The sequence below is a fragment of the Chiloscyllium plagiosum genome, unplaced genomic scaffold (genome assembly GCF_037043375.1).
Source record: "Chiloscyllium plagiosum isolate Xiang-an unplaced genomic scaffold, Cpla_swu_hap1 HiC_scaffold_14, whole genome shotgun sequence".
Classification (NCBI taxonomy): domain Eukaryota; kingdom Metazoa; phylum Chordata; class Chondrichthyes; order Orectolobiformes; family Hemiscylliidae; genus Chiloscyllium; species Chiloscyllium plagiosum.
The window spans coordinates 3860311-4367810 of record NW_028270152.1 but is presented as its reverse complement, the minus strand read 5'-3'; the positions used below and the strand labels follow the sequence as shown (position 1 = coordinate 4367810).

General features: G+C 47.1%; 9 protein-coding genes and 1 pseudogene across 20 annotated transcripts in view; 6 read left to right on the top strand and 4 right to left on the bottom strand.

The window, feature by feature from the left end:
- xpc (xeroderma pigmentosum, complementation group C) overlaps positions 1-10438 on the top strand; it is a 49097-nt gene extending 38659 nt beyond the window's left edge. For 2 of the 3 annotated variants that reach the window (XM_087994048.1, XM_087994049.1), the window contains exons 13-17: positions 977-1146; positions 2878-2971; positions 4779-4868; positions 6450-6649; positions 9863-10438. In XM_087994048.1, coding sequence (XP_087850174.1) covers positions 977-1146; positions 2878-2971; positions 4779-4868; positions 6450-6649; positions 9863-9881 — 573 coding nt within the window. In that variant the 3' untranslated portion in view covers positions 9882-10438. Of the gene's footprint in view, positions 1-976; positions 1147-2877; positions 2972-4778; positions 4869-6449 lie in introns of all 3 variants that reach the window. The other variant, XM_043707558.2, reaches the window with a different exon arrangement.
- Positions 1922-2100, bottom strand: LOC122559280 (U2 spliceosomal RNA; annotated as a pseudogene).
- On the bottom strand, positions 10425-44128 carry tmem43 (transmembrane protein 43). The gene is made up of 12 exons (XM_043707561.2): positions 44031-44128; positions 43013-43159; positions 39761-39895; positions 35550-35644; positions 31036-31085; positions 29405-29474; positions 27869-27939; positions 25047-25168; positions 23823-23897; positions 15394-15495; positions 14280-14397; positions 10425-11083 (listed from the first exon to the last, which is right to left on the bottom strand). The coding sequence occupies exons 1-12, from the start codon at positions 44043-44045 to the stop codon at positions 10884-10886; spliced, it is 1200 nt and encodes a 399-aa protein (XP_043563496.2). The 5' UTR covers positions 44046-44128; the 3' UTR covers positions 10425-10883.
- A 2185-nt stretch (positions 44129-46313) lies between these two features.
- On the top strand, positions 46314-65917 carry LOC122558783 (mitochondrial intermembrane space import and assembly protein 40-like). Of its 2 annotated transcripts, none has more exons than XM_043707557.2 (3): positions 46314-46455; positions 52986-53084; positions 64957-65917. In XM_043707557.2, the coding sequence occupies exons 1-3, from the start codon at positions 46434-46436 to the stop codon at positions 65253-65255; spliced, it is 420 nt and encodes a 139-aa protein (XP_043563492.2). In that variant the 5' UTR covers positions 46314-46433; the 3' UTR covers positions 65256-65917. The 2 variants fall into 2 exon arrangements, with proteins under 2 accessions (XP_043563492.2, XP_043563491.2); XM_043707556.2 differs by lacking the exon at positions 46314-46455 and adding an exon at positions 47171-48584.
- Positions 65918-91683: 25766 nt separating this feature from the next.
- Positions 91684-134585, bottom strand: LOC122558782 (netrin-4). Of its 4 annotated transcripts, none has more exons than XM_043707553.2 (10): positions 134134-134584; positions 129817-130358; positions 119766-120041; positions 117800-117926; positions 115244-115432; positions 110266-110479; positions 108418-108551; positions 98837-98905; positions 93163-93333; positions 91684-92344 (listed from the first exon to the last, which is right to left on the bottom strand). In XM_043707553.2, the coding sequence occupies exons 1-10, from the start codon at positions 134204-134206 to the stop codon at positions 92208-92210; spliced, it is 1932 nt and encodes a 643-aa protein (XP_043563488.2). In that variant the 5' UTR covers positions 134207-134584; the 3' UTR covers positions 91684-92207. The 4 variants fall into 4 exon arrangements, with proteins under 4 accessions (XP_043563488.2, XP_043563489.1, XP_087850173.1 ...); XM_043707554.2 differs by having other exon boundaries at positions 129817-130354; XM_087994047.1 differs by lacking the exon at positions 93163-93333 and having other exon boundaries at positions 134134-134585.
- A 16582-nt stretch (positions 134586-151167) lies between these two features.
- On the top strand, positions 151168-251776 carry uroc1 (urocanate hydratase 1). Of its 2 annotated transcripts, XM_087994045.1 has the most exons (20): positions 151168-151353; positions 156395-156525; positions 157816-157909; positions 160573-160632; positions 163927-164055; positions 165462-165523; positions 172751-172817; positions 182135-182278; positions 186858-186946; positions 196836-196898; positions 200914-201093; positions 201402-201499; positions 204223-204295; positions 208596-208717; positions 213676-213749; positions 233695-233793; positions 235518-235617; positions 237152-237233; positions 245680-245779; positions 250610-251776. In XM_087994045.1, exons 1-20 carry the CDS (start codon positions 151225-151227, stop codon positions 250748-250750), a joined length of 2037 nt encoding a protein of 678 aa, XP_087850171.1. In that variant the 5' UTR covers positions 151168-151224; the 3' UTR covers positions 250751-251776. The 2 variants fall into 2 exon arrangements, with proteins under 2 accessions (XP_087850171.1, XP_087850172.1); XM_087994046.1 differs by lacking the exon at positions 245680-245779 and having other exon boundaries at positions 250610-250726.
- Positions 251777-263150: 11374 nt separating this feature from the next.
- Positions 263151-296882, top strand: LOC122558781 (zinc finger protein ZXDC-like). Its single transcript, XM_043707551.2, has 10 exons — positions 263151-264447; positions 269052-269204; positions 269672-269750; positions 270368-270498; positions 272249-272419; positions 273148-273818; positions 278241-278325; positions 281558-281727; positions 292261-292362; positions 294967-296882. Exons 1-10 carry the CDS (start codon positions 263160-263162, stop codon positions 295048-295050), a joined length of 2934 nt encoding a protein of 977 aa, XP_043563486.2. The 5' UTR covers positions 263151-263159; the 3' UTR covers positions 295051-296882.
- A 5944-nt stretch (positions 296883-302826) lies between these two features.
- On the bottom strand, positions 302827-365220 carry cfap100 (cilia and flagella associated protein 100). Of its 4 annotated transcripts, none has more exons than XM_087993968.1 (15): positions 365141-365220; positions 356699-356764; positions 335110-335210; positions 333128-333320; positions 332704-332771; positions 321730-321893; positions 319961-320041; positions 318791-318972; positions 316464-316548; positions 315432-315489; positions 309040-309191; positions 307815-307950; positions 306667-306869; positions 304091-304184; positions 302827-303222 (listed from the first exon to the last, which is right to left on the bottom strand). In XM_087993968.1, the coding sequence occupies exons 1-15, from the start codon at positions 365214-365216 to the stop codon at positions 303106-303108; spliced, it is 1776 nt and encodes a 591-aa protein (XP_087850094.1). In that variant the 5' UTR covers positions 365217-365220; the 3' UTR covers positions 302827-303105. The 4 variants fall into 4 exon arrangements, with proteins under 4 accessions (XP_087850094.1, XP_087850095.1, XP_087850097.1 ...); XM_087993969.1 differs by lacking the exon at positions 365141-365220 and adding an exon at positions 362025-362126; XM_087993971.1 differs by lacking the exon at positions 306667-306869.
- Positions 365221-376113: 10893 nt separating this feature from the next.
- On the top strand, positions 376114-403634 carry LOC122559181 (uncharacterized). Its single transcript, XM_043708562.2, is given in 12 exon segments — positions 376114-376325; positions 376454-376521; positions 378030-378153; positions 382085-382186; positions 387578-388362; positions 389180-389256; positions 398594-398701; positions 400324-400541; positions 400659-400727; positions 402005-402100; positions 403041-403216; positions 403219-403634. Coding segments are annotated over 12 exon segments (2061 nt in total). The 5' UTR covers positions 376114-376122; the 3' UTR covers positions 403254-403634.
- Positions 403635-421134: 17500 nt separating this feature from the next.
- klf15 (Kruppel like factor 15) lies at positions 421135-436378 on the top strand. 2 transcript variants are annotated; one of them, XM_043707550.2, is made up of 3 exons: positions 421135-421212; positions 429447-430528; positions 433833-436378. In XM_043707550.2, the coding sequence occupies exons 2-3, from the start codon at positions 429540-429542 to the stop codon at positions 433999-434001; spliced, it is 1158 nt and encodes a 385-aa protein (XP_043563485.2). In that variant the 5' UTR covers positions 421135-421212; positions 429447-429539; the 3' UTR covers positions 434002-436378. The 2 variants fall into 2 exon arrangements, with proteins under 2 accessions (XP_043563485.2, XP_087850169.1); XM_087994043.1 differs by lacking the exon at positions 421135-421212 and adding an exon at positions 425711-426939.
- Positions 436379-507500: the final 71122 nt, after the last annotated feature.

Here is a 507500-nt window from a genome sequence, read left to right as displayed (position 1 = left end):
CCGGACGGAATTCTGTGCTGGGGTTCAGTGAACTGAGAGCTGAACCCAGGGTGCTCCCTGTGCGAGGGGGGAAAGCCAGGCCTGACTAACAGCTGAGTGTAGAGGACAGGTGTTTAGACAAGGGAGGTTGAAGGGAATTTCAAACCTCAGAAATTTATAGTTTAGGGGTTTGGGTCAGAATTTTCAAAATCCACAAAGATGGGACAGGAGGCAGGCTGGTCTTTCAAATATTATAATGGACCTTCCCTTCAGTGTGTAACCCCCAGCAACTGAAGCTTCAGGAGACCCAGCACCTGAAGGGAGGCTGGGACTGTTCAGACTGTCCGCACCTGGGTTTCTGGATTAATAGTGGAGTGATAATACCACTGGGCCATTGCCTTCCCTCAATAGTGGAATTCTCTTTCCTCGAGATCAGTGGGGGTGCAGTTGTTGAATATCTTAAAGGCAGAGGTAGACTGCTTACCTAGCCAGGCTGATAAAGTGGATGGGGATACGCAGTGAAGTTGAGGCCACAACCAGATCAGCCTGATTTTAATTGTCAGAAGTCAGACCACACCGGGTTTATTTGAAATCACAAGCTTTAGGAGTTCTGCTTCTTTGTCAGATTATAACCCTGTGTCGTCTGACTTCTGACCTTATTCACCCCAGTCCAAAACGAGCACATCCACCTCCTGATTTTATTGGAACAAGCTCAAGGGGCTAAATGACCTACCAGGTTGCCAACGTGATTAGACTCAGCAGCGATGGCTTCCATGGCCAAATAGCTTGTCTCCACTCTCTGTCTCGATTCACAGCTAGATAATGGCCACTCCAGTGAGAGGTGCAGACAGCCTCAGTGACCATCTGTATGTTCCTAGGAAGACATGTCACTCAGGAGCTGAGGATAGTGCAAAGAGAGATGAAGAGCGTTGTTTAAAAAATCGTATTTGGTTTAAATGGCGATACTGATTTTCTCATCGCTCTTGTTATTTTTAAGGTCCCTCGCAATGAATTTGGAAATGTCTATCTCTTCAAGCCCTGCATGCTTCCCAGAGGCTGCAAGCTCCTGAGGGTCCCCAACATCAACCGAGTGGCCCGGAAGCTGAACATCGACTGTGCAGGGGCCGTGGTTGGATTTGATTTCCATTCGGGTCATTCACACCCCATGTAGGTAGCAGCTTGCCCTTTCTCAACACTGCTACATCAGCAAACTTGAATTGAATTGAATTTATTGTCCCGTGTCCCGAGGCACAGTGAAAAGCTTTGTCTTGTGAGCAATCCAGGCAGATCACCGAGTTAAACAGCATAGATAGTAAATACTAGGTAAACAACAGCAAAAACAAAAACACAGGTACAGGCGAATGCTAAGAGTTTGTGAGTCCATTCAGTATTCTAACAGCAGCAGAGTAGAAACTGTTTCGAAACCGGCTGGTGCGTGTGTTCAGGTTTCTGTACCTTCTCCCCGATGGTAGAGGTTGTAGCAAAACGTTTCCAGGGTGGGATGGATCTTTGAGAAGATCTATTTACTTACTGTAAATGGGCTGAGAGATAGCCTTATAGAGGTTTGTAAAATCATGAGGGGCATGGATAGGGTAAATAGGCAAGGTCTTTTTCCCGGGGTAAGAGAGTCACAGGTTTAGAGGGCACAGGTTTAAGGTGAGAGGGGAAAAATTTAGATTAAATTAGATTACTTACAGTGTGGAAACAGGCCCTTCGGCCCAACAAGTCCACTCTGACCCGCCGAAGCGCTACCCACCCAGACCCATTCCCTACATTTACCCCTTCACCTAACACTACAGACAATTTAGCATGGCCAATTCACCTAACCTGCACTTTTTGTTTTGGACTGAGAGGAAACCAGAGCACCCAGAGGAAACCCACGCAGACACAGAGAGAATGTGCAAACTCCACACAGACAGTCGCCTGAGGCAGAAATTGAACCAGGGTCTCTGGCGCTGTGAGGCAGCAGTGCTAACCACTGTGCCACCCATTTTTTTTAACCCATCTCCCTGCTCCAAAAATCCATTTAATACAAACACTCCCACGTTTGGGAGATATCAGCGATTAAACTGATAAGAACAGAAGTGACACATATTCCGAGCCAAAAGACTGAGAAGAGATTTAAAAGGGACCTAAGGGGCAATGTTTTCATGCAGAGGGTGGTGCGTGTATGGAATGAGCTGCCAGAGGATGTGGTGGAGGCTGGTACATTTACAGCATTTAAAAGGCACCTGGATGGCTATATGAATAGGAGGGGTTTAGAAGGATATGGGCCAAGTGCTGGTAAATGGGACTAGATTAGGTTGGGATATCTGATTGGCATGGACGAGTTGGTTCAACGGGTCTGTTTCCTGTGCTATACAGCTCTGTGACTTTAGTTCGTAGTCTACAGTCCTGTGACAGCCCTTCAAGTTCTGAGAATCCATCCAATTCTGGCCCCAGCAATGCTGAGGTCACTTGGATAATTTGATACAAATGCATTGATTCACAGTCTCTGAGAGACAGAGATGAACAAAGGAAATATTAAAGCGATTATCCCCTTACTGAATTGACCAAGAAATATTTGTGTTTGCCATAGGTTTTAAGAAGTGCTATAATTATACTTTTCATTGTCACAAAAAGTGCTCCAAGCTGTTTGTCTTTGGCTGTTCTCACAGCTGGTTTAAGAGGAAACTGGAAATATACAGGGAGGAGAGAAGAATCAGTGGATTTGCTGAGACAGTGAGACAAACAAAGGTGAAAGGGGACTTGTGTGGAGCAGATACGCCAGCCTGGAGCAGATTGGCTGAGTGGGCTGTTCCTGTGCTGTACATGTTCTGTTATTCTATACAAATGTCTGAAAATAATCCAAATAACCTCCTTTTCTTAACCTGACCCCTCACCACCCTCCATTCCCAGCATTGACGGATATATTGTCTGTGAAGAACATGTGGAGATCCTGTTGGCAGCTTGTCAGGAAGAAGAGGCCGAAATGGCAAGAAGAGAACAAAAGGTGAGGTGTTCCTGAACGGGAGGTGGGTAACAAGTGAGGGACAGCTGAACATTGATGGTTTTCCAGGGTCCAGGACACATATCAACAGTTAAAGCAAAGGCCAGTCATTTGACCCTGGGGGTTTTGATGTCTTGTTGCCAGTCTCAAAGGTGAAATGCTGGGGCCTGCCTGTCCCCATTTTCAGGATTCCCTCGGGAAAAGGTTGTCCAGCAGTGGTCGTCGCGTGGGTACATGAGGTAGGTTCCGCCCCCAGTGGGATCCTGGTTCCAATCAACGCTATCAGGGCTGGCATACGGTGTTTTGGATTGTGTGGGCGCTGGATATATCTGTAACTTGCATCATGGTTCAGTCCAGTTCTGGCCATCCCAATAGAAAACCACCGCTCACCCTCACTTGCGAGTGAAAATTCCTGGACTGGATTGTACTATTGGTCTGGATCCTGTCAGTGACTCCAGACGGAAAACATTGCAAAAGCATAGGGTTAATCAAAGGTAGTTGAGCTTGTTGATATTGTTTAATTGTATGTCACTTCCGTCAGACAGAGAGGCACATCTTTCAGTCATGTAACACAAGCCACTCGTATTCAGGTTACTCCCAGAATTTCACTGCATTTACATTTGCATCACCCTCAGACATATTGAGCAAATTCGGCCAGTTTGGTCTCGCAGTCGGGGGCATGCTTCATTTTCAATCGATGGAAAGGTTTGTAACAAGTGGGTGATTTAAATTAAGGCTGCGGACAATCAGGAGATGTTAGGGGCTCAGTGGGCCAACCTGCCTACCAGTGGCAGCAAGCTGTTCCCAAGTTCCTCAAGAGTTTGACAAGAGCTGAGCTCAGTAATCCCTGTCCACTTCCCAATGAGAGGAAGTCTACAGCTCAAAACATACACAAACTGTGAAATCTCAATCTGTCTCACACTCCCCAGACTTCACACCAGTGAGTGAGAGAAAATACTAAATGTAAAAACAACCATACAGTTTATAAAACTTTACTTTGTATCTAACTCTGTGCTGTCCTTGTCCTGGGAGTGTTTGGTTGGGATAGAGGTAGCTTTATTTTCAATTTAAGAGTATAAGGAGCTTTACTTCACATTTAACCCCTTGCTTTATCTGTCTGGGGATGTTTGATGGGGACAGTGTAGAGGGAGCTTTATTCTATATCTAACCCCGTGCTGTCCCTGTCCTGGGAATGTTTGATAGAGACAGTGGCAAGGGAGCTTTATTTTCAGTTTAAAAGAGTAAAGACTGTTTTACTTTCAGGTTAAAAGAATATAATCTTGTTCTGCCCTGTCCTGGGAGGGTTTGGTTGGGACGGTGTAGAGGAAACTTCACTATGTGTCTAACCCTGTGCTGTACGTGACCTGGGAGTGATTGACGGGGATGGTATCATGGGAGTTTTACTTCCATTCTAAAAGCATTGAGCAATTTTTACTCTGTATCTAACCCTGTGCTGTCCCTGTCCTGGGAGAGTTTGGTGGGAGAACAGTGTAGAGGGAGCTTTACTCTGTATCTAACCCTGTGCTGTCCCTGTCCTGGGAGAGTTTGATGGGGGACAGTGTAGAGGGAGCTTTACTCTGTATCTAGCCCCATGCTGTCCCTGTCCTGGGAGTGTTTTATTGGGGGACAGTGTAGAGGAAGCTCTACTCTTTAGCTGATTGCTTTGTGATCATTTGGATCTCTGAAATGTAGGGATTTGATCTCTGTACTGACATCTTGCATCTGATTGATTGGAACAATCCAGAAATAAATAGCTGTAATTGTTTTCAACTCGTTTGAATAAAATGTACTGATTGTATTTTCTGAACAGAAACGAGAGCAGCGTGTAATGGGAAACTGGAAGCTGCTGGTGAAAGGCTTATTGATCAGGGAAAGACTGAAGGCTCGCTATAGTGTCAAGGTAATTCACAGGAACAAGACGAAAGGTCATTCAGGTCACCTTCTCCCAGCCTGACAATCATGTGATGCAATAATAATGGAGGTATCGATTGATCAGAGCGATCAATTCCCTACCTTCGTACGGAGATGAGGAGAACTTTCTTCAGCCAGCGGGTGGGGAATCTGTGGAACACATTCCTGCAGAGAACTGTGGAGACTAAGGCATTGAGTGATTTAAGACACAGATAGATCGGTTCCTGACTGGTAAAGGGATCCAAGGTCACAGGATGAAGGGTAGGGGAATGGGGTTGAGAAACATATCAACCATAATCCATTGATGGACTCGATCGGCCAAATGGCACAGTTCTGCTCCTATATCTGACAGTTTTATCCTCTGGTCTTTGAGGACACGACAGTCCCAAACGTGAGGTGAGCAAAACCCCAGTGGAGAATGTTTAAAACCATAGATCTCCAGTCACCAGCTCCTCCCAAGCACTATCCACTCATTAATCATCATTTTCAAATCCCTTCAAGGTGCCCCCACCCTGCCCCTGCCCCCCCTCCTCTACCAGACCCCAACCCTGAGATCTCTGCATCCTCTCATTGAGACTCTGAGTCGTCATGTTAAAACTGCTCCAGCACTGGGGCTTGTACCTTCAGCTGCCCGCGCCCCAAGCTCTGGATCCTCTTGATCTCAGTTGCTGCCTGTTCCTTAGATTGATGACCCTCTGTGAGATCTGTCTTTGCTCATGTTTGAACCTAACCCCATCATGAAATTTTACTTATTCATTCATGGGATGTGGGCATCTCTGACAGGGCCAGTGTTTGTTGTCAATCTGCAATGGCCCTTCAGTAGCTGGTGGTGAGATGCCTTCTGCTTTAGAGCGCCGCGCTGTCGGAGGGACAGTGCCGAGGGAGCGCCGCGCTGTCGGAGGGACAGTGCCGAGGGAGCGCCGCGCTGTCGGAGGGACAGTGCCGAGGGAGCGCCGCGCTGTCGGAGGGACAGTGCCGAGGGAGCGCCGCGCTGTCGGAGGGAGAGTGCCGAGGGAGCGCCGCGCTGTCGGAGGGAGAGTGCCGAGGGAGCGCCGCGCTGTCGGAGGGAGAGTGCCGAGGGAGCGCCGCGCTGTCGGAGGGAGAGTGCCGAGGGAGCGCCGCGCTGTCGGAGGGAGAGTGCCGAGGGAGCACCGCGCTGTCGGAGGGGGCGCCGCGCTGTCGGAGGGAGAGTGCCGAGGGGGCGCCGCGCTGTCGGAGGGAGAGTGCCGAGGGGGCGCCGCGCTGTCGGAGGGAGAGTGCCAAGGGGGCGCCGCGCTGTCGGAGGGAGAGTGCCGAGGGAGCGCCGCGCTGTCGGAGGGAGAGTGCCGAGGGAGCACCGCGCTGTCGGAGGGGGCGCCGCGCTGTCGGAGGGAGAGTGCCGAGGGGGCGCCGCGCTGTCGGAGGGAGAGTGCCGAGGGGGCGCCGCGCTGTCGGAGGGAGAGTGCCAAGGGGGCGCCGCGCTGTCGGAGGGATAGTGACGAGGTTTGATACAAGTTCAGCATAACTTGAACAAACTTGTAGACAGAAATCCAAATCTTTTAACACCTTTTGTTTTATGGTTTTTGCTCAGGACGGCGCTGCCCTGAACTCATCTCCGGATGTGGGGAGGGGCAGCTCACTCGATGGGAAAGCTGACAGTAATTCCACCTCAGTCAGTGACGCGACCGTCTCGTGGCCCTTGAACCGGCAGGAGGAGACAGTGAAGGGGACGGCAAAGAGCAGGAAACAGAAGAAAGCAGAAGAGAAACACCTCTTCCCGTTCGAGAAGCTGTGAGAGCCAGTGACTGCCCAGAACATGGTTTGAGAGGGAGGAACCTCCTGTCTCACCTGTAACCAAAGAATGGGGGTACATAAACCCCTCCACCCCCCCCCATTCCCCTTCAGGGGCAGGCTGCCCTGGAGACTGCTCAGGGCACCCTATAGTTAGAGTATCTCCGAACACCCCCTGCCTTAAGGACAAGGTTCCAGTAGTTGCTTTTTAGTCTTAGTTGCACAGATTAGACGGAAAACCCTCTTTGTTCAGGAGCTGGGAGCCTGGAGAGACTGCGGAGAAGGGGAAGGGACTCTGGCGGAGGGGGGGAAAGGGACTCTGGCAGAGGGGAGAAGGCAGTGGGTCTGTGCTTCAAACCCATTGGTCAAGTTGCCAGCACAGCTGACACCCCCAGCAAAGAGTCATTAACCAGAGGTTATCTCACTCACCAGAGATCCCCTTCATCCAGTGCTGAGCTACGAAGCCCAAGTGGACAAACTGCATTCCAGTTACTAAAGCAGAAATTACTGGGAAAACTCAGCAGGTCTGGCACTGTATTCCAGTTCTTCCTTTGTATGGAAATCCCAACTGTGACTAGCTGTTAAAGACCAGGTTCTGTTCCTCCTTCTGAATGTGCATGGAAACGAACAAATGCTAAGGGTGGCTGTTTGCGAAAGCTGCTCTGGGAATTGAGTTGAATCTGAAATGAAGGCTCAGTGCAGTGCAGTGTTGTTGCTGTAGCTGGAAACAGGCTAAGTTGAATTTTCCACCACTGCACAGCTGGGCTCTGGAGTGGCCGCACTGTGGTCACCTTTCTCAAGGACAGGGAGCTGTCTCTGGCTGATCTCTGGATTGTGACAGAGTGATCAGTGTGCAATGTCAAGCAGCTCCTCATTTCTCCCAGGCAGTACTCATTTGCACACGCCCATGTGTGTTTCTGAGCATGTTTGAAGGAGCTGCTAACATTGAAGAATAACGTGTGATAATGCAAAGGGCATTAGCAGAGAGCTGAGCCTTAAAAGGAAAAATATAGGAAAACAAACAAACCAAGTGAGAGTATCATTTAACAGAAGACTTTTTAATATCTCTCCATTTAGTCACTGTTCAGTGTGTATCTACCCCCTGAGGCCCTGCTCATTGTCTGAGCTCCCTCACCTCTCCACTACCTCAGCTTGCCAACAGTCAGATTTTTTTCATGTTTTGGCAGTGCATATTGACAGGCTATTCCACTGCAGTGAACTTCACAGCAGAATCCTCAATCCTGTTCTCAGCCTAACTGCATGAGCAAACCATCTCCAAAAGGAATCACTCAGTAGACGGTCAGCAGTCCCAGCTATCTGCCCCTGTCCTCCCCCACCACACCCCGACCCTCTGCCTATGGTGGGGGCTAAAATCTTCCCAAACAGTTACAATAACCAAGCAAGGATCTGCTATGGAACCAGAACATGTTATTTTCTATTCTGCAAGTTAACTGGTTGTTGCATGAAAATGATTTTTAATTCAAAACAAAGGTCTCTCTTCCCAGCTCCCACTGCCAAAAAAAATCAAGCTCTGAAACTTTTTTTTAAGAACCACTAAATCCAGTTTGCGATCTCTGTATATCCTGTACTATTGGTTTTGTACCTACTTTGTGGAAAATAAAGTGTTGATTTGTAATTAAATTCATTGCCATGCTCAGACCAACGTCAGTGTCAAAGGTAGATTGTGAGAGGGATACAAACTGTTTACAGAGATATTAACTGGTTAAATAAGTGGGTCAAAAGTTGGCAAATGCAGTATAATGTGGGAAAATGTGAAGTTATTCATGTTGGATGGGAAACAAAAGAAGAATGTTATTTAAATAGAGAAAAAAACTGCAGAAAGCTGCAACACAAAAGGACGTGGGGAAACTTGTGCATGAAACACAGAAAGCTAGCACAGCACAATGGGTAGCAGGTAATCAGGAAGGGTCAGTGAATGTTGGCCCTATGTTTTAAAGGGGTTGGAGAATAAGAGTATTATACTGCAACTGTACAAGGTGCTGGGGAGCCCACATCTGAAGCACTGAACAGTTTGGGTTGCGTTATTTAAGGAAAGGTATTATTTGACCGGAGGTAGTTCAGAGAAGGTTCACGAGGATAATCCCCAGAATGGAGGGATTGTGTTATGAGCAAAGACTAACAGGTTGGCAGTTTACTCACTCTAGAAGAATGGGAGGTGATCTCACTGAAATATATCGGATTCTTAAGGGGCTTGACAGGGTCAATGCTGAGAGGATGGTTCCCCTCATGGGAGGGTCTGGGCCCAGAGGGTACAGACTCAGAATAAAGGGGGCATCAGTTTCAGACTGAGATGGGGAGGCATTTCTTCTCTGAGGGTTGAGTGTCTTTGGAACTCCTTGCTACAGTGAGTGGTGGGGACAGAGTCCTTGTGGACATTTAATGCTGAGATAGGTTGGAGAATCAAGGATTATGGGGAAAGGGCAGGAAGGTGGATGTGAGGAATGTTGGAGCAGGCTTGAGGGGCTGAATGGCCTACTCCTGTTCCTGTTTCCAATGGTAGACAACTGGAGGGTAGTGGGTGATCAAGCTGCTTTGCCCTTTGTAATGTTGAGCTTCTCGAGTGAAATGAAAACAAAACACTGCAAGTCCTCATCTGCATCTTAAGTGACAGCAATTAATGTTTCAATGACTAAGAGAGTTGACTCTGCATAAACACGGGGCAGACAGTAAATTGTCCTTGGAGGGCCTACAGACAGGCAGACTCACCATAAAGTTAGGAGATTTTAGAGTTAACTGTCAAGGACAGTGTAGTCCTGGGATTAGATTCCATTGAGGTTTGATGTTTAGGATGCATTCTAATGGTTGGGTTCAGGATGATGTGATTGATAGATGGACATGAAGAAACTGCCAATCTCCCAGTTTCTACATTTTTACAGCAATTGGATATGGAACCATACTACTCCTGTAGATTACAAAATGTCAAAGGATCAGAACTCTCGTTTGAAAGAAAACGTATAGTGGCACGATGTAAGAGCTTTACTCTGTATAGAACCCCATGCTGTCCCTGTCCTGGGAGTGTTTGATTGGGGGACAGTGTAGAGGTAGCTCTACTCTTTAGCTGATTGCTTTGTGATCATGTGGATCTCTTGAAATGTAGGGATTTGATCTCTGTACTGAACAATCCAGAAATAAATAGCTGTAATTGTTTTCAGCTCGTTTGAATAAAATGTACTGATTGTATTTTCTGAACAGAAACGAGAGCAGCGTGTAATGGGAAACTGGAAGCTGCTGGTGAAAGGCTTATTGATCAGGGAAAGACTGAAGGCTCGCTTATAGTGTCAAGGTAATTCACAGGAACAAGACGAAAGGTCATTCAGGTCACCTTCTCCCAGCCTGACAATCATGTGATGCAATAATAATGGAGGTATTGATTGATCAGAGCGATCAATTCCCTACCTTCGAACGGAGATGAGGAGAACTTTCTTCAGCCAGCGGGTGGGCATGGCACTCATCCACAGATTCTATCAACAAACACATCGACCTGGTCCCAATATACCAGCCACTGCAGCGGACAGCTGGAACTGACAACCGGAAGCGGCAGATACAAACCACTACAAATGCCGGAGGAAAGATCACAGAAGCGCTTCACAGAAGGGTCCCAAGCACTGAGGATGTCACCTAGACAGGGGACGAAATGTCTGCAACACAAATTCCCAGCTCGGCGAACAGAACCACAACATGAATGGCCTCTTCCTGCTTCTAATCTGCATGATCTTAATTTGTATTTAATGAAGTGATCCTCTAAGTCAATAAATCAATGCAACTTGGCGGTGTTTTATTTCAAAAATATATTTGTTTGTAACAAAAGAAGTTCCATTTCATCAAACCCTTCAAACACAAACTAGAACCTTATCAGACTGCACATTGGCAGAGAGGCAAACTGATCACAGTCTCATGCTGACAGATTATTGCAAACTCACGTCTCAAATTTTAACAACAAACATTTTTACTCTGGGCCAGTGACAGGTACAAATGCAAACTCAAGAATCAGGCAATCTGAGCTTGACTATTGCAGGAGGAGTTCAACGAGAGTGACCAGGCCAAAGGAGAACATTATAGATGACCCACTTGTGTCTCAGGATTGTTGTAGGTACAGGGAGTGATGTGAACAATAACAGGGGTTTACTTTTTTTTTTGAAGACAGCTGTTTGTCAGCCCCAGTTGAGAAAGGAAGTAAAGAGGGCACACACCAATGTCTGCTTCTCCTCTAAGCTCAGAGCATCTTTGGGCGGTCACGGGACTTCACAATCAGGATGGGCACGAGAGAGAAGCAGCCCAGGAGCAGGGCCACCAGGGGGCGGTAGAAGAGCCAGCCCAGGGCTATAGTCAGTAGTGTCAACGACGTGGCGACACACCCAGCGAAAACAGTCAGGCCCAGGCTGACCAAGTCCCGGATGATTGGGACCCAGTCCACTGTGGGAGGAAAGACAGGCAGTGTTTAAAACAGCATCGGCAAAACATCACCGCTCACCTCGCCAGATCCCAGCACCACATCCTCTGGTTTAGGAGCAAGGTTACACCATTAAAAATAGGGGCAGAGATAGGCCATTTGGCCCATCAAGTCTGCTCTGCTATTCAGTGAGATCGTGGCTGATCTGATCATCCTCAACTCCACTTTCCTGCCTTTTTAAACTTAAACCCTGATTCCTTATTAATTAAAACAGTGCCCGAATCTTAAATTGATTTAATAACCCAGTCCCACGGTTGGGTTGTGCTAAAGAATTCCATGGATTCACTGCTCTCCGAGAGAAGAAATTCCTTATGTCCATCTTAAATGGGTGACCTTTATTCTAAGATGATGCCCTCTGGTCCTAGACTCACCTTCAAGGGGGAGCAACCTCTCCACATCTCCCCTGCGAAGCCCCCTAAGAATCTTGTGTAATTCAACAGGGTCACCTCTGAACCGTCTATATTCCAATGCTATAGGTCCAACTGACTCAACCTCTCATAAGAGGGTCCCTCCATCCCTGGGATCAGTCGAGTGACCCTGGTCTAGGATGCCTCCAATCGCAGTCTATCTTCCCTTCGGTAAGGGGCTCAAAATTGTTCACAATGATCCAGCTGTGGTCTGATAAGGGCCTTGTACAGTTGTAGCTCTATTCACTTTGAAATAAAGGCTGGCATTTCCTTTTATGCAGTGAACTTGCATGCTGGCTTTTTGTGATTTATACACAAGGACTCCCAAATTACTCTGATCTGTAGCTTTCTGCAGTCTTTCTCTATTTAAATAATATTCAGTTGCTCTGCTCTTCCTGCCAAAGTGCATGAGCTGACATTTACTGACAAGATTTATATCTGCCAATATTTTGCCCCCTCTTTTAACCCGTCTATGTCCCCTCTGCAGAACCTCTACCACTAACCTTCCCACCCATTTTTATGTAATTTGCAATCCTGGCTACTTGACAACTCACTTTCCTCATCCCAGTCTTTAATATATTCTATAAATAATTGTGGTCCCAGCACTGATCCCCATGGCACTCCAGGATGACCAGGGTGCCATCCTGAAACTACTCCCTTTTGCCCAACTCTCTCCTGTTAGCCAATCCTCTATCCATGCTAATGTATACTTCTTTCCTTTTAATAGCTTAATATGTGATACCTTATCAAACACTCTCAAAGTCCAACTATATTACATCAACTGCTTCCCCTTTATCTATCCTGCTTGTTCCTTCTCAAACATTTAATAAATTATCAGAAAGTATTTCCCTTTCATGTAGTCATGCTGAATCTGCCTGATCATATTATGTATTTTTAAATCCTCTGCTGTTACATCCTGTATAATAGACTCTAACATTTTCCCAATAACAGATGTTAAGTTAACCGGCCTATAGTTTCCTGTCTTTTTTTTACCGACTGGCAAGTGTGAATCCTGCACAGAATCATGTCCTGAGAACACAGAACATAGAACAATCCAGCACAGAACAGGCCCTTCGGCCCACAATATTGTGCCGACCTGTGAACTATTCTCAGCTCGTCCCCCTACACTATCCCATCATCATCCATGTGCTTATCTAAGGATTGTTTAAATCTCCCTAATGTGGCTGAGTTAACTACATTAGCAGGCAGGGCATTCCACCCCCTTACCACTCTCTGAGTAAAGAAACTGCCTCTGACATCTGTCTTAAATCTATCACCCCTCAATTTGTAGTTATGTCCCCTCATACAAGTTGACGTCATCATCCAAGGAAAAAGTCTTTCACGGTCTACCCTATCTAATCCTCTGATCATCTTGTACATCTCTATCAAATCTCCCCTTAGCCTTCTTCCCAATGAGAACAGACCCAAGTCCCTCAGCCTTTCCTCATAAGACCTTCCCTCCAGACCAGGCAACATCCTGATAAATCTCCTCTGCACCTTTTCCAATGCTTCCACATCCTTCCTGTAATGGGGCGACCAGAACTGTACACAATATTCCAAGTGCGGCCGCACCAGCGTTTTGTATAGTTGCAGCATGATTATTGTGGTTTCAGAACTCAGTCCCTCTACCAATGAAACCGAACACACCGTATGCCTTCTTAACAGCACTATCCACCTGGGTGGCAACTTTCAGGGATCTATGTACATGGACTCCAAGATCCCTCTGCACATCCACACTACCAAGAATCTTTCCATTGACCCAGTACTCTGCCTTCCTGTTATTCTTCCCAAAGTACATCACCTCACATTTAACCCAGCAGCATTTAGCCCAGTAATCTCCTTAGTATCTTTTGTCCAGTGATAATTATTGTGTTGCATTTCCTCTACCCTTCGCCCCAGCCCTAATGTAGACCAATCCTTCCTGTTCAATATTCAGGATGGAGATTGATAGGTTTAGATTAGACCAAGGCATTAATGAGTATAAAACTAAAGCAGGTAAATGGATTAGGATGCAGGTCAACCATGAATAGTGAGACAGCAGTGAGGGGCCGAAGGGTCTCCAGTTCCTGCATTACAATATCACGTGAACCAAACAGGGAGGACACAAAGATAAATACAACTCCTATCGACAGTCTGAGAAAGTCACCTGATCCCAGTTACCGGATAATCCAATTACACTACTGGATAGGCCCGGTTACCTGATCCCTGTTTGCTGGATGATCCCGGTTACTGGGTGATCCCCAGTTACCAGGCGATCTTTGGTTACCAGCTGATCCTGGTTGCTAGGTGATTCCTGGTTACCAGGCAGTCCCAGAATCCCTACAGTGTGGAAACCGGCCATTTGGTCCAACAAGTCCATACTGACCCTCCGAAGTGTATCCCACCCAGACCCATTCCCCTATTACTATTCATTTACCCCTGACTAACGCACCTAACCCACACATCCCTGAACACTATGGGTAATGCACCCGTTGGACTGTGGGACGAAGCCCACGCAGACATGGGAGAATGTGCAAACTCCATACAGACTGTCACCAGAGGCAGGAATCGAACCTGGGTCCCTGGTGCTGTGAGGCAGCCGTGCTAACCACTGAGCCACCGTGCCTCTCTGGTTAGCAGTTGGTCGCCAGTTACCAGGCAACCGCTGGTTGCTAGCTGATCCCAGTTGCGAGGCAATCCCCGGTTACCGGTGGTTATTCACAGCAGAAGAAAGTTCAATAATTTAAAGTGAAGCGAGGAGCCCCCAGCTCACCGATTGTGTGGAAAATCTTTGTCATGAGCTTCATGCCGAGGAACATCAGCATCCAACCAGCAAACCGTAATCCCCAGGTCAGCATCGAATTCGCAGCATGTTCCCTTTCAAAGACCTCCTGTGGGATGGGGAAGATCATTGCTCAGAAACTCATCCAGCGGCTTCCTCAGTGTCTAAACTGCCTCTTCATGGGGCATTTCATTGCTCATTCTCCCACTGCGATGTACTGGACCCTCACCTGTCCCCAGCCCGTTCGCCCACTCCCACTCCCTCACTCCCAGCCTCAGAGACACCCTCTCCCACTGGGGGACAGACCACAATTGGATCAGGTGGAGACCATTTGGCCCGTCCAGGCCTCTCCCCCTGTCCATGAGGTCAGAGTTGATTACAAATCCTGCATTCACATCCAACTGCAGTAATCTTTAATCCGCTTAATCTACTTACCCCCAATTGCAAAACTATTCAGGGAGCGCGTCTCCATGGCCTTTAACAGTGGAGAGCATCTTCATTCCAGAAAGGCCCCAGCCCCACCACCCTCTCCTACCTCGAGCCTTCTCACTCTCACTGAGCTAGAGAGGCCCCTGAGGTACAGGGCTGTAGGACATCGAATTGTATCTGTGTAAGAGCCACCCCAAGGGGTCACTAATGTAAGACAGTCACTCATCAATCCATTGGGAGTTCAGGACGAAGGTTCTCACCCCAAGAGTGGGGATCAAACGTGGGACTCATGGCCAGAGGCAGGGGGGTGAACGGTAGAGATGTATTTTAGGACAGCCTGATGAATAGGTGAGGGAGAAAGGATTAGTGGGAAACGTGAATAGTGGTTAAAGAGTAAGTTCAGGATAAAGTGGGTGGGGGAAGGGGGTGTTGGGAGTTTCACATCAGTGTAGGTTGTGGCATGAATCTGATTGGTTAAGACCATAAGACATAGGAGTGGAAGTAAGGCCATTCGGCCCATCGAGTCCACTCCGCCATTCAATCATGGCTGATGGGCATTTCAACTCCACTTACCCACACTCTCCCCGTAGCCCTTAATTGGTTGTAACCTGCCTAGCAACGCGACCCAGCAGCTGAGAAACTACAAAGGTCAAACAATTATCAATTCAACACTGACCGTCGCAGACAGTGACTCCTCATACAACAGTTCCAGAACGTTCCCAGATTGTGTCTGGTACGGAAGCAGCTGGTCCCCTTGCTGACGTGCCACGACAGTCACCTGCAGAGAGCAGCAACATGAGATCTGGTCAACAAACCCTGCCCAAACACAAAGCAGCAGCTCAAACAGGATCTTCCTGTGCGTCAGGTGCACAATCCCCTTCCCCCTGTCCCACAGTAAGAGCCACGGGGGGGACGGGGGCACCAGTTTTGTTGAGTTTATATTCTGGTCAGAGCTCTGGCACTGAGCTGGGGAAAACAAATGGCTCAGTGGGAATGTCAACAGAATAAGAATCCAACGGCCCAGGTGAATAATGTGGGGGCGTGGGTTCAAATCCCATCACGGCACTGGGTGGAATTTAATTTCACTTAAATCAGGAACAAAGATATAGTTTTGCGGTTGTCATCAAATTGAAAGAAAAAAATATATAGTGTGGCAAACATAATCAGTAAACCAACGGAAAGGGGCAAGTTTTAAAATCCAACAATCAGAAACAAAACATATAAAGTTGGAGAAAATAAACTTTAAGGGTAACATGGAGAAAGTGAAGATTGCAGATGCTGGAGATCAAAAATGTGTTGCTGGAAAAGCGCAGCAGGTCAGGCAGCATCCAGGGAGCAGGAGAATCGACGTTTCGGGCAAAAGCCCTTCCTCAGGGATACCTTTAAGGGTAACCTTGCAGATAATATCAAGATAAACACTGAAAGCTTTGTTAAATATACAGGAAGGAACCGAGTGATCAAAGTGAACAAAGGGCTCTCACAGAAGACTTCCGACAGCGCGGCACTCCCTCAGCACTGACCCTCCGACACTGCAGCACTCCCTCAGTACTGTCCCTCCAACAGTGCGGCACTCCCTCAGCACTGACCCTCCGACAGTGCAGCGCTCCCTCAGCACTGACCCTCCGACAGTGGGGCGCTCCCTCAGCACTGACCCTCCGACAGTGCAGCACTCCCTCAGTACTGACCCTCCGACAGTGCAGCACTCCCTCAGTACTGACCCTCCGACAGTGCAGCACTCACTCAGCACTGGCCCTCCATCAGTGCGACACTCCCTCAGCACTGACCCTCTGATAGTGCAGCGCTCCCGCAGCACTGACTCTCTGATAGTGCGGCACTCCCTCAGCACTGACTCTCTGATAGTGCGGCAATCCCTCAGCACTGACCCTCCGACAGCGCGGCACTCACTCTGCACTGACCCACCGACAGTGCAGCACTCCCTCAGCACTGACCCTCCGACAGTGCGGCACTCCCTCAGCACTGACCCTCCAGCAGTGCGGCACTCCCTCAGCACTGACTCTCTGATAGTGCGGCACTCCCTCAGCACTGACCCTACAGCAGTGCGGCACTCCCTCAGCACCAACCCTCCGACAGTGCGGCGCTCCCTCAGCACTGACCCTCCGACAGTGCGGCAACTCCCTCAGTACTGACCCTCCGACAGTTCAGCACTCACTCAGCACTGGCCCTCCATCAGTGCGGCACTCCCTCAGCACTGACCCTCCGACAGTGCGGCACTCCCTCAGCACTGACCCTCCGACAGTGCGGCACACCCTCAGTATTGACCCTCCGACAGTGCAGCACTCCCTCAGCACTGACCCTCCGACAGTGCGGCAGTCCCTCAGCACTGACCCTTCGACAGTGCGGCACTCCCTCAGCACTGACCCTCCGACAGTGCCGCACTCCCTCTGCACTGACCCTCCGACAGTGCGGCACTCCCTCAGTACTGACCCTCCGACAGTGCAACACACCCTTAGTACTGACCCTCCGACAGTGCGGCACTCCCTCAGCACTGACCCTCCGACAGTGCCGCACTCCCTCAGTACTGACCCTCTGACAGTGTGGCACTCCCTCAGTACTGACCCTCCATCAGTGCGGCACTCCCTCAGCACTGGCCCTCTGACAGTGTGGCACTCCCTCAGTACTGACCCTCTGACAGTGCGGCACTCCCTCAGCACTGACCCTCTGACAGTGCGGCACTCCCTCAGCACTGACCCTCTGACAGTGTGGCACTCACTCAGCACTGACCCTCCATCAGTGCGGCACTCCCTCAGTACTGACCCTCTGACAGTGCGGCACTCCCTCAGCACTGACCCTCTGACAGTGCGGCACTCCCTCAGTACTGACCCTCTGGCAATGCGGCACTCCCTCAGCACTGGCCCTCTGACAGTGTGGCACTCAATCAGCACTGACCCTCCGACAGTGAGGCACTTACTCAGCACTGACCCTCCATCAGTGCGGCACTCCCTCAGTACTGACCCTCTGACAGTGCGGCACTCCCTCAGTACTGACCCTCTGACAGTGCGGCACTCCTCAGCACTGACCCTCTGACAGTGCAGCACTCCCTCAGCACTGACCCTCACAGTCCAGAGCTCTCTCAGTATGCTGTTGAAGTGTCAGCCTGGATCATGTGCTTAAGTCTCTAGAGGAGGTGAGAGAGGGAGAGTGAGATGGCGTGGGTTTGGTAATGGGACTGAAACTGATGAAGTGATAAGGCAGGGCAAGGCCATGCAGAGAACTGAGCACAAGTTTCTGGTTATGAAAGTGAGCTTTTGTGAAGTTGCAAACCAGTGAGTGCCGGGACATTGGGAATCAGAACTGCTGCTGCAGATTAGACCAAGTGCATTGGCAGCAGCAGGAGTACGGCTGGACAGTCGGGACTTCGCTGCAATAGTCCAGTATGCCCCCTCATGATAGCCATCTCTGCCCTGGGAAAAAGTCTCTGGTTATCCACTCTATCTATGCCTCTCATCATCTTGTACACCTCTATCAAGACACCCCTCATCCTTCTTCCCTCCAATGAAAAAAGCCCTAGCTCCCTCAACATTTCTTGATAAGACATGCCCTCCAGTCCAGGCAGCATCCTGGGAAATCTCCTCTGCACCCTCTCTAAAGCTTCCACATCCTCCCTATAATGAAGTTACTAGAATTGAACACAATATTCCAAGTGTGGTCTAATCAGGGCTTTATCGATCTACAGCATAACCTCGCAGCTCTTAAACTCAATCCCCCTGCTCATGAAAGCCAACTCACCATATGCCTTCGCAGAGAAAAAAATGAGGTACGAAGGTAAACTGGCCAAAAATATAAAGGAGGATAGTAAAAGCTTTTTTAGGTATGTGAAAGGCAAAAAAATGGTTAAGACTAAAATTGGGCCCTTGAAGACAGAAACAGGGGAATATATTACAGGGAACAAAGAAATGGCAGAAGAATTAAATGGGTACTTCAGATCTGTGTTCACTGAGGAAGACACAAGCAATCTCCCTGAGGTAACAGTGGCTGAAGGACCTGAACTTAAGGGAATTTATATTTGCCATGATTTGGTGTTGGAGAGACTGTTAGGTCTGAAGGTTGATAAGTCCCCGGGGCCTGATGGTCTACATCCCAGGGTACTGAAGGAGGTGGCTCGAGAAATCGTGGATGCGATGGTGATTATTTTCCAGAGTTCGATAGATTCAGGATCAGTTCCTGCGGATTGGAGGGTGGCTAATGTTGTACCACTTTTTAAGAAAAGTGGGAGAGAGAAAGCAGGAAATTATAGACCAGTTAGTCTGACCTCAGTGGTGGGAAAGATGCTGGAGTCTATTATAAAGGATGAAATTACGGCACATCTGGATAGTAGTAACAGGTTAGGTCAGAGTCAGCATGGATTTATGAAGGAGAAATCATGCTTGACTAATCTTCTGGAATTCTTTGAGGATGTAACTCTGAAGATGGACGAGGGAGATCCAGTAGATGTAGTGTACCTGGACTTTCAGAAAGCTTTTGATAAAGTCCCACATAGGAGGTTAGTGAGCAAAATTAGGGTGCATGGTATTGGGGGCAAAGTACTAACTTGGATTGAAAGTTGGTGGCTGATAGGAAACAAAGAGTAGTGATAAACGGCTCCATTTCGGAATGGCAGGCAGTGACCAGCGGGGTACCGCAGGTATAAGTACTGGGACCGCAGCTTTTTACAATATATGTGAATGATATAGAAGATGGTATTAGTAATTGTGGTGAAACGGTTAAAAATTATGTCCCAATACATGTGTGAATCTAACCGGAATGGAGGTGTTGCTTAGTCCCGTGTGAATCTTATTACACACCTCCCCGTGTGAATCTTCTTATCTGTATGTAACCAGAATGGAATGTGTTTTTTAGCCTTGCTCTGCTGTTCACATGAATGTTTATATCTGGAAAAGAGTATATCAGCTGGAAAAGTCTCCAGTTCGGTGAGTCTGCTCCGGGGTTACGTTTAACCGCCGAGCGTGGGTTGTTGGCAACCGCTCTACGAGAACTGACGGCTCCCAGTTCCGGTAACATGTAGAGTGAGTATAAGCCAGACCCGGGAGTCTGCTCCGGGGTTACGTTTAACCGCCGAGCGTGGGTTGTTGGCAACCGCTCTACGAGAACTGACGGCTCCCAGTTCCGGTAACATGTAGAGTGAGTATAAGCCAGACCCGCTGGTTGTGGCGACGCTGCAGGGAATAAAATGCCCATATTCTAGCAGACTCGCCTCTTGGTCGTTTGTTCTGTGTCAGACTACTCTCCTACGAACCTGACCTTGAGAATTTTTTAAAACATTTGGCGCTGCGAGCAGGGTCAATCGCAATTGAGGAGAGATTTTGATACAGAACAATGTTTTGGAAAAAGACTAAGAAACCAGAAGAACAAACTGTGGAGGTCCCGACCGTCCCGGGATGGCATGGATGTGGGCATGTACGTGGCAGTTTGTTTGAGAGAGGATCCCAGTCCTGCCGAAGAACCCCTTGCCTGGGGTACAGCGGAGGATGTGGGCATGTCCAAAAAGCTGAAGCGGAGTTAACAGAATTGAATGGGATTGAACTGAACTGAACTGAGTGGAACTGAAGTGAATCAAATTGAACGGAACAAAATGGAACTGAGCTAAATTGAATTGAAATGGACGGAACTGAATTGAACACAATTGAATTGAACTGAACAGACCTGAACTGAGCTGAATTGAATTACACTGAATTGACTGAACTGAAATTAACTGAAACGAATTGAACTGAATTAAGCATAATGTAACACATGTATTGGGCCAAGCAGTGGAATGTGGTGAAACGGTTAAAAATTATGTCCCAATACATGTGTGAATCTAACCGGAATGGAGGTGTTGCTTAGTCCCGTGTGAATCTTATTACACACCTTCCCGTGTGAATCTTCTTATCTGTATGTAACCAGAATGGAATGTGTTTTTTAGCCTTGCTCTGCTGTTCACATGAATGTTTATATCTGGAAAAGAGTATATCAGCTGGAAAAGTCTCCAGTTCGGTGAGTCTGCTCCGGGGTTACGTTTAACCGCCGAGCGTGGGTTGTTGGCAACCGCTCTACGAGAACTGACGGCTCCCAGTTCCGGTAACATGTAGAGTGAGTATAAGCCAGACCCGTTGGTTGTGGCGACGCTGCAGGGAATAAAATGCCCATATTCTAGCAGACTCGCCTCTTGGTCGTTTGTTCTGTGTCAGACTACTCTCCTACGAACCTGACCTTGAGAATTTTTTAAAACAGTAATAACTGATGATTTGCTGATGATACTAAGCTGGGTGGCAGGGTGAAATGTGGTGAGGCTGTTAGGAGATTAGAGGGTGACCTGGACAAGTTAGGTGAGTGGTCAGATGCATGGCAGATGCAGTTTAATGTGGATAAATGTATGGTTATCCACTTTGGTGGCAAGAACAGGAAGGCAGATTACTACCTAAATGGAATCAATTTAGGTAAAGGAGCAGTACAGAGAGATCTGGGTGTTCTTGTACATCAGTCAATGAAGGTAAGCATGCAGGTACAGCAGGTAGTGAAGAAGGCTAATAGCATGCTGGCCTTCATAACAAGAGGGATTGAGTATAGAAGCAAAGAGGTTCTTCTGCAGCTGTACAGGGCCCTGGTGAGACCACACCTGAATTAAAGGATTGGACACGCTGGAGGCTGGAAACATGTTTCCGCTGATGGGCGAGTGCCGAACCAGAGGACACAGCTTAAAAATATGGGGTAGACCATTTAGGACAGAGATGAGGAGAAACCTCTTCACCCAGAGAGTGGTGGCTGTGTGGAATGCTCTGCCCCAGAGGGCAGTGGAGGACCAGTCTCTGGATTCATTTAAGAAAGAGTTGGATAGGGCTCTCAAAGGATTGTGGCATCAAGGGTTATGGAGATAAGGCAGGAACAGGATACTGATTAAGGATGATCAGCCATGATCATATTGAATGGTGGTGCAGGCTCGAAGGGCAGAATGGTCTACTCCTGCCCCTATTGTCTATTCTTAACAACCCTATCAACCTGGGTGGCAACTTTGAGAGATCTGTGGATGGGGACCCCAAGATCTCTCTGTTCCTCCACACCGCCAAGAATCCTGCCTTTAACCCTGTATTCTGCATTCAAATTCAACCTTCCAAAATGAATCACTTCACACTTTTCCAGGTTGAAATCCATTTGCCACTTATCACCCCATTCTGTATCCAGTCAATGCCCCACTGAAACTTACAACAGCCCTCCATACTATCTACCATTCCACCAATCTTCGTGTCTTCGGCAAACTTACTAATCCACCCTTCCATTTCCTCATCCAAGTCATTTATAAAAATCACAAAGAGTAGCGGTCCCAGTAACGATCCCTGTGGAACACCACTCGTCACCGAGCTACAGGCTGAATACTTACCATCTACCACCACCCTCTGTCTTCTGTGGGCTAGCCAATTCTGTATCCAGACAGCCAAGTTTCCCAGTATCCCATGCCTCCTTACTTTCTGAATGAGCTTACCATGGGGAACCTCATCAAATGCCTGACTAAAATCCATATATACCACATCCATTGCTCTATCTTCAAATGTGTTTTGTCACATCACAAAGCCATGCTGACTACCTCTAATCAAATTCTGCTTTTCCAAACAATCATAATTCCTGTCTCTCAGAATCCTCTCCAATAATTTGCCCACCACCGACTCAGTGATAACAAAAACAGAAGTTGTTGCAAAAGCTCAACAGGCCTGATAGCATCTGTGGAGAGAAATCAGAGTCCGGTGACCCTTCTTCGGAACGGAAGGTAGCTGGGAAAGAGTTGCTTTTTATGCAGAAGGTAGGGTGGGGGGGAGGGGGGAGGAGTAAAAGATCGGTGGGGATAGAGCCCAAAGGAAGAAGGGGACAGTTGCAGAGACAAAGAGTAACAATCTGGCTACAACGGTGTGTAGCTGTTAATGGGGACTGTTAGTGACTAACAATGGGTTAGTGCCTAGCAGACCATGTGATCACAAGGTTTGGTGTTTGGGTGTGTGGCTAAGGACATGACAGAAGGTGCTCAGGTTCTAACGTTATTGATATTGAGTCCTGAGGGCTGCAGGTGGAAGATGAGGTGCTGTTCTTCCAGCTTGTGCTGAGCTTCACTGGAGCACTGCAATAAACCCGAGACAGAGGTCTCAGCCAGGGAACAGGGTGGGGGGTTAAAGTGGCAGGAAACTGGAAGCTCAGGGTCTTTTTTGTGGACAGAACGCAGATGTTCTGTATGGTAGTCTTTCAGATTTTATTGATTCAGTGATGGTGGGGACAGGGAAGGTGAGGAAAATGGAGACAGAAACTGAAGCCAAGTAGGTCCTTGTGGGAATGAGGAACTGGGTTAGGAGGCAATCCCAAAGCCAGGGGCATCTAAACTGGAACTTGCCCGATGTGATGAGGCTCCTGGAAGCACAAGGCCTGGGTATGTCAGACCTGAATGATGCCAAGAGTTTTTTTTTGTGGGGTGTTGCTGGTGACTGATCCCAGGGTCTGAGGGACTTGAACCCTCAGTGAGTTTGAAGGAAAAAATCATTAAACAGTCGTGTCATTAACACTGAGAGGCTGGGCCAGCCTGGGGCAACAAGAAAAGATTTACAAGGATGTTGCCAGAGTTGGAGGGTTTGAGCTTTAGGGAGAGGCTGAACAGGCTGGGGCTGTTTTCCCTGGAGCGTCGGAGGCAGAGGGGTGACTTCATAGAGATTTATAAAATCATGACATGGATATGGTGAATAGACAAAGTTTTTTCCCCTGGGGTGGGGGGAATCCAAAACTAGAGGACATAGGTTCAGAGTGAGGGGGTAAGATTTAAAAGGGATCTATGGGGCAACTTTTTCACGCAGAGGGTGGTACGTGTATGGAATGAGCTGCCAGAGGAAGTGGTGGAGGCTGGTACAATTACAATATTTAAAAGGCATCTGGCTGAGCATATGAATAGGAAGGGTTTGGAGGGATATGGGCTAAGTGCTGACAGGTGGGACTAGATTAGGTTAGGATAAGTTGGACTGAAGGGTCTGTTTCTGTGCTGCACACCTCTTTGACTCTAACGTGAAGAGGGGGAAGGAGACAAGAGTGAGAGGAAGAGCAAGTGGAAAGGTAGACTGAGCGACGGAGGAGAGAACTTACCACATCTGGTCGGCCCATGAAAGACCACTCTCCGCTGAGCCCTGCGTAATAGAAGGAAACACGAAGATCACCGACCTGGGAAAACAAGGAGTAAAAGATGGTTGTGACGCCACCATCTCGACTGATGAGAATCGAGGCCCTTCTCAGAAACCAATCTAAAGGGCAATATCAAGTTGGAACGGAATTTTAAAAACAAAGACTCTGCCTGCCTCAAACTCTCAATGAGGTTAACACACAACACAGCAGACATTTGCTGCTGGCAATTCTGAAGGAACCACAATCACCTGTTCCAGCCAGTCCACTCAAAACAAGCCCCAAGACATTAGGCTGTCTCGGAGAGATAGCCTGTAACCTTAATCTGACAAAATAGTGAAGAGGGCATTGGATCATTCAGACAGAAATAATGTGTGAGGGTATGGGGAAAAGACAGGAGATTGGTACCTGGCCATGATGCTTACTCATCAGTCAGTACAGACAGGCACAATGGGCCAAATGGCCTCCTGCTGCACTATAACAATTCTGTGATTTTGTGACAAGAGACCTCACAGCCAACTGAGAATCTATCACTTTACAATCCCTCATTTTGATTTCAAAACTACCTAAAAAATAACAGAGCAGTTATATGCAAGACTGGTGATCATTAGGTCTATGGGTGGCACAGTGGCTCAGTGGTTAGCACTGCTGCCTCATGACGCCAGCAACCTGGGTTCGATTCCAGCCTTGAGCGGCTGTCTGTGGGGCGTTTGCACATTCTCCCCGTGTCTGCGTGGGTTTCCACCGGGTGCTCCAGTCTCTCCCCACAGTCTAAAGGCTTGCAGGTTAGGGTGGATTGGCCATGGGAAATGATCCCAAAGACTGAGATAAAATTACACAATCATGTCAGGTTCTAATCTCTCTATCCGTCAGAAAGCATGTCAGATTTCACATTTAATTTCAGATAACTGTGTGTGAAATAATATCTTTCTTTATATTTAACTTAGAAAATCTTGCTGCTGAATTACTATTTAATTGGGATCCACACTTCAAGGATAAATGAAGATTCAGTTTTATCCCCCCACACACCTGTTTTTTTTTAATACTGATGACAGGCAGAAAAACTACATGCAGCCTGTCTCTGATGAACAGTTTTATTGATTTCTAGTTTTTGTTGAGAGTAAATGGATGGGAACCTGAGAATGAGGAAGTGTGGGGGAATGGGCACTAGTACAGTTAGGGACCACTCACCTCTGGGTGCCTGGGGTTGCTGCTGTGGTAAAAGTAATCATCAGAAACCACAATGTCACTGTGAGGGCCTTCAAACTTGGCCAGCCGGATCCTCTTAAACGTGTTGACCTTGTCAATTAGTCCTGGAAAAGACACAGAAAGGAAACATCTCGAGGCAGGGCACATGAATCCGAATCACATCAGACGAAACGTCGAGAAAGGGTTCAGTGATTCCAGTCGGATTACTGCAGACATACCCAACCAGCACCGAATGTACTTGAAGAATATTGAGGACCCCTCATCCATTATAGGGAGCAATGGCACTAACTCAATCAGCAGCACAATTACCCACTTGGAACCAGAGCTGCACTTACTATAGAATCATACAGTACAGCAGAGGCCTTTCGGCCCATCAAGTCTGCACCATGTTATGAAGATGTGGGTGTACTTTAAGAGAGTTAAAAGCAACAAAACTACCGGACACATTGTTGCTCTACTGAGAACACTTAGTGCTGTAACACTTGGTCGAACAACTTGATTAGCTTGTTGCCTGCAGGCAAAAACAAATTTGAATTCAGCCAATCAGTTTAAATTGTATCCCGAAGAAAATACCAATTTCCAATCAAGTTTGAATTGAGTATATTGACAATCTTAAAAGCCAATGACACGATCCGATGCTCTGAGGTATAAGACCTGGGGAAAATTGAACAGTTGAGAGGAGAACTGCCAAGTCCTAGCATGTAACAGACTGCTTAAAAAGAAAATCTCTCTTAAAAGTCCCTTTTCGATCAGTAATCTGTAACACAGAAATTCCTATCAAGGAGAAAAGACGACACAGGAAGATCTGACGACAAGAACCTACAGCTGCCTGGTTTTGAGATAAGATGTTGTTTTGTAAATCTTAATTGGGAGTTTTATTGGACTAGTATTATAGAAGGGAAGGTAAAAGATAGATTAGAGAAAGAAATTGTAGATAGTGGTTAGTTTATTATTGTCTGTTATACTTTAAGAAATAAAAGTTGTTAATTTTTACTTTAAATAGTCCTTGGCCACTTGAATGTTTACACATTACTGCAGGGCAATAAATCTTCTATGTCGCTGGTTTTAAATTAAGGAGAGTTTACCCGGTGTCGTAACAACCAACAGTCCCATGATACTCGTCCCACTTCCCAGCACACCACCCACAGTCTTGAACATTATAAAAATAATACAGCTGGCTTCAGATTAGGGGCTTGGGGACACACAACACGGTGGCCGGATCTCAGTTATACTGTCGGCTATGCCTTGGACAGAACTGAACTGTGACATACTGGTACCATGGCGGATGGGCCTGGTTCTGTGCACACAGAGCAAGGCTCCATTCCCCAGGACAGGGTCTTATAAAGCTCGTGTCCTGAGACAGCGCACCGGCTCTGACCCAGCCTGGAAATTACATTTTATATCATCGTCATTCGGCCCCTCAAGCCTGTTCTGTCATTCTAATGCTGAATGCAGCTCCACTTTCCTCTCTGCCTTGACCTCCCCTCTCCCTCAACATTCAATTCCCTTGTTGATCAAAAATCACTCGATGTAACCTCGAATTTAGTCACTAATACACTGCTCCATGGGGAAGAGAATTACAATCATACAGCACAGAAACAGACCCTTCGGTCTGAACGATCCACACTGACCATAATCCCAAACTAGACTGGTCCCAATTGCCTGCAGTTGGCCCATATCCCTACAAACCTTTCCTATCCATGAACTTATTCAAACGTCTTTTAAAGATTGTAACTGGACCGGCACCCACACTCCCCCCGGCAGGTCATTTCGCACAGGAACCATTTTCTGTGCAGAGAGAATTCTCCTCATGTCCTTTTTAAATATTTTACCTTAAAAATAGTTAGTTTCGAACTCCCCCACCCTAGAAAAAAGACCTTTGCTATTCACCTTATCTATGCCCCCCCATGATTGTATTAACCTCTATAAGTATTACCCTCCCCTGAGAATAATTCCTCCTCACCCTCACATTCTACACCAGATTCTCGATTTTCCCAGGAGGGAGAAACCATTCCAGATATTGGAAAGAGGACACACCCTTCACTCTGGATTCTTTAACTCGGGTTGTAAGTTATCCTCCCTCAGTACCACCTCAGTATTCGAGAATGGTACAGCAGGAGGCCATTCAGCCCAGGCCTGTTTCTCATCTCCCTCTCTAGTTTCTGAGCCAATTCTCTTCAGTCTGCAACCTCTGCTTTAAAAAAAAACACTATTACATTTCTATAGAGCCTTACACACCTTTAGGACATCCTACAGTACGTCACAGAAACAATTTTGAAATGTAGTCATTATGATAACACGGAGTCAATTTCCACTTAGCAAGATCCCATAGTGTAACTGTAGTCCAGACTGGGAGTACAGGTGATTGGTGGTAAACACAAGAAAAGTCTTGGTGCGCTGCCTTTCAGTTATATGTTAAAGTGAACAAATATGTATCGGAATCCTTTCCACACAGAAACTACAGCGGTCCCATGACTTTTTCTGAGTATGAGCTAAAGGTAAATTGGACCATAGGACTGCTCACTCATTGGATAGAGACGACTGGTGGTGGTTTAACCTGAGGGTCACTGTGCCTCAGGCAAGGAGCGAGATTGAGAAGGAGAGTCCTTCAGAGTAACCTCAGCCACTGCAGGAACAGAACCCACATTGTTGGTGTCACTCTGCATCACAAACCAGCCGACCAGCCAACTGAGCTGTCCCTGACCTGTCTCTGCATTTCCCTTCCCTCTCCAACCAGCTTTGCAATGTGTTCCTCATTAAACAATCAACAACTAAAACATCTTGTTGGTATTGACGCTACTTACCTTTCGAGAAGTGAAAATTGCCAACATTGACATCTGAGGCCACAGCTGTGAACGATTCCACTGGCATTGAGCTGGGGGACAGAGGAGGAGACAAACAGATTAACTCAGTCCTGTCCATCTATTACTGACCCCTGAAAGGGCACAGAGTCACAACCTGCAATTACACAGTACCTTTAACATCAGGTATCTTGGAATATTTCAGGAAGAGAGAACTGAATCGAGATATGATACAGAGTAGTACACACCATTTATTAAGTAAATGGCCAAAGATTCAGAGAGATAAGTTTTAAGGATGTTCTGAAGCAGGAGAGTGAGATGGATAGACACAGTGGTTTAAAGCGGGAATTCCAGAACTCAGGGCTCAAGCAGTTGAAGGTTTAGCCAAAGGCGCAGTGACAGAAATCGGGAATCTTATCCCCACTCCAGGGAGAAACGAGCCTTGTAAATGTTGCTGGCTGGAAGGTGTGACAGCCCGTTGCCCTGGTGCCCAGACAGAACCCATTCTGACCACTCTCTGCCATTTTGGTCTGGAGTGATCAGTCCCATCATGCATTGCCCCTGATCTGTCAGTCTCAGAACGAGAACACTCCCACAAGGACCCTTCACAAGGTGATTGCTCTGGAGGTTTAAACTTTTAATGGGTAATGACCATGTCAGGAAACCAGCTAATCTAGATCGGTTTGTGGACATTTTCAAACAGTTCCAACTTCCCCACCTTAATAATTATCCAGGAAACATTAGCGGGATGAAAACCTGTTCAAACACAACTAATGATAACACCAAACCCTTAACCAAACATCTGACCCAACACTCTTACCCCCAACACCTGAATGCTCAACCTGATACACAAAACTGTGACCAAAAACAACACCCCTGACCCACCCCCCCAACATCACACCTGCCCACCCAATCCCCTCAGCTATCTACCTGGCACCATACCCTTTCCTCACCCACACATCTGGCACCACACCCTACCCTTACCCACACACCTGGCACCATACCTTACCCTCCCACACACCTGGCACAGCACCACACCCTACCCTCACCCGCACATCTGGCACCACACCCTACCCTCACCCACACACCTGCACCATTCCCTACTCTTACCCACTCACCTGGCACCATACCTTACCCTCACCCACACACCTGCACCATTCCCTATTCTTACCCACTCACCTGGCACCATACCTTACCGTCACCCATACACCTGGCACCGTACCTACCCTCACCCACACACATGGCACCTCCACGCTTCCTCGTCATCTTGGATGTTATGACCACTCCGACCCCCACGCCTCCCCAGTCTCACATACCTACCTTCTCTCCATAGTTTATCATCCTGACTTTGAATCCATTAACCGCAGATTGTGGCAGGTCCAGGTGTTTCTGATGAGGTGCAAATAGGAGATTCACCCTCAGAAATGCAAAGCTCCCGAGGAAGGTAAGAAAGAAAAGGGCAGAGTCACAATCCAATTGTGATCAGAGCCCCTTGGAAAACCTGGCTCAATACATCTGCCACCTTAGGAACATTCTTACCTTGGGTTCTTGTGCCCAATTTCACGGTCAAAGCTCCTGCTGTTGACGACCTCTGATTTCCACTCCGTATCTGAGCAACAAGAGTTCATGGTTAAAGCTCTGGCAGTGATGTGAGCGAGTTTCTGATGAATAGCCAGTGGCTATTTGCATTCCCGCAATCCCATAATCCTCTGAGGTCTCCGAATTCTGGCCCCTTGACCATCGCCGTTTTTACTGATGGCCATACCTTCAGCTGCTGGGCCCTGAGCCTTTGGAAATCCCTTCCCAAACCTCTCCAATTCTCAACCTCTCCTTCAGGAAGTACCTGTCTGTGCATGCGCCTCTCCTTCAGGAAGTACCTGTCTGTGCATGCGCCTCTCCTTCAGGAAGTACCTGTCTGTGCATGCGCCTCTCCTTCAGGAAGTACCTGTCTGTGCATGCGCCTCTCCTTCAGGAAGTACCTGTCTGTGCATGCGCCTCTCCTTCATGAAGTTGTTCCTCAAAACCCGCAAGAGAACAGAAATAATAGAAGTAGGCCACTTAGCCCCCTGAATCTGCTCCACCATTTGCTAAGATGATCTGATGCAGTTGGACCCGGGCAGCTCAGTGGTTAGCACTGCTGCCTCACAGCGCCAGGGACCCGGGTTCAATCCCAACCTTGGGCAACTGACTGTATGGAGTTTACACCTTCTCCCCGTGTCTGTGTGGGTTTCCTCCGGGTGGTCCAGTTTCCTCCCACAGTCCAAAGATGTGCAGGTCAGGTGAACTTTCCATGTTAAATTGCCTAACATGCTAGTGTTAGGTGCATTAGTTGGGGAAGATGGGTCTGGGTGGATTACTGTTCAGAAGACGGTGTGGACTTGTTGGGCCAAATGGCCTGTTTCCACACTGTAGGAAATCTAATCTGATCTGCATCCTGTAACCAAGGATCCTGCGTACATAGGTAGGCAAGTAGGTGTGTGTGTACAATCATGGTACTGACTGCAGTGAACATGGCTCTCGAGGCTCTCCCTCCATAACCAGTAAGAAATTTAAAGGGGGACACTGCCCATAACCCTTACCTCCCCATTTGTCTGTCTGTGCGCACGTCTGGGCATGCGCGTGTCTGTGTCTGCCCACGTGTCTGTGTTGCGGCCTGCGTGTGTCCGCCCGCGTGTCTGTGTTGCTGTCCGCGTGTGTCCACCCACGTGTCTGTGTCCGCCCGCGTGTCTGTGTATGCATGCCTGCGTATCTGTGTGTCTGCATCTGTGTCTGTGTGTGCATGCCTGTGTCTGCTGTCTGAGTGTGTGTGTCTGTATCTGTGTGCGTTTCTGTATCTGTATACGTGTGCGTCTGTGTCTGTGCGCCTGTCTAACTCTGTTTCGAGCCAGCCTCCACTACTCTCTGGGGAAAGAAAGAATTCCAGACTCGCTGAGAGAAAATATTTATCTTCTTTGAGGATTACAGAGATGAGCCATGCAGCGATTCAGCAACAATTAAACTCCCTGTTGACATGAACCAGTATTTATTTAACAATTATCAAACTTCCTGGCATCACATCATAGGGCAGAACGCTCCCATCTTTCAGACAAATGCATCGCCTGATTTAACAGCAAACGCTTCCGCAGGCGATACACTAGCACTGAATAAAACAGCAACTCAGGCTTACTTACTGTAGGAATACCTTGTCTCAATCTTCTTCTCACCATCTTCTTCATAGTCCCTAGGAATAAAAATGTAACAATTACATTTGTCACACAAACACTGCACATGGAAAGTTCAAATCCATGAGATTGAGGTCGCCTTTCAGGCCCCTACCCCTCCAAATCTCTCTGCTTTCATCCCCTGAATACCTTGGCCAACAGCTGGTGGGGTGCTAGAACAAACTCAATGGCTAAATGGACTACTTCTGAGCTACACTGAGTCAAGGCACAGGAGCAGGCCAATCAGCCCATCTGGTTCATGCTGTTGCTTATTCTCCAAACAGGTTTCCTCCCAGCCTATTTCACCCTACCCCACTGGCAAAGCCTCCTATTCCTTTCCCCCATGTTCATCCAGTTTCCCCTTCTATGCACCTAAACATTATTCATCTCACTCAGTCGTTGTGGGAGCCAGTTCCATATTCTCATCGCTCTTTAGAAAAAGAGGTTTCTCTGGAATTCCCAACTGGAATTGTTGCTTATTCAAAACGGTCTCTTGAGAAGTCTTGTTGCCAACATATTGACTGGCAGTTGGAACCCTGGGATGGCAGGACTGATGAATGAAGAGGGACTAGATTGGTTACAACTACATTCACTGGGGTTTAGAGGAATGAGTTTTATGAAAGGCAAAACGTGCCTGACTAATGTCTTAAGAGAGTTTCGAGGAAGTCTCGACCAGAGTGGATAGAGGGGAACCAGGAGATGTGTTGTTATTGGACTTTCAGAAGGTGCTTGACAAGGTACCTCACAAAAGATTGCCATAAGTGCCCACGATGTTGGAAGGATAGAGGATTGGCAAATGGATAGGAAACAGCGAGTGGGGATAAGGGGCTCTTTCTCAGGTTGGTGACCTGCGACTAGGTGGTTCCGCAAGGATCATCACATATACTCCCTCATGAATATATCTGTTCACAATATATATTCATGGCTCGGACAAATGCACTGCATTTATTGTAGCCAAATTTGCAAAAATAGGTGGAGAGACAGATTACAAGAGGGATACAAACAGTTTACAGAGGGATACTGATGGATTAAGTAAGTTGGCAAATGAAACATAATGTGGGAAAATGCAAAGTTGTTCATTTTGGGAAGGGAGAACAAAAGAACAGAATATTATTTAAATGGAGAAAAACTGCGGAAAGCGGCAGCACAAAGAGGAACATGTGCGTGAAACACAGAAAGCTAACACACTGAATGGCTTACACCTGCGCCTATTTTCTGTGTTAAGAATGAACCATATCACAATTGATCTGGAGTCACAAACAGTACAGGCCAAGCCAGGTAAATAAGGAGATCTTGTAATTCAGTAGGTAGTGTCCATGCCTCTGAGCCAGAACCTCCAAGTTCAAATCCGACTCAAAGATTTCGCATTCCTTCTAAGCTGTGCAACCATGCAGCTAATCTGCGAAGCCACGCACACCAATGCATTGCCTTCCAGTTTTGTATCTTGCTGCCGCACATAGTCTCAGAACTCCACTCCGCAAAAATAAAATTGAAGGGAATATTGGTCAATAAATTATTTTGAGGGTGCATACATGAGGATCCATGGTCAGCACAACATCGTGGGCTGAAGGGCCTGTTCTGTGCTGTACTGTTCTATGTTCTAAAGACAATAAGCTTCTAAGATTCACAAAGGATATTAGACCACAAGGTTAACAATTTCATTTGAAAAGTTGATTTTTGTTACAGTGCCTTTTTAAGGAACTGTCACAATTTCCCTTTCACAAAAACCATGTGGATTCTGCCCAATTACATCAGATTTCCTAAATTCCTTACCATAACTGCATCAATATTAGGTTCCAATGTTTTTCCAGATGACAGATGGAAGACTAACTGGCCCATAATTTCTTGCTTTTGTCTCTACACTATTCTGATTAGACTAATTACATTTGCTATTTTCCAATCTGATGGAGTCTTTCTGGAATTGAATGGAATTTTTATAAATTAAAACTAAAGCACAATGAAGTCCATCAGGATTTGTCAACTTTCCCAGAAGACTGTGATGGCTTTAAAGTTTTCGCTCCTTTCCACCTCCTGATATGTAATTATTTATGGGATGTTTTATCTTGTCTAGTGAAGACAGATGCAAAATAGGTGTTTAATTTATCCACCATTTCCTTCTTTTGTACTTCTAAGTAATCAGATTCTCTGCCTAGAATCGCCAACACTGACTTTACTTATCCTTTTTGAAAACCTGCAGAAGGTCTTGCTATCTACGTTTCTAGGTAGCTTTCTCTCATTCCTTTTTTTAAGTTGTTCTTTGCTGGTTTTTAAATTCTGTTCAATTTTTTGATCAGCCACTGATCTTTGCAGTGATGTACATTTTCAATTTGATACTATCCTTAACTTTCTTGGTTAACCATAGATGGTACATCCTTCCCCAGGAGAGTTTCTTTCCCACCAGAACGTATCTTTGCTGAGCGTTGTGAAATATCTCTTTGAATGTCTACCAATAAGCCTCTTCAGATTGATCTTCAAACCTAATTTTGTAGATCACTTTAACCAGCTCTGCTTTCATATACTTATAACTGCATTTATTTACGTTTACAATATTAGTTTTAGATCTATTCTTCTCTCCCTCAAACTGAATAAAATAATGTAATTATGTTATGATCACTGCTACCCAGAGGAATCTTTTACAATTAGAATCACAGAATCCCTACAGTGTGGAAGCAGGCCATTCAGCCCATTGAGTCCACACCAACCCTTCAAGGAAGACCCACCCCCTACTCCATCCCTGTAACCCTGCATTGCCCATGGCCAATCCTCCTAACCTGCACGTTTGGACTGTGGGAGGAAACCAGAACATCTGGAGGAAACCCACGCAGACACGGGGGAGTGTGTCTGTGTGGTGTTTGCACAGTCACCCAAGGGTGGAATCGAACCTGGGTCCCTGGTGCTGTGAGGCAGCACTGCGCCACCATGCTGCCTTTAATAATTAATCTAATTTACTGTGCCAGGTCTAGCTCATTTGTTGCTATACCCAAGAACATACTGTTCCCAGTAACTGTCCCAAAAATACTTTATAAACTTACTATCCAGGCCACATTGCCAATATGATTTGCCCAATCCATATACAGATTAAAATCACCTTTGACTATTCGCAACTTTCTCCTGAGGTATTATTATTTCTTTGTGTGTTTCCACCTACAATGTGGTTACATTTGGGAGGAAATACAAACCACGACCACAAGTGGCTTCTTACTGTTGATATTTCAAATCTCAAACAGAACTGTTGCTACATCTTGATGTTTAGAACTAAAAATCTAACCTTTCCTCATAAGGTAACCAATGCACTCCAGGTATCAAATGAGTAAACCTTCTCAGAATCAAAACAGAAGTTGTTGGAGAAACTCAGCAGATCTGGCAGCATCTGTGGAGCGAGAAACAGAGTTAACATTTCGGTTCTATTGATCCTTCTTCAGAGCCTTCGCTGAACTGCTTCCAATATACTTACATCCTTCCTTAAATAATGACCAATACAAATGCAGCTGGTATCCATAAGCTCCTACATACTGCAGCTGCAATGCATCAACGGCTTTGACAAATTTATTGTGCTTTGCTTTTCTTTAATTAAGTTAATACATCTAGTTTTGTGCGCAGTAATATTCGTACTATTCTAATAGACATGCTAATTAGAAATTCTCTAGTTTAGAAAAGTTAAACAGAAGATACTGTCCTGCCAATCAACTACCTCCCCATTACTTTTCCATGGGATGTTGCCAGGACTGGCAAGGCTGGCATTTATTGCTCATCTCTATCTGCCCTTAAATTGAGTGCCTTGCTAGACTGTTTCAGAGGGAAGTTGAGAGTCAACCAATTTAAGGCTCAGTGGTCAGCACTGCTGTCTCACAGCACCAGGGACCCGGGTTCAATTCCAGCCTCAGGTGACTGTCTGTGTGGAGTTTGCACGTCCTCCCCGTGTCTGCGTGGGTTTCCTCCGGGTGCTCCGGTTTCCTCCCACAGTCCAAAGATGTGCAGGTCAGGGTGGATTGGCCACAATAGAAAATGTAGAGTTATGGGGATAGGGTGGGGGGTCTGGGTGGGATGTTCTTCAGAGGGTTAGTATGGACTCAATGGGCCAAATGGCCTCTTCCACGCTGTAGGGATTCTATTAAAAAGATTGTGATGGATTTGAAGTCACAAATAGAGCCAGGTTGGGTAAGGATAATAGATCTCCTTCCCTAAGAGGCATCAGTGAAGCAAATAGGTTTTTACAACAATCACTGGTGGTTACCATCACGGAGATGCACTTTCAATTGCAGATTTTATCAAACAAATGTGTTTTGGGATTCGAACCTGTGTTCACCAGCGTCACAGCCTCTCGATGACTAACCACTCTGCTGCCATCTGCCATCATACTTCAAAAAAAATTCATTGGCTGTAAAGAACAACGGGGGATTTTAGGAGATGATAGGTGCTATAAAAATGCAGGTGGTTCAATAAAAGCTCCATGCATGAATACAGCCATCTCGACTGACACTGACCTGGAATCGCCGTACTCCACCCACTGGTACATTTCCACACGACGCTGTAACTTCACCACATGGAGAGAGATCCCATAGTTTGGGTCATAAAGTGGCTGTGGGAAAGGTAAACACAATAGTGCTGTGAACAAGGGGCACCTCAGGAAGATTCCTCAGTGGATGGCGAGGACCAGTGAGCCCGATGAAACACAAGAAGACATAGTGTAAAACAGACAGCAACTACAACAAATTAACTTTACGGGTGGCACAGTGGTTAGCACTGCTGCCTCACAGCACCAGGGTCCTGGGTTCGATTCCACCCTCGGGCAACTCTCTGTGTGGAGTTTGCACATTCTCCCCGTGTCTGCGTGGGTTTCCTCCAGGTGCTCCGGTTTCCTCCCACAGTCCAAAGATGCGCAGGTCAGGTGAATTGGCCATGCTAAACTGCCCATAGTGTTAGGTGCATTAGTCAGGGATAAATGTAGGGTAATATGATAAGGGAATGGGTCTGGGTGGCTTATTATTCAGAGTGTCAGTGTGGACTTATTAGGCTAAATGGCCCGTTTGCACGCGGTAGGGAATCTAATCTAATCAAGCACTGCTGCCTCACAGCACCAGGGACCGAGGTTCAATTCCAACCTCAGACAACTGTCTGTCATTCTCCCCGTGTCTGTGTGGGTTTCCTCCGGGTGCTCCGGTTTCTCCCATAGTCCAAAGATGTGCAGGTTAGGTGAACTGGCCATGCTAAATTGTCCATAGTGTTAGGTGCATTAGTCAGAGGTATATATATAGGGCAGGGGAGTGGGTCTGGGTGGGTTACTCTTCGGAGGGTCGGTGTGAACTGGTTGGGCCGAAGGGCCTGCTTCCATACTGTAGGGAATCTAATCTAATGTGTTCAGCTCACACAAATGAAAACAGTAACAGCATCCCAACCTGCTTCATGGCAGCAACCACCCAAAGCAACATCAAGGCAGCTTGATGGGCAAAACAGTTAAGGAGAATCGTGTGGTTATCATGTGGGAAAATGTGAAATTTTGGAAGGGAGAACTAAAGAACAGAGAATTATTTAAATGGAGAAAAACTGCAGGAAGCTGCAACACAAAGGGACTTGGGGGGAAATTGTGCACAAAACACAGAAAGCTAGCACACAGGGACAGCAGGTAATCAGGAAGGGTCATGGGGTGTTGGCCCTTATTTCAAGGGGTTGGAGTATAAGAGTAGGGAAGTGTTACTGCAACTGTACAAGGGGCTGGGGAGACCACACCCGGAGTGCTGTGAGCAGGTTTGATCTCTTAGTTAAGAAAAGATATTTCATTACAGGCAGTTCAGAGAAGGTTCACTGGGCTGATCCCTGGGATGGAGGGATTGCTTTATGAGCAAAGGTTAAACAGGTTGGGACTCTCCTCCCTGGAGTTTACAAGAAAGCCAGGTGTTTCATCGAAACATTTCAGATTCTTTAGGGGCTTGACGGGGTCAATGCTGAGAGGATGGTTCCCTTCATGGGAGGGTCTGGGACCAGAGGGCACAGTCTCAGAATAAAGGGGCACCAGTTTCAGACTGAGAATAGGGTTGTGAGTCTCTGGAACTCCTTGCCACAGAGAGCTGTGGGGGCAGAGTCCGTGTGGATATTTAAGGCTGAGAGAGAGAGAGTCTTGATCAGTCGGGGAATCAAGGGTTACAGGGAAAGGGCGTGAAGGTGGACGTGATGAATGTTGGATCAGCCAGGATTCTACTGAATGGTGGTTCAGGCTCAAGGGGCTGAATGGCCAACTTTCCTTTGTGTACAGGACATACCTAGGCAATTTCCCACATTGGCAGGTAGATGCCAGTGTTGTAACTGCATTGGAACAGCTCAGCTAGATGAGTGGCATAGTCTCCAGTACCATTGCCAGAACATTGCCAGGGGCCATAGCCTTTGTAGTATCCAGTGCCACCAACCATTTCTTGACATCACATGGAGTGAATTGAATTGGCTGAAGACTGGTATCTGTGATGCTGGGGACCACTGGAGGCAGTTGAGATGGAGTATTTTTTAAGAATCCCTGCAGTGTGGAAACAGGCCATTCGGCCCAACAAGTCCACACAACCCTCTGAAGAGTAGTCCATCCAGACCCATTCCCCTACCCTATTACTCTACATTTACCCCTGAGTAATGCACCTAACCAATACATCCCTGACCACTATGGGCAATTTAGTATGACCAACTCACCTAACCTGCACATCTTTAGATTGTGGGAGGAAACCCATGCAGACGCAGAGAGAATGTGCAAACTCCACACAGACAGTCTCCAGAGGCTGGATTCGAACCCGGGTCCCTGGCGCTGTGAGGCAGCAGCTCTAACCACTGAGCCACCATGCCACCTAACTTCTCACTGAAGATTGCTGTGAAAGCTTCAGCCTTATCTTCTGCCCCAATGTGTTGGGCCCTTCCATCATTGAGGATGAGGATATTTTTGTGAAGCCTGCTCCTCCAGTGAGTTGTTTAGGTGTCCACCAACATTCACATCTGGATGTGGCAGGGCTGCCGAGCTTAGATCTGATCCACTGGTCTTGGGATCACTTAGTTCTTTCTGTCACTTGCTGCTTATGCTGTTTGGTGGTTTCACCAGGTTGACACCTCACCTTCAGGTATGCCTGGTGCTGCTCCTGGTATACCCTCCTGCACTCTCCACTGAACCAGGGTTGATGCCCTGGCCTGATGGTAATGGTTGAGTGGGGGATATGCCGGGCCATGAGGTTACAGATTGTGCTGGAGTACAGTTCTGCTGCTGGTGATGGCCCACAGCACCTCATGGATTCCTCATCCTGAGTTGCTAGATGTGTTCGAAGTCTGTCCCATTTAGCACAGTGATAGTGCCACACAACACCTGGAGGGTATTCTCAATGTGAAGGTGGGACTTTGTCTCCACAAGGACAGTGCGGCGGTCACTCTCATCGTCATGGGGCTAGGTTAGAATGGTGCTGGAAAAGCACAGCAGGTCAGGCAGGAAAATCGATGTTTCAGACAAGAGTCCTGCATCAGGCTCTATTCCTGATGAAGGGTTTTTGCCCGAAACGTCAATTTTCCTGCTCCTCGGATGCTGCCTGACCTGCTGTGCTTTTCCAGCACTACTCTGATCTAGACTCTGGTCTCCAGCATCTGCAGTCCTTGTTTTTACCTACTCTCACTGTCATGGACAGATGGATCTGCAGCTGGCAGATTGGTAAGGATGGGGTCAGGTATGTTTCTCCCTCTTGTTGGTTCCCTCACCACCTGCCACAGACCCAGCCTAACAGCGATGTCCTTTAGGACCCGACCAGCTCGATCAGTATTACTGCTGCCGAGCCACTCTTGGTGATGGACATTGATATCCCCCACCCAGAGTACATTCTGTGCCCTTGGCACCCTCAGTGCTTCCTCTGAGTGTTGTTCAATATGGAGGATACTGCTTCATCATCAGCCCAGGGAGGGTGGTACACGGCAATCAGCAGGAGGTTTCTGTGCCCAGGTTTAACCTGAAGCCATGAGACTTCACAGGGTCCGGAGTCAATGTTGAGGACTCCCAGGGCAACTCCCTCATGACTGTATCCACTGTGCGGTCACCCCTGCTGGCTCTGTCCTGGCGATGGGACAGGACATATCCAGGGACGGTGATGGTGGGGTCTGGAACATCGTCGGTAAGATATGATTCCATGAGTATGACTGTGTCAGGCTATTGCTTGACTAGTCTGTGAGACAGCTCTCCCAATGTTGGCACTCACTCCCAGATGATAATGAGGACCACCTTGCAGGGTCGACAGGGCAGTTTCTGCTGTTGTTTTTTCTGGTGCCTAGGTCAATGCCAGATAATCCATCTGGTTTAATATTTTTCCTTTCTCGTGGTTGATACAACTGACCTGCTGTGCCATTTTAGGGGCAAGTTAAGAGTCAATCCCATTGCTGTGGGTCTAGAGTCACGTGTAGACCAGACTGGGTAAGGACAGCAGATTTCCTTTCCTAAAGGGCATTATTGAACCAGATAAGTTTTCACAACAATGCTTCCATGGTCATCAAAATATTTATAATTATATATTTTCAGTTTAATTGAACCACTTTCCACCATCTGTCAGGGTGGGATTTGAGCCCTGGTGACCAGAACATTATCTGGGGTTTACTCATGCAGTGATAATACCAGTAGGCCATCACTTCCATCTATTTGTCCCCATTACCTCACGAAACTATTTATTTACAAGACAGGATATTCCTCACTCACCTGCAGTGTCATCAGCGAGCCAGTCAGATGCGCAAGTTTCCCATCATTTTGAGGTAAAGGAGTAAAGACATCACTCAAGGACACCACCAGGGAAAGACCCTCATTCAGGGAGTTCTGAGTTCTGACACATCTTCCCTGCACAAGGAGTGTTACAGCTTGTTAATATTGGGAGTGGTATGGAGTCAAAATAAGGATAAAGGAAAGCTCAATCACCACAGCAACTGAAGACAGTAAGACAATTTTTTATTCACATGATATTGCTGTCACTGACTGGATGGCAGTCCCAGCATGGCAGTCTCTCAGACTGGCATGGCCTCAGCCTGTTCTCCTGGTCTTGAGATGATACCAGAGTGGTCTACCAGCCTCATGGACCTCAAGGTTAAGCCCAGCTTGGTCTAGAACCAAGGCCTGGTGCTAAGGCCCAGTGCGGATTTGAGCCGAGGCCTAGTGCAAACTGGAGCCGAGGACTGGTGTGATCTGGAGCCGAGGTCCGGTGTGACCTGGAGCCGAGGCCTGGTGCGGACTGGAGGCTAGGTGCCAGCCTGGTCTGGGTTGGAAGACCCCTGTTCTGAACTTTCATTTCTGCAATGCTGGACCTTTTACTTCTCTACTGTCTAAGACATGGTAATTGAGGAATCTGTACCTAGATCCCTTTGTACCTTAAGCTGGTGCTGTAAGTGGCGATATATAAACTGTTCACTGTACTCATTTGAGTACATGTGACAATAAAACTAATTCAATGCAATTCAGTATTTATTACCCGTCCCTAGTTGCCCCTTTCAGAAGGTGGGGGTGAGCTGCCTTCTTGAACTGCTGCAGTCCATGTGGTGTAGGTAGACCCACAATGTCCTTAGGGAGGGAATTCCAAGATTCTGACCCAGCAATACTGAAGGAAGAGCAATATATTTCCAAGTCAGAATGGAGGGAAACTTGCAGGGAGTGATGGTACCTTGTACAGGGTTCACGGATTTACAAACATCTGACTTATGAAAGCTCGTACTTACGAACACAATCATATAAAGAGAGGTAATTTTATAACCTCAAAATAGGAACACTTTCTATACTTAGGAACAGCTCCTTTACAGTATCCTGCATTGTGTTCCAACTGTGTACAAATAGACTTGGTGAATGGACTCAGGAATGGAACTCATTCACAACCTGAGGAATGTCTGTATCTGCTCCCCTTATCCTTCTCGATGGTAACACTCATGGGTTTGGGAGATATTGTTTGAGGAGCGTTTTACATAAACCTGCTTTTATAGAACTATATTAGTATAATACAAAGGATGTAGATTTGTTTGCTGAGCTGGAAGTTTCATTTCCAGATATTTTGTCGCCCTACGAGGTAACATCTTCAGTGGGCCTCCAGGCGAAGACATTTCATAAGAACGTAAACCAGAGAATAATTGACACCTAGCGAAATAAAATAGTAACATTGACGACCAAAATCTCAAAGAGATACTTCTTAAGGGACATCTTAAAGGAGGATAGAGAGAGAAAGATAAAGACAGAGAGGGTGGTGAGTCCAAACAGCTGTAGGCATAGCTGCCAAAAGTGGAGGGATTAAAGTCAGCGATATTCAAGTGGTTAGAATTGGTGGAATGCAGAGATATTAGAGGATTTGGGGGTTGGAGAAGGTTACAGCAAGACACAGAGGTGCAAGTCTATGTGGGGTTTGAACCAGAGGTTGATGACTCTTACAATGAAACTATTGCCAGACTGTGAGCAAATCTTCATTAGCAGACACGGAGCATGGGCAATGTTCCTGTTCACTGCACTGAGTGGAATGTTCTGGATTACCGCACTGCCATGCTCCTGTGCAGTTTAGTTTAGACGTAAAAGTAGTGAGTGGTAACTGGGACTTGGTGAGGTTTGGAAGAGCTCAGATAGACAGAGGGTGAAAGATGGTGTCATATTGGGGAACACCAACATTTTTAAGCACAAGATCACTTTTTGAGTTTAAGTGCAAACCAGGATCTACCTGAAAGAAAATACAAAATAAGGGGTTTATGTTTTGTGTAATATAAACTTGAAATCAAGTACATCTGATTATTCATTTTGTTCTCTACACAAAGTCTCAGTGTGACACTTGTGACGGTCCTCATTATGTTATCTACCCCAATTAGGTTGTAGTTTGAACCAGTTAGTCATATACAGTCTATTAAATGGGTATCTGTGAGGCAGCTGAGATACTTCAACTTGATTATCTGCATTTGGGAGAATGCTGTCTCACAAAGGGATGTGGAGCCAAAGCTTTCATTGTAAACCCACAGGATGACAGCATTTTGTATTTTTCCATAAATCTATAGAATCCCTAAAGTGTGGAAACAGGCCATTCAGTCCAACAAGTCCACACCGACCCTCCGAAAAGCATCCCACCCAGACCCCTACCCTATCCATGTAACCCTGCATTTCCCATGGCTAATGCACCGAAGCTACACATCCCTCAACACTATGGATAATTTAGCATGGACATGTTTCTCTGCTCACAAGTCTCCAAATATCACTGTCCCTTGATCTGACTTCCAGCATAATATCATTTTGCACAGTAATTATTTGCATTTCAATACCACTGACTTGCAAATCAATCACCGAATGGAATCTGATAGTTAACCCACCAATGTCTACTTGAGGAACTAGACTGGAGAGAAACATAACTATTTGTTCCATCGCATCTAATTCCTGAAATTGCCTGTTAAACTCATCCTGTGTCACTGAATCTCTGTCCTTTCTGTGCAGTTCACAGTTCAGCTTTGATGTTTTGTCTGTAAAGGACATGAAGCCAAATAGCCACACACTGACAGCTCACTGCACATCTCACTCCTTCTTCATTGCTGGAGCAGCACCCATTCAAGCAAGTGGAGAGTATCCATTACACTCCTGACTTGTACTTTGTAGATGGTGAACAGGCATTGCAGAATCAGGTGAGTTACACACTGCAGTATTCCTAGTCTCTGACTTGCTGTTGCAGCCACTGTGTTTGTATTTTTTGTTGCATGACAAGTCCAATTAAGTTTTAAATCAACGTTCCTCATTGCGCATTTTACAAAAATCCATCACCCTAGAATTTTCTGTTTGACCAGGTCCCTGCCGTGGGATTTGGACCCAAGATATAGAACATTGAACAATAAAGCACAGTCCCTTCTGACTCAGAAATGAGTGACAGCTACCCACTGAGTGACAGATGCTGATACCACAAAGATAGCAGGTGCTTGCCCAAAGATTAGCTTGCAACACAACCTCTGCACGTACCTCATTAGTGAAGAGGAGGTAGAAGGAGAAAATAAAGATGAGCACTCCCACCAGCATTCCCCCTGTCGTCTCTCCAAGACGTTCCAGGAATCCCTGCTTCCTCTGATTTGTGATTTTCACATGTTCATCCCTGCTGCTTCCTGGTTGCTGCAAAACCAGAAGGGATATGCTATCATGAATCCTTAAATAAGGACCATCTTAAAAACAAAATCAGGACAGATGAACTTTGTAAATGTTTTCACAGAATGTAGGGCATCACTAGCCATCCTTAATTTCCCTCGAGAAGGTGGTAGTTAGCTGCCTTTATAAATTGCAGCAGTGTAGGTACACCCAAAAACAGAAGGCATTTTATACAATAGTGATACAACTTTTCTGGTTGGAATGAGGGCATTACTGACATTTGTTGCTCATCCATATTACTCGGATCCAGTATAATCAATCCAACTGACATAACAGAGGGTCTTGCTGGGCAGAAAAAAAGATAATCCTGTTGGAATGGGTCTGAAGTCATTTACACACCATCAGTGACACCTCATTTAACCCCCATCCCCCCAATATTTTAATAATAATTTTGATTCTCTCTGGTACTGAACAACAATTGCACCGATTAGAAACAAAAGAAAAAACAAAATTTCTGGAGAATTGTTGGATTCAATTTTCCACAACAGGCTTTGTATTTGTGTTGTGGGTTACACACAGAAGTTCCATTGTGCAGTGTGTTACAATCTATCACCCAGGCAGATTGCTGTAGCCTGAAAACCCAGCAGTAAAGAAACAAGGAGAGAAGGAGTTGGTGGCGGGGGCAGAATGACTCTAGCTAGCCCCTTTGCATTTACAAAAGGGGGTATCAGATCACACAGTCAATGTGCCAGGGAGAGGGAAACTTTATCTCCCTCAGACACAAACTGGACTGAAAGAATGTGGACAGGGGCTTCAGGACTAACTTCAGAAACTAATGTGTCCAGTGCCAGCTCAGATTAATAACACCCTGCACATTTACAGGGTAGTTGTAACTTACATTAGGCCTGACCATAGTTTCCCTGACAATCTCACACTCAGGGGTTCACCACTCCCTGCTCTATCCCCTCTTACACCTCCACTTCCGGCTTCAGGGGGGGGGTGGGGGTGGGATATATCCCGCGCCTGCGCACTCCTGGGAGGTCCTGCTTGGAGGAAACACCCGCGAGGGATGCTGGGAGATGTAGTCGTCTCCCCGGAATGCTGGGGAATGTAGTCCTATTCACGGGAGGATGCTGGGAGATGGCCGCTCCCCGTGTCTGTCTGGGAAATGTAGGCCCATTCCCGGGGGATGCTGGGAGTTGTAGATTTCTTCAGCTTGAAACTAGACCCCAGGGGAAGCAAGATCCAATGTATAAATTATTTTATTCTCCTGCATCCACTCAAATTGAACTTATTACACAATTTAATTAAACGTACGAATACAAAATCTTAAAATCATCTCAGCCAGAAGCAGGGGTATGACATTCAGTCCCTGAAACATATACTGCCATGGCTCATCTGATTGTGTCCTTCAATCACTTTTCTCGCTTTTATCACAGCAGGTAGTGAAGAAGGCTAATAGCATGCTGGCCTTCATAACAAGAGGGATTGAGTATAGAAGCAAAGAGGTTCTTCTGCAGCTGTACAGGGCCCTGGTGAGACCACACCTGGAGTACTGTGTGCAGTTCTGGTCTCCAAATTTGAGGAAAGACATTCTGGCTATTGAGGGAGTGCAGCGTAGGTTCACGAGGTCAATTCCTGGAATGGCGGGATTACCTTACGCTGAAAGACTGGAGCGACTGGGCTTGTATACCCTTGAGTTTAGAAGACTGACAGGGGATCTGATGAGACATATAAGATTATTAAAGGATTGGACACTCTGGAGGCAGGAAACATGTTTCCGCTGATGGGTGAGTGCTGAGCCAGAGGACACAGCTTAAAAATACGGTGTAGACCATTTACGACAGAGATGAGGAGAAACTTCTTCACCCAGAGAGTGGTGGCTGTGTGGAATGCTCTGTCCCAGACGGCAGTGGAGGCCCAGTCTCTGGATTCATTTAAGAAAGAGTTAGATAGAGCCCTCAAGGATTGTGGCATCAAGGGTTATGGAGATAAGGCAGGAAAAGGGTACTGCTTAAGGATGATCAGCCATGATCATATTGAATGGTGGTGCAGGCTCGAAGGGCAGAATGGCCTACTCCTGCACCTATTGTCTATTGTCTATCACACGGATATTATATATTGTACAAGATTGAGCCTATAGATTCTATACATTCAAATTAAACAATGAATTGCAGATTCTGGAAATCTGTAATAAAATCAGAAATTGCTGGAGAAACTTAGTAGGACTGGCAGCATCTGTGAGAAAATGGTAGAATTAACGTTTAGAGTCCAGTGACTCTTCAGAACTGTTAACAGCTAGGAAAATGAGATATTTATTCTGAACCCGAAGTTGTAGAAGTGGAGTGGAGAGGTGGGTCGATAGGTGGAGATGAAGCCTAGAGACAGAGAGAGAGATCAAACAGCTAGGTAAACAGAGAAATTATGGGTAGCAGGCCAGAATAGAAGAAAAACTGAATATGTGATAATAAGAGCTAAGAGTAGGAGAAAATTGGTGAGCTGTAATGATTGCAACTTAATCTGTGTCATGCAAACCACTTTGCAGAACACCTACATTTTGTACACAAAAATGATCCCTCGTGTCCTGTTGCCTGCCACTTAAACACACCACTGTGTTTCCACACCAACATTTCTGTCACAAGCCTGCTGTAGTGTTCCAGCGAGCCTCAGCGTAAGATTAAAGAACAACATCTCAATTTCCATTTGAGGACCTTGTAGCCTCTGGGACAGAACATTGAGTTCAATAATTTTAGAGCCTGATTCAGTCCTTCCAAACTTTTTACCCATTCCCACACCCAGTCCCCTCAATGACAAAGGCTGCTTTGACTACAATCACCCATTCTCACAAAGTCCGAGGCCCAAAAGAACTTAATGGAAATTATAAATTCAATTAGGTGGATATGATGCATATTATACATGACACAGGGTGGGTATTATGGACAGTATACATTCTATAGGATGTTTTATGGACATTATAGATTGTGTGGGGTGGGTATTGAGGACACTGTAGAGTATATAGGGTGAGCATGATAGTTTCCATATGGTGTACGTTATGTATTCTATAAAGTGTGTTATAGATTCTATAGTGTGTGGGTATTGTGAGCTGATCTGCTGATTTAAATTGGGCCCTGGTTCTAGACCCGCCCCCTCGCTGTGATTGGTTCCCGCCCGCAGGGTCAGAGGTCAGGCCGGGTGCATGGGCCGCGGGCTGAAAGCATCCCTCCTCCTCCACCCCAGACACTAACCCTCACACAGAGTGAGAGACAGCACCCCCCACCCCCACACACTGCCAGAGAGAGAGATGTCCCACTGCCGGCGGCACGGTGAGGGGGAGGGGAGGACGTGGGGGTGAGGCACGGTGTGGGGGTGGGGGAGGGGAGGACAGGACGTGAGGGTGGGGGTCAGGGGGTGGGGGAGGGGAGGACGTGAGGGTGGGGGTCAGGGGGTGGGGGAGGGGAGGACAGGACGTGAGGGTGGGGGTCAGGGGGTGGGGGAGGGGAGGACGTGAGGGTGGGGGTCAGAGGGTGGGGGAGGGGAGGACGTGGGGGTGGGGGTCAGGGGGTGGGGAGGGAGGATGTGGGGGCAGGGGGAGGGGAGGATGTGGGGGCAGGGGGAGGGGAGGATGTGAGGGTGGGGGTTGGGGTGGGGGAGGATGTTGGGGGAGGGGAGGACGTGGGGGAGGGTGTGGGGTTGGGGTGAGGGGAGGACGTGAGGGTGAGGCACGGTGTGGGGGTGGGGGAGGGGAGGACAGGACGTGAGGGTGGGGGTCAGGGAGGGAGGATGTGGGGACAGGGGTCGGGGTGGGGGAGGGGAGGGTGTGGAGGGAGGGGAGGATGTGAGGGTGGGGATCAGGGGGTTGGGAGGGGACGAGGTGGGGTAGAGAATGGTGGTGGGGGACAGAGTGCAGGGTGCAGAGAGTGGGGCTGGGTGGGGGAAACGAGGACGTGAGGTTGGCGTCAGAGACAGTGAGTGTGAGAGTAAGTGTTGAGAGGGTTTGAGTCGCTCAGTATTTGGACACGAACCAGGTGTGAGATTCAGTCCCTTTCCCCCAAAGGACCATTTCTGGAAACTAAAGGTGACCCCAGTCTGTTTGGGCAAAGGAGGGGTCTTTAATTCCTCGCTAAATTAATTAATTCCATCAGTACAGATATAGAAAGTGGCTGTGACTATATTGTTGTGATATACCATCATACAACCCCAGTGCCCACATTCCCAAAAGTGAATTTAAGAGAATGTTTAACCATTATTGAGACAAGGCATGTAGGTCGTGGATAGTCTTCATGCAAGTGAAAGAATCTTCCTTGTCCACATGGGGACGTTTACCAAGGTCGTAGTAACCATTCAGCCGGGTGCAGGAGACGAATGGTTGACACGCAGACTTAACCTGCATCCTCTGGAGTTTAGAATGGTCAGAGATGACTTTATTGAAACGTCTAAGATCCTGAGGGGTCTTGACTGGATGGATGGCTCCTCTTAGAGTCATAGAAATGTACAGCTTGGAAACAGACCATTTGAGCCAACCCGTCCATGCTGACCAGATATCCCAACCCAATCTAGTCCCACCTGCCAGCGCCCGGCCCATATCCCTCCAAACCCTTCCTATTCATATACCCATCCAAATGCCTCTTAAATGTTACAATTGTACCAGCCTCCATCACTTCCTCTGGCAACTCATTCCATACACGTACCACCCTCTGAGTGAAAAAGTTGCCCCTTAGGTCTCTTTTATATCTTTCCCTCTCACCATAAACCTATGCCTTCTAGTTCTGGACTCCCCCATTGCAGGGAAAATACTTGGTCTATTTATCCTATCCATGTTCCTCATGATTTTATAAACCTCTATAAGGTCACTCCTCAGCCTCTGATGCTCCAGGGAAAACAGCCCCAGCCTGTTCAGCCTCTCCCTGTAGCTCAAATCCTCCAACCCTGGCAACATCCTTGTAAATCTTCTCTGAACCCTTTCAAGTTTCACAACATCTTTCCAATAGGAAGGAGACCAGAACTGCATAGATTCTAGAACTCTGGGTCACTGCTTAAAATAAGGGATTGCAATTTATTCCCTTCCTCAAAAGGCAGTGGATACGGAATCTTTTAAGATCAATGTAGATAGATTCTTGAAGACCAAGGGTTTGAAAAGTTATTGGGGTATGCAAGAATGTAGAGTTGAGGTTAAAACTAGATCAGTCACGATTGTATTGAATGGCAGAGGAGGTTCAAAGGGGCAAGTTGCCTGCTTTTATGCCTTGTTCATATGTTAGAATAAGGTATGAGACCTTGTTGTTTTGATGGAATGAGCCCTCACCTTACCCTGTACATACTTTCCCCTGTAAATTACATGTTTGTGATCTTTAAATCTGCACCGTGTGTAAGGATTTCCATTCAAACCTGTGCTTCTGCTCCACATTCATTTTGGAAATGGAAGAGTCTAACACATGCCTGGTCCTCCAGTGTGGTAATTAAGAAATCTACTAATGTGTCCTTCCCCAGTGATGTTGTACATTGAGATTGCAAAAACCCATAATACTGTAACATTGCCCTTTCCAGCAATATTGTAAGCAGGGCTGCAGATGCTTTGGAAGTTTGCTTCGGAAGTAAAACACGCCCAAACTGTCCTGTAGGACACAGACTGTCCTGATCAGATCATTATTCTGTGTATCATGCAAACTTGCAAGAGGATCTAAGGCTGCCAGACCTGCTGAGATTTGAAAAGTAACCTGCTTTACCTGACATTGCCTCCCACCCAAAAAAAGCAAAGTATTTAAGTTTGAACAGCAGACGAAGCAAGCGTTTTCGCCCTGCTACTATGCAGTGTCTGTGCAAGTAGTAATTTCCACAAACAGGGTGTCACTATTCATCCATAGAGACATTTAGACTCCTACAGATTTGAGTAACATCAGTACTAGGACGATGCCAGATATGTAGATCGTACATCCCAGCAATTGTCTGATCAAAGGAATGCGTTGTTTAACGTGGCACAGTAGCTCAGTAGTTAGCACTGCTGCCTCACAGCGCCAGGGACCTGGGTTCGATTCCACCCTCGGGCAACTGTCTGTGTGGAGTTTGCACATTCTCGCCGTGTCTGCGTGGGTTTCCTCCAGGTGCTCTGGTTTCCTCCACAGCAGGTTAGGGTGAATTGGCCATACTAAATTGCCCATAGTGTTCAGGGATGTACAGGTTAGGTGCATTAGTCAGAGGAAATGTAAAGTAATAGGTTGGTGAATGGGTTTAGGTGGGCTACTCTTCGAAGGGTCGGTGTGGACTTGTTGGGCCAAATGGCCTGTTTCCACACTGTAGGGATTCTATGAATTTTGGTTGAACGTAGCAGATGAAATAAAAACTATTTAACCAGCCTGCGCTTGCAAAACCCTCAACAAAATACTGGCCGTGAGAAGTGATTCTGCAACAGGGCAGCACTTACTGAACAATCCTTAGTTTTTGTTTTATTCATTCATGGGATGAGGGCATTGCTGGCTAGACCAGCATTTATTGCCCATCCCTAATTGCCCAGGGGGAATTAAGAGTCAACCACATTGCTGTGGGCTTGGAGTTACGTGTAGGCCAGACCAGGTAAGGATGGTAGTTTCCTGAAGGACATTACTGAGCCTTTGTGCGCTAGTAACGATGGGTCATATTTGAAATGATCAGTCAAGCTGGTTATATCAGTCTTATTCACCTGTTACAATCGGTCAAAGACAGTTTCTCTGCAACATTAAGGAATACTTTCAAATCCTATGTCTTTTTAAATTAAGTCAGAAGTTGCATGACACCAGGTTATAGTCCAACAGTTTTAATTAAAATCACGAGCTTTCAGAGCACTGCTGCTTCAGGTGAAGTGAAGGGAAGCAATTTTTTGAATTAACCAGGAATCAATAGCTTCACGTTGTCTACTCCAGGGCAACACTTCAGCCAATCGGATGCAGTTTATCAAATAAGCAGCCAAAAGAGAAAATGCTGTAAAATCTCAGCAGGTCTGGCAGCATCTGTAAGGAGAGAAAAGAGCTGATGTTTCGAGTCTAACTGACCCTTTGTCAAAGCAGCTTTCACAAAGGGTCAGTTAGACTCGAAACGTCAGCTCTTTTCTCTCCTTACAGATGCTGCCAAACCTGCTGAGATTTTACAGCATTTTCTCTTTTGGTTTCAGATTCCAGCATCCGCAGTAATTTGCTTTTATTTTTTACCAAATAAGCAGCATGCTTGAAATCTGGCATTTTTGCATTTGTCCTGGTGAGTGAAAAGTGAAAAGCAAAAAGCTTTGGCTACATGTCACTTTTCATCAAGATTCAAGGGGTTAATTTTTGAGGTTGCAAGCAAAGGGCAGGGGATGGGGGGTCGGTTGGTGGTTGGAGGCTAAATTTAAAAAGTTTTTCAAAGAGCTGACCCATCTAAAAATGGGCAGAATAATCACCAGTGCTATGGGATTCTATGATTCTAATTTAATAGAAGTTTATGAGCAATTGTCTAATTTAGAAAGAGAAGGATCTGCAGTCCAAGTCAGTTAGGTCACTTCAGAGCGCCAGACCGCAAGGTAACGATGTTGATATGGCACTGGAGTCACACAAGTGAGGGTACAGATTCTCCTTCCTAAAATGATCTTGAAAGGTTAGTTCAAGGACAAGAACTAAATCCATACGAGAAACTGGCATTAGATGTATTTGAGGTATTAAGACTTGCTATTCTGTAGTGAATTCACCCAAATCGGAGCACTGCAAAATTATTTCCAGCCACTTTCAAAGTGGACTCCCTGTTTTCAGCAGGAAATACGACAGCCAATTCTCATACAGCAAGCTCCCACAAACAGCAATATAATCATGACCAAATAACGTGTTTCGGTGATGTTAGTTGAGAGAGAAACTTTAATCAGTGCATCGGTTAGAACTTGAGAACTTGTTTGCAGTAGAGACCTGGGATGTTTTAAACTTGTCAGAGAGAGCAGAGAGGGTGTTCTGCATAGCATCTTATCAGGAAGGTGTACCCTCTCACAGTCTAGTGCGGCTCTGGGAGTGTCAGTCTGGGTTATGGGTTCAAATGTCTATAATGGGACAAAAATCAAAATGTCCTGACTTAGGTGAGAAAGAGTGCTGGTCATTAAAGAAAGGCACAGGTCAATGCTGGCTCCCTTATTCCTGAATTCATTTCAATGTCTTGGACTTTGACATTTTCATAACATATTTACAATGTACTACAGTTAGGAGGAAAAGTAAAGAGTGAAACATTCTTGGAGAACAGAGTTAAACAGGAGGGAACTAAGGAAATTGAAACTATTGAGGTGGTTTTTTTTGTTGTCCATTTGCTGGTTTCCTATTCACATTTACTGCCCGTCCCCAACTGTGAGCAGTAATCCTTGAAAGTCACAAGTAGACAGAGGGGTGAAGAAGGCCTTTAGCATGCTTGCCTTCATTGCTCAGACCACTGAGTGAAGGAGTTGGTACTGGAAAAGCACAGCAGGTCAGGCAGCATCCGAGGAGCAGGAAAATCGACATTTCGGGCAAAAGCCCTTCATCAGGAATGGAGGCAGGGAGCCTCCAAGGTGGAGAAATTCTGGAATCTAGACTGTGGTTTCCAGCATCTGCAGTCCTCACTTTTGCCTGAAGGAGTTGGTATGTCCTGTTGAGATTGTGCGGGATGTTGGTGAGGCCACTTTTGGAATACTGTGACCAGTTCTGGCTGTCCTTCTATAGGAAGGACACTATTAAATTGGAGAGGGTTTAAAAAAGATTTGCCAGGATGTTGCTGGAGGGTTTGAGTCATACGGATAGGCTGGGACTTTTCTCGCTGGAGCACAAAGGTTGAGGTTTATAAAATTTATAAGCATCATAGATAAGGTGAATAGCAAAGGTCTCTTCCCTAGGGTGGGGAGTTCAAAGCTCGAGGGCATATTTTTAAGATGAGAGGAGAAAGATTTAAAAGGGACCTGAGGGGCAAACTTTTCATTCAGAGGGTGGCTCATAAATGGAATGAATTTCCAGAGGGGGTGGTAGATGCAAGAGCAGTTACAACATTTAAAAGACATTTGGACAGGTACGTGAATAGGAAAAGGGATATGGGCCAAATGCAGGCAAGTGGGACTAGAATAGTTTGGGAAATTTGGTCGGCATGAACAAGTTGGACTGAAGGCTCTGTTTCCATGCTGTCTGATTCGATCACCACACTGCTGTGGGTGTGGGGCTACAGAAACCTGTCCCACATGTTAAGGATGGCAGATTACCTTCCATTTGTAAACCAGGTAGGGTTTTACTGCCGATGACCGATTCCATGAGTTGAGATCCAGATTTATTAGTTGAGTGTGTGTTGCTGGAAAAGCACAGCAGGTCAGGCAGCATCCGAGGAGCAGGAGAGTCGATGTTTCGGGCCAGAGCCCCCCTTCAGGAGGGCTGATGAAGGGCTCTGGCCCAAAACGTTGATTCTCCTGCTCCTCGGATGCTGCCTAACCTGGTGTGCTTTTCCAGCAACATACTCTGAGCTCTGGTCTCCACCATCTGCAAACCTCACTGTCTCCATCCAGATTTATTAATTGAATTTGAATTCCAGGCTATTAACCTGAGCCTCTAGGTTACTAATTTAGTGACATTCCCATTTTCCACTAATTCCACCATAAAATGTACAGCATACATTAAAAAAATCCATGGATGGGAGATCATGTTTGCGAGGAGAGGCTGCTGATGTTTCTTCTGGAGCAGAGAAGATTAAGTCGGAATTCAAAAGGAAATCTCACATTATCAAAAGTGATAACACTTTGTGAATGGATGCACAACATCTTGAGTTGCCCTGAGGACTGGTCCTAGGCGCTGGAGAAACACAAGTGCTTTCTTTTCATTTTCTGTCCGACTTTGATGGGTTCTCCTTTGACTTTCAGGCAAAGACAAAGTCATTTTTGTCACCAAGGAAGATCACGAAGCTCCCAGTAGCGCTGAGTTAATCGAGGATGATCCCAATGACCCTTACGAAGAACATGGTGAGTGTTTGCATTGATTAGAAGTTTGTTCATGACAGAATCTCTGTGAGCTCCAGCAGTGGCCAATGAGTAAGTTCTGTACCCAAACGAAGATTCCTTCATTCCATAGAGGTAGCCAGGCTTTCAGTTGCCTAACCCCTTGAATTCACTTCGTAAAGTGCTCTGTCTCATTGGCACCATTCTTACTAGCAAGGAGGTCAGGGATCAGAAAGTTGGGCTGTGAAGATAAATTGAAGAGTTTGGGACTTTTTTTCTTCAGAGAAGAGAAGGTTAGACAGAGGCTTTCAAAATCCTGAGAGGCCAAAACAGAATAGATAGAAATTGTTCCTGCTCATAAAAGGATCAAACACAGAAAGGCAGAGATTTCGAGTGATTTGCAAAAGAAGCAAATGTAATGTGTGAAAAGTTCTGAGGAAGAAACATATGGGACTTGAAACATTAACTAACAGGTTCTGCCCAGACCTGCTGAGTTTCTCCAGCAGTTTCTGTTCTTATTTCTGATTTTCAGCATCCACGTTTTGCTTTTAGTTTCATTTGAGAAAATGTTGTTCACGTGGTTGAATTCTGGAAGTTTGTGGAAACAGATTCAATTGCTGTTTTCAGTAGGGCAATGGTTTTGTTCATTTAAATGGAGCCATGATGCAGGATTAAGGGGAAAGGACGGGAGAATAGCACTAAGTCACAATTTAGCTCATTCAGAGAGCAGATACAGACATGATGGGCCAAATGGCCGCCTCCTGCGTTGTAATGATTCTGTGAAGACAGTTTTTAAAATCTCCCTCCTCTGATGGAGATCTTGGTCACTTGTCTTGCCAACCTCACGTGTAGCTCAGTGTTTAATTGTGTCTGATTTCGATACCTGTGAATCACCCTGAGCTGAATCAGAGGGAGCTACTTTAATGCTGGAGGTGTTGTTGAGGGAAGAAGTTCGCTCTTGTGTGTAAACAGCCACTGTCTGAAACATCGTGCTTTGAATGGTTTGTACAATGGAGGGGGTTGAGGCTGGATATCACTCGTTCCTGTTATTGGCTGGTATGGGCAACTTATTGGGCAAGTTTCTGGTATTGAGACGGGCTCTAATGCAATGAGGGGTACGTTGGGTTCCAAGAGATCAATTGTGTTAGGGGATTCTCTAGTCCGAGGTACAGACAGACGTTTCTGTGGCCAGCAGTGAAAAAGCAGAATGGTGTGTTGCTTCCCTGGTGCCAGGATCAGTGATGTCTCAGAGAGGGTGCAGAATGTTCTCACGGGGGAGAGGGGCCAGCAGGAGGTCATTGTCCACATTGGAACCAGCGACATTGGAAGGGAAAAGGTTGAGATCCTGAATGGTGTTTATAGAGAGTTAGGCAAGAATTTAAAAAGGAGGTCCTGGAAAAAGCTGCAGTGATTTCTCACCATGACCTTCTCAAGGACAACTCGGGATAATCAGAAATAAAAATAGAAAATACTGAAAATACTCAGCATGTTTAGCAGCAGCTATGGAGAGAGAAAACGTTTTTGTTTCACATTTGATCAGAAGTTGTTAATTCTCTTGTTTGAGAGCAGTCTCATTTGGTTCAATAGATAAATTGTATGTTATTGTAAATGAAAGCACACTGTGAAATATTGCTGGCCACAAGGTGGCAATAAAGGCCAGTTTTTACTCATTCAAAACTCTTCCTGAATTCAAAACAGACATTTAGATTTCTGTAGCGCCTTTTGTGACTCAGGATGTCTTGAATTCCTCTTGAAGGACTTTTGCAGCATGGTCACTTGTATCGAAGGGAACGCGACAGCTAATTTTCACATAGCATGCTCCCACAAAGTGTAGTAATGGTCAGATAAGGATAAAAATCACACAACACCAGGTTATAGTCCAACAGGTTTGATTGGAAGCACAATAGCTTTCGGAGCGACGTTCCTTCATCAGGTGATTGTGGAGGGCTCGATCGTAACACAGAATTTATAGCAAAAATTTGCATTGTGATGTAACTGAAATTATACATTGAAAAATTGATTGTCTGTTAAGCCTCTCATCTGTTAGAATACAGTGATAGTTTCACATCGAGCCCTCCACAATCACCTGATGAAGGAGCGTCGCTCCGGAAGCTAGAGTGCTTCCAATTAAACCTGTTGGACTATAACCTGGTGTTGTGTGATTTTTATCTTTGTACACTCCAGTTCAACACCAGCATCTCCAAATCAGATAAGGAGAAAGTGAGGACTGCACCAACCAACCCAACCGCCCTGTGGCTGAACACTTTAACTCCGCCAAGGACATGCAGGTCCTTGGCCTCCTCCATCGCCAGACCCTGGCCACACGACGCCTGGAGGAAGAGCGCCTCATCTTCTGCCTAGGAACCCTCCAACCACATGGGATGAATGTAGATTTTTCCAGCTTCCTCATTCCCCCCCCCCCACCTTATCTCAGTCCCAGGGGAGTGGGTGGGGGAGGGGGGGGGTGGCATTTTTGATAAGGAATAGCAGTACAGCTGTGCTGAGAGAGGATATTCACAGAAATACATCCAGGGAAGTGATTTGGGTTAAACTGAGAAATAAGAAAGGGATGATCACCTTATTGGGATTGTATTATAGACCCCTAATAGTCAGAGGGAAATTGAGAAATAAATTTGTAAGGAGATCTCAGTTATCTGAAAGAATAATACAGTGGTTTGCTGGGGATTTTAACTTTCCAAACATCGACTGGGACTGCCTTAGTGTGAAGGGTTTAGACGGAGAGGATTTTATTAAGTATGTACAAGAAAAGTTTCTGGTTCCAAATATGCATGTACCGACTCGAGAAGGTGCAAAACCCGACCTACTGTTGGGGAAATAAGGCAGGGCAGGTGACTGAGGTGTCAGTGGGGGAGCATTTTGGGGTCAGTGACCATAATTCTATTAGATTTAATATAGTGATGGAAAAGGATAGACCAGATCTAAAAGTTGAAGTTCTAAATTGGAGAAAGGCCAATTTTGACGGTATTAGGCAAGAACTTTCGAAAGCTGATTGGAGGCAGATGTTCGCAGGTAAAGGGACGGCTGGAAAATGGGAAGCCTTCAGGAATGAGATGACAAGAATCCAGAGAAAGTATATTCCTGTCAGGGTGAAAGGGAAGGCTGGTAATATAGGGAATGCTGGCTGACTAAAGAAATTGAGGGTTTGATCAAGAAGAAGAAGGAAGCATATGTCCTCATTTCCCCTCCCCCCACCTTGTCTCAGTCAAATCCCTCGAACTCAGCACCGCCTTCCTAACCTGCAATCTTCTTCCTGACCTCTCCGCCCCCACCCCACTCCGGCCTATCACCCTCACCTTGACCTCCCTCCACATATTGCAATTCCAATGCCCCTCCCCCAAGTCCCTCCTCCCTACCTTTTATTTTAGCCTGCTGGACACACTTTCCTCATTCCTGAAGAAGGGCTCACGCCCGAAACGTCGATTCTCCTGTTCCTTGGATGCTGCCTGACCTGTTGCGCTTTTCCAGCAACACATTTTCAGCTCTGATCTCCAGCATCTGCAGTCCTCACTTTCTCCTCCTATGTCAGGTATAGACAGGATAGAGCGAGTGAATCCTTAGAAGAGTATAAAGGAAGTAGGAGTATACTTAAGAGGGAAATCAGGAGGGCAAAAAGGGGACATGAGATAGCTTTGGCAAATAGAATTAAGGAGAATCCAAAGAGTTTTTACAAATACATTAAGGACAAAAGGGTAACTAGGGAGAGAATAGGGCCCCTCAAAGATCAGCAAGGTGGCCTTTATGTGGAGCCACAGGAGATGGGGGAGATACTAAGTGAGTACTTTGCATCAGTGTTTACTGTGGAAAAAGTTATGCAAGATGTAGAATGTAGGGAAATAGATGGTGACATCTTGAAAAAATGTCCATATTACAGAGGAGGAAGTGTTGGATGTCATGAAACGCATAAAAGTGGATAAATCCCCAGGACCTGATCAGGTGTACCCCGGAACTCTGTGGGAAGCTAGAGAAGTGATTGCTGGGCCTCTTGCTGAGATATTTGTATCATGGATAGTCACAGGTGAGGTGCCAGAAGACTGGAGATTGGCTAATGCGGTGCCATTATTTAAGAGGATGGTAAGGACAAGCCAGGGAACTATAGACCAGTGAGCATGACATCAGTGGTAGGCAAGTTGTTGGAGGGAATCCTGAGGAACAGAATGTACATGTATTTGGAAAGGCAAGGACTGATGAGGGATAGTCAACATGGCTTTGTGCGTGGGAAATCACGTCTCTCAAACTTGATTGAGTTTTTTGAAGAAGTAACAAAGAAGATTGATGAGGACAGAGCGGTAGATGTGATTTACATGGTCTTCAGTAAGGCGTTCGACAAGGTTCCCCATGGGAGACTGATTAGCAAGGTTAGATCTCATGGAATACAGGGAGAACTAGCCATTTGGATACAGAACTGGCTCAAAGGTAGAAGACAGAGGGTGGTGGAGGGCTGTTTTTCAGACTGGAGGCCTGCGACCAGTGGAGTGCCACAAGGATCGGTGCTGGATCCTCTACTTTTTGTCATTTACATAAATGATTTGGATGTGAGCATAAGAGGTACAGTTAGTAAGTTTGCAAATGACACCAAAATTGGAGGGGTAGTGGATAGCGAAGAGGGTTACCTCAGATTACAAAGGGATCTTGATCAGATCAGCCAATGGGCTGAGAAGTGGCAGATGGAGTTTAATTTAGATAAATGCGAGGTGCCTGATTTTGGGAAAGCAAATCTTAGCAGGACTTATACATTTAATGGCAAGGTCCTAGGGAGTGTTGCTGAACAAAGAGACCTTGGAGTGCAGGTTCATAGCTCCTTGAAAGTGGAGTAGCAGGTAGATAGGATAATGAAGAAGGCGTTTGGTATGCTTTCCTTTATTGGTCAGAGTATTGAGTACAGGAGTTGGGAGGTCATGTTGAAGCTGTATAGGACATTGGTTAGGCAACCTTTGTAATATTGCGTGCAATTCTGGTCTCCTTCCTATCGGAAAGATGTTGTGAAACTTGAAAGGGTTCATAAATGATTTACAGGGATGTTGCCAGGGTTGGAGAGATTGAATAGGGAAGGGCTGTTTTCCCTGGAGCATCGGAGGCTGAAGGGTGACCTTATAAAATCATGAGGGGCATGGATGGGGTAAATAGACAAAATCTTTTCCTTGGGGTGGAGGAGTACAGAACTCGAGGGCATAGGTTGAGGGTGAGAGGGGAAAGATTTAATAGAGACCTAAGGGGCAACTCTTTCACACAGAGGGTGGTACATGTTTGGAATGAGCTGCCAGAGGAAGTGGTGGAGGCTGGTACATTTAAAAGGCATCGGGTGGGTATATGAATAGGAAGGGTTTGGAGAGATATAGGCCTGGTGCTGGCAGGTGGGACTTGATTTGGTTGGGATATTTGGTCGGCATGGATGAGTTGGACCGAAGGGTCTTTTTCCGTGCTGTACATCTCTATGAATATATCTAGTACTAAGGTGCAACAACATTTTGCATTTATGTAGCACCTCTAATGTGGTAAACCATTCGAAGGCTCTTCGTTGCCTTGATAATACTCCAGTGGTTGTTGCTGGGCCATGGAGTCATTCAGGCAGGTAACTGAAAGCTTGCTCACTGAGACAGCAGGTGGAGCACATCACCCACATGCAGAATCGCAGTGAGATTGGAAATTATCTGAAAACTTTAACCATGTCTTCGTATTCCTCCCACAGCTTAATGGTTGCAGTCATATCATCTAACTGCTTCCTTCCTTGTCAGAGTGCAGATCGGCAGTAGCTGCAGAAACCACATCCTTATCTATCCTTCACCACCCCATTCCCAAACCCCTCAAAGTCAAGCCATTCCCGTCTTTGCCCAATATCTTCTAAGTGGCCTTGAAAAACATTGTCTTGTACAATGCTGCTCGGGTGGGCTACCTGTGCTCCCAGTTTTATGAAGCTTTGTGAAAAGCAGTTCTTTTACTTTCACATGAAGGATGTGAGATCATGGTTACATGTGGATCACAAGACCATTTGTAAGGGAAGCCTCTTATTTTCCGTCCTGGCATTGAACATATTCCATTCAAAGAAGTGTCTTAAAACGAGAGAGAGAGAGATAGCGATAGCGGTTTGGGGAGAGAATTGCAGAGCCCCTTGTTTTAATAATCATTCACGGAATGTGGGCCAGCATTTATTGCCCAGAGGGCAGTTAAGAGTCACCCACATCGCTGTGGGTCTGGAGTCACATGTAGGCCAGACTGGGTAAGGATGGCAGTTTCCTCACCGAAAGGACATTAGTGACCCAGATGGATTTTTCCAACAATTGGCAATGGTCGTCATTAGACTCTTAATTTCAGGTTTTTTTTATTGAATTCAAATTCTACCAGATGCCACAGCAGGATTCAAACCCAAGGCCTCCCAACATTAGCTGAGTCTCTGAATTAATAATCTTGCGTTAATAGCACTAGGCAGTCACCATAGGCAAAGGCAGAGATACTATAAGCAGTAAAGAGTGGGGGATGCTGAAGTGGACAGAATTGAAGGAGCTTGGATTTCAGTGGGAACAGGGTGGAAGAGAGGATATGAGAAACCTTAGTGTGATTTGAAACTAAGGACTTAGAAGTAGAGAAGGTGTTAAAGAAGGCAGGCAGGAAATTTCCCTTCATTTTCTGTGGCACAAACATTACGCTGTAACTGTTTCACGTACCAGTTAGACCTTCTGGACAACAATTTCCAGGAAGGATATGATTGCTCTGGAGAAGGGCTGGAGGAGATTTTCAGGGATGTTACTGGGAATGTGGAATCTTGGTCACAAGAAAAGGTCCGATAGGTTAGAGGAGTTGCTTTGGAATGCTGGGAAGATTTGATGAAGGTGACGAGTCCAGGCAGAGTGGACCAGAGGAATTTGTTTCTTTCACAGTGAGATCAATAACCAGTGTACAGAAATTTAAGTTGATTGATCAAAAGGTGTGGGATTGAGTAATTTTTTTTATGCATTAGATGGTGGGGGACTCCCTCCCTGAAGAGACAGTAGAGGCACATTGAAAAATACTTAGATATGCTGTAGAGGTGCTATACCTGCACGGATTAGACTGGATAATGTTTTAACTAGCAGACATGGACTAAATGACAGCCTCCTGTCTTTATGTATTGTCAATGTAAAAAAAAAGGCAAACAAATTACACACAGCAAGATCCCACAAACGGCCATGATTTCCATCACCACCTTGTGTGCTTTGGGTTTTACTCAGTTCTAACTTTAAGGTTGTCTTTCCTGGTTCTGACTCCTTCTCTTTCCATTTCTCCCCCACCCCACCCCCAACAGAGGAATTAATGTTTATATATTTAGGAACTTAGTGGCCCAGCTGGATTTTTCCAACAATTGACCATAGTCATCATTAGACTCTTAATTCAAAATTTGGGAGAAGATTTGTAGCTCGGGTGCTCGTTGTTGTGGTTCTGTTCGCCGAGCTGGGAATTTGTCTTGCAAACGTTTCGTCCCCTGTCTAGGTGACATCCTCAGTGCTTGGGAGCCTCCTGTGAAGCGCTTCTGTGATGTTTCTTCCGGCATTTATAGTGGCCTGTCTCTGCCGCTTCCGGTTGTCAGTTCTAGCTGTCCGCTGTAGTGGCCGGTATATTGCGTCCAGGTCGATGTGTTTGTTGATGGAGTCTGTGGATGAGTGCCATGCTTCTAGGAATTCCCTGGCTGTTCTCTGTTTGGCTTGCCCTATAATGGTAGTGTTGTTCGACTGGGACAGTTTAACCTTCTGTGCATCTCTGTGATTATCATCCTGTCTGAAGGAGCCATCTGCACGGTGTATAATTTACAGTGACAGTCATTAGGAGGGAGTTGATGCAGGAGATCGTTGGAATGTACTGTTTAACTTCTGGTTGATCGGACCTTAATCACTGTGTCCCTAAGCCTCTTTCATCAAGGGCATGTAAATCATCGAGACAGAATGCAGCCCTCAACTTCCCAATTTACCCGACCATAATATATCGCAAACTCGATCATCTTACATTGTGCTTCCCCTCTCTGTCTCACCTCCATCTCTATTTCTATTCCTGGCTTGTTTCCCTGTTTTTTTTCTAATCAACCTTTTCAGACACACCTGTAGAGCAGGTGGGATTCAAACCTGGGCCTCCCAGTATCACTGTGACAAAGAGAGCTTCTTGTCTTGTTTATTCAGTCACGGGATGTGGCTGAGGCAGAATTTATTGTTAATTTTCCTTGAACTGAGGGTCTTGATCAGCTAAGGGGCAGTTAAGAGTCACCCACATTGCTGTGGGTTGGAGTCACATGTAGGCCAGGCGTGGATGGGGCAGATTGCCTTATGAGGAAAGGTTGGACTGGCTGAGCTTTGAAGAGTAAGAGTTGATCTGATTGAAATGTACTAGATACTGAGAGCTCTCAACAGAGCGGACATGAAGAAAATGTTTCTTTTGATGTGAGAGTCAGGAACAGTGACTCACTGTTTAAACATTGGGTGATTAGATTAGATTACTTACAGTGTGGAAACAGGCCCTTCGGCCCAACAAGTCCACACCGCCCCGCCGAAGCGCAACCCACCCATACCCCTACATTTACCCCTTACCTAACACTACGGGCAATTTAGCATGGCCAATTCACCTGACCTGCACATTTTTGGACTGTGGGAGGAAACCGGAGCACCCGGAGGAAACCCACGTAGACACGGGGAGAATGTGCAAACTCCACACAGACAGTCGCCTGAGGCGGGAATTGAACCCGGGTCTCAGGCGCTGTGAGGCAGCAGTGCTAACCACTGTGCCACCGTGCCGGGGTCACCCATTTAAGACAGGCAAAAGGAAAACCTTTTTTTCTGAGGGTCATGAATCTTTGGAAATCTTCCTTAAACACAGTGGAAGCATATTATGTGAATATGTTTAAAGCAGCGGGCATTGATTGTTGTAGACAAGGGAGTGAAATGGTGAGAGTGTGGAGTAAGTGATCAGGTATGATCTTATTGAATGGTAGATCATATTGAGAGGCTGAGTGGCCTACTCCTACTCCATAATCACCATGAGGGAGACTAGCTTTCAGGCTCTTTTATTCCTGTCAGGCATGGTGGGATTTGAACCCTTGTCCCCAGAGATTATGCCTCTAGTTGACTACTCCATTGACATTGACCCTGTGCCACACTCTTTCCCCAATACGTTCTTATTCTGACTGAATTCCAACCTTCACCCTTCTCCATACATGCTTCTACGATCCCTCTTTTACTTTTATCCCCGCTATTTTTTAGGCTATTGCTCACCCTTTCTGTCTTTCTGAATTGATATACCAACTTGCCACACCCTAATCAAGAAGCAGAGCAAGTTTGAGGGGCCAGGAATGCCAGCAGGCTGATCAACTGCAGAATCCATCATGGCTGCGTTTGGTCTTGGTGAATGGTACTTGTGAGTGAGAATGGAAACTAACTGTCCCATTTTGTCCACACGCTTCCCACACCAGCCCCCCCCCCCCCCCCCCCACCCCTGCCATGAGTCCCCGTCACCTCCCCCAGGGGTATGGGGCCAATGTTAGAATCCACTCGTCCACTCAACTCAGCACTATGTGCACATTGTGCCATTGATCCAACTCACTTTCCAGCTGACAGCTCTCTGGCTTCATCAGCTTCTCCTTTGATCTGAATGTGTTTGCAGGCTGTTTCAGCAATGGTATTATTCAGGCCATCATGCTGCTGCTGGCTGTTTGAAATATATTAATAATTCTTTAATACCCTTTTTAAAACATACCCTTTTAATCAGCTTCCATTACCCCTTCAAACAGCTTATCCCAGATTACCACTCGCTGTTGCAAAAACATTTTTTCTCATCTGCCACCCCGTTTCTTCAGGTGCCAATTCCTCCTGCCACTGAAAACTCTCTCTCTCTCTCTTTATTCCAGCAAAATCCCTTGTGGTGATGAAATTCTTTCTTTATTCAGTTGGGATTTCTCTGCTTAAACAGTTCCCTACATGAGAACCAATAGCCTGCTGGTGTTATAATTGGACTGTTAATCCAGAGACTCTTGCAAAGTCCTGAGGACCCAGATTCACATCCTGCCATGACATACTGAAATTGAATTCAATAAAAATCTGGAATTAAGAATTTACTGATGGCCATGATTCCATTGTCAGGGAGAAACCCATCGGTTTCAGGAAATTGCCATCCTTACCTGGTCTGGCCTACATGTGACTCCAGACCCACAGTAATGTGGTTGACTCTTAACTGCCCTCAGGGCAATTAGGGACGGGCAATAAAAGCTGGCCCAGTCAGTGATGCCCACACCCCATGAATGAATGTGAGGCTTTTTTTCTCCAATGTCCCATAGCCAACGAAATAATGTTTTGAAATATAGTCACTGCTGTAATCTGGGAAGTGCAGCAATCAATTTGTACACAGATAGATCCCATTAGTAATGTTTGTGGTAATGGAGAGAGAGATCCCATTAGTAATGCTTGTGGTAATGGAGAGATAAATGGCAATAAATGCTGTCCAGCCTGTGCCATCCACATCCCATGAATGGAGAATACTAAACACTTCAGCAACCTTAACTCCTGATCTCCTTTGGAGTTTCCTGAGGGAGCAGACAGAGCTTCCATTTTTGTGTTTCTATTTGTGGGATTTCGGCATCACTGGCAAGGCCAGCAGCTTTTGCCCATCTCTGAATTCCCTGGAACTGAGTATCTGTCTCTCTCGGGCCATTTCACAGGCAGATGAGAGCCTTAACCAGGTTGCTGTGGGTATGGAGTCACGTGAGGGTCAGACCAGTGATGAAGGCAGACTTCCATCGTTAAAGGATGTTAGCGACCCAGATTGGTTGTCTTTTTTTTTAAAAACCCTATGATAATTCCATGGTTACATCCCTCACCTTGTGTTTCAAATCCAGATGTTTGTCAATTGAATTCCACATGTACCAGTTAGCATTGGTGGGGTTTGATCTCATTCCCAGAGCTTCAGCCTGGGCCCAGTTGGGTTACCTCAGCCAGTGCAGTCACCACTGTGGAATATTTCAATGCAGTTCTGGTTGCCCTGCTATAGGGAGGATATTATTAAAATGAAATGGGTTCAGAAAAGATTTACCAAGATGTTGCAGGAAATGGAGGGTTTAAGTTATATGGGGAAGCTGGATAGGCTGGGACTTTTTTCACTGGAGCATAGGAGTTTGAGGGGTGACCTTTAAGAGTCATAGATTAGATTAGATTCTCTACAATATGGAAACAGGCCCTTCGGCCCAACATGTCCATACCGACCCTCCGAAGATTAACCCACCCAGACCCATTCCCCTAGCCTATATTTACACCTGACTAATGCATCTATCACTACGGGCAATTTAGCATGACCAATTCACCTGACCTGCACATCTTTGGACTGTGGGAGGAAACCGGAGCACCCGGAGGAAACCCACACAGACATGGGGAGAATGTGCAAACTCCACACAGACAGTCGCCCGAGATGGGAATTGAACCCGGGTCCCTGGTGCTCTGATGCAGCAGTGCCACCGTGCCACCCCGTAGATAAGGTGAATAGCCAAGAGTGTTTTCCCTAGAGTGGGGGAATTCAAAACTAGGGACGTGTTTTTTAAGGTGAAAGGAGAAAGTTTTAAAAAGAATATGAGGAGCAACATTTAAGACATTTGGATAAGTACATGGATAGGAAAGGTTTGGAAAGATATGGGCCAAATGCAGCCAAGTGGGACTAATTTAGTTTGGGATTATGGTCGGCATTGGACCATAATGGTCCATTTCCATGTTACATGACTGACTCCTCCTGGGTGACAGGAAAACAAACGCTGAACCTGGCCACTCAGTCATTACACTGTGCTGGGCATACCTCTGATTACTGTTCCAATGCTGGCAATTCTCCTCTGAGCAATATTCCGTTGCAATTTCTTAATGTCTTTCTTGAAATGTGCTTGCAGGTCTGATCCTGCCAAATGGCGACATCAACTGGAACTGTCCTTGCCTGGGCGGGATGGCAAGTGGTCCGTGTGGGGAGCAGTTTAAATCGGCCTTCTCCTGTTTTCACTACAGCAAGGAAGAGGTGAAAGGCTCCGATTGCCTGGAGCAGTTCCGAACAATGCAGGAATGCATGCAGCGTTACCCAGACCTGTACCCGCAGGACGAAGAGGTGGAGGAGGAGGGAGAAGACAGCAGCAAAGGGAAGACTGACCTCCCAGCCCAAGAGATACCAGCCTCCCAGAGTCCAGGCTCCAGCTAATAGGAGGAGGGTGGGGGTCCTCCTATTCCCCCAGACTGCTGTCCCCTGTTCACCCTCTCTGTTCACCACCCCCTCATGTCAAGCCAATGCCAAACATCAGAAAGAGGGAATGAAAACAGAAATTGCTGGAAAACTTCAGTAGGTCTGGCAGCATCTGAGAGAGAAAGCAGAGTTAACTTTTTGGGTCCAGCAACCCTCCTTCAGAAATGCTTCAGCATTGAGTCACTGAATCTGTTTTCTCTCCTCAGCCGCTGCCAGAGTTTGTCCAGCAATTTCTGTTTTTTGTTTCTGATTTCCAACACCTCCAGTTCTTTGGGGTTTTTTGACAATTTTTAATTCTTGTGTGTGGAGGGGATTTTCTTGAAACTGCAAAGGGGCTGGAGCGAAGCAGAACAGAGTTAGTGGGTGGGGAGGGCATCTCACCTTGAGGCTCAGTAGGTGGAAAGTGGCACCTTAGCTCCAAATGTTGACAGTGGGGACCATGCTGAGTGTCACCATCTGAGACAGGGAATACAGCCCTGGTTGGGATGGGGGGGTGGGGAGGGGAAGAGCAAATTCAATCCTCAAATCGCACTGAGCTGTTACCCAGTGTAACAACCTCCCTCCTAACCAAAATGCAGGAAATAATTGTGTTCTAGTAAATTAAAAATATTTTTACCTTGTATCTTGGTGCCCGGTTGTGTGTTCTCATTGAAGTCAGATTAATTTTGCTTTTGTTGATTTTTCTCCTGGATTCCCCTCACTGCCTCGACCCAACAGCTTCTTTGTTGTTGCTTCCTCCCCGTCCCCCTACACCCTGGTCCTTGTGTTACACCCCCCCCCATTCTCCTTATCGCTCCCCGGGATGTCTTTGTGGAAATCTTGTCTGCCACTTCCATGTGAATGCCCACGGACACCTGGGAATCACTGGCCTAAGAACGTCCAACATAAGGGGGGGAGCATCCAGGGAGGCATCAAGAACCTTGAGATAGGAAATCAGGGAAAGGAGGAATCTGCCACTCCAACACCCCACCCACACACTTCCCATGACCACCTTCTGTCCTCTGTGTAACAGAGCCTGCAGTAGCCCCATCGGTCTGTACAGACATCTACAGACTCCACCCTGGGAGTGGCAGAGAGTCATCCTCGTCTGCGAGGGACTGCCTATGATGATGATGAATGCCATTGGGCTGTTCGCCCAGGGATGGCATCAAGGTCAGTGGAGGTTTTGGCCCTGGCAGCTGGAGTATTTAAAATCGAGAATGCTCTAAAGGTCAGCGTTGACAAAACACCGAGGTCTCAGGAGAGTGTGTCTGGAGAAGATTGCAGACTTAGGAAATGGAGGAATTAAGGCTGAGAAATTTAAAATATAAGACATTGCCAGACTGGGAGCCTTGAGACCAGAGAGCACAGTTGATGAGTGAACAAGATTGATTCTGTGTTCGATGACATGGAGCAGTTTTGGATGAGGTGGTGTCCCGTCCAGGATATTGACTGAGGCACTTGCGCTGTGGTTAGTGACTTCTGAAACAGGAGGCCCAGTTTCTCATTCCATCTGCTCCAGAGGTGTGTAATAACATCTCTGGACAGGTTATGTGGAAAACTTCTCCATGGCAGGCATTGGTGCTATTTGACATAACACTGCTTTGAATCAAACCTTGAGCTTACTAATCTGCCTGACACGCTGGCTTGGACATGTCATAACCGTTTTCACCAACAGCATGCCTAACCTGACAAGTGAAAGTAAATTCAATTTTCAAAATGACTCTTCCACTCCTTTGCTCGATTCTCAATCACCATCTGATTCCTGCTTCACATTTCCTTGGCAGAGACTGCTTTAATGGTGAAATATGAGGTACTGTTTGAAGCTTTGTGAGAGAGAAGTCACAGTGGTTTTCCTTAAATCATGCGAGAGCTCCAGCCTGTAGCATGTGAATAGGAGCAGTGGTTGAGCTGCATTCCTAGTAGCTGGTGTGTTTTGGGTAGTGTGTGTGGGGGCTGGTGGGATGGGAGCTGACTTAGCCACCTCAACATTTAGAAACAAAAGGGCTGGTCTTGTCCACAGGACATTAGAAATCGAAGTTGCCAACTCTCTGGCATTGGCCTGGAATCTGAGGGTTCGAGATTAACTTCTCAGGTCGCTGCTGTGAACAGGTGCTAGGAATAAAGCCATAGAAGCCATTAAATGGTTTAAATTGAGTGTGGTGCTGGAGAGAGTGGGTCTGGAAAAAATGTCCAGAATTTACAGATACCAGAGTCTGCACCTTCAGGAGAGGGAGGGGGACCCCGTACCCCAGTGAGCGCCGGCCCCTTTGGGAGAAGGAGGGGGAACCCTGTACCCCATTGAGGGCCGGCCCCTGCGGGAGAGGGAGGGTGGAACTTTGGGACCAGAAAATGGTTTAAAATCTTTCCAAGATATTGCCTTTAAGTGCTCTGAATGGTTGACTTCAAACTGTACGATGAGAACCCAATGCGTATCGTCTGACTTCATTCGTTGCAGGAAACGAAACGAAAACCCGGAACACATCAGGCGATGATCATGAGTGTGAGGAGATGGATGTTCGTCTGTCTGGAATGTTAAGGAGATGCTGCATATCAAAATATTCCAAATTTCTCAAAACATTGGTGTTCTGGTTTATATTGGTCCTCCCACATTTTGTGGCCATCTCATTTACACAGTCTGGTTACTGGAATTATTCATAACGCAGTTCGTCTGGAACTGTGTTACCTCTTATCCTAACACCAAAGCATATTCAACCAAAGTCTTTTCCCTGGGGGGGAGTCTACAACTAGAGGGCATATGTTTAAGGTGAAAGGGGAAAAATTTAAAAGGGGCCTGTGGGGCAAATGTTTTATGCAGAGGGTGGTGTGTGTATAGAACAAGCTGTCAGAGGGAGTAATAGAGGCTGGTACAGTTACATTTCATAGAACTTCTACAGTGTGGAAGCAGGCCATTTCACCCATTGAGTCCATACTGACCCTCTGAAGATTATCCCCACCCCATATCTCTGTAGCCCTGCATTTCCCCTGGCTAACCCACACATCCCCGGATGCCATGGACAATTTAGCACAGCCAATCCACTGAAGGGATTGTGGGACGAAGCCGGAGCACCCGGTGGAAACCCACGCAGACACGGGGAGAATGTGCGGAGTTTGCACAAAGAGTTGCACGAGGGTGGAATCGAACCCAGGTCTCTGGTGCTGTGAGGCAGCGGTGCTAACCCCTGTGCTACCCTATCAATGTACATTGCTATTCATTTCTCCCTCATGGATATCAAGGTCCCTTTTAAATACATTTTTTTCCCCATTTAGAGTGTGGGTGCCACTAATTGGGCAGGCATTTATTGTCCATCCCTGATTGTCTTGAGCTGATTCATTGAGCCATTGTGGTCTATTTGGTGTAGGTACACCCCCTGTTTTATTAGAGAGGGAGGTGACTCTGTCAGGCTGTTGCTTGACTAATCTGTGAGACAACTGTCCCAATATTGGCGCTCAACCCCACATATTAGTGAGGAGGACCTTGCAGGGTCGATGGGGTTGTCTCTGCCCTTGTTTCCACTGCCTCGGTGATCCTCTGGTTTCATTCCTTTGAGACTTTTTGACAGTCTGACACAGCTGAGAGACCAGTGAGAGTCAGCTACACATTGCTGTCACATGAGATCAACAGACTTCCTTACCAGATGGGTTTGTTTGTTTTTACAGGAATCATTGGGCCTTTTAATTCCGCCCCATTGGGATTTGAACCCATGTTCCTCGAGCATTACTTGGATCTCTGGTTTACTAGTGCAAAAACAATACCATACCCTCCCTGTACGGTAAGAGCCATTCACCTCAACTTGGAGTACTATGGGGTACTACGCTATCAAATGAAGTAAGAGGGGTCACACACTTGGAAATTAAGTGTCTCAATGAGGCAGAGAAACAGGAATCCGGAAGTAAGTAGAAACATCTAAATCACTAAATGTAGACACAACCAAACGTAGCCGGAACAAAATCCAACCAAGCACCAGGATTTATTTGTCGAGGGACAGTGTTGAGAAATCGCATGAAACTTGTTTTGAAACAATGGGAGAACTGTGCTCAGTTTTGGTTTTTTAAAAATGCTGTGGAGGGACTGGGGAACATGCCAGGACTGAGCCAGAACAAACAGCAGTGGTCCCAAAACAGATCCTTGTGGCACACCACTAGTGACCAGACTCCAGGCTGAATATTTTCCATCAACAATCACTCGCTGCCTTCTTTAAGAAAGCCAGTTTCTAATCCAAACTGCTAAATCACCCTCAATTCCATGCCTCTGCATTTTCTCCCACAGCCTACCATGTGGAACCTTATCAAAGGCTTTACTGAAGTCCATGTATACCACGTCAACTGCCCTACCCTCATCTACGTGCTTGGTCACCTTCTCAAAAACTCAATGAGGTTTGTGAGGCACAACCTGCCCTTGATGAAACCACGTTGACTATCTGAAATCAAATTGTTGCTTGTTAGATGATTATAAATCTTATCTCTCTTATAAACCTTTCCAAAACCTCACTGGTCTATAATTATCTGGGTCATCTCTACTGCCTTTCTTGAACAAGGGCACAACATTTGCAATCCTGCAGTCCTCTGGTACTAAACCTGGAGACAATGACGACTCAAAGATCAAAAACAAAGGCTTTGCTATCTCCTCCCTAGCTTCCCAGAGAATCCTCGGATAAATCCCATCCAGCCTGGGGTACTTGTCTACTTTCATTCCTTCTAGGATTGATAACACCTATTTGGAACTAAGCTCGATCCTTTCTAGTCTAATATTTCATATCTCATTTTTCTCCTCTGCAATATTCTCCATTTCCTGAGTGAAAACTGATGAGAAATATATGTTTAGCACCTTCCGATCTCCACAGGGTCCACACTCAACTTCCCACTTCTGTCTTTGACTGGCCCTATTCCTACCCTAGCCATCCTTTTATTCCTCACATACCTAAAGAAAGCTTTAGGGTTCTCCTTTATTCTATTTGCTAAAGACTGCTCATGTCCTCTCTTTGCTCTTCTTAACTCTCCCTTTAAATCCTTCCTAGCTGATCTGTAACTCTCCATCGCCTCACCTGTACCATCTTGCCTTATCAACACATAAGCCGCCTCCTTCTGCTTAACAAGAGATGCAATTTTTGTAGTAAACCACGGTTCCCTTACCTTATCACTTCCTCCCTGCCTGACAGGGACATAGCTATGGGAAGCAGAGGCCTCACCTTCATCCCCCTACACTCCCGGATTAACGAGTTCAACATGTGGCGAGACATCGAGCAATTCTTCCGCTGCCTTCGTCTCCGCGCTTACTACTTCAACCAGGACTCCCGTCCACCCTCTGACGACCCCTTCTCACGCCTCCAACACACCCCATCTACCTGGACACCCCGTGCTGGCCTCTTACCTGCCCTCAATCTCTTCATAGCCAACTGCCGGCGTGACATTAACCGCCTCAACCTATCCACCCCTCTCACCCACTCCAACCTATAACCCTCGGAACGTGCAGCCCTCCACTCCCTCTGCTCTAACACCAACCTCACTATCAAACCGGCAGACAAGGGAGGCGTGGTGGTGGTTTGGCGCACCAACCTTTACACTGCTGAGGCTCAACACCAGCTCACGGACACCTCCTCCTACTGCCCCCTTGACCAGGACCCCACCCCCCACCACCAAACCATCATCTCCCCGACCATCCATAACCTCATCACCTCAGGGGATCTCCCATCGACCGCCTCCAACCTCATAGTCCCACAACCCCGCACCGCCCGTTTCTATCTCCTGCCCAAAATCCACAAACCTGACTACTTGGCTGACCCATTGTCTCAGCCTGCTCCTGCCCCACCAAACTCATCTCTGCATACCTCGACACGGTCCTGTTCCTCTTAGTACAAGAACTCCCCACCTACGTTCAGGACACCACCCTTGCCCTCCACCTCCTCCATGATTTTCGCTTCCCCAGCCCCCAACACCTTATCTTCACAATGGATATCCAATCCCTGTACACCTCCATCCCCCATCACGAAGGCCTCAAAGCCCTCCGCTTCTTCCTCTCCAGCCGTACCGACCAGTACCCTTCCACTGACACCCTCCTTCGACTGACTGACTGAACTGGTCCTCACTCTGAACATCTCTTTCCAATCCTCCCACTTCCTCCAAACCAAAGGAGTAGCCATGGGCACCTGCATGGGCCCCAGCTATGCCTGCCTCTTCGTCGGATATGTGGAACAGTCCATCTTCCGCAGCTACACTGGCACCAACCCCCACCTTTTCCTCCACCACATTGATGACTGAATCGGCACTACCTCGTGCTCCCACGAGGAGGTTGAACAGTTCATCCACTTTACTAACACCTTCCATCCTGACCTCAAATTTACCTGGACCGTCTCAGACTCCTCCCTCCCCTTCCGAGACCTCTCCATTTCTATCTCGGGAGACTGACTCAACACGGATATTTACTATAAACCAACCGACTCCCACAGCTACCTAGATTACACCTGCTTCCAATCTGCCCCCTGTAAAAACACCATCCCATATTCCCAATTCCTTTGCCTCCGCCGCATCTGCTCCCAGGAGGACCAGTTCCAATACCGAACAACCCAGATGGCCTCCTTCTTCAAGGACCGCAATTTCCCCTCAGACGTGGTTGACAATGCTCTCCACCGCATCTCCTCCACTTCCCGCTCCTCCGCCCAAGAACCCCGCCCCTCCAATCGCCACCAGGACAGAACCCCACTGGTCCTCACCTACCACCCCACCAACTTCCAGATCCATTGTATCATCCTTCGTCATTTCCGCCACCTCCAAACGGACCCCACCACCAAGGATATATTTCCCTCCCCTCCCCTATCAGTGTTCTGGAAAGACCACTCCCTCCGTGACTCCCTCGTCAGGTCCACACCCCCCACCAACCCAACCTCCACTCCTGGCACCTTCCCCTGCAACTGCAAGAAATGCAAAACTTGTGCCCACACCTCCCCCCTCACTTCCCTCCAAGGCCCCAAGGGATCCTTCCATATCCATCACCAATTCACCTGCACCTCCACACACATTATTTACTGCATCCGCTGCACCCGATGTGGCCTCCTCTATATTGGGGAGACAGGCCGCCTACTTGCGGAATGTTTCAGAGAACACCTCTGGGACACCCGCACCAACCAACCCAACCGCCCCGTGGCTGAACACTTTAACTCCCCCTCCCACTCTGCCAAGGACATGCAGGTCCTTGGCCTCATCCATCGCCAGACCATGGCAACATGACGCCTGGAGGAAGAGCACCTCATCTTCCGCCTAGGAACCCTCCAACCACAAGGGATGAATGCAGATTTCTCATTTCCCCTCCCACCACCTTATCTCAGTCCCAACTCTCAGACTCAGCACTGCCTTCCTAACCTGCAATCTTCTTCCCAACCTCTCCGCCCCACCCCCTCTCCAGCTTATCACCCTCACCTTAACCTCCTTCCACCTATCACATTCCCAATGCCCCTCCCTCAAGTTCCTCCTCCCTACCTTTTATCTTAGCCTGCTGGACACACTTTCCTCATTCCTGAAGAAGGGCTTATGCACGAAACGTCAATTCTCCTGCTCCTTGGATGCTGCCTGACCTGCTGCGCTTTTCCAGCAACACATTTTTCAGCAGGGACATAGCTATCAAGGACATGCAATATCTTAGCGAGTTTTGAGAAGGTTTGTAGCTCAGGTTGAGGCTTTGGATGTAGGTTTGCTCACTGAGCTGAAAGGTTCATTTCCAAACATTTCATTACCTTACTAGGTAACATCTTCAGTGGACTTCATGCAAAGCAATGCTGAAGCTTCCTGCTTTCTATTTATATGTTTGGGTTTCTTTGGGTTGGTGATGTTATTTCCTGTGGTGACGTCACTTCCTGTTCTTTTTCTCAGGGGGTGGTAGATGGGGAGAAAGTGAGGTCTGCAGATGCTGGAGATCAGAGATGGAAATGTGTTGCTGGAAAAGCGCAGCAGGTCAGGCAGCATCTAGGGAACAGGAGAATCGACGTTTCGTGCATTAGCCCTTCTTCAGGTGGTAGATGGGGTCTAACTCAAAAACACATCGAGTTAGACCTCATCTACCATCCCCTGAGAAAAAGAACCGGAAGTGACTTCACCACAGGAAATAACGTCACCAAAGGACATGACATCACCAACCCAAAGAAACCCAAACATATAAATAGAAAGCAGGAAGTTTCATCATTGCTTTGCATAAAGTCCACTGAAGGTGTTACCTAGTAAGGTAATGAAACGTCTGGAAATGAACCTTTCAGCTCAGTGAGCAAACCTACATCCAAAACATGCAATATCTATTCCTTAAACCAGCTCCACATTTCCATTGTCTGCATCCCCTGCATTTTGCTACCCCATTCTATGTATCCTAATTCTTGCCTAATCACGTTATAATTGCCCTTGCCCCATCGATAACTCTTGACCTGTGCCATGTACCTATCCCTTTCCATCGCTAAACTAAATGTAACTGAATTATGGTCACAGTCTCCAAAGTGTTCACCTACAACTAAATCAAACACCTGGCCTGGTTCATTACCAAGCACCAGATCCAGTGTGGCCTCCCCTCTTGTCGGCCCTTCGACATACTGTCAGGAAACCCTCCTGCACACATTGGACAAAAACTGATCCATCTGACATACTAGAGTTATAGAATTTCCAGTCAATGTTGGGGAAGTTAACGTCCCCCATAATGACCACCCTGTTCCTTTTACTCCTACCCAGAATCGTTTTGCCAATCCTCTCTTCCTCCTCCCTGGAACTCTGCGGAGGCCGATAAAATACTCCAAACAGTGTGACCTCTCCTCTCCTCTTTCTAACCTCAGCCCATAGTACCTCAGTAGACGAGTCCTTGTCAAAAGTTCTTTCAGCCACCGGTATATTATCCTTGACTAACAAAGCCACACCTCCCCCTCTTTTACCGCCTTGCCTGTTCTTAATGATAGATCTAAACCCTGGTACCTGCAACATCCATTCCTCACCCTGCTCTATCCATGTCTCTGAAATGGCCACAACATTGAAGTCCCAGGTACCTATCCATGCTGCAAGCTCACCTACCTTATTTTGGATACTTCTGGTGTTGAAGTAGACACAATTCAAACCAGCTTCCTGTCTGCCAACACATTCCAGTAACCCTGAAATCCTGTCCCTGTCCTCCCTACTCTCATTTTCCTGTCCACTGCAACTACACCTCCGGTTCCCATCCCCTGCTGAGCTAGTTTAAACCCACCCGAATAACACCAGCAAATTTCCCACCCAGGATATTAGTACCCCTCTGGTTCTAATGAAGACCGTCCTGTTTGTACAGGTCCCACCTTTCCCAGAATGAACCCCAATTATCCAAGTACCTGAAACCCTCCCTCCTGCACCATCTTTTCTCTTTGATAAGTTTCAAATGATTGAAAACTTGGATAGAGTGGGCACACAGGGAGGGTGTTTCCAATTGTGGGACACACTTATTCAGAAAGATAATCAATAGCGAAATTTAGGAAGAATCTCTTGATCCAATGAGTGGTGGGAATATGGAGCTTGCTCCCACAGGGAGTGTGTGAGGTATTTCATGGGGAAAATTGGGTAAACTATAAGGGAAGAAGGAACTGAAGGATATGCTGATAGAGTGCAATGAATTAGAGGAGAAAGAGACTCATATAGAGCAGAAACACCAGCATGGCATTGATGGGCTGAATGGTCTTTTTCTGTACATTCAATCTAATGCATCTACTGTGTGTGGTCGTGAGTTTCACATTCTAACCATTTTGGATAAAGCAGTTTCACTTTGATTCCTCATTTGGTTTATTAATAGCTACCCCAATTCTGGTCTCCTGACACAAAAGGAACATCTTCACATCTTGAACCCTGATGTAGAGATCTCCAACAGATCCATCCTTAGCCTCTCTTCTACAGGGCTTTCAGAGGCAACAGCAAATCAAAACCCCAGAGAGAGATCACCGATATGGATCTGGGGACACATCAACCACACCATACACATTAACACTTACAAATACTAGACAAGCAACAGGGTTTATGTACTGAACCAACTAAAGATGGGACATCTTCAGGAGAACTGATCTGTAAGAGTAAATAAACACAATGCATAATTTGTCACTTAGTCACAATGAAACCCTGACTAATACCAATTAAAACTCTCATCACCCAGGCAATATGAACCTAGTCTGGATGTGTCAGTTAGGAGAGTGAATATTTACATACTAAGACCATCACTTTCATTCAGAGTTCAGTGTGACCCAGCCAGAGAAGCTGACAGGATGAAAATAAGTAGTTAGAGCAGGAGCAGGCCATTGAGCCCATTGAGCATGCTTCAACATTAATGGTCTGACTACTGCCTTCACTATGGAAGGTGGACATTATTACATTGATGTTTGTAGGCACTTCCTGTGTTAACTGCAGTTGGTGAGCCTCCACTCCCTCAGGATGTCTATCTATTCCCCTCCCAGTCCTGCTATCTGGCAATCCAACTTCAATCCCTGAGTGCGCATAAGTCAGTCAGAGCACTCTGATTTGGTCGGCTGTGGGTTCAGACCCAGCCAAAAATCTTGAATCTAGGCTGGTATTCCTCGTGCAGTACGGTAGGAGCTTTCATTCATTTGAGTGTGAGATGGAGGTGTTGCTGGCAAGCCTGTGACTGCACAATTAGTGCTAGATACTATACTGTAAAGTTGGGTTTAGGAAGAGTTCTTATGGTGCACTGGAAAACGTCCCTGGTCTGAGCCAGAGATACTGAGCTCCAGCCCCATTCCAGCATTTGGTGGCCAAGCAAGGTGTGTTCACAAATGGGTTGAGCAAGTCCTCCCTATTCGCCCAATGGCAGGTGGTGAGAGTATGAGAGATTCCTGGCCAGCCGTGCGATGGGAATATTGATGGAGCCCCCACCCTGACTATCCATAGCTCCAGACTACAACATGCCTGTAAATGTGTGTGTTGCCCAGCAACCCAGATTCCTGGGCTCAAGATGCTGAATGGACCACTCCTGTTGCTTTTAACTATGACCCTTAGGGGTCAGTTGGCTGGATGGTTGGTATAGAATATTGTAACGGTGTGGTTAGCAACCAATCACTGTTAGCACCACTTTGTATGAACTTGCTGGACTCCTGCGCACCATGGGGTAGACTTCTTGTCAGTATCGTCCTCCTTTTAGTTTGAAATTTACAAAGCCTCCTGGTGGTGTGTGGTGAGGGGGTGCCCATTGGGTGGTCTAATAAGAAAAGGCATCAATAAATGTGGTGCTGGAAAAGCGCAGCCAGTCAGACAGCATCCGAGGAGCAGGAGAGTCACCATTTCAATTATAACCTCTGCATCAGGATTCTCATCTCCAGCACCTGCAGTCCCCACTTTCTCCTAATGAGAAAAGGCCCTGGTCTTATAGAAGATGTGGTTTATTGCATGATCGCAATAACAAGTTACATTAGAGACATTCCTCCTTTGACAAGGAGGAGACCTAGGTGGTAGGACCTTGAGATCCAGAACAGTTCTGCCTCTTCCCACCCTAGTCTTTATGTCATCATCAGATTAGGTGGAGCTTAGTACAGTCTTCAGCATTAACCCTTTCAGTACCATTACCTTCCACAACATGGAGCAAATTGGTGCCAACAACATGGTGTTCAATTCCCTGATCTGGCTGGCGGGATGAGGAAGAGAGAGAATCTAGGACCTGCCTTCTTTATCCTACCTGTGGTGGACACCATGCTGTGTTGGTCAGACCTGTGTTTGGGCAGATAACTCCAGAAAGAAAGAATGGGTTAAGGGTCAAGGGTCAGGGAGTGTTATCACATGGTTTGGGATCAGTCAGGTCAGACAGCAGGATGGTTACACACCAAAAAAGCAAATAGCAACAGGACTATAAGGGTTACTGTAACTTAGCTCTGATTAAAATAGAGACTAGTGAAAATATTCTAGTTTATGAGGTTAATATTTCAGTCACTTAGTCACTGAGAAATTAGTGTGATTATTTGTCATTATTTAACTCTGTGGGAGTTTGAAACTAGCCTGGAAGATCTGGCAATCGAAAGGTTAATGAAAGAAGCCGTGTAGATATTTAGGGCACATTAACGGATACTGCACCACAATCAAAACAAAATGTTTGGCAAAGTTTTTGTTTATCAGAGAGACAATGCGATGTTTAAATCACATTGAAATGCAAAGTTGCATAACTAGAGTGCATTCCCGCGGAGAAAAATATTCTTTTTGATATTGGTCCAGAAACATTGCCAATTTGTTTTGTTGTTTGTTTCAGTTTGTGATTTTCCCTCGGTGATGTGACTGATGGTTGCCGGGATCCTGTCCCATGTCCCCTGCCTATCCTCTGAAGACCCTTCAATAAGATTCCACAAAAGCCCAAGGAATAAAAGAGATTGCGGCATGATGGAAATAAACTTAGTGACAGGAAGCAGTGTTTGGGCTGCAAAGCTATTTTTCAGACTGGAGGAAGATATAAAGGGAACAAGTTGGCATTAGAACCATTGCTTTTCTCAATATACATATAGATTAGATTAGTGTGGAAACAGGCCCTTCGGCCCAACAAGTCCACACCGCCCCGCCGAAGCGTAACCCACCTATACCCCTACATTTACCCCTTACTTAACACTACGGGCAATTTAGCATGGCCAATTCACCTGACCTGCACATCTTTGGACTGTGGGAGGAAACCAGAGCACCCAGAGGAAACCCACACAGACACGGGGAGAACGTGCAAACTCCACACAGTCAGTCGCCTGAGGCGGGGATTGAACCCGGGTCTCTGGCGCTGTGAGGCAGCAGTGCTAACCACTGTGCCACCCACCGTTTCCACACTGTAAGTAATCTAATATACTTGGAATGAAAACAGCAAGTGCTGGAGAAACTCAGCAGATCTCATGGCATCTATGGAAAGAGAAATAGAGTTAAAGTTTTGAGTTCAGTCTGATTCTTCTTCGGAATTGAAGAAGGATGCAAAAATATGACAATTTTATTAGAGTAGAAATGTGATGTGGGAAAATGGGATAGAAGGAAGGATCAGGAGTGGTTAGAGAGTCAGGGAGATTAAAGATCACAGGAATCACAGAGCAGAAGGCAAAAGGAGTGGTAACCTTTGTAGAGAAGATTCTCATTCTTAGGATGAAAGGTTTATTTTATGAGGAAAGGTTGGCAGCTTAGGCCTACACATTAGAGGTTAGAAGAGTGAAAAGTGATGTTATTGAAACATCTAAGATCCTGAGTTGGAGGATGTTTTCACTTGTGTGGGAGATTAAAACAAAAACTAGTTTAAGAATAGGAGGTTTTTGAGATAATCGATACAACTGAGTGGCTTGATAGGCAAATTTCAGAGGGTAGTTAAGAGTCAGCTATATTGCTGTGGGTCTGGATTCACACAGAGGGCCAGACCAGGTAGGGGTGGCAGTTTCCTTCCCTAAAAAATATTAGTGAACCAGATAGGTTTTCCCCAACAATGGTTTCATGGTCATCATTAGGCTGTTAATTCCAGATATTTTCTTTAATTATCAAATTCAAATTCCACCATTTGCTATGACAGGATTCAAACCCGGGTCCCAAGCAGATTACTGGGGTCTCTGGATTAACAGTCCAGTGACTATAACACTTGACCATTACCTCCCCTCCAGCACCTTTCAGGTCGGAAGACGTCACACTGGACTGGATACATTAACTCTGTTTCTCTCTACACAGATACTGCCAGACCTGATGAGTTTCTCCAGCACTTTGTTTTCTTTGTTTTAGATTTCTATCGCCTCCAGTACTTTGTTGTTTTGTGAAACAAACATTGATTCCTGTCAAAACCACCTGATTCACTAATGCTCCTTAAGGAAGGAAGTCTGGTGCCTTCGCCTAATCTGGTCTACATGTGACTCCATACCCACACTGAGAGGAAGTGGTGGATACGGGCACAGTTACAATGTTGAAAGGACATTTGGATAAGGACATGAATGGGAAAGGTTTGGAGGGATATGGGCTAGGAGCAGGCAGATGGGACTAGTTTAGTTAGTGATTTTGTTTGGCATGGACTGTAGGACCGAAGGGTCTGTTTTTGTGGTTGATGACTGTATGGGGTTGATGAAATGGCCCAGCAAACCATTCAGTTTAAGGGACAATTAGGGATGGGCAATAATTGCTGGTCAGGCCAGTGGCACCTACTCCTGTGAAGGAATTAAAATATAATTCTAATTCTGTAGAAATGAACCTCAGCTTTGTTAATTGTGTTGCTACTTGTAGTCACTTGTGAATTTGTACCTGTGACCCAACTGATCTCAATACCATTTCCTCTCGCCTCAGTCACAGTCGGGTCCAACAATCAGCCTTTGTCTCTTTGCTCTGTTTATGTGTTTGCTCAATCTGCCCAAACCCCTTGGTATTTTGTTTCTGCCTGATCCTGTAACTAACAAATTCCATGAGTCATGTTCTGTTCTTTATCTCAATCTGATTATTTATAGAAAATATCATAGTCTGGGAGATAAAGTGAGTCAGCCTCACAAATATCTGAAATCAGTCAGCCTGAAAATAAAATAAACCTTAACTTTTTCCTCTTAAATGTTCAAAATCTCCCTTTTGATTATGTCCAGAGATCCCCTGACTTTGCAGACTCACTTCTGTGTTGAAGAAACAGCTTTTGGCAAAGATTTTACTTATTAAATAGACAGTGCAATCTTTAAATTATATTGAACTGCAGAGCTGAATAACCAGGGTGCATCCCCATCAAGACAAATGTTTTCTTTGAAACTGTTCCAAACATTTTCTCAATATTTTTCTGTCGTTGTTTGTTTTGTTTCTTGCTCCTTCTCGAAGTGGCTGTTTGCTACTGTCTCAAATTCTCCAAGTGCACAAACTGCATGGATCTCCCATGCACAAAAACAGGCCCTTCAGCCCAACTGGCTATCTGCTTTCCCACCCCACTTTTCATCTTCAGGTTTTTTTTTAATTAGTCCATGGGATACAGGCATCCACAATTGTTGCCCACCCTAAATCCTGATTGGCTCTTGAGGCCATTGCGGGGAGGAGTTATGAGTGATCTACACCATTGTTGGGTTTGGAGCCACATGTAGTCCCAGAGAGGGTAATGATGACAGGTAAACTTGCAAGAAATATCAAGATGGACAGCAAGAGCTTCTTTAATTATATAAAAAGGACACGAGAAGCCAAAGTTAATATAGGGCCCTTACAGAAAAAAGTCAAGGAAATAATAATAGGCAACCAGAAAATGGCAGAAGGTTTGAATACATATTTGATATAGTCTTCACGGTAGCACTCAATAATAGCATTCCAAGATTATTAAATATTCAAGGGGCAAAAATAGGAGAGGAAATAAAGACAATAACCATCACTGTGAAAACGTGCTAGGGAGACTAATGGGGCTAAAAGCCCATACATCCCCTGGACCTGCTGGGATGCATCCTAGGCTATTAAAGGAAGTAGCTACAGAGATAGTGGATGCACTGGTAGTTTATGCTGGCAGCTGGATGAAGCGCTGGTTAGACCACATGGGGAATATTGTGTTCAGTTCTGGTCACCTCATTATAGGAAGGATGTGGATGCTTTAGAGCTGCCTGGACTGGAGAGCATGTCTAACGAAGGAAGGTTGAGGGAGCTATGGCTTTTCTTAGCGAAGAAGGATAAGAGGTGACCTGATAGAGGTGTACGAGATGATGAGAGGCAGAGATAGAGTGGATAGCCAGGGACTTCTTCACAAGAGGTCGTAATTTTAAGGTGATTGGAAGAAGGTTTAGGGGAGATGTTAGAGATAGGTTCTTTAATCAGAGAGTGATGGGTGCATGGAATGCACTACCAATGGTGGTAGTAGACCTAGATACATCAGGGACATTTAAGGGATTCTTGGATAGGAACATGGATGATAGTAAAATGTAGGGAATGTGGTTAGTCTGATCTCAGAGTAGAATAAAAGGTCAGCACAACATCGAGGGCCTGTATTGTGCTGTACTGTTCTATGTTAATCTTCCATGAAAAGTCCCAGAGGACTGGAAAACAATGTAACTGTCAATGGAAGGAAAGAAAAAGATGGTAACTATAGGCTACAAAAATTGAAATTTCTAGAAAACTCAGCAGGTCTGGCAGTGTCTGTGGAGAGAAATCAGAGTTAACTCTTCGAGTCCAGTGACCCTCCCTCAGCCTGAGCTGCTGAGTTTTTCCAGCACTTCCTGTCTTTGTTTCTGATTGACAGCATCCACATTTGTTTTGGTAACTATAGACTAGTTAGATTAATGTCTGTTACTGGGAAATGATCGGATAGAGTCAGCACGGCTTCATAAAAGGAAAATCATTCCTGACAAATTTGCTAGAACTCTTTGAGGAGGTAGCAAGCAGGATGGATAAAGGGGACCAGGTGGATGCAATATGTTTGGATTTTCAGAGAGTGTTTGATAGGATAAGAGCCTATGATGTTGGAAGTAGTCTATTGGTATTCAGAGGGGAGTGCTGACGAACATAAGACAGAGAGTTGGGATAAGGGGAGCATTTTCAAGATGTCAAAGGGATCAGTAATGGAGGCTACAGCCATTTACAGGATATATTCATGATTTGGATGAGGAAAGTGAATGTACTAAGTTTGAGCAAGGCACAAAATGGTAGGAAGGCAAGTGGTGAGGATGACACAGAGTCTGCAAACGGCGATAGACAGGTTAACTGAATGAACAAAGATCTGGTAGATGTAATATAATGTGGGAAAATGTGACGTTATGTCGTTTGGCAAGAAGAAAAGCAGAATGAATATTATTTAAATGGGGAAAGACTGCAGAACAGAGGGATTGGGAAAATTTAGATAAGATTCCCTACAGTGTGGAACAGGCTCTTCGGCCCAACAAGTCCACACCGACCCTCCGAAGAATAACCCACCCAGACCCTCTGACTAATGCACCTAACACTATGGGCAATTTAGCATGGCCAATTCACCTGACCTGCACAGCTTTGGATTGTGGGAGGAAACCGACGCAGACACAGGGAGAACGTGCAAACTCCACACAAACAGTTGCCCGAGGCTGGATTTGAAACAGGGACCTTGGTGCTGTGAGGCAGCAGTGCTAACCACTGAGCCACTATGCCACCCTTGTCTGTGAATTCCAGAACAATAACATCCGTGTTCAGCAGGTAATAGGGAAGTAAATGGAATCGTGCTCTTTATTTCAAAGGGGATGGGATATAATAGTAGGGAGGCACTGGTCAGGCCACAACTGGAATACTGTGAACAGTTTTGGGCCTGTTATCTCAAAAATGGCATACTGACATTGGAGGCTGACCAGATAAGATTTACACAGCTGATCCCAAGCAAGGGAGGACTATCTTATGAGGAGGGGGTGAGTAGATTGGGCCTGTGCTCATTGGAGTTTCGAAGAATGAGAGGCAGCCTTACTCAAACATACAAGAGTCTCGGGAGATTTGACAGGGGAGATGCTGAAAGGTTATTTTCCCCGTGTGGGGGAGTCTAGGACCAGAGGGCATCATCTCAGAGTAAGGGGTCACCCATTGAAGACAGAAATGAGGAGGAATTTCTTTCCACTGAGGGGAGTGAATCTGTGAATTCTTTCCCACAGAGGGCTGTCAGGGCTGGGTCATTCAGGATACTCAAGGCTGAGACAGACAGATTTTTAATCAGGAAGGGGATCGGGGGTTAAGGGGGAGAGGCAGGAAGGTGGAGTTGAGGATGATCAGATCAGCCACGATCTCACTGAATCGGGGAGTAGACTCAGACTGAAAGACTCCTGATGAAGGGCTCCAGCTCGAAATGTCAATTATCCTGCTCCTCGGATGCTGCCTGACCTGCTGTGCTTTTCCAGCAACACACTCTCGACTCAGGCTGAATGGTCTACTCCTGCTCCTATGTTTTATAGACTTATTATCTGAGAGAATGTGGTGATGCTGGTGAGGAGGGAAGACAGAGAGTGAGAGACTCTGAGGAGGCTCACAGTCAGACCCAAGAAGAAGTTTCTTTGTTATATTCTGAAGGTTAAGTTGAGTCAAGGTTGTTTCCAGTTGGTAACTTGAACAGTAGGCTTGGAGAGCATTCCCAAAGGACATCACTGTCCTCCACACAGACTGTGCAAGTGATAGTCTAGAGATCATACAGCAGCTTGCATTTATGTAGCACTGCCATTTCATTGAAATAACAACAAGGTAGATCTGACCCATAAGGAGATATTCGAACAGGGCCACCATAAGTTCAATCAATGAGGTGAGCTCAAGGAGTGTCTTAAAGGAGGAGGAGAGAAGAAGTTTAGAAAGAGATTCCAAAGTGAGGCAAAGTGACTAACACATATCTTTGCAATGACCCACTCCTGTGTAACATGTTGATATCCAAAACATGATGCAGGTGACAGAGATCTGTATCACTCCCACAAACAAGTAGCTCTCATCCAGCTGCTGATTAACTGAGGACAGTTTGTTCAGAAATGCAAGGATATCTCATGGAATAAAAGCACTTTTATTTAAGGACTGATCACAACAATGGTCTTCAAGTGAAATAAACACTAAGGTCATTGCTGTATTGCTTCATTTAGGACTTTCTCCATAGCAACGAGGCCAACAACAGTGTTCACTATGATAGCATCTCTGTTGGAGCAAGGTTCAGACCAAAACAGGAGCTGCCTTCAGGAAGCTTCGAGCTCAGCAGCATCAACATAGGAGGACACAGAGGTAATATCTCAGGGCAACAACCTCTCCACACCACTGGGAGAAGTTTAAGATAGAAAAGACTTTAAGAAAGGAGTCAGGAAGAAAGAAGCAGAGAGAAGGGCTGACAGGACAGAAAGCTGGGGAAATTGAATCACAATTGAGAGAGATGCCATAGTGTTAAGGGTTTAGATGGAGAGGAATTTGTTAAGTGTGTACAAGAAATTGTTCTGATTCAGTATGTGGATGTACCTACTAAAGGAGGTGCAAAACTCCACCTACTCTTGGGAAATAAGGCAGGGCAGGTGACTGAGGTGTCAGTGGGGGAGCACTTTGGGGCCAGCGACCATAATTCTATTAGATTTAAAATAGTGATGGAAAAGGATAGACCAGATCTAAAAATTGAAGTTCTAAATTGGAGAAAGGCCAATTTTGACAGTATTAGGCAAGAACTTTCGAAAGTTGATTGGAGGCAAATGTTCGCAGGTAAAGAGACGGTTGGAAAATGGGAAGCCTTCAGAAATGAGATAACGAGAGTCCAGAGAAAGTATATTCCTGTCAAGGTGAAAGGAAAGGCTTTTAGGTGTAGGGAATGCTGGATGACAAGAGAAATTGAGGGTTTGGTTAAGAAAAAGAAGGAAGCATATGTCAGGTATAGACAGGATAGATCGAGTGAATCCTTAGAAGAGTATAAAGGAAGTAGGAGTATACTTAAGAGGGAAATCAGGAGGGCAAAAAGGGGACATGAGATAGCTTTGGGAAATAGAATTAAGGAGAATCCATTTACGAATACATTAATGATAAAAGATAACTAGGGAGAGAATAGGGCCCCTCAAAGATCAGCAAGACGGCCTTTGTGTGGAGCTGCAGGAGATGAAGGAGATACTAAATGAGTATTTGCATAAGTGTTTACTGTGGAAAAGGACATGGAAGACATAGAATGTGGGGAAATAGATGGTGACATCTTGAATAAATGTCCATATTACAGAGGAAGAGGTTCTGGTCAGGTGTCCCCGAGAACTCTGTGGGAAGCTAGGGAAGTGATTGCTGGGCCCCTTGCTGAGATATTTGTATCTTCGATAGTCACAGGTGAGGTGCTGGAAGACTGGAAGTTGGCTAACGTGGTGCCACTGTTTAAAAAGGGCGGTAAAGACAAGCCAGGGAACTATAGACCAGTGAGCCTGATGTCGGTGATGGGAAGTTGTTGGAGGGAATCCTGAGGGACAGGATGTACATGTATTTGGAAAGGCAAGGACTGATTAGGGATAGTCAACATGACTTTGTGCGTGGGAAATCATGTCTCATGAACTTGACTGAGTTTTTTGAAGAAGTAACAAAGAGAATTTATGAGGACAGAGCAGTAGATGTGATCTATATGATCTTCAGTAAGGCGTTCGAAAAGGTTCCCCATGGGAGACTGATTAGCAAGGTTAGATCTCATGGAATACAGGGAGAACTCGCCATTTGGATACAGAACTGGCTCAAAGGTAGAAGACAGAGGGTGGTGGTGGAGGGTTGTTTTTCAGACTGGAGGCCTGTGACCAGTGGAGTGCCACAAGGATCGGTGCTGCATCCATTACTTTTCATCATTTATGTCAATGATTTTGATGTGAACATGGGAGGTATGTTTCGTAAGTTTGCAGATGACACCAAAATTGGAGGTGTAGTGGACAGCGAAGAAGGTTACCTCAGATTATCACAGGATCTTGACCAGATGGGTCAATGGGCTGAGAAGTGACAGATGGAGTTTAATTCAGATAAATGCAAGGTATTGCATTTTGGGAAAGCAAATAAGAGCAGGACTTATACACTTAATGGTAAGGTCCTCGGAAGTGTTGCTGAACAAAGAGACCTTGGAGTGCAGGTTCATAGCTCCTTGAAAGTGGAGTCACAGGTAGATAGGATAGTGAAGAAGGCGTTTGGTATGCTTTCCTTTATTGGTCAGAGTATTGAGTACAGGAGTTGGGAGGTCATGTTGCAGCTGTACAGGACATTGGTTAGGCCACTTTTGGAATATTGCGTGCAATTCTGGTCTCCTTCCTATCGGAAAGATATTGTGAAACTTGAAATGGTTCAGAAAAGATTTACAAGGATGTTACCAGGTTTGAAGGGTTTGAGCTACAGGGAGAGACTAAATAGGCTAGGGCTGTTTTTGCTGGAGTGTTGGAGGCTGAGGGGTGACCTCTTCGAGGTTTATAAAATCATGAGGGGAATGGATAGGATAAACAGAGGGCATAGGTTCAGGGTGAGAGGGGAAAGATATAAAAGAGACCTAAGGGGCAACCTTTTTCCCACAGAGGGTGGTGCATGTAGGGAATGAGCTGCCAGAGGATGTGGTGGAGGCTGGTACAATTACAGCATTTAAAAGGCATTTGGATGGGTATATGAATAGGAAGGGTTTAGAGGGATATGGGCCAAGTGCTGGCAAATGGAACTAGATTGTGTTGGGATATCTGGTCAGTATGGATGAGTTGGACCACAGTGTCTGTTTCCTTGCTGTGTATCTCTATGGCTCTATGACAGTGCAAGGCAAAAGAGGACGGTAATAGAGCCAGTAAAGATTCAAACGATGGGTCCAGAGGAGATGTGAATAGTAACAGCAGAACCAGCAGCTGCTGTCTGAAAGAAAGGGAAGGCTGGAAATAGTTGGGATTTGTCATGCCCTGAGACTGTAAAGTGCCTTCTCGAGAGATGGAATGTTGTCCCCCCAGATTACACTGAGTTTCAGAAAGGGCAAACCTTGATCTGTCCTCCATTTTGTTTACAGCCTATCTACCCCCATCCCCACACCCTGGTATCTTATTTACAGAGGACCCTCGATTATCCAGCATAATCACAAGGTCCCAATGCTTGGCTAAAATATGTTATCCAGCATTCAATTATCCGAAGAAAATACCCCCTGCCCGTGTTGTTCGGATAATCAAGGTTCTTCTGTATATAGATTTCTTTCATCAGAGCTAGCCTACATTCTGCTATGCATACCAACCATTAACACCTACACTTCATCTCTATTACTTCTCCACTACCATTAATACTGCATTTTCCTTTTGCTCTGGGCATTCTCACCATCTGTTCCACTCACTGTCTGCCCACCCATGGGTTAAAATGATAGAAACCACCATTTCTCAGTCCCTTTAATTCTGACAAAGGTTAGCTCTGTTTCTCTCTCTTCACAGACGCTGCCAGACCTGCTAAGTTTCTCCAGCATTTTCTACTTTATTGCAGATTACCAGCATCCACAGAATTTTGCTTTTATTTTAGAGTTCAAAGTGGCAATAGGGGAGGGAATGAAAATGAGAGGTGACCAGAAAATCAGGAACACACTGTGGAGTGAACAGAGCTGATCCATGATACAATTCCCCAATCTCAAAATCAATCCCCTGCTCTTGATTTTGATGGTACTAAAAGCAGAACATTCTAGAAAGACTTAGCAGTTCAATGGCTTTAACCACAGAACCTTTCTAACATTTATATTGTAGATACAGTCAGGATTCATGTTTCTTTAAGGCAATGTCAAAAGACTTCTGTTAATTCGGTTAATTTTCACTCAAAAGTTCAGGTTCAATAGTTTTGAAAACGTTTGTTGGAGTGTTACAGAGATAACTTTGTTCATTCACCCCAAGGAGGTCAGATCCACTGTCCAGGCCTTTTGAACATTAAACTGTCTGCTCCTCTTGTTGCAACTATTTGAAGAAGACCAGGGAGGTTTTCCTGGGGTCTGGGCCAATACTTATCCCTCAACTTTTTTTTTTAATTCACTCATGCGACATGCGTGTCACTGGCTAGGCCCAGTATTTATTGTCTGTCCCCAGTTGCCCCTTGAGATGGTGAGGGTGAGCTGCCTTCTTGAACTGCTTCAGTCCATGTGCTGTGGGTAGATCCAAAATACCTTTAGGAAGGGAATTTCAGGATTCTGAACCAGTGACACTGAAGGAACGGCGATATATTTCCAAGTCAGGATGGTGAGGAGCTTGGAGGGGAACTTCAAGGTATGGTCTTCCCATGTATCTGCTGCCCTTGTCCTTCTCGATGGAGTGGTCATGGGTTTGGAAGGTGCTGTCTGAGGATCTTTGGTGAATTTCTGCAGTGCATCTTGTAGATGGTACACACTGAGCGTTGGTGGTAGTGTGTATTATGGACCAGGCTAAAACCCCCTCACCATCTGTTCCACTCACCACTTCAAGAAAGTAGCCCGGACCCTAACTTTGCTAGTTGTTTTAACCAGGTGTAAAGGAATATTCCAGAAGGATTACAGCTGTCCCAACCAATTAGTTTTAAACAAAACAATGTATTTGCATATTACTGAATGAAACACAAACAAAAGAGAACAGAGAAAGAGAAAAAGAGAACTTAATCTATCCGAAAACCCAACAGATTATCCCAATTTAATGATTCTGTTCCAAATTCCTGCACCAATCCCCCTTGGCACAAAGTAAAATCAAACACAGGGTCTTACAGGAGAGACAGAGATGGTAGAGGGATTCAGTACGGAACTCCTTCATCCATGGAGCTGTTTGTTGGACCAGCAGCCTCAATACTGTCTGATCGCCTGCTTTCAGTGAACAGCCAGACCACTAAAACCCAAACCAAATCAAACCATGGTAAAGCTGGGAGAACTGGCCACTCCCTTTGATTGGACAAGTTTTGTTTAAAACATAAAATTCTGAGGCAGTATCTATTAGCTATCATCAAACTGGCCGTAAAACCTTTCAAACCCAGACTTTTTGGAATTCCTGCTTTTATGACCTTTCTTAAAAAAAAAGCCAAGGACCACACAACCTTGTTAAAGGAGCACCAGCTTTCAGAGTGCCGCTCCTTCATCAGGTGGTTGTGCGATGAAGGAGTGGCGCTCTGAAAGCTAGCGCTTCCAAATAACCTGATGTTGTGTGATTTTTAAATTTGTACACCCCAGTCCAACACCAGCATCTCCAAATCATTGTTAAAGGAGCAGCATCATCACAAGGGAGTGGATATTTGTGGATGTGGGGCCAATCAAGCGGCTGCTTTATCCTGGATGGTGTGAAGCTTCTTGAGTGTTGTTGGAGCTGCCCCCATCCAGGCACGTGGGGAGGATTCCATCACACTCCTGTCTTGTGCCTTCTAGATGGTAGACAGATTGTGGGGAGTTAATTCCTGGAATCGGTTTCGCTGCTCCTTACCGTGTGGTTTGGTGTTGAACCTTGTGGATTTCATGGTTCCTGTATAAGGGTTTGATGCTTTTGGTGGAGTCTTCGGAGTGATGACATCTCCACAACTCCTGGCTACGTTCAGTCCAACATACCAGCTGATTCAGGCAGGGTTTATCAATTATAGAGTATTTACAGTATAGATACAGTTTGATTATAGCTAATAGATACTGCCTGGAAATGTGGTGATGGCAGATTGAATTGAGGGATTCAAGAGGGGTATTGGATGGTTATTTGGATCAAAATGGTGCACAGGGGAATAGGGAAAAGGTGGGAGGTAGGCAATGGGTTATAGAACTATTGTAGGCAAGATGGATCAAATAGTCTCCTTAATATAACAATTCTGTGATTCATCTCCACTGTACAAATATATCCTAATATTCCATACTACTGAGTGCGTTGACCCAGTTCCCCTTTAAATAACACTTTAGCTCAACCACTCCCTATGGGAACAAAGTCCACATTCCCACTGCTCCCAAATTCCCTGCTCCAATTATGACCTATGATCTTTGATACCACAACCCCTCCTTCAACAACAACTCTGAGAAGCAATATTCCCCAATTGTCATCTAAAATTCCCAACTCAATTTTAGCCGGGGGCTAGTGGAAATATCTACATGTCCAATGATGGATTGGGAAGAGAGACTACGTAAACAGGGCTCTGGATCAGTGGTGCTGGAAGAGCACAGCAGTTCAGGCAGCATCCAACGAGCAGCGAAATCGACGTTTCGGGAAAAAGCCCTTCATCAGGAATAAATTATGAAGGGCTTTTGCCCAAAACGTCGATTTCGCTGCTCATTGGATGCTGCCTGAATTGCTGTGCTCTTCCAGCACCACTGATCCAGAATCTGATTTCCAGCATCTGCAGTCATTGTTTTTACCTACGTAAACAGGGCTGCTATTTTCAGCAACAGAAATGGGCAAGGGTGGATTTCATTGAGACTTTAGGATTTACAGAGATGTTTCTTCTTATGAAGGGAGAGTGAAACACTCAGTGATTGTCCAGACCTTGCTGCAGACAATATCCAGCCTTGGGCTGACAAGTTGCAAGTAACATTCACACCACACTACTGTCAGGCAATGACCATCTCCAACGAGAGAGAGAATCCAGCCATCATCCCCTGACATTTGTGGCATTACCATCATTGAACACTCAACTGTTACCCTCCTGTGGGTTACCATTGGCCAGAAACTGAACTGGGCCAGCCATATCAATGCAGCGGCTACAGGAATAGACCAGAGACTGTGAATTATGAGGTATGTAACTTACCTCCCGACTCTGGAAGACATTTGAGGTGCAACAGGCCTTAAGAAAGAGCAGAGGCATTGAGAGGGAAGAAAGATTAAAGGGAAGGCCTGTGATAGGACGGAAGGCAGGAGAGATTAAATAAACAGGACTGGTAAACATGGAAAGGATGGTCTAGAACACTAAGACACAATCTTAAAATCAGAAACTGCCCATTCAGGAAAACACCTTCATTGACCTCACATCCACCGACGCTCAGTAACAGCAGTGTGTACTGTCTATAAGATGCACTGCAGAAATTCACCAATGATCCTCAGACAGCACCTTCCAAACTCATGACCACATCCAGCTAGAAGGACAAGCGCAGCAGATACTTGGAAACACCACCCCCTGCAAGCTCCCCTCCAAGCCCCTCATCTTCCTGATTTGGAAATATATCGCCGTTCCTTCAGTGTCGCTGGGTCAGAATCCTGGAATTCCCTCCCTAAGGGCATTGTGGGTCTACCTACAGCACATGGACTGCAGCGGGTCAAGAAAGTTGAAAATCACACAACACCAGATTATAGTCCAAAAGGTTCACTTGAAAATACAAGCTTTTGGAGCACTGCCCCTTCAGCTCACCCCCACCAGAATTTATAGACACTGACCTGCTGTCAATGTGAATACAATCCCTCACTGCAGGAATCTAATTACAGCATCAGGCCAAGAGTCCTCTCCATTCAAGTAATGTCTTCACTTCATCAGGATGGTGAGTGGTTCAGATGGGAACTTATACGGGGTGGTGTTCCCAAGTATCTGCTGCCCGCGTTCTTCTAGATGGAAGTGGTTAATGTGTCGGGTCCAGTGACCCTTCTTCAGAAGTGAAGAAATTCTCAGTCTGATTGCTCCTCACCCTCCTCCACTCCAGGGAAAGCAATCCCAGCCTATCCAGTGTCTCCTCAACAAAGACTTTCCATCCCAGGCAACAGCCTGGTTAGGGCTCACTGTTTGAAGATAATGAGTCATTAATTTAAGACAAAGTTGAGGTGAATTTATTTTCACACAGCAAGTCATGAGTCTTTGGAACACTCAACCTCAAAAGGCAATGGAAGCAGGGTCTATTAGTATTTTAAGGCAGAGGTAGATAGATTATTGATAGGCAAGGAGTTGAAAAGGTACACGAGTAGGAAGAAAGCTACTATAATAGCAACCAGCCATGATCTTATCAAATGACAGAGGAGGTTCCTGGTGAATGAGTGGCTGACTCCTGTTCCTAATTGTTTGGTTGTATGTTTGGCCACCACTATCCATCAGAATTACAACTGGGTAGCCTTTGGTGTGAGGGGAGGGCCACTATCTTGTGGCCAATGTAAGCAAGTCATGATGGGAGTTTCAGTTTAGAAAACAACAATTCTTGTTTAATTATTTTTACAAAATAACTTCTGAAAGTACTGAAAATACAAACTATAGCAACATGTTGAAAATTAACCACCTGAATGGTTGGATCCAGAGTAGGAGAAAGTTTGAGAAACCATTGTAGATATGAACTCCAAATGCAGTGCCACCTAGAGTGCGGGCTGAGCACTCAGTGTGCAGGCAACAGAGCAGTAAACACAGGAGGAGGAGGGTCAGAAGTGTTGTTATCATATTGTTTGATGGTCAGGACTCATGGTAACAAACAGGCCAAAGGGAGATGGGATTGAAGCGTTCAGTCATTGCAGAGTGCATGGCTCATCCATGGTTTGGAAAAAGGAGCTGGAGTGGTGTCATTTTGTAGTTCTCAAGCGGCTCCCTGGACTTTGGCCAAATGGAAAGGGAGTGTGGATTTGGTTGGGGAGGGGGCTGCAATTACGCACACAACGCGGTGAACGGCGGGTCTACACGCAGCTGAGCTTGATGCTGGTGTGGGTGCAGTGGCAGTCACTTGCAGCTCCTGTGCAGGTTGTGTGTCACCCGTTTGGCCATGCCTGCTCTCCAGGGCGTGACGAGGCTATTCATGTTGACCAGGAGCCTGCCCACGTGACTTGCCTCGTGACCTGCGATCAGATAATCCGTGCCTATCCGAGGAGAAAAAAGAAACAAGAGAGCTGAATTTGACTGAAACCTAGGACATGAGGAAGGATTGTGAGCGCTTGGGAGGTGAGAGTGTTCTGTTGTAGCGAAAAGGCTGGTCAAACACATTGCGGATCTGTCAGTGAACCTCCTGTGTTAATGCGGGGTGGTCACCATTGTTTGAGTTACACGGATTATTAACATTGCATACTGTGTCTAGATGCTCCAATGTAATACTGTTATTTTATTCAATTCACAGGATGGGGGTAGTTATTTATTGCCCATCCCTAATTGCCCAGACGGCAGTCAAGAATCAACCACATTGGAGTCACTTGTAGACCAGACCAGGTAAGGATGGCAGATTTTCTTCCCTGATGGATATTAATGAACCAGATGGGTTTTCTTAGACATTTGGCAATGCATTCATGGTCATCATTAGACTCTTAATTCCAGATTTTTATCAAATTCCAGTTCCACCATCTGCAATGACAGGATTTGAACCCGGGTCTCCTGGGCATTATCATGTGACTCTGGAATGGTGACACTGTTCCCGCCTCCTCTTCCACAGTTCCATGATGAACAACAGTTTATACAGAGTCTTAAAGGCAGTAGAAAGTCTGAAGGTGATTCAGTAAATGATCCAATACTGAATATCACATTGAGCCTGAGGTGCTGGGGATGGGTCCTGCAGGGATCTGGGAGGGTTGTTGGTCTAGTGGCAGTTAGCAAGGGAGGGTCAAGGCCACGAGGGCAGTACACAGGTCAGCCTCTGCCTTATCATTCCCCAGGTTCCCAGTCCGCTACAAGCCCCTCTCTTACTTACCAGGGTTCAGTAAGGGGCATGTACATCCCCGCTTTGTCCAGGATACCGGATAAATGCTCCAGTTACCGCGGGTGATTTTCACTTTCCCAGTTTTCATCACCTTCTTTACCTTGACGTTGACCTCAGCATGAGTTCCCTTGTCATGAGCAGAAAGGACTTTCGCCTTGATGACTGTGGGAAAATGGAACATTTACAGAGAGAGAGAGACCACTCCAATTTAACACAGGAATAGATCCAAAGTTCCCATCATTTACACCCAGTCTTTCCACTTTGCACTGATCAGGGAGCTGGATCACAACTAGTCAAGGATTTTCCTAATTCTCTCCTATTTCCTCGCTTGAGTTCATTCCTGCAGGAGGTTGGTGGAGAAAGACAACAGGACCAGCAGCATCTGGAGTTAACCATTGGAGCCTGTGGCCCTTCCTCAGAACCTTCTTCAATAGCTGGTCGTGTTTCAGGGCAACTAAGTGTCTAGGTTGGCCACCTGAGAGGGCCAATGAAGCACATTGGTGTGGGATTGGAGTCACACATAGACCCAAGCTTGGGATGGACAGTCACATGACCAACGCCAGTCTGCTCAGAATGTCCAGTTGGATGAGATACTGGTAGTTGGCAGATATCCATCGCTCATCAACATGAATTAGCAATAGGAATAATCTGTCATTTAATCTCATCATCTACCTCCACGCCATTTCTCCTGCACCATCACCATATCCCACAATGTCATTAGTCTTGAGAAATCTATCAACCTCTGTCCTGAACATGCTCAATGACTGAGCTTCCCATGGCCTCTGGGATAGAGATTCACCATCCCAGGTGAAGAGATTCCTTCTCATCGCAGTCCTAATTGGCTTGTCTGTTATCCTGGGACTGTATTCCTTGGTTCTAGACATCCCCAGCCCTCCTCTCAGCCCCCAGCCAGAGAAACAGGCCCTCCCTGTAGGAACTTGCAACAATTCATATTGAGCCAATGTTATGTTTCCATTGAATCCCTAGAAGTCCTGATGGAAAGGGTCTAGGTGCGTGACCTCTTCCCTAGGATGTACTCCACTGTTACAGACCAGACCAGACCCCCCTCAAAATATTAAGCAGATTGCCTAGATCCTAATTTTTTTCTTATTTTGAAGGCAAGTATGAAGTGCTGTGTTCTAGATGCAATTTGATTGATCAAACTTTTTAACCTTAAGCAAAACACAATTTATTTAAACACTATAGTTAAAATAAAACAAAAGAAAGAAGAACTTGGAATAACTTAACTCTATTAGAAAACTTAACTGAATAATAGATATAGTAATTATTACTAATTAACTGTTCCAATATAGTAACATGCCTTAGACACACACCCCTTGGTTAAAAAGGCAAATGCAGAAAATAGATTTGTCACCGGTAACTTCAGCAACTCAGAAGGAAAAAACATCAGGAGAAAACTCAGAGAGATTAACAGCAAGGACATTCACTGCAGCTTCCAATCCTATTGACACTCCAAAAGTAATTACCTCGAGCTAAACCTAAAAACTAAAGAAAACTAGAAATTTTGGTCGGTGAGAGCTGGCCACACCCCTCTAGGCTGCTTCTATTGTTCCAACCTTTAAGAAACAACCCTGAAAGCCTCCCAAGCTGTTTACTTCATTGGTTTTCACTTGCTACCTCTGCCTTAAAATCTCCTTTCAACAAAAAGGGACAAAATACATCTCTGAAAGCCACAGCATTGTCACTCCATGATGTTTACAGCAAGATTGCGGGGGGGGGGGTTGCATGACGCATCACCCTTTGATCTTTTTAAATGCGTCAGTTTCCCATGTCAAATGAAAGTCACCCCATAAGAAGCATACAGGTAAATGGACCAAATAGCCTCATGGCCTCATCTAATTCCAGAGATGATGGATTGCCTGCAATGACTCAGCAACTTTCATGATCTGAAGCTTTTGAAAAGCCCTTGGCATGCAATGAAATACTCTTCAGAGCAGGAAACATAGCAACTGAATTACACAGCAAGATTCCATAAACAGCAAAACAATGAACAGGCAGATAATCTGATTTTTAGCAATGTTGGTTGAGGGTTAAATCTTGGTGCTGAAATCCAGGGACATCTCTCCCCAATTTCTTTTGAAATACTGAAAATGGGATCTTTTACATCCATTTCAGTTTAACAATCTCATAGTCATAGAGTCTTACCGCACAAAAACAGATCCTTCGATCAAACAAGTCCATGCCAAACAAAATCCCAAACTAAACTAGTCCCATCTGCCTGCTCCTGGCCCATATCCCTCCAATCCTTTCCTATTCATGTATCCATCCAAATGTCTTTTAAACATTGTAATTGTACCCAGATCCACCACTTCCTCAGGAAGTTTACTCCACACGCGAACTACCCTCTGTGTAAAAAATTAGCCCCTCATGCCTTTTTAAATCTCTTTTCTCTCACATTAACAATGTGTCCCCTTGTCATGAAATCCCCCATCCTTGTGAAAAGACAACCACCATTAACTCTATGTATAGCCCTCATTGTTTTATAAACTTCTGTCAGATTGCCCCTCAACCTCCTATGCTCCATGATAAAAGTCACAGTCTATCCAGCCTTTCTCTATAACCTCCCATACCCGGCAACATCCTGAAAAGGCAGAGGCAATGGCCTAGTGATATTATCACTGGATTGTTAACCCAGAGACCCAGGTAATGTTCTGGGGATCTTATTTCAAATCCCATCACGACAGATGTTAGAACCTGAATTCAATAAAATTCTGGAATTCAGAGTGAAACTATTGTCAATTGTCCGAAAAACCCATCCGGGGTGGGGGAGGTCACTAATGTCCTTTAGGGAAGATAAACGACCATCCTTACCCGGTCTAGTCTACATGTCACTCCAGACCTACAGCATTCATGTTGAGTAGGAGAAAGTGAGGACTGCAGATGCTGGAGATCAGAGCTTAAAAATGTGTTGCTGGAAAAGCGCAGGAGGTCAGAGAAAGTGAGGACTGCCTCCTCATTCCTGATGAAGGGCTTGTGCCTCTGGGGCAGTTAGGAATGGACAATAAATTTTGCTAAGAGTGTTGCTGAAAAGCACAGCAGGTCAGGCAGCATCCGAGGAGCAGGAGAATCGACGTTTCGGGCACAAGCCCTTCATCAGGAATGAGGAGGCAGTCCTCACTTTCTCCTGATAAATGGTGCCAGCCCAGCCAGCAACATCCTGATCCCATAAATAAATTAAAAAAGAAATGTGAAAGGAGAGACTTCTGATTGTGTTGCCTTCAGAGTATTGAGTTTCTGGAGCCCATGACCTAACGTAGAAAGAGAGAGAGAGAGGCAGATGGAGAAAGAGAGAGAGGTAAAAACAATGACTGCAGATGCTGGAAACCAGATTTTGGATTAGTGGTGCTGGAAGAGCACAGCAGTTCAGGCAGCATCCGAGGAGCAGCAAAATCGACGTTTCGGGCAAAAGCCCTTCATCAGGAATCCTGATGAAGGGCTTTTGCCCGAAACGTCGATTTTGCTGCTCCTTGGATGCTGCCTGAACTGCTGTGCTCTTCCAGCATCATTAATCCAAAAAGAAAGAGAGAGAGAGAGACAGCAACAGGGAATGCTATCTACTGAATCACAGATGACAATTCCTCAACTCTTCCTAGTGGCACCTGAGACAAACTCTCAAATAAAAACAAAATACTGCAGATGCTGGAAATCTGAAACAAACTGAGAGAACACCGGAGAAACTCAGCAGGTCTGGCAGCAGCTGTAGAGAGAGAGAGAGAAACAGAGTTAACATTTCAAGTCCAGGATGACTCTCCTTTGGAAATGAAAGCTGTTAGGAACTCTGACTTTTATATTTTTAACAGAGGCAAAGGAGGAGCAAGAGGGTGGAGACCTGGTGTAAAATAAACAAGGCTTATCAATGATGGAGTCAGAGTAAAAGAGAAGTGAAATGTAAATTATGGTGAGAGTAGGAGAGTGAAATAAAAAAGACACAATAGGGCAAGGGTGTGGGGGGCTGGGTGGTAAAGATTTTAAAGAAAAATGGAGAACAACCATAACAGTCTTCATCCATTCCTGATGAAGGGCTTTTGCCCAAAAGGTCGATTCTCCTGCTCTTTGGCTGCTCACTGACCTGCTGTGCTCTGATCTCCAGCATCTGTAGTCCTCACTTTCGCCTAACAGTCATAATACGGTCAGTTTCTGAAGTTATGGAATTCAATGTTGAGACCTCAAGGCTGCAAAAGTGAAAAATGAGGTGTTGTTCCTCAAGCTTGTTTTGAGCTTCGTTGGAACTTTGCAAAGATTAACATGAGAACAAGGGCAGTCTATGAAAATGGCAACTGGGAGGTCAGGGCTACTCCTACGGACAAAACACCCTCTAACCCTGGTCACTTCACATCCAGGCAAGACAGAGGGGAGGCATAGAGGTCTACAGCATAGAAAAAGGCCCTTGGGCCCATCAAGTTTATGCTGGCCACAAACTTAAAAATCACACACCAGGTTATAGTCCAACAGGTTTAATTGGAAGCACTAGCTTTCGGAACGTTGCTCCTTCATCAGGTGGTTGTCAGGAAGGAAGGAAGGAGCAGCGTTCCAAAAGCTAGTGTGCTTCCAATTAAACCTGTTGGACTATAACCTGGTGTTGTGTGATTTTTAACTTTGTACACCCCAGTCCAACACCGGCATCTCCAAACCCTGGCCACAAACAATCACCAAACTATTTTAATCCAATTTTCCAGCACTTGTATGGAAAGGGGAAATGTTTGGGAGACCGGTGGTGAATACATGAAAAATAAACAGGTGCTGCAGATTGAAAAAGATGGAGCAAGGCGTACACAAACATTTGAAAGTGGCGGGACAGGGAGAGAAGCCTGTTAATAAAAATACAAGAACCAAAAACAGAAGTTGCTGGAAAAGCTCAGTAGGTCTGGCAGCATCTGTGCAGAGAAATCAGAGTTAACGTTTCGGGTCCGGTGACCCTCCCTTAGAATAGGCCCTTCCTTGGGTTCTGAGGAAGGGTCACCTGACCCATGAACTCTGATTTCTCTCCACAGATGTTGCTACACCTGCTGAGCTTTTCCAGCAACTTCTGTTTTTGTTTCTGATTTACAGCTTCTGCAGTTCTTTTGATTTTTAATAAAAATAAAAAGACCCTTTTTATCTTCATTAACCGGAACAGAGAATATAAACAGATCAGCCTTCACTGTTGGATTGAGTCTAATTCTGGGCACTGCTCTTTCAAAGGGATGTCAGAGCCTTGTGGAGGGAGGACCCTGGGAGAAGCTGAGATTGCTTTCCTTAGAGAAGAGAAAGTTAAGAGGAGATTTAACAGAGATATTCAAAGTGATGAAGGGCTTCAATAGTTTCCAATGGCAAGAGGGTCAGTGACCAGAGATAATTGGTAAAATAAGGGGAAGTGAATTTGACTTTCCATAGCAAGGGGCTTGGAAGCAAATATAACAGGAACTTTTCAAAAGGGAAAAGTGGAATAAAAAATATTTGCAAGGCTGTGGGGAATGGAGCAGAAGAGGGAATCTCCTTCGATGGCTCGTTCAAAGAGCCAGCAGTGGCCTGATAGGCTGAAGGGCCTCCTGCTGTGCTGTATTTTTCCATGTCCTCACCTTGGAGCTGGGGTACAACCAGAATCACTCCTTCCTTATCCAAATGAAGGAATGTCTGGATGGCAATAGATTTTAGAATCTCTTACCGTAGGCGTAATTCATCCGACAAAAATACACAGCATCTCCCAGTAACATCTCCTTGCAGACACACTTCTCTAAAGAGATAGAGAGGGGGAGACAAGGTCAATGAGAAGGTTCCAGTTAGTATCAGCCACACCTCATTCACTCCAGAGACAGACATCAGCAGAGAGAAGGACATCTCACTTTATTCTTTCACGGGATGTGGGTGTCAAGGCCAGCATTTGTTGCCCATCCCTAATTACCCTTCATCTGAGAGATTTGCTGGGCCACTTCAGAGGGCAGTTAGGAAGGCAACCACATCCTGTGGGTCTGGAGTCACATGTTGGCCAGACCAGACCAGGTGAGTACAGCAAATTCCCTTCCCGTAAGGCAAAAAGAAACAGGAACAGGAGTAGGCCATTTGGCCTTTCAAACTAACATTCAATAGGCTCCTCACCTCCACTTCCCTGCCCATTTCCCCTTGATCCCCCGACTGATCAAGAATCTCTCTCTCTCTCAGCCTTAAATATCCACACGGACCCTGCCCCCACATCTCTCTGTGGGAAGGAGTTCCAAAGACTCTCAATCCTCTGAGAGAAGACATTCCTCCCCATCTCAGTCTGAAACTGGTGCCCCTTTACTCTGAGACTGTGCCCTCTGATCCTAGACCCTCCCATGAGGGGAACCATCCTCTCAGCATTGACCCCGTCAAGCCCCTTAAGAATCCAACATGTTTCAGTGAGATCACCTCTCATTCTGCTAAACTCCAGGGAGTAGAGCCCCAACCTATTTAGCCTTTGCTCATAAGACAATCCCTCCATCCCAGGGATCATCCTCGTGAACCTTCTCAGAACTGCCTCCAGTTCTTGAATAAGGGACTAAACCTGCTCACAGTGCTCCAGGTGTGGTCTCCCCAGCACCTTGTACAGTTGCAGTGAGACTTCCCTATTCTTATACTCACAGCGCCAGAGACCCGGGTTCAATTCCCGCCTCAGGCGACTGACTGTGTGGAGTTTGCACGTTCTCCCCGTGTCTGCCTGGGTTTCCTCCGGGTGCTCCGGTTTCCTCCCACAGTCCAAAGATGTGCAGGTCAGGTGAATTGGCCATGCTAAATTGCCCGTAGTGTTAGGTAAGGGGTAAATGCAGGGGTATGGGTGGGTTGCGCTTCGGCGGGGCGGTGTGGACTTGTTGGGCCGAAGGGCCTGTTTCCACACTGTAAGTAATCTAATCTAATCTAATCTAACCCCCTTGGAATAAGGGCCAACATTCCAGTACCCTTCCTGATTACCTGCTGCCCCTGTGTGCTAGCTTTCTGTGTTTCATGCACAAGTGCCTCCAAGTCAAATAATAGGTGTCATGGTTACAATCGTTAAGACGAGCACCATGTCCCAGATTTAAGTTAAATTCCACCAGCGACTATGGTAGGATTTGAACCCAGGAGCATTAATCTGGGCCTCTCATCACTAAGGGCCTGAGGCCTGTTCTCTGACAAGTTGATCTTGGATGAAGATAAATGCTTGGCACAACACTGTGGGCCAAAGGGCCTGTACTGTTCTATGTTCTATATCCAACCTGCTGCCTCTGCTTCTGCTCTCTGTTTGATTCTATTTGAATGTAAGATGTTAAAAGGAGATTTGATCTGACAATCTCCCTGCACCCCACAATTTTCACTAACATCTGTTAGCCCCCGTTTTTAAACAGATGCTGACAATCTCCCACACCCTGTCCATTCCCAGTTTCTCTGCCTCAGTGCCTTGGTGAACCCTGCTCAGATCACAGCTATAAATCACCAAACCTCAGTGAGAGCGTGGAGTCACAGTCAGGTTGTCATTGGACAATGACTGAGTGTTGGAGATGAAACTGATAGAGAGGTTGATTACTCCATTCTGAGTGATGCACAGGAAGGCCTGGTCTATACGTGCCCAGAAATCCCAATGAGCACAATTACTGAAATCCAGTTTTAATTTCACACCAGTCTGGGATTTATACTCGAGATCGCAGTATTGTTGATATTAAGGTCATGGTTTTCTTTCATAAATAACCATTAATCCTATCGTGGCCCATCAGGTTCATGTTGTTGCTATTACTGCAGAAAAACAAACAATATAGGTACAGAAGTAGGCCATTTGGCCCTTCGAGCCTGCTCTCCCCTTTCATATGATCATGGCTGAGCATCTAACTTAGTAGTTGAGAGTGTGTTGCTGGAAAAGCATAGCAGGTCAGGGTCTGATGAAGGGCTCTAGCCTGAAACATCGATTCTCCTGCTCCTCGGATGCTGCCTGACCTGCTGTGCTTTTCCAGCAGCACACTCTCAACTCTGATCTCCAGCATCTGCAGACCTCACTGTCTTCATCCAACTTAGCACCGTGTTCCTACTTTCTGACTAAGAACTATATCTAACTCCTTCCTGAAAATATTCAATGTGTTTTGGCCTCAACCACTTTCTGTGCTAAAGAGTTCCACAGGCTCCCCACTCTCTGGGTGAACACATTTCTCCTCATCTCAGTCCTAAATGGTCTACTCCGTATCCTGAAACTGTGACCCCCACCCCCACCACCAGGTCTGGACTCTCTGGTCTTCAGGATCATCCTTCCTGAGTTTACTCTGTCTAGTCCTGTTAGAATTTTATACACATCTGTGAGATCCCTCTCCATTGGATTTATCCCTTAACTGTGTCTGGTTATCCAACTGTCTTCATGTGAGTGAACAGCTTGAATCAAAGAAGGTTGGGTTAAAATCATAGCCATGAATTAGATTACCTTGTGGTTTAACTTTGTTCTGTTACAGCTATTGTAGTATTATTAAATGGTTAAATATTTTGTTTATGTTATAAACCTGATGCCTAGTATCATTTATTCATAAAGTCTGGTTAGAAACCATTGGGGTCAATTTTAAGAGTCATTGAGTATTTAAAGTTTGTTGTGTTGCAAACACAGGGATAGGGAGGCTGATTTGTTCTAGCTGTTTGTCTCCATGTTTTAACAGTAGATTGAACTAGCTTCCCCTGGGTTTTTGGCAGAAGGCTCTCTGCTTGGAAGCTGAGTTTGAGTTTTACTCTCTTTGGATCTTTATTCAATTGAAGAATTGTTAAATGTTCTGAGGAAACAATCCTAATTTATACGAAATAAGTGAATATTCCTTGGAGCTTGCAGGAGGCTGTTTGTATTGACCGGTGACTTCGGAATTTAAGCAAGATACAATTCCATGTGCTTGTCATACGACGCATTGTTTAAGGGTCATCTACAGCCACAGGTGAGGTGCCAGAAGACTGGAGGTTGGCTAATGTGGTGCCATTATTTACGAAAGGCCAGAGAAAGGAAAAGTCAGAGAACTACAGACTGATGTCATAGAGTCCAACCCAATCTAGTCCCACCTGCCAGCACCTGGCCCATATCTCTCCAAACCCTTCCTATTCATATACCCATTGTGGGTAAGTTGTTAGAGGGGATTCTGAGGTACAGGATCTACAAATATTTGAAAAGACAAGGACTGATTAGGGATGGTCAGCATAGCTCTGTGTGTGAGAAATTGTGTGTCTCACAAATTTGACTGAGTTTTTTTGAAGAGGTGACTGAGAAAATAGATGAGGACATTGTCTACAAGAACTTAAGCAAAGCCTTCAACAAGGTTCTGCATGGTAGGCTGGTTAATAAGGTTAGATCACATGGGATCTGAGAGAGCTAGCTAACTGGGTACAAAATTAGCTTGACGGTAAGAGATAGTGGTGGTGGAGGATTGTTTTTCAGACTGGAGGCCTGTGACCAGCAGTGTGCCGAATCCACTGTCGTTTGTCATTATCTAAATGTTTTGGATGTGAATATAAAACGCATGGTTTGTAAATTTGCAGATGACACCTAAACTGGTGGCATAGTGGACAGCAAAGAAGGTTATCTAAGACTACAACAACCTTGATCAACCCGGCAGATGGAGTTTAATGTAAGCAAGTATGAAGTTATCCATTTTGGATGGAAAAAGGATAGATCAGGGACCTCTGTAGAACTATTAAGTTAAATACAGCGGATGTCAAAGAGACCTGGGTGTTCAGGTGTATAAATCTTTAAAAATGTCCTGAACAGATGCAGAAAGTAATCAAGAAAGCTAATGGAATGCAGGTATCTATATCTAGAGTACTGGAGTGCAAGGATGCAGAAGTTATCTGCAGTTACACAAAATCCTGGTTCAAGCCCACTTGGAGTGAGCCAATCTGGGCAACCTACCTTAGGAAAGATAGATTGGTCTTGGAGGGAGTACAACATAGGCTTACAAGAATGATAGTCGAAAAGTGTGGCACTGGAAAAGCACAGCAGGTCAGACAGCATCCGGGCAGCAGGAGAGTTGATGTTTCAGGCATAAGCCCTTCATCAAGAATGATAACCTGGGCTCAGGGATGAGGAAAGATTATACAAATTACGCCTGTTATCTCTAGAATTTAGAAAATTAAGGGGTGATCTAATCAAGATATTAACTGGAAAAGACAGGGTAGATAAAGATAAACTATTTCCACTGGTTGGGGATTCTAGGACTAGGGCACGTAGTTTGAATTAGATTAGATTACTTACAGTGTGGAAACAGGCCCTTCGGCCCAACAAGTCCACACTGACCCGCCGAAGCGCAACCCACCCATACCCCTACATTTACCCCTTACCTAACACTACGGGCAATTTAACATGGCCAATTCACCTGACCTGCACATCTTTGGACTGTGGGAGGAAACCGGAGCACCCGGAGGAAACCCACGCAGACACGGGGAGAACGTGCAAACTCCACACAGTCAGTCGCCTGAGGCGGGAATTGAACCCAAGTCTCTGGCGCTGAGGCAGCAGTGCTAACCACTGTGCCACCGTGCCGCCCTAGTCTGAGAATTAGGGTCAGGTCATTCAGGAGAATTTCCACACACTAAGAGTGGGAGAGGTTTGGAACTCTCTTCCACAAATAGCAGTGGATGCTGGATCAGTTGTTAATTTTAAATCTGAGAGAGATACATTTTGTTAAGCAAAGGGATATGGGCCAAAGGCAGATGTATGGAGTTAGGCCTCAGAGATCAGCCATGATCTCATTGAATGGTGGAACAGACTCAAGGGGCTGAATGGCCTCCTCCCGTTCCTATGTTACTATCAGAAAGATGCATCGTCATGGCCATATGGATGTAGAGATAGTGCAGATTGATCAAAATATCAGACAAATCTGCAAAGGTTAGTAGTAGCTCAGAGGACTGGACAGACTTCAAAGCAGCAAAGACTGACTTGAAAAGGAAAGAAGAGAGTGTGAGATAAAGTTAGCCAGCAATATTAAAACACACAGCGGAGTTTCTAAAAATAGGAAAAGAGCAAGTGAAGCTTATGTTGGTCCTCTAGACGTGCAGAGTCCAGGAATCAATAACGGGAAACAAAGAAATGGTGGAGGATTTGGACTAGTATTTTGTGCCTGTGTTCAGGATAGAAAAGTCCTCAGAGTGAAGAGAACAGTCAGCCCAAATATTAGATGCATAGGTTATTACGTTCCAAAAATCCTTCGATTCTGGAAGAGTTCCAGTGTGGATTGGAAAATAGAAATAGTAGCAGCTTAATTAAAGAAAGGAGTGAGGCAGGAAGCAGGAAAGAATAGGCGAGTTGAACATCTGTCATAGGGAAGGGCCTGAGGAAACGTCACTCAACCTGAAACGTTAACTCTGATTTCTCTCCACAGAAGTGACCAGAGCAGCTGAGCTTTTTTAGCAATTGCTGTTTTTGAGTCATAGGGAAGGTGCTTAAAACCGATGTTAAGGTTATAGCAGGAAATTTAGCAAATGATGGGTTGATCAGGCAAAGTCAATGTGTTTTGTTTAATTATGTTTAATTAACATATTGATTTTGTCTGATGAAGCAACATTCACTGAGGATGAAGGGGAACTGGTAGATGTGGTGTATTTGGATTTTCAAAAGGCTTTTGAAGTGCCACATCAAAGCTTCATACACAGATACGAGTCAAGGGTGTTGAGTATAACAGAATATGAAAATAAGTTGTCAAGAAGAGATAGGGAGTTTGCTAAGGTACATAGACTAGGTATGTGAGTGGACAAAACCTTGAGGATGGAGTATAATTGAAGCAAATGAGAACCTGTCCACTTTGACAGAAATAATAGAGACGCAGAGTATTACTGAAATTAATAGACTGTCAGAATCCTGAGGTACATATACCTGAACATCATGGTATATGAATCACAAAGTCAAGATGCAACTACAACAGGTCATTAAGAAAGTAAATGGTATTTTGATGTTAATTATAAAAGGATTGCGATATCAAAGTAAATGTTTTGTTGCAGCTGCGTTTAGCATTGCAAAGACCACATCTGGAGTGGTCTGTACGCATCTAGTCCCCTTATTTGGGAAGGAAAAAGACATAATTGCTTTTGAAACAGTTCAGAGAAGGTTCACAGAAGTCACTCCTGGATCAAGCAACAGGTTAGATATGTAGCTGTTGGTGTTCAGAAGAATGAGAGGTGATCTTATTGACAGATAGAAGATTCTGAAGGGACTGCTGGGAATGGATACCTGAAGATGTTTCACTTGTTGGGACGGGGGCTTAAAACTAGGAGACATCACTGAGAAATAAGAGGTTTCCTTTTTAAGATGGAGAGAATATTTCTTCCCCCATCCCACCCAAAAGGGTAGTACAGGTGTGGAATTTGTCTTCCCTAGAAGTCAGATAGATGGGAATTGACAGTTACCTGAGGCTCAGTTCGATAGGTTTTTCCAAAATGAGGATCAAAAGATCAAAGAACATTATAGCACAGGAACAGGCCCTTCGGCCCTCCAAGCCTGCGCTGATCCATATCCTCCATCTAAACCTGCCGTCTAGTTTCTAAGGGTCTGTCCATTCATGTATCTGTCTAGATGCATCTTAAATGACACTATCATTCCCGCCTCTATCACCTCCACTGGCAACGCGTTCCAGGCCCCCTCCACCTTCTGTGTAAAGAACTTTCCCCGTGTATCTCCCCTAAACCTTTCCCCTCTCACTTTGAACTCATGACTCTTAGTAATCGAGTCTCCCACTCTGGGAAAAGGTTTCTTGCTATCCACCCTGTCTATACCTCTCATGATTTTGTCGATTTCAATCAGGTCCCGCCTCAATCTCCATCTTTCTAATGAAAATAATCCTAATCTACTCAAGCTCTCCTCATAGCTAGCACCCTCCATACCAGACAATATCCTGGTGAACCTCCTCTGCACCCTCTCCAAAGCATCCACATTGTTTTGGTAATGTGGTGACCAGAACTGTACACAGTATTCCAAATGCGGCCGAACCAAAGTCCTGTACAACTGTAACACGACCTGCCAACACTTGTACTCAATACCCCGTCCAATGAGGAAACCAAGCCGTATGCCTTTTTGACCACTTTACTGACCTGCATTGCCACCTTCGGGAACAGTAGACCTGAACATCCAGATCTCTCTGTAAGTCAATTTTCCCCAGGACTTCTTCATTCACCGTATTATTCGCTCTTGAATCGGCTCTTCCAAAATGTATCACCTCGCATTTGACCGGATTGAACTCCATCTGCCATTTCTCTGCCTATCTCTCCAATCCATCTATATTCTGCTGTATTCTAGAACATAGAACAATACAGCGCAGAACAGGCCCTTCAGCCCTCGATGTTGTGCCAACCTGTGAACTAATGCAAGCCCAGTCCCCTACACTATCCCATCATCATCCATATACTTATCCAAGGGCTGTTTAAATGCCCTTAGTGCCCCTTCTCTGACAGTCCCCCTCACTATCTGCCACTCCACTAATCTTACTGTTATCTGCAAACTTGCTAATCACCTTCCTCCAAACCATTTCTGTATATCACAAATAACAGTGGTCCCAGTATGGATCCCTGTGGAACATCACTGTCCACAGGTCTCCATTTTGAGAAGCTCCCTTCCACTTCTATTCTGTCTCCTGTTGCCCAGCCAGTTCCCTTTCCATCTAGCTAGTACACCCTGGACCCCATGCGACTTCACTTTCTACATCAGCCTACAAGGGGGAACCTTATCAAATGCCTTACTAAAGTCTATGTATATGACATCTACAGCCCTTGTCCCATCAATCAACTTTGTCACCTCCTCCAAGAATTTTATTAAGTTGGTAAGACATGGCCTTCCCAGCACAAAACCATGTTGCCCATTACTGATAAGCCCATTTTCTTCCAAATGTAAATAGATCCTATCCCTCAGTATCTTCTCCAGCAGCTGTTAAAGCACCAGCTATTTCCTCTCTTGCTTCCCTCAGTAACCTGGGATAGATCCCATCCGGGCCTGGGGACTTGTCTCTGTTAATGCCTTTTAGAATATCCAACACTTCCTCCCTCCTTATGCCGACTTGACCTAGAGCAATCAAAGATCTATCCTGAACCTCAACATCCGTCATGTCCCTCTCCTCGGTGAATACCGATGCAAAGTATAGATTAAGAATCTCACCCATTTTCTCCGACTCTACGCATAACTTTCCTCCTTTGTCCTTGAGTGGGCCAACCCTTTCTCTAGTTACCGTCTTGCTCCTTATATATGAAAATAAAGGCTTTGGGATTTTCCTTAACCCTGTTTGCTAAAGATATCTCATGATCGCTTTTAGCCCTCTTAATTCCTCGTTTCAGGTTGGTCCTACAGTCCCGATATTCTTCCAAAGCTTTTGTCTGTCTTCAGTTGCCTAGACTTTATGTATGCATCTTTTTTTCTCTTAGCTAGTCACACAATTTCACCTGTTATCCATGGTTCCCTACCCTTGCCATATCGATCCCTCACAGGAATATATCTTTCCTGAACTCTAATCAACCTTTCTCTAAAAGCCTCATGCATATCAAATGCAGATTTACCTTCAAACAGCTGCTCCCAATCTACATTCTCCAAAGTCTATTGGGTTTTGGGGAAAACCTGAAACAACCACCAGCTCTGCCGCAATCTTACCGAATGGTGAAGCATGCTCGAGGGACTGAATGGCCTATGTTATTCTGGTATCATCTCAAAACTTCTATTGCTCCTTCTCCTGTTCATCGGTGGCACAGTGGTTAGCACTGCTGCCTCACAGCGCCAGAGACCAGGGTTCAATTCCCGCCTCAGGCGACTGCCTGTGTGGAGTTTGCACATTCTCCCCGTGTCTGTGTGAGTTTCCTCCGGGTGCTCCGGTTTCCTCCCACAGTCCAAAAATGTGCAGGTTAGGTGAATTGGCCATGCTAAATTGCCTGTAGTGTTAGGTGAAGGGGTAAATGTAGGGGAATGGGTCTGGGTGGTTGGTCTTCGGAGGGTCGGTGTGAACTTGTTGGGCCGAAGGGCCAGTTTCCACACTGTAAGGGATCTAAAAGGATAACCTAAAAGTAGAGGTTATAGTTGTAGACTGCTCCCCCTCACCCAACACACACAGTCATGTCTGCAATCTTTCAATTCTCTTGTACATCCCAAATGCGATCTCTCTACCTTCAATAGTTGCCTGACCTACTGTGCTTTCCCTCCCCTTTACCTGGGCTTTCAGACCCTCCTTTAATCTGTCCACAACTGGCTTGGTGCCAGATATTTCTGATAACGCTGATGTGAGGAGCCTTGGGAGGTTTTGCTCCATTCAAGTGAATGTTGTTGTTGTGACCTACCAGAATGTCGAAGAGCTGAGAATCCCTGCTCATCTTCCCAGCTCCAGGCCCCTGTGTTCTCACTGCTCGGGAAGTGATTCAGGTCCGGAATTCTCCCACCGATGGGAATATTGTGAATTTGTTCATTTTCAAAGCTTCAGAGCAGCAAAACAGAAACAAAATAATTTGCACAAAGAAGATGGGGAACAAATCATCAAGACATGGTGCAGATAGTGCCAGGAGGATGTCTGTGTGCTTTGGCACAGAATCCCCAACAAATATTACTGCCAGGAAACAGTTTCTGTAATGTTCATTATTCTTGAAACTTTCTGTGATCTCTCTAATCCTCCCATACATATAGTGATTTAAATCACTCTGTTATCAGGACAGCACGGTGGCTCAGTGGGTAGCACTGCTGCCTCACAGCACCAGGGACCCGGGTTCAATTCTAGACTCAGGTGACTCTCTGTGTGGAGTTTGCACGTTCTCCCTGTCTCTGAGTGGGTTTGCTCTGGCTTCCTCCCATAGTCCAAAGATGTGTAGGTTAGGGTGGATTGGCCGGGCTAAATTGCCCCATAGTGTCCAGAGCTGTGATATTTGAGTGTTTCTGGCATTCTCTATTCTTATTTAAAATTTCTAACATCACAATTTTTTGCTTCATAAATCTGACCATTTATTTTGCTCCTGGCAGTTACAAAGGCAAATGCAACGTTAGCATTCATTTCAAGAGGATTAGAATAGATGTTCTGCTGAGGCTGTATAAGGCTCTGGTCAGACTGCGTTTGGAACATCGTGCTGGCATTTGAGAGGGTCCAGAGGGGGTTTACGAGACTGATCCTGGGATTGGTTGAGGACTCTGAGTCCTTCTAAGTTTAGAAGGATGAGGGGGGTATCTCACTGAGAGGCCTGGAATAGAGTGGACGTGGTGAAGAGGTTTCCAATAGTAAGACAGGGTGATGCTGGAAAAGCACAGCAGGTCAGGCAGTATCCAAGGAGCAGAAAAATCGACGTTTCGGGCGTGAGCACTTCCTCAGGAAACCAGCATCTGCAGGCCTCACTTCCTCCTAGAACCCAAGGGTACAGCCTCAGGGTGAAGGGATGATCCGTTAGAACTGAGATGAGGAGGCATTTCTTCAGCCAGAGGGTGGGGAATCTGTGGAACTCATTGCCGCAGAGGGCTGTGGAGGCCAAGGCATTGGGTGTATTTAAGACAGAAATAGATAGGTTCTTGATTGCTAAGGGGATTAAAGATTACAAAGAAGGTCAGCAGATTGGGGTGAGGAACATATTAGCCATGATATGATCAGCCCCCAAGCCCCCCACATTCCTGATGAAGGGCTAGTGCATGAAATCTCGACTGTTCTGCTCCTCGGATGCTGCCTGACCTGCTGTGCTTTTCCAGCACCACACTTTCAACTTTGCAGCCCTCACTTTCTCTTAGCTATGGTCAATGCAGCATTACAGGAATAGGGTGGGTGCGGGGTCAGGGTGGGATGCTCTTCAAAGGTCAGCACAGACTCTCTTTCTTCACTGTAGGGATCCTATCATTGTGCCACCAGTCCTGAGCTCTGAAATTCTCTCCGAACCTTCCTTTCCTCCTCCTCAAACTGACTTCCCAGCTTCAACGTCACATCTCCTCACGTGGTTCAGTGTCAGTCTCTGTTCGGTAATCCCTCTGATGAGCACCTCGGAATGCTAGAGGCACCATGTAAATGCAGGTGCTCATCACTGTACTGTACTTTTGTGTGTATGCACGTGAATGTGAGGGTCTGGGGTGAGGATGTTGCAGCCACACTCTCCGGGCTCCAAGATGGTGAGCGGTATTCCCACTGGGTGTGACGGGAGAGTGTGGAATGGAGTTACACTCACCTGTCCAGGCACCGGCCAGTTTGGGGATCGCACGCTCCTGCACACTCACAGGGTTGGCATCCTGACTCTCCGAAACCCCAGTAGCCCACCAGGCAGTGGGTACACTGTGGGCCCCCGACTCCGGGCCGACAGTAACAGTACCCACTCTTTCCATCACATTTCCTGCTTCTGTGAAATGAGGAGTTGCTCGATCCGACTGGGTGACAGGAGCACGCTGAAGGTAAACAGCAGAGTTGGAAATGACAGCCAATCCGAGAGTCCTTCTACCCCCCGAGCCATCCAATCACAAGTTTCAGATTCCCTTCCCCTGTCCCTAAGCTCCAGGAGTCAAGGGTAAGAGTCAGAACATAGAAACATAGAACATTCCAGCGCAGTAGAGGCCCTTCGGCCCTCGATTTTGCACTGATCTGCGGAACCAATCTGAAGCCCATCTAACCTACAATATTCCATTTTCATTCATATATTTATCCAATGACCATTTAAATACCCTTAAAGTTGGCGAGTCTACTATAGTTGCAGGCAGTGCGTTTCATGCCCCTACTGCTCTCTAAGTGAAGAAACTCCCTCTGACATCTGTCCTATATCTATTACCCCTCAATTTAAAGCTATGTCCCCTTGTGCTAGCCATCACCATCCGAGGAAAAAGACTCTCACTGTGCAACCTGTTTAACCCGCTGATTATCTTATATGTCTCTATTAAGTCACCTCTCAACCATTTCTCTCTAACGAAAACAGCCTCAAGTCCCTCAGCCTTTCTTCATAAGACCTTCCCTCCATTTGCAGGCACCATCCCAGTAAATCTCCTCTGTACCCTTTCCAAAGCTTCCACATCCTTCCTATAATGCGGTGACCAGAACTGTATGCAATACTCCAAGTGCAGCTGCATCAGAGTTTTGTACAGCTGCAGCATGACCTTGTGGCTCCGAAACTCAATCCCTCTACCAATAAAAGCTAACACACCGTATGCCTTCTTAACAACCCTATTAACCTGGGTGGCAACTTTCAGGGATCTATGTACCTGGACACAGAGATCTCTCTGCTCATCTACACTACCAAAAATCTTACCACTAGCCCAGTACTCTGCATTCCTGTTACTCCTTCCAAAGTGAATCACCTCACACTTTTCCGGATTAAACTCCATTAGCCACCTCTCAGCCCAGCTCTGCAGCTTATCTATGTCCCTCTGTAACCTGCAACATCCTTCAGCACTATCCACAACTCTACCGACCTTAGTGTAATCCGCAAATTTACTAACCCATCCTCCTACACCCTCATCCAGGTCATTTATAAAAATAACAAACAGCAGTGGCCCCAAAACAGATCCTTGCGGTACACCACTAGTAACTGAACTCCAGGATGAATATTTCCCATCAACCACCACCCTCTGTCTTCTTTCAGCTAGCCAATTTCTGATCCAAACCACTAAATCACCCTCAATCCCATGCCTTTGTATTTTGCGCAATAGCTTACCGTGGGGAACCTTATCAAATGCCTTACTGAAATCCTTATACACCACATTAATTGCTTTCCCCTCATCCCCCTATTTGGTCACCATCTCAAAGAACTCAATAAGGTTTTTGAGGCATGACCTCCCCTTCACAAAACCCTGTTGACTAATCAACTTATTCCTCTCTAGATGATTATAAATCCTATCTCTTATAATCTTTTCCAACACATTACCCACAACCGAAGTAAGGCTCACTAGTCTATAATTTCCAGGGTTGTCTCTACTCCCCTTCTTAAACAAGGGGACAGCATTTGCTATCCTTCAGTCTTCTGGCACTATTCCTGTCGACAATGACGATTTAAAGATCAAAGCCAAAGGCTCTGCAATCTCCTCCCTGGCTTCCCAGAGAATCCTAGGATAAATCCCATCCATCCCAGGGGACTTTTCTATTTTCCCACTTTCCAGAATTGCTAACACCTCCTCCTTATGAACCTCAATCCCATCCAGTCTAATAGCCTGTACCTCAGTATCCTCCTTGACCACATTGTCTTTTTCCAGTGTAAATATTGATGAAAAGTATTCATTTAGCTCTTCCCTTTTCTCCTCTGACTCAATGCACAACTTCCCACTACAATACTTGATTGGCCCTAATCTTACTCCAGTCATTCTTTTATTCCTGATATACCTATAGAAAGCCTTAGGGTTTTCCTTGATCCTATCCACCAATGACTTTTCATGTCTCCTCCTGGCTCTTCTTAGTTCTCTTAAGGTCTTTCATGGCTAACTTGTAACTCTCAAGTGCCCTAACTGAACCATCACATCTCATCCTAACATAACCCTTCTTCTTCATTTTGAGAAGTGATTCAACTTCTTTAGTAAATCACGGCTCCCTCGCTCGACCACTTCCTCCCTGCCTGACCGGTACATACTTATCAAGGGCACACAGTCGTTGTTTCTTGAACAAGCTCCGCATTTCAGTTGTGCCCTTCTCCTGCAGTTTCCTCCCCATCCTATGCATCCTAAATCTTACCTAATCACATCGTAATTGCCTTTCCCTTAGCTATAACTTTTGCCCTGCGTTATATACCTATCCCTTTCCATCACTAAAGTAAACATAACCGAATTGTGGTCACTATCACCAAAGTTCTCACCGACATGGGAGTGTACCTATGATGGGGACTCGATGTATCGAGTCATAAGAGTCATAGAGATGTACAGCACAGAAACACCCTTCAGTCCAACTTGTCCATGCTGACCCAGATATCGCAACTCAATCTAGTCCCACCTGCCAGCACCCGGCCCATATCCCTCCAAACCCTTCCTATTCATACACTTATTCACGTGGGTGTCACCAGCCTTTGTCCCCCATCCCTAATTGCCCCAATTGGCTTCTTGCCGTCATTGCAGAGGACAGTTAAGGGTCAACCACATTGCTGTGGGCCTGGAGTCACTTGTAGTCAGTTTCTTTCACCAAAGGAATATCAATGAACCAGATGAGTTCTACTCAATAACTAGCAGTCTCAGAGGAACGGAGGGATCTCTCAGTATTTGTCCTGAAGGTGTGGGGGTGAAGGTGGTACATCAGGTTAACTGGGTGGTGTAAAAGGCTCTTACCTTTATCAGTAGAAGCATAGATTGTAGAGTCAGAGTCAGACTGCACGGAAACAGACCCTTCGGCCCAATATGTCCGTGCTGACCAAGTTTCCCAAACTGGACTGGTCCTACTTGGCTGCATTTTGCCCATATCCTTCTAAACCTTTCCTATTTATGTACCTATCAAAATGTTGTAAGTGTACCTTCACCTACCACTTCCTCTGGCTGTTCATCCCACACACGAACCATCCTCTGTGTGATAAAGTTACCCCTCAAGTCCCTTCTAAGTTTTCCTCCTCTCACCTTAGAAATATGCCCCCTAGTCCTGAAATCCCCCACCTTAGGGAAAAGACCCTCGCTATCCACCTTCTTGAGGGGGATTTTCAGGTAAATCTCTTTTACCCAGAGGGTGGTGGGGGGTTGGAATGTGCTGCCTGGGAGGGGGGCTTGAGGCGGGGAACCTCACAACCTTTAAAAGGTCCTTAGATGAGTTCTTGAAAGGTCATAACGTTCCAGGCAATGGGCCTAGTTTGGGAAAATGGGACTAACGTAGGTAATAGTATATTTTTGGCAGTACAGTCTAGATGGGCCAAAGGGCCTCCACTGTACTGTCTGATTCTACAATAGCCAATATGGACATCATGAGGCGAATTCCAAGTTCCACTGAAACAGGTGCGGTTAGGGCCCGTGACCTCAGAACATTCCGGATTACTAACCCCCCATGACATCACAACCTGGCCCAACCCTTCAGGAAGGTCCTCGAGATGGATAGAGGAGATTGACCAGGATCGTTTCAGAGAGAGTGCAAATGTTATTGTTCAGTTTGGGGGGTTGGAGAAGCTAGGATTGTTCTTTGAATAAAGGAGATGGAGGGGTTTTAATTGAGGGATGCACGATTAGGAGAAAGTGAGGACTCCAGATGTTGGAGAGTCAGGGTAAAATAGTGTGGCGCTGGGAAAGCTCTGCAGGTCAGGCAGCATCCGAGGAGCATGAGAGACAATGTTTCGAGCATAAGCTCTTTCCTGATGAAGGGCTTATGCTCGAAATAGTGACTCTCCTGCTCCTCGGATGCTGCCTGACCTACTGTGCTTTCCCAACAACACACTCTCAATGCACAATTAGGACAGGTTTGGGAAAGGAAGATAAGTGAAACATTGCCCATTCACAATGGCACAAAAATTAGGTGATGCAGAGAGATTGAAAGGATTTGTCTCTACAGGAAAGGTAACCCGTTTTACCAAATGAAACAGTTAGTGACACAGGAACAATTAAAAAAAAACCCCCACTGAAGAGAGAGAAAACTAGTCCTCCAACAACAAACATGTAAACAGCAATGCGCTCTCTCCAACTGTTTGTCGGCCCCTCAGAATTGACCCTCTGATAGTGTGGCACTCTCTCAATAACAACCCTCTGATACTGCGGTGCTCCCTCAGCCCTGACCCTCCAACAGTGCTGCACTCTCTCAGCACCGAACCTCTGACAGAGCGGCGCTCCCTCAGCACTGACCCACCGACAGTGCCGCATTCCCTCAGCACTGACCCTCCGACAGTGCGGTGGTCCCTCAGCACTGACCCTCCGACAATGCCGCACTCTCTCAGCACTGAACCTCTGACACTGGCAATCCCTCAGCACTGACCCTCTGACAGTGCGGCACAACCTCAGCACTGACCCTCTGACAGTGCGGCACTCCCTCAGCACTGACCCTCTGACAGTGTGACGCTCCCTCAGCACTGACCCTCTGACAATGCGGCACAACCTCAGCACTGACCCTCTGACAGTGTGGCACTCCCTCAGCACTGGGTATAGTATTGTGCCCATGTCTCTGGTGTGTGATGACCCTGTGCCCAGTATGTTGGAGTGTGGGAGAAGTCGCTGACCTCTGGGCCACACGTTGGGTGGGAGGTGAACATTCTCCGGGATATTTTGTGGAATACTCACATTTGCAGGCATCAGGTGCTGAGAGCGGTTTCTCGCGGTCTCTGTAATAACCAGGTGCACAGCGTTGGCAGTGCCGACCCTCTGTGTGGTGCTGGCAGGAGAGACAGATTCCTCCGCTCCGTTTGCCCGATGCCAACCAGGTTCGGTGGTCAAAGCGGCAGCTCTTGGCGTGGCCGTGGCATTGGCATTCTGTCAGAGTACCAACATAGTCTCGTCATCCATCCCCTCCCGACTCACATTCCCCAATCTTTCACCCTCTTCTCCCTTGGGCTGGTAGCTCACTGAGAGCCAGAGACAGCCTCTGGCCTGGACCCTTGCCCAGAGCACAATGGAAACCATCACTGGTGACTTCCGACTTTGAATCAGGCTGGACTTCCTAATCACAGCAGGGAGTCCCAGCTGATTCATCACTGACAGTTTACAACATGTTCCCATTCAACACGTAATGTTCGCTCTGACCAGAAACAGAAGTCAAGCACACTGGCCGCAAAACAAGATTCAGAGGGGCACTTATTATCATTTATATCTTTCCCCTCTCACCCTAAACCTATGCCCTCTAGTTCTGGACTCCCCAACCCCAGGGAAAAGACTTTGTCTATTTATCCTATCCATGCCCCTCATGATTTTGTAAACCTCTATAAGATCACCCCTCAATCTCAGACGCTCCAGGGAAAACAGCCCCAGCCTGTTCAGCCTCTCCCTGTAGCTCAAATCGTCCAACCCTGGCAACATTCTTGTAAATCTTTTCTGAACCCTTTCAAGTTTCACAACATCTTTTCGATAGGAAGGAGACCAGAATTGCACGCAATATTCCAACAGTGGCCTAACCAATGTCCTGTACAGCTGCAACATGACCTCCCAACTCCTGTACTCAATACTCTGACCAATAAAGGAAAGCATACCAAACGCCATCTTCACTATCCTATCTACCTGCGACTCCACTTTCAAGGAGCTATGAACCTGCACTCCAAGGTCTCTTTGTTCAGCAACACTCCCTAGGATGTTACCATTAAGTGAATAAGTCCTGCTAAGATTTGCTTTCCCAAAATGCAGCACCTCACATTTATCTGAATTAAACTCCATCTGCCACTTCTCAGCCCATTGACCCATCTGATCAAGATCCTGTTGTAATCTGAGGTAACCCTCTTCGCTGTCCACTATACCTCCAATTTTGGTGTCATCTGCAAACTTACTAATTGTACCTCTTATGCTCGCATCCAAATCATTTATGTAAATGACAAAAAGTAGTGGACCCAGCACCGATCCTTGTGGCACTCCACTGGTCACAGGCCTCCAGTCTGAAAAACAACCTTCCACCACCACCCTCTGTCTTCTACCTTTGAGCCAGTTCTGTATCCAAATGGTTAGTTTTCCCTGTATTCCATGAGATCTAACCTTGCTAACCAGTCTCCCATGGGGAACCTTGTCGAACGCCTTACTGAAGTCCATATAGATCACATCCACCACTCTGCCCTCATCAATCTTCTTTGTTACTTCTTCAAAAAACTCATTCAAGTTCATGAGACATGATTTCCCATGCACAAAGCCATGTTGACTATCCCTAATCAGTCCTTGCCTTTCCAAATATATGTAAATCCTGTCCCTCAGGATTCCCTCCAACAACCTGCCCACCACCAAGGTCAGGCTCACTGGTTTATAGTTTCCTGGCCTGTCCTTACCACCCTTCTTGAACCGTGGCACCACATTAGCCAACCTCCAGTCTGCCGGCACCTCACCTGTGACTATCAATGATACAAATACCTCAGTAAGAGGCCCAGCAATCACTTTGCTAGCTTCCTACAGAGTTGTAGGGTACACCTGATCAGGTCCTGGGGATTTATCCACTTTGATGTGTTGAGACATCCAGCACTTCCTCCGAGGATCAAATTAAATGTTCCTCTTCCCATTCAACATTCACAGGCAGATACAGCACAGGGTTAGATACAGAGTAAAGGTCCCTCTACACTGTCCCCCACCAAACACTCCCAGGACAGGGACAGCACAGGGTTAGAAACATAGTAAAGGTCCCTCTACACTGTCCCCCATCAAACACTCCCATGACAGGGACAGCATGGGGTTAGATACAGAGTAAAGGTCCCTCTACACTGTCCCCCATCAAACACTCCCAGGACCAGGACAGCACAGGGTTAGATACAGAGTAAAGCTCCCTCTTTACATTGTCCCTCATCAAACACTCCCATGACAGGGACAGCATGGGGTTAGATACAGAGTAAAGCTCCCTCTTTACATTGTCCCTCATCAAACACTCCCATGACAGGGACAGTATGGGGTTAGATACAGAGTAAAGGTCCCTCTACACTGTCCCCATCAAACACTCCCAGGACAGGGACAGCACTGGGTTAGATACAGAGTAAAGCTCCCTCTATATTGTCCCCTATCAAACACCCCCAGGACACAGACAGCACGGGGTTAGATACGGTAAAGCTCCCTCAACATTATTCCAGTTCCTGTGACCTCTCTGAGATGTTTATCTGATTTGTGGGCTTTTGCTGAAAGGTTTCATTGTGAATGTAAATCAGAAGCAAGGCTCCTTACTTGCACATTGATTCGGTGCTCCGGTTTTTCCATCCCCCGGTTGCCATGGCTGGTCATTGTAGAGGGGAGTGCACCTCTCACAGTGGTCCCCAGCAGTGTTATGCCTGCAGACACACTTGGCATGCACCTAGGCCATAGGAACAGCTGAGAGAGTGATGAAGAATGGACTCCAAAGGAGAAATTAAAACTTTCCTTCCAATTTTAAAAATGCTACATTTCACCAGAAATATTTTGCTGTCAAAATAAAGCGATGCTGAATGTCATTCATGGTCATCAGTGAGTGGAAAAATTTACTCCATGCATTAGGAATTACCACAACCTTTTTAAATTAACTCATGGGAAGTGGGCATAACTGGCCACAAGAATGTCTATTGCCTGTCCCTAATTGCAGTTGAGAGTCAACCCCATTGCTGTGCGTCTGGAATCATATGTAGTCCAGACAGGGTAACAATGGAAGATTTCCTTCCCTAAAAGGGCATTTAGTGAACTAGATAATTTTCAGATGAATCAACAGGGCATTTGTAGTCATAGAGTCATAGCCATAGAGTTATCCAGCACAGAAACAGATCCTTCAGTCCAACTCATCCACACCCACCAAGTTCCCAAATTAAACTTGTCCCACTTGCATGTGTTTGGCCTATATCCCTCCAAACCTTTCTGATTCATTGTACTTGTCCAAATGTCTTTTAAAACTTTGTAATTGTACCTGCATCTTCCACTTCCTCTGGCAGTTTATTCCACATATGAACCACAGACTGTTAATTACAGACTCTTACTGAATACAAATTCCACTATCTGCCAAGGCGGGATTTGAACTCAGGTCCCCACGACATTACTGGGGGTTTCTGGATTACTAGCCTAGAGACAATGCCATGAGGCCTTGATGAATGATATGTTCCACTCAGCAATTAGCCTCTCGAAAATGGGATATCATCCATGAATTTCAGCATCTTGCTGCATTTGTGCAACAATTACCCATTAAACCAGCCACAAAAAGTTAAGACTGAAACTTAAAAATGTCATGATTGTACTGAGGTGAACTGGGGCAGGGAAGAGGCTCGGAGAATGAGTTCCCTGATTGGATCAGATTAACAGCCCCAATCAGGGAGCCATGGCTGACAGGTATAAACAGGAGTGTCTCTCTTTTTTAAAGAGAAAAAAATAAATGAATAAACAGGAGTGTCTCTAGTTTGATTTAATCCCTGCCCTCCCCTTCACTGTTTGATCACACAGCATTGCCCTTTGATGTGAAGGGCACTGCTTGTCACTGGCCACTCGAGTGTTTTCCTATCTTCCTGGTGGTGGAAATTGAATAAAGATTCATGCATCTTTCACTGTGTCTCACAGCTGCACACACACACCATGGGTGCTGGGGAAAAATAAGCGCTACCGCAGTTATGTGGTAGTGTGGGGCTAGAAAAAACATTTACAAGAGATTTTGAATTTCCTTCATTTAAAAAAAATAAGCAGGAGTGTCAGAGGTTCTGTTCATTCTGAGAGCTGGCTCTGAGGGAGCTGGATCAGTGTCAGGGACTCTCCACGTGTAGGTAAAGGCTGACTTGGTGATGGGATACCAGCATCTATGGAGATATTTTAAACAATATGAATCCTTTCTTAATAGGTTAATGCTTCTGTTATACCTCTCCCCACTCCATCATCTCGTTATATCAACATATCTTTCTGTCCTTCAACAGCATCTTCCCAAACTGTGACCTCTCCCAAAGGATAAGGGTAGCAGAAACGTGGGAACACCACCCCCCTGCAAGTTCGCCTCCACTCACCATCCTAACTTGGAGAGATATCGCCGTCCCTTCACCACGTATGGACAGTGTCAGCTTCTCTGAGCTTTCCCTTCTCACCTCAAAAACCACGGCTGGTTTCAAATGGTCCATCAACATGGGAAGGAGAAAGGGGAGGTCGCAGCTGCCTACTGAGGAGAGAGTGTGTAGCGTCCAGCTTTACTCACCATGGCATGTGTGTTCCTGCTCCTTTGCTTGGCCTCATCTGATGGCTGACACTCCTCAGCGTGCCCGTTACAGAAGCAACTTCCCTGGACAATCAAGTCATAGACTGCGTAATGGGCAAATCTCTGAGGCTTCTCCATCAGTGTCCCAGGCTGACAAGGGCACTCCTGCTGTTTCAGCAAGTGGAGACGGAGATTAGTCAGTTTCAGGAGGTCCTGAGCATCCGGACCGTAAGGATTTTCAATCCTGTTGGCGGGGGATAAGGCACGGAATATTACCTGCAACACACAGCACAGCGTAAAGAATCGTCGCTAGCACAGCGCCGGAATGTTTCTGAAACGACACACCTCTTGTCAAAGCTTTACATCCTGCACTCATCAGGACCATGGCAAGAATGCCAAATCTCTCAATGATCACATCAATTTATACCACAGGAGGAAAGGCTGTAGTTGGTTGGCAAGTCAACTCTGATTGGCCAAGGCTTTGCTGTGGACATGTGAACATACAAATTGGGAGTAGGCCATTCGGTCCATCAAACCTGCAGCACCAATTAATAAGATCATTCCCAATCAGATTATAACCTCATATCCACATTCCTACCTACCCCAATAACCTTTCACCCCCCCACCCCCACTTAAAAGAAGCCACCTCTGCCGTAAAACTGTTCAAAGCCTCTGCTTCTGCAGCCTCTGCAGGAAGAGAGTTCCGAAGACTCATGACCCGCAGAGAAGACGGTGGTCTATGATGTAAATGGGTGAATGCTGGTTTGTAAACAGTGAACCCTGCTACTAGATCTTGTCCACGTCCACTGTCTCTCACGATCTTATACCTTCCAAACAAATCACCTCTTACTTTTCTGGACTCCAACGGATACAAGCTGAGCCTGTCAATTCTTTCCACTTAAGGCATTGTTCCCACAGCCCCACACCACCCAATTCCAGGTATGAGTCCGATAAAGCTTCTCTGAACTGTTTCCAATGCTTTACATCCATTTGGTCCATCCTACCCCTGTCAGCTCTTTGAAAAAGCTCTCGAATTATTTCTCACTTCTCTGCTCATACCCCATTGCTCAGCATGTCTTGCATCTGTATCGGGTGCTGTTATTTGGCAGCTGTACAGGGTGCTGGTGAGGCCACACCTGGAGTAGTGTGTGCAGTTTTTGTCTCCTTACTTGAGAAAGGATGTACTGGCACTGGAGGGGGTGCAGAGGGGATTCACTAGGTTGATTCTGGAGTTGAGGGGGTTGGTTTATGAGGAGATTACATTACATTACATTACAGTGTGGAAACAGGCCCTTCGGCCCAACAAGTCCACACCGACCCGCCGAAGCGCAACCCACCCATACCACTACATTTACCCCTTACCTAACACTACGGGCAATTTAGCATGGCCAATTCACCTGACCTGCACATCTTTGTGACTGTGGGAGGAAACTGTGGCACCTAGAGGAAACCCACGCAGACACGGGGAGAATGTGCAAACTCCACACAGTCAGTCGCCTGAGGCGGGAATTGAACCCGGGTCTCAGGCGCTGTGAGGCAGCAGTGCTAACCACTGTGCCACCGTGCCGCCCACTGACTAGACTGGAATTATGGTTGAGAGGGTGTTGCTGGAAAAGCGCAGAGGTGAGGCAGTGTCCGAGGAGCAGGAATATCGATGTTTCGGGCCAGAGCCCTTCATCAGGAATGAGGCTGGGAGCCTCGGGGGGGTGGAGAGATAAATGGGAGGGAGGGATGGGGCTGGGGGGAAAGGTAGCTGAGAGTGCAATAGGTGGATGGAGATGGGGGTAAAGGTGATAGGTCAGAGAGGAGGGTGGAGTGAATAGGTGGGAAGGAAGATTGACAAGTAGGACAGGTCATGAGGCGGTGCTGAGCTGGAAGGTTGGAACTGGGGTAAGGTGGGGGGAGGGGAAATGAGGAAACTGGTGAAGTCCACATTGATGCCCTGGGGTTGAAGGGTCCCAAGGCAGAGAATAAGGTGTTCTTCCTCCAGGCGTCGGGTGGTGAGGGAGTGGCGATATCTCCTATACTGGGATTATATTCATTGGAATTTAGATGAATGAGGGGATCTTATAGAAACATATAAAAATATAAAGGGAATAAGATTAGATTAGATTAGATTAGATTACTTACAGTGTGGAAACAGACCCTTCAGCCCAACAAGTCCACACCGACCCACTGAAGCATAACCCATTCTCCTACATTTACCCCTTCACCTAACACTATGGGCAATTTAGCATGGCCAATTCACCTAATCAATAGGATTATGGGAGGAAACCGGAGCACCCGGAGGAAACTCACACAGACACGGGGAGAACGTGCAAACTCCACACAGAGAGTCGCCTGAGGCGGGAATTGAACCCGGGTCTCTTGGCGCTGTGAGGCAGCAGTGCTAACCACTGTGCCACCGTGCCGCCCAATAAAAAAAGATAGAAGTATAGAGGATGTTTCTACTGGCAGGTAAAACTAGACCAAGAGGGCATATCCTCAAAATTAGGGGGAGCAGATTTAGGACTGGATTGAGAAGGAACTTCTTCACCCAGAGGGCTGTGAATCTATGGAATTCCCTGCCCAGTGAAGGAGTTGAAGCTTCTTCAGTAAATGTGTTTAAAGCTACGATAATATTTTGAACAGTAAGGGAATTAAGGGTCATGGTGAGCGGGCGGGGAAGTGGAGCTGGGTCCACGAAAAGATCAGCCATGAATGGGAGAGCAGGCTGAAGGGGCCAAATGGCCTACTCTTGCTCCTGGTTTTTAGATCATGTTCTGATCTCCTCGTTGTGAACACAGGGCGAGATATTGTCAGTCAGGCTTGACAATAGGGAAAAAGCAAGACAGTCAAGTACAGTAAAGTTTGTGTCAAATTGCCATTGACTAGAAATTCGACTGCACTCCCGTATAAACAGCGGCTACAAGAGCAGGTCAGAGGCTGGGAATACTGCGGTGAGTAACTCCCCTCCTGACTCCCCAAATCCTGTCCACCATCTATAAGGTACAAGTCAGGAGTGTGATGGAATCCTCCCCACTTGCCTGGATGGGGACAGCTCCAACAACACTCAAGAAGCTTGACACCATCCAGGACAAAGCAGCTGCTTGATTGGCACCACATCCACAAACACCCACTCCCTACACCATCAACACTTAGTAGCAGCAGTGTGTACCATCTACAAGATGCACTGCAGAAATTCACCAAAGATCCTCAGACAGCATCTTCCAAACCCACAACCACTTCCATCTAGAAGGACAAGGGCAGCAGATACATGGGAACACCACCCCCTGTGAGTTCCCCTCCAAGCCCCTCACCATCCTGACTTGGAAATATATCGCTGTTCCTTCAGAGTCATTGGGTCAGAATCCTGGAATTCCCTCCCTAAGGGCATTGTGGGTCAACCCACAGCACATGGACTGCAGCGGCTCAAGAAGGCAGCTCACCCCCACCTTCTCAAGGGGACACCTAGGAACGGGCAATAAATGTTGGCCCAGCCACCAATGCCCACATCCTACAAGTGAATAAAAACATTTGAATGTACAGGATAATCGGGAGACGAGGAGGGCACTCAGCCCCTTTGTTCTGTTCTGCTACTTAATGAGATCAAGGCTGATCCACAATCTAAATACACATACCAATCATCCTCCAAAATGTAACAGCAATTGCCACTATGGAAGGGTATGCCAATTGGTCCCATATAGAAACCTTTCCTAATTTCTCTGTTGCAAGATCTAGCTTCATTTTTTTAGACTGTGTCCACTTGTCTTGGACACACCAATCAGCAAAAGGAGATATTTTCTGTCTATCCTTACTTCTGCTTAATGTCTTGAAGGTTTTGACCAGCTGACCCCTAAACCCTTTAAACTGCAGAACTCTTTCAAGACTCCCCAGGCAGGTAGATGAAGTTAACTGGCTTTGAGGACAAATGAGCAGGGAGTTATTCTGTCTAAATCAGGTTCATTGTGCATATGAACTCAACAACGTAGAAGAATTGGCACCATCTTTCCCAGTCAGGGTGAGGTATGCTTGAGGGGCTGAAGGTGCAACGTAGAATCCCATCTCCACAAACATCTCTAACCCCCGCCCCATGTCCCATTGAATTCCAAACATCACATATATTTTCAGTCATTTACATCTCAGCAAAACCCAATGTTTATTCCTTGTCCCTAGTTGCCTCCTTGAGAAGGTGGGGGTGAGCTGCCTTCTTGAACCGCTGCAATCCATGTGCTGTAGGTCGACCCACAGTGCCCTTAGGGAGGGAATTCCATGATTGTGACCCAGCGACAGTTAAAGAACAGCAATATATTTCCAAGTCAGTTCAGTGAAGGACTTGGAGGGGAACCTGCAGGGGATGGTGTTCCCATATACCTGCTGCCCTTGTCCTTCTGGATGGAAGTGGTGGCGGGTTTGGAAGGTGAGTTGTTTGCTGTCATCTAAGCCTTTTCCTCTGGATTCCAAGCCCTAGCAGTCAGTGTTTGAGGATAGACCATGGGAGAGTCTAAACTGAAGAGGCACTTGTCTTTAATAACAAGAAAGTTTAATATGTTGCAAGCAACCTGTTTAGAGATGTTATTACACATCTCTGGAGCAGGTGGGACTTGACATCAGGCCTCCTGGCTCAGAGATACAGACATTATCGCTGAATCATAAAAACCTTTGTGGAATAATTAATATTTTTAATCAATCTGTTACAGAAATGTTATGACTTGAGGGAACTTGAACCTCTAGCCCCAGAAATAGAGATACTATCACACTGCCATAATAGCTTTTATAGTCATTGTGAAAGACTCTCAGGAGCTGTGCACACTACACCTGCTCCCTTTGGCAGTGCAGAGAACCCAACCATTCCCACCAACAGGCACTGAGACTTCATCAGATTGGGCAGAGTCTAATGCAACATAAACATTAACTCCTTCTGAACCATTGCCTTATTTTTGCGTTTCCCTTATATGCTGAAGTGCTTTCACACAAAACCGAACAGTAACCAAAAGAGAATTCACTCAGCATCAAAGGATAAAGAATTTCAGATTTGGGAAAGATGTGATACCAGCTAAACTGTTCTCACAGGTAACATGGGCATAACAGCGTTTTTCTATGCTATAAGTACTGGCACAATGGCTAGCACTGCTGCCTCACAGCACCAAGGACCCGAGTTCGATTTCAGCCTCAGGTGACTGTGTGTGTGTCTGTGAGTGTGTGTCTGTGAGTGTGTGTCTGTGAGTGTGTGTCTGTGTGAGTGTGTGTCTGTGTGAGTGTGTGTCTGTGTTCCCTCCTACAATCCAAAGATGTGCAGGTTAGGTAAATTAGCCATGCTAAATTGCCCATAGTGTCCAGGGATGTGTGGCCAAGGTGCATTAGTCAGAGGTAAATGTAGACTAATACGGGTCCCCTACCGGAAAGTCAAAGGACTAAAGGAGACAATTTACAAAATTACATTTACATAAAAAATCCAGCAGGTTTGGAAAGTGATGTCCTTTCTGGTCTTTATAGAGGGATAAAGGTGGATGTTGAGACCTGCAAAACATTAGTGGATGTACGCTGTAGATCTCTAGGCAAAGCCTCTGCACTGACATAATGGGTGCTTGTTTCCTTTAGCACATTGAGCTGTGGTGACTTGCTGGAGATGTTTATGTGGATGCAGTCATGCTTCTCAGTCAGAATGATTCCGAGCTTGGAGCTGAAAGCAGCATTCTCTATCTCTCTGAGAAGTCATTTAAGTAAACCTGACAAAGTTTCAAACACAGTATCAGGAATCCTACCTGTACCCAGCTGAATCTGAAATCTAATCTGAAGATGTTGCCATTATTCTGTGACTGTCAGCGATCAGATCAAGGTGACGGGCTGAGGATGTAACTGATTAACAAGCTCACCACCTGCTACAACAACAGCCTTGCCATTTCCATCCCAGCCAATAGCACTGGCTAGATCGATAAAGGAGAAGGGGTTTATGGGTTCGTACACCTGATGTAAGACCATAAGATAGAGGAGCAGAAATTAGGCCATTCAGCCCATCGAGTCTGCTCCACCATTCAATCATGGCTGATACGTTTCTCAACCCCATTCTCCCGCTTTCTCCCCATAACCCTCGATACTCAAGAACCTATCTATCTCAGTCTTAAATATACTCAATGACCTGGCCTCCACAGCCTTCTGTGGCAATGAATTCCAAAGATTCCCCACTCTTGGCTGAAGAAGGGTCTTTCATTCCTGGAACCATTCTCATGAATGCTCCAGGGCCAGTACATTCTCCGTGAGATATGGAGCCCAAAACTGCACACAATACTCCAAACGTAGTCTGACCAGAGCCTTATGGAGCCTCAGAAGTACATCCCTGCTTTTATATTCAAGTCCTCTCAAAATAAATGCCAGCATTGCATTTGCCTTCCTAACTACTAACTCAACCTGCAAGTTTACCTTGAGAAAATCCTGGACTAGAATTCCCAAGGCTCTTTACACTTCAGATTTCAGAATCTTCTCTCCATTTAGAAAACAGTCCATGCCTCTATTCTTCCTACCAAAGTGCATGACCTCACACTTTCCCATGTTGTACTCCATCTGCCACTTCTTTGCCCACTCTCCTAACCTGTCAAATCCTTCTGCAGCCCCCTGTCTCCTCAATACTACCTGTCCCTCTAACTATTTTTGTATTGTCTGTAAACTTAGCCAGAATGCCCTCAGTTCCTTCATCAAGATCGTTAATGTATAAAGTGAAAAGTTGTGGTCTCAACACTGAGCCTTGCGAAACACCATTAGTCACCGGCTGCCATACTGAGAAGGAGCCTTTTATCCCCACTCTCTGCTTTCTACCAGACAGCCAAATGTCTACCAATGCTAGCACCTTGCTTCTAACACCATGGGCCCTCATCGTACTCAGCAGCCTCCTGTGCCACACCTTGTCAAAGGCCTTCTTGAATTCCAGGTGGGTAACATCCATTGGCTCTCCTTGGTCTAACCTGCTTGTTACTTCCTTAAAGAATTTGAGCAGGTTAGTCAGGCATGACCTCCCCTTGATGAAGCCATGCTGACTTTGCCCTATTTTACCATACACTTACACGTATTCAGAAATCTCATCCTTCACAATGGATTCCAGGATCTTACACACAACTGAGGTTGGGCTAATTGGTTTGCAATTGTCCCTTTTGCCTTACTCTCTTCTTAAACAGGGGTGACACGTGAGCGATTTTGCACACCTCTGGGACCCTCCCAGAGGTGATTTATGAAAGAAAGGTCACCACTAATGTCTCCACTATCTCTTCAACTATCTCCCTTAGAACTCTGGGGTGTAGTCCAGGTGGTTCATCCACCTTCAGACCATTCCGTTTTTCTCGCACCTTCTCTTTGGTGATGGCCACCATATGACTGGTGAGATGTTGATGTAGTGGGAATGTCATGGAAAGGGTAACCAGGAAATGCAATGTTCAATGTTGTATCTGATAAACAGCACTTTCAACAGTAAGCGTTCCCCCAGCGCTAACCCTCCGACAGCGCCGCGCTCCCTCAGCGCTGACCCTCTGACAGCTTGGTGCTCCCGCAGTGCTGACCCTCCGACAGCATGGTGCTCCCTCAGCACTGACCCTGCGACAGTGCGGCACTCCCTCAGTACTGATCCTCCGACACTGTGGCACTCCCTCAGTGCTGACCCACGGCAAGGTGGCACTCCCTCAGTGCTGACCCTGCGACAAGGTGGCACTCCCTCAGTGCTGACCCTGCGACAAGGTGGCACTCCCTCAGTGCTGACCCTCTGACAGTGTGGTGCTCCCGCAGTGCTGACCTTCCGACACTGTGGCACTCCCTCAGTGCTGACCCTGCAACAATGTGGCACTCCCTCAGCACTAACACTGCGGTGCTCCCTCAGTGCTGACCCTCTGACAGTGCGGCGCTCCCTCAGCACTGACCCTCCGACAGTGCGGCGCTCCCTCAGCACTGACCCTCCGATAGCGCGGCACTCCCTCAGCATTGACCCTTCAACACTGCAGTACTCCCTCAGCACTGACCCTTCGACAGCATGGCACTCCCTCAGCACTGTCCCTCCGACAGTGCAGCACTCCCTCAGCACTGACCCTCTGACACTGCGGCACTCCCTCAGCACTGACCCTCCGACACTGCGACACTCCCTCAGTACTGACATAGCACTAACATAGCAAAGATAAGTGGGAAAACAGAGGACTGGGAAGCTTTTAAAGGACAACAGAGGATTACTAAGAAGGAAATACGCAGAGGAAAAATGAGGTACGAAGGTAAACTGGCCAAAAATATAAAGGAGGATTGTAACAGCTTTTTTAGGTATGTGAAAGGCAAAAAAATGGTTAAGACTAAAATTGGGCCCTTGAAGACAGAAACAGGGGAATATATTACGGGGAACAAAGAAATGGCAGAAGAATTAAATGGGTACACTGAGGAAGACACAAGGAATCTCCCTGAGGTAACAGTGGCTGAAGGACCTGATCTTAAGGGAATTTATATTTGCCAGGAATTGGTGTTGGAGAGACTGTTAGGTCTGAAGGTTGATAAGTCCCTGGGGCCTGATGGTCTACATCCCAGGGTACTGAAGGAGGTGGCTCGAGAAATCGTGGAGGTGTTGGTGATTATTTTCCAGAGTTCAATAGATTCGGGATCAGTTCCTGTGGATTGGAGGGTGGCTAATGTTGTACCACTTTTTAAGAAAGGTGGGAGAGAGAAAGCAGGAAATTATAGACCAGTTAGTCTGACCTCAGTGGTGGGAAAGATGCTGGAGTCTGTTATAAAGGATGAAATTACGGCACATCTGGATAGTAGTAACAGGTTAGGTCAGAGTCAGCATGGATTTATGAAGGGGAAATCATGCTTGACTAATCTTCTGGAATTTTTTGAGGATATAACTCTAAAGATGGACGAGGGAGATCCAGTAGATGTAGTGTACCTGGACTTACAGAAAGCTTTTGATAAAGTCCCACATAGGAGGTTAGTGAGCAAAATTAGGGTGCATGGTATTGGGGGCAAAGTACTAACTTGGATTGAAAGTTGGTTGGCTGACAGGAAACAAAGAGTAATGATAAACAGTTCCATTTCGGAATGGCAGGCAGGGTGAAATGTGAGGAGGATGTTAGGAGATTACAAGGTGACCTGGTGAGTGGTCAGATGCATGGCAGATGCAGTTTAATGTGGATAAATGTATGGTTATCCACTTTGGTGGCAAGAACATGAAGGCAGATTACTACCTAAATGGAATCAATTTAGGTAAAGGGGCAGTACAGAGAGATCTGGGTGTTCTTGCACACCAGTCAATGAAGGTAAGCATGCAGGTACAGCAGGTAGTGAAGAAGGCTAATAGCATGCTGACCTTCATAACAAGAGGGATTGAGTATAGAAGCAAAGAGGTTCTTCTGCAACTGTACAGGCCCTGGTGAGACCACATCTGGAGTATTGTGTGCAGTTCTGGTCTCCAAATTTGAGGAAAGACATTCTGGCTATTGAGGGAGTGCACCGTAGGTTCACGAGGTCAATTCCTGGAATGGCGGGACTACATTACGCTGAAAGACTGGAGTGACTGGGCTTGTATACCCTTGAGTTTAGAAGACTGAGAGGGGATCTGATTGAGACATATAAGATTATTAAAGGATTGGACACTCTGGAGGCAGGAAATATGTTTCTGCTGATGGGTGAGTGCCGAACCAGAGGACACAGCTTAAAAAATGGGGTAGACCATTTAGGACAGAGATGAGGAGAAACTTCTTCACCCAGAGAGTGGTGGCTGTGTGGAATGCTCTGCCCCAGAGGACAGTGGAGGCCCAGTCTCTGGATTCATTTAAGAAAGAGTTGGATAGAGCTCTCAAGGATAGTGGAATCAAGGGTTATGGAGATAAGGCAGGAACAGGATACTGATTAAGGATGATCAGCCATGATCATATTGAATGGTGGTGCAGGCTCGAAGGGCAGAATGGTCTACTCCTGCACCTATTGTCTATTGACTCTCCGACACTGCGGCACTCCCTCAGGACTGACACTTTGACAGTGTGGCACTCCCTCAGTATTTGCTTATTTAGGAAATTCCGCTGTGGGTGACCTGTCAGTTTTGGGAAGGTCTTACCTCACCGTTGGTGCAGGGCAGTGGGTTGGAATATCTGGAAGTGCAGAGTGAGTTCTCCTGCTCGGAGTCATCCACCATCCCGAACGTCTCTGTACAATTCCTGGAAAAATACTTGTAGGGTCTCCAACTTCTGCCAAAGTCCTGCGAGCGCTCCAGAACCATGATTGCCGGCCTAGGCGACTTAAAAACCAGGACAACGTGCGTTAAGTAGAATTCAGTTTCCAAATCCAGGCGGATCTCTTCCCTGGGCACTCCTTGGGCAGACTGCCACCAGCTATTCCGGTGATGGAAGGAGCTGTCTGTCATGTCGGAAGCCTGGTGGGAATATCCTGGCTGCTTGGCATTGCACTTGGAGCAGGTTGTGTGCCTGCAGATGGAGGCCAGGTCTCTGGGAGCCTCCCTGTTGAGGAAGGAGCAGTATAACTCCATTCCATTGTCACCGCATGTTGTTAAAGTCTGCACTGACCTCCCGATGACCAGGTTCCCCACTGAAGGGTTGCAGGACTGTCCCTCGCATCGTAATGTTTGTGCCTTCCGCCTGTCTGACATTGAGGTGAGAGAAAAGTTACTGATGTAGACAGCCTGTCACTTTTATCTTTCTACACTTCTAATTATGGGCTGAAATAAGAATAGCACTCTTTTCAAAAACCGAGGAAGGCTGCACGTTTTTAAAGCAAGTGACCCGACCCTCGGTGTGAAGCAGAGTTGATACGTCGTTTGGGATATCTGGTCAGCATGGACGAGTTGGACTGAAGGGTCTGTTTCCATGCTGTTCATCTCTATGAGTCTATGGCTCTATTCCTATTCTGCCCCTCAATATATTTACAGTCTAATTTCCTTCTATGCTTGTAGAATTGGAGGCAAGAGATTGTGAGCAAATGGAGCTTTGGTTAGTACAAGCAGCTGATTGGCCCGTGGACTCGTCCAGTTATCAAATGATTTCTGCCTGCGAATAACTTTGTGATTGGCTCTCAGGTAGCTGAATAGCCAGGGGCTGTGAACCAGAGAGGGATATGCTTTCAGACCTTCAGCCACTTCAAACTTAAGGAAACCAATTTATTATTCCTCTTTGAACTGGAGAAATTTGCAGCTCAGCAGAGACTGGGTGACTGTAATCTTCCCGTGGATTGGATTAGTCAAATTAGCAGAGACAGCCATGAGGAAAAATTCAGAGAGTATATTTGGGATCTTTCCAAGAACAGTATGTTGTCATTGCACCAGAGATTAGTTGGTACTGTGTAACAAGACAGGCTTAATAATTGATCTCAGTCTAAAAGCTCCCCTAGGAAACAGTGATCATAACATGGTAAAATTTAGCATTCAGTTTTTGAGGGAGGAACCTGGGTCAGAAACAACTGTGCTAATCTTAAATAAGGGAAATGACAATGGAATGAGGGCAGAGTCAACTGGAGTGGATTGGGATGGAGATAAGCAGCAATATTAATATTATTATTAATGACTAATACACTGTTTTTCTTTCCCACAATCAACACCTTTTCCTGATTTACTCTGTTCGATAGTATAACTACTGTCAAATGGTTTAGGGGGCTTATAGTTTATTAAAATCATCACAGTCCCAGACAGTACTGTCTGATTAGAGAGAGACGGCTTGGGGGTGGTTTAACCTCAGGGGAGGGGAGAGGTTGAGAAGGAGATTGCTTTGTAGTAACTTTAGCCAGTGTAGGAATTGAACCCATTCTGCATCACAGACCAACCATCCAGCCAACGGAGCTAACAATTCCCATGATGCCTTTATGTGTATATGTCTGTTTCAGTCTGTCTGTCTTCACCCCTCCCTTTCCCTCTCTTATGTCTCTGTATTTCTGTATTGCTGAACCTTGTTCATTGTGCTGTTGTTTACCCAGTCTCTTTTCCTTTTTGGGATTCTGAATTCCTTTCTCTGTGGGATTGTCTTCCTTTCAACTCTCATTCTGTTTCTATTTTCCTCTTCCTTTTTCCATATCTCTCTGCCTTCATACTCCCAGAACTAGAGGGCATAGGTTTAGGGTGAGAGGGGAAAGATATAAAAGAGACCTAAGGGGCAACCTTTTCATGTAGAGGGTGGTACATGTATGGAATGAGCTGCCAGAGGATGTGGTGGAGGCTGGTACAATTACAGCATTGAAAAGGCGTTTGGATGGGTATATGAACAGGAAGGGTTTGGAGGGATATGGGTCAGATGCTGGCAGATGGAACTAGATTGGGTTAGGATATCTGGTCAGCATGGACGAGTTGGACTGAAGGGTCTGTTTCCATGCTGTACATCTTTATGACTCTATGGCTCTATTCCTATTCTGCCCCTCAATATATTTACAGTCTAATTTCTTTCTATGCTTGTAGATCACTGGCAAATCCAGAGGGCAGTCAATAAGGAGTTTAAATAGATCACCAAGCCTTTTTTCAAAGCAAATTTGAGATTAGGGAATCACTTCAACATTTTAATAATGTGTCAATAAATGCTTTTGGTTAAATTTTACCTAACTTTGCCTTTTCTGAGGTTGAAAGACTTATACTCAATGTGACAGGAAAGTCCTAATTTCTGCCATTGGCCCCACAGCTACAAAGGGATTAGATTATTGTGATGTGTCTGATCAACAGCTCAACACTAAAACCAAGAATATTTAACTTAGCTCCATCCCACGTAATCTCAAACTGCATATGACATTCTCTCATTAATAATGGTCTTACTGATTACACAATCATTATATATAAATGGATGTAGAGAATTCTACCACAAATGCATGTTCATACAATAGTGTGCAACTAGAAGTGAAACAAGTTTTTATTTTAGGAGCAGATTACTGCAGATTCTGGAATCTGTACTGAAAACACAAAAAAGGAGATCGCAGTGGATCAAGCAGCATCCATGAGGAGGGACAAAGCTAATGTTTTGAGTCCATATGACTCTTCATCAGAGCTGATGTGAGTGTGGAGGGGGCAATATTTTATTTTAACATGCTTAAACAAGAATGTGGAGATTATATAAGAGAAGGTAGTTTATACCCAATGTTAGCAGAAATAGTGTAACCAAATCCAAGCATATTCACTGATAATTACAGATTGTTTATTTGCTTGCAATACATACACAACGTGTTATTGTATACTTGGACAACGGAAAGATATTTGGAAGAAACATAGAACAGTGTTGGTTATGAAGTTATCAGTTTAGATCTTTATTTACAATATGGGAATGGTTCAGTATCACACTGCTCATGAGGGCTGGAGGGTCAGAGGCTTGAAATGTCAGGATTTCGGAGCTGGAATAATCCAGGGATCTCATTGCCCAGGAATAAATAAAGTGTCAGGAGTGGAGGGGATAGTGCACCCAGGTAAATATTGGAAATGAGCAAAGGCACCTGTTTTAAAATATTCTCACCATTCAGAGAGTGAAGTTGAATGGTCCCCCTCACCATCAGCAATTTCAGTGATTGACAGATTGGGCAAAACAACAAAGAATCTTTAAATTAATTATAGATTTAGGCAGGAGTTAGTGAGACAGGGAACATTGAAATGGCAATTTTAATGGAAAGGCAGTTCTGATGGATCATTGGGAGAGAGTTTGACACAAAAGACAGATAGTCCGATATTGAGAAAGACAGACAGTTAGACAGAGAGAGACAGACAGACAGTTGGATACAGAGACAGACAGTTGGACACAGACAGTTCGACAGAGAGAGACAAAGACAGACAGTTATACAGAGAAAGAGATAGTTAGACAGAGAGAGAGAGAGAGACAGACAGACAGCCACACAGACAGACAGTTAAACAGAGAAGGGACAGATAGACCCAGACTGATAGACAGACAGATAGATATACACAAACAGAGAGCTGGTCGACATAGACACAGAGCTTTAGGCAAGGAGCTACATACACAAACATAGATATTAGAGAGATAGACACATAGATAGACAGATGGTTTGACAGACACAGTGAGATAGTTGGGTAAGGAGCTAGACAGACAGATGTACAGAGTTCAATAGACAGGATTGAATAGATCGACAAAGAGAGTGAGACAGACAGCTAAACCAACAGAAAGACAGAGACAGACACAGCTGGAGAGAGGCAGACAGTCAAAAAGGTAGCAGATAATGAGAAACAGACAGAGCTAAATAGATAGGGAAATAGAGATGGATAAATAGAGAGATGTACAAATAAATACTGCTAGACAGAGAGGTGGATGGGCAGATGGACAGTGACAGACAGACTGACATTGATGCACACACACAAATAAATGCAGACATACAGCAAGGACAGAGGTAGATACGCAAGCTGAGGTGAAATACAAACTGAACGGAGCTAGGACTCTGCCTGTCTTACCTGCTCCTTCTGACCTGCAGCCGATACATCCCAAGAGCAGGAGCAGGAGCAGACTGACAACTCCAGGCTGCATCTCAGCTCGCTCCCAGCTCCCAGCTCCCAGTCCTTGTTCGCCTGTTCCGCCGCTCAACTCTCCCCTCTCTCTAACCCTGGCTCCGGACCAGCTTGCATTCTCTAATCTTCCAGATTTATCAAATGAAGTTTGGGAATTGCAAACAGAAAACAAGCAGCTCCAAAACTCCGCCAGAGGATGAGATTTCGAACCCAGTTTAATAAATACGCACAAAATAATTAATTGCAAAAATGTCAAGTGAGAAAAATAAATCTGATGGTTAAATGGTCCATTTGGTACAGCTCCATTTTATTTCTGCAGAAGATATGAAGTCAATAGCTGGGGAATCTATCCTGTGAGTGAGTGGGATTCCCCAGTTACGGAACCTCTCTCAGCCTCTATCTTTCCTTGTATCAGTTACCCTCCGGGGTCACGTGAGTCTGTTGCTATTTCATGAAATGGATACATTAAACCCGGAAGTGTCAAGGGGTTGCAGGCTCCGCCCCAATAAGTGACGTCCAGCTTGAAACAATCCAATCAGAGAAGAAGTGATTTCCCACCCTTCACTTCCACTCCTTCCACCCCACAAATGTACCAAATTTTGGAATTAAAAATCACACAACACCAGGTTATAGTCCAACAGGTTTATGTGAAAGCACTAGCTTTTGGAGCGCTGCTCCTTCAACCACTGATGGAGGATGGTGCTCCGAAAGCTAGTGCTTCCAAATAAACCTGTTGGACTATAACCTGGTGTTGTGTAACTTATAACTTTGTCCACCCCAGTCCAACGCCGGCATCTCCAAATCATGATTACCTAATTTTGGAGAAGTTTGCCTTCCAAACCCACGCCCACTTCCATCTAGAAGGACAAGGGAAGCAGATACTTGGGAACACCACCCCCTGCAAGTTCCCCTCCAAGCCCCTCCTCACCATCCTGACTTGGAAACATATCACCGTTCCTTCAGTGTCGCTGAAGTCAGAATCCTGGAATTCCCTCCCTAACGGTTTTGTGGATCACGATAGTACGAGTACTATAGATGGGTCAGTTTTTGTCCAGTGTGTGCAGGAGGGCTTCCTGACACAGTATGTAGACAGGCCAACAAGGGGCGAAGCCACATTAGATTTGGTACTGGGTAATGAGCCCAGCCAGGTATTAGACTTGGAAGTAGGTGAGCACTTTGGTGATAGCGATCACAATTCTGTTATGTTTACTTTAGTTAAAGAAAGGGATAGGTGTGTACCACAGGGCAAGAGTTACAGATGGGGGAAAGGCAATTATGATGCAATTAGGCAAGATTTAGGAAGCATAGGATGGGGAAGGAAACTGCAGGGGATGGGCACATTAGAAATGTGGAGCTTATTCAAGGAAAAGCTCCTGAGTGTCCTACATAAGTATGTACCTGTCAGGCAGGGAGGAAGCTGTAGAGTACGGGAAACGTGGTTTACGAAGGAAGTGGAATCTCTGGTCAAGAGGAAGAAGGAGGCTTATGTTAGGATGAGATGTGAAGGCTCAAGGTGCTTGAGGGTTACAAGGTCGCCAGGAAAGAGCTAAAGAGAGAGCTCAGAAGAGCCAGGAGGAGACATGAGAAGTTGTTGGCGGATAGGATCAGGGTAAACCCTAAGGCTTTCTATAAGTATTTAAGGAATAAAAGAATGACGAGAGTAAGATTAGGGCCAATCAAGGATAGTAGTGGGAAGTTGTGTGTGGAGTCAGAGGAGATAGGGGAAGCACTAAATGAATATTCTTTGACAGTATTCACTCTAGAAAACAACAATGTGGTCGAGGGGGATACTGAGATACAGGCTACTAGACTTGGTGGGATTGAGGTTCACAAGGAAGAGTATTAGAAAACCTGCAGAGTGTGAAAATAGATAAGTCCCCTGGGCCAGATGGGATTTACCCTAGGATCCTCTGGGAAGCCAGGGAGGAGATTGCCGAGCTTTTGGCATTGATCTTTAAATCGTCATTGTCTGCAGGAATAGTGCCAGAAGACTGAAGGATAGCAAATGTGGTTTCCCTGTTTAAGAAGGGGAGTAGAGACAACCCTGGTAATTATAGACCAGTGAGCCTTACTTCAGTTGTTGGTAAAGTGTTGGAAAAGGTTATAAGAGATAGGATTTATAATCATCTAGAAAAGAATAATTTGATTAGGGATAGTAAGTTCGGTTTTGTGAAGGGTAGGTCGTGCCTCACAAACCTTATTGAGTTCTTTGAGAAGGTGACCAAACAGGTAGATGAGAGTAAACCGGTTGATGTGGTGTATATGGATTTCAGCAAGGTGTTCGATAAGGTTCCCCACAGTAGGCTATTGTACAAAATGCGGAGGAATGGGATTGTGGGAGATATAGCAGTTTGGATCAGTAATTGGCTTGCTGAAAGAAGACAGAGGGTGGTGGTTGATGGGAAATGTTCATCCTGGAGTCCAGTTACTAGTGGGGTACCACAAGGGTCGGTGTTGGGTCCACTGCTGTTCGTCATTTTTATAAACGACCTGGATGAGGGCGTCGAAGGGTGGGTTAGTAAATTTGCAGACGACACTAAGGTCAGTGGAGTTGAGGATAGTGACGAAGGATGTTGTAGGTTACAGAGAGACATAGATAAGCTGCAGAGCTGGGCTGAGAGGTGGCAACTGGAGTTTAATGCGGACAAGTGTGAGGTGATTCACTTTGGTCGGAGTAACCGGAATGCAAAGTACTGGGCTAATGGTAAGATTCTTGGTAGTGTAGATGAGCAGAGAGATCTCGGTGTCCAGGTACACAGATCCTTGAAAGTTGCCACCCAGGTTGACAGGGTTGTTAAGAAGGCATACAGTGTTTTAGCTTTTATTAATAGAGGGATCGAGTTCCGGAACCATGAGGTTATGCTACAGCTGTACAAAACTCTGGTGCGGCCGCACTTGGTGTATTGTGTACTGATCTGGTCACCACATTATAAGGAGGATGTGGAAGATTTGGAAAGGGTGCAGAGGAGATTTAATAGGATGTTGCCTGGTATGGAGGGGAGGTCTTACGAGGAAAGGCTGAGGGACTTGAGGCTGTTTTCATTGGAGAGAAGAAGGTTGAGAGGTGACTTAATAGAGACGTATAAGATAATCAGAGGGTTAGATAGGGTGTTCAGGGAGGGCCTTTTTCCAAGTATGGTGATGGCGAGCACGAGGGGGCATAGCTTTAAATTGAGGGGTGATAGATATAGGACAGATGTCAGAGGTAGTTTCTTTACTCAGAGAGTAGAACATAGAACAATACAGCACAGAACAGGCCCTTCGGCCCACGATGTTGTGCCGAACTTCTAACCTAGATTAAGTACCCATCCATGTACCTATCCAAATGCCGCTTAAAGGTCGCCAATGATTCCGACTCTACCACACCCACGGGCAGCGCATTCCATGCCCCCACCACTCTCTGGGTAAAGAACCCACCCCTGACATCTCCCCTATACCTTCCACCCTTCACCTTAAATTTATGTCCCCTTGTAACACTCTGTTGTACTCGGGGAAAAAGTAGGGGTATGGAATGCTTTGCCTGCAATGGTAGTAGATTCACCAACTTTAAGCGCATTTAAGTCGTCATTGGACAAGCATATGGACGTACAGGGAATAGTGTAGGTTAGATGGGCTTCAGATTGGTATGACTGGTCGGCTCAACATTGAGGGCCGAAGGGCCTGTACTGCGCTGTAATGTTCTATGTTGTATGTTCCAACTCACAGCACAGGGACTGCAGCAGTTCAAGAAGGCAACTCACCCCCACCTTCTCAAGGGGCAACTAGGGACAGGTAATAAATGCGAGACCCAGCCAGCGACACCCACATCCCATGAATGAATGAGTCCATTGTTCCCCTTATAGCAGAGAAAATTGAGTACGAGGTTTCTTAAAATATTCAAAATTGATGGGGGCCTTGCTGAAGTGGTTAGAGAGAAATAGTTTCCAGTAGCAGGAGGATTGGGAGCCAGAGGACACGGATTGGAGAGATTCAGCAAACAATACAAAGGCAACAACAGAACAGGATGTTTTTGAAACCATGGATGTTGCGAATGGTAATGGAAAGGCAATGGGAGTGGTTTCAGAGAGCAATTGGATAAATCCATGAAAAAGCACATTGTGCAGGTCTACAGGGAAGGAGCAGGACAGTGGGCCTGATTGGATAGCTCTTTCAAAGAGTCAGTACAAGCATGATGGGCCAGAAGGCCAGAATGAGTTCACTCAGGAAATGAAAGGGGTGTGGAGGTAATGTTCTTGTAATCCAGAGGATTGAAGTGAATGCTTTGTGCTCATTGGTTCAAATCCCAACCTGGTGAAAAATCACCAAAAGATACGGGCACTCAATTCTGACCACAGTAATGGTAATAACTGAGAAAAGGCCCCTCTCCATGTTGGAACCTTTCTCTGACAGCTGGGTGTTGACATCTTGTGCAATCAGGTTTCAGTTTGACAGCCAACAGCCGAAGGGTTTCAGTGAATGTGAATGTTGCGGTTAGACGTTACAGAGTAAATCTTCACCCATCCCCAGCAGCAGCAGCTGTGTTCACATTCCACTCTCAGAAGGCTGCTCTCCCTGAGTGTTCACAGCTCAGCTGTAAAGGTGCTGGCTATCGCAATGAAGGGAGTTATCAACTCCTTTCAAACCCCTCACCCAGTTTATCAATTGTCACTGCCAAGTGTAAGGAGCGAGAGTCAGCAGGATGTTGTCCCAGGGGGAGCATCACAAACGCAATCGGGGATGGTCCACAACCTGATTAATGTTTGGTTCAGGAATGTTAACGTTAACTGTTTTCTCGAGAATGCTGCACAGACTCAGCACATTCCAGTAACAGAACCATAGACCAAGCGATAACGCGGCACCCTCTCAGCACTGACCCTCCGAGAGTGCCGCACTCGCTCAGCGCTGACCCACCGACAGTGCGGCACTCCCTCAGCGCTGACCCACTGACAGTGTGGCACTCCCTCAGCGTTGACCCACCGACAGTGCGGCACTCCCGCAGTGCGGACCCACCGACGGTGTGGCAGTCCCTCAGTACAGACTCAGCACATTCCAGTCAACAGAACCATAGACCAGCCGATAATGCGGCACCCTAGCAGCGCTGACCCTTTGACAGTGCGGCACTCCCTCAGCGCTGACCCTTCGACAGTGCGGCACTCCCTCAGCGCTGACCCTTCGACAGTGCGGCACTCCCTCAGTACTGACCCTCTGACAGTGCGGCACTCCCTCAGTACTGACCCACTGACAGTGCCGCACTCCCTCAGCGCTGACCCTCTGACAGTGCGGCAGTCCCTCAGCGCTGACCCTTCGACAGTGCGGCACTCCCTCAGCGCTGACCCTTCAACAGTGCGGCACTCCCTCAGCGCTGACCCGCTGACAGTGCGGCACTCCCTCAGCACTGACCCTCCGACAGTGCAGCACTCCCTCAGCGCTGACCCTCTGACAGTGCGGCACTCCCTCAGCACTGACCCTCCGACAGTGCAGCACTCCCTCAGCGCTGACCCTCTGACAGTGCGGCACTCCCTCAGTACTGACCCTCTGACAGTGCGGCACTTCCTCAGTACTGACCCTCTGACAGTGCGGCACTCCCTCAGCGCTGACCCTCTGACAGTGCGGCACTCCCTCAGCACTGACCCACCGACGGTGTGGCAATCCCACAGCACAGACTCAGCACATTCCAGTAACAGAACCATAGACCAGCCGACAGTGCGGCACCCTCTCAGCACTGACCCTCTGACAGTGTGGCACTCCCTCAGCACTGACCCTCTGACAGTGCGGCACTCCCTCAGCACTGACCCTCTGACAGTGCGGCACTCCCTCAGAACTGACCCTCTGACAGTGCCGCACTCCCTCAGTACTGACCCACCGACAGTGTGGCACTCCCTCAGTACTGACCATCTGACAGTGCCGCACTCCCTCAGTACTGACCCTCTGACAGTGCTGCACTCCCTCAGTACTGACCCTCTGACTTTGCGGCACTCCCTCGGTACTGACCCTCTGACAGTGCCGCACTCCCTCAGTATTGACCCTCTGACAATGCAGCACTCCCTCAGTACTGACCCTCTGACAGTGCGGCACTCCCTCAGTACTGACCCTCTGACAGTGCAGCACTCCCTCAGTACTGACCCTCTGACAGTGCGGCACTCCCTCGGTACTGACCCTCTGACAGTGCCGCGCTCCCTCAGAACTGACCCTCTGACAGTGCTGCACTCCCTCGGTACTGACCCTCTGACAGTGCAGCACTCCCTCAGTACTGACCATCTGACAGTGTGGTACTCCCTCGGTACTGACCCTCTAACAGTGCCGCACTCCCTCAGCGCTGACCCTCTGACAGTGCCGCACTCCCTCAGTACTGACCCTCTGACAGTGCAGCACTCCCTCAGTACTGACCCTCTGACAGTGCGGCACTCCCTCAGTACTGACCCTCCGACAGTGCGGCACTCCCTCACTGCTGTCCCTCTGACCGTGCGGCACTACCTCAGCGCAGACCCTTCGACAGTTCGGCACTCCCTCAGTACTGACCCTCCGACAGTGCGGCAATCCCTCTGTACTGACCCTCTGACAGTGCCGCACTCCCTCAGTACTGACCCTCTGACAGTGGGGCACTCCCTCGGTACTGACCCTCTGACAGTGCCGCACTCCCTCAGTACTGACCCTCTGACAGTGCAGCACTCCCTCGGTACTAACCCTCTGACAGTGCGGAACTCTCTCAGTACTGATCTTCTGACAGTGCGGCACTCCCTCAGTACTGACCCTCTGACAGTGCAGCACTCCCTCGGTACTGACCCTCTGACAGTGCGGCACTCCCTCAGTACTAACCCTCTGACAGTGCTGCACTCCCTCAGCACTGATCTTCTGACAGTGCGGCACTCCCTCAGCACTGACCCTCTGACAGTGCAGCACTCCCTCAGTACTGACTCTCTGACAGTGCTGCGCTCCTTCAGCACTGACCCTCCGACAGTGCCGCGCCCCCTCAGTACTGACCCTATGACAGTGCGGCACTCCCTCAGTACTGACCCTCTGACAGTGCGGCACTCCCTCAGTCCTGATCCTCTGACAGTTCGGCACTCCCACAGTACTGACCCTCCGACAGTGCGGCACTCCCTCACTGCTGACCCTCTGACAGTGCCGCACTCCCTCAGTACTGACCGTCTGACTGTGCCGCACTCCCTCAGTACTGACCCTCCGTCAGTGCGGCACGCCCTCAGTGCTGACCCTCTGACAATGGGGCACTCCGTCAGCACTGACCCTTCGACAGTGCGGCACTCCCTCAGCGCTGACCCATTGACAGTGCGGCACTCCCTCAGCACTGACCCACCGACGGTGCGGCACTCCCTCAGTACTGACCCTCTGACAGTGCGGCACTCCCTCAGCACTGACCCTCTGACAGTGCGGCACTCCCTCAGTCCTGATCCTCTGACAGTGTGGCACTCCCACAGTACTGACCCTCCGACAGTGCGGCACTCCCTCACTGCTTACCCTCTGACAGTGCGGCACTACCTCAGCGCAGACCCTTCGACAGTTCGGCACTACCTCAGCGCTGACCCACTGACAGTGTGGCACTCCCTCAGCACTGACCCACCGACGGTGCGGCACTCCCTCAGCGCTGACCCTCTGACAGTGCCTTACTCCCTCAGTACTGACCCTCTGACAGTGCAGCACTCCCTCAGTACTGACCCTCTGACAGTGCGGCACTCCCTCAGTACTGACCTTCCGACAGTGCCGCACTCCCTCAGTGCTGACCCTCTGACAGTGTGGCACTCCCTCAGCGCTAACCCTTCGACAGTGCGGCACTCCCTCAGCGCTGACCCACTGAGAGTGCCGAACTCCCTCAGCACTGACCTTCTGACTGGGCCCCATTCCCTCAGTACTGACCCTCAGACAGTAGCGCACTCCCTCAGCACTGACCTTCTGACAGTTCGGCACTCCCTCAGTATTGACTCTCTGACAGTGCAGCACTCCCTCAGTACTGACCGTCTCACCGTGCCACACTCCCTCAGTACTGACCCTCCGACAGTGCGGCACGCCCTCAGTGCTGACCCTCTGACAGTGCGGCACTCCCTCAGCGCTGACCCTTCGACAGTGCGGCACTCTCTCAGCGCTGACCCACTGACAGTGCGGCACTCCCTCAGCACTGACCCACCGGCGGTGTGGCAGTCCCTCAGCACAGACTCAGCACATTCCAGTAACAGAACCATAGACCAGCCGACAGTGCGGCACCCTCTCAGCACTGACCCTACGACAGGGTGGCACTCCCTCAGTACTGACCCTCCGACAGTGCGGCACTCCCTCTGTACTGATCCTCTGACAGTGCAGCACTCCATCAGTACTGACCCTGTGACAGCGCGGCAATCCCTCAATACTGACCTACTGACAGTGCGGCACTCCCACAGTACTGACCTTCTGACAGTGCGGCACTCCCTCAGCACTGACCCTCTGACTGTGCCGCACTCCCTCTGTACTGACCCTCTGACAGTGCAGCACTCTCTCAGTACTGACCCTCTGACAGTGCGGCGCTCCCTCAGTATTGACCCTCCGACAGTGGCGCACCCCCTCAGTATTGACCCTCTGACAGTGAGGCACTCCCTCAGTACTGACACTTTGACAGTGCGGCACTCCCTCAGTACTGACCCTCTGACAGTGCGTCACTCCCTCAGTACTGACTTCTGACAGTGCAGCACTCCCTCAGTACTGACTCTCTGACAGTGCGGCACTCCCTCAGTACTGACCTTCTGACAGTGCGGCCCTCCCTCAGTACTGACCCTCTGACAGTGTGGCACTCCGTCAGTACTGACCTTCTGACAATGCAGCACTCCCTCAGTACTGACCCTCTGATAGTGTGGCACTCCCTCAGTACTGACCCTCTGACAGTGCGGCACTCCCTCAGTACTGACCCTCTGACAGTGCAGCACTCCCTCAGTACTGACCCTCCGACAGTGCGGCACTCACTCAGTACTGACCCTCTGACAGTGCGGCACTCCCTCAGCACTGACCCTCTGACAGTGCGGCACTCCCTCATTACTAACATTCTGACAGTGCGGCACTCCCTCAGCACTGACCCTCTGACAGTGCGGCACTCCATCAGTACTGACTTCTGACAGTGCAGCACTCCCTCAGTACTGACCCTCTGACAGTGCGGCACTCCCTCAGTACTGACCTTCTGACAGTGCGGCCCTCCCTCAGTACTGACCCTCTGACAGTGTGGCACTCCCTCAGTACTGACCTTCTGACAGTGCAGCACTCCCTCAGTACTGACCCTCTGACAGTGCGGCACTCCCTCAGTACTGACCCTATGACAGTGCGGCACTCACTCAGTACTGACCCTCTGACAGTGCGGCACTCCCTCATTACTAACCTTTTGACAGTGCCGCACTCCCTCGGTACTGACCCACCGACAGTGCGGCACTCCCTCGGTACTGACCCTCCGACAGTGCCGCACCCCCTCAGTACTGACCCTCTGACAGTGCGGCATTCCCTCAGTACTGACCGTCTGTCAGTGCCGCACTCCCTCAGCACTAACCCTCTGACAGTGCGGCACTCCCTTTGTACTGACCCTCTGACAGTGCAGCACTCACTCCCTCAGTACTGACTCTCTGACAGTGCCGCACTCCCTCAGCACTGACCCTCCAACAGTGCGGCATTCCATCGGTACTGACCATCTGACAGTGCCGCACTCCCTCAGTACTGACCCTCCGACAGTGCGGCACTCCCTCGGTACTGACCATCTGACAGTGCGGCACTCCCTCAGCACTGACCCTCTGACAGTGCCGCACTCCGTCAGTACTGACCCTCTGTCAGTGCGGCACTCCCTCAGCACTGACCCTCTGACAGTGCGGCACTCCCACTGTACTGACCCTCTGACAGTGCCGCACTCCCTCAGTACTGACCCTCTGACAGTGCGGCACTCCCACAGTACTGACCCTCCGACAGTGCGGCACTCCCTCACTGCTGACCCTCTGACAGTGCCGCACTCCCTCAGTACTGACCGTCTGACTGTGCCGCACTCCCTCAGTACTGACCCTCCGACAGTGCGGCACGCCCTCAGTGCTGACCCTCTGACAATGGGGCACTCCGTCAGCACTGACCCTTCGACAGTGCGGCACTCCCTCAGCGCTGACCCATTGACAGTGCGGCACTCCCTCAGCACTGACCCACCGACGGTGCGGCACTCCCTCAGTACTGACCCTCTGACAGTGCGGCACTCCCTCAGCACTGACCCTCTGACAGTGCGGCACTCCCTCAGTCCTGATCCTCTGACAGTGTGGCACTCCCACAGTACTGACCCTCCGACAGTGCGGCACTCCCTCACTGCTTACCCTCTGACAGTGCGGCACTACCTCAGCGCAGACCCTTCGACAGTTCGGCACTACCTCAGCGCTGACCCACTGACAGTGTGGCACTCCCTCAGCACTGACCCACCGACGGTGCGGCACTCCCTCAGCGCTGACCCTCTGACAGTGCCTCACTCCCTCAGTACTGACCCTCTGACAGTGCAGCACTCCCTCAGTACTGACCCTCTGACAGTGCGGCACTCCCTCAGTACTGACCTTCCGACAGTGCCGCACTCCCTCAGTGCTGACCCTCTGACAGTGTGGCACTCCCTCAGCGCTAACCCTTCGACAGTGCGGCACTCCCTCAGCGCTGACCCACTGAGAGTGCCGAACTCCCTCAGCACTGACCTTCTGACTGGGCCCCATTCCCTCAGTACTGACCCTCAGACAGTAGCGCACTCCCTCAGCACTGACCTTCTGACAGTTCGGCACTCCCTCAGTATTGACTCTCTGACAGTGCAGCACTCCCTCAGTACTGACCGTCTCACCGTGCCACACTCCCTCAGTACTGACCCTCCGACAGTGCGGCACGCCCTCAGTGCTGACCCTCTGACAGTGCGGCACTCCCTCAGCACTGACCCACCGGCGGTGTGGCAGTCCCTCAGCACAGACTCAGCACATTCCAGTAACAGAACCATAGACCAGCCGACAGTGCGGCACCCTCTCAGCACTGACCCTACGACAGGGTGGCACTCCCTCAGTACTGACCCTCCGACAGTGCGGCACTCCCTCTGTACTGATCCTCTGACAGTGCAGCACTCCATCAGTACTGACCCTGTGACAGCGCGGCAATCCCTCAATACTGACCTTCTGACAGTGCGGCACTCCCTCAGCACTGACCCTCTGACTGTGCCGCACTCCCTCTGTACTGACCCTCTGACAGTGCAGCACTCTCTCAGTACTGACCCTCCGACAGTGCGGCGCTCCCTCAGTATTGACCCTCCGACAGTGGCGCACCCCCTCAGTATTGACCCTCTGACAGTGAGGCACTCCCTCAGTACTGACACTTTGACAGTGCGGCACTCCCTCAGTACTGACCCTCTGACAGTGCGTCACTCCCTCAGTACTGACTTCTGACAGTGCAGCACTCCCTCAGTACTGACTCTCTGACAGTGCGGCACTCCCTCAGTACTGACCTTCTGACAGTGCGGCCCTCCCTCAGTACTGACCCTCTGACAGTGTGGCACTCCCTCAGTACTGACCTTCTGACAATGCAGCACTCCCTCAGTACTGACCCTCTGATAGTGTGGCACTCCCTCAGTACTGACCCTCTGACAGTGCGGCACTCCCTCAGTACTGACCCTCTGACAGTGCAGCACTCCCTCAGTACTGACCCTCCGACAGTGCGGCACTCACTCAGTACTGACCCTCTGACAGTGCGGCACTCCCTCAGCACTGACCCTCTGACAGTGCGGCACTCCCTCATTACTAACATTCTGACAGTGCGGCACTCCCTCAGCACTGACCCTCTGACAGTGCGGCACTCCATCAGTACTGACTTCTGACAGTGCAGCACTCCCTCAGTACTGACCCTCTGACAGTGCGGCACTCCCTCAGTACTGACCTTCTGACAGTGCGGCCCTCCCTCAGTACTGACCCTCTGACAGTGTGGCACTCCCTCAGTACTGACCTTCTGACAGTGCAGCACTCCCTCAGTACTGACCCTCTGACAGTGCGGCACTCCCTCAGTACTGACCCTATGACAGTGCGGCACTCACTCAGTACTGACCCTCTGACAGTGCGGCACTCCCTCATTACTAACCTTTTGACAGTGCCGCACTCCCTCGGTACTGACCCACCGACAGTGCGGCACTCCCTCGGTACTGACCATCTGACAGTGCCGCACTCCCTCAGTACTGACCCTCCGACAGTGCCACACCCCCTCAGTACTGACCCTCTGACAGTGCGGCATTCCCTCAGTACTGACCGTCTGTCAGTGCCGCACTCCCTCAGCACTAACCCTCTGACAGTGCGGCACTCCCTTTGTACTGACCCTCTGACAGTGCAGCACTCACTCCCTCAGTACTGACTCTCTGACAGTGCCGCACTCCCTCAGCACTGACCCTCCAACAGTGCGGCATTCCATCGGTACTGACCATCTGACAGTGCCGCACTCCCTCAGTACTGACCCTCCGACAGTGCGGCACTCCCTCGGTACTGACCATCTGACAGTGCGGCACTCCCTCAGCACTGACCATCTGACAGTGTGGCACTCCCTCAGCACTGACCCTCTGACAGTGCGGCACTCCCACTGTACTGACCCTCTGACAGTGCCGCACTCCCTCAGTACTGACCCTCTGACAGTGCGGCACTCCCACTGTACTGACCCTCTGACAGTGCCGCACTCCCTCAGTACTGACCCTCTGACAGTGCCGCACTCCCTCAGTACTGACCCTCCGACAGTGCGGCGCTCCCTCAGTATTGACCCTCCGACAGTGGCGCACCCCCTCAGTATTGACCCTCTGACAGTGAGGCACTCCCTCAGTACTGACACTTTGACAGTGCGGCACTCCCTCAGTACTGACCCTCTGACAGTGCGTCACTCCCTCAGTACTGACTTCTGACAGTGCAGCACTCCATCAGTACTGACCCTGTGACAGCACGGCAATCCCTCAATACTGACCTTCTGACAGTGCGGCACTCCCTCAGCACTGACCCTCTGACTGTGCCGCACTCCCTCTGTACTGACCCTCTGACAGTGCAGCACTCTCTCAGTACTGACCCTCCGACAGTGCGGCGCTCCCTCAGTATTGACCCTCCGACAGTGGCGCACCCCCTCAGTATTGACCCTCTGACAGTGAGGCACTCCCTCAGTACTGACACTTTGACAGTGCGGCACTCCCTCAGTACTGACCCTCTGACAGTGCGTCACTCCCTCAGTACTGACTTCTGACAGTGCAGCACTCCCTCAGTACTGACTCTCTGACAGTGCGGCACTCCCTCAGTACTGACCTTCTGACAGTGCGGCCCTCCCTCAGTACTGACCCTCTGACAGTGTGGCACTCCCTCAGTACTGACCTTCTGACAATGCAGCACTCCCTCAGTACTGACCCTCTGATAGTGTGGCACTCCCTCAGTACTGACCCTCTGACAGTGCGGCACTCCCTCAGTACTGACCCTCTGACAGTGCAGCACTCCCTCAGTACTGACCCTCCGACAGTGCGGCACTCACTCAGTACTGACCCTCTGACAGTGCGGCACTCCCTCAGCACTGACCCTCTGACAGTGCGGCACTCCCTCATTACTAACATTCTGACAGTGCGGCACTCCCTCAGCACTGACCCTCTGACAGTGCGGCACTCCATCAGTACTGACTTCTGACAGTGCAGCACTCCCTCAGTACTGACCCTCTGACAGTGCGGCACTCCCTCAGTACTGACCTTCTGACAGTGCGGCCCTCCCTCAGTACTGACCCTCTGACAGTGTGGCACTCCCTCAGTACTGACCTTCTGACAGTGCAGCACTCCCTCAGTACTGACCCTCTGACAGTGCGGCACTCCCTCAGTACTGACCCTATGACAGTGCGGCACTCACTCAGTACTGACCCTCTGACAGTGCGGCACTCCCTCATTACTAACCTTTTGACAGTGCCGCACTCCCTCGGTACTGACCCACCGACAGTGCGGCACTCCCTCGGTACTGACCATCTGACAGTGCCGCACTCCCTCAGTACTGACCCTCCGACAGTGCCACACCCCCTCAGTACTGACCCTCTGACAGTGCGGCATTCCCTCAGTACTGACCGTCTGTCAGTGCCGCACTCCCTCAGCACTAACCCTCTGACAGTGCGGCACTCCCTTTGTACTGACCCTCTGACAGTGCAGCACTCACTCCCTCAGTACTGACTCTCTGACAGTGCCGCACTCCCTCAGCACTGACCCTCCAACAGTGCGGCATTCCATCGGTACTGACCATCTGACAGTGCCGCACTCCCTCAGTACTGACCCTCCGACAGTGCGGCACTCCCTCGGTACTGACCATCTGACAGTGCGGCACTCCCTCAGCACTGACCCTCTGACAGTGCCGCACTCCGTCAGTACTGACCCTCTGTCAGTGCGGCACTCCCTCAGCACTGACCCTCTGACAGTGCGGCACTCCCACTGTACTGACCCTCTGACAGTGCCGCACTCCCTCAGTACTGACCCTCTGACAGTGCGGCACTCCCACTGTACTGACCCTCTGACAGTGCCGCACTCCCTCAGTACTGACCCTCTGACAGTGCCGCACTCCCTCAGTACTGACCCTCTGACAGTGCGGCACTCCCACTGTACTGACCCTCTGACAGTGCGGCACTCCCTCAGCGTTGGCACTTCGACAGTGCGGCACTCCCTCAGCGCTGACCCACTGACAGTGCGGCATTCCCTCAGCGTTGGCACTTCGACAGTGCGGCACTCCCTCAGCACTGACCCACCGACGGTGTGGCAGTCTCTCAGCACTGACTTAGCACATTCCAGTAACAGAACCATAGACCAGCCGACAATGCGGCACCCTCTCAGAACTGACCCTTTGACAGCGCGGCACTCCCTCAGTACTGACCTTCTGAAAGTGCGGCCCTCCCTCAGTACTGACCCTCTGACAGTGCAGCACTCCCTCAGTACTGACCTTCTGAAAGTGCGGCCCTCCCTCAGTACTGACCCTCTGACAGTGCGGCACTCCCTCAGCACTGACCCTCCGAAAGTGCCGCACTCCCTCAGCACTGAACCTCTGACTGTGCGGCACTCCCTCAGTACTGACCTTCTGACAGTGCGGCACTCCCTCGGCACTGACCTTCTGACAGTGCGACACTCACTCTGCACTGATCCTCTGACAGTGGCGCACTCCCTCAGTACTGACCCTCCGACAGTGCAGCACTCCCTCAGCACTGACCCTCTGACAGTGCGGCACTCCCTCAGCACTGACCCTCTGACAGTGCCACACTCCCTCAGTACTGACCCTCTGACAGTGCGGCACTCCCTCAGTACTGACCTTCTGACAGTGAGGCACTCCCTCAGGACTGACCCTCTGACAGTGCCGCACTCCCTCAGTGCTGACCCTCTGACAGTGAGGCACTCCCTCAGTCCTGACCTGAAAGTGCGGCACTCCCTCAGCACTGACCCTCTGACAGTGCGGCACTCCCTCTGTACTGACCCTCTGACAGTGCAGCACTCCCTCAGTACTGACCTTCTGACAGTGTGGCACTCCCTCAGCACTGACCCTCTGACTGTGCAGCACTCCCTCAGTACTGACCCTCTGACAGTGCGGCGCTCCCTCAGTACTGACCCTCCGACAGTGCCGCACCTCCTCAGTATTGACCCTCTGACAGTGCGGCACTCCCTCAGTACTGACCCTCTGACAGTGCGTCACTCCCTCAGTACTGACTTCTGACAGTGCAGCTCTCCCTCAGCACTGACCCTCTGACAGTGCCGCACTCCCTCAGTGCTGACCCGCTGACAGTGCGGCACTCCCTCAGTACTGACCTTCTGACAGTGCGGCCCTCCCTCAGTACTGACCCTCTGACAGTGCCGCACTCCCTCAGTACTGACCCTCTGACAGTGCGGCACTCCCTCAGTAATGACCTTCTGACAGTGCGGCACTCCCTCAGTACTGACCCTCTGACAGTGCGGCACTCCCTCAGTACTGATCTTCTGACAGTGCGGCACTCCCTCAGTACTGACCCTCTGACAGTGCGGCACTCCCTCAGTACTGACCTTCTGACAGTTCTGCACTCACTCAGTACTGACCCTCTGACAGTGCGGCACTCCCTCAGTACTGACCCTCTGACAGTGCGGCACTCCCTCAGTACTGACCTTCTGACAGTTCTGCACTCACTCACCGCTGAGGTCAGTGCCGAGGGAGTGCTGCACTGTCAGAGGGTCAGTACTGAGGGAGTGCCGCACTGTCGGAGGGTCAGTACTGAGGGAGTGTGGCACTGTCAGAAGGTCAGTGCTGAGAGAGTGCCGCACTGTCAGAGGGTCAGTGCTGAGGGAGTGCCGCACTGTTAGAGGGTCAGTACTGAGGGAGTGCCGCACTGTCAGAGGGTCAGTACTGAGGGAGTGCCGCACTGTCAGAGGGTCAGTACTGAGGGTGTGCCGCACTGTCGCAGGGTCAGTACTGAGGGAGTGCCGCACTGTTAGAGGGTCAGTACTGAGGGTGTGCCGCACTGTCGCAGGGTCAGTACTGAGGGTGTGCCGCACTGTCGCAGGGTCAGTACTGAGGGAGTGCCGCACTGTTAGAGGGTCAATGCTGAGAGGGTGCCGCACTGTCGGCTGGTCTGTGGTTCTGTTATTGGAATGTGCTGAGTCTGTGCTGACCCTTTGACAGTGTGGCCTCACGCTGGGAGGGTCAGTCGAGATTAACAGTTGTGATGTGAGAATTGAACCCAGAACTTGTAGAGTGAAGCTGTGACTGCCCCAGAGTCTGATTAAATCTGGTCTGAAATGGAATGCTTCATGTTTTGAGCTGACATGCTGCTCCCTGGTGCACATTAACATTTAATCATCCAACAATATGGCAAATAGTTACTGAAATGTAGAAGAACTAATATTTGCAGAGAGCTTGTGTGCTATCACAAAATTAATCATTTATCTTTGGAGAATGATTACTGTCCAATGACAGAGGCCGAAGTCTGGTGGGTTGGGGGCAAGGGAGGGCCTCCCTGATGTTTTGAAACAATATCTGTGTGCTGTGTGTCCCAACCTGTGACCAGCAGTGCCTCTCCGGGAGTCAGCCAAGTCCCTTGTTGTCTGCAGGAATGAACCCGCTGCTGGTTGAGCTGTGCTCTGGGCTTCCTTTACAACCTCTGCCCCCCAACAGAGGGAGAAACAGCAGCCTGCCTCACGCTCCAGTCCGCACTCCCAACCTTACCCTTGACGACGAGAAGGTATTCGTCAGGTTTCGAGAACGCCTGATGCCATGTAATGTATCATCTTGGTAGGGGGTGGGGGTGGCGGGGGGGTGGAGAGAGAGATGGGGAGATGTCTGGGCGTTCCCTGTCCCCCCACCCCCCTGGTGCGTAGATTTTAATCAAATGGTTATTAACTCCCATGTTTGAAAGGAAGGTGTTTGACTGTTGGGAAGCACTTCCTCACATGGAGCAGGGACAGAATCTGGGGCACGCTCCCCTCCAAAATGCTGCACTTACTGGTGGCCTGTCGGCGATTTCACAAGCAATAGGTAGGGTAGGGATATTTTTGGAGGGTCTGGAAAAAGGTAAGGAAATAGATTGTTTTCAAATTCATTCACGGGACACGGTCAGAGGCAGCATTCATTGTCTGTCCCTGGCTGCCCTGGAGAAGCTGCTTATGTGCTGCCTTCTTTAACCATTGACAGAATCATAGAATTGATCCAGTGTAGAATGGGACCATTCAACCCATTCTTACTGAACTGTAATTCGCGTGTAAGGGCATCCAGAGAGCTGTCAGGAAAATAATTCCATGATTTTGACCCAGCAACAGTGAAGGAACATCAAGATATTTCCAAGTCAGGATGGTGAGTGGTTCGGAGGGGAACTTGCAGGGAGTGGTGTTGCCATTATCTGCTGCTCTTGTCCTTCTAGATGGAAGTGAAGTTATCCAAAGGAATGTTGGAACAGGCTCGAGGGGCTGAATAGCCTCACTTAGCTGAAAGCTCTAGTATATGCCGGGTTAATTGGTGTCAGCTGGACAGTCTGAGTGGGTGTTTTAGTCATGTCTCTGGGACAGAGAGGAGAGAGAGGAGCCAGATCTCTCGCTCTCTGTCTCTGTCCTTGAGCTATCTGGACGAAAGGAACAGATCTAGTCAGAAGGAATGTACTGGAGCAAATGAACCCTGCCGCTGTCTGGAGTTGGAACAGCAGCCTGTGTTGAGAAGAGGCCCGTATTATCACAATTCTTACAGCCAGGCTTTACCATTCCCAGTGTTCTAGAGAACCTGCGAGTTTAGGATTCTCCGTTACCATGCAAAACATACTTTATCTGGTTAATCATTCACTTGTAAATTTCTAGCTCGTATTTCAGTTCGATTAGGGATTAAATTCACAATCACAAATATAGAGCTTCTAACCTTCCATTTGACAGGGAATAGACAGGGCTTTCTTAATTATAGACAGAGAGAATGAGTGCTGCACTGTTGGAGGGTCAGTGCTGAGGGAGTGCCGCACTGTCAGAGGGTCAGTGCTGAGGGAGTGCCACACTGTCAGAGGGTCAGTGCTGAGGGAGTGCTGCACTTCCGGAGGGTCAGTGCTGAGGGAGTGCTGCACTGTCGGAGGGTCAGTGCTGAGGGTGTGCTGCACTGTCGGAGGGTCAGTGCTGAGGGAGTGCTGCACTGTCAGAGGGTCAGTGCTGAGGGAGTGCGGCACTGTCAGAGAGTCAGTACAGAGGGAGTGCTGCACTGTCAGAGGGTCAGTGCTGAGGGAGTGCCGCACTGTCAGAGGGTCAGTACTGAGGGAGTGCCACACTGTCAGAGGGTCAGTGCTGAGTGAATGCTGCACTGTCAGAGGGTCAGTACTGAGAGATTGCCGCACTGTCAGAGGGTCAGTGCTGAGGGAGTGCGGCACTGTCGGAGTGTCAGCGTTGAGGGAGTGCCGCACAGTCGGAGGGTCAGTGCTGAGGGAGTGCTGCACTGTCAGAGGGTCAGTTCTAAGGGAGTGCCGCACTTTCGGAGGGTCAGTGTTGAGAGAGTGCCGCACTGTCAGAGGGTCAGTGCTGAGAGAGTGCCGCAATGTCAGAGGGTCAGTGCTGAAGGAGTGCCGCACTGTCAGAGGGTCAGTGCTGAGAGAGTGCCGCACTGTCAGAGGGTCAGTGCTGAGGGAGTGACGCACTGTCAGAGGGTCAGTGCTGAGGGAGTGCCAAGTGGCCACATGCTTTGTTGTAACATTCCCCCCAACTAATTATTTTTAAAAATTCTTTTGTAACATCGACAGGATGTGTGTGTTGCTTGCTTGGTCAGCATTTATTGCCCATCCCTAATTGTTGTGAGTCAACCACATTGCTATGAGTCTGGAGTCACATGTCATCCAGACCGGGTACTTCTCTAAAGGACATTCATGAACCAGATGGACTTTCGCCGACAATCAACAGTAGATTCATGGTCTTCGTTAAACTCTTAATACCAGATTTATATTAAATTCCAATCCACGATGTGCTGTTACGGGTTTCAAACCCTGTCTGCGAAGATTATCTGGGTTTCTGGATTAACAGTCCATCAGTAATACCTAATGGCCATTGCCTCCCTGATAACAGGATTATCCGTCTTCAGATTTTGCTGCTCCTGCTCTCCATTTAGAATTGCACCATTAATTTTCATCTTGTGTTCTCCTTCATCTGACTGAACCTGCATAAAAATAAATGAAGAATGTGTGGTGACTCTAACGAGATCCGCCAGGTAAACCTCACAGAATATGAGTTCCCTGACTGGACCAGATTAACAGCTTCAAACAGGGAGCCCTGGCTGACAGATATAAACAGGAGTGTCAGAGGTTCTGCTCACTCTGAGAGCTGGCTCTGAGGGAAATGTGGCAAGTTGAGCATTCAGGTTGCAGGCTGTTCCAATGGAAGTGAACACCCTCACCAGTCTGAGCTTGAGGGAAGATCATTGCACAGCCTCACTCAGGGAATATCCTGCAAAGAGGGACTCTAGGTCAGCCCACAACAAAGCCCCAAAGTAAAGCTAGGCATCAGCCAAATGGTTAACATTTTCTTCAGGCAGGCCATTGTAGTTGTTGCCGGTATGAGGATTTGAGACATCAAAAGACTCCATGAGATCTAAAGTGAGTAAGAGAACTCCTAGGCTGATATCCAGGTGGGTGCACACCCTGGAAAACCAATTTACATCTGGTTCGGAACAGTTGCATTGCTTATCAATGTCCAGATTAGAACTAATCAAAATAAAGGTCTGAGTAAATGGTCACCAGTTCTAATGGAGGTCGATACCTGCACGGCTGTTACAGTGATCACCAAACCAGTCTTTAATAAAATTCACTCTGGATTCCAACCCTTAAGTTTGTTCAAGAACTTGGCTCAACTGAAAACCTCTACTGGGGAACCTTTACAGATTAAGGGTACAACTTTGGTTCCAATCTCTTATGAGAAGCAGCTGATGGGGCAGAGTTGGTGAGATGGTATGTTTGGTGGCCAGGACTGGATGCAGACATGGCCGCATTGTTTGGGCAGTGCCCAGAGTGCCAACAAGGAGTGGCACGGTGGCTCAGTGGTTAGCACTGCTGCCTCACAATACCAGGGACCCAGTTTCGATTCCAACCTCAGGCGACTGTCTGTATGGAGTTTGCACATTCTCCCCGTGTCTGCGTGGGTTTCCTCCGGGTGCTCCGGTTTCCTCCCACAGTCCAAAGATGTGCAGGTTAGGCTGGATTGGTCATGCTAAATTGCCCATAGTGTTAGGTACATTAATCAGAGGGAAATGGGTCTGAGTGGGTTACTCTTCGGAGGGTCAGTGTGGACTTGTTGGGCCGAAGGGCCTGTTTCCACACTGTAGGGAATCTAAAATCAAAATTACCACTAACAGCTACCCAACATTCATGGGACTGGCCAGGTAAACTCTGGAGTCAGTTACACATTGATTATGCAGGTCCTTAGTTTTTAGTCATTGTGGATGCCTGCTCATGGACATGTGTAGAGTTCATTCATCAAACACTGGGGACAACGAGAGAAAAACTGCGTGCATCTTTCGCAGTGCACAGATTTCTCAAAGTGTTGGTCACGGATAATGGGCCATTGTTTACCAGCACGGAGTATTTCCTAAAGTTGAATGGCATTCAGCATGTAAGGACAGCTCCATACCATCCATCATCCAATGGGCTGGTGGGAAGAGCAGTCCAAACTTTGAAGGCTTAAAGAAACAGGCCACAGCTTCATAAGATACCGTACTGTGCCAGTTCCTGTTTGATTATCGGACTGCCCCTCATGCAACTACAGGGATAGCTCCAGCAGAGGCACTAATGAGGAGAAGACCCTGCACCAGGTTAAATCTGATCCTCCCGGAGCTGGGGGAAGTGGGGGTGGTGAATCTACATCAGGAACACCAATGTTGGACAGAGGACACTTCTAAGTGAGAGGAACAGTTTACTTTAGGAGACGAAGTTTGGTGTCAGAACCATGGGACTCTCCCTGCATGGGTAAGAGGCAGGGTCAACACAAGGTCAGGTCCCGTGAGGTACAAAGTATGGGTAGGTGAGGCGATCCTGAATAAGCACGTGGACCACATGAAAGCTACAAACTCGCAAACAATGCAGGAGCAAAACATACCCTGCCCCACAGAACAGTCAGAAAGGCTGTCAGAATCCTCCCCCTTTGCCGAGTGTCAAAGAAACCTCAGAGTCTGAGCTGGACAGGGTGGCTGTCACAGTGCGATACCTTTACCGTCTGAAGAAGAGGATGAAGAGATGCTCCAGGCACAAGCGGCAGGCAGTGTTCCGTTACACACCATCTGTATCCGAGGCTGAGTCAGAGGAACCGTATCTCGTTCAAAACACCCCAGGAGAGGCTATAAGAAAAAGAACCGGCCGATGTCCTCGGAGTCAGAGGGAGAGGGATGTAGAGACTGGAACAAGGTCAGCTTGGGGACCTCATAGAATGCAAGTTCCCTGATTGGGGCTGTTAATCTGGTCCGATCCGGGAGACCTGGCTGACATATAAACAGGAGTGTCAGAGGTCCTGCTCACTCTGAGAGCTGGCTCTGTGGGAGTTGAATCTGTAAGTTAAGGGGGACCTGGTGACAGGATACCGGCCTCTGTGGAGATATTTTGGACTGAATTAATGTGAATAATAACTGCCATGAGCAAATGGATGACACAGACCTAGTTATATGTAACTTCAGAGCAAGCTGGTGGTTAAATATGTGCAAGATGGAATCGACACTGTGTGTTAATACTTAGAGATGATAAGTATGAAGGTAGTGGCAGACATATTCTGTTTTTTTTTTGATAGGTGGCTCTGAGAAATGCCTTGCGTTATTTTCCCTCCAACCTGCACAGCCTCCTCGCTCCTGAGTTTGCGACTGAGCTCAGAGAGTTTGGTCATATTTACATGTACAGGTTCTGCCCACAGATTGACATGAGGTGAGTTAGTGAAAATATCAGGATTGTTTGTGCACACTCAATAAAATATTTGATCGTATGTCTCTGTTGTTGAGGGTCATACCTCCAGCTGCCCTGCCTGGAAGAGCAATTAGATTAGATTCATACAGTGTGGAAACAAGCCCTTTGGCCCAACCAGTCCACACTGACCCGCTGAAGAGTAACCCACCCAGACCCATTTCCCTCTGACTAATGTACCTAACTCTGTGGGCAATTTAGCATGGCCAATTCACCTGACCGGCACATCTTTGGACTGTGGGAGGAAACTGGAGCACCCGGAGGAAACCCACACAGACACGGGGAGAATGTGCAAACTCCACACAGACGGTTGACCGAGGCCAGAATCGAACCTGGGTCCCTGGTGAAGTGAGGCAACAGTGCTAACCACTCAGCCACTGTGCCACCCATAATTATTATCTCCCTACTCCTTTCTCCATTTTACCCACTTCTTACAGCATACCTAAATGCCTAATTTACCTCCATTATTTTTTATTATATACTCAGGACATAAGTGTCGCTGGCTGGGCCCAGCATTCATTGCCCATCCCTAGTTGCCCCTTGAGAAGGTGGTGGTGAGCTGTCTTCTTGAACCGCTGCAGTCCATGTGCTGTGGGTAGACCCACGATGCCCTGAGGGAGGGAATTCCAGGATTCTGACCCAGCCACACTGAAGGAATGGCGATATATTTCCAAGTCAGGATGGAGAGTGGTTTGGAGGGGAACTTGCAGGGGATGATGTTCCCATGTATCTGCTGCCCTTGTCCTTCTAGATGGAAGTGGTTGTGGCTTTGGAAGGTGCTGTCCGGAAGCCTTGGTGAATTTCTGCAGTGCATCTTGGGTGGAACGTCAGGGTGGTAGGGGGAGTGGATGTTTAAACTAAGAATGCAAAGTGAGATTTATGAATGTAATATTAATGTTTGTTTTAGTGTCAGAGAGGCTGAAACAAACACAGACAGCCCAAGTGCTGGGATTGGAACGAGATCAGTCAGGTGGACCTTATAGAATCTGAGTTCCCTGATTGGGGCTGTTAATCTACTCCAATCAGGGAGCCCTGGCTGACCAATAAAAATTGGGAGTGTCAGAGAAACTGACACTGTGGTACCTGACACTGAATGAGGCAGTACTATTGTTGAGGACTGTTTAATAACATGTGTAAATAAAGGGTGACTTGCTGACAGGCATCTTCTGAGTTATTTCAACAAGGCAGCAATGGTATCCCTGAAGTTCACGTGAAGGCCACTTAATCAGCTTGTTTTATTTTTGTTTGTTGCAGAGCATATCCAATCAGTCAGTATCCCTGCAAAACAAAGGCAGCTGCAGCAATCATGCACATGATCATGAATAACCTGGACTCACACGTTGCTCAGGTAAAGGCCTATCTCTCCAGCAGCCCTGCAGTTTCTGGGAGGAGTTGTTGCAGCCAAGTGTGACACAGGTGAATGCAGCCTTGGTTTAAACCTGGTGTCCATCCACTTCCTGATGTCTCACAGCAGTCCCTCAGTGTAGTGTTCTTGGTCCTACCACCTTCAGCTGCTTCATCAATAACCTTCCCTCCATCATTAAAGTGGGGATGTTCACCGATGATCACACAATGTTCAGCACAATTTGCAACTCCTCAGATCCTGAAGCAGTCCATGTCAAAATGCAACACTTTAGACAATATCCAGGCTTGGGCTAATAAGCGTGAAGTAACATTCATACCAAACAAATGCCGGGCAATGACCATGTCCAGCAAGAGAGAACCTAACCACTGCCCCTTGACATACAATGGTGTTACCATCACTCAATCCCCCACCATCAACATCCTGGAGGTTACTATTGACCTGAAACTCAACTGGACTCACCACATAAACACAGCGGCTACAAGAGCAGGTCAGAAGCTAGGAATACTGCGGGGAGTAACTCCCCTCCTGACTCCTCAAAGCCTGTTCACCATCTACAAGGCACAAGTCAGGAGTGTGATGGAATACTCCCCACTTGCCTGGATGGGGGCAGTTCCAACAAGACTCAAGAAGCTCAACACCATCCAGAACAAAACAGCCGCTTGATTGGCATCACATCCACAAACATCCACTCCCTGCCCCACCGACGCTCAGTAGCAGCAGTGTGTACTATCTACAAGATGCACTGCAGAAACTCACCAAAGATCCCCAGACAGCACCTTCCAAACCCACAGCCACTGCCATCTAGAAGGACAAGGGCAGCAGATACATGGGAACACCACTCCCTGAAAATTCCCCTCCAAACCACTCACCATCCTGACTTGGAAATATATCGCTGCTCCTTCACTGTCGCTAGGTCAAAATCCTGAAATTCCCTCCTGAAGGGCATTGTGGGTCTACCTACAGCAGATGGACTGCAGTGGTTCCAGAAGATAGCTCACCCCCACCATCTCAAGGGGCAACTGGGGACGGTCAATAAGTAGTGGGAGCAGCCAGCCTTTGTCCTCATCCTGTGCATAAGTAAAAAGCATGCATTTAGATGGTGCCTTTCTCCACTGACACATTTCAAAATGTTTCCAAGACAATGGAGGGCATCTAGAATCTGGTCACTGCCACAATACAGGAACGCTGGCAGACATGTTACACTGAGTAATACCCCATAAACAGAACTGTAATAAATAAATGATATGTTTTAGTGATGTTGGTGAAGGAATACATATTTATGCCAGGGGCCAACAATGGTGTTAGCCGACATTTCTTCAAAGTAATGTCATGGGAACTTTGTCTATTTTGCCATGTGATGTGGGTGTCTCTGGCAATTACAGCACTTGTTCCCCATTGCTAATTGCCTTTAGTTCAGTGACTCCTCTGCAAGACAGTGAGTTCCAGTACTGACCCTCTGACAGTGCAGCACTCCCTCAGCACTGACCCTCTGACAGTGCAGCACTCCCTCAGCACTGACCCTCTGACAGTGCAGCACTCCCCCAGTACTGACTCTCCGACAGTGTGGCACTCCCTCAGCACTGACCCTCCAACAGTGCAGCGCGCCCTCAGCACTGACTCTCCAACAGTGCAGCACTCCCCCAGCACTGACCCTCTGAAAATGCAGCACTCCCCCAGCACTGACCCTCCGACAGTGTGGCACTCCTTCATTACTGACACTCTGACAGTGTGACACTCCCCCAGCACTGGCCCTCCGACAGTGCAGCACTCCTCCAGCACTGACCCTCCGACAGTGTGGCTCTCCCTCAGCACTGACCCTCTGACAGTGCAGCACTCCCTCAGCACTGACCCTCTGACAGTGCAGCACTCCTTCATTACTGACACTCTGACAGTGTGACACTCCCCCAGCACTGGCCCTCCGACAGTGCAGCACTCCTCCAGCACTGACCCTCCGACAGTGTGGCTCTCCCTCAGTACTGACCCTCCGACAGTGCAGCACTCCCTCAGCACTGACCCTCTGACAGTGCAGCACTCCCTCAGCACTGACCCTCCAACAGTGCAGCACTCCTTCATTACTGACCCTCCCACAGTGCGGCACTCCCTCGGTAGTGACTTTCTAACAGTGCAGCACTCCCTCAGAGCTTAGCCTCCAACAGTGCGGTAGTCCCTTAGCACTGACTCTCCAACAGTGCGGCACTCCCTCAGTACTGATCCTCTGACAGTGCGGCGCTCCCTTAGTACCTGCCCTATGACAGTGCAGCGCTCCGTCAGTACTGACCCTACAATAGTGTGGCACTCTGTGGTAGTGGGCTAGTCCTGCTCCTACTTTCTATATTTCGATATCAAGCAGTTGTCTTTGCAGGTGAGTGTAGACTGGCTGCTCCACCATGAGAACCTCACTGCCCATCCCTATGCCCTTCTTCGACATTTCCGATACCCTCCTCTGGCTCAGTCTTCAGCAATTGTGTCATCCTCTTCCCCCTCTCTCTCTCTGTCCTTGTGCTCCCTGTGCTGGGAATCACAGGCTTAACAGAGACTCAGGGTTGATCCCGATATCCTACTCCCTCCCAGCTCCATGCTGGACAGATATATTCCATAGGTTCCTGGGAATACTTGCTGACTCATTTCAAATATTTTGTTTTCAGTTTCCCCAGGAACTTGTGACTTATGGAGGCAATGGACAGGTCTTCAGTAATTGGGCCCAGGTAAACCCACCTTGCATTGGTTAGTGGGAAGGATGGGATTATCCTGTCGATGTCGAACTCTAAGGAAGGCAGGCAATGGAATGGGTACCATTCCTGCCTCTGGGACAGCAGCTCCTGGATGGAGTCCCACTCGGGGAATTGTTAAATATGGATGGGGTATTCATAATATGGGCAAACAGGTTGAGTATCAGCCCGAGAAACCTTTCAACACACGCCAAGGGCAGGAGAACCTCCCAGTCTGCTGTGTGCTGGGGTGAAAGTGCAGTCTCCTCCATCACTGGCCATCGCTCTCGGTATATCGCCAGAGCCACCTGAGCGCATCAGGGTTGACACTGAACAAAAAAAAAAATCAGAGAACTGGAGATGTTGGAAATCTGAAACTAATGTAGAAATTGCTGGTGAAACTCAGCAGGTCTGTCAATATAGAAACATCGAATGTTACAGTATAGACAGAGGTCATTTGACCCATTATGGCTGTAGCAGCTCCCGAACAGCTCATCCCACTTTCCAGCCCTATCTCCACAGCGTTCTAAAGTCATCCCTTTCAAATATATCTCCAGCTCTGTTTTGAAACCTCCGATGGAATCTGCCTCCACCACTGTCCCCGGCAGCACATTCCAAATCCCAACAACTCTCTGAGTAAAGAAGTTTCTCTTCATCTTACTCTCTTGCTTAATCATCTTGAAATTGCGAATCCTAGTTACTGACATGCCAACTAGTGGAAACAGAGTAACGCTCTTCACCCTGTCAATGTTGTTCTGAATACCTCAACCAGGTCACCTTCTAATCTTCTCTTCTCCAAACTAACGCCAGACTCAGTTCCACATGAAGTACATCTCCCCACTTATACAGGCACCAAAGTGACAACATGACTCACAAGATGGCCATAAGCAGTCTGTATCTAACATGGTACAGTGGCTCAGAGGTTAGCACTGCTGTCTCACGGTACCAGAGACCTGGGTTTGATTCCACCCTCGGGCGAATTGTTGAGAGAAAGGTCCAGGGACGATTCTGAATCTCGGATGCTGCCTGACCTGCTGTGCTTTTCCAGCACCACTCTAATCTAGACTCTGATTTCCAGCATCTGCAGTATCCACTTCTGCCTAAGGTTCTGAAGAAGACTTCCTGTATTTGAAAGATTAAGTGTGGTCAGGGAGATATGTGAATGGGATCGAGGGAGTTTTGAAATGCGGAATAGCAGAGTTTTGAACTACGTAAAAAGTTGGGTCAAAGTTAGACCCCTCTGTAGTGACAGAACAGTCCAGTCAGTTGATGATAAAATAACAAGGCAGGCAAAAAAGATCAGTCACATCCTGAGAGCAACTGTCTGAAAGGGCAGCTGCACAGTCCGCATCCTGCAGAGAAAGGCTGTTAGAAAGAGTTTTCTGATTCGTGTTTAATGTGGAATTGAAGCAAAAAAATAAAGTGAAAGTCAACAGCTGTGGCTTGTTTTCCAATCTTTATATATTCCAGGTGTTGTCTCGGAATGTAGGAAAGATAAAACAAGTGAAGGAATATCACAGGAATTTATTTGATGGTGTCAGGAGATGGTTGTTTAATTGATCAGTTATTCAAACAGGACAGACTTTGCAATAAGAATATGACCTGCCTGTTACTCAGCCAACAATCTATCAGTGCTTATTTCACTTTCAAACTGATGTTTCCCAGAAACGCACACACACACACATTTACACTCACACACACACTGACACACACATACACACTGACACACACACACACACATTTACAGTCACATACACACTGACACACAGACACACACACACATTTACACTCACACACACATACACACTGACACTCACACACACACTGACACACACATACTGACACTCACACACACACTGACACACACACACTGACACAAACACACACACACACACACACCCTCCCCCCGTGGGCACTGGGTTCACACAGGTCCTGTGTGCTACCAGTAAGGAGTAAACTAACTCCAGACTCAATTCCACATGAAATATATCTCCCCACTTACACTGGCACCAAAGTGACAACTTGACTCACAAGATGGCCATAAGCAGTCTGTATCTAACATGGCCCAGTGGCCCAGTGGTTAGCACTGCTGTCTCACGGAACCAGAGATCTGGGTTTGACTCCACTCTCAGGCGATTGTCTGTGTAGAGTTTGCACATTATCCCTGTGTCTGCGTTAGTTTTCTCCCACAGTCCCAAGATGTTCAGGTTAGGTGGATTGGCTATACTAAGTTGCCCATAGTGTTCAGGGATGCATAGGCCAGATGGATTAGCCACAGTAAAAGCCCCATGTGAGGTGACAGTGATGGGGTGGATCTGGTCAGGATGCTCTCTGAAGGATTGATGCTAGCTGGATGGTCTCTTTACTGTAGGGATTCTAACCCCGTGCTGTCCCTGTCCCGGGCAGTGTTTGATGGGGAACGTTGTAGATGGGGCTTTACTCTGTATCAATCCCCATGCTGTCCCTGTGCTGGAAGTGTTGTACCCCGCTCGGAATGTGTCATTAGGGGTTGGAGTGAGGTTTGTTTTGGTGAATTCCCCTGGGGTTTGATTCAGAAAAATGGACTGGATGCCTCTATTTCCTGAAGCCAGTCTCTGAGGAATTCCTGGAGCAGGTCATGGGGGACAGTGACTCTGCCGTGAGACACGGGCGCAGCTTTTGTGTGAGTGAGCTCTAGTCCGAGCAGTGGATCCCAACTGGTCCTGATGGTTATGGTGACCAACATTGATCAGGACATTCCAAAGCACTGCATCCAATGAGACGGTGCTGAACCGGAATCACTGTTGTTGGTAACACCTCAGCCAGTTCTGTGCACAGCATGATCCCACCAGACATATGCCTTCATATGTTTTCATGCTGATGTTTGTGAGGTAATTATTGGAGAGAAATGGAGAGAATCCCCTGATCACCAACAAGCTAAAAGCCGTGGGATCTTTTACCTCTACCTGGGAGAGCTGGCATGCTCCTCAGACAGTGCAGCACTCCCTCAGCACCAAGCCTGGATAACGGGCCGAGGTGTTTGGAGTGAAACTTGATCCCACAGCCCTCTGACTCAGGCATGAAGGAAAAGAGGGCACAAGATGCAGCAGCAGAGTTAGGCCATTTGGCCCATCAGATTTGCTCTCAGCGAGTCCCAGTGAGATGTTGCAATGTCATGAGACAGAACTGAAGTGAGAAGCCATGCCTGGTGTATATAACAGTTATACTCTACGAGCTGTGTTTTTGTTGGAGTCATTGCCTGACTGCCTGTCCTCTCTGATGATTGTATCTTTTGGATGCCCCTGTTGATAGTTCCGCCTGGTGATGTACTACCTATCCCAGATGACGGAGCAGCAGACCCTGGTCATGTACAGCGGGCACCCACAGGGATTATTCCCGAGTCCCCGAAATGCTCCACGGGTGGTCCTCACGAATGGCATGGTAAGGAGAACAGCGTCTCTCACTGCCCAGGGGCCCAGGTTCTGCATGGTTCTGGCTATTACTAACCATGTTCTTCCTTATTGTTACTTACTTTGTGCTCCCATTTAATTCAGACTTTGTTATCAGTCTCTCTGCTTCATACTCTGCATTAACAGACCACCTTCCAAACTTACAACCACTTCGATCTAGAAGGACAAGGCCAGCAGATACATGGGAACACCATCCCCTGCAAGTTCCCCTCCAAGCCACTCCCCATCCTGACTTGGAAATATATCACCGTTCCTTCAATGTAGCTGGGTCAAAGTCCTGGAATTCTCTCCCTGAGGTCATTATGGGTCTACCTACAGCACATGGACTGCAGCGGGTCACTCATGGCCATCTTTCCAATGTCACCTGGAAATGTGTAACCAATGTGGGCCCGGCCAGCGACACCAACATCCCGAGAATGGGTTTATAACTCAAGCTGCCCATCCCCCTCTTGTTCAATCACTCTCTTGGTCTAATTCTTCTGGTCTGACCCGTTCAGTGTTGAGTCATAGAAACACAGAAACTAGGAGCATGCGTAGGCCATTCAGCCCTTCGAGCCTGCTCCGCGATTCATGACAATCACGGCATCTCATCCAACTCAGTTTCCACTTTCACCCCCATACCCTTTGATCCTTTTAGTCCAATGAATTATATCGAATTCCATCTCGAAAACATTCAATGTTTTGGCCTCAACTGCTTTCTGTGGCAGAGAATTCCACAGGCTCCCCACTCACATTTCTCCTCATCTCAGTCCTAAAAGGCCCACCCCATATCCTTAGACTGTAAGCCCTGAATCTGAACTCCCTAATACGAAGAACATCCTCTCTGCTTTACCCTGTCTCATCCTGTAAGAATTTTAGAAGTTTCTAGGAGATTTTCCCCTTCATTCTTCTAAACACCAGTGAATGTAATTCTAACCACTTCAATCTCTCTTCATACATCAATGCCTCCATCCTAGGGTCCTGTCTGGTGAACCTTTGTTGCACTCCCAGTTTAACCATTCCATTCAATCTGCTCTTTTACTTGTTGAAGCTATGTGCTTCTGATTCATTTTTGCATATGACATTTTTTTAAACTGTTATTTCAATGGCGTTTCTTGTCTCCTGAAAGTAACAGCAAGACAGGTTTTTCAGGGAGAAGAGAACGAAGATTGATTTCGATGAGGAGAGAGAGCAGGGAGGGTCAAGTGCCCCTTAAACCTGTGGGCTGAGTGGCTAGCTTTATCCCCCCACTTTGATGTGAAACAGCGCAAGAGGAATTCTGAGGACGGGTGTAGGTCCCATCTCAATGGCTACTGCATTTCCCAATCGATAGCAAAGTGTGTGGAAGGTTGCTGTGTTTTGTGAGGCTGAATGATTGAATTTCTTTTTGTCTTCCAGGTGATCCCAAACTATTCCTCCAGGGATGAGTATGAGAAGCTGTTTGCCATGGGAGTCACCATGTAAGAGATTCACATCCTGTGTTCCTCGTATATTACTGAACAAACAGGGCATTGAGACCCGTAACCTGGACAAATGATAACTGTTAGCTCAGACTCCTGAGGACACGCTCACCTCTCAGGCAGGAGGTTGTACAGCAAATCTAGGACAATACTCAGTGCAGTGCTGAAGGAATGCCACTGTGTCAGATTGTCAGTACTGAGGGAGTGTCGCACTGTCAGAGGGTCAGCATTGAGGGAGTGCCACACTGTCAGAGGATCAGTGTTGAGGGAGTGCCGCACTGTCAGAGGATCAGTGTTGAGGGAGTGCCGCACTGTCAGGAGATCAGTGTTGAGGGTGTGCCACACTGTCAGGAGATCAGTTTTGAGGGAGTGCCACACTGTCAGAGGATCAGTGCTGAGGGAGTGTCGCACTGTCAGAGGATCAGTGTTGAGGGTGTGCCACACTGTCAGGAGATCAGTTTTGAGGGAGTGCCACACTGTCAGAGGATCAGTGCTGAGGGAGTGTCGCACTGTCAGAGGATCAGTGCTGAGGGAGTGCCACACTGTCAGAGGATCAGTGTTGAGGGAGTGCCATACTGTCAGAGGATCAGTGTTGAGGGTGTGCCACACTGTCAGGAGATCAGTTTTGAGGGAGTGCCACACTGTCAGAGGGTCAGTGCTGAGGGAGTGCCACACTGTCGGAGGGTCAGTGTTGAAGGAGTACCACACTGTCAGAGGGTCAGTGCTGAGGGAGTGCCGCACTGTCAGAGGGTCAGTGCTGAGGGAGTGCCGCACTGTCGGAGGGTCAGTGCTGAGGGAGTGCCGCACTGTCGGAGGGTCAGTGCTGAGGGAGTGCCACACTGTCAGAGGGTCAGTGCTGAGGGAGTGCCGCACTGTTAGAGGTTCAGTGCTGAGGGAGTGCCGCACTGTCAGAGGGTTAGTGCTGAGCGAATGCCGCACTGTCGGAGGGTCAGTGTTGAGGGAGTGCCGCACTGTCAGAGGGTCAGTACTAAGGGAGTGTCGCACTGTCAGAGGGTCAGTACTAAGGGAGTGTCGCACTGTCGGAGGCTCAGTGCTTAAAGCTGCAAAGGTTGTGATGTGATCTTTCTGATGAAATATTAAACCAATCCTCCGCTCTGGGGTGGACACTAAAGATCCCATATCCACTCCTTTGAAGAAGGCAGTGGGTTTAATCACGGCCAATATTTATACATCACACAACCCATGGTAAGTATACATTGTGGTGGGTACGCTCCCTGGATTGGAAATGTTAACTCTGCTTTCTTCCCACAGTTGTGGCCAGAGTTGTTGAGTTTCTCCAGCAGTTTCTGTGTGTGTCTCAGATCTTGAGCATCTGCAGTCCTTTCTTTCCCACAAGACCAATGATTTGGTCATTAACACCTTCAGAGTGTGGGATCTTCCTGACCCTGTCCCTGCATCCATTAATCTGGTCTGAATCCCAACAGCTGCTGAATTCCAGTGACCTCTCCAAAATCTGGGAAAATGATGAGAGATGCTGCTTAATGGCAGAACTGTGCTGCTAGTCTCTTATCGTGTGTTTGACAGAAGAGTTGGTAAAGATACAGGAGTCTTTGATGTTGCAAAATATTACTTTGGTATTTAAACGTGGTGAATACTGAGATTGTGATGATTTCACCTTTCCCATCACATGGTTAGAAATAACCCTCAGTGTGTAGGTCTTTGATCTTACATCACTTCCTAATCATGATGCAGACCACATTCTTCACATATTCACATTAACCCATTTTACAGCTGCCCCCAAGTCTAACTGCATCTCTGATTCCACCAACACAACCTAACTACCTTCTCGCGCTCTCTGGATGGATATCTGAATAGGAAGGGTTTGGAGGGATATGGACCAGGTGTTGACAGGTGGGACTAGGTTGGATCAGGATATCTGGTTGGCATGGACGAGTTGGACCAAAGGGTCTGTTTCCGTGCTGTATATCTCTATGATTTCTATTGCTAAGAGATTGAGAATTTGAGCTCTCTACACTTCATTTAATTTAGAAAAGTTAAAAGAAGGTTCATTCGGCTGACCCCTGGGATGGGGAGATTGTCTTATGTGCCAACAGGTGTGAGCAGAGTCCTTGTGTACATTTAAGGCTGAAATTGATAGATGATTGATCAGTCGGGGAATCAAGGATTACTGGGAAAGGGCACGAAAGTGAATGTGAGGAATGTTGGATCAGCCACAATCCTATTGAATGGTGGAGCAGGCTTGAGGGGCTGAATGGCCTCCTGTTCCTGTTTCTTATGGTCTTATCCTCTAATGGCTTTCAGTCCTCCTCCTCCAACACACAGGGTGGTAATGATGGTGGCGGATTTCTTGGCAGCTGCCGGTAGGTGATCAGATTGGGTGAGAAAGTGAGGTCTGCAGATGCTGGAGATCAAAGTTGAAACTTTATTGCTGGAACAGCACAGCAGGTCAGGCAGCATCCAGGGAACAGGAGATTCGACGTTTCGGGCACAGGCCGTTCTTCAGGAATGAGCAGAGAGTGTTCAGCAGGAGAAGATAAAAGGTAGGGAGGAGGGACTTGGAGGAGGGGCGTTGGAAATGTGATAGGTGGAAAGAGGTCAAGGTGAGGGTGATAGGTCGGAGTAGGATGGAGGCGGAGAGGTCAAGAAGAAGACTGCAGGTCAGGAAGGCGGTGCCGGGCTGGAGGGATCCGGCTGAGACAAGGTGGGGGGAGGGGGGGATGAAGAAACTGGTGAAGTCCAAGTTCATCCCCTGTGGTTGGAGGGTTCCCAGTCGGAAGATAAGACGCTCCTCCTCCAACCGTCGCGTTGTTGTGGTTTGGCGGTGGATGAGTCCAATGACCTGCATATCCTCGGTGGAGTGGGAGGGGGAGTTGAAATGCTGTGCTACAGGTTGGTTGGGTTGGTTCGTCCGGGTGGCCCAGAGGTGCTCTCTGAATCGCTCCGCAAGTAGGCGGCCTGTCTCCCCAATATAGAGGAGGCCACACCGGCTGCAGCGGATGCAGTAGATGATGTGGGTGGAGGTGCAGGTGAATCTGTGGCGGATATGGAAGTTTCCTTTGGGGCCTTGGAGAGAAGTGAGGGGGGAGGTGTGGGCGCAAGTGTTGCACCTCCTGCGGTTGCAGGGGAAGGTGCCGGGAGTGGAGGTTGCGTCGGTGGGGGGTGTGGATCTGACAAGGGAGTCGCGGAGGGAGTGGTCTCTACGGAAAGCTGATAGGGGAGGGGAGGGAAATATATCCTTGGTGCTGGGGTCTGTTTGGAGGTGGCGGAAGTGACGGCGGATGATGCGCTGTACATGGAGATTGGTGGGGTGGTAGGTGAGGACCAGTGGGGTTCTGTCCTGGTGGCGGTTGGAGGGGCGGGGCTCAAGGGCGGAGGAGCGGGAAGTGGAGGAGATGCGGTGGAGGGCATCGTCGACCACGTCGGGGGGGAAATTGCGGTCCTTGAAGAAGGAGGCCATCTGTGTTGTACGTATTTTGAAATGGTCCTCCTGGGAGCAGATGCGGCGGAGACGAAGGAATTGGGAGAATGGGATGGCGTTTTTACAGGGGGCAGGATGGGAGGAGGTGTAGTCCAGGTAGCTGTGGGAGTCGGTTGGTTTGTAGTAGATGTCCGTGTTGATTCGGTCGCCTGAGATCAGATTGGGTGATCAATTCCATGCAGGAATAATAGGGCAGTTATGGCAGGGGATTTTAACTTTTCAAACGTAGACTGAGACTGCCATAGTGTTAAGGGTTTAGATGGAGAGGAACTTGATAAGTGTGTACAGGAAAATGTTCTGATTCAGTGTGTGGATGTACCCACTAGAGAAGGTGCAAAACTTGATCTACTCTTGAGAAATAAGGCAGGGCAGGTGACTGAGGTGTCAGTGGGGGAGCACTTTGGGGCCAGCGACCATAATTCTACTGGTTTTAAAATAGTGATGGAAAAGGATAGACCTGACCTAAAAGTTGAAGTCCTAATTGGAGCAAGGCTGACTTTGACTGGGGGCAGTGACGGCTGGAAAATGGGAAGCCTTCGAAAATGAGATAACAAGAATCCAGAGAAAGTATATTCCTGTTAGGGTGAAAGGAAGTCTGGTAGGTATACGGAATGCTGGATGACTAAAGAAATTGAGGGTTTGGTTAAGAAAAAGAAGGAAGCATATATCAGGTACGGACAGGATAGATCGAGTGAATCCTTTAAGAGAGTGATCAGGGAGAAGGCAAGGCCGATCAGGGATAGCGTAGGGAACTTGTGCATGGAGTCTGAGCAGATAGGGGAAGCCTTAAATGAGTTTTTTGCTTCAGTTTTCTCTAAGGAAAGGGACCTTGTTGTGAATGAAAACTTTGAGGAGCTGGGATATAGGCTTGACCAGATCAAGATTGATAAAGTTGATGTGCTGAAATTTTGGAAAATATTAACATTGATAAGTCCCCAGGGCCAGACCAGATTTATCCTCGGCTGCTCCAGGAAGTGAGAAACAGGGTTGCTAAGCCGCTGGTGAAGATCTTTGCCTCCTCACTCTCCACGGGAGTCATACCAGAGAATTGGAAGGAGGGGAATGTTGTTCCTCTTTCAAGAAGGGTAATAGGGAAATCCCTGCCAATTACAGACCAGTTGGTCTTACGTGTGTGGTCAGCAAAGGTTTGGAAAGAATTCTGAGGGATAGATCTATGACTATTTGGCAAAGAATAGCGTGATTAAAGGCAGTCAGCATGGCTTTGTGAGGGGCAGGTCATGCCTCACAAACCTTATTGAGTTCTTTGAGGAGGTGACAAGACAGGTTAATGAAGGTCGAGCAGTGGATATGGTATATATGGACTTCAGCAAGGCATTTGATAAGGTATCCCATGGTAGGCTCATCCATAAAGTCAGGAAGTATGGGATACCTGGAGATTTGGCTATCTGGATTCAGAATTGGCTGGCTGAGAGAAGGCAGAGAGTGGTTGCAGATGGAAAGTATTCTGCCTGGAGGTCAGTGTTGAGTGGGGTCCCGCAGGGCTCTGTTTTTGGGCCTCTTCTCTTTGTAGTTTTTTTCAGGACTTGGATGAGGACGTTGAGGGGTTTGTTAGTAAAGTTGCAAATGATAGTATCGAGGGCTACTGCAGGCTGCAGCATGACATTGACAGGATGAAGAGCTGGTCTGAGAGATGGCAGATGGATAAATACAAAGTGATGCATTTTGGAAGGTCGAACTTAATGCTGAATGTAGGATTAAAGACAAGATTCTTGGCAGAGTGGAGGAACAGAGGGATCTGGGTGTGCAAGTACATAGATTCCTCAAAGTTGTCATCCAAGTGGATAGGGTTGTTAAGAAAGCATATGGTGTTTTGGCATTCATTAACAGGGTGACCGAGTTTAAGAGCCGCGAGGTTTTGCTGCAGCTCTACAAGTCCCTGGTGTGACCACACTTGGAATATTGTGTCCAGTTCTGGTCGCCCTACTATAGGAAGATACAGAGGCTTTGGAGAAGGTGCAAAGGAGGTTTACCAGGATGCTGCCTGGACTGGAGGGCTTGCCTTATGAAGAAAGATTGAGTAAGCTTGGACTTTTCTCTCTGAAGGAAAGAAGTCCTTTGGGTTTGGAGAAAGAAGTGTGACAAAATATTCCCAATATAAAAAAAATGGTGTTGAGAGATTAACAGCATTTTCTTCACTCACCTGAGGACCAGTGAGTGAAATTATGCTCAGATAGAATGTGAATCATTGTTTCTGATTTTTACTGTCAGAAGATTTCATAAACATTGGAATGGGATCCAACACACTGGAAATCCACAAGGTCATTCCGTGTTGAATGGAGAACGTGGATGGTTGTAAAACATGCTCATGTTAAATAAACACACAATGCTGGAAGAAATATCATTGAATCACAGACTGATGTATTTTATGTTTATTTATTGTTACTCATCTCACACTACTCCCAATAGCAGCTGATTACTTTATAGAAGATGGTCTAGAATGAGATTTTCATGGCTAAAGCCCCATCCAACACAATCCGGGAAAGAGAAATGAATCCAAGCAGAAAGAGTCACTATAGGGAGTCAGGCGACAGAAACAAGTGTGATGTCGCCAGGTGACGCAGGAGCAGCAAGGTACTTGTGATTTCTAACTAACCTGTTGGACTATAACCTGGTGTCATGTGACTTCTGACTTTGTCCATCCCAGTCCAACACCGGCACCTCCACTTCATAAGAAGAAGCGAATTGGGAAGAATTAAATTCATTGAGTAATTGGAATGCCAGTAGCGTGTCAATAGTCAGTCCAAGACAAGTTGTGCCTGAAACTAATTCAGATCTGAGTCAGATGAAAGGGGAAATTCAATTGGAGATCAAGGTCAAAACCAGTGTTTGTTGGATAAAAGTCCCCCTCACTCCCAGGTCAGGACAAGCCGAAGTTCTTCCCCAAAGTATGAACATTTGAAACAAGAAAGGTCCCCAAGGAAGAGGAATCCAGTGGTTATTGATAAATTGATAATTGATAAGTTACGTGAAATTTTGAACATTGTATAACTTATTCATTAAGGACAGAGGAGGGTTATAGTACCTTCTCAGGCCATTTGTATACATCATGTTGAGAACTGTGTCGATTGTGCCGGAGCTGCTCAGTGTTTTCGTTAGTCCTGCAAAAAGGTCATCCCACCTACACCACATGGACTGCCGCAGTTCAAGAGAGTTACTCAGTGGCACCTTATCAAGGGTAACTGGGCCCTCCCCATGATGCCCACAATCCCATGAATACAAGTTATGGTCATGTAGGAAATGCAGCAATTAATATGTGCATTGGAAGATCCCACACTCAGTAGTGTGTTAAGTGGCCAGATGGTCTGTACTTTAAGGTATTGATTAAGGGTTAAATATTGACCTAGGAACAAGGTGGGCAGTGATGTTGTATTGTGGCCTTGGGCTGCTTCACCCTTTAGTTCCTTACCCAGCGGTGAGTCTGGGCTGCTGAGATTCAGAAGGCAATCTCACATTGAGGAAATCACAGACCACACTCACACGCTACACAAGCAGGGAACTAGTTGCTGCCAGGAGTGAGACTAATGGGCAAGTCCTGTCCTAATCACACACACCCCCACCTTGACACAGGACCTGGGAATAAGGGGGTTGAGAGGGGTCAGGGTGGGGGCACGAGGGGTCTGCTGGGCTGCAGACCCCTCCCTGAGAACACACTGCCCCATTACCCCTCCAGCTCTCAGTACAGGCTTTCACTCTGAGGATGTGAACAATCCAATCCCTAATTCAGGAATTTGTTTGGTTTGTTTCAGGTACGGGCAGATGACAGCAGGAAGTTACTGTTACATTGGCCCACAGGGGATTGTGCATGGCACTGTGGTAATGTTGCTACTTCTTTACACATGAGTTTATTGATGAAACATTTGGCTAATTCTCCAAATACCTCCTTAAGAGGTTTGATGGGAGACTGTATTTGATAATTATTCCTGGAGAGCACTTTAAAATCCTTTCAGGGTACCAGATAGATCCCGTTACATTTGGTGTATTTTTCTCTATTGAAGGGGGTTCGTTAACTCGGTTAGAGAGCTGACAAGAGTTTGGGACAAATTAAAGCTAACAGCAGGGGGTTCAATCCCCCAGACTGGCTGCAGTAGGTCACAGAAATCCTGCCTGTTCACCATACCCTGAGGTCATGGAGTGGTTACCCCCAAACTATACATAGCCAATTGTCTCTCTCTCTAATCAAGAGAGATGACTAAAGTCCTGTTCTGGATCACGGCTCCTCACCATACCTCACTCTGTCAGTTTGTCTTGAGGTAAAATTCCAACTCCCTCACCCCTCAGAGAAACTCTTTCCCTGGAGCACGAGGGGGTGGAGACAGAACCTGAAAATTTCATGCCGGCCTTTTCAGAGGGAATGTCGGGAAACACTTCCTCACATAGGAGCGGGAATCTGGAACACCCCAGAAAATCTCTGAAAAGCTGAGCTCAACTTTGAAACAAAATTTGAAAACAGGGGAATTGACAATGAAGGGTGGTGTGGGGGGGGGGGGGGCGCTTATTGTTAAAACCCACCTGGTTCACACCATCCTTTAGGGAAGGCAACGTTACCTGTTTACCCACTCTAGGCCAATCCACACACCCTAAAGAGGTGGACACTTCACTGCACCTGGGGCTGAGCAGATTTATATCCACCGTGATTCAAGGCAAGGCTCACCGTCAGCCATCCAGGGCTGAGCAGCTTTGCCAACTGTGCCCAGTCCTGGAAATGAACAAAAAAAGGTATTTATTATTCTCATTGTTGGGAACCAATGCTGGAGGGACTGAGAGGGTGAATATACTCACTGCCATCCACCTTGAGGGGTGACATGTGCAGGTATTGGCAACAACAGGTAGAAAGGGGGAACCCAACACTCACCCAGAACACGGGGTGTTGTCACTCCCAGAGCTTACTGATTGGTCAATGAAAAAAACTCTCTTCAGTCTAGACCAAAGCCTCTTGTTCCTTTTTGTAAAATCTGAATTGGTTTTCTATGGATTCTTGATTCCGTGAATGTTAAAACCTGATACTGTGATTTTCCATTTTGATATTGCAACACCCCATTGAAAGGACAATTATAGCATGGGGTTGGATACAGACTAAAGCTCACTCTGTACTTTTAAACTCTAAGTAAAGCTTCCTCTACACTATTCCTGATCAAACACTCCCAGGCAGGAACAGCACATGGTTAGATACAGAGTAAAGCTTCCTCTACACTGTCCCTCATCAAACACTCCCAGGGCAGGGACAGCACGGGGTTAGGTACAGAGTAAAGCTCCCTCTGCACTGTTCCCAGTTCAGGTACAGCACTGGGTTAAAGTCAGAGTAAAGCTCCCTCTACTCTTTCAAGCTGAAGGTAAACCTTCAGAAACTAAGTTCTAAGGGTCACTGGACCTGAAATGTGAACTCTTCTTTCTCTCCACAGACCTGCTGAGTTTTTCCAGCAATTGCTATTTTTGATTCTGATTTCCAGTATCTGCCTTTCTTTGATTTTTTTTGTACGGATGAAGTGGTATTATTTGTGGGGCTGTTTATTAGAGACGCGTGTTGTTAAGTTGCTGATACATCTGTTTGTCTTTATTTCTGTGAGATGGCATTGTCTTCAGGGTTATTACATTGTGTGATCAAAGGGACAGCTGTTAATGAACGGGATATCCTTCCAGTGCTGCAGACTGTCACATTGCTGCTCTGTTACTGTCACTGAGCTGCTTTCTATCACCTTTTGTGAAACAAAGCCAGGCAACCTACACTGCAACCAGTCAGGTGAAAGTCAGTTATTAGACAGAGAAGTTATTGGAAGAACAGAAAATAATTAGCCATTTAAGAAGGATGAGACTGAAAGTGAAAGGGAGTACTGATTGAGGTGATCAAATTGACAAGAGTCTCCCTATCGATAGAGCCTTGTATCACTTCAGATTGTCCCAAAGTCCTTTACAATGACTGAAGGACCTTTGAAATGTAACATTGCTGTAATATAGAAAACACAGTAACCAATTAGGATGTAGTAAGCTCCTGTAAAAGACCAGGCTATCTGTTTTAGAGATATTGACTGAGAGATAAAACGTGGCCAGAAATTGGAGAGAAATCTCGAGGTCTCCATCCAATACAGACCATGGTATCTTGTAGATCCACCTCAGGACAGCATATAGAGTTAGAGTCATAGATTCCTACAGCACGGAGACAGGCCCTTTGGCCCAAACTGGTCCATGCCGACCAAAATGCCCATCCACGCTAACCCCCATTTCCCTGCACCCTGCAACCCATATCCTTCTAAACCTTTCCTCTCCATGTATTGATCCAAATGCCTTTAAATGTTGTTAATGTACCTGCCTCAACCACTTCCTCTGGGAGCTCATGCCATATGTGTACCACCCTCTGTGTAAAAACGTTGCTCCTCAGGGTCCCTTTTATTCTTTCCCCTCTAACTTTAAACTGATGCCCTCCAGCCCTCGATTCACCAACCCTGGGGAAAAAGACTGAGTGCGTTCACCCTATCCATGCCTCTCATGATCTTATACACTTCTATATGATCCCCCCACTTAGTCTCCTATGCTCTGAAGAAAAAACTCCTAGCCTATCTGACCTCTCCTTATCACTCAGACCCTTGAGTCCTGACAACATCCTTGTAAATTCCTTCTGCACTCTCTTTCCAGTTTAATAACATCCTTCCTGTAGCAAGGTGACCAAAACTGAACACAATCCTCCAAGTGCGGCCTCACCAACATCCTGTACAACTGCAACATAACTTCCCAACGTCTTTACTCAGTGTCCTGACTGATGAAGGCCAGTGTGCCAAAAGCTGCCTTCACTGCCCTGTCTACCTGGGACTCCACTTTCAGAGAACCATGCACCTGAACTCCAAGGTCCCTCTGTTCCACTGCACTCCTTAAGGCCCCACCATTCACCATGAAACTCCTACCTTGATTTGACTTTCTAAAATGCAAGACCTCACACCTATCTGTATTAAACTCCATTTGCCATTTCTCGGCCCACTTCCCCAGCTGATCAAGGTCCTGCTGCAATTTCTGATAACCTTCCTCACTGTCCACGATATCGTCAATTTTAGTGTCATCAGCAAACGTACTAATCATGCCTTGTACATTCTCATCCAAATCACTGATATCGATAACAAACAGCAATGGGCCCAGCACTGACCCCTAAGGCACTGCACTAGTCACAGGCCTCCAGTCCAACAAGCATCCTTCCACTGTTACCCTCTGCTTCCTACCCTCAAGCCAATTGTGTATCCAATTTGCCAGCTCCCCCTGGATTCCATGCGATCTAACCTTCCAGAGCAGCCTTACTGAAATCCACATGGACTACATCTACTGCACTGCCCTCATCAACCTTCCTGGTCACTTCATCAAAGAACTCTAACAAATTTGTGATGCAAGATCTCCCATGCACAAAGCCATGCTGACTATTCCTAATCAAACCCTATCTTCCCAAATGCATGTATAATCTTATCTCTCAAAATCTTCTCAAGTAACTTACCCACCAGAGTTGTTGGGCTTGCTGGTCTGTAGTTCCCAGCTTTTTCTTTGCCGATGTTCTTGAATAAGGGCACAGCATTCACCACCCTCCAGTGTTCCGGGACATTACCCATGGCTGACAATGATGCAAAAATATCACCCAGGGCCCCCTGCAATTTCTTCACTGGCCTCTTGGAGTGATCTTGGATATATCAGGTAAGGACCCGGAGACTTACCCACCTTCATCCATTCTAATACATCAACACCTCCTCTACGTGATATAGACTGTCCCCAAGATGTCACCCTAACTTCCCCAAGTTCCCAAGTCTTCATTGTCTTTCTCTACGGTAAACACAGAGGAGAAATATTCATTGAGGAGCTCGCCCATCTCCTGTGGTCCTACACATCCATGGTCCTTGAGGGGTCCTACTCTCTCTCGAGTTATTCTTTTTCCTTTAATCTACTTGAAGAACCTCTTTGGATTCCCCCTAATCTTCTCAGCCAAGGCCATCCCGTGCCCCCTTTTCACCTTCTTCAGTAAACTCCTGTATTCCCTGTGTACATCCAGGGATTCCCTTGATCCCAGCTGCCTGTGTCTGAGTCCTGCCTCCTTTTTTCTGGTCAAAGCCTCAATATCTCCTGTCATCCAGGGTTCCCTATTCCTGCCAATCTTGCCCTTCACCCTCACAGGAACATATAGACCTTGAACTCGAGCTATCTCACTTTTAAAGGTCTCCAATTTGCCAGAGGTCCCTTTGCCTGCAAACAAACTACTCCAAACAACCCCCTGCAAACTCCTGTCTAATTCCAGAAAAATTCGCCTTGTCCCAGTTTAGAACTTGAACCTGTGGACAAGTTTTGTCCCTCTCCATGACTACTTGTCACTGGTCCCAAGGTGCTCTCCCACTGTCACCTCAGTTCCCTATCCTGCTGTATTTCCCAAGAGTAGGTTGAGTTTTGCTGCTTCCCGAGTAGGACCCTCTATGTACTGCTTGAGGAAACTTTCCTGAGTGCACTTAATATATTCCATCCCATCTAAGTTCTTAAGACTATGGCAGTCCCAGTCTATGTTAGGAAAATTAAAATTTCCTACTACGACAACCCTATTGCTCCTGCAAGTCTCCCTAGTCTCCCTGCGTAATTGTTCCTCTAATTCCAGTTGCCTTTTTGGGGGTCTACAGGACAACCCCAATAACATCACCGTCCCCTCCTTATCTCTTGTCTCCGCCCACAAGGCCTCACTGGATGATCCTTCAGTTAATTCATCTCTGATTCCTGCTGTGATACTCAGCTTAATCAAATATGCAACTCCCCCTCCCCTCCTGCTACCCCCTCTGTCCCACCTAAAGTACCACATTAAGCTGCCAGTCCTGTCCCTCCCTTAGGCATGTTTCTGTCATGGCTACAATATCCCAGTCCCACGTACTTATCCATGCCCTGAGTTCATCAGCTTTACCTGTCAGCCCCCTTTCTTTGAGTTAGATGCAATTTAATCCAACAAGCATTCCTTGCTCCCTGGCATGTTCCAGCCTGTCCTGTCTCTTCTGATTGCTGTATGTCCTTCCAGCCTCAACCTTGCCTCCCTAGGTTAGTGAGCCTAACATCTGTGTGGGTAAGTTACTTGTGAAGACTTTGAGAGATAAGATAAATATGCATTTGAAAGACAGGGTTTGATTAGGAGTAGTCAGCATGGTTTTGAGAGTGGAAAATCATGCCTCACAAAGTCGTTTGAGCTCTTTGATGAAGTGATCAGGAAGGTTGACGAGGGCAGGGTGGTAGACGTAGTGTATCTGGATTTCAGTAAGGCCTTTGATAAGGTTCCACATGGTAGGCTGCTCTGGAAGGTTAGATCGCATAGAATCCAGGGGGAGCTGGCAAATTGGATACACAATTGGCTTGAGGGTAGGAAGCAGAAGGTAACAGTGGAAGGATGATTGTCGGACTGGAGGCCTGTGACTAGTGGAGTGTCTCAGGGGTCAGTGCTGGGCCCATTGCTGTTTGTTATCGATATCAGTGATTCGGATGAGAATGTACAAGGCATGATTAGTACGTTTGCAGATGACACTAAACTAGGAGGTATCGTGGACAGTGAGGAAGGTTCTCAGAAATTGCAGCAGGACCTTAATCAGCTGGGGAAGTGGGCCGAGAAATGGCAAGTTGAGGATCCACACCCCGGCCCCCGCCAATTTAGTTTAAGCCCTTCCTTGTAACACTAGCAAACCTTGTCCCCAAGATACTGATCTCCCTCCAGTTCAGGTACAACCCGTCCCTCTTGAACAGCAGCTCACCTTTCACCTCTGCCCCAGCAAAGATCCCAATGATCTTAAAACCTGAATCACTGCCCCTTGCACCACGCATTCATCTGTCATACCCTCACTAGCACGTGGCACTGGAAGTAATCTGGAGATTATCACCAACGAGGTCCTGGTTTTTAACTTTTTCCCAAGCTCTCTGTAATCGGTCCTCAGGACCTTATCCCTACTTCTACCTATGTCATTTGAGCCAACATACACAATGACTTCTGGGTGCTCACCCTCCCTGTGGAGGACGTCCTGCAGGGGCTCTGAGACATCCTGGAACATAGCACCTAGAACAGAGAACATAGAAAAGTACAGCACAGAACAGGCCCTTCAGCCCACAAAGTTGTGCTGAGGATTATTTCTAATCTAAAATAAAATAACCTAACCTATGCACCCATCAACTCACTGCTAACCATGTGCATGTCCAGCAGTCGCTTAAATGTCCCCAATGACTCTGCTTCCACCACCACCGCTGGCAACACATTCCATGCTTTCACAACTCTCTGCGTAAAGAACCTACCCCTGATGTCCCCTTTATACCTTCCTCCTAATATCTTCAAACTATGACCCCTCGCACCAGTCAATCCGGCCCTGGGGAAACGTCTCTGGCTCTTGACCTGGGAGACAACACACAATCCTGGATTCCCATTTGCAGCCAAAGAAATTCCTGTCTGTCCTCATAACTGTTGAGTCTCCTATCACTAAGGTCCTGTTTATTTTTACCCTACCCCGCTGTGCCTCAGAGCCAGGCATAGTGGCTCCTGCTGCTTTCCCCGAACATCATCCCCCCCAAAAAACTATCCAAAACAGTACACTTGTTTTTGAGGGGAATGGCCACAGGGGACTCCTGCACTCTCTGCCTACTCCCTTTGCCTTTCCTGGTGGTCACCCAGCTACTCTCTGCTTGCATCTTCGGTATGACCATCACACTAAAACAGTCACCTATGAAGCGCTCCGCGTCTTGGATCCTCCAGTTAATGTCTAATGGAACACGGTGACCCTCTGAAACTGCAACATCCCTCAGCACTGACCCCCTGACAGTGCAGCACTCCCTCAGCACTGACCCCCTGACAGTGCAGCACTCCCTCAATGCAGACTTCCTGACAGTGCAGCACTCCCTCAGTGCAGACCCCCTTACAATGTAGCACTCCCTCAGCACTGACCCCCTGTCAGTGCAGCACTCCCTCAGTGCAGACCCCATGACAGTGCAGCACTCCATCAGTGCAGACCCTCTGAAACTGCAACATCCCTCAGCACTAACCCTCTGACAGTGCAGCACTCACTCAGTACTGACCCCCTGACAGTGCAGCACTCCCTCAGTACTGACCCACTGACAGTGCAGCACTCCATCAGCACTCTCCCATCGACAGTGTGGTACTCACTCAGTACTGACCCCCTGACAGTGCAGCACTCACTCAGTACTGACCCCCTGACAGTGCAGCACTCCCTCAGCACTGACCCTCTGACAGTGCGGCACACCCGCAGCACTGAATCTCCGACAGTGCGGCACTCCCTCAGCACTGACCCTCCGACAGTGCGGCACTCCCTCAGCACTGTCCCACCGATAGTGCAGTGCTCCCTCAGCACTGACCCTCTGACAGTGTGGCACTCCCGCAGCACTGACCCTCTGACAGTGCGGCATTCCCTCAGCACTGATCCTCCGACAATGTGGCACTCCCTCAGCACTGACCCTCTGACAGAGCTGTACTCCCTCAGCACTGACCCTCCGACAGTGCGGCACTCCCTCAGCACTGACCCTCCGACAGTGCGGCACTCCCTCAGCACTGACCACCTGACAGTGCGGCACTCCCTCAGTACTGACCCTCTGACAGTGCGGCACTCCCTCAGCACTGACCCTCCGACAGTGCAGCACTTCCTCAGCACTGGCTCTCTGACAATGCGGCACTCCCTCAGCACTGACCCTCCGACAGTGCGGCACTCCCTCAGCACTGACCCTCTGACAGTGCGGCACTCCCTCAGCACTGACCCTCTGACAGAGCTGTGCTCCCTCAGCACTGACCCTCCGACAGTGTGGCGCTCCCTCAGCACTGACCCTCTGACAGTGTGGCACTCCCTCAGCACTGACCCTCTGACAGTGCGGCACACCCGCAGCACTGACCCTCTGACAGTGCGGCACTCCCTCAATGCTGACCCTCTGACAGTGCGGCACTCCCTCAGTACTGACCCTCTGACAGTGCGGCACTCCCTCAGCACTGACCCTCCGACAGTGCAGCACTTCCTCAGCACTGGCTCTCTGACAATGTGGCACTCCCTCAGCACTGACCCTCTGACAGAGCTGTACTCCCTCAGCACTGACCCTCCGACAGTGCGGCACTCCCTCAGCACTGACCCTCCGACAGTGCGGCACTCCCTCAGCACTGAATCTCCGACAGTGCGGCACTCCCTCAGCACTGACCACCTGACAGTGCGGCACTCCCTCAGTACTGACCCTCTGACAGTGCGGCACTCCCTCAGCACTGACCCTCCGACAGTGCAGCACTTCCTCAGCACTGGCTCTCTGACAATGCGGCACTCCCTCAGCACTGACCCTCCGACAGTGCGGCACTCCCTCAGCACTGACCCTCTGACAGTGCGGCACTCCCTCAGCACTGACCCTCTGACAGAGCTGTGCTCCCTCAGCACTGACCCTCCGACAGTGTGGCGCTCCCTCAGCACTGACCCTCTGACAGTGTGGCACTCCCTCAGCACTGACCCTCTGACAGTGCGGCACACCCGCAGCACTGACCCTCCGACAGTGCGGCACTCCCTCAATGCTGACCCTCTGACAGTGCGGCACTCCCTCAGCACTGACCCTCCAACAGTGCGGCACTCCCTCAGCACTGAACTTCCGACAATGCAGCACTCCCTCAGCACTGACCCTCCAACAGTGCGGCACTCCCTCAGCATTGAATCTCCAACAGTGCGGCGCCCCCTCAGCACTGACCCTCTGACAGTGTGGCACTCCCTCAGCGCTGTCCCATCGACAGAGTGGCACTCCCTCAACACTGATCCTCTGACAGTGTGGCACTCCCTCAGCACTGTCCCATCGAAGAGCGGCACTCCCTCAACACTGATCCTCTGACAGTGTGGCACTCCCTCAGTACTGACCCTCCGACAGTGCCCACTCCCTCAGCACTGACCCTCCAACAGTGTGGCACTCACTCAGCACTGAATCTCCGACAGTGCTGTGCTCCCTCCATCCCTGATGTGTTGAATGTAGATTTGATGAGGCATCCTGAACCATTTCACTGGAGCATTATCTTGGCTCGGTGGTTTTCCAGCCCAATGACAGTACCATTGCAGCACAATCTCCGTGTCATGCTGCCAGCCCGATCCAGAGTGAGTGTTGACGATCTCGAGATGCGGTATGTTTGTGTTTTGCAGCTGACTGTGGTGAACGCGGGCCGACGTTACCTGGGGCTGGAAGATCTCAGTGGCAAAGTGTTTGTGACCTCTGGACTCGGCGGGATGAGTGGGGCCCAGGCAAAAGCAGCTGCGATCATCGGCTGTGTGGCAGTGATAGCAGAGGTGAGCCCAGCTTCCACCGGTCACCCTGACAAGATAGCGTTGCAGCTGCTCTGAGATCAACGCAACAAAACCGAGTGGGCTAGACTGGAGGGGAGGACTCCCCCCTGTGCAGAGCTGCGCTGTCCATGTTTCCATTAAACTCCCTTCAATGACCCTCCGTTATGGATCCAGGATGAGGCTGGTTACTAATGATCGCACAGTGTTCAGTTCTGTCTGATACTGAAGCGATCCAGACCCTTACATACACCAAGACGTGGACAACATTCGGTTCAGGTTGAGAAATGACAAATTGTATTCACATCACACAAATACCAGGCAATGACCATCTCCAGCAAGAAAGAACGTGATCTTATTCCTTGATAATTGTTGGTGTTACTGTCATTGGATCGCTCACTATCAGCATCCTGGGGGTTACCATTAACCAGAAACTTAACTGGACTCACCACATAAACACAATGGCTACAAGAGCAGGTCAGAGGCTGGGAATACAGTTGGAGAGCAACTCACCTCCTGACTCCCCAAATCCTGTCCACCATCTACAAGGCACAAGTCAGGAGTGTGATGGAATCCTCCCCACTTGCCTGGATGGGGGCAGCTCCAACAACACTCAAGAAACTTCACACCATCCAGGACAAAGCAGCCGGTTGATTGGCCCCACATCCACAAACATCCACTCCCTCCCCCACCGACGCTCAGAAGCAGCAGTGTGTTTACTATCTACAAGATTCACTGCAGAAATTCACCAAAGATTCTCAGACAGCACCTTCCAAACCCACGACTACTTCCATCTAGAAGGACAAGGGCAATCAAGCGGCTGCTTTGTCCTGGATGGTGTCGAGCTTCTTGAGTGTTGTTGGAGCTGTCCCCATCCAGGGGCAAGTGGGGAGTATTCCATCACACTCCTGACCTGTGCCTTGCAGATGGTGGATGGACTTCAGGAAAGTCAGGGGGTGAATTAATCAGCGCAGTATTCCCAGCCTCTGACCTGCTCTTGTAGCCGCTGTGTTTATGTGGCTAGTCCAATTCTGTTTCTGGTCAATGGAACTCCCCAGGATGCTGATATTGGGGGATTGTGATGGTAATGCCATTGAATGTCAAGGGCCGATGGTTAGATTCTCTCTCTTTGGAGACTGTCATTGCCTGGCATTTTACGTAATCAGCCCAGACCATATCCGTTGTTGCATTTGAACACAGCCTGTTTCAGTATCTGAGTTGTGAATGGTGCTGAATGTTGTGTAATCATCAGTGACCATCCCAACTTCTGACCATATGTTGGAGGGAAGGTCATTGATGACAATGGTTGGGCCTAGGACACTACCCTGAGGAACGCCTGAAGAGATGTCCTGGAGCTGAGATGACTGAGCTCCAACAACCACAACCATCTTCATCCAAGCCAGATATGTCTTCAACCTCCAGAGAATTTGCCCCCCCCTCCCCGATACCCATTGATTACAGTTTTGCCTGGGCTCCTTGATGCCACACTCAGTCGAATGCAGCCTTGGTGTCAAGGGCTGTCCCTCTCCCCTTCCCTCTGGAAGTCAGCTCCTTTGTCCATGTTTGAACCAAGGCTGTAATGAGGTCAGGAGCTGAGTGACCCTGGGGGAACCCAAACTGGGCAGGTCACTGAGCAGGTTATTGCTGAGAGGGTGCTGCTTGGTAGCCCTATTGATGCTGCCTTCCATCACTTTGCTGATGATCGAGAGGAGACTGATGGGGCAGTAATTGGCCGGGTTGGATTTGTCCTGCTTTTTGTGTACAGGACATACCTGGGCAATTTTCCACATTGGAAAAAGTACAGCAGGTCAAGCAGCGTCCGAGGAGTGAGAAAGTCAACATTTTGGGCAGGACCTTTCTTCAGGACCAATGAAAGGTTATGTCCAAAACATTGACTCTCCTGCTCCTCAGATGCTGCCTGACCAGCTGCGCTTTTCCAGCACCACACTCTATCAACTCTGATTCTCCGGCATCTGCAGTCCTCACTATCTCCCAATTTTCCACATTATCGGGTAAATGTTAGTGTTGTAACTGTCCTGGAACAGCTTGGCAAGGGGAGCGGCAAGTTCTGGAGCACAAGTCTTCAGTGCTATTGCCATAATGTTGCCAGGCCCATTGCTTTTACAGTATTCAGTACCTGTAGCTATTTCATGATAACATATGGAGTGAATCGAATTGACTGAAGCCTGGTCTGTGTGATGATGAGATTATCGTGGGTATCATAGACTGCAGTAAATACTGATCTTGCCAGTCACTTACACATCCCAGGAACAGAAAATGTTCGAACCAATAATCTCAGCAGGTTCCCGAGAGGAGTGATCGTGTTTTTGGCTTCTTCGGGGTAAAGGTGTTTGGCTCCAGGCAGGAAATGATTTGGCCAAGTTTGAGAATGTCCCTCTGCAACTGAAGCAGAGCAATGTTGTCTTTTTGGGTGGGAAGATAAGGATCATTGAGCCATGTCTGGCAGTAAGACACAAGATGCCCATTCACTCCTGAAAGAATAGAGGGGCAAGACCGTACAAGTGTGTTCCCTGTACTGTCCCAGCTCGCCTGAAAATCAACAACAAGCGCACTGATTCCTTCGGCAAGACCAACTGTACTCTCCACTGAGGGGAAAAGGGAACACAGCAAATAGACAGCATTTGCTGCAAGACCACCTCCTCACGGAGTTGGCAATGGATGCTCCAGCTAAGCACAGAACCCCTTACCTAGCACCATGCCCAGCGGCTGAGGTTTGGTTAGTGTTGGCAGATTGGAGCAGACAGAATGCTCCAGTCAGTGAAGGCTCTAGAAAATGTTACTTCTCCTTGGCAACGTGTTGATTGGAAACGCAAGTTGCTTTTGTTTTGCTGTCGGAATGTGAGATGAATCGTGGCAAACATGACCCTTCTAGTCCAGCCAGTTTGTTCCACACCGTGAAAGCAGCATTAATAGGAGAGATAGGAATCTCCAGGCTTCCAGCACCCAGCTGCTGAAATGTACTGGCATGGAGTAATCTCAGAGTAATATTAGAGTAATGTTGGAGTCATGTGGGAATCATGTGGGAGTAATGTGGGAGCAATGTCAGAATAATATGGAGTAATGTCAGAGTAATGCTGGACTAATATGGGGAAGTATCGGAGTAATGTTGGTGTAATGTCAAAATAATATCAGAGTAATATGGAGAAATGTCAGACTACTGTCAGAGTACTGTAGAGTCAGCCCAATTGACTGGGTCAGTGTCCATTGGAAAGAATTGGATTCAGTTCTGTTCCCCACACCTCAGGAAAGGTACTAACCCAGGGAGGGAGCACGGCAGATTCCCCAGAGTGATGCAGAGGTTAAAAGGGTTAATTTACAAGGACAATTGACAAAGAAGATGCTTGTGTTCCCCAGCACAGTGTTTAGGGATGATCTAGTTGATGTGTTTATAATCAAGTGATTCCAGTGAAAGGAATCCTCATAAAGCACACTAACGCATACATACATGTCAAAGGAGCAGTGAACACACCAATGTGTCCACATGGCAGTGAACACACCAATCAGATGGGCTGAATGGCCTCCTTTGGTGCCATAACCAACTTGTGAATGTTTTTGAAGTGGTGAGTTGTAAGGATCCAGACTACGTTGCCTGAGAGTGAGGTGGTGGTGAGTTCACACTGGCGTCTTCCGGTAGGAATTGAGATTGTTAATTGAAAAGGGAGGTTGTGCAGGGAGAAAGCGGTTGAGATGTAGGAGTGAATGGGAAAACCAGTTCCTGAACAATGGGCTGAATGGCCTAACTCAGCACTGGAACAATTCTGTGATTCACATGGAGCATTCCCTGAGGGTGTGAGTTCACATTCCGCCCATTCCCAGTGTGAGGAGGAATCTTTAACATTTTGAGTGGATTATTCTTATGACCACCTTGTCCTGATAGCCCCTACATCCCAATGAATGGCCATAAACATAGAAAATGATTCTGATCGGCGGCTGTCCAGGAAAACTGAGGCAGAGGTTCACAGAAACACAGGAGGACTATAACGCAGAAAGAGACCATTTGGCCCACTCTGTCTCTGCTGGTAATGATGTGAAATTGTTGAACACAATGTAGGGTCCAGAGAACTGCAATGTATCATAGCAGAGGTGCTTTATTGAGTTTCGATTGAGTACGCCACACTCCTCCAACTTCTTCACTTTCTCTTGCCCTCTCTCTGACCTTCCTTTCACATTTATTTTTTCTGCTACCCTTCCCCTGCCTCCACTTGTTTAAGCCCCATTACCTCGCCGCTAGTTCCCAATCCTGACTGAAGGTCGTTGAACTGAAATGTTAGTCATTTCTCTCTCCTTAGACCCTGCCAGACCTGCTGAGGTTTCTCAGAATCCCCTTCTGGGTTTATTTCAGATTTCCAGCATCTGAATTTAGTGTCTGCTCCTGTTATAAAACACAAACCTCCACAGCATGGTTCAGTGAAAACCCTCGTTGACCTGGTCAGGAGATTCAGAAAAACCAACACAAAAATTCTCCCCTTCAATCGCGATCCACAAGATCCCAGTAATTCGATTTAATTGACTGAAGACAATCTGACAAATTGATACCCCCTAACCTTTAACCTTTCACTTTCAGGTTGATGAGGCAGCTCTGACGAAACGACATCAGCAAGGCTGGCTCATGCAGGTCAGCAATAGCCTGGACCAGTGCATTGCTCAAATCAGGTACCACATTCCTTCTCTCAGTACCCTCCTGTTCCACTGCCTCACCATATCCCCCAATCCCACCCTCTTCCACGTACCCCCATCACACCTTTCCCCATACCCCTGACACACACCCTCCCCCATATTCCCAATCTCATCCTCCCCCGTATTTGCAATCCCATGCTTCCCCCATATCCCTTAATCCCAACCTCCCCCAATGTCACTGGGTCAAAATCCTGGAATTCCCTCCCGAGGGGCATTGTTCAAGAAGGCAGCTCACCCCACCTTCTCAAGGGGCAACTAGGGACGGGCAATAAATGCTGGGCCAGCCAGTGACATCCAGGTGCCACAAGTGAATGTGAAATTAAAAATTCCCAAACACATTCTTAATCCATAATCCTAAATGCATTCTCCCACATATCCCCAAACCCACCCTCCCCCATATCCCAACCCTCCCTCCCCCTATATTCCCAATCCCAGTTTTCCCTCATACCTCTGACCTCCTCCTTCACATTGTGGACTGCAGCCTCCTGATTGGTTGGATGCGGGTTTGTGCAGCATAGAGCTAGTGTTCCCTCTGTGTTGCTCGCTGTAGGATGGTCAATTCCCCTTTGCCAATGAAGACTGTCAGAGAGGTCCCAGTGGATTATAAAATGGTAGCCAAGGCTGGGGAAGGGGCTTATGTGTTGTGTGGCCCACATTTCCATAAAAAAGGAGTTAACGCTGAAAGTGGGGTTTGGAGCAGCCAATAGAAGAGCCTCTTTTAAACTGGTAACTGGCTGGCCTCATGTTAATGAGCCACTCAGCTCCATGACTATCACTTTCTCATTGGGAGCAATCTGACCAAGTTTAAATTCAAGATTAGAGTAGTGCTGGAAAAGCACAGCAGATCAGGCAGCATCTGAGGAACAGGAAAACTGACGTTTTGGGCAAAAGCCCTTCATCAGGAAGCTCTTCCAGCACCACTCTAATCTTGACTCTAATCTCCAGCATCTGCAGTACCCATTTCCGCCAAGTTTAAATTCAACCCTTCCTTCAGCTTTCAGTCCTTTCATGTTCCCTGGTCATCGCTTGTTCCAACTATAAAACCATAGGAGATAGGAGCAGAAGTAGACCATTCAGCCCATCGAGTTTACTCCACCATTCAATGAGGTCGTGGCTGATCTTATAATCCTCAAATCTACTTTCCTGCCTCTCCCCCATAATCTTCGGTTCCCTTGCTGATTAAAAATCTGTCTGCCTCAGCCTTGAACAGACGGATTGATCCAGCCCCGACAGCTCTCTGTAGTAAATAATTTCACAGATTCAAACCTCTCTGAGAGAAGAAATTCCTCCTCATTGCTGTCTTCAATGTGCAACCCTTTACTCTGAGATGATGCTGTTTGTCACAAATGGAAAGAACCTTTCTGCATCTCTCCCATCAAGCCCCTGAGACTGTTGTATACTTCAATAAGGTCAAGTCTTGTTCTTCTCAACTCCAATGAGTACAGGCCCAACCTGCTCAACATCTCCTCAAGAGACAGTCCCTCCACATCAGCTGAGTGAATCCTCTCCAGATTATCTCTGACTCTCAATCCAAGGACATGCACAGAAAACAATTCAACACTTTAAATCTTCCCTTGTGCTGAAAGAAAGGTTCTGTCTGTCTTTCTCCTTTCATTATTAATTTTCACCATGCCATGATCCCAGCTGATGTCAGACCACAGACTGAAACCTGGCTTTGTTGTTTTTTTGTTTTAATGAAGTGAAACAGAGTCTTGCAATATGGCAGACATGGTTTTAACAATAAAACAGGGGTTAATTATACAGACAAATGATAAAATAGAATAAATGCAACTATTTATAAATGGCACAATTTAAGGATTTTAAAACATGTGTTAAAGCACAATCCCAACAGCACATTGTCATTTGATTAGATCATGGTAAAAGGCTGGAAGAACACAGCAAGGCAGGCAGCTTCAGGAGGGGGAGAAGTCAGCGTTTCGGGTGTAACCCTTCTTCAGAACTGGGGATGGGTGTGGGGGGGGGTGGAGCTGCAGATAAACGGGGAGGCGGGGGCAGGGTGGTGAGGTGGGGATAGGTGAAGACAGGTAGAGGGTGCGACCTGGTTGGTCAATGGGAGTAATGAATCCAATTGGTAGCAGGGAGGAGTGGAAGGGAGGAGGAGGGGCTGGGAAGGGAGTTGGGGGATGGGGAAGGGAGCTTATTTGAAATTGGAGAACTCAATGTTGAGTCTCCAGGCTGTAGGCTGCCCAGGCGGAAGATGAGGCGTTGTTACTCCAATTTACGCTGTGGTTCATTGTGGCGATGGAGGAGGTTGAGGATGGTCCAGTCGGAGAGGGAGTGGGAAGGGGAATTGGAATGGGCGGTGACTGGGAGGTCCGGTCGGCTCCTGTGGGCCCGGCTGAAATACTCGGTGAACCGTTCCCTAAGTTTACGTTCGGTCTCCCCGATGTAGAGAAGACCACATCGGGAGCACCTGATGCAGTAAACTCGGTTGGAGGAGAGGCAGGGGATCCTCTGTCTCCCCTGGAAGGAGTGTTTGGGGCCCTGGATGGAGGGGGGCGGGGGGGGGGGGGGGTACCAGCAGGTTTTGCATCTTTTCTGGTTGGGGGAAGGTTCCGGGGGCTCGGGGGGATCACAGCTGAACCCACACCTTAATGCTTTGTACCTAACTTCAGCCCATGATACAATCGACAAGCAATTAATCTTAGTTTATTTGGATCAACTTTTGTCCTTTCCATTTTCTGTTTTGGAAATTAATTATATTTGACTTAATATGAAATCACACGGCAGTGAGAGCATTTTCTGCAGGTTACTTCCAATTTGTTACCTTTGTCTTCCAATTCCTCCTACATTCCCAATCCCTTGCCCACCATCCTCTTCCTCAATGTGTTGAGATCAATGCACCTCAGTTAATCAAAACCAAAAGAACGCAGATGCTAGAGATCTGAAAAAAATAACAGAAGTTGCTGGAAAAGCTCAGCAGGTCTGGCAGCATCTGTGAAGAGAAATCAGAGTTAATGCTTCAGGTCCGGTGACATCAGTTATAGAGTCATAGAGATGTACAGCATAGAAACAGACCCTTCGGTCCAACCCGTCCATGCCAACCAGATATCCCAACCCAATTTAGTCCCACCTGCCAGCACCCGGCCCATATCCCTCCAAACCCTTCCTATTCATATACCCATCCAAATACCTCTTAAATGTTGCAATTGTACCAGCCTCCTCCACTTCCTCTGGCAGCTCATTCCATACACGTACCACCCTCTGCATGAAAAAGTTGCCCTTTAGGTCTCTTTTATATCTTTCCCCTCTCACCCTAAACCTATGCCCTCCAGTTCTGGACTCTCCCACCCCAGGGAAAAGACCTTGTCTATTTATCCTATCCGTGCCCCTAATGATTTTATAAACCTCTATAAGGTCACCCCTCAGCCTCCGACATTCCAGGGAAAACAGTCCTAGCCTATTCAACCTCCCTCTGTAGCTCAAATCCTCCAACCCTGGCAACATCCTTGTAAATCTTTTCTGAGCCCTTTCAAGTTTCACAACATCTTTCCAATAGGATGGAGACCAGAATTGCACGCAATATTCCAACAGTGGCCTAACCAATGTCCTGTGCAGCTTCCCAAATCCTGTAAGCATACCAAACACCTTCTTCACTATCCTACCTACCTGCGACTCCATTTTCAAGGAGCTATGAACCTGCACTCCAAGGTCTCTTTGTTCAGCAACATTCCCTAGGACCTTACCATTAAGTATATCAATTTGATTTAGCAGAATGGTACTGGATTGTGTGTGGGGGAAGTTTGGTGCTAGTGATGAAAGATGGGTGTGGATAGGGGAAAGCAGGGTCCCAAACCAGGTTCCAATCCTAACTATGACTCAAAAGTAGCTGGTTGTAGAAATCAGTGAACATCCCCTGTGATCTTAAGACAACAGTTCTATAAAATACAGTGAGGTGCCTTTGAACACCAACTTGTAGGAACACCACACCTTTTACTGTCGTTTCTTATTCATTCATGGGTATCACTGACTGGTCCAGTATTTATTGACTGTCCCTAGCTGCCCCTTGAGAAGGTGAGGGTGAGCTGCCTTCTTGACCCACTGCAGTCCATGTGCTGTGGGTAGACCCACAATGCCCTGAGGGAGGGAATTCCAGGATTTTGACCCAGCGACATGAAGGAACTGCGATATATTTCCAAGTCAGGATGGTGAGTGGTTTGGAGGGGAACTTGCAGGGGGTGGTGTTCCCATGTATCTGCTGCCCTTGTCCTTCTTAGATGGAAGTGATTGTGGGTTTGGAAGACGCTGTCTGAGGATCTTTGGTGAGGTTCTGCAGTACATCTTGTAGATAGTACACACTGCTGTTACTGAGCGTCAGTGGTGGAGGGAGTGGATGTTTGTGGATGTGGTACAAATCAAGCGGCTGCTTTGTCCTGGATGGTGTCAAGCTTCTTGAGTGTTGTTGGAGCTGCCCCCATCCAGGCCTTCAATGATTTAAAAGCTAATTAAGATCCTCTGGCTTCTCCACATTGGTCCCTAATGGGCTCTACTCTTTTCCTGATTATTCTTTTGCCCCTATATGCTGATAAAACCCCTTTCGATTTTACCAATATCTTTTCATGTACCGTCTTTGCTCACCCGGTTTCTATTTTAAGTAACCCCATGCACTTCTGATACTCCTCCACGGCTCCTCCTCCATTGAGTGCTCAGTATTTACCACAAGCTTCCCTCTTCTTCCTTCTCCAATCCTGGCCATCCTTTTACACCCAGGGGTCCCTGGACTTGTTGGCCCCACCCTTCACCTTTACAGGAACATGTTGGCTATGTACTCTCACTATCCCCCTTTCCAATATCTCCCAATGTTTTGATGTGGAGTTTCTTGCAAGTAATTACCTCGAATCCATTTTCACCATCTGATCATATTAACATCAGCCTTTCCCCAATTCAGAACCATTTTTGTCTGCTCCATCTTTGTGGTTTTCTGTAACTGCTGTAAATCTTGCTGGATGATGATCACTAATACTGAAATTCTGTCCCACTGACACGTCTATCACTTGCCCAGCTTCCTTCCTTCACTAAAATAAGGTCCGTGTCCCCCAGCCCCCCTCTCATGGGACTTTTTAATGTGCTAGCTGGAAAACAGCCCTCTGGACACATTTTCGGAATTCTGCCCCCTCTATCCCTGTTTCATTCTTTGTCTGCCCAGTTAACATTGGGGAAGGTGAAGCCTGTCCTATTATTACCCTATCATTTTTACACTTCTCTGAGATTTGCCTGAGGATTCCTGATGAAGGGCGAATGCCAGAAACGTTGATTCTCCTGCTCCTCGGATGCTACCTGACCTGCTGTGTCTTTCCAATGCCACTCTCTTGACTCTGATTTCCAGCATCTGCAGTCCTCACTTTCTCCTGTTGCTTCGAGATATATATTTTGTCCTGTTTTAGTTTGGAGAGATTTTGGGCCACAGGTGAAAAACTGTCCATTGAAAGCCAAAAAAGTAAACAGCTTGTGAGGCCTTGGTTTTTTTTTAAAGGTTGAAAGAATAGAAGCAGCCTGACTGGGTAGAGTCAGGATTCCACAGAGCCAGGGCTTTAGTTTAGCTTTCAATAGTTGTTGGGGTTTTGAAGCTGGGTGTGGAAGCCATCTCTGTCTCTCTCTCTCTCTGTTACGGCTAAAAGCTGGGGTTCGTTTCCTGCTGCCAGAACCGTATGTGATTCAATCTATTTTACTGTATTTGTCTTTGCCAAGGGAGTGTTTGTGGGCTATTACTATATCAGAACACTTGCTGTTTAGTTGTTAAATAATCTATGATTCTGTTAAGTTTTCCAACAGAGTTAAAGATTATACCAATTCTTCTTTCTTTTGTTTGTACATTAACTATAGGGTAAGAATAAAATGTGTTTTGTTTAAAGCCGAGTAGTGTAACAATCAATTTACACTTGTTAGGGTCTAAACTATCTCCTTGATAGGTTTGAAAGGAGTTTAGGTGAAAGTGGGGACTGCAGATGCTGGAGATCAGAGTCAACATTAGAGTGGTGCTGGAAAAGCACAGCAGGTCAGGCAGCATCCGAGGAGCGGGAAAATCGACGTTTCGGGCAAAAGCCCTTCATCAGGAATTCTGATGAAAGGCTTTTGCCCAAAACGGCGATTTTCCTGCTCCTCGGATGCTGCCTGACCTGCTGTGCTTTTCCAGCACCACTCTGAACTTGAAGGGGGTTTAGTCTGGTCCACAAGGCTCCTTCCTGCAGAAATTGATTCTTTGATGAATATTGTGGCATCATCTTCTCTTTTACACTCCCTGCTCCGGCCCTGAAACCCTCAAACCTCTTCCCCATGTATCCCAAACCCTGGAATATTGAGTTGCCAATCCTTGACAGTATCTCTGTGATATCCCACATCCCCGTGGGATAATCAACCCTCAACTCACTTGCGTTACTCGCAAAACTTGGAATTAAAATATATACCACCCAGCCTTGCCATTCTCTCTTTGTGCCATAAGTTGTCTTTATTCTCACTGTCTCCCAGAGTGACTTGGTTCTTTTGCAGATTGTGTGTGTGTGCATCACCCTGGACTGTACCTTCACTCTGTATTCCACTCCCCTGCCAAATCAGTTTAACCACCTCCCCACCCCTGAAACCACCAAACACCACCTCCTACCCCCCCCCCCCCAACCATCTTCTCACACCTTCCCGGGGATCTCTGGCCCCGTTCCGGTTCAGATGCAACCTGTCGGAAATTGTTTGGATCCCACTGTCCCCAGAAACAATGGACCCAGTGAACCAGGAATCTAAAGCAGAGATTGGAGGCTGGTAGGTCTCTCAGGCTCCAGTGGGATGGCGTGCAGCCCACACTCTCCTACAATGGGCCCTGATAATAAGTGGCTTCGGATTTTTGCAACTGGGCTAAAGGGACTGTAGGCACTGAGCGAGGGAGTGCCCGGTGCCGACAGTACATCTGGAATAGATGCAGCGGACGGAAACATTCCTTTAATGTTAGATGTGAAGGAAAAGTGGATTAGACAGATGGAATGTTTTTGTGAAACATCAACTTGCTGTTGCATGCCAGTTGCGAAAAGAATCCTATAAGTTCCTTTTGCGTTAATTATTTCCAGTCACACAAGGTGGAGTCCACAGAGAGAGGCTTCGCAAATCCAATTCAAGCTGGGTCAGAAATAACATGAACTTGGTCTCTCATCTAGCCCACTGCCTTTCTCAGTTACTTCTCTTTTCTCTCTATCTCTTTCTCTCCTTCTCCCTCTCGGTCTCCTTGTTTCCTTTTCTCCTTCTCTGGGTGATTCACTTGTGTCCCTGCAACCTCACCCCTTCCTAAGTCAGGTCCGGCCGCAGTGGGTGAGATTTATCTCTGTCAGAATGTTCACTGGGAAGGGCATTGGCTGTCATGTAAACTGGGTGGATGACTTTCAATAGAAACTAATTTCAGCCCCTATCACCATCCTCCATCTTCCTTCCTCTCCCTCTCTCTCTCTCTCTCTTTTTTCCATTGTGTTACTCTCTCATTCATCCACTGTCTGTCAACTGCAACTGATCAGATTCAGCACAAAAATTACAAATAAGCGTGGGCCATTTGGCCCCTCAACCCTGTTCTGCCATTCACTAAGATGGCGGCATGGTGGCTCAGTGGTTAGCACTGCTGCCTCACAGTGCCAGGGACCCGGGTTCAATTCCCACCTTGGGCAACTGTCTGTGTGGAATTTGTACATTCTCCCCGTGTCTGTGTGGGTTTCCTCCGGGTGCTCCGGTTTCCTCCCACAATCCAAAGATGTGCGGGTTAGGTGAATTGGCCATGCTAAATTGCCTGTAGTGTTAGTTACGTTAATCAAGGGTCAATGTAGGGGAATAGGTCTGGGTGGGTTGCTCTTCGGAGGTCGGTGTGGACTTGTTGGGCCGAAGGGCCTGTTTCCATTCTGTAGGGAATCTAATCTAATCTCAAGATCTGATTGTGGCCTTTGCTCCAGTTTCCAGCTGCCTGTGTCCGAATTCACATAAAGTCCAGTTCAGCTACGAGCTCCTGTGCTCACTGACCTTCATCAGCTCTCTGTCCAATAAAGCACAATTTAAAAAATCTTCTCCTTGTGTTTAAATTCCTCCACAGCCTCACCGGTTATCGGTCTGACCTCCCGCAGCTCTACAAGTTGTGGAGGGGACTTACCGAGCCACAAAGGGATAGAGATAAATGAAGCTGAGTGGACAAAGGTCTGGAAAATGGTGTCCAATGGGAAAGCTATTGTCCACTTGGCAAAAAGAATAAAGAGAAAGCATGTTACCGAAATGGGGAGAGGATGCAGAGCTCTGAGGGGGTTCTGGGTGTCCCATGGCAGTCACACAAGGTTATTCTGCAGGTACAGCAAATAATCAGGGACTGTCACATATTTGTATATTGCAACGCCTGTAGGGAGGGATTTCCAGGATTTTGACCTAGCGAGGTTTATAGTTCCTCGAAAGTGGAGTCGCAGGTCATTGGGATAGTGAAGAAGGCGTTTGGTATGCTTTCCTTTATTGGTTAGTGCATTGAGTACAGGAGTTGGGAAGTCATGTTGCGGCTGTACAGGACATTGGTTAGGCCACTGTTGGAATATTGCGTGCAATTCTGGCCTCCTTCCTGTCGGAAAGATGTTGTGAAACTTGAAAGGGTTCAGAAAAGATTTACAAGGATGTTGCCAGGGTTGGAGGATTTGAGCTATAGGGAGAGGCTGAACAGGCTGGAGCTGTTTTCCCTGGAGCGTCGGAGGCTGAGGGGTGACCTTATAGAGGTTTATAAAATCCTGAGGACCATGGATAGGATAAACAGACAAGGTCTTTTCCCTGGGGTGGGGAGTCCAGAACTAGAGGGCATAGGTTTAGCGTGAGAGGGGAAAGGTATAAAAGAAAACTAAGGAGCAAATTTTCACACAGAGATGGTACGTGTATGGAATAAGCTGCCAGAGGAAGTGGTGGAGGCTGGTACAATTACAGCATTTTAAAGGCATCTGGATGGGTATATGAATAGGAAGGGTTTGGAGGGATATGGGCCAGGTGCTGGCAAATGCGGTTAGATTAGGTTAGGATATCTGGTCAGCATGGATGGGTTGGACCAAAGGGTCTGTTTCCGTGATGTACATCTCTATGACTGCATGACATGGAAGGAACGGTGATATATTTCCAAGTCAGGATGGGGAGTGGCTTGGAGGGGAACTTGCAGGGGGTGGTGTTCCCATTTATCTGCTGCCCTTGTCCTTCTAGATGCAAGTGGTAGTGGGTTTGGAAGGTGCTGTCTGAGGATCTATAGTGAATTTCTGCAGTGCATCTTGTAGATGGTACACACTGCTGTTACTGAGTGTTGGTGTCAACTGGGCTGCTTTGGCCTGGGTGGTGTTGAGCTTCTTGAGTGTTGTTGGAGCTGCACTGACTGATGTTTATGAACGTGTGCATCGATGTGCGATTTCAGTCTCTCACATACATTTTAGTTACTTTGCTTCTTATTGCATTGGCAGAAGACACTTGGACAAATACATGGAAAGGAAATGTTTAAAAGGATACGGACCAAATGCAGGGAAATGGGGTTAGCGTGGATGGACATTTTGGTCGGCATGGACCAGTTTGGGCCAAAGGGCCTGTCTCTGTGCTGTAGGACTCTATGACTCGATGTAAATAGTGAACTGACTGAACTGGTTTGTACTGACTGACCAGACTGACTCACTGACAGTTTGTACTTACAGAGACATGTGTTGTATAAAGTACTCTTAAAGGGACAATGCCTGCTGAGATTCACAACATACTACAATGAATTGCTCTCCCCACCTCTGGGCATGATATTTTAGTCAATCCCATCAGATTGGTAGATTCATTCAAAATGTAAACGTTTCAACCTGACAAACTCAACGTTTGTTCTTTTTCTGAATTTCAGGGAGGCTCGACAGAAGAAGACAGCCCTGAGCCTTGGTTACCATGGTAATGTGGTGGACCTCTGGTAGGTGCTAGGAATTAGATTCCAAAGATTAGGAAATGTTCGGGTCTTTGATCCATGGGTTGCCATTTACACTGTTTACTTCCTGTATTACATTGACTCAGAACAGTTCAGTCTAACCTCTTTGCTGTTCTACTTGGTCCCTAGAACCAGGGAGCTCACTGGGCGACAGGGTGGCACAGTGGTTAGCACTGCTGCCTCACAGCGCAGAGACCCGGGTTCAATTCCCGCCTCAGGTGACTGACTGTGTGGAGTTTGCACATTCTCCCCGTGTCTGCATGGGTTTCCTCCGGTTTCCTCCTACAATCCAAAAATGTGCAGGTTAGGTGAATTGGCCATGCTAAATTGCCTGTAGTTTTAGGTGAAGGGGTAAATGTAGGGGAATGGGTCTGGGTGGGTGGGTGGCGGGTCGGTGTGGACTTGTTGGGCCGAAGGGCCTGTTACCACACTGTAAGTAATCTAATCTAAACTTGCCGTTTTAACCGTCTTCATATCTGCTGCTGATTCCTTTCACAACAACAACTAATGTTTCAGTGGTGCCTCTCTCGCAGAGAGCTAGGTCAGAGCTTTTGGGATCTCACTGTGCACAAATTGGTTACCACGTTTTCTTACATTCCAACAGTGATCACATTTCAAACCGAGTTCATTAGTTATTCTTCGGGATATCCTGAGGTGGTGAAAGTTGCTACATAAATGCAAGTCTTTGTTGCTGTTAGGAGTTAGGAGTTACACATTGACAGAATGCTGGACTTTGCAGACACAGAGCCACAGGAACTGATTCCGAGCCACTGACTCCATCCCCTCTCACTGCCAGCTTTCAGGAGATGGTCTGAGTGCTTACAATCCCCCAACAGTTCTATCTCAGATACGTGCCATCAAAGAGACCATGCACTACATTATCACCCGACCCTACCCTGGTCTGAGCTACAGAAATCTCAGCTTTCATTGTTACCTCTGGACTGGACTTGCCTGTCCTCGGATGCTGCCTGAACCGCTGTGCTCTTCAAGCACCACTGATCCAGAATCTGGTTTCCAGCATCTGCAGTCATTGTTTTTACTCCATTACCTACCATTCAATCCATACGTCTGTACTGGACTATACCCCCCCCCCCCCCCCCCCCCCAGCAGATGGGCAAACACTTATCAACAACCCCCTCTCCACCCCTCTCATCTCTCTTCATCATGCTCCATCATCCTTCCCAGTCTACATCATTCCCTATTCACCTCTACATGCACTGACTCACACCCCACCACTGTCACACTCCTCCCCAGACCCTACACCCCCTCCCTAGTTCTATAACTCCATCCAGCCCCTACACTCCTCCCTATCTCTGTAACTCACTCCAGCCCCTACACCCCTCCCTATTCTGATGTTTTAGAGTTTCTCAATGCTAATCACTCGACCATTGCCACCCCGGCCTTCAATTACACCAATCCCAAGCTCTGGAATGCTCTCTCTAATCCTTTCTGTCCCTCTTCCTCACCCTTCTCATCTAAGGCACTTTCTATTCTCGGTCGGTTCTTATTAGAACATTACAATCAAGGGATAATCAGACAATGTTCTTTAAACAGAGGGAAGTGAAGGGTCAGGGTAGATACAAGCAGGTGGTGTCCAGTTGTCATGGGGTCATTAACAAAGGTGGGTCTTGGGGGCCAATGCCACAGGATTCCGTATCCGGGATTTCAATCTGAGAAACTGGAAAATCGCCCTCTCACAGAGAGTGGCAAAGCTGTGGGATTCATTCCCAAGGCTGGCCCTGAAACTGGGACAACATTGAAAATTGGATTGGAAACTGAGAATATGTACAGCAGTCTAAGGGAAGGATGATGGAGCGTGATGAAGAGAGATGAGAGGAGGGGAGAGGGGTTGTTGATAAGTGTGTTTGCCCATCTGCTGGGGGGGGGGGGGGGTAAAGTCCAGTATAGACACATGGATTGAATGGCATGTCACTGTCCTGTAACCTCAGTGTATCCCTACAGCAATCACAGACTCCCTACAGTGTGGAAGCAAGCCATTCAGTCCTTCAAGTCCACACTAACCCTCTGAAGAGCAACCCACCCCCTATCCTACCCCTGTAACCCTACAATCTCCATGGCTAACCCACCTAACCTACACATCCCTGGACACTGTGGGCAATTTAGCCTGGCCAATCCACCCTAACCTGCACATCTTTGGACTGTGGGAGGAAATCGGAGCACCCGGAGGAAACACGTGCAGACATGGAGAGAATTTGCAAACTCCACAAAAACAATCGAACCTGGATCCCTGGTGCTCTGAGGCAGCAGTGCTAATCAACCAGCCACTGGTTGTCCGATATATAGAGTGTCTGTCAGATACTGAGGAAACCAGTTTTTCTGGTGAAGGAGGGTGAGGAAATAGAAGTTAATTACGGGGCAGTGGGACCAAAAGTTGGAAGCTGGCAAGAATCAGTAAACTGGGAGGAAGCTGGCTGAAGGGATGGGACTGCTAGCAGGGAAAGGGATGTGGAGCAACAACATAGGAGGGTGAAGATGAGACACTTGTTCTCCCAAAACCCATGGTATTGCAAGGTGAGCTACAGGAGCAGATGGTGTTGAGCTCTACAAAAACTAACAATTCCATTGCACTGACTTTTCTTATTTCAAAAAGTATCCTTTATTCATGAAAATCTTTATATACCTACATAGTCACTAAAGCAGTTTGGTTCTGTACAGTGACATATGAAGAAACAGACAAACCTTGGAGGTTCTGAGGAAGGGTCACTGAAATGTTAACTCTGATTCCTCTTCACAGATGCTGCCAGACCTGCTGAGCTTTTCCAGCAACCTCTGTTTTTGTTTCAAACAAACCTTGGAGTTTGACTCCAAACCAACAACTCAAAGGTATGTCTTACTACCCCATCTTGGGAGAACCCTTTTTATGATCTTCCAGAACAAGAGGTTGACCTCAACCGGGTATTGCAGACTGGCACATTCTCAGGTCCTGGAGTACATGCTGAGGAATGCACTAAAGCTTGGGGCAGCTGCTCCTGAGGTGCATGGTCTGAGGTCTTCCTGCCAAAGTTAAATGGAGATCTATTCAGTTATTGGACTCTCTAGGTGCCTCACATATGTATAAATATAGTCTTGGACAAATAAGAAATGCCTTTGGTTTATTTGTTGGATAGAGTCAAATTCCAATGTTTGTTTGTTTCTGCACATAGAGTCATAGAGTCTGACAGCTCAGAGACAGGCCCTTTGGCCCAAACTGGTCCATGCCGACCAAAATGCCCATCCACACTAACCCCATTTACCTGCACTTGGCCCATATCCTTCTAATCCTTTCCTATCAATGTACAGAGGAACCTTGATTATCCGAAGGACTCAGGCAGGCAGAATTGCGTTCAAATTCCAGCTCATTGATGCCAGATAACATAATTGGCCACGCATTGGGATCTTCCGATCTTTTTTGGATGATCTGAAGTTTGGTTAATCAAAAGATGGATAATCGAGGTTCCTCTGTATTTGTCCAAATGCCTTTTAAATGTTGTTAATGTACCAGCCTCAACAGCTTCCGCTGGCAGCTCATTCCATATACGTCCCACCCTCTGTGTAAAAACGTTTCCCCTCAGGTCCCCTTTTATTCTATCCCCCCTGACCTTAAACTGGTGCCCTCTAGTCCATGATTCCCCAACCCTGGGAAAAAAAACTGAGTGCATTCACCCTGTCCATGCCTCTCATCTTCTTATACACCTCTGTAAGATCCCCCCCTCAGTCTCCCACACTCTAATGATAAAGTGTCCAACCTCTCCCTATCACTCAGATCATTGAGTCCTGGCAACATCCTTGTAAGTTTCTCCTGCACTCTCTTTCCAGTTTAACAACATCCTTCCTGTAGCAAGGTGACCAAAACTGAACACAATCCTCTAAGTGTTGGCCTCACCAACATCCTGTACAAGGGGTGTGCTACTGTCAAGAACTGAACTGCTTTAGTGAGTATGTTTGGATGTACAGATTGTTATGAATAAAGGAGATCTTTGAAATGCCATTGTGCTGACAGGGAGCGGCTGGTGCAGGAGTGTGAGCAGACCGGAGAGCTCCTGGTGGATCTGGGCTCGGATCAGACGTCCTGCCACAACCCGTTCAGCGGAGGTTACTACCCCGCACAGCTCACCTTCGAGGCAGCCAATCAGATGATGCACACTGACCCGAAAACATTCCGCAGTCTTGTCCAGGAAAGGTAAGGCAGTGTGAAGGGGAATCAGCATGGAATACATCCTATCCCCAAGGAGGAAGGTCCCCAACAGTGAGAGCCACCTCCCAGAGGGGAGTGTATGGGTGGGTAGAGTCAGTGATGGGGGGGAGAATGTAATTGGGGCTATTTCCGGCAGTGGTTCTGTGGGTCAAATGGCCTTTTCTCCAGATGTTATTTCCTCTCCTGTTGATGAAGGTGACTGATCGGAGTGAGGCGGCTGGTGATGGCGGTGGTGGATTTGCCATGTTTGTGGAATATTTCGATTCTAAATCCGTTTCTTTCCTTCATTAAAGTCTACGGCGACAAGTGACTGCCATCAACAAACTGTCGGAGAAGGGGATGTTTTTCTGGGATTACGGGAATGCTTTCCTACTGGAAGCCAAGAGAGCAGGTGAGTGAAATGTAAACACGGGTCAGCTTTTTTGGGACAGAAACCGAGAACGCAGGAGAAACTCAACAGGTTCTACAATAATCAGTGGATGATGTTGATAGTGAGGAGGATGGTCTCAAGCTACAGTCTGATGTTGATCAGCTGGTAAATTGGGCAGAGCAATGGCAGATGGAATTTAATCCAAATAAATATGAGGTGATGCACTTTGTGAGGTTTAATAATGGAAGGATTTACACAATAGTAAATCCCTAGGGAGTACTGAGGAACAAGGGGAGCTTGGTGTACAAGTCCATAGATCCCTGAAGATGTCAGCACTGGGAGCTGCATACAGGATAATTGTCTTCAGTAGCCGGGACAGGGAATATAGGAACGAGGAAGTTTTGTTACAACTTTATAAAACATTAGTGAGGATACAGATGGAATACTGTGTGCAGTTCTGGTCCCCACACTATCGGAAAGACACAATTACACTGGAGATTCACCAGGATGTTGCCTGGGATGGAAAGTCTCAGTTATGAGGAGAGACAGGATGGGCTGGGATTGGTTTCCCTGGAGCAGAGGAGGCTGAGGGGGATCTAACTGAGGTTTACACAATTATGAGAGGCACAGACAGAGTAGATTGTGAGAATCTTTTCCCCACGGCAGACTTATCTAAGACCTGAGGGGATAAGTTAAAGGTGAGGAACAAGTGGTTTAGAGGAAACCTGAGGAAAAGATTTTTTATCCAGAGGGTGGTAGAAATATGGACCGTGCTGCCTGAGAGGGTGGTGGGGGCAGGTACTCCCACAGCATTTAAGGAGCATCTGGATGAGCATTTACAATGGCAGGGCACAGTAGGCTATGGAGCAAGTGCTGGCTAATGGGAGTAGTGTGGTTTGGTGTTTGTTGGTCGGCATAGACATGATGGACTGAAGGGCCTGGTTCTATGCTGAATGACCTGTGACTATGAGGTCTGGCAGAGTCTGTGAGAGAGAGAAAACAGTAAATGCTCCAGTTCGTGACCTCTCATCAGAGAACTTTGGGAATTTGTCGTCCAGGAGATAATTGGGCCTCACCTCACAATATTTGGTTTTAATCTCTGTGCCCATCACGAATTCAGATAATAATCCAGGATGAGAAATGGCCATTAGTTCTCAGTCTTTTCAAATCCTCCCTCAGACAACCCGGCATCCAGCAATATCCTAAAACCCAGTGATTGACTGTAACTGACTGGCTGTGTCTGACAGATTATTCCAAGGCCTTCATCACTCTTTGATAAAAAAAATTCTTTCTGTGTCTGGATTAGATTTCTTTTTCATTTACTTTAAATTGAAGAGTTCTGGTCCCACTGCTTTGACTGCAAGAATCTGATATGATCACCTGGGTGTATTTACTGTAGTTTGCTCACCCACACACTCTCTGCCTCACTCTACTAAACCACCGTCCTTGCTTTTTACCTTGCAACTTCTAACTAAATTTAACTGGTGCTTTATGAAGTCCTGGTGTTTTTTAAAAGGCTCTATATAAATGCATCCCTTTTGTTGATACCTGTCTGGTACATGTCTGTCCTCCAGACACATGAGGACTTCACTTAACAAAGGGGCAGTGCTCCGAAAGCTTGTGATTTCAAATAAACTTGTTGGACTATAACCTGATGTTGTGTGACTTCTGAGTATGTCTAGAAGAAAGTGAGGTCTGCAGATGCTGGGGATCAGAGTCGCGAGTGTGCTGCTGGAAAAGCACAGCAGATCAGGCAGCATCCGAGGAGCAGGAGAATCAAAGTTTCAGGCATGAGCCCTTCACCAGTGATTTCTGACTGTATCTGTCCTCAACAGTGAATGATTTGAGTTGTTTCCATTAATCTAACAAACCCAGCTGCTGCAGACAGCTCACAGGGATTTGCTTGGGAGGTCAAAGATTGAGGAAGACAGTATTTCAGTCCACCCCCAAAATGACCTATTCACTGCTCACCCACAGCCGGCCCCAAACCTTACGGTCAACTACGAGAGTGTGATCTGTCACCAATTTGCAAATGGCAAAGCTCCCGAGTTTGATTTAAAGACATCTAATTCTGTTGTGTCTTGTGGGAAATGTAATACACGTGTCTGTGTCACAGCAGACACTTTAAGGTTGATTTATCAAACAGCTCCTCCTCTAGAATCCATTCCTACTTCCATCAATCCACTAGTTCTGTCCAGTCCATAGAAAACATCTGGTTACCTGAAATCTTTTTGATTGTGTAGGGGAAGCTTTACTCTGTATCTAACCCCATGCTGTCTCTGTCCTGGGAGTGTTTGGTGGGGGACAGTGTAGAGAGAGTTTTACTCTGTATCTAACGCCATGCTGTCCTTGTCCTGAGAGTGTTTGATGGGGGACAGTGTAGATGGAGCTTTACTCTGTATCTAACCCCGTGCTGTCCCTGTCCTGGAGTGTTTGATGGGGGACAGCGTAGAGGAAGCTTTACTCTGTATCTAACCCCGTGTTGTCCCTGTCCCTGGGAGTATTTGATGGGGCACAGTGTAGACGGAGCTTTACTCTGTATCTAACCCTGTGCTGTCCCTGTCCTGGGAATGTTTGATGGGGGACAGTGTAGAGGGGGCTTTACTCTGCATCTAACCCTGTGTTGTTCCTGTGCTGAGTACCTTAATTAGCCTATTTTTGATATCCTAGTCCTAAAATTGCTCTTTCAGATGATCTTTAAACATAGAGTTCAAAAGTGTTCCTTTCACTTAAAACTCTTGCAGGTGCTGATGTGGAGAAAGCTGGAGGTGGAAAACTGGAATTCAAGTTCCCCTCGTATGTCCAGCACATAATGGGGTGAGTTAGGGCACTGCCATTAAAGTATTTATAAATACTTCTGTGACTCTGGTCATTCCAGTGCTTTGTCGTCACTGATGTACTTTTTGAAGTGCTAGCAATTCAGGAAATCCTGCATCCTATTTTTACGCAGCAAGATCCCACAATCGTAATCTGACCAACAATCTGTTTAGGTGACATGAGTCGGTCTGTACTCGTGTCCTTGGAGTAAATCCATAATCTTGCAGCTCAGACACAGGAGTACCACACACTGACCTTACAGACAACCTGAAGTCAGCTCTCAGTCCAACTGCCAGGGTACACTTTCCTGATGTTTAATCATTCATTCTCAGGATGTGGCCATCACTGGCAGGTAGGTTGTCTTGTCTGTTCCTTCTTGCCCTCAGAAAGTCATTGCGGCCCATTGTTCTGACCCCAATGAACGGTTTTGATTCGGTCTGAGTGACTGCTGTGAGACCACTGCAGGTGCAGCAGTTTATACTCCCTCGGTGGTGATTGTATGTACAGGAGCTCGCAAAATTCCTCAAATTGTCTTCCCGTGACCTTTGTGCCATCCACAAGCTCCTTAATTTGATGTTGGGTGAACAATGCAGCCCTCCTGGTCTCGCTGAGACCACATCCCACAGGGAATTGAATCCTTGCTGAGACAGATTTCTTGAAATTAATTTACAACACCAATGTAATATTGCTAACCTATTCATGTGGCTGGGGTTTTGTGTTTACTGATGTTATTACACACACATAGCTGACTGACTGAAGGCACTACACTCACTCCATTATACACTGAGAGTGAGTGAAGGTGGGGGGGGGGGGGGGTGGAGGGTTACCTTTGTACCATGTTGTGATGTCATGAAACATCTTAAATATGTTAAAGCCTGTCTGCTGTGGAAGCTATTCTGTGATACAACATGCCCCTTTCTGCATTTAAAAAGTGGGAACCCTTTTCTGGTGACATGGACAATAGGTACAAGGGTACGTGTAGATGCATTGTCCCTATACACTCAGATAACACATTGGCTGACGTGTTTACAGTCGCCAAGCCCTCACGCTCTGTGCAGTGCTGCCAGCTCAGGTGGAAGTGGAGCCTTTGTTGTTGGTGTGTGGTTGCCACCTGCTGTGATCTATTCGGGAGGGAGCTCCATGATAATGGAGCCCGGTTATGTCACCTATTTCTTCAAAGGACTTGTGAAGAGTGCACCTGTTTATTTTTCTGTAGGTTTTTACTGGGGACGAAGATGGGAATGTATTTTAAAGTACAGTAGAAGGAATGTCTGCACTTTATGAAAATAAGTGACTGGAACTCATTGTGAGCTGTGTTTACACTGTTGCTTTGTTCAAGCACTGGGGGGAGGGGAGATAAGACAGCACAGCACCTGGGGGGATGGTTTATATTGCATCCTCACATGGCGTGGTGTCATGTGACTCTCTTAAAGGTACAGACCTGGCCCGTTTTAACGGAACAAGAGGACAGCCCAGGAGAGCTTGGACCTTAAGCAGGAAAGTGGGGTCTCACTGTTTCACTCTTAATGTGATCAGACCCAACCTTCCTAAGGCTTGGCCCTTCTCCACCCCCACCCTGGTGCTCCCACTCCCCTCACCTTCCCACTATGACACCTTGTCCCTTACCCACCCTATCCCCAGCTGATGGGCAGACTCGCCAACCCCCAGCAGCTCCCTGGGATGAGACTGGCATTTGCCTGGGCTGGGGGTTCTAACATTTAGACTCTGGGTATAGTCTCAACAGTGGCCATTGTTTCACAATGCTGCAGGGCAGTAGCCTGGGAGAGTTCAGATTGACAGAGTTGAACTCTGATGGATCAAATTGTTTTGTCTCATTCTTGGATTTCTTAAATTCCATTCAGATTATGCTGGATCCTATTAAAATGCACATCAGCACGTATTCAGCATCAGGGAAGGATGACTTGTTTTGATCCTCAGTCAAATGGCATCTGCCCAAGATGAGCACTTTTTAACAACGTCAAAACATACACATGCTCTTGGAATCACACAGTCATGTTCACAGTTAGTCAGATAATCCATCTGTTGTTCTTTAATTTTGTTTAAAGAGACGCTGTTTGCAGTGGGAGGTGGGTCACTCCCCAGAGGGGCACAATTATGGTAAAGGTTGAAATACAAAAGGCAACATGGGGATTTATTTTGACACAGTGTATTGTTGTGTCCTGGTAAGTGCTTCCTGAAAGGGGCTTCAACAGGAACTTTCATACTGCAGATACTGGAAATCCAAAATAAAACCAGCCATTTCTGACAAAACTTAGCAGGTCTGGCAGCAACTGTGGAGAGAAAGCAGAGCTGATCGCTCTGAAGAAGGATCACTGGACTCAAAACATTAAGTGTTGAGGAAGCAGGGAGGCTGCAGATGGACTTGAACAGGCTAGGGGAGTGGATAAAGAAGTGGTAGATGGGATACAGTGTGGGAAAGTGTGGTATTATGCACTTTGATGGAAGAATAGAGGTTCAGAAATCTGAAGCACACAGGCACTTGGTAGTTCTTGTTCATGATTTTCTTAAGATTAACATGCAGGTTCAGTTGGTAATTAGGAAGGTAAATATAACATTAGTATTCATTTTGAGAATGTGTCAATACAAGAGTAGGGTGTACTGCTGAGGCTGTATAGGGTTTTATACAGACTGTATTTGGAGCAGGTTTGGGCTCCATATCTAAGGAAGGATGTGTTAGTGTTGGAGGGGATCCAGAAAAGATTTACAAGAATGATCCTGGGGATGAAAAGCTTGATAAACAAGGAGCAGTTGAGGACTTTGAATCTGTACTTTGGAGTTTGGAAAGATGATGAGGGATCTGACTGAAACTTACAGAATACTGAGAGCCCTGGATACAGTGGGTATGGAGAAGATGTTTCCACTAGTAGGAGAGAGTAGGACCCGAGGGCACAGTCTCAGAGTGAAGGGATGACCTGTTAGGACTGAGATAAGGAGGAATTTCTTCAGCCAGAGGGTGGGGAATCTGTGGAACCCATTGCCACAGAGGGCTGTGGAGGCCAAGTCACTGAGTGTATTTAAGACAGAGATAGATCGGTTCTTGATTGGTAATGGCATCAAGAGTTACAGGGAGAAGGCAGGAGAATGGGGTTGAGAAACATATCAGCAACAATTGAATGGTGGAGCACATTTGATGGGCCAAATGGTCTAATTTTGCTCCTGTAACTTATAGGTTGTGTGGAATGGAATTCGAACCCAGAGGCACAAGCACTGCCACTTCCCTATTCTTTGACTCTTCTTTCTGCACTGACATGACTACAGAGATGAACTGGTTTGCCAACTGGGGCCACACTGTACAAATGATACCCCCTCAAGAGCTGTCCAGACATTAGTTAAACCCAGCGCGCAGAATACAATTAAACCTACAGCAGCTGCACTGTCAATAATGCTGTATCATACTCGGTCTTTTATTTGTTCAGGGGATGTGGGAGCCACTGGCTGGGCCAGTACTGAGGTAGTGTGGTCAGCTACCTACTTGACCAGCTGAAGCCCTGACATCAGACAGAGACACTAAGATGTATCAAAGATAAAAGGCTTAAATTAGAATGAAATTATTTCCTCTGGTGTAGTGGAAGGCAAGAAGCTTAAAATTCAAGCCAGGTCATTTGGCCCATTGAATGCACTGACTCTCCAAAGAGCATTTCACCCAAACACAGCCCCACCAAACCCATCCTCTTAACCCCACATTTCCCATGGCCAATCCACCCTAACCTGCACAGCTTTGGACTGTTGGAGGAAACCCACGCAGACACGGGGAGAATGTGCAAACTCCATGCAGACAGTTGCCCGAGGCTGAAATTGAACCCGGGAACCTGGTGCTGTGAGGCAGCCGTGCTAACCACTGAGCCACCCTGCCTGTTGTCAGGAGCACTGCCCTTATTAGCAATGCCCACACTCTGTGTAGGAATAAAACAGATTAGATTATGGTTGATCTATCACTCAGCTCCATTCCTCCATCTTTGATCCAGATCACCCGATGCCCTCATCAATAAAACTTGATCAATATTGGTCTTGTTGACTCCATTCACCGCTGAGATCCACTGTTTTCTTGTTGGAATGGATTTCCACTGCCCTTTGGTGTGACAGCTTCACAACATCAACAGGCAAGATCCCAGAGGGAATATCCCAAATTGAATGAAGTTATAGGCTCAAGGTGCTGATTGGTTTCCTCCTGTTCCAATATCCCCCTTGGTATCGCTCCCGTCCTTCGGTTGATGTTGAGAAGTTCCCGTGACCTTGAAGAGGTGTACCATGTTATAAATGTTCTCTATCTGCCCGACAGCGATATTTTCTCTCTGGGGTTTGGGCCATTTCGTTGGGTTTGTACTTCAGCTGACCCCGCTGACCTGATGGAGACCGACGCCATTGCTACTGGAGTCCTGGAGGAGATCACACATGAAGCAGGTAAAGAAAAGCTGGTGCATTCCCAACTCCTTGTTTCCAAAGTTTTTTGATTTCTTTCCATTTCTTCTCTCTTCTTGCTATCAGTTCATCATAGGCATCACCATAGCCCGGAAATTTCCTGCAGATTAATTTGGCAAAAACTGAAATCATCTGGGACTTTACTTCCACATGGTCACCTTAGGTTTTGAGTCCACCAAGCCTCCCTGACTGCTGTCTCTAGAGGCACCCAGTGGAAACAGCTGCGTGTCCCAGCTTCCTCACCCATATTCATAGAAACAGGAACAGCCCATTCAGCCCTCACCAGACATTATGATCATGGCTAATTGAATGTTTTAATGCCTTTTACCCACTCCATCCCCATAACCCTATACCCCCCTGAAAATCAGAAATCTATCAACCTCAACCTTAATCAGACTCAAAGACTGAGACTCTGCAGCCACTTGAGAATTCTAAACAATTGTAACCTTCTTAGCAAAACCAATTTCTCTTCATCTCAGACCAAAGTGGCATCCCCTTTATCTTTAAATTGTCCCCCCCCCCCCCCCACCTTCACTGACCCCATCAGTGGGAACATCTGATCCCGCATCTTTCCTCTCTATCCCTTTCAATATTTTGTGGTTTTCAATGAGATCTTGTCTCATTCTTTGAAACTCTAGAGAATCCATGCCCAGTTTTTGCCCTATTTCTCCTCACAGGACAGTCTCACTATCCTGGGAGCAAGTCTGAGGAACCCTCATTGCAGTCCTTCTTTGGCAATAATTTCATTCTTGGTCATTTGAGGCATTGAAGAGGGTCTTGGATGGTTATTTGGGTAAAACTAATGGTCAAAGGTATGGCATACGTACAGGAGACTGGCAATAAGTAATAGAGCTGATGCACTGTAACACTTCCTGTGATTCTGTGACAAGGAGACCAAAGCTGCACACAGTATTTCAGGTTCAGTCTAAGTAAGTTCCTAAACACCACCCCTGTACTCAAAGACTAACATATTGTTAGCTAACAGCTTCCTAATAGCTCGTTGAATCTGCATGTTTCCCTTGAGTCACTTATCAACAGGAATACCTAGGTCCCTTTGAGCTCTACACTTTACAACTGCTTATCCTTCTGCCTCCTGGATCATACTTGTATTATTTCAACATTGCTAGTTTGTGGCATCGTGCTGTGTACAGATTGATTGTCAGCTGTGGTCCAGCGGGCAATTCACTCCCCTTTGAGTTCCAACATTGTGAGTTAAATTAAAACCGGCCTCCAGTGCAGTACTGAGGGAGCGCTGCACTGTTGACAGTGCTGAACTTCAGATGAGCCATTAACCTGAGAAGCTGTCCACCTTCTCAGGTAGATGTATAAGGTCCCATGGCATTACTTGGACAAAGAGCAGCAGAGTTCTGCCCCATGTCCTGATCAATATGGATTCCTCAGTGAAGATAATGAGAACGGGTTGTGTGGTCATTGTCACTCTTTGTTGGAGCTTGCTGTGAAAAGTAGGCTGCCATGTTTCCTAAAGTGCAACAGAACAACGATTCAATGGGATGTCATTGGCTACAAAGGGGTCCTGAGGTCATGAAAGGTTCTGTATAAATGGGACTAGCAGGACAGGGCGATTGTGCCCATCGCTCCCTCATTGAGCTGTAGCTTCGACCTGTTGTTTTTGGCAGTAACTGGAGGAAGCTGAGGATGTGGCCATTCGTCCCCCTGCTGTGGATCTCTCAGATTGATCACACCAGTTATTTATCCCCACTGCCTCTGCTGGAGCTGGACCCAAGGAAACATCTGACCACAATGTGTCCTGCATGTAGTTAGGATCTGGTGGGCACAACTTACCACAGGCACATCGATTACCAACTGTCCGGGAGGTTTATTTTATTCATTTATTTATGGGATGTGGGCATCAGTGGCTAGGTTGTTGCCTGTCACTAGTTGCCCCTTGAGAAGGCTGCCTTCATGAACCGCCGCAGCCCATGTGCTGTAGGGTAGACCCACAATGCCCTTAGGGAGGGAATTCCAGGATTCTGACCCAGCGACACTGAAGAAACGGCGATATAATTCCAAGTCAGGATGGGGAGTGGCTGGGAGGGGAACTTGCAGCGGGTGGTGTTCCCATGTATCTGCTGCCCTTTTCCTTCTAGATGGAAGTGGTCATGGATTTGGAAGGTGCTGTCTGAGGGTCTTTGGTGAGTTTCTACAGTGCATCTTGTAGATGGTACACACTAGGAGAAAGTGAGGACTGCTGATGCTGGAGATCAGAGCTTAAAAATGTGTTGCTGGAAACTGCTAATACTGAGGGTCAGTGGTAGAGAGAGTGAATGTTTGTGGATATGGTGCCAATCAAGTAACTGCTTTGTCCTGGATGGTGTCAAGTTTCTTGAGTGTTGTTGGAGCTGCCCCCATCCAGGCAAGTGGGGAGGATTCCATCACACTCCTGACTTGTGCCTTGTAGATGGTGGACAGACTTTGGGGAGTCAGGAGGGGAGTTACTCACCACAGGATACCCAGCCTCCGATCTGCTCTTGTAGCTGTTGTGTTTATGTGGTGAGTCCAGTTGGGTTTCCGTTCATAGTGTGATTTCAGTGGTGGTAATGCCATTGAATGTTAAAATAATTGTGTTTTAATTATTTTTTCATTTAGTAAACACCTGGGATGAGGGAAGGAAACGCTGACTGGGAGGGAAGAACCATCTGATTGGCCAGCGACCTGTCTGTTTTCCAATTGGCTGAGGGGAGACCATGTGCCTTGTTGGGCAACTAATGGTGGCATCGTGGGGAGGGGCATTTCTGTTTGGGAGGTCATCTGATGAAATCTGCAGGAATATGTGTAAATCCAGTTGGCACACATGCAGGAAAACAGTCCTTGGGAGTTACCAAGGGAGTTAAAGTCACTCAGCGGTGGTATCTGGTTCCATCCCCATTCAAAACAGAATTCCATCTCTTTTGCTTTTTTGGAATTTTTCCATTGTTTCTATGAAACTTATGACTAGAGATGGTTATGTAAAAAAATGTTCCTGAATACTGACCTCTTGATGAAGGAAACGCATTAAACTATGGGATCATTCATTTCAAAGAGACAGTTCACTGACAGTGGGCTGAATGGCCTCCTCTGCAGTTGTACTTTACATTCTGAAATTGGACCTATGCCAGGAGAAGGTAAAAACCCACAAAAACCTCAATAACAAAGCAAAGGAACATGCAACCTCCTTGCAAGATTTATGACCAATTCTGTTATTGCCAAAATATGTTCAGCAGGTTTTATTAGCAGAAATTAATACACTTCCACAGGTTGCACGCTTGTAAAACCATTCAAATGTCAAAAGGTTAAATTTAAGTGCCGAAAGGTAACATTTGAATGCCAATTGATTCTAATCACATGCAGGCGTTGGTCTCAGTCTGCAGTGTTCTCAATCATTTCCTGTCAACTAACCCTGAAAAGTTGAAATTCAAATTGGACTTGTTAATTTACTCTCTCCTCGATAGCAAGCTCACAACGGGACACAATTTGTCACCGCTTAATGGAAGCTTATTAAATCCTCATGTATTAGAGAGTCAGAAATATCTTTGGCTTGATTCAGTTGAAATCCCAGAGCAACAGTTCCAGATGTTAACATCAGAGAACAAGAAAGTGACAGAAGTTCATCTGGTTTAACAACAGCTGAAGGGAACTTAACCACAATCAGCACCTCAGACACACTGAGTTGTCCTTTTTTTTCCCTTTTAAGTTCCCAAAGAATAAAGTTCAAGAGTCAAGGCCATTGGGGATCGGTGAGGATGAAAAGGGGAACACCGCAAATGGGATCAGTTTGGCAGAAGGAATTACGTGACACCAAATTTCAAACAAATGTGTTGTTTTAAATTCATTCTGAGTCCTCAGAACCATTGCCAGACGCACATTTATTCTTCAAAGTCACATCATTACACTTCCAGGACAGGACGGCATGGGGTTAGATACAGAGTAAAGCTCCCTCTATACTGTCACCCATCAACCACTCCCAGGACAGGGACAGCATGGGATTAGATGCAGAGTAAAGCTCCATCTACACTGTCCTCCCTCAAACACCTCCCAGGACAGGGACAGCACAGGGTTAGATACAGAGTAAAGCTCCCTCTATACTGTCCCCATCAAACACTCCCAGGGCAGGGACAACATGGGGTTAGATACAGAGTAAAGCTCCCTCTACACTGTCCCCCATCAAACACCTCCCAGGACAGGGACAGCACGGGGTTAGATACAGAGTAAAGCTCCCTCTATACTGTCCCCCATCAAACACTCCCAGGACAGGGACAGCACAGGGTTAGATACAGAGTAAAGCTCCCTCTATACTGTCCCCCATCAAACACTCCCAGGACAGGGACAGCACAGGGTTAGATACAGAGTAAAGCTCCCTCTATACTGTCCCCCATCAAACACTCCCAGGACAGGGACAGCACAGGGTTAGATACAGAGTAAAGCTCCCTCTATACTGTCCCCCATCAAACACTCCCAGGACAGGGACAGCACAGGGTTAGATACAGAGTAAAGCTCCCTCTATACTGTCCCCCATCAAACACTCCCAGGACAGGGACAGCACGAGGTTAGATACAGAGTAAAGCTCCCTCTATACTGTCCCCCCATCAAACACTCCCAGGGCAGGGACAGCACGGGGTTAGATACAGAGTAAAGCTCCCTCTATACTGTCCCCCCATCAAACACTCCCAGGACAGGGACAGCACAGGGTTAGATACAGAGTAAAGCTCCCTCTATACTGTCCCCCATCAAACACTCCCAGGACAGGGACAGCACGGAACAATGAAGCTGCCTTGAGAGCTGGGTTGTCTCCTGGGACAACCCAGTAATATCCACTGGGACCATGAGATATCGGACAGGATCAGGAAATTCTGGACTGAAATATAAATCATGTCCTAAATGCCTCTCTACATCTGTTGTGTAGATCTCACTGTGACATTGTTGTCCCTTGCTCTGCCTTCCAGAAACCAGCAGTTACGTTAAACAACAATACGCAGACAACATCCTCTGGATCAGACAGGCTGCAAAACACAACATGGTACGTTTAGCCTGAAATTACCTCTTTCTCCTTCCATTCAGAGACTGTTGGCTGTAGCTGGAGATTATTCCCTGGACAATGAAAGCTCTCTACCCCGCTCCCAACCCCCACCCCACCGACCTTTGCTATCATCAGAAAGGCCATTCCTGACAGGTAGTCCGTGTGTGTGTGTGTGTGTTTTTTTGCCTGTCAATGCTCCGAGTTGCAGGGTGGACTGTGTGGTAAGCGGACAGTGAAGCCTGGGTCATGAGGCAGTGATTAGGAGCAGGGTTCTTGCCTGATGTTTCCCTTTAGCAGGATTCAAGCTGAGGAGTCTTGTTCTCACAGACCTGACAGCTAAGGACTGGAGAAGTCACTGATTCCCCTGATGGTGCTCTGAGAGGAGGCGAGAGGAAGCGACTGGGCGGCACGGTGGCACAGTGGTTAGCACTGCTGCCTCACAGCGCCAGAGACCTGGGTTCAATTCCCGCCTCAGGTGAATCTCTGTGTGGAGTTTGCACATTCTCCCCGTGTCTGTGTGAGTTTCCTCCGGGTGCTCTGGTTTCTGCCCACAATCCAAAAATGTGCAGGTCGGGTGAATTGGCCGTGCTAAATTGCCCGTAGTGTTAGGTGAAGGGGTAAATGTAGGAGAATGGGTTTGGGTGGCGGGTCGGCGTGGACCTGTTGGGCCGAAGGGCCTGTTTCCACACTGTAAGTAATCTAATCTAAGACTGTCACTTGCTCAACTTTTGAATTCACCAGGAATGATTTAATTTCTCCTGTTAAGCCTCAGTAGTTTGGAGGTAGCAGGTAGCTGAGTGCAGTCAGGAGAACACACTGAATGGGGACTGTGATATTCTAGTTAACATCACAGGAGGGATCCAACTGTGATGCATCTACAAAAGAAAAGCAAGAAATGTTAGCCTCAAGATGTTGCATGGGGACTGCTCTCCTCTTTAATATACACAGGGACTGCTCTCCTCTTTAATATACACAGGGACTGCTCTCCTGTTTAATATACACAGGGACTGCTCTCCTCTTTAATATACACAGGGACTGCTCTCCTCTTTAATATACACAGGGACTGCTCTCCTCTTTAATATACACAGGGACTGCTCTCCTCTTTAATATACACAGGGACTGCTCTCCTCTTTAATATACACAGGGACTGCTCTCCTCTTTAATATACACAGGGACTGCTATCCTCTTTAATATACACAGGGACTGCTCTCCTCTTTAATATACACAGGGACTGCTATCCTCTTTAATATACACAGGGACTGCTCTCCTCTTTAATATACACGGGGACTGCTCTCCTCTTTAATATACACAGGGACTGCTCTCCTCTTTTATATACACAGGGACCGCTCTCCTCTTTAATATACACAGGGACTGCTCTCCTCTTTAATATACACAGGGACTGCTCTCCTCTTTAATATACACGGGGACTGCTCTCCTCTTTAATATACACAGGGACTGCTCTCCTCTTTAATATACACAGGGACTGCTCTCCTCTGTAATATACACAGGGACTGCTCTCCTCTTTAATATACACAGGGACTGCTCTCCTCTTTAATATACACAGGGACTGCTATCCTCTTTAATATACACAGGGACTGCTCTCCTCTTTAATATACACAGGGACTGCTCTCCTCTTTAATATACACAGGGACTGCTCTCCTCTTTTATACACAGGGACTGCTCTCCTCTTTAATATACACAGGGACTGCTCTCCTCTTTAATATACAAAGGGACTGCTCTCCTCTTAAATATACACAGGGACTGCTATCCTCTTTTATATACACAGGGACTGCTCTCCTCTTTAATATACACAGGGACTGCTCTCCTCTTTAATATACACAGGGACTGCTCTCCTCTTTAATATACACAGGGACTGCTCTCCTCTTTTAGACACAGGGACTGCTCTCCTCTTTAATATACACAGGGACTGCTCTCCTCTTTAATATACACAGGGACTGCTCTCCTCTTAAATATACACAGGGACTGCTATCCTCTTTTATATACACAGGGACTGCTCTCCTCTTTAATATACACAGGGACTGCTCTCCTCTTTAATATACACAGGGACTGCTCTCCTCTTTAATATACACAGGGACTGCTATCCTCTTTAATATACACAGGGACTGCTCTCCTCTTTAATATACACAGGGACTGCTATCCTCTTTAATATACACAGGGACTGCTCTCCTCTTTAATATACACAGGGACTGCTCTCCTCTTTAATATACACAGGGACTGCTATCCTCTTTTATATACAGGGACTGCTCTCCTCTTTAATATACACAGGGACTGCTCTCCTCTTTAATATACACAGGGACTGCTCTCCTCTTTAATATACACGGGGACTGCTCTCCTCTTTTATACACAGGGACTGCTCTCCTCTGTAATATACACAGGGACTGCTCTCCTCTTTTATACACAGGGACTGCTCTCCTCTTTAATATACACAGGGACTGCTCTCCTCTTTTATACACAGGGACTGCTCTCCTCTTTAATATACACAGGGACTGCTCTCCTCTTTAATATACACAGGGACTGCTCTCCTCTTTAATATACACAGGGACTGCTCTCCTCTTTTATACACAGGGACTGCTATCCTCTTTAATATACACAGGGACTGCTCTCCTCTTTAATATACACAGGGACTGCTCTCCTCTTTAATATACACAGGGACTGCTCTCCTCTTTAATATACACAGGGACTGCTCTCCTCTTTAATATACACAGGGACTGCTATCCTCTTTAATATACACGGGGACTGCTCTCCTCTTTAATATACACAGGGACTGCTCTCCTCTTTAATATACACGGGGACTGCTCTCCTCTTTAATATACACAGGGACTGCTATCCTCTTTAATATACACGGGGACTGCTCTCCTCTTTAATATACACAGGGACTGCTCTCCTCTTTAATATACACAGGGACTGCTCTCCTATTTAATATACACAGGGACTGCTATCCTCTTTAATATACACGGGGACTGCTCTCCTCTTTAATATACACAGGGACTGCTCTCCTCTTTAATATACACAGGGACTGCTCTCCTCTTTAATGTACACAGGGACTGCTCTCCTCTTTAATATACACAGGGACTGCTCTCCTCTTTAATATACACAGGGACTGCTCTCCTCTTTAATATACACAGGGACTGCTCTCCTCTTTAATATACACGGGGACTGCTCTCCTCTTTAATATACACAGGGACTGCTCTCCTCTTTAATATACACGGGGACTGCTCTCCTCTTTAATATACACAGGGACTGCTATCCTCTTTAATATACACGGGGACTGCTCTCCTCTTTAATATACACAGGGACTGCTCTCCTCTTTAATATACACAGGGACTGCTCTCCTCTTTAATATACACAGGGACTGCTCTCCTCTGTAATATACACAGGGACTGCTCTCCTCTTTAATATACACAGGGACTGCTCTCCTCTTTAATATACACAGGGACTGCTCTCCTCTTTAATATACACAGGGACTGCTCTCCTCTGTAATATACACAGGGACTGCTCTCCTCTTTAATATACACAGGGACTGCTCTCCTCTTTAATATACACAGGGACTGCACTCCTCTTTAATATACACAGGGACTGCTCTCCTCTGTAATATACACAGGGACTGCTCTCCTCTTTAATATACACAGGGACTGCTCTCCTCTTTAATATACACAGGGACTGCTATCCTCTTTAATATACACAGGGACTGCTCTCCTCTTTAATATACACAGGGACTGCTCTCCTCTTTAATATACACAGGGACTGCTCTCCTCTTTAATATACACAGGGACTGCTCTCCTCTTTAATATACACAGGGACTGCTCTCCTCTTTAATATACACAGGGACTGCTCTCCTCTTTAATATACACAGGGACTGCTATCCTCTTTAATATACACAGGGACTGCTCTCCTCTTTAATATACACAGGGACTGCTCTCCTCTTTAATATACACAGGGACTGCTATCCTCTTTAATATACACAGGGACTGCTCTCCTCTTTAATATACACAGGGACTGCTCTCCTCTTTAATATACACAGGGACTGCTCTCCTCTTTAATATACACAGGGACTGCTATCCTCTTTAATATACACAGGGACTGCTCTCCTCTTTAATATACACAGGGACTGCTATCCTCTTTAATATACACAGGGACTGCTCTCATCTTTAATATACACAGGGACTGCTATCCTCTTTAATATACACAAGGACTGCTCTCCTCTTTAATATACACAGGGACTGCTCTCCTCTTTAATATACACAGGGACTGCTATCCTCTTTAATATACACAATGACTGCTCTCCTCTTTAATATACACAGGGACTGCTCTCCTCTTTAATATACACAGGGACTGCTCTCCTCTTTAATATACACAGGGACTGCTCTCCTCTTTAATATACACAGGGACTGCTCTCCTCTTTAATATACACGGGGACTGCTCTCCTCTTTAATATACACAGGGACTGCTCTCCTCTTTAATATACACAGGGACTGCTCTCCTCTTTAATATACACGGGGACTGCTCTCCTCTTTAATATACACAGGGACTGCTCTCCTCTTTAATATACACAGGGACTGCTATCCTCTTTAATATACACAGGGACTGCTCTCCTCTTTAATATACACAGGGACTGCTCTCCTCTTTAATATACACAGGGACTGCTCTCCTCTTTAATATACACAGGGACTGCTATCCTCTTTAATATACACAAGGACTGCTCTCCTCTTTAATATACACAGTGACTGCTCTCCTCTTTAATATACACAGGGACTGCTATCCTCTTTAATATACACAAGGACTGCTCTCCTCTTTAATATACACAGGGACTGCTCTCCTCTTTAATATACACAGGGACTGCTCTCCTCTTTAATATACACAGGGACTGCTCTCCTCTTTAATATACACAGGGACTGCTATCCTCTTTAATATACACAGGGACTGCTCTCCTCTTTAATATACACAGGGACTGCACTCCTCTTTAATATACACAGGGACTGCTCTCCTCTTTAATGTACACAGGGACTGCTCTCCTCTGTAATATACACAGGGACTGCTCTCCTCTTTAATATACACAGGGACTGCTCTCCTCTTTAATATACACAGGGACTGCTATCCTCTTTAATATACACAGGGACTGCTCTCCTCTTTAATATACACAGGGACTGCTATCCTCTTTAATATACACAGGGACTGCTCTCCTCTTTAATATACACAGGGACTGCTCTCCTCTTTAATATACACAGGGACTGCTCTCCTCTTTAATATACACAGGGACTGCTCTCCTCTTTAATATACACAGGGACTGCTCTCCTCTTTAATATACACAGGGACTGCTATCCTCTTTAATATACACAGGGACTGCTCTCCTCTTTAATATACACAGGGACTGCTCTCCTCTTTAATATACACAGGGACTGCTCTCCTCTTTAATATACACAGGGACTGCTCTCCTCTTTAATATACACAGGGACTGCTCTCCTCTGTAATATACACAGGGACTGCTCTCCTCTTTAATATACACAGGGACTGCTCTCCTCTTTAATATACACAGGGACTGCTCTCCTCTTTAATATACACAGGGACTGCTCTCCTCTTTAATATACACAGGGACTGCTATCCTCTTTAATATACACAGGGACTGCTATCCTCTTTAATATACACAGGGACTGCTCTCCTCTTTAATATACACAGGGACTGCTCTCCTCTTTAATATACACGGGGACTGCTCTCCTCTTTAATATACACAGGGACTGCTCTCCTCTTTTATATACACAGGGACTGCTCTCCTCTTTAATATACACGGGGACTGCTCTCCTCTTTAATATACACGGGGACTGCTCTCCTCTTTAATATACACAGGGACTGCTCTCCTCTGTAATATACACAGGGACTGCTCTCCTCTTTAATATACACGGGGACTGCTCTCCTCTGTAATATACACAGGGACTGCTCTCCTCTTTAATATACACAGGGACTGCTCTCCTCTGTAATATACACAGGGACTGCTCTCCTCTTTAATATACACAGGGACTGCTCTCCTCTTTAATATACACAGGGACTGCTCTCCTCTTTAATATACACAGGGACTGCTATCCTCTTTAATATACACGGGGACTGCACTCCTCTGTAATATACACAGGGACTGCTCTCCTCTTTAATATACACAGGGACTGCTCTCCTCTTTAATATACACAGGGACTGCTATCCTCTTTAATATACACGGGGACTGCTCTCCTCTTTAATATACACAGGGACTGCTCTCCTCTTTAATATACACGGGGACTGCTCTCCTCTGTAATATACACAGGGACTGCTCTCCTCTTTAATATACACAGGGACTGCTCTCCTCTGTAATATACACAGGGACTGCTCTCCTCTTTAATATACACAGGGACTGCTCTCCTCTTTAATATACACAGGGACTGCTCTCCTCTTTAATATACACAAGGACTGCTCTCCTCTGTAATATACACAGGGACTGCTCTCCTCTTTAATATACACAGGGACTGCTCTCCTCTTTAATATACACAGGGACTGCTCTCCTCTGTAATATACACAGGGACTGCTCTCCTCTTTAATATACACAGGGACTGCTATCCTCTTTAATATACACAGGGACTGCTCTCCTCTTTAATATACACAGGGACTGCTCTCCTCTTTAATATACACAGGGACTGCTCTCCTCTTTAATATACACAGGGACTGCTCTCCTCTTTTATATACACAGGGACCGCTCTCCTCTTTAATATACACAGGGACTGCTCTCCTCTTTAATATACACAGGGACTGCTCTCCTCTTTAATATACACGGGGACTGCTCTCCTCTTTAATATACACAGGGACTGCTCTCCTCTTTAATATACACAGGGACTGCTCTCCTCTGTAATATACACAGGGACTGCTCTCCTCTTTAATATACACAGGGACTGCTCTCCTCTTTAATATACACAGGGACTGCTATCCTCTTTAATATACACAGGGACTGCTCTCCTCTTTAATATACACAGGGACTGCTCTCCTCTTTTATACACAGGGACTGCTTTCCTCTTTAATATACACAGGGACTGCTCTCCTCTTTAATATACAAAGGGACTGCTCTCCTCTTAAATATACACAGGGACTGCTATCCTCTTTTATATACACAGGGACTGCTCTCCTCTTTAATATACACAGGGACTGCTCTCCTCTTTAATATACACAGGGACTGCTCTCCTCTTTAATATACACAGGGACTGCTCTCCTCTTTAATATACACAGGGACTGCTCTCCTCTTTAATATACACAGGGACTGCTCTCCCTCTTTTAGACACAGGGACTGCTCTCCTCTTTAATATACACAGGGACTGCTCTCCTCTTTAATATACACAGGGACTGCTCTCCTCTTTAATATACACAGGGACTGCTCTCCTCTTAAATATACACAGGGACTGCTATCCTCTTTTATATACACAGGGACTGCTCTCCTCTTTAATATACACAGGGACTGCTCTCCTCTTTAATATACACAGGGACTGCTCTCCTCTTTAATATACACAGGGACTGCTATCCTCTTTAATATACACAGGGACTGCTCTCCTCTTTAATATACACAGGGACTGCTATCCTCTTTAATATACACAGGGACTGCTCTCCTCTTTAATATACACAGGGACTGCTCTCCTCTTTAATATACACAGGGACTGCTATCCTCTTTTATATACAGGGACTGCTCTCCTCTTTAATATACACAGGGACTGCTCTCCTCTTTAATATACACAGGGACTGCTCTCCTCTTTAATATACACAGGGACTGCTCTCCTCTTTTATACACAGGGACTGCTATCCTCTTTAATATACACAGGGACTGCTCTCCTCTTTAATATACACGGGGACTGCTCTCCTCTTTAATATACACAGGGACTGCTCTCCTCTTTAATATACACAGGGACTGCTCTCCTCTTTAATATACACAGGGACTGCTCTCCTCTTTAATATACACAGGGACTGCTATCCTCTTTAATATACACGGGGACTGCTCTCCTCTTTAATATACACAGGGACTGCTCTCCTCTTTAATATACACGGGGACTGCTCTCCTCTTTAATATACACAGGGACTGCTATCCTCTTTAATATACACGGGGACTGCTCTCCTCTTTAATATACACAGGGACTGCTCTCCTCTTTAATATACACAGGGACTGCTCTCCTATTTAATATACCACAGGGACTGCTATCCTCTTTAATATACACGGGGACTGCTCTCCTCTTTAATATACACAGGGACTGCTCTCCTCTTTAATATACACAGGGACTGCTCTCCTATTTAATATACACAGGGACTGCTCTCCTCTTTAATATACACAGGGGACTGCTCTCCTCTTTAATATACACAGGGACTGCTCTCCTCTTTAATATACACAGGGACTGCTCTCCTCTTTAATATACACGGGGACTGCTCTCCTCTTTAATATACACAGGGACTGCTCTCCTCTTTAATATACACGGGGACTGCTCTCCTCTTTAATATACACAGGGACTGCTATCCTCTTTAATATACACGGGGACTGCTCTCCTCTTTAATATACACAGGGACTGCTCTCCTCTTTAATATACACAGGGACTGCTCTCCTCTTTAATATACACAGGGACTGCTCTCCTCTTTAATACACACAGGGACTGCTCTCCTCTTTAATATACACAGGGACTGCTCTCCTCTGTAATATACACAGGGACTGCTCTCCTCTTTAATATACACAGGGACTGCTCTCCTCTTTAATATACACAGGGACTGCTCTCCTCTTTAATATACACAGGGACTGCTCTCCTCTTTAATATACACAGGGACTGCTCTCCTCTGTAATATACACAGGGACTGCTCTCCTCTTTAATATACACAGGGACTGCTCTCCTCTTTAATATACACTGGGACTGCTCTCCTCTTTAATATACAGAGGGGACTGCTCTCCTCTTTAATATACACAGGGGACTGCTATCCTCTTTAATATACACAGGGACTGCTCTCCTCTTTAATATACACAGGGACTGCTCTCCTCTTTAATATACACAGGGACTGCACTCCTCTTTAATATACACAGGGACTGCTCTCCTCTTTAATGTACACAGGGACTGCTCTCCTCTGTAATATACACAGGGACTGCTCTCCTCTTTAATATACACAGGGACTGCTCTCCTCTTTAATATACACAGGGACTGCTCTCCTCTTTAATATACACAGGGACTGCTCTCCTCTTTAATATACACAGGGACTGCTCTCCTCTTTAATATACACAGGGACTGCTCTCCTCTTTAATATACACAGGGACTGCTATCCTCTTTAATATACACAGGGACTGCTCTCCTCTTTAATATACACAGGGACTGCTCTCCTCTTTAATATACACAGGGACTGCTATCCTCTTTAATATACACAGGGACTGCTCTCCTCTTTAATATACACAGGGACTGCTCTCCTCTTTAATATACACAGGGACTGCTCTCCTCTTTAATATACACAGGGACTGCTCTCCTCTTTAATATACACAGGGACTGCTATCCTCTTTAATATACACAGGGACTGCTCTCCTCTTTAATATACACAGGGACTGCTATCCTCTTTAATATACACAGGGACTGCTCTCCTCTTTAATATACACAGGGACTGCTATCCTCTTTAATATACACAAGGGACTGCTCTCCTCTTTAATATACACAGGGACTGCTCTCCTCTTTAATATACACAGGGACTGCTATCCTCTTTAATATACATAATGGACTGCTCTCCTCTTTAATATACACAGGGACTGCTCTCCTCTTTAATATACACAGGGACTGCTCTCCTCTTTAATATACACAGGGACTGCTCTCCTCTTTAATATACACAGGGACTGCTCTCCTCTTTAATATACACGGGACTGCTCTCCTCTTTAATATACACAGGGACTGCTCTCCTCTTTAATATACACAGGACTGCTCTCCTCTTTAATATACACGGGGACTGCTCTCCTCTTTAATATACACAGGGACTGCTCTCCTCTTTAATATACACAGGGACTGCTATCCTCTTTAATATACACAGGGACTGCTCTCCTCTTTAATATACACAGGGACTGCTCTCCTCTTTAATATACACAGGGACTGCTCTCCTCTTTAATATACACAGGGACTGCTCTCCTCTTTAATATACACAGGGACTGCTATCCTCTTTAATATACACAAGGACTGCTCTCCTCTTTAATATACACAGTGACTGCTCTCCTCTTTAATATACACAGGGACTGCTATCCTCTTTAATATACACAAGGACTGCTCTCCTCTTTAATATACACAGGGACTGCTCTCCTCTTTAATATACACAGGGACTGCTCTCCTCTTTAATATACACAGGGACTGCTCTCCTCTTTAATATACACAGGGACTGCTCTCCTCTTTAATATACACAGGGACTGCTATCCTCTTTAATATACACAGGGACTGCTCTCCTCTTTAATATACACAGGGACTGCACTCCTCTTTAATATACACAGGGACTGCTCTCCTCTTTAATGTACACAGGGACTGCTCTCCTCTGTAATATACACAGGGACTGCTCTCCTCTTTAATATACACAGGGGACTGCTCTCCTCTTTAATATACACAGGGACTGCTATCCTCTTTAATATACACAGGGACTGCTCTCCTCTTTAATATACACAGGGACTGCTATCCTCTTTAATATACACAGGGACTGCTCTCCTCTTTAATATACACAGGGACTGCTCTCCTCTTTAATATACACAGGGACTGCTCTCCTCTTTAATATACACAGGGACTGCTCTCCTCTTTAATATACACAGGGACTGCTATCCTCTTTAATATACACAGGGACTGCTCTCCTCTTTAATATACACAGGGACTGCTCTCCTCTTTAATATACACAGGGACTGCTCTCCTCTTTAATATACACAGGGACTGCTATCCTCTTTAATATACACAGGGACTGCTCTCCTCTTTAATATACACAGGGACTGCTCTCCTCTTTAATATACACAGGGACTGCTCTCCTCTTTAATATACACAGGGACTGCTCTCCTCTTTAATATACACAGGGACTGCTATCCTCTTTAATATACACAGGGACTGCTCTCCTCTTTAATATACACAGGGACTGCTATCCTCTTTAATATACACAGGGACTGCTATCCTCTTTAATATACACAAGGGACTGCTCTCCTCTTTAATATACACAGGGACTGCTCTCCTCTTTAATATACACAGGGACTGCTATCCTCTTTAATATACACAATGACTGCTCACCTCTTTAATATACACAGGGACTGCTCTCCTCTTTAATATACACAGGGACTGCTCTCCTCTTTAATATACACAGGGACTGCTCTCCTCTTTAATATACACAGGGACTGCTCTCCTCTTTAATATACACGGGGACTGCTCTCCTCTTTAATATACACAGGGACTGCTCTCCTCTTTATATACACAGGGACTGCTCTCCTCTTTAATATACACGGGGACTGCTCTCCTCTTTAATATACACAGGGACTGCTCTCCTCTTTAATATACACAGGGACTGCTATCCTCTTTAATATACACAGGGACTGCTCTCCTCTTTAATATACACAGGGACTGCTCTCCTCTTTAATATACACAGGGACTGCTATCCTCTTTAATATACACAGGGACTGCTCTCCTCTTTAATATACACAGGGACTGCTCTCCTCTTTAATATACACAGGGACTGCTATCCTCTTTAATATACACAAGGACTGCTCTCCTCTTTAATATACACAGGGACTGCTCTCCTCTTTAATATACACAGGGACTGCTCTCCTCTTTAATATACACAGGGACTGCTCTCCTCTTTAATATACACGGGGACTGCTCTCCTCTTTAATATACACAGGGACTGCTCTCCTCTTTAATATACACGGGGACTGCTCTCCTCTTTATTATACACAGGGACTGCTCTCCTCTTTAATATACACGGGGACTGCTCTCCTCTTTAATATACACGGGGACTGCTCTCCTCTTTAATATACACGGGGACTGCTCTCCTCTTTAATATACACAGGGACTGCTCTCCTCTTTAATATACACGGGGACTGCTCTCCTCTTTAATGTACACAGGGACTGCTCTCCTCTTTAATATACACGGGGACTGCTCTCCTCTTTAATATACACAGGGACTGCTCTCCTCTTTAATATACACAGGGACTGCTCTCCTCTTTAATATACACGGGGACTGCTCTCCTCTTTAATATACACAGGGACTGCTCTCCTCTTTAATATACCCAGGGACTGCTCTCCTCTTTAATATACACAGGGACTGCTCTCCTCTTTAATATACACAGGGACTGCTCTCCTCTTTAATATACACAGGGACTGCTCTCCTCTTTAATATACACAGGGACTGCTCTCCTCTTTAATATACACAGGGACTGCTATCCTCTTTAATATACACAAGGACTGCTCTCTTCTTTAATATACACAGGGACTTCTCTCCTCTTTAATATACACAGGGACTGCGATCCTCTTTAATATACACAAGGACTGCTCTCCTCTGTAATATACACAGGGACTGCTCTCCTCTTTAATATACACAGGGACTGCTCTCCTCTTTAATATACACAGGGACTGCTATCCTCTTTAATATACACAGGGACTGCTCTCCTCTGTAATATACACAGGGACTGCTCTCCTCTTTAATATACACAGGGACTGCTCTCCTCTTTAATATACACAGGGACTGCTCTCCTCTTTAATATACACAGGGACTGCTATCCTCTTTAATATACACAGGGACTGCTATCCTCTTTAATATACACGGGGACTGCTCTCCTCTTTAATATACACAGGGACTGCTCTCCTCTTTAATATACACAGGGACTGCTCTCCTCTTTAATATACACAGGGACTGCTCTCCTCTTTAATATACACAGGGACTGCTCTCCTCTTTAATATACACGGGGACTGCTCTCCTCTTTAATATACACAGGGACTGCTCTCCTCTTTAATATACACAGGGACTGCTCTCCTCTTTAATATACACAGGGACTGCTCTCCTCTTTAATATACACAGGGACTGCTCTCCTCTGTAATATACACAGGGACTGCTATCCTCTTTAATATACACAGGGACTGCTATCCTCTTTAATATACACAGGGACTGCTCTCCTCTTTAATATACACAGGGACTGCTCTCCTCTTTAATATACACAGGGACTGCTCTCCTCTTTAATATACACAGGGACTGCTCTCCTCTTTAATATACACAGGGACTGCTCTCCTCTTTAATATACACAGGGACTGCTCTCCTCTTTAATATACACAGGGACTGCTCTCCTCTTTAATATACACGGGGACTGCTCTCCTCTTTAATATACACGGGGACTGCTATCCTCTTTAATATACACAGGGACTGCTCTCCTCTTTAATATACACAGGGACTGCTCTCCTCTTTAATATACACAGGGACTGCTCTCCTCTTTAATATACACAGGGACTGCTCTCCTCTTTAATATACCCAGGGACTGCTATCCTCTTTAATATACACAGGGACTGCTCTCCTCTTTTATACACAGGGACTGCTCTCCTCTGTAATATACACAGGGACTGCTCTCCTCTGTAATATACACAGGGACTGCTCTCCTCTTTAATATACGCAGGGACTGCTCTCCTCTTTAATATACACAGGGACTGCTATCCTCTTTAATATACACAGGGACTGCTCTCCTCTTTTATATACACAGGGACTGCTATCCTCTTTAATATACACAGGGACTGCTATCCTCTTTTATACACAGGGACTGCTATCCTCTTTAATATACACAGGGACTGCTATCCTATTTTATATACACAGGGACTGCTGTCCTCTTTAATATACACAGGGACTGCTATCCTCTTTAATATACACAGGGACTGCTCTCCTCTTTTATATACACAGGGACTGCTATCCTCTTTAATATACACAGGGACTGCTATCCTCTTTTATACACAGGGACTGCTCTCCTCTTTAATATACACAGGGACTGCTCTCCTCTTTAATATACACAGGGACTGCTATCCTCTTTAATATACACAGGGACTGCTCTCCTCTTTAATATACACAGGGACTGCTCTCCTCTTTAATATACACAGGGACTGCTCTCCTCTTTAATATACACAGGGACTGCTCTCCTCTGTAATATACACAGGGACTGCTATCCTCTTTAATATACACAGGGACTGCTCTCCTCTTTAATATACACAGGGACTGCTCTCCTCTTTAATATACACAGGGACTGCTATCCTCTTTAATATACACGGGGACTGCTATCCTCTTTAATATACACAGGGACTGCTCTCCTCTTTAATATACACAGGGACTGCTATCCTCTTTAATATACACAGGGACTGCTCTCCTCTTTAATATACACAGGGACTGCTCTCCTCTTTAATATACACAGGGACTGCTATCCTCTTTAATATACACAGGGACTGCTCTCCTCTTTTATACACAGGGACTGCTCTCCTCTTTAATATACACAGGGACTGCTCTCCTCTTTAATATACACAGGGACTGCTATCCTCTGTAATATACATAGGGACTGCTCTCCTCTTTTATACACAGGGACTGCTCTCCTCTTTAATATACACAGGGACTGCTCTCCTCTTTTATACACAGGGACTGCTCTCCTCTTTAATATACACAGGGACTGCTCTCCTCTTTAATATACACAGGGACTGCTCTCCTCTGTAATATACACAGGGACTGCTCTCCCCTTTAATATACACAGGGACTGCTATCCTCTTTAATATACACAGGGACTGCTCTCCTCTTTAATATACACAGGGACTGCTCTCCTCTTTAATATACACAGGGACTGCTCTCCTCTTTAATATACACAGGGACTGCTCTCCTCTGTAATATACACAGGGACTGCTCTCCTCTTTAATATACACAGGGACTGCTCTCCTCTGTAATATACACAGGGACTGCTCTCCTCTTTAATATACACAGGGACTGCTCTCCTCTGTAATATACACAGGGACTGCTCTCCTCTTTAATATACACAGGGACTGCTCTCCTCTTTAATATACACAGGGACTGCTCTCCTCTGTAATATACGCAGGGACTGCTATCCTCTTTAATATACACAGGGACTGCTCTCCTCTTTAATATACACAGGGACTGCTCTCCTCTTTTATACACAGGGACTGCTCTCCTCTTTAATATACACAGGGACTGCTCTCCTCTTTAATATACACAGGGACTGCTATCCTCTTTAATATACACAGGGACTGCTCTCCTCTGTAATATACACAGGGACTGCTCTCCTCTGTAATATACACAGGGACTGCTATCCTCTTTAATATACACAGGGACTGCTCTCCTCTTTAATATACACAGGGACTGCTCTCCTCTTTAATATACACAGGGACTGCTATCCTCTTTAATATACACAGGGACTGCTCTCCTCTTTAATATACACAGGGACTGCTATCCTCTTTAATATACACAGGGACTGCTCTCCTCTTTAATATACACAGGGACTGCTCTCCTCTTTTATACACAGGGACTGCTCTCCTCTTTAATATACACAGGGACTGCTCTCCTCTTTAATATACACAGGGACTGCTCTCCTCTTTTATACACAGGGACTGCTCTCCTCTTTAATATACACAGGGACTGCTCTCCTCTTTAATATACACAGGGACTGCTATCCTCTGTAATATACACAGGGACTGCTCTCCTCTTTTATACACAGGGACTGCTCTCCTCTTTAATATACACAGGGACTGCTCTCCTCTTTTATACACAGGGACTGCTCTCCTCTTTAATATACACAGGGACTGCTCTCCTCTTTAATATACACAGGGACTGCTATCCTCTTTAATATACACAGGGACTGCTCTCCTCTTTAATATACACAGGGACTGCTCTCCTCTTTAATATACACAGGGACTGCTCTCCTCTTTAATATACACAGGGACTGCTCTCCTCTCTAATATACACAGGGACTGCTCTCCTCTTTAATATACACAGGGACTGCTCTCCTCTTTTATACACAGGGACTGCTCTCCTCTTTAATATACACAGGGACTGCTCTCCTCTGTAATATACACAGGGACTGCTCTCCTCTTTAATATACACAGGGACTGCTCTCCTCTTTAATATACACAGGGACTGCTCTCCTCTTTTATACACAGGGACTGCTCTCCTCTTTAATATACACAGGGACTGCTCTCCTCTTTAATATACACAGGGACTGCTCTCCTCTTTAATATACACAGGGACTGCTCTCCTCTTTAATATACACAGGGACTGCTCTCCTCTTTAATATACACAGGGACTGCTCTCCTCTTTAATTTACACGGGGACTGCTCTCCTCTTTAATATACACAGGGACTGCTCTCCTCTTTAATATACACAGGGACTGCTCTCCTCTTTAATATACACAGGGACTGCTATCCTCTTTAATATACACAGGGACTGCTCTCCTCTTTAATATACACAGGGACTGCTCTCCTCTTTAATATACACAGGGACTGCTCTCCTCTTTAATATACACAGGGACTGCTATCCTCTTTAATATACACAGGGACTGCTCTCCTCTTTAATATACACAGGGACTGCTATCCTCTTTAATATACACAGGGACTGCTCTCCTCTTTAATATACACAGGGACTGCTCTCCTCTTTAATATACACAGGGACTGCTATCCTCTTTAATATACACAGGGACTGCTCTCCTCTTTAATATACACAGGGACTGCTCTCCTCTGTAATATACACGGGGACTGCTCTCCTCTGTAATATACACAGGGACTGCTCTCCTCTTTAATATACACAGGGACTGCTCTCCTCTTTTATACACAGGGACTGCTATCCTCTTTAATATACACAGGGACTGCTCTCCTCTTTAATATACACAGGGACTGCTCTCCTCTTTAATATACACAGGGACTGCTCTCCTCTTTAATATACACAGGGACTGCTCTCCTCTGTAATATACACAGGGACTGCTATCCTCTTTAATATACACAGGGACTGCTCTCCTCTGTAATATATACAGGGACTGCTCTCCTCTGTAATATACACAGGGACTGCTCTCCTCTTTAATATACACAGGGACTGCTCTCCTCTTTAATATACACAGGGACTGCTCTCCTCTGTAATATACACAGGGACTGCTCTCCTCTTTAATATACACAGGGACTGCTCTCCTCTTTTATACACAGGGAATGCTATCCTCTTTAATATACACAGGGACTGCTATCCTCTTTAATATACACAGGGACTGCTCTCCTCTTTAATATACACAGGGACTGCTATCCTCTTTAATATACACAGGGACTGCTCTCCTCTTTTATACACAGGGACTGCTCTCCTCTTTAATATACACAGGGACTGCTATCCTCTTTAATATACACAGGGACTGCTCTCCTCTTTAATATACACAGGGACTGCTCTCCTCTGTAATATACACAGGGACTGCTCTCCTCTTTAATATACACAGGGACTGCTCTCCTCTTTAATATACACAGGGACTGCTCTCCTCTTTTATACACAGGGACTGCTCTCCTCTTTAATATACACAGGGACTGCTCTCCTCTTTAATATACACAGGGACTGCTCTCCTCTTTAATATACACAGGGACTGCTCTCCTCTTTAATATACACAGGGACTGCTCTCCTCTTTAATATACACAGGGACTGCTCTCCTCTTTAATATACACAGGGACTGCTCTCCTCTTTTATACACAGGGACTGCTCTCCTCTTTAATATACACAGGGACTGCTCTCCTCTTTAATATACACAGGGACTGCTCTCCTCTTTAATATACACAGGGACTGCTCTCCTCTTTAATATACACAGGGACTGCTATCCTCTTTTATACACAGGGTCTGGTATTCTGTTTTATAGTCAAAAAGTGTGGCGCTGGAAAAGCACAGCAGGTCAGGCAGCATCTGAGGAGCAGGAGAATCGACGTTTCGGGCAAAAGCCCTTCATCAGGAATGTGGAGGGGTAAGAGGGCCGAGAGATAAATACGGGTGTGGATGTGGGGCTCGGGGAAAGGTAGGTGGGAAGGCGAAACGTGGACGTAGGATGGGGGTAATTGTGATAGGTCGGAGCGGAGGGTGGAATGGATAGGTAGGAAGGAAGATGGACAGGTAGGACAGATCAAGCGGCGGTTCCAAGTTGGAGTTTTGGATTTCGGATGAGGTGGTGGGAGGGGGGGAGATTTGGAAACCGGTGAAATCGACATCGATGCTGTTTAGTTGAAGGTCCCAAGAAGGAAGATGAGGCGTTCTTCCTCCAGCCATTGGGTGGCTATGATTTAGCGGTGGAGGAGGCCCAGGACTTGCATGTCCTTGACGCAGTGGGAGGGGGAGTTGAACGGTTCAGCCATGGGGCGGTGGGAGTGGTTGGTGCGTCTGTCCCAGAGATGTTCCCTAAAACATTCCGTGAGTTGGCATCCTCCCGATGTTGAGGAGACCACATTAGGTGCAACGGACACAGTAGGTGAGGTGTGTGGAGATGCAGAAAAATCTCTGCCGGATGTGGAAGGATCCTTTGGGGCCTTGGCTGGGGGGTGAGTGGGGGAGGTGAGGGCACAGGTTTTACACCTCTTGCTGTGGCAAGGGAAGGTGCTGGGAGTGGAGGGTGGGTTGGTGGGGTGCATGGACCTAACAAGGGAGTCACGGAGGGAACAGTCTCTGCGGAACACAGATAGGGGTGGGGAGGGAAGTATATCCCTGGTGGTGGGGTCTGACTGTGGGTGGCATAAATGGCTGACAATGATGCGTTGTATCCAGAGGGTGGTGGGTGGAAGGTCAGAACCGGGGGGAGGGTGGGGGGAGCTTTCTATCCTTGTTGCAGTTGGAGGGGTGGGGTTCAAGGGCGGAGGTGCAGGTAGACGAGGAGATGCACTGGAGGGCATTGTTGACCATGTGGGAGGGGAAATTGCAGTCCTTGAAGTAAGAGGCCATCTGGGATTCTGGAGTGTAGTTGCTCCACCTGGGAGCAAATGCAGTGGAGGCCGAGAAATTGGAAGTGAGAGATAGCATTTTTCTGGGGTGGGGGGAGGTGTAGTTCAGGTAGCTGTAGGAGTTGGTAGGTTTGAAGTGGATGTCTGTGTTGAGTCGGTTCCCAGAAATGGAGATGGAGAAGTCCAGGAAGGAGAGGGAGGTGTCTGAGATGGTTCAGGTGAACTTGAGGTTGGAGTGGAAGATTGTTCTGAAGTTGATGAACTGTTCAACCTCCTCGTGGGAACATGAGGTGGTGCCATTACAGTCATCAATGTAACGGAGGAAAAGGTGGGGGACAGCGCCAGTGTAACTACAGAAGATGGACTGTTCCACGTACCTGACGAAGAGGCAGACATAACTGGGGCCCATGCGGGTGCCCATGGCTAACCCTTTGGTCTGAAGGACTTAATGAGGGAATTGTGGAGGGCTGCTATTCTGTACAATATACACAGAGGCTTCTGGTCTTTATAACATGCACAGGGACTGTTATTCTCTACAACATACCAAGGGGCTGCTATTCTCTGTAATGTACACAGTGACTGCTGTTCCCTCTAATGTACATAGCAAAAATAAAGGCATCATAGTTCAACTCTCTCATTAGAGAGAGATGACTGGTGGTGGTTTAACCTGAGGGTCACTGTGCCTCAGGCGAGGGGAGAGGTTGAGAAGGAAAGTCCTTTGGGGTAACCTGAGCTGATGTGGGAATTGAAGGCATGTGTTGCTCTCCATCACAAACCCACCCTCATCACGTATACAATGTAATGTGGGAAAGCAGCGATGATATCATGAAACTTTGTAGGAATATCTCTGGCCTCAGCTGGAATTGTGGGGACTACACTTCCAGGAGAGTGTGAAGGTTTCAGGGAGGGGGTGGAAATGATTGACGAGAATGGTTCTGTGGGTGAGGAATTAGTCAGACTTTCTTTGATTGAAATTTCCTGCCTGCATTTGCCAGGTTGTCGGTTCTCAAGCTCGGATTCTGTACTCGGATCAGAAAGGACGTGTGAAGATAGCAGTTGCAATAAACCGGGCAATTGCTGCAGGCAAGATCACGGTAACAGCAAAAAGTTGCATTTATGTAGCACCCTTAATAACAATCAAACATCTCAACATGTCCCCAGGGACATTTAAAGTACAGCTTGTCACCAAACCACAAAAGGAAATGGATACTGGTGCAGGTAACATGAAAACTCCTATGGAAATTCTTCTTAATTTTGAACATCTGAATTAAATCCTCCTTTGCTGTTGGAAGGAGAATAACACAGCTTCTCCTATCTCTCTACGTAACTGAAGGCTCCTATTTATTTCTAGCTCATTCACTCCTTTCTAATTTGACTGACAGTTACCCCTCAGGATTACCTCCTCAAGTACAGGAGCAGGGACATCTTGCTGCAAGACTGGGCCTTGGTGAGACCACACCTGGTGTACTATGTCCAGTTTTGGTCTCCTTATCTGAGGATGGATGGTCTGGTGATGGAGGGAGTGTAATAAAGATTCCTGGGATGGCAGGACTGACATATGAAGAAAGACTGGATTGGTTAGAACAAGAAGTGCTGGAGATCACAGTGGGTCAGGCAGCATCCATGGAGAGAGAGCAAGCTAACGTTTTGAGTCTAAATGACTCTTCATCACAGCTGACATGGAGTGTCTGACGAAGAGTCAGCTACACTCGAAACATTTGCTCGCTGTGATCTCCAGTGCTCTTTAGTTTCAGTACAGACTCGAGCATTTGAAGTAATTTGCTCCGAGATTAGTTTAGGATTATAATCACTGGTTTAAAAAGATGAGGAAGAATCTCATAGCACCCTATAAAATTCTGACAGGTCTAGACAGGGTAAAGCAAGAAGGATGTTCCTGATGACTGGGGAATCCAGAACCAGAGGTCGCAGTCTAAGGATGCAGAGTTATCCATTTAGGGATGAGATGTCGAGAAACTCCCTCCCTAAGGGGGTCTACTTATAGCACATGGACTGCAGCAGTTCAAGAAGGCAGCTCACCCCCACCTTCTCAAGGGGCAACTAGGGACAGGTAATAAATATTGAGCCCAGCCAATGATGCCCAAATCCCAGAAAAGATTTTTTTAAATAAAATTTCTTTATTCAGAGGGAGGGGAGCCTGTAAAATTCTTTGCCACAGAAAGCAAAACATTGACTGTTTGGGGGAAGGAGTTAGATATAATTTCTAGGGCTAAAGGGATCAAAGGGTATGATATGGGGAAAAAGCAGGAAGAGGGGATTGAATTAGAAGATCAGTCGTGGTGGGCGGCACAGTGGCACAGTGGTTAGCACTGCTGCCTCACAGCGCCAGAGACCTGGGTTCAATTCCCGCCTCAGGCAACTGACTGTGTGGAGTTTGCACGTTCTCCCCTTGTCTGTGTGGGTTTCCTCCGGGTGCTCCGGTTTCCTCCCACAGTCCAAAGATGTGCAGATCAGGTGAATTGGCCATGCTAAAATTGCCCATAGTGTTAGGTAATGGGTAAAGGTACGGGTATGGTGTGGGTTGCGCTTCGGCGGGTCGGTGTGGACTTGTTGGGTCGAAGGGCCTGTTTCCACACTGTAAGTAATCTAATCTAATCTAATCATATTGAATGGTGGAGCACGTTTGAAGGGCCGAATGGCCAACTCCTGCTACTGTTTTTCTATGTTTTCTAAGTTCCTCAGTCTATTCATATCCAGAGAAAGGTGTCCCACTCTGTTCTATTATTCCTGATAACTATAACCTCTCAGAATTACATTTTACACAAAGCAATCCCCTTCTAATCTCTGTGTACCTTGACAGGCTCCTGTGGTGATTAGCCGAGACCACCATGATGTCAGTGGAACTGACAGCCCCTTCAGAGAAACCTCAAATATTTACGATGGGTCAGCATTTTGTGCAGGTTGGTACCATTCACTGAATGGATTATATAAAGGACCATAGAAATGAAGGGGCCATTCAGTCCATCAAGCCTGTCCTACCTCTCATCCATCTACCCACTGTGATTTTATAACTTGATGCCTTACCGAACCAAAATCCATCAATCCTTCTTTTCAAGTTTCTGTTACCCTTGAATCTTAGAGCACAGGAAGAGACCATTCGGTTCATTGACACTGTGAAAGGCCAATTGCTGTGCTGTTATCCTGCGCATTGATCCCTAAACATCTCCAGTTGTGTCTCATTGAACATAGAACATAGAACATTCCAGCGCAGTACAGGCCCTTCGGCCCTCAATGTTGCACCAACCTGTGGAACCAATCTGAAGCCCATCTAACCCACACTATTCCATTATCATCCTATCCAATGACCATTTAAATGCCCTTAAAGTCGGCGAGTCTACTACTGTTGCAGGTAGATTGTTCCATGCCCCTACTACTCTCTGAGTAAGGAAACTATCTCTGACATCTGTCCTATATCTATCACCCCTCAAGTTAAAGCTATGCCCCCTCGTGCTCGCCGTCACCATCTGAGGAAAAAGGCTCTCCCTGTCCATCCTATCTAGCCCTCTGATTATCTTATATGTCTCTATTAAGTCACCTCTCCGCCTTCTCTCTAATGAAAACAGCCTCACATTCCTCGGCCTTTCCTCATAAGACCTTCCCTCCATACCAGGCAAGGTCCTAGTAAATCTCCTCTGAGCCTTTCCCAAAGCTTCACATCCTTCCTATAATGCGGTGACCAGAACTGTACACAATATTTCAAGTGTGGCCACACCAGAGTTTTGTACAGCTGCAGCATGACCTCGTGGTTCCAAAACTCAATCCCTCTACCAATAAAAGCTAACACACCGTGTGCCTTCTTAACAACCCTATCAGCCTGGGTGGCAACTTTCAAGGATCAATGTACATGGACACCAAGACCTCTCTGCTCATCTACACTACCAAGAATCTTCCCATTAGCCCAGCACTCTGCATTCCTGTTACTCCTTCCAAAGTGAATCACCTCATACTTTTCCACATTAAGCTCCATTTGCCACCTCTCAGCCCAGCTCTGCAGCTTATCTATGTCCCTCTGTAACTTGCAACATCCTTCAGCAACTCAAACCTTACTAACCCATCCTTCTACACCCTCATCCAAGTCATTTATAAGAATGATAAACAGCAGTGGCCCAAGTCTCCTCCTTCGAATGTCTTTGTACCTCTGTTACCGAGCTTTGGGTCACCTGTCCTTATATGGTTCATGACAAATTTTGATCATCAGCTCAGTGTTTCTATACCACCTTAAAGGTATTGTATAAATGCCATTTGTGTTGTCCCTCTGCATGTTATTCAAGGGCCCTCCTGAGACTGTGTGTGCTCACCTGATGACCCTCAATTCATAGACAAACAGATCTATACTCAGGAGTTTGCCACAGGAGGAGAGAGTGATAATGAGGAGCCTAATGTCCCCCCGTGTTCTCAACTGATTGGGTGTGTGTTTGCCCTCTATCTTCCCAGACATGGCAGTGCAGAATGCTATTGGTGACTCATTCCGAGGAGCAACGTGGGTGGCTTTACACAACGGCGGAGGTGTGGGCTGGTGAGTATTAATGCTACCCATCCTCCAGCAGGGGGAGGCATGGGCTGGTGAGTATTAATGCTACCCATCCTCCAGCAGGGGGAGGCATGGGCTGGTGAGTATTAATGCTGCCCTTCCTCCATGAGGGGGAGGTGTATGCTGGTGAGTATTATTGTTGCCTTCTTCCAGCAGGGGGAGGTGTGGACTGGTGAGTATTAATACTGCCCATCTACCAGCAGGGGGAGGTGTGGGCTGGTGAGTATTAATGCTGCCCTTCCTCCAGCAGGGGGAGGTGTGGGCTGATGAGTATTAATGCTGCCCTTCCTCCAGGAGGGGGAGGTGTGGGCTGGTGAGTATTAATGCTGCCCTTCCTCCAGCAAGGGGAGGTGCGGGCTGGTGAGTATTAATACTGCCCTTCCTCCAGCAGGGGGAGGTGTGGGCTGGCAAGTATTAATGTTGCCCTTCCTCCAGGAGGGGGAGGTGTGGGCTGGTGAGTATTAATGCTGCCCTTTCTCCAGGAGGGGGAGGTGTGGGCTGGTGTGTATTAATGCTGCCCTTCCTCTAGGAGGGGGAGGTGTGGGTTCGTGAATATTAATGCTACCCTTCCTCTAGGAGGGGGAGGTGTGGGCTGGCAAGTATTAATGTTGCCCTTCCTCTAGGAGGGGGAGGTGTGGGCTGGTGTGTATTAATGCTACCCTTCCTCTAGGAGGGGGAGGTGTGGGTTGGTGAATATTAATGCTACCCTTCCTCCAGGAGGGGGAGGTGTGGGCTGGTGAGTATTAATGCTGCCCTTTCTCCAGGAGGGGGAGGTGTGGGCTGGTGTGTATTAATGCTGCCCTTCCTCTAGGAGGGGGAGGTGTGGGTTCGTGAATATTAATGCTACCCTTCCTCTACGAGGGGGAGGTGTGGGCTGGTGTGTATTAATGCTACCCTTCCTCCAGGAGGGGGAGGTGTGGGCTGGTGAGTATTAATGCTACCCTTCCTCTAGGAGGGGGAGGTGTGGGTTGGTGAATATTAATGCTACCCTTCCTCTAGGAGGGGGAGGTGTGGGCTGGTGTGTATTAATGCTACCCTTCCTCTAGGAGGGGGAGGTGTGGGTTGGTGAATATTAATGCTACCCTTCCTCTAGGAGGGGGAGGTGTGGGCTGGTGAGTATTAATGCTGCCCTTTCTCCAGGAGGGGGAGGTGTGGGCTGGTGTGTATTAATGCTGCCCTTCCTCTAGGAGGGGGAGGTGTGGGTTCGTGAATATTAATGCTACCCTTCCTCTAGGAGGGGGAGGTGTGGGCTGGCAAGTATTAATGTTGCCCTTCCTCTAGGAGGGGGAGGTGTGGGCTGGTGTGTATTAATGCTACCCTTCCTCTAGGAGGGGGAGGTGTGGGTTGGTGAATATTAATGCTACCCTTCCTCCAGGAGGGGGAGGTGTGGGCTGGTGAGTATTAATGCTGCCCTTTCTCCAGGAGGGGGAGGTGTGGGCTGGTGTGTATTAATGCTGCCCTTCCTCTAGGAGGGGGAGGTGTGGGTTCGTGAATATTAATGCTACCCTTCCTCTACGAGGGGGAGGTGTGGGCTGGTGTGTATTAATGCTACCCTTCCTCCAGGATGGGGAGGTGTGGGCTGGTGAGTATTAATGCTACCCTTCCTCTAGGAGGGGGAGGTGTGGGTTGGTGAATATTAATGCTACCCTTCCTCTAGGAGGGGGAGGTGTGGGCTGGTGTGTATTAATGCTACCCTTCCTCTAGGAGGGGGAGGTGTGGGTTGGTGAATATTAATGCTACCCTTCCTCCAGGAGGGGGAGGTGTTGGCTGGTGAGTATTAATGCTACCCTTCCTCTAGGAGGGGGAGGTGTGGGCTGGCAAGTATTAATGTTGCCCTTCCTCTAGGAGGGGGAGGTGTGGGCTGGTGTGTATTAATGCTACCCTTCCTCTAGGAGGGGGAGGTGTGGGTTGGTGAATATTAATGCTACCCTTCCTCCAGGAGGGGGAGGTGTGGGCTGGTGAGTATTAATGCTGCCCTTTCTCCAGGAGGGGGAGGTGTGGGCTGGTGTGTATTAATGCTGCCCTTCCTCTAGGAGGGGGAGGTGTGGGTTCGTGAATATTAATGCTACCCTTCCTCTACAAGGGGGAGGTGTGGGCTGGTGTGTATTAATGCTACCCTTCCTCCAGGAGGGGAAGGTGTGGGCTGGTGAGTATTAATGCTACCCTTACTATAGGAGGGGGAGGTGTGGGCTGGTGTGTATTAATGCTACCCTTCCTCTAGGAGGGGGAGGTGTGGGCTGGTGTGTATTAATGCTACCCTTCCTCTAGGAGGGGGAGGTGTGGGTTGGTGAATATTAATGCTACCCTTCCTCCAGGAGGGGGAGGTGTGGGCTGGTGATATTAATGCTGCCCTTTCTCCAGGAGGGGGAGGTGTGGGCTGGTGTGTACTAATGCTGCCCTTCCTCAAGGAGGGGGAGGTGTGGGCTGGTGAGTATTAATGCTACCCTTCCTCCAGGAGGGGGAGGTGTGGGCTGGTGAGTATTAATGCTACCCTTCCTTCATGAGTTAACCTTAAAGTGCTGGGTGACAGGCTTCCCCACCTGAGAGGCAGGAACAGGCGATCGGTTCAAATCCTGAATCGGAACAATGAATTCTTCCTCAGAGCTGAGGGGCGTGAGTGGGGAGGGAGCGGGGAGGCGACATGAATGCGATGTATAAAATTATGAGGGGCACAGCCAGGGTAGACAGGAAGGTACCTTTCCTCTTGATGGAGGGATCAATGACCAGGGGCTGTAGATTGAAGGTAAAGGCAGGAGGATGGACAGAGGATGTGACACAACACCTTTACACCCAGAGAGGGGTGGGGAATCTGGAACTCTCTGCCTGTGAGGGTGGGAGAGGCAGGAACCCTCGTCACATTGAAGAAGAGTTTAGACGTACACTTGTGATGTCAAGGCTCTGGGCCAAGTGCTCGGAATGGGATTTGAATAGTTAAGAACTGGGTTTTGCTACTGCAGATTCGATGGGCTGAAGGGCCTTTTTATGTGCTGTAGCCATGTGTCACACTCTGACTGTAACTCCCTCCAGGAGAGCACTGTGTGCGGGTCTGGTGCAGGTGGTGGTGGAGTGGTAAGGGCCCAGCGGTGAAAGATTGCACCTGGACAACGTGACGTCAATATTGGGTGGGTCTGATGTAGATAGCGGGGTGTGCAGTGTAGACATGGGAGAGGGGGGTGGAGACAGGGAGAGGGGGGTGTAGCGGGGGAGGGAGGTGTAGACGGGGGAGGGGTATGTAGACGGAGGAGGGGGCTGTAAACGGGGAGGGGTGTGCAGACGGGGAAGGGGGGTGTAGATGGGGGGGTGTAGATGTGGGGAGGGGGCTGTAGACGGGGAGGGGTGTGCAGACGGGGAGGGGGGTGTAGATGGGGGGTTGTAGACAGTGGGGAGGGTGGTGTAAGAACAAAGAAAATCCCAGCACAGAAACAGGCCCTTCGGCCCTCCAACCTGCACCGATCCATATCCTCTATCTAAACCTGTCACCTATTTTCTAAGGATCTGTGTCCCTCTGCTCCCTGCCCATCCATGTATCTGTCCAAATACATCTTAAATGACACTATCATTCCTGCCCCTACCACCTCCGCTGGCAATGCATTCCAGGCACCCTCCACCCTCTGCATAAAGAACTTTCCCCGTGTATCTCCCCTAAACATTTCCCCTCTCACTTTGAACTTGTGACCCCTAGTAATTGAGTCCCCCACTCTGGGAAAAAGCTTCTTGCTACCCCCCCTGTCTATACCTCTCATGATTTTGTCGATCTCAATCAGGTCCCCCCTCAATCTCTGTCTTTCAAATGAAAATAATCCTAATCTACTCAACCTCTCCTCATAGCTAGCACCCTCTATACCAGGCAATATCCTGGTGAACCTCCTCTGCACCCTCTCCAAAGCATCCACATCCTTTTGGTAATGTGGCGACCAGAACTGTACACAGTATTCCAAATGCGGCTGAACCAAAGTCTTATACAACTCTAACGTGACCTACCAACACTTGTACTCAATACCCCGTCCAATGAAGGAAAGCATGCCGAATGCCTTCTTGACCACTTTACTGACCTGTGTTGCCACCCTCAGGGAACAATGGACCTGAACACCCAGATCTCTCTGTGCATCAATTTTCCTCAGGGCTTTTCCATTTACTGTATAATTTGCTCTTGAATTGGATCTTCCAAAATGCATCAGCACGCATTTGTCTGGATTGAACTCCATCTGCCATTTCACTGCCCAACTCTCCAATCTATCTATATTCTGCTGTATTCTCTGACAGTCCCCTTCACTATCTGCGACTCCATCAATCTTAGTGTCATCTGCAAACTTGCTAATGAGGTAACCTCCACCTTCCTCCAGATCATTTCTGTACATCACAAACAACAGTGGTCCCAGCACAGATCCCTGTGGGACATCACTGGGCACAGGGCTCCATTTGGAGAAGCTCCCTTCCACTACTACTCTCTGTCTCCTGCTGCCCAGCCAGTTCTCTATCCATCTCGCTAGAACACCCTGGACCTCATGCAACTTCACCTTCTCCATCAGCCTACCATGGGGAACCTTATCAAATGCCTTACTAAAGTCCATGTATATGACATCTACCTCCCTTCCCTCATCAATCAACTTTTGTCACCTCTTCAAAGAATTCTCTTAGGTTTGTAAGACATGACCTTCCTTGCACAAAACCATGCTGCCTATCACTGATATGCCCATTTTCTTCCAAATGGGTATATATCCTATCCCTCAGTATCTTCTCCAGCAGCTTTCCTACCACTGACATCAGGCTCACAGATCTGTAATTACCTGAATTATCCCTGCTACCCTTCTTAAACAAGGGGACAAATTTAGCAATTCTCCAGTCCTCCGGGACCTCCCCTGTGATCAAGGATGCTGCAAAGATATCTGTTAAAGCCTCAGCTATTTCCTCTCTCGCTTCCCTCAGAAACCTGGGGTAGATCCCATCTGGATCTGGGGACTTGTCCACCTTAATGCCTTTTAGAATACACAAAACATCCTCCCTCCTTATGCTGACTTGACCTTGAGTAATCAAAGATCTATCCTAACCTCAATACCCACCATGTCCCTCTCCTTGGTGAATACCAATGCAAAGTACTTGTTAAGAATCTCACCCATGGTGTAGAGTGCGGGGAGTGTGGTGTAGATGGCTGGGAGGTGGTGGAGGAGGGATGGTGACACAGATGTTGTTAATGATGATGAGCTGGCTCAGGACTGATGGACTCTCTCCAAGTTCAATCTTTCTTTTATTATCATTATTCTTAAATTACTCAAAATGGTGCCAAATCGAGATTAGAAATGAAAGTTTTTCACTTATTTTATTGTATCCTTATTGTAAAAATCATGTGACAATAAAAATTATCCATCATTCGTAATGTCCAATGCGGAAATTTGTATCAGTTGGATGTGTCTGGCTCTCTGTTACTCTGCATTGTGAAGGTAGCAGAGTCTCCTTGGCCTAACCTACGAACGAGGAGATGGAGGAGGCAACAGGAAACACTCAGATGTAGCCATCCCCCAGTGAGAGACTCCTGTGTGAACACATTGTACAGGAGATGTGCTGAACCATATCAGAGACTGAAGGCAGATTGAGAAGGTTCTGGAAGGTACCGTGCTCCCACGCAGAATGCCATTGGTGACTTTGACATTTCAGCGATGGAGGGAGGCTGGATGAGCTTGGATTGGCCTCTTTAGAGCAGAGGAGGTTGAAGGGGGACCTGACAGAGGTGTGTAAGCCTGATGAGGAGCATGGGTGGGGTAGGTAGGAAGCCTTAGTTGATGGGTTAATAACAAACGGGCATAATGTTTAAGTGAGAGGCGGGGATTTTAGAGGAGACAATACCAGGAATTGATGGAAAAACTGAGCAGCTCTGGCAGCATTTGTGGAGAGGGAAACAGAGTGAACATTGTGGGTCAAATGACCCTGCTTCAGAACTTCAAGATTTCCAGCATTGGCTGTTCTTTGATTTTTAGATTTAGAGGGGATTTGAGGGAAAACATTTTCCCCCAGAAGGTGGCTGGGGTCTGGAATGCTCTGCTTGGGAGGGGGTGGGGGGTGGGGTTGAGGCGGGAAACCTCACAACCTTTAAAAAGTACTTGGGTGGGCACTTGGAATGTCACATTCAAGGCAATGGGCCTAGTGTGGGAAAGTGTGGCTAGTGTCGGCAGTGGAATATTTTTGGAAATGCAGACTCATGATCCAAGTGGCCTTTTCTGTACTGTCTGACTCCGTGATTGTATACTAAGGGATGTTTTACTTTTGCGCTAGTGAGGAAATCTAGCTCGATGGAATCTAACATAGATTAACAGGAAAAGCGCGGGCACCAGTCTGCAGGTGGTCACACATCATTCATTTAGGGGTGGCATGGAGGCTCAGTGGTTAGCACTGCTGCCTCACAGTGCCAGGGACCCAGGTTCAGTTCCACACTGGGGTGACTCTCTGTGTGGAGTTTGCACATTCTCCCCGTGTCTGCGTGGGTTTCCTCCGGGTGCTCTGATTTCCTCCAACAATCCAAAGATGTGTGAGCTGGGTGTATTGGCCATGGGAAATGTAGGGTTTCAGGAGTAGAGTCGGGTCTGTTGGGATGCTCTAGGGAGGGCCAAATGGCATTCTTCCACACTGTAGGGATTCTATGTTTCTTGGGGTGAATTGATGAGGCACTGTCTCCGTAGCCAGTACCTGCTTCCTGAGGTACAGGCTCCAGAACTGAACTCAATAGCTCCTGAGGGGGTCTAACCAGAACTGGAACATAATTTCAGACCTCTTCATATGAGGAGATGTGTGGAATAATAACTCAGCAGGTCCAGTGAAGGGCCCTAAAGTATTACCTCTCATGCAGTGAAGATGAAGATGAAAATTGTTCTCTGGGGATATCCAGCATCTGTTCAACACTTGGCTTCTGCCACTGAAAGCCCTGGTGATATCAGATACTGTTGAGTTACTTTTCATATCCTCTGTAATAGGCCAAATGTACTTTTCCACTTGTGGCTTCAATTACAGTAAGTCTGACCAGCAGTGAATGTTTCTATCAAGCAGACATAATTCATTCCTAATGGACCTGTGAACTCTGAGAGGAGTGTAAAACTGTCAGCAAGAACTTTGCTGAATCTCCCTCACGTTAGCTTTCATCGTGAAGCAAAGATGATAGAAAATGCCGAGGCTTTAGTACAGGACCCCAGCTGGGTTGGGTGGATTAGCCATGAAAGGTGAAGCAAATGGTGGATTAGTTCTTTGCTGATGTTAGGTTTGAATTTTAAACACTTTTACACCTTTGAAGAAATGGAGAATTGATGAGGTGCAGACCTTCGAGACTTTCAGGGTGTTAGGAAGAAAAGATTTCTGATTGTAACAACAGGAAAGTGTAGCAAATGGAGAGCGGGTTGAGATGCAGCTCTGAGGAGGCATATAGGGGCAGAAGTAGGCCATTCAGCCCATCGACAACGCTCTGCCGTTCAGTGAGATCATGGCTGATTTGATAATCCTCAACTCCACTTTCCTGCCTTTTCCACATAACTTTTGATTCTCTTTCTGATTAAAAATCCATTTTAGCTTTAATATACTGAATGACCCAACCCCGACAGTGCTCTGTGGTAAAGAACTCCACAGATTCACTCCCTGCTGAGGGAAGAAATTCCTCCTCATCTCCGTCTTAAATGGCAGACCCTTTATTCTGAGATGATGCCCTCTGATCCTATTCAACCTCTTCACATCTCCGCGTGTCAAGTCCATCAGAAATGTATACATTTCAATAAGGTGATCTCGCAATCTTCTGAACTCTAATGAGCACAGACCCAACCGACTCAACACTTTCCCATAAGACAGTCCCTCTATTCTCAGGATTATCCAAGTGAACCTTCTCTGATTGACTCCAAAGGCACATATACCCTGTCTACCCTTTCAACATCTACCCTGTCAAGTCTTCTATGGATTTTGTATGTTTCTGTAAGGTCACCTCTCAGTCTTGAGTACAGGCCAAAACTACTTAACATTTCCTTAGGGAATCAAGTGTTACAGAGAGAAGGCAATTGAATAGAGTTGAGAAACAAGTCTGCCATGATTAAATGGTGGAGAAGACTTGATGGGCTGAAGAGCCTAATTCTGCTCCTGTATCTTCAGAGTTATGGTCATAAGACAGTCCCTCCATACCTGGGATCAGCCGAATGAACCTTCTCTGGACTGTCTCCAACACAATGGATCTTTTCTTAGATGTAGGGCCCATATTCACAGTATTCCAGCTGTGGTCTGACTAGTAATGGGGACAGTCAGAGGAGCACTAATCAATGTATTTTCACAAAGGATGTCTGATGGGGACAGCGTAGAGGGAGCTTTACTCTGCATCCAACCCTGTGCTTTCCCTGCCCTGGGAGTGTTTGATGGGGAACAGTGTAGAAGGAGCTTTACACTGATGGGGTGTGTTCTCGTTGCTGGCCAGGGGAGAGGTGGTGAATGGTGGCTTTGGTCTGGTCCTGGATGGCTCTGTGGAGGCTGAGGAGCGAGCAAAGATGATGCTGAACTGGGATGTCTCCAATGGGGTGAGTGAGATATATTTCCACTTTGGTGATACTTTTTCTTCTGTTGAAATTTGTTTCATTAATTGAGCAAATATTTGCATGTCTGTTAAAATAACACACGCCATAGAAAGTAGCCATTTGGCCCATCATTCCTATGCCAGCTCTGAAAGAGCAAGCTGACCAGTACCTCTCCCTTGCCTTAGCCCTATTGTTCCTCAAATGTCTTGCTTCAATTGTTGATTTAACTATTACAAATGGATTGGTTTTGAGCACAATTCTCATAATCAGTGTGTAGCACCTTTAATGTAAGATGCTGCCTTAGTGCCTCTCACAGGATCATGGTGAAACTACACTTCACAGCAAACCACAAAAGGCAGTGTTGGGACAAATGAAAACTTTGGTCAGAGTTAACTTCAAGGGAACATTTTAGATTAGATTAGATTAGATTAGATTACTTACAATGTGGAAACAGGCCCTTCGGCCCAACAAGTCCACACCGCCCCGCCGAAGCGCAACCCACTCATACCCCTACCCCTACATTTACATTTACCCCTTACCTAACACTACAGGCAATTTAGCATGGCCAATTCACCTGACCTGCACATCTTGAAGGAGGAAGGAGAAATGGAGAAGGAGACCATTTTGGGGAGCCATTTCCAAAGCTTAAAGCTTAGGCGTATAAAGACAGGGTCAATAATGACAGAATTATTAGCATAAGTGGACAAAGCAGCCGCTTGATTGGCATCACATCCACAAGCATCCATTCCCTTGATCACTGACACTCAGTAGCAGCAGTGTGTACTGTCTACAAGATGCCCTGCAGAAATTCACCAAAGGTCCTCAGACGCACCTTCGAAACATATAACCACTTCCACCTAGAAGGACAAGGGCAGCAGATACATGGGAACATCACCCCCTGGAAGTTCCCCTCCAAGACACTCAGCATCCTGACTTGGAAATATATCACCATTCCTTCAGTGTGGCTGGGTCAGAATCCTGGAATCCCCTCCCTAAGGGCATTGTGAGTCAACCCACAGCACATGGACTGCAGCGGGTCAAGAAGGCAGCTCACTCCCACCTTCTCAAGTGGCTACTAAGGACAGGCAATTAATACTGGACCCAGCCAGTGACCCCCACATCCCACAAATGAATAAGAAAAGTTGAGCTAGACAGGAGGTGAGATTTGGAGCAGTGCATTAAGTGATAGGGTAGGGGGAGGTTGTGGAGACAGGGAGGGGGGAGGCCATGGAGGAGTTTGAAATAAGAAATGAACAATACCCTTAAAATCGAGGCAATGTTTAACCATAATTAATTATGGGGTGCATAGACGTACTGCAGGTTTAGCCACGGGATGATCTGAAGTTTTCAGCCTGGAGCGAGTGAGTGGTCATTATCCATTAGCCAAGTCATGAATGAGCAGATGATAAACTGAGACACCAGTGATGCCACAACATGTCACAGAAGTGAAAATAAATTCTCAGAGTTCATCATGGGTCAAACATAACCCAGGGAAGTCTAACTCTTTACACCTTGGTACACGAGAAAAGACTCCATCTCACCATTTCATTGTTTAATCTCTGACCTCCCCCATCTCCCCACAGCTTTCAGAGGAAAGAGCATTCTACTTACATCTATCAGAATTTCTCAATATTCCATCTGCCCTTCTCTGTTCTAAGGAAGATTATCCCATTTTCCAGTAACTATCTGGAAGGAAGTCTTGTGCTGCAGTTGGTAGCTTCCCTGATGCTGAGCTGGGAACCCTGGCTTCGAGTCCCACAGCAGGACCTGATGGTCACAGAAAGTGCAGCCTTAACACAGCCAATCAGGTTCAGGATCAACCTGTAAACCCTTCCAACACACACCAATAGCAAGCAGGAAGAGGGGGAGAGATTCCTGCTCAGCCGTGAAATGGAGAGAAAGTTGTAACCTCCATCATCACTCTCCAAACTATTTCATACATCCATGCTGTAACAGTAAGTTGGAGTGGCACGGTGGCTCAGTGGTTAGCACTGCTGCCTCATAGCAATGAGGGTTTGATTCCCACCTTGGGCGACTGTCTGTCTTGAGTTTGTACATTCTCCTGTGTCTGCATGGGTTTCCTCTGGGTGCTCTGGTTTCCTCTCACAGTCCAAAGATGTGCAGGTTAGGGTGGCCATGCGAAATGCAGTTATAGGGATGGGGTAGGGTCTGAGTGGGATGCACTTTTGAAGGTCAATGTGGACTCGATGGGTCAAATGGCCTGCTTCCACTGTAGGGTTTCTACGAACTTAGAGTCATAGAGGTGTGCAGCAAGAAAACAGACCCTTCAGTCCAACTCATCCATGCTGACCAGATATCCTAAATTATCCTAAATTTGCTCGCTGAGCTGTAGGTTTGATATCCAGGCATTTCGTTACCTGGCTAGGTAACATCATCAGTGGCGACCTCCAAGTGAAGCGAAGCTGTTGTCTCCTGCTTTCTATTTATATCTTTCTCCTGGATGGGGTTCCTGGGGTTTGTGGTGATGTCATTTCCTGTTCGTTTTCTGAGGGGTTGATAGATGGCATCTAGATCTGTGTGTTTGTTTATGGCGTTGTGGTTGGAGTGCCAGGCCTCTAGGAATTCTCTGGCATGTCTTTGCTTAGTCTGTCCCAGGATAGATGTGTTGTCCCAGTCGAAATGGTGGTTTTTTTCATCCGTGTGTAGGGCTACGAGGGAGAGAGGGTCGTGTCTTTTTGTGGCTAGTTGGTGTTCGTGTATCCTGGTGGCTAACTTTCTTCCTGTTTGTCCTGCGTAGTGTTTGTGGCAGTCCTTGCATGGAATTTTGTAGATGACGTTGGTTTTTTCCATGGGATGTACTGGGTCTTTGAAGTTTGTTAGTTTTTGTTTGAGAGTGTTGGTGGGTTTGTGTGCTACTAGGATTCCGAGGGGTCTTAGTAGTCTGGCTGTCATATCTGAAACTTCTTTGATGTATGGTAAGGTGGTTAGGGTTTCTGGCTGTGTTTGGTCTGCTTGTCGTGGTTTGTTCTTGAGGAATCTGCGCACTGTATTATTTGAGTATCCGTTCTTCTTGAATACGTTGTATAGGTGCTTCTCCTCTGTTTTCCGAAGTTCGTCTGTGCTGCAGTGTGTGGTGGCTCTCCCTCGTAGCCCTACACACGGATGAAAAAAACCACCATTTCGACTGGGACAACACACCTATCCTGAGACAGGGTAAGCAAAGACATGCCAGAGAATTCCTAGAGGCCTGGCACTCCAACCACAACGCCTTAACAAACACATAGATCTAGATACCATCTGTCAACCCCTCGGAAAATGAACAGGAAATGACATCACCACAAACCCCAGGAACCCCATCCAGGACAAACATATAAATAGAAAACAGGAGACAACAGCTTCGCTTCACTTGGAGGTCGCCACTGATGATGTTACCTAGCCAAGTAATGAAACGTCTGGATATCAAACCTACAGCTCAGCGAGCAAACCTACAGCCTAAACCTCAACCTAAGCTACAAACCTTCACAAACCTTGCAAAGATCCTAACTTAATCTTGTCCCATTTGCCATCACTTGGCCCATATCCCTCCAAACCCTTCGTATTCATATAACCATCCAGATGCCTTTTAAATGTTGTAATGGTATCAGCCTCCACCACTTCCTCCTTGGACCTCCTTAATGAACAGTGACACATAGCCAAATGACTGACCCTCCTATGTCCCATTCTAATAACCTTCCATTGCACCATCACCAAGGGCATGATGCTCCTCCTAATTAAGAAAAGAAATTGAATTCTGGCCTTTATTGTTAAGGAGTTGGAATTTAAAAATTGGGAAGTCTCACTGCAGCTGTACAGGGTGTTGGTGAGACCTCAGCTGGAATGCTGAGTACAGTTCTGGTCCCTGTATTTAATAAAAGATGTACCAAGACAGTTCAAATGAGATTCACTGGCCAGATTCCTGGGATGAATGGGTTGATTTATCAAGAGCAGCTAATCAGGTTAAGCCTTTATTCATGGGAGTTTAGAAGATTGAGGGGTGACCTTATTGAAAGATACAAGATTCTGATGGGACGGGCTTAACAGGGCAGATGGGGAACACAATACTCCGCCCACTGCCTACACCATCGGGGTGGCTGGTGACGGTTAGATGCTGACTTTTCGCCTCCGCGAGTTGGGATCTTACTCATCGTGGGCTGATGGCGAGGTGGGGATCGTGGGGGAGGTGGTGGTGATGGTGGTGGTATTGCCCAATTTACCGAGTGCAGGGATCAGGGGTGAAGTGGGGTTAGAGAATCTCGGCCAACCAGACCCTGAACGAGACAAAGCAGAACAAAGCCAAGGCCTTGAATGTGAGACTGACTGACCTTTGCCCAGCTGTTACAGCCAAGGGCAGGCTTTTTGATGAGTCGTCATTGTCGTACTGTTGAAAATGCAGTAGGTATTTCATGCACAGCATCATCCCACAAACTAAATGATGAGATAATAATTTGTAGTGACACTGATTCAGTGCTTCCCAGAACCTCAAAATTTGTTACAGTGCAGGAGGAGTCCATTCAGCCCATCGTGCCTGGAAGTGTTCTAGCCCCTGGTGCCAATCTCCTCCCTTTTCCCCATATTCCTGCACACCATTTCTATCCAGTGCCCCCTCGAATGCCCCAGTTGAACTGCTCCCACCACATTTCCAGGCTGTGCGTTCCACACCCTGACCACTCGCTGGATGGAAGTGTTTTTTCTCACATTCCCCTCGCTTTGTTTGCATGTCACCTTTAAAGAGAACTCCCCCCGGTCTCCTTCAGTAAAGGACTGGGAGATTGTTCACAACAGCACGAGAGGTTCTGAAAGGCGCTACAGAAATGCAATTTCCTTGTGTTGCAGGTGAGCCGACGGTGCTGGTCCGGAAATGCCAGGGCATACGAGACAATTTGCAGAACTATGAAGGAACACAGAGGCCTGAGAGTTACCCTCCCTCACGCTGTGGAGGATGAAGAGATCTTGGACAGAGCCCTGCAGGAGTAGGCAGCCTGACCAGCACCCACCTACCCCTGTCCCACTCACATCCCTGTGCACTATTCTGATTCAGAGCACCAGAGAATCAACCAGCACAGAAGAGGCTCTTCAGCCCATCGAGTCTGCACTATCCAAACTGCTCTACACCGGTCCTACTTTCCGGCATTGGGGCCTAGCCCTGGATGTTATGACGTTCCAAGTGCTCGTCCTGATATCTTTTAAAGGCCATGTGGTTTCCCTCCCAGGCAGTACATTCCAGACTGCCACTCCATTTGTTATTGACCCTTCAACTAAGGGGGAACAGCTGCTTTCTATCCCCCTGTTCATGCCCCTCATAATCTTATTAATCTCTATCAGATCCCCCCTCAATCTTCTTGCTCTATAGAAAACAATCTGAGCTTATCCAGCATCTCTTCAGCATTAAACTGCTCCATTCCAGGCAATATCCTGTTAAATCTCCTGCATACCCCCCCACCCCCAGTGTAATCACATTCTTCCTATAATGCAGTAGCCAGAACTGCACACAGTCCTCCAGCTGTGGCCTCACCAAAGTGCTGTACAGCTCCAACATAACCTCCCTGCTCTTATAACCTCTGCCATGACTGATGCCCATATTCCTTCTTAACTCCCCTATTAACCTGTCCTGCCATCTTCAGGGATCTGTGGACAAACAGCCCAAAATGCCTCTGTTCCTCTGAGCTTCCTCGTGTCCTGCCTTTCATTAAGTACTCCCTTGTTCCTTCTTCCAAAGTGCATCGCCTCACATTTATCAGGGTTACATGCCACCTGCCACTGATCTGCCCGTTTGACCAATTATTTTCCATCCTCCTGTAACATAACAGCTTCTCCCTTGCTTTCAACCACGTGGACAATGTGAACTAAATGTGTTTGGAGTCCAAAACCTATAACAGTCTGAGAATAAACAAAGCATGGTATCTGTTAGTAACTTCCCCTCAGTTTGCTTATCTCTCTCTAAGGTCATGATGTGGAGATGCTGGTGTTGGACTGGGGTGTACAAATTTAAAAATCACACAACACCAGGTTATAGTCCAACAGGTTTAATTGGAAACACTAGCTTTCAGGGCGCCGTTCCTTCATCATGTGGTTGAGTCCCCCACAATCACCTGATGATGGAGCAGCACTCTGAAAGCTAGTGTTTCCAATTAAACCTGTTGGACTATAACCTGGTGTTGTGTGATTTTTAACTCTGTACACCCCAGTCCAACACCGGCATCTCCGAATCATTGTTGAACCATAACCTGGTGTTATGTGACTTTTACCTCTCTCTAAGGTGTCATTGACCATGGGCTGATGGAGTGATTGCATTGTTTAGATGGATATTTGATTCCTATTGATGTGTGGGTGGTAACTGCCTGATTAAATGAAGTTGAACAATTGCTGCACAACAAGTTACCTCTGTGTTATTGTTATTTTTCTAGCGACACAAGGCTGTCATGTTTCACTGATTTAAACCTCACACCTTTGCGCAACTGTTTCAGATCAGCGATGGACTCTTTAAATGTGTCTAACATGCTCTGAGCGCCTGGGGGTGGGGGAGAAATTGGACTCTGCTCTGGTTTGAAAGGTAACTAATGATTTTGTCGTTAACAAATTGCCTTGTGATAATGTTAACATCTGCTTTGGCCCAAGCAGCATTTGTTTTGAGTTAAATTTGTCACACACTGCTGGTGTGTTTCATATGCCCATGTCAGTGGAAGGGAGATTGAAAAGAACTTGCACCGTCTGTGGTCTCCCCTTTCACCCTGGTGTCTGAGCATGGCGGTCAAGTGAACTGAGATTGGAACAGTGAGGTGTTGCCTTCAATGTACAGAGTACAGTTCTGGTACACTGCCTATATTAACCAATGGAACCAAGTGCTGGAGTCAACCATGAGACCAGAAAAGGCCCAGAAAAATTAATTAGTTGCATTTATATAGCACCTTTCCTGACCTCAGGACAACACACAGCCCTTTCGCGAAAACAGAAAGGTCTGGCAGCAAATGTAGAGAGACAGACAGATTTAACGTTTCCAATCCAGTGACCCTCTGTCACTTGTATTTTTGAGACCTCAAAATGAGTAGAGCGCCCCAGGAATCAGTGTTGCTGACAGTATATTCATGGCATGGATGGGGAAAAGTGAAAGTGACTGTAGAAATCTACAAAACACAGGGATCTGGGGGCCCTTGAGCAAAAATCACAAAATACTAGCATCCAAATATAGTGGGAAGGCAATGGTAAACAGGCCTTTATTTCAAAGGGAATGGAGTATAAAATTGGGGAAGTCTTGCTAAAAGTACACAGGGAGCAAGTCGGACTACAGCTGGATAATTGTGGACTCCTTATCTGAATGAGAGGCCATTCCTCTCCTTAAGCCTGTTCTGCCATTTAATGAGATTGTGGCTGATCTGTATCCAAACCCCACACACCTGCCTTTAACCCATGTCCCTTAATGTCTTCACTAAAAAGAAATTCCTTTACCTCAGATTTAAAATTAACAACAGCAGAATATAGATAGATTGGAGAGTTGGGCAGAGAAGTGGCAGATGGAGTTCAATCCGGAAAGATGTGAGATGATGCTTTTTGGAAGATCCAATACAAGAGCGAACAATACAGTAAATGGAAAAGTCCTGGGGGACATTGATGTACAGAGAGATCTGGGTGTGCAGGTCCATTGTTCCCTGAAGGTGCCAACGCAGATCAGTAGAGTGGTCAAGAAGGCACACGGAATGCTTTCCTTCATTGGACGGGGTATTGAGTACAAGGGTTAGCAGATCAAGTTACAGTTGTATAAGACTTTGGTTTAGCCACATTTGGAATACTGCGTGCAGTTCTGGTCGCCACATTACCAAAAGGATGTGGATGCTTTGGAGAGGGTATGGAGGAGGTTCACCAGGGTGTTGCTTGGTATGGAGGGTGCTAGCTATGAGGAGAGGTTGAATAGATTAGGACTGTTTTCATTGGAAAGAGAGGTTGAGGGGGCACCTAACTGAGGTCCACAAAATCATGAGAGGTATAGACAGGGTGGATAGCAACAAACTTTTTGACTTGAACATTATGCCCGTTTGTTATTAACCCATCAACTAAGGCTTCCTACCTACCCCACCCATGCCCCTCATCAGGCTTACACACCTCTGTCAGGTCCCCCTTCAACCTCCTCTGCTCTAAAGAGGCCAATCCAAGCTCATCCAGCCTCCCTCCATCGCTGAAATGTCAAAGTCACCAATGGCATTCTGCGTGGGAGCACAGTACCTTCCAGAACCTTCTCAATCTGCCTTCAATCTCTGATATGGTTCAGCACATCTCCTGTACAATGTGTTCACACAGGAGTCTCTCACTGGGGGATGGCTACATCTGAGTGTTTCCTGTTGCCTCCTCCATCTCCTCGTTGGTAGGTTAGGCCAAGGAAACTCTGCTACCTTCACAACGCAGAGTAACAGACACATCCATGTGATACAAATTTCGCCATTGGACATTACGAATGTTGAATAATTTTTATTGTCACATGATTTTTACAATAAGGATACAATAAAATAAGTGAAAAACTTTCATTTCTAATCTCGATTTGGCACCATTTTGAGTAATTTAAGAATAATGATAATAAAAGAAAGATTGAACTTGGAGAGAGTCCATCAGTCCTGAGCCAGCTCATCATCATTAACAACATCTGTGTCACCATCCCTCCTCCACCACCTCCCAGCCATCTACACCACACTCCCCGCACTCTACACCATGGGTAAGAGTCTTAACGAGTACTTTGCATTGGTATTCACCAAGGAGAGGGACATGGTGGGTATTGAGGTTAGGATAGATCTTTGATTACTCAAGGTCAAGTCAGCATAAGGAGGGAGGACGTTTTGTATATTCTAAAAGGCATTAAGGTGGTCAAGTCCCCAGGTCCAGATGGGATCTACCCCAGGTTGCTAAGGGAAGCAAGAGAGGAAATAGCTGAGGCTTTAACAGATATCTTTGCAGCATCCTTGAACACAGGGGAGCTCCTGGAGGACTGGAGAATTGCTAAATTTGTCCCCTTGTTTAAGAAGGGTAGCAGGGATAATTCAGGTAATTATAGACCGGTGAGCCTGACGTTAGTGGTGGGGACGCTACTGGAGAAGATACTGAGGGATAGGATATATACCCATTTGAAAGAAAATAGGTTTATCAGTAATGGGCAGCATGGTTTTGTGCAGGGAAAGACATGTCTTACAAACCTAATAGAATTCTTTGAAAAGGTAGAAAAGTTTATTGATAAGGGAAGGGATGTAGATGTCATATACATGGACTTTAGTAAGGCATTGGACCAAGTCTCCAATTGCAGGCTGATGGAGGTGGTGAAGTTGCATGGGGTCCAGGGTGTTCTAGCGAGATGGATAGAGAACTGGCTGGGCAGCAGGAGACAGAGAGCAGGAGTGGAAGGGAGCTTCTCAAATTGGAGCCCTGTGCCCAGTGGTGTCCCACAGGGGTCAGTGCTGGGGCCACTGTTGTTTGTGATATACAGAAATGATCTGGAGGAAGGTGGAGGTTACCTCATTAGCAAGTTTGCAGATGACACTAAGATTGGTGGAGTAGCAGATAGTGAAGGGGACTGTCAGAGAATACAGCAGATTATAGATAGATTGGAGAGTTGGGCAGTGAAATGGCAGATGGAGTTCAATCCAGACAAATGTGAGGTGATGCATTTTGTAAGATCCAGTTGAAGAGCGAACTATACAGTAAATGGAAAAGCCCTGGGGAAAACTGATGTACAGAGAGATCTGGGTGTTCAGGTCCATTGTTCCCTAAAGTGGCAACACAGGTCAGTAGAGTGGTCTAGAAGGCATACAGCATGCTTTCCTTTATTGGACAGGGTATTGAGTACAAGTGTTGGCAGGTCATGTTACAGTTGTACAGGACTTTGGTTCGGCCGCATTAGGAATACTGTGTACAGTTCTGGTTGCCACATTACCGAAAGGATGTGGATGTTTTGGAGAGGGTGCAGAGGAGGTTCACCAGGATATTGCCTGGGATGGAGGGCGCTAGCTATGAAGAGAAGTTGAGTAGATTAGGATTATTTTCAATAGAAAGACAAAGGTTGAGGGGGGACCTGATTGAGGTCTACAAAATCATGAGAGGTATAGACAGGGTGGATAACAGGAAGCTTTTTCCGAGAGTGGGGGACTCACTTACTAGGGGTCACGAGTTCAAAGTGAGAGGGGAAAGGTTTAGGGGAGATACACGGGGAAAGTTCTTTATGCAGAGGGTGGAGGGTGCCTGGAATGCATTGCCAGCGAAGGTGGTAGGGGCGGGGATGATAGTGTCATTTAAGATGTATTTGGATAGATACATGGATGGGCAGGGAGCAGAGGGACACAGATCCTTAGAAAATAGGTGACAGGTTGAGATAGAGGAACTGGATCAGTGCAGGCTTGGAGGGCCGAAGGGCCTGTTCCTGTGCTGTAATGTTCTTTGATCTTTGTAACTTATCGATGGAAAGATACACTGAAAGCTGATCCCAGGTTTGGAGGGACTGTCTTATGGCGGATGATTGTGTAGATTGGGCCTGTACTCATTGGAGTTTAGAAGATTGAGAGGTGACCTTATTGAAATATACAAAATTCTTAAAGAATTTGGCTGGGGAAATGTGAACAGTCTGTTTCCCCGTGTGGGAGAGTCCAGGACCAGAGGGAGTCAGCTCAGAGTAAAGGGTCACCTATTGAAGACAGAGATGGGGAGGAATTTCTTCCCTCAGAGGGGAGTGAATCTGTGGAATTCTTTCCCACAGAGGGCTGTAGGGGGCTGGGTCATTCAGTCAATTCAAAGCTGAGGCAGACGGTTTATTAATCAGGAAGGGGATCGAGAGTTAAGGGGGAGAGACAGGAAAGTGGAGTTAAGGATTATCAAATCAGCCATGATCTCACTGAACAGCAAAGCAGCCTCGGTGGGCTGAATGGCCTACTCCTGATCCTATGTCACATGGTTTTTTAAGGTTAGACTCTCCTCCCTCAGCTGCACCTTCCTGATTCTGTCTTTTCACATCTCTGCTGTGATTTGCTGCCACATGGTGGTGAATGAGGAGAAGTGTCAGTCTCAACATTCGAGCTCTGTCACCCCCTCCAGCCCCTACACCCCCTCCCTATCTCTGTCACCCCCTCCAGCCCCTACACCCCCATTCCGATCTCTGTAACTTCCTCCAGCCCCTACACCCCCATCCCTATCTCTCTCACCCCCTCCAGCCCCTACACCCCCATTCCGATCTCTGTAACTTCCTCCAGCCCCTACACCCCCTCCCTATCTCTGTAACTTCCTCCAGCCCCTACACCCCCTCCCTATCTCTGTCACCTCCTCCAGGCCCTACACTCCCTCCCTATCTCTGTAACTCCCTCCAGCCCCTACACCCCCCTCCCTATCTCTGTCACCTCCTCCAGCCCCTACACCCCCTCCCTATCTCTGTCACCCCCTGCAGCCCCTACACCCCTCCCTATCTCTGTCACCCCCTCCAGCCCCTACACCCCCTCCCTATCTCTGTCACCCCCTCCAGCCCCTACACCCCCTCCCTATCTCTGTAACCCCCTCCAGCCCCTACACCCCCTCCCTATCACTGTCACCTCCTCCAGCCCCTACACCCCCTCCCTATCTCTGTAACCCCATCCAGCCCCTACACCCCCTCCCTATCTCTGTAACCCCCTCCAGCCCCTACACCCCCTCCCTATCTCTGTCACCTCCTCCAGCCCCTACATCCCCTCCCTATCTCTGTAACCCCCTACAGCCCCTACACCCCCTCTCTATCTCTGTCACCCCCTCCAGCCCCTACACCCCCTCCCTATCTCTGTCACCTCCTCCAGCCCCTACATCCCCTCCCTATCTCTGTAACCCCCTACAGCCCCTACACCCCCTCCCTATCTCTGTAACCCCCTCCAGTCCCTACATCCTCTCCCTATCTCTGTAACCTCCTCCAGCCCCTACACCCCCTCCCTATCTCTGAAACCCCCTCCAGCCCCAAAACCACCTCCCTATCTCTGTCACCCACTCCAGCCCCAACACCCCTTCCTATCTCTGTAACCCCCTCCGGCCCGTACACCCCCCCATCTCTGTAACCCCCTCCAGCCCCTACACCCCCTCCCTATCTCTGTCACCTCCTCCAGCCCCTATATCCCCTCCCTATCTCTGTAACCCCCTACAGCCCCTACACCCCCTCCCTATCTCTGTAACCCCCTCCAGTCCCTACATCCCCTCCCTATCTCTGTAACCTCCTCCAGCCCCTACACCCCCTCCCTATCTCTGTAACCCCCTCCAGCCCCAAAACCACCTCCCTATCTCTGTCACCCACTCCAGCCCCAACACCCCTTCCTATCTCTGTAACCCCCTCCGGCCCGTACACCCCCCCATCTCTGTAACTCCCTCCAGCCCCTACACCCCTCCCTATCTCTGTAACCCCCTCCAGCCCCTACATCCCCTCCCTATCTCTGTAACCCCCTCCAGCCCCTACACTCCTCCCTATCTCTGTAACCCCCCTCCAGCCCCTACACCCCCTCCCTATCTCTGTAACCTCCTCCAGCCCCTACACCCCCTCCCTATCTCTGTAACCCCCTCCAGCCCCTACACCCCCTCCCTATCTCTGTAACCCCCTCCAGCCCCTACACCCCCTCCCTATCTCTGTAACCCCCTCCAGCCCCTACACCCCCTTCCTATCTCTGTAACCTCCTCCAGCCCCTACACCCCCTCCCTATCTCTGTAACCCCCTCCAGCCCCTACACCCCCTCCCTATCTCTGTAACCCTCTCCAGCCCCTACACCCCCTCCCTATCTCTGTAACCTCCTCCAGCCCCTACACCCCCTCCCTATCTCTGTAACCCCCTGCAGCCCCTACACCCCCTCCCTATCTCTGTAACCCCCTCTAGCCCCTACACCCCTTCCCTATCTCTGTAACTCCCTCCAGCCCCTACACCCCCTCCCTATCTCTGTAACCCCCTCCAGCCCCTACACCCCTCTCCCTATCTCTGTAACCCCCTCCAGCCCCTACACCCCCTCCCTATCTCTGTAACCCCCTCCAGCCCTTACACCCCCCTCCCTATCTCTGTAACCCCCTCCAGCCCCTACACCCCCTCCCTATCTCTGTAACCTCCTCCAGCCCCTACACCCCCTCCCTATCTCTGTAACCTCCTCCAGCCCCTACACCCCCCTCCCTATCTCTGTAACCTCCTCCAGCCCCTACACCCCCTCCCTATCTCTGTAACCTCCTCCAGCCCCTACACCCCCCTCCCTATCTCTGTAACCCTCTCCAGCCCCTATACCCCCTCCCTGTCTCTGTAACCCCGTCCTGTGCTTATCCAGTTTCCCCCGAAATGTTTTGACAATGATGACGTTGAGCTCTGCCTGTGGGAGCAGCATCCTCATTCTCCCACCCTCACGGTTTCTCCAGGCCACAGAAAATGGTCCACCCTGAGCTGCCCTCTGAAGGGGCAGGAAGCCACTCAGTTCAAGGGCAAGTAGGGATGGGCAACTAAAGGTAGCCTTATCCTTGAAGACCACACCCTGTGGAATAATATACGATGAACAAACTCTTGATTCTAATTTCCAAATGTGCAGGATTCAAGACCACTTCCAACTCCAGGAGTTCACCCTAAATATCAGGACTGATATTCAGTCCTTTAATCATCTTGGAGAAAGTGAGGTCTGCAGATGCTGGAGATCAGTCGGGAGTGTGGTGCTGGAAAAGCACAACAGGTCAGGCAGCATCCAAGGAGCAGAAGAATCGACGTTTCAAGCATAAGTTCTTTATCAGACCTATTGTCCTTTCAAAGAGATATTAATTTGAGGCTCCAATTGAGGTACAAACATGTAAAATGTATATAAATTGTTGTGATCATTTAAAACTTGGCATCCTTGAGTATGTCCTGATGAGAATAGATGGAAGGCTTCAGTAACATCACACTCTTCAGTAATATTTAGATTAGATTAGATTAGATTCCTTACAGTATGGAAACAGGCCCTTCGGCCCAACAAGTCCACACCAACCCTCCGAAGAGTAACCCACCCAGACCCCGTTCCCTACCCTATATTTATCCCTGACTAATGCACCTAAACACTATGGGCAATTTAGCATGGCCAATTCACCTGACCTGCACAAGTACTCATCTCTTATACAACATCACAAAAACAGAGGAATTAACCATCATGACAATGCTCTTGTATTTCAACACAGGTGGCAGCCAGTTTAAACACATCACATTCCAACAACGAACAGTGAGTGATTTGAGGGCTGAATGTTGTTACCCTACAGCTGGACTATGGTGTGCAGTTCTGGTCTCCGTGGTATAGGAAGAATGTGATTGCACTCAGGGGGTGCAGAGGAGATTCACCAGGATGTAGCCTGGGATGGAGCAGTTTAACTATGAAGAGAGGCTGGATAAGATCAGATTGTTTTCTGTGGAGTAGAGAAGGCTGAGAGGGGACCTAGCAGAGGTATATAAGATTATGAGGGGCATGGACAGGCTAGATAGGGAGAACATGTCCCCTTAGTTGAGGGATCAATAACTAGGGGGTACAGATCGATCAGGAAGGGGCAGGAGGTTTAGAGGTGATTGGAGATAGACTTTTCTCACCCAGAGGATGGTGGGAAGCTGGGACTCATTGTCTGGAAGGGTGTTAGAGGCAGAAACTCTCAGAAAATTGAAGAACTATTAACTTTTCCACATAGAGGGTGGTTTGTGTATGAAATGAGCTACTAGAGGAAGTGTTGGAGGCTGGGACAATTATAACATTTAAAATGCTTCCAGATGTGTATATGAATAGGAAGGGTTTAGAGAGATACCAAATTCTGGTGAATGAGACTAGATGTGTTTAGGATATCAGATTGGTATGGATTGGTTGGGCCAAAGGTCTGATTCCATGATGACTCTGAGTAGTTGGATATGCACATGAAATGCCAAGGTACACAAGGAAATGGGTCAAGTGCTGGAACAGTATCGGGACTCGAATGGCTAGCTGCTTGATGACTGGCATGGACATAATGGGCCGAAAGGCCTGCTTTCCATGCTGTAAAACTCTTTTGCTCTATGACTGCATTAATAAAGAAGAAATGTTACACAGGGTTGGTCAGAGGTACATTGTCACACAGAAGTGACTGAAATTGGTACAACATGTATTTGTCTTTCTGACATAGCTCCTGTCAGAATGGCTACAGGATTGGAACTGAAACTGGGGCTGGTCAAAGAAAATCGCTGAAGTATATTGAGTGTCATGATTTGGAGATGCTGGCATTGGACTGGGATGGGCAAAGTTAAAAATCACACAACACCAGTTTATAATCCAACAGGTTTATTTGGAAGCACTAGCTTTCGGAGCGACGCTCCTTCATCAGGTGGTCGTGGAGAATAAGATCATAGGACACAGAATTCATAACAAAAGTTTACAGTGTGATGGAACTGAAATTATATATTGAAAAAGACCTGGAGTGTTTGTTAAGTCTCTCATCAGTAATGAACATGTTGGTTTTAGTTCTTTCATATGTAAATATGTTAAATTTCACTTGAGAATGTAACTTTAAGAAAGTTCTAGAATTTACATATGAAAGAATTGAAACCAACATAATGCACTATTGGAGGGTCAGTGCTGAGGGAGTGTAGCACTGTCAGAGGGTCAGTGCTGAGGGAGTGCTGCACTGTCAGAGGGTCAGTGCTGAGGGAGCGTAGCACTGTCAGAGGGTCAGTACTGAGGGAGAGTAGCACTGTCAGAGGGTGTCAAAATACTCTTGATTGACTGTTACATTCTCTAAAATGTCTTTAGAAGGTGAAGGTGCAATATAAATGTAAATTTTAAAATAAAATATAGGTTGATGAAACATGAGCGGGGACATATAGGCTGTATTTGATTGTGCAACATTTAGATTATATTTAAATAGGATATTCTGATGAATGGTCACTGGACTCGAAAAATTAACTGCCCTCACTCCAAAGAGGTTGCTAGGCCTGCTGAGTTTTTCCAGCAATTTGTATTTTTGTACATGTAGATTGTATTTGAGTGGGGTCAAAAAGCGAGGTGCTGGAAAAGCACAGTTGGTCAGGAAGCAAGGTAAAAACAATGACTGCAGATGCTGGAAACCAGATTCTGGATTAGTGGTGCTGGAAGAGCACAGCAGTTCAGGCAGCATCCAAGGAGATGTTGCCTGGTCAGGAAGCATCTAAGGTATGCTTCGTAGGTAGGTTGGAATGCAATAGGTGGATGAAAGTGGGGGGTGATGGTGATAGGTTGGAGTGGAGGGTGGAGCAAACAAGTGCGAAGGAAGATGGACAGATAGGACAGTTCAAGAGGGCGGTGCAGAGTTGGAAGGTTGGATCAGGAGTGAGGTGGGTGGAGGGGAAATGAGGAAACTAGTGAAATCAACATTGATTCCATGTGGTTGGAGTGTCCCAAGGTGGAAGATGAGGCGTTCTTCCTCCAGGCATCGGGTGGCTGGGATTTGGTGGTGGAGCAGGCCCAGGACCTGCATGTCCTTGATGGAGTGAGAGGGGAACTTGAAATGATCAGCCACAGGGCAGTGGGGTTGTTTGGTGCGTGTGTCCTGGAGATGTTCTCTGAAACATCCACAAGTTGGCACCCTGTCTCCCTAATGTAGAGGAGACCACATAGTACTACCGGAAACATTGATTTTCCTGCTCCTCGGATGCTGCCTGACCTGCTGTGATTTTCCAGCACCACTCTAATCTTGTCTCTCATCTCCCGCATCTGCAGTCCTCACTTTCTCCTGTATTTGGGTGGGGGACATGTGGACTGTAATGACTGGCTGCCTGTATTGCTCGCGAAAAAAAACCAGTTCAATGTATTTAGACACAAATGACAATAGTAAATTAAATGAAAATTTGTACTTGCAGAGTTACATTGTACTTTGCTCAAAAACTGCATGAAATCATGTAAAACTCTGTTACCTCACTTTTTAGATTAGAATCAATCTAAACATCACGACATAGACAGAGAACGGCTAACACCCATTGTTACAGCTAACCCGAGAATGCAACTTTTGGAAAAAAAGGTTTTGTGATTTACACATGAAAGAAGTGAAAATATCACTGTATTCGAACAGATGAAAGTCTCAACAGACAATCAAGGTGTTTTTCAATGTAATTTCAGTCACATCACACTGTAAAGTTTTACTATAAATTCTGTGTTAGGATTGTCTCCTCCACAACCACCTGATGAAGGAGCGTCGCTCCGAAAGCTGGTGCTTCCAATTAAACCTGTTGGACTATAACCTGGTGCTGTGTGATTTTTTGAATGATAATGGTTTGTGTGAAGGCGCGTTCCGCTGATGCCGGGATCCAGTCCGGGTTTTGCAGCCTCCCCGTTCCCGGTCCCGATCCGGACGGGGACCTCTGATCCAGGCCGGGTTTTCGGTGCCGCCCCCACGCCCGGAGCCGTTTCCCGCCGGAGCCGCGGGGAGACCGGGGATGGAGCAGCAGGGGCTGGGCCCGGGCCCGGGCCTGGGCCTCGATTACCAGCAGCTGCGGCAGACCGAGCGGGCCGGCGGCGAGGAGCTGGGAGCTGGCGGCGGGGCCCCGGGGTTGCAGGCCCAGGCCGGGGCCGGGGCTCTGGGTGAGGGAGGCCCCGCCGCTTCACTCTCCCTGTTCCCGGCTGCCGCTGGCGGAGAGCCCGGGGCCCGGGCCGAGCCTGAGATCTTCGTCGTCTTTAACCTGGCGGGGGAGACGGAGCTGGAGCTGGGCCGGGAGCCAGGAGAGGCCGAGGCTCAGGCGGGAGGCCTGGCGCTAGGCCCCGGACTGGAACCCGAGCCTGGGCCTCGAGTGACCGCGGCCTCCCAGGAGAGCCACCTCCGGCTGGAGGCCGAGCCGCCGCCGCCTCCTCCTCCTCCTCCTGCCGCCGTCCCCGGGCTCCTCCTGGAGCCGCCTGTAGGCTCGGGCCTTCCCGGGGACGGAGCCGGCGCCTCAGCCTCGGCCTCTCCTGGAAGCCTGTCCGGCACCATCACCATCAACAACCGCAACCTCCTGGTCCGCATCGAGAACGGCCTCCTGATCCTGGCGGCACCGGGGGAGGTGGCGGGGCCTGCGGCCACCGGGGAGGAGCCTTCCCCCGGCCCCGCTCCCGCCCAGGCCCAGGCCCAGGCTGCGGCCTACCCCGGCGGGGAGAGCGGCCTAGCGCCCGAGGCCGGGCCCCGGCACCTCCTGCCCGACCAGCCGCTCCCTGCACCCCCGGGCCTTGGGGACTCGAGCAGCCTGGGCCTGGAGTGCGGGCCCGGCCCGGCCTCGGGCACCTCTTACGGGGACCTGATTGTAACGGAGAGCGGGGATGTGCTGATGAAGCTGTCGGAAGGCCTGGGCCTAGGCCGCGGCAAAGCCTCGGGCCCGGTTTACCAGTGCCCGGAGCACGACTGCAGGGAGGCGTTCGACAAGAAGCACCGGCTGAAGGTGCACCTGCTGTCCCACAGCCCGCGGCCTTTCCGCTGCACGGTGCCGGGCTGTGAGTGGGCCTTCACCACCTCCTACAAACTCAAGCGGCACCTACACTCCCACGGCAAGCTGCGGCCTTTCGGCTGCCAGGCGGAGCGCTGCGGAAAGCGCTTCACCACCGTCTACAACCTCAAGGCCCACATGAAGGCGCACGTCCAGGAGCTCGCCTTCGTCTGCGAGGTCTGCTCACAGCCTTTCGCCACCGCCCTGAAGCTCAGCGGCCACCGGCGCAGCCACTTCGAGCCCCAGCGGCCCTTCAAGTGCGACGTCCCGGGTAAACTGGGCACACCGAGAGGGGCTACAGACAGGGGGCTTGGTGTTGGCATGGAGGGACTCACATTGGGGCAGGAATGGGGCTACAGAGGGGGCTTGGTGTCGGGATGGAGGGACACACATTGGGCAGCAATGGGGCTAAAGAGGGGTCTTGGTATTGGGATGGAGGGAGACACATTGGGGCAGGAATGGGGCTACAGAGGGGGCTTGTTGGCATGGAGGGACACACATTGGGGCTAGGTGTCAGGATGGAGGGACTCACATTGGGGTAGCAATGGGGCTACAGAGGGGGCTTGGTATTGGGATAGAGGAACACACATTGGGGCAGGAATGGGGCTACAGAGGGGGCTTGGTGTCAGGATGGAGGGACTCACATTGGGGCAGGAATGGGGCTACATAGGGGGCTTGGTATTGGGATGGAGGGACTCACATTGGGGCAGGAATGGGGCTACATAGGGGGCTTGGTATTGGCATGGAGGGACACACATTGGGGCAGCAATGGGGCTACAGAGGGGGCTTGGTGTCAGGATGGAGGGACTCACATTGGGGTAGCAATGGGGCTACAGAGGGGGCTTGGTATTGGGATGGAGGGACTCACATTGGGGTAGCAATGGGGCTACAGAGTGGACTTGGTATTGGGATGGAGGAGAAAGTGAGGTCTGCAGATGCTGGAGATCAGAGATGGAAATGTGTTGCTGGAAAAGCGCAGCAGGTCAGGCAGCATCTAGGGAACAGGAGAATCGACGTTTCGGGCATTAGCCCTTCTTCAGGATTCCTGAAGAAGGGCTAATGCCCGAAACGTCGATTCTCCTGTTCCCTAGATGCTGCCTGACCTGCTGCACTTTTCCAGCAACACATTTCCATCATTGGGATGGAGGGACTCCCACTGGGGCAGCAATGGGGCTACAGAGGGGACTTGGTATTGGGATGGAGGGACTCACATTGGGGCAGCAATGGGACTACAGAGGGGGCTTGGTATTGGGATGGAGGGACTCACAAGGGTGAGAGTCACTGGAAGTCCTTGCCACAGCTGTGGGTGTAGGGTCCTTGTGTATATTTAAGGCTGAGTTAGGTAGATTCTTGATCATTAGTCCAATCAACGGTTATGTGGAACGGACAGGAAAATGGATGTGAGGAATATTAGATCAGACATGGTGAATAGTGGAGTAGGGTGGAGGAACCAAATGGCCTACTCCTCTTCCTGGTTCGTATGGTCTTATCATCTTCAACTAGTCACCATTTATCAAAGTTTATATTCACACCAAACTTTTATAAGAGGTCTTCAGCACAAGAAAACGGCTCTTCAGCCCATCAAATCTGTAGAAATAACAATCGACCACTTAACTATTCTAGCTGACATTATAATCAGTATGTATGGATGATAAAATTGTGAAGGGCTGTTGTTTAAGCAAAATTGTAGCAAATGTATTTCCATTACCTTCCACGTAGGTAAATGTGTAGTTATTGGCTTTGTACGTAAAATAAATACAAGAAGGTCCTGTATAAAAAATGGTAAAAACCTAGAAACAGTGAAGGTCCAGGGATAACATTTAAAAAAAAATAAGCACTAATGTGGGAATGCGAGGAAAATATTGATCTTTCTCTTTGGAGGACTAGAACATTACAGCACAGTGCAGGCCCTTCGGCCCTCAATGTTGTGCTGACCTGTGAAACCAATCTGAAGCCCATCTAATCTACACTATTCCATTTTCATCCATGTGTCTACCCAATGACTATTTAAATGCTTTTAAAGTTGACAAATCTACTACTGTTGCAGGCAGGTCATTCCATGCCCCTACTCCTGTTCACCAGGTGCTGGTGAGACCTCTATGTCCCCTCATGCTAGCCATCACCACTCGAGATAAAAGGCGCTCTCTGTCCAATCTATTTATCCGTTAGATTATCATATCTGTCACAATTAAGTCACCTGTCCAGCCTCAAGTCCCTCAGGATTTCCTCAGAAGATCTTCCCTCCATATCAGGCAACATCCTAGTAAATCTCCTCTGAGCCATTTCCAAAAATTCCATATCCTTCCTATAACACAGTGATCAGACCTGTACGCAAAACTCCAGGTGCGCACCAGAGTTTTGTACAGTTGCAACATGAAATGCAGATTTAGGAAGTAAATTAGAATATAAAACGTGGGAGCTGAGTCCTTTGACCATGTAACAGTCATGATGCTGTAGCTTTAATGGGTTACTTTGTCCTGGTTTTTTTTTTAAAAGAAAGATTTTAAGACAGATGTCAAGCTGTCTACTTGAAAAAGCCAGTAAAGAGCTGTAAAGCCTTGGATTTTATTTAAAGCTGGAACAATGGATGTGTTCGCAGGCCAGGATTTTTAGTTTTTTAGCTTTGTGCACTTGCTGTTGGAATCTTGAAAGGGCAGAAGCTGCTGAAGTTTTGAAGAAGTCGAAGCTATCTTTTCTTTGTCTTGGTTACAGCTGGAGGCTAGGGGTTTCTCTCTGCTGCTGGGTTACCTGTGAAACAAATCTATTTGTGTGCATTTGCCTTTTTGCCAAGGAATGTGTTTATGCGATGTTAGAACGGTTAATTAGTAATAGTTAATTGTATCTGTTATTCTGTTAATTTTTCCAGTAGAGTTGTTACTCTTAAGTTCATCTTTCTATTGCATTTTAACGATGGTTTTTAAATATTTTGCTTAACATCGAGTAGTTTGACCAATCAAAGTGCACCTGGAACACAGTGCATTTACTTTTAAAATAATAAAAAGTCAGGGTCTAGGCTCCCTTCTTAAAATAGTTTGACAGGGTCTGGTCTGGTCTGGTCCATAACAGTAACATTGAAGAAAACTGTGACAGATATGCCTCTGATGCTTCCTGCCATTTCCCATGACCCTTAATTCCCTTTGTGCCCATAATTTTGTACATCTCTACTTTGGTAACATACCTTGGGAAAGACAGATTTGCCTGTGGAGGATGTACAGTGAGTGTATACAAGACTGTTACGGAGACTCGGCAAAGGTCTAATTACAAGTAGCGATTAAGCCAGCAACTGGGATTCTGGAATTTGGAAGGATTCAGGAGTGATTTGATAAAGTTTTCAATATCTCAAGAGGGACAAGTAAGTAGATAGCAAGTAATTCTGCTCATTAGATTCTAGGACAATCTAATTTTTTTTACACTTTCAGATGTGAAATTAGGTGCCCTTCATCGTACACAGTTTTGGGATTGTTTTTCGCAAAAGGTGGTAGCTCTGAGCTTCTCCCATAAGATAGTTGGATATATGTTGAATGGGAGATTTTTTGGGAATATTGAGGTGGGGCAAGCACACAGAGGAGCTGGACAACTCTTTCAAACCATTGACATAGACATGATGGACTGATGGCATCCTGGCATGGAGGTGTCTCTGCTTTTGAATGGTCTTTCTCTAGAAATTACTTATAATTGGACATGAGAATGGAGAGGACATATTTATAGGACAGGAAGGATTTAATCCCATAATTCAGTGTTCTTTTGATCATGTAGACAGAAGTGGCTTCCACTTGAGGCAGAGACTAAATTTAGAGATCATAAAGAGAAGATAGTCACAAATTATTCCAATGGGTTATTCAGGAGAAAGATCTTGATGCAGATAATAGGGAATGTGAAACTCAGGAATGTAAGAAGTAGGAGCAAAAGGAAGCCATTTGGTCTATCAAGCCCATTTCACTCTTCAGCTAGATCAAAGATGATCTACTTTAATGCCATTTTACCATACTATTCCTATATTATTGATACGTTTAAAATTTAGAAACAATTTCTGCCTTGAACATTCTCCGTAACCAAGCTTCCACAGCTCTTTGGGATAGAGAATTAAAATTCAAGGTGAAGTTGGATGAACACAGGAAATAGGAACGCATGGGAAGTTACGATGGAATGGTGGGAGGAGGTTCATGAGAATTGTTAACAAGTGTTAGCATGAACTGGTTGGGTTGAGTGGCTTGTCACTGTGTTCTATTAAACGCTAGAAATACACCACAGAAAGCGCAAAAGCAAAAGTTTTGCATTTGCTGGAAATACAGTGCAGGCCTGACAGCATCTGTGGAGAGAGAAACTGAGGTACCATTTCAACTCGATAACCCTTTGTTGGAATAAATCATTAACCTGGAGCACTAGCTCCTTTTCTCTCAGTAGAAACGCTGATTGATCCATTTAGCGTTTTTCAAATTTGTATTATTTGAGGCCATTCAGCTCCTCTGTATTTCATGTTAAGAGAGCAGTTGGCCTGCTTAAGTGGTGGCTTGAAATTGAGTTGTTTTGCAACAAGTGCATGTGTTTATGTAACTCGTTTAACCTAGCAATTGTTCCATGGCATTTCGAGGAGTACGGTTTGACATGGAGCACAGTTAAAATGATAGGCTATAAGGGGCATCCTGAAAGAAGAGAGACAGAGAGACAACAATTGCGTTGGTCAGCTGTGACCAGCTACCATAGCAGGCTCCCAGGCATGCATGTCCGATTGTATTGCCATTTGTGTGGATACTGTTTGACTGAGAAATTCAAGTAAATACTTTTTGCAGTATAAATGTGGGCTACTGGCATGATGAGGAAGAGATGGCACATGTGTTTTATTCTAAATTTGGCAAAACCCATTCTCTGTTGCAGGTTGCGAGAAGACATTCATTACCATCAGTGCCCTTGGTTCTCACAACCGTTCCCACTTCCGAGATCAGGAGCATTTCACTTGTTCTTTCCCAGGCTGTGACAAACGTTATGACAAAGCCTGTCGCTTGAAGATACACCTGAGAAGTCACACAGGTACGATGATAACTTATGGAACAGTCTCGTTCACCTCTTGACTTATTGTATTCTTCACCAGTGCCTCTGAGGGAATCACATGATGGGTAACGGTTGGTGACAGGACTATTTTGAACCTGTTCAGCTGTAAGGATTGATGCTTCTCTCCTGTCAAAAGAATTCCTGCTTTCAGTAACTGAAAGCATCAGAGCTACTTGTGTGGCCTCCACTTGTACAGTTTTCTTCAATTTGAGAAAATGTGCCCGACTGAAGCCTGGTTTGAATAGGCTGTTGTTGTTCCTGTGGTCACAGAAAAACGCATACAATTCCTAAATATTCTGAGTTTGATGCATTTAGAGAATGCTTTCCCAGTGTTGTATCATTTCTGCTGGGTGTTATATTTTAACTGCTGGAATGCTGTAAAATTTTTAGCTGAACTGGAATAAATGGCACCACAGACATTTAAAAGGACAATCTTTCTTATGCAGGTGAAAGGCCCTTCATATGTGACTTCGATGGCTGTGGCTGGTCATTCACCTGCATGTCAAAATTACTACGGCACAAAAGGTAAAAATAAAAGCCCAAAAAGATGTCAGTTTTTGTTGGGCATTTGTTTACATCAGGCTGGATGCGAAAGCTGAACTTTTCCAATTTTAAATTTAGTACCGTAATACTACAGTTGCAAAGCCTCCAATTTGCGCATAGCAAGCACCCACAGACAGCAGCATAATAGCCAGTCAGTTTTAATGATTTTGGCCAAGAAACTGTGGAAATTCCCAGTTCTTCAAAATACTCATACCCACCTGCAACAGATACATGGTAAATTAAATGAATCTCGCTTTTATGATCTAAATCTCTCATTTCAGGCACAGCATCTCAAGCTGAAACTCCTGAAATTTCTTAGTTTTTGCTTACTCTTTTGACAACATTCTAAAGTGCTATTCAGCTCAATCATGATTGAGTCATCGGCAAATGGGCCGAATGGCCTCCTGCTAGCCTAGTGTTGGCTAGCCACATTTGTTATTTCCCATTTTCTCATTCAACCTTTTAAGGCCTTAATACATTTACTGTGTGTGACGTTAGGAACTCCACCAAGGTCTAATAGTTACCTGCATCAAGTGCAGTCACTTCCTAGCCTGTCATCACAAATTGCTGAGCTCTGTAGTTTTTGTTTTTCCCTCAAGAACCCATGAAGATGATCGGAGGTTTGTCTGTCCTGTGGATGGCTGTGGAAAATCGTTCACAAGGGCGGAGCATCTGAAGGGACACAGCATCACTCACCTTGGGACCAGGCCATTTGTTTGTCCCGTGGAAGGTAGGTCTGAGCTAGTCTGACTGGGTTCAGGAGCTATATGTTTTTGAAGTCCCTTGGAATGAACAGTGCAAATAAGTGCTTGATAAACTTGAATAAAGATATCCAGTGGTCTTGTAAGTGTAGAGGCAAGACCTCAAACAGGTGTGTGATGGAATTCTCTCCAGCTGTCTGGATGGGTGCAGCTGTGGAGCTGAATATTGGTAAGGATTCAGGGGAGGGAATTCTCCTGCATGGGCTGGGGAATCTTTTATAGCTACATGAAGGGGGCTGAGAAGGGGCTTAATTTAACATTTCACTTAAACAACAATAGCTGTAACATTGCACACTCCCTCAGTAGTTTTGGGCATGTGAAGCTTCAGTGGGGCTAAAATGCAGTTTTCAGTCTGGGTTGAGCTGGCTGTTTGCTCCACCACAGCTGATCTTAAAGTCTTGCATAATACCTAAGTAACTGGACTTCAAATTAAGTATTGTGAAATACTGACCCTTCAATAAATGCAGGCTGTCGTCTTCTATTCCCCCAGTTTTATTTCAGATATTTAAATTTCAACTCCTAATTAATTGATTTGAATCACCCTTGTAGCACAACAGATGTGTGGTTTATTAACCTCCCCATCTCACCTCTGGCATATAAGCATTTTGGAAATAATATTTTTGAAAAAACGTAACCATCAGAGTCAAATTGCAATGGTGATGAGTGATAGGTGAAGTAAAACAGGAATATTGTAAACACGAAATGGGTATAGCAGTCTGTAATCCAGAGGGTGGGGAGGATGTGGCACTCACCAGCACAGGGTGTGGTTAAGGTGAAATGGGTATAGCAGTCTGTAATCCAGAGGGTGGGGAGGATGTGGCACTCACCAGCACAGGGTGTGGTTAAGGTGAAATGGGTATAGCAGTCTGTAATCCAGAGGGTGGGGAGGATGTGGCACTCACCAGCACAGGGTGTGGTTAAGGTGAAATGGGTATAGCAGTCTGTAATCCAGAGGGTGGGGAGGATGTGGCACTCACCAGCACAGGGTGTGGTTAAGGTGAAATGGGTATAGCAGTCTGCATCCAGAGGGTGGGGAGGATGTGGCACTCACCAGCACAGGGTGTGGTTAAGGTGAAATGGGTATAGCAGTCTGTATCCAGAGGGTGGGGAGGATGTGGCACTCACCAGCACAGGGTGTGGTTAAGGTGAAATGGGTATAGCAGTCTGTAATCCAGAGGGTGGGGAGGATGTGGCACTCACCAGCACAGGGTGTGGTTAAGGTGAAATGGGTATAGCAGTCTGTAATCCAGAGGGTGGGGAGGATGTGGCACTCACCAGCACAGGGTGTGGTTAAGGTGAATTGGGTATAGCAGTCTGTAATCCAGAGGGTGGGGAGGATGTGGCACTCACCAGCACAGGGTGTGGTTAAGGTGAAATGGGTATAGCAGTCTGTAATCCAGAGGGTGGGGAGGATGTGGCACTCACCAGCACAGGGTGTGGTTAAGGTGAATTGGGTATAGCAGTCTGTAATCCAGAGGGTGGGGAGGATGTGGCACTCACCAGCACAGGGTGTGGTTAAGGTGAATTGTGCTGATACATTTTAAGAGAAACTGTATAAACAGTCAGGAATAGAAGGATAGGGCGATATGAAGAGAATTTAGGAGAGACTTGTGTGATGTATAAACACGTGAATGACTTGTTTCTGTGCTGTTCATGTTTTTTTTAACTTGTTCATAAGGCTGATTGTTTTTGCATAATGTAAATTTCTTAAATGCTCAGGTTGCGAAGCTCGATTCTCAGCACGTAGCAGCCTATACATCCATTCCAAAAAGCACCTAGAAGATGCAGAAAAAGTGAAAACACGCTGCCCCCTATCCAACTGCAGCAAATTCTTCAACTCTAAGCACAGCATCAAGACCCACATGATGAAGCAGCATAACATCAGCTCTGGTAGGGTCATCTCTACACCTCTGCTTTAAACTTTGGTAATACTAAGTGCCATTGGCTACTAGGCAATGCAGGATTCCAGGAACTGTACCCTCTCACTGGCCTGTTTCAGTGGACATCCTGATACTGACCTATTGAAATCTGCTGATTTTGAAGTACTGTAAAGGGATGCTCCTCTGGATCCTCCAAAAAGCAATATCAACAATTTTTTCTGTCCCTGAGGAAAGGATCTTGAAGTCATTTCCATGGCTGTCCTGAGTGTTCACAGCATGGACAGGTAGGACTGCATCTGTCATGTTGGATAGAGATTAATGCTCAGAAGTAGCCTTCGCTCTGTGTCATTACACACACTGTTTAGTTTAAAGTGCTGTCCACTGCATTAGTTGTATGATTTGCTAGAAAGCTGGTTTCAGCAGATAATAGGCATTTAGCAAAGGAACCAGGGCATGCTATAAAATGTAATATTCTGATGCAGTGATATCTGGGATTCACTTTCCTGGACAGGTGATAGAAGCAGAGTCAGGTGTAACTCCATGGGGAGAGAAAAGGACAAAAAGTTAAAAAGGAAATATTTCATGAGCTGTGGGGAAAGAACAGAAGGAGTGGGATGAATGGATAGCACAGTTACAATGGGCTGAAAGGCCTCCTTCCTTGCTTGCATTCTTTAGTTTTAAATAGAACTGATAAGGTCTGTGCTGAATTGACAGATTTGCCAATTGTCTCTGTTTCAGATTTATTCTCCCAATTGGAAATGACGGGCTCCTTGACCCCAAGCAGTGAGCTGACAAGTCCGAGTCAAGGTGACCTTAGCAACGTGGACATTGCCTCACTCTTCACCACTGTCCCAGTCAATCCGGTCAGCATCTCGCCAGACATATCACTTGTGAGCTCTGGAATCCTGACGATCGATGCTGCTTCTGTGGGATCCAGTCTTGGAGGAACAGTTTCTGTTAACAGCAATGCCATGGCACAATCCTCAGATCCTCTTATTGTAGCCACTGCAGACATGTCGCACACCATAGACAGCACTCTGGGCCTCACTACTGGTGTTTTACAGGCAAATAGCTTGAATTTGGAAGGTGTACAGCCAGTCAGTACAGAGGGGCTGGGGTCCCTGAGTACCTTGTCAATGAGATCTACGGGAAGCTGTCAGGATCTACAAGGCCTGTCATCCAGTGGAGCCCTGACTCCTTCCAGCAGCCTTGGGGCCAGCCATGTCCCAGAATTGTTGACTCCAACTAAAGTCGAACGGCACATGCTGAGTGTATCTGATATGATGAGCCAGCAGGAGACGAACAAAGTGGTCACTCAGTTTGTGTTCTCCAATTTAAACCCTGCAGCTGGCAACTTCAGCACACAGAAAGAATTAGAGTTAAACATGGTGTCTTGCTGTCCCTTCCTTGTAAGTATTGGTCACGTTTCAGGCGACTGATCATTTAGAATCTGTGCTGATGGAATGAGATTGACCACGGGTGGGAGAAGGTTTGTGTGGAGTATTGAGTTGGGCTGAATGGCATGTTTCGGTGCCGTTACATTATACACATATCTTCAGGCTTAATTCAAGCAGGAACAGAAGTAGACCATTTAGCCCCTTGAGCTTGTTATCACCATGAAGTGAGATGATGGCTGATCTGTGGCTTAACTCCATATCGGCAGGGAGCAGTGGATGGTGGTCAAAGACTGTTTATTAACAGGAAACTTGTGTCCAGTGGCATACTACATTGGTTCTGTATCCCTTGCTGTTTGTTGCGTACGTTAATGGTCCAGATGTGAATGTAGGAGGTATGATCAGTAAGTTTACAGGTGACATGAAAATTGGTGGTGTGGTTAATAATGATGAGGATAATTCCTTTGAGGATGACCTAACTGATCAGATTGGCTGAACCGAGGCAACTGGAATTTAATCCTGAAAACTGTGAAGTGATGCATTTTGGGAGGACTAACAAGGTGAGAGAGTTCACATAGAATGGTAGGACCATATGAAATATAGAGGATCAGAGGAACCTTGCTGAACAGGTCCATAGGTTCCTGAAGAAGGGCTTATACCCGAAACGTCGATTCTCCTGTACCCTGGATGGTGTCTGACCTGCTGCGCTTTTCCAGCAACACATTTTCAGCTCTGAACAGGTCCATAGACTCTTTAAGGCAGCTGGACAGGTGGATGTGATGGTTAAGGAGGCAGATGGCATACTTGCCTTTATTAGTCAAGGCAGTGATACAAGAATAAAGAATTTAACAGTTGTTAGACCACAGCTGGAATACCATGTGCAGTTTTGGGTGCCAAACTACAGGAGGGATGTGATTGCACTGGAGGGTGTGTGGAAGGGATTCTTCAGGGTGTTGTCTCGGCTGGAGTGATTCAGCTGTGAACAGAGACTAGAAATGCTGGGGTTGTTTTCCTTCATACCGAGAAGGCTGCCGAGGGGCAGGTCTCATTGACATGCACAAACTGCTGAGGGACGTAGACAGGTTAGATCGGAGAAATCTTCCTTCTTGGTAGAGAGGTCGATAACCAGAGGACACCATTTTAAGGCAAGGAGCAGGAGGTTTAGAGAGGATTTGAGGAAACATTTTATTTTGCTCAGAGGTAGTGGATATCTGGAATTAACTGCCAAAAAGGGAAGTAGAGATAAAAAGCTCACAGATATTGATTAGATAAGCAGTTCAAACATCTTAGTATTCAGGGCTGTGTGCCAAGTGCAGTGAATGGGATGAGAATGGATGTATGTTTGATGACCAGCAGAGATACAGTGGGACAAAGGGTCTTTTTTCCATACTGTAAAAACAGACTTGCCCACAACAGATGCAGGAAAGCTGGCTTCTCTGTGAATATTTTGCTGTGTTTACCCATCTAGCTGTCATAAATCCAGGAGAATTCCTTGGATGTGAGTCACTGTCTTATGTTGGAAGTGTTTTTACCAGAACATGCTTACCAGAGGTGATGAAAGTCAGTTCCACACAGAGACTGGAGAAGCTGGCATTGTTTTCCTTAAAACAAAGAAATGCAGGTTCAAAGTTTGTGAGAAGATTTGTAGCTTGGGTGCTTGTTGTTGTGGTTCTGTTCGCCGAGCTGGGAATTTGTGTTGCAGACGTTTTGTCCCCTGCCTAGGTGACATCCTCAGTGCTTGGGAGCCTCCTGTGAAGCGCTTCTGTGATCCTTCCTCCGGCATTTATAGTGGTTTGAATCGGCCGCTTCCGGTTGTCAGTTCCAGCTGTCCGCTGCAGTGGCCGGTATATTGGGTCCAGGTCGATGTGCTTATTGATTGAATCTGTGGATGAGTGCCATGCCTCTAGGAATTCCCTGGCTGTTCTCTGTTTGGCTTGTCCTATAATAGTATGTTGTCCCAGTCAAATTCATGTTGCTTGTCATCTGCGTGTGTGGCTACTAAGGATAGCTGGTCGTGTCGTTTCGTGGCTAGTTGGCGTTCATGGATATGGATCGTAAGCTGTCTTCCTGTTTGTCCTATGTAGTGTTTTGTGCAGTCCTTGCATGGGATTTTGTACACTACATTGGTTTTGCTCATGCTGGGTATCGGGTCCTTCGTTTTGGTGAGTTGTTGTCTGAGAGTGGCTGTTGGTTTGTGTGCTGTTATGAGTCCTAGTGGTCGCAGTAGTCTGGCTGTCAGTTCTGAGATGCTCCTGATGTATGGTAGTGTGGTTAGTCCTTTGGGTTGCGGCATGTCCTCGTTCCGTGGTCTTTCCCTTAGGCATCTGTTGATGAAATTGTGCGGGTATCCGTTTTTGGCGAATACATTGTAGAGGTGTTCTTCTTCCTCTTTCTGCAGTTCTGGTGTGCTGCAGTGTGTTGTGGCCCTTTTGAATAGTGTCTTGATGCAACTTCTTTTGTGTGTGTTGGGGTGGTTGCTTTCGTAGTTCAGGACTTGGTCTGTGTGAGTGGCTTTCCTGTAGAGGAACTACGAAAGCAACCAGCCCAACACACACAAAAGAAGTTGCATCAAGACACTATTCAAATGGGCCACAACACACTGCAGTACACCAGAACTGCAAAAAGAGGAAGAAGAACACCTATACAATGTATTCGCCAAAAACGGATACCCGCACAATTTCATCAACAGATGCCTAAGGGAAAGACAACAGAACGAGGACATGCCGCAACCCAAAGGACTAGCCACACTACCATACATCAAGAGCATTTCCGAACTGACAGCCAGACTACTGCGACCACTAGGACTCATAACAGCACACAAACCCAACAGCCACGCTCAGACAACAACTCACCAGAACAAAGGACCCGATACCCAGCATGAGCAAAACTAATGTAGTGTACAAAATCCCATGCAAGGACTGCACAAAACACTATATAGGACAAACAGGAAGACAGCTAACGATCCGTATCCATGAACACCAACTAGCCACAAAATGACACGACCAGTTATCTTTAGTAGCCACACACGCAGATGACAAGCAACATGAATTCGACTGGGACAACACTACTATTATAGGACCAGCCAGGGAATTCCTAGAGGCATGGCACTCATCCACAGATTCGATCAATAAGCACATCGATCTGGACCCAATATACCGACCACTGCAGCGGACAGCTGGAACTGACAACCGGAAGCGGCAGATTCAAACCACTACAAATGCCCGAGGAAAGATCACAGAAGCGCTTCACAGGAGGCTCCCAAGCACTGAGGATGTCACCTAGACAGGGAACGAAACGTCTGCAACACAAATTCCCAGCTCGGCGAACAGAACCACAACAAAGAAATGCAGGAGTTGTTGACAGGATGTGTTCAAAATTGAGAAAGTTTGGTCATTGGATAAGAAACCTGTTCCCAATTAAAGGAGAATTGGTAACCAGACGGAAATCAGTAACATCTCAAGCAGGGAGAAGTGAAGTAATTGCATGCAATGAATTGGCAGATGCAAGCTGGCTGTTCAACCAGATGAGCCCATGGTGGCTTGCTGTGGGGAAATCCAATCAATCCCATTCCCTGTGCTATCCCTGTACCCTCGCAAATTTATTTGAATAAATTTGGAACTCTCTTCACAAGGCAGTTAGAGTCTCAGCATGGAGACAGATCCTTCAGTTCAACTCATCCATGTTGACCAGACATCCTAATCTGACCTAGTCCCACTGGCCAGCACATGATCCATATCCCTCTAAACCCTTCCTATTTATATACCAATCCAGATGCCTTTTAAATATTGTAATTGTGCCCATCTCCACCACTTCCTCTGGCAGCTCATTCCACACACACACCACCTGCATGAAAAAGTCACCCCTCTCACTTCAAACCTGTGCCCTCTAGTCTTTGACTCTCCCCACATCTGGGGAAAAGATCTTGTCTATTTATCCTATCCATGCCCCTCATGATTTTATTAACCTCTATAAGGCCACCTCTCAGCCTCCGACACTCCAGTGGAAAAAACCCCAGCTTATTCAGTCTCTCCCCATAGCTCAAACCCTCCAGTCCCAGCAATTGATGCTTTGAAGGTGAGATTGATAGATGTTTTTTCTAATGAACCAAAGGTTTTGAGGGATAGGGCCTAAATATGATAGTTGTCATAAATCAGCTATGATTTCACTGAATGACAGAACAGGCTCAAAAATAAATAATCTTCCAGTTTTCCTGTGCTTTGTGTCTGTAGTGGGGTTTGAACCCACAACATTAGGAATGCAAGCAAGAGTGCCTGAAGAAGCATAGGAACTAAAACAATTCTGATATTATGGGAGTGTAGTATTAGAAACTGTTTTATAATGCAACATTTGTCTTTGCTTGAATGAGTGTTTATTACGACTATCTGCACATATTGTCCTGTTTGCTTTAAACCTACTAATGATTAAAATATTATGTAGGAAAGTGGGGGATCGGCTCGGACAGATTACAGGGCTATACAGCTTGCTAAGAAGAAGAAGCAGAAAGGAGCCGGAGGTAACATGGGTAAGGACTGCTCTTTCAAAGTAAACTGTGAGGAAGTGAGGAGAGGTGCTTTATGTGTCACCCATTCCACATCTGGGATTGGTTACAGCTTTATTGTACTCTCCCACCATCATATCCATTGTCTGGTAGCAAGGTGTTATGTTATTGGAAATGCTGATTGTACTGTAAATTAGTCAACTGCAGGAGATGACTCCACTTTACTGGGGCAAGGCATATTCAGATAGTGCCTTTCACACCTTAGAATGTCCCTGAATCTTTTCCAGTGGTTACTATTATCACATCGAAATGGAGCAGCCAATTAACACAACGGAAAGTCTCTTCGACAGCAATGCATATGTGATATTCAGTAATCTAGACTGACTGATAAATATAGACATGGGTACACGAGAGAACTCTGACTTTCCCAGAACCCTACTTTTCTCACCCACATCCCCAACCTGAACAGATATGATAGCCATGGGATATTTTAATGCCTTAAGTGCATTACTTAACTGTCATAAAGTGATAAAGTGTCCCGGGATGCTCAGTTGGGGTCCTGCCGAGGCTATTCATTACAGCCTTGGTCGAAACATGGACTAAAGAGCTGAACTCCAGGGGTGAGCTGAGAGTGGCTGCCCTTGACATTAAGGCTGCATTTAACCAAGTGCAGCATCAGATGGACTACACCCCAGAATCCTAAAGGGAACAGCTGAGAAGATTGTGGTGATCTTTCAGGAGTCACTGAAGTCAAAGAGGATCTCCGAGGTCTGGGAAAATAGCTCGTATATTGCCCGTTTAAGAAGGAAGGTTGGCAGAAGACAGGAAATTATAGAGCAATGAGCCTGACCTCAGTCATTGATAAGATTTTAAAGTCCATTATTAAGGTTGAGGTTGCAGAGTAATTGGAAGTGCATGGGAAAATGGAGCCAAGTCAGCATGGTTTCATCAGGGTGAGGATATGCCTGATGAATCTGTTAGAATTCTTAGAAGATGTAACGAGCAAGTTAGACAAAGGAGAGCCTTTGGATGTGATCTATTTGGACTTGCAGAAGGCCTTTGACGAGGTGCTGCACAAGAGGCTACTAAACAAAATAAGAGCCCATGGTGTTAGAGGTAAGGTACTGGCATGGATAAAGGATTGGCTGATTGGCAGAAGACAGAGAGTGGGGATAAAGGTGTCTGTTTCCGGATGGCAGGCAGTGGCTTATGAAGTTTTGTACGGGTCAGTGTTGGGACCATAATTATTCGCATTGTACATGAATGATCTGGACAAAGGAACTGGAGGAATTGTTGCTACGTTTGTAGATAGGTAGAGGGACAGGTACTGTTGAAGAAGTGGGGAGGCTGCAGAAGGACTTGGGCAGACTAGGAGATTGTGGCAGTTTGAATATAATGTGTGAAAGTGTGAGATTATGCATTTTGATAAGTGGAATAGCCTTTATTGTCACAGGTACTTGAATGAGTGTAGTGAAAAGTTTGTAATGTCACCTAGATACAGATACTTTAATTGTTGCTACAGAACTGAAATAGTTTTAAAAAAAGGTTAGCATGGGAAATAGACACTTTTTTTCCAAATGGGGAAAGATTTTGGAAATCTGAAACACAAAAGAATTTGGGATTCCTAGTGTTATGAAGTTGTAGACGTGTACTGTGCCTTTAAGGAAGCTGAAACTTCTGGCTGACACATTGTGCTGAACAATTTAAAAATGTAACATGGTTGTGAAACAAATAGCTGGAGCTGCGTTGATATGGTACACAACAAATTCAAATTCAGCCAATCAATTTAAATTATGCCTCAGACACCAAACTCCAATTGAATTTGAATTTTACTGTTTTGGATGATATCAAACCAATGAGACAGTCCGATGTTTTGGGGTATATAAAATCGAGTATTTTGAACGGTTGCGGAGAACAGTCAAGCTGTCTGGTGGCAGAATAGCTCTCTGAAAGGTACCTGTCCGTGAGAAATTTGTGCAGCAGAAGACCGAAGAAAAGACAACTCAGGAAAATCTACAGAGGAGAATCGACCCCGCTGGCTGGTTTTGAAATGTGATTTTTTTTTTTGTAAATCTTAATTGGGGTTTTTATCGAACCAGTATTGTAGAGTGGGAGGTAAAAGATAGGTTTCAGGGAAAGGAGTTGTAAGTGGTTGTCTAATGTTCTCTTTTGGATTTAAAGAATAAAATTGTTAATCTTTCCTTTAAATAGTGATATTTGGAATAGTTCTTTGCCTCTCGAATATTAACAGATTGCAGCTCAAAGTGAGCTTCTCTGTGTGTCTGGTTCGAATGAGCAGAGGGGTTTACCCCATGTTGTAACACTAGTTTAGGATTCTCTTAAGGTTAACAAGCAGGTTCATTTGGCAATGAGGAAGGTAAATGCAATGTTAGCATTCATTGAGTGGGCCAGAATACAAGGCAGTGATGTTCTACTGAGACTGTTGAAGGCTTTGGTCAGAGAGCATTTTGAATATTGTGAGCAGCTTTGGGTGCCGTATCCAAGGAAGGATGTGCTGGCATTGGAGAGGATCTCGAGGAAGTTTACAAGAATGACCCCAGGGATGCAGGGCTTGTCATGTGAGGAGTAGTTGAGGACTCTGGGTTTGTACTTGCTGGAGTTTAGAAGCATATTGGGAGAATTTCATTGAAATTTACACAATACTGAGAGGCCTGGATAGAGTGGATATGGAGAAGATGGTTCCACCAGTAGGAGAGAGTAGGACCCAAGGGCACAGTCTCAGAGTGAAGGGATCGCCCTTGATATTCAGTGGCATGACCATCATCAAATCCTCCACTATCAACATCCTGGGGCATAACCAGAAACTCAACTGGACCGTGGACTTCAGCAGTTCAGGAAGGCAGCCCACCACCACCACTTCAGAAGTAACTAGGGGTAGGCAATAAATGTTGGCTCAGCTAACGATGCTCACATGCCACAAACTAATTTTTAAAAATCCCTGGTTAACTTAGAGATACCATTGACAATGATCAAAAGCTTCATCAAAGAAATAGGTTGTAAATAAAATCTTATGCAAAAAAAAAAATTTGGTTCTTTCAAGGGGGGAGTTCTAGAGTTCTGATTACTTTTTCATTAAAGCATGCTGGATCAAGAGATGTAAGAGAGGCGTGGTGTACAGCTCTGTGAGGAGTATGCAGTTAGCTATTTTCTCCTTCCAATTGCCTGCTCCCCCATCCACCAGTGTTCCTGCTCCCTGGGTGCTAACTCACCAATTTCTTTCTTCTCCCATTTTAAGAGAATGCAAACGGTGCTGGTCAAAGTAAGAAAACTAACAGGGGACAGGCTACTCCATCTGCTGCTGTGAGCCAGAACAGTCGCTTTGGGAATGTTATATTGCCTGCTGGTGGTTTGACAATCCGTGACCCAACGACGGGAGCTCCCTACGTCCAGACCCAGCTGTTGCAGGTAGGATTTCCCAGTTGCTGAGCAATGGAACATTTGGTCTCTGAGCTTGGTCTAAAGACCTATTTTATGTAAGTGTCCGCTTTTGGAAGTCTTAACTACAGCTGTTTGTATATTTATTTAAAATATAATCTTATGCTGAGCTTTATTACAAAAATATTTTAATACAAGAGTAAGGATGTCTTGCCACAATTGTATAGGGCTAATAAAAAACAGTTGGAGTAAGGGAAAGCATTTTCAGAACGGTAGCCAGTAACTAGTGGAGTGCTGCAGGGATTATGGCTAGAATCATAATTATAATGTGTATTAATAAGTTGGATGGGGAGCTGAATGTACTGTCACTAAGTTTGTGGATTGTGTAAAAAGTGGGTGGTACAGCAGGTAGTGGGGATGACATGCAGTCTGCAGAGGGATATACACAGGATAAGCAAGTGGACAAAAACTTGGCATTTAGAATATAATGTGGGGTAGTGCATTTTGTCAGGAAGAATAGAGGAACTGAAACTTAGTTAAATGGAGAAAGACGTCAGAAAGCTCCAGCGCAGATGAAAGTGGGAGTTCTCGTACATTAATCACTAGTTAGAGTGAACCTACAAAATGGTGTTAGTTTTGGTCCCCTTATCTATGGAAAGATATACTGGCATTGGAGGCAGTCCATAGCAGGTTCACTGGGTTGATACTGGGTATGGAGAGAGTGTTTTATGAAGAGAGGTTAGTAGGTTGGACCTGTATTCATTGAAGTTTAGAAGAATTAGAGCAGACCTAATCAAAATGTTCAAGAATTCAAGGTTAAGATAGATCGGTTTTTAATCAGTAGGGGAACCGAGGGTTCTGGGGAAAAGGCAGGAAAGTGGGGTTAATGATTATCAGATCAGCCATGATCTAGTTGAATGGTGGTGCAGACTTGGTGGGCTGAATGGCCCATTTCTGCTCCTCTGTCTTATGGTCTCATGACTTTGGTGAGACTGTACCTGGATACTTGAAGGTTTGAACCTACATTTATATGGATGTTAAATCTGTGATGGTCCAATAAAGATTCACTGCATTGATTGTTGGAATGAGTGGCATTCTGTGATGAGAGGCTGTTTAAATTGCTCTTCCATTCTCTGGAATTTAGACAAATAAGTGTTTGAATTGAAAAAGGCATGAGTCTGAAGATGCTTGACAGGATAGATACTGATAGATACTGAATGTCTGTTTCTTCTGCTGAGAAATGGAGTCCTGCTTCAGCATTAGGGAACAATCAGTCATCAGAAATCTCATCACTGGAGACTTGTGAATATTTGGAATTCTGCAGCCCAGAAGGTTGTAGAAGCTTAGCTGATGAGTGTATTTCAAAAGGCATTCAGTTGGGAGACGATGGCCTTGTGATATCACTAGTGAATTTATCCAGAGAGGGAGTGTTCACATCCCACCATGGCAGATAGAAGTCTGGAATTAAGACAACTTCTGTCGATTGTTGGAAACTGTGATCTTGCTCACTACTGTCCTTCAGGGAGACAAATTGCTGTCCTTACGATGTGACTGCAGACCCACAGCAATGTGGTTGACTCTTAATTGCCCTGGGCAATAAATGGCCTAGTCTAGAAGAGAGATGATAGAACATTGCAATGTAGAGGGATCTTCAAGTACAGCAAGTAGTTAGGAATATTCCAAAAATTATGGCACTACTGTGTTTGTTTGTATGTTTTCATGCTCCCAGGCAGGCATCAGATTAATTCTACCGTAACTGGATAATTAGTTTAGATAGGGATTGGACTGAGGGAGTTTGAAGGTGATTACGGCCGGTAGAAGTAAAAGTGGAGCTGTTTGGAGACTTGTGTTGAGAATCCATGATTGGTTGATGGCTGGGCAGAAATGTTGAGAGCTAAAGCAGTTGAAATTGTTTTAGGAGGTTGATGATATTTATGAGGAAGAGGGGGGCATTGCCTGCCTGTGTGAATTGTTGTCAGGATAAGGGCAAAGAAAAGTCTCTGTGAGGCCTGGGGCTGTTGAGTGAACAGATGGTCTCAGCAAAGGATTGGGAAATTCAAATAAGCTGCCTCTTACTCTTCTAAACTCCAGCCGATACAATCCAAGCCTGTCTAACCTTTCCGTGTAAGACAAACCATCTATTCCATTAGGGAGAAAGTGAGGTCTGCAGATGCTGGAGATCAGAGCTGGAAATGTGTTGCTAGAAAAGCGCAGCAGGTCAGGCAGCATCCAGGGAACAGGAGAATCGACGTTTCGGGCATAAGTCCTTCTTCAGGAATGGGGAAAGTTTGTCCAGCAGGCTAAGATAAAAGGTAGGGAGGAGGGACTTGGGAGAGGGGCGTCGGAAATGTGATAGGTGGAAAGAGGTCAAGGTGAGGGTGATAGGTCAGACTGGGGTGGGGGCGGAGAGGTCGGGAAGAAGATCTCAGGTTAGGAAGGCGGTGCTGAATTTGATGGATTTGACTGAGACGGTGGGGGGAGGGGAAATGAGGAAACTGGTGAAATCCGAGTTCATCCCTTGTGGTTGGAGGGTTCCTAGCCGGAAGATGAGGCGTTCTTCCTCCAATCGTCGTTTTGTTGTGGTCTGACGATGGAGGAGTCCAAAGACCTGCATATCCTTGGTGGAGTGGGAGGGGGAATTGAAATGTTGAGCTACAGGGTGGTTGGGTTGGTTGGTCCGGGTGTCCCAGAGGTGTTCTCTGAAACGCTCCGCAAGTAGCCGGCCTGTCTCCCCAATATAGAGGAGGCCACATCGGGTGCAGAGGATGCAATAGATGATATGTGTGGAGGTGCAGGTGAATCTGTGGCGGATATGGAAGTTTCCTTTGGGGCCTTGGAGGGAGGTGAGGGGGGAGGTGTGGGCGCAAGTCTTGCACCTCCTGCGGTTGCAGGGGAAGGTGCCGGGAGTGGAGGTTGGGTTGGTGGGGGGTGTGGATCTGACGAGGGAGTCACGGAGGGAGTGGTCTTTACGGAATGCTGATAGGGGAGGGGAGGGAAATATATCCTTGGTGGTGGGGTCCGTTTCCGCTGTCTCCTTGGGGAGACAGGCCGGCTACTTGCGGAGCGTTTCAGAGAACACCTCTGGGACACCCGGACCAACCAACCCAACCACCCTGTAGCTCAACATTTCAATTCCCCCTCCCACTCCACCAAGGATATGCAGGTCTTTGGACTCCTCCATCGTCAGACCACAACAAAACGACGGTTGGAGGAAGAACGCCTCATCTTCCGGCTAGGAACCCTCCAACCACAAGGGATGAACTCGGATTTCACCAGTTTCCTCATTTCCCCTCCCCCCAGCCTGTCTCAGTCAAATCCATCAAATTCAGCACCGCCTTCCTAACCTGAGATCTTCTTCCCGACCTCTTCGCCCCCACCCCAGTCTGACCTATCACCCTCACCTTGACCTCTTTCCACCTATCACATTTCCGACGCCCCTCTCCCAAGTCCCCCCTCCCTACCTTTTATCTTAGCCTGCTGGACAAACTTTCCCCATTCCTGAAGAAGGGCTTATGCCCGAAACGTCGATTCTCCTGTTCCCTGGATGCTGCCTGACCTGCGCTTTTCCAGCAACACATTTCCAGCATCTATTCCATTAGTCTAGTAATTGTTTGAAATGCTTCCAGTGCATTTACGTCCATCCTTAAATAAGAGGCCCGACACTGTGCATAGTATTCCACATTGACCTCACCAGTGCCCTGCATCGTTACTGCCTGATGTGCTCCAGTCTTAGACTGATCCAAGAGGTGAACTTGAAGAATGTCTGCACTCCCAGAGAGACTGAGTAAAATGTCAGAATGTGTCTCCAGAATTAATGAGCATTATGTTCTGCCATTTTGATAAGGTGGCAATAATGTTGAAACTTCAGTTAGCCTTTCCTAATGTAATATATAACCATATTGTTACAGTACCTTAACTTCACAATATGACAGGCTCAGGGTAGTCAGCCTCATGTCTACGACAGATTTTTAATGAGCTTTTTGGAAGCTTACTGCCCGTGGGAGCAGGATCTCCCTTTGGTTCAGGTGCTCCTCTTGATGCTGTTGTTTTTGAGCAGTGACTGATTTCAGTCAGGTGCTCTTGAGGTTCAGTGTTTTAGTTGAAAATGTTGAGTTTATTTGCACCAGTTGTTGTGTTAACAGGATTCTTGAACCATGGACGGACAGCAGTGAAGAGAGGCTTTTCAAAGGGGAGCTCTCTTACTGAAATAGAGGATGACAAGGGAGATGGAATGGAAGATTGCAACTGTATGAAAGGCTTTGAAAGACCATCAAATGAGCGGCTATGGCCACTGGTCATCAGATCAGCCAGAACGGCCCAGGCTGATGCATATATTGTTCGATGTGTTAAGTCTAATGGCAACAAGGATTTTGTGGTTCTCCAATCACACACAAGTTGTGTTCCCATGTGACCTTATGTTACAGAAAATATCATAATAGAACTGATAGGGCCCATGGGGAAAAACCGGGTTAGGGGGCGAACTACCAAGAATATCAGTAAAAATCAAAACAAAAATAGTAGTTAGCCTAACACAAACCATAGCACAGTCAAAATAAATTTTTCAGTCACATTTTAATGAAGTAATACAGTAAATTTAACACTAAAATCACTGACTACAGCACTGTACCTTTCATGAAGCTCTTCACCAGAAAGCATGTGAGCTGACTGATCATGTGATGCCAACACCGAGTCCAGTCTTCCACTCCCTGCAATGCCTACTGCTAGGGATGGGAATCACGTAAGAGCGAATGGGAATTTGCTTTATTAAGACAGTCGAGGAGACTCAAGATGGCGGCAGTGTAAAAGGTCTGCTGTGTTGGGCTATGTGCTGCCCCCCAACTCCCCCCACACCACCACCATCCCTAAGAAAAATTGTCAATGTAAAGCAGGCAGAACACGTAGAACCTTTCAATTTGAATTTGGAGGCTTTGGAGTCAAAATGAAGGCAACAAGGAAAAGGAGCAAGAGGAGCACGCCAGGCAAAGCACTCCCTCACTACGTCAGGTACACCCACAGCCGTTGCTTTGACTCCCGTGATGGTGCCTGTGAGCTTGGTGGAGCAACAGCATCTACTCTCTGAGTTCATGAAACTCCGAGAAAAAATTGGAACGGTGCTGGAACCAATTTCTGCCGTGCTGAAAAATCATGAGCAGGAGGTTCAGTCGTTAGGTCGACACGTAGAAGAGGTTGAGCAAAGGACCGCGGTGTCGGAGATCATGATGGAGAACTCTGAGGGGCAGATCCGAACCTTGGAAGGACAGGTTTGAGTCTTGCTGGAACAGGTTGACAACGTCAAATTGAGATCAGCGAAAAAAACGTACGTGTCGTGGGTCTTCCAGCGTGCGAGGAAGGCAAGAAGCTGGCCGAGTTCCTGGAGAAGTGGCTCCCAGAGTTGCTGGGGCTGGAGAGCGAGTCGGGTTGGATGAGTGTGGAGCGGATTCTGGATCAGTGGTGCTGGAAGAGCACAGCAATTCAGGCAGCATCCGAGGACAGGCAAAATCGACGTTTCTGGCAAAAGCCCTTCATCAGGAATGAAGGGCTTTTGCCCGAAACGTCGATTTTGCCTGTCCTCGGATGCTGCCTGAATTGTTGTGCTCTTCCAGCACCACTGATCCAGAATCTGGTTTCCAGCATCTGCAGTCATTGTTTTTACCTGAGTGTGGAGCGGGCCCACCGGATCATGATGCACAGGTCTGGGTCAGATCACGGAGAAGATTATGGCATCTGAACGTTTACTGTCTCCCAGCACACCCTCTCAAATTTTTAGTTGGCGCCATTTCTAAATGGCTCTTGAGGTACACCATACGATTATAGGGGAAGACTTTAATCGTCTCGTGGACCCTGGCGTAGACTGGATACCAAGGGGTCTGTCGGGTACACCTCTGCAGTCTAGACAGTTAATGGACTTGTGTAAGCAGTTGGGGCTAGTGGATGTGTAGAGGTGTCTCCACCCTAATGCGGGGGGGGATTTTACCTTTTACTCTAACCCGCACAAGTGCTACAGAAGAATTGAGTTATTCTTTGTTCTGTTGGTTTGATTGGACTTAGTGTTGGGGCCTGCAGGATTGGAGGCATAACTATTTCTGACCATACAGCAGTGTACTAGGATGTTATGACCAAGGGTAGTGGAGCAGATACACTGCACCGGTGCATGGATCTGTTTCTGTTGAGGGATGGCAACTTTGTACAGTACATTACAAGGGAGTTCAGGGCTTTTTGGGTACATCATTTGGGGTACTGCAGTAATCCATCAGTGCTTTGGGAGACCACCAAGGCGTATTTAAGGGGTCTGATTATTTCATACTCAACAAAGAGAAAGAGGCAGAGAGGGGAGCAGCAGCTGATGCTTGGTATTTGGCTGAAGGCAGCCGAGTCGGTACATTATACCAGACCATCGTGGTTATGTTATAGTGGGTCACGACTTTCCAGGCTGCTCTGGACTCAGTGCTCACACAAGAGGCAAAGGGCAGGGTCTCCTTTGCAAAGCAAAGGCTGTTTGAATATGGGGATAAACCAGGTCGATACCTGGCTTATCTGGCTAGGAAGAAAAATGCTTCACAGTCCATTGTGTCTACTGGGGAGTGTACTCACAGCATCACTTGCGAACTGAAAAAGATTGATGACAGATTTTGGGAATTCTGTGCAGAGTTATACCAGTCAGAGGGCTGTGGGGATGGTTCTTTTTTGAAAACCTGGGCTTCCCTTTTCAATGCACCTCTGACAATACAAGAGGTGCAAAATGTGGCAAGGCACCCGGTCCAGATTGGTTCCTGAGTGAGTTTTACAAGGAGTTTACACATGTTAGCTGAACCACTTCTGGAGATGTATATTCATTCATATCGCCAAGACTGCCTTCCATAAGACCATAAGACATAGGAGCGGAAGTAAGGCCATTCGGCCCATCGAGTCCACTCCGCCATTCAATCATGGCTGATGGGCATTTCAACTCCACTTACCCACATTCTCCCCGTAGCCCTTAATTCCTTGTGACATCAAGAATTTATCAATTTCTGCCTTGAAGACATTTAGCGTCCCAGCCTCCACTGCACTCTGTGGTAATGAATTCCACAGGCCCACCACTCTCTGGCTGAAGAAATGTCTCCGCATTTCTGTTCTGAATTTACCCCCTCTAATTCTAAGGCTGTGTCCACGGGTTCTAGTCTCCTCGCCTAACGGAAACAATTTCCTAGCGTCCACCCTTTCCAAGCCATGTATTGTAAGTTTCTATTAGATCTCCCCTTAATCTTCTAAACTCCAATGAATACAATCCCAGGATCCTCAGCCATTCCTCGTATGTTAGACCTACCATTCCAGGGATCATCCGTGTGAATCTCCGCTGGACACGCTTCAGTGCCAGTATGTCCTTCCTGAGGTGTGGGGACCAAAACTGGACACAGTACTCCAAATGGGGCCTAACCAGAGCTTTATAAAGTCTCAGTAGCACAACAGTGCTTTTATATTCCAACCCCCTTGAGATAATTCCGTCCTCTCTTAGGGAGGCTAATATCTCCTTTATTTTAAAGAAAGGGAAAGACCCCAAGGATTGCGCGTGATACAGATCCATCTCGTTGTTGAGTGTAGACTTCAAAATTTTATCAAAGGTGCTGCCTGTGAGGTTGGAAAAGATGTTGCCTTTTATTGTAAGAGAAGACCAGATGAGTTTTATCAATGGCTGCAGTTCTTCCTACAATATCAGGTGGGTATTGAACATAGTGCAAGTGTGTCAGCAGAGATTGATTCCAAGCTTGGTGGTCTCCGTGAATGCAGAGAAGGCTTTTGATCGGATGGAATGGTCATATCCCTTTGATGTTCTAGATTGCTTTGGTCTAGGGGATCCTTCGCCAGGTAGGTGGCAGTTATATATCGAGACCCCGAGGCAGCAGTTATCTGGAATGGTGTCAAATCAAATAATTTTATTGTGGGGCAAGGCAGCTGACAGGGATGTCCTCTCTTGCTGCTGCTGTTTACCTTGGTAATTGAGCCGTTGGTGAGACCATCCGGAAGGAACCTAAAATAGTGGCCCAAAAGTGGGAATTGGAAAACACAAAAATTACTCTTTTTGTGGATGATGTCCTTCTGTTTCCAGCTAACCTGGAAAAGTCGGTACCCCAGCTAATATAAAAAACTAAGTAATTCTGCAGTTTATTTGTCATACAGGGTAAACTTTGCAAAGTTGGAAGTCATGCCCGTGGGGGGGGGGGTGGGATTGGTGAAAGTGCTGGAGCTAGAGGACGGAATGCAGTTTCCTTTTTGGGGGTGGCAGAACGGTTTTCTCCATCTAGGAATTTTTATGACCCCTACATTCCGTCAGCTATACAGGGCTAACTTTGTATGATTGTTTGAGAGAATAAAGCAGGACTTGCAGCGGTGGGAGGGGCTACCCATATCATGGCTAGGCCATATACCCTGATTAAAATGAATGTTCTTCCTCGGTTGTTATATCCTATGAGGATGCTCCCGTTGTGGTTACTTGGACAGGTGTTGCAGAGGTTTACTGGTTGGCTTGGATCCTTTATTTGGTGCTGCAGGCACCCCCTAATTAAATTTACCAAGCTGCATCTTCCATTGGATATGGGGGGGGGGCAGAGGGCTGGACCTCCCAGATGTGAAGAGCTACCAAACAGGCACCCTTCTGTCATATGGGGGTGACTGGGTGCGTAAGGACTCTAGGTCGATATGGCTGGATGTTGAGACGAGATGTCCCCTCACCAACGTACTGTTTATGGACAAGGTGAGACCTGTGGCTGAGCCCTGTGAGAGCCTGATTATCATAAATACAGTGAAAGCGTGGAGGATAATGCAGCAGGGTGAGTGCAGTTTGCTTAAGACTTCACCGTTCACCCCATTAGTGGGAGCCCCAGGATTTAGACCAGGGTCAATGGACTCTGGCTTTAGAGCATGGAAGAGTAAGGGAATCTGCTGTTTGGGATTTATTTGAGGGAGAGGTCTTGATGTCTTTTAACCAATTATGTCAGAAATACAGGATTCCTAATAGGGACCTTTTCCGATACTTCCAGGTTAGGGATTACACACAGAAGAAGACCACATTCTTGGGCCAGCCCTCCAAGTTGGATATAGAGAGAGCAGTGCTCTGATGTGGGGACGCTCTCTCAGTTAGTATCATATACCATCTGCAGTGAGGGAATGCCTTGGGGGCTATAGAGAGACTCCATGGGATGTGGAATCAGGAGTTATGGGAAGAAATCTCATCGGAAACATGGGAGGATATATGGGGAATGTAAAGAAAATCTCAATATGCAGTAAAGCACAGGCAATGCAATTGAAGATCCTTCCCAGGGCCCGTATCGCACCGCAGACATTAGCGAAGTTTAAGGAAGGATCTTCTCTGGAATGTCCCAAATGTAATATCAGTATATGCACCCTCACACACTGCTTTTGATCCTGCTACAAGATTCATGGATACTGGGGTACCCTAGTGAATGAGCGGGAGACAATCCTGGGAATTGAAGTTAAGGCAGATCCGGTATCACTTCGTTTGGGACTGCTGAATCTGCCCTCTCTGGGTGAGCACAGGGAGAGGTTATTTAACATTCTTACACACTGTGCGAGGAAGAACATTCTAATGAACTGGATATCAGAAAAACCTCCAGGTCTTGCGGGGTGGCACAGACTTGTGATGGAACACATCCCCCCCCCCCAAGATTGTCTGACGAGTATGGTACACCATGGAACAGAACAAGTTTATAAGACGTGGCGGCCATTTCTAAATTACATCGACACGGAGGACCTGGTCATACAGGGTAAATTTTGCAAAATTGGAAGTCATGCCCGTGGGGGGGATTGGTGGAAGTGCTGGAGCTAGAGGACGGAATGCAGTTTCCTTTTTGGGGGTGACAGAACGGTACCTTTATTGGTGGTACTGATTAGGGCCTTCATATAGCCGCGAGGGCTGTATATGGTGGTCCGAGGACCCTGGGAGCCCTAGTAAATACAGGTTTAATAATTGTTACTCCCGTGGACGGGAGCTTCAGTGGAGGTGCAGCGAGTGGAGTAGTGTAATGTAATTTAATCGGGTTGTAATTTAATTTAATACTATTTCATTTAATTTGAGTTTATTTTACCTTGGGTTAAGTTGAGTAAATATGAGACAATTGTATCCTGAAGAGTAGTCGGTAGTTTATTAATATTACTGTAATATAATAATGTGGTATCGTTTCTACTTTTCTGCATTTTTGTAGCTTTCTAACTTTTTGGGTTTTTTTGTAAAAGAGTAAAAACCTTTCAATAAATAGTCTGCAATGCTCAAATTGCGTTCCAAATCATGTTTCAGAAATGCGATGTTATAGGACAACTACCTGTCCTGGAGGAGTGGCTGTTGCCTTTGGTCAACATTTATTTAGGAGTGGGATACCATTTTAAATTAAGGATGGGCAAAATCTAGGATTGTTGCTGGGACCGGCCATTTACAGTTAGAGAGACAAAAACCTGCCATTGTTTCAGAATTCATTGATTGTAGGGAATGTTTTTGATGAATGGGCTGAATGGCCACATTCAGTTTGTTTGTATCTTCTGATTTATTAACGTTATTAAATCTTTTTTAAGGATGATCCATCGAGCGATGGGGATCTGGCTTTCCAGCTTTCAGCACAATCTCCAACATCCCATTCACAGCTCACCGTTGATCTTCCTGTTAATATTCTCCAGGTACTCCCCTGCAAAGGAATTAGCTAATAAAATCTCTTCTTGGATTACTCCCCTTTATCACAGAGAGGTTAATGGAGAGACATGGTGCTGAAAGTGAACATACTCAGTATTATCATTCTAAGAGGATTGAGTAAATACTCCAAGGAAAATGTGCACAGCTGAGAGGCAAGTGCAGAGGACTGGGACCAATCAAGTAGTCAGTACAAAGAGCACAGTGAGCCAAAAGGCCATCTATTTTGTAATATCTGATTCTGAAACAGCTCTTCTGTAAGCTCGTTAATCTCCACGCCCTGTTTGTTGTTGAATCCTGACTATCTTTTAAAATAGCTTCAAGATTTGCAGTCGCACTGCACTCTGATCCAGACTTTATTACCTTTGTTGATTTTAACCTTTGTGTTTTAACAATAGAAGCCCATCACTGCTGAAATCACAAGGCTGTGCTTCATTTACGTTCTCTCCCCCCCCCCCCCCCCCCCCCCACTCTCATTGTCTCTAGGTTGTGAGGGACCCTTGATGCTACACTCTGTCAGACGGTACCTTGATGTCTAATGCTGTCACTTGTACCTCACCCCTGGAATTCAGCTCTTGTGTTTTTTTTGGTGTTTCAGCCAAGACTGTAATGAACCAAGTGTCCCTTTGTGAATCCAAACAGAGCATGAATGATGAGGTAGTAATTGGTTAGACTGATTTCTCCTTTTTTTTAATTAAAAGGACATACCTGGGCAATTTTCCACATTACATTGAAGTATAAACGTAGGGACCAGAGAAGGCCATTTGGCCCTGTGAGCCAACTCCATGATTTATTGTAATCATGGCTGATCATCCATCATAATACTCTGTTCCCACTTTCTTCCTTTGATTCGTTTACCCCTAAGAACTAAGAATTTTGTTAGCGATGCTAGTATTGTATCTGTACTGGAACAGCTTAATTAGTTTGTCAGTACAACCCTTCCACACTGCAGCCAGATAGAGCCAGGATCCAGGGCTGTACATTCAGCTCTTTCTTGGTATCCCATGATACAAATCCGATTGACTAAACACTGGCATTTCTAACAGGGAGGAGCTCAGGAGGAAGCCGCAGTGGATCATCCATTTGGTACGTCTGGATGAAAACTGTTGCAAATTATTTGTCCTTGCTCTGTGCTGGACTCCCCCATGTTTGAAGGTGGGGTGTTTATGGAACCTTCTCCAGGAGAGGAATTTGCAGGGTTGACAGGTCTAGCTATGCTTTTGTCATGTGTTTTATTCCTGTTTAGTACAGCTGAATGAGTTGACTTGTTATTTCAGAATGAAACTATACAAGAAATTGCTGTAAAAGCTCTGCACCTGAGGAGAGAAAGCAGAGTTAACATTTTCAGGTCCAGTGACCCTTCAGAACTAATTATAGGTAGGAAAAGTTTGGGATATGTACTGAAGATGGGGTTGGGGAGGGGTGAGGAGTAAATGATGGGTGGAGGTGAAGCCCAGAGAGAGAGAGAGAGAAACAGTTGGACAGACAAAGGAATGAGTAAAGGTCAGCCTAGAATCAGTAGATTCCATTGGAGACCATTAGTGGCAAACAATGGGCTGGTTTTAGTAGCAGCCCATGTGATGGCAGGGCCTGCAGGGTGGACATGGGTCAAGGACATAGAAGAAGGTGTTCAGGCCCCACACTCAATACCGAGCCCCAAAGGGTGCCCATGTGGAAAATGAGGTGCTGTTTTTCCAGCTTGCACTGAGCTTTGCTGGAGCACTGCAGCAAGCCTGAGACCGAGACATTGGCCAGGGAACAGGGTGGGGTGTTATAGTGGCAGGCAGCTGGAAGCCCGAGTCTTTTCCCAGACGAGACGTAGGTGTTCTGCAGAGTGGTCACCCAATCTGTTTCATCTCACAGCAAAGAGGAGACCACATTACGAGAACAGCAAGAACAGTAGATTAGATTGCGTGAAGTTGGATAAATCACTGCATCACCTGGAAGGTGTGTCTGGGGCCTTGGACAGTGAGAAAGGAGGAAGTAAATGGACAAGTGTTGTACCTTCTACGGTTGCAGGGAAAGGTGTTTTGCAGGTGTTGGGCATGATTGAGAAGGAGACTGGGGTGTCCCAGAGGCTGACAAGGGAGAGGAGGGGAATGTGAGTCAAGTAGTAGCATCCTGCTGGAGTTGGCAGAAATAGCTACTGTTTATACTCCATGTATTGTGCTCTTCACACACTCTGTGTATCCTTACTGTTCCTTTCCATATTTTCTGTTAATCTAGCCTCTTTCTTAAATGTATCAGTGCCATTCATCTTGACCACACTGTGTTACAGTGAGTTCCAGTCTCTCGGTAAATAAGTAAATACTGAATTCCCTGTTGGTTTATTATGTTCAATAGTATTTAAAATTATTTATTGACTGTCTTATATTTATGATCCTTCATTTTCAATTCCTCAGAGGTAGAGCCATTTCCTTTATGTTCCTCTTATCCAACCCCTTCATAAGTTTCAAGATGCTTGTGATGGTGGACCTCCGCTTTCTATTGTGACTACAGGAGCTCTAACATGTTCAGTGAAGTGTTTTATAACTGTGTTTTGATTTAGGTATAAGATTACTGTCAGTAACTAATGCTTCATTTTGTCTTTACAGGAGCCTCATCCATCAGCTGAAGATGACAGCGCTAACGGTTCCCAGTTTACTGGCAGCACTATAAATCTTCAGGACTTGGAGTGACAAGACTTAGACAAACTAACACACTGGCTCCGTTCTAGCTGATAAAATTTGCACTTTCTACAGAGTCAGACAAAGCCCAGGAGCTGGGTGGTTCACCTTGTAGATCTGGACTTTGTGGGGTGGCTTGATGTTGGAAATTGCTCAATTGGACATAGGGTTTGACTGCACTAATGGAAATGCAATTTCCTCAACATCACAGGCTGAGGCTCCACACCTCGAATCTGGGAGTTGATATACGAACTTTACATTTTAGAATTCTTGGAATGGGGATTATCTCCTGGAGGAACAAGAGAAAGACTTGGCACATTGAATGACTCTGGTTAATGCTTCCTGTTTTGCAAAGACACCTTCTGGGAAAGACTGCAATTCTAATTTTAAGAGGGCTGTATAGTTTGAACACATTTCACTCAGATGGAGGGGGAGTTGGTGGGGGGGCTTCTGTAAATCATTAGTGCCCTTCACCTAAATAAAAATTCTCTCCTTTTCCAAAAATGAGTGGGTTCTACAGGTGTAGCTGTGAAGGTGACAAGGCTGAACTGTGGTCTCTAATTGAGACTCGTGCATTGGACTTTTACATTTCCTCTACATCTGCCTTAAAGAGGGTGGCCAGGGTTTAGTTTGGGATAGAATATAGCATCTCAATAAAACTTACTGGATAGTATCTGATTGCTGCTGTTCCAAACTGAGCTGTCAAATCTCTAAATGACATAACTGTACCATAGTGTGCACAAGATACAGAGCCTTGTTCCTTGTTTTCACTGCAAAGATGTTGAAGGTAAGAAATTGCCGAGCTTCCTCTGGGATCCAGATTGGAGGAATCCCGCATCGTGTTCTAAAAATGGGAATAGCAAGAGAGTGAGTGAGTATTTGGAATCCTGAGGTTGACTGAGAATGGGTTGTGCAAGAATGCCTGCATCATCTGGGTGTGAGTTTAGGGAGTATGTCTAATGTCTGTCCCCTCTGTGAGAAAGTCTGGGGAGTGTGTCTAAAGTCTGGCCTCCTGGATGAGTGAATCCAGGGAGTGTGTCTGAAGTCACTCCTCTGGGTGAATGAGGCTGAGGAGTGTGTCTGAAGTCTGTCTCTTGGGTGAGTGAATCCAGGGAGTGTGTCTAAAGTCTATGTCCTGGATGAGTGAATCCAGGGAGTGTGTCTGAAGTCTGTCCCCTGGGTGAGTGAGTCTAGAGAGTATCTAAAATCTGTCTCATCATACTTTGTTCTTTGGACAGTTTGTCAGGGAAAACTAACTTTTAGCTGTGGCAGCTGAGTCACCACAAACCTCGTCTCCTTAACTGAAGTTTAAATATGTATATTTTAAATGTTTTTATATTGTACAGTATGTATATTTATTTATTCTTTTTTACATTTCTAAAGAATATTTGTTGAGAGGAGATTTTGAGAGAGCAGAAATGGTCGAATTTGCACTCATTTCTACTGCCTTTACGTAAATTACACACCGTGTTGGGGCAGTGAAATTTTTGGGGGGGATTTAGTTTTTACTGGGTTGTGCATTTGCTGAGTGTTAAATCTCAGTGAAGATAGAAATGGATTCAGATAACTTTTAACTTTACAATGAAACCTTTGGGAAAGGGAGTGGACAATCCCTCCCCCACCAATGAACAAGGTGCCTAATTGTGCAATTTGTGTACAGACAGTGTATGCTCTGTGTACAACTTTGTGTTAAAACTCCTTAACCTAATGGTCTGGTTAATGCTTAAGATTTTGAAAATTAACAAAACTTTCTACAGTTCTTGTCTGCATTAAAGATTGAAGCAATGTGGCCCCATCACATGTAAGGCAGCAGATTTATATTAAAAATAAATGGAATTTTGGCACTTGTCTCCACTTATTGTCCCTGGGTTGGCAGGGAAGCGTTTATTGTAAAATAAGCTACTGACTCTGAAAGCTTCAACACTGTATTTTAATTATTCCTGCTTTTTCTCTCTGGTAGTTATAACATCCACTTATCGATCCTTTGATTAGATTCACTGTTCCATTCAGTGTATTTGAGGCTGGCCCGAAGTAATGCAATTTGAGAATTACATTTCAGTTTTTAATTCATATGTCAAGAAATAAGCTCATTGCTGCAAATCAAATTATTTATAGTAGACAGTCAGACTTAGTTGTTACTAACCTAACAGTAGAGGAATGTTTATCTAACATTGATCAGAATGTGCTCAAATCTGATGATCATTTTACAAAGGTATACTTGTTACAGTTGCTGAGATCGTAGAGTTTGGTGGTGCTAACTTTAACTAAATGGTAACACACATACATTAGATTAGTTAAAAGTTTGACTGAGTAAAAGTACTGATGAACAGTTGAAGAAAGTTATACTGAAATGCACAGAATGGTGTGGATTCTGTGGTCTGGACGACAGCCCATCAGCAGTGTAGGAAGGTTGTTTAAAAGAAGAATCCAGAACTTTTATAGGTGATCCAGATTAACACAGCAGTAAAGCTCTTATCAAAGGAGGGAGGAAAATTTGGGCCCTTTAAACCAACTTCAGATAATATAATCAATGGAAATAAGGAAATGGTAAACCAGTTGAATAACCTGTTTGTCATTTTTCACAGTTGAGGAAGAGGGTCATACACCAGGCATCCCTGAGAAACTATTAACATAACCACCGGGATTCACTCAGTTAACACAGGCAAGAAAGCAGTATTAGAAAAAAACATAATGGCACCAAAGATGGATAAATCCCAGGACCTGATGGTTTCCAGCCCAGAGCTTTAAAGGAGGTGGGTGAGGAAATGATCTTCTGAGGTGGACAAGATTCAGGAATTGTCCCCTTAGATTGGAACAGTGAAAATTATATTTCCACTGCTTAAGTGGGGGGAGAGATGATGAAATTACAGACCATTGTGTCTCATATGGTTATTGGAATCTAAAATTCAGGAGAGAATGACTGAGCACTTGCACAAGTTGGAGCTGATTTGAGAGAGCCAACAGGGCTTTGTGAAGGGTAGGAGATACCTAACAAATCAAATTAACTTCTCTGAGGAAACAACTAAGATGGCAGATGGGAGCGTTAATGGATGTAGGTCTGATGGGTTTTCAGATGTCTCGTGTATAATCAGCTGTTGGCTAAACATTAAAACATATGGAATTCAAGTTGAATAATTGATCAAGTTAGATGATTGATTAGTGGGCAGAAAAAGACTAAGCATTACAGGCATCTACTTGAATTGGGAAGTGACAAATGGTGTCTATCCTGTATGTATCATGGCCTTGATTGTCACTGTATTTTAGCAATTCAGGCTATGATCATCCCAACCTAACTTCATTGGGCCAGCCATGTGCTAAGGAAGTCTGGTTTCTGACTGCTGAAGCCAATCCTCGTCCAGCTCAAGGCACCCGACCGAGAGGAGGACAAATCGAGTGTCTCGAAGACTCCCTGAAGGCTTCCCTCAAGAAATGCAACCTAGATGTCAACACACTGGGGAGACCCTCGTTCAGAAGAAACTGACTTGGAGGAAACTCCTGCATAAGGGACACTTCCTTGAGAACACATGTTGGCAACGGTAAAAGAGTTGAACTCCAGAGGGGAGGTGAGAGTGACAGCCCTTTTATACCAAGGCTGCAATCGACTGAGTGTGGTAGCAGGAGACCTAGCATTGATTCCTAACTGGAATCAATGGATATCTGAACAAACTCTGCTGGTTTGAGTCACACCTGGTAAATAGGAAAATGGTAGTAGTTTTTGAAGGTCAGTCATCTCAGCTCCAGAACATCTCTGCATGAGTTCCTCAGGGAGTGTCCTCGACCCAAATATCTTCAGCTGCTTCATAAACAACCTTCCCTCCATCACAAGGTCAGGAGTGTGATGGAATACTCCCCACTTGCCTGGAAGGGGGCAGCTTCAACAACTCTCAAGAAGCTTGACACCATCCAGGACAAAGCAGCCCACTTGACTGGCACGACATTTGCAAGCATCCACTCCCTCCACCACTGACACTCGGTAGCAGCAGTGTGTACTATCTACAAGACGCACTGCGGAAACTCACCAAAGATCCTTTCAAACCCACAGCCACTTCCATCTAGAAGGACAAGGGCAGAAAATACATGGGAACACCATCCTCTGCAAGTTCCCCTCCAAGCCACTCACCATCCTGACTTGGAAATATATCACCGTTCAGTGGCTGGGTCAGAATCCTGGAACTCCCTTCCTAAGGGCATCGTGGCTCTATCTACAGCAGATGGACTCCAGCAGGTCAAGAAGGCAGCTCACCCCCACCTTCTCGAGGGGCAGCTAGGGACGGGCAAATAAAGCTAGTCCACATCCCACAAATGAATGAATTTTTAAGAGGTACAAATAAAGCTGGAGAAAGGAATGCTAGTGATCTTCAGGCCAAAGACCGCTTTCACGTCCTGGAAACACCTGCCAAATGTGTGGTCAGAGATGTGGCTCAAGGAGTAAGCTCGTCAGATGCAGAAAGAGCCACAGAACCTAGGACCAGTGACAAACCTTCCTACGTGGAGAATCACGGTCCCATTAGTGAGTGATTGCTAATGACAATTTTCGGTGACGTAGATAGGTCTATATTCAGATTTGCCAATGACACAAAAATTAGCAATGGGTTTACTGTGGATGGCAATGTAAATGTACAAAGTGACCTTCATAGACTCCCTGAGCGGGAAAAAACTGCCAGAAGAACTTTACAGATAATCAATTCACTTTGAATTATCAAAAAGGATCTGTGTTAGTTAGAAACTGGAGGTTTCGAGATTTAGTGGTCTATGTACGGAATGCATGTTTTAAAATGTATAGTGTATTAGCCTTATAACTAGAGAGAGAGAGAGAGAGAGAGACCATTAAAGGAGGAGCTTTTGCTGTAACAGGACACAGTCCTGCTTCGACCACATTTCGTGTATTTTGTTTTGAGTACCACACAGACCATATAGTGACCTTGGAGTGAGCACAGATTCACCAGAGCATGGTCAAGAATTCCATGAGTAAGAGCTTTAAGGGACATTACACAAATTAGGTTTGTGTTCTCTAGAACCACCCGATGAAGGAGCGGCGCTCCGAAAGCTACTGCTTCCAATTAAACCTGTTGGACTATAACCTAGCATTGTGTGATTTTTAACTTTGTACACCCCAGTCCAACACCGGCATCTCCAAATCATGATTTAATTAAGTGTTTGAAAAGTACTGAGACACACCCAAGTGCATGTTTGTCTGGTGACTGTGGAGAGGGATTTCATTGTTTTTAAAAGGCTGAAAAAACATGGCACATTTCTCAGGAACAATTAAGCCACAGATTTGTTTTGTCTGAGAACAAGTCTTCAATTAATCATGCAACCAGAAAGACTAGGATGCACCATAGAAACATGATGAAATGGGATTGTTGTAAAGGAGTTAATTATTGATCATGGCTTGTAATCCACTGGCGTTGTCACATTGTTACCAGTGACGTGGAGAAATGCTGAGAATGTGATGAATACAGCATAAGTTTCAATTATCTATCACAACTAGAAATCTATCCATACAGTCCCATTTCCCCCATGTGGGGATTGTGAGAAAGAATTCTATTATCCATTCCAGGTGGAAATCCTTTGGCGCAGTCACATTGGGGAGAGACCATTCACCTGCTCCATACGTGGGATGAGATTTTGTCTACCTCCTTTTTTTATTAAACAGTGGCTTTATATTTGCTGTTTTCCGATTTGCTGGAACTGTCCCGGAGTCCAGCAAATTTTTGGAAAATTACCCCAAGTGAGGTATGGCTCAGGTACAGGCCATGGGATCAAGGGCATCCTGAAGATAAAAAGGGGATACAGGAGTTTACTGAAGAACGAAGTCAGGAGGGTGAATTGGAGGCACAAAATAGCTTTGGTTAAGAAGATTTGGGTGAATTCAAAAAGATTCTTTAAGTATATTAAAGTAAAAAGAGCAACCAGAGAGAGAATAGGACCTGGGGTGACATGGTGTCTACAACTTTGGGTAACTGTGGAGTTTGTACATTCTCCCTGTGTCTACGTGGGTTTCCTCTGGTTACCACCATAATCTGAAGGTGTGCAGGTTGGTTAAATCAGTCATGCTAAATTGCCCATAGTGTCCAGTGATGTGTAGGTTAGGTGCAATAGTCAGGGGTAAATATAAGATAATGGGGAGGGGGTTCGGCCTGGGTGGGTTACTCTTCCAAGGGTCGATGTGGACATGTTGGGCCGAAGGGCCTGTTTCTACACTTTACGGATTCTACAATTCTAAAAGAATGCTTCGGGTAGTTACGACCTCATGCTGACAGTGCCAATCTAAGATAAAATGTCTAGAATAGCGTACTGGGTGACTCAGTGGAGATGTTTGGAAACACTAATACAAAGAATAGCTGAAGTATGAGATGCTCTCCCATTATAAGCAGTACATGTTAGACCATAATTATTTCAAATCTACAGATCCTTGTGAAAGATTATGGATCTATGGAAAGTAAATGGAATTTGCATCTTTCAATGGTAGAACAGGATCAAGGGCTTGAGTAGTCCACTCTTTCTCCTAAATATCTCCTGGTCAAGGCATATACCTTTTGAGTCCCTTCCTTCCCCCCACCATCCCCCCGAGATTCTATTTTGATTTGATTGCATTCCCCCCCCCCCCCCCCCCCGCGCCCAATTTTTGATCGCGCAGAAAGGCTCTGCTTGTCACTGGCTACTCGGGTGTTTCCTTTCTCCCTGATGGTGGAATATGAATAAAGATTTCTGTGCTCGTTCTTCACTGTGTCCTGCACATAACATAGGTGCTGGGGAAAAATAAGCCCTACCGCTGTTAGGCAGGAACCCCCCCCCACCCCCAAAATAAACTGCATTCAAGTGGTTAGAGCTGCAGTCACTGGTGATCATATTGTTGATGGGGGAAGTACATAAGAGACCTCTTCACCTTCCAGAGGATTTTTTTTTTGCTGGTAAATACAGGCTGGTTAGATCATTCTAAATCATTCCAAAGCAGCAGAGATGAAACGAGCCTGTGCTGAAAAAATACCAATTGAACCTACATCTCCACAGAAAGTAGGAAAACATCTGGTTTTGAATCAAGGGACAGTTAATGATGTCACTATATTCCAATACCAGGATGGTGAGTGGCTTGGAGGGGAACTTGCAGGAGGTGCTCCTAGATGGAAGTGGTCATGGATTTGGAAGGTTATGTCTGAGGATCTGTGGTGAATTTCTGCAGTGCATCTTGTAGACAGTACACAGTGCTGCGAGTGAGCATTGGTGGTGGAAGGAGTGGATATGGAAATGTTGACTAAGTTTCAGCATAACATCCCTGCTCTCATATTCTATGCCCTGGCTAATAAAGGCAAGTATCCCATGTGCCTTTTTACCTATCTTATCTACCTCTGTTGCTGCCTTTGGCGATCTGTCCATATGCACAAGGCCCTTCTGAATTTCAGTACTTTCCAGGGTCCTGCCATTCAACATTTGGTTCATAAAGTCAATGAAAAGTATTTTGACTTGAGTATGTATGAAAGAATGGGATTCAATGTTGACCATGGTATTTGAGTGGGATTTTCAAACTCGCCTGCACAAAATCTCAATTGATCTTAAATCAGTAGCACATGCACAATCTCACTGATATTGGGATGAATCATTCCTGCAAATTGCTTTTGAATATGCTCTACAATGAAATTGATGCCAATCTATACATTGCCAACTGCAGAAGGAGCAGGAGTTGCTGTTTCTTACCCTGACAGTGCTGTGGCCTGTTGTAATGCAGAGTCCTCCTTGTTTGTAGTGGTTAAAGCTGGTTTGAAATTGATCTCTGACTCCTCACAAAGAGACAGGAAAATAGTCACATTTATTTCAATCATTTATACTATCTGTGAACACATACTACAAACTCACACTGCTCCATAAACAAGAAAACTAAAACTGCTCAGACTTTATAAAACATTTTGGATGCTTGCAGCTGAGATTGTGCCTGGGGGTTGCTGAGATTTGAAAAGAAACAGATCATTGGAAACTGCTTAAACTAAAACTCCATTGCAAGCCGTGAGCAGTGGAGAAAGTACACAATACAGTGATTCCAGTGAGATGCAGAACTTCATAAGCATGGATTTACATGCTAAAGTAATACTCGTTCTCCTCCTTTTCCTTGTCAGTGGTGATCTGGTTCTGTTTCTCCAGCTCCTTCATTAAAGGTGGCTTTGATCGATACACAAGTTTCCTCCCAGTCTGTGAGGATGAGCAGAAATTAGTGTCAGAATGCTTAAAGCACTTCAGCCACCTGGCAGTGCCTGCGGTCAGCAGAAATATCAATAACTCCCACTTTGAGTTTAGATTAGATTAGATTAGTTTACTTACAGTGTGGAAACAGGCCCTTCAGCCCAACAAGTCCACACCGACCCGCTGAAGCACAATCCACCCAGACCCATTCCCCTACATTTACCCCTGCCCCTAACACTGCGGGCAATTTAGCATAGCCAATTCACCTAACCTGCACATTTCTGGACTGTGGGAGGAAACCGGAGCACCCGGAGGAAACCCACGCAGACACGGGGAGAATGTGCAAACTCCACACAGTTGCCTGAGGCGGGAATTGAACCCGGGTCCCTGGCGCTGTGAGGCAGCAGTGTTATGGCTTTGAGACCAATGCCAGGAATTTGAGCAGAATATATCCCAACTGTCACTTGCAGTGCCAGCCTGTCAGAGGGCCAGCTCTGGAGGGATCAGTGACCAAGCTTCACAGATTTAAGGTAAGGTGCAGGAGGTTTAGACAGAATGTGAGGATAATATTTTCACCCAGAGGTTGGTGGGATTCTGGAACTCTGCCTGTTAACGCTGGTAGAGGAAGAAACTCTCATTACATTTACCAAGTATTGAAATGTGTCCTTGCAATGCCAAGGCATTCAAGACTATGGCTAAGTGCTGGAAAATTGGATTAGAATGGTTAGCAAGCTGTTTTTTGACACAACGGGCAAAAGGGACCTTTTCTGTGCTGCAGACCTCTCTGACTCTGAAGTGGGTGTATAACAGGGAACAGAGCTTTCATCAGCTTAGTGGTGAGCATGGGGCAAGAAAAGTTCTCTGACATAAACCTGACCTTTTTCTGGTGCTCAGCCTGAGATCTGATCATTGCTCGGTGGATTCGCTCTTCCTGGTGAAGCTTCTCTTCCATCAGTCTCTCCTCCCTTACCCTGTGAGTGAAACAGAATCAGAAAGAACTCATGATTTGGAGATGCCGGTGTTGGACTGGGGTGTACAGGGGGTACAAAGTTACAAATCACACAACACCAGGTCATAGTCCAATAGGTTTAATTGGATGCACACTAGCTTTTGGGGTGCCATTCCTTCAACCACCTGATGAAGGAGGGGCGCTCTGAAAGCTAGTGCTTCCAATTAAACCTATTGGATTATAACCTGGTGTTGTGTGATTTTTAATAAAGAACTCAATGTGTGATTCAGACACAGCTGGGGCTGAGCCTGAGGCTGGGCCCTCCTGCTGGTGAGAACAATCACAGGCCTGCTGAAGGGCTCCATAAGCTTGTGTAATGCATTCTCCAGGTGTGGATATTACTGGCTAGGCCAGTAATCCCTACTAACCCCTGAGAGGGTGGTGGAGAGCCACCTTCTTGCTCAGCCATTGTAGCAGGCAGTTAAGAGGCAATCCCATTGCTGTGGGACTGGGGTCACAGACTGCAGGCTGGCAACCTGTTGTCAAAAGGAGCAGGGTGAATGAGTGAACCAGATGGGCTTTCACAACAAGCCAGGAGCTTCATGGTTAACACCTACTGAAACTAGATGAAAGTGAGGACTGCAGATGCTGGAGATCACAGCCAAGACTAGAGTGGAAAATCAGGAAAATCAACGTTCCGTGCAAAAGCCCTTCATCAGCCCTCCACAACCATTCATTCCTGATGAAGAGCTCCTGCCCGAAACGTCGATTTTCCTGCTCCTCGGATGCTGCCTGACCTACTGTGCTTTTCCGGCACCACTCTAATCCAGACTCTGATCTCCAGCATCTGCAGTCCTCACTTTCACCTAGTTGATTTTAACCTTGCAGCGAATCCTCTTGCAAGGATGCCTACCTTGAAGAAGTTCTCCTCCTCTCTCTGTAAAGATCTTAGTGAGTCTCTCTCTCACTGCAACTCCCAGGTCATCTCATACTTAGTGAAACCAGTCTAGTGTTCCTAGCTCTATACCAGGAGGCCCAGTATAAAATCCCACCAGAACCAGAGGTGTTTCATAATGTCTCTGAATGGGTTGATTAGAAAAGAAAATGGAAATTTTAATTCCTCAGGTTCAGGGACTTCAAAGCCCTTCTTTGGAATTGCAAGTCCATGTTAATCCATGTTCCCGGATTGAAAGCCAATAGAGCACAGACCAGGAACTATCCAGAGGTACTCAGTGATTTTCAGATTGCACAGGAGAGCACTCCCTTGGTGATCTCTCTTACCACTCACACTCCTCATCGATATCAACACACAAATTAGAAGCAGAGGATGCCACTGGTCTCTAGAGCCTGACAACTCAGGCATTACTGCCTCTTGGTTGAAGGCTGCAGGTAGTCTCTGTTGGAGGTGACAATACAACCATTATTCAGGCCGCTAGATCTGGACTCCACAACCAGGCAGGAGACTTAAACTTGTCCATGGGATGTTGGTCAGGCATTTATTGCCCGTCCATAGTTGACCCTTAGAAGGTGGGGGTGAGCTGCCTTCTTGAAACCTCTGCAGTCCATGTGCTATTGGTAGACCCACAATGCCCTTGGGGAAGAATTTCTTGGATTTTGACTCAATGATGTGTAGGAAGGGCGATATATTTCCAAGTCAGGATGGTGAGTGGCTTGCAGGGGGTGGTGTTCCCATGTATCTGTTGCCCTTGCCCTTCCAGGTGGAAGTGGTTGTGGGTTTGGAAGGTGCTGCCTGAGGATCTTTGGTGAGCTTCTGCAGTGCATCTTGTTGATGGTACACACTGCTGCTACTGAGCGTTAGTGGTGGAGGGAGTGGATGCTTGTGAACATGGTGCCAATCAAGTGGGGACTGCTTTATCCTGGATGGTGTCAAACGTCTAGAGTGTTGTTGGAGCTGCCCCCATCCAGGGCAAGTGGGGAGGATTCCATCACACTCCTGACTTGTGCCTTGTAGATGGTGGACAGGCTTTGGGGAGTCTAAACTCTTGAGAAATTGTCCTGTTGACTCAATGTGTTCTTGTAAGGGGGGGGGGGGGGCGGATGATAGCTAAGTGGTATTAGCCCAGATTATTAATCCAGGGAGCCTGGTTCAAATCCCACCATGACAGATTGAGGAAATTGGACTCAATTTTTTAAAAAAATCCTGAATTAAGATACTAACAATAGCAGTAAAACCATTGTTCTCAGTAAATAACCCACCTGGGTCACTAACGTCCTTTAGGGAAGGAAACTGCCATCCTTGCCCAGTCTGGCCTACAGGTGACCTCAGACTCACAGACTCATAACTGCTCTCTGGCCAGTTAGGGATGGGCAATAAATGCTGGTCTGGCCAGTGAGGCTGACATCCCGCAAACCAACAGGGAAAAAACAAACTCCCTGACACCTCAATAATTAACTAGTGAACTTCCACTATTGCAAGTCTATCCTTCCTTTGTTAAAGAGAATAAGACACCGTGTTTTTGCATCCTCTTTTCAGGTGTCTCTACCTCATCCTTCTCTCCTTTTCTTTGTTCCTTTGTGCCAATTCCACCTTCTCTCGAGGAAGCTTCTCCAGATTCTCAAACAAGTCTTCCAGGTAGTTCTCAATACTGGTCAGCATCTGTAATGTACTCATATTGGCCTCATTCTCACCAATACAGGCTCTGTAAACCTCTCCCACTTTCTGATCCAGAGCTTCCAGCATTTTATCCTAGGGTAAAGGATGTTTGGGGGTAAATAAACAGCAATGTCAAGAACATAACAAACTGGAGCCAGATGTTGACCATCCATCCCCTCGAACCCACTCTGCCATGACTGATTTTCTCCCTCAACTCCCATCTTTCTATCGCCATACCCCTTGAATCCTTGTGTCACACATGCAGCCTCTGAATTGAATATACACATCGGTGGAGCATCACTACCCTCTGGGGAGGAAAATGTTAAAGATTCACATGCCTCTGAGTCAAGAGGTTTCTCCTCACTTAGCCCAAAATGGCCACTCCCTTGTTCTGTGACCCAGCGCCAGTGAAGGAATGGTGATATTTCCAAGTCAGGATGGGGAGTGGCTTGCAGTGGGGTGGTGTTCCCATTGTATCTGCTGCCCTTGTCCTTCTAGATGGAAGTGGTCATGGGTTTGAAAGGTGCTGTCTGAGGAACTTTTCAAGCTCTTGCAGTAGACAGTACACACTGTGTTACTGAACTTCAGTGGTGGAGGGAGCAGATGTTGAATGGCATTCCTTTTTAGACAAACCACCTTGTCCTGGAAGCATTATTCCCACTGATTTGTGGGAATTTTTCGCCCAAGATCATCCCAACTGGAGTGAAATTATCTGCATTTCCCTCAGGTCCAGATGTGTAAACTGTGGAAGGAGCATGTGATAACCTGAATATCCCAGCTCCTGTTCAGTCACCTCAGACCCACAACTCCAGAATGGAAGAGTCATCCTCAATCCTGGGGGACTGTCGAAGGTGAAGGTGGATGGCGTGAGCTTCTTGAGCATTGCTGGAGCTACACTCATTGAAGTGAGTGAGGAGTGTTCCATCCCATTGATGGTTATGGTTGGGGTGAGAGTAGGTGTTTAAGGTGGGGAGAGGGAGGGCTGTGTGCGATGGACGTTTCCCTTGGAAGGCCTGCTCCCAGGGCAAAAGCTCATACCTGATCTTCAATTGTGCTCTGGCTAAAGGAGAACATCTTGGCTTTGAGTTCAAGTTCTGCAGCCCTGCTCTCCTCCTTGGCTACAGCTTCATTCAGCATGTTCAACTGCTGCTTCAGAAAATCTGTTTCACAGTTCCTGCCAAACACAAACAGCAAAATTATCCATCATAGTTCCACAATAAAGCAAAACAGAAAGACTTACCATACACCTCTCCTCCCAGTATAACAATTAACAAAGGCCCTACAGGAAACTCCAAAGGCAAATTCTGTGTTTGCTGGAGGAACAGCAAGACCCTGGGATGGGTTCAGATGCTTGCTCACTAAATGACAGGGAACAGGGTTCAAAGAGCCCTCAGCGCTTAAACTTTATTGTTGAAGAACAGGAAGGGGCCATTAACTCCTTATACATTTTCTGCCATCAATTATATCAAATCACATAGGAGACAGAAACAGGCCATTAGTCCCAATGCTGGTATCAAAGGTTGAGCTTCTTGCTTTGTCTAAATCAACCATCATAACTCTCTATCTCCTTCTCCCTCTAAACTCCCCCTTAAATATCCCTGGAATTCATTTCGACCACTCCCTGAGGGAGCAAGTTCCACATTCTCCCCACTTCCTGGTTAATTTATCTCCTGAATTCACTGTTGGATTTCTTGGTGTCTTCCTTAGATGAACAACTAAAAGAAACGAAATGGAGAAGTCTGCATTGTACAATGCAGTTAGTTAACGAAAAGCTTACCTAACCTAATGAGATGAGTTCCAGCCATCAGGATTTAAAGGCCTGTTGCTAGGAGTGAGCCAGTGTATGCGTGTTCCAGTGTTACAGTAGCAGTGATAGTGTTAACATTAATATAACTAACAGTAATGGGGATTGAGCCTGATAGTCTCACACCAGAACATTGTGTATCTCAGATGTCATGTCAATAACTGCGTAATAAACCCTTAGTGTTTAACAAGATTGAGCCTGTTTCCTGCTAAAGGCTGTGTGTTGCACCGCTCCCATTTTCATATCAGTAACAGAGACAGATAACAATAAGAAGGATTGGTGACTGTGCCAATCTACCCAAGGCAACTCCGATGGTTCAGGTGAATATGACCACAGCACATAACGTGCAGGCTGATGGGTGGAATTCACCAGTGTGTAGGATTGGTTTTGATTCTTCAGTTCTATATTGCTTCTATTATAGGATAGATGGGGGTTTGAGTGAATGATTGAAACTCTTACATCTTAAGCTGGGCAGTAGCCATGGCCTGTTTGATCTCCTCCACCGCCTCCTCAGTCTCCTGTGAGTTGAGAATGAGCGACAAGTTTTGTTCCTCCAGTTCGGTGTAGATATCCAGGAGCTGCTTGGGTTCCGTGAAGTAAAGTTCCTGTTCCTGCAGCCATCAAATCAGACACACAATGCTGACCCCAGTGAAAGCAAGTCAACACCACAGCAAAAAGCATTCACACTTAACACAAACATCTTGGAGAAACTCAGCCCGTCTGGCAGTGTCTGTAGACAGAAACGGAGTTCACACTTCCGGACAGCATAGTGGCTCAGTGGTTAACACTGCTGCCTCACAGTGCCAGGGACCCGGGTTCGATTCCTGCCGAGGGTGACAGACTGTATGGAGTTTGCATGTTTTCGTCATGTCTGCTGTGGTTTCCTCCCACAATCCAAAGATGTGCAGGTGAATTGGCTATGTGTGAGGTGCATTAGTCAGGAGTAAATATAGGGTAGGCGTCTGGGTGAGTTACTCTTCGGATATTCGGTGTGGATCCCTTGGGCTGAATCTATTTCTGAACTTTGGTCAGCACGGTGGCTCAGTGGTTAGCACTACTGCCTCACAGCACCAGGGACCCAGGTTCAATTCCAGCCTCGGGCGAGTGACTGTGTGGAGTTTGCACATTCTCTCCATGTCTGCGTGGGTTTCCTCCGGGTGCTCCGGTTTCCCTCCCATGCTCCAAAGATGTGCAGGTCAGGTGAATTGGCCATGCTAAATTGCCCTTAGTGTTCAGGGATGTGTAGGTTAGCTGCATTAGATAGGGGTAAATAAAAGATAATAGGGTAGGGGAATGGGTTTGGGTGGATTACTTTTCAGAGGATCAGTGTGGACTTTTTGGGCTGAAGGGCTTGTGTCCACACTGTAGGGATTCTAAGTATCGACATAATCACAACAGCTACAAGAGCAGGTCAGAGGCTGGGAATACTGCGGTGAGTAACTCAACTCCCCAAAGCCTGTCCACCATCTAGAAGGCACAAGTCAGGAGTGTGATGGAATCCTCCCCACTTGCCTGGATGGGGGCAGCTCCAACAACACTCAAGAAGCTCGACACCATCCAGGACAAAGCAGCCCCCACTTGATTGGCACCACATCCACAAACACCCACTCTCTCCCCCACCGACACTCAGTAACGGCAGTGTGCACTGTCTACAAGATGTACTGCAGATATTCACCAAAGATCCTCAGACAGCACCTTCCAAACCCACAATCACTTCCATCTAGAAGAACAAGGGCAGAAGACACATAGGAACACCACCCCTTGCAAGCTCCCCTCCAAGCCACTCATCATCCCGACTTGGAAATATATCACCATTTTTTCAGTGTCGCTGGGTCAGAATCCTAGAATTCCTTCCCAAGGGCATTGTGGGTCAACCCACAGCACATGGACTTCAGCAGTTCAAGAAGGCAGCTCACCCCCACCTTCTCAAGGGGAAGCTAGGGACGGGCAATAAATGCTGGGCCCAGCCAGCGACACCCACATCCCACAGACATGAATAAAAAAATTGCTGTGGAATTCCCTCTCCCAGACGGCGATGCCTGCTGGGACATTGTATAATTTTATGCAGGGAGACAGGCAGATCTTTCATCAGTAAAGGGTTGAAGGGTTATGGAGAACAGGCAGGAAAATGAGATCAGCCATGATCTTATTGAAAGGCAGAGCAGGCTGGAGGGGCTGAATGGCCTCCTCCTGCTCCTAGTGCTTATGTTCTTATGAAACATGAGACTAGGCCATTTGGCTCCTCAAGCTTGCTGCATTGTGTTTGTGGCTAAACTGTTATTCTGTCCACTTTTCACTACATCGTCTTACCTATGGATTCTCTATTAACATATGAAATTATAGGGTAGAGGTGGACAGGATGTTTCCACTGGGGAGAATCTAGTATGAGGGCGCAGTATTTAAAAATCCATTTAAAACAGTTAGGAGGCTATTTTTTTCCCACTTTGTGACAAGGCTCCTTGGGACTGTCTTCCTGAATGGATGGTGGGAGCAGCAGAGTCCTTGAATATTTTTAAGGGAACAGATGAAAAGATTCTTGTTAAGCAAGGAGGTGAAAGGTTATCAGGAATAGAGCCATAGAGATGTACAGCTTGGAAATAGATCCTTCAATCCAACTCGTCCATACCAACCAGATATCCCAACCCAATCTAGTCCCACCCGCCAGCACCCGACCCATATCCCTCCAAACCCTTCCTATTCATATACCCATCCAGATGCCTCTTAAATGTCGCAATTGTACCAGCCTTCACCCCTTTCTCTCGCAGCTCATTCCATACCCGTACCACCCCCTGCATGAAAACTCTTAGGTGTCTTTTATATCTTTCCCCTCTCACCCTAAGCCTACGCCCTCTAATTCTGGACCCTCCCCCCACCCCAGGGAAAAGATCTTGTCTATTTACCCTATCTATGCCCACATGATAAGGTCACCCCTCAGCGTCCTACACTCCAGGGAAAACAGCCCCTGCCTATTCAGCCTTTCCCAATAGCTCAAATCCTCCAACCCTGGCAACATCCTTGTAAATCTATCCTGAGGGATAGGATGTACATGTATTTGGAAAGGGAAGGACTGATTAGGGATAGTCAGCATGGCTTTGTGTGTGGGAAATCATGTCTCACGAATGTGATTGAGTTTTTTAAAGAGTAACAAAGAGGATTGATGAGGGCAGAGCAGTAGACGTGATCTATACGGACTTCAGTAAGGCGTTCGACAAGGTTCTCCATGGGAGACTGGTTAGCAAGGTTAGATTTTATAGAATACAGAGAGAACTAGCCATTTGGATACAGAACTGGCTCAAAGGTAGAAGACAGAGGGTGGTGGTGGAGGGTTGTTTTTCAGACTGGAGGCCTGTGACCAGTGGAGTGCCACAAGGATCAGTGTTGGGTCCACTACTTTTCATCATTTATATAAATGATTTGGATGTGACCATAAGAGGTGTAGTTAGTATGTTTGCAGATGACACCAAAATTGGAGGTGTAGTGGACAGCGAAGAAGGTTACCTCAGATTACTACAGGATCTTGATCAGATGGGCCAATGGGCTGAGAAGTGGCAGATGGAGTTTAATTCAGATAAATGCGAGGTGCTGTATTTTGGGAAAGCAAATCTTAGCAGGACTTATACACTTAATGGTAAGGTCCTAGGGAGTGTTGCTGAACAAAGAGACCTTGGAGTGCAGGTTCATAGCTCCTTGAAAGTAGAGTCGCAGGTAGATAGGATAATGAAGAAGGCGTTTGGTATGCTTTCCTTTATTGGCCAGTGTATTGAGTACAGGAGTTGGGAGGTCATGTTGTGATTGTACAGGACATTGGTTAGGCCACTGTTGGAATATTGCGAGCAATTCTGGTCTCTTTCCTTCCGGAAGGATGTTGTGAAACTTGAAAGGGTTCAGAAAAGATTTACAAGGATGTTGCCAGGGTTGGAGGATTTGAGCTATAGGGAGAGGCTGAACAGGCTGGGGCTGTTTTCCCTGGAGCGTCGGAGGCTGAGGGGTGACCTTATAGAGGTTTACAAAATTATGAGGGGCATGGATAGGACAAATAGACAAAGTCTTTTCCCCGGGGTGGGGGAGTCCAGAACTAGAGGGCATAGGTTTAGGGTGAGAGGGGAAAGATACAAAAGAGACCTAAGGGGCAACTTTTTCCACACAGAGGGTGGTACGGGTATGGAATGAGCTGCCAGAGGAAGTGGTGGAGGCTGGTACAATTGCAACATTTAAAAGACATCTGGATGGGTATATGAATAGGAAGGGTTTGGAGGGATATGGGTCGGGTGCTGGCAGGTGGGACTAGATTGAGTTGGGATATCTGGTTGGCATGGACAGGTTGGACCGAAGGCTCTGTATAACTCTATGAATCTATGACTTGCCCACCACCGATATCAGGCTCACTGGTCTATAGTTCCCTGGCTTGTCCTTACCACCCTTCTTAAACAGTGGCACCATGTTAGCCAACCTCCAAGCTTCTGGCACCTCACCTGTGACTATCGATGATATAAATATCTCAGCAAGAGGTCAGGAATCACTTCCTTAGCTTCCCACAGAGTTCTCGAGTACACCTGATCAGGTCCTGGGGATTTATCATTTCATGCATTTCAAGACATCCAGCACTTCCTCCTCTATAATATGGCCATCTTTCAAGATGTCACCGTCTACTTCCCTACATTCTATATCTTCCATATCCTTTCCCACAGTAAATACTGATGCAAAATATTCATTTAGTATCTCTCCCATCTCCTGTGGTTCCACACAAAGGCTGCCTTGCTGATCTTTGAGGGGGCCTATTCTCTCCCTAGTTACCCTTTTGTCCTTAATGTATTTATATAAACCCTTTGGATTCTCCTTAATTCTATTTGCCAAAGCTATCTCATGTCCCCTTTTTGCCCTCCTGATTTCCCTCTTAAGTATACTCCTACTGCCTTTATACTCTTCTAAGGATTCACTCGATCTATCCTGTCTGTACCTGACATATGCTTCTGTCTTTTTCGTAGGCAGGAATGTGGATTTAAGATTGCAATCAGGTCAGCCACCATCTTATTGAATGTCAGAGCAGACTGAAGAGCCGACCCTTGCTCCTGATTTGTATGTTCCCATGTGAAAGGGCAAACCAGATTGGGTCCAACTGACCAGCTCTTAAAGGGCTACACTGCACAATATGGGTAGAATGTCCTGCCAGTAGCAGTGGTGGACTCTCCCTCATTATGGGCATTTAAGCGGGCATTGGATAGGCATATGGAGGATAGTGGGCTAGTGTAGGTTAGGTGGGCTTGGACTGGCGCAACATCGAGGGCCGAAGGGCCTGTACTGCGCTGTATTCTTCTATGTTCTATGTTCTAATGTCCTCCTTCTGTGTTGCATAATTCTATAAAAACACTTGAAGATGTGTTCCTATATCTGAGGCGCGCTGTGTAAAGGCTTAATCTGATGGCTGCTCTACGTGATTTCAACTTATAGGTCTGATATCATCAGAAGCCAGGAATGAGTTGAAAGGTTCTGGAATGTGGGCAAAGTGGACCTGAGGCCAAGGTGAGATCAGTCACAATTGTAATAAATAGCGCAGCAGGCTGGAGGGACTGAAGATCTTCTGACTGTTCCCAGTTCTTACATTCTTATGACTTTCCCTTTCTGTCCTCTCTCCCTCTCTCTCTCTCTCCTGCCTCTCTGTCCTTTTTGATGTATGGAAACCAGAACCATAATCTGCAAATCTGATGATTAAAATTTAGCAGCACATCCTGATTTTTCAATCCTCTCCCTGTAGAAATAAAGCCGAGGGACTGGTTTGATGTTATTACAATATTGTTTCCAGGAGTAGAAGGGTCAGTGACCAAAGGGGAGCACAGATTCAAGATAATTCGCCAAAGAGAAGGAATGAATCACACAACTCTTACAGCATAAAAGGAGGCCATTCAGCCCACTATGTTCATACTGGTTCTCTGTAAGAGCAACTGACTCAGTCCATCTCTGTCACCTATTCCGTGTTGATCTTTTCCTCTTCAAATAATGCTCCAATTCACTCTGGAATGCCTTGACTGAACCAGCCTACATTCTCAGGCAGTGCACTCCAGTTCCTAAGCACGTTTGTGTGAAAATGTTTTTCCTCGTGTCACCGTTGCTTTTTTTTGTGAATTTAGCAAACTCCATTCTGCAGAGAGTAGTGTTCTGGAACACACCGCTTGAAAGAGTAGTGGGGGTAAATTCAAAAGGAACGTTCAAAAGGGAATTGGAGAATTAATTGAACGGAAGAATTTTTAAAAATTCATTCACAGGCTCAGAGTGTTACTGGCTGGCCCCAGCATTTATTGCCCATCCCTAATTGCCCAGAGGGCAGTTAAGAGTCAACCACATCGCTGTGGGTCTGGAGTCACATGGAGGCCAGACCAGGAAAGGATGGCAGTTTCCTTCCCTAAAGGGAATTAGTGAACTAGTTGGGTTTTTCAAACAATTGATAATGGATTCATGGTCATCATCAGACTCTTACATCCAGATTTTTTATTAAATTAAAAATTTCACCATCTGCTGTGGTGGGATTTGAACCCAGGTCCCTCGAACACTAACTGGATTAATGGTATGGTGATCATACCACTAGGCCATGGCTTTCTGGAAGTGATGGCCCAAGTGGCCTCCTTCTTGATTCGCAAGAGGGTGAAAGGTTATTGAGGAGTAATCAGGTCATCCATGCTCCTATTGATTGGCAGAGCAGGACTGAGCAACCAGTAGCCAGAGTTCCTGGATCCAATCCAGGGACAATGAGAAAGCTGACATGAAGGAGATTCCAATGGTGTGGAACAGCCACTGATCTTTGGGACTGCTCCTGGGTCGAGAAGGACGGTTTTTGTAGAGAAGTACAGGCTACGTACCTCATCGCTGTCAGACCATTCGGGCTCAGACTCTCTTGTTGGAGGGTGAGCAGAACTCCTTTAGAAGGAAAGAAACAAAGGGTTAACAGCGACACTAATACAAATGGACACAATCTGCTAACTCCCCCTCAACTCATCTGTCCATTGTTCTGTAGAAAGTACCACTCCTATGAGTACATAGTTCCTTGAAAGCTGCGTCACAGGTAGACAGGGCGGTGAAGAAGGCATTTATCATGTTGGCTTTCATCAGTCAAGGTATTGAATACAGGAGTTAGGACGATATGTTACAGTTGTATAAGTGACTGGTGAGGCCGCACTTGGAGTATTGTGTACAGTTTGGGTCACCATGTTATAAGAAAGACATGGTTAAACTGGAAAGAGTGCAAAGAAGATTTACAAGAATGTTGCCAGCACTAGTCAGCCTGAGATATAGGGAGAGGTTGGCCAGGATAGGACTTCATCCCTTGGGATGTAGGAGAATGAGGGGTGACCTTATTGAGGTGCGTAGAATCACAAAGGGCATAGTTAGGACCAATGCAGATAGTCTTTTCTCCAGGAATGGGGAATTGAAAACTAGAGGGCACAGGTTTAAGGTGAGTGGGGAAAGATTTCGGAAGGACCTGAGGGGCAACTTCTTCACCCCGAGAGTGGTGTGTATGTGGAATGGGCTGCTAGAGGAAGCGTTTGAGGCAGGTACAACAGCAACATGTTAAAAAACATTTGGATAGGGACATGGTTGGGAAGGGTTTAGAGGAATATGGACCAAATGTGGGAAATTGGAACCAGCTGAGTGGGCACTGTGGTCAGCATGGACCAGTTTGGGCCGAAGGGCCTGTTTCCATGCTGTATTACTCTGTGATACCTCACTGCTCCTGCCAACAGTATCCATGAACCCTTCACTCCCGACTCAATGCCTACACCTTCTGTTGCAGTTCCTGCTGTAACATTTGGGTGAATTCTTACAATAACAATCCTGCTTCTGTCTGTTTCCCCCAAAGGTATCAATGCTGTCGCCTCGAATAGGAAACTTACTTCCTCCTGTCGAGTAAGGGCTTCACGCCCAGTGTCACCGTTCGAATTTCCTGGCTTGACTGGATGTTGGACTTGCTACCATGCCCTGGTCAGAACAAGGACCACATGTTAAAAACCCTTCAGAGAGAATCAGAGATCCACACAGCTAAGAAAAGGCCATTTGGCCCAACAACCATATGAGCTTCAATGTCTTCTCTGGAGGCCACCACAGCAGGTGAAATGTTTCTCTCTAAGCATAATCCGCTTGCTCAGTTCCCTGACCCACCCTGACACCTTTCACAAGGCTGTGACGCTTTAGCCCAGTGCTGTAGTTTATTTGAGCAATAAAGCTCAGATGAGGGGTGAGGACAAAGCCCAGGCTGGGCAGTGTGAACATTTAAAAATAAAGCTGGAAATTAAAAAAAGGCAGCTCTCAGGAGAAGTGCCCCGAAACTAACTAACCCTTTTTTTAAGCCCTATAAGGATTTCTTACCAAACTGCTGCACATTTTCTTATGCCACAGACAGAGTGCCGCACTGTCGGAGGGTCTGTGCTGAGGGAGCACCACACTGTCGGAGGGTCAGTGCTGAGGGAGTGCCGCACTGTCGGAGGGTCAGTGCTGAGGGAGCGCCGCACTGTCGGAGGGTCAGTGCTGAGGGAGTGCCGCACTGTCGGAGGGTCAGTACTGAGGGAGTGCCGCACTGTCGGAGGGTCAGTGCTGAGGGAGTGCCGCACTGTCGGAGGGTCAGTGCTGAGGGAGTGCCGCACTGTCGGAGGGTCAGTGCTGAGGGAGTGCCGCATTGTTGGAGAGTCAGTGCTGAGGGAGCGCCGCACTGTCGGAGGGTCAGTGCTGAGGGAGTGCCGCACTGTTGGAGGGTCAGTGCTGAGGGAATGTCGCACTGACGGAGGGTCTGTGCTGAGGGAGCACCACACTGTCGGAGGGTCAGTACTGAGGGAGTGCCACACTGTCAGAGGGTCAGTGCTGAGGGAGTGCCACACTGTCAGAGGGTCAGTGCTGAGGGAGTGCCACACTGTCGGAGGGTCAGTGCTGAGGGAGTGCCGCATTGTCGGAGGGTCAGTGCTGAGGGAGCGCCGCACTGTCGGAGGGTCAGTGCTGAGGGAGTGCCGCACTGTCGGAGGGTCAGTACTGAGGGAGTGCCGCACTGTCAGAGGGTCAGTGCTGAGGGAGTGCCGCACTGTCGGAGGGTCAGTGCTGAGGGAATGCCGCACTGACGGAGGGTCTGTGCTGAGGGAGTACCACACTGTCGGAGGGTCAGTACTGAGGGAGTGCCGCACTGTCGGAGGGTCAGTGCTGAGGGAGTGCCGCACTGTCGGAGGGTCAGTGCTGAGGGAGCGCCGCACTGTCGGAGGGTCAGTGCTGAGGGAGCGCCGCACTGTCGGAGGGTCAGTGCTGAGGGAGTGCCGCACTGTCGGAGGGTCAGTGCTGAGGGAGTGCCGCACTGTCGGAGGGTCAGTGCTGAGGGAATGCCGCACTGTCGGAGGGTCAGTGCTGAGGGAGCGCCGCATTGTCAGAGGGTCACTGCTGAGGGAGTGCCGCACTGTCGGAAGGTCAGTACTGAGGAAGTCTGCACTGTCAGAAGGTCAGTACTGAGGGAATGCTGCACTGTCGGAAGGTCAGTACTGAGGAAGTCTGCACTGTCAGAAGGTCAGTACTGTGGGAATGCCACACTGTTGGAGAGTCAGTGCAGAGTGAGTGACATTGTAAACGTTGTAAAAAACCTCTGGTTCACTCTTGCCTTGAGGGAAGAAAACTGCCATCCTTACTCAGATCCACAGCAATGTGATTAGATTAGATTACTTACAGTGTGGAAACAGGCCCTTCGGCCCAACAAGCCCACACCAACCCGCCGAAGCGCAAACCACCCATACCCCTACATTTACCCCTTACCTAACACTATAGGAAATTTAGCATGGCCAATTCACCTGACCTGCACATCTTTGGACTGTGGGAGGAAACCGGAGCACCCGGAGAAAACCCACGCAGACACGGGGAGAATGTGGTTGAATCTTAGTTCAGGGTAATTAGGGATGGGTGTACTTACCCACATCCCATGCAAGATTAAAAAAATACTGTTTTTGAAAATACAATTCCACTGATTCCCCTGTAATCACTCTCCTACTGACAAATTCAACCAACACAGTCTCCCTCCCTCACAGCAAATCACTGCAGATGCTGGAATCTGTACTGAAAACACAAAAATGCTGTAGATCACAGTGGGTCAGACAGCATCCATGGAGAGAGAGAAAACTAACGTTTTGAGTCTGGATGACTCTTCCTCAGAGCTATCCCATCATTATACTGTTACTGTTCCCATGTGGATACTCACTTCGTAAGGTCGCTGAAGGAATGGATGGTTTCGGAGGGGGTTCCTCAAATTTATCCTGTGACATCTTTGATTCCTTCTTTTTTCTCTCCCTCTCCTCCTTCCATTCTTTGGGAGATACTTTGATCAGAAAGTCTCTGTACACCTGGTAATCCTTCAGTGTCTCTTCAAATTTGACAATATCACTGCCAGATTCAGCAAGAACAAGATCAATACACGCTCAAAGCTTTATACTGGTTCCAGTTCCTACCTCTCAGATGGGATAATGGGAAGATTTGGCAGAAGGCGTCTGCACACCGCAGTTCAATCCTGCTCCCAATCAGTGCCTTGGTCTCAGGAATCACTGTGAGCTGGTGACTGTGTGGCACAACCTAATCCTAGGGTCAATCTTGTAATCCCTTTCCTCAAACACCTTTAGCCAGAACAGCAGAAATGAGGAATTAAAAATCTCACAGCCACAGAGAACAAAACTCAATAAACTCGCAAATGAGGAGAGGAGTAAATTACCTTCCATTTCTAATTGATTTTAAACCAAACCTCAACTCTTTAGCAGATGAAGTTCTCAAGTGAGATTCTGTAAACTGGTGAAGCCCTTTCAACAAAGGAGGCCATTTAGTCCTTTCTGCGTGTGCTGGCTCTTTGATTGAGCTCCTGAGTTAGTCCCTCACTGAGTTCTTTCCCTGTTGCCCTCTGGATGACTTTTTTCAAAAATCTGTATGTTAGTTACAGTGACATCTGCTTAGGCAGCATGTTACAGGTCATGGTTTAGATCAGTGTGGTGCTGGAAAAGCACAGCAGCTCAGGCAACATCCAAGGAGCAGGAAAATCGATGTTTCGGGTAGATTAGATTACTTACAGTGTGGAAACAGGCCCTTCGGCCCAACAAGTCCACACCGACCCGCCGAAGCGCAACCCACCCATACCCCTACATTTACCCCTTTAACCTAACACTACGGGCAATTTAGCATGGCCAATTCACCTGAAAAGCCCTTCATCAGGAATAGGTGTCACAACAACTCATTGTGCAGATATCCTTTCCCTAAAGGCCCCAATGCCCCATTTAAACCCCTCCCCCTGAGATCTTTGACCAATTATCTTCAGCTTATATCCAAATCTGACCCCATACCAAGTCAATGGAAACAGCTTCTCTAGCCAAACTCTACATTGCCTCACTTTTTCACTGCCATCATTTGCGTTGTCACTTTCTTGATTTCAGCTACTTTCTCCAGCTTCAGTTTGGTCTCCTGTTCAGCTCTGAAAACAGAAAACAGAAACCACATTAACCAGCACCTGATAGGACAGCAGAGAGACAGAGAGAGACAGACAGAGAGAGAGAGAGAGAGACAGAGAGAGAGAGAGAGAGCAAGAGAGAGAGATCCCACCCTCTCAGCCAAATCGGTCTGAAGAGAGAATGTTTCAGACAATAGGATCTCACAGAAACAGCGAAACTAGGAGCAGGAGTAGGCTATTCAGCCCTTCAAGTCTGCTCCACCATTTAATATGATCACAGCTGATCATTCAACTCAGTCCCCTGTTCCCACTTAGTTAAAAATCACACAACACTCGGATTGTTTGTTAAGTCTCTCATCTTTCAGAAAGACCATGTTGGTTTTAGTTTGTTCATATGTAAATCGCAAAACTTGTTTTAAAAGTCATATTCTCAAGTGCACTTTAACAATTGGTATCATGTCAGCCCAGATAAGGTATTGAAGGTGTTAACTCCCTGTGAGGCTGTCTAATCTAAAAATCGGATTTACAGAATCTTACATGGATTCATGCAGTTTTTGAGCAAAGTAAAATGTAATTCTGCAAGTCCAAATTCACCCCACAAACTTATATGTGTATGTGTGTATGTGTGTGTGCGCGTTAGGGGGGGAGGGGGGGTATGAGTGTCTGTGAAGGTGTGTGTGCATGTGAATGTGAGTGTAAAGGGGTTTAAGTCTGTGACAGTGTTTATGTGTGAGTATATGAGAGAGTCTGAGTGTGTGTGTGGGCGGGGTGTTACTGTGAGAGGGTGTGTGTGTGTGTGTGTGTATAGTGCACTGGGATCCCCTGTAGTGTGACATGAACCCAAGGTCCTGGTTGAGGCCCTCCTCATGGGTATCATACTGAATGGGGTTAAAAATCACACAACACCAGGTTATAGTCCAACAGGTTTAATTGGAAGCACTAGCTTTCGGAGCGACGCTCCTTCATCAGGTGATTCATCACAACCACCTGATGAAGGAGCATCACTCCGAAAGCTAGTGCTTCATATTAAACCTGTTGGACTATAACCTGGTGTTGTGTGATTTTTAACTTTGTACACCCCAGTCCAACACCGGCATCTCCAAATCATGAATACTGAATGGGGATAGCTTGAGAATGTAACTTTTAAAACAAGTTTTGCAATTTTTATATGAAAGAACTGAAACCAACATTGTCATTCTAAAAGATAACACACTTAACAAACAATCCGGCTCTTTTTCAATATATGATTTCAGTTACATTATACTGTAAACTTTTGCTACAAATTCTTTGTCTTACAATCTTATCTCCACAATCACCTGCAAGGAGCAGCGCTCCGAAAGCTACTGCTTCCAAATAAACCTGTTGGACTATAACCTGGTGTTGTATGATTTTTAACTTTGTCACCCCAGTCCAACACCGGCATCTCCAGATCATGTTCCCACATACTCTTTGATCCCCATAGCCCTAATGACTACTTTTAACTCCTTCTTGAAAACTGCAGCGGTTCAAGAAGGCAGCTCACCCCCCCACCTTCTCAAGGGGCAACTAGGGACGGGCAATAAATACTGACCCAGCCAGAGACACCAATATCCCACAGCCTTCTAATTTATCGGGAATACTTCTATCACAAACCACCCCTTTGGAGAAAACTTCAGTTTCACTCGAACATGTTGTAGATATTTTATCAGGGGACTAAAAGATTACATTCTCACATTCGCATTGCTTCCACAGAGTTCTTGTCATTTTCTTTCAGGAACTCGTCAAACATGGCCGCGTCTTCCTCAAGATACTGCTCAGCCTTCTCCAGTTTCATCTCCTCTGCTGCAGCCACTTCATCCAATTTCCGCATTTCATCCTTCTTCATGGTCAGTGAGTACTGGACAGGAACAACCACCCAACATTCATTAGGAAACCAACAAAAGTGGACATCTTCCCAGCCAACACACCCATTTCCATGGGTCTGCTCCTCACTCTGGTCTTCCCATTGCCATGACTCATTGTGAAGTGGGTGCTGCTCATTGAGTCCCACTACTTCACAATTTGTCCCTTAACTGAACTGAACCAATGAAATCAACTGACCTAATCGACTGCAATTCAGACACAAAATTAACACACATCAGGTTTCATCGTGAAGAGGCTAAGTAATATTATTTTTAATCAAGACCGACTTGAACAAACTTACAAAGAAGCTGGATTATTAATTACACAACTATTATGAACAAACTTAAACTTTTATCCCATTCACAAATAATCCAAACAAAAACACACAGGTTAACACAAATATTACAGGTGGGAAAATATATTGCCAGGTAAACTCAGATCTGTCTGACGAGCCCAGATGGCATGAGTAGCGTGAGTTATTCACTCAATACGCAGTGCCGCACTGTCAGAGAGTCAGTGCTGAGGGAGTGCCGCACTGTCAGAGAGTCAGTACTGAGGGAGTGCCACACTGTCAGAGAGTCAGTACTGAGGGAACACCGCACTGTCAGAGAGTCAGTACTGAGGGAGTGCCGCACTGTCAGAGGGTCAGTACTGAGGGAGTGCCACACTGTCAGAGAGTCAGTACTGAGGGAACACCGCACTGTCAGAGAGTCAGTACTGAGGGAGTGCCGCACTGTCAGAGAGTCAGTACTGAGGGAGTGCCACACTGTCAGAGAGTCAGTACTGAGGGAACACCGCACTGTCAGAGAGTCAGTACTGAGGGAGTGCCGCACTGTCAGAGAGTCAGTACTGAGGGAACACCGCACTGTCAGAGAGTCAGTACTGAGGGAACACCGCACTGTCAGAGAGTCAGTACTGAGGGAACACCGCACTGTCAGAGAGTCAGTACTGAGGGAACACCGCACTGTCAGAGAGTCAGTACTGAGGGAGTGCCGCACTGTCAGAAAGTCAGTACTGAGGGAATGCCGCACTGTCAGAAAGTCAGTACTGAGGGAACACCGCACTGTCAGAAAGTCAGTACTGAGGGAACACCGCACTGTCAGAGGATCAGTACTGAGGGAGTGCCGCACTGTCAGAAAGTCAGTACTGAGGGAGTGCCGCACTGTCAGAAAGTCAGTACTGAGGGAACACCGCACTGTCAGAAAGTCAGTACTGAGGGAGTGCCGCACTGTCAGAAAGTCAGTACTGAGGGAGTGCCGCACTGTCAGAAAGTCAGTACTAAAGGGAACACCGCACTGTCAGAAAGTCAGTACTGAGGGAGTGCCGCACTGTCAGAAAGTCAGTACTGAGGGAGTGCCGCACTGTCAGAAAGTCAGTACTGAGGGAGTGCCGCACTGTCAGAGGGTCAGTGCTGAGGGAGTGCCGCACTGTCAGATTGTCAGTACTGAGGGAGTGCCACACTGTCAGAAAGTCAGTACTGAGGGAACACCGCACTGTCAGAGGGTCAGTACTGAGGGAGTGCCGCACTGTCAGAAAGTCAGTACTGAGGGAACACCGCACTGTCAGATTGTCAGTACTGAGGGAACACCGCACTGTCAGATTGTCAGTACTGAGGGAACACCGCACTGTCAGATTGTCAGTACTGAGGGAACACCGCACTGTCAGATTGTCAGTACTGAGGGAGTGCCACACTGTCAGATTGTCAGTACTGAGGGAACACCGCACTGTCAGATTGTCAGTACTGAGGGAGTGCCACACTGTCAGAAAGTCAGTACTGAGGGAACACCGCACTGTCAGATTGTCAGTACTGAGGGAGTGCCACACTGTCAGAAAGTCAGTACTGAGGGAACATCGCACTGTCAGATTGTCAGTACTGAGGGAACACCGCACTGTCAGAGGATCAGTACTGAGGGAGTGCTGCACTGTCAGAAAGTCAGTACTGAGGGAGTGCCGCACTGTCAGAAAGTCAGTACTGAGGGAACACCGCACTGTCAGATTGTCAGTACTGAGGGAACACCGCACTGTCAGATTGTCAGTACTGAGGGAACACCGCACTGTCAGATTGTCAGTACTGAGGGAGTGCCACACTGTCAGAGAGTCAGGGCTGAGGGAGTGCCACACTGTCAGAGGATCAGTACTGAGGGAGTGCTGCACTGTCAGAGAGTCAGGGCTGAGGGAATGCCACACTGTCAGAGGATCAGTACTGAGGGAGCGCTGCACTGTTAGACGGTCAGTGCTGAGGGAGTGCTGCACTGTCAGAGAGTCAGTGCTGAGGGAGTGCTGCACTGTCAGAGAGTCAGTGCTGAGGGAGCGCTGCACTGTCAGAGAGTCAGTGCTGAGGGAGCGCTGCACTGTCAGAGAGTCAGTGCTGAGGGAGCACTGCACTGTCAGAGAGTCAGTGCTGAGGGAGCGCTGCACTGTCAGAGAGTCAGTGCTGAGGGAGCGCTGCACTGTCAGAGAGTCAGTGCTGAGGGAGTGTCACACTGTCAGAGGATCAGTACTGAGGGAGCGCTGCACTGTTAGACGGTCAGTGCTGAGGGAGTGCTGCACTGTCAGAGAGTCAGTGCTGAGGGAGCGCTGCACTGTCAGAGGGTCAGTGCTGAGGGAGTGCTGCACTGTCAGAGAGTCAGTGCTGAGGGAGCGCTGCACTGTCAGAGGATCAGTACTGAGAGAGCGCTGCACTGTCAGAGGGTCAGTGCTGAGGGAGCACCGTACTGTCGGAGGGTTATTGCTGAGGGAGTGCCACACTGTCAGAGGGTCAATACTGAGGGAGCGCCGCACTGTTGGGGGTTCAGTGGTGAGGGAGTGCCGCACTGGCAGAGGATCTGTACTGAAGGAACACCGCACTGTCAGAAGTCAGTGCTGAGGGAGTGCCACACTGTCAGAAGGTCAGTACTGGGGGAGTGCTGCACTGTCAGACGGTCAGTATTGAGGAAGCGCCGTACTGTCAGAGGGTCAGTACTGAGGGAGTGCTGCACTGTCAGAGGATTAGCACTGAGAGATCGCCGCACTGTCAGAGGGTCAGTATTGGGGGAGTGCTGCACTGTTAGAGGGTCAGTGCTGAGGGAATGCTGCACTGTCAGAGGGTCAGTGCTGAGGGAATGCCGCACTGTCGGAGGGTCAGTGCTGAGGGAATGCTGCACTGTCGGAGGGTCAGTGCTGAGGGAATGCCGCACTGTCAGAGGGTCAGTGCTGAGGGAATGCTGCACTGTCGGAGGGTCAGTACTGAGGGAGTGCCGCACTGTCGGAGGGTCAGTGCTGAGGGAGTGCTGCACTGTTGGAGGGTCAGTACTGAGGGAGTGCTGCACTGTCAGAGGGTCAGTACTGACGGAGTGCTGCACTGTCGGAAGGTCAGTACTGAGGGAGTGCTGCACAGTCAGAGGGTCAGTACTGACGGAGTGTTGCACTGTTGGAGGGTCAGGACTGACAGAGTGCTGCATTATCAGAGGGTCACTACTCACGGAGTGCTGCACTGTCAGAGGGTCAGTATTGACGGAGTGCTGCACTGTTGGAGGGTCAGTGCAGAGGGAGTGCTGCATTGTCAGAGGGTCAGTGCTGAGGGAGTGCTGCACTGTCAGAGGGTCAGTGCTGAGGGAGTGCTGCACTGTCACAGGGTCAGTGCTAAGGAAGTGCTGCTCTCTCGGAGGGTCAGTACTGAGGGAGTGCTGCACTGTCAGAGGGTCAGTACTGAGGGAGTGCTGCACTGTCAGAGGGTCAGTGCTGACGGAGTGCTGCACTGTCAGAGGGTCAGTACTGAGGGAGTGCTGCACTGTCAGAGGGTCAGTACTGAGGGAGTGCTGCACTGTCAGAGGGTCAGTGCTGAGGGAGTGCTGCACTGTCAGAGGGTCAGTGCTGAGGAAGTGCTGCACTGTCAGAGGGTCAGTGCTGAGGGAGTGCTGCACTGTCAGTGGGTCAGTACGGAGGGAGTGCTGCACTGTCACAGGGTCAGTACTGAGGGAGTGCTGCACTGTCACAGGGTCAGTGCTAAGGGAGTGCTGCCCTCTCAGAGGGTCAGTACTGAGGGAGTGCTGCACTGTCAGAGGGTCAGTACTGACGGAGTGCTGCACTGTCAGAGGGTCAGTACTGAGGGAGTGCTGCACTGTCAGAGGGTCAGTACTGAGGGAGTGCTGCACTGTCAGAGAGTCAGTACTGACGGAGTGCTGCCCTGTCACAGGGTCAGTGCTGAGGGAGTGCTGCACTGTCGAAGGGTCAGTGCTGAGGGAGTGCTGCACTGTCAGAGGGTCAGTATTGACGGAGTGCTGCACTGTCGGAGGCTCAGTACTGAAGGAGTGCTGCATTGTCAGAGGGTCAGTACTGACGGAATGCTGCACTGTCGGAGGCTCAGTACTGAGGGACTGCTGCATTGTCAGAGGGTCAGTACTGACGGAGTGCTGCATTGTTGGAGGGTCAGTACTGATGGAGTGTTGCACTGTCAGAGGGTCAGTACTGACGGAGTGCTGCACTGTCAGAGGTCAGTGCTGAGGGAGTGCTGCACTGTCACAGGGTCAGTACTGACGGAGTGCTGCACTGTCAGAGGGTCAGTGCTGAGGGAGTGCTGCACTGTCAGAGGGTCAGTACTGATGGAGTGTTGCATTGTCAGAGGGTCAGTACTGACGGAGTGCTGCTCTGTCAGAGGGTCAGTGCTGAGGGAGTGCTGCACTGTCACAGGGGCAGTACTGACGGAGTGCTGCACTGTCAGAGGGTCAGTGCTGAGGGAGTGCTGCACTGTCAGAGGGTCAGTACTGAGGGAGTGCCGCACTGTCAGAGGGTCAGTACTGAGGGAGTGCCGCACTGTCAGAGGGTCAGTACTGAGGGAGTACTGCACTGTCAGAGGGTCAGTAATGACGGAGTGCTGCACTATCAGAGGGTCAGTGCTGAGGGAGAGCTGCACTGTCAGAGGGTCAGTGCTGAGGGAGTGCTGCACTGTCACAGGGTCAGTACTGACGGAGTGTTGCACTGTCAGAGGGTCAGTGCTGAGGCAGTGCGGCCCTGTCAGAGGGTCAGTACTGAGGGAGTGCCGCACTGTCAGAGGGTCAGTACTGAGGGAGTACTGCACTGTCAGAGGGTCAGTAATGACGGAGTGCTGCACTGTCAGAGGATCAGTGCTGAGGGAGTGCCGCACTGTCAGAGGGTCAGTGCTGAGGAAGTGCCGCACTGTCGAGGGTCAGTGCTGAGGGAGTGCTGCACTGAGGGTCAGTGCTGAGGGAGTGCCGCACTGTCAGAGGGTCAGTACTGAGGGAGTGCTGCACTATCTGAGGGTCAGTGCTGAGGGAATGCTGCTCTGTTGCAGGCTCAGTGCTGAGGGAGTGCCGCACTGTCGGAGGGTCAGTGCTAAGGGAGTGCTGCCCTCTCAGAGGGTCAGTACTGATGGAGTGCTGCACTGTCAGAGGGTCAGTCCTGACGGAGTGCTGCACTTTCAGAGGGTCAGTACTGAGGGAGTGCTGCACTGTCAGAGGGTCAGTGCTGCGGGACATTAGTGAACCAGATGGACGTTTACAAATCAGCAATTGTTACATTGTCACTATTAGACTGGCTTTTTATTCCAGGTCTCTGTTGAATTTAAATTTCACCAACTGATTTGAGCCCATGTTTGTAGAAGGATAGCCTGGATTCTGGGTGACTGGGTAAAAACAATGACTGCAGATGCTGGAAACCAGATTCTGGATCAGTGGTGCTGGAAGAGCACTGCACTTCAGGCAGCATCCGAGGACAGGCAAAATCGACGTTTCGGGCAAAAGCCCTTCATCAGGAAAGTGCAGTCCATGTGCCACTGCCCCCTCTTTATCCCTCAATCAACACAAGTCAAACAGTCACTGTGTCATTGCTGTACCTGGGACCTTGCTGTGCATAATTTGGCTTCTTTTGTTAAAGTATTTCACTGTTTGGAACATCTGCAAGTCATGAAAGGCCCTATATAAATGCAAATTTTTCATTCATCATGGTCAGTCACAATTGAGTCCAGAGGTAAAAACAATGACTGCAGATGCTGGAAACCAGATTCTGGATTAGTGCGGCTGGAAGAGCACAGCAGTTCAGGCAGCATCGAGGAGCCTTCGAAATCAACATTTCGGGCAAAAGCCCTTCATCAGGAATAAAGGCAGCGAGCCTGAAGCATGGAGAGAAAAGCTAGAGGAGGGTGGGGGTGGGGAGAAAGTAGCATAGAGTACAATAGGTGAGTGGGGGAGGGGATGAAGGTGAGAGGTCAGGGAGGAGAGGGTGGAGTGGATAGGTGGAAAAGGAGATAGGCAGGTAGGACAAGGTCAAGGGAACAGTGCTGAGCTGGAAGTTTGGAACTAGGGTGAGGTGGGGGAAGGGGAAATGAGGAAACTGTTGAAGTCCAAATTGATGCCCTGGGGTTGAAGTGTTCCGAGGCGGAAGATGAGGCGTTCTTCCTCCAGGTGTCTGGTGGTGAGGGAGCAGCGGTGAAGGAGGTCCAGGACCTCCATGTCCTCAGCAGAGTGGGAGGGGGAGTTGAAATGTTGGGTCACGGGGCGGTGTGGTTGATTGGTGCGCGTTTCCCAAAGATGTTCCCTAAAGCACTCTGCTCGGAGGCGGCCAGTCTCCCCAATGTAGAGGAGACCGCATCAGGAGCAACGGATACAATAAATGATATTAGTGGATGTGCAAGTAAAACTTTGATGGATGTGGAAGGCTCCTTTAGGGCCTTGGATAGAGGTGAGGGAGGAGGTGGGGGCACAGGTTTTACAGTTCCTGGGGTGGCAGGGGAAAGTGCCAGGATGGGAGGGTGAGTTGTAGGGGGCGTGGACCTGACCAGGTAGTCACGGAGGGAACGGTCTTTGCGGAAATGCGGAAAGGGGTGGGGAGGGAAATATATCCCTGGTGGTGGGGTCTGGTTGGAGGTGGCGGAAATGTCGGCGGATGATTTGGTTTAAGCAAAGGTTGGTAGGGTGGAAGGTGAGCACCAGGGGCATTCTGTCCTTGTTACAGTTGGAGGGGTGGGGTCTGAGGGCAGAGGTGCGGGATGTGGACGAGATGCATTGGAGGGCATCTTTAACCACGTGGGAAGGGAAATTGCGGTCTCTAAAGAAGGAGGCCATCTGGTGTGTTCTGTGGTGGAACTGGTCCCCCTGGGAGCAGACCTGGCGGAAGTGGAAGAATTGGGAATATGGAATGGCATTTTTGCAGGAGGTAGGGTGGGAAGAGATGTAATCCAGGTAGCTGTGGGAGTCGGTGGGTTTGTAAAAAATGTCAGTGTCAAGTCGGTCATCATTAATGGAGATGGAGAGGTCGAGGAAGGGGAGGGAGGTGTCAGAGATGGTCCAGGTAAATTTAAGGTCAGGGTGGAATGTGTTGGTGAAGTTGATGAATTGCTCAACCTCCTCGCGGGAGCACGAGGTGGCACCAATACAGTCATCAATGTAGCGGAGGAAGAGGTGGGGAGTGGTGCCGGTGCAATTACGGAAGATCAACTGTTCTACGTAGCCAACAAAGAGACAGGCATAGCTGGGGCCCATACGGGTGCCCATGGCTACCCCTTTGGTCTGGAGGAAGTGGAAGGATTCAAAGAAGAAATAGTTAAGGGTGAGGACCAGTTCGGCCAAACGAATGAGAGTGTCGGTGGAAGGTTACTGTTGGGGACGTCTGGAGAGGAAAAAAACGGAGGCCTTGGAGGCCCTGGTCATGGCGGATGGAGGTGTAGAGGGATTGGATATCCATGGTGAAGATGAGGCGTTGGGCGCCAGGGAAACGGAAGTCTTGGAAGAGGTGGAGGGCGTGGGTGGTGTCTTGAACGTATGTGGGGAGTTCCTGGACTAGGGGGATAGGACAGTGTCGAGGTAGGTAGAGATGAGTTCAGTGGGGCAGGAGCATGCTGAGACAATGGGTCGGCCAGGGTGGTCAGGCTTGTGGATCTTGGGAAGGAGGTAGAACCGGGCAGTGCGGGGTTCCCGAACTATGAGGTTGGAAGCTGTGGGTGGGAGATCTCCTGAGGTGATGAGGTTCTGTATGGTCTGGGAGATGATGGTTTAGTGATGGGGTGGTGGGGTCATGGTCGAGAGGGCAGTAGGAAGAGGTGTCCTCGAGTTGACGTTTGGCTTCAGCGATGTAGAGGTCAGTGCACCAGACTACCACTGCGCCCCCTTTATCCGCTGACTTAATGGTGAGGTTGGGATTGGAGCAGAGGGATTGGAGGGCTGCGCGTTGTGAGGGTGAGAGTTTGGAGTGGGGGAGAGGGATAGACAGGTTGAGGCGGTTAATGTCCCAGCGGCAGTTGGAAATGAAGACGTCGAGGGCAGGTAATAGGCCAGCGCGGGGTGCCCAGGTGGATGCAGTGTGTTGGAGGTGGGCGAAGGGGTCCTCAGAAGGTGGGCGGGAATCCTGATTGTGAAAGTAAGCTCGGAGGCGGAGGCGACGGAAGAAGTGTTCGACGTCACGGCGTGTTAAATTCATTGATGCGTGGACAGAGGGGGATGAAGGTGAGTCCTTTGCTGAGGACTGATCGTTCGTCCTCAGTGAGGGGGAGGTCTGCGGGGATGGTGAAAACTCGGCAGGGCTGGGAGCTGGGATCTGGTGTGGGTGTAGAGCTGGGAGTGGGGGCGGAACCTGTAACTGGAGTGGGTGTGATGGTGGGGGGAATGGGGGTGGAGTCATGAGCAGAGGTAGTGTTCCCCTCGGGGTTCTGGGGGGGTGGGGATAGTGACAGTGGGGTCTGTGAGGGGCATGTCAGTAGAATTGAGTCCAGTCAATGCTGTAGGTTTCCTCTTAAGGTGACGAATGCAAGTTGAAGGATCAAAGTCTCCACTGTGTGGCAGTGTTAAGGTTGGAATGGTCTAAAATGACACAAGGATAACTTGATTTGCGACATCAAGTTTGATTTTGAAGAGGCAATGTGACAGACGTGGAGGACTGAGTGAGGAGATGGCTCTGCAACTTTTCGCATTGGGACAGAATGAGCTGAATAAAAAAAAATGTTTCCAGTGACATGAACAGGCGGCGCGGTGGCACAGTGGTTAGCACTGCTGCCTCACAGCGCCAGAGACCCGGGTTCAATTCCCGCCTCAGGCGACTGACTGTGTGGAGTTTGCACATTCTCCCCATGTCTGCGTGGGTTTCCTCCGGGTGCTCCGGTTTCCTCCCACAGTCCAAAGATGTGCAGGTCAGGTGAATTGGCCATGCTAAATTGCCCGTAGTGTTAGGTAAGGGGTAAATGTAGGGGAATGGGTCTGAGTGGGTTGCTCTTCGGAGGTTCGGTGTGCACTTGTTGGGCCGAAGGGCCTGTTTCCACACTGTAAGTAATCTAATCTAAGAGGGCAAAGATTTATGGTAATTTGTAAAAAGAAAACAGGCAAAGAGGGAGCAGTGGAAGAAGATGCAGATGATACCTCTCAAAATGAAATTGAGTAAATAATTGTTAAAAAAGGGAAGGAAAATGGTGCATCTGTGAGGAGAGGGCAGAGGGAGTGAAAGCCAGGAGATAGAGGCTGGCATAATGGGCCAAATGTTCTCCTGTGCTTTGACAGTCTATGGAAGCATGACGTGTTGTTTGAATACAATGTAGATACGCGGAAGAAGACATTGTAGGACAAGGATTTTTGTACTTTGATAGGAACCAAGAGCAAAATAGGATTAAATAAATATGAGTGTGTGTGTGAGAGCAAGAGAGAGAGAGAGAGAGAGAGAGACAGAGATAGTGAGAAAGGGGGAGGGAAGGAGACAGACAGAAACAAGGAGTGGAAATGGAGAAAGTGTCACAACTGGTGACACAGGGAAAGGGTTCAACAGTGAGAGAAGAAACAAATTTAACTGGCAAAACAAAGACAGAAGAGGAAACTTCTCAAATAAAATAAACCTCAGGTTTTTGAGAAGGTTTGTAACTCAGGCTGTGGATATGATTATTGGTTTGCCCACCGAGTTGATAGGTTTGTATGCAGATGTTTGGTCACCTGCTGGGTAACACCATCAGTGCACCTTCTGGTGAAACTTGTTGTACTATTCCGCTCATTATTTATCTGACCCAGTCTGTTGTGGTGGTTGTGTCACTTCTGGTCCTGCTCCGCAGTGGCTCGTACAGAGGATCCGTCTCTAAATGTCTGTTGATAGCGTTCTGGGCTGAGAACCAGGCCTCTAGAAATCCCTGCGTGTGTCTTTAGTTAGCTTGTCCCAAGATGGTTACGTTATCCCAGTCGAATTGATGGCCCTCCTTGTCCGAGTGTATGGGGATGAGTGAGAATTGGTCATGTTGTTTACTGCCAGTTGGTGTTTGTATCTAGTCTCCTTCCAGTCTGTCTGATGTAGTGTTTGTGGCAGTCACTGCATGGAGTTTTGTACATGACGGTGGTTCTGTACGTTACGGGTATAGGGTCTTTCGTCCCTGACAGCAGTTGGCGTAGTGTGCTACCATAATCCCGAGTGGTCGTGGGAATCTCGTTGTCATTTCCGAGATGTTCTTCATGTGAGGTAGGGTGACCAGTGTATTGGGCTGTACTGTGTCTTCTTGACCTTGTTTATTCCATAGACATTGGCAGACGAAGCTGATTGGGTATCTGTCTTTTGCAAAAACTTTGTGGAGCTGTTCCAAGCCAAGGTATACAGGAAGACAAACCACACAGACCAAATCCTTAATTTCAGCAGCAACCATCCCATTGCCCACAAACAGAGCTGTGTCAGAACACTATTCCAACAAGTAATAACACACTGCAGCATCCCGGAAATATGCAAAAATGAAGAACACCTCCACAAAGCTTTTGCAAACAACAGATACCCAATCAGTTTTGGCAGCCAATGCCCATCGGCGGGCAAACCAACAATAGCAAAATAAATCTTATTTCCAGACTAATTAGTGTTACCTGCAAGATAAACATCTCTCTTTTCTTGTTGATATAATCATTCAATGTTTCTTTCTCAATCTGACGATCTGAAATGACACAAATTTATAACTGACCTACTGCAACTGAGAGAAAGAGGAGGGAGAGATGGGGAGACACAAGTAGAGACAGAGACATACAGAGGAAGCAGGTTGGAGGCACACTGAGACAAACAGAGACAGAAAGATAGAGAGAAAGGGAGACACGGGGAGGCACAAAAGGAAAGGCTGAGCCTCTTTCTTTGTCTAAATCCAGTACTGTAACCCTCTATCCCCTTCTCCCTCTAAATTCTCTGGAATATTCAGTTCAACCACTCCCTGTGGGAGCAAGTTTCACAGTTCTAGGAATGTTTGATTCAGAAAGATAGAAATACAAATTCTGACAATTGGGAATGAACAGGCAGTACCTCTTGTGACTTTGACCTTCCACGAAGGATCACTTTTGAGAGCAGACAACTTTTTAATATTGGCCTGATGCTCAACCTCGGAATCCTCCTTTGGTTCTTCCTCCACCTTTTGTGGGCTGCCAAATTTCGCATTAACTCGAGCTGCGTACGTGACTTTCTCATGAATCTTAAGTTTCTTCTGTTCATTTTGTTCCTGGAGATCAGGATCAAACAGGGAGTGTAGGGGAAAATGGTAGTGTTAGTGCGGAGTTTATTGTTTAACTCTGGACTTGTGTGCTTTTCACAAGCGTGATCGTAGAATCATTGAGTGACACAGGTCATCCAGCCCATCATTTACAGTTTCTTTTTGATCAGTCACTGGAGAACATTCATAACAGCTCAGAAACAGGATTAGACCTTGGGACCACTTTATCCTGCTCAGCAAATCAATACAATCTTAGTTGACTTTCTACTTAAACTCCCAACCTACAACCCCCTACACTCTAATCACATCCTCAGAATGTCCCAGAGTCCATCCCTGGGAATATCCTGTCATACCGGCAGGACTGACCCAGCAGAGGTGGTGTCACAGTGATGTACAGTTGGGAGGTGTTGACATGGGGTGTTCAGCGTTGACTCCAGATCACACAATGCCACATGAAAGCAGTCAACCCTCCTAGCCTACCCCTAGGCGATGAATCAGTGCCCCTCCATTTTGGACAACATTTGGAGGAAGCATTGAGGGTGGCAAGGACTCAAAATGTGAGGGATTTTAATGTTCATTATCAAGAATAGCTCGGCAGCAGCACTACTGATCGAGCTGGTCGGGTCCTAAAGGATATAGCTGCTAGACTGGCAGGTGGTAAGGGATCCAATAAGAGGAACCATCCACTTGTCATCCCCCTCGCCATTGAAACTGGTTTGGAACTGATCTATTAAAGATGCAGCTTGGTAAAAATGGACCAGACAATTTACTTTTGCATGTTCATTCCAGCCATCGACTTTTCTGTTGGAATGATGAAAGTGAGGACTGCAGATGCTGGAGATCAGAGTCAAGATTAGCGTGGTGCTGGCAAAGCACAGCAGGTCAGGCAGCATCCGAGGTGCAGGAAAATCGATATTTCGGGCAAAAGCCCTTCATCAGGAAATCTGTTGGAATGCTGACTGAATGTCAGAGTCCTACGCTGGAATGCGTAGGACTCTAGCATTTACCCGGCTTTATCCTTCTCATGAATAAAAGATCAGAGCAGCTGGTGGAAATCTGAAACACAAACAGAAAGTGCTGGAGAAGCTAAGCTGGTCCAGCAGCACCTGGACAGAGGGACACAGAGTGAATGTTTCAACTCAACTATGACTCTTTGTCATACAGCATTTTCTGTTTTTAATTATTACTTAGAGGCGCTTAGAAAAGGTGAATGACAAAGGTCTTTTCTCTAGGATGGGGAGTTCAAAACTAGGGAGCATTTTTAAGGTGACAGGAGAATATTTAAAACAGGGCAATTTTTTTTCAACACATTCTGTGGAATGAACCTCCAGAGAAAGTGATAGATGCAGGAACAGTTACAACATTTAAAAGACATTTAGATAAGTTCACAAATAGGAAAGATTTAGAGGGATATGGGCCAAGTGCAGGCAGGTGGGACTAGTTTACTTTGGGAACATGGTCAGTGTGGACTAGTTGAACCAAAGGATCTGTTTCCGTGCTGTATGATTCTTTGATTTACTGTTTTCTGGGGCTCAGTTAGCTCAGTTGGCTGGATGGCTGGTTTGCAATACAGAGGGACACCAAAAGAGTGCGGTCACTTCCTGTACTGGCTGAGGTTACCATGAAGGACTCTCCTTCCCAACACTCTCCCTCACTTGAGACATGGTAACCCTCAGGTTCAACCACCAAAACATCGTCTCTCTCTCTCTCTCTATGATCTGGTAAGACTATGGTGACTTTACATAGTTTGCTAAACTGTTTTGTAAGTCCTTCCTTGTAGAATGCATTAAAATATTACCTTTTTCTTCCGTTCTCTCTCAATATCACGAAGGACAAAGATATCACAGTCTTGAGGGATCTTGAAAGGGTTACGTCTCTCATTCAGGAAGGCTGGGCATGCTGTAGATAAAATCATAACTGTTTCACTTTGGGTGGAATATTACTCAAGTTCCTTTTTAAAATCTCTTGTTCTCTAACAATTAACATAATAATTTGCAATTCCTCAGCAGCTTTCTCAACCCCATGATGACCAGAACACATCACTGACAAAGAATGACTGCTGAACTGAAGACTCTGTTATAATGTAATAAGCATGGCAGCCAGTTTGAGCACCGCTGTGATAATGAGCTGATACTGACGCTGTTTGAAAAGTGACTTTTGGAGGTACACCAGGAATAGCTCCACTTCTCTTCTTTGAAGCAGGAGCTATGATTTCTATTACTTCCAAATTAGGGGGCAGACAGGGCCACAGTTTAAGATCCCAAATGAAAAATGGCATCTCTGGCAGTGCAGCGCCCACTCAGTACTTCATTGGGAGGATCACAACTGCAAGATTTGATCTTTTGCTGTCCCTGTCCTGGGAGTGTTTATTGGACAGTGTAGAGGGAGCTTTACTCTGTATCTAACCCCGTAATGTCCCTATCCTGGGAGCGTTTGATGGGGACAGTCTAGGGGAAGCTTTACTCTGTATCTAACCCCGTGCTGTCCCTGTCCTGGGAGTGTTTGATGGGGACAATGTAGAGTGAGTTTTACTCCATAACTAACCCAACAAAGAGCAACGAAAATTTACAGCCCAGGAACAGGCCCTTCGGCCCTCCAAGCCCGAGCTGATCCAAATTCACTGTTTAAACCTGTCGTCCAATTCCTAAGCATCTGTATCCCTCTGCTCCCCACCAAGTCATCCTTCTGCCCAGACATACCTTAAATTAACCTGCCGTGCCTGCCTCTACTACCTCTGCTGGCAACGCGTTCCAGGTACCTACCACCCTCTGTGTGAAGTACTTACCGCGTGTATCCCCCTTAAACCTTTCACCTCTCATCTTGACAGCGTGACCTCGTTATTGAATCCCTCGCCCTGGGAAAAAGCTGGTCTCTATTCACCCGGTCTATACCCTTCATGATTTTATAAACCTCAATCAGGTCCCCCCTCAATCTCCTTTTTACTAATGAAAACAAACCTAACCCACTCAACCTTTCCTCATAGCTAGCACCTTCCATACCAGGCAACACCCTCATAAACCTTCTCTGCTCCCTCTCCAAAGTGTCCACATCCTTTTGGTAATGTGGTGACCAGAACTGTACACAGTATTCTAAATGCGGCCGAACTAAAGTCTTGTACAATTTTAACATGACCTGCCAGCTCTTATACGCAATACCCCGTCCATGAAGGCAAGTATACCATATGCCTTCTTGACCACTCTATCCACCTGTGCAGCAACCTTCAGGATACAATGGACCTGCACTCCCACATCTCTCTGCCCATCAACTTTTCCCAAGGCTCTTCTGTTTACAGTATAATTTGCTCTAGAATTAGACTTCCCAAAATGCATCACCTCACATTTGTCTGGATTGTACTCCATCTGCCACTTTTCTGCCCAACTCTCCAGTCTATCTATATCCTCCTGTATTCTCTGACAGTCCCTTATGCTTTCTGCTTCTCCACCAGCAAACTTGCTGATCATACCAACAGTGCCCTCTTCCAGATCATTTATGTATATCACAAACAACAGTGGCCCCAACACTGACCCCTGTGGAACACCACTGGTCACCTTTCTCCATTTCGAGAAACTCTCTTCAACTACTACTCTCTGTCTCCTGTTGCTCAACCAGTTCTTTATCCACCTGCTAGAACACCCTGCACACCATGTGACTTCACTTTCTCCATTAGTCTACCACGGGGAACTTTATCAAACGCCTTACTAAAGTCCATGTATATGACATCTACAGCCCTTCCTTCATCTATCTACTTGGTCACTTCCTCAACAAACTCTATTAAGTTGGCAAGGCACAATCTACCCCCACAAAACCATGTTGCCTATCACTGATACGTCCATTCTTTTCCAAAGAGAAATAGATTTTATCCCTCCTTGAAAGTGGAGTTGCAGGTGGATAGGATAGTGAAGAAGGCGTTTGGTACGCTTTCCTTTATTGGTCAGAGTATTGAGTACAGGAGTTGGGAGATCATGTTGTAGCTGTACAGGACATTGGTTAGGCCACTGTTGGAATATTACGTGCAATTCTGGTCTCCTTCCTATCGGAAAGATGTTGTGAAACTTGAAAGGGTTCTGAAAAGATTTACAAGGATATTGCCAGGGTTGGAGGATCTGAGCTACAGGGAGAGGCTGAACAGGCTGGGGCTGTTTTCCCTGGAGCGTTGGAGGCTGAGGGGTGACCTTATAGAGTTTTATAAAATTATGAGGGGCATGGATAGGATAAATAGACAAAGTCTTTTCCCTGGGGTTGGGGAGTCCAGAACTAGAGGGCATAGATTTAGGGTGACAGGGGAAAGATATAAAAGAGACCTAAGGGGCAACATTTTCACGAAGAGGGTGGTACGTATATGGAATGAGCTGCCAGAGGATGTGGTGGAGGCTGGTACAATTGCAACATTTAAAAGGCATTTGGATGGGTATATGAATAGGAAGGGTTTGGAGGGATATGGGCCGGGTGCTGGCAGGTGGGACTAGATTGGGTTGGGATATCTGGTCGGCATGGACGGGTTGGACCCAAAGGTCTCTTTCCATGCTGTACATCTCTATGACTCTATGACTCATTATCTTCTCCAGCAACTTTCCCACCACTGATGTCAGACTCACTGGTCTGTAGTTACCCGGAATATCCCTACTACCCTTCTTGTACAGGGCGACAACATGAGCAACCCTCCAGTCCTCCGGAACCTCACCTGTATTTAAGGATGCCACAAAGATATCTGTCAGGGCCCCAGCTATTTCCTTTCTCGCCTCCCTCAGCAACCTGGGATAGATCCCATCCGGTCCTGGGGATTTGCCCACCTTAACATCCTTTAGCCTACCCAACACATCTTCTCTCCTTATGTCAATGTGACCCAGAATAAACAAATTTCTATCTCTAATCTCAGCATTCATCACCTCCTGTTCCTCAGTAAACACTGATGCAAAGTAATCACTGAGAAACTCACCCATTTGCTCAGGTTCGACACACAACCTTCCTTCCTTATCCTTTAGTGGACCAACCCTTTTTCAAGTTACCCTCTTGCTTCTTATACATGATTCTCCTTAATTCTACTCGTTAAAGTTATTTCATGACCCCTTTTAGCCTGCTTGATTCCTCGTTTAAGATTGGTCCTACTCTCCCGATATTCCTCAAGGTCCATAAGTCAAGCTGCCTAGACCTTATGTACGCTTCCCTTTTCCTCTTGGCTGATTGTACAATTTCTCCTGTCATCTACGGTTCACGAATCTTTCCTTTCCTATCCCTTGTTTTCAAAGGGACATGCCTATCCTGCACTATCTTTAACCTATCTTTGAAAGCTTCCCACATATCAAATGTGGACTTTCCTTCAAATAGCTGTGTCCAACCCACTTGCCCAGCTCCTGCCTAATGTTGATATAATTGGCCTTGGCCCAGTTTAATATTCTTCCCTTAGCTCCACGCTCATCTTTGTCTACGAGTATTCTAAAACTTACAGAATTGTGGTCACTGTTCCCAAAGAAATCTCCCACTGCAACTTTTACCACCCTGGCCTGGCTCCAATATGGCCCCTTCCCTTGTTGGACTATTGACATACTTCTCTAGAAAACTCTCCTGGACGCTTCTTGCAAATTCTGCCCCATCCAGACCTCTGATACTAAGTGTATCTCAGTCAATGTTGGGAAAGTTAAAGTCTCCCATCACCACCACCCTGTTGCCTCTACATCTTTCCATAATCTGTTTATCTATTTGTTCTACCTCATACTCACGGTTGGGAGGCCTGCAATACAGCCCCAACAATATAACTGCACCCTTCTTATTTCTCAGCTCCACCCATAATGCCTCACTGTTCAAGCCCTCCATAGTGTCCTCCTTTAGCACAGCCGTGATATTGTCCTTGACCAGCAATGCAACTCCACCCCCCACTTTTACATCCCTCCCTGTCCTGTCTGAAGCGTCTATATCCTGGAACATTTAGTTGCCAATCATCATGCCCTTCCTTCAACTAAGTCTCTGTGATTGCAATAACGTCATACTCCCAGGCACCAATCCAAGCCCTAAGTTCATCTGCCTTACCCACTATACTCCACACCGACCCTCCGAAGAGAAACCCACCTTGACCCATTCCCCTAACACTATGGGCAATTTAGCATGGCCAATTCACCTGACCTGCACATTTTTGGATTGTGGGAGGAAACCGGAGCACCCGGAGGAAAGTATATGCACTTCAGACCACCTGGTCTTTTGTGTTCATCTGCTCTCTGCCTACTCATCCCCCTGGTAATGCTAACGTCGTGATCCTTATAGTCTCCAGTTTCCACCTCATTGTCTAACAGTCTTCTCTTCTGATTCCCCTGCCACATTAGTTTAAAACCTCCCCAACAGCAGTAGCAAAAACTCCTCCAAGGACACCAGTCTGGTTCAGGTGTAGACCGTCCAATTTGTAATAGTGCTGTGCTGTCCCTGTCCTGGGAGTGTTTGATGGGGACAGTGTAGAAGGAGCCTTAACTGTATCTAACCTCATGCCGTACCTAGCCCATGTAGAGAAACTCTAGTCTGGACTTTTATGCCTAACTGGGTCAGACTGATAAATTGTTTGTTGGTCTTGTGACACATCTAGTTCTAAACTGCACAAGTTTGCAAATTTAAGTTTTTTTTTAGATTAGATTAATTACAGTGTGGAAACAAGCCCTTCAGCCCAACAAGTCCACACCGACCCTCCGAAGAGAAACACACCTTGACCCATTCCCCTAACACTACGGGCAATTTAGCATGGCCAATTCACCTGACCTGCACATTTTTGGATTGTGGGAGGAAACCGGAGCACCCAGAGGAAACCCACGCAGACACGGGGAGAATGTGCAAACTCCACACAGTCAGTTGCCTGAGGCGGGAATTGAACCTGGGTCTCTAGCGCTGTGAGGCAGCAGTGCTAACCACTGAGCCACCGTGCCGCCCACTAAACAAAAGTTTGTTTAGGTTCTCAGGGAAGAACTTAATAGAGGTGTCCAGGGCTTTGCCCACTGACTGGGGGACTGGGGAGCAAGGAACTGCTGCACAATTAATAACAATAGCAACTTAAAGTATGAGAGAAAGCTAGTGAGATATATTTAAAAAAACAAGATTGTCCATCGATATTTAAAGGAAAGTTAATAATGTGAGTGCTAGTCTGGTAAAATGAGAGTCTGGGGAAGTAACGATTTTAAACAAAGCAATGACAGATATATTGAAGAAGCATTTTACATCGGTTTTCAATATAGATGATACAAAAATTTTGTAAATCAGGAAACTAAAGGGAGGGAGGAAATCAAGAAAATTCTAATCACAAGAGAAGTGGTCCTGAGTAAATTGTCAGAGCTGGGGGCTGACAGGTGTCTGGATCCTGATGGATTTCATCTTATTGAGTTAAAAGTGATGAAAGAAATAGTTGTTACATTGATTTCAATTTTAACCTTAATTTGGGGAAGGCACCATTAGATTTGAAAACATTGAATGCAATTACTTTATGGAAAAATGGAAACTTCAGGTTAGTTAGTTTGATATCTGTTGTAGGGAAAATGTAAGAAGCTATTATTAAACACTTCATAACAGGCAGAGTCAATGTGGTTTCGCAAAAGGGAAATTATGTTTAAACTAATTATTGGAGATCTTTGAAGAAGCAATATGTGCTGTGGATAAAAGGGTCACAAGATTCTCAGACATAGGAGCAGAAACAGACTACTTCGGTCATTGGATCTGCTCTGCCATTCAATGAGATCAAGGCTCTTTCCCAAATTCTCCCCATAACCCCAACTCCCTCACTGATTAAACATCTGTCTATCTTAGCCTGAAATATACTTAATGACTCAGACTCTGTAGTCTTCTGTCGTCAAGAATTCCACTGATTCATTCCCCACTGAGAGAAGAAAGTCCTCCTCATCTGAACACCAAAATCACAGCGGGCGCACAGAGAGGGGAGCCGGAAGGTAAGCGGAGACCAGTTTAAATTAACGTTTTTCTTTTCACAGTCTGTGTTTTTTTTCCAACCAAGAGCAGGAACCCGGAAGTCGTCAACAGAGGCTTCTGGGAAGGTAAGAAGTTTGAGTGGAGAAGGAACCAGAGACACTACACGTGTAGTGTCTCCAACCCTCCCTCCTCCTCTAACCTAAAACAAAGGACTCAGTCGGCTGAACAGGTAAGCTACTTAGTGTTCTTGTTTTGGAGACTAAGTGTAGAGTTATGGCAGCGCAGGCAGTGGAATGTTCCTCCTGCAGGATGTTTGAGGGAGGGGTGACCACTGATGCTCCTGCCGACTTCATCTGCAGGAAGTGCAGCCAGCTCCAGCTCCTCACAGACCGCGTTAGGGAACTGGAGCAGGAGTTGGATGAACTGAGGATTATTCAAGAGGCTGAGAGGGTGATAGATAGAAGCTACAGGGACATAGTTACGCCAGAGAACAGAGGTAGCTGGGTAACAGTTAGAGGTGGGAAGGGGAGGAAGCAGGCAGTGCAGGGATCCCCTGTGGTCGTTCCCCTAAACAATAAGTATACCGCTTTGGATACTGTTGGGGGGGGGGCTAGCAGAGGTAAGCTGCAGTGACCGGGTCTCTGGCACGAGGTCCGGCTCTGAGGCTCAGAAGGGAAAGGGGGAGAGGAGGAGAGCGCTAGTTATAGGAGACTCTATAGTTAGAGGGACAGACAGGCGGTTCTGTGGACATGGACGAGACTCTCGGTTGGTTTTTTGCCTCCCAGGTGCCAGGATCCGAGATGTCTCGGACCGTGTCTTCAGAATCCTTAAGGGGGAGGGTGTGCAGCCAGAAGTCGTGGGGCACATTGGCACCAATGACATAGGTAGGAAGAGGGGTGGGGAGGTCATTCAGGAGCTCAGGGAGTTAGGCTGGAAGCTAAAAGCCAGGATGGACAGAGTTGTCATCTCTGGGTTGTTGCCGGTGCCACGTGACAGTGAGGCAAGGAATAGGGAGAGAGTGCAGTTGAACACGTGGCTGCAAGGATGGTGTAGGAGGGAGGGCTTCAGATATTTGGACAATTGGACTGCATTTTGGGGAAGGTGGGATCTGTACAAGCTGGACGGGTTGCACCTGAACCAGAAGGGCACCAATATCCTGGGAGGTAGGTTTACTAGCACTCTTTGGGGGGGTTTAAACTAATTTGGCAGGGGGATGGGATCCGGACTTGTAGTCCAGCAAGTAGGTTAGCTGTTTTTCAGGATGTCCAAGAATGTAGGGAGGCTGTGGAGAAGGTAGCACTGACAGGGAATACTTGCGGACACAGAGATGGGCTCAAGTCTGTATACTTCAATGCAAGGAGTATCAGAAATAAGGTGGGTGAACTTAAGGCGTGGATCGGTACCTGGGACTACGATGTTGTGGCCATCACGTAAACGTGGATAGAAGAGGGACAGGAATGGTTGTTGGAGGTTCCTGGTTACAGATGTTTCAGTAAGATTAGGGAGGGTGGTAAAAAAGGAGGGGGGGATGGCATCGATAATTAGAAATGGTATAACGGCTGCAGAAAGGCAGTTCGAGAGGGATCTGCCTTTAGAGGTAGTATGGGCTGAAGTCAGAAATAGGAAAGGTGCAGTCACCTTGTTGGGTGTTTACTATAGGCCCCCCAATAGCAGCAGAGATGTGGAGAAACAGATTGGGAAACAGATTTTGGAAAGGTGCAGAAGCCACACGGTAGTAGTCATGGGCGATTTCAACTTCCCAAATATTGATTGGAAGCTCTTTAGATCAAGTAGATTGGACAGGGCAGTGTTTGTGCAGTGTGTCCAGGAAGCTTTTCTAACTCAGTATGTAGATTGTCCGACCAGAGGGGAGGCCATATTGGATTTGGTACTTGGTAACGAACCGGGACAAGTGATGGGCTTGTTAGTGGGTGAGCATTTTGGTGATGGTGACCACAATTCTGTGACTTTCACCTTGGTTATGGAGAGAGATAGGTGCGTGCAACAGGGCAGGTTTTACAATTGGGGGAAGGGTAAATACGATGCTGCAAGACAGGATCTGAGGAGCATAAATTGGGAGCATAGGCTGTCAGGGAAGGATGTCGTTGAAATGTGGAACTTTTTCAAGGAACAGCTATGACGTGTCCTTGATATGTATGTACCTGTCAGGCAGGAAAGAGATGGTCGTGTGAGGGAACATTGGTTGACGAGGGAGGTTGAATGTCTTGTAAGGAGGAAGAAGGGGGCTTACATAAGGTTGAGGAAACAAGGTTCAGACAAAGCGTTGGAGGGATACAGGATAGCCAGAAGGGAGCTGAAGAAAAGGATTAGGAGAGCTAAGAGAGGGCATGAAAAATCTTTGGTGGGTAGGATCAAGGATAACCCCAAGGCCTTTTATGCGTATGTGAGAAACATGAGAATGACGAGAACGAGGGTAGGTCCGATCAAGGACAGTAATGGGAGACTGTGTATTGAGTCGGAAGAGATAGGAGAGGTCTTGAATGAGTACTTTTCTTCAGTATTTACAAATGAGAGGGACCGTATTGTTGAAGACGAGAGTATGAAACGGACTGGTAAGCTAGAGGAGATACTTGTTAGGAAGGAAGAAGTGTTGGGCATTTTGAAAAACTTGAGGATAGAAGTCCCCCGGGCCTGACGGGATATATCCTAGGATTATGTGGGAAGCAAGAGAGGCAATTGCAGAACTGTTGGCAATGATCTTTTCGTCTTCACTGTCAATGGGGGTGGTGCCAGGGGACTGGAGAGTGGCGAACGTTGTGCCCCTGGTCAAAAAAGGGAATAGGGATAACCCCGGGAATTACAGGCCAGTTAGTCTTACTTCGGTGGTAGGCAAAGTAATGGAAAGGGTACTGAGGGATAGGATTTATGAGTATCTGGAAAGACACTGCTTGATTAGGGACAGCCAGCACGGATTTATGAGGGGTAGGTCTTGCCTTACAAGTCTTATTGAGTTCTTTGAGGAGGTGACCAAGCATGTGGATGAGGGTAGAGCAATGGATGTAGTATACATGGATTTTAGTAAGGCATTTGATAAGGTTCCCCATGGTAGGCTTATGCGGAAAGTCAGGAGGCATGGGATAGTGGGAAATTTGGCCAGTTGGTTGAGAACTGGCTAACCGGTCGAAGTCAGAGAGTGGTGGTAGATGGTAAATATTCAGCCTGGAGCCCAGTTACAAGTGGAGTTCCGCAGGGATCAGTTCTGGGTCCTCTGCTGTTTGTAATTTTTATTAATGACTTGGAAGAGGGAGTCGAAGGGTGGGTCAGTAAATTTGCAGACTATACGAAGATTGGTGGAGTTGTGGATAGTGAGGAGGGCTGTTGTCGGCTGCAAAGGAACTTAGATATGATGCAGAGCTGGGCTGAGGAGTGACAGATGGAGTTCAACCCTGTCAAGTATGAGGTTGTCCATTTTGGAAGGACAAATAAGAATGCGGAATACAGGGTTAACAGTAGGGTTCTTAGTAAGGTGGAGGAGCAGACGGATCTTGAGGTCTATGTTCATAGATCTTTGAAAGTTGCCACTCAGGTGGATAGAGCTTGTAAGAAGGCCTATGGTGTATTAGCGTTCATTAGCAGAGGGATTGAATTCAAGAGTCGTGAGGTGGTGTTACAGCTGTATAGGACCTTGGTAAGGCCACATTTGGAGTACTGTGTGCAGTTCTGGTCGCCTCATTTTATGAAAGATGTGGAAGCTTTGGAGAGGGTGCAGAGAAGATTTACCAGGATGTTGCCTGGAATGGAGAATAGGTGGTACGAGGATAGGTTGAGAGTGCTCAGCCTTTTCTCATTGGAACAGCGAAGGATGAGGGGTGACTTGATAGAGGTTTATAAGATGATCAGGGGAATAGATAGACAGTCAGAGACTTTTTCCCTGGGTACAACAGAGTGTTACAAGGGGACATAAATTTAAGGTGAAGGGTGGAAGGTATAGGGGGGATGTCAGGGGTAGGTTCTTTACCCAGAGAGTGGTGGGACATGGAATGCGCTGCCTGTGGGAGTGGTAGAGTCAGAATCATTGGTGACCTTTAAGCGGCAATTGGATAGGTACATGGATGGGTGCTTAAGCTAGGACAAATGTTCGGCACAACATCGTGGGCTGAAGGGCCTGTTCTGTGCTGTATTGTTCTATGTTGTATGTTCTTTCACCATTTCCAACAAATTTCTCCAAAATGCTGGCATCTTCTTAAAATTTGTTGCAGATGTTATTACAATGCATAACTCGGTGACTCACTATTCTAACATGATGCCCTTTGGTCCTAGATTCCCCCACAAGGAGAACCATCCTTTCCACAACTACCCCGTCAATCTGCCTCAAAACTCTTACACAGCTCAATAAAGTTTCCTTATTCTCATTCTTCTAAACTCCAATTAGTGCAGGCCCAACCTCTCCTCATTAACCAATACTCAGCATCAGCCTGGCGAATCTTCGCTGGACTGCTCCAATGCTAGTTTATCTCAGACTTTACCTGACAAAGGGGCAATGCTCCGAAAGCTTGTGATTTCAAATAAACGTGTTGGACTATAACCTGGTGTCATCTGACTTCTGACCTTGTCCATCCCAGTCCAACACTGGCACCTCTACATCATGGCAAAAACTAGTGATAGTGCATTATGATGCAAGAGATGTGGTTTTTTTTTTGCGTTTGAATTTTTGAATTTTAAACTAGTAGCATAATGGGTTCGGAAGGGGTTTAATGATCAAATTGTATACATTTTTGTAGCGATGGTTATCTAATTTTAAAACACAGTCTGTAAGAATTTCTGGAGAATGGACATTGTTTACATTGGGAGAATTAATAAATGAATGAAGTAAATAGTGTAGTACATTAAACTTTTAAAAAGATGGTTCTGGGATTTTTTAGGGCTTGGGAGAAACACCTAAAACTTGGGAAAAAAAGCTTTTTCATACTTTCGGTTTAGAAAGTTCTGCAAAATTCCTGGCTAATGCTGGATGTGAAAAGCAAATGCTTTTGAGAAAGAAAGAATATAGTTTAGGATTATTAAAAATAGGTTACCTTAATTGTCAGTATTCTAGTAAAGTTGTAGACCAGAAGAGTTTGGCTAAAACTCCAAAGAGGTGATTTGAAGCTGAGAAAGTTTAACCTTAGTTACATGACAAATCAAGGAATCAAGGGCAAAATCCTGGAATTTCCTCCCTAATGGCATTGTGAGTGGACCTACACCAAATGAATATCAGTGGTTCAAGAAGGTCGCTCATCAAAACCTTCCCAAGGGCAATTCAGGATGGACAATAAATGCTGGTCCAGCCAGCGACAGCCACATTCTGTGATTGAATAAACATAAGGATATCAGATTCTCATGACTGGGATGTGAAACCATAGTTAACTAAAAGTCTAGGTGAAATAGAGAAAGGGTTTCTCTGTGCTGGTTGAGTGGTAAGAGTTGGGATTAATGGAATTGTAATTCTACCATGTGTCTGGAATCTATGAACCTGTGCTATATGTAAATAGTTTACTTTTCTCTACCTCAATTTCTTTTGTGTAGTAAACTTCTCGACACTGGAGCCCCCAGGAGTGCATACTCAGCCCCCTACTGTACTCACTGTATACCCATGACTGCGTCGCCAAATACCAGACTAATGCCATTTACAAGTTCGCTGGTGACACCACCATAGTCGGTCAAATCTCAGATGGCGATGAAACAGACGACAGACGGGAGGTGGAAGACCTGGAAAAATGGTGTACTGAGAACAACCTAGCTCTCAATGCCAGCAAAACCAAGGAACTCATTATTGACTTTCGGTGGGATGTTACTCATGTCCCCCTACACATTAACAGCACAGAGGTGGAACGAGTGGACAGTGTCAAGCTCCTGGGAGTGGTCATCAACAACAAGCTTTCTTGGACTCTTCATGTGGACGCACTGGTTACAAAGGCCCAACAACGTCTCTTCTTTCTCAGGCAGCTGAGGAAATTTGGCATGACGGTGAATACCTTTGCCAACTTTTATAGGTGCACTATCGAGAGCATTCTGTCAGGGTGTATCACTACCTGGAATGGCAACTGTACCATTCAAGATCGGGGACGGTTACAGAGAGTGGTGAACTCAGCCTGGACAATCACAAAGACCAACCTCCCATCTATAGAATCCATCTACCAGGCCCGCTGTCAAGGAAAGGCCGCCAGCATTCTCAAAGATCCATCCCACCCTGGCAATGTTTTTCTACAACCTCTACCATCGGAGAGAAGGCACCAGCCGGTTTCACAACAGTATCTACCCTACTGTTGTTAGAATACTGAATGGACTCACAAACTCTTAACATTCACCAGTACCTGTGTTTTTGTTTTTGCCGCTGTTTACCTGTTACTTAACTGTGTGATCTGCCTGTTATACTCGCAAGACAAAGCCTTTCACTGTGCCTCAGTACACATGACAATAAATTCAATTCAGATTACTGAAACCAAAAATGATCTACCAATCAGATTTCAGTCTAGGTTCTACCTTGTCTAGGAATAACATCAGCTGGGATCATGTCAACATTCACTTTCATCATCCTCAAGTCATTAGTATAAATTGTAAATAATTGTGACCCTAACACTGATCCCTGAGGTACTCTATTAGAGTTATAGAGTTTCCCGCACGAAAATAGACCCTTCAGTCCAACTCATCTGCGCCAATCAGACATCCCAAACTGACCTAGTCCAATTTGCCAGCATTTGGCCCATATCCCTCTAAACCTTCCTGTTCATATACCCATCCACATGCCTCTTAAATTCTGTAATTGTACCAGCCTCCACCATTTCCTCTGGCAGCTGTTTCCATACATGCACCACCCTCTGCGTGAAAAGGTTGCCCCTTAAGTTATTTTTAAATCTTTCCCCTCTCATGTTAAATCAATGTCATAGAGTCATAGGGATGTATAGCACAGAAACAGATCCTCCGGTCCAACTCATACATGCCAACCTGCTATCTTAACTTAACCTAGTCCTATTTGCCAGCACTTGGCCCATATCCCTCTAAACCCTTCCTATTCATATACCCATCCAGATGCCTTTTAAATGTTGCAATTGTACCAGCCTCCACCACTTCCTCTGGCAGCTCATTCCATACACGCACTACCCTCTGTGTGAAAAAGTTGCCCCTTAGGTCTCTTTTAAATCTTTCCCCTCTCACCCTAAACCTACGCCTTCTCATTCTGGACTCCCCCACTCCAGGGAAAAGACTTTGTCTATTTATCTTTTCCATGTCCCTCATGATTTTATAAACCTCTATAAGGTCACCCCTCAGCTTCCGATGCTCCAGGGAAAACAGCCCCAGCCTGTTCAGCCTCTCCCTGTAGCTCAAATCCTCCAACCCTGGCAACATCCTTGTAGATTTTTTCTGAACCCTTTCAAGTTTCACAACATCCTTTCAGCAGGAAGGAGACCAGAATTGCACGCAATATTCCAACAGTGGCCTAACTAATGTCCTGTACAGCCACAACATGACCTCCCAACTCCTGTACTCAGTGCTTTGACCAATAAAGGAAAGTATACCAAATGCCTTCTCTATCCTATCTACCTGTGACTCTACTTTCAAGGAACTATGATCATGCACTCCAAGGTGTCGTTATAGGAACTTTATAGGAACTCTCTCAGAACTTTCCATTAAATGCATAAGTCCTGCTAAGATTTGCTTTCCCAAAATGCAGCACCTCACATTTATCTAAATTAAACTCCATCTGCCACTCCTCAGCCCATTGGCCCATCTGATCAAGATCCTGTTGTAATCCGAGGTAACCTTCTTCACTGTCCACTACACCTCCAATTTTGGTGTCATTTGCAATCTTACTAACTATACCTCCTAAGTTCATATCCAAATCATTTATGTAAATGACGAAAAATAGTGGACCCAGCACCGATCCTTGTGGCACTCCACTGGTCACAGGCCTCCAGTCTGAAAAACAACCCTCCACCACCACCCTCTGTCTTCTACCTTTGAGCCAGTTCTCTATCCAAATGGCTAGTTCTCCCTGTATTTCATGAGATCTAACCTTGCTAACCAGTCTCCCATGGGGAACCTTGTCATCCTCTTGTTTTGGACTAGTTATAAGTTGCCATCCAGAAAACTTCCCCTTTATCCCAATTCTCTATCTTGTATTCGTAAACCAATCCTCTATCTGGGGTGGCACATTGGCTCATGGCTAGCACTGCTGCCTCACAACACCAGGGGCCCAGATTCGATTCCAACCTTGGGTAACTGTGTGGAGTTTGCACGTCCCCCCTGTGCCTGGGTGGGTTTCTTTCGGGTGCCCTGGTTTCCTCCCACAATCCAAAGATGTGCAGGTTAAGTGAATTGGCCATACTAAATTGCCCATAGGGTAGGTGCATTAGTCAGGGGTAAATGTAGAATAATACGGTAAGGAAATGGGTCTGGGTGGGTTACTCTTTGGAGGGTCGGTGTGGACCTGTTGGGCCAAATAGCCTGTTTCCACACTGTAGGGATTCTATGATTCCGTGCTAATATACCTCCCCCCCCCCCCAACATGATGGGCCTGTATCTTTTTAAGTAGCCTCATGTATAGGACCTTATCAAGTACCTCTGGCAATCCAAATATATTACATCAATTGGTTCCCCTTATCTTACATCCTCAAAGTGTTCCAATAAATGTTTCAGGCCTGATTTACCCTTCATAAGTCATGCTGACTCTGTTTCACGATATTGCATCTTTCTAAATGCTCCACTATTACATCCTTTATGATAAGACTCCAACGGTTTCCTAATGGCAGATATACGTCAGGCACACACAGGAGAGATTGAGTGAACCCTTAGAAGAGTATTAAGGCAGTAGCAGTAGACTTAAGAGGGAAATCAGCAAGGCAAAAAGGAGCCATGAGATAGCTTTGGCAAACAGCATTAAGGAGAATCTAAAGGGTTTTTATAAATACATTAAGAACAAAAGGATAACTAGGAAAGCAATAGAGCCCATCACAGATCAGTAAGGCAGCCTTTGTGTGAAGCCGCAGGAGATGAGGGAGATATTAAACGAGTATTTTGCATCAGTGTTTACGGTGGAAAAGGACATGGAAGATGTAGAATGTGGGGAAATAGATGGTGACATCTTGAAAAATGTCCATATTACAGGGGAGGAAGTGCCGGATGTCTTGAAAAGCATAAAAGTGAATAAATCCCCAGGACCTGATCATGTGTACCTGAGAACTCTGTGGGAAGCTAGGCAAGTGATTGCTGGACCCCTTGCTGAGATATTTGAATCGCTGGTGGTCAATCTGTTGGAGGGAATCCTGAGGGACAGGATTTACATATATTTGAAAAGGCAAGGATTGATTAGGGATAGTCTGCATGGGAAATCAGGTCTCACAAACTGATTTAGGATTTTGAAGAAGTATCAAAGAGGATTGATGAGGACAGAGTGGTATACATGATCTATATGGACTTCAGTAAGGCATTTGACAAGGTTCCCCATGGGAGACTGATTAGCAAGGTTAGATCTCTTGGAATACAGGGAGATCTAGCCATTTAGATATAGAACTGGCTCGAAGGTAGAAGACAGAGGGTGGTGGTGGAGGGTTGTTTTTCAGACTGGAGGCCTGTGACCAGTGGGGCGCCACAAGGATTGGTGCTGGGTCCACTGCTTTTCGTCATTTATCTAAATGATTTGGATGTGAACGTAAGAGATATAGTTAGTAAGTTTGCAGGTGTCACCAAAATTGGAGTTGTAGTGGACAGCGAAGAGGGTTACCTCAGATTACAACAAGATCTTGATCAGATGGGCCAATGGGCTTAGGAGTGGCAGATGGAGTTTAATTTAGATAAATGCAAGATGCTGCATTTTGGGAAAGCAAATCAGAGCAGAACTTGTACACATAATGGTAAGATCATGGGGAGTGTTGCTGAACAGACAGACCTTGGAGTGCAGGTTCATAGCTCCTTGAAAGCAGAGTCACAGGTTGATTGGATCGTGAAGAAGGCATTTCGTATGCTTTCTTTTATTGTTCAGAGCACTGAGTATTGGAGTTGGGAGGTCATGTTGCGGCTGTACAGGACATTGGTTAGGCCACTGTTGGAATATTGCGTGCAATTCTGGCCATCTTCCTTTTGGAAGGATGGTGTGAAACTTGAAAGGATTCAGAAAAGATTCAAAAGGATGTTGCCAGGGTTGGAAGATTTGAGCTATAGGGAGAGGCTGAATAGGCTAGGGCTGTTGTCCTTAGAGTGTCAGAGGCTGAGGGGTGACCTTATAGAGGTTTATAAAATCACGAGAGGCATGGATAGGGCAAATAGACACGGTTTTTCCCCTGGGCTGGGGGAGTCCAGAACTAGAGAACATAGGTTCAGGGTGAGAGGGGAAAGATATAAAAGGGACCTCAGGGTCAACCTTTTCACGCAGAGGGTAGTGCGTGTATGGAATGCGCTGCCAGAGAAAGTGGTGGAGGCTGGTACAAATGCAACATTTAAGAGGCAACTGGATGGAATGAATAGGAAGGGTTTGGATGGATATGGGCCAAGTGCTGGCAAATAGGACTAGGTTAGGTTAGGATAACTGGTTGGCATGGACGAGTTGGACCGAAGGGTCTGTTTCCATGCTGTACATCTCTATGACTCCATGACTGTGACCCTAGGTTAAGACAACTGGCCTATATTTACCTCTGGTTTTTATCTCCTTCCTTTTTAAATAACGGTGGCACACTGGCAGTTTCCAATCATCTGGGACATTTCCTGGAAGATTACTACCAGTGCATCCACAATCTCTGTAGCTACTTCCTTTAATATCCCAACAAGTCCAGGAACTTCTTAGTCTTTACCCCATTAGTTTGACCTTTACCTCTAATGGTATTTATGGTATTTAATTCCCACCCCACCTCAACATCTTTTGGTTTGGAGTTAATCGCCACCTTGTTTATTTAATAGTTACGAATGCTATTAATGTTTTCTCCTGTGCTACAAAGTATTTATTCAACTCCTCTGCCATTTCCTAGTTCCCCATTATTATTTCCCCAGCCTCAGTCTCTGAGGGGCCTATGTTCACACTGATCTCTCTCTTCCTCTTTGTACATTTAAAGAGGCACTGACTGTTTTTATAATTGCTTGCATGTTTAGCCAGATGTTTTTCCATTTTTTGGTCATCATTCGTTTATTTTTAAAACTTTTCCAATCTTGTGGCTTACCACTAATCTTTACTACATTGTAATCTTTTTTCCTTCAATTTAATATTTTTCTACACTTCTTTGATGAACAATGGTCAGTTTATCCCCTTCTCAGTATCCCTCTTCCTCACTGGACTATACCTTTGTTGTGAATCATGACTACTTTCTTAAATGTCAGCCATTGCTCCTTAGCAATTACAACATTTAAGAAAAATTTGGACAGGTACATGGAGAGGAAAGGATTAGAGGGATTTCAGCCAAAGACAGGCAAATGGAATGAGTTCCATTTAGTACACTTGGTCAGTATGGATAGATTGGGCTGAAGGGCCTGTTTCTGTGCTGTATGACTCTATTATTGTCTTTGCGCTAAATTTCTTGCTCAGTCCACTCCAGTCAACTCTGCCCTCCTTTCTTTATAAGTATTCTTATTTAAGTTTGTTTGTGTGGTTGATTCTGGTTCAGACTTCCCATTGTCAAATGGAATGTAAAATTCTATACATAAAATACTTAGGAGATGGGTATTTGGAAGGATTATAAGCAGATTTGCAGATGGCATGAAGATTGGCAATGTGGTTAATAATAATGAAGAAGGCTACTGGAAGATATAGATGGATTGATCAGATGGGCAGATGGAATTTAACCCTAATAATTGTGAGATGATGCACTTTGAAATAAGTAACAAGACAAAGAGTAATCAATGAATGGCAGGACACTCAGAAGAATAGAGGTACTTTGGGGGATTAATCTGTGGAACTTTGCCACTGAGGGCTGTGGAAGCCTAGTCATTGAGTGTATTTCGGATAGAAATATATAGGTTCTTGATTAGTAAGGAGATCAAGGGTTATGGAGAGAAGGCAGGAGAACGGGGTTGGAAAACACATCATCCATGATCAAACAGCAGAGCAGATTTGATTGGCCCAATGATCTAATTCTGTTCCAAGTGTTATGGTCTTATAAGGGACAGTTGCCTTTACCAGTTGTGGCATAGATGATAAGAACAGGGAGGTTATGTTGGAGCTGTCCAGAACTTTGGTTGGGCCACAGCTGGAGTACTGTGAGCAGTTCTTGTCTCCACATGAGGAAGGATGTGATTGCCCTGGAGGAGGTGCAGAGGTGATTCACCAGGATATTGCCTGGGATGGAACATTTCAGCGATGAAGAGAGACTGATTAAGTTCAAGTTGTTTTCTTTGGAGTAGAGAAGCTTCGGTGGGGGGGACCTGATGGAGGTATATAAGCTTATGAGGGGCATGGATAGAGTGGATATGAAGCAGCTGTTCCCCTTAGTTGAAGGATCAATAAGAAGGGGGCATCATTTTAACTTGAAAGACAGGAAGTTTAGAAGGGATTTGAGGGAAAATTTGTTTCACCGGAGAGTATTGGGAACCTGGAATGAACTGCCTAGTTGACATGTGCATATTTAAGGTTATCTGCCAGGCACGGGAAAGTGGGTCGAGTGTAGAAAGATTGCTACAGACTCAATGGGCTGAAAAGCATCTCCTGTGCTTTCTGACCACAATGGTCGGCCACAAAAACAGTTCAGAGGCTAGGGCTGGCTATATTGTCTCATTATTAAAAAAAACAAGAGGGAAGGATTGACTGGGCAGTTATAGGCCAGTCCAAAAATCCTCAGTAGTGGTGAAAATTAAAAAAATTCTTTTGTTTGTAATTTACTCGTGTAATGTGGACATTGCTGGTTGTCCCTAATTGCCCTTGAAAATAATCCTGAGGGATAGAATATATCTTCACTTGGAGAGACACGGCTTATTTGGGAGTGTCCAGCACACACTTGTTAAGAGAAGGTTGGTTTGACAAATTTAATTGAATATTTTTAGGAGATGCCAGCAAACACTGATCAGGGTAATGTGTATGATGTGGTCTACATGGACTTTAGCAACACTTTGGGTAATGTCCCTCATGGCAGACTGGTTAAGGAAATAAGGGAATTTCTGAAGAAGGGCTTATGCCCGAAACGTCGATTCTCCTGTTCCCTGGATGCTGCCTGACCTGCTGCGCTTTTCCAGCAACACATTTTCAGCTAAGGAAGTAAGAGCCAATGGAATCCAAAGCAAAGAGGAATGTTGGATTCAAAACTGACTGAGAGGCAAGAAGCAGAGGGTGATGGTAAAAGATTGTTTCTGTGACGAGTAGTCTGTTTCCAGTGGGATTCCAACATCGGTTAGGCCGCTTTTGGAGTACTGCATGCAATTCTGGTCTCCTTCTTATCGGAAATATGGTGTGAAACTTGAAAGGGTTCAGAAAAAAATTACAAGGACGTTGCCAGGGTTGGAGGATTTGAGCTATAGGGAGAGGTTGAGTAGACTGGGGCTATTTTCCCTGGAGCATCGGAGGCTGAGGGGTGACCTTATAGAGGTTTATAAAATCATAAGGGGCATGGATAGGATAAATAGACATGATCCTTTCCCTGGGATGGGGGAGTCCAGAATTAGAGGGCATAGATTCAGGGTGAGAGGGGAAAGATATGAAACGGACCTATGGGGCAACTTTTATACGCAGAAGATGGTGCATGTATGGAATGAGCTGCCAGAGGAAGTGGTGCAGACTGGTACAATTGCAACATTTAAAAGGTATCTGATGGGAATATGAATAGGAAGGGTTTAGAGGGATATGGGCCGGGTGTTGGCAGGTGGGACTAGATTGGGTTGGGATATCTGTTCGGCATGGATGGGTTGGACCGAAGGGTCTGTTTCCGTGCTGTACATCTCTCTATGATTCTATGACTCAGGGTTTGGTGCTGGGCCCTCACTGTTTCTGGTGTCCATTCACTATTTGATCCTGAATGTCGGGGTTATGATAAAGACGTTGGAGGATGACATGAGAATTAGAAGGGTCTTTAATAATGAGCAGAATAGCTGTAAACTGCAGGAGGCTATCAGAAGACAGCTCAGGGGGGGCAAGGCAGTGGCAAGTGAAATTCAACCTCAAAAAGTGAGGTAATGCACTCAGGGAGGGCTAACAAAATAAGGGATTATACTGTGAATGGTAGGACCCTGGAAAGTTCTGATAAACAAATAGACCTTAATGTGCATATCCACAGATCTCTGAAGGTGGCAGAGCAGGTAGATAAGTGATTAAGCAGACTTCTAGGATAATTGGATAGTGTGAATTGGTAAGGTATTTTCCCCAGAGTGGGGGAGTCCAAAACTAGAAGACATAGGTTTAAGGTGAGAGGGGAAAGACCTGAGGGCAACATTTTCATGCAGAGGGTGGGATGTGTATGGAATGAGTTGCCAGAGGAAGGGGTGGAGGCTTGTACAATTACAGCATTTAAAAGGCATCTGGATGTGTATATGAATAGGAAAGGTTTAGAGGAATATGGGCCGGGTACTGGCAAATGAGACTAGGTCAGATTAGGATCTCTGGTTGGCACAGTCGAGGTGCACCCAAGGTCTGTTTCCATCCTGTATGACTTTATGACTCAATGAATACTGCAGCAAGTAACTCACCTCTAGACTCCTCAAAGCCTGTTCCAGTAAGGTCCAGAAGCACAGGTCAGGAGTGTGATGGAATACTCCCCACTTGCCCTGGATGGGGGCAACTCCAACAACACTCAAGAAGCTCGACACCATCCAGTACAAAGCAGTCCTTAAATTTCCCTTCCTAACACCAAATGGACCGCAGCAATTCAAGGAATCAGCTCCTGACCACCTTCTCAAGGGCAATTAGGGATCCACAATAAATTAGATTAGATTACTTACAGTGTGGAAACAGGTCCTTCGGCCCAACAAGTCCACACCGCCCCGCCGAAGCGCAACCCACCCACACCCCTACATTTACCCCTTACCTAACACTACGGGCAATTTAGCATGGCCAATTCACCTGACCTGCACATCTTTGGACTGTGGGAGGAAACCGGAGCACCCGGAGGAAACCCACGCAGACACGGGGAGAACGTGCAAACTCCACACAGTCAGTCGCCTGAGGCGGGAATTGAACCTGGGTCTCTGACGCTGCGAGGCAGCAGTGCTAACCACTGTGCCACCGTGCCGCCCACGGCACATTGCCTCTTTGCAGCAATGCATCTTATGAATAATTAGAAAATAAAACTGATAGGTACAAATTTAAGTCAGTTTTGTTCTGAATTCATAAATATCCTGACTCCAGCTTTTTTAGTACCCTTTCCCACCTATGACTAGTTATGAAAACAAAGCAAAACCTCAGTAATTAAATAACGTATATAAAATGATACACTATAGAAAGATACCGTTCTGCCCATCCATGCCATGCTATCTTACGAAAGAACACTTCCACACAGTTGCAATCAGTTGTAATATTTGGTAATTCGCAGGCACCAAGAATGAATCTTCAGAACACTGACTATCAGAGTGAGCAGCAAGTGTGGAATTACCTGAATCGGGATCCTGTTCACTCTCAGCAGAGGGTTTTCCAGGCTGTTGAGAGTCAGTCTGTGATGCTAAATAAGTAGAAAAGGTAATTATTGTGGGATAACAAATGCTGCAATTGCAGGAAGAACAAAATCTTATTTTTAAAAATCTGACATGAAATGTATTTATACAAGTCACAGTAAAGAGCAAAGGCAAAATGCACCAATTGGATCTCACCATTCAGCACTCATAGGGGCAGCATGTCTAAGCTAAAAGGTCAGGTCATTTTGATGTTGTAGAGGGAGCTGTACTCTGTATCTGACCCTGTGCTGTCCCTGTCATAGGAGTGTTTGATGGGGTACAGTGCAGAGGAAGCATCACCCTGTATCTAACGCTGTGCTGTCTCCTATCCTGGGAGTGGTTGATGGGGACAACGTAGAGGGAACTTTACTCGCTAAAGGCAATCTTAGACTGGGTACTGTGTAATGAGAAGGTAATCATTATCGATCTAGATCTGTGAGACCCCTTGGGAATGAGCGACCATAATATGATAGGATTTTTTATCAAGATGAAGAGTGGGATAGTTGAATTGAAGACTAGAGTGCTGAATCTTAATAAAGGAAACTGTGAAGATATGAGGTGTGAGTTAGTCTTGATGGATTGGGGAGAGTTACTTAAAGGACTGACAATGGATAGGCAACAGCAAACATTCAAGAAACACATGGGGGATGTGCAACAACTGTTTATTCTTATCTAGCACAAAGGCAAAATGGTAATAGGGTGAAGTGCGACACAGATAGGATGCAGAGCTGGGCTGAGAAATGGCAGATGGAGTTCAACCTGGATAAATGCGAAGTGATGCATTTTGCAAGGTCGAACGTGAATGCTGAATATAGGATTAAAGACAGGATTCTTGGCAATGTGGAGGAACAGCGTGATCTTGGTGTTCAAGTACATAGATCCCTCAAAGTTGCCTCCCAAGTGGATAAGGTTGCTAAGAAAGCATATGGTGTTTTAGCTTTCATTAACAGGGGGATCGAGTTTAAGAGCTGCGAGGTTTTGCTGCAGCTCTACAAAACCCTGGTCAGACCACACTAGGAATATTGTGTCCAGTTTTGGTTGCCCTATTATAGGAAAGATGCAGAGGCTTTGGAGAGGGTGCAAAGAAGGTTTACCAGGATGCTGCCTCGACTGGAAGGCTTATCTTACGAAGAGAGGTCGACTAAGCTCGGACTTTTCTCTCTGGAAAGAAGGATGAAGAGAGGTGAACTAATTGAGGTGTACAAGGTAATGGGAGGCATAAATAGAGTCGAAAACCAGAGACTTTTCCCCAGGGCAGGATTGACTGGCACGAGGGGTCATAGTTTTAAGGTGTTAGGAAGAAGGTATAGAGGAAACGTCAGAGGTAGATTATTTATGCAGAGTGTTGTGAATGCATGGAATGCGTTGCCAGTTATGGTGGTGAAAGCAGAGTATTAAGGACATTTAAGCGACTGTTGGGCATGCACACAGACAGCAGTGAATTGAGGGATGCATAGGTTAAGTTATTTTATTTTAGATTAGGATTAATCCTTGGCACAACATTGTGGGCCGAAGGGCCTGTTCTTTAGATTAGATTAGATTACTTACAGTGTGGAAACAGGTCCTTCGGCCCAACAAGTCCACACCGTCCTGCTGAAGCGCAACCCACCCATACCCCTACATTTACCTCTTACCTAACACTACAGTCAATTGAGCGTGGCCAATTCACCTGACCTGCACATCTTTGGACTGTGGGAAGAAACCGGAGCACCCGGAGGAAACCCACGCAGACACGGGGAGAACGTGCAAACTCCACACAGTCAGTCGCCTGAGTCGGGAATTGAACCTGGGTCTCTGGCGCTGTGAGGCAGCAGTGCTAACCACTGTGCCACCGTGCCGCCCACGGTGCTGTACTTTTCTATGTTCTATGTTCTAAGGTAGGAGTTTCAAGATGAATAGTAGAGCCTTAAGGAGCATAGCAGAATAGAGGGATCTTGGAGTTTAGGTGTATGGTTCTCTGAAAGTGGAATCACAGGTATACAGGGCAATGAAGAACCCTCCCCTCCTGGCACCTTCCCCTGCTATTGCAGGAATTGCAAAACCTGCATCCACACCTCCCTCCTCAGCTCTGTCCAAGGCCCAAAGGAGCCTTCCCCATCCATCATAGTTTTACCTGCATTTTCACACATCTCATTTATTGTATCCGTTGCTCCTGATGAGGTCTCCTTTACATAGGGGAGATGCCTACTCGCAGAGCTCTTCAGAGACATCTCCGGGACACCCACACCAAACAGTCCCATCACCCCTTGGCCAAACACTTCAACTCCCCCTCTCACTCCGCCAAGAACATGCAGGTCCTGGGTCTCCTCCATTGTCACTCCCTTACCACCCGACGCCTGGAGGAAAACACCTCATCTTACACCTGAGGACCCTCCAACCCCAGGGCATCATTTCTCTTCCCCCCACTGTACCCATTTCCAACCATCCAACTTGACACCGCCCTTACGACCTGTCCTATCTGTCCATCTTCCTTCCCACCTATCCGCTCCACCCTCCTCTCTAGCCTATCACCATCATCCCCACCCCCACCTACCTATCGCACTCTCAGTTACCTTCCCCCCCCAGCATCACACCCCTCCCATTTATCTCTCCACCCCCAAGGCTCACAGCTCCATTCGTGGTGAAGGGCTTTTGCCCGAAACGTCGATTCTCCTGCTCCTTGGATGCTGCCTGACCTGCTGTGCTTTTCCAGCACCACACTCTAGACTCTAACCTCCAGCACCTGCAATCTTCACTTTCACCTAGGGCAATGAAGAAAGCTTTTGGCACACTAGCCTTCATCAGGCAGGACATTAAGTATAGAAGTTGGGAAGTTATGTTGCAGTTGTACAGGATGTTGGTGAGGCTGCACTTGGAGTATTGTGTTCAGTTTTGGTCACCTTGCTACAGGAAGGATGTTATTAAACTGGAAAGGGTGCAGAAGAAATTTACAAGGATGTTGCCAGGACTCAATGGTCTGAGTTATAGCCGGAGTTTAGACAAGCTGTTACTTTTTTCTTTAGAGCACAGGAGACTGAGAGGGTCCTTATTGAAGTGTATAAGATCATGAGAGGCATGGATAGGGTAAATGTACTCAGCCTTTTCCCAGAGTTGGGGAATCGAGGACGAGAGGGCATTAGTTTAAGGTTAGAGGGGAAAAAATAAATGGGAACCTGAGGGGCAACGTTTTTTATACAGAGGGTGATACGCATATGGAATAAGCTGCCAGTGGAGTGGTTGAGGCGCATACATTACCAACATTTAAAATACATTTGAACAAACACATGGATAGGAAAGGTTTAGAAGGATATGGGTCCAGTGCAGGGAAATGGGTTTAGCGTGGATGGACATTTTAGTCGGCAAGGACCAGTTTGGGCCAAAGGGCTTGTCTCCATGCTGGCGGACTGTATGGCTTTGTTTGACAAAGTCCTGCAGAAGAGATTATTGTGCAAGAGTGAAGCACATGGGATTGGGGGATGGATCAGAAGCTGGTTGGCAGAAAGGAAACAAAGATTAGGAATGGATGTAGGTTTGCTCGCTGAGCTGCAATATTCATTTTCAGATGTTTCATCACCGTACTAGGTAATTTCTTCAGTGAGCCTCCGGATGAAACACTGCTGATGTTTCCTGCTTTCTATTTATATGTTTGGGTTTCCTTAGGGTGGTGATGTCATTTCCTGCTCTTTTTCTCAGGGGGTGGTAAATAGTGGTCAAGTCAATGTGTTTGTTGATATTCTGGTTGGAGTGCCATGCTTTTAGGAATTCTCGTGCATCTCTGTTTGGTTTGTACCAGGATGGATGTGTTGTCCCAGTCAAAGTGGTGTCCTTCCTCATCGGTATGCTGGAAAAGTGCAGCAGGTCAGGGCAGCATCCAAGGAGCAGGAGAATCGCCGTTTCGGACATGAGCCCTTCTTCAGGAATGGGAGGAAGAGAGCTTCTTCAAGGAAGGCATCCTTGTAAGAGGACTCGCAGTAGGTTAAAATCTTCTAGGAGAAAGTGAGGTCTGCAGATGCTGGAGATCAGAGCTGAAAATGTGTTGCTGGAAAAGCGCAGCAGGTCAGGCAGCATCCAAGGAGCATGCCTGAAATGTCGATTCTCCTGCTCCTTGGATGCTGCCTGACCTGCTGCGCTTTTCCAGCAACACATTTTCAGCCCTGATCTCCAGCATCTGCAGTCCTCACTTTATCCTTCCTCATCGGTATGTAAGGATACTAATGAGAGAGGGTCATGAGGTTTTGTGACTAGTTGATGTTCATGTCTTCTCAAAGCTCGCTAACACCTATGGGCGCAATATGCTAAGACTGGCCCAAAAATGGGAAATGAATGCCAACTGACAGAGTGCCACCCGCGAACAGTTGTACTTCCTGCACGAATATTTAAGAAAACAGATACTATCAAAATGTCTTAAATACAAATCTCCCCTTAACACCAATAGCAGAGCAAAACGGCTGCAGAATGCTTACAGAAATAATTAATGATGCCCACAAATGTCTCTGTAAATACAACTGGGAAATTTTACACCAAAAATCTTTACTCACTCATGCAACAGACCATGAATGGACAGACACAGTACAACAAGCCAGAGATATTAGACAGCGACACAGAAAATGAAAAAAACTAGACAAACTTACACAAAGTAACAACACAGACAACACAGGAGCATGGATAAAAAAACTTATCTGACTGACCCTTAACAGACACTGAAAAAGATGCCTTAGTAAGAGGATTAAATTACAACTTCCAGGATGCGGACAAGAAAGATTTCTTAGCAGCATTAGAAACAACACTGAAAGACAACCAACTCCCAGAAGAAACCCAGCAAACTATTAGACAGGTAATCGCACGAACATTAAGCAGGAAAAAGGAAGGAAACACACTCAATACACAAGAAAGGAAAACACTAGAAAGACTAAAAATAGATAAAAGCGTTGTTATCCTACCTGCAGACAAAGGATGCTTGACAATCATTTTAAATCAAAGAGATTACACTGAAAAAGCAAACGCACTATTTTTAAATACCAACACTTACCAACAAGTGGTGATAGACCCAATCCTACAACTAGAGAACCGAATCACAGCCTTACTCAAAAAAACTTCAGATATCTGGAGAAATAAATAAGATCGACTTCCAAAAAACGAAACCGGACGGATCCAACACACCACGCGTCTACGGATTACCCAAAATTCACAAACCATGAGCCCCCCGTCAGACCCATACTCTCACTACCTGGAACACCAACTTACAGACTGGCCAAGGAGCTACACCAAAGACTGACTGAGTAGACTCACCCCACTCCATCTACTTCATCCAAGAATTCCTGAAGACCATCAAACACACCAAGATAGAAGAGGATGAAATAATGGTCTCCTTTGATGTAACAGCCCTGTTCACATCCATCAATGTCAATCTGGCCAAGGAAACATTAACTACATTATTAGAAGAACCAAAGACACAAACACCAAACACCACTAACTTCATCAGCAAGGACAGTATTGTCAAGCTAGTGGACTATGCCTTCCCACCCATTTCACCTTCAACAACAAAACCTACAGACAAACCAACCGAACACCCATGGGATCTCCGATATCAGGGTTCTCAGCAGAGACAGTAATGCAGAGGCTGGAACAAACAGCTCTACCAACCATCCAACCCAAACTTTGGATCTGCTACGTGGATGACACCTTTGTCATCACTAAACAAAACAAATTAGAGGAAACCTTCAAGACTCATCAATAATACTCTTACTGGCATAAAGTTCACTAAAGAGGAGGAAAACAACAACAAACTGCCATTCCCAGATGTCACAGTAGAGCAAACAGCCAATGGGGAACTTCAAACCAGCATCCACATACAGACCAAATATTGAACTACAGAAACAATCATCCCAACACCCATAAAAGAAGATGCATCAGAACATTATTTCAACCACACACTGCAACACAAAGGAACTATGCAGAGCAGAGGAAAATCACCTATACCACATATTCAATAAGAATGGGTACCCAATGAACACAGTCCGCTGATTTCTCAACAACAAACCCAAACAAGCAGACAAAACACGTCCAGAAACTCTAACCACCCTCCCCTACATAAAAGACATCTCAGAAATGACTGCCAGACTACTCTGACCCCTTGGCATCATGGTAGCCCACAAACCCACCAACACACTAAAACAGCAGCTAATGAACTTGAAAGACCCTTAACAGACAACAAGCAAAACTAATGTCATTTACAAAATACCGTGCAAGAACTGTAACAAACACTACATTGGACAAACAGGCGGAAAACTAGCCACCAGGATACATGAACACCAACTAGCCACAAAATGACATGACCCACTCTCACTACCTTATACACAGGTAAGGAAGGACACCACTTCAACTGGGACAACACATCCATCCTAGGACAAGCCAAACAGAGACACACACGAGAATTCCTAGAAGCATGGCATTCCAACCAGAACGTTAACAACAAACATATTGACTTGGACCATGTTTATCAACCCCCAAGAAAAAGAATAGGAAATGACATCACCACAGGAAATGACATCAACAATCTAAAGAAACCCAAACATATAAATAGAAAGCAGGAAACACCAGCAGCGCTTCGTTCAAAGGCTCACTGGACATGTTACCTAGCATGAGCTGAAAAATGTGTTGCTGGAAAAGCGCAGCAGGTCAGGCAGCATCCAAGGAGCAGGAGAATCGACGTTTCGGGCATAAGCCCTTTTTTCCTGAAGAAGGGCTTATGCCCGAAATGTCGATTCTCCTGACCTGACCTGCTGCGCTTTTCCAGCAACACATTTTTCTGCTCTGATCTCCAGCATCTGCAGTCCTCACTTTCTCCATATTACCTAGCATGGTGACGAAACATCTGAAAATGAACCTTCCCACTCAGTGAACAAACCTACATCCAGAACCTCAACTTCAGCTACAAATTTTCTCAAAACTCGCTAAAGATTAGGAATTAATGGGTCCTTTTCAAATTGGCAGGCAGTAACTAGTGGTGTGCCACAGGGATTGGTGCTGGAACACCAGCTATTCACAATGTAGATTAATGATTTGGATGAGGGAATAAAATGTAACATCTCAAAGTTTGCAGACGATACCAAGTTGAGTGGGATGGTAAACTGTGACAAGAATGCAGAGATCCTCCAGTATGATCTGGATAGGTTTGGTGAGTGGGCAAATCAATGGCAGATGCATATAAATTGGATAAATGTGAGGTTATTCACTTTGGAAGCAAAAACAAGGCGGCAGATTACTATCTGAATGGCTGTAAATTGGGAGAGGAGAGTGTGCAGCGGGACCTGGGTGTCCTTGTGTACCAGTAACTGAAGGGGCAGCAGGTGGGAAAGAAGGCAAGTGGTATGTTGACCTTCATTGCGAGAGGTTTCGAGTACAGGAGCAGGGATGTGCTGTTGTAGTTATACAGGGCCTTGGGGAGGCCACACCCAGAATATTGTGGGCAGTTTTGGTCTCCTTTTCTGAGGAAGGATGCTCTTGCTCTTGAGGGGATGTAGCAAAGACTTACCAGGCTGATTCTGGGGATGGTGGGACTGACTGGGTTAGGATTGTTTTCACTGGACAGAAGTGGGTATTGCAGATGCTGGAGATTAGAGTCAAGATTAGAGTGGTGCTGGAAAAGCACAGCAGGTCAGGCAGCATCCGAGGAGAAGGAATATCTTGATGAAGGGCTTTTGCCTGAAACGTCGATTTTCCTGCTCCTTGGATGCTGCCTGACCTGCTGTGCTTTTCTAGCACCACACCAGTCTTGACTTTGTTTCCACTGGAGTTCAGACGAATGAGGGGGATCTCATGGAGACTTACAGAAGTCTGACAGGACTAGACAGGCTAGACACAGGGAGGGTATTCCTGATGGTGAGTGCATCCAGAACCAGGAATCACAGTCTGACGATTTGGGGTGGACCATTTAGTATGGATATGAGGAGACATTTCTTTACCCAAAGAGTGGTAAGCCTGTGGAATTCATTACCACAGGAAATGGTTGATACCAAAATATTAAATGTATAAAAGAGGCTGCTAGATATAGCACTTGGGGCGAACGGGATCACAGGTTATGGGGAGAAAGCAGGATTAGGCTGTTGAGTTGGACAATCAGCCATGATCGTGATGAATGGCAGTGCAGGCTCGAAGGGCTGAATGACCCCCTCCTGCTCCTATCCTCTACGCTTCTATGTATCTAACCCCATGCTGTTCCTGTCCTGGGAATGTTTGATGGGGACAGTGCAGAGAGAGCTTTATGCTATATCTAACCCTGTGCTGTCCCTTCCTGGAAGTGATTGGTGGGGACAGTGTAGAGACAGTTTAACTCAGACACTCGTGCGCGGAATTAATTACATTGATTATAATGGGAATAACCAAAAAGGTTAAGGAAAACATACCTATTGGAATGTCTTGACCATTTTTAATGTCAGCTGACTGTATCTCAGAGGCTGCGCTTGGAGACGCCTCCTCCATGGAGAGTTATCTAAAAAGAACCAACAGACACTGAAATTCAGAGTGCATTTTGAAAAGATTTTTAGCTCAGGTTGAGGTTCTGGATGTGGGTTTGCTCGCTGAGCTGGAAAGTTTATTTTCAGACGTTTCGTCACTATACTAAGGAACATCATCAGTGAGCCTCTGGCGAAGTTTCACTGGAGACTCACTGATGATGTTGCCTAGTATGAACATTGCATTACAGTGCAGTACAGGCCCTTAGGCCCTCGATGTGGCGCCGTCCTGTGAAATCAATCTGAAGCCCACCTAACCGACACAATTCCATTCTCATTCATACGCCTATCCAATGACCATTTAAATGCCCTTAAATTTGGCGAGTCTACTACTGTTGCAGGCAGTGCGTTCCACGCCCCTACTACCTGAAATCTTTGTCCCTGGGTAAGGTGGGGGGGGGGGGTGTAACACTTACCGCACAGTCTCTGTCCCTGGGCAAGGATGGGGGGATACTTACTGCAGTGTCTGACCCTGGGTAAGAGGATGGGGGCACTTACTGCACAGTCTCTGTCCCTGGGTGAAGGGTGGGGGCACTTATTACACAGTCTCTGTCCCTAGGTGGGGGACACTTACTGCACAGACTCTGTCCCAGGGTGGGGGTCACTTACTTTGTGGGCGGCACGGTGGCACAGTGGTTAGCACTGCTGCCTCACAGCGCCCGAGACCCGGGTTCAATTCCCGCCTCAGGCGACTGACTGTGTGGAGTTTGCACGTTCTCCCTGTGTCTGCGTGGGTTTCCTCCGGGTGCTCCGGTTTCCTCCCACAGTCCAAAGATGTGCAGGCCAGGTGAATTGGCCGTGCTAAATTGCCCGTAGTGTTAGGTAAGGGGTAAATGTAAGGGTATGGGTGGGTTACGCTTCGGCGGGTCGGTGTGGACTTGTTTGGCCGAAGGGCCTGTTTCCACACTGTAACAATGTAATGTAATAATGTAATGTAATGTAATGTAACTTACTGCACTGTCTCTGTCCCTGGGTAAGGGGGCATTTATTGCACAGTCTTTATCCCTGGGTAAGGGGAGGGGGGCACTTATTGCACAGTCTCTGTCCCTGGGTAAGGAGGTGGGGGCACTTACTGCACAGTCTCTGTCCTTGGGTAAGAGGGTGGGGGCACTTTTGCACAGTCTCTGTCCCTGGGTAAGCGGTGGGGGCACTTACTGCACAGTCTCTGTCCCTGGGTAAGCGGTGGGGGCACTTACTGCACAGTCTCTGTCCCTGGGTGAAGGGTGAGGGGCACTTATTACACAGTCTCTTTCCCTAGGTGGGGGACAGTTACTGCACAGTCTCTGTCCCAGGGTGGGGGACACTTACTGCACAGTCTCTGTCCCAGGGTGGGGGACACTTACTGCACAGTCTCTGTCCCAGGGTGGGGGACACTTACTGCACAGTCTCTGTCCCTGGATAAGGAGCTGGGGGCACTTACTGCACAGTCTTTGACCCTGGGTGAGGGGTGGGGGCACTTACTACACAGTCTCTGTCCCTGGTTGAGGGGGTGGGGCCACTTACTGCACAGTCTCTGTCCCAGGGTAAGGGGGTGGGGGCACTTACTGCACAGTCTTTGACCCTGGGTGAGGGGTGGGGACACTTACTGCACAGTCTCTGTCCCTGGTTGAGGGGGTGGGGCCACTTACTGCACAGACTCTGTCCCAGGGTGGGGGACACTTACTGCACAGTCTCTGACCCAAGGTGAGGGGGTGGCGGCACTTACTGCACAGACTCTGTCCCAGGGTGGGGGCACTTACTGCACAGTCTCTGTCCCTGGTTGAGGGGGTGGGGACACTTACTGCACAGACTCTGTCCCAGGGTGGGGGACACTTACTGCACAGTCTCTGACCCAAGGTGAGGGGGTGGCGGCACTTACTGCACAGACTCTGTCCCAGGGTGGGGGCACTTACTGCACAGTCTCTGTCCCTGGTTGAGGGGGTGGGGACACTTACTGCACAGTCTCTGTCCCTGGGTAAGGGGGTGGGGGCACTTACTGCACAGACTCTGTCCCAGGGTGGGGGACACTTACTGCACAGTCTCTGTCCCTGGGTAAGGGGGTGGGGGCACTTACTGCACAGACTCTGTCCCAGGGTGGGGGACACTTACTGCACAGTCTCTGTCCCTGGGTAAGGGGGTGGGGGCACTTACTGCACAGACTCTGTCCCAGGGTGGGGGACACTTACTGCACAGTCTCTGTCCCAGGGTGGGGGACACTTACTGCACAGACTCTGTCCCTGGGTGGGGGACACTTACTGCACAGTCTCTGTCCCTGGGTAAGGGGGTGGGGGCACTTACTGCACAGACTCTGTCCCAGGGTGGGGGACACTTACTGCACAGTCTCTGTCCCAGGGTGGGGGACACTTACTGCACAGACTCTGTCCCTGGGTGGGGGACACTTACTGCACAGTCTCTGACCCTGGGTGAGGGGGTGGCGGCACTTACTGCACAGTCTCTGTCCCTGGTTGAAGGTGGGGGCACTTACTGCACAGTCTCTGTCCCTGGTTGAAGGTGGGGGCACTTATTGTACTGTCTCTTTCCTTAGATGGGGACACTTACTGCACAGTCTCTGTCCCTGGGTGGGGGACACTTACTGCACAGTCTCTGACCCTGGGTGAGGGGGTGGCGGCACTTACTGCACAGTCTCTGTCCCTGGGTAAGTGTGTGGGGGCATTTACTGCACCGTCTCTGTCCCTGGGTAAGTGGGTGGGGGCACTTATGGCACTGCCTCTGACCCTGGGTGAGAGTTGGGAGCACTTATTGCACAGTCTCTGTCCCTGGGTGGGGGACACCTTCTGCACAGTCTCTGTCCCTGGGTGGGGGACATTTACTGCACAGTCTGTGTGCCTGGGTGGGGGCACTTTCTGCACAGTCTCTGTCCCTGGGTAAGTTCGTGGGGGCACTTACTGCACCATCTCTGTCCGTGGGTAAGGGGTTGGCGCACTTATTGCACAGTCTCTGTCCCTGGGTAAGGGGCAACTTACTGCACAGTCTCTGTCCCTGGGTGAGGGTTGGGGGCACTTACTGCTCAGTCTCTGTCCCTGGGTGGGGGACATTTTCTGCACAGTATCTGTCCCTGGGTGGGGGGTGGGGGCACTTACTGCACAGTCTCTGTCCCTGGGTGGGGGTTGGGGGCACTTATTGCACAGTCTCTGTCTCTGGGTGGGGGGACTTACTGCACGGGCTCTGACCCTGGGTGAGGTGTGGGGGCACTTATTGCACAGTCTCTGACCCTGGGTAAGGGGGTGGGACTTACTGCACCATCTCTGTCCCTGGGTAAGTGGGTGGGGGCACTTATTGCACAGTCTCTGTCCCTGGGTGGGGGAACTTTCTGGACAGTCTCTGTCCCAGGGTGGGGGACACTTACTGCACAGTCTCTGACCCTGGGTGAGGGGAGGGGGCACTTATTGCACAGTCTCTATCCCTGGTAGAAGGTGGGGGCACTTATTGCACTCTCTTTCCTTAGATGGGGACACTTACTGCACAGTCTCTGTCCCTGGGTGGGGGAACTTTCTGGACAGTCTCTGTCCCTGGGTAAGTGGGTGGGGAACTTACTGCACAGTCTCTGTCCCTGGGTATGTGGGTGGGGCCACTTATGGCATTGCCTCTGACCCTGGGTGAGAGTTGGGAGCACTTATTGCACAGTCTCTGTCCCTGGGTGGGGGAGACTTACTGCACAGTCTGTGTCCATGGGTAAGGGGGGGGGGGGACATTTACTGCACAGTCTCTGTCCCTGGGTGGGGGCACCTATTGCACAGTCTCTGTCCCTGGGTGGGGGCACCTATTGCACAGTCTCTGTCCCTGGGGTGGGGACACCTATTGCACAGTCTCTGTCCCTGGGGTGGGGGCACCTATTGCACAGTCTCTGTCCCTGGGGTGGGGACTCCTATTGCACAGTCTCTGTCCCTGGGTGGGGACACCTATTGCACAGTCTCTGTCCCTGGGGGAGGGGGGGACTTACTGTGTCCTTCTCGCGCTCGCTGCCGGCGGGCTCTGGCTCCGTTCCCATGGTAACCGATGGTACACCGTCGCCTGGCAACAGCGGGCCACCTAGAAGCATCTTATTTTTATAAAGTTGAGGTCTGTCGGTCTGTTTAATCCAAAAGTAAATTCCCCCGAGTCTCCCCGTGAAATAATACCCCCCTCACAGAGATCTATTACCCTCCCCCGCGGTGCGCAGGCGCGGGGTCAAAGGGCGGCTCCGGGCTTTCGGCCGTTTCTCAGCCCCCCCCCGACACAGACCCTCACAGACCCAGAGACACATACCCTCACACAGACCCAGAGACACATACCCTCACACAGACCCAGACACAGACCCAGAGACACACACCCTCACACAGACCCAGACACAGACCCAGAGACACACACCCTCACACAGACCCAGAGACACACACCCTCACACAGACCCAGACACACACCCTCACACAGACCCAGAGACACATACCCTCACACAGACCCAGACACAGACCCAGAGACACACACCCTCACACAGACCCAGACACACACCCTCACACAGACCCAGAGACACATACCCTCACACAGACCCAGACACACACCCTCACACAGACCCAGAGACACACCCTCACACAGAACAAGAAACACATACCCTCACACAGACCCAGACACACACCCTCACACAGACCCAGAGACACACCCTCACAGACCCAGAGACACCCCCCCGACACACACCCTCACACAGACCCAGAGACATACCCTCACAGACCCAGAGACACCCCCCCCGACACACACCCTCACACAGACCCAGAGACATACCCTCACAGACCCAGAGACACCCCCCCGACACACACCCTCACACAGACCCAGAGACACATACCCTCACAGACCCAGAGACACCCCCCCGACACACACCCTCACACACACCCAGAGACACATACCCTCACACAGACCCAGAGACACCCCCCTCACACAAACCCTCACACACCCAGAGACACATACCCTCACACAAACCCAGACACACCCCCTCACACAAACCCTCACAGACCCAGAGACACACCCCCTCACACACACTCTCACAGAGACACAACCCTTCACACCCACCCACCCAGAGAAACACCCCCTCATACATACCCTCCCAGACACATCCCCTCACACACACCTTCCCAGAGACACCTCCTCACATACACACACCCAGAGACAACCCCTCACACACACACCCAGAGACAACCCCTCACACACACACCCAGAGACAACCCCTCACACACACTCTCCCAGAGACACCCCCTCACACACACCCTCCCGGACACACTCCCCTCACACACATCCTCCTGGACACACCCCCTCACACACACCCTCCCAGAGACACCCCCAATCACACCCTCCCAGACACACCCCCTCACACACACCTTCCCAGAGACACCCCCTCACATACACCCACCCAGAGACACCCTCTCACATACACACACCCAGAGACACCCTCTCAGACACACCCTCCCAGAGACACCCCCTCACACACACCGATACCCCTCACACACCCGGACACACTCCCCTCACACACATCATCCTGGACACACCCCCTCCCAGAGACATCCCCACACACACACATTCCCCGACACACCCCTTCACACACGCCTTCCAATACAGTGCCCTCCCCTCCAAACACACTGACGCACAACACCACCAAATATACCCAAACCCCAAAACACACTCTCAATTCCCTAACACCCCACCAAACACACCCCCAATTTACACCCCCATCTCTCCAAACACATCTCTACCGCCCCAAACACACCAAGTCCCTAACACCTGCGCAAACAACACCCCCCAAACAACAACCCCATCTGCCTACTGTACCTCCCCAGTATCCCTGCCACCCCTCCTTTCCTCTTCTCTCCCCCTTCTTCCGTACCCTCTGATACGCCATTCTCCACACTCTGCCTCTTCAGTGCCTCTCTCCTCCAGATATGTAGAGAGATCTCAGACATATGTAAGAATAATTAGGTTGTAATAGTAGGTAATTTTAATTTTCCAAATGTTGACGAGGACTACCATAGAGTTTGTTAAATGTGTTCAAGAAAATTCTCTTTATCAATATGTAAATGTTCCTAGAAGAGAGTGGGCAAAACTTGACCTTCGCTTGGGTAATAAGTCAGGGCAAGTGACTAAACTGATAATCGGGGAAACACTTTAGGTCTAGTGATCATAAATCTATTAGTTTTATAATAGTAACAGAAAAGGATAAGCCTACCATAAAAATTGATTGGAGTAGACTGTTTGCAGGTAAAGGGAAATCTGATAATTGGAAGGTTCTAGATGTAAGTTTGCTCACTGAGCTGAAAAATTCATTTTCAGAAGTTTTGTCACCATACTAGGTAACATCATCAGTGAGCCTCAGATGAAGCACTGGTGTTAGCGACCCGCTTTCTTTTTGTGTTTAGGTTTTTCTCAAAAATCGCTAATTGGAAGGTTTTCAAACGTGTGATAACTAGAGGTCAAAGTCATTATGTTCCTGTTAGAGTGAAAAATAAGGCTGATAGATTTGAGAACAATGGCTGAATAAAGATATTGAGAATCTGGTCAAGAAAAAAAGAAGAATCATAGGTTTGGTCAACTAGGTTCAAATGAATCTCTTGAGCAGTATGAAGAGTGTAGAGGTATTCTTAAGAGGGAAATTAGGAAGGCAAAGAGAGGATATGAGATAGATTTGGCAGATAAGGATAATCAAAAGAGATTCCATAAGTACGTTAAGAGTGAGGGAGCAGAGGGAGAGAGTAGGCCTCTTGAAGATCAAAGAGGTCATCTTTGTGTTGAATTTCAGAGGAGATGGGAGAGAAATTAATATTTTGTACCCGTTTTACTGTGGAAAAAGAAATGGAAGCTAGAGAACTGGGAAATAAATATTGATAGTTTGAAAACCATTCACATTACAGAAAAGAGGAAGTGCTTGAGGTTCTAGAAAAAAATAAAGGTAGATAAATCTCCGGGACTTGATCTAGAGTATTCCAGGACATTGTGGCAAGTTAGGGAGGAAAATATGGGGCCTGTTGCAGACATATTTGCTTCATCCATAACTACAGGTGAGGTCTCCTTGTTTAAGAAGGGATATAAGGAGAAGCCTGAGAACTTTAGACCCATGATTCTGACTTTGATGGTTGGTAATTTGTTGGAGGTGATTCTGAAACATAGAACTTATATGCATTTGGAGAGGTAAGGATTGATTGGGAATAGTCAATATGGTTTTGTGCATGGGAAATCATGTCTCAAAAACCTGATTGAGTTTTTTGAGGAAGTAACCAAGAAGATTAATGAGCATACAGTGATAGGCGTTGTTTACTTAGACATTAGTAAAGCCTTTGACAAAGCTCCACGTGGTAAACTAGTTAGTAAAGTTAGATCTTGTGGGATTCAGGCTGAGCTTCCCTGTTGGATACAAAATTGGGTAACAGCAGGAAACAGAGTGATGGTGGAGGATTGTTTATTTGGACTGGGCCTGTTCCCAGCAGTGTTCAACAGTCATCGGTGCTGGGTTTACTTTCATTTGTCGTTTATATAAATGATTTAGATGAAAATATAAAAGATATGGTTAGTGAGTGTGCGGATGACACCAAAATTGGTGGTGTACTGGACAGTGAAAAAGGTTATCTGCGATTACAAAGAGATCTTGAACAATTGGGTCAGTGAGCTGAGGAATGGCAGATGGGGTTTAATTTGGATAAATGCGAGGTATTGTATTTTGGTAATATAAACCAGGGCAAGATTTATACAATTAAAAGTAGAGTCTGGGTAGTGTTGTAGAACAGAGAGACCCCGGGGTTCAGACGCATAATTCTTTGAAGTTTGCATCACGTGTAGACAGAGCAGTTAAGAAGGTGTTTAGCATGCTTGCCTTCATTGGTGTAGGGGTGCCAGTATTGGACTGGAGTGGAAAAGGTCAAAACTCACACGACAGCAGGTTACAGTCCAACAAGTTTATTTGAAATCACAAGCTTTTGGAGTGCTGCTCCTACATCAGTTGAAGGGCCTGAGGAATGGTCATCGGACATGAAACGTTAACTCTGATTCCCCTTCACAGATGCTGCCAGATCTGCTGAGCTTTGCCAGAAAATTCTGTTTTTGTTTTTAGTTACAGCATTAGCTGTTCTGTCAGATTTTCTTTGAGTATCGGAGTCGGGGATGTCATGTTGAAGTGTACAGGACATAGGTGAAGCCTGTTCTGGAGTACAGTGTCCAGTTCTGGTCGCCCTGTTATAGGGAGGATATTATTAACCTGGAGAGGGTTAAGGAAAGATTTCAATCAACGTAGAACCCCTACAGTGTGGAAATAGGCCATTTGGCCCAACAAAGTACACACCGACCCTCCAAAGATTAACCCACCCAGACCCGTTCCCCTACCCTATTACTCTACATTTCCCCTGATTAAGGCACCTAACCTACACGTTCCTGAACATTATGGGCAATTTAGCATGGTCAATCCACCCTAACCTACACATCTTTGGATTGTGGGAGAAAGTCAGAGCACCCGGAGGAAACCCATGCAGACATGGGGAGAATGTGCAAACTCCACACGGACAATCACCTGAGACTGGAATCAAACCCAAGTCCCTAGTGCTGTGAAGTAGTAGTGCTAACCACTGAGCCACTGTGCCACCCCAATTTATCACGCTGTTGCGGGAAATGGAGGGTTTAAGTTATAAGGAGAGGCTGGATAGTTGGAGTGTGTGAGGTTAAGGACTGACTTTAAAGAAGTTTATAAAATTGTGAGGGGCATAGATAAGGTGAATGACAGTTGTCTGTTCTCTAGGGTGTGTGATTTCAAGGCTAGGGGCATATTGCTGAGGTGAGAGGAGAAAGATTTTAAAAATACATGAGGGACAGCTTTTTTATGTAGAGTGTGGTTCATGTGTGGAATGAACTTCCAGAGGAAGTGGTGGATCCAAGTATAGTTAGAACATTTAAACGACATTTGGATAAGTACATGAATAAGAAATGTTTGGAGGGATGAAGGCCAAGTGCAGGCAGGTGGGACAAGTTTAGTTCGGGATCATGGTCAACATGGACAGTTTGGATCGAATGGTCTGTTTCCATGCTGCATGACTCGATGGTCTTATGGCCTTTTACTCTTGCCCCTCTCTCTTTCTACCTCTTCTGTTTGCCCCCTCAACCCCTCTGCTCTCAGTCCCCCTCTTCTCACAACCCCACTTCTCTCGCACCCCCATCTCTCGCACACACCCCTCCTACGTCCACCCACCTTCTCCTTCCCTGCCCTGCATATTGGACATATAGCTGCAAGTAAATTTTCATCCAGGGATTTTAAAACAGTTTTGTAGGAACAAGACCAAGTTTCAAATATCAAACTTAGAAACACATTAACTGTTTGAATTGGTGTCGAACCTACAGATATTTTCTAATCAAACTATTCTAAAGTGTTATCACACACCTTGGGCTTCCTGGTTCAGATATAGGGACACTACCACTGCCACAAAGCCCAAACATAATAAACCAATCAATCACACACCAGATAATAAGCAGATTTTGAACCCAGGTCCAACAGGGCATTACCTAGATCTTTGGATTAGTACTTGAGTGATAATCCATTTGGCCGTCACCTCCCCAGACTGTCACTGTAGTAAAAAAGTTTCAACATTGTTCACCTGACTGTGGCTCAGACAATAGTTAGCTCTGGTACATTAGGGATACGTTTGAGCAAATGAAAAACATCCTGGACAAAGGAAATTTAGTGATAGCACATTTTATAATTTAATGGCACCACCGAGTTTTTTATGATCAGTTGAATAGATATTGAAGCATAGGTTTAATCATTGTGTAAAGAGAGAGAATGTAGCAGAGATGAATTCCAGAGCTTCAGCCACAGTCACCAGTTCTGGGCCAAAGTAAATTTAGAATTTATGTAAAGCTAGTGTTGAAGGTGTACAGAGGTTTGTAGGGTCTGATGGAGGTTTCAGAGAGAGGGATATCAGGCCTGGTGGAAGTTATAGAGATAGGGGTGTTGAAGGAAGTTACAAAAAATAGGGAGGACCACGGGTGCTGGAAGAGGTTACAGAGTTTGGGAAGTTTGTCAAGATTGGAGGAGATTACAGATTTAGGGAGGGTTTTGTGGGTCTGGGGGGAGGTTTCAGAGATAGAAGTGTAGGGGTACGAGGAGGTAACAGAGATAAGATTGTATGATTTAGAGGCGTTTACAGAGATGAGGAGGACTGTTGGACTGGAGGAGGTTTCAGAGAGGGTTACCAAGATATAGATACTATTCCTTTTACAATATAATCCATCGTGCATGATATGATGTAAAACAAAGCATTTGCAAAAGTTGGAAGAAAGCCAATGACTAAGGGGTTGGAGGAATTGGATTATGCAGAGTGATTCTCTAAATTGGACACATTCTCACAGGAAGTGTAATGAATAATAGATAATACAGTTATAGATTTGAAAGGGACAGTGTTGGCTATAACAAGCTATCAACCTCATTCAGAATAGTAAAACCAGGTAATGCAGCCTATACTTAACGGAGAGATGTTCTGAATTAAACTGAGTCAACAACGTCACATTACATGTCTTCAATCTGTGGAGCAGGTTCTTCTTCTTCATAGGAGCAGTTAGATTGATTTATTCATGATATAGATTTCTTTCAGACAGTGTAGAAGAAGCATCTAAAACCGTGGTGTACCTGCTCTGGGAGTGTTTGATAGGATCAGTGTCGAGGGAGTTTTACTTGTAGTTTAAAAGAGCAAAGGAATCTTTTGTTGTATCTAACCCCTCGTTTTCATCAGGCTGGTATTTGTATACTTTTGAAAGAGTTAATATCTTCAACAGTATTAAACAAAATGTACAAAGCTACATGCTGCTTCACTCTTTGTTTTGTTTCTAATATTTCAGTTCATGTGCTGAAGCAGTTCAGATAAGCCTGAATAGTGACTACGGTTATGTTTCAGTCTTCGTCCAAACGTGGTCGCCAGCCTTACTTAGCACCGCAAGAAGCAAAAAGACGACGTTTGGAACGATACCGTTTGCGGAGGAAGCAAATGATTAATATTGGCCTAGAGATTGATCGCTGGCAGCAGCTGAAATCGGAATTGGGTTTTGAGAAAGATGCTTGTTTGGCTAAATTCCTTTTGGATTATTACAGGTCTCATATTTATTCATGTATTATTTCTGTATCAACTGTCAAGTTCACCAAATGTTTATGATGCATGAAGTAAATGGAACAAGACAAATATTTTGTAAAATGCAGTCATCTTTTTCTTATTTCTATAGGGCCCATCATGTTTCTACAACATTATATTTGGATCCAAAAGGAAGGGGAGAGCTTGTTCACCACAGAAGTTAGTAATAACAAACTTATATATTGATTGACTAGTGTTATGTCCTAGGCGAAAGTGAAGACTGAAGATGCTGGAGATCAGAGTCAAGATTAGAGTGGTACTGGAAAAGCACAGCACATGAGGCAGCACCTGAGGAGCAGGAAAATTGATGTTTCGGGCAAAAGCCCTTAATCAGGAATGAGGCTGGGAACCTCAGGGGTGGAGAGACAAATGGGAGGGGATTGGGGCTGGGGAGAAGGTAGCTAAGAGTGCAATAGGTGGATGGGGGTGGGGATAAAGGTAATAGGTTGGAGAGGAGGGTGGAGTGGATTGATGGGAAGGAAGATTGACAGGTAGGACAAGTCATGAGGATGGTGCTGAGCTGGCAGGTTGGAACTGGGGTAAGGTGGGGGGAGGGGAAATGAGGAAACTGTTGTGTCCTGCACGTTATTTAAACCCTCCCAGTGCTGAATCTTCATATCTTCAATGTATGTGGCCATTGCTGGCTGGGCCGTATTTTGTTACTCATCCCTAACTGCCATTAAGAAGGTGATGGTGAATTGCCTTCTTGAACTGCTGCAATCCTTTGTTGCAGGTAGACCCACAAAGCTGGTAAGGAAGAATTCCAGGATATTGATCTAACAATACTGAAGGAACAACAATATATTTCCCTGTCAGGATGGTATGTGGTTTGGAGAAGAAGCTGCAGGTAGTGGTGTTCCCATGTATCTGCTGCCCTTCTACATGGTAGTCTGTGGATTTGAAAGGTATTATTGAAGACACATCTGTGATTTGCTGCAGTGCATCTCATGATTCTTGCACACTGCCACCACTGTCTATCATTGGAGGAGGGAGTTAATGTTGAAGGTATTGGAAAATGTTCTAAGTTACGTAGCACTGAGAGGTTCTTCACATACCAATCAGCCTGCTACTGCATTGTTTTCTAATTCAGAAGCTGCTGCATGTGAACCTCAGAGGTCTGGCAACAGAAAGAAAAGGCAACATTGGTGTTAGGTAGGTTGCCAATCCAGGAGCTGCTTTTTCCTGGATGGTGCTGAGCTTCTTGAGTGTTATTGGACTCAACCAGGAAACTGGACTTGTGCCTTTTATAAGCTGGAAGCACTGAATCCTCAACAGAAACAAAGAGTCTTTAGAAAAAATATAGTGTTGGAAAAGTTCAGCAGGTCTGGCAGGATTTGTGGGGAGAAAAACTGTTCATTCGTTGAGTCCAAAATGACTATTGCTTGGAACTGAAAACTGAGGAGGATGTGTTCAGAAGAAGAGTCATTTTGAACTGGAAGCGTTAACTCTATCTCTCTCTGAAGGACACCAGGCACTGACAGTATCAAGATAAAGGTAGGTACAGTAGATCAATGAGTATTCCTGCATACAAAAAGCTCTATATTCTGGTCCAATTTTAATTAATTATCCACAAAGTAATGGGTAAATTTCATTGCATGGATTGCTCGTAGCAAATTCGTATGTAAATTCTAACTGCACATAAACACACATGATTTTATATTTTTTAGTGCAAGATGAAAGCTGTAATACATCATCAACATCCTCCAAGGAAAATCAAAGTGAACAACGTATCCAATCTTCACTGATGATTAAATTTCCTCAGAGGACGCCTCCACAATTGTCAGCTGAAGGGTATGTTTCTCTAAATCACGGTGGATGTTAATACTCAAAACATATTGGATAATGATTCATGTGCAATGTTGGCAAAGATTCATTTTAGCATTACTGCTTCAGCATGAGTAAGTGCATTGGAAAGTTGACTGTCATCTTTACATTTCTACCTCCAAAGATTTTTCTCCTTCCTCTCTCAAGCCACAGCCTTTTCCAACTGTGGCTCCATGGATAATGCTCTCTCTTGCCACATAGAGTCATAGAGATGTACAGCACGGAAACAGACCCTTCAGTCCAACCCGTCCATGCCGACCAGATATCCCAACCCAATCTAGTCCCACCTGCCAGCACCCGGCCCATATCCCTCCAAACCCTTCCTATTCATATACCCATCCAGATGCCTCTTAAATGTTGTAATTGTACCAGCCTCCACCACTTCCTCTGGCAGCTCATTCCATACATGTACCACCCTCTGTGTGAAAAAGTTGACCTTTGGTCTCTTTTATATCTTTCCCCTCTCACCCTAAACCTATGCCCTCTAGTTCTGGACTCCCCCCCCCCCCGCACCCCACCCCAGGGAAAAGACTTTGTCTATTTACCCTATCCATGCCCTTCACAATTTTGTAAACCTCTATGAGGTCACCCCTCAGCTTCCGATGCTCCAGGGAAAACAGCCCCAGCCTGTTCACCCTCTCCCTATAGCTCAAATCGTCCAACCCTGGCAACATCCTTGTAAATCTTTTCTGAACCCTTTCAAGTTTCACAACATCTTTCCGATAGGAAGGAGACCACAATTGCATGCAATATTCCAACAGTGGCCTAACCAATGTCCTGTACACCCGCAACATGACCTCCCAACTCCTGTACTCAATACTCTGACCAATAAAGGAAAGCATACCAAACACCTTCTTCACTATCCTATCTACCTGCGACTCCACTTTCAAGGAGCTATGAACCTGCACTCCAAGGTCTCTTTGTTCAGCAACACTCCCTAGGACCTTACCATTAAGTGTATAAGTCCTGCTAAGATTTGCTTTCCCAACTCCATCTGCCACTTCTCAGTCAGAAGATTATGTTTTCAAGTCCTGTTCCAGGGACCTGAGCACAGAATCCTAGGCTAACATCCCCAGTGCCATACTGAGGGTGCTGTCAATTGTTGATACTGCTGTCTTTTGGTTAAAAGGTCAAACTGAGGCTCTTTTTGCTTCCCCAGGTGGATGTAAAGATCCCATAGCCGTTATCTTGAAGGAGCAAAGTGGAGGCTCCCTAATGTCCTTAAACTATATTTTCCATTCAATCAGCATAACAGACTATCTGACCATTATCATGTTGCTGTTTTGAGTCAGCGTTTTGAGTCCAGTGATCCTTCTTTAGAACCTCTTCAATCTGTCTCTCACTCTCTCTCTAACTCTCTCTTGCTCTCTCATGCTCTTTCTCTCGTCCTCCCTGCCCTCTCTGGATGTTCTCTGTAAGGGTTTCTTGAATGAAAGCAAGCTGTGGTACCGTGCTTTAGTGAGACACAGCTATCAGCTGTACTTCAAGGATTATGCATGCCCATACTTTTCTGCATGAAGCTGGTCACTGTTCAGAAGCACAACGTGTGATTGTTATTCCTCATCCCTAGCTTGCAGAGTCAGCTGTTAATTGGGGCTCATTCATTTGATTAAGCATTGGATGGGAATCTCATCAGCTCTGTGTTGCACCAATACTCCACGTAAAGACCAATTTTTTTTTTTAAACAGAATCATATTTAGAGTTAATGACTGAAAAGAATGATTAACTATTTTGTGTTTTAAGATTGTTACCATAACTAATGACTTTGCATTATTCATAAAGGCAGAGGGCATGGTGAAGCACAAGACCATTAAACCGTTGTCCATTGCCATAAATTCACCAGTGAGGAACTTGCTCCCCGGCTATGGTGAAAGGCAACGTAGTTCAGACAATGGAGGATTTAAAATTGATAAGGAGGAGATATTGGACAGGGTGTCCGTACTTAAAGTTGACAAGGCACTAGGACTGGAAGTTGACATTTTACTAACCAGGCACTCTACTCCCTATTCATCTGTTACCACCCCCCTGGCATCCTTACCTAGAACCCTACCTCTTACTCATTTCACATCCTATCATTGGCAACGTATTCCCATCCAGCTGGCATCCGGCACTCTACTCAGATGTCACATCAGGCATCCGACCTACCTCTGGCTCCTTACCCCTTCCTAGCTGGCATCATGCCTTGCATTGGAACATTGACTGTCATCTTTACATTTCTTGCATCCAACCCCCTACTTACCTGACACTTTACCTCTACCCAGCTGGCACCCTAGCATCACACCCGCCCGATGTACACGTGCTTTGACAGCAGTGTCAAAGTAGCTGTCAGGACCTTTACAGTTCAGAATATGCTAGCTGACTGCTGTGAAAAGGGGCCATGGTTTGCCCTTTTCTGACAGTTCTATACTACAAGAGAACTGTCGGAATGGATGTAGAGCTCCGCATTTCTGAGGAAACCCTCAGTGGAATCTCTTGTCAGAAATGTGAACCTCCCTTAAAAAGATATGTGAGAACTTCCCAATTTTGTCAGTAGCTCTCAGATGTTCGTAAGAAGGATTTTGGAAGGTCTACACTGTCTATTGTTGTCATTTCTGATGCTTGAGTCCATGCATTTGGCCCAACCAGTTTAATTCCTTCTTGATGGAACTCAATGGTTTGCTTGGCCATTTTAGAGGTCTGTTCTTAAGTCACAAGGAGGACACGCCAGATAAGGACAGCAGATTTCCTTCCCTAATGGACATAAGTGAATTTATGACAATGGACAATGGTTTAATGGTCTTCATTAGACTCTTAATTGAGACCTTTATTGAATTTGAAGTCCACCATCTGCAGTAGTGATATTGAAGCCTCAGTCTCCAGAACATTATCTTGATCACTACATTATATCCTTCCCATTTGTTATTGCTCTGAATTTATTATTTATAATTACTCATGGTTTTATGAATGAGTTTTGATTCACTTTCCGAATGTTTAATTTTCCATGCAATTTTTTGCTTTTTAATAGTCCACGTTTTTCTCCTTTCTTTCAAAAATTGTCGATTGATGCTGTGTTTCAATCTCTATGGCATCAGTAAGCTCGGAGTATCAGCCTAATTGTAGAGGGCCTCACAGATGAGACAGACGCAGTCCTCACCCAATTCCCACAACTCTGTCAGTTCAACAGATTGTGATGTGAAACAGGAACCATGGCTGATCTTCTGCTCCAGATTCAATCGTACATTTGGAATTAAACCTGAACCTCCAGTCTATATTGCTACCAAACGATGAAGCATGTTTACTCACTTGAGTTATAGTATTAATTTGTTGTTTATCCATTCATGGGATGAGGACATAATTGGCTGGGCCAGCATTTATAACCCATTCATAATTGCCCTTCAGAAGGTGGTGGTGAGCTGCCTTGTTGTCTATGTGGTATAGGTACATCCATAAGACTGTTCAGGAGGAAGTCCCATGATATTGATCAAGTAGTAGTGAGATAAATGATGTAGCTGCAAGTCAGGATGATGTGTGACAAAGGGGCAAACTTGCAAGTGCTGGTGTTGACATGCATCTGTTACCATTGTTCATTTAGCTGGTAGCAATCGTTGGTTTGGAAATTGCTGTCAGAGGAGCTTTAGTGGTTTATTGTTGTGCATCTTGTAAATGGTGCACACTATTGTCACTTTGCCTATTTGAAACACAAGGCTGTCAGTCAGTAATGCAACTGTAGCATCTTAAGTGTGGTAAAACATTCCATAGCCATCACAGGAACATTGTTACAGTAAAATTAATTCCAAACTACATAAGTATCTGTTTGCAGCAGTGAACAAAAGTAAATCACAGAATTGTTACAGCTGAGAAGGAGGCCATTCAACCCATTTTGTCTGCACCAACAAACCAGGAACATTTATTCTTGCAGTTTATCCACTGCTGATAGTGACACAGACACAGAGCATGGTAAAGATGATATGAAGTTTGTCGAAGATTCTATGGATGTGACTGAATATCTCCTGCCAGAGAAGTAGGTATATTTATTCTTATTTACCTTTATTCATTCATTCATGTTGTGTAAAGATCCCCAGCAGGGACATTTCTTACTCATCCTTATTCCAGACTCTCAGAAACATGCAATCTACCTTTGTTAACATCTACAGAAAGTACTGGAAATGTTTAACAGACCAGATATCATCTGTAGAAGAAGACATAGCATTTATAATCCAGGTCAATGATCATTCATCAGCCATTTCCAGACCATTAAACTGAAACACTAACTTCCTTTCACCATTGCTTCCTAACTTGCTGCGTATTAGCAATGTTTTCTGTTTTTAATTTCAGATTTTCAACATTCATAACTTGTTTCTTTTTGTTGACATCTAAATTCCTTTTCTAATGATGCTTGAACTTTCCTGGAACACCAATTCATGAAGAAAACACAGACACCAGTACCTGCTCCCCTGTGGCATTGCTTGCATTGGGTCTGAGATTTCCATGGAATGACCTGCAATTCAGAATGTTTTAGAATACAGTTAAACAATGCATTTACCAAGAACAGAAAACCTAATGTCTGCTAATTGAATGCTGTTCAATTGCTGTTGAAAGCTTAAAGTCTTAACTCCTGGTTTTCTTTAAAACGTGTCAGTTGGGAAGTGACATAGAATGTACATCATAAAATCAAGCTTAGGAAGTCAGTGTTGGTGTTTATACATCACACTGGTGTCCACTTACCCCTGTTCATCTAAATTAAAACCATAACATGTAGGATATTCAGTTCTTCATATCTTCTTCACCATTCAAAAAGATCATGGCTGATCTCCATTCCACTTTCCTGCCTTTTTTTCCCAGAATCCTTGATGCCTTCACTGTTGAAAAATCTACCTGCCTTGAATATACCAAACGACCCAGCCTCAACAGCTGTCTGCAATAAAGAATTCCATAGATTCACTACTTTCAACAATGATGCAATTAGGCAAGATTTAAGATGCATAGGATGGGGAAGGAAACCACAGGGGATGGACACACTTGAAATGTGGAGCTCATTCAAGGAACAGGTACTGTGGGTCCTTGATATGTATATATCTATTAGGCAGGGAGGTAGTTGTCGAGAGGAAGAGAAAGAAGTTGAAGCTCTTGTCAAGAGGAAGAAAAAGGCCTTTTTGAGGATGAGGCATGAAGGCTCAGTTTGGGGGCTTGAGAGTTATAAGTTAGCCAGAAAAGATCTAAAGAGAGAGCTCAGAAGAGCCAGGAGGGGACATGAGAAGTTGTTGGCAGATAGGATCGAGGAAAACCCTAAGGCCTTCTATAGATATATCAGGAATAAAAGAATGACCAGAGTGAGATTAGGGCCAAACAAGGATAATAGTGGAAGTTGTGTGTAGAATCTAAGGACACGGGGAAGTGCTTAATAAATCCTTTTCATCAGTATTCACATTGGAAAAGAGCAATGTTAATGGGAATACGGAGACATAGGCTACAAGATTAGATGGGATTGAGGTTGACAAAGAGGAGGTTTTAGCAATTTTCGAAGATCCGAAAATAGATAAGACTCCTGGGCTGGATGGGATTTATCCTCGGATTCTCTGGGAAGCCAGGGAGGAGATTGCAGAGCCTTTGGCTTTGATCTTTATGTCATCATTGTTGACAGCAGTAGAGCCAGAAGACTGGAGGATAGCAAATGTTGTTCCCTTGTTTAAGGAGGGGAGTCGAGACAACCCTGGTAATTATAGGCCAGTGAGCATTCGGTTTTGGGTAAGGTGTTTGAAAAGGTTATAAGAGAAAGAATTTATAATCATCTGGAAAGGAATCATTTGATTAGGGATAGTCAACATGGTTTTGTGAAGGGTAGGTCATGCCTCACTAACCTTACTGAGTTATTTGAGAAGGTGACAAAACAGGTGGATGAAGTAAAGCCGTTGATGTTGTGGATATGGACTTCAGTAAGGCATTTGATAAGGTTTCACACGATAGACTATTGCACAAAATACAGAGTTTTGGGATTGAAAGTGATTTAGTGAATTGGATCAGACATTGGCTCGCTGAAAGAAGACAGGATGATGGTTGATGGGAAATGTTCATCCTGGAGCTCAGTTACCAGTGGTGTGCCGCAAGGATCTGTTTTGGGGCTACTGCTGTTTGTCATTTTTATAAGTTATCTGGATGTCAGCTTAGAAGGATGGGTTAGTAAATTTGCAGATGACACTAAGGTAGGTAGAGTTGTGGACAGTGCCAAAGGATGTTGTGGGTTACAGATACACATAGATAAGGTGCAGAGCTGGGCTGAGAGGTGGCTAATGGAGGTTAACGCGGAAAAGTGTGAGGTAGGTCACGTCGGAAGAAGTAACAGGAATGCAGAGTACTGTACTAATGGTAAAATTCTTGGCAGCGTAGATGAACAGAGAGATCTCCGTGTCCAGGTGCATAAATCCCTGAAAGTTGCCACCTTGGTTGATAGGGTTGTTAAGATGGCATATGGTGTGTTGGTGTTTATTGGTAGGGGATTGAGTTTTAGAGCCATAAGGTCATACTTCAGCTGTACAAGACATGGGTAAGGCCACACCTGGAGTATTGTGTGCAGTTCTGGTCACCGCATTATAGGAAGGATGTGGAAGCTTTGGAAAGGGTTCAGAGGAGATTTACCAGGATTTTACTTGGTATGGAGGGAAGGTCTTACGAGGAGAAAATGAGGAACTAAGGCTGTTTTCGTTGGAGAGAAGAAGGTTGAGAGATGACTTAATCGAGACGTATAAGATAATCAGAGGGTTAGATTGGATGGACAGTGAGAGCCTTTTTCTTCGGATGGTGAAGGTTAACATGAGGGTACATAGCTTTAAATTGAGGGGTGATAGATTGAGGACAGATATTAGGGGTAGTTTCTTCACTCAGACAGTAGTCACGGCGTGGAACGGCCTATCTGCAACAGTAGTAGACTCGCCAACATTAAGGGCATTTAAATGGGCATTGAATATATATATGGATAATAATGGAACGGTGTAGGTTAGATGGACATCAGATTAATTTCACAGGTCAGCGCAACATTGAGGGCTGAAGGACCTGGACTGCACTGTAACTTTCTGTGTTCTGGCAGAGGACAGTCTTCTTCTTCTGTGTTATAAATGGCTAACCCCTTATTCTGAGATGATGCCCCCTGGTGGTCCGAGAATCTCACAAGGGGAAACAATCTTTCCAACCTCTATCCTGTCAAGCCCCCCCAAGAATCTTGAATTTTTCAATAAATCTACCTCTCATTCTTCTAAATTCCATTGGGTATAGGCTGAGCCTACTCCTCATAACTGGGTACAGAGAAACTATTTTATCAGCCTAATGAACCTCCTCTGGACTTCCTCCAATGCCGAAACAACCAGATCCTGGGTTGCAAATGGGTTCTGTTCCTGGGTCCATTTGCAAGTCGATTTGTATGCAAGTTGGAACACGATGCAGAACCATATAAAGCAGCCTTTCAAAAATGTTCCAGTGTCACATATTTAAAATTACATACCTGCATTCATAAGTATGAGCGTTCATAAGTTGAACATTTTACATTGCACTCCCCCCACCCCATATATCTTCCCTTAGGTGAAAGGACCAAAACTGTTGACAGTACTCCAGCTGTGGTCTGACTGATGACTAACCTATATTCATAAAACCTCCCAGCTTTTATACTGTACTCCTTTTGAAATGAAGACCAACATTTTATTTGCCTTTCCTATTGCTCACTGAACTTGAATGCTAGCTTTTTGTGATTCATGCATAAATCACTCTGTTTTGTAGCTTTCTGCTCCTAATTCTTCATGCCAAAGTACATTATATTTCATCTACCAGGTTGCATGACGTGTCTATGTTACTCTGCAGACTCTTTGTGTCATCCTCATCACTTACCTTCCAATGTCATAGAGTCATAGAGATGTACAGCGAGGAAACAGAGCCTTCGGTCCAACCCGTCCATGCCGACCAGATATCCCAACCCAATCTAGTCCCACCTGCCAGCACCCGGCCCATATCCCTCCAAACCCTTCCTATTCATATACCCATCCAAATGCCTCTTAAATGTTGCAATTGTACCAGCCTTCACCACATCCTCTGGCAGCTCATTCCATACACGTACCACCCTCTGTGTGAAAATGTTGCCCCTTAGTCCCTTTTATATCTTTCCCTCTCTCCCTAAACCTATACCCTCTAGTTCTGGACTCCCCGACCCCGGGGAAAAGATTTTGCCTATTTACCCTATTCATGCCCCTCATAATTTTGTAAACCTCTATAAGGTCACCCCCAGCCTCCGATGCTCCAGGGAAAACAGCTCCAGCCTGTTCACCCTCTCCCTATAGCTCAAATCTCCAACCCTGGCAACATCCTTGTAAATCTTTTCTGAACCCTTTCAAGTTTCACAACATCTTTCTGATAGGAAGGAGACCAGAATTGCACGCAATATTCCAACAGTGGCCTAACCAATGTCCTGTACACCCACAACATGACCTCCCAACTCCTGTACTCAATACTCTGACCAATAAAAGAAAGCATACCAAACGCCTTCTTCACTATCCTATCTACCTGCGACTCCACTTTCCAGGAGCTATGAACCTGCACTCCAAGGTCTCTTTGTTCAGCAACACTCCCTAGGACCTTACCATTAAGTGTATAAGTCCTGCTAAGATTTGCTTTCCCAAAATGCAGCACCTCGCATTTATCTGAATTAAACTCCATCTGCCACCTCTCAGCCCATTGACCCATTTGATCAAGATCCTGTTGTAATCTGAAGTAACCCTCTTTGCTATCCACTACACCTCCAATTTTGGTATCATCTACATGTACTTTTGTGTCATTTGTAAGCTTGTTTATAGTGCATTCACATCCCTCGTCAAAGTCATTAATGTATATAAAATCAATATTGTCGTCCCAGCACTGATCCCTGTGGCACTCCATTAGTTAGTGATTGCCACCCTGAAAATGCCTCCCCTTATCCCAACTCTCTGTCTTCTTATTTAGCCAGTTCTCTGTCAATCCTGATATAGTGTCTCCAACACCATGGTAGCCTAATGTGTTTTACCCTATCAAACACCTTCCGAAAATCAAAATATATCCTCTGCTTCCCCTTTTTCAAATTTGTTGAAAGAATTCAAGTAAATCTGTTAGGCAAGATTTCCCCTCATTGCTGCTATAGGGCTCACCATCCCAAAGTCTCGCCCCATGACCTCACTTGGATGGTCACAATCCAGAGTTTGAAAATCCCTGATCAATACTATTCTCTTCAATCATAAGTGGTAATGAGTTTAAAATTCTGCCCCAATCTCTTGATGAAGGTTCTGAATTTCTTGTTGCATTTATTGGTGACTATCTTATATTGTTGTCCCCAACTCTTATTCTTTATATATATTTGACATGTGAATTACAGTTGTAAATAATATCTCTGATTTCTGAACAGCTGCATAAATACTAAGCTGATGGACTGCACAGTTGAAGAAGAAGTATTAAATATCATTAACAATAAAATAGTGCCTGGGGAAGAAGAATCTGTCCAAGTTCCAGTGGCTTTGACACCCAACAAGAGTGTATGTAGCATGAGGACCGGTATTGTCTACGATACATGTCTTATGTCCCTAGCTAAGAAAGCATTTTCAAGGTGTGAGCATCTCAAATGCAAAGGTAAAATAGATTTGGAACTGCACATTGTAGCAACAGCTATGAAAGTTGTGAGCCATTGCTGCCATGGACACAAATCTGTCTGGTGGTCACAACCATTACTCGAAGGTGTCCCTGCTGGCAATACTCTGCTGGTGTCAAGCATAGTTTTATCAGGAAATAATTATCGGAAAATTGCTCTGATGTTCAAATTCCTAAATATGCGTCTGGTTAGTTATCAGTCATTCCTCAAGACTCAAAAGTCGTATGTTCAGCCATCAGTGACAAATTTCTGGAAGAAGATGCAGGGAAAACATTTTCTGGAGCTCACGCATCCCCTTGTGGTATTGGGGGATCAAAGCAACAACGACTATATCTCTTCAGAGCGATACCTCACTTATACAATGATGGACAATTGTACTCACAAGATCCTTGACGTTCAAGTGATCGATGCCAGAGAAGGAGCCAGGAGACTGAGAAATTTGGAAACCTCTGCGTTCCGACGTGCCTTCCAATGGTTGGTGAAGAATAATCTCGATGTTTCTGAGATAGTTACAGATGCAGATCCTCAGCTTTTGTCAACGATAAGTAAGTGTTCATGATGTGAGAAAATAAGAAGGAATGATCTGTTCAATAGAGTCATAGTGTCATAGAACTGTACAGCATGGAAACAGACCCGATTCTCCATCCTTGATCTCCCCAATGAGCTTACCCCTGCTATAGCTTTAAATTCTCCAGTTTCCCCCATCCCTCCTCATGCCATCTCAGCTCACTCTCCAAGAGAACCTGATTTCTCAACCCCACTCCCACTAAACTGCAACCACATAACTTCACTTTATCCTAACAAATCTCCTTTGCTCAATAGTGAATAACCCCAACTTTTCCATCCTAAACATGTGACTGAAATCCCTCATCCCTACCACCATTTTCGTAAATTGCTATACCCTCTCAAGAATCCTCACATTCTTCCTCAAGTGGGCTGACCGGTACTAGACACAATATTAATCATCTATCTGCCACTTTGTTGTCAGGCTGCTTGTTCGCTATCCAGTCTTTGAGGCACTGCAGTTTGCTCCAGCTAAACATTGGACAGACAATTCCCTGTGGCACCTATCTGAGGGAAGAGTATGGGGGTGGAGTGAGCTATTGAGCTGCCATCTCTCACTGAAGAACAGTTCACAAGTGCTATTCATCCTCCAGCACTTTGCTTAAGTGACCTTTCTTCAATAAGATTAATTTGCAGTTAAAGCAGTATATTGTCCCAAGGTATTTCACAGGAGCATTATCAGACACAATGGACAGCGAACCTCCTAAAGACACATTAGGATAGATGTTCATAAAATTGGCAGGTTTCATAATTGTGTCAAATAATTGTGGTTTAATGTTTTTCTCTATTTGTGTTTAGAGTCAGTATATCCAAACGTTCTTCACCAGTTAGATCTCTGGCACGGAATCAGAGCTGTCCATGAGAGGATAAGCAAGGTAATTTAATGTCAACCAGTATTTATCTCTTTAGTCATGAAGGAACTTCGCATTAAGCCTACCAGCCCTCTACTGTCAGTTAGCACCATAGAAATGATATGGTACAAAAGCAGACCCTTCAGTCCAGCTTGTCCATGCCAATTCAAAGACACCCAGATGCCCTTTCTAATCCCATCTTCCTGTACACAGCCCAAAGCCCTGCAACATATAACACTTTTTGAAAGAATCTAGGGCCTCTGCTTTCACTACCACCTCAGGCAGTAATTTCCAAACACTTGCTACCATCTATGGAAAATAAAAAAAATCATCATATGTCCTCTAAGCCTTCTGCCACTTAACTTGAATCTATGACCCCTGGTTTTTGAAATTCCTCCTGTCTATTCTATCTCCAACCCTCTCAATTTTGTGTTTCAGTCAAGGACAGCACAGTGGCTCAGTGGTTAGCACTGCTGCCTCAAGTTTGATTCCAGCCTCTGGCGACTGTCTGTGTGGAGTTTGTACATTTTCCCTCTGTCTGCGTGGGTTTCCTCCCACAGTTCAAAAATGTGCAGGTGAGGTGGATTCACCATGCTAAATTGCCCATAGTGTCCAGGGATATGCAGGCCAAGTGGATTAACCATGGGAAATGCAGGTTTAAAGGGATAGAGTAGGGGGTGGCTCTGCGTGGGGTGCTCTTCGCAGGATCAGTGTAGATTCAATGGACCAAATGGCCATTGGGATTTTATGATTCTGTTACCCCTCAACCTTCTCTATTCCAAGGATATCAACCCCTACCTCTCCAATCTCTTCTCATAACTACAGTTCTCTCTTGTCAATCTTCTCTGCACTCTCACCAGAGCAATTACGTCCTTCCTGTAAGTCAGATCACAGTTGATATGTTGCTCAATTGCATTTACCTTCCTTTACTCCTTATCCCTTCATAGCCTTATTAAGTCATGAAGATGTTGTTTGTGACCTGGCATACACTCTTTTGAGGCAGAGATTTCCAGGCTTCATTATTTTCTGTATGAAAAAATGCTTTTAAAAAAGTGCTTCATCCGGAAAGGTCTGACATTTTTAAGATTTCAATTGGATTGAGTGTGTGCAGTTGTTGTGTAGGTGTGGCAATACTATGTCTTTAAGAGGTGAATTTTGTCCTGGAGTTTTTGTGAATAAAGGTTGAGACAGTCGTGATGAGCAGTCTGCTCCAAAGCCAAGAAAGTAAACAGCTTGTGAGGCCTTGGCGTTATTTTTAGTCAAAACAGTAGAAGCAACTTGAATGGGTGGGGCCAAGCTCGCACAGAAGCAAGATATACTTTTGTTTTTAGGTTTCACTAGCAGTTACTGCTGGGGTATTGAAGCTGGATGTGAAAGCTATTTTTCCCCTCTCTATTACAGCTTAAAAAAAAGCTTCCTGATGCTAGAATTGCATGTGAGACAAACAATTTTTCTGAATTTGCCTTTGCTAAGTATGTGTTTATGGGATGTTACTATATTGGAACAGATGTATTTAGTAGTTAAATAATCTAATATTCTTTTAAGTTTTCCAGTAAAATTATTTCTTCCAATTCTTCTATCTTTTTGTTGCTTTTTAACTAAAGCATATGAATAAAGTGTTTTGCTTCGAGACTGGTAATTTAATCAATTGAATTGCATTCAGAATGCAACGCCTGACACATGCCTTTAAAATAAGAGAAAGTTCGGGTCTCAGCTACCTTCTTAATATTTTGAAGAGGTTTGGTCTGGTCTGCAACATTAAGAAAGTGTAGACTGATTTAGTTCATAGCTGAAATCTGTTGTTAAAGTTAAGCAGGGTTTGTTCAACAGTTCCAATAAAAGGCCAGCTAAATCTTGGATTTGGTGCTTGGCAACGAACCATGCCAGGTGTCAGATCTCTCGGTGTGAGAGCATTTCAGTGACAGTGATCACAAAGCCCTGATCTTTACTATATTTATGAAGAGGGATAGGAGCAGATGGTATGGAAAGATATTTAATTGGGGGAGGGGGAATTAGAATGCTATTAGGCAGGAACTGAGGTGCCTAGATTGGGAACAGATGTTCTCAGGGAAATGCACAACTGAAATTGGGAGTTTGTTTAGGAAGCACTTGCTGATAGTGCTGGATAGGTTTGTCCCACTGAGATAAGGAAGGGATGGTAGGGTGAAGGAACCTTGGGTGACAAGGGATGTGGAACATCTAGTCAAGAGGAAGAAGGAAGCTTACGTCAGGTTGAGGAGACAAGGATCAGACAGGGCTTTAGAGGGTTACAAGGTAGTCAGGAAGGAAGTGAAGAATGGACTTAGGAGAGCTAGAAGGGGGCATGAGAAAGCTTTAGCGGGTAGGATTATGGAAAACCCTAACACATTCTACACTAATGTGAGGAACAAGAGGATGGACAGCATGAGGATAGGGCTGATCAGGGATAGGGAACTTGTGGCTGGAGTCAGAGGAGGTAGGGGAGGTCCTTAATGAATACTTTGCTTCAGTTTTCACTACTGAGCGGGACCTTGATGTTTCTGAGAACAGCATGAAACAGCTGATATGCTCAAACAGGTTGATGTTAGGAAGGAGGATGTGCTGGACATCTTAAAAACCTAAGGATAGAAACAAATCCCCTGGGCCAGATGGGATATACCCTAGATTACTACAGAAAGCGGTGGAAGAGATTCCTGGGTGTTTGGCAATGATCTTTGCATCCTCACTGTCCATTGGAGTAGTACCAGATGACTGGAGGGTGGTAAAGGTTATTCTCTGGTTCAAGAAAGGGAATATGGATAATCCTGGGAATTACAGACCAGTCAGTCTTATCTCTGCGGTGTGCAAAATATTGGAGAGGATTCTGAGAGATGGGATTTATGATTACTTGGAAAATCATAGTTTGATTAGAGATAGTCAGCATAGCTTTGTGAGGAGAAAGTGAGGACTGCAGATGCTGGAGATCAGAGCTGAAAATGTGTTGCTGGAAAAGCGCAGCAGGTCAGGCAGCATCCAAGGAACAGGAGAATCGACGTTTCAGGCATAAGCCCTTCTTCAGGAATGAGGAAAGTGTGTCCAGCAGGCTAAGATAAAAGGTAGGGAGGAGGGGCTTGGGGGAGGGGCGTTGGAAATGCGATAGGTGGAAGGAGGTCAAGGTGAGGGTGATAGGCCGGAGTGGGGTGGGGGCGGAGAGGTCAGGAAGAAGATTGCAGGTTAGGAAGGCGGTGCTGAGTTCGAGGGATTTGACTGAGACAAGGTGGTGGGGGGAGGGGAAATGAGGAAACTGGAGAAATCTGAGTTCATCCCTTGTGGTTGGAGGGTTCCTAGGCGAAAGATGAGGCGCTCTTCCTCCAACCGTCGTGTTGCTATGGTCTGGCGATGGAGGAGTCCAAGGACCTGCATGTCCTTGGTGGAGTGGGAGGGGGATTGAAGTGTTGAGCCACGGGGTGGTTGGGTTGGTTGGTCTGGGTGTCCCAGAGATGTTCTCTGAAACAATCCGCAAGTAGGCGGCCTGTCTCCCCAATATAGAGGAGGCCACATCGGGTGCAGCGGATGCAATAGATGATGTGTGTGGAGGTGCAGGTGAATTTGTGGCGGATATGGAAGGATCCCTTGGGGCCTTGGAGGGAAGTAAGGGGGAAGTAAGGCGCCCACACCTCCCCCCTTACTTCCCTCCAAGGCCCCAAGGGATACTTCCATATCCGCCACAAATTCACCTGCACCTCCACACACATCATCTATTGCATCCGCTGATAGGGGAGGGGAGGGAAATATATCCCTGGTGGTGGGGTCCGTCCATCTTCTGCAGCTACACTGGCACCACCCCCGACCTTTACCTCCGCTACATCGATGACTGTATCGGCGCTGCCTCGTGCTCCCACGAGGAGGTTGAACAATTCATCCATTTTACCAACATCTTCCACCCCGACCTCAAATTCACCTGGACCGTCTCAGACTCCTCCCTCCCCTTCCTAGACCTTTCCATTTCTATCTCGGGCGACCGAATCAACACGGACATTTACTATAAACTGACCGACTCCCACAGCTACCTAGACTACACCTCCTCTCACCCTGCCCCCTGTAAAAATGCCATCCCATATTCCCAATTCCTTCGTCTCCGCTGCATCTGCTCCCAGGAGGACCAGTTCCAAATCCGTACAACCCAGATGGCCTCCTTCTCCAAGGACCGCAATTTCCCCCCCGACGTGGTCGACGATGCCCTCCACCGCATCTCTTCCACTTCCCGCTCCTCCGCCCTTGAGCCCTGCCCCTCCAACCGCCACCAGGACAGAACCCCACTGGTCCTCACCTACCACCCCACCAACCTCCATGTACAGCGTATCATCCGCCGTCATTTCCGCCACCTCCAAACGGACCCCACCACCAGGGATATATTTCCCTCTCCTCCCTATCAGCGTTCCGAAAAGACCACTCCCTCCGTGACTCCCTCGTCAGGTCCACACCCCCCACCAACCCAACCTCCACTCCCGGCACCTTCCCCTGCAACCGCAAGAAATGCAAAACTTGTGCCCACACCTCCCCCCTTCCCTCCAAGGCCCCAAGGGACACTTCCATATCCGCCACAAATTCACCTGCACCTCCACACACATCATCTATTGCATCCGCTGCACCCGATGTGGCCTCCTCTATATTGGGGAGACAGGCCGCCTACTTGCAGATTGTTTCAGAGAACACCTCTGGGACACCCGGACCAACCAACCCAACCACCCCGTGGCTCAACACTTCAACTCCCCCTCCCACTCCACCAAGGACATGCAGGTCCTTGGACTCCTCCATCGCCAGACCATAGCAACACGACGGTTGGAGGAAGAGCGCCTCATCTTCCGCCTAGGAACCCTCCAACCACAAGGGATGCACTCAGATTTCTCCAGTTTCCTCATTTCCCCTCCTTGTCTCAGTCAAATCCCTCAAACTCAGCACCGCCTTCCTAACCTGCAATCTTCTTCCTGACCTCTCCGCCCACACCCCACTCCGGCCTATCACCCTCACCTTGACCTCCTTCCACCTATCGCATTTCCAATGCCCCTCCCCCAAGTCCCTCCTCCTTACCTTTTATCTTAGCCTGCTGGACACACTTTCCTCATTCCTGAAGAAGGGCTTATGCCCGAAACGTCAATTCTCCTGTTCCTTGGATGGCTTTGTGAGGGACAGGTCATGCCTCACAAACCTTATTAAATTCTTTGAGGATGTGACAAAACACATTGAAGGTAGAGCAGTGGATGGGGTGTACATGGATTTTAGCAAAACACTTGATGAGGTTCCCCATGAGATCTTTCTGAAAGCAAGGAGAGATCGCTTCTGGGATCTCTGTTCTTTGTGATTTTTATAAATGACTTGGATGAGGAGGTGGAAGGGTGGGTTAGTAAGTTTGCCGATGACACGAAGGTTAGTGGAGTTGTGGATGGTGTGAAGGCGACAAGACATTGACAGGATGCAGAACTGGGCTGATATGTGGCAGATGTACTTCAACCTGAAAAAGTGTGAAGTGATTCATTTTGGAAGGTTGAATTTGAATGCAGAATCCAGGGTTAAAGGCAGGATTCTTGGCAGTGTAGAGGAAAAGAGGGATCTTGGGGTCCATGTCCATAGATCCTTCAAAATTACTACCCAAGTTGATAGGATTGTTAAGAAGGTGTATGGTGTGTTGGCTTTCATTAGCAGGGGGATTGAGTTTAAGAGCTGCGGGGTTATGCTGCAGCTGCATAGAATCCTAGTTAGACCGCACTTGGAATATTGTGTTCAGTTCTGGTCACCTCATAATAGGAAAGATGTGGAAGCTTTAGAGAGGGTGTAGAGGAGATTTACCAGGATGCTGCCTGGACTGGAGGGCATGTCTTTTGAAGGAAGGTTGAGGGAGCTAGGGCTTTTCTCATTGGAGTGAAGAAGGATGAGAGGTGTCTTGATAAAGATGTACAAGATGATGAGAGGCAGAGATAGCGAATAGCCAGAGCCATTTTCCCATGGTGGAAATGTCTGTTATGAGGGAGCATAATTTTCAGGTAATTGGGGGAAGGTTTAGGGGAGATGTCAGAGGTAGGTTCTTTACACAGGGAGTGGGGGATGCATGGAATGCAGTGCCAGCGGTGTAGTAGAGTCGGACACATTACGGACTTTTAAGTGACTCTTGGATAGGCACATGGAAGTTAGTACAATTCGGCTTAGTCTGATCTTAGAGTAAGATAAAAGGCTGGCACAACATCGAGGGCCAAAGGGCCTGTTCTGTTCTACGTACTAAATCAAGCTTGAGCCTGCTGAAAGTTAGTCCTCATTAAATTAATCAGATAGGCCTTTTGTTTTAAGAGCATATAAATTCACCTCGCAAATTCAGTTTAACCTAGGACTCAGATGTGGGGTTAATGGGGAAGAAAGTTTCCATTTTATTTTTGCACAAGTCCAGTTTAGTTTGTACTGAAACCTACAGGTGGTGTCAGCTCAGTCGAGAGAATGATCTAAAATCGGGAAACCAGGATGTTGAACAGTTTGGGCAGATATCAAACATACTCAAGGAAGGAAGGCACTTGTGGGAGTAAATTACATACTCCTTGTCAATAACCACATGACGGGGTGAAGAAATAATGAGAGCTTGTCAGAAAAGCATAGCGATAAATAAGGGAGATTTTAATCTAGTTATAGAATGTTTTAGATTAGATTACTTACAGTGTGGAAACAGGCCCTTCGGCCCAACAAGTCCACACCGACCCTCCGAAGAGCAATCCACCCAGACCCATTCCCCTATATTTACCCCTTCACCTAACACTATGGGTAATTTAGCATGGCCAATTCACCTGACCCGCACATTTTTGGACTGTGGGAGGAAACCGGAGCACCCGGAGGAAACCCACGGAGACACGAGGAGAATGTGCAAACTCCGCACAGACAGTTGCCCAAGGTGGGAATTGAACCCGGGTCCCTGGCGCTGTGAGGTAGCAGTGCTAACCACTGAGCCACCGTGCTGCCCCAAAGGGACAGTTTTCAGTTTTTTGGAACAGCAAGTTCTGGAGCCAGAATAGCGTACACTAGACCTGGTATAGTGCAATGAGAGAGGATTAATTAAAGATCTCAAAGTGAAGGCACCCCTACATGTAAGCAGCCATAATAAGATTGAACTTTACATTCAGTTTGAGGGAGAAAGGAGTAGGTCCAAGATTATTTTTGAATTTCAATAAGAGCAATTAAGGGGGCATGAAAGCAGAGGTGATGAAAGTGAATTTGCAAATAAGCTTAAAGGATAGGTCAATAGAGATGCAATAGTAGACATTTAAGGAGACACTTTTGAGACACTTTCAGACAATGTTTGGAGTACTATACACAGTATTGGTCACCTTATTTAAGGATGGATGTAAATGTATTGGAGGCTAGTCAGAGAAGCTTTACTAGAATATTAATGGAATGGGCAAATTGTTTTCTAAGGAAAGGTTGGAGAGACTAGGCTTATATCTGCTGGAGTTTAGAGGAATAAGAGACAACTTAATTGAAGCATATAAAATCCTGAAGGCTCTTGACAAGATAAATGAGTCTATAATTATAGAGGAGTCTATAATTAGGTGCCACTGTTTAAAAGTCAGAGGTATCCCATTTAAACTGAGAATAGGCAATTTTGATTTCTTCTCATGGGTCATGAGTCTTTGGAGCACTGTCCTTAAAATGTGGTGGAACAGTGCTCTTGAATATTATAAGGCAGGTGTGGATTGATCTGTGTTAAGCAAAGTGTTAAATGATTATCAGGGATAAGCAGGAATATGGATTTGAGTTTACGACCAAATCAGCCATGATGTTAGTGAATGACAGAGCAGACATAGGGACTACATTGACTATTACTGCTCCTGATCCATATGATTGTATGTAACTTCTTAATCTGCATTCTTCCAGTAGAGGGAATAGTTTTCTCCACATCCGCCCTATCAAACCTCTGTATTGGCCAAACACCTCAATCAGGTCACCCCTTAATCTTCTAAACCAGGGACTCAAACTGAGGTTATATATGACCATGCTGCCAAAATAGTTTTGTTATGAGTGCTGTCTGAGAGCAGGTTTGCATACTGTAGGATGCTTTCCTGATGAAGACCTTATGCTCGAAACGTCAATGCTCCTGCTTCTCGGATGCTGCCTGACCGGTTGTGCTTTTCCAGCACCACACTCCCGATACTTTAGGATGCATCCAGAATGGTGCCTGTCGCATTTTGTTAATTTCCCCATGATGATGAGGAAGTAGTCAAATTTTGAATCTTTTCACCTTCCTGGTAGTCTTTTATCATGTGATTTGGTGGCACACCATGAGCCTGGATTCTTTACAGGCTAGATGAGAGGAAGACAAACCTCAAGACTTCCTTCGGATTTCAAAGTACCATTTATTTTACGCATTAATACTAAACACTTATTAGGCAATTACATTAGTGAGGAGTAGTCTATCGGGATTTGCCAGGATTGGAGGGTTTGAGCTATAGGGAGAGTTTAATAGGCTGGGGCTGTTTTCCCTGGAGCATTGGAGACTGAGGGGATGACCTTATAAAATCTTGAGGGGCATCGATAAGGTAAATAGACAAGGTCTTTGCCCCGGAGTGGGGGAGTCCAGAACTAGAGCGCATAGGTTTAAGGTGAGAGGGGAAAGATATAAAAGGGACTTAAGGGGCAACCTTTTCATGCAGAGGGTGATGCGTGTATGGAATGAGTTGCCAGAGGAAGTGGTGAAGGTTAGTACAATTACAGCATTTAGATTAGATTCCCTTCAGTGTGGAAACAGGTCCTTCGGCCCAACAAGTCCACACCGACCCTCTGAAGAGCAACCCACTCAGACCCATACCCCTACATTTACCCCTTACCTAACACTACGGGCAATTTAGCATGGCCAATTCACCTAACATGCACATCTTTGGACTGTGGGAGGAAACCGGAGCACCCGGAGGAAACCCACGCAGACACGGGGAGAATGTGCAAACTTCCTGCCTGAGGCGGGAATTGAACCTGGGTCCCTGGTGCTGTGAGGTAGCAGTGCTAACCACTGAACCACTGTGCCACCCCTTTAAAAGGCATCTGGATGGGTATATGAATAGGAAGGGTTTAGAGGAACATGGGCCAAATGCTGGCAAATGGGACTAGATTAATTTAGATATCTGGGTGGCATGGACAAGTCGGACCGAACGGTCTGTTTCCGTGCTGTACATCTCTATGACTGTATATCCATTAGCTCTCAGTGTATTAGCCTATTGTGCTTCTATCATTTGTCTACCAGGATGATAGGTGAATTCAATGAACTTCAGTCTTTTCTTGTACAAAATTTCTTATTTTCCTGTTTCATATGAAAGATCAGAGAGCTTAGCTCTTAGTAGCTGTGCATCTTTCTAATGCTTATCCTGTTTTCCAGGTAGTGGCTTCCATTGACAACACAGACCTACAGCCGTGGATTAGTGACATCATAAAACACTTCATATACTGTTGCCAACATAGTAATGGTGATGTAAACACCTTGATGGTGCGAGTCACGAGTGTATGGAAATAATGGGGTGAAGTATTATTTGGAATTGGAATGAGGGCAGGCTGTGATTCACACAAGATACTGATTCAGCAGGACTCTTTCGATTCAGTACTGTATTCAATCAGATCTCATTTTGACTGTTAAAAGGACCTTTGTCTGTAGTGTGGAGGTCACTAATTGGTGGAGGAGATGCAAACACACCGGAAGGGTGAATAAGATCTGCTTAACTATCTTCATTTGAATTATTTAGAACAATACAGCGCAGAACAGGCCCTTCGGCCCTCGATGTTGTGCCGACCTATGAACTATTCTCAGCTCGTCCCCCTACACTATCCCAAAATTATCCATGTGCTTATCTAAGGATTGTTTAAATTCCCAGCTCTTTTTAAAAAAAGCTTGCAGAAGTCAGTGAGCATTGAAACTGCTCTGCTTTCTTACTTTGATTGACAGAGCAGATGGTCCAGCATTTATTCTATAATTATTTGTTGACATTTCCCCAAGGATGCTTTATGAATGCTTTGCTGATTTCCAAATGCTATAGTTATCTCAGCAAAGAGAAGGGTGTTTGAGTTCACAATTTGAATGATAGGTTAAACAATCTATTAAAGGATTAACTGGCTTTGACCTGAGGTAAGGAGCTTATTAATAAGAAATTAAGCACTTACAGTCATAGAGATGTACAGCATGGAAACAGACCCTTCGGTCCAACCCGTCCATGCCGACTAGATATCCCAACCCAATCTAGTCCCACCTGCCAGCACCCGGCCCATATCCATCCAAACCCTTCCTATTCATATACCCATCCAAATGCCTCTTAAATGTTGCAAATGTACCAACCTCCACCACTTCATCTGGCAGCTCATTCCATACACGTACCAGCCTCTGTGTGGAAAACGTTGCCCCCTAGGTCTCTTTTATATCTTTCCCCTCTCACCCTAAACCTATGCTGTCTAGTTCTGGACTCCCCAACCCCAGGGAAAAGACTTTGTCTATTTACCCTATCCATGCCCCTCATAATTTTGTAAACCTTTATAAGGTTACCCCTCAGCCTCCGACGCTCCAGGGAAAACAGCCCCAGCCTGTTCAGCCTCTCCCTATAGCTCAAATCCTCCAACCCTGGCAACATCCTTGTAAATCTTTTCTGAGATTTAAAAATTGTTTGAATGGGCTTTCATGGTGTAATTTAAAGAAGCAAATCTGTGAAATGATCTCTTTGATAGATTTTAAGTTCATCTCCATTTGGCTTCTGAGCTGTATTTATGGTGGATACTGAGAGAGGTGGCTAAAAGATGTGATGTGTTGGGGTGCAGGCATGACTTGCCATGAGTTGGTATGGTGGGAATAAGGGACATGGAAAGTGAATGAAATGCTTTCCAATGAGTCCACATCAGTGCACACTTGGCACTCCCAGGATCACCTACACACTGTTTCCAGGGCTGCTGGGTACTTCCATAATCCTACAAACCCCCAGTGGATTGTGGTTCAGCTGAGCTTCTGGAATGTTGGGGAATCCTGGGATCAGTTGCTCAGTAACAGGTTAGTGCCTTCAGGAGCGAGGAGGGGGTGGGGAGGAACTCATGGTGTCTTTGAAAATCTGAACTGAATGCCTGTCATTAAAGGCTCGGTGGCGCAGCATCCTGCATCACACAGTGAACGTACACGAGTGGCAGCTTGGTGATGGCTCCACTACAGCATCCTGTGAGCATGGCCATCTCACAGACAAGGAAATCAAGGACAAGCAGTGGCTAACAGCAGGTTCACCTGCCCATCACGCTCTTCGTGAAGTGGTCTACGATAAATGGCTCACCTCCCACCTCAACTATTTTGTCCAAGCTAGGTTTGTTTCTTTACTGCCTTTTTAGTGGGTGAGCTGAAATCCTTGAGTGTATGGTGTATGCTTGTTCACTGTTGAGAACATTTTTCACATTGTTCAATGTTTTAATAACTCTTTCAGGGTAACCAATGAACTGGAGTCATTTAACAATTACATACAAATGTATGCTGCACAAAACTTCACATATGAGTAAGTACAAGTCAACTAAATACTCATAATTTTATATTTATCAGTGAGGTTATGTGGAGATATTTAAAATAAACAATTGGTCTCTTTGAGCAGAGAAGGTTAAGGGGAGGTTTAACACAGCCGTTGAAAATTGAGTGATTTTCAATAGTGGAAACATCTGCAGGGCTGTTGAGAAAGAGCGGAGATGTGGGGCTGACTGGGTAGCTCTTTCAAAGAGCTAGTACTGACTCGATGGGCTGAATCACCTCCTGTGCTGAACGGTTCCATAAACTTGTTCTAACCCTGTGCATCATTCAATAACACAGTAATGCGGAAGCTGCTGATGGAAGTTTGTTTACAGATTTACTGAATGATGATAAATGTTATAAAGGAGCTGCATGAGTAACCGCCAGTACTGTACTTAAGAGGGAGCCAGCTGCATTTACAACGTCACAAAAGTATGTTGCTTACAGTGGCGTATAACAAATCAGTTTGGATTACAATTACATTCAGATATGACAAGTACTTTAATTAAGTAGAATCCTATAAATGATAATGAGGTGAATGACCACTGCATGGTCTGGTAGCAAGTGGCCTGCTCTGGTCCAATTGTTGCAAATAGATTCATCTGAGGTCTATAACTCTGATAATCTGCAATTTGTACAGGTTAACAGCTGCTCTCCAAGGGTTAAAAAAAACAAGAAATGAGAGGCATTCTTCCTTTAACTAAGATTTTTAGATTTATCTTATTGAAGTATGTTTTATTTATTTGTTTACAAAATGTGGATGTTGCTGGCAAGGCCACTATTTATTGCCCCTCCCTAATTGCCTTCCATCTGAGTGGTTTGCTCGGTCATTTCAGTGGGCTGTTAAGGGTATGATCTGAACTCATTGCTGTGGGGGTGGAGTCACATGTAGGTCAAGTTGGACAAGGACAGCAGATTTCCTTCCCTAAAGAGCATTAGTGAACCAGATGATTACAACAATTGATAGTTTCATAGTCACCATCACTGAGACTAGCTCCATATTCCAGATTTATTAATTGAATTGAAATTCTCCTAGTTGCCATTATAGAATATGAACTGGTATCCTTAGACCATTAGCCTTGGTCTCTGGGTTGCTAGCCCAGTAATTACTACTCTGTCCCCTCCCATTCTTACCTTACAAAGAGGTTTTAAATATGAGCGTTTTACTTAATTATGAATCAGTGTGGTATGCAGTCAGTAGTGTTCCATTGCCAACTTGCCTTCTCTGTTCTAAGTCGACTGGTTAATTACTTCATTGGTTTTCTCCTGTAGCTATGACGATTACCAAGTGCGTACCTTGCTGGCAGCAATTGATTATAATGCGCATGTTGATCGTGAATACCAACGTAATGCTGATGGTGAAATTGTGTAAGTAGGTAATAAATAAGGAGAGAGGGAAACTGGGTATAACCAGTGCAATCCGGTAGTAGTCTTTGCTCCTTTGATCCAAGCCGATATTGAAACTGTTGATTCATGGCGTGCTTCGCTGCAGCCCCTGTGATGTAGGGACGTCCAAAATGCTGTTCAGGGAGGGAATTCCAACATTTTGACCCAGCAACACTGAAGGAGCAACCATATAATTCCAAAACTGAGTGGTGTGTAACTTGTAGGGGAATTGGTAAGTGGTGGTATTTCTTGTCCTTCTAGGTGGTAAGGTTCTCTGGTTTGGAAGGTGCTATCACAAGGGCTGGGTGAGTTTTTGCAGTGCATCTCGTAGAGTGCTGCTACCAATCTTTGGTGGTATAGGGAGTGAAAGTTAAAGATGGTAATTGTGGTGCCAGTCAAGTGGGCTGTTTTGTCCTGGGTGCTGATAGCTTCTAGACTGTTGTTGGAGTTGCGTCAAAAAGTGGAAAAACACAGCCGGTCAGACAGCATCTGAGGAGCAGAAGAGTTGACATTTTGAGCATAAGCTCTTCATCAGGAATGTTGAGGATACACCCATCCAGGCAAGTGGAGTATATCCCATCACACTCCTGACTCTGTGCCTTGTAGATGGCGCACAGGTATTGGTGGGACAGAAGGTGAGCTATTCACTGCAGGATTCCCCACCCTGTGACATGGCTAGTCCAATTGGGTGATTCAGTGATGGCAATGCCATTGAATGTCAAAAGGAGAAGGTTAATTCCTTCTTCTTGGAAATGGTTTTTGCCTGGCTCTTGTTTAGTGTAAATATTACGGTCCATAGCTGTCTCTGGTCAGTGGGCAGCACCTTCATTAGCCATTGTGTTCATCAAGGATTGCTCCCTGTTCATGGGCAGTGTCAAAGGGCATTCTGTCTGTTGACTAAGTGCCTCTCTCTTTCTCTCAGATATCACAGGATGTACTCAAAACGGCGAAACCACTGGAGAGCTGTTCCCACAAAGGTCCAGAAACATTACCATCATTTTGAGGAGCTGAGAGAGGACATGGTGAAAGCAGTACTGTCGAAGGATACTGTCCGACAACTGCCCAGGGGTTTCAGAACAAAACGCAGGAGGGTTCCAACCTAGCTAAACAAATCAATATGCTGAAGATCAAATGAAGATTGGCAGAAGAAAGTAAAGGAAAGAGAAGTGCCTGTGGTTGATATTTTGATTTTTGTACTATTTATATGAAAAGTTTTATTTATTATAGCATTAAATATACACTCTGTCTTGCAATACAGAACACCTGAACTGACTCGGTCCACCTGCAGTTTGTGAATGCCTTCTTTTGAGTTTCTGGTTGCTACAGCATACTGTTTTACCTTGTACATATCTCAAAAATGATGTGGAGGAGCCGGTATTGGACATGGGGTGGACAAAGTTAAAAATCACACAACACAAGGTTATAGTCCAACAGGTTTGTTTAGAAGCACTAGCTTTCAGCTACCTGATGAAGGAGCAGCGCTCCGAAAGCTAGTACTTCCAAATAAACCTGTTGGTCTATAACATGGTGTTGTGTGATTTTTAAAAATGATATCTCAGAAAGGCGAGTGTGAGTTCCACACTTCATTAAGGGCGGGGTTTTGTGAGCCCGTTTGCCATAGTGACTGTGGTAACGGTGTAGCATCAGTGTGAAAATGTGAGAATCCCATTACCAACATTCTGAGTGTCTCTGTACCTGCCACAGTCCTTCCACACTCCTCTTCCCTGATTCTGTTCTTCAGTTACACTAATTATTTCCCCTTTTCACATTTCCTATGTCAATGTAGAATGCAACTAAATGGGACAGATTGGATACTATAGGCTTGTAATGATTCTTGTAGCCACAAGACCATTAAAGCCAGGAGAAAGTGAGGTCTGCAGATGCTGGAGATCAAAGTTGAAACTTTATTGCTGGAACAGCACAGCAGGTCAGGCAGCATCCAGGGAACAGGAGATTCGACGTTTCGGGCACAGGCCCTTCTTCAGGAATGAGCAGAGAGTGTTCAGCAGGAGAAGATAAAAGGTAGGGAGGAGGGACTTGGAGGAGGGGCGTTGGAAATGTGATAGGTGGAAAGAGGTCAAGGTGAGGGTGATAGGTCGGAGTAGGATGGAGGCGGAGAGGTCAAGAAGAAGACTGCAGGTCAGGAAGGCGGTGCCGGGCTGGAGGGATCCGGCTGAGACAAGGTGGGGGGAGGGGGGATGAAGAAACTGGTGAAGTCCAAGTTCATCCCCTGTGGTTGGAGGGTTCCCAGTCGGAAGATAAGATGCTCCTCCTCCGACCGTCGCGTTGTTGTGGTTTGGCGGTGGATGAGTCCAATGACCTGCATATCCTCGGTGGAGTGGGAGGGGGAGTTGAAATGCTGTGCTACAGGTTGGTTGGGTTGGTTCGTCCGGGTGGCCCAGAGGTGCTCTCTGAATCGCTCCGCAAGTAGGCGGCCTGTCTCCCCAATATAGAGGAGGCCACACCGGCTGCAGCGGATGCAGTAGATGATGTGGGTGGAAGTGCAGGTGAATCTGTGGCGGATATGGAAGTTTCCTTTGGGGCCTTGGAGAGAGGTGAGGGGGGAGGTGTGGGCGCAAGTGTTGCACCTCCTGCGGTTGCAAGGGACGAACCGGACGAACCAACCCAACCACCCTGTAGCACAGCATTTCAACTCCCCCTCCCACTCCACCGAGGATATGCAGGTCATTGGACTCATCCACCGCCAAACCACAACAACGCGACGGTCGGAGGAGGAGCGTCTTATCTTCCGACTGGGAACCCTCCAACCACAGGGGATGAACTTGGACTTCACTAGTTTCTTCATCCCCCCTCCCCCCACCTTGTCTCAGCCGAATCCCTCCAGCCCGGCACCGCCTTCCTGACCTGCAGTCTTCTTCTTGACCTCTCCGCCTCCATCCTACTCCGACCTATCACCCTCACCTTGACCTCTTTCCACCTATCACATTTCCAACGCCCCTCCTCCAAGTCCCTCCTCCCTACCTTTTATCTTCTCCTGCTGAACACTCTCTGCTCATTCCTGAAGAAGGGCCTGTGCCCGAAACGTCGAATCTCCTGTTCCCTGGATGCTGCCTGACCCGCTGTGCTGTTCCAGCAATAAAGTTTCATTAAAGCCAGGATCCTTGCTGAGAACACAAAAGGACAGCATGATTCTGTCAATGATCCACAAGTCCACTGCAGTACTGGGATATATTCTTTGTGTTTTACATTTCATTCTGTATATTTTGCAATATACCAGAGATGAGGCAAATTATAAACTTCAGAAAGATTGTGAAGGCAAGTGGTGTAAAAAGAATTTCCTCACTGGGATTGTGGTCCTTACAATTTAAAGAGACCGCATTTGGACATTAACCCACACCAATAACCTGCTACCCTTCAGCCACCGTGTGTGAGACATGAGTTAGCAGCTTACTCAGAATGAGAAGTACAGCTGCTTAGATCCAGCTACCTGGTATCCTGTGACAGTGTTCAATCACTAATAGTAACAATATATTAACTTGTTATCAAAATAGTAAATGCATTTAAAGCATTATAGTCATGATATTCTAAAATTTGTCAGTGAGGCCAAATCATCACAAGAGTTTCTTGTATACTGTGTCTAGTTCTCTGCAGCTTGAAGGTTTTTCATGCTGGATTATGGGACACAGGTTAAGTCAGTTACTTCATAGTTAATGTTGAGTACAGTTCCCTCAATATTGGTCAACAATTTGCCTCAGCCGCCAAACTCAGGATACCAGCTCCTCCTGCATGGTACGAGTTTAGAATGCAGATTCCATTTGGGCCTTCCAATTCTTTGTCAGCCTTTATTCTCAATGTGAGCAAACAGACCCCAATCCCATTTACCCACCTTCTTCCCATTGTTTTTCAATTCCTTTTCCTTCATTCCCCTCCCATTTGGTCCAGACCTTGAATGTGGACAGTGGTTTGGCTTTAGTCATTGACTGTGAGAGTGAATCCCACAGTGTTCAGAATGTGAGGGAGTCTGTCCTACTCTTAAATCTCTGGTAATTAATCTTGTGCCTTTTGTCTAATGTTGTAGATCACTTGACCAACATCACTGAAAACAGACTGTCTAGTCATTGGTCTTATTGCAATTAGTGGGATCTTTCTGTGCACAGATTCGCTGCTGCATTTCCTTTTTTATAACATTACTTGTCATTAAAGAGTACTTTACTTTCCCTCAAACTTTGGGGTATCTTGAAGTGGTGAAAATACTATAAAAGTGCACGTTTTTCATTCACTCTGCAGTTAATGTCTGTCATTTTCTAATGGACCAGTAGGTGTCACCAAACTTCCAACTGTATTTCTGTGAAAATTGGCCCGACAAAAAAGATAAGTTGGCATGTGGCCGTTTGACTGTTCTCTTACTTCTCAGTCCAAGTTGATGAAGGATTTGAATGCATAGCTGTGAACGATGCACACATTGTCAGAGAGAGTGAAGAACTGTCAAAGATAGAAAGAATGTGGAGGTACTTTTGGAGAGCTATAGACAATGAAGGAGAGGTGAGGCAGTGTTAGAAGGATTGAGGAGTGTACATTTGGTGAACTTGTGTCTCCATAACCGAGAAACCGATAACGGCACCATTACTGACTGAGCTGGCCAAGCCCTGGAGGACATAGCTGTTAAACTGTGGCTGTGATAAGTGGAAGGAGAACTGACACCAGAATAAAACCTAGTTTATACAGAATATAGAATTCCTACAGTGTGGAAACAGGCCCTACAGTGTGGAAACAGGCCCTTCAGCCCAACAAGTCCACGCTGACCTGCGAAGAGTATCCCGCCCAACCTATTCCCCATTGCTCTACATTTACCCCTGACCAATGCACCTAACCTGCACATCCCTGAACACTACGGGCAATTTAACAAGGCCAATTCACCTAACCTGCACATTTTTGGATTGTGGGAGGAAACTGGAGCACCCGGAGGAAACCCACGCAGACACAGGGAGAATGTGCAAACTCCACACAGTCAGTCGCCCGAGGTAGGATTTGAACCTGGGTCCCTGGCGCTGTGAGGCAGCAGTGATAAACATTAACCACTGTGCCGCCCCGGTTTACAACAGCCTCACCAGTCGACCTTTTCCAGATGCATCTGTTCTTGGCAGTACTGGTATAAGTGACATCAGTATCTCCTTGTGGAGACCATTGCATTTTCACACTGAGCATATGCTCCATCATGTGTGTCATGACCACTCTGTGAAATGGGGGAGAGATTCAAACACATCCAGCAACTCAAACCATGGCATCCAGGAGGCACTGTGAGCCATCAGAGCTCCAGAATTCTACTGTCAGCTCAATGCTTGGCATGTCTCCCACTCTTATCATTACCATCAGGCTGGTTCAGTGAGGAGTATAGGAGAGCATTGTAAGGTGCCAATGTGGTTAAAATATAATACAGGTTACAGCATATGATAGACAGAATGAAGCAATCCCACAACTAATTGATGAAAGAGTGGTAAGGATGTGGTGACAGTTCTCAGGATCACAAGTGCCAGCACTAAATACTGAGTGCTGTACTTGCATACTTACGTTTTTGTGATTGATGCACCCCAACATGCAAATTAGTCTGCACCATGACTGCAGAAGATACAGAAATATTTTGATTTTCTTGTGCGTGTATCGTAGAAAAAGAAGACTACAGCTACAGCAAGTAATTAAGACTAATAGGATGCTGCCATTTATTACAAAAGGAATTGAATGTGTAAGTAAAGATGTTATGCTGCAGCTATATAAGGCATTGGTGAGAACGTATCTTCAATACTGTGCAGTTTTGGTCTCCTTATTTAGGGAAGGATGTAAATACACTGTAGATGGTTCAGAGGCAGTCAATGAGATTATTACTTAGAACGAGTGGATTGTTTTATGAGGAAATATTGGGTGGCACGGTGGCACAGTGGTTAGCACTGCGGCCTCACAGCGCCAGAGACCCGGGTTCAATTCCCGCCTCAGGCGACTGACTGTGTGGAGTTTGCACATTCTCCCCGTGTCTGCGTGGGTTTCCTCCGGGTGCTCCGGTTTCCTCCCACAATCCAAAGATGTGCAGGTCAGGTGAATTGGCCATGCTAAATTGCCCGTAGTGTTAGGTGACGGGGTAAGTGTAGGGGAATGGGTCTGGGTGGGTTGCGCTTTGGCAGGTCGGTATGGACTTGTTGGGCTGAAGGGCCTGTTTCCCCACTGTAAGTAATCTAATCTAAGACTGCATTTGTTTCCTCTGGAGTTTAGTAAAGCAAGGGGCGACTTGATTGAAGCATACAGGATCCTGAGTGGCCTTGACAAGGTGGACGTGGAAAGAATGTTTCCTTTTGTGGATCTTGAATGAGGTTGGGGGAGGGTGGGTATTGTTTTAAAATTAGGGTTCACTTTTTTAGGACAGAGATGAGAATTTTGTTTTTCTTAGGGATGTGTGTGACTTTTGAGCTGTGCCTCGGATGATGGTAGAAGTGAATCATTGAATATTTTTAAGGCAAGGTTTGTTTGGCAGGGAATCAAATTTTATCAAGCTGCATTAACTCACTGCTAATCTGCTGAGTCTGGGTTGCATGAAGACCATTCAGCTCCTGATTTTTGCAGCCTTGATTGGAGCATCAGAGGTGATGTGGCATCGAGGCCATATTCTACCAAGTATGGAATCAAGAAGCACCATTGACAGAAGTGAAGCCAATGGAAATTGGAGGAAACCTCCCCTCTGGCTGAAGTCACACCAAGCATAAAGGAAAATGGTTACAATTGTTGGAGGTCAGTCATCTCAGTTCTGGGGTATTGCTGCAGGAGGTCCTCAGGCTAGTGTCCTTGGCCAAACCACCTTCAGCTGCTTCATCAATGACCTTCATAAGGTCTAAAGCAGGGACGTTTAGAGATGACTGCATAATTCTTAGCACCATTCGTGAATCCTCAGATACTGAGGCAGTCTGTGTCCATATGCAACAAAACTAAGACAACATTTATGCTTTGGCTGAGAAGTGGAGAGTATGTTTTACACCCCAAATTCAGATAATAATCATCAACAAGTGAGAATCTTAATCATCAGCCCTTGTCAACCAGTGATAGAATTACCATCACTGAATTTTTATCTAATCAACATCTGGTGGGTTACCAGTGGCATACAGTCTTACAGCATGGTCCAACTCGTCCATGCTGACCAAGTATCTTAAACTGAACTAGTCCCATTTGCCTGTGTTTGGCCCATGTCCCTCTAAACTCTTTCTATTCATGTACCTGTCTTTTAAATGTATCCACCTCTACCACTTCCTCTGGCAGCTCATTCCATGCATGCACTACCCTGTGTGAAAAAGTTGCCCCTTAGGTCCTTTTTCAATCTTTCCCCTCTCATCTTAAATCTAGTTTTGGAATCTCCTACACTTGAAAAAAGATCTTGGCTATTCACCCCATCTCTGCCCCTCATGATTTTCTAAAATTCTATAAGGTCACCTCTTAGTCTCCAGAGAAGTTTATCTAAGAGGCTGAGGGGTGACCTTATAGAGTGACCTTATGGGGTGGCACAGTGGTTAGCACTGTTGCCTCACAGCGCCAGAGACCCGGGTTCAATCCTGTGTGGAGTTTGCGTGGGTTTCTCCTCGTGTCTGTGTGGGTTTCCTCCGGGTGCTCCGGTTTCCTCCCACAGTCCAAAGATGTGCAGGTCAGGTGAATTGGCCATGCTAAATTGCCCATAGTGTTAGGTGAAGGGGTAAATGTAGGGGAATGGGTCTGGGTGGGTTGCTCTTTGGAGGGTCGGTGTGGACTTGTTGGGCCGAAGGGTCTGTTTCCACACTGTAAGTAATCTAATCTCAGAAAAAGTCCAGCCTCTCCTCATAACTCAAACCCTCCAGTCCCAGCAACATCCTTGCAAAGTTTTTTATGCCCTTTCTAGTTAAACAACATCCTTCCTATAGCTGGGCGACCAGAATTGTATGCAATGATCTAAAAGTGGCCTCACCAATATCCTGCACAGCTGCAACATTACGTCCCAAGTCCTATACCCAATGATCTGACTGATGAAGGCAAGTATGCAAATGCCTTCACCACCCTGTCGACCAGCCAAGTCACTTTCAAGGAACTATGCACCTGCATCCCTAACTACCTCTATCCAACAATGCTCTCCAGGGCCTCCCATTAACTGTTTCAGTCCTACCTGGTCTGTCTTACCAAATTGCAGCACCTCGCATCTGTCTAAACTCCATCTGCCACTTCTTGGCCTAGAAGCCCCTCTGATCAAGAGTTTTATCTTAGATAAACTTCTTCATAATCCGCTGTTACCACCAATTTAGTTTAGCCTGCAAACTTACGAACCATACTTCCTATATTTTCATCCAAGTTGTTGATATAAATGACAAACAACAGTGGACCCAGAACTAATCTCTGTGGCACACCACTGGTCACAGGCCTCCAGTCTGAATAGCAACACTCCACCACACCCCTGTCTTCTACCATCAAGTCAATTTTGTGTCCAATTGGCTATGTCTCCCTGCATCCCATGTGATCTAACCTTACTAACCAGTCTACCGTTCTGGAACTTGACAAAAGCCTTGCTAAAGACCATGTAGACAATGTCTGCCACTCTGCCTTTGTTTCTGGTCAGTGACCAGAAACTGAACTGGACTCACCATATAAACACTGTCATCAAGAGCAGATCAGAGGCTTGGAATCGTACAGCGAGAAACTCACCACTTCACTCCCTAAAACTTGCCCACCATCTACAAGACACAAGTCAGGAGTCTGATGGAATACTCCTCACTTGCCCGGATGGGTACAGCTCTAACAGCAGTCAGGAAGCTTGACACCATCCACCACCAATGCTCAGTAGCAGCAGTGTGTACCAAGTACATTCTGCATTGCAGAAATTTACCAGAGATCCTTAGCACCTTCCAAACCCACAACCACTTCCATGGAGAAGGACAAGGGCAGCAGATACATGGGATCACTGCCCCCTGCAAGTTCCCCTTCAAACCACTCACCGTCCTGACTGGGAAATATATCGCCATTCCTACACTGTTGCTGGGTCAAAGTCCTGAAATAAACTAGTCACTCATTCTTACCTAGTACCTGGTCTGTATAGCCTTGCAGGAAACAGCACTTCAAGTGCAGATTGAGACAGATGTTTCTGCCTCAGACACCAAACTGACACCCACCACTGTCTGGGTGAAAACTCTTTTCCTCATGTCTCCTCTCATCCTCCTACAAATCCTTCTGTAAACCTGTGTCCCAGTAACTAGATCAGAGTGGTGCTGGAAAAGCAGGTCAGACAGCATCCAAGGAGCAGGAAAATCAACGTTTCGGGCAAAAGCCCTTCATCAGGAATACAGTGACTGACCTCTCTGCTGGAGGAAACAGGTCTACCCTGTCCATTCTGTCCAAGCCACTCATTATTTTGTATTCCTCAATTAAGACGCCTTCAGCCTCCTCCAGTCTAAGGGAAACCCCAGTCTATCCAATCTTTCTTCACTGCTGCAATTTTCAAACTCTGATAACATTCTTGTAAAACTCCTCTGTACATTCTCCATCACAATTACCTCCTTCCTGTAATGTGGTGACCATGCAGTAGACAAACCTCCAGCGGTGGCCTGACCAGTGGCTCATGTAGTTCTCGCATTACATTCCTGCGTGTGTATTCAGTACCTTGCCCAATGAAGCAAATCATCTCATGTGTCTTCTTTACCACTTGTCTATGTGTCCTGTTACCTTCAGTGACCCATGGGCATGTACTCCAAGGTACATGATTTCCTCTACCCCTCTCAATCCCCTTCTGTTTATTGTGAAATTGATTCATTTTTGTCTTTATTCATGTATAACCTCACACTTCTAGATTGAATTACATTTGCCATGTTTCCAGCCACTCAACCAAGCAGTTGGTAACATCCCCTTCACTCGACAAGCTACACTATTTTTTGTGTTGTCTACAAATTTTCCAGTCATGCCTTCTATGTTTAAATCTAAATCATTAAAACATACCTAAAACAGCAAGGGACCTGACACTGTGAGCCCTGTGAAACACTATGGGAAGCTGTTTTCCATTTGGCAAACAAATCCATTCACCATGACCGTTAGTCACTGAGCCAGAATATTCAACTCCCCACACTCCTCTGCATCCCATCGGCTTTACTTTCTCTGACCAATTCAGGATGCCACAGTAAAACTCTGGTAACATGCCAATCAAGAGAAATGTCTGCAAACTGACTGTCACAATCAGATTGTACAAGAGTGAAACTATTGCATCCTGTAATCTCCACCAGCACAGGAGCTCCCAGGCACCTAACAACCTACCAGGTAATTGTGAAATAGTGGCACATTTTAACATCAAGCGACCTTATGCACAGTAAGCTCCCAAAACAGCAATGAAGCCAAACAGGATGTCTTACAATGATAAATAATTGATCAAAGCACTGGAATAATTACATCCCTCTTCCAATAGCGACTGCAGGATATATGGGAGCCATCTCAACATAATATTTCATCAATAAGATGGTCCCTCTGACAGTGCGGCACTCCCTCAGCACTGACCCTGCGACAGTGCAGCACGCCCTCAGCACTGACCCTCTGACAGTGCGACACTCCCTCAGGACTGACCCTCCGACAGTGCCGCACTCCCTCAGCACTGACCCTGCAACAGGGCAGCATTCCCTCAGCACTGATCCTCTGACAGTGCAGCACTACCTCAGCACTGACCCTCTGACAGTGCAGCACTCCCACAGGACTGACACTCTGACAGTGCCGCACTCCCTCAGTACTGACCCTCTGACAGTGCCGCACTCCCTCCGCATTGACCCTCCGACAGTGCAGCACTCCCTCAGCACTGACCCTCCGACAGTGCCGCACTCCCTCCGCATTGACCCTCTGACAGTGCGGCACTCCCTCAGTACTGACCCTCCGACAGTGCAGCGCTCCCTCAGCAATGACCCTCCAACAGTGCAGCGCTCCTTCAGCACTGACCCTCTGACAGTGCAGCACTCCCTCAGCACTGACACTCCGACAGTGTGACACTTCCTCAGTACTGACCCTCCAACAGTGTGGCACTCCCTCAGCACTGACCCTCTGACAGTGTGACACTCCCTCAGTACTGACCCTCTGACAGTGTGGCGCTCCCTCAGCACTGACCCTCCGACAGTGTGGCACTCCCTCAGCACTGACCTGCCGACAGCGCAGCACTCACTCAGCACTGACCCTCCAACAGTGCAGCATTCCCTCAGCGCTGACCCTCCGACAGTGCAGCACTCCCTCAGCACTGACCCTCCAACAGTGCAGCATTCCCTCAGTACTGACCCTCCGACAGTGCAGCACTCCCTCAGCACTGACCCTCCAACAGTGCAGCATTCCCTCAGTACTGACCCTCCGACAGTGCAGCACTCCCTCAGCACTGACCCTCCAACAGTGCAGCGCTCCCTCAGTACTGACCCTCCGACAGTGCCGCACTCCCTCAGCACTGACCCTCCGACAGTGCAGCACTCCCTCAGCACTGACCCTCTGACAGTGCAGCAGTCCCTCAGCACTGACCCTCTGACAGTACGGCGCTCCCTCAGCACTGACCCTCCGACAGTGCAGCACTCACGCAGCACTGACCCTCTGACAGTGCAGCGCTCCCTCAGCACTAACCCTCTGACAGCACAGCACTCCATCAGCACTGACCCTCCGACACTGCAGCACTCACTCAGCACTGACCCTCTGACAGTGCGGCACTCCCTCAGCACTGACCCTCCGACAGTGCAGTACTCCCTCAGTACTAACCCTCTGACTGTGCCGCATTCCCTCAGCAGTGACCCTCTGACAGTGCGGCACTCCCTCAGTACTGACCCTCTGACAGTGCAGCATTCCCTCAGTGCTGACCCTCCGTCAGTGCAGCACTCCCTCAGTACTGACCCTCTGACAGTGCAGCATTCCCTCAGTGCTGACCCTCCGACAGTGCAGCATTCCCTCATCGCTGACCCTCTGACAGTGCGGCACTCCCTCATCGCTGACCCTCTGACAGTGCAGCACTCCTTCAGTACTGACCCTCTGACAGTGCAGCATTCCCTCAGTGCTGACCCTCCGTCAGTGCAGCACTCCCTCAGTACTGACCCTCTGACAGTGCAGCATTCCCTCATCGCTGACCCTCTGACAGTGCAGCACTCCTTCAGTACTGACCCTCTGCAAGTGCAGCATTCTCTCAGCACTGACCCTCCGACAGTGCAGCATTCCCTCAGCGCTGATCCTTCGACAGTGCAGCACTCCCTCAGCACTGACCCTCCGACAGTGCAGCACTCCCTCAGTACTGACCCTCCGACAGTGCGGCATTCCCTCAGTACTGACACTCTGACAGTGCGGTACTCCCTCAGCACTGAACCTCTGACAGTGCAGCACTCCCTCAGTACTGACCCTCTGACAGTGCAGCATTCCCTCAGCACTGACCCTCTGACAGTGCAGCACTCCCTCAGCACTGACCCTCTGACAGTGCAGCGCTCCTTCAGCACTGACCCTCCGACAATACAGCGCTCCCTCAGCACTGAACCTCTGACAGTGCAGCGCTCCCTCAGTACTGCCCCTCCAACAGTGCAGCTCTCCCTCAGCACTGAACCTCTGACAGTGCAGCGCTCCCTCAGTACTGACCCTCTGACAGTGCAGCACTCCCTCAGCACTGACCCTCTGACAGTGCAGCACTCCCTCAGCACTGACCCTCTGACAGTGCAGCGCTCCTTCAGCACTGACCCTCCGACAATACAGTGCTCCCTCAGCACTGAACCTCTGACAGTGCAGCGCTCCCTCAGTACTGCCCCTCCAACAGTGCAGCTCTCCCTCAGCACTGAACCTCTGACAGTGCAGCGCTCCCTCAGTACTGACCCTCTGACAGTGCAGCACTCCCTCAGCACTGACCCTCTGACAGTGCAGCACTCCCTCAGCACTGACCCTCTGACAGTGCAGCGCTCCTTCAGCACTGACCCTCCGACAATACAGTGCTCCCTCAGCACTGAACCTCTGACAGTGCAGCGCTCCCTCAGTACTGCCCCTCCAACAGTGCAGCTCTCCCTCAGCACTGAACCTCTGACAGTGCAGCGCTCCCTCAGTACTGCCCCTCCAACAGTGCAGCTCTCCCTCAGCGTTGAGAGTGTGGTATTGGAAAAGCACAACAGGTGAGGCAGCATCCAAGAAGCAGGAGAATTGATGTTTCGGGCATAAGCTTTTCATCAGGAATCCCTCAGCACTGACCCTCCAATGGTGCTGCTCCGCTTCAGCACTGACCCTCTGACAGTGCGGCATTCCCTCCATACTGACACTCTGACAGTGTGGCACTCACTCAGTATGACCCTCCCAGCCTCTTTTCTCTACTCCATCAAACATTCCCAGGACAGGGACAGCACGGGGTTAGATACAGAGTAAGGCTCCCTTTACATTGACCCCATCAAACACTCCCAGGACAGAGACAGCACAGGGTTAGGTATCGAGTAAAATCCCTCCACTATGTCTCCATTCAACACTCCCACGGAAGATTAGACATAAATTTCATTCTGCACATCCCAACCAGATGACAATTTTGATATGATAAATCAAACTGAGTGAATCTGCTTGTAACTGATAAATAGAAGGAAATGTTTTGTCTGATTGGATGTCAAGTTTGAAAACCTCATGCAATATGTTTCTCAGATTGCCATTGTAATTATTTATACCACCATGTTGTATTATCTCCCGTGGCAATGACATTCCATTCATGCCCTAACTTGTCCGTCAGAGTTAGCGTTATTCAATAACTCAGACAACACTCGCTGCAAACATCAAACACTGGTGCAGTCCCCGGGGAGCAATTCAGCTTCTTCCGAAGTCCTTCCTGAGGAAGCTGTTATATCTCTGGCCAAGTCTGAAACAATGGGACAAGGACAGGCAAAGTCCTAGAGTGAACACCAATTGGCAAAGGAAACATAAACATGCATTTCTGTGTCAGCTTTTACAATCTCAGTCAATGGACCTACAATTTCCATATGGGAAATGGAACAACCAATGTGTGCACAGTCAGATCCCACAGTGTAAATGATAACTTGTTTCTCTGTCACTGATGGTTCAGGGATAATTATTGGCCTAGAGCTCTGAAGTGTACTTCCTAATGGTCTTTTATAGAACTCCTACAGTGTGGAAACAGGCCATTCAGCTCAACAAGTCCACACCGACCCTCTGAAGAGTATCCCACCCAGACCCATTCCCTGCCATTCCCCCTGACTAATGCACTTAACCCACACCTCCCTGAACACTATCAGCAATTTAGCATGGCCAATTCACATAACCTGCATTTTTTTGGACTGTCAGAGCAAATCAGAGCACCCAGAGGAAACCCACACAGACACAGGGAGAATGTGCAAACTCCACACAGACAGACACCCAAGGCTGGAATCAAATCCAGGTCCCTGGCGCTGTGAGGCAGTCCTGGAGTCTTCTCTGGAGTTTTGTCATGAGAAGGCAAATGAAGCCCCAAAAGTTGGCCTTGCCTCAGTATTCTACTTGGGAGTTTGGATGATGCATACATAGTATTTTATAGATGCATTGAAATACAGAGGTAAAGATCAGGAATAGCCCTTTGAGCTTGCTCTGCCATTCAATCTTTTCCTAGCTGATCCTCTACCTCAGTGCCATATTCCCACTTTCTCCCCATTTCCCTTGACGCTGAACATTTATTCAGCGCTTCCTTAAATATAGTCTCTGGTAGAGAATTCCAAAGATTCACTCCCCTGTGAGTGAAGAAATGGTTTCTCATCCCAGTCTGAAATGGCCTATCCGTATCCTGACACTGTGTTTGTGGTTCTAGTCTCCCCCCACCCAGGGGATCACCCTCCCTAAATCTCATCTCTCCAAACCTGTTAGAATTTAATACTTTTCATTCTTCTAAACTCTAGTAAGTACAGGCCCAGTCAAACCAATCTCTCCTCATACAACATTCCTGTCATCCCTGGTATCAACCCTAGTGAATATCCACTGCACTCCCTCGATGGCAAGTATAAATTATTTTTGCTTACATTTAACACCAGCTTGATTCTAAAGTAGACCAATATTAATTGATATATTTTTGGCAGGCTTTAACAATATTTTCTCAAGGCAGTTGTGAAAGTTCTGATCCAAGAAGTGATTATGTGTCTCAGATTGACATTCTTGAGCTAATATAGTCTGAGTAAGAACGAACTTTAAAAATGTACCAGAGAGAGTCGATAAATAATACCAATCAATTAGACAGGGTCGTGTAAATTATTACTAACTATTACTTTATTACTCAACAACTAACCCAGAGATTGTCAGTGCAAATTCCCTCGAGTTGCAAAACTCAATAAAAATAATCACAAAGCTGCCAGATTGAAAGCCCAACTGATGTTCTTTAGAATCACACAATCACAAAATTGTTACATTACAGAAGGAGTCTATTCAGCCCACCATGCCTGTTCTATCCCATGAGTGCCAATCTCATGCCTTTCCCCATATGCCTGCACAGCATTTCTATCCTAATAACCATCTAATGCCCCTTGAATCCACAACTGAACCTGCCTCCACTACATTTCCAGGCAATGCATTCCAAGTGAATCACTGAGTGAAAAAGGTTTTTCTCAAATCGTCCTTGCTTCTTTTGCACATCACAATCAGGGAGGGAAATCTGCTGTCTTTACCCGGTCTGGGCCTATAGGTGACCCAACAGCCCACACCAATGCGGTTGGTGGTGAACTGCCTGTGGAAACAGTTTATGAGGATACTAAGTTGTATTGCTCCATCTCGATCAGCCTCAAAAGGACCCAAGATGAAAAACACCATCCTCACTATGACAAGCCAACTAGAGGATGGCAAATTAATGCCACCTTTGCCAGTGTTACTTCACATCTCACTGTGATATTGTGATGGAAATCAAGGACCTGCTATTTCCAAAGTCATCACTAAAGTTTATTAAGGTACACAGAGTCTCTAAGGTATCCACCTGATAGACTCAGAGTAACAGCCAGGTTTCTGTATGACTAGTCATTCCAAACAAATAGTAGCTAACTACAAGTAAACGTCTATGACCATTTTACAGAAATCTCCTCTTATATCCCCCTCACAGAGAGAGAGAGAGAGAGAGAGAGAGAGAGCAGGCAGTTCCTCAGTTTAATTTCTCGTCTGACCGAACCTCCAAGAATGCAGAATGCCATCTATACTGCTTTCAGTCGGGAAATTGTACTCAAGTATCTGCTGTGGGTCTTGAACCCTTACCCTTCAAGCACTGCCAGCAAACACATGAACTAACTGATTCAGCATGACAGCAACTCCTCACCCCTGAAACTTCTGTTCCCCTACTTGAGAAGAATTAATTTCTCCCAATCAACGTTACTGACTGCATTAATCTCTCTCTGAACTTGTTGATCAGTTCAGTCATTAATCTTTGATACTCAAGAGGATACAGGCCGAACTGTGTAATCTGTCTTTGTAAATTAAGTCTCTCAGCCCTGGGATTATTCTGATGAATCAGCCCGGCTCCCTTTCTAAAGCCAATCTCTCCTTCCTGACTGGTGGGGTCCAGAGTTGAATGGACTCTGTTCTAATCTTCAGAAGGGAAAGAATTGTCCCCACTTTTAATGTAGAGAACAAGAAGTCATAGAATCCCTACAGTGTCGAAAGAGGCCATTTGGCCCATTGAGTCTGCACTGACTCTCCAAAGAGCATCCCATGCAGACCCCTACCCTATCTCTGTCACCCCACATTTACCAATGCTATCCAGCCTATACATCCCTGAAGCAATCAAATATGGCCAATCCACCCTGACCTGCACATCTTTGGACTGTGGGAGGAAACCAGAGCACCCGGAGGAAACCCACGCAGACACGGGGAGAATGTACAAACTCCACACTGACCGAGGCTGGAATCGAACCCAGGTCCCTGGCTGTGTAAGGTCAGAAAAACTCATGTTTCCATAAGACCATAAGACCATAAGACATAGGAGCGGAAGTAAGGCCATTCGGCCCATCGAGTCCACTCCCCATTAAATCATGGCTGATGGGCATTTCAACTCCACTTACCTGCATTCTCCCCGTAGCCCTTAATTCCTTGTGACATCAATGTTTCAAAGAAGGGTCAAAACATTAACTCTGTTACTCTCTTCACAGGCGCTGCCAGACCTGCTGAATTTCTCCAGCACTTTGTGTTTGATGTCTTGAAACACTGGGGATGAAGATGTTACAGAAAAATCAGAGTGCAGGGGAATATGTCCAATACAGGTGGAAGGGATCAGTGACTGCTGGGAGATATCTCAGGAGAGAATGAGTGTGAGTGACAGAGAGTACAAGATCATTAAATACACACTTGTTTGAAAGGATCAATATCAGATTCATTCCTAATAACATTTTAAGTAATCAAATGTTTATGTTGTGAAAGTCTTGCAATTGCCACAGATCAGGAGTTACCAATCAGAGGGACAGAAGGGATTTGTTGGGAATGATTAGTTTTGGAATGAGGATCAAGTAAAATCTGATCCTCCACACTCTCCTGACCAGTGTCAGTCTCAGCCTATCAGGTGTACTGATACCAATCCCACTCCAGTTCCTAACTGGAAGCTCAGATACAATGAGGAAACTGTAGCCTGTTCCCAATCTCTCACCTTCCAGCCAGCCACAGCTCAGACAGAAGCATTACTTACCACAGAATCCAAGATTCGCATTTTTACAACAAACAGAGCTGTCGACCCATTGTGTCTTCACTGGTCATCAAATATCCATCAATTCTAACCCCATTTTCCAGTATTTGGCCTGTACATGAGGAGGAATTTCTCCAGCCAGACGGTGGGGAATCTGTGGAACCCATTGCCACAGAGGGCTGTGGAGGCCCAGTCACTGAGTGTCTTTAAGACACAGACAGACAAGCTCCTGATTAGTAACAGGATTGAGGGTTACAGGGAGAAGGCAGAAGAATGGAGTTGAGAAATGTATCAGCCATGATGGAATAGTGGAGCATACTCGATGGGCCGAATGGCCTAAGTCTGCTCCTATACCTTATGGTCTTATAGTTGCCTTGTATGCTCTTGGCATTTCAAATGCTCATCTAAAAACATCTTAAATATTTTGAGAGTTCCTGCATCGACCACCATTTCAGTCAGATTCCCATCATCTTTCAAGTCCAGAGACCCTACTTCAGAGCTCTTTTTGTTTGGATCAATTTGGATTTCTCTGGACAGGAGTAATTGGGGATGGGCAATAAATTCTGGCCTTGCCAATAATTACTTTCAAAATAGGTTCCAACCCTGGGGTGAGCCGAAGTTCTTATAGACACAAGTCAGTTAATTCTGGAGTTCTGGCAATATCTGTGATGGGCACACACACAGAGGATGTACAACCAACTAGGCTCGAAAGTGTTTCTGTCTCCCCACAGACGTTACAGACCTACTGAACCTTACCAGTACTTTCTGTTATTGAATGAATGCCAAAGTACCTTCTCATGGATAATTTCCTGTTTCCCCCTAGCCACTGTCAGATGGAATCCAGCAGTAGCAGAGTAAATATATATATACACACACATAAACACACAGACACACACATAAACACACAGACACACACACATACAAACACACACACACGCTCTCACAGAGACACACAGCTGCACACACATGTATAAAGACACACACACACAGAGACACACAGACACATATAGAGAAACACAGATGCACACACATGTATAGAGTCTCTCTCTCTCTCTCACACACACAGACACAGCATTCCCTGATGGTCTCCTTGTACAGAGGCTGTGAATGGCTGATCACATCAGAGAGGAATGGGAAGCACTCATTCTGAGCTGAACTTGGAGAGTGGGAGCTGTCAGCAAAGAACGCACACAATTCCTGGGAGTTATGAGTCACAAGCTGTCTAGAGCTGAGCCAGTATATTCTGATTATTCTTTCTTTCTCTCTGTTGCAAACTAAACATGAAAGAAGAATGTTTTGAAAGGTTGTGTGGACCAGCCCCCACGTAGGATGCCAGACCAATGAGAGTAGGATCATTAGGCGAGCCTCCCCCATGTAGTGCCTTGTGTTTTCTTGAGCAATGAGAGAGCTCAGTCTGCAGTCACATGTGGACAGAGTGAATCCTCTAACACTGTACACACAAGCGACAGCTAGAGCCGGCTTCAATGACACATTGCTTCAGGTAGGTCACAGCCCACTGTTCATGCAACTCGCTTTGATTTTGCAAAGTGACCCATGGTCCCCAGTGGAGTTTCTGTTTTGACATTTTCTCTGATCAGTGACAGTTCACTTTCTGAATGCTGTCACTTTCTCTCAGTGTTTCAGAAACTTTTGTGCGCCTTGGAATTATTCCTTTCCTTCCCCGTCTTCTTCATTTCTCACGCCCTCCCACCCCTGCACTGTCGGTGAATTTGCCGAGTTTGGCTCCAACTGACGGTCCTGGCTGGGGAAATGGAGTTGGGAGGGTTACTGTCGGTCAAACTGATATGGGGCCAGTTTGGGGAACAGAGAGAGAGAGACAGAGACAGAGACAGAGAGACAGACAGGTACAGGGAAGGGAAGAGAGAGAGAGAGAGAGAGATCGGAATGGGAGAGAGAGAGACAGGGAAGGTAGGGGAGCAAAAAAGTGAGAGGAATGAGAGAGACAGAGAGGTAGAGGAGGGAAATGGAAAGGGAGAGGGGGAGAGAGGAGAGAGAGGGAGAAAAGATGGAAGGGCAGCGCAGTGTGGGAGAGAATGTGGGGGGTGTGAGGGGGGAGTGTGTGGGGGAGTGTGTGGAGGTGTGAGGGGGAGTGTGGGGGGTGTGAGGGGGAGTGTGGGGGGTGTGAGGGGGCAATGTGAGGGGTATGAGGGGGGAGTGTGGTGGTGTGTGGGGGGGTGAGGGAGGAGTGTGAGGGGAGCATGGGGGGTGTGAGGGGGCAATGTGAGGGGTATGAGGGGGGAGTGTGGTGGTGTGTGAGGGGTGAGTGTGGAGGGGTGGGGGGTGTGTGGGGAGTAAGGGGTGAGTGTGGGGGGTGAGGGGGGAGTGTGGGGTGAGTGTGGGGGGGTGAGGGGGGTGTGGGGGGTGAGGGGGGAGTGTGGGGTGAGTGAGGGGTGAGTGTGGGGGTTAGGGGTGAGTGTGGGGGTTAGGGGGGAGTGTGGGGGGAGTGAGGGGGGAGTGTGAGGTGAGTGTGGGGGGGAGTGTGGGGGGGAGTGTGGGGTGAGTGTGGGGTGAGTGTGGGGTGGAGTGTGAGGGTGAGTGTGGGGGTGAGTGTGGGGTGAGTGTGGGGTGAGTGTGAGGGGGGAGTGTGAGGGGGGAGTGTGAGGGGGCAATGTGAGGGGTATGAGGGGGGAGTGTGGTGGTGTGTGAGGGGGAGTGTGGGGGGGAGTGTGGGGTGAGTGAGGGGGGAGTGTGGGGTGAGTGAGGGGGGAATGTGAGGGGGGAATGTGAGGTGAGTGTGTGGGGGGAGTGAGGGGGGAGTGTGGGGTGAGTGAGGGGGGAGTTTGGGGTGGGTGTGGGGGGTGTGAGGGGGAGTGGGGAGTGAGGGGTGGGTGAGGGGGGAGTGTGGGGGGTGTGAGGGGGGAGTGTGGGGTGAGAGTGGGGGGTATGAGGGGGGAGTGTGGAGGGTGTGACGGGGGAGTGTGGGGTGAGTGAGGGGGGAGTGTGGGGTGACAGTGGGGGGTTGGGGGTGGAGGGTGTGAGGGGGGAGTGTGGAGGATGTGGGGGGGAGTGTTGGGTGAGTGAGTGGGGAGTGTGGGGTGAGGGGGGTATGGGGTGAATGAGGGAGTGAGTGTGGAGGTGTGTGAGGGGGGAGTGGGGTGAGTGAGGGAGGAGTGTGGGGTGACAGTGGGGGGAGTGAGAGGGGAGTGTGGAGGGTGTGAGGGGGGAGTGTTGGGTGAGTGAGCAGGGAATGTGGGGGCTGTGAGGGGAGTGGAGAGTGAGGAGGGTGTGGGGGGAGTGTGGAGGTGTGGGGGGAGTGTGGAGGTGTGTGAGGGGGGAGTGTGGGGGGTGTGAGGGGGGATTGTGGGGAGTGTGAGGGGGGTGTGTGAGGGGTGAGTGTGGGGGATGTGAGGGGGGTGTGTGAGGGAGTGTGAGGGGGGAGCGTGGGAGGTGTGAGGTGGGAGTGGGGGGTGTGAGGTGGGAGTGTGGGGTGAGTGGGGGGGAGTGTGGTGTGGGTGTGAGGGGTGGGTGTGGGGGGTGTGTGGGGGGGTGTGAAGGGTGAGTGTGGGGGCTGTGAGGGGGGAGTGTGGAGTGGGTGTGAGGGGGGAGTGTGGGGTGAGTGGGGGGGAGTGTGGTGTGAGTGTGGGGGGTGTGAGGGGGGAGTGCGGGGTGAGTGAGGGGGGAGTGTGAGGTGAGTGTGGGGGGGAGTGTGGCGGGGGAGTGTGGGGGTGAGTGTGGGGTGAGTGAGGGGGGAGTGTGAGGGGGGAGTGTGAGGGGGGAGTGTGAGGGGGAGTGTGGGGGGGAGTGTGGGGGGAGTGTGGGGTGAGTGAGGGGGGAGTGTGGGGTGAGTGAGGGGGGAGTGTGAGGGGAGAATGTGAGGTGAGTGTGTGGGGGGAGTGAGGGGGGAGTTTGGGGTGGGTGTGGGGGGTGTGAGGGGGAGTGGGGAGTGAGGGGTGGGTGAGGGGGGAGTGTGGGGGGTGTGAGGGGGGAGTGTGGGGTGAGAGTGGGGGGTATGAGGGGGGAGTGTGGAGGGTGTGACGGGGGAGTGTGGGGTGAGTGAGGGGGGAGTGTGGGGTGACAGTGGGGGGTTGGGGTGGAGGGTGTGAGGGGGGAGTGTGGAGGGTGTGGGGGGGAGTGTTGGGTGAGTGAGCGGGGAGTGTGGGGTGAGGGGGGTATGGGGTGAATGAGGGAGTGAGTGTGGAGGTGTGTGAGGGGGGAGTGGGGTGAGTGAGGGAGGAGTGTGGGGTGACAGTGGGGGGAGTGAGAGGGGAGTGTGGAGGGTGTGAGGGGGGAGTGTTGGGTGAGTGAGCAGGGAATGTGGGGGCTGTGAGGGGAGCGGAGAGTGAGGAGGGTGTGGGGGGAGTGTGGAGGTGTGTGAGGGGGGAGTGTGGGGGGTGTGAGGGGGGATTGTGGGGAGTGTGAGGGGGGTGTGTGAGGGGTGAGTGTGGGGGATGTGAGGGGGGTGTGTGAGGGAGTGTGAGGGGGGAGCGTGGGAGGTGTGAGGTGGGAGTGGGGGGTGTGAGGTGGGAGTGTGGGGTGAGTGGGGGGGAGTGTGGTGTGGGTGTGAGGGGTGGGTGTGGGGGGTGTGTGGGGGGGTGTGAGGGGTGAGTGTGGGGGCTGTGAGGGGGGAGTGTGGAGTGGGTGTGAGGGGGGAGTGTGGGGTGAGTGGGGGGGAGTGTGGTGTGAGTGTGGGGGGTGTGAGGGGGGAGTGCGGGGTGAGTGAGGGGGTGTGTGTGGGGGGTGTGAGGGGGAGTGTGTGGGGTCTGAGGAGGGTGTGTGGGGGGTTATGATGAGTGAGGGGGGAGTGGGGTGAGGGGGGAGTGTGGGGTGAGAATGGGGGTTGTGAGGGGGGAGTGTGGAAGGTATGAGGAGGGAGTGCGGAGGCTGTGAGGGGGCTGTGGGGTGAGTGAGGGGGGAGTGGGGTGAGTGAGGGGGGAGTGTGGGGTGACAGTGGGGGGTGTGAGGGGGGAGTGTGGAAGGTGTGAGGGGGGAGTGTGGAGGGTGTGAGGGGGAGTGTAGGGTGAGTGAAGGGAGAGTGTAGGGTAAGTGAAGGGGGAGTGTGGGGTGAGTGTGGGGGCTGTGAGGGAGGAGTGGGGAGTGAGGGGGGTGTGAGGGGGGAGTGTGGGGTGTGTGAGGTGGGAATGTGGGGGATGTGAGGGGGAGTGTGGGGTGAGTGAGGGGGGAGTGTGGGGAGGGTGAGGAGGGAGCGGGGAGTGAGAGCGAGGGGGGAGTGGGAGTGACGGGGGAGTGTGGGGGTGTGAGGGGGGAGTGTGGGGTGAGTGAGGGGAGTGTGGGGTGAGTGTGGGGGGTGTGAGGGGAGTGTGAGGGGGATGAGGGGGGAGCGTGGGGTGAATGGGGGGAGTGTGGGGGTGTGAGGGGGAGGGGGGAGTGTGGGAGGTGTGAGGGGGGAGTGTGAGGCGAGTGAGGAGGGGAGTGTGGGGGTGTGAGGGGGGAGTGTTGGTGGTGTGAGGGGGAGGGGAGAGTAAGGGGGGAGTGTGGGAGGTGTGAGGGGAGGGGGCAGTGTGGGAGGTGTGAGGGGGGAGTGTGGGGTGAGTGAGGGGGTGAGTGTGGGGTGAGTGTGGGGGGTGTGAGGGGGGAGTGGGGAGTGAGGGGAGTGTGAGGGGGTGAGGGGGGAGCGTGGGGTGAATGAGGAGGGAGTGTGGGGGTGTGAGGGGAGGGGGGAGTGTGGGAGGTGTGAGGGGGGAGTGTGGGGTGAGTGAGGGGGAGTGTGGGGTGAATGAGGAGGGAGTGTGGGGGTGTGAGGGGAGGGGGGAGTGTGGGGGTGTGAGGAGGTGGGGGGAGTGTGAGGGGTGGGTGTGGAGGTGTGAGGGGGGAGTGTTGGGGTGTGAGGGGGGAGGGACAAGGGAAACACTAGAGGAGGAGAGTGGGGGTAAGGGTAGATGAGGAAGGGAGAGGAGAAGTGGAGAGTGTCAGGGAGAGAGAGAGAGAGCAGGGAGAGAGAGAGTGAGACAATAGAGAGAGAGAAGGAAGGGGAGAGTGAGGGCGTGGTCAGCTCAGGATGCATTTCTCTAAAGTCTAACATTGGACCGTTGATGATCTTGGTTTGGACTCTATGACTTTTACAACCTTTTAACTAATGTTTATGGACAGTTTTTAAATGCCGGGAAGGTTTCAGAGCTGTGCAAGGTCCAACCTTCTCGGCAGGGTGCAAATACATGACAGTTGAGGCCAGAAACTTACCGATATTCATTAGACCCTGACACAGCCTCTCACCGTACCCAGCCCCCAGCCCCAGTACTCTCTCAGATTCCACATTATTAACTGGATAACAACTTCTCTTTGACTCTGAGGCACTGATTGTGACAGAGGGCCCTGAAAACCAGGCCACTGAGTGTACTTAAAACAGAGATCAATAGGTTCCTGACTACAAGGGGGTCAAGGGTTACAGGGAGAAGGCTGGAGAATGGGGTTAAGAAACAATTTGGCCATGATCGAATGACGGAGCAGAGTCAATGGGCTGAATGGCCTAATCCTATATCTTACAGTCACTGAGTAGTTTTCCTCTCTTGTGCAACCTTTTGGGAAAGAAGAGATCAGACGCGTGATAGACCAATTGAGGGTAGACCATTGAAAACAAAACTTCTAAATATTTCACACCAGGACTGTGAACAATGAAGCTACTGAGATTGCTGCTCAGTCTGTCTGACTGACATGTTCCCCAGAACCAGACCCCACTCAGTGATATTGTGCCGATGGGTTGGAAGGTTCTGGATCAAGTCCCCCTCCAAGGCCTGAGCATCGTGCTGACGGTCTAGTGACAGTGAGGGAGTACTGCACTCAGTCAGAAGATCTGCTCCTCAGATGAAATGTCACGCCCCAGCTCAATGTGTAAGATCCAAGGTACCATCCTGCAGAGCAGAAGGGAGTTCAGGATATTGTGGGACAGTCAACATCGCCAAAGCAGATCCCTGAGTCATTACCTCGTGACTGTTTGTGGGAGCGTGCTGTGTACGTTCCCTCCATTACAACAGAATTTCAAAATGTCTCAGGAAGGAGCTTTGAGGCACCAGCTGCTCATTTGAATTTTAGTTTCCAGGTGGCCTAGTCAGTCATATCCTCACCGCCGGATTATATTAAAGAAGCAGGAATTCTCAAGTTACACAGTGTGCTGTGCCTGGTCCCAGTCCACCTGGGGAGAGAACACAGTGGCCACTATCTGGGCCAACAGGAGGACTGCAGACAATGGATCCCAGCTGGAATTTCAACATGCATGGGCTGCCATATTGACGGGAGATATGGGGCTGGCAAGGTGACTGAAAAAAACATCAGGCCTTGGATAAAGAGAGGACCCAAGGTTTTATGAATCAAAATCCAAACCCTTTGAGAGGAAGGAGCAGAGAATCTCAGCAGGAGGGTCAGAGACTGCCTCCAGTGCTCTCCCCCGGTCACTGACCCATCACACAGCCCTGTGTACACTCTCCCCCGGTCACTGACCCCTCCCACAGCCCTGTGTACACTCTCCCCCGGTCACTGACCCCTCCCACATCCCTGTGTACACTCTCCCCCTGTCACTGACCCCTCCCACAGCCCTGTGTACACTCTCCCCCTGTCACTGACCCCTCCCACAGCCCTGTGTACACTCTCCCCCTGTCACTGACCCCTCCCACAGCCCTGTGTACACTCTCCCCCATCACTGACCCCTCCCACAGCCCTGTGTACACTCTCCCCCTGTCACTGACCCCTCCCACAGCCCTGTGTACACTCTCCCCCGGTCACTGACCCCTCCCACAGACCTGTGTACACTCTCCCCCTGTCACTGACCCCTCCCACAGCCCTGTGTACACTCTCCCCCGGTCACTGACGCCTCCCACATCCCTGTGTGCACTCTCCCCCTGTCACTGACCCCTCCCACCGCCCTGTGTACACTCTCCCCCTGTCACTGACCCCTCCCACAGCCCTGTGTACACTCTCCCCCTGTGTACTTTCTCCCCTCCCACATCCCTGTGTGCACTCTCCCCCGGTCACTGACCCCTCCCACCGCCCTGTGTACACTCTCCCCCTGTCACTGACCCCTCCCACCGCCCTGTGTACACTCTCCCCCTGTCACTGACCCCTCCCACATCCCTGTGTGCACTCTCCCCCTGTCACTGACCCCTCCCACATCCCTGTGTACACTCTCCCCCTGTCACTGACCCCTCCCACCGCCCTGTGTACACTCTCCCCCTGTCACTGACCCCTCCCACAGCCCTGTGTACACTCTCCCCCTGTCACTGACCCCTCCCACAGCCCTGTGTACACTCTCCCCCTGTCACTGACCCCTCCCACAGCCCTGTGTGCACTCTTCCCCGGTCACTGACCCCTCCCACCGCCCTGTGTACACTCTCCCCCTGTCACTGACTCCTCCCACCATTTCATTATCAAAATATTCTTCATCACAAGAGCCTCCATGTTAAACTATTGAATATTTGACCCCATCTGAGCTACAGCATCGAGCTCTGAGCAGGAGTCCTGCACTCCCCTGTTTTTACAGCCTGGCTATAATGACAATGATCAAGCTGCAGATCAAAGCCTTGTATGGACTCTCTAAGGTTTTCCTTTTTTCCAGCCTAATATTCAGTTCCCTTTTGGGAGTCTTTCTGTTTCCGCCACCTTTCCCAACAACACAGTAACCTGATCAGATCGCTTCCCTGCACCTCACTTTCAGTTCTTTGCCAATCACCTTAAATCTGTTTGACCTGTGAGTCCCTCCACTGCTGAATAGCCTGTAGGTATCCAGAGCTTCAGTTCAGCCAGAAACACAGTACAGTGGACAGTGAGAAGGTCAAGGAAGAGAATGAACAATGAACAAACACAAAACACTGTGGTTAGGATCTGATCACACTGAGATTCACATCTTGTGACTTTGACTCTGGTGTGCTGTGGGGACAGGTCCCGTCCCCTGTCACTGGGCTTTTTATGGCACTGTGCAAATGATTCACATTCTCCTTGCTGCAGTCAGCTGACACCGAGCAGATCAGATACAGACTGAGGCAGGACGTGTGCAATAGGTGAATTCCTCAGAGCACTTCACATAGTGAGCCTGTGCTGTCCCTGTCCTGGGAGTGTTTGATGGGGACAGTGCAGAGGGAGCTTTACTCTGTACCTAGCCCCATGCTGTCCCTGTCCTGGGAGTGTTTGATGGGGACAGTGCAGAGGGAGCTTTACTCTGTATCTAACTCCATGCTGTCCCTGTCCTGGGAGTGTTTGATGGGGACAGTGCAGAGGGAGCTTTACTCTGTATCTAACTCCATGCTGTCCCTGTCCTGGGAGTGTTTGATGGGGACAGTGCAGAGGGAGCTTTACTCTGTATCTAACTCCATGCTGTCCCTGTCCTGGGAGTGTTTGATGGGGGTCAGTGTAGAGGGAGCTTTACTCTGTATCTAACCCCGTGCTGTCCCTGTCCTGGGAGTGTTTGATGGGGACAGTGCAGAGGGAGCTTTACTCTGTATCTAACCCCGTGCTGTCCCTGTCCTGGGAGTGTTTGATGGGGACAGTGCAGAGGGAGCTTTACTCTGTATCTAACCCCGTGCTGTCCCTGTCCTAGGAGTGTTTGATGGGGACAGTGCAGAGGGAGCTTTACTCTGTATCTAGCCCCATGCTGTCCCTGTCCTGGGAGTGTTTGATGGGGGACAGTGTAGAGGGAGCTTTACTCTGTATCTAACCCCGTGCTGTCCCTGCCCTTAGTGAACATAAACAATGTGAAATAGGTTTGTGTATTTCAAGTGGGATCCTGTTGTGTAGTTGAAATGTAAATATAAATCTTCTTTTGTTTATTAGGCGCTGGGTCCAGTTGGTTTCCTGTGGATGTGAGCCCAGATAGTGGGTGATCTCATTGGTCCATCATTGATCTACATCACTCTACAGGTAGCCATGGTGGATCACCTGCTGTCCAATAAGAGCCACTTCCTGCCGCTGGGTTACCATGGCGGTAAGATGATGGAGAGCTGCAATTACCGGATGTTACCGTCTCCTGTGTCTGAGGATGATAGTGACTGCTCCAGTTCCTGCTCCTGTTCCAGCCCTGACTCCTTGGTGCTGAACTCTGGCTCCCGGAGCTCCTCCAGCAGCCACAGTGGAGACAGTATCATCGATTACCTGCTTTCCCAGGCTTCCATGAGGAGCTTCCCAACTCCGGCTTGGGACCAGAAGGCTGGCCATCCCGTCATCAAGGAGGAAGCTGTGGAATTTCCCAGCTTTGGGGCAGAGGGGGATGCGTTGCGGCCATTCCAGCCAACCCTGGAGGAAATTGAAGAATTCCTTGAGGAGAACATGGAGGTGGATTCAAAGGATGAACCCAAAAGTGAAGTGACCGAGGGGATAAGTGATGATCCGGGCTCCTCCATCATGCTGCAGGGCAAAGTGATCTCAATGCAAGCCAAGTCGGAAATGAAAGATGTGAGGAATACTGAACAGGCATTGACACCTGGCGGAGCCATCCCTGTCCTTCTTCAGCTGCAGCCTGTGAAGCAGGAGCAGGGCAGTGAGGGTCACCCACACCCTCGAACTGACCTGAAGGTTGCCCAACTCCTTGTCAACATTCAGGGGCAAACCTTTACCCTGGTGCCTCAGTTTGTGCAGTCCTCCAGTCTGAACTGCTCCCGTCAGTACGTGAGGATCGCGCCGGTTCCTGTAGCCGCTAAGCCCACGGCTGGAGCTGTGGAAGGCTCCCAGGGCCAAGGTGCTCTCCTCCTGGGCCACAAGTTTCCAAAAGGGACCCCAGCAGAACTTCTGAAAATGCACAAGTGCACCTTCCCCGGCTGCACCAAGATGTACACCAAGAGCAGCCATCTGAAAGCTCATTTAAGGAGACATACAGGAGAGAAGCCATTTGCCTGCACTTGGCCTGGGTGTGGATGGAGGTCAGTTTGAAAATTCTGTTATAAATAAGAATTTCTGTCACATCTTTCACCACCTCATGACACCTCGGAGCATTTCGTAATAAATAAAGTAATTGACACTGATCTCGTCCTTCATAAACAACAACAGGACCAGGAGCAGATTAGATTCCCTACAGTCTGGAAACAGGCCCTTCAGCCCAACAAGTCCACACCCACCCTCTGAAGAGTAACCCACCCCAGACCCATTTCCCTTTGACTAACGCTCCTAACACTACGGGCAATTTAGCATGACCAATTCACCTAACCTGCACACCTTTGGACTGTGGGAGGAAACCGGAGCACCCGGAGGAAACCCACACAGACACGGGGAGAATGTGCAAACCCACACAGACAGTCGCCTGAGGCGGGAATTGAACCTGGGTCCCTAGTGCTGTGAGGCAGCAGTGCTAACCACTGAGCCACCGTGCTGCCCCAGATAACCTGTGGGTATTGACTGGAGCTAAAAGATTGGCCAGAAAACTAAGCAGAACAGCCTGATCCTCTTTGACCTTTGTATTTATCCATTCATGGGACCTGGGTGTCGCCAGAGGGCAATTAGGAACCAACTTGCTGTGGGCCTGGAGTCACATATGGGCCAGACCAGGTGAGGACGGCAGATCTCCTTCCCTAAAGGGTATTAGTGAACCAGATGGGTTTTTACAACAATTGACAGAGTTGAGGGAGTGCCCACTGACTTCACCAAAAATGACAAATTGTGAATTAAAGCTCTGGTAAAAGATGAGATTTAATCAAAGAGATTTAATCCCAACTTCCTCCTAGATCTTAAATTAAAGATTACATTAGCATGAGCTCAAAGAACATGCAATGTCTGAACAGCGTCACTGAAGTCAATCAGCTGCTCAGTTATATTGTCACTGTTTGTGGGATCTTGCTGTGTGTAAATTGGCTGCCATGTTTCCGACATTATAATAATGCCCACATTTCACTGGCCATGAAGGATTTCTGAATGTGTTGACATTGAAAAGTGTGTGATTAAAATGCACGTCTTCCCAGCTTCACTTGGGAGATTTTCCACTTTAGTCTTCCCATTGCATGGTGTGGTTGGAAAATTCAGAATTCTGACTGGTTCCGTACTTTGACAGATCGAGAACAATTACAAAAAAACAATTACAATGAATGATTGAATAAAGATTGAATAAATGAAAAATCAGATCTTTCTATTCAGAATAACACCGCTTGCAGGATGATATGATGGAAATGTTTCAGGAGGACAGATAGAAGTCAATAATTCCCAGTCGTTGAGGGTCAGGAACAAGAGGTCCGTAGATAGGAAATGAAATGTCTGAGACTGAGAATAGAGAGTGGGTGAGAAATCCTCCCACAGAAATTTACCAGCCTGTTGGAGTCTCTCCCAGGGTCAGTAATTGAGACAGAAATTGGTCAATACACAGAGGGAATAAATCATAAAAATGCAGGAAATTCTAGAAGGACCACACAAGGCAAATACAAGAAGGGTGTTCCTGATGACCGGGAAGCCCAGAACCTGGGATCACAGTCTCAGGAGATTGGTGAGCCATTGGGACTGAGCTGAGGGGAAATGTCTTCGCCCAGAGAGTGGGGAGTGGGTGGGATTCACTGCCACAGGAAGTGTGGTCTCAGCTGTAGAAAACTCATCAGTGAATCTGTGCACAGCATGATCCCACACGCAACAGCATCATAATGCCCTGGTAATCTGTTCTGGTGATTTCAATTGAGGAATCTAGGGGTTAATTGAGGATTAAAGAAGAATTTAAAAAGAGGCATATTATCTAAATGGGGAGAGGTTACTGAGCTGCAGGGAGATCAGGGCCTTCTGGTCCATGAATCATGAAGGTTGGTACACAGGTGCAGCAAGTCATCCAGAAACTAACAGAATGTTAACATTTATCACCAGTAGGCAGGCAGGAGGCTGGAAGAACACAGCAAGCCAGGCAGCATCAGGAGGTGGAGAAGTCAATGTTTCAGATGTACCCCTTCTTCAGGACTGGGAGTGGGTGTTGGGGGGGAGCTGCAGATAAAGGGGGTGGGGGTGCAGGGTGGTGAGGTGGGCATAGGTAGAGGGTACGACCTGGTTGGTCAATGGGAGGAATGAATCTGATTGGTGGCTGGAAGGAGCGGAAGGGAGGGTGAGGGGATGGGAAGGGAAACAAGGCAAACTGAATGTGAAAATAAAGAGATTATATTTTAGTTATACATGGCACTAGGGAGATCACATCGGGAGGACTGTGTATAGTTTGTTCACCTTATTCAAGGAAGAATTTAATTCCTAGCTTGTATGTTTGTGTTTTTGAGGGCAGATTAAAGGTTTATGAGGGTCTGAAGCAAGACCAGGGATAGGTCAAGAGAGAAGGTCAGAATAAATGAGGAGGCAGGAGAGATGAAATGACCAAAGTAAAGATGGTAAAAAGGAACAGGAATCACATCTGGAGACAGTGTACATAGCAACTGAACGTTTGTGGGCAAATTATAATATTTAAAATTCATAAAAACATGCTTTGATTAAAATTTGTTATTTATTTTGGCATTTATTGTCAATCCCCCCACGGTTGGTGCTGTCCTCTCTGTCAGTTTCACTCTTCCCATCTGGGTACCCCCTCAGTCCTTACTGTGTTAAAATTAAATCCCATTACTCCAAGTATGTAACAGGAGGCCATTCGGCCCCTCTGTTTGTGATGCTGTAGGCGAACCAAGTGGCAGTTCTTGAATTTCTCACAGCCCCTGTCAGTCTCTGCAGCCCTCCCTCCTTCCCCACCTCGGTTTCGTCTGGAAGGACGGTGAATGAGGGCCCCTCAGTTATCGTTCTGACACAGCTCACTGCTCTGCTTTTAGATTCCATTAATCTGCACAGGTTCTTTAATCCCTTGGCCCAACAAACAAAAAAAAAACTGTTGTTCTTAATTTTTATGTTTCTGTGAGTTCTGTGTTTCCTAACATCACGGTTGAATAGCATGGCTTGAATTTTCAAGCATCCCCCCCCCCAGCTTGGGTGGACTGCCTGAACCAACTCGGAGTTCATCTCTTGCCATCGCACCCACTAGACGCCTTTGATCATCTGAAACAGCTCAGACAGGTCACTCACTCAGGTTGTTTGGGTTGAGGGATTACAAAACTAATCTTTGCAATTTGTCCTCATAATCGGAGCCTTTAACACTCAGTGACCTTAGAGACTGAACCCTGCAGCTTCAAGTGAGGACTGGGGTGAAACGGGGCCATGGCAAGTGGACATGGTTGGCTATTGAGATGTTAGTGGTGAATGACGGCTTAATTTGTTGGTATTTTATTTCAGGTTCTCAAGGTCAGATGAACTCTCCAGACACAGGAGATCGCACTCTGGAGTCAAGCCGTACCAGTGTGCTATCTGTGAGAAGAGGTTTGCTCGCAGTGACCACCTTTCCAAACACATCAAGGTGCACCGCTTTCCCAGAACTGGTCGGACAGCCCGGCCTGTGAACTGAACATTCAGAACACTGACCCAGCTGTAAGGGCTGCCTGTGGAAACTACAGGTGAATGGGAGCAGGGGGTGGACATGGAGCCAGGACAGAGACGCACCGTTCCATTCAAGCCCATTGCAGGATGTCTGCACCTTGACCTCATTAGGAGTGGCTGGCCTGAATGTAATTAACCCTTTGGTGCCAAAGCTGCTGAGAGATGACAGATTCAAGATGGCCAGACCCAACTACCCAAACTTTAACCTCAGGCCACTGTCCCAGCCACACCGTGTGAATCTCACATCGAAGGGTGTCCAGCTACTGTGTTCCTTATTGTCACTTCTCCTGTTACTCTGCGTGGATGTGTAGGGCGATTAAAAGCCCTTTGTTCCCTCTGAACCACGGGCGAGACTCCATTTCACTGCCTGAGCTATGACTCCTCCAAGTGGCACTTCTCCATGTAGACTGAAGGTTATTTACTGGATACTGATGGCGACATGTTGTCTATGAAATGTGTAAATAAGCCAGCAAACGTTCACCCTCTCACATCATTTTAAATGTGTGGCTTATTTTCCTTTTTAGGAAAGCAAGCATATCTCAAATTTCTCAGACTATACGAAAAAAAAGTAAGGCAGGATAGGGAGAGATTGATCAGAGAGCTCAATCACCAAGGCTCCTCAGTTAGGGATGGGTATTAAATGCTGATCCCAACCAGCGACGCTCACATGAACAATAACTCCAAGATATAGGTTTTTTTTTGTTTAGGAATGTAGTCAAAGCCACTCTCTCAGCAAGCCTGTGTATCTGTGAAAAGGTTTCACTTCCCACTCACCTCAGCAATTACTTGCTGGCCACAGTGATCCCGCAGTGAGCCCCAGCTGTCACAGAGAATGTCTTCCACAATCTCCACACCGAGGGGCATAAGGCATGGATTCAAGTCTCACTGCAGAAACACAAGCCTGTCTGTTTCAGGGCTGAGGGAGTGCCGCACTGTCGGAGGGTCAGTGCTGAGGGAGTGCCGCACTGTCGGAGGGTCAGTGCTGAGGGAGTGCCGCACTGTCGGAGGGTCAGTGCTGAGGGAGTGCCGCACTGTCGGAGGGTCAGTGCTGAGGGAGTGGGCACTGTCGGAGGGTCAGTACTGAGGGAGTGCCGCACTGTCGGAGGGTCAGTGGTAAGGGAGTGACGCTCTGTCGGAGGGTCAGCGCTGAGGGAGTGCTGCACTGTTGGAGGGTCAGTGCTGAGGGAGTGCCACACTGTCGGAGGGTCAGTGGTGAGGGAGTGCAGCACTGTTGGAGGGTCAGTGCTGAGGGAGTGCCGCACTGTTGGAGGGTCAGTGCTGAGGGAGTGCCGCACAGTCGGGGGGTCAGTGGTGAGGGAGTGCTGCACTGTTGGAGGGTCAGTGCTGAGGGAGTGCCGCACTGTCGGAGGGTCAGTGCTGAGGGAGTGCCGCACTGTCGGAGGGTCAGTGGTGAGGGAGTGCCGCACTGTCGGGGGGTCAGTGGTGAGGGAGTGCCGTACTGTCGGGGGGTCAGTGGTGAGGGAGTGCCGTACTGTCGGGGGGTCAGTGGTGAGGGAGTGCAGCACTGTCAGTTGTGTATTTTTGACTATTTAATATCAAGCAGCAGAATTATTTTCAGTTCCCTGTTTATTCCCCAGCCAGTTCCACTGAAACAGCTAATCCAGTCATTATCACCTTGCTGTGTTTGGGATCTTGCTGTGTTAAAAATGGCTACAATGTTTCCTATTTACAAGTGCAACTACTTTTTAAAAAAACACTTCATTTTGGGCTGTGACACAAATTGGATCGTCATGAATTTGTGTTGGGAGCTTTATACATGCAGGTCTTCATGAAGTTAAAAGAAGTCAGTTTGGCTAAAACTGATTAATGCCCCGAATGTTCTCAGTGACCAGCTGCTGTGTTTTGTGCTGATCAGCCTCTGGCACCACCTCAGCTCGTTTTTTTTTAGATTAGATTAGATTACAGTGTGGAAACAGGCCCTTCGGCCCAACAAGTCCACACCGACCCGCCGAAGCGCAACCCACCTATACCCCTACATTTACCCCTTACCTAACACTACGGGCAATTTAGCATGGCAAATTCACCTGACCTGCACATCTTTGGACTGTGGGAGGAAACCGGAGCACCCGGAAGAAACCCACGCAGACACGGGGAGAACGTGCAAACTCCACACAGTCAGTCGCCTGAGGCGCGAACTGAACCCGGGTCTCCGGCGCTGTGAGGCAGCAGTGATTCCAGCCACAAATCATGAGATTTATTGAATTCAATTTCATAATTTGACAAAATGGAATTTGAAGTCACAAATTGAAAGTATGTCAAGAAGATCAGGAGAGCTGAAAAATGTGTTGCTGGAAAAGCGCAGCAGGTCAGGCAGCATCCGAGGAGCAGGAGAATCGACGTTTCGGGCATAAGCCCTTCTTCAGGAATCACCGTATCCAGGTTCTTGAAGAAGGAATTATGCCCGAAACGTCGATTCTCCTGCTCCTCGGATGCTGCCTGACCTGCTGCGCTTTTCCAGCAACACATTTTTCAGCTCTGATCTCCAGCATCTGCAGTGTTCACTTTCTCTAAGATCAGGAGAATTTCATTCACCGCAGTGTTTTTGTCCTGGATCCAATCTATAACTTGTGCATTCACGTGATTTTTGGCGTCACTGGCTGGGTCAGTATTTATTGCCCGTCCCTAGTTGCCCCTTGAGAAGGTGGGGGTGAGCTGCCTTCTTGACCCGCTGCAGTCCATGTGCTGTGGTTTGACCCACAATGCCCTTTGGGTGGGAATTCCAGGATTCTGACCCAGCGACACTGAAGGAACGGCGATATATTTCCAGGTCAGGATGGTGAGTGGTTTGGAGGGGATCTTGCAGGGGGTGGTGTTCCCATGAATCTGCTGCCCTTGTCCTTCTAGATGGAAGTGGTCGTGGGTTTGGAAGGTACTGCCTAAAGGACCTTGGTGAGTAACCCATTTCTGTTGGGACCATTGTGCGATTCCTGATTCCCTTCAGTATCTGACAGAGTTTGGGTTTTCTAAATCTTAACTGGAATTTGGAAATCCTCAAACCATATTGCCACCTTGTTCAGTTCGCACTCAGGAGTGTTATCCAATCCTGGCCAACCAATCATAAGACCCTAAGGTATAAGAATAGAATTAGGCCATTTGGCCCATCGAGTCTGCTCCGCCATTCGATCACTGCCGATCTGTTTCTCTACCCCATTCTCCTGCCTTCTTCCTATAACCCTTGATCCCTTTACTAATGGAGAACCAATCTATCTCTGTCTTAAACACACTCAGTGACTTGGCCTCCACAGCACTCTGCAACAATGATTCCCCACCCTCTGGCTGAAGAAATTCCTCCTCATCTCAGTCCTAAAGGGTTGTCCCTTCACCCTGAGGCTGTGCCCTCGGGTCCTAGTCTCTCCTACTGTTGGAAACATCTTCTCCACATCCACCAGAAAATGTCCCACCTCATGCAGAGTATGTCGCCTGGATTTGAAGATGGCACATTCTCAACTAATCTGGGGAAATGACATCTCAGTCTGTAGTCCCTCAGGAGGTGATGGGGAGAGGATAATCAATTGGAGAATTGAGGGTTACAGGGAAAATGCAGGAAAGTGGACCTGAGGAATGTTGGATTAGCCACCATCCTATTGAATGGTATAAGGGTCCAAATGGCCTATTCATATAATCCTTACATTGAGGAAATAGATCCTTCAGCCCAACAAGTCCACACTGACCCTCCGAAGAGTAACCCACCCAGACCCATTCCCCTACTACTCTACGTTTACCCCTGACTAATGCACCTAACCTACAAATCCCTGAACACTATGGGCAATTTAGCACAGCCGACTCTGCACATTTGGATTGTAGGAGGAAACCGGAGCATCCGGAGGAAACCCACGCAGACACGGGGAGAGTGTGCAAACTCCACACAGACAGTCGCCTGAGGCTGGGATTGAACTTGGCACTGTGAGGCAGTGGTGCTAACCACCGAATCACTGTGCCTGTTCCTATTTCACATGGTTTTATAATATTGATTCACTCGTGTGTAACTTGAAAGATTTCTCCCATACCATTACGATTTGGGATCGACAGAGTACGATGTGGTGTGTGGGACCTGCTCACGAGAGACCAGTGTTTCCAAATCTCTGCCCCAACCCCACTGGGGCTTTACCCCTCCTCATGTCTGGCTCGATAGTGGATTTGTTGTTAGAGTCTGGTCACAATGATTCCATCTCCAGATGGGGAGAAAATGAATTTAACAGAACTAGGTCTTGCCCAGAAAATATGACGTTCCTGAACCTGGGAATGCTTGTGTTTGTGATGATGGATATTGTCCTTAATGAAGGAGTGATCTGTGCTGTGTCCTCACAGCCACCGTGTACACCCCTTCGATGGCTGGAGACCTTCTTCCCAGGTATCCTCTCTGATGTCAAGGCAGTACAGTGGCTCAGTGGTTAGCACTACTGCCTCATGGTACCAGGGACCCAGGTTCGATTCCAGCCTCGGGCAACTGTCTGTGTGGAGTTTGCACATTCTCCCTGTGTCTGCGTGGGTTTCCTCTGGGTGTTCCAATTTCTTCCCACAGTCCAAAGATGTGCAGATTAGGTGAATTGGCCATGCTAAATTGCCCATTGTGTTCAGGGATGTGTAGTATTGATGCATTATTCAGGGGTAAATGTAGAGTAGTGGGGGAATGGGTCTGAGCGGGTTACTCTTCAGAGGGTCAGTGTGTACATGCTGGCCAAATGGCCTGTTTACACATTGTAGGGATTCTAATTCCCCAACTCAGAAACCAAATAACTCAACCTTCAGATGAATCTGCATCTCTCCACCTGGATCCAGACAAGGCTTAATCCCATAAAATGGATTTCTGGATGGTTCATCACATGAACCTCCAATCATCCTGCAGTCCCACTCTCCTCTTTCCAACATCAGTTTCCCAAAGCTCATCAGGGAAATCTGACCCTTTAACCACTTGATTCTAAAGTCAAGCAATATTTTCTCATCTCTTAACTTTTAACAAAGTGTTCGGCATAAACGGTTGCTGTTAAGAGGATATAATCTTCTTCTTGGGTTGTTTTGCTTCTAACATTGTCCCAAAGATTAATCTTCCAATTCCTGGAGCCTTCAGGACAAATCTAAAGCCAAACTTAAAATGTCCCTAAAATGTAAAATATTTAGGTGAGGCTTTCACTGAGATCACAAAAGCAAAATACTGTGGATGCTGGGAATTCAAACTTGGAAGAGAAAATGCTGGAGATACTCAGTGAGGCCTGGCAGTATCTGTGGAGGAAAACAGGATAAGGTTTCAGGATGTTACCCGACAATAGAAACTAGCAATTGAATTTACTCCCTTTAATTGAGAATAATATGTTGAAGTGAGTGAGTTGCACTGCAAACAGCTTTATGCAGAGACAGCTCACATCCAGACATATGTCTTAGACCCTGCAGCTCCCAGGGTTAAACTTTGATTGTGTTATTGTCAGGATTGGAGGCGATGCTGGTTTGTTTTGTCTGGCATGGTTTTGGTAATATAACTATTGGCACACTCACTGGGGAGGAGTCCCATGCTCTTCATTGAAAGAGAGATTTTTACATCCATCTAAGAATGGTCATGATTCGCTCACAGGCCAGTCCCTCTGACAGTGCAGCACTCCCTCGGCACTGTACTACACGTGTCAGCCTGGAGTATGGCCTCAGGTCTCTGGATGTGAGGCTTGAACCAATAACGTTCTGGAGTGAGTGTGGAGAGAGGTTTCTGTCAGATTCCCTCACTTGTTCTTCTGTTTCTGTGCTGTTGCTCCCACGTGGTCTCCCATGCTGTTCCCATCTCCTGTCTGGATCTCACCAGTTTCTCTTGTGTGATTTGGTGCCAGTGAGCGGATAGGATAACATTCAGCTTGGACAACATCTAGACAATATCAGCCTTATTGTTGTCCCTGTCGTGGCTGGAAAATGGTTGTTAATTTCGTAACTTATACACATCAGAGAGCAGCCTATATAAATATTTAGCAGTGTGTTAATTTTGACACAGTACATTATTTTTAATGTAACAGATCTTGTTTGCATCCTATGAATGTGTGTGTACATATCCTGTATCCAGCTAGTCTCTATATGGTTAAACTATTTGAGATTTCTCTCTGATTATGTAAATCTTGTCATTTGTGTGATGTACATAAAAAATTCCATATATTTTCTTTTGTTCCATAAAATGTACAGCATATACTTTAAAAGGAATAACATTAAATTCTGGCTATGAGAGAGTTTCTAATTAATTGCTTCTTACAATGTTGGAATTGGTATTTGATGGGCTCAACAACTTTGGGCATTGTAACTGTCATCACTACAACACTCAGGTGCACACTTGACTTTCTATCATCATCCTCTCTGTTTATCCTCCAAGACAAATCATCTGGCACGTTGGATTCCATCAGGGTGAGAGCACCTAGAGGGACCCTGCTGTGAAGGGGGAAGGATACCACAGATGATTGATTTTTGGGTGAGTTACAATTTCAGGATCTTTCCTCCTCGTGTTTTCTCTCCATTTCTGAGTCTTTGCTTTTGAGATTTCTGAACCTGGCTGCACCAACTGCAGATATCTTGACTGGCATTTAATGGAATTCAAAGTTGGAATTCTGACAATTAAGTCTTGCTCGTATGTTTGTAACAATATCATGTCTTTGTAACAATGTTGCATCTTGGTAACAATGTGTATTTGTAACATTGTCATGTGTTTGTAATAATGTCGTGTGTTTGTAACAATGTTGTGTGTTTGTAATAATATTGTATGTTTGTAATAATGTGTATTTGTAACAATGTCATCTGTTTGTAACAATATCATGTCTTTTAATAATGTGTCTTTGTAACAATGTGTGTTTGTAACAATATTGTGTGTCTGGAACAATAAGCAAACCAAGGACACCACCGAGTCCTTGGTTGCTTAGAATCATATCATAGAATCTCTACAGTGTGGAAACAGGCCCATTGGCCCAAAAGGTCCATACCAACCCTCCGAAGAGTATCCCATCCAAACCCATTCCCCTACATTTACCCCTGACTAATGCACCTAACTTACTCATCCCTGAGCACTATGGGCAATTTAGCATGGCCAATTCATCTAACCTGCACATCTTTGGACTGTGGGAGGAAACCGAGCACCTGAAGGAAACTCACAAAGACACAGGGAGAAGGTACAAACCACACACAGACAGTCACCTGAGGCTGGAATCGAACCCAGGTTCCTGGTGCCGTGAGGTAGCAGTGCTAACCACTGAGCCACTGTGCTGCCCCAATGAGTGACTCACTGGAAAGACTCCACAGACTCTCACAAAAAACTGGAGGATGAAAGTAGAACAAGGGGGCACAGCCTCAAAATAAGGGGGAGAAGATTTCAGACTGAGCTGGAGAAAAACTTCATCCAAAGAGCTGTGGAATTGCCTGCCCAGTGAAGTGGTTGAGGTGACCTTATTGAATGATTTTAAAGCAACAATGGATGGGTTTTTGAGCATAGAGTCATAGAGATGTACAGCATGGAAACAGACCCTTCAGTCCAACCCGTCCATACCAAACGGATAATCCGAGCGAATCTAGTCCCACCTGCCAGCACCCGGCCCATATCCCTCCAAACCCTTCCTATTCATATACCCATCCAAATGCTTCTTAAATGTTGCAATTGTACCAGCCTCCACCACTTCCTCTGGCAGCTCATTCCATACACGTACCACCCTCTGTGTGAAAAAGTTGCCCCTTAGTCTCTTTTATATCTTTCCCCTCTCACCCTAACCCTATGCCCTTTAGTTCTGGACTCTCCAACCCGAGGGAAAAGACTTTGTCTATTTACCCTATCCATGCCCCTCATAATTTTGTAAACCTCTATAAGGTCACCCCTCAGCCTCTGACGCTCCAGGGAAAACAGCCCCAACCTGTTCAGCCTCTCCCTATAGCTCAAATCCTCCAACCCTGGCAAAATCCTTGTAAATCTTTTCTGAACCCTTTCAAGTTTCACAACATCTTTCCGATAGGAAGGAGACCAGAATTGCACACAATATTCCAACAGTGGCCTAACCAATGTCCTGTACAGCTGCAACATGACCTCCCAACTCCTGTAATCAATGCACTGACCAATAAAGAAAAGCATACCAAACGCCTTCTTCACTATCCTATCTACCTGCGACTCCACTTTCAAGGAGCTATGAACCTGCACTCCAAGGTCTCTTTGTTCAGTGGCAACCAATTTCTGCACAGTAAGATCCCACAAAGAGGAGTTTGCGATTAACCAGGTCTCAATTAATCTCAGAAGTGTTATGGCACAGATGAAGGCCATTTGGCCCATCATATGAAAGCAACCACCCCAACACACACAAAAGAAGTTGCATCAAGACACTATTCAAAAGGGCCACAACACACTGCAGTACACCAGAACTGCAAAAAGAGGAAGAGGAACACCTGTACAAGGTATTCACCAAAAACGGATATCCTCGCAATTTCATCAACAGATGCCTAAGAGAAAGACAATGGAACGAGGACATGCCGCAACCCAAAGGACTAGCCACACTACCATACATCAGGAGCATTTCAGAACTGACAGCCAGACTACTGCGACCACTAGGACTTATAACGGCACACAAACCAACAGCCACTCTCAGACAACAACTCACCAGAACAAAGGACACGATACCCAGCATGAGCAAATCTAATGTAGTGTACAAAATCCCATGCAAGGACTGCACAAAACACTATATAGGACAAACAGGAAGACAGCTAACGATCCGCATTCATGAACATCAACTAGCCACGAAACGCCACGACCAGCTATCCTTAGTAGCCACACACGCAGACGACAAGCAACATGAATTCGACTGGGACAACACTACCATTATAGGGCAAGCCAAACAGAGAACAGCCAGGGAATTCCTAGAGGCATGGCACTCATCCACAAACTCCATCAACAAACACATCGACCTGGACCCAATATACCGGCCACTACAGCGGACAGCTGAAACTGACAACCGGAAGTGGCAGGGACAGGGCACTATAAATGCCGGAGGAAACACCACAGAAGCGCTTCACAGGAGGCTCCCAAGCACTGAGGATGTCACCTAGACAGGGGACGAAACGTTTGCAACAAAAATTTCCAGCTCGACGAACAGAACCACAACATTATTAACCTTGTGGAGGATGAATGGCCGAAGTCCCCAGTTAGTTTTCTAATTTAGCACAATTTAATTTTTACCCTCTAAATTTCTGTCCCCTTATGTCACTAACGCATCCTTAATTTCTTTAGTGGGGAAAGTTATGTTCCATTAAAGGAATGCATTAACATCTCAATTGTGTAAATTGCAAATTCACAGATTTTTCAAATGCAATAGCTTTCTCATTTTCCATATACAGTTTCATCCGAGCTTCCGTCATCAATGGCCAGCTTCACAACGATGGTATCTGACCAGACACTATGCTCTTAGTAAAAAAACTGATTCTGGCTAATTTACAAAGAATTGCTTATCTTTTTAAAGATTTTACTTATCAACACCTGGGACTGATGTAATTCCTTAATTTATTCTGATCCTGATTAGTCAGTGAGTCTGGTATTTTACTAACTAAAAATAGAAAGAACTGCAGATGCTGTCAGTCAGAAACAAAAACAGAATTTGCTGGAAAAGCTCAGCAGGTCTGGCAGCATCTGCGAAGAGAAATCAGAGTTAATGTTTTGGGTCAGGTGACTGTTCCCCAAGAATCTGATGGCTTTCCATTTAGTTTCAGGAATGGGGAATTCCATCAAAGTCAGTCCTTTCACTGTTCTTGACAACACCTGTCCATGTCCTACAGTGTCACTGAGATAATCATAGAATCCCCTTTGGGAAGCAAACCCTCTGAAGGGCATCCAAATCAGACCAATCCCCATCGCCCTGCATTTCCCATGGTTAACCCATCTGGGCCTGCGCAGCTTTGGACTGTGGGAGGAAACCAGAGCACACCCAGGAAATCGTGGGGAGAATGTGCAAACTCCACACAGACAGTCGTGTGAGGATGGAATCAAACCCAGGGCCCTGGCGCTGTGAGGCAGCAGTGCTAACCACTGAGCCACCATATGGCCCTAGATAAGTTAGCCTCACTTTTGCAAACTCACATTGGCAAAGATTTATGACTAAGGTTAGCTAATTTTAGCTGTTTTAATAAGGGTCCCAATTGTGTTACATGTTCTTTCCGAATTTTACTGTATATTGATACATCAACTAAGTAAACCATAGAATTAGGTACATTAACTGCCACTTGGTTCACAAGTATTTGGAATGTATCGGTAGTGATTTTAAACCTTAATGGCAGGATTTCACATTGATAGACCCCATGTGGTGATTCAAAAGTTAGCATTTCTGTAGCCCTTGATGTCAATGGTACCAATCAGTCCCCTTCACTAAATCAGTCTTATAAGAGATGAGGCACTGCCAATCCCATTGATACAATCTTCTAACATGAGAATTGTGCATAATTGTTTTTGTTACTGAATTTGCTTTTTTGTAATCTCTACAGAACCTAATCGACCCAACAGCTTTAGGAACTAATACCGCTGGGAAATTCTAATTAGTTTGATGAGGTTTAGTTAAGCAATTTTCTAACAGGTACCAAATCTCTGTTTTCAAACTGAGCTTATGTGTTTGAGTGGAATGTTGTTTTACTGCTTTTGATTCCGCTACAACCTCACCATGTCTGGTTAAGTTTGATACCCACATGGATCTGTACAGGACTGAGGTGAGGAGGCATTTCTTCAGCCAGAGGGTGGGGAACCTGTGGAACCTATTGCCGCAGAGGGCTGTGGAGGCCAAGTCATTGAGTGTCTTTAAGACAGAGATAGATAGATTCCGGATTAGTAAGGAGATTGAGGGTTACAGTGAGAAGGCAGGAGAATGGGGCTCAGAAGCATATCAGCCATGATTGAGAGGCAGAGTAGACTCAATGGGCCGAATGGTCTAATTCTGCTCCTGTGTCTTTGACCTCTTTTGTCTTCAAACATTTCCTGGATCAATCTGAATGGATCTCTTCTCATTTGACCAAGCGTTAATTGGAATGATTGAAATCCAATAGATTTATTTAGAGAATCTGTGAAGAAATCCACATCTTTCTCCCACTTCTGAGGATATTTGTGATAAAATGCTTATATCATAATTTTGGGAGTCTAATGGCATTACTGTATATCTTTGGTGATGATACAATGTAGATGGTAACTCATTTAACCTGAGTTACTTAATATGTCTTAATATGTACACTTGGAACCTTGGTCTGACTGTATGTGTATTGATAGACCATTGTAGTGATTGTAATGAGGTCAGTCAGCTTGATAGGGGCTGTTAACCTGGTCCAATTGGGGTGTCCAGGCTGACAGATACTAACAGGGGTGTCAGAGCTGCTGGGTGATTACTCTGACAAAGCTGTGCCACGGTGACTCGGTGACAGGATACCAGCCTCAGTTACTGGTGGCAATGAGAGAAAAGCACACTCCTGAAGACATTCACTTACAACCATCGTCTTTGAGTTGGGTTAAGCATTTCTGGCATCGTCAGGGGCAGGTCATGTCTCACAAACCTTATTGAATTCATTGAGGATGTGACAAAACACATTGATGAAGGTAGAGCAATGGATGGGGTGTACATAGATTTTAGCAAGGAATTTGATAAGGTTCCCCATGGTAGGCTCATTCAGAAAGTAAGGAGGCCTGGGATATAGGGAGTTCTGGCTGTCTGGATACAGAATTGGTTGGCTCAAAAAAGACAGAGGGTGGTGGTAGATGGAAAGTATTCAGCCTGGAGCTGGGTGACCAGTGATGCTCCACAGGGGTCGGTTCTGGGACCACTGTTCTTTGTAATTTTTATAAATGATTTGGATTAGGAAGTGGAAGGGTGGGTTAGTAAGTTTGCTGAAGACACGAGGGTTGGTGGAGTGATGGATAGTGTGGAGGACTGTTGTAGGTTGCAACAGGACACTGACAGGATGTAGAGCTGGGCTGAGAAGTGGCAGATGGATTTCAACTTGGAAAAGTGTAAAGTGATTCATTTTGGAAGGTCAAATTTGAATGCAGAATACAGGGTTAAAGGCAGGATTCTTGGCAGTGTGGAGGAACAGAGGGATCTTGGGGTCCCCATCCATAGATCCCTCAAAATTGCCTCCCAAGTTGATAGGGTTGTCAAGAAGGCATATGGTGAGCTGGCCTGCATTAGCAGGGGGATTGAGTTTAAGAGCCGCGAGGTTATGCTGCAGTTCCATGGAGTGCTCGTTAGACCATGCTTGGAATATTGTGTTTAGTTCTGGTCCCCTCATTATAGGAAGGATGTAGATGCTTTAGAGAGGGTGCTGAGGAGATTTACCAGGATGCTGCCTGGACTAGAGGGCAGGGAGCTGGGAAGAAAGGTTGAGGGAACTAGGGCTTTTCTCATTGGAGTGAAGAAGGATGAGAGGTGACTTGATAGAGATGTCCAAGATGATGAGAGGCAGAGATAGAGTGGATAACCAGAGACTTTTTCCCAGGGTGGAAATAGCTATCGTGAGAGGGCATAATTTTAAGGCAATTAGGGGAAGGTTTAGGGGAGATGTCAGAGGTCAGTTATTTACTCAGAGTGTGGTGGGTGTGTGGAATGCACTGCCAACGGTGGGAGTAGTGTTGGATACATTAGGGATATTTAAGCGACTCTTGGATAGGCACATGGATGATAGTAAAATGAAGGGTATGTAGGTTAATCTGATCTTAGAGCAGGATAAAGGCCGGCACAACATCAAAGGCCGAAGGGCCTGTACTGTGCTTTACTGTTCTATGTTCTTAATATAATTATACCTTTCGATGTACGATTTAAAGGAATAGGGTTATCTCTCACTTATATAACTCAGCCTTCTGCATGCAGCATCTCATTGTTGTAGATAAAACGTCAATCTGATTGTGGTATTTTTCTGATGAGCTCCTTTCTCAGACTTGCTCTTATTAACCCTAATGTTTCCCATGGGCTTCCCTGCAATTTCCAGCATTCGGAATGAACATGTCCCACATTATCACAACACAATCACTTTGAGCTTTGATTCCCATCTCCATCATCAGCTCCTTCCTTTTTGAACAGAGAGCAGGAGTTCCAGGCTATGATCAGCTGTCCTGTCCTTACCCTTTCTTCCTCTCTCCCACCTTCCCTGATTTTCTGCGATGATGAAAAGCATGTTTGGTTGGATTGGTCAGTGGATAACTTTCAGCCAATCCCACTGCTTTTCACGCTGTTGTAACCCTCTGGTCTTCAACGTGAGTTCCAATTACTGACAGCAGTGAATGTTCAAATTCTTCCAATTCTGCCTGTATTCAATGGTCAAAATCATTTTGGTTCACTCTTTCAGCTTCAGTGTTCGTCAGCCCAGACTGTTTCCTTAAGTTTTAAAACTCTTGCCTAAGTAATTCAGGATTAACTGATATGCACCCAAAGTGACCTTTCATCATTGGGTTCGAATCCACTGAAACACTGCTGGATAAATCCCGGCCTGGCAGCCTGGCCTGCACACACACTGTCCAGTTTTCCCTCACCCTCTTTGTTTATTTTATAACTTCTTCAAATGGCATAAAGAATACCTCTGAATCCACTTCCTCAAGTTTGTAGGACGTGTACAGATGTAAACATTTCCTTCCTGCACTCCAGCCTTTTAAATTGTTTTAATTCCCACTCTTTACCTTTTTCTCTCCCCTGAATCGCAATTTACTGTCTCTTATTGCGATTGCCTTTTGTCTCCTTCCTGATGTACTCTCTCTTTTTCGCCTCTTTCTGAGGTTCATGTCTGTTAAGCTCCACATCACGTTCCACCCTTCTCATTTCCAAATCCATAGATTCCTTACAGTATGGAAACAGCCCTTTGGCCCAACAGGTCCACATCAACTGTCCAAAGAGTAACCCACCCAGACCCACACCCCTATATTTACCCCTGACTAATGCATCGAACCTACACATCCCAGAACACTATGGATAATTTCCTATGGCCAATTCGCCCTTTAACCCCATTGGTTTATAGATAGGATTGGGGTCCTCTCAAACACATGCGCGCGCGCACATACACACACACACAAACATGAACCCATGTTTGCTCACACACACCCAAATGGGCTCACACAACACACACACACACACGCACGCACACGCACACACACACACACACACACACTGACACACACAGAGAGACATGAACCCATGTTTGCTCACACACACCCAAATGGGCTCACACAACACACACACACACGCACGCACACGCGCACACACACACAGAGACATGAACCCATGTTTGGTCTCACACACCCAAATGTGCTCGCACACACATACACACACATGCACATATGCACACAAAAACACAGACAGACACATACATGCTACACACACATGCACAGTCTCTCTCACACACACATGCATGCACAGATATAGGTGTGCACATGCATGCGTCTACATACGCACGCATGCAGACATACTTAGTCTCATACACATGTGCACACACAGGTGCACATGCGTGCACACACACATACGCACACGTAGACACACACACATACATAGAGACACACACGCACGCACATGCACACGTAGACAGACATATACACACACACACATGAACACATATACAGACATACACGCACATGCACACGCACATGCACAGGCACACATAGACACAACATGAACAAGGACAATTAAAATGAGATATGTCCCTGCTGTCAACATCAGTAAAAAACAGAGAGATAAGATTAGCTGGTTAAACATTAATTCTACACGACCTGTACAGAGGTTTCACTGGCCTTCACAGTTAACATTTAATGGGTTTCATGCAGTCTCCATAACAACATCCTGAAAAAACTTTGAAGTTCAGTTGAAAAAAAGGGAATGACATCTCCAAAGACTAATCTATAAGTGAATGTATTTACACAATGTCACACTTGGAAAACTGTGTCTGACCTTTCTGTAACACAGTAACCTCCGTTTAATTGGCCTTTTTCAATTGCGTTCTGAGGTTACATCCATTGCGTGTGTGATTCCATTCCATCGCTGCTTTCCTGCCCAACAACCACCAGCTCCTACAGACCCTGGGACCCAGGTGACAGCACAATGAGAAACCAGTCCATGCCCATTAACCAGAATGGGCAGACGACCAAGGTATAACTCAGAGAGGACTTCCCTCCTCCAGCCCAGGCCTGTCGAGGACATACCCATCATTCTAATCTTGTTTTGTTCACTCATCACAACTCCAGAAACTCAGAGTAATGTTGCTCGTAGCATAAGTAGAGAAATAATTTCATTTCTATAGCACCTTTCATGACTTCAATCCATCCCTGAAGTGTGTTCCAACCAATGAAAGTGTTTTGAGGTACAGTTGGTGATGTACTTCACAGCAATCTCCTGATATACAAAGGCATGCTCCTGAAAGAATTAACCGCTCAGTTAGAAGCAAAATGCTGCAGATGCTGTAAATCTGAAATAAAAACAGGAGCTGCTGGAGAAACTCAGCAAATCTGGCAATGTCAGTGGAAAGAGAAACAAAGTTAATGTTTTGAGTTTAATGTGATTCTTTCTTGGACAGAGTTGAAACTGCATTAAGCTTCACACAGCCTGATAATTTCACGCATTGTTCCTGCAACCTTAATAAATTCTTCCCAGCAGAACCATCACTCAGTTATGGCTCTCTCTCTCTTACTGCAGTCTATTGAAGTCTTTCAGTTATCTTCTTCTGTTAAACAATGCTGGCTTTAGCTTTTAAATTGCTCTTTTCTTACAATAATTTCACTTTGTGACTTTCCCGGGGCTGTGACTGTGGGTGTAAAATATTTCCAAGGCATTGATTTCCCTGCTACAGTCTGTGCACTATGGAGATCTGGAAATACTCCTTTTTCTTTTGTTTCTAATCTCCCCAGCCTGTTTGTGTGCCATTACTTTAAAATTTCGAAGTTAATTCATGGAGCTCTGACATATCCACTTCCTAGCTGAACCTTAAAGCAGGAGTGTTTAAATTCCCTGCAGTATGGAAACATGTCCTTCGGCCCAACAAGTCCACACCAACCCTCTGAAGAGTAACCCATCCAGACTTATTCCCCTACATTTACCTCTGGTTAATACATCTCACACTATGGGCAATTTAGCACGGCCAATCCACCTGACCGCACATTGTGGGAGGAAACCAGAGCACACCCACGCAGAGAATGTGCAAACTCCACACAGACAGTCGCCTGAGGTGGGAATCGAACCCAGGTCCCTGGTGCTAGCCATTGAGCCACTGTGCTACCCCCGGGCATCTGAATTTCCCAATGGGATCCATAAATGCGAAGTGTGACCCGTTTGATTTGATTAATTACCATCATGTGTACCGAGGCACGGTGAAAAGTGTTGTTTTACGTACTTTACAGGCAGATTGTACCATACCAGTGCATCAGGGTAACAGCACAGAGTGCAGCATAGTGTTACAGCATCGGGACGGTCAACATTAACATCTGAGATGTCTGTTCAAAAGTCTGACAACAGTGAGGCACAAGCTGTTCCTAAATCTGTTTGTACATGTACACAAATGTTTATATCTTCTGCTTGATGGATGAGAGTATACCCGGGCTGGGAGAGGTCTGTGATGATGATGGCTGCTTTCCCGAGGCAGTGGGAAGTATAGATGGAGTCAGTGGATGGGAGGCTGGTTGGTGTGATGGACTGGGCTGTGTTCATGACTCTCTGTAGTTTCTTGTGGTCCTGGGCAGAGCAGTTGCCAAACCTCACTGTGACGCATAGGATGCTTTCTATGGCGCATCTATAAAAATTAGCATGCTGAATTTCCTTACTCTCTTGAGGAAGTAGAGATGTTGTTGTGCTTTCTTGACCATTGCATTGATGTGGATGCACCAGGACAGATTGTTGGTGATGGTCACTCCCAGGAACCTGATACTGTTCACCCTCTCCCCCTCAGCCCCATCGATACAGATAGGGCGTGGCCTCCTCTCTGCTTCCTGAAGACAATGACCAGCTACTTCAGTTCACTGACACTGAGGGAGAGATTGGTGTCTTTCCCACACTGAGCTCTCTATCTCCTTCCTGGATTCTATCTCATCGGTGTTTGAGATCCAACCTACAATAGTGGTGTTGTCAGTAAACGTGTGAGTGGAGTTGGGATGGAATTTGGCTGCACAGTCAGTATAGTAAGGGGCTGAGTACGCAGCTTTGTGGGGCATCAGTGTTGAGGATTATGGTGGAGGGGTGTGTGGTTGCCTGTCCTTACTGATTGTGGTCCATGAGTCAGGAAGTTGGGAATCCAGTTACCAGCTGGGGGGCGTTTGGGTGGGAGGTGGGGTTGTAGGTTGGGCAGAGACCTAGCCCTGGAGTTTTTAGATGAGTTTGTTTGGAATTATGATGTTGAAGGTAGTGTTGTAGCCAATAAATAGGAGCCTAGTGTTGCTATCCTTATACCTTTGTTCCAGGGATGAGTGTCGGGCCAGGGAGTGTGCTGTGGATTTGAAGTTCTTTCTGATCTCCATTACTGGTTATCAGGTCTGAAAGGAAGGCTTTAGCCTAGACGCTGCCTCTGCCTTATCGTCCTTTCCCTATGTTTCTGGTTGCTTCTTCAAGCTGCTGGCTGTCTGTGTGAGCAGTGCTTCAGTCCAATCTTTTCAATAATAGTCTCAGGTATGAGTGGCTATCACACAGTCTGGCCTGACCTGGGCCCAGATTGAGAACATCTGATTCGAATTTTCAAACTATGGCAGTCAGCATTTGACACCAAAGACCTCTGTAAGTCAACAAAAACCTGAGATTGCAGAGTAGATGTGGTCACTCAGTGGTGTCACCACATCCTGCAGACTGAGTGGGAGGATCATCAAACAAACACTAATGCCCATCTCAAAGCCAAATCCACAAACGTTTCAGGAAATCTCCTGCAAAAATCCATTGCAACAGACTGGACACTGTGTCTGGAAACGGCAAGTGTCTTCCTGACTAAACTCTGGCTCCTCAGATCACAAACAGCCAGTGTTCTGGGGAAAGACAAAGATTCTCAGCATCTCTTGATGAAGTGCGGCAGCCTCACCATGAACAACTGAGAGGAATTTGCCGTCAATTGTTCAAAATGGTGACAGCATGCTCGTAAGCTTGGACTTTTCTCTCTGGAGGGAAGGAGGAAGAGAGGAGACCTGATCGAGGTGTACAAAATAATAAGAAGAATAGATAGAGTCAATAGCCAGAGACTTTTCCCCAGGGCAGGATTGACTGGTACGAGGGGATCATAGATTGAAGATATTAGGAGGAAGGTATAAAGGAGACATCAGAGGTAGGTTCTTTACGCAGAGAGTTGTGAATGCATGGAATGTGTTGCCAGCGGCGGTGGTGGAAGCAGAGTCATTGGGGACATTTAAGCGACTGCTGGACATGCACATGGATAGCAGTGAGTTGAGGGGTGTGTAGGTTGTTACTATATTTTACATTAGGATTAAATCTCGGCACAACATCGTGGGCCGAAGGGTGCGTTCTGTGCTGTACCTTTCTATGTTCTATGTTCTATGTAGCCCATCATGCTTCAAATCCTAAAGGCAGGCTGGTGACAGGGCTTATGCCCGAAATGTCGATTCTCTTGCTCTTCAGATGCTGTGCTTTTCCACACTCTTTGACTCAGATCTCCAGCATCTGCAGTCCTCACTTTCTCCTGGTGACTGAAAAGGCAAGGAAAAGCAGTGCCCCCTGTTCCCTGTTCCCTGTTCCCCTCTGTCCTGTCCCATGGGGCTAATGTTCTTTGTGGTCAAACGCTGTGGTGTTGGAAAGGCATTAGCCAGTCAGGCAGCATCCGAGAAGCAAGAGAGTTGATGTTTCAAGCTGTGGGTCAACAACTGGTCAATTCAGTCACATGGAGACCCACAACAAAACCTTCACTGGACCTCAGCCTCAAACTGAGAGCCAGTCAACGATAAGATTCCTGAAGAAGGGCTTATGCCCGAAACGTCGATTCTCCTGTTCCCTGGATGCTGCCTGACCTGCTGCGCTTTTCCAGCAACACATTTTCAGCTCTGATCTCCAGCATCTGCAGACCTCACGTTCTCCTCCGATAAGACATGAACAACCAATTAAAACTAACTTCCACTTCCGGTTCTGCAGACAGAAAACCGTTAGCTGCTGCCATTGCCCTGGTTTGGTTTGGTCAACCAGTAATGCAGAAGATGCAGGATCAGTTCATTCATAAAAGGAAGAAAGATCCCAGGAGGAGGCATGGGTGGCCGTGGCTGACGAGGGAAGTAAAGAAACATATAAAGTTAAAAGAGAAAAAGTATAACATAGCTAAGATAAGTGGGAAAACTGAGGACTGGGAAGCTTTTAAAGAGCAACAGAGGATTACTAAGAAGGAAATACGCAGAGAAAAAATGAGGTACGAAGGTAAACTGGCCAAGAATATTAAGGAGGATAGTAAAAGCTTTTTTAGGTATGTGCAAGGCAAAAAAATGGTTAGGACAAAAATTGGGCCCTTGAAGACAGAAACAGGGGAATATATTACTAGGAACAAAGAAATGGCAGAGGAATTAAATGGGTACTTCAGATCTGTGTTCACTTGGGAAGACACAAGCAATCTCCCTGAGGTAACAGTGGCTGAAGGACCTGAACTTAAGGGAATTTATATTTGCCAGGATTTGGTGTTGGAGAGACTGTTAGGTCTGAAGGTTGATAAGTCTCCGGGGCCTGATGGTCTGCATCCCAGGGTACTGAAGGAGGTGGCTCGGGAAATCGTGGATGCGTTGGTGATTATTTTCCAGAGTTCAATAGATTCGGGGTCGGTTCCTGAGGATTGGAGGGTGGCAAATGTTATACCACTTTTTAAGAAAGGTGGGCGAGACAAAGCAGGTAATTATAGACCAGTTAGTCTGACCTCAGTGGTGGGAAAGATGCTGGAGTCTATTATAAAGGATGAAATTACGGCATATCTGGATAATAGTAACAGGATAGGACAGAGTCAGCATGGATTTATGAAGGGGAAATCATGCTTGACTAATCTTCTGGAATTTTTTGAGGATGTAACTCTAAAGATGGACGAGGGAGATCCAGTAGATGTAGTGTACCTGGACTTTCAGAAAGCTTTTGATAAAGTCCCACACAGGAGGTTAGTGAGTAAAATTAGGGCGCATGGTATTGGGGGCAAAGTACTAGATTGGATTGAAAATTGGTTGGCTGATAGGAAACAAAGGGTAGTGATAAACGGCTCCATTTCGGAATGGCAGGCAGTGACCAGTGGGGTACTGCAGGGATCCGTGCTGGGACCACAGCTTTTTATAATATATGTTAATGATATAGAAGATGGTATCAGCAATAACATTAGCAAATTTGCTGATGATACAAAGCTGGGTGGCAGGGTGAAAAGTGATGAGGATGTTAGGAGATTACAGGGTGACCTGGACAATTTAGGTGAGTGGGCAGATGCATGGCAGATGCAGTTTAATGTGGATAAATGTATGGTTATCCACTTTGGTAGCAAGAACAGGAAGGCAGACTACTACCTCAATGGAATCAATTTATGTAAAGGGGCAGTACAGAGAGATCTGGGTGTTCTTATACACCAGTCAATGAAGGTAAGCATGCAGGTACAGCAGGTGGTGAAGAAGGCTAATAGCATGCTGGCCTTCATAACAAGAGGAATTGAGTATAGAAGCAAAGAGGTGCTTCTGCAGCTGTACAGGGCCCTGGTGAGACCACACCTGGAGTATTGTGTGCAGTTCTGGTCTCCAAATTTGAGGAAAGACATTCTGGCTATTGAGGGAGTGCAGCGTAGGTTCACGAGGTCAATTCCTGGAATGGCAGGATTACCTTACACTGAAAGACTGAAGCGACTGGGCTTGTATACCCTTGAGTTTCGAAGATTGAGAGGGGATCTGATTGAGACGTATAAGATTATGAAAGGATTGGACACTCTGGCAGTAGGAAACATATTTCCACTGATGGGTGAGTGCCGAACCAGAGGACACAGCTTAAAAATACGGGGTAGACCATTTAGGACAGAGCTCAGGAGAAACTTCTTCACCCAGAGAGTGGTCGCTGTGTGGAATGCTCTGCCCCAGAGGGCAGTGGAGGCCCACTCTCTGGATTCATTTAAGAAAGAGTTGGATAGAGCTCTCAAGGATTGTGGGATCAAGGGTTATGGAGATAAGGCAGGAACAGGATACTGATTAGGAATGATCAGCCATGATTATATTGAATGGTGGTGCAGGCTCGAAGGATTGAATGGCCTACTCCTGCACCTATTGTCTATTGTCTATTGTCTACAATTTGCTCCTTTAAGTCACTCCTTAACGTTTATCTTTGTGAACAAAATTTTGATGAACTATCTTAATACCTGCTTCTGGGATAGTGTCAAACTTTATTTGATCATGCCCCTGAGATATTTTATGTTATCATAGGCTCTGTATTCACCAAAGATCCTCCGACAGCACCTTCCAAACCCACCACCACTTCCATCTAGAAGGACAAGGGCAGCAGATACATGGGAACACCATCCCTGCGAGTTCCCCTCTAAGCCCCTCACTATCCTGACTTGGAAATATATTGCCGTTCCTTCACTGTCCCTGGGTCAGAATCCTGGAATTCCCTCCCTAAGGACATTGTAGGTCAACCTAACGCACATAGACTGCAGCAGGTCAAGAAGAAATCTCAGAATGTGGTCATCATTGGCATGGCCAGAATTTATTGTTAATCTCTAGCTGTCCTGAGAAGACAGTGCTGATGGGTTTTCAGCCTAAATCACTGAGAACAATCTGATACAATGAATATCCCATAAGCGGGCAGCAGTGAGTGAGTGAGTGAGTGAGTGAGTGAGTGAGAGAGTGAGTGAGTGAGAGAGTGAGTGAGTGAGTGAGAGAGTGAGAGAGTGAGTGAGAGAGTGAGAGAGTGAGTGAGAGAGTGAGTGAGTGAGTGAGAGAGTGAGTGAGAGAGTGAGTGAGTGAGTGAGTGAGAGAGTGAGTGAGAGAGTGAGTGAGTGAGTGAGTGAGAGAGTGAGTGAGTGAGTGAGTGAGTGAGTGAGTGAGCTCTATTGCTGTTGGACTGGAGTCGCACATATGCCCAGCGCAACAGGCTTCCGTCTTGAAAGGATCTTTGTTGGGTTTTTATGACCGTGTGAGTTTTTACTTACCTCAGTACTCTTTTGTTGAACATTATACTTAGTTCCAATTCTCAACCTGCCAGCTGGAGCACCTGCCTTCCATCCAATGCTCTTAAATAATGGTTCAGGCATCATACCCTCACCTCTGGCCCCTCGGGGGAAAAGGTAGGAAAGTGGAATCGAGGATGGTCTCATCAATCGCCATCTGAATGAATGACAGAGCAGACTTGATGGGCTGAATGGCGTATTCCTGTTCCTCCAGCTTTTGGTCTCTGACTCTGATGATTGGAGATGTTAGGGTCCTGTTGAGGAACAGAGAAACTAACTAAGGGATGTTCACAGCAGAAACGGATTGACTCTTGGGAGCTTGAAGAGTTATGTAAGTATTCTCCAAATTTAGGCAAATGAGGGAGTGGTAATAAATGACAAGCTTTCCAGGGATTCCCACATCCTGAGATTAAATGGCTTGCCTTCATTGGTCAGAACATTAGGCATGGGAGTTGGGATGTCATGTTGCAGCTGTACACTTTTAGAATTCTTTATTCAATTCTGGTTGCCCTTCTATAAGAAGGATGTTCATAGAATAGAATCCCTACAGTGTGGAAGCAGGCCATTTCACCCATCATGCCTACACTGATCCTCCCAAGAGCATCCCACCCACACCCAACTCTTACCCTACAACCCTGCAATTCCCGTGGCCAATCCACCTAACCTGCACATCTTTGGGCTATGAGAGGAAACCAGAGCACCAGAGGGGATCCGTGCAGATATGGGGAGAATATGTAAACTCCACACAGACAGTCGCCAGAGGCAAAAATCATACCCAGATCCCTGGTGCTATGAGGCAGGAGTGCTAACCACTGAGCCACCATGCTGCCCTGTATTGTGAGACTTGAAAGGGTTCAGAAAAGATTTACAAGGTTGTTGCCGGGGTTGGAAGATTTGAGCTACAGGGAGAGGTTGAATAGACTGGGGCTGTTTTACCTGGCACATAGAAGGTTGAGGGTGACCTGATGGAGATTTATAAGATCATAAGGAGCATAGATAAGATGAATAGCCAATGTTGTTACCCTAGTGTTGGGGAGTCCAAAACTAGAGGGCATAGGTTTAAGATGAGATGAGAAAGATTTAAAAGGGACCTGAGGGATAACGTTTTCACACAGAGGGTGGTGCGTGTATGGAATGAGGTGCCAAAGGAAATGGTGGAGGCTGGTACAATTACAGCATTTAAAAGGCATCTGGATGGGTATATGAATAGGAAGGGTTTACAGGGATATGGGGTAAAAACAATGACTGCAGATGCTGGAAACCAGATTCTGGATCAGTGGTGCTGGAAGAGCACAGCAATTCAGGCAGCATCCGAGGAGCTTCTTGGATGCTGCCTGAATTACAGGGATATGGGCTGGGTGCTGGCAAATGGGACTAGGTCAGATTGGGATGTCTGGTCAGCACAGAGTAGTTCGACTGAAGGGTCTGAATTGGTGCTGTGTAACTCTAGGAGTCTTATAGAAAAGGTAAATCTAAGGCTTGGAGAGTAAATGCTGAACTGGACTGTCTGAACTTTAATAGCTGAGTAGCTGTAGATCGATCAGTGCTGGTCGTCTCTGTACATCCACTGCCTAGTCACCTGTTACACACGAGACCTTGAGACATCCGACAACAAACGGCTGAAAACAAGGTTCCTGTCAATATTACAGTCCTTGGGAAAATTCCACTCTCGTCAGAGTTGTACTCCATCCGGTGAGTGACGTACCTTGTGTATGGACAGCAAACATTCCGTTTCCCCACGTTATTTGGAAAGCAAGTTATTCCAGCTTCAGTACATTTCATTTATCTTCACCTTTAGTTGATTAATAATGAAAGATTTTGGACCTTTTGTCACCTCTGCATGCGTGAAGTTGCTTCCCAAACAGTGAGATCCCCTTTTGATGCGTCAGCGCTGCGGCAATACAAGGTAGTCACTTTGACATTGTGGGTCTACCTACAGCACATGGACTGCAGCGGGTCAACAAGACAGCTCACTCCCACCTCTTCAAGGGGCAACTGGGGACGGGCAATAAATACTGGACCCAGCCAGCGACAACCATGTCCCAGAAGTGAATTTTAAAAAATCATACACAGTAAAATCCCAGAAATGGCAATGTCGCAATGATCAAATAATCCACTTTTAATGGTGTTGCTGAGATAACAAATATACACCAGGAGCATTGGAGCAGGAGTAGGCCATTCAGTCCCTTGAGTTAGCTCTGCTGTTTGAGACTGGGTGACCGCTTTGCAGAGCACCTATACTCTGCCCACAAAAAAGACCCTGAACTTCCAGTTCCTTGCCCCTTCATCACCCCACCCTGTGCCCTGGCCAACATCTCTGTCTCAGGCTTGCTGCAGTGCTCCAATGAAGGTCAGCACAAGCTGGAAGAACAGCATCATTTTCCCCTTGGGAACTCTACAGCCTCTGGGTTCAATATCAAGTTCAATAACTTTAGGGTTTGAGACACCTTCTCCACCTCACCCCACCACACACAAGACCATGTGATCTCATGGCCTGCCATTGCGCACTACCCAGTGTTAACCACTAACAATCACCATTAGCAGCTATTCACTCTTCCAGTCTGATCCTTATCGACTCCTTTGTCTGTCCAACTCTCTGTCCTTCTCTCTCTTTGAGCTCTATCCACACCTATCGTTTACTCCTCCCACTCCTCTTCCCATCCTGTCTTCTGCATAAAAAACAACTTTTTCCTGTTGTCATCAGTTCTGTGGAAGGGTCACTGGACCCAAAGCATTAACTCTGATTTCTCTCCACAGATGCTGCCAGACCTGCTGAGCTTTTCCAGCAATTTCTGTTTTTGTTTCTGCCATTTGAGACTGCGGCTAATCATTTAACTTCAGCGCCATATTCCCACATTATTTCCACATTGATTGATGATATTATAAAGTGGGCAACCTGTCACTTTCTGTCTTGAACCTGCTCAATGACTGAATTTGTATGGCCCTTTGGGCTAGTCAATTCCAAAGAGTGAAGACATTCCTTCTCATCCCACTGCAAAACAGCCTGCCTTTAGTCTGAGGCTGTGCCTCTGCTGGTTCTAGACCAGACCTTCCTTTACCACAGCCCAACCAGGGCAAACACACTTTCTACATCTACCTGTCATTAACAGTCAGAACTCTGTCCCTTTGTTTGAAATGACTTCTCATTCCCTGAATCTCCAGAGAATACAGTCGCATGTGTAGTGATTGTAACAGGATCGGCCAGGTGCACCTCATAGAATATGAGTTCCCTGATTTGGGGCTGTGAATCTGGTTCAGTCAGGGAGCCCTGAATAGGAGTGTCACCTGCACACAAACAACATGGGTGCTGGGAGAAGAAAATAACCACTACCGCAGTTAGGGGATAGTGTTGTGGTAATAAAATTTTAAAAAGAGAGAAAAAAAATCAAAAAAAAAATAAACAGGAGTGTCAAGGGTTAAAAAAATGGGGCGTGTCAGACATTCTTTTCACTCTTAAAAAAAGAAAAAATAAACAGGGGTGTCCTACCGCTGTTTGGCAGTAGTGTGGGGGAAAAAACAGGAGTGTCAGAGGTTCTGTTCACTCTGAGAGCTGGCTAGAAAAAAAATGAACAGGAGTGTCTCTCCATTTGTGTCAAGGAGGGGACTGACTCTGAGCTGTCTGTCCAGTGCAGACTGTGAAGAGGAGGAGGAAGGAGAAGAAAAGGAAGAGGAGAGTTTTCTTGTCTCCCCCTTGTCCAGGGAAGACTTTTGCCTTCCATAATAATAAAAAAATGAACAGGAGTGTCAGGAGTTCTGTTTACTCTGAGAGCTGGCTCTGAGAGAGCTGGATCAGTGTTAGGGACTCTCCAAGTGTAAATAAAGGGGGACTTGGTGATGGGTACCGGCCTCTATGGAGTTATTCTAGCACACGCTTCAATCTCTCCTAAAAAACAGTCCCAGGATTCCCAGAAATCAGTCCAGGGAATTTCTGCCATATTCCCAAACATTCTGATCTTCCCTGGGCAAGGCACATAATATCCCAAGTGTCTTATACAACTGAAGCAAGACTTCTTAGCCCTTGTATTAAAGTCTAACAAACCATTTACCTTCTGAATTACTTTCTGAATCAGCAGGAAGTATGAGAGAAGCTCAATAGATGCTGGCCAATCAGTGACACCCACAGACCATGAATAAATAAACCTGATGGCCTCCACGCAGGGACCTGAACGAAAGAGACAGGGATGTGCCACTTATGATTTTCCAAAATTCCTTAAATTCTTGATCTGTTTTGAAGAAGGAAAGGGAGAGATCACAGGGAACTAGGGCCAGTTATCCTGCGTTCAGTCATTGGGAAGGTGTCAATATAGTCTGGGACACCAGGGAAATCGAGTGCACTCTTCCATGAAAGAGTTCGATGGATCTTCAGGCAGGGCCTTGGTTTAATGCCTCAGCCATTCACCCAATTTACCCAAGGGAGCTCACCAGATCCTGCCTGAGTTAAGTAATCAGGTGAAGAAATGTCTCAGTTTCTGTCCAATCTCAGTATAACAATTAGTATTCCTGACTGAACACTGAGGTTAGAAGATGCAGAGATTGAACCTGAAACTTTCTCTCGTGAGTATCCCCCCATAACAACATTATCCATTATTTCTGTCAAAGATGTGTCTATAATGAGTGGATGGAGGCTATTCCTGGCGATTGTTGATCTGTAACTGCTCCTTGCTGGCATGGAATCCAGATCCTTGTTAGTCAGTGTAGGACCTGGTCAGTCTGGGGAAGTAATGAGTCAGCGTGGGATCACTGGTCACTTTTATGCATTCACGAGATGAGGGCGTCACTGTCCAGGCAGCATTTATCGTCCAACGCTAATTGCCTAGAGTCAACCACATTGCTCTGGGTCTAGAGTCACGTGGAGACCAGACCAAGTAAGGATGGCAGTTTCCTTCCCTAAAGGATATTAGTGACTCGGATGTGTTTTTCCAGAAAATCGGCAATGGATTCACGGTCATCATTAAATTTTTATTGAATTCAAATTCCATCAGCTACAATGGTAGGATTCAAACCCAGGACCCTGGATTAGCAGGCCAGCAGGTCAGTAATGGGTCAGTGTGGGTCAGTGTGGGTCAGTAATGGGTCAGTGTGGGTCAGTGTGGATCAGTAATGGGTCCATGTGGGTCAGTAATTAGTCAGTATGGGTCAGAGTGGGTCAGTGCGGGTCAGTAATGTTCAGTAATGGGTCAGTGTGGATCAGTAATGTGTCCATGTGGGTCAGTAATCGGTCAGTATGGGTCAGTGTGGGTCAGTAATGGGTCAGTATGGATCAGTGTGGGTTAGTAATGGGTCAGTAATGAGTCAGCGTGGGTCAGTAATGGGTCCGTGTGGGTCAATGTGGGTCAGTAATGGATCAGTAATGGGTCTGTGTGGGTCAGTGATGGGTCAGTAATGGGTCAACATGGGTCAGTGTGGATCAATAATGGGTCAGTGTGGGTCAGTAATGGCTCAATATGAGTAAGTAATGGATCAGTAATGGGACAGTGTTGGTCTGTAATGGATCAATCTGGATCAGTAATGGGTCAGTGTGGGTCAGTAATGGGTCAGTGTGGGACAGTAATGGGTCAGTAATGGGTCAGCGTGGGTCAGTGTGGGTCAGTAAAGGGTCAGTGTGGGTTAGTAATGGGACAGTGTGGGTCAGCATGGATCAGTAATGTGTCAACATGGGTCAGTAATGGGTCAATAATGGATCAGCAATAGATCAGTAATGGGTCAGTGTGGATCAGTAATGGGTCAGTGTGGATCAATAATGGGTCAGTGTGAGTCAGTAATGGCTCAGTGTGGGTCAGTAATGGGTCAGTAATGGGACAGTGTGGGTCAGTAATTGGTCACTGTGGGTCAGGAATGGGTCAGCGTGGGTCAGTAATGGGTCAGTGTGGGTCGGTGTGGGTCAGTGTGTGTCAGTGTGAGTCAGTAACTGTTCAGTAAGGGTCAGCAACGGGTCAATGTGGGTCAGTAATGGGTCAGTGTGGGTCAGTGTGGGTCAGTGTGGGTCAGTAATGCGTCAGTAATGGGTCAGTGTGGGTCTGTAATGGGATAGTGTGGGTAGTAATGGGTCAGTAATGGGTCAGTGTGGGTCAGTGTGGATCAATAATGGGTCTGTAATGGGACAGTGTGGGCCTGTAATGGGACAGTGTGGGTCAGTAATTGATCATTGTGGGTCAGGAATGGGTCAGCGTGGGTCAGTAATGGGTCAGTGTGGGTCAGTGTGGGTCAGTAATGGGTCTGTAATGGGACAGTGTGGGTCTGTAATGGGACAGTGTGGGTCAGTAATGGGTCAGTATGGGTCAGTGAGGGTCAGTGTGGATCAGTGTGGGTTAGTAATGGGTCAGTAATGGGTCCGTGTGGGTCAGTGTGGGTCAATAATGAGTCAACATGGGTCAGTAATGGGTCAGTGTGGGCCAGTAATGGGTCAGTATTGAGTCAGCGTGGGTCAGTAATGGGTCAACGTGGGTCAGTAATAGGTCAGCAATAGGTCAGTAATGGGTCAGCGTGGGTCAGTGTGGATCAATAATGGGTCTGTAATGGGACAGTGTGGGTCAGGAATGGGACAGTGTGGGTCAGTAATGGGTCAGCGTGGGTCAGTAATGGGTCAGTATGGGTCAGTGTGGATCAGTAATGTGTCAGTAATCGGTCAGTGAGGGTCAGTAATGGGTCAGTGTGGGTTAGTAATGGGTCAGTAATGGGTCCGTGTGGGTCAATGTGGGTCAATAATGAGTCAGCATGGGTCAGTAATGGGTCTGTGTGGGCCAGTAATGGGTCAGTAATGAGTCATTGTGGGTCAGTAACGGGTCAGTGTGGGTCAGTAATGGCTCAGTATGGGTCAGTGTGGGTCAGTGCGGGTCAGTAATGGGTCAGTAATGGATCGGTAATGTGTCAGTGTGGATCAGTAATGCGTCAGTATGGGTCAGTATGGGTCAGTAATGGGTCAGCATGGGACAGTAATGGGTCAGTGTGGGTCAGTAATGGGTCAGTGAGGGTCAGTGTGGGTCAATAATTGGTCTGTGTGGGTCAGTAATGGGTCAGTAATGGGTCTGTGTGGGTCAATGTGGGTCAGTAATGGGTCAGTGTGAGTCAGTGTGGGTCAGTAATGGGTCAGTGTGGGCCAGTAATGGGTCAGCGTGGGTCAGTAATGGGTCAGTATTGGGTCAGTGTGAGTCAGTAATGGGTCAGTAATGGGTCAGTGTGGGTCTGTAATGGGTCATTGCAGGTCAGTAATGGATCAGTAATAGGTCAGCGTGGGTCAGTAATGGGTCATTGCGGGTCAGTAATGGATCAGTAATAGGTCAGCGCGGGTCAGTAATGGGTCAGTGTGAGTCAGTAATGGGTCAGTGTGGGTCAGTAATGGGTCATTGCAGGTCAGTAATGGATCAGTAATAGGTCAGCGTGGGTCAGTAATGGGTCAGTATTGGGTCAATAATGAGTCAGTAATGGGTCAGTATGAGTCAGTAATCGTTCAGTGTGGGTCGGCAACGGGTCAACGTGGGTCAGTAATGGGTCAGTAATGGGTTAGTAATTGGTCAGTAATGGGACTGTGTGGGTCAATGTGGGTCAGCATGGGTCAGTAATTAGTCCGTGTGGGTCAGTGTGGGTCTGTAATGGGACAGTGTGGGTAGTAATGGGTCAGTGTGGGTCAGTAATGGGTCAGTTAACCATCAGTAATGGGTCAGTAAACAGTCAGTAATGGGTCAGTTATGGGATAGTGTGGGTCTGTAATGGGTCAGTGTGGGTCAGTAATGGGTCAGTGTGGGTCAGTGTGGATCAGTTATGGGTCAGTATGGGTCAGGATGGGTCAGTGTGGGCCAGTAATGGGTCAGTAATGAGACAGCGTGGGTCAGTAATGGGTCAGTGTGGGTCAGTGTGGGCCAGTAATGGGTCAGTAATGAGTCAACGTGGGTCAGTAACTGGTCAGTGTGGGTCAGTAATGGCTCAGTATGGGTCAGTGCGGGTCAGTAATGGATCAGTAATGTGTCAGTGTGGATCAGTAATGGGTCAGTCTGGATCAGCGTGGGTCAGTAATGGGTCAGCGTGCGACAGTAATGGGTCAGCATGGGTCAGTAATGGGTCAGTGAGGGTCAGTGTGGGTTAGTAATGGGTCGGTGTGGGTTAGTAATGGGTCAGTAATGAGTCAACGTGAGTCAGTAAAGTGTCAGTGTGGGTCAGTAATGGCTCAGTATGGGTCAGTGTGAGTCAGTGTGGGCCAGTGTGGGTCCGTAATAGGTCAGCGTGGGTCAGTGTGGATCAGTAATAGGTCAGTGTGGGTCAGTAATGGGTCAGTAAACAGTCAGTAATGGGTCAGTGTGGGTCAGTAATGGGTCAGTGTGGGTCAGTAATAGGTCAGCGTGTGTCAGTAATGGGTCAGTGTTGGTCAGTAATATGTAAGCGTAGGTTAGTAATGGGTCAGTAATGGGTCAGTATGGGTCAGTGTGGATCAGAATGGGTCAGTAATGGGTCAGTGTGGGTCAGTGAGCGTCAGTAATGGGTCAGTGTGGGTCAGTGAGGGTCAGTAATGGGTCAGTGTGGGTCAGTAATGGGTCAGTAATGGGTTAGCAATCGGTCAGTAAAGGGACTGTGCGTGTCAATGTGGGTCAGCATGTGTCAGTAATTAGTCAGTGTGGGTCAGTGAGGGTCAGTAAAGGGTCAGTATGGATCAGTGTGGGTCAGTAATTGGTCAGCATGGGTCAGTAATAGGTCAGTGTGGGTCAGTGTCGATCAGTAATGGGTCAGCATGGGTCAGTATGGGTCAGTGTGGGCCAGTAATGGGTCAGTAATGAGTCAGCATGGGTCAGTAAAGTGTCAGTGTGGGTCAGTAATGGCTCAGTATGGGTCAGTGAGGGTCACTGTGGGTCAGCGCGGGTCAGTAATAGGTCAGTAATGGATCAGTAATGTGTCAGTGTGGGTCAGTAATGTGTCAGCATGGGTCAGTAATGGGTCAGTAAACAGTCGGTAATGGGTCAGTGTGGGTCAGTAATGGGTCAGTGTGGGTCAGTGTGGGCCAGTAATGGGTCAGTAATGAGTCAACGTGAGTCAGTAAAGTGTCAGTGTGGGTCAGTAATGGCTCAGTATGGGTCAGTGTGAGTCAGTGTGGGTCAGTGTGGGTCCGTAATAGGTCAGCGTGGGTCAGTGTGGATCAGTAATAGGTCAGTGTGGGTCAGTAATGGGTCAGTGTGGGTCAGTAATGGGTCAGTGTGGGTCAGTAATAGGTCAGCGTGTGTCAGTAATTTTTTTTAGATTAGATTAGATTACATTACAGTGTGGAAACAGGCCCTTCGGCCCAACAAGTCCACACCGACCCGCCGAAGCGAAACCCACCCATACCCCTATATTTACCCCTTACCTAACACTACGGGCAATTTAGCATGGCCAATTCACCTGACCCTGCACATCTTTTTGGACTGTGGGAGGAAACCGGAGCACCCGGAGGAAACCCACGCAGACACGGGGAGAACGTGCAAACTCCACACAGTCAGTCGCCTGAGGCGGGAGTTGAACCCGGGTCTCAGGAGCTGTGAGGCAGCAGTGCTAACCACTGTGCCACCGTGCCGCCCACAAATGGGTCAGTGTTGGTCAGTAATATGTAAGTGTAGGTCAGTAATGGGTCAGTAATGGGTCAGTATGGGTCAGTGTGGATCAGAATGGGTCAGTAATGGGTCAGTGTGGGTCAGTGAGCGTCAGTAATGGGTCAGTGTGGGTCAGTGAGGGTCAGTAATGGGTCAGTGTGGGTCAGTAATGGGTTAGCAATCGGTCAGTAAAGGGACTGTGCGTGTCAATGTGGGTCAGCATGTGTCAGTAATTAGTCAGTGTGGGTCAGTGAGGGTCAGTAATTAGTCAGTATGGATCAGTGTGGGTCAGTAATTGGTCAGCATGGGTCAGTAATAGGTCAGTGTGGGTCAGTGTCGATCAGTAATGGGTCAGCATGGGTCAGTATGGGTCAGTGTGGGCCAGTAATGGGTCAGTAATGAGTCAGCGTGGGTCAGTAAAGTGTCAGTGTGGGTCAGTAATGGCTCAGTATGGGTCAGTGAGGGTCACTGTGGGTCAGCGCGGGTCAGTAATAGGTCAGTAATGGATCAGTAATGTGTCAGTGTGGGTCAGTAATGTGTCAGCATGGGTCAGTAATGGGTCAGCAAACAGTCGGTAATGGGTCAGTGTGGGTCAGTAATGGGTCAGTGTGGGTCAGTAATAGGTCAGCGTGGGTCAGCATGGGTCAGTAATAGGTCAGTGTGGGTCAGTGTCGATCAGTAATGGGTCAGCATGGGTCAGTATGGGTCAGTGTGGGCCAGTAATGGGTCAGTAATGAGTCAGTGTGGGTCAGTAATGTGTCAGCATGGGTCAGTAATGGGTCAGTAAACAGTCGGTAATGGGTCAGTGTGGGTCAGTAATGGGTCAGCATGGGTCAGTAATGGGTCAGTAAACAGTCAGTAATGGGTCAGTGTGGGTCAGTAATGGGTCAGTGTGGGTCAGTAATAGGTCAGCGTGGGTCAGTGTGGATCAGTAATAGGTCAGTGTGGGTCAGTAATGGGTCAGTAAACAGTCAGTAATGGGTCAGTGTGGGTCAGTAATGGGTCAGTGTGGGTCAGTAATAGGTCAGCATGTGTCAGTAATGGGTCAGTGTTGGTCAGTAATATGTAAGCATGGGTCAGTAATGGGTCAGTATGGGTCAGTGTGGATCAGAATGGGTCAGTAATGGGTCAGTGTGGGTCAGTGAGCGTCAGTAATGGGTCAGTGTGGGTCAGTGAGGGTCAGTAATGGGTCAGTGTGGGTCAGTAATGGGTCAGTAATGGGTTAGCAATCGGTCAGTAAAGGGACTGTGCGTGTCAATGTGGGTCAGCATGTGTCAGTAATTAGTCAGTGTGGGTCAGTGAGGGTCAGTAAAGGGTCAGTATGGATCAGTGTGGGTCAGTAATTGGTCAGCATGGGTCAGTAATAGGTCAGTGTGGGTCAGTGTCGATCAGTAATGGGTCAGCATGGGTCAGTATGGGTCAGTGTGGGCCAGTAATGGGTCAGTAATGAGTCAGCATGGGTCAGTAAAGTGTCAGTGTGGGTCAGTAATGGCTCAGTATGGGTCAGTGAGGGTCACTGTGGGTCAGCGCGGGTCAGTAATAGGTCAGTAATGGATCAGTAATGTGTCAGTGTGGGTCAGTAATGTGTCAGCATGGGTCAGTAATGGGTCAGTAAACAGTCGGTAATGGGTCAGTGTGGGTCAGTAATGGGTCAGTGTGGGTCAGTGTGGGCCAGTAATGGGTCAGTAATGAGTCAACGTGAGTCAGTAAAGTGTCAGTGTGGGTCAGTAATGGCTCAGTATGGGTCAGTGTGAGTCAGTGTGGGTCAGTGTGGGTCCGTAATAGGTCAGCGTGGGTCAGTGTGGATCAGTAATAGGTCAGTGTGGGTCAGTAATGGGTCAGTGTGGGTCAGTAATGGGTCAGTGTGGGTCAGTAATAGGTCAGCGTGTGTCAGTAATTTTTTTTAGATTAGATTAGATTACATTACAGTGTGGAAACAGGCCCTTCGGCCCAACAAGTCCACACCGACCCGCCGAAGCGAAACCCACCCATACCCCTATATTTACCCCTTACCTAACACTACGGGCAATTTAGCATGGCCAATTCACCTGACCCTGCACATCTTTTTGGACTGTGGGAGGAAACCGGAGCACCCGGAGGAAACCCACGCAGACACGGGGAGAACGTGCAAACTCCACACAGTCAGTCGCCTGAGGCGGGAGTTGAACCCGGGTCTCAGGAGCTGTGAGGCAGCAGTGCTAACCACTGTGCCACCGTGCCGCCCACAAATGGGTCAGTGTTGGTCAGTAATATGTAAGTGTAGGTCAGTAATGGGTCAGTAATGGGTCAGTATGGGTCAGTGTGGATCAGAATGGGTCAGTAATGGGTCAGTGTGGGTCAGTGAGCGTCAGTAATGGGTCAGTGTGGGTCAGTGAGGGTCAGTAATGGGTCAGTGTGGGTCAGTAATGGGTTAGCAATCGGTCAGTAAAGGGACTGTGCGTGTCAATGTGGGTCAGCATGTGTCAGTAATTAGTCAGTGTGGGTCAGTGAGGGTCAGTAATTAGTCAGTATGGATCAGTGTGGGTCAGTAATTGGTCAGCATGGGTCAGTAATAGGTCAGTGTGGGTCAGTGTCGATCAGTAATGGGTCAGCATGGGTCAGTATGGGTCAGTGTGGGCCAGTAATGGGTCAGTAATGAGTCAGCGTGGGTCAGTAAAGTGTCAGTGTGGGTCAGTAATGGCTCAGTATGGGTCAGTGAGGGTCACTGTGGGTCAGCGCGGGTCAGTAATAGGTCAGTAATGGATCAGTAATGTGTCAGTGTGGGTCAGTAATGTGTCAGCATGGGTCAGTAATGGGTCAGCAAACAGTCGGTAATGGGTCAGTGTGGGTCAGTAATGGGTCAGTGTGGGTCAGTAATAGGTCAGCGTGGGTCAGCATGGGTCAGTAATAGGTCAGTGTGGGTCAGTGTCGATCAGTAATGGGTCAGCATGGGTCAGTATGGGTCAGTGTGGGCCAGTAATGGGTCAGTAATGAGTCAGTGTGGGTCAGTAATGTGTCAGCATGGGTCAGTAATGGGTCAGTAAACAGTCGGTAATGGGTCAGTGTGGGTCAGTAATGGGTCAGCATGGGTCAGTAATGGGTCAGTAAACAGTCAGTAATGGGTCAGTGTGGGTCAGTAATGGGTCAGTGTGGGTCAGTAATAGGTCAGCGTGGGTCAGTGTGGATCAGTAATAGGTCAGTGTGGGTCAGTAATGGGTCAGTAAACAGTCAGTAATGGGTCAGTGTGGGTCAGTAATGGGTCAGTGTGGGTCAGTAATAGGTCAGCATGTGTCAGTAATGGGTCAGTGTTGGTCAGTAATATGTAAGCATGGGTCAGTAATGGGTCAGTATGGGTCAGTGTGGATCAGAATGGGTCAGTAATGGGTCAGTGTGGGTCAGTGAGCGTCAGTAATGGGTCAGTGTGGGTCAGTGAGGGTCAGTAATGGGTCAGTGTGGGTCAGTAATGGGTCAGTAATGGGTTAGCAATCGGTCAGTAAATAGTCAGTGTGGGTCAGTGAGGGTCAGTAATTAGTCAGTGTGGGTCAGTAATTGGTCAGCATGGGTCAGTAATCGGTCAGTGTGGGTCAGTGTGGATCAGTAATGGGTCAGCATGGGTCAGTATGGGTCAGTGTGGGCCAGTAATGAGTCAGCATGGGTCAGTAATGGGTCAGTGTGGGTCAATGTGGGCCAGTAATGGGTCAGTAATGAGTCAACGTGGGTCAGTAATGGGTCAGTGTGGGTCAGTAATGGCTCAGTATGGGTCAGTGCGGGTCAGTAATGGATCAGTAATGTGTCAGTGTGGATCAGTAATGGGTCAGTATGGGTCAGCTTGGTTCAGTAATGGGTCAGCGTGGGACAGTAATGGGTCAGCGTGGGTCAGTAATGGGTCAGTGAGGGTCAGTGTGGTCAATAATTGGTCTGTGTGGGTTAGTAATGGGGCAGTAATGGGTCTGTGTGGGTCAAAGTGGGTCAGTAATAGGTCAGGATGGATCAGTATGGGTCAGTGTGGGCCAGTAATGGGTCAGTAATGAGTCAGCATGGGTCAGTAATGGGTCAGTGTGGGTCTGTGTGGGCCAGTAAAGAGTCAGTAATGAGTCAACGTAGGTCAGTAACGGGTCAGTGTGGGTCAGTAATGGCTCAGTAATGTGTCAGTGTGAGTCAGTGTGGGTCAGTGCGGGTCAGTAATGGGTCAGTAATGGATCAGTAATGTGTCAGTGTGGGTCAGTGAGGGTCAGTAATGGATCAGTATGGGTCAGTGTGGGTCAGTGAGGGTCAGTAATGGGTCAGTGTGGGTCAGTAATGGGGTCAGTAATGCATTAGTAATGGGTCAGTAATGGGTCCGTGTGGGTCAATGTGGGTCAGTAATGGGTCAGTAATGAGTCAGCGTGGGTCAGTAATTAGTCAGTGTGGGTTAGTGTGGGTCAGTGTGGGTCAGTAATGGGTCAGTTTGGGTCAGTGTGAGTCAGTGTGGGTCAGTAATGGGTCAGCATGGGTCAGTAACAGGTCAGTGTGGGCCAGTAATGGGTCAGTAATGGATCAGTGTGGGTCAGTATTGGGTCAGTGTGAGTCAGTAATGGGTCAGTAATGGGTCAGTGTGGGTCAGTAATGGGTCATTGCGGGTCAGTAATGGATCAGTAATGGGTCAGCATGGGTCAGTAATGGGTCAGTATTGGGTCAGTGTGGGTCAGTAATGGGTCAGTAATGGGTCAGTGTGAGTGAGTGTGGGTCAGTGTGAGTCAGTAATTGTTCAGTGTGGGTCAGCAACGGGTCAACGTGGGTCAGTAATGGGTCAGTGTTGGTCAGTAATGGGTCAGTAATGGGTTAGTAATCGGTCAGTAATGGGACTGTGTGGGTCAATGTGGGTCAGCATGGGTCAGTGTGGGTCTGTAATGGGTCAGTTAACCATCAGTAATGGGTCAGTAAACAGTCAGTAATGGGTCAGTAATGGAATAGTGTGGGTCAGTAATGGGTCAGTGTGGATCAGTAATGGGTCAGCATGGGTCAGTATGGGTCGGTGTGGGCCAGTAATGGGTCAGTAATGAGACAGCGTGGGGCAGTAATGGGTCAGTGTGGGTCAGTGTGGGCCAGTAATGGGTCAGTAATGAGTTAACATGGGTCAGTAACTGGTCAGTGTGGGTCAGTAATGGCTCAGTATGGGTCAGTGCGGGTCAGTAATGGATCAGTAATGTGTCAGTGTGGATCAGTAATGGGTCAGTATGGGTCAGCATGGGTCAGTAATGGGTCAGTAATGGGTCAGCGTGGGACAGTAATGGGTCAGCGTGGGTTAGTAATGGGTCAGTGAGGGTCAGTGTGGGTCAGTAATGGGCCGGTGTGGGTTAGTAATGGGTCAGTAATGAGTCAACGTGAGTCAGTAATGTGTCAGTGTGGGTCAGTAATGGCTCAGTATGGGTCAGTGTGAGTCAGTGTGGGTCAGAAATGGGTCAGTGTGGATCAGTAATGGGTCAGCAAGGGTCAGTATGGGTCAGTGTGGGCCAGTAATGGGTCAGTAATGAGACAGCGTGGGTCAGTAATGGATCAGTAATGTGTCAGTGTCGGTCAGTAATGGGTCAGTATGGGTCTGTGTGGGTCAGAAATGGGTCAGTGTGGATCAGTAATGGGTCAGTGCGGATCAGTAATAGGTCAGTGTGGGTCAGTAATGGGTCAGTAAACAGTCAGTAATGGGTCAGTGTGGGTCAGTAATGGGTCAGTGTGAGTCAGTAATAGGTCAGCGTGTGTCAGTAATGGGTCAGTGTTGGTCAGTAATATGTAAGTGTGGGTCAGTAATGGGTCAGTAATGGGTCAGTATGGGTCATTGTGGGTCAGTAATGGATCAGTAATAGGTCCGTGTGGATCAGTGTGGATCAGTAATGGGTCAGTGTGGATCAGTAATGGGTCAGTGTGGGTCAGTAATGGGTCAGTGTGGGTCAGTAATGGGGTCAGTAATGCATTAGTAATGGGTCAGTATGGGTCAGTGTGCGTCAGTGTGGGTCAGTAATGGGGTCAGTAATGCATTAGTAATGGGTCAGTAATGGGTCAGTAATGGGTCCGTGTGGGTCAATGTGGGTCAGTAATGGGTCAGAGGAGAAAGTGAGGTCTGCAGATGCTGGAGATCAAAGTTGAAACTTTATTGCTGGAACAGCACAGCAGGTCAGGCAGCATCCAGGGAACAGGAGATTCGACGTTTCGGGCACAGGCCCTTCTTCAGGAATGAGCAGAGAGTGTTCAGCAGGAGAAGATAAAAGGTAGGGAGGAGGGACTTGGAGGAGGGGCGTTGGAAATGTGATAGGTGGAAAGAGGTCAAGGTGAGGGTGATATGTCGGAGTAGGATGGAGGCGGAGAGTTCAAGAAGAAGACTGCAGGTCAGGAAGGCGGTGCCGGGCTGGAGGGATCCGGCTGAGACAAGGTGGGGGGAGGGGGGATGAAGAAACTGGTGAAGTTTCTTGGACTTCACCAGTTTCTTCATCCCCCCTCCCCCCACCTTGTCACTTGGACTTCACTAGTTTCTTCATCCCCCCTCCCCCCACCTTGTCTCAGCCGGATCCCTCCAGCCCGGCACCGCCTTCCTGACCTGCAGTCTTCTTCTTGACCTCTCCGCCTCCATCCTACTCCGACCTATCACCCTCACCTTGACCTCTTTCCACCTATCACATTTCCAACGCCCCTCCTCCAAGTCCCTCCTCCCTACCTTTTATCTTCTCCTGCTGAACACTCTCTGCTCATTCCTGAAGAAGGGTCTGTGCCCGAAATGTCGAATCTCCTGTTCCCTGGATGCTGCCTGACCTGCTGTGCTGTTCCAGCAATAAAGTTTCAACAGTAATGGGTCAACATGGGTCAGTGTGGGCCAGTAATTAGTCAGTGTGGGTTATTGTGGGTCAGTGTAGGTCAGTAATGGGTCAGTTTGGGTCAGTAATGGTCAGTGTGAGTTAGTGTGGGTCAGTAATGGGTCAGCATGGGTCAGTAACGGGTCATGTGGGCCAGTAATGGGTCAGTAATTGGTCAGTATGGGTCAGTAATGGGTCAGTATTGGGTCAATGTGAGTCAGTAATGGGTCAGTAATGGGTCAGTGTGGATCAGCAATGTGTCAGTAATGGGTCAGTGTGGGTCAATAATGGGTCAGTAATGGGTCAGTGTGGGTCAGTGTGTCAGTAATGGGTCAGTGTGGGTCAGCAATGGGTCAACGTGGGTCAGTAATGGGTCAGTAATGGGTCAGTGTCGGTCAGTAATGGGTCAGTATGGGTCAGTGTGGGTCAGTAATGGGTCAGCATGGGTCAGTAATGCATCTGTGTGGGTCAGAAATGGGTCAGTGTGGATCAGTAATAGGTCAGTGTGGGTCAGTAATGGGTCAGTAAACAGTCAGTAATAGGTCAGAGTGGGTCAGTAATGGGTCAGTGTGAGTCAGTAATAGGTCAGCGTGTGTCAGTAATGGGTCAGTGTTGGTCAGTAATATGTAAGTGTGGGTCAGTAATGGGTCAGTAATGAGTCAGTATGGTTCAGTATGGGTCAGTGTGGGTCAGTAATGGATCAGTAATAGGTCCGTGTGGATCAGTAATGGGTCAGTGTGGATCAGTAATGGGTCAGTGTGGGTCAGTAATGGGGTCAGTAATGCATTAGTAATGGGTCAGTATGGGTCAGTGTGCGTCAGTGAGGATCAGTAATGGGTCAGTGTGGGTCAGTAATGGGGTCAGTAATGCATTAGTAATGGGTCAGTAATGGGTCAGTAATGGGTCCGTGTGGGTCAATGTGGGTCAGTAATGGGTCAACATGGGTCAGTGTGGGCCAGTAATTAGTCAGTGTGGGTTATTGTGGGTCAGTGTAGGTAAGTAATGGGTCAGTTTGGGTCAGTAATGGTCAGTGTGAGTTAGTGTAGGTCAGTAATGGGTCAGCATGGGTCAGTAACGGGTCAGTGTGGGCCAGTAATGGGTCAGTAATTGGTCAGTATGGGTCAGTATTGGGTCAGTGCGAGTCAGTAATGGGTCAGTAATGGGTCACTGTGGATCAGCAATGTGTCAGTAATGGGTCAGTGTGGGTCAATAATGGGTCAGTAATGGGTCAGTGTGGGTCAGTGTGAGTCAGTAATCGTTCAGTGTGGGTCAGCAATGGGTCAACGTGGGTCAGTAATGGGTCAGTAATGGGTCAGTGTGGGTCAATAATGGGTCACTAATGGGTTAGTAATCGGTCAGTAATGGGACTGTGTGGGTCAATGTGGGTCAGCATGGGTCAGTAATGGGTCAGTGTGGATCAGTGTGGGTGTGTAATGGGACAGTGTGGGTAGTAATGGGTCAGTGTGGGTCAGTAATGTGTCAGTTAACCATCAGTAATGGGTCAGTAAACAGTCAGTAATGGGATAGTGTGGGTCTGTAATGGGTCAGTGTGGGCCAGTAATAGGCCAGTAATGAGTCAACGTAGGTCAGTAACTGGTCAGTGTGGGTGAATAATGGCTCAGTATGGGTCTGTGCGGGTCAGTAATGGGTCAGTGTGGGTCAGTAATGGGTCAGTGTGGGTCAGTAATGAGGTCAGTAATGCATTACTAATGGGTCAGTATGGGTCAGTGTGCGTCAGTGAGGGTCAGTGTGGGTCAGTAATGGGGTCAGTAATGCATTAGTAATGGGTCAGTAATGGGTCAGTAATGGGTCAGTAATGGGTCCGTGTGGGTCAATGTGGGTCAGTAATGGGTCAACATGGGTCAGTGTGGGCCAGTAATTAGTCAGTGTGGGTTATTGTGGGTCAGTGTAGGTCAGTAATGGGTCAGTTTGGGTCAGTAATGGTCAGTGTGAGTTAGTGTGGGTCAGTAATGGGTCAGCATGGGTCAGTAACAGGTCAGTGTGTGCCAGTAATGGGTCAGTAATTGGTCAGTATGGGTCAGTGTGGATCAGCAATGTGTCAGTAATGGGTCAGTGTGGGTCAATAGTGGGTCAGTAATGGGTCAGTGTGGGTCAGTGTGAGTCAGTAATCGTTCAGTGTGGGTCAGCAATGGGTCAACGTGGGTCAGTAATGGGTCAGTAATGGGTCAGTGTGGGTCAATAATGGCTCCGTAATGGGTTAGTAATCGGTCAGTAATGGGACTGTGTGGGTCAATGTGGGTCAGCATGGGTCAGTAATGGGTCAGTGTGGATCAGTGTGGGTGTGTAATGGGACAGTGTGGGTAGTAATGGGTCAGTGTGGGTCAGTAATGTGTCAGTTAACCATCAGTAATGGGTCAGTAAACAGTCAGTAATGGGTCAGTAATGGGATAGAGTGGGTCTGTAATGAGTCAGTGTGGGTCAGTAATGGGTCAGTGTGGATCAGTAATGGGTCAGCATGGTTCAGTATGGGTCAGTGTGGGCCAGTAATGGGTCAGTAATGAGACAGCGTGGGTCAGTAATGGGTCAGTGTGGGTCAGTGTGGGCCAGTAATAGGTCAGTAATGAGTCAACGTGGGTCAGTAACTGGTCAGTGTGGGTGAATAATGGCTCAGTATGGGTCAGTGCGGGTCAGTAATGTATCAGTAATGTGTCAGTGTGGATCAGTAATGGGTCAGCGTGGGTCAGTAATGGGTCAGCTTGGGACAGTAATGGGTCAGCGTGGGTTAGTAATGGGTCAGTGAGGGTCAGTGTGGGTCAGTAATGGGTCGGTGTGGGTTAGTAATGGGTCCGTAATGAGTCAACGTGGGTCAGTAATATGTCAGTGTGGGTCAGTAATGGCTCAGTGTGAGTCAGTGTGGATCAGTGCGGGTCAGTAATAGGTCAGTAATGGATCAGTAATGTGTCAGTGTGGGTCAGTATGGGTCAGCGTGGGTCAGTAATGGGTCAGTTAACTGTCAATAATGGGTCAGTAAACAGTCAGTAATGGGTCAGTAATGGGACAGTGTGGGTCAGTAATGGGTCAGTGTGGATCAGTAATGGGTCAGCATGGATCAGTAATGGGTCCGTGTGGGTCAGTAATGGGTCAGTATGGGTCAGTGTGGGCCAGCAATGTGTCAGTAATTGGTCCATGTGCGTCAATGTGGGTCAGTAATAGGTCAACATGGGTCAGCGTGGGTCAGTAATGGGTCAGTAATGTGTCAGCGTGTGTCAGTAATGGGTCTGTGTGGGTCAATGTGAGTCAGTAATGGATCAGTAATAGGTTCGTGTGGGTCAGTGTGGATCAGTAATGGGTCAGTGTGGGTCAGTGTGGATCAGTAATGGGTCAGTGTGGATCAGTAATGGGTCAGTATGGGTCAGTTAACCATCAGTAAACAGTCAGTAAACAGTCAGTAATGGGTCAGCAATGGGACATTGTGGGTCTGTAATGGGTCAGTATGAGTCAGTAATGGGTCAGTGTGGGTCAGTAATAGGTCAGCGTGGGTCAGTAATGGGTCAGTATGGGTCCGTGTGGATCAGTAATGGGTCAGTGCGGGTCAGTGTGGGTCAGTAATAGGTCAGCGTGGGTCAGCAATGGGTCAGTGTCGGTCAGTAATATGTAAGCGTGGGTCAGTAATGTTTTAGTAATGGGTCAGTATGGGTCAGTGTGGATCAGTAATGGGTCAGTAATGGGTCAGTGTGGGTCAGTGAGGGTCAGTAATGGGTCAGTATGGGTCAGTGTGGGTCAGTGAGGGTCAGTAATGCGTCAGCAATGCATTAGTAATGTGTCAGTAATGGGTCAGTAATGGGTCTGTGTGGGTCAATGTAGGTCAGTAATGGGTTAGCATGGGTCAGTATGGGTCAGTAGGGCCAGTAATGCGTCAGTAATGAGTCAGTGTGGGTCAGTAATTAGTCAGTGTGGGTCAGTAATGGGTCAGTGTTGGTCAGTAGTGGGTCAATGGGTCAGTAATGAGTCAGTGTGCGTCAGTAATGGGTCAGTGTGTGTCTGTAATGGGTTAGTATTGGGTCAGTCTGGGTCTGTAATGGGTCAGTGTGGGTCAGTAATGGGTCAGTGCAGGTCAGTAATGGGTCAGTGTGGGTCACTATCCGTCAGTAATGGGTCAGTGTGGGTCAGTAATGGGTCAGTGTGGGTCAGTGCAGGTCAGTAATGGGTCAGTGTGGGTCAGTCATGGGTCAACATGGGTCAGTAATGGGTCAGTAATGAGTCAGCGTGGGTCAGTAATGGGTCCGTGTGGGTCAATGTAGGTCATTAATGGTTCATTAATGTGTCCGTTTGGGTCAGTGTGGATCAGTAATGGGTCAGTGTGGGTCCGTAATGGGTCAGTTAACCATCAGTGTGGGTCAGTAATGTGTCAGTGTGGGTCCGTAATGGGTCAGTTAACAATCAGTGTGGGTCAGTAATGGGTCAGTGCGTGTCAGTAATCGGTCAGTAATGGGTCAGTGTGGGTCCGTAATGGGTCAGTTAACCATCAGTGTGGGTCAGTAATGTGTCAGTGTGGGTCCGTAATGGGTCAGTTAACAATCAGTGTGGGTCAGTAATGGGTCAGTGCGTGTCAGTAATCGGTCAGTAATGGGTCAGTATGGGTCAGTGTGGATCAGTCATCGGTCAGTAATGGGTCAGTATGGGTCAGTGTGGGTCAGTGAGGGTCAGCAATCGGTCAGTGTGGGTCAGTAATGGGTCAGTAAAGGACAGTGTGGGTCTGTAATGGGTCAGTGTGGGTCGGTAATGGGTCAGTGTGGATCAGTAATGGGTCAGTAGTGGGTCGGTAATGGGTCAGTAATGGGTCAGTATGGGTCCGTGTGGATCAGTAATGGGTCAGTGCGGGTCAGTGTGGGTCAGTAATAGGTCAGCGTGGGTCAGCAATGGGTCAGTGTCGGTCAGTAATATGTAAGCGTGGGTCAGTAATGTTTTAGTAATGGGTCAGTATGGGTCAGTGTGGATCAGTAATGGGTCAGTAATGGGTCAGTGTGGGTCAGTGAGGGTCAGTAATGGGTCAGTATGGGTCAGTGTGGGTCAGTGAGGGTCAGTAATGCGTCAGCAATGCATTAGTAATGTGTCAGTAATGGGTCAGTAATGGGTCTGTGTGGGTCAATGTAGGTCAGTAATGGGTCAGCATGGGTCAGTATGGATCAGTTGGGCCAGTAATGTGTCAGTAATGAGTCAGTGTGGGTCAGTAATAAGTCAGTGTGGGTCAGTAATGGGTCAGCGTTGGTCAGTAATGGGTCAGTAATGAGTCAGTGTGCGTCAGTAATGGGTCAGTGTGTGTCTGTAATGGGTTAGTATTGGGTCAGTCTGGGTCTGTAATGGGTCAGTAATGGGTCAGTGTGGGTCAGTAATGGGTCAGTGCAGGTCAGTAATGGGTCAGTGTGGGTCACTATGCGTCAGTAATGGGTCAGTGTGGGTCAGTAATGGGTCAGTGTGGGTCAGTGCAGGTCAGTAATGGGTCAGTGTGGGTCAGTAATGGGTCAACATGGGTCAGTAATGGGTCAGTAATGAGTCAGCGTGGGTCAGTAATGGGTCAGTGCAGGTCAGTAATGGGTCAGTGTGGGTCACTATGCGTCAGTAATGGGTCAGTGTGGGTCAGTAATGGGTCAGTGTGGGTCAGTGCAGGTCAGTAATGGGTCAGTGTGGGTCAGTAATGGGTCAACATGGGTCAGTAATGGGTCAGTAATGAGTCAGCGTGGGTCAGTAATGGGTCCGTGTGGGTCAATGTAGGTCATTAATGGTTCATTAATGTGTCCGTTTGGGTCAGTGTGGATCAGTAATGGGTCAGTGTGGGTCCGTAATGGGTCAGTTAACCATCAGTGTGGGTCAGTAATGTGTCAGTGTGGGTCCGTAATGGGTCAGTTAACAATCAGTGTGGGTCAGTAATGGGTCAGTGCGTGTCAGTAATCAGTCAGTAATGGGTCAGTATGGGTCAGTGTGGATCAGTCAGGGGTCAGTAATAGGTCAGTATGGGTCAGTGTGGGTCAGTGAGGGTCAGCAATCGGTCAGTGTGGGTCAGTAATGGGTCAGTAAAGGACAGTGTGGGTCTGTAATGGGTCAGTGTGGGTCGGTAATGGGTCAGTGTGGATCAGTAATGGGTCAGGAGTGGGTCAGTAATGGGTCAGTGTGGGTCAGTGGGGGTCAGTAATGGGTCAGTGTGGGTCAGCAATGGGTCAGTAATGCATTAGTAATGGGTCAGTAATGGGTCCATGTGAGTCAATGTGGGTCAGTAATGGGTCAGCATGGGTCAGTGTGGGCCAGTAAAGGGTCAGTAATGAGTCAGCGCGGGTCAGTAATTAGTCAGTGTGGGTTAGTGTGGGTCAGTGTGGGTCAGTAATGGGTCAGTTTGCGTCAGTAATGGGTCAGTATGAGTCAGTGTGGGTCAGTAATGGGTCAGCATGGGTCAGTGTGAGTCAGTGATGGGTCATTGCAGGTCAGTAATGGATCAGTAATAGGTCAGTGTGGGTCAGTAATGGGTCAGTATTGGGTCAGTGTGGATATGTAATGGGTCAGTAATGGGTCCGTGTGGGTGAATGTGGGTCAGTAATGGGTCAGCATGGGTCAGTGTGGGCCAGTAAAGGGTCAGTAAGGAGTCAGCGCGGGTCAGTAATTAGTCAGTGTGGGTTAGTGTGGGTCAGTAATGGGTCAGTTTGCGTCAGTAATGGGTCAGTATGAGTCAGTGTGGGTCAGTAATGGGTCAGCGTGGGTCAGTGTGAGTCAGTAATGGGCCATTGCGGGTCAGTAATGGATCAGTAATAGGTTAGTGTGGGTCAGTAATGGGTCAGTAATGGGTCAGTGTGGGTCAGTAATGGTGCTGGGTCAGTAATGGGTCAATAATGAGTCAACGTGAGTCAGTGTAGGTCAGTGTGGGTCAGTGTGAGTCAGTAATCATTCAGTGTGGGTCAGCAACGGGTCAACGTGGGTCAGTAATGGGTCAGTAATGGGTCAGTGTGAGTCAGTGTGGGTCAGTAATGGGTCAGTAATCGGTCAGTGTGGGTCAGTAATGGGTCAGTAATGGGTCAGTAATGGGTCAGTATTGGGTCAGTGTGAGTCAGTAATGGGTCAGTAATGGGTCAGTGTGAGTCAGTGTGGGTCAGTAATGGGTCAGTATTGGGTCAGTGTGGGTCAGTAATGGATCAGTAATGGGTCAGTATTGGATCAGTAATGGGTCAGCATGGGTCAGTAATGGGTCAGTATTGGGTCAGTGTGAGTCAGTAATGGGTCAGTAATGGGTCAGTGTGGTCAGTAATGGGTCAGTAATGGGTCAGTGTGAGTCAGTGTGGGTCAGTGTGAGTCAGTAATCGTTCAGTGTGGGTCAGTAACGGGTCAACGTGGGTCAGTAATGGGTCAGTAATGGGTCAGTGTGAGTGAGTGTGGGTCAGTGTGAGTCAGTAATCGTTCAGTGTGGGTCAGCAACGGGTCAACGTGGGTCAGTAATGGATCAGTAATGGGTCAGTGTGGGTCAGTAATGGGTCAATAATGAGTCAACGTGAGTCAGTGTGAGTGAGTGTGGGTCAGTGTGAGTCAGTAATCGTTCAGTGTGGGTCAGCAACGGGTCAACGTGGGTCAGTAATGGATCAGTAATGGGTCAGTGTTGGTCAGTAATGGGTCAGTAATGGGTTAGTAATCGGTCAGTAATGGGACTGTGTGGGTCAATGTGGGTCAGCATGGGTCAGTAATTAGTCAGTGTGGGTCAGTGAGGGTCAGTAATGGGTCAGTATGGGTCAGTGTGGGTCAGTAATGCGTCAGCATGGGTCAGTAATGGGTCAGTGTGGATCAGTAATGGGTCAGCATGGGTCAGTATGGGTCAGTGTGGGCCAGTATTGGGTCAGTAATGAGACAGTGTGGGTCAGTAATGGGTCAGTGTGGGTCAGTAATGTCTCAGTATGGGTCAGTGCGGGTCAGTAATGGGTCAGTAATGGGTCAGTAATGTGTCAGTGTGGATCAGTAATAGGTCAGTAATGGGTCAGCGTGGGTCAGTAATGGGTCAGCGTGGGACAGTAATGGATCAGCTTGGGTCAGTAATGGCTCAGTATGGGTCAGTGTGAGTCAGTGCGGGTCAGTAATAGGTCAGTAATGGATCAGTAATGTGTCAGTGTGGGTCAGTAATGGCTCAGTATGGGTCAGTGTGGGTCAGTGCGGGTCAGTAGTAGGTCAGTAATGGATCAGTAATGTGTCAGTGTGGGTCAGTAATGGCTCAGTATGGGTCAGTGTGGGTCAGTGCGGGTCAGTAGTAGGTCAGTAATGGATCAGTAATATGTCAGTGTGGGTCAGTAATGGGTCAGTATGGGTCAGTAATGGGTCAGTGCGGGTCAGTAGTAGGTCAGTAATGGATCAGTAATGTGTCAGTGTGGGTCAGTAATGGGTCAGTATGGGTCAGTGCGGGTCAGTAGTAGGTCAGTAATGGATCAGTAATGTGTCAGTGTGGGTCAGTAATGGGTCAGTATGGGTCAGTGTGGGTCAGTGCGGGTCAGTAGTAGGTCAGTAATGGATCAGTAATGTGTCATTGTGGGTCAGTAATGGGTCAGTATGGGTCAGTGTGGGTCAGTGCGGGTCAGTAGTAGGTCAGTAATGGATCAGTAATGTGTCAGTGTGGGTCAGTAATGGATCAGTATGGGTCAGTGTGGGTCAGTGCGGGTCAGTAGTAGGTCAGTAATGGATCAGTAATGTGTCAGTGTGGGTCAGTAATGGCTCAGTATGGGTCAGTGTGGGTCAGTGCGGGTCAGTAGTAGGTCAGTAATGGATCAGTAATGTGTCAGTGTGGGTCAGTAATGGGTCAGTATGGGTCAGTAATGGGTCAGTGCGGGTCAGTAGTAGGTCAGTAATGGATCAGTAATGTGTCAGTGTGGGTCAGTAATGGGTCAGTATGGGTCAGTGTGGGTCAGTGCGGGTCAGTAGTAGGTCAGTAATGGATCAGTAATGTGTCAGTGTGGGTCAGTAATGGGTCAGTAATGGTCAGTGTGGGTCAGTGCGGGTCAGTAGTAGGTCAGTATTGGATCAGTAATGCGTCATTGTGGGTCAGTAATGGGTCAGTATGGGTCAGTGTGGGTGAGCAATGGGTCAGCATGGGTCAGTAATGGGTCTGTGTGGGTCAGAAATGGTCAGTGTGGGTCAGTAATAGGTCAGTAATGGGTCAGTATGGGTCAGTAATGGGTTAGTAATGGGTCAATGTGGGTCAGTAATGGGTCAGTAATGAGTCAGCGTGGGTCAGTAATGGGTCAGTAATGGGTCCATGTGGGTCAATGTGGGTCAGTAATAGGTCCGTGTGGGTCAGTGTGGATCAGTAATGGGTCAGTGTGCGTCAGTGTGGATCTGTAATGGGTCAGTGTGGGTCAGTAATGGGTCAGTTAACTGTCAATAATGGGTCAGTAAACAGTCAGTAATGGGTCAGTAATGGGACAGTGTGGGTCTGTAATGAGTCTGCGTGGGTCAGTAATAGGTCAGCATGTGTCAGTAATGGGTCAGTGTTGGTCAGTAATATGTAAGCGTGGGTCATTAATGGGTCAGTAATGGGTCAGTATGTGTCAGTGTGGATCAGTAATGGTTCAGTAATGGGTCAGTGTGGGTCAGTGGGGGTCAGTAATGGGTCAGTGTGGGTCAGTGAGGGTCAGTAATGGGTCAGTATGGGTCAGTGTGGGTCAGTAATGGGTCAGCATGGGTCAGTAATGGGTCAGTGTGGATCAGTAATTGGTCAGCATGGATCAGTAATGGGTCCGTGTGGGTCAGTGTGGGCCAGCAATGTGTCAGTAATTGGTCCATGTGCGTCAATGTGGGTCAGTAATAGGTCAACATGGGTCAGCGTGGGTCAGTAATGGGTCAGTAATGAGTCAGCGTGTGTCAGTAATGGATCCGTGTGGGTCAATGTGAGTCAGTAATGGATCAGTAATAGGTTCGTGTTGGTCAGTGTGGATCAGTAATGGGTCAGTGTGGGTCAGTGTGGATCAGTAATGGGTCAGTGTGGATCAGTAATGGGTCAGTATGGGTCAGTTAACCATCAGTAATAGGTCAGTAAACAGTCAGTAATGGGTCAGCAATGGGACATTGTGGGTCTGTAATGGGTCAGTGTGAGTCAGTAATGGGTCAGTGTGGGTCAGTAATAGGTCAGCGTGGGTCAGTAATGGGTCAGTATGGGTCCGTGTGGATCAGTAATGGGTCAGTGCGGGTCAGTGTGGGTCAGTATTAGGTCAGCGTGGGTCAGTAATGGGTCAGTGTCGGTCAGTAATATGTAAGCGTGGGTCAGTAATGTTTTAGTAATGGGTCAGTATGGGTCAGTGTGGATCAGTAATTGGTCAGTAATGGGTCAGTGTGGGTCAGTGAGGGTCAGTAATGGGTCAGTATGGGTCAGTGTGGGTCAGTGAGGGTCAATAATGCGTCAGCAATGCATTAGTAATGTGTCAGTAATGGGTCAGTAATGGGTCTGTGTGGGTCAATGTAGGTCAGTAATGGGTCAGCATGGGTCAGTATGGGTCAGTAGGGCCAGTAATGCATCAGTAATGAGTCAGTGTGGGTCAGTAATTAGTCAGTGTGGGTCAGTAATGGGTCAGTATGGGTCAGTGTGGGTCAGTAATGGGTCAGTGTGGGTCAGTAATGGGTCAATGGGTCAGTAATGAGTCAGTGTGCGTCAGTAATGGGTCAGTGTGTGTCTGTAATGGGTTAGTATTGGGTCAGTCTGGGTCTGTAATGGGTCAGTAATGAGTCAGTGTGGGTCAGTAATGGGTCAGTGCAGGTCAGTAATGGGCCAGTGTGGGTCACTATGTGTCAGTAATGGGTCAGTGTGGGTCAGTAATGGGTCAGTGCAGGTCAGTAATGGGTCAGTGTGGGTCACTATGCGTCAGTAATGGGTCAGTGTGGGTCAGTAATGGGTCAGTGTGGGTCAGTGCAGGTCAGTAATGGGTCCATGTGGGTCAGTAATGGGTCAACATGGGTCAACATGGGTTAGTAATGGGTCAGTAATGAGTCAGCGTGGGTCAGTAATGGGTCCGTGTGGGTCAATGTAGGTCATTAATGGTTCATTAATGTGTCCGTTTGGGTCAGTGTGGATCAGTAATGGGTCAGTGTGGGTCCGTAATGGGTCAGTTAACCATCAGTGTGGGTCAGTAATGGGTCAGTGCGTGTCAGTAATCGGTCAGTAATGGGTCAGTATGGGTCAGTGTGGATCAGTCAGGGGTCAGTAATGGGTCAGTATGGGTCAGTGTGGGTCAGTGAGGGTCAGCAATCGGTCAGTGTGGGTCAGTAATGGGTCAGTAAAGGACAGTGTGGGTCTGTAATGGGTCAGTGTGGGTCGGTAATGGGTCAGTGTGGATCAGGAATGGGTCAGTAGTGGGTCAGTAATGGGTCAGTATGGGTCAGTAATGGGTCAGTGCGGGTCAGTAGTAGGTCAGTAATGGATCAGTAATGTGTCAGTGTGGGTCAGTAATGGGTCAGTATGGGTCAGTGCGGGTCAGTAGTAGGTCAGTAATGGATCAGTAATGTGTCAGTGTGGGTCAGTAATGGGTCAGTATGGGTCAGTGTGGGTCAGTGCGGGTCAGTAGTAGGTCAGTAATGGATCAGTAATGTGTCATTGTGGGTCAGTAATGGGTCAGTATGGGTCAGTGTGGGTCAGTGCGGGTCAGTAGTAGGTCAGTAATGGATCAGTAATGTGTCAGTGTGGGTCAGTAATGGATCAGTATGGGTCAGTGTGGGTCAGTGCGGGTCAGTAGTAGGTCAGTAATGGATCAGTAATGTGTCAGTGTGGGTCAGTAATGGCTCAGTATGGGTCAGTGTGGGTCAGTGCGGGTCAGTAGTAGGTCAGTAATGGATCAGTAATGTGTCAGTGTGGGTCAGTAATGGGTCAGTATGGGTCAGTAATGGGTCAGTGCGGGTCAGTAGTAGGTCAGTAATGGATCAGTAATGTGTCAGTGTGGGTCAGTAATGGGTCAGTATGGGTCAGTGTGGGTCAGTGCGGGTCAGTAGTAGGTCAGTAATGGATCAGTAATGTGTCAGTGTGGGTCAGTAATGGGTCAGTAATGGTCAGTGTGGGTCAGTGCGGGTCAGTAGTAGGTCAGTATTGGATCAGTAATGCGTCATTGTGGGTCAGTAATGGGTCAGTATGGGTCAGTGTGGGTGAGCAATGGGTCAGCATGGGTCAGTAATGGGTCTGTGTGGGTCAGAAATGGTCAGTGTGGGTCAGTAATAGGTCAGTAATGGGTCAGTATGGGTCAGTAATGGGTTAGTAATGGGTCAATGTGGGTCAGTAATGGGTCAGTAATGAGTCAGCGTGGGTCAGTAATGGGTCAGTAATGGGTCCATGTGGGTCAATGTGGGTCAGTAATAGGTCCGTGTGGGTCAGTGTGGATCAGTAATGGGTCAGTGTGCGTCAGTGTGGATCTGTAATGGGTCAGTGTGGGTCAGTAATGGGTCAGTTAACTGTCAATAATGGGTCAGTAAACAGTCAGTAATGGGTCAGTAATGGGACAGTGTGGGTCTGTAATGAGTCTGCGTGGGTCAGTAATAGGTCAGCATGTGTCAGTAATGGGTCAGTGTTGGTCAGTAATATGTAAGCGTGGGTCATTAATGGGTCAGTAATGGGTCAGTATGTGTCAGTGTGGATCAGTAATGGTTCAGTAATGGGTCAGTGTGGGTCAGTGGGGGTCAGTAATGGGTCAGTGTGGGTCAGTGAGGGTCAGTAATGGGTCAGTATGGGTCAGTGTGGGTCAGTAATGGGTCAGCATGGGTCAGTAATGGGTCAGTGTGGATCAGTAATTGGTCAGCATGGATCAGTAATGGGTCCGTGTGGGTCAGTGTGGGCCAGCAATGTGTCAGTAATTGGTCCATGTGCGTCAATGTGGGTCAGTAATAGGTCAACATGGGTCAGCGTGGGTCAGTAATGGGTCAGTAATGAGTCAGCGTGTGTCAGTAATGGATCCGTGTGGGTCAATGTGAGTCAGTAATGGATCAGTAATAGGTTCGTGTTGGTCAGTGTGGATCAGTAATGGGTCAGTGTGGGTCAGTGTGGATCAGTAATGGGTCAGTGTGGATCAGTAATGGGTCAGTATGGGTCAGTTAACCATCAGTAATAGGTCAGTAAACAGTCAGTAATGGGTCAGCAATGGGACATTGTGGGTCTGTAATGGGTCAGTGTGAGTCAGTAATGGGTCAGTGTGGGTCAGTAATAGGTCAGCGTGGGTCAGTAATGGGTCAGTATGGGTCCGTGTGGATCAGTAATGGGTCAGTGCGGGTCAGTGTGGGTCAGTATTAGGTCAGCGTGGGTCAGTAATGGGTCAGTGTCGGTCAGTAATATGTAAGCGTGGGTCAGTAATGTTTTAGTAATGGGTCAGTATGGGTCAGTGTGGATCAGTAATTGGTCAGTAATGGGTCAGTGTGGGTCAGTGAGGGTCAGTAATGGGTCAGTATGGGTCAGTGTGGGTCAGTGAGGGTCAATAATGCGTCAGCAATGCATTAGTAATGTGTCAGTAATGGGTCAGTAATGGGTCTGTGTGGGTCAATGTAGGTCAGTAATGGGTCAGCATGGGTCAGTATGGGTCAGTAGGGCCAGTAATGCATCAGTAATGAGTCAGTGTGGGTCAGTAATTAGTCAGTGTGGGTCAGTAATGGGTCAGTATGGGTCAGTGTGGGTCAGTAATGGGTCAGTGTGGGTCAGTAATGGGTCAATGGGTCAGTAATGAGTCAGTGTGCGTCAGTAATGGGTCAGTGTGTGTCTGTAATGGGTTAGTATTGGGTCAGTCTGGGTCTGTAATGGGTCAGTAATGAGTCAGTGTGGGTCAGTAATGGGTCAGTGCAGGTCAGTAATGGGCCAGTGTGGGTCACTATGTGTCAGTAATGGGTCAGTGTGGGTCAGTAATGGGTCAGTGCAGGTCAGTAATGGGTCAGTGTGGGTCACTATGCGTCAGTAATGGGTCAGTGTGGGTCAGTAATGGGTCAGTGTGGGTCAGTGCAGGTCAGTAATGGGTCCATGTGGGTCAGTAATGGGTCAACATGGGTCAACATGGGTTAGTAATGGGTCAGTAATGAGTCAGCGTGGGTCAGTAATGGGTCCGTGTGGGTCAATGTAGGTCATTAATGGTTCATTAATGTGTCCGTTTGGGTCAGTGTGGATCAGTAATGGGTCAGTGTGGGTCCGTAATGGGTCAGTTAACCATCAGTGTGGGTCAGTAATGGGTCAGTGCGTGTCAGTAATCGGTCAGTAATGGGTCAGTATGGGTCAGTGTGGATCAGTCAGGGGTCAGTAATGGGTCAGTATGGGTCAGTGTGGGTCAGTGAGGGTCAGCAATCGGTCAGTGTGGGTCAGTAATGGGTCAGTAAAGGACAGTGTGGGTCTGTAATGGGTCAGTGTGGGTCGGTAATGGGTCAGTGTGGATCAGGAATGGGTCAGTAGTGGGTCAGTAATGGGTCAGTGTGGGTCAGTGGGGGTCAGTAATGGGTCAGTGTGGGTCAGTGAGGGTCAGTAATGGGTCAGTATGGGTCAGTGTGGGTCAGTAATGGGTCAGCATGAGTCAGTAATGGGTCAGTGTGGATCAGTAATGGGTCAGCATGGATCAGTAATGGGTCCGTGTGGGTCAGTGTGGGCCAGCAATGTGTCAGTAATTGGTCCATGTGCGTCAATGTGGGTCAGTAATAGGTCAACATGGGTCAGCGTGGGTCAGTAATGGGTCAGTAATGAGTCAGCGTGTGTCAGTAATGGGTCTGTGTGGGTCAATGTGAGTCAGTAATGGATCAGTAATAGGTTCGTGTTGGTCAGTGTGGATCAGTAATGGGTCAGTGTGGGTCAGTGTGGATCAGTAATGGGTCAGTGTGGATCAGTAATGGGTCAGTATGGGTCAGTTAACCATCAGTAATAGGTCAGTAAACAGTCAGTAATGGGTCAGCAATGGGACATTGTGGGTCTGTAATGGGTCAGTGTGAGTCAGTAATGGGTCAGTGTGGGTCAGTAATAGGTCAGCGTGGGTCAGTAATGGGTCAGTATGGGTCCGTGTGGATCAGTAATGGGTCAGTGCGGGTCAGTGTGGGTCAGTAATAGGTCAGCGTGGGTCAGTAATGGGTCAGTGTCGGTCAGTAATATGTAAGCGTGGGTCAGTAATGTTTTAGTAATGGGTCAGTATGGGTCAGTGTGGATCAGTAATGGGTCAGTAATGGGTCAGTGTGGGTCAGTGAGGGTCAGTAATGGGTCAGTATGGGTCAGTGTGGGTCAGTGAGGGTCAGTAATGCGTCAGCAATGCATTAGTAATGTGTCAGTAATGGGTCAGTAATGGGTCTGTGTGGGTCAATGTAGGTCAGTAATGGGTCAGCATGGGTCAGTATGGGTCAGTAGGGCCAGTAATGCGTCAGTAATGAGTCAGTGTGGGTCAGTAATTAGTCAGTGTGGGTCAGTAATGGGTCAGTGTGGGTCAGTAATGGGTCAATGGGTCAGTAATGAGTCAGTGTGCGTCAGTAATGGGTCAGTGTGTGTCTGTAATGGGTTAGTATTGGGTCAGTCTGGGTCTGTAATGGGTCAGTAATGGGTCAGTGTGGGTCAGTAATGGGTCAGTGCAGGTCAGTAATGGGTCAGTGTGGGTCACTATGTGTCAGTAATGGGTCAGTAATGGGTCAGTGCAGGTCAGTAATGGGTCAGTGTGGGTCACTATGCGTCAGTAATGGGTCAGTGTGGGTCAGTAATGGGTCAGTGTGGGTCAGTGCAGGTCAGTAATGGGTCCGTGTGGGTCAGTAATGGGTCAACATGGGTCAACATGGGTCAGTAATGGGTCAGTAATGAGTCAGCGTGGGTCAGTAATGGGTCCGTGTGAGTCAATGTAGGTCATTAATGGTTCATTAATGTGTCCGTTTGGGTCAGTGTGGATCAGTAATGGGTCAGTGTGGGTCCGTAATGGGTCAGTTAACCATCAGTGTGGGTCAGTAATGGGTCAGTGCGTGTCAGTAATCGGTCAGTAATGGGTCAGTATGGGTCAGTGTGGATCAGTCAGGGGTCAGTAATGGGTCAGTATGGGTCAGTGTGGGTCAGTGAGGGTCAGCAATCGGTCAGTGTGGGTCAGTAATGGGTCAGTAAAGGACAGTGTGGGTCTGTAATGGGTCAGTGTGGGTCGGTAATGGGTCAGTGTGGATCAGTAATGGGTCAGTAGTGGGTCAGTAATGGGTCAGTGTGGGTCAGTGGGGGTCAGTAATGGGTCAGTGTGGGTCAGTAATGGGTCAGTAATGCATTAGTAATGGGTCAGTAATGGGTCCATGTGAGTCAATGTGGGTCAGTAATGGGTCAGCATGGGTCAGTGTGGGCCAGTAAAGGGTCAGTAATGAGTCAGCGCGGTTCAGTAATTAGTCAGTGTGGGTTAGTGTGGGTCAGTGTGGGTCAGTAATGGGTCAGTTTGCGTCAGTAATGGGTCAGTATGAGTCAGTGTGGGTCAGTAATGGGTCAGCATGGGTCAGTGTGAGTCAGTGATGGGTCATTGCGGGTCAGTAATGGATCAGTAATGGGTCAGTGTGAGTCAGTGTGGGTCAGTGTGAGTCAGTAACCGTTCAGTGTGGGTCAGCAACGGGTCAACGTGGGTCAGTAATGGGTCAGTAATGGGTCAGTGTGTGTCAGTGTGGGTCAGTAATGGGTCAGTAATCGGTCAGCGTGGGTCAGTAATGGGTCAGTAATGGGTCAGTATTGGGTCAGTGTGAGTCAGTAATGGGTCAGTAATGGGTCAGTGTGAGTCAGTGTGGGTCAGTAATGGGTCAGTAATGGGTCAGTGTGGGTCAGTAATGGGTCAGTAATGGGTCAGTAATGGATCAGTAATGGGTCAGTATTGGGTCAGTGTGGATCAGTAATGGGTCAGTAATGGGTCAGTATTGGGTCAGTGTGGATCAGTAATGGGTCAGTAATGGGTCCGTGTGGGTGAATGTGGGTCAGTAATGGGTCAGCATGGGTCAGTGTGGGCCAGTAAAGGGTCAGTAATGAGTCAGCACGGGTCAGTAATTAGTCAGTGTGGGTTAGTGTGGGTCAGTAATGGGTCAGTTTGCGTCAGTAATGGGTCAGTATGAGTCAGTGTGGGTCAGTAATGGGTCAGCATGGGTCAGTGTGAGTCAGTAATGGGTCATTGCGGGTCAGTAATGGATCAGTAATAGGTTAGTGTGGGTCAGTAATGGGTCAGTATTGGGTCAGTGTGGATCAGTAATGGGTCAGTAATGGGTCAGTGTGGGTCAGTAATGGGTCAATAATGAGTCAACGTGAGTCAGTGTGGGTCAGTGTGGGTCAGTGTGAGTCAGTAATCATTCAGTGTGGGTCAGCAACGGGTCAACGTGGGTCAGTAATGGGTCAGTAATGGGTCAGTGTGAGTCAGTGTGGGTCAGTAATGGGTCAGTAATCAGTCAGTGTGGGTCAGTAATGGGTCAGTAATGGGTCAGTAATGGGTCAGTATTGGGTCAGTGTGAGTCAGTAATGGGTCAGTAATGGGTCAGTGTGAGTCAGTGTGGGTCAGTATTGGTCAGTAATGGGTCAGTGCGGGTCAGTAATGGGTCAGAATTGGGTCAGTAATGGGTCAGTAATGGGTCAGCATGGGTCAGTAATGGGTCAGTATTGGGTCAGTGTGGATCAGTAATGGGTCAGTAATGGGTCAGTGTGGTCAGTAATGGGTCAGTAATGGGTCAGTGTGAGTCAGTGTGGGTCAGTGTGAGTCAGTAACCGTTCAGTGTGGGTCAGCAACGGGTCAACGTGGGTCAGTAATGGGTCAGTAATGGGTCAGTGTGTGTCAGTGTGGGTCAGTAATGGGTCAGTAATCGGTCAGCGTGGGTCAGTAATGGGTCAGTAATGGGTCAGTATTGGGTCAGTGTGAGTCAGTAATGGGTCAGTAATGGGTCAGTGTGAGTCAGTGTGGGTCAGTAATGGGTCAGTAATGGGTCAGTGTGGGTCAGTAATGGGTCAGTAATGGGTCAGTAATGGATCAGTAATGGGTCAGTATTGGGTCAGTGTGGATCAGTAATGGGTCAGTAATGGGTCAGTATTGGGTCAGTGTGGATCAGTAATGGGTCAGTCATGGTTCCGTGTGGGTGAATGTGGGTCAGTAATGGGTCAGCATGGGTCAGTGTGGGCCAGTAAAGGGTCAATAATGAGTCAGCGCAGGTCAGTAATTAGTCAGTGTGGGTTAGTGTGGGTCAGTAATGGGTCAGTTTGCGTCAGTAATGGGTCAGTATGAGTCAGTGTGAGTCAGTAATGGGTCATTGCGGGTCAGTAATGGATCAGTAATAGGTCAGTGTGGGTCAGTAATGGGTCAGTATTGGGTCAGTGTGGATCAGTAATGGGTCAGTGCGGGTCAGTGTGGGTCAGTAATAGGTCAGCGTGGGTCAGTAATGGGTCAGTGTCGGTCAGTAATATGTAAGCGTGGGTCAGTAATGTTTTAGTAATGGGTCAGTATGGGTCAGTGTGGATCAGTAATGGGTCAGTAATGGGTCAGTGTGGGTCAGTGAGGGTCAGTAATGGGTCAGTATGGGTCAGTGTGGGTCAGTGAGGGTCAGTAATGCGTCAGCAATGCATTAGTAATGTGTCAGTAATGGGTCAGTAATGGGTCTGTGTGGGTCAATGTAGGTCAGTAATGGGTCAGCATGGGTCAGTATGGGTCAGTAGGGCCAGTAATGCGTCAGTAATGAGTCAGTGTGGGTCAGTAATTAGTCAGTGTGGGTCAGTAATGGGTCAGTATGGGTCAGTGTGGGTCAGTAATGGGTCAGTGTGGGTCAGTAATGGGTCAATGGGTCAGTAATGAGTCAGTGTGCGTCAGTAATGGGTCAGTGTGTGTCTGTAATGGGTTGGTATTGGGTCAGTCTGGGTCTGTAATGGGTCAGTAATGGGTCAGTGTGGGTCAGTAATGGGTCAGTGCAGGTCAGTAATGGGTCAGTGTGGGTCACTATGTGTCAGTAATGGGTCAGTGTGGGTCAGTAATGGGTCAGTGCAGGTCAGTAATGGGTCAGTGTGGGTCACTATGCGTCAGTAATGGGTCAGTGTGGGTCAGTAATGGGTCAGTGTGGGTCAGTGCAGGTCAGTAATGGGTCCGTGTGGGTCAGTAATGGGTCAACATGGGTCAACATGGGTCAGTAATGGGTCAGTAATGAGTCAGCGTGGGTCAGTAATGGGTCCGTGTGGGTCAATGTAGGTCATTAATGGTTCATTAATGTGTCCGTTTGGGTCAGTGTGGATCAGTAATGGGTCAGTGTGGGTCCGTAATGGGTCAGTTAACCATCAGTGTGGGTCAGTAATGGGTCAGTGTGTGTCAGTAATCGGTCAGTAATGGGTCAGTATGGGTCAGTGTAGATCAGTCAGGGGTCAGTAATGGGTCAGTATGGGTCAGTGTGGGTCAGTGAGGGTCAGCAATCGGTCAGTGTGGGTCAGTAATGGGTCAGTAAAGGACAGTGTGGGTCTGTAATGGGTCAGTGTGGGTCGGTAATGGGTCAGTGTGGATCAGTAATGGGTCAGTAGTGGGTCAGTAATGGGTCAGTGTGGGTCAGTGGGGGTCAGTAATGGGTCAGTGTGGGTCAGTAATGGGTAGGTAATGCATTAGTAATGGGTCAGTAATGGGTCCATGTGAGTCAATGTGGGTCAGTAATGGGTCAGCATGGGTCAGTGTGGGCCAGTAAAGGGTCAGTAATGAGTCAGCGCGGTTCAGTAATTAGTCAGTGTGGGTTAGTGTGGGTCAGTGTGGGTCAGTAATGGGTCAGTTTGCGTCAGTAATGGGTCAGTATGAGTCAGTGTGGGTCAGTAATGGGTCAGCATGGGTCAGTGTGAGTCAGTGATGGGTCATTGCGGGTCAGTAATGGATCAGTAATAGGTCAGTGTGGGTCAGTAATGGGTCAGTATTGGGTCAGTGTGGATCAGTAATGGGTCAGTAATGGGTCCGTGTGGGTGAATGTGGGTCAGTAATGGGTCAGCATGGGTCAGTGTGGGCCAGTAAAGGGTCAGTAATGAGTCAGCGCGGGTCAGTAATTAGTCAGTGTGGGTTAGTGTGGGTCAGTAATGGGTCAGTTTGCGTCAGTAATGGGTCAGTATGAGTCAGTGTGGGTCAGTAATGGGTCAGCATGGGTCAGTGTGAGTCAGTAATGGGTCATTGCGGGTCAGTAATGGATCAGTAATAGGTTAGTGTGGGTCAGTAATGGGTCAGTATTGGGTCAGTGTGGATCAGTAATGGGTCAGTAATGGGTCAGTGTGGGTCAGTAATGGGTCAATAATGAGTCAACGTGAGTCAGTGTGGGTCAGTGTGGGTCAGTGTGAGTCAGTAATCATTCAGTGTGGGTCAGCAACGGGTCAACGTGGGTCAGTAATGGGTCAGTAATGGGTCAGTGTGAGTCAGTGTGGGTCAGTAATGGGTCAGTAATCGGTCAGTGTGGGTCAGTAATGGGTCAGTAATGGGTCAGTATTGGGTCAGTGTGAGTCAGTAATGGGTCAGTAATGGGTCAGTGTGAGTCAGTGTGGGTCAGTAATGGGTCAGTAATGGGTCAGTGTGGGTCAGAATTGGGTCAGTAATGGGTCAGTAATGGATCAGTAATGGGTCAGTATTGGGTCAGTGTGGATCAGTAATGGGTCAGTAATGGGTCAGTATTGGGTCAGTGTGGATCAGTAATGGGTCAGTAATGGTTCCGTGTGGGTGAATGTGGGTCAGTAATGGGTCAGCATGGGTCAGTGTGGGCCAGTAAAGGGTCAATAATGAGTCAGCGCGGGTCAGTAATTAGTCAGTGTGGGTTAGTGTGGGTCAGTAATGGGTCAGTTTGCATCAGTAATGGGTCAGTATGAGTCAGTGTGAGTCAGTAATGGGTCATTGCGGGTCAGTAATGGATCAGTGATAGGTCAGTGTGGGTCAGTAATGGGTCAGTATTGGGTCAGTGTGGATCAGTAATGGGTCAGTAATGGGTCAGTGTGGGTCAGTAATGGGTCAATAATGAGTCAACGTGAGTCAGTGTGGGTCAGTGTGGGTCAGTGTGAGTCAGTAATCATTCAGTGTGGGTCAGCAACGGGTCAACGTGGGTCAGTAATGGGTCAGTGTGAGTCAGTGTGGGTCAGTAATGGGTCAGTAATCGGTCAGTGTGGGTCAGTAATGGGTCAGTAATGGGTCAGTAATGGGTCAGTATTGGGTCAGTGTGAGTCAGTAATGGGTCAGTAATGGGTCAGTGTGAGTCAGTGTGGGTCAGTATTGGTCAGTAATGGGTCAGTGTGGGTCAGTAATGGGTCAGTAATGGGTCAGTAATGGGTCAGTGTGGTCAGTAATGGGTCAGTATTGGGTCAGTATTGGGTCAGTGTGAGTCAGTAATGGGTCAGTAATGGGTCAGTGTGGTCAGTAATGGGTCAGTAATGGGTCAGTAATAGGTCAACATGGGTCAGTGTGAGCCAGTAATCGTTCAGTGTGGATCAGCAACGGGTCAACGTGGGTCAGTAATGGGTCAGTAATGGGTCAGTGTGTGTCAGTGTGGGTCAGTAATGGGTCAGTAATGGGTCAGTGTGGGTCAGTGTGGTTTAGTAATGGGTCAGTAATGGGTCAGTAAAGGGTCAGTGTGGGTCAGTAATGGGTCAGTGTGGGTCAGTAATGGGTCAATGGGTCAGTAATGAGTCAGTGTGCGTCAGTAATGGGTCAGTGTGTGTCTGTAATGGGTTGGTATTGGGTCAGTCTGGGTCTGTAATGGGTCAGTAATGGGTCAGTGTGGGTCAGTAATGGGTCAGTGCAGGTCAGTAATGGGTCAGTGTGGGTCACTATGTGTCAGTAATGGGTCAGTGTGGGTCAGTAATGGGTCAGTGCAGGTCAGTAATGGGTCAGTGTGGGTCACTATGCGTCAGTAATGGGTCAGTGTGGGTCAGTAATGGGTCAGTGTGGGTCAGTGCAGGTCAGTAATGGGTCCGTGTGGGTCAGTAATGGGTCAACATGGGTCAACATGGGTCAGTAATGGGTCAGTAATGAGTCAGCGTGGGTCAGTAATGGGTCCGTGTGGGTCAATGTAGGTCATTAATGGTTCATTAATGTGTCCGTTTGGGTCAGTGTGGATCAGTAATGGGTCAGTGTGGGTCCGTAATGGGTCAGTTAACCATCAGTGTGGGTCAGTAATGGGTCAGTGTGTGTCAGTAATCGGTCAGTAATGGGTCAGTATGGGTCAGTGTGGATCAGTCAGGGGTCAGTAATGGGTCAGTATGGGTCAGTGTGGGTCAGTGAGGGTCAGCAATCGGTCAACGTGGGTCAGTAATGGGTCAGTAATGGGTCAGTGTGTGTCAGTGTGGGTCAGTAATGGGTCAGTAATGGGTCAGTGTGGGTCAGTGTGGTTTAGTAATGGGTCAGTAATGGGTCAGTAAAGGGTCAGTGTGAGTCAGTGTGGGTCAGTAATGGTTCAGTGTGGGTCAGAGCAGGTCAGTAATGGGTCAACATGGGTCAGTAATGGGTCAGTATTTGGTCAGCAATAGGTCAGTAATGGGTCAGTGTGGGTCAGTAATGAGGCAGTGTGGGTCAGTAATGGGTCAGTAAATGGTCAGTAATGTGTCAGTAATGGGTTACTGTGGGTCAGTAATGGGGCAGCGTGGGTCAGTAATGCGTCTGTAATGGGTCAGCGTGGGTCAGTGTGGGTCAGTTTGGGTCAGTAATGGGTCAGTAATGGGTCAGTGTGGGTCAGTTTGGGCCAGTAATGGGTCAGTGTGGGACAGTTTGGGTCAGTAATGGGTCAGTGTGGGTCAGTAATGAGAAGGTGGTGAATTTACTAAATCAACCATTTTGACGAGCCAGTTATATTTTAAACGAGCAGATGTGTTAAGAGGTGATCAAATAACAATTTGTTTGTTGAATTATTGCCAAATTAAATCTTGAGAAAGTTGCTGAGTTGAGAAATTCTATTCAATCTGCTGTCCTGCACAGAGCGATCAGTCTGCAGGACACTTTTCTGATGAGTCCCACTTCTCTCACATCGAACCAACAAATTCATCTTAGCCTTCCTTCAGGCTCCCACATTTGCTCAGGAATTCTGTGAAGTAATGTCCCAGCTGGAATATATTCATCCACCAATTCCTCAAATCCTTATGGCAACCTGTCCTTGTTTGTTCTTCACTATACACAGTAAAAGTGACTTTCCCAGTGAGATCAGAACTTCCTGCTATATGACAGGAGACGTCCTGAATATTCTTCACTTTTCAACTGCTGATAGTTTAGGGCCAGCAGAATACGTTCACTCCAGACCATCTCTAGATTCCAAGCATGATAGAAGGAGTGCTGCACTGTCAGAGAGTCAGCACTGTGGGTGTACTACACTGTCAGTCAGTGCTGAGGGAGTGCTGCACTGTTGGAGGGTCAGTACTGAGGGAGTGCTGCACTGTCAGAGAATCGGTGCTGAGAGAGTGCTGCACTGTCAGAGGGTCAGTACTGAGGGAGTACTGCACTGTCAGAGAATCAGTGCTGAGAGAGTGCTGCACTGTCGGAGGGTCAGTACTGAGGGAGTGCTGCACTGTCAGAGAGTCAGTGCTGAGGGAGTGCTGCACTGTCGGAGGGTCAGTACTGAGGGAGTGCAGTACTGTCAGAGGGTCAGTACTGAGGGAATGCCGCATAGTCGCAGGGTCAGTGCTGAGGGAGTGCCGCACAGTCGGAGGGTCAGTGTTGAGGGAGTGCTGCACTGTCGGAGGATCAGTGCTGAGGGAGTGCCGCACTGTCAGAGGGTCAGTACTGACGGAGTGCTGCACTGTCGGAGGGTCAAGGCTGAGGGAGTGCCGCACTGTCAGAGGGTCAGTGCTGAGGGAGTGCGGCATTGTCAGAGAGTCAGTACTGAGGGAGTGCTGCATTGTCAGAGGGTCAGTACTGAGGGAGTGCCGCACTGTCGGTGCGTCAATGCTGAGGGAGTTCCGCACTGTCGGAGGGTCAGTGCTGAGGGAGTGCAGCATTGTCAGAGAGTCAGTACTGAGGGAGTGCTGCATTGTCAGAGAGTCAGTACTGAGGGAGTGCTGCATTGTCAGAGGGTCAGTACTGAGGAAGTGCCGCACTGTCGGTGCGTCAATGCTGAGGGAGTGCCGCACTGTCGGTGCGTCAATGCTGACAGAGTGCCATACTGTCGGAGGGTCAATGCTGAGGGAGTGCTACACTGTCGGAGGGTCAGTGATGAGGGAGTGCCGCACTGTCGGTGCGTCAGTGCTGAGGGAGTGCCGCACTGATGGAGGGTCAGTGTTGAGTGAGCATTGCACTGTTGGAGGGTCAGTATTGAGGGAGTGCTGCACTATCGGTGCGTCAGTGCTGAGGGAGTGCCGCACTGTCAGAGGGTCAGTGATGAGGGAATGCCGCACTGTTGGAGGGTCAATGCTGAGGGAGTGCTGCACTGTCGGAGTGTCAGTGTTGAGGTAGCGTCGCATTGTCAGAGGGTCAGTGTTGAGGGAGTTACGTACTGTCGGAGGGTCAGTGCTGAGGGAGTGTCGCACTGTCGGAGGGTCAGTGCTGAGGGAGCGCCGCACTGTCGGAGAGTCAGTGCTGAGGGAGTGCCGCACTGTTGGAGGGTCCGTGATGAGGGAGTGCCGCACTGTCGGAGGGTCAGTGCTGAGGGAGTGCCGCACTGTCAGAGGGTCAGTGCTGAGGGAGTGCTGCACTGTCAGAGGGTCAGTGATGAGGGAATGCCGCACTGTTGGAGGGTCAATGCTGAGGGAGTGCTGCACTGCCCGAGGGTCAGTGATGAGGGAATGCCGCACTGTCGTAGGGTCAGTGCTGAGGGAGTTCCACACTGTTGGAGGGCCAGTACTGAGGGAGTGCCGCACTGTCAGAGGGTCAGTGCTGAGGGAGTTCTGCACTGTCGGAGGGTCAGTGCTGAGGGAGCGCGGCACTGTCAGAGGGTCAGTGTTGAGGGAGAGCAACACTGTCAGAGGGTCAGTGCTGAGAGAGTGCCGCACTGTCGGAGGGTCAGTGTTGAGGGAATGCCGCACTGTCGGAGGGTCAGTGTTGAGGGAGTGCAACACTGTCGGAGGGTCAGTGCTGAGAGAGTGCCGCACTGTCAGAGGGTCCGTGCTGAGGGAGTGCTGCACTGTCGGAGAGTCAGTGCTTTGGGTTCTATAGGGCCTGATTGGTTTTGTGTGGTCTCAGAAACCCACGTCCTGCCCTAAGTGGATTGCTCACCTGTATGTGGCAGGATATAATTGATGACATACTGACAACTCCTTACAGGTTACGTAGATTTGATAGACATTGTTATAGAGAGAGTGAGGTGGTTCCATTCTGAGAGCTTAATGATTCAGGATCCAATTTACCTCTGCCCACACAGCCGTATGACCTCATTGTGGTGGGTGGTATTAATGCCATTCCTCAGTATTAACCCTTTCAGACCCACATTCAACATGCATCCCCAAGCTTTTCTTTTCCCATTACCTGTATTATACAACAGCGTGTTCAAGACATTAACAACTCCACATCTTCCCGCAAGTCTCTGACTTTACAAATTCAGAAGATCTTAAATGTTCAGTATTCTCCTGGAATGTGCCGCCATCAGACCAGAGCCTGGCCTGGGTGGAGATCAGTGTAGGAGCACATTCCTGCAGATGCTGGAATCCCTACTGAAAACACCAAATGCTGGAGATCACAGTGGGTCAGGCAGCATCCATGAAGAGAGAGAGTAAGCTAACGTTTCGAGTTGAGATGACTATTCATCAGAGCTAATGAAGATCACTGTCTTTGATTCTTTCAGTGACAGTCTGAGGTCTGTGGGTCCCTGTAAACTGCAGCATCTTAAATCCCTTTGAATTCCTTCACGGAGCACGTCCTCCCTGAGGAACTAGACATTGTCTTCTTTGAATTGTTGGGTCATTGACAGCTTCTTGGCAGTGATGGTTTCCAGGCGGTAATATTCTGTGTCGGTGATGTTTTATTTCAATCCCCTGTAGGTCTGTTGCTGAAACAGGAATACCTTTTACTGTCAGATTAGTTCACCCTGCCCTCTCGCCCTCAGTTATTCTGTTATTTATGGAGTTGAGGATTGTTCCTGCCTGGTCTGACCACTGTCCCAGTGACTGGGGAATTCGTCCTGGGAAGACAGGCAAGTCAAAACTCCTTCTTGGAACTGCCATTTCTGAGTCACTTCAGCAGCTAACATCCGACTGGAATCTGTTCTGGACAGTTGTTCCCTGAGTTGGATTATACAAAGTGTTAGAGATGTATCAATTGGCTAAAGTGGAACTTGCTGTCCATGTTTTATCTTCCCTCACAAACCTTCTGCATCTCACAGTCTGCGTGTGCTTCAAAATTAAGATCAATAGTTATAAGATGATTATAACTACTGTTCATACAGGCGCATCTAGCTTAACCTACACCCCCTCCCCTCACAGCACCTTATCTATTTGTCTGTAACATCTACCATTGTTTATAGGTACATTTCATTCTTGCATTCACACTTTAGCTAATACAAAAACAGTTATATATTTCCTTCACATAGTTTTCATTCTTGTTGACTCAGCTCTTGGTTGAAACATTTATACACTGGTGTGAGTGCATTTACCTTGCATAAGTAATTACCTATATCCCACAGATCCTTGCAGTTGGTCACAGGCTTCCAGTCTGAAAAACCACTCTTTAACGCCATCCTCTATCTCCTACCTACAAGCCAATTTTGTGTCCAATTCAAAACATTAACTCTGTTTTCTGACCACAGATGTTGCTAGATCTGCTGAGTTTCTCCAGGAACTTTGTTTCAGATTTTCAGGATCTGCAGTTCTTTATTTTTTTTTAAACTAACACTGACTATCAATCACAGTATGGACTGGGCTTCAACAGAATCCAGGCAACGTGGGATTTCCTGTTCTCCCAGCCCAGTGTGTGGATAGGGGAGAGGGACTGTCTGTGAGAGAGAGAGAGAGAATGTGTGCGTGTGCGTGTGTGTGTGTGAGTGAGTGAGTATGAGTGTGAAAGTGTGTCTGTGTCTCTGTGACTATGTGACTTTGTCTATCTGTGAGAGTGTGTGTGTCTGTGAGTTTGTGTGTGTGTGTGTCTCTCTCTGTGTCTCTTTCTCTCTCTCTCTCTCTGTCTCTTTCTCTCTCTGTGTCTGTCTCTGTGTGTGTGTGTGTGTGTGTGCATGTCCATCCATCCAGCTGACTCACAGTCTCAGCTTTCATTCAGTCACTCTCACACATGCACACACTCACTCTCGCCTATGTACAGTCTGTCACACTTACTCACTTAAGGGGCGGCATGGTGGCTCAGTGGTCAGCACTGCTGCCGCACAACACCAGGGACCTGGACTCGATTTCAGCCTCGGGTGACGTGTTTGCACGTTCTCCCCGTGTCTGCGTGGGTTTCCTCCCACAGTCCAAAGATGTGCAGGTCAGGTGAATTGGCCACGCTAAATTGCCTGTAGTGTTAGGTGCATTAGTGAGAGAGAACTGGGGCTGGGTGGGTTTCTCTTCGGAGGGTTGGTGTGGACTTGTTGGACCGAAGGGCCTGTTTCCACACTGTAGGGAATCTAATCTAAATACCTACTCACACGTTTACTCACACACACACACTCTCTCACACTCACAAGTTTACTCACACAGCGAGGGACAGTGTACATTGGCTGAAAGGGAGAGAATCTGCTCTGATGTCCCAGGAGGTGGGTTTGGGCAGTTGGGGAATTGGGGAGTCACTGGATTCTGGCCCCTCAGCTGGTTGAGGAATTCTGGGGGGATTGTTACCGGGGAGCAATGTTGGCAGCATTAGGCAAGGTATCTTTGTGTTCAGCCATTTACAGAGAATGGAAGTTTAGTACCAGAAAGCCAGCAGTGAACACCAGGGTTTGGAGCTTTTTTGGCTCAACCGTAGCTCACTGTCCCCCCATTTCTCTTGACCTATCTCTTTAAACAGGTGTCTTTTTCATCTGTCTTCATACCTCTTTGTGGGGATCAATGTCAGTGTTTGTCAGATGAGATTACTAAGAAGCACTTTGGAACATTTTACACTGTGTTGCTATCTAAATGCACGTTGTTATGGCTGATGTCAAAGAGCAGGAAAACGTTCTTGAAGTTGTTTGTTGTACAGGAATACTTTACATTTCTCTGAGCACAGCTCACCAGCGTGTTATACAAACTGTGGATACTGGCTGCTGAAGCCCACAGGAGGTTTATAAACAGAGCTCTGCTTTCTTTAGAAACACAAGTCTCATGATCAAGCTTTACCAGCTTTCCAGGAATATTACGTCATTGATTAAAGGGAATGAAAACTGGTAAACTGAATCCGTTTGCAATCCAGTGAATGAACTGCACGCATGGAGAGTACAAAGGATCGGCTACAGCCCGGGGCTAAATACCAGGGGCACCAAATCTCCTTGAGGTTTATCTAAAGATTGTCAGAATGCTGCATTGTGGGAGAAGGTGGCTTTTACCCAGCCACATTCTCAGGTAGACAGAAAGGAGCACAGCAGCATTCAAGAAAGAGCAGGCTATGTTCTGCAGGACTCCTGGTGGGAAACAGAGAGTAAATGTTTATTTGCTTCTGTCTTTCCCCTGAGGATGAATCTACACCTTTGTGCAACTTCTCTCTGAGTCTCCCAGCTCCCTGCTTCTGTCAGTGTACAGAGGGTGAGACTTGTTGCTCTAAGTCCCCTATTATATGGTTACAAATTGCTGGGACAGTGAGATGTAGAAAGCCCAGCAGGTTTTACCTTCGCTGGATTTGATGCTGTGTGTTCTGCGTTTTCAACTTGGAGCAGGATTCAAACTTGGGGTATTTAATTTCTGAAAACCTTTTACTGAATCATACAGTGCAGAAGAGGCCATTCAAGTCTGAACCACAAAAATATACCATTACCTGCCCCAGTCCCATTCTAGGTCCAGAGCCTTGAATGTTCTGACATGCCAAATACTCGTCCAAGTTCTTTTTAAAGGATCCTCAACACCCCCTCCCAGGCAGCACATCCCAGACTCCCACCACCCTCTGGGTGAAAAAGGTTTCCTTCAAATCCCCTCTAAACCTCCTGCTTTTCATTCAGCGTTATTGTGGGTTTGACTGGAACAGCAAAGAGGCTGAGAAACCTTAATGTGGGAGCCCACCCATCAAACCAATCGTGACACACGCTGACAGCAATGGGCAGAAACATAGAGGGGTGGAAAGAAAGGTCACCCCAAAGTCAACGCGTTCAAGGCAAACCACAACACACTGTGAGCGGCTAGACTAATGCAGATTGGGACGTTACCCATAAGTCACACCCAATCCCAGCACCAGCCAATGTGGGATGGTCCACAGAGGAAGCCAATGGGAGCCCAGGCAAGGAAGGGGTTTGCCACTTGAGAGTAGGGCTGGAGAATCGAGAGACGGAGTTATGAGCTGTCTTCTAATGGGCACCTCATTGGTTAGCACTGCTGCCTCACAGCATCAGGGTCCCAGGTTCGATTCCAGCCTCAGGCGACTGTATGTGTGGAGTTTGCACATTGTCCTCGTGTCTGCGTGGGTTTCCTCCAGGTGTGAAATGAGGTACGAAGGTAAACTGGCCAAAAATATAAAGGAGGATAGTAAAAGCTTTTTTAGGTATGTGAAAGGCAAAAAAATGGTTAAGACTAAAATTGGGCCCTTGAAGACAGAAACAGGGGAATATATTACGGGGAACAAAGAAATGGCAGAAGAATTGAATTGGTACTTCAGATCTGTGTTCACTGGGGAAGACACAAGCAATCTCCCTGAGGTAACAGTGGCTGAAGGGAATTTATATTTGCCAGGAATTGGTGCTGGAGAGACTGTTAGGTCTGAAGGTTGATAAGTCCCCGGGGCCTGATGGTCTACATCCCAGGGTACTGAAGGAGGTGGCTCGAGAAATCGTGGATGCGTTGGTGATTATTTTCCAGAGTTCGATAGATTCGGGATCAGTTCCTGCGGATTGGAGGGTGGCTAATGTTGTACTACTTTTTAAGAAAGGTGGGAGAGAGAAAGTAGGAAATTATAGACCAGTTAGTCTGACCTCAGTGGTGGGAAAGACGCTGGAGTCTGTTATAAAGGATGAAATTACGACACATCTGGAAAGTAGTAACAGGATAGGTCAGAGTCAGCATGGATTTATGAAGGGGAAATCATGCTTGACTAATCTTCTGGAATTTTTTGAGGCTGTAACTCTGAAGATGGACGAGGGAGATCCAGTAGATGTAGTGTACCTGGACTTTCAGAAAGCTTTTGATAAAGTCCCACATAGCAGGTTAGTGAGCAAAACTAGGGTGCATGGTATTGGGGGCAAAGTACTAACTTGGATTGAAAGTTGGTTGGCTGATAGGAAACAAAGAGTAGTGATAAACAGTTCCATTTCGGAATGGCAGGCAGTGACCAGTGGGGTACTGCAGGGATCAGTGCTGGGACTGCAGCTTTTTACAATATATATTAATGATATAGACGATGGTATTAGTAATAACGTTAGCAAATTTGCTGATGATACTAAGTTGGGTGGCAGGGTGAAATGTGAGGAGGGTGTCAGGAGATTACAGGGTGACCTGGACAGGTTAGGTGAGTGGTCAGATGCATGGCAGATGCAGTTTAATGTGGATAAATGTATGGTTATCCACTTTGGTGGCAAGAACAGGAAGGCAGATTACTACCTCAATGGAATCAATTTAGGTAAAGGGGCAGTACAGAGAGATCTGGGTGTTCTTGTACACCAATCAATGAAGGTAAGCATGCAGGTACAGCAGGTAGTGAAGAAGGCTAATAGCATGCTGGCCTTCATAACAAGAGGGATTGAGTATAGAAGCAAAGAGGTTCTTCTGCAGCTGTACAGGGCCCTGGTGGGACCGCACCTGGAGTACTGTGTGCAGTTCTGGTCTCCAAATTTGAGGAAAGACATTCTGGCTATTGAGGGAGTGCAGCGTAGGTTCACGAGGTCAATTCCTGGAATGGCAGGACTATATTACGCTGGAGCGACTGGGCTTGTATACCCTTGAGTTTAGAAGACTGAGAGGGGATCTGATTGAGACATATAAGATTATTAAAGGATTGGACACTCTGGAGGCAGGAAACATGTTTCCGCTGATGGGTGAGTGCCGAACCAGAGGACACAGCTTAAAAATACGGGGTAGACCATTTAGGACAGAGATGAGGAGAAACTTCTTCACCCAGAGAGTGGTGGCTGTGTAGAATACTCTGCCCCAGAGGGCAGTGGAGGCCCAGTCTCTGGATTCATTTAAGAAAGAGTTGGATAGAGCTCTCAAGGATTGTGGGATCAAGGGTTATGAGGATAAGGCAGGAACAGGATACTGATTAAGGATGATCAGCCATGATCATATTGAATGGTGGTGCAGGCTCGAAGGGCAGAATGGCCTACTCCTGCACCTATTGTCTATTGTCTATTGCTCCAGTTTCCTCCCACAATCCAAAGATGTGCAGGTTAGGATGGGTTGGCCAAGGAGGTGGGGGGTGTGGTTGGGTCTGGGCGAGATGGCCTTTGGAGGGTCAGTGCAGACCCGATGGGCTGAATGGCCTATTTTCAAGCTGTTAGGGATTCTATAATGGGATGAGAGTAGCCACTGACGATAGCTCCCATTTTCATTCCACCCATTTGAAAAATTACAACAGTTTGCCCAATCCCACGGTGTTGTGGCACCCAGAGGGTAGATATTTTTGTGACCCTGCATTTTACGATGGCTAATCCACACATCCCTGGACACCATGGACAATTTAGCATGGCCAATCCACCTCACCCAACTGAACCCATGCCTCCTGAACCAGAGGTAAGGACATAATCACCACACCACAAGAGCTTTTGGCTATGCTGGGTAACATCAGGTTTGATTGGGCCTGAATCATTCATTCACATCCGTGTGGGTGCGGGAAAAGCCTGTAGCCTCTGTGTTGTCTGGTTGAAGTTGACATTCAGAATAAACCATGTCCAGTTGTCTCTCTCTGAGAGAGCATCCTATGTTCTGCTATGATGAGCAGGGGTTGGTGGGCTGGGCACGTGTCAATTTTATATACAAGCCCTGCTGAAAATACCCTCGAGGGGGCAAATGGTAGCCAGCATCACACATCAGTTTAATGACCTTTCAATTTTATTATCGTCAACCGTGCAGGACCCTGTAGTTAGGATGTGGAATGTACCACCTGGAAATGGGGTGGAGGCAGGTTCAAGACGGACAGTAGATGTCTATTTAAATGGAAACAAGATGCCGGGTTTTAGGGAAAAGGCAGGATAAAATGGTGCACATGATGGGCTGAATGGCCTCCTGTATTTTAATAATTCAATGACTCAGTGAAATATCGCACATTTGAACGTGAGAAGGTACCACACTGACCGGGACTTGGCGTTGGGAATGACCGACCGGTGTGGATTGGTGGGTGAGTGAAGGTTTCTCTGGGGTAGGTCAGAAAGCCGCTCCTCACCGAAGGGAGAGTTAAAATGGGAATCCTGTCGCCAAAAGTTTCAGGTGATGCGGGTCAATTGACAATTTCTAAAGTGAAGGTGAACCATGTTAATTGGATGTGGGGGTCAATTGTTACGAAGCAAACTGAGTGGTTGGAGTTGAGACATGGATCAGCCATGATTGAGTGGAATGGTATACTATAGGTGTGAGGAGCTGAATGGTCTCCTTTTCCTGTGTGCTGGCCCAGAGGAGGGAATGCACAGTGCTCAGAGATTCTCGTTGAGAAGAGGTTACATACACCTTGTTACCAGGCACAGTGCACAGTGTGGGGTTGGTCATGGATTGTACAAATGAGCCAATTAGCTGACCCCCCCCACCTTCCCCCAGTGTTAGCTGATACTCCTGAGAGACGATCAGTGCCTCACGCCACTTACAGCAATTATCTGACACCCACATTACAAAGCAAGATCCCAGGGTTCTGTGACTGGGAGATTGGGTCCTAGAGGAATATCCTGCACACTGCACACAGGATCTTCTCATCGGAGTAACTGGTAACACCAAATCCAAGGGCAATGCAGACTGAAAATGTATCAGCAATGGAGTAGCATGGGAACGGGGGTCATTCTCTGTGATAACACCCACAAGGCTCATGGGGAATCTCTAATTAATCTCTTTGGGGATCTTGCAAAGTACGAGTTCTTGTGGTAACAGGAAATGGCCTGGAACTCACAGTCTGAGCACGTTAGAGAGCAGATACAGGGAGGGAGCTGTCTCTGCCCACTGCCTGCTCCTCTCACTTCGCTTGTGTTTATGCCTGGGTGTCCTTGGGAGAAGGAGCACACAGTGTCCAGCAATGTTCTTGCTGCCTTTACAGTGAGGTGGGCACTGTGGGAGGTGGAGTGCTTTATTTCCCCCTCCAACTCCATTTGAATTGCATCCCTTCCCGCTGTCCCTACCTCCCTCTCCCGATAATGGCCTTTGCTCATGAACATGTAACTGGTTGCACCAGTGATTACTGGTAGCCGTTGGTAGTTTATAAAAGAAGCAAAAAAAGTCATGGTGGTTTGACGGTGGGAAAGTCATCCAGCTGGGTGTGATTGTCCTTCTAGTTACACGTGAAAGCTAGAATATAATAGACCCAGGGAAGGCCTCATGTGGAGGTAGTGTCCCTACCTCTGAGCCAAGGGGCTCAGGTTCAAATCGCAACTATTCCAGAGCTGTGTAAGAGCATCACTCAATAGGTTGAGCTAAAAATAAAAGGAAGTGTTCAGTTGAATGTGAGAACATTTCTGGGTATAGAAACCAAACCCAGGACTGGATGTGAGGAGCTGTCCCTCCTGCCTTTGGGGAGGAACCAAACCCAGGACTGGATGTGAGGAGCTGTCCCTCCTGCCTTTGGGGAGGAACCAAACCCAGGACTGGATGTGAGGAGCTGTCTCTCCTGCCTTTGGGGAGGAACCAAACCCAGGACTGGATGTGAGGAGCTGTCTCTCCTGCCTTTGGGGAGGAACCAAACCCAGGACTGGATGTGAGGAGCTGTCTCTCCTGCCTTTGGGGAGGAACCAAACCCAGGACTGGATGTGAGGAGCTGTCCCTCCTGCCTTTGGGGAGGAACCAAACCCAGGACTGGATGTGAGGAGCTGTCCCTCCTGCCTTTGGGGAGGAGCCAAACCCAGGACTGGATGTGAGGAGCTGTCCCTCCTGCCTTTGGGGAGGAGCCGATGTACACCACGAGTAGTGGCTTTATTTTGGGGTCCATCAGTAAATGATGTTCCTTTCCAGTCGGGCTTCTTGAGTTATTGCAGCCATTCAGCCCCTCAAGCCCGTTCCAGCATTCAATGAGACCATGGCCGGACTCCACATACCTACCAGGAGACAGTGAGGACTGCAGGTGCTGGAGGTCAGAGTGTAGGGTGGGGTGCTGGAAAAGCGCAGCAGATCAGGCAGCATCTGGAATCCTGATGAAGGGCTCATGCCCAAACATCGATTCTCCTGCTCCTCGGATGCTGCCTGACCTGTTGTGCTTTTCCAGTGTACACTTTCGACTTCACATACCTACCTCTGGTCCATATCCCTTAATATTTTTGCTACCAAATATTTATGTCTCTGATTGAAAATTAACAACTGACCCAGCATCCTCTCCCAAACCTCTCCCAGTCTTAGTGTATAGAAATCCCTGGAGCGTCAGAGGCTGACGGGTGATCTTATAGAGGTTTATAAAATCATGAGGGGCATGGATAGGATAAATAGACTTTTCCCTGGGGTGGGGGAGTCCAGAACTCGAGGGCATAGGTTTAGGGTGAGAGGGGAAAGATATAAAAGGGACCTAAGGGGCAACTTTTTCACGCACAGGGTGGTGCGTGTATGGAATGAGCTGCCAGAGGAAGTGGTGGAGGCTGGTACAATTACAACATTTAAAAGGCACTTGGATGGGTATATGAATAGGAAGGGTTTGGAGGGATATGGGCCGGGTGCTGGCAGGTGGGACTAGATTAGGTTAGGATATCTGATCGGCATGGACGGGTTGGACTGAAGGATCTGTTTCTGTGCTGTACATCTCTGTGGCTCTATGACTCTAAGTGCTTCCTAACATCTCTCCTGAACGGACTGGCCCTAATTCTCAGCCTATGCCCTCGCTCGAGAATCTTCAACCAATTGAAATAGTGAATATTTATCTGCCCTGTCTTTTCCTTTAATATCTTTAAAACATTGAACAAATTACTCCTTAACTATTTAAATTCCAGAGAAAACAGGCTTAAATTGCATAATATCT

Excerpts from the sequence above, each read along its gene's own strand:
- tmem43 (XM_043707561.2), bottom strand. Across the intron at positions 15,496-23,822 it reads TCATGGGCCGACCAGATGTG|GTGACTGTCGTGGCACGTCA; the intron begins GTAAGTTCTCTC and ends TGCTCTCTGCAG. Across the intron at positions 14,398-15,393 it reads AGGAGTCACTGTCTGCGACG|GAGGTCTTTGAAAGGGAACA; the intron begins GTCAGTGTTGAA and ends CCCATCCCACAG.
- LOC122558783 (XM_043707556.2), top strand. The coding sequence starts at position 48,548 with ATGGAAGAGTCTAACACATGCCTGGTCCTCCAGTGTG. Across the intron at positions 48,585-52,985 it reads ATGCCTGGTCCTCCAGTGTG|GCAAAGACAAAGTCATTTTT; the intron begins GTAATTAAGAAA and ends TTTGACTTTCAG. Across the intron at positions 53,085-64,956 it reads TGACCCTTACGAAGAACATG|GTCTGATCCTGCCAAATGGC; the intron begins GTGAGTGTTTGC and ends ATGTGCTTGCAG.
- LOC122558782 (XM_043707553.2), bottom strand. The coding sequence starts at position 134,206 with ATGCAGCCTGGAGTTGTCAGTCTGCTCCTGCTCCTGCTCTTGGGATGT. Across the intron at positions 120,042-129,816 it reads TGCCCTGCACCAACGGTGAG|GTAATATTCCGTGCCTTATC; the intron begins GTAAGACCTTCC and ends TGTGTGTTGCAG. Across the intron at positions 93,334-98,836 it reads TCGGATGAATTACGCCTACG|TCATCAAGGCGAAAGTCCTT; the intron begins GTAAGAGATTCT and ends ATTTTCCCACAG.
- uroc1 (XM_087994045.1), top strand. The coding sequence starts at position 151,225 with ATGAACCCGCTGCTGGTTGAGCTGTGCTCTGGGCTTCCTTTACAACCT. Across the intron at positions 235,618-237,151 it reads TGGGTCAGCATTTTGTGCAG|ACATGGCAGTGCAGAATGCT; the intron begins GTTGGTACCATT and ends CTATCTTCCCAG. Across the intron at positions 237,234-245,679 it reads AACGGCGGAGGTGTGGGCTG|GGGAGAGGTGGTGAATGGTG; the intron begins GTGAGTATTAAT and ends GTTGCTGGCCAG.
- LOC122558781 (XM_043707551.2), top strand. The coding sequence starts at position 263,160 with ATGGAGCAGCAGGGGCTGGGCCCGGGCCCGGGCCTGGGCCTCGATTAC. Across the intron at positions 273,819-278,240 it reads TGTCTTGCTGTCCCTTCCTT|GAAAGTGGGGGATCGGCTCG; the intron begins GTAAGTATTGGT and ends AATATTATGTAG. Across the intron at positions 278,326-281,557 it reads AGGAGCCGGAGGTAACATGG|AGAATGCAAACGGTGCTGGT; the intron begins GTAAGGACTGCT and ends TCCCATTTTAAG.
- cfap100 (XM_087993968.1), bottom strand. The coding sequence starts at position 365,216 with ATGGAGGAGGCGTCTCCAAGCGCAGCCTCTGAGATACAGTCAGCTGAC. Across the intron at positions 315,490-316,463 it reads CCCTTACTCGACAGGAGGAA|GAGTTCTGCTCACCCTCCAA; the intron begins GTAAGTTTCCTA and ends TTCCTTCTAAAG. Across the intron at positions 309,192-315,431 it reads AATGGTCTGACAGCGATGAG|GAACAGGAACTTTACTTCAC; the intron begins GTACGTAGCCTG and ends TGATGGCTGCAG.
- klf15 (XM_043707550.2), top strand. The coding sequence starts at position 429,540 with ATGGTGGATCACCTGCTGTCCAATAAGAGCCACTTCCTGCCGCTGGGT. Across the intron at positions 430,529-433,832 it reads TGGCCTGGGTGTGGATGGAG|GTTCTCAAGGTCAGATGAAC; the intron begins GTCAGTTTGAAA and ends ATTTTATTTCAG.